Below are 546,464 nucleotides of genomic sequence, written 5' to 3' on the forward strand. Positions count from 1 at the left end.
TCAAGGTTACATATTTTAAGCAAAGCATCCGAATTAATTCCACTGGGAAAATGATCCTGTCCACAAACTGTGGATGCATTGAAAAGACAGTCAGAGCCTACATAGGTACATTTTTTCCATGGAGAGACTTTAGTAGTGTATGTGAGAGTTGGCAAAACAGTGCAATTGCCTACATTTACAGAGGGCTAGCTACTGAAAACTAGCATCCCTTCCACAGGCAGACGCACAGTCACTCAACACAAGTCCTTCCGGCACTTACTAACACCAGTGTCTGGGTCCGTAAGCGTGGTGAGACTGAGGTAGTACTTGCACAGGGCTTTTGGTTTACAGAGGTGGGGTTATTGTCTCCTCCCTCTAAAGGCCTGTTCGCTGTCTCTTGCAGCACTGTCCCTTGTGAAAGTAGCCCTGGGTCAGACTCAAGTCTTGGCTGGCTCTGACTTACTCTTAAATGTGATACCTTTTTCTTCTAAGCAATGACATTGAATTTGAAATTCTTTTCTTGTTATTATTTTTAGATGGGGTCTTACTATGTAGCCCTGGCTGTCCTGGAAATCACTCTGTAGACAAAGCTGACCTTAAACTTTGCCTCCTGAGTGCTGGTACTAAAGGTATATGTTGCTACACCCAGCTTTATTTGAAAATTCTTAAAGATCATAAATCCCTCTGTTTCCTTCTCATTTGTCCCTATTATATGTCACTGACAGAGACAGATTATTGGCTAACCTTACAGTCATTTCTACAGCTGTGACTTGACAATTATAATTTTGGGGAGGGCAGGGGACCTGGGGAGATGGCTCAGTTGGCAAAGTGCCTACCTTGCAAGCAAAAAGAGCTGACTTAAAATCCCAAAACACAGGTTAAAAATCAAGCAAGCAAACAAGAAACAACCAGGCTTGGAGGTTCACATTGAGGAGGTGGAGACAGTAGGGTCCCTGGAACTCGCTGGCCAGCCAACCTACAATACTTGGAAAGTTCCAAGTACACACATAGACACACACACACACACACACACACAGGCACACACACACACACACCTCTCTCTCGTTACTAATCTTGCACTACTTTTAATAGCTCAGCTTTAATCTCTTCCTGCCAGAAGCTTTGATCTGGCTACATGTAATGAGAGCGAATTTGCTTTTCTAGTAGTTAAATCCTTCCTGTTTCACGTAGAGGAAGTCTGCTTACTTCATACCAGGCTAAATGGTAGTGCCTAGTGATGGATATGATAATTTACCAATACATACCTGTGAAGGCATATTAGTAACAAAATGAAAAGTAACTTCGTTAAACTGAAACTCGTTGTCTCGCTCAGTGTGCAAAGTGAGCAGCTGAGTTTAAATATTTGCATCGCTCTTCCCAATTGGAGATTTAACATGGTTTGACAAGTTAGTTGTTTTCCTGCCATTTTAAAGATTTAGCATCTCTACGTTCCCTTTTGTTGGGATGCGCTACTGTTTTTCCCATGGCTCCTCCTCTTCACCCACCCACCACAACTTTTGTGCCTTTTAATATCTTTTCTATAGTGACAAGGTTATGAACTTGACAATTCTTGAGATACCACCTCCCAAGAGCTTTATTTTATAAATTCCAACTCCATCTTCCTGAAAGCATTCCAAGAATATGCGTTCCCTTGTGCAGTATGCAGGACTGGCATTTTAAAAGTGTTCTATGACCACTGTACACACAGCAGTGGGTCATACACAAGATGCTTACAGAATTGCTTTAATTATGTTTTATCTCTTGTTTTGTTTTTAAAAACTCATCTGGAGCCAGTAATGTTACACTTTCAGTCCCAGAACTTGGAAGACTCTGGCAGGTGGATGACAAGTTTGAAGCCAGACTGTACTACACAAACCCTATCTCAGGAGCTCAACGACTAGAGATGTAGCTCAGTGACAGCCTGCAGAGGGCCTTGGGTTTGGTCAGCAGCACTGCCACCAAAGCAAACAAAATGCATTTATCCCACTTTCATGTATGGCAGGCACTGTAGCCTAGAAGGATGTCCCTGGGAAGCAACCTCATGTGTTATGTGTGTAGTGTGGGTGCATATATGTGTGAGTGTTTGCATGTGTGTGTACAGGTTTACGTGTGTGGAGATCCAAGGTTGATGGTGGAAATCTTCATTTATTGTTCTCGACCGTATTCATTGAGACAGAATCTCATTTAAAACCAGAGGTCACCATTAAGGCTGTTCTGACTAGCCAACTAGCTCTGGGGAGCCTATCTCCATCTTCCAGGAGCTGGAATTACAGGTGAGCCACCACTTCCACCTGGCACTTACCTGGGCTCTGGAGATCTGAACTCCAGTCCTCGCACTTGAAGGGCAGGTACTTTAAGTTCCATGAGTATACTTTTCACAATAGTCAGTGTCATCACTTTCTTGTCTCTGTTTAATTTCTAGCTTAGGTTGCTGTTTATTTTGCCTATATCAAGTCACTTATTTAGTGAACTAATAGTAAGATGAAAAGAAAATGGCAAAAACGTCTTTGTATACTTAAACCACATGGTTTGGAAATATATCTAAAGTAATACTGCTTTTTCTCCCACTCGGTGTTTCTTTGCCATACAAAATTGATTTTTCTATGAATTCTGAACAAACAGACACAAAATTGTAGTGTCTCTTGGATTTAATATACCTTGAAAATGCAGCCAGCATACCAGTTTTAACTTCACTAGTTTTGGCTTCTCTACAGAATATAAAGGAAACTTTGTCAACCAAAAAAATCTGGAATCTGGTGATTCAGATGCCATTAGAAATAAATAATTGAGAGCTAGAACTAAATGTTAGGCCTCATGGCAGCTTGCCATACACTAAGCAAGTGTTCCTAATCAGATTGAGTACTCCCTATGTGAGCAGAAGAAGCCACCGTGTTTGCATTGATAAAACTGGGTTAAAGCTATCCAAAGGGGCTCCAGACTCTTGCAGCCAGCAGAGATTTCTTCAGTGCATTAAATACCCACACCATACTCTATATTTTACTTACAGATTTTAGTAGCTAATGCAATAAGTACCATACTTAATTCTCTACATGCATTATTTCAATTAATTGTAGGAATAATCTTATGAACTAAGTATATTTATCTCATTTTGCAGATGAGGAAATGAAGAACAAATAGTTTGTCTTGCATCCCATGGGATGTGTTGAGTAGACATTCCAGTGTGTCCTGACTTTGGAGGCTGTATTTATGGCTAGTCACAACACACAAGCCCAGCTGTGCCCACATAAGCTTTCCTGCCAACCTCACAATACACTTAGGATAGGTTGTATTATCTCTATTACAAATGGCAAAACTAAGCTCTAGAGGCTTCCAGAGGCCCACCCAAAGTTGTAGGCTAGTGAGTGGTGCACTAGGACCATCTGGTCTTGACAGTATGTGGAGAGGTCATTCTTCCCAACCAATAACACCACTGTTTTCCTGTGGTCTGGAGGTGCTGTCTCTGGTTTGGAGAGCACTCCCTGGATCTTCTCGGATGAGTGTCTTCTCCTCACCATGTACCGCTGCAGCAGGGGTGGAGTATAACGCCTCCATGCATGGCCTGTCTTTGTTCTCATTCCCACCTTAGGCTACAATAGTGAAGGCTGGCAAGGTGGAAAACAAAGGATTTGTCTTGTTCATCATTGCCTTCCCCTTCTCTGACCTCTGTACATCAAGCACACGCCTTCCAGACCCTTTAGTTCATTAGTACCTTGTGTTCTAAAGTGCCTCCCCACCATAAAAATAGAAAATGATCTGTGAGTCATTTACACTTTAGCTTGAATGTGCTTTCGTGACTTTCCCAAGGCTATTTGTGCTTAACTCCTTTCTTCCAACTGCAGAGTGAAGGACTCTGGACTATCCTGGCTCCTTAGACAAGAAGAACAAGCTAGGAATCATTGGCCTACACGTCAGACACTGGAGACCCATTGCCTGTAAATGCTTGCACTTCAATTGATGTAGACCTTGCATTCAGAGCATCCTATGCTGTTCAGTGGACTCTCAGCCTTCCTCTGCCTCTGTTTAAGTCAGGTGAAATCTTGCTCTTCTCTTTCCAATTTTTCTGAGAACAGTTTTCATCTTCCTAATGATCACATCTTGTATCGCATTTTTCCTGTCCTGTAGCATGGTATGGTGACCTGGCTTTCCCCAGGAACAGCTGCAGGCTTAAAGTATAGCCCTTCTGCCATCTGCAACCACCTGGTACTCAGAGAATCCGGATGTGACTGTCTGGCACTCCCACTAAAGTTCGTATAGTCAGTCAGCGTGTGTGTGTGTGTGTGTGTGTGTGTGTGTGTGTGTGTGTGTGTGTGTGTGTGTGTGTGTGTGTGATCACGTGCTCCATGAATGTGGAATAGGAAGCACTTGTAATATCAGTATTAGTTAACTTTCTCAGTTGCTGGGACAAAATGTCTGACATAAACAACTTAAAGGGAGAAAAGATTTGCTTAGCTCATAGCTTCAAAGGTTTCAGTCTACCAGGCACAGAGCATAGGGAACAGTGGCATCATGGTGGACAAAAGGCAGAGAAAGGAAGAGAAAACATGTACCCCTAATGATCTACTTCTTGTAGGCCCTGTCTCCCACCTATAGGACTAGTGACATCATCCGGGGACCCATCAGCTGGTGGGTGTCATTTCCTCTCAATTCCAGTGTGTTTATAGTGGGTCATCAGGCTTCCTTTAATTTTACAAAAGTCTTTCAGACAAGATCTAGAGACTAGAGATGGGCGTTCCAGGAGCCCATGGATTGAAAGGTTTGAAGACTGTGGACAGTTCCTGTGTGTTTCCTCCAGGTGTGGAGGTGGTAGGGGCAGGGCAGAGAGCCTGCTGTGCAAGACCGCCCTCAGTGAGGAGGATTCTGCAGCAGCCCACTGGGAAGAATTAGTCTTCGAGTCTCCTGAACAGTCCATCACTGCAGGTGCTGCTGGAGCCGGGAATAACTAGCAACTAAAAAGGAAGAAATGTACCAGCAGTTCATTTGGCTAAACACAAGAGGCCTGCACTCATTGGTGGGAACTGCTTATTATTAGTGCTGATTACAGTGCTGCCTAATAATGATTATGCATGTCATTAAATATGTGTCAGATTAACTTTGTCATAAAATTTATGTCAGTAAGTTTGACTCACATATGCAGCCTTCATAATTTATTGCTCATGTAGCATAGTTTATGATTTTAAAAACAGTTATGAATGAGAAACGTTCACCATACATGACAGTTGTCATCAACTCTGCCTCTAACGACAAGACACTTTGACTTGTCTAGTCAGGTAGCTCAGAGATTGTTCCCTCTCTCTCTCTTGTCAAGTATAATTGACTATTCAACTGACTCTCATATGAACTAGTCATATGGCTTGCATTGTGCCAGGTGCTGTGAGTTTAGATGCGGATTTGAGCCTGATTCTGCCCTTGCAGCTTGTGGTCTAGCAGAGAATCACACTTATTTTATAGATGATTGTTAAAGAATGATGTGAACATAAGACAGATGTGGTAGTGCACACCTGTAATCCCAGCATCTTATTACTTCACAGTCTAAGGCAAAAAGATTATGAATTTGAGCTTATGTAGTGAAAGGCTGTCTCAAACAAATAAAAAGCAGAATGAAGCAAAAGTAAGTAAATGACTTACATCTTGTTTCCCTAGGTGTGGAGGAATAAAACAGATGTTATTTGGTATCCAGATTAATATCTGTAAAGTAACCAGTTATTTTGTTTTCAAAAATGAGTAGCATCATGGTGCATTTACTACATGGCGTTAGTTTTTGTGCTGAGAGCTTCCTAAGTCACTTACAGGTAAAGTCTAAGGGCTTCCTTTTGCTGAGTGCATAATGATGTCACCTTTTGAAGTCGAGTTTAAGATGTCATCAGAGACGTCACAGAAAGCTAACCAAATCTTCACTCCTGCAAGAAAGGCAAATACTCTCCAGAATAAGGCTTAGCATTCACACAGACCCAGGCAGATACATGATTCAAGTTTACAAGTTCACATGAAAAGAATACATTGGGAAGCTCCGTTCAGAATTGAGCTTAGAAAGCTGAAGATACAGCGAGGCCTTTAGTTCCGTGTTCATGGCCATGAAAGAAGAGGAGAGTGAAGTTTGGCAGAAAAAGTCAAGGCCAAGATGGGGATAGAGCAAGTCAAAGGCTAAGGCAAGGGCTAGTGAGACCTGAGTCTCTGGGGAGGCCGACTGTGGGTAACCTAGGTAAACTAAACCAAGTCACATAGAGACCTAACCATAAAAGGATTCGTGTGAAAATCATTTAAAGGGCCTATCCACCATATTCCTGGCTGCCAACCTAGGGAACATGCAGTTTGGGGCTGAGATGAACCCAGTGTACATAAAATGGCAGGCATGGTTTGAAGGGACTTAATCCCTGGTTCTGAGTGGAGCAATAGTCAGAGACAAATACCAGCTTCAACAAACCAGTGTCTCAGTACTTCCCTGGCATTAGAAAGGACCTGGGTGTGCCTGAAGTCGGCCCCCTTTTCCCGCTTGTGCAAACTGCTCAGTATTCCTTTATTCCTGACATTGCTCCACACACTCCATGCCAGGACTTCAGAAAACCTTGGGACTCTGTCACCACTCCCCCCTCAGCAGGTCATCAGGACACAGCACTCTTTCTCACCTTAGACCTGGACTTCAAGAGTCTCTGTCCTGCGTCACTGTCTTCGTCATCCAAAGTCTATTTTCTGAGCCCAGCTTGTTTCTTGGGTCGTACTTGGCACAGTCCCACCATCAGTTCTCACCTGTGCCCTCCTTCTGCCCAGATCACTGCCTCTCTGGAATTTTACAAATCCCAACAGCACTAAGCATACCTGTGTCTGAACTCCAAATGCCAAGATCCATTTGGATGTTTAACATGTTGGTTATAGCTGTTGATTTGTCATCTTTTTTTTTTTTGGTTTTTTTACGAGACAGGGTTTCTCTGTATTGTTTTGGAGGCTGTCGGTCCTGCCTGGTCTCGAACTCACAGAGATCCGCCTGCCTCTGCCTCCCGAGTGCTGGGATTAAAGGCGTGCGCCACCACCACCCGGCTGATTTGTCATCTTTCATAGCTTTGTAACACCTAGCATAGTAACTGAAGACACAAGAGAAGCTCAAACAATAGGATTAATTTTTAGCTGCAGTATTTTTTGGGATATCAGACTTGGTCTTCATATCCTTAGCTCCTAGCTGTATAACAGCTGTGGTTTATTTGAGATGGAAAACGAAGAAGGCTTTGGTATCCCAGAAGAGGTAGCCAGTCAGGAAGTCCTTTCAGAAGACCAACTTTGCCCACCCCTGGGTGATATTCTGCCATCCACTCATGAACCTGACACTCTGTCACTCTCCCTGGACAGTGACATGGGTTACCTTGTTGTCAGCAAACCCCAGTCAACATGGGCTCCGCACCTCCCTAAAATCATGCCAAGACTCAGGTCATCTGATGGTTGAGCCCAAACCCTGTCTGAGCCGGAACTGCAAGAAAGGTGAGAGAAAGAAGCTCTGGCTTCCGTGGGATCATTAGTCTCCACTTCACATCAGTACCCGTGAGGGCGGGAGGTCCTCAGACTCTGCTCAGTGCAGGGGCTGGGCCGTGCATAACGGTACTGGTGCACACGGAGGAAGCCACCTGGGGTCCTTTCACCTGGAAGGGCTGGGCTACAGTTGACACTGTCTCCAGAGAGAGAGAAGGCATGCCAATTGTCTACCAGACCTTCCTTTCAAGGTACCCAATCCCTAATTAAGATTGCCCTTTAACACATTTCTAGAGCTTAGAAGAGATAAAAGTGTAATGTTCAAATTAAATGGTGGACTGGATGAGGGAGAACCTATATAAAGGTGATGTTACCCAAGGGCGTGTAGACCGTGGGATACCATAACAGACTGGTACCACCTCAGAGTGGCCACTATGAGGCTCTAACCACAAGCCTCACTCTTGAGGCTTGACAATGATTTCAAAGGAAATCCTGGTTCACAGATCTGGACATGGGCTGTGGGGTGTGGAAGGGACTGTGTTAAGGGGGCACAGTCCCCAGGCAGCCCCCATAAGGAGTGGGTTGGCTGTATCTCTCCTTCACTTCCTGTGACCCTGCTGAGGACCCAACCCCTCCTGGATGTCCAGAGACCAGGGAGCCCATGCTGACAGCCCTACTGGTCAGGACTGAAGTAACAAGCATGCTGTCCACAGGAGAAAGCCACCGGGAAAATCAAACACAAGACAGACATGCCATACTGAGGCTTGTTGCTCTCTTTTATTCAGTGTGTCCTTTGGGGTATCACTTTAGATTCTCAGCACCCACAAGATCGGCACTCTTTTCCCTTTGTTTGCTATTAGAGCATTCTATTGTTTATCTCAGCAACCTGCATCATTAAAGGTTAACAAATATCAGCGAGGACATTTTTTTTTCTTTCCCAGAATTGTGAGAAAAGGGTGAGCTGTGTGGCCTGTGCAGGCACAGTGTCAAGAATCTTCCCAAATCTTAGTGCAGAAATCCCCTCTCCATCTGGTCTTACCCTGTAGCCTCCTGTTGTCACTCCACACCTCCTTATTAGTGCCTAGCCTTAGAACGGGGCAGACATAAGAACAGTCATTAAATAAACCACCCCATGGCATTGACAGAAGTCTGAGACCCACAAAAGACCCAATGACTCATGTGCTGTAACTCTGAGTCCTTTCGAAGTACTTAGTTACTTGTGCTTTAGAGATGAATGCTTGGGCACATTTCACCGTTTTCTTGTGGGGCATAATGTGTTCTTCACAGAGTATAGACACCAGCTATTTTCCCATAAACTAGTATAATTAATTACAATATCACATGAAAACTCTAGATAAAAGTTTTTGGCTTTCCTATTTAAAATGACATTAAAATAATCCTTATTTTAAAATAGCAGATAATTTTAAAAGTGCAAAGAGTAAGAGTGTGCCCCTTTAGCAGTGTGGCAGAAAAGAAATGGTTTTGATCCATGTGACCACCTGCTATGATACTGTGTCCTTGTGGTGCTCAGGTAGGTGCTGTCTCTCCATTTTTTCTAAAAATAGGGTCTTGATGTGCATCAGAGGCTGTCCTTGAACTTGTGACTCTTTTGCCTCAGACCCTTGAGTGCTGGCATTACAGGTGTGTGCCCCATGCTTGCCTGCTTCTTGCATTTTTTTTGAGACAGTATCATACTGTGCTGTCCAGGATAGCTTAGAATTCACCATCTTCCTAGCCCACCTCAGTCTCCCAATTAGTTAGGATTCCAAGCACAGCTACCACACCCAGACTGAGGATGGGATCTTGAAATAGTTTTACTCGGCTGCTCTTGCGACGTCCAGGTCAGCCTTGGGCCAGCTGGCAGTGCAGAAGCTACATCTCACTGAAAACAAAACTATTTATAAAGTGCAAGCCTGAGCTGTGTCCTTGACAGCCAAGCCAAGGACCTTGTTCTTAAGCGCTTTCTGTCCCCGTATGTGTTAATTATACAAATACAGCTCTCTTGCCAACATAGGAATTTGGTTTATTATGTTAGAAAGCATTTAGATGAAGCAATCTACTGGTGTATGTAAAATAATTCTATCATAGCATTTGTACACATCAATTTCTTGTATATTTTTGTTAAAAGGAAATGAGTGTGATTGACACTTAAGCCCAGAAACATAAGAACCACATGTTTCCTGTATCATCCCAAGCATGTGGAGACTCCCATTGGGTCTGCCACACTTCAGAAGCTACTCATATACTTTGCCCTGCAGTAGGATCAGCTTGGGCCATGTTGGTCCTCTTCACACAGTGTCACTGCCCCTCCTTGTGGCCTGATTACTGATCACAGCACAGTAGATGAGCAGGCTCTGGGCTCCTAGACTCTTGGCAGACTCACTGCAGGCAAGCCAGGAAATGGTGCTGCCAGGAACCAGTAGCTACTGGGCTGAACTTACTTAGCTCTCTTACAAGATCCTAGCCCTCTGTGAGGACACCGGTATTCCATTGGACTGAGTTCTTAGTTCCCTTTACATGATCCTAACCCTCCTCTCCACTGTGAGAAACTATGAGCTCTTCCAACCTCTCCACTTAGAATAACCTTCTGTTCAGTCTTCTGTGTTTCTGAAGTGGAGCTTCCCCGAGGTCTTGTTCCTGGACCACGTTGTCTTACACCTCTCCCTAGGACTGCCTTAGTAGGCACCGAAACAGCTGTTTTGCAGCATATACCTCATGTCTTTCTTCTCTGCCAGACAGTGAGGTCCATGAAGGCAAGAACCAGACCCATTGTATTTAGATATATTTTATTCACCTTTGTGTCAACACTTTACAAGTATTGTATGATAAATATTTTTAATGCAGGGATAAAGTTAGTATGCGCTGCTTTTAAATTTATTTGCATGTTTTCACATTTCTTACCTGTATTAGTAACTTTTTTTGCCTGTATAACAACATACCTGACAAAGGCAATTTAAGGAAGACTAATTTGGCTTAGGTTTGAAGGTACAGTCTATCTTGGAGGAGAAATCCTGGCGACAGGACCATGAAATATTTGGTCACATTGCATCCATAGTCAAGAAGCAAAGAGATTTGAACACCAGTGCCTGTAACATGAATGTTTCTGGTCCGGCTAGGTCCTACCATCCTTGTCTGCCCCAGTTAGACACATGGATGCTTTATTAGTATAAAGCTGTTGACCTTTTGGCTAAGGTTTCTTATTTGCTTGCTCAGTCTTAATTATTAACCCATGACTACTAATCTATGTATTTATTTCCTATGGCCTTATCTTACTGGAGAAAAGGTCCCGGCCTCTTACTCGGTTGGGGTCTACATCATGCCTGTTCCACGTCTCCACAGAGCAGAGGAGAGGAAAGGAGAGGAGAGGAGAAGAAAGAAATTTCCTGCTTGACCCTGCTTATATACTGATTCTGCCCTGCTATGTTACTTCCTACCTGGATCACATGACAACTTCTTTACTATATTTTCTAGAATTCTCCTCGACTCCTAGTCCCACCTATCTTGCTTCCCTGTTGGCCAACAGTGCTTTATTCATCAATCAATAAGACAAACATATACACAGAGCAACATTCACTAGCAAGTGCCCATGCTTTCTCCCTTTCAGTCTGGGAATTGAGACTATGGAATAGTGTCACCCACACACAAGATGAGTCCTATCTGCTCAGTTAAACCTACCCAGAAACATCTTCATAGAAACCTCCTGGGGTATTTTTATGGTATTGCTGAATTCAGTCAGGCTGACAATGAAGATTAAACATCACACTATGTAATATTGTTTTTGTTACTGTTTTGTTGTGAAATTTGCTGAAAGCTACCTTTAAACGAATTTTCTACAAGCATGTAAATTTCTGTCAGGAGTACCCCCTTACTCAGCCTCCCCCAAATGTCAAGCTTCGAATTATACACTTCAGCCTGCATGTCTCAGCAGCCAACTCAGGTATACACGACCCTTCCCTCATTGTGCACCTTACCCCATTTTATAATCTCATCTGTAAATATTCTAGTCTTTAACTTTCTAGCAAAATAACTCAAAAAACAAAACAACAACAACAAAAAAATCCTATGCCAGGCCTGGTGTCATGGGCCTATAATTCCAGCTGCCCAGGACCATTGCAAGCTCAAGATTTACTTGGACTGTGGAGCAAGTTCAAAGTTAGCCTGGGCAGCTTAGCAAACCCTGTCTCAAAAAGAAAAGTAGCCAAGAGGCTGAAGTTTGCTCACCTAGCAGGCAGTGGATTCAACCTCAGGACCACAGAAAGCAGAGACCATAATCATGTCATGATTCCTTAAAGCATTATCTGGGAAGGCACTGGGTTAAAGCCCAGCATGACTCAGCATCACTGGGGGAGTGCACATGACTCAGCTTCACTGGGAATCATCTCAGCTCAGTGTTTCCGTCCTCCAAATGAACCCTTACCCAATTACTTATTGTTGTCTGTTTGAGTTAGAATCTAAATCGGCTTGTTATTAATTAGCATGTTTCCTAAGTGACTCTGTCCCCCTCCCAGTATGGATGAGTGGCCTGTCCCTGGTCCCATCCTTGCTTTTCTGTGCCTCTGAATTGACTCTGTTGGAGATTCAAATCTTGTTGTTCCCTTGGGAAAGGGGCAGCAAGATTGTTTCTTAGAAGGTTCTGTACCTGCATCTTATGGTTCATGTGGAGCTGGAGGCTAAGGTGGGAGGATGGAGAGTTTGAACCAACCTGGACTCCAGAAAAGACCTTATCTCAATGAAGAATTAACAAACAATAAAAAAATAGTTTTCAGTGTCTTACAGTCTCTATTTTCATAGTAATGTATCCTCCTGTGTACTAGGAGTTGTAAAAATGGCCATACTCCCCTGTCCATTTTTCCTTCATTTACTAGCTATAGTGTTCTGTAACACGCCCCTTCTCACCCCTTCAGCTACCATCAGGAGAGGTTGACACTGGAGAGGATGAGTGTGTGCCTTTTATTTCCTTTTACAGACTGGTTTGCCAAGTAATGAGTCGTTTCCTGGTATCTTTTAAAAGGAATGAAAGAATGTGTTTGTGGGGCTGGGGAGATGGTTTAAAGGTTAAGAGCACTGGTTGCTCTTCCAGAGGACCTAAGTTCAATTACTAGCAATCACATGGTGGCTCATAACCATCTCTAATGAGATCTGGTGCAAGCTTACATGCAAGCAGAACACTGTACACATATTAAAAAGAAAGAAAGAAAACTTTTTAAAAATGTGTTTGGTTTTATTTTATTGTTAATCTTACCAAGGTTATGTTTTAATATTTTTATGCATTGGCAACATTTGTTTCTGATTAAATGTCTCTGTCTATTGGAAGGAGAAAGGTATCAGCTTGAGCACTTTCTACAGGACAGTAATTCCTTCTGAAAGCTGTCTTGCTGGAGATGGAGTTCAGTTTGTAGAGTGCTTGCTTAGCATGTGCAAGCCCTGGGTCTTATCTTCAGCACCACACAAAGTCAGGATGCATGTCTGGAGGAGCCAGGAGAATCATAAGTTCAGGATCGTCCTTGGCTACATACCAAGTTGAAGGCCAGTCTGGGATACAGAAGACCCTATCACATGCACAAAAGTCTCTTTATCTGTGGCAAGGGACATATTCCGCCTCAGACGTTACATTAAAAAAAGTGTGTGTGTGTGTGTGTGTGTGTGTGTGTGTGTGTGTGTGTATGTTTCCTTGGAGGCCAGAAGAGGACATTGGGATGCCCTGGAGCTGGAGTTGGGTGACTGAGCTGCCTGATATGGGTGTGGGGAATGGAACTCCAATCCTCTACAAGAACAGGGAGTGCACTTTACTGCTGAGCCACCTCCCCAGTCCCAGACCTCACATCCTTCAGTAGGGTTATTATTAGTGACCACAGTCTTTGTAGTAAAGGAAGTGGTTGTTACTTACAGTGGACAAAGATAGAAAATGTGCAATAAAAGGGTTAATCCATTCTACACCTTACTGAAATACAGCTTAGCGGTGTTTTTACCTGGCTTCCAGACCTTGCCTCCCTCCCCTGTGCTGAAAACCCTGATTGCAAGTCATGCCAGTGTCATTACAAATTGGCTCTACTTTCGCTGCTCAGAGCCTCAGGGTAATCACATAGACTGGTCAAGAGTGAGACTAGTGAAATGTGTTTGCTATTTTCCTTTGTTTCCCAGGAATTCCCTACAGCAGGCTGTGTGTGGCCAGACCACCAACGTTTTATGTGTGAAGTTCAGTCCTTTCATTTTGCTTTACATTTTTAATAATTCTTTTTTCAAATGGTACTTTATAAACACCAAAGTATCTACATGGTTGCAAAGTTAAATCTGTAAAACAAAATATTGATGATATACTGAGGTCTAACATTCCCTCATTCTCTTTTCCTGTGAATAATCATTTAAAAGTATGATTTATTCTTTTCCTTCTTGTGTCAGGTGTGGTGATGCACACTGGGGGTGTAGTCACACAGGTGCTTATAATTCCAGCATCTTCTGGCAGAAGCAGGAGGATCAAGAGTTCCAGGTCAGCCTGGGCTGCATTTGAGGCTACTGGGTTACCTGAAACCCTGTCTCAAAATAAAATGGCTTATCCTTTCTTCATGAGAGCATGTTTGTGTGTCTCTTCTATTTCCTTGGTAAAGAAGAATATCCTACAAATACTTGTTTTTGCTTCATAAAATGTGGCAGTCGGGCTGAGGTATGGATACATCCAGTGCTGCCATGAGGAGTTTGGATGCCTGGTACCGGCTTTAAAAGCAGGAGGTATGCTCAAGAGCCAATAAAACATCCGTGCTAGTGGCAGGGGCCAGTAGAGGATATCTGAGGGCTGGCTGGCTGCCAGTTATCCTGGCATCAAAATGAAGAACTCCAGGTTCAATGAGAGACCCTGTCTCAAGTCTTTAAGGCAGAGGAATAAAGAGGATACCTTCCTGGCCGCCTCCAGCACACGTTGCACACATACCTAAACACAATTTTTTTTAGTTGGCAGTTACCTTTTGGTTGCAAATACACATTTGTGATGTTGGCTCTGCTTCAAGGTGCTAAATACAGCAAACAAGTTTAGGGGTTTTGCAGGTCTGAACATGGAGGCTCAAGCCTGTAATCCTAGCACCTAAGAGACGGATGCAAGAGGAAAGTGAATTCTAGGCTAGCCTGGACTTCATTGTGAGACTTTGTCTAAAATAACAACAAAAAAGCTGTCTGTAGATTCATGTGACACATTTGATCTGTCAGGATACACCTCCAAATCCAAGGCCTAGCAGACTTGGCGCATAGGCCTATAATCCCAGGGTTTGCTTGAGAAGCTAAACCAGGAGGATCACCAGTCCCTGGTCAGCCTGGGGTGCATGGAGACTTGTATCAAAAACAAAGCAACACAACAAAATGAGTCCTGGTGGTTTCTCAGGCCTCCCTTGTGGTGTCCTCTCACACATGGTGTGCCCCAGGATGTGCCTTCCCCAGCCACTGCCTGCCACCTGCCCTTGACCTCCCTGGTGTGTTCTCAGCTCTGCAGCGACCAGTGCCCTTCACACCAAGTCAAGTCATGTCCTGCACTCAAAAGGCCCCACAAGATGTGAGGGCCAAGTCCTTCCCAGGGCCCAGACCCATCTCTAAGCTCTCTCCTGCCTCTTTCTTCACCCACTACACTCCAGCCTGTGGTGATATTTTGTTTATGATCTAAAAATTAAGCTTGCCTGAAGATCATAGTGCAAAGCTAGTCACACTAGTCAACCACTCAGGCCAGGCAGTGCTGGTGCACGCCTTTAATCCCAGCACTGGAGAGGAATATCAGGTGGGAGGAGACAGGAGTGCAGTATATTTAGTCTGCAGTCACGCTGAGGACAGGATCGCCCCGGCCTTGGTAGAGGTAAGAACTCTCTAGTGGCTGGCTGCTTTGCTTTTCTGATCTTCAGCTTGAACCCCAGTATTGGTCTCTGGGTTTTTATTATTCATGCTACACCAACCCATAGCTGCCCACTTTAGGGCCTTCATGCTGCTGGCCATGAGCTTCCTTCTAGAATTCTCAGTTCTTAAGATTCTTAAGTCCAGGATCACTGGCACCTTCCCAGGGAGCATTGCCTTTCCTGCTCCTAATGTCTCAACTGCCTGTTCCCATTCTTACCTCCCATTGTGGTACGGGAAACTTACTCTCAATACATGGATGTTTTTCACTAGGATGGGACTTCCACAGAGATAGGGACCCTCACCACGTTAGTTCACTGAAGTGTCCCCACTGCCTGTAAGCATAGGCACTCTGTAACTATGGAGTGTATGAATGGAAACCACAGAATTGGTGCTTTGTAAGTATGGAGTGAGTGAATGAAAATTTTCTGAACTTCAACTAAAGATAATTACTAAACCATGAGCCAGTGTTACATGATCATTCAGAGCCCACAGGAGAATAAGGCTGTCTTCCCACCACCATAGCATGCCTCAGGACGTGAGCAATGCCGAGGGCCAGTGGCCCTTGGCTGCCTTCATCAGAGAACTGAAAGGTAATAATAATGGCTTACTCCTTAGTTGTTGCTCACTGTGTTCATGAGCTCTACAGGGACTCACTAAATCATATCCATACAACAACCCAACAAGAGTAGTGTGGTTTCCCCATTTTAGAGGTAAACTAACAAAACATAAACAGGTTGTCTTTAACTGCCTATGGCTAAATATTTCATAAGCGACCCAGCTGGAGCCAGAGTCCCATAGGGTTCAGCTCTAGGACCAGGCTTTAACCCAGTACTATGCAGGACTTTGGGAGATGGTAGGTATGCTCCTTGTCTGTGGTGTTCAACTTAGTACCTCTACCACAAGTGGATACTGAGCACTTGACATGTGGCTAGTTACCCTCAATTCCACTTTAATTACATTTAATTAAATTAAATTCTAGAGTCTTAACTAGTTTTCGTTTAAACAAGAACTCATGGCTGCTACGTTGGGGCTCTGTAAACATGACTGGCAGAGTGGCAAAAGTTTTCAAGTTTTTACTACAGTTGTTGTCGTTCAAACCCAAATGTACAATCTGTTTACAGGATTTCAAGAAACGCTTGAACCCACGAGCCTCGAATCCTCCAACATTGTTATCCATAACTGAGGAATTACACCACTCTAATCTCAGACAATGCCAAACTGGAAGACTGCTGCCCACATACGCGTGCTCCTTTGTGTTGGGAGAAATGAAGACACAAATGTTCTAACTTCAGTTTGTCCTTTTTTAAGAGCATAATTGTTTAAAATAAAAACTTTAATCACAAGAGCTAGAGCATGGCATTGCAGGTACTGCTGAAAATAACCAGTTGCATTTTTATTGATTTTTAAACTAACTTTTTTTTATTTTAGAAATTGAAAATTTTTATCAATTTATTTTTTAATAAGGATAAAGACCAATAAGACAAATTCTCAACACTCAGAATTAATTACTGGTATATTCTTCCTTATGTATATAGAAAATGTGTGTGTGTGTGTGTGTGTGGTGTGTTATACAAGTGATTGCAACTCATTTAACAATGTAATGTAAATTTTAACTCTTGAAAGTTATTATTACCAACTGTTTAGGATAATAAAGAAAGGCAGGTTAGCAATTAGTCACCTATTACAATTAAACATACTAGGTATGTTTTCAAGGTCAAAAAGAGATATATTTTAGACAGACAGGTTGCCTTTGAACACTTTAGAGATCTGCAGAATATGGCACTTAAGATGTTTTAATAACATAGGTTCTTTTTTTTATGACAATGAGACATGTCTGCTCCTGGCAACACCGACCCATGTCAGAGAAGATGATGGGCATGGAAGAAACTCCACATGGAGTTTACTTTCTTTGTGGGAAAAGTCAGCCACTGGGCAAGAAAGTACCCTTGCCCCAACTGCTGACAGTATGCTGTCCAAATTAGACAAGCAGGACCCAAAAGAGAGTGACTGCCAAACCTTGCCAAGACAAAGTGGAACAGTTCTTCAAAAATCCTGCTTCATAGAAAAATCTGCCAAATATTCTAGACCTGTAGGTCAAAGATGAATGCCCCAGCATTACAGAGGAACTTTGGGTGACTGTCCAGGAAGTCAGCTGTTTCTGTCACTTCTCACATCTTTTGGAAGTTGCTTGCTTATACTTTCTGCTTACTCAGGCAATATATTTCCTTCTCAGGTCTCTGGGGGAGTTTAAGACTAGATAGTTATTGTTATAGTTTTTCTTGTTTACCAGACTCCGAAAAGAAACTCAATAATGAGGTATAAAATGTATAAGGTTGAGAGACATTAAAAAATAATTTTGATAATGCAAATTAGAATAGAAAGTGAATTAGGTACAACCTTTTGGACTCATCAAAATAGAATAGGTATGTAGTATTTTCTCTGAATTTGTCGAATGCAAATGAACTAAACATTGTTGATGTATTTATTGCCTTATATATTGTACATAGTTTTTTTAACATTTTTTTCTTATTTTAGACAAAAATGGAGACTTGTGGTGATATTTCTTTGTGTTTAACAAATAAAGCTTGCCTAAAGATCAGAGTGTGGAGCTAGCCACTAGTTGGCCATAGAGGTGAGGCAGTGGTGGCACATACCTTTAGTCCCAAAACTTGGGAGGCAGAGGCAGACAGACCTCTGAGTTCAAGGCCACCATGGGTTACAGGAGATTGATCCAGTCTAAAAGAGAAACAGAGCTCACATCTTTGATCTCAGCACTTGGAATCACACACCTTTAATCCCAGCACTAGGGAGGTGGAAACAGGAGTGATAAGACTGGGTGGAGACAGGAATATAAGGCAGGAAGAGACTGGAGGCTATGGCATTCAGTCTGAGGATTCCTAGGGACAGGATCCGCCTTTGGTCTGAGAATTCAGTAGTGCTGAGAACTAGTGGCTGGCTGCTCTGCTTCTCTGATCTTTCAGCATTGACCCCTATATCTGACTCTGGGTTTTTAATTATTAAAACCAATTAGAATTTGAGCTACAAGTGATAATGAATCCACATTTTTCTTTTTACAAAAAAGCACATTGTTAAGACAACTGTCTTCTGTGTGTGTATCCAGACACACCTCTTCCTTTATTCCTGAGAAGTAGGCAGTATTGTAAACTTGGAGTATTTGCTTCTAGCATTTTCTAAATAATTCGTATAAGTGTATATGCATTTTCTAAGAAACATAATGGTGAGTGTGGCTTGATAGTGCAAGCCTGTAAAGCCATCACTCTGAGGTAGGAGAACTGGAAGCCAGAATCATTCTTGGCTGTTTACAAGTTCAAAGCCAGCCTGGGCTAAGGGAGACCCTGCCTCAAGAAAAATAAGAAAATAAAATGGTGATGTCTTTATTATGTGTGTGAATGGCAACACTATTTTTGTTGAATGTGTTCACTCACTTCTGAGCTCTACATGAATGTACTACATTTAATTACCCACTCCTTTGTGATGACTTGAGTGTGCCAGATTTTTGTCCTTTAATCATAAGGGACTATATCCCCTGGTGAATCTGTACAGATACTTCTCTGAAAAGATAACTTTAGGGCACATAATGTAACCATCTTCTGTAATACTGGGTACTAACAAGCATTCCCAGTTGTGTGCCATTTAGACACCCATCTTGAGTGTATGAAGCCTTCACCCTGCCCTCCACCAACACCAACAGCTCCTACTGGCCAACTGCAGATACTGACCTAGCTGAAATAGGTGATGTGTGATTTCCATTTATTAATGAGGTTCATTGCTCATTGTTGAGCAGCAAGACACCTGAATTTTCAGATCTTGTGAAATCCTTGACAACTCCTTTGTTTACTGAGTGGTCTACGTGATTGATTGGTGGGATTCAATGGTCAGCCCTCTTGTTCACTGGCTTTACCGCAAATGTTTACTCCCTATTTGCAGCTGACTTTTTAACCTTTTTGTGAATTATTTTGTCATGGTGAAGTTTTGTATTTAACAATTTCATGATGGCCGCTAAGACATCTCTCATTCTTGTTGAACTGATTACAAGTCTTTGGAATCTTCTAGAAGAGGTGGAACTAATGTATGACTTCCTGATTTATGGGTTGATTGCCATTTCTGAAGGAAAGCTTTCCTCTTGCATATTTATAGCATTTCCTTAAGGAACAAAGGTCATTTTATGTCATTGTGAAATGTTGTGCTGTGGAGGTAATGATTTTTTGATATCAAATAATAAAATGTTGACAGTGGTAAAAGCCTTATAATAGATTTTAAAGCCAGAATTGATTTTGCTTTTCATTGCATATTGCATGCTCTTTGCAGTTGTTTGTTCACAGCACTTCCTCTTAGGTTCTTTTTTTATAAGTTATTGGGATCTGGTAACTATAATTACACTGAAAATGAATTTAATATGCTTAAAAGTGTTTTAAATACCATCTCTCTTCAGACTGAAATTACAGCAGACTAGAGTCACTTCACCAATCTTGAATCCCAAATCTGCTGCCTGCAACGTGGGTTCTAGCAAACCACTTTAACTTGTTTGTTGGTTTCCTTATCTATAAGATGGGCAGTGACAGTGCAGACCTCATGGGATTGCTACAGCAGATAGAGCAACTGTGACTTCTCAGAGCACCCAACAGTGCCCCGGTACAGAGACAGCACATCAGGGTGGACAGCGTCTGCCCATCTGGTGTCTTTAGTTCTCATGAGTGAGAAGAAACAAACTTAGCGCTCCCTAGAAAGTGTGTTTTAGTGAAGATGAAGCTACCATCGCTGATGGTCCCTTTGTGCCATCAGTGATTCGGGAAATCCGCATTCCTAGGTTGGCTGAGCCATACATGGCTGTCTTTGACAGATAGATTCCCCACTGCCCATTTCTAGCCACCTAAACTTGGTGCTTTCAAACACAGTAAGCGGGACATGAAGAAAAACCCTGGGGATGGTAGCTGTATGTGGGGGGGGGGTGGAGAGATTGAGATCTGATAGAGAGATCTCAGATACATGGCCCTTTGCACGTCTGAGTGCATGTGTATCATATAGCGAGCTGAGTAAGATGTGTTTGGCTTCACTTCCCCCTCTAGATCTGTGGAAGCCCAGGCAGTGTATATGCATTTAGCCTCAGGCTGGTGGCCATTCTTTTTTTTTTGCTGTTTATTAACTGACAGCTAATAATGTACATTTATGATACTATATAATTAAACCACAAATGTCTTGCCACCTGTGCTTATTTTTTTAGGACTTTAAACAATTTCAAATCCACTTTTTTGAAATCAGCTTTTAAGGATACTCTACCCTGTCATTTCACTCCTGATTCTGTGGAACAAACACTGAAAGCATTCCTCCTTGCACACTGAAAGCATTCCTCCTTGCTGAAGCCTTGTGCCTTGTTCTCACTGCTCCCCTTAATCTCCGCTCCACTACCCTGCTTCTGAGTTCAGTTTCCAGTTGCCCATGAACAAGACCACATAGTACTTGCTTTTCTGTGCTTTGCTTAAACCACTTAACACAGTGTCTTCTGGGTGCATCCATTCGGTCACAAGTGGCAGGGTTTCCTCTTTTAAAGGCTGGGTCTAGTCTGTTGCAGATGTGCATCATTTCCTTACCCGCTCACTTGTTGATGGACACAGATTGCTCCTGTGCCTTGGTTCTTGTGAACAGTGCTGCAGTGGGCATGCCAGTGTGGCTATCTCTCTGATACACTGATTTCCATTCCTTAACAAAGACATGGAGTTGCTGAATGGTTTCAGGGTTATTGTCCATGATGGCTGTACTAGTTCACATTCACACCCTAGTAGCAGGCAAAGGTTCTTTTCACTACAGCCTCACTAACAATTGTGACCTTTCTTTGTGTAGTAACCATTCTGATAGAGAAAGGGGATCCTTAGCTATTACCAAGCATCTTGTCATACGATTTGCCCAGTTCCTGGATGGAGGATACCTGGAGCCTTGCGTGAGGCTTCCGTTTTGCCAGCTCAGTCAGGCACTGGAAGAGTATCAGAGTCAGGGAACCCTCCTCCCAACTTTCACTTCTATTTTTTTTAATACTAAGGAAGAAGCCATCATTCAAAATGGAGTGCAGCTAACATAGAAAGTAATACAAAAGAAGAATGGTGGAATGGAGTCTTCTCCAAAATAACTTTGACCATCACAGCTGTGTTAGGAAAAAAGACTAGCACACATACAACAGGGCCCCAACCACCTTCTCCTTGTCTTGATGGTCACCCTAGAGCGAGCACACCCTTTCCCCCAGCTCCCTTCCTGTGCACTGGTGGCTGAGCTGAAAGCATTACCCATGAGAGACAACCACTCACTGTTTCCCCCACTTCCCAGTATCTGCCTGGCCTGCCAAATAATAGCTTGTAGGCCTAGCATGTAAAGGAGTCAGCAGGCAGGTGGAGTGGGCCGCCTTCTGGGCAGGGTATAGCCCTGTTCTCCACCTGCATTAACAGGACCTCAGCCTTTAGTGTGTGAGGGTGTGGGATGCTTCCCCAGAGGGACTCCCTCTGCACTGACACCTCTTTACAATCCTGGGTAACATGAGGCCCTTCTGTTAAAGGGAAGGCCATGGACAGTTTTCGCTAGGAACAGTAAAGCTGAGAAGACCTTCCCGAAGACAGAGAACTAACAAAGGCCATGTCAGGCGCTCCATTCTTTCTTGCAGTATGTATCATCTTATCTCCACCCCCAGCCCTGCTGTCTTGTCTACCCAGTCATGAAGGAACTAGTCACTTAAGCAAGTTAACGGGACTTCAGATCTCAAGAACCTCAATTTTCATTCTTATCAGTGTCTTTCTAAATGAATAATACAGTGACCTTCAGCTGTGTCCTCCATTATGGGAGGTTGATTCACGGAGTTTGGTATACTTTCTTAAATTAAGGCAGCTGCTGTCTGTATTCCGTTCAGCTCTAGCATTAGTGTTGTCCCAAGTGTGACATTTATGCTCTTTCGCTTCTTCCTTATAAATAAATATCAAAGGAGGAAGACCAGTGTGAACTCCACAAGGAATAATAAACTATAATAATACGCCATTGATTTTTGTGCATGATGTCTGAGTGTGTTTTTATGATTGTGTATGTTTATAGCTTTTTCACACAAGCAACATGAATTCTGGGCAATTATAAAGGACATGAATTTCAAGGCATTTAGGAAGAAAATCTGCTCCTAACGCTGTGCATTTTAGCAGTTTGGAAGTCCTGATGAACACTGTAGGTTTCAGACCTCCACCTTAAGAAACAAGAGTTATTGCCATTTTGTATTGTTTTGCAGTACATTACCCTGAGACTATATTTGGGGACTGTAACAATTTAATCAGGGGCAGATAAAGAGTCATTTACTCGTTGTGTGTCTCCCTATGAGTACCCTCCCACAGGGTTCCCAGGCTGCGGAGGGCAGTCCCATGTCAGCAGCCTTCCAAAGACGGCTTCAGGACAGTCATTGTTCTTAGGGGTGCAGTGAGGTAATCGACAGACCCCGTACCACTGGGCACTCTGTCCTTTCTGCCCTTCGTAGAGCGCCTGTGCTGTTCCCTTCAACTCTCTGGTGTGCGATTTAAATTATTCAGTAATACATAAACACCAACCCTTTGAAAAATAACTAAAGCATTGCAGAGAACTTAGTCGTTTAGGCTCCTCCCCAAGACAAATCCCTATTCCTCTCCTGTCTCCACTATCCTTCACCCTTTCAGTGGTCACTGCGTCCTCAGACATTTTTCATACACCCAGGCACAGTGCGAAAATCAATAGCAACTAGACAGAACTGTTCTTAAAAGGTCCTACCCCTTGTCTGAATACTTTTTGTGTCTTTCTGCAACCGGCTCTCTTCATTCCTGCCATGATAGTCTGTCCAGATCGACCTCATTTGTATCAGCTCTTACGGTGTGCCCGCGCTGTGGTTGGCTTAGCTTTTCTCCCACTTCAGGCCATTCGCTCTCCCAGTCTCTGCTGCTAGGAACCCCTGAAGTCAGTGGCAGTGTTGGCCTCAGGAGTGATTCTCTAGGTGTGTACCCACCGGTGGGATTGCTGGGTCATAGGACACGCATATCTTACCATACAAGGAAGTGACAGCTATGTTAAAGTTCCCTCCAAAATGGAGGTTTCCATCTATAGTCCCCCCTGCAGGGAGTACAATTCCTACCTGTTTCCCCGAATCCCCCCTACAGGGAGTACAATTCCTACCTGTTTCCCCGAATCCCCACCTGCAGGGAGTACAGTTCCTACCTGTTTCCCCGAATCCCCACCTGCAGGGAGTACAATTCCTACCTGTTTCCCCAAGTCCCCACCGACTCTTAATCTCACTAGACACAAAAATGCCTGTTCCTTTCATAGGTGCCAGGCAGCATCTCATTGCTTTAGTATACGTTTCTCCTATTACTAAAGAGATTGAAACACTTTTCACATTTATTGGCCGTTGGTATTTTCTTCCTGTGGTGTGGCTGTTCATACATTTAACCCATTTTTCTATTGGAATGTTTGCCCTACTGATCTACAGAAGTTATGCAGTGGTGTGTGTGTGCGTGCGTGCGTGCACGTGTGTGCGCGCGCGCGCGCGTGTGTGTGTGTGTGTTGCGGCGTATGTGGATGCCTGTGTGGTGGGAAGTGGGGGTATTGATATTTGTGGTATGTGTATACTACATTGTAATCCTAATCCTGTGTCTGCTTGGCATGTCGTAACCTCCCAGATCATGTATTGTGTTTTAAATTCAGTTATGGTGTCTTTTGGCCCATTATCTTTGATCTAGGTTTATTATTCCAATTCTTACTCCTTTACCAAAAATGCCTTGTGAACCCATATGGCACAGTGATCATTTCATGAACAACATACATGAGTGATGTTTCCAAGTGACTGCTCATTTAAACCTTAGAGCTGAGACTGGGCGGTGACTGGGTTCTGGGAGCATCTCTCTCATGCAGACGTGGACCGTATCTGTCATCAACACCCATTTCCTCAGCACAGTGGCAGACCATCTGGGCATTGTGTTAGACTTTCTCTGTTGTGACAGGTGATAACTAATAAGAACAACTGAGGGGGGGAATATCCCTTCTTTGTTATTTCAGGGGATTCAATACGTAGGCCTTGGCCCCTTTGGCTCTGCGCCTAGAGTGAGGCAGAACATGATGGCCACAGGAGTTTGTGGAGGAAACAGCTCACGGATGAGGAAGGCATAGATCAGGTAGCTCCTAAGGTCACTCCCAGTGGCCCGCTTCCTTCAGTTAGGCCCTCACCTCGCAACATTACCAGAATTTCTCAGCCACCACCAGCAGCTGGAGACCAGGTGTTCAGCACATGAGTCTGAAGAAGACATTTCACATTCAAGCCACAAGAAATGTCAAACTTCTGTCTCACCAGTGTCTCTGTTGCAGGCTGCAAGTCTATATGTAAAAAGGGTGTATGGAAATGATGCATGCATTCATTATACACAGGAGGGTGTGTGTGTGTGTCTGTGTGTGTGTGTGTGTGTGTGTGTGTGTGTGTGTGTGTGTGTGTGAAAGAAAAACCTAGCTCAGCAATATCCCTGCTGTCTACTTTCCAGAAATTGCTCCAGACTCCCAGGGCTGTATTCCAGGTTTTATTGTACACTTTAAATTGGGATATATCTCAGCAGTTGCATTTAATTGGGTGATTATTAAAAACCATGAGCAAGTTCATTCTCTCACCCAGAAAATGCTCAGGTGTCCAGTTTGAGTCAGACCACACGTCTCTCATTTTCACCGTCCTGCTGGGAGCTGCATGGGGCGGGTGAGCATAGACAGAGCTGTGGGTGGTCATGTCCCCACATGACAGGGCTTGGAAACCACCTCAGCAAGGGCTGCCATAATGGCATAATGACCCCTCCTCCATAGTGTTTGCTCCAGTGTCCAGTTGCTTACTTCTAATCATAAATTCACATAAAGGGTAAGTTTTACACTTATCACTGCTGTGACAGCAGTTTCACAGCGGGCACAGAAGTGCTCACAGTTACAAGGGTGCCCTAACCTGAGGTCTGAGCAAGGGACCTTGTATCAAAGGGATATTGAGTAACAAAAGGTGCTGTTGTATAACATCCCGCAGAAGGGCTCAGAAGAGAACTGCAAGAGGAATCACTTGCTTCCTTGAGGACTCAGCTGTATCATCTAAAGCCCAGTTTGGGAATCCAGTCTCCCACACATGGCACGGACAGTAGATGAAATGTCTGTGGACTCAAGAATCCTTGGTTTAGGAGTGAGTGCATGGACCTGCTAATCCCACTGACTATTTGCCTGGCAATTCTGACTTCACGTTGTATCTTCCCTCGCAGCTTTGCCTTGCTCATTCTGTGGTGAGGAAGGAAAACTGACTTTAGCTTATGTTTTCAGAGGCTCCAGTTCATGGTCAGCCAGCTGCACTGCCTTCTCCCCTGTGGTAAGGTGAGTGTCTTAGCTGGACACATGGTAAGGCTCACTGACTCATCTCACGGCATCAGGGGAGGGCAGTGGGGCCGTCCATGTTTGAATTACAGCTGACACAAGCACTAATGTGTAGGTTAGGCTGCATGGACAGGGAGAAGTGCAGCATCCATCGTGTTTGCTTTGGCCTCTCATGCTGCATGCACCTACTGTGTCTCTGAGGAATTTTGAAGTTACTTTCAACAGGTGATGTAAGTAGGGTTTTTAGTTATTGACTTATGCCCTGGCCCACCTTCTTGTCCTCTGGTTACCCTCCCAAAGGCAGGCAGTTTTGCTTCTTTGTTTATTTTTAACATAATTCTATATGATTCTTCGGAAATTTCACATCATGAACCCCAGTTCTGCTCGCCTCCCAGCCCTCCCTGCAGTGTTCCCCCCTAACAAAAAATTCTTAAAAATCAAAACAAGCAAACAAAGAAACACGAAGAGAAAAACAAATGAACAAAAGCAAAACAACCATAAAAACCTCTTCACTCCTCAATCTTCCCACATCTCCAGCACCTCGTCATTCCTCCTGGTGGCACTGGGAGCCTCAGTGTGCCACACAGTATACTCTTGTCCAATCGGCTTTGTTTCTAAATGTTCGCCACAGTGGGTCAATGGTCTTGTTCGAGGCCCTGGTTTCTGGTACACTCTTATCACTGGATGCTCACTGAAACTCCTCTGGGCTATCTCTTGGCAACCCCAAGTCATGGAGACCCTGCAGTTGTGGTTCCACAGGACCATTCCCTTCATGAGCTCCAGCAGGTCCTAGATGGGGTAGATGTAGGGTGCCTGGGTGGTAGCTGAGCTTGTCATTTCAGGCCATTAGGGCCACCCCCATTCAGGTGAGGGGCACAGCCAGCTCTTCTACATCCATGCAAAGGCAGGCAGTTTTAACCCATTCTATGTGTAGACCTTCTGGTTTTTAGCTGTACATATCTAAACAAAATGCTTATTTTTTATTGATGGTTTTCTACATTTAAATGTCTAGCAACATTTTCTCGTGTCAGATGGGAACTTATACAGTGTTCTCAACCCTTTGTAAGTCATCTGTTTGTTCTTGGGGGGACTTTGAGGATCCTCTGTGTATTTCTGTGGCTCAGAAATTTCACAATGACATGTAAAATTTCATACCTAACTTTTTGGGTGTTTTTTAAAATAACCTCTTTCATTAAGTTTTTGCTACTTGGTGTCTATTGATGTGCTAGAAGCCAGGAGAAGCCCCCTCACCACCCCGCTGTTTTCTCACAGGTGGTTTTTCTGCCTCAAAAACTACATTTCTTTTAACTTAAAGATTGACTCTCTCACTGCCTGTAGGCAAACTGGTGACATCATACCTTGCTGGGACTTACTTCCTGTCTCTTGTGCTTCATGAATCTGTGGTTTTATTATTTGGTCACAATTGGAATTTGGGGCCATTATTTTTTAACCTCAAGGAGTTACCTCACAGCACATGCTGCTTTCTGATTTATAAAATCTACCTCCCCTTATCTTTCTGTAACCAGAAGCGAGTTCACTGATGTTTCCTTCTGTAATCTCCAGTGTAATTTTTAAAAAATTAGATGTTATGTGTGTGCATGTGTGTGTGCGCGTGTGCTTGTGTGTGCGTGCGTGCGTGTGTGTGCATGCGTGCGTGTGCGTGAACATTCTGAGCATGCACCCGTGTGCATCCACCCTTCTCCCTCCTCACTTTGCGCAGTAATTGCTTCAGTGGGTACTGAAGACTGTCGTCCATGTTTCATTTTGCTTTGTTTTGTTTTGTTTTTGAAGACACCACTGCTTATGGAAACACTGTTAATTCTCAGCTCACCACTGTATTTATCTAAACATATTTTCTAAGTGGAGTTCTTGAGGAGTAGAAACCACATTTAGCTAATGTGGGGATCATTGGCGTGCTGGATCGGAGCTCAGTAGATGTTTGTTGAGTGAATGAGTGAGTGGCGCTGCCTTATTGGTAATGGAGACTACAGGTGAATGTGTGTTTCCTGAGATCTGCAGGGAAGGGCAGTTCACCCTACAGAACATCTTTCAGGCTGCAGCTCTTCGGGAGCTGCTAACATTAGCGCCTACCCTGCCTTTGCAGCAGGGAACTCTTCACAAGAATGCTGTCACGCCCTGTTCTGTTAGAATCTGTCTAAAAGTCACTTGCAGGAATTTACCCTTGGTGATTTGTCCTAGTTGTTTTCTAATGTGATCTCATGGGAAAATGATTGTGGAAGGATAGGAAAAATGTCTTTCCAGCCATCTATCCTTTTGTTTCATTTTCGTGGAATTTAGTTCTCGTACAGACCCTAAGGTCCAATGTATAATTATAAAGAAAATGGATACATTTTAAGGTTGAGTTTCTTCACTACTTTTCCTTTCCCAAAGCATGTAGAATCGAATCATGTGTTGACTTAATCTTTCAAAGATTCAGAAGCTGAGAAATCAGAAAGTCAAAATATGCCCCAGCCCTGGCTTAGGAAGGCTACATCACTGTGAATTCGGGTGCCATGGAGCCTGCGTGCCGAGAGTGCAGCCCTGCTCCTGCTAGCTGTGTGCTCTTGGGCAAGCAGCCCGAGCTCACCAAACCTAGCTGCCCTGTTGTGGAGCGCTGTCATAATCCTGTCTCCTCGGGTGGTTAAGATGGTAGAACTGGCTGTTCTGGCATGCTGCAGCTGACCCCCTCCTTGGCTGAGTACTGTAAGTGCTGATGTGAGCTCGGGGTGCGGTCAGGCAAATAAAAATAAGGCTTGCTCGTCTTTCAGCGTTTCATTCAGTCTGCACTTTCCAAGGAGGAAAAGCCCCCTTCTATAGTCATGTGTCACTGTATGGTTAGTACGCTGTGTTGTTAGACACCATTGAGTGGTGAAGGAAACAACGCCTTCCTGTCCCCCGTGCAGCAGTGGCACCACCTCCATGCTGGTCTCATGGGTCAGCAAATGTCTGCCTCTGCACTAGGGTCTCACTTTTAGTCAAATCCTACAGTTTTCTTCCGTTCAGCTTTAAATTCGGCCTCCAAACTGCACTCTTCCCACTGCCAAGGGGCTGCTAGAGCGCTTGCTTCGGAACAGTCATCTTATGCTGGGACATTTCCTGGGATACTTTTACACTATTCGTACAGCTCATTGAATCCTTTCCATCCTGACACCCCTATTTTGTATAGTATTCCAGTTTCACAGCCGTCTGCAGCAGATAGAATATTCTCAAATCATTAGAGGCAAACTTGATCTACCATTGCTTTTCTATTTTTCAGTCTGTCTGCTTTATTACTAGTGTTTGGACATTTTTCCATTTGGCATCATCTGCCTGGTTGTTGTCATGCTCACATTTCATGGCTCAGCTATTAAGAGCATAAGCCATGGAAATAGTTTAATCAGCAGTGCATGGCTGACTGTGTTTTGTAAACAGAAGACTTGGCTAATGGGCTTTTGAAATTTATGTTGACTTATTTTTTAATTTAGTCATTGTGCCGGCTAGTTTTATGTCAACTTGACACAAGTTAGAGTCATCTGGGAAGAGGGAACCTCAGTTGAGAAAGTATCCCCAACAAATTGGCCTGTGGACAAGCCTTTGGTGCATTTTATTGATTGATGGCTGATGTGGGAGGGCCCAGCTCACTGTATGCCACCCCTGGGCAGGTGGTACCAATTGTATAGGAAAGCAGGCTGAGCAAGTCATGGCAAGCTAGCCAGTAAGCGGTGTTTCTCCATGTTCTCTGCTTTGGTTCCTGCCTCAAGGTTCCTGCCAGCCATTTTTGCTCTGCCTTTGCCTTATGATGGACTGAAATTGGGACATGTAATTCTTCCCCGAGATGCTTTGTCATGGTACTTTATCACAGCAATATCTTGAGCTAGATGATGCTGTTCTTGGGAGACTTTTTGCACATCCTAATCTTATGTCTGTTTCTAGCTGGGGGTTTGTCAGATTCACAGGGAGATGAGGCACATGAGTCTAAATCCAGATCTCATTGTTACCATTAGACTTACTCTCAATCTGGACCAGTCCTGGGCCACATCAGGAGATGTGGCAACTGCCAAAAGGGCATCTGAGACACACACATACCCCAGCTCCCACTGTGGAGAATCAGGGCCCTGCAGGTGTCCATGGCAGTGGCTCTGTGGGTGTCTGAAGAGAAGGTTTCAGTTGTGCAGGCCACACCACCAAACAGCAGCTGAGTAATGAGAACGACTTGTTGTGAGAATGAAGATTAAATCAAGGCACATTGTGACCGGTCACAGTGTCTAAATGAGTCTCCCTGACTGATTGGGGCCTGAAACTGCTAACGCTTCTGCTATTACTGAACATGTGGGGAAAGCACGCTGAGACTAGCTGGCGGGGTTCTGGAATGCTTGCTTTTGAGTTGCCAGTTCCCTCCAGAGTATGGCGGGCGTGGGTAAGCTGCTCCTGAACCCTGCCATGCCACCTGGCAGCCACACCAGCCCTCTGCCAACACTGAGGGTCTTCTGTCTGTGTGTAGCGGTGGGTTTTCTGGCGCTTTGGGCTTTATCTCTTCTAAGTCCTTGGCGGAGGGAGAGAAGCAGGGAAAGAATGTCTCTTTTAAATTTAGCAAAGAGCACGTCTGTGCATATGTGCCCTGTCAAATCCACACTTAGGTGGTAGTGGAAATACCATGGAAAAGCAAACCATAGGCTTTTAGCACCGTGGGCCTGGCCTTCCTTCCCGTCCCTCCTGGGGAGATGGTTAGGAGAATGAGCAGCTTCTCCAGTCTGAGTTGATAAGCTCGCTCACGGTAAAATGTCAGTTCTTTTTTAGGCTCAGGATCACACTATAGTAAATGTGAATGTAAGCAGTTGTGTGAGTGCTTTCTAAGCAGTACTTCCATCTACAATCATCTGCATTATTTTATTTAGTAAATGCCAGTGCAAGCCAACAAGGAGGCAGCCGCCATTCCCATGATATACACTACTCAGTGTGGAGTCCAGCAGGCTTGCTTAGTGACCCAGAGTCCAGCGAATTCAGTCTCCTGGATCCACAGTGACTTTCCCCAGATTAAGAGAATAGGTGCCTTTAAAATGGGTGTGAGATAAGAATTCCACAGCCTTGCTGCCTCAGACTGGAAATGCCTGGGGAAGTTAGTGTCTTTGCCACTTGAATAGGCTCTTGTTTTCAGATGTTGTTCCTTTGTTGTCCTGGTATGAGCCATACCAATTAAGACATACCCAACCAATTATGAAAGATTTTATGTTTTTAAAAACCATTTGGTTATCAAGAAAGCATCGTGGAAGAAAGGTAGTACAGAAATATAAGGTGGTATGGGGAGCTGAGGAAGCCTGAATGAATGTGTGCTGTTGGCATGAGCACAGCCATGGCAAGGGCCTCCCGCCTCAGACCCTGGCTGTTGTTTCCTGTGGTGAGGCTCAGAGAAAGCCTTCTTCTGGTCTGAGTTCCAATGCTGGCAGTGTGTGTTTAAGCCAACAACCACAGCTTCCTCCACCCCAGTGACCACAGCCTGAGACTGGTCACCTCTGAAGACCTCCAGCTGAGACTGGCTAACTCCCCCCTGTGCTGGATAGAGCAATGCAGGGAGGCTGCCGGCTACAGTGCAATTGGTGCTGCTCCAGCATAGTGTGGCCCACCCGATCCCAGCTTCTTTGTGTCTGTGTATTTGTCCTTTCTTCACTTCCTCCAGCCAGACTTCTGGGACCAGGCCATGCAGGACAAGCTGGTGGGTTCTGGTCACCTGGGCTCAAGTCCCAGCTCTACTTCTCAAGTGGTACCAGGCTAGACACTCAACCTCTCTCTGCCCCAGCCTCCTCTCCTGTAAACAGGAGAACTGAAACCTCCCCACAGGCTTGTTAAGAGACGTCATGCATATAGAAACAATCTATACTCAATACAAAATAAATTCCAACTTGTGGAATTTTTATATTTTAGGCAGTAAGAAAGTATTTCTACAACTGAAATGTCAAAAGAGATGGAGAAGCTGAGGAATTCTTTGGCTTTAAAGGTTGGAGTCCAGTATAGAATGTGGCCTGCCTGACAATCAGATGCCATGGCATAAGGATGCTCCTGTTCAGACATGTGCACCTCTGCTTCACCTGGGGAGGATGCTTCGAGGTACCAGAGTTCTCATGTGTGTTTTTAATTACAATAAATTAAATCCTCACTCCTCTCTTCCTGTCTCTGTCAGTGTGTTGCTTTCTCATATGCTATGGTTTGTAAATGTATTTCTCTTCCTAATTTGGCTCTGTTTTTAGATCTAACCGTGAGTTCTTTATTCTCTCACACAGACATATGACAGTGGGGGAGGAGAGCATGCATACTTCCCAAATTTTCACAAGAAATCTGTCTTGCTGTCTCCAAAGAGCGGAAACTTAGCGAGGAATAGTCTCAGCTCCCTTCAAACTGTATTCAGTGGCATGTTCAATAAATAAGCCACACACACCAATAAGACATTTGTCACGAGCCCGGCGAAGGCTTCAGGAGTGTGAGATACAGTGGACTCAATGTGCAGAGGGGATTCCACAGCCTTGGGTGACTTTGGGAGCCATCTCTGTTGATACCTCACTCATATCCGCTGCATTTTTATCATACAGGCTTCCAGAACCCTTTGTCCATAGTGTGGTTAGGAGCCCCTAGGAAACACACTTCTTCAGGCAGCCCTAACCAGCCGCTGCCAGGGAGGCGAGTATGAATCCCAGCTCCCTTGCTGGGGGGCGCCAGCATTCTGGGACATGCAGTTTGAAGTTGCCCAGAGTTCCTTTCCTATGAGAGCCAGCTGCAGCCTTCACTGCATGGCTGATGTAATGAGATTCCCTTTACTGCCAGGCCACTTCCTGTTCCCATCTCTCTCCTCAGTTCCCCCAGCGCCTTCCACATCTCAGCCAACCTCTCTCTTCAAGTGCTTGGTTCTAGATTTCTTTTGGGGCTTCCAAATCCAAGACAGTTTGTACACATCCCAAAGCAGAAGTCTAAATTTAGTTTTGCCAAAACCACTGTGCACCCTGAGTTGACAAGACACATTTTGCAAACACCTAGGTAAACATTCTGAGCTAAGCTCCTGGTGAATGCATGACTGTTAGAATGTAGTCTTTAGAGGAGTGAAACAGGCCATGGCCATTCGTTCCCTTCCTTGATTGTCCTCCTGTATTGCAGGATAGCCAGTTCGTATTCATTGGTGAAAAGGCTAGAAGCTCAACGCAGTGTGCTAAGCACACTGAATGTGTGCTTCTGAGCATGGACAGGCCCCCAGTGACTGCTCTGTCTCTTCTGAGCATGGACAGGCCCCCAGTGACTGCTCTGTCTCTTCTGAGCATGGACAGGCCCCCAGTGACTGCTCTTCTTCTAGATGTTGGCCAGGTTGGTAGTTGGTTGGTTTGGTTTAGTTTGATTTGATTTCTTGAGACAGGGACTCACTCTCTAGTCCAAAATTGGTCTGTAGCTCATTGTATATCTCAGACAAACCTCAAATCATTGACCTTCTCCTTCCTCAAGCCAGCCGAGTTCTGGGATTGCAAGTGTGAGCAACCATACTGAGCCATCTCTTCTATTCATAGACATAGGAGACAATAGCTTTGCTGTTTTCTAATACCAACCTGAGTAAGCCAGCCACCATTCCAGCCTAAGGAAGCCCTTGCCCTCCCACATTTCCCATGGGTGGTAAATTAAGTTTTGCCTTCAGTTACCTTAAGAAAATAAGGGTGCTCCTTACAGCCTCTTCCAGCACACCAGTCTGTCCCTAAGACCCAAGTGACACATCCAGCTAGGCCACTGTCCTTTCTGTATCTCCTTCCTTGCTTCATGTCATCACCTTTGGATGCTCTAACACACAGCATACCAGCAGAAGCTATGTGAGTCTGTATCAGAGCAGATTAGCTTTGGAAAAAAATGCAATCCTCATAGAAGACAATGCATTTGATTCCATACAAATGGGGTCCTTTCTACTTCATGTAAGAGAGGCTTGATTTTGTTTTTGAAACACACAGTCTGTGGGCTGCATAGCAGCTTGTGCTCAGCAACAAGAACTCAGACAAAGAAGCCAAGGCAATGTTCTTATTTACAGAGGTTGCCATCTGAGAAATTAATGTCTACTGTTGTTCAGTAATTAGGAAAATTTAGGGCCCTAGTGCTCCAACATCTTGCATTTAAGGTTGTATGTTATCTGTGTTTTCATGAGACTTTGTTGGATTTCTGTCATTAATAACAGGCATAAGCCCAGCAAGCAGCAGGACATGCATTACATTTAATCAATTTGCTATTTGTATTCATTATGCATGTCCTCCATTTTGAGTCATGAAAAATTGAAAGGCCATTGCAAATAGAAAGAGCATCATGGATTACAAATGATGTAACAAGAGCAGAAGTGCTATTAATTGGTCAATTGTGCTTGTCAGCCCATTTAAAGTGATTAAGGCAGAAAGATTAGAAAGGACATGAATGTGCTTGGAAACAGGAACCCAAGAGCACTGGGGACCCCTTCAGTCCTCAGTGCCCAGAAGAATGCAACAAAACCAAATGATGTTTATTACCATTTCATTCAGCAAATAATGGATGAGCACCTTCCATGTGCCTTAGGCTATGGTGAACACAGCAGAAAACAATGCAAATGCAGCCTATGACCGCAGGGTGACATTCCAGTGTGCTCAGAACAGACGGATGTACAGTGTGAGCCCCATAATGTAAGCCAGAAAACCCAACAGGAGGCTGGGGTGCATAAAGTGATGGGCTTGGGAGAAGGTGTCTGAGAAGTAACATCTGAAGGGGGGGGGTCAAAGTGAAGACCTAGGATGAGAAGGTTTGGGCTCAACACCCCAGTCTCCTCCTACCACTAAAGAAGGAAGGAGAATTTGTGTATTGGTATCTCCTGCAATGTGGGGTGGCTTTACTTGGGATTTCAGACTTCACAGTGGTGAGAAAGGGAAGCACAGGGTAGAAAGTACATTGAATTTAATCTTTTCTTGGGTTAGTGACGGTTCTGCCCTCCCTCATGATGCTGGGCAGTAGCAGTGGTCCACAGCGCGTTCAGCCACATAACCATGAAGACACACGAATGTTCTGAGCCTTTTGGATACAAGCTTTCAATAAGTCCCATGAGATACTCAACACTTTCCTAGAAGTAGGCTTTTTGTGGGACTGCTTACCCCAGTGTTAGGCCAATGCAGTTCTCAGAGCACAGGTAAGACAGGAGCCAGGAGTCCTGTAGGGTGAGTGTACTCAAGGCATTCATGGGACATTCTTAACCTACCCTGTTTTATTGGGATGGAGCCCCATCATAAACTGACATAGGAGATTTTGTTTTTGTTTTGTTTACTTATGGGATTAGGTGAAACACAACCCAATGGATGGCTTCCAACAAGGAAGTTCACCCTATCAGTTTTCTCCTGGGGACCCTTCTGTGGTAGCAGTTTGGTTTAAGTGAACCGATGGCTGCATTTCCCACTGTGGCCGTAACCTTCCACACTCAGCCAGGGTACACAGGTGCGAGGGGACTGGCCTCTGCTTCTCGTTCACTACCCTGCCCCTGCACATCTGCTGTCTGGAACCCTTGGAAACCCACTCCCCAGCACCTCCTCAGGGAGCCCTTGCCACCAGGACTCCACGCCCAGGTCCTCAGCAGACTTTGCTCTATGTACTGCATCTTTACTGCCCGAGTTAGATGCTGTTGCTAACCTGCTTCTCAGCATCTTTTGCACTGCTAAGTGCCATGGACTCCAGGATATGCTGCTCAGGTTCAGCATTGTGTCCACTCGCCTGCAACAGCGCCCGCACCATGGAGAGCCTCAAGAAGCTGGTGTATGTGAATGAGGGACCCTGTCAAAGGGAAGGCGTGGACTGCTGGGTTTCTGCTTTTTGTGCAAAGAGCTATTTAAATGTTTCCCTGAGACCCACGTGTTAGAAATGGATGTTTATTCTGACCGGCGTTCTCTGTGGTGGTCAGGTGGCATCACGGTACGATCTATGGGCATACACTTCTAACCCCCATACTATGCCTTCTCAACATACTGACTAAAGTGCTGTGTATGTCTTTACAAGATGAGGCAGACCCGAGTGAAGCCTGGTGACTGAGTACCACAGCAACCCTGCTGTATAGGATTGACAGTGTAGGACTCCCTGCTTTGTGCAGAGTCTGGGCAGTTCAACAGAAGGAGGTGGTATGGTGTGATGGTACTTTGCAGGTGTATTCTGCATATGACTCACAGTGGACTCCTGAGGCTGTCTTGTGCTTGGCTCCAGAGCAGGTGCTGGAGATCCCAGATGGAGGAGCCGTGGTCATTGGAAGTTGTTCCTGCACCCACCTGTACATTAGAATCATTAGAACCAAGGCCCCACCTCAGGCCAGCTGAGTCAGGATCTCTGGACGGGCGTTTCACATCTGCCCAGAATGTTTTGAGTTCTAAGATCTGCTCTTAGGAACCAGGTTGAGACCCACAGTCCTGTCAGAAGAATGGCTATGTAATGACCAAAACTGAAATGCAGCACAAGGATGGCCATAGTGGATGTCAGGTGTGAGTCAGCGATGGTGACATTTCTCCTTAGTGTGTAACTACACACAGAAAGAAGGTTTTTAGTGCTCTAAGACTGATCTGCAGTGGATAAATGCTGTGCTTGCCCATCGCTCACCTCCAAAGAACTGATTTAAAAATTGTTCATAGCCTTCATTAAACAATCATTTTCCTTATACGGGATCAAATGAGTGATCTTGGTTTCCTTATACTCCAAGTATTAAATGTTGGACACTTAATCAAGCAAACAATTTTTATTAAGATATAGCCTTCCTAATTAGGGAAGCAAGTGGGTCGATGATGTGGCCATCGAACAGAAGGGCTCAGCTTGCACTTGGGAGCTGTTTTGAAGGCACAGGACGTCTAAATGTCCATGAGCTCTCCGAAGCTCTCCACCTAGACTGTCTGCACCTTGGGGGAAGTTCAGACCTGGGGTAAGGTACGTTTTCTGGGTAATAACTGAATTTATGTTGCTTGGTTGACAGTGAGTTGATTGGCACACCAAGCTAGGGCCCCAGGAAGACTTCTGGTGACTCCCGAGGAAGCCCTTGCAGTTGGTGACTCTGGAGGCCAGGCTCCTCCCTAGAAAGTCCAGCCCTGCATGCACCGTTGTGTGCATGCTGCGGTCACCCAGAGCTTGAAGCATGCCTGTGCCTAAGATGCTCAGGCAGCCCGTGAGCTGAGGACAGCGCTGAGCACAGGTCTGTCCCTGGAAGAGCTCTAGAGTAATCTCCACGCAGCCAGGCTGGGAAGTGCCAGTGCACTCAGGTGAGTGATTGAAGGAGATAATGAGGAAGTCACCCTGGTGGCACATACCCCAAACTGCAGGTCTCCACACATCCCCACATCAGCAAAGGGCCAGGACTCCAAAGGGAGCTTCAATGGAAAAGATGAACCCGTGTCCCAGCAAATACCCAGTCCCTTTGTTTACTTCATGATTCCTGGCTTGCAGAAAAGACACAGAACAGGACCAAGTATCCATGGGTACAGACTTCACATTTCTATACACATCACTCCTAGAGTGAGTGATGGGAGGAGCTGCTTGGAAATAAATGCTCAAGGAGTCCGAAGCTAACCAAAGTGGGCCTGTGCAGTTGGACCCTGAGTGCTCCTGGAGAGGTGCGTGAGAGCTTCCAAGAAGCACATGCTGGGGTCTGGGCTTCACTGCAGAGTCCCATGAAGCCTTCTGTTTGTCCCCAAGCCCCTTGGATGATGTCATACCTCCCTCTTCTCCAGAGCTCCTGGAACAGCGATGACAGCTGGGAGGACTCCCGAAAGTTCATGCTGAGCAGAAATTACATGGCAAGCTGGGATGGAGGTGTAGAGGGAGGTGCTTGAATTCCGTGTGCTTAGCCTCTCACAACCCTGAGCTCCATGCCCAGTGCGCTGAGGAGCTGTCTTTGGCGGTGACGCGCCACACAAAGAGGCTGAGGGTGAGTACACGGAGCAGATCAAAGGTACTGAGGTCTGGTAGGACAGAGCATGACTGTTCCAAAAGCCAAACATTCGTCCAAAATCCATCAGCTGGCATCTAGACAGAGTGGGGAGTGGACTTCTACCCCGCCCTTCTCCCATGAGGCCACTGTCCTCTTCTTGGCGTCACTACCTTGTTTCCACTGTCTGTTATGTCTCATTGCCACCGGAGTGGAAGTCGAGAAGGTGAGAAGGACGGTATGACTAAGGAAACGGAGCACGGAGGCCACTTTGTTCCTCGCTGTGCATGGGAGATCCTGGTGGTCAGAAATGAGATCGCTTCTGTTCTAGGGGCCTCACGTGTGCTCTTGAATGGCTGCCCCCCGCCCACTGACCTTCCTTCCACCTACCATGGAAAAAGGTGCTGCAGCAGCCATGATATCATATCCTGATGTGGAAAGTCACAGGGAGCAACCAGCATCTCTGTACCCTTGTCTCGTCACCAAAAAAGAAGTTTCCAAGACCAGCTTCTCCTGACTTTGCAACAAAGGAGGGGATTGGCCACAATGTGATACCTTCCTATGTAGCTATAGGGCAAGCTGTGGAACTGGGTATGTTTAGTCTCTGTCTGCCATCCCCTGCTAAAGGAGGTTCTTCTCCAGCTGGCCCTCTGTCTCTCTCTAGCCAGTCTCCTGCCCCATGCCCATGGTGTATGCTATCACTGGGTTTTATCCTTGCCCTTACCCTTGCTAGTAATTCCTTTTCTTATCACTGTGACAAAATACCCAAAATAAAGACTTTGAATGTGTAAAGATCTCTCTTGGACCATGGTTTCAGGGGTGTGGGTACTTCACAGTGAGGGGGTGTGGTAAGGCAGAGAGGTTGCATTGTGGCGGACCGGAAACTGGAGAGAGGGCATTCAGGAAGGATTCCCCGATGACCTGCTTCCTGTACCCAGGCCCCTTATCCTACTCCCCGCCACTTCTCAGTAACACCGCCATGTTAGGACCCCTCATGTTCTAATCACTCTGAAAACTCCTCACACACGCGTGGGCATGCCCCAGTAGTGCCCTGCACATCTCTCTATCCAGTGAGATAGACAAGATTAACCGTCAGCAAGCCTGAGGAGATGCCTCAGCTAGCTGTTAAATATCACACGAGTGAGTATGAGGGCTTGAGTTGAATCCCCAGATCCTATGAAGAAGACAGAAGGAGAAGAAGCACCTGCAGTCCTTGCACGGAGGAGGAGGAGAAGGAGGAGGAGGAGGAGAAGGAGGAGGAGGAGAAGGAGGGGGAGGAGGAGGAGGAGGAGGAGGAGGAGGCGGCGGCGGCAGAAGGATCCCTGAGGCGCCTGCTCTGCCACTCGTCAAAAATTAGTGGGTTTCAGGGGTGGTGAGAAATCCTGTCTACAAAGTTGAGAGTAATTGAGGAATAAGCCTAACATGAACACATACACATGAATCATACATGTGTATGTGTAAGAGCCAAAGTTATGTTTTAAGTTTTAATTACTATGCCTAAGGGATCCATGAAACAAAAATGCCTCTACTCTGAAAGCCCCTTGCCCAAGGACAGATAGTTCCTGAAATGCTGGAGGCTGTTGTTATGGAAGGTAGCAAGTCACATCACATGTTTTCACTCCCCTAAACTAGTTTGACCCATCGACACTGGATATGCTTAATCACATGTGGGCAGGAGGTTCGCATGCAGGAAATACGTCAGGATATATGTTTGCCCCTCATTGGATGTAGGCTGGAGATATGTCTGGATGTATTTTTACATCGATTGGACCTGATGGGAAATGCAAATTATGGGTTTTCCTTTTAAGCTGGTGGTTTGGGGCCACTTCCCAGGAACCTGGGTATGGACCTGGCCAGAGCCCATCCACTTGGCCAGTATTTAATTAAAGCTTGCTTCAAATTTGGCTTTAAATTGGGGTAGTAGTTTCATTCTTGATTGGTGGGATTAACATATGCACACAGAGACACAGGTTAGCCATCGTTCCTTTAGACTGTAGACTGAGTTCAGATTCCAAAGGGCGATATGGAGGTGTCCTAGTTAGGTATCTATTGCTCTGATAAACACAATGACCAGAGCAACTTGGGAAGGAAAGGGTTTGTTTGACCTTGCAGCTGTCAGGTCACACTCTGTCATTGAGTGAGGTCAAGGCAGGACCGAGGCAGAAGTGGGTGGGGGTGCTGCCCAACCCTCACGGCTTGCTCTGCCTATTGGTTGCTTTAAAAAATGATTTCCCGATATTTAGTGTCTGTGTGTGGGTGTTTGGCCAACATGGGTGCCTGTGCATCACATGCATGCAAATGCCCAAAGAAGCCACGAGGAGGAGGCGTGAGATTCTCCCCTGTAATCGAACTCACAGAGGGTTGTGAGCCACCATGTGGGTTCTCTCTAAATCCTCAGAGGGAGCAGCCAGTGTTCTTAACTGCTGAGGCTCTCCCGCCCCCTTGGTCTCCTTTCTTAGACAACCCAGGACCACCTGTTCACAGCGACGGGGCCCTCCCACATCAATCATGAATCAAGAAAATGCTCCCCAGACTTGCCTACAGACCAGTGTGATGGGGGTGACTTTTAAATTGAGGTCCTCTCTTCCCAGGTGACCCTAGCTTGTGTCAAGTTGACATAAAAACTAACAGCCCAGAGGAACCTACAGAGGGCCACTGCTCTCCTAAGAGAGAAAGGAGCCTACAGAGGGCCACTGCTCTCTCTCTAAGAGAGGAGCCTACAGAGGGCCACTGCTCTCCTAAGAGATGAGCCTACAGAGGGCCACCACTCTCTCTCTAAGAGAAGCCTACAGAGGGCACCACTCTCTCTCTAAGAGAAGCCTACAGAGGGCCACCACTCTCTCTCTAAGAGAAGCCTACAGAGGGCCACCACTCTCTCTCTAAGAGAGAAAGGAGCCTACAGAGGGCCACCACTCTCTCTCTCTAAGAGAGAAAGGAGCCTACAGAGGGCCACTGCTCTCCTAAGAGATGAGCCTACAGAGGGCCACCACTCTCTCTCTAAGAGAAGCCTACAGAGGGCCACCACTCTCTCTCTAAGAGAGAAAGGAGCCTACAGAGGGCCACCACTCTCTCTCTAAGAGAGAAAGGAGCCTACAGAGGGCCACCACTCTCTCTCTAAGAGAGGAGCCTACAGAAGGCCACCGGCTCTCTAAGGAGTGCTGCTTGTTCTGACTCATTTGAGCATTTTAACATTTTGTTGTTTATTCCTACATGCCCCTTAAAGATGAAGATTTTATTATGCATGACACCCCCACACAAATATTAATTCAACAATATTACCCAGTGAGGGGCGTTTTGCTTAACAGGAACTTTCCTGTTAGTCCCAGCATTCACTTGTGCTTTGAAGCTGATAAGACACTTCGATCTTAACCCACAGGAGCCCTCAGAGCAACTGTTGATAGTACCTTCTTCTAGGTAGGAAAACAGGAGGGTAAATAGTCCACGGAGGTCAACAAAGGCAATCCCAGGCCACACAACCACTGTGGCATTACAGTTTATTCTAAACAATATTTGTCCAGAACTTAGACCCCAAACTCTCAACACCCACTCGCAGTGTCTGTTCTTCCCAAAATCATGAAGCCGTTTTCAGCTTCACATGGTAACCACCTAGATGTGGTGATCTGCCTTGGCCTCTGCTGTGGAACACTGCCAGGCAAAACCCACTTGGACATTGCACTTAATTTAAGCCAACGTGATTGATTGCAAGGTCTTTCTTAACTGTATTATGCTTGATTCCTACTCCATTCCCTGAGCCCAGAGTGACTTCCCTCAATAAAGACTGGAACACATCCTCTTTGTTGAGGAGAACTGGTCTATTTGCTCAGTAAGGGCATAGGACCGGATAGAGTCCTAGCAATAGCAGAATGCCTAGCTGTCCCCAGTCACTGATCTCTCAGACCTGGCCACTTCTCTGCTTCTGCTGCAGTCCTATCTGAGCTGTAGCAGCAACCCTGATCTGGCCTGATGTGGCATAGTATCTCTTGCTCAGGCTGCTGCTCCATCCGGACCCCTGAAATCTAGTTGCAGGGCAGTCACCATATACAGCAACACCCTAGGTGTATTGCCTTTGCAGCTTGCCTCCATCTGGCCCAGGTGGACTTTTTCTCCTCTCAGGCAGTGTCCCCATCCCCAAGGGCCAGCCATGCTAAGCTTGCTTTCCTCAGGCAAGCCTGGCTTCCATATGGGGCCTCCCAGCCTGCCCGTTTTTCACCTGGGATGTTCTGTACTCTTTCTACACAGTTTAGGCTTGTACACTCTTAGAACGGCATGGAATGTGGGCTCTGTACCCAGAGGCGGAGCCTCGCATCTCCCGGATACATGCCCTTTGATCACATGCGGCCCCGGTGTCTTCACACAGTTAGTGCTCACAAAACTGTCTGGTGACCGGGTCCAGAGAAAACAGTGAAGATGCAGAGAGCAGGGAAAACTTAAAGTTGCTGGGTTAGGATCAGAGCCAAACAGGAGCTGAGGTTTTCTGCCCCAAGCTGCTGTCCTCACCGTCTTCGGGTTCCCTGGACAGGAAGGATCCCTCATCCCTGCTATCCTCACAGGATACTAAAAGGATGGCTGACCCACCCCAACCTTTTGTGCAACTGTGCCATCCTACACAGATTCGTGCATGCATTCATCACCCTCACCATCTACTTATTCATTGGATCTTTACTGAGCATAGTTTTCCCCAGGGCACCCATAGTGAGTGGAACAGACAGGGCACTGCCCTTTTGTTACACCAGACAGGGTAGCCATAGAGGACTGAAGAGAGGAAATGGATGAGGCAGAAGGTAGACAGGGGGACAGAGCTCCCCATCGGCTGCAGTCATCATCCCCCTCCCTAGTAGAGTGCCAGGGGCTATGTCCCAGGTACACTTCACAGACCCAAAGGTCCTTCCAGCACCCCAAAGGTGGCTCAAGAGGGAATATGGGGTTTTCTCAGGCCAGTGAGGCAAAGGGTGGTGTCCTGGGGGGTGGGGGTTAGGGACTTCTAGGAACAGTATCTCAGATTTAAAGGGAAAGCCACAGAAAGGCTGGCCTCTTCCTCAGTGTGCCATCCAGATGTGATGTAGCCTACAGGCAAGCCACGCCATATTGAATGAACTCCTGTCTGAGGAGCTGGAGCAGCCAGGCCTGGAGCTCTCCAACTTCCTATCCATGTGAGATGGGGGACCCAGCTGGACACAGGTCAGTTACACCTACCTCCATTTCTGTGGCATCCCTGTCTCTCCCTCTGTGCCCATCACGTATTTATGGAATGAGTAGTGCGCCCGTGCCCTCGGTAGCAGATCTGGTGATGAGGCTTCATGCGTCATGTGAAGGGATGTTCCAGGGGACAAAAACGAGGCAGTAGAAATAGGACAGAGGTGGGTGAGGGAGCAAAGCCCTGGAGCTGAGCTGTTCTCTCCTCCCCCACCCTGCCCCTGGCTAAGGGGGGCTGCCAGGGAACACCGACACCCAGGCCCTTCCTCCGAGCAGCTCAAGATCAGTGACACTGGCAGAAATGTCTACAGAAGTGAAGGCAGGAAATCAGCAAGGACCTGGGTGGGGCACCAGCGCCGTGGTCAGACAGTGTGTGCCTTGTAATGCAACTGACTGTCTTAGACTTTCTACTGCTGTGGTGAAAGACCATGGCCAAAAGCAGCTTGGCTAGGAACGAGTTCGTGTCACATTACAGCTTATAAGTCCGTCATTGAGGGACGCCAGGGCAGGAGCCTAGAGCAGAAGCCATGGAGGAGCAATGCTATCATCTCGAGGCGTGGCCATCCTGCTTTCTTACACCACCCAGGACCACTTGCCCAGAGGTGGCCCCGCCCACAGTGAGCTGGGCCCTCAAGAAAATGCCCCCACAGACCAGTTTTGTGGAGACATTTTCTCATTGGAGGATCCTTCTTCCCAGTTGACTCTTGTTTGTGTTAAGGTGACATAAAAAACAAGTCAGCACAGCATCCAACAGACAGCAAAGCCAAGTGTGGTCTACTGATACTTCCACCCTATCCTCCTTTGGATCGTGGGGTCGGGGGAGGGATGCTGCCTGCTCAGGATGGCCAAGAGGAGCTTGCCTGGTATTGACATGCAAAAAGACACTTTGCAAACAAAAAAAAACATTATTGTGTTTCTCTATGCATCTCCAGATTCTTCTTGCAAAACATTGAAATCTGGCTCATAATTTGATGATAAAGTATTGATTCTTTATCTACGGCTTCATGCCAAGGTCCATGGCACATAGATGTAGATGCCCTCCCTGCATTACCTTGTATTTTAAGTCAATACGGAGATGGATATTCTACCCTTGAGATGAATTTTGATAAAACACTTATGTCAATAAAAAGACACTAATGTCAGAGTGCGCCGGTTCCTGTGATTGGCCCAGGTTCTGCTTCTCCACACACCAGCTGGCTCCAAGAGAAGCTTCCAAACTCCAGCAGCTCGTGGTCAGTCTGCATTTCTCTTCATTTAAAGTCATGTGAGTGGGAAATGTCAGGGGAATGGTGGGTGGGCAAGGAGCTGCCCGCCCACTCCAGCACTCCAGGTGAGAGGGAATGAAAACAAAAGCAAAGGCAACTTACAAACAAATCTGGGAGAAGGCTCGCTGCCATCCTTAGCAATGTGCTTATCCTCTGTTTCAAACAAGAAAGAGCAGTGCGGACGTCTCTGGGCTGAGCATCCGCTATGCTTGCTGTTCAGCAGGTACTGCCGCCTGCGGCTCAGGTAGCACCCCTTTCAAAACCTCTTCATTTCTATTCTTTGACTGTTCTGAACTGTATACTGGGCATCCCTTTTACAGACATTACCTGTATTAGCGCTAACAGTGGAGCTGAGGAGTATTGCACCTTCTCCGGGCTGCACGGTGAGAGCCACTGATAGTGTATGGAACTTGCAGCCCTTTCCAAGGCCAGGGCTCTTAGGACCAGCAGATGTCGGCCCACACGTCTGTGTCTGTGGACTGGTCTGGTGATAGATTGGGTGTCAGGATTTCTTCTGCTAGCTTTGTGGAATAGACCACTCCCTTCTCTACCAGAAACTGAAACACTCAGAGGTCTTTAGCTTCCTTCATTGTTACATGTCTAGTGTTTGAATGCTGAATTAATTTACCTGTCTGCTTCATTCATTTGTCCCACAAACTGAACTATGACTATGCAGTAGGACTCTGGGACTTACCAGTGAATCTGACAGGTATTCAAGTGGGTTTTGAAGAAATAGCAGTATTGAATAAGTACTGGCCAGAGAGTTAGTCAGTAACTTCGCTAAAAGCGAATGATATAAGAAAACTGCAGTTTTAAAGAGAGACGGTAAATGTGGGCCAATCCCCGTGAGAGGCGGAGAGCAAAGCAGCATCTGTGGAGGAAGGGAAGGTATTTCCAGGCACTTGGGGAGTCAGTGCCAGCATCCTAAGGCAGGAATGTGCATGGCTTATTTGAGGGAGAATGAGTGGCTGGGATGAATTGAGTTGAATGTTCATGATCAACTTAGGAGAATGTGTCTGGGAATGTGACTCCCCATCACATGGAGCATCTCCAGGAAGAGCAGACAGCACCCTGAAACCCTGGATGCAGCCAGCAGACGCAACTCAAATCCAGGATTTTTCAGGTAACAAAGTCACCTCTAACTGTCAATGTCCTGATGGAATACAAACTCCGGGCCTGGGACACTTGAGGGGTTTCATGCATAGTGGGGACAGAAAGACCCCCGAGTTGGCTAATTCTGGGGCCCTGGAAAATCTAGCCCTGGGGTAAAGTCTGGAATCCATCTATGCAAGGGCAGCCTGCAGAGCTGGCAGGTGAGAAGGGACCTTTCAAATTTGCAATTTTCAAGTGTCAGAATGATACTGTGCGGCTCCTCTGATGCCTGGCATGGGAAGCAGGTCCTCCTGGTTTCCATCAACACGTCTGCTGTGTGAGCGTGGCCTTTGCACTCTCCGTCCAGACCCAGAGACTGAGAACACCGTCTCCAATGCGAGCTTCCACAGCGGCCCACCCACCCAAGACAAGCCCAGAGGCCCGTGCAGTATTTCTAGAAGATTCTATTCAAATCAGTGGCCCTCTCAGCATCTCTCTCCAAGGTGCTGGAGAGAAAGAAACATACAGGCAAGCAATGTAGCAGGCAGGCATGTCTGAAATTTACCTATACATGGAGCACTCCATGCTAACAAGGCACTACGTACAGGGCCCAGACTCCCCACTCAGGAAAGATGAACATTTGCCTGTAGCATCTGTGGGTGAACCATGAAAGACGCTCATTGTGTGACACTTTGGATGCAAGAACAGCCAAGATGAGCAGACTCTAGCATGTGGGGAGATTTGTCTGGGAGGTACAATGGAACGAACTTTCCCAAGGATGACTTCTGAAATTTCTAAGTGCCACTAGGAAATACTCGGGTATTGCAACAGAGAGGCACCAGTGACCATCACAGCAAGACAGGGATAGGCAGGACCCAAGAGCAGGAAGGAGCCACCTGCCAAGCCACGGCCAGCAGAGGGATTAGACTTGTTTAGGCCTAAGGAGGTAACAGCTGGGGACAGCTAAGGACCAGAATATACAGGCTCAGTGAGCAATGGGGAGAGTGATGGGCAGTGGGGACCAGGTCATTCTGTGCCCTGTCTGCCATGGCCAGGAGCTGGAGTTTCTATCCTGAGTATCCTGAGGCTGTTCAGATCGCCACAGTATCTCCCACGAGGTTTGCTAATACTCCTACCTTGGCAGACCAGCAAGTAGAGACAAATACACTTCCAGTGGCAATAAAGTCACTCAACAGAAGAGCAATGGAACCTCATTTAGTTTTGATTGGTTAATTGACTAAGCTACAGGGTCTTTTTGGTCTTACTTTGTAGCAGAGGCTGACCTCAAATTCACAATCCTCTACCCTCAACCCCTGGGATTATAGGTTTTCTTTAGAAAGCCTATGAGTAAATGTAGCCCTGGCATAAAAGCAAAAGGTCATAATAAATGAGGCCTGTGAAACACACATGAACATTCATGAAGGGGAGCACCGGGCTCTGGGTAGAGACACTTTAGCGTGAGGGGGCATGGTGGAGCTATTTGGAGGCAGTGGGACCAGCCACAGGCCTTTGGACTGGGAATGGTGAGGAATCTGGTGTGTCAAGAGGAGATTTAAACTTACTGGCCAATCTAAACCCACGAGGCTACTGTAGTTTGGTTCTAGGATGCCCCACACAGGAGCATGTCCTGAAGGTGTAAGCCTAAAGATGATGATGCTGGGAAGGGCACAGTTGTGCTCCACCCACTACACAGCCACAGGCCCACAGCCACAGGCCCACTCCATCATGGCCTGGGAGGTCCAGAGCCCTGAGCCAAAATGAACCACTTCTCTCTGTGCTTTGCTCAACAACCTGAGACACTTCCTTCCGGTAGCGGGCTAATGCATGGCTCATTCACTCTGCTCTTGAGAGACGGTGGAGCTGTGGCAGCCAGCTGGCTCTGAGAGGGGTGAGGCCCCCGGTTTACCACAAACGGTCAGTCCTGCTCCAGGCTCTGCCACGTGTGCACAAAGGAACCTTACTTCTTGATGGCATAGACAAGGGCAAGGGTACAGAAGTAACTACGAAAGTCAGGTGTGCCCTTCGCCCACTCAACTCATAAATCAGGGAGAAGCAGGGCCCTCAAACCCCCTCGAGATAAGAGCAGGCCTCCACAGATGGCTGGCAGACCTGGAGCAAGGCAGGGCACACCCAGGACAGGGCCTCTCCAGCCAACTCCTGGGCTCTTTGGCTCGGTTTCCTGGCCAGAGAGGACAGGAGAAGTTCCATGCCTGGAGATGCAGTCAAGATAATGAATGGGTCCTGGACTCTTGGTGACAGCGGTTCAAATCCGGCTCTAGTTTGCCACATGACCTTGGGCCAGTCACACAACTTCTCAGAGCTGTGACCTCATCTGCAAGGGAAGCTGGTGGCAACCTCAGCCAGCGCCTGGATCCCACGTACACTAGTTCCTACTGGCTCGTTTTTAACTGAAATGACTGCCACTACTGTACTCCTTCCTGGGCGATCCTCCATAGGCCTCCTTCCCACATGGAGTAGAACTGGCCTGGGCACTGTGGCAGGGAGTGATTTCCAGGGCTTGGTCATAAAGCCTGTGATTTCTTTGCTGTCTGGGTGACTCACTGAGGGAAGCAGAGGACATGGGGCAGCCACCCTGGGACAGAGTTCACATGCCTCCTGCTCGTGGACAGCCAGCATCAATGACCATGATAAAGGAGATCCTCTGTCCCCACTCACTGAATGACAGCAGCCTGAGGAACATGGTATCTGCAGGCTCTCAAGGCAGCTGGAGTCAGAGGCCCCCTGCTGCAGCCCTAAACTTGCTCAGGCAAAGGCTGGAGTGTCCGTCATGCTGTCTCTCAAGACACTGGCGTCAGCTTACCTGTTAGATGTCAGGAGATAATTATTCCAAGCACGTCTCACTTTGAGGTGGTCACTTCTCAGATAACATCCGTGAGACCTTCTCCCCTCCCGCATACGCACACAGACTGCTCTGCAAAGCCCCACAGAGGCCAGCTGTTCTGTGGAAACCCTGTCTTCAAATCTGTGTGCAGCTCACCTGTGGAATCCCAGCTCCTGAGAGGCTGAGGCTAGAGAATTGCTGTGAATTCTGGGCCAGCCTGAGCTACATAGTGAGCTCCACATCAGCCTGGGCTATAGAGTGAGAGCTGTCTCAAAAAACACAATAAATGTTATCTGAAGAAGCCTCTTCCCTCTACATTGGGAGTGTTGCCCCCTAGACCTATTCAGGGATCCTTCCTCCACATGACCACAGACATACTCTCTGCTGTCCCTTCCTGGGAGACTCACCATATGGCCTCAGAATGCCAGAACTGCCAGAGCCAATCATGTTTTCACCTAAGCCTTGGCTACTGGGAGGCGCAGTTCCACTACAGATGAGCCTGTCAGGGCGTTGCAGTTGGGAAGACTTCAACACCAACCCAATCGTCACTCTCCGTGAGGTTAGTCCGTGGCAATCTGACCTCGTTTTATCTCCCTGATCTTCCTCATCTACCCTGTTTTGTCGACTTGCGTTCTTATCTGAGTTGTAACAAATCCTTGGTGAAATGAGGCAACGTTAAGCTCACCCTCGCTGGCAGTCGGGGACATTGTCAGAGATGCTGAGTGTAGGATGCAGACCCTTTTACACTCTTGCATCCCCTTGACCCCTCCGACCCCACTTCCCCATGGTGACAGCATTCTGTCAGCAGGTGAGATGTGTGGAGTGAATGTCCTCAGGAGGCGTCTGGGCCCCTCATACCATCACAGTTATCAGTAGCTGTGGCCATCATCCAGATTCACAGACTTTTCTGGAAGGGGCCCCACAACCTATGGAAGCAGCTTACCATGCTCACCTAATGCTGTGGAAGATGGACAGTCTAAGGCTCAGCCACACCAAGGGTGCAGACTCAACTGCCTCTACACCCCAGACAGGAACGAAGCTTAGGATCCCGGGCAAGACAAGCGCTATCTAAAAGCAACAATCTGGGCCGAAGGGAGACAAGCGCTATCTAAAAGCAGCAATCTGGGCCGAAGGGAGTTCTGAAACCCCTGGGAGGTCATCTCCTAGCAGACATCGTGGTAAGCAGTCAGTGTCATCGGCACTAGCCCACCACCTAACCACCTCTAGCTTTCTGCTTTCTGCCCAGCAAACACCCTTGATGTCAACCAGCGTCCCATATCATGAGCAGCAAGGGGGAGCATATGAGCAGAAAGGATGCCAGTGGACTGTTTCCCGTGGCACTTTTTTCTTTAAAAATCCATACTTCCAGTATTACATATATTTACACACACACACACACACACACACACAGAGGGGGAGAGAGAGAGAGAGAGAGAGAGAGAGAGAGAGAGAGAGAGAGAGAGAGAGAGAGAGAGAGAGAGAGAGAGAGAGAGAGACTCTTTTGCTCCAGGTCCCCAACATGAAGAAGGGAATTCAGATTATGGGTTCCAGCTCCTGGGTGTGGATTGAACCAAACACTAGGCAAGGTCTCTGGGGTTTCATTCCACCCCTTTTAGCATATCAAATCCCTAGAGCTAGGTCACAGTGAGTCCATTCAAAGAAATGACTCCTAAGCTGGGTGGTACACTTCTTGGAAGGCTAAAGAAGGGTAGTAAACTTAAGGCCAGCCTAAACAGCATAACAACCCCCACCCCCCAAAAACAGAAAGAGCTTCTGTCCCAGGGCTCATAGGAATAACATCAGAGTCTGTAAATTTATGGCAAAAATTAAGAAACCCTAAGGGAACCCACACATTAGCAGGCAGGGGGGCCACACAGACTAACAAAAGCACAGACTTTCCTATTAAACTAGGAAGCTTAATGCTGTTTTTATTGTGCAATCACTTCTAACTGTATCTTATTAATTAAACTGGAGGGTCTGAATTTGTTACCCCTAATAAGTACAGTGTGTCTTGTTAACAGAAGGTTCTCAAAGGAGAGTAGCAGTGAGTGGTGAGAAGCCTAACCCTTTATCCTCCAGAGCTGGGAACCACCAAGCCACCCCCCTGTGTAGAGAAACAAGGGACAGAGTCACACTTTCTCAAGCCTTGAGTCGCTTTGAAACGGTTTTAGAACATTCTGTAGTCTCCTGTTGCCTGTCATAGCTAGAATTATAAGGGTCAGTCTATTAAAGTCTGCTTTTTTTCTTAATTCACTCAAACCATGAACGAGAGTCTGCCTCCTAAAGTCAGAATTATGCCCGAGTATGAAGTTGTCAGCTTTTTCGTGTGCTAAGCAGGGAGTGGAGAGGAAGGAGAAGAGGTTCCCGGTGAAAAGGGAGGAGAGGGCTTACAAAACACTCCGATCCTATCAGTGCTTTCTCCTTACCTGATTGTCACGACAGTCCAGTGATAAAGAGATTTCTATCCTTTTACAACAAAATTATCGTTTGGAGAGGTTAAGAGGTTCACCAAGAGAGCATAACACTTAGACATAAAGCCAGTACTACAGCTACATTCAGCACCACGGACAGAAGCAGGTGACTGGCATCTTCCTCCCCAGCCAGAGAAGCAAAGTGCTGAATCTCTGGGAAGAGAAGGGGACTGGAGTGAGGGGGTAGAAACAGTACCATAACTTACTCTACCTGCGTCACCCTAGGCTCTGTAGAATAGCTTTTGTCCTTCCAACCAGAGGGCATGTAATGCCATTCCCAGACTGCCACCCAGAGTTTGTCTAAGATGTGGATGAACAGATATAAGGAAAAGTTATCTAAAATCCTTCAAAACCCACTCTTGGAAACAACAGTGATAGGCAAAGCCCAGGAGTCAGGTGTGTAGCAGATGGATGCTTGTTTTTCATGTGCAGAGTCTCAAGCAGGACTCCTTGCTTCTAAGGATGACGGTGCTTCTTTTCTCGTTGTGGTTGACCACCTTCTGGCTTGGCTTCTATAGTTGCTGTGTTTGTCACATTGACCAGAGGAGCAAACTCATAAACAAGCCCTCAGAGAGATTTCCCTGAGCTGAGCCTGGAGAGGCACATGTCACCTCTGCTCAGGTGCCACTGTTCAGAACCCAGTTCTCGGCATATATAGATACAGACATAGAAAGAACAGATGATAGATACAGATGATAGAGAGAGAGAGAGAGAGAGAGAGAGAGAGAGAGAGAGAGAAGGAGATAGATGATAGTTATATGTAAATCAGTCTTCAAATTGCTGGGGATTCTAATTCAGCCATCTGGCCCAGGTCTAAGGCTTTTTTAAAGTTATTTTTATTTATGTGTATGGATGTCTCACCTGCAAGTATGTCTGTGCACCATGTTCATGCCTGGTGCCTGGTGCCTACAGATATCAGGAGAGGGTGTTGGGTCCCCTGGCACTTCAGTTCCAGATGGTTGTGAGCCACCATGTGAGTGTAGCATATCACACCCAGGTCCTGTGGAAGAGCAGCCAGTGCTCTTGACCACTGAGCTATCTCTGGCCAGGCGCCTGGGATCATTTTGACATGGAAATTAGGATTCCTTCCATTGCAAGGGACAGAAAGAGCTCAGCAGTCTTAAGCAAGATGGGAAGGTGCTGGCTCCTGTATGTCAGGCTGGATCACAGCATGATCCAGACTTCAAAAGCTTCCCAGAGACACCTGGGCTGTCTGTCACTCATATCCTCCATGGAAGACCTCAGGCAGGCTCCCCCACAACTCAGTGTGGCTGCCAACAGTTCCTGGCATATGTTTCCATCAGTGATCCCAAGAGGCATTTCCTCTCCATAAAAGTTCCATGGACTATCCTTGTGGCACTAAGTCCTGATTAGGTCCCATATCCCTCAGTCAATGTGACCCAAAAGATGGTGCCCTCTAGTAATCTAGACCTGGGCCCTGGAAACCCTGGATATGAGGGAGGCCTGTTCCATGTCTAAAGCAGACAAGGGCAGCTCCCAGAGAGTCACCATACTGCTGTCCCCTGATGGGAAAGACTGGTGCCAGGCGAGCCTCAACCGACCCTTCACATCCGCATTCCTCATGCTGGCTGTGGGCAGGCTGCCCTCATGCGAGACTGGGAGCCGTGCGCAGAGCTATGGAAGCGGAAGTGTCTCTGCAGCCCCCGTTCAGTGATGGTGTGACGGCACAACTCTCCAGGTTCCCGTTAGAAGACAAGGAGTCGGGCCCTTTGCATGGACTCCATCAGCAGCTTTTCCACCAATGTCTTCACACCACCCTGCAAGGCTACGACATGCCTCCAACCACCTCAAGGGCCCTAGGGGACAGCACTTAAAGTCTGCCCAACCCCAACCACCCATGGACCAGGAAATCAATTCAACATTCTCTGTGCATGGCCATCCTAGTTGTCACTGTGAAGGCCTTCACCGAATTACCCAAGGACGCTCATCCTAAAGGGGGTCAGCAGCACCGGGTGAATCTTCTCCAGCATCCAGACCACTTTGCCAGAGCTGGCACTTTGCTGGTGGGTCTTTGAGCTTCTGGGATGGTGAACTGAATCTCTTTTACAACGTAGCCTGCCTTGGGTATTTTCTTGAAGGAATGAAAACTGACTGTTGCACTCTATGTAACAAGGAGTTCATTTTGAGATATGTGGACAAATCTATCATCTCAGGTTGGCCCCAAGGCTTCCTGCTTCTCCAGAATGCAAAGTGGTGCATGGAATTCTGTCATGACACTTGAAGCAGTTGTGGGGAGAGCATGCCCACAGCACAACCGGAAGTCAGGATGGGAATGCCTAAACCCACTCTTAAAACAGCTTCCTTTCACAAGAATTCAAGTCTGCCAGAACCACCTTAGTCCCTCTGGGACCAGTGACCCAATGACCTCCTACTAGGCCCCACCTCTTAAAGGACACATTGCCTCTTAAGGTCACCACACTGGGGACCAGTTTTCTTACACATGAACCCATAGAGGGATGCACAGTATTAAACCATAATACACTCCGATGTGACATTCTGTCCTGAGAGAAGCTAAAGCATTTGATGTCTATGTGAGTTGGGGAGATGCTGCTCTAACTAGGTAGGATATTTTTTTTTTCCTGCAGGACTTCTCCAAACCTTGAACATTCTGATGTGTTTTATGATTCTAGAACAGTGGTTTCCAAACTTCCTGATGCTGCTACCCCCCTTTTTTAGTCTTCCCTCATACAATACGTCCCTACTGCAGTTCCCCTCCCTCCTCTCCTCTCAGCCCCTCCCCTCTCTCCCAGATCCACTTCTCCTCTGTTTCCCTTATGCTGAAACCCTTTAGTACAGTTTTTCATGTTGTGGTAACCCCCAGCCATAAAACTGTGTTCGTTGCTATTGCATAGCTGTAATTTTTCTACCATTACGAATCCTATATAAATATCTTTGCTTTCCAGTGGTCTTCGGTGACCCCTTGAGGGACATCTGTTGACCCGTTCCCAGGGTCGTGACCCACAAGCTGAGAAACACTGCTCTGTAGAGAAGCAGACTAGAGTCAGCAGTACTCCCCGGCTTTACTTCACACGGCCCCGTTTGTTTGTAGCATCCTATTTCCCAAGACATGGATTTATGAATTGTCCTCCTGGGAGCTGTGTCCTTGGAGAATCTGTGCAAATGGTGGTGACTGGGTTCCTGCTGCTGGGGAGAGGTAGGGTGTCAGGAATCTTAAGAGTTCCCGGGGAGGTGACAGTTAGGATTTTAGCAGAAAGCATTCTCTTGGCCTGAATTAGAACAAATGAGGTGTCAGTGTTTTTTTTTGCAAAGCTGGTGGCATCTCGGGATGTCTGGGAGCTGTGAAGTGCCAGACAGTGGGGCACCGGAGCTTGCGTGCCTTGGGCTAAGTCTCTGCTCTGATATTCAGAGGCCGTGCAGCCGTGAGCATCTCTCCTGCTCCTTCTGAGCTTTCTCCTCAGAGGATGAGCCAAGCGGCTGAGACAAATGTTGCTCTTGGCTTCTCCTTCTACCTCATAGCCCACCCACCCCACAGAGCTTTGCTGGTGGTCTGGAAACCTCTGGAGGGTGCTGCCCCCCTCTCCTCTGCCCCCTTGTGGCAGCTGAGATGGTGGCATGGTTCCATGATTCCTTCCCATCCACACTGACATCTTCCTGAGGACGTTGTCACTCTCAGCACCTGGGACCAGCAAGCAGTATGGAAACAGATGCAGAGGCCCCACTGTTTGCTAACACTCACAGACTGTCCTTCAGGTCACCCTCTGTGATATGTCACCGAGGGGGAGCCAGTCCTCGAATGCCTGTTCTGTCAGAGTCAGCTCCTGGCTGCATCTGTCACCGCTGATTGCATTTGAATGGCTTCGTCTCTTTTTTAAATAAAAGATTTATGCCTTAGCTGTCAGAGCTTGCCTTTATTTGAAAATTTAATCTTGTTTCTAGGAGTCTAGATTAACTTATTAGATTTAGGCATCCCTCTCATGATTCTGGAAGAGAGACAGAGCCTGCTCTCCGCCCAGGCCTCTGCAAAACCCCCTGTCAGCCGCCAAGGTGGGAGAGACGACATCTGAGTGTGCTTGGGACTCTGCTTCTGTGGCAGGGCTTCCTGGGCCCCCTGGGCCAGCTTCCAGTCCTCAGCTCCAGAACCCAGGTTTCCTGAAAGAGCTGTGCACCAAACCCGCCCTTCCTTCAGCTTTAGTGAAGGGACACCGACATTTGGGTGAGGGCTATGTCGGGGAGTCCCCCATCTATGTGTCCTGTCTCTGGAGAATTCTGCTCTGCTGCTTATGCCACAGAGTGGGTCTCTCCTTTGCTTCCTGCTGTGTGGGCTTGTGCAGGCCTCAAATCTCCCTGTCTGAGTGACAGTAGTGTTGTTAATCCCATCTCATAGGCCCTTAGCAAGAGTCTGCTCCCTGCCACTACACAGAGCAGGCCGCAGGATGGATCAGAAGTTCACTCAGCTTGCGGTGCTGGGGACAGATGTCCTGGAGCTTGACATGGACGTTTTGGAATGACCCCCAGCAGCACCTGAAACAGAGGTGGAAGGGGCTCCTGTACGATAGACAATGGATCATAATGCATCCATCCTGAATTAAAGAACGTGAGACATGACCACCTCTCGCTGGTCCCAAAGTCAACACTGTCACAAGGGAGTGAAATGTCTTCTTGAGTCTTTGGGAAAGAAAGGTAGAGCCCCGGTTTGGGGGATAGGGGTGGGGCATATCCTGAGGGCTACTCTTGATACTTTGGTCGCTGGGTCAGCCAAGTGGCAGAGGGTGGAGCACGACTCTCTTTGGAATGAGAAAATAGCAACAAGAGGAGCAGTGAGTCCCAAGGTCACAACAGAGTTTGGACAAAGCTCTGGGTGTCCTGCACCAGGGCTATGCTGCCCCCGTCCAGCTCCGCGCTCTCTCGCGCCTAGGTTATGGTTGAGCTGTGTCTGCCTTTCTTAGACGCAAGCCCCAGCTCTTGAGACGCGTGTTTACTTGCAGAGGGTCTTTGGGAAGTCGGACAGGTTAAGGGGTTTGTAGAATCTGGCCTTGACCACGTCTCAGGAAAGGTGCGAAGCCGGGATCACTGGCCCTGGGCAACCGCCTTGGAGCTGTGAAGAGCTGTCTGCAGTGTGCACCACACTACCCTCTGGCCCACCGCCTTGTGGCCGCTGCAGGCCAGGCAGGGGTGCTCTCCCCTTTCTTTTCCTCCCCAGACAGAGCACAGCGCCTGCAGCCTTGACTTTCCCGCTGTACTCTCGCCATCTGCTGGTCGGTTGCAGAATAGCATCAAGTAAGCACAGGACAGTTTCCTCCCTCCAGGGACTGCTCCTTCAGCGAGCGCGCACCCACAGATGCACCAGTGTGGACCAGCAGGCTCACATGTGCACATGCACGCGCACGCAGGTGTACACAGGTAAAGTGCACAGACAGTCACACACGCACATGTGCACACATAGGCACAAACACGCAAGCACGCGGCCAAAGTGTGAGCTGAGTAGTCTTGACTTGCTTCTTTCCTTCCTCTAGCCACTCATCCCGAGAACCCTGAGTTCCTGACCTGAATATTCGTCTCTGGCTTGAACGTCTTAAACTCTGGCCACAGTCTAATCTGCCTTTCTGGCCCCCTGCTCACAAAGGGAGCTGAACTCTTGTTGCTTCTCTTTTAGTCTGGTTCACCAGGCTGATGGGCCGACAGGCGGCGATCAAGAGCAGACTCTGGTCTCAGAACAACCTTGGAACCCGCGCCTGTGGAGCTCGGCTGCATTCTGCATTCTGCTTTGCCGCTTAGTAAAATAACTCCGAGGGAAGGAAGATACATAATTGTCCCCATAATTCATCAGCCTGGGCCTCGAGAGGAGTTGAGAGGATTGCAGGCCGACAGTCAGACTGGGACTGGGGTATGATCATGTAAAGGGATGCCAGATTCGAACTCTGACAAGGCTCACAGTGTCCTTACTGACCCATCTTGTCTTGAAATGTGGTGTTTTGTAGACCTCAGACTTACTTGCATTGTTTCTTATTTTTAAAAGACGGCATTAATGAAAACAGGGGCTAAACAGATCATTTAAACACCCATGCTTACAGCACCATTAGTCACAGTAGCTGAAAGTAGAAGAAACTGCCCACCGAGAAAGGAAGTGTGGTATAGCATACAATGGTGTATTTGTTCAGGCCTGGAAAGAAAATGCTAACACATTGCAGCAAGATGAACCCTGACACTGTACTAAATGAAATAAGCCAGTCACATAAGACAAAGCCAGGTCTGACTCCACCTGTCTTAGTTTGGATCTGGGGTGGCCCTGGGAGAACCATTTATTAAAGGGGTAGTGGCCAGCCTGTGTTGCTGTTGAAGGTGGTGGAGCCTTAAAGGTGAAAAATATGGACTTGGTGTTTGGAGAGCGACTTCAGTTAGGAGAGATGAGGTCTCTGGATGGCGGTGCTGCCTGCACAAGAGAGTGGATATGCTCACCACCCTGGGATGTGTCCTCCCACGGTAAGATAACATGCTGTTGTAGCTTGAAACACCCTTCCCCACAAGCTCACATTCAGAACATGTGTCCTCAGCTCGTGGTGCCATTTTGGAAGGCTATGGAGCCTTTAGGAGGTAGACCCTAGTTGAAGGTAATACCTGCCCCAGAATCTGACTGTCAATCCCCAGGTTTTGCATCTAGGGAACACAATGAGTGAGCGCCATTGTTGGGGCTCTATGGGGTGACCTTAAAGGAAGTAGCCCCCAGCTTTGTAAACTGCCCTTGACAGTTAATATTTTCTACATATTTCCTGAGCTCCTAGCCACTGTGCGGCTGCCTCCTCACAATGGCCCTGTAAACTGTACACTTTGCAGGTTCAAGGAACTGAGGTAGAGAAGTTAAAAACTGTCAACCGTCCCAGAGGCAAGTTGAAGCAGAGGTGTGACTCACCCCACACCTAACCAGTTTCAGCCTGTCAGGAAATGAAGAGGGCTGTATCCTCTCTCCCCTAAGCTCACCCCAGGTTTCTGCCTGTCCCCAGAGACAGCTTCTACTCTTCCTGCCAATACCACTATAAATGTTGGAGGGCCGCCTCCTGCCTCTCCAGCCCCTCCCACTGGGTATATCACAGAACTGGACATATCCCCTCCCCCTTGGACCCTCACCCCCTGCACTTGGCAGAGAGACAGCTGGGATTATGCTGGCAGCCTGTTTGAGATGGCCACACAGGGGTTCCCGGGCCTCCTGCTGCCTTGGGTGGCCCCAGGCAGACACGTGCATCATCTCTACTGACTCCAGCAGAGAAGTTGCCCATTGTCACCAACTGCCATCATGCTGTGATTAGTTAATCACTAAATGTGTGGGGCTTTTAATTAAGTGCCAGCCCTGCACAGGCAGCTGTTCCACAAACCATATCTGATCTCGGTCCCAGTCCCGGCTGACAGGGTGCTTCCATCAGGCGGTGACACTTACATGGAGTGCTGCTACAGGGATGGCTGCTGGCCCAGCTACAGCCGCAACAGACGCCACCAGCAATGGGAGGGAGAAAGGACAGCCGTCCTGGAGTGGGGCCACTAGGTGCGGGAAGTCCCACACTACGAGTGTGACTTGTAATGTTCTTCTGTGCGTTAGAATCAAGTTCGAGGGGACAGGACCTAGCTCTAGCCAGATAGTGCAAGGCTTCAGGCATGGCTGGATCCAGGGGGGAAAGCAAAATTACTAGAACTCTCAGAAGAGTGTGTTGGTCGCTACAACGTGAGTTAGTGACTGCAGGTGCAGGCAGGCAGTGGTGTGGCCACTGTCTCTGTGTCCCTGACTGCTCACCTCTGCACTTTGGAATAAGTCTGGCCTTCCTTCCACTGCCACCTTATCGTATTTAATCTGACCCATTCGGGCACACGTTCCTGTTGTCCACAAGCACAGCATAGTCTAGTTCAGGTCAACTGGCGGCCTAGGCTTGATTCTTTTACTGGGCTGTCGGGTGCTGGAGTTAGGAGATGTATAGCAACTTCCTTAGCCCTGGATGCTAGGGGCTTCCACCAGACAGACCATCACAACCAAAACCACCTCCAAGTACGGTAAAAGTTCCCTTGGGCTGGCAAAATTGCCACTGCAATAGACTTAAAGCCCAGGATGTCCCATGGGAAACGTCTGCCTCCCATGGGATGTCAAGGACACCCTGAGAACAGAGGCCAGAAAGCAGACAGAAACAAGCAGAGCTTTCAGCACACCGGGCGCTGATGCCTCGGGTTCAGCACCAGAATGCAGGGCCATGCTGCACCTTCACCAAAAGTGGCCTGAGACAGTGACTTAGCAAGCAGGACAGACGGTGTATTCAGCTCACAGTTTGGGAGGTTCCAGGTTTAAGACCAGGCAGTCTCATTTGTTACCACTAGTAAGGGCCAGTGCCGGTGACTATTGTCATGATAGAAGCAATGTTCTGACCTGGAACCAGAAGGAGAAAAGGGACCCAGTTCACACCCCACACACACACAAGACATGGCCAGTCACCTAAGGACCATGTCTCAATGCCCCATAGTCCCTCCCAATACTGTGGACTTTTAGGGATCACTCAGCATCTAAGCCATACTTAGTGTGGTCAGCCCACAGGGTAGGCTTGGGATGGGGGCTGAGAGTGTGTGGTGATTCCTCTGCTGCCCTCGTGGCTCTAGTCATGGTCCCTAGCATGTGAGACTCCTGCCACACATCACACTGTGGCTGAGTTGGGAACATGTCCAGGAGTCAATGGTAAGTGCAGTGTCCTAGCCTTCCCCGTTACCATTTGCATGGTGCTATGTAGCAGAGTCAGGACCCAGTCCCAGTGTGCTGGTCCCTAAATCCACACACTTGCACCTCACCAGCCCCTCAGAGGGGGCAGATAAGACCCCAGCACTGACCATGGCCTTTGCAGGGCTGGAGAGAGTGCTCCTGGAAGCAAGAAGTGACCACATACCTACGAAGCTTCTTTCTTTTAATAATCAGTCTTGATGTGGAGTTAGCAGCGGCCCCTGCCGTGCGGTGGCCACTAAGGTGTCCTCCTTCTCCCAGACCTGGTATCTGTGCTGCGGCGGTCCAGCCCAGACCTCAGAACCGCCGTCCCACACACTTCACCAACACACACAAGGAATCTGCAGACTAGTGTGTGTGAACTTGAGGAAGGCACTACCAGTCCTGTGAGGAGTTTGGCTAGCTAGATCCCAAGCCTGGAGCTCATTAAAATGTTTTTCTTTTAATTTTCTACATTTTATTCCTAATGGATATAATTATACATATTTATGGGTCTGATGTGTTGTTTTGACACATGCATACATTGTATAATAATATATCTGGTAATTAACATATGCATGTCTTGTACTTACCTCTGGGGCGAGAAATTCAGAATCCTGGATCGTAGCTAATTTGAGTTATTCGCTATAAAGCTGCTGACCACAGTTGCCCGGGGAACAGCCTGCAATGTGCCTACTGTAATTTGGCAGGGCTGGCTTCCCTTCCCCTCCCACCTGCAGACCCCTGATTCCACTCAGCGGCAGAGCCTCTGGTGTTCACTCTCCGTGTTTAAATTCCTTTGTTAATTAAATATTTGTAAAGATACTTACTTTTATTTTGGGTGCATGGATATTCTGCCTGAGTGTATGTCTGCGCACCACATGCGTGGAGTACCCAGAGCCGGGATGGAATGCTGGATGCCCTGGCTGCAGATGGTTGTGAGACACCATATGGTGCTGCTCTTCTTGACCTTTGAGCCATCTCTTAATTTCAAATTCTTGAGCCTCCAACAGCTTCCTGTAGGACCTTCCCTTCCCCAGCATTTTCTCATATGTAAAAGGAGGAGTGATACACGCTTTCCTAGGGAGTGAGGCAGGAGGTGGGGGTAGGGTAACCTGGGTTCCACTGCTAGCAATGCAGGATTTCTGTCGGTAACCAATGCAGAACTTCCATCAGTAACCAATGCAGAATTTCCATCAGTAACCAATGCAGAACTTCCATCAGTAACCAATGCAGAACTTCCATCAGTAGCCAATGCAGAATTTCCATCAGTAACCAATGCAGAATTTCTAACTTCCATCAGTAACCAATGCAGAACTTCCATCAGTAACCAATGCAGAATTTCCATCAGTAACCAATGCAGAACTTCCATCAGTAACCAATGCAGAATTTCCATCAGTAACCAATGCAGAACTTCCATCAGTAACCAATGCAGAACTTCCATCAGTAACCAATGCAGAATTTCCATCAGTAACCAATGCAGAATTTCCATCAGTAACCAACGCAGGATTTCCATCAGTAACCAATGCAGAACTTCCATCAGTAACCAATGCAGAACTTCCATCAGTAACCAACGCAGGATTTCTATCGGTAGCCAAAGCTCTTCAGTCCTCAGTTTCTCCAGCTGTAACGAGGGCCAATAACACCCCCTTTGCTGGTTGGGAATGAGTTCGGCATCTGGTGTAGAAGGTGGCTCAGAAAATACCAAAGACCCTCAGGCCACACCCAAGCCCTTCTCCCAGCTGGATCCCACTCTAGCCTCCTCCCCCACACACACCCTAGCATCAGGTCCCGGCAGAGAGCTGTAACATCTGTGGATGCGTGTCACCCACCTCCCCTGCTCTCCTGGTATGAAAGCTCCACACCAGGGCTGTCCTCTAGATAAGACCCCAAGCTAAGGCCTGACATGCTGCGCCACAGACAGGAAGTGGCTGGTGCACAGTACACACCCCATCCATGCAGTGTGCTGTGGCCCCGCACTTCTTCATTTAAATTATAGTCACAGTAGATATAACAGGATTTCCCCAGCAGCCTGCCCCACTCAGAGCAGCACCAGGAAACCCAGCACCTGCGATTGGCCTCCCCCATTCACCAGCTGTGGATGGACAAGCTCTCGCCCAACTGCTCCTGGTTACCCTTCCAGCTCTGGCTTGGATGTTTGACATGAAGTGGGGTAGGCAGATGCCTGAACTTGCCTTTCTGTACGGCCACCACACCGGGCTCTACTCTCTGCTTCCCAGTCATTATTCTGTACCCTCCGCGCATGCCGGTTCCACCACTCCCACCGTCTACTCCCGCGGGCCCACGTCAGCTACGGCATAGTCACACCTGCTGCTTATGAAGCATCTGCTGCATGCCTGGCCAGGTTCTAAGCACATTATCCAAATATCTCACGGAAAGCTCGCAATTAGAACTACTGCGCATTTTATCTTACGGGCAGAAAGCAGACCCAAGATGTTGAGAAACCTGCACAGTGGAGAAAGCGGATATGCAGATCTCCCCTCCAGAGCCAGCATTCCAACTCAGGGCACAGTCCCAGAGCCTGGGCTTCCGCAACTTGGTAAGCCCTCCCAACACCGGTACAAGTGACATAAGACTAATGACATGAGGGTCATTTTCCAGAACACATTTTCCTGTGAAAGAGACTGGACAGCCACGGTGAGCTCGCCTTTCCATAGGCTCCCACCATGCAAAGGCCTCCCTGTCCTGTTTAGCCTGGGAATGTGAGGGCTTCCTCACTCTGCCCTCAGGCCCTTCTCCACTCCTTCCAGTGGGAAAGCAAGGTGCGTCCAGGCTTTAGTGGCATCAAGAGGAAGAAAAGCCACGGATGCAATGAGTCCAGGGATGTTCTGGGGGTCAACCCATGCTCAGAGCCAGACAGATGTGAGCCCAGCTTCACCACACAGAATTCAATTAGGAACGAGAAACATTGATGAGGACTCTGACTACAATGAAAACCTAATAATTCAACAGGAAAACTCAAGGGAACATTTACAAGAAGAATGAATCAAGCAGATAAGATAAAATACCAGGACTCACCAGGCATTGGTGGCATACGACTGTGATCCCAACACGCAGGAGGCAGAGGCAGGCAGATCTCTGTGAGTTCAAGACCAGCCTGGTCTACAGAGTGAGCTCTAGGACAGCCAGAGCTACACAGAGAAACCCTGTCTCGAAAAACAAAAGAACAAAAAGTAAATAAATAAATACATGAATAAATAAGGAGTCAAAGATAAGGTAGAGGATATTGACCAAATAAGCAAGGGATATGGAAAGTGTTTTAAAACATGGAAAAAAGAACAGATAGGAAATGTGGGATACCATGAAAAACCCCGACTTTTGGATTATAGGCAAAGATGTGGGAGAAGGATCCCAAGTCAAGGGCTTAAGCTAGATGTCCTATAATATCATAGAAGAAACTGCACTGTCATCCGAGGGTGTCCATTGGCCTGAGCTACTGTCTGGGGCCATGTCTGGGTCCGTGCTCCTACTTCAGCCAGGGTCCGTGTCAATGTCAGTGGCTCTCTGTGGGCCAACATCGAAGGCCATATTGGTGCCCAAGGGTCATGCTGCTGCCAGGGCCATACAGATTGGGGTAAACTGTGTTGCTACCCGGGGCCATGTTGGTGTCTGGGCTCGGGCTTCATCCAGGGGCCATGTCTGGGTCTATATCCAATGTCTATGCTGGTATCCACAGCTCCTGACATCCTGAAGGCCTTGAGGATGCCACCTGGGGCCATGCTGTTGTCTGAGGGCCACCTTGCAGCCAGGGGGATACCAATCTGAGAGGTCTGAGCAGTCAGCCAGGGCCCTGGTAAAATCCAGGTCTGAGAGGCTCCTGAGTACCATGTCTGGGGTCCATGGTCCTACTACAGCAGGTGTATGTTAATGTCCATGGTCCACATTCCCACAAAGGCTACAAAGATGCCCAGCATCTGGGTCACCACCTGGTGACCATGCTGGGGTCTAAGAGACATACAGCTTCTGGGGCCATGCCAACCTGAGTGGCCTTCACTGTCACCCCTGGCCATGGAGTCATCTGGGCCCAGGCTGCTGCCAAGGATCAATGCCTGTGGTTCAGATTGTCATGAAGGGCAGTTCTGATGCCTTTCAGGGTCTCTACCACACCCTGGAACCATGTTGGAGTCTGGGAACCATGCTGCTGCTGGGCCCACGCTGATCTGAGAGGCCTAGGTTGCCAGATGGGGCCATGGTGGCATCCAGATGCAACTGATGCTGATGGCCATGTCTGGGTCCCTGGTCCTGCCATAACTGTGTTGGTATTCATTGCTCCTATTACCACAGGGGCCCGTGTGAACTGTGTGCTGAACCATGAGTTGAACCTGAGCAGGCCCCACTCCTCACTGACCTGGAGAGAGCCTCCCCTAACCTAGGAAAACTGGCCCCCCAATAGGAGAGCTGCCCCCTCACACTTGGGAAAGATAGCCCTGCCCCTCACCTGAGGGGAGTGATCCCAGTGGCCTAGACTGACCAACTCATCAGCCGCTCAAGCGCACACCCAGGGCTTTGAATTGGCACACACCAGCATCTACCCCATCTATGACCTGATAGAGTGCATGAAGGGACTGATCCTGCAGAACCATGACCTCATGGTCTACATGACCCAGGGCAACATTGGGATACCTGGGGACTTTCTGTGGCGGTCCATTGTCTGTCAAGGGTGTGCCAGAGGCCAGTGGCCTTGAACCTTGTAGAGTAAAAGGGCTAGCCATAGAAACACACCCTGACCCTGAAACTAGAGCCAGTGAAAGAAACACACCCTGACCCTGAAACACATTCTACCCCTGGCCAACTGAGCATGAAACCAACAAATCCCTGAGCAGGAACAACAACCAAACCCTGAGCACGAAATCCAGCCAAACTTTCTAAATATAGCTTAGCCACAACAACATCAAGAATAATCTGAAGAACTTTTATTCATCCACTTGTTTTGTTTTGTGGGGTTATACCCATTTCTCGAAGGGCACTTAGTAAACCTAGGGCCTTAGCTTCTATTTTAATTGTGACCAGGCGCTAAAATATTGAAATATACTTGAAGGGAAACTTTTTCGAACTTTTCAGCAGCTGACAACTGCTGCAGGATGAAGATGCATTCTACCTTGGGGCTGTGATCCCTGGCAGATTGCCCACGCTCCAGGGGATGCCTGCACACCCGTGCTCCTGTGAATACCTGCACATGCATGCTCCGTTGGATGCCTGCACACCCACGCTCCAGAGGATGATGCCTGCACACGCACTCTCTGTTGGATGCTTGCACACATGTGCACATATGTACAGCACTAGTTGGACTTAGTGGGTCTTCTAAAATAAGGAGGAAGAGAAGGAAAAACTGGAGGAGGAACGGGAGGGAATCATGAAGTTGGGAGAGGAAGTGTTGAAGAGAAGTCAAAGGTTAGAGGGGGAAGTGGGGAGTGGATGTGGTCATATTTCATTGTATACAGGTATGAAATTCCCAAAGAATAATCTTTTTCCATTTTTTCTTTGCCTCAAAAACAAAACAAAAAACACTTGATTTCAATTTAAAGTACATTCACACATGTGGGTTGTTCACATAAATTTAGCTTCACGATAGCATGACACAGGCCACTGCCAAGGTTGCCACCTCCATTCAGGCAGGGAGAAAGCAGGCCCTCCTCCCGGAAGCTGCTATGAGTCTACAGGAAATGGCTCTGAGGAAGCATGATACTGAAGTGCATCTATACTTGAACATGAGAGATTCAGGCAACAGTTTTGAGTCTCTGAGGCATTCTATCCCCTCCCAGCTCAGTCCCATGATGACCAGGTGGTGAGGACCCCAGTACCCACTCTTAGCAGCCTTACCGGACTTAACTGAAATGCTGGGAAGCCAAGAGATCTGCCGGCCTGATATTTTGCACATACCTGCTGGGCCACAAACTTTCCTGGCCCCAGCTAGACACATGCACAGCAAAAACAAAGTAGACTTCCAGTTAGTCACACTCTCCTGCCAACCCTACATATCAACACAAAGAGAAAAAGGAGCCCAGCAGAAAGAGACAGGGAACATGTTGAAAATCCTGGGCTCGAATGTTCTTCTGCAGTAGGCTGCTTTTAAAATGGTTCCCATGGTGCTTGCCTTCTTGCTAGCACCTGTGTCATTCCTTCTGTCTGGGAGCAGCTGACAGAGTGACTTGCCTCTCACAAACAGAATATGGCATGGATGATGGACGTCACTTCCAAGGCGAGGGTCCAAGATGCTGGCTTCTGCTTCTTAGCTCTCCCTTTCTCTCTCATTCTTCTCACTTGCTTCTTGGATTGAATCAAGTTGCATGTGGAGAGGCACATCTCTTAGGAGCCAAGGATGGCTTCCTGCCAAATCAAACAAAGAGCTGATGCTTTCCGTTCCTGGGCTCCAGAAGGGACACACTCCTGCCACTCAGCACATGAGGAGCTTGGAAGCAGATCTCCCCCCAAGTTGAGCCAATACCCAGTGTAGGTGGAGTTTTTCCTGTCTAACCACTGGTTCCAAAATAACCACAAAGAGGCTTAATAATAACTATAATTGCTCAGTCAATAGCTCAAGCTCCTTATTAGCTAAATCTTACAACTTAACCCATTTCTATTCATCTGTGTGCTGCCCCAAGGCTCGTGACTTTTACTTCTATCCCATTTTACGAGTTCAACTTGTTCTGTGTCTGGCTGGTGACTCTGCCCTTCTTCCCAGCATTCTCAGTTTGGCTGTCACGATTATACTTCCTGCCTGGCTACCAGCCAGTCATTTCTCCATTAACCAATGAGGCTAATATATTCACAGTGTACAGAAGGGTTATTCCACAGTGTTTGGCCCTTCCTGAGAGGACCAGTGAAGGCCTCCACATCCCTGGCTCACAGAAGCTGTGAGATCATCCGTGTTTATTCTAAACCATTAAACTAGGGGATAATCTGTCACTGGCACATCTCCCTCCTCTCGGCGGAGGTGGTGGCTTTGGCCTGAAGTGTGTGATCAGGTCCTGTCAGTCAGCCATGCAGAGACACAGACAGTGGGAACTACTGTACCAACATGTGAAAACTGAGAATATAAAATGTTAAATCAGAAACTTCAGCAGGTGCACTCTAAAACAGAGAATTCAAGGCCTCTCTCAAGACAGGGACTGCATGATTCCCAGAGTCCAGGTAATTTCTTAAGCAAAGAAACGAATGGGCAAATGGCCACAGTTGACATGGGCAGGGCTCAGAATTCATCAAGACTTAAACTCAGGAACTCGCCTGCACTTGAGGTGGGTAGTAAGGTCTTGCTGTATGGATACATTACCTGGGTGTTGTGAGGCACACCTGTAAAACCTGCATTTGGGAGACTGAGACAAGAGGATCTTAAATTTGAGGCCAGCTTGGGCTACATAGTGATACCCTCTCTAAATAAATAAATGTGGTGTACAAAAAAAAAACACGAATGTGGCACCCATATTCAGGGTGCTGTTGCAATGGGGAAATTGTCCTTGGGTATCCCCAAATATGTTTAGCAAGGACTACATTAAAAAATTAAACTTTAAATAAAAACATATCAATAGTGAAGCAGTGGAAAACAATTAATATAAGGATATAGATGTTGTCTTAGTTAAGGTTTCTATCGCTGTGAAGAGATACCATAATCACAACTCCTATAAAGGAAAACATTTAATTAAGGCTGGATTACAGTTTCAGAGGTTTAGTTCATTATTGTCATGGTGAGAAGCATGAGTTCTAATAGGTCTTGATAATAAAAGCCCAGAGTCAGATATAGAAGAAAATGTTGAAAGATCAGAAAGACAAAGGAGCAAACCACAGCCACACCTTGCCTCGCTAACTTCTCAGTAGAAAAGAAAGCCAGCTCCTATCTCCTCCCACCTCATATTCCTCTCTCTTCCCAGCCATATCACTTCCTGTCTGTCTGCACACACCTCCAGGACTCTATGGTTAACTAGTGGCCAGCTCCTTCCTTTGTCAGAGTACAGACAAAATATCATAGCATGGTGGCATGCAGGCAGACATGGTGCTGGAGAAGGAGCTGAGAGTTCTACATCTGGATCCACAGGCAACAGGAGACTGTCACACTAAGCCACCCACTGGAGTGCTGCGGACTCTCCCTCTCCCAGAAGCTGTCAATAGCTCCTCAGCTAGAGGTGGGACTTCGTATCCCACAATTCCAGAGCTCACACTCGTTCTCCATGCTGGGAGTTTGTCTAGCTTACTTGCAGAGGTCTTGTGCATGCTGTCACTCAGCTGTGAGTTCATATGAGCAAGTGCCCAGATGTGTCCAGAAAACATTATTTCCTTGCAGTCATCCACTATCTCTGGCTCTTACAGTCCTCCAGCCCCTTTTCCCAGTGATTCCTGAGCCTTGGGAGGAGGGGATGTGATATAGATTTCCCAGATAGGACTGAGCAGTCTTATTCCTATTGTGTTGACCAGCTGTGGCTCTCTGCCTTGACCGTCATTTACTACAGAAAGCAGCTTCTCTGATGGGGGCCATGAGATGCATTCATCTACAGGTATAACGATGAGTCAGTAGGAGACGGTTTCATTCTGTCTGTTTAGGAAAACAATGGTCAGTGCTTCCCTACAACTGATTCTTTAAATCGTGCTTTATTTGGAGCTGGCAACCTGAGGGTGCCGTGATAACCAGCTAATGGGGGTTCTGCTGTCCATCAGTTAAAGAATTCAAAGACAAGAAAATCCGTGACTCCAAGTGAGAGTTTACTAGCAAGCATTACAGATGTGTCCAGTAGTGAAGCCCCACCCTCCAGAGCTGGGGAGAGCACCAACTCTGACTGAGTTTGGGTTTTTATTTGCGTTTAGGGTGTCCAATCCCAGCAATCTCTCTCTCTCTCTCTCTCTCTCTCTCTCTCTCTCTCTCTCTCTCTCTCTCTCTCTCTCTCTCTCTCTCTTTTCCCACTGGTCTGAAGGTGTCTCTGCACCCCTTGTGTTGCAAGAATTGGACCTCTGTCTCTGTCCAGGAACACAGAAGTAACTTGTTTGGCTGGGTAGGAGTGACTCCTCTGCTATTTGTGCTGTAACAGGTACAGAGAGACTCACCACATGTGACGGGAAATGGACTACATTTCAGAGAAATGGAGACTTGATGCTGGAGAAAACAGCCATGATGAAATGGAAGCTTCCACCTGATGCTGGGGCCAAAGAGCAATTAAATATATCACTCTGGTCTTATGTTCCCCTGTATTATATCTGAAGGGTCCACAACCTCAGTAGAAGGTTGACAGCTTTTAAATATTGCCTTGTGTCATATCTCGGGCCAGCAGGCTCATAGGTATGACAGGGGAAGGAGCAAAGGAAGCCGGTTATTCCACAGTTCAGTCTTGTCCCTTTACCAGAGTTCTGGGACTTGTGACACCTACACTTCTGCTATCCAGGCTGTCAGGGTTAGTGCTGGGTGCTTGCAGGTTCTTGACCTCTTATTTAAGGAGTTGAAATAAAGGTGCATATAGATCACAAAGGGGCATGGAAATGTTATTCAAAACAAAGTGATGGTATAGATTGGAAAGGAATACACTGTCTGGATTGACAACAGACCACCTAAATGAGGGAACTCACAGGATCTGGTGATTGTTTGGGGCTGCAAGCTTGCTTACTAGGCAAGCAGTTGGTGTTTCTTTATTTTGATTGGCATATTAAGTTATGTAACCATTTCCCTATCTCATAAATCCCTTCCCATAATAGTCTGATTTTAATCATATGCATGCCTATTAATGCATAAGGATAAGGTGGTAAATAGGGAATTCTTCCTAAAAGTTCACTTTGAGGTCGCAATTTGCCTCATTTTGCTTTCATGGAAAACCAGTCAGGGCTGTGATTGAATAGAAGCTTTGTAAGTTTGGTGGTTGTTAAAGGGAAAGAAACTCATTACACTGTTCAGCGAGGGAGATGTTGTAGTGTCCCGCGCTACCGTCTCGCCAGCAAGAACGACGCAGAACACTCGGATCCTTCTGCAGTAAAGCTTTAATGCATCTTGAGAGATAGATGATCAGCTTCTTAGAGGGAGACCCCAAGCTAAGAAACCCAGCCCCTTATATAAGCCTAGGAGCTCCGAGTGAGATGTGTAGAGCCGGGATTGGTGGTTTGCACATCACCCCAGATGACGTCACGGGAGAGGCACAGTTTAAACGGTTAACTCCAACTGACAGCGACAGTTAACTCCAACTGACAGCGACAGTTAACTCCAACTGACAGCGACAGTTAACTCCAACTGACAGTGGATGTCAGCGCCATCTTCTAACGGCAATAGCGATAGCGAGGGCGGCTCCTCACATCTCCCCCTATTCATTTATTTTTGAAGCAATAGGACACCCACAACTTTGGAGTGGAGATAGAGGTCAAATCCCCATGTGCAAATTCGGAACATGTACAAAGCTCCTCTCCAGGGTCTTATCCCCAGAGGAAGTCCTGACCAGTCCGATGTCTTTTTCTGGGGGAAGGAGATCATGACATAGAACCTTCATGCAAGATGACTTATCTCCCAGGAGAAAGTCGTTATACCGCAGACCTCTCCTGTGCAGTGCTTAGCCTTGCAACTCCTTGGGCTGCTGAAGCCTACCCACTCTATCCCGTGCAATGAGACTAGCCTCGTGGGGTGCAAGAGCTGGGAGGCCAGCGACCTATTGCTTTAACATGGTTAACCAAATGTCAGGGGATGCTCCGTGTTCTAAGGCAGCAAGTGCTTGTGCCACCACCACTTTCTCCTTTTGTTTGGGCTCTGAGCGTACACACCATCCAAAGCATCAACACTATTCCACAGCAGAGAACTAGGCTAAATGATCCTACCCCCACCCATTCCTTAAAATAAGAAAATGCAGATGAAATCCAGGGGGAGAGGTCTTCCATCAGAGAAAGATCCAGATGCGTCGAATTCACTTGCAGGATCGCCATTCTCAACTCACGGAGTGTCTGCTCAAACTCAAAAGTCCAATTCTGTAATAAATGTTGAGACAGAGCTTTTGACAGGTTAGCTGCTCTTGTAAAATTCTCATATTGTACTAAGTGACACAAAGGCCAGGCAACTTTGTTCACATCCCAATTTGGCCATCTGCCACAATATATCCAATTGTTCCTGAACCAAATTAATCTGTTGGTTTACCAACATCAGGCCTCCTTGTATCTGAGAATTGGCAGTGGCCTGTTTATCTAGGACCATGGTCACAGTGGCCTATAGTTCATTAATGGTTTGAGTTGTCTGCACAGTGGCAGAAAGTGCAAGGGCCGAGGCGGTAACCGAAGCAGTAACCGCGGCGGTGGCTATCAGGCCCACAATAATAGCAGAGATCCCAAAAATCTCGCTTTTCCCTAAACAAACTCAAATTACTTGGCGCCTCAACAGGAGCTGGAATAAATCGAGGCATGCGCATTACCAAAGCAAAAGGGTGCTTAATAGCATCCCAGCATAATGCATAAAAACAATTCTAAGCAGAACAATTTATTTCTTTCTGATTCTTACCTAAGGTATCATTACTCACAACCCAAATAAAGGGCAGCTGAATAATTAGTTCTCTTAAAAGGGGTATACTTAACATTGGAGGAGGACCAATCAGATGATCCATAGCTCTGTCCCTCACTCAGACTGTTGCCTAATGCCCCTTTCCAATCAAAAGTAATCTGTCCCTTCTCACTATCATAGGAGAAAGATCAGTACAGCTTCCATTAATTCAAAAGGATTAGCATTAGATCTTTCTGGATCCATATGAATAAAATTATCCTTTAATGAAGAAATCACAGTAAAGCACAAGCTTCCTACTAATGACAAGGTTCTCTCATCCTGAAAACTCTGTATCTGAGGATCTAAAGGCAAAAAGGCAAGCCCCAACTCTCTATTATTTGTGAAAAATCTAGGGAACACCTGGGCATTCTGCATCACTGGCATCGGTAGGGGGAAGGTAGACATGATGGCCCACCGTAACTCTCCCATCATACTAGGAACCATCATCCCGAGTAGGAGAGTCTTCATCACCCACTTGGCCTCCATCCTTCTTATTCTGGAGTTGTGAAGGAGCTCTTCGAGTGAGTCTTTCAGGGATCCACAGGGGGTTTTCTTCCTCCTGTGGAAAAACACACACAGCTCCCCTGGATCTTATAAGAATAGGATCCGGGCCTTTCCAGAGATCAGTCAAGACATCTTTCCATTTTACCATTTCTTTTGGCCTATCAGGCTCTAAACTGTGGCGATCAGCCGCAGTGTGGCCTTGGGCATCACAGTTCAAGAAATTAAGGGTAAAAAGTGCCATGGATACAGCAACTCTTGGTACCGAGGGTAGAACATCCTCAATACTCCCCTTTTGTTTAATCAGATATGATTTGAGTGTACGATGGGCACGTTCCACAATGCCCTGTCCTTGAGGGTTATAAGGTAGGCCAGTTAGATGGGTAACATCCATTTGCCGACAAAACTGTCGGAATTTTTGAGAGGTATATGCTGGTCCATTGTCTGTTTTTAAAATTCTGGGTTTTCCCCAAGCACTCCAGGCCTCAAGGCAATGTTGAATCACATATGAGGCCTTTTCCCCTGTTAGGGGTGTGGCAAACATTACGCCAGAACAGGTGTCAACAGAAACATGAACATATTGAAGCCTTCCAAAAGAGGGAATATGAGTAACATCCATCTGCCACATCTGCAATGGTCTAATGCCACGTGGGTTTATTCCCATGTGGGGAGTAGGTAAGAATTCGCAGCAATTCTGGCATTGAGTAACAATTTCCCTAGCCTCTTTCCTGGATAGAGCAAAACGACGGCGCAAGGTCTCAGCCGTCACATGAAAGCGCTTATGGAATTCTTTTGCTGCTTGTGCATGGGTAGACAAGGCAGCGGCCACCAGCTTTGTAGCCTTGTCCGCTAAGTCATTCCCTAAGGACATGGGACCTGGGAGTCCAGAATGTGCTCGGACATGGGTAATGAAAACAGGAAATCTCCTATTTAACAAGGCAGCTTGTATCTTCTGAAAGATGTTAGCAACTCTGCTGGAGGATCTTATTATTCCAGCTATCTCAAGGAGATTAACTGCATTAACCACATAAGAGGAATCTGATACAATATTGAGGGGTCCTGGAAAAGCCTCAAGAACCTCCAGTACTATCAGACATTCTACAACTTGAGGTGAAGTTTCATTATATTGTTTAGATATAACCCTATCCTTGACCACATAAGCTCCCATACCAGTTTTTGATCCATCAGTGTACACCACAGTCCCATCTGGGAGTGGGTCTTTAGCTGTCACTTGTGGAAACACTATAGCCTGGTTTAGGGCAAACTGTAAAATTGGATGCTTTGGAAAATGATTATCAATTTGTCCTGAAAAGGAAGTAACTAAAACTGCCCAATCACTAGATGTGGCTGCCAAGGTCTGAACTTGTGCAGCAGTATAAGGCACAATCAAGGAATCAGGATCCCTGCCAAAATGTGTAACAGCTGCTTTTATTCCGCGAAGCGCGAGCTGTGCAACAGCATCAGGGTACCAGTCAATAATCTTAGCAGGGGAAGCATTTGGATGAATCCAAAGTAATGGTCCATGTTGCCACAGGACTGCAGTTGGCAATTGAGCTGTCTTAAAAACACACAGATTAAAAGGTAGTGACTCCTCAATTCGTTGTAATTGTGCTTCCTGTAAGGCCTCTTCCACCATCTGTAAGGCTCGGTGGGCGGCAGGGGTAAATTTTCTGGGTGAGGAGATATGAGGCTCACCCTCCAGGAGATCGAAGAGGGGTTTTAGATCAGCAGATGGAATTTTTAAAAAGGGCCTCAACCAATTTATATCTCCCAGAAGTTTCTGAAAATCATTTAATGTTTGTAAGTGGTCTTTGCGAATTTCTATTTTCTGAGGAACTATATTTTTGGGAGTAATCTTTGAGCCCAAAAAGAGCCCTGTATCTGCAATTTGAACCTTTTCTGAGGCAATCTCTAATCCCCACTGTTTTAATTCAGCCACCAGCATGGGAAAAGCCTTTTGTAAAACATCTAACTCTTTGTGACAAATAAGAATATCGTCCATATAATGGATAACGATTAAAGATGTAAATTGCTTCCTAATTGGCTCCAAAGCCTCCTGCACATATAGCTGACATATTGTTGGGCTATTGGCCATGCCTTGCGGCAGTACCTTCCACTGAAATCTCTTGTCTGGTTCCATATGATTAAGAGAAGGGATAGTGAAGGCAAACCTTGGTCTATCCCGTGGGTAAAGTGGAATAGAGAAGAAACAATCCTTAATATCTATAATAATAAGCTTCCAATCTTGAGGAAGTGCAGAAAGCAAAGGAAGGCCTCTTTGAACAGGGCCAAAAAGATGCATCTGATTGTTAATGGCCCGCAGGTCGTGGAGTAATCTCCACTTCCCAGATTTCTTCTTAATAACAAAAATTGGTGTATTCCATGGGGAGGTAGAAGGCTCTAGATGCCCCAGCCGTTCCTGTTCTTGCACTAATCTTGTGACAGCCTCTAATTTTTCAGAGGATAGAGGCCATTGAGAGACCCATAACGGCTCCTCTGTTTTCCATGGTATGGGTCGTGAAGCCTCAACGGCCCCTAAATAAAACCCAGTCCTTTTCTACCCCGATTTCCGTGTTGTGTAATGGGTTTTATTCTGCCTTGTTCTTGCCTACCCAAGCCTCTACCATTTGTATACCCCATCTTTGCCATAATGGCTGATGCCTGGGGGGAGTATTCATTAGTTAGGGTCATGCCCATGGCTTGTAACACATCTCGTCCCCATAAATTTACAGGGAGTGGCAACACATAGGGGGTAAAACATCCCTGTTTGCCTTCAGCATCCCGCCAGGTTAAGGCTGAGGCACTGATGGCAGGAGAGGACTGGTATCCAAGACCTTGTAGAGAATGAGATGAAACAACAGTGGGCCAAGACTTCGGCCACCAATGGAGTGAAATAATGCTTTTGTCTGCTCCCGAATCCATTATCCCTTCAAATTCTTTTCCATTAATTAACAATTTTATTGTAGGTCTCTCATTTAGGGGTATAGCCAGATAGGCTGAATCACTTCCAGAAGATCCCATAGCCCTTTTTTGTAAAGTGTAGGTTTCTCCATCCCCGAGGGAGGGCAGCAACACCAGTTGTGCAATTCTATCTCCCTGCTTTATAGAAAATACACCCCGAGGGCTAGAACAGAGAACTTGAATCTCCTCTTTATGATATGGGTCAACAATCCCAGGATATATAATGAGTCCCTGTAAAGTTAAGGAGCCACGGCCCAGAATAAGCCCAATGGTGGCAGGGGGCAAAGGTCCAGGGGAATGGACTGGGACCGGTTGAACATTCATTTGGGGCATGAGTAAGAAGTCGGAGGCGGCACGCAAGTCCATTCCGGAGGTTCCTCGGAAACCTCTACTTCCTCTTGATTGCTTTTCTGAAATTGGTTCCCATATTTCTGAGGGCCCTGGGACCATGGGCCCCGTGACCCGTTTTTTGATTGGGGTACCTTGGATTCTTCAATAGGGGGCAGAAGCCTCCCTTTTACATCCCGGACTGACCTGCATTCGCTAGCCCTATGATAACCTTTACCACAACGATAGCAAAGCTTCGATTCTCTTGTTCTTTCAGGGGCTTGACAATCTTTCTTAAGGTGCCCCATTCTCCCACAATTAAAACAAGCTTTTCGATTAGATAAATCTCTATACCTGTGCGTTTGTAAAATGGCGGCAGCTAGTCCTGCATTGGTTAGGGGTCCCCCCAGCTCCCTGCACACTCTGAGCCAATCTTGTAAACCTTTGCTTTTGCGAGGGCGATAGCCGCTCGACATTCCTGGGTTGCTTGTTCATAGACAAGTTGCTCAATCAGGGGCATAGCTTGTTCTGAATCACCAAAGATGCGACTGGCGGCCTCTGTCATTCTGGCCACAAAGTCTGAAAATGGCTCTTGGGGTCCTTGGACAATCTTTGTAAGGTGTCCACTGGACTCTCCCCTTTTGTGAGGGCCTTCCATGCTTTAATAGCGGCGGCCGACACCTGACCATAGACGCCCCAGATGTAGTTGGTTTGATTAAGGGCATGTTGACCCTGACCTGTCAGCATTTCAAATGTCCACTGCCTCTGATTCTCATCTTCAGCCGTGGCATTAACTCTAGCTTGTGCCTGGGCTGCATCATACCAGAGAGCCTTCCATTCCATGTATTGTCCCATGTTGGGAAGCACTGCTTTCACTGTCGTTTGCCAGTCAGTGGGAGTCATGGCAAAATTAGCAAGCCTTTCCACCTGTAATGTGGTAAAGTTAGCATTGACCCCATAATTACGAACGGATTCGGCCAATTCTTTAATTTGATTGTAATCTACGGGGTATGTACTCTTCCGCCTTCCACATTCTCGAATACTGGAAAAGCCATTTGTATTTTTCTCCGTTCCTCTAAAGGTAAAAAGGAGTCAGTACCAGTATTCAGCCGAAGCTCATATGGCGGAGGCGCTGAGGGGCGTGAGCCCGCCGGATTTATAGGCGGTGGCCTCACATTCATTTTTGTTTTCAGTGGCCGGTGTCTATCAGGGTGATATCTTTTTTCCTCATACCGTGCCACCTCCTCCTCTAGACCACCTTCTTCGCTAGAATCCAGAGTGTCAGAATCAGAATTATCTAGCTCCAAGGCTTCTAGCTCTACTGCAGGGTATAGACTAGATTCTGGCTTTTTCTTTTTCTTAGATTTGTTAAGGGGTGAATGATAACTCCTTCTTTCTCTCCCCCTTTCTTAACTTCCTGGGGAGGGCCTTTTTCTTAGACATGTCTTTTCTTTTGCGAGCTCCCATTCTCTCACTCCGTTCAGTTTCTGACATGCTATCCTGAACTTCCTCTAAGGTTCCCTGACTTTCTATTATAGCAGGGTGACAGGCCTCATCCTCCAAGCAGTTTTTAACTAGCTTCCAAATGGCTTTGGTACCTAAGCAGAGATCTCCTTCTGCATGCTTCCTGTCTAGTTCTTTACCTAGCTTGTTCCATGAGGCCACAGTGAGGGACCCGGAACAAGCATACCATGGTGCCACTCTATCTACCTCCTTCACAAAATTTTGAAGTGTTCGTGGTGCAATTTTAAGATCTCTTTGTTTTAGCACAGTCTGTAAGGCTGTAACCACTGACTGTGACGACCCCATCGCGCTGACAGCTTATCTAAAAAACGCGCTCAACTCCGTTACCAGACTGACAGCACCAGACTGACAGCACCAGACTGACAGCACCAGACTGACAGCGCCAGACTGACAGCGCCAGATGGACAGCGCCAGATGGACAGCGCCAGATGGACAGCGCCGTTCTGTCAGCACCAGCCACGATGAAGGAGAAGGACAAACAGGACTAGCACCAAAGCCTCCACTGACCCGTCCCACGGTGATGACAAACTAAGGCCAAAGTCGAGAAAAGGGTTGTTCAGGATAAAGCATACCTCTCTGAACCTACGTCCCTGCAGTTCTGAATCCGCCCCGTTTTCCGAGGGGTCTCCCGCGGCGCCGGCGATGTTGAAGAGTTCCCGGGTTTCGGCACCAGATGTCCCGCGCTACCGTCTCGCCAGCAAGAACGACGCAGAACACTCGGATCCTTCTGCAGTAAAGCTTTAATGCATCTTGAGAGATAGATGATCAGCTTCTTAGAGGGAGACCCCAAGCTAAGAAACCCAGCCCCTTATATAAGCCTAGGAGCTCCGAGTGAGATGTGTAGAGCCGGGATTGGTGGTTTGCACATCACCCCAGATGACGTCACGGGAGAGGCACAGTTTAAACGGTTAACTCCAACTGACAGCGACAGTTAACTCCAACTGACAGCGACAGTTAACTCCAACTGACAGCGACAGTTAACTCCAACTGACAGTGGATGTCAGCGCCATCTTCTAACGGCAATAGCGATAGCGAGGGCGGCTCCTCACATTGTAGCCCTGTGTAGGGCTCCCAGGTTGCTAACAAGTTACCAGGTGCATTGTTCAAAAAGAGAGGTACACAGTGCATTTAGGTGATGCTCTCAGACCGCCATGTGCAGGTTAGAAGCCTCCTACTCTGTGTGTAGTAAAACTAAGTAGAGCCCCAGGCTGCTAAGCTATGGCCTCTACTTGCCTGCTTCTCTCATTATCACCCTTTGCGCTCTTCCCTCATTCCCTGGATGTCCGGGCTCAGGCACTTCCTCAAGTACTGAGTCTAGTTAGTGCCCACCTGTGACCATCTTGCACTCTTTGTGTCTTGGATGGAGGAGAGGGATTAACTCAAAACAAACCATTTACTGTGTGTATAGGCTAAGCTGTTAATAACATGTACATGTGAACTTCATCCTACAATATAGAGTACAAATGTGACCAGAATGTCCCCAACCTGAATGCTCCACTCCCTGTCTGGCTGCACTCCAAGGACATCTCTTTCCTCCAAAGCAGGGGTGCAGAGGGGACCACAGGCTCTTCCACTCCTTTCAGTCCTTGGGTGAACTTCTGATCACCTCTGAAAACCTCCCAAGCCTGGAATCTGGCTATCTGAACCAAATCCCTAGGACGCTGAAGCCCAAGGGGAGATGGAGAGCTAAGAAGACAGACAGCCCTGTCCTAGTTACTCGAAAGCAAATGTGGCAGGGTGTGTGCTGAGCTGGAGTTCCTGGGGGGGGGAACCATGGCAGGGGGCAGCCACAGGTGGGGACACAACCAGGCAAAGGACTAACCAAGTGGTGGAGGTAGCCAGGAGGGGGAAGAAAGCCAGGCAGGGGCCCAGCAGAAGAGGGGATACAGAGTAGAGTTCAGGAAGGAAGCCGGGCAGGGGCCAGCAGAAGAGGGGATACAGAGTAGAGTTCAGGAAGGAAGCCGGGCAGGGTCCAGCCACATGGGAGAATACAACCAGGCAGGGCAAGCAGCCAGGTATCCTGGCACAACCGTCTCCCATGTTAGCCTGGCTAAACCAAACTGCTTGAGCAGACCCCATAAAACTCATGGGAGTGGAGGTCTCGTGGGAGTGCCCTAGGGTGAGGATGCCGTTCAATAAGAAATAACATCTTTTTATAACGTATTAGACCTTGCTAACACATGTTTTTTGTTTCTATTAGCTGCAGATTGCAAGACCAACTCCAATTCACTTGGAATCATCAACAGTGGCTTTCCGTGTACTCCGTCTGGTTGCTTTCATAGTCCCATTAGTCGTCATGACCTGGTCATTCAGGACTTTGCTTTCTTATCCTGCCCACCCTCTGTTAAAAAAAAGGTTTCATTACATATGTGACATAACACTAACCTCCGTTTTACAAATCTAGAAGAGCTTCTAAACGGTACAGAGGTGCACCTAAAGGAATGAGGACAGGAAATGAGCCCACAAAGCATGTGAGGGCCAGGCACAGGGGCAACGTTGGGAGTGTTGTGGACGGTACGGTGCATAAATACCTGAAAAACTTGTTGGAAAAAAAATTCCCCAACAACCTGTGCCTGTGCATGGAAAACAGATGCAGCTTTTCTTAGGACTCCTGGGGATACAGGTGGATCTCCACACCCACCTCATCCAAGCTGCCCATCCTTTCTGCATAACTTGACAAAGAAGGGCGCCAAGCAGAATTGGGATGGAGATACTCAAGAGGCCATTGAGTAAGCTAAGACCCTTCTAGGCCTGGCTAATCAGCTGTATGCCCCCATTATCCCAATGTCCCTTTCTATTAGAAGTCACTAGAAGCCAAGAAAGCTATCTCTGGGGGCTGTGACCAAAAAAAAAAAAACAAGCTAACAGTCCCCAACAGAACAGCAGCTGCTGGCTGTGGACAAAGGCACAGGCCTTACCTCAGTTTATCTGACTAAGAGTTGGCATGGAGGCCATTTGGTGAAGCCTCTTCCTGAGGTGGCACAGGATCAACACTCCAAAGGTGGCATGCATGTGTGTAGTAATGTGGTTTAGGCTGCCCTAGTGTCCATGTTCTTTTAAACGACTGAGCCCCCTCCAGTAACTGAACCAACAGCTAAGCCAGATCAAGTGTTTCTTAGCTGGGTTTTTCACTGCTGTGAAGAGACACCATGATCACGGTAACTCTTATAAAGGAAAACATTTAATTGGGGTGGCTCACTTACAGTGTCAGGGGTTCAGCCCATCATCATCACGGTGGGGAGCTTGGTGGCACACAGGCGGGCATGGCGCTGGAGCTGGCAGTTCTCACGTCTTGACTCAGAAGCAACAGGAAGCTGAATGACACTGAGGGAAGCCCGCCCCCACAGTGACACACTTCCTCCTTATAGCGCCACTCCCTTTGGAGGGCCATTCTACCACAAAGTGTGAGAAGAAACTCCACCCATCCCTGTACACGCCTGCTGCACACAGTCAGAACACCAAACCCACATAGGTAGCTGCAGCCATACAGGGAAGCATAGACGCCGTGCGACAGGAGGAGGGAGAAGAAAATGCTGCCTGTGAATAAAGGAGGTACAAACAGTACTGACTCGTGAGACTTGGCCCATGACAACCTCTGACCTCTATCCAGAGGTGTCTCTCTATGGGAGGAGCAGGAAGACAGCAGGCACTAGGTTGGTCGGTGTGGCAACAACAGATATGGAAGGAAATGCATAGCAGAGTTCAACAGGAATCAGAACCCCTGATAATTTTCCATGTGACAGCCCACCGCCCATTGAGTCTCCTTGATACTTTTTTTCTTAATCAAAGTGCAGGCCATTTGTCCTCAGATGCCACTCACTAGGTTCATGTAAAGTCTAATCACAGGGAATCCAACACATGATGGAAAATACCTAAAGCCACTAGCATCCCTGTAAAATAATTTATGCCCTGTGTGCTGTCTAATTGTGCAAGGCCTATTTCTGATTGTGACCTTGGTAGATTCCTATGAATGTCAGCTTGCCTATAAGGGACTAATAAATGGACTATGCAGGACCTATGCCTCTAAGTGATGGATGCACGTATGTCCTCACCTGTGAGAACACGGCCACAAGCCCATTACAAGCACTTCAATGAAAATGAACAACAGCTGAAATCACCATCAAGGGTCTCATCAACTCAGTGTTACATATGGGTATCATGAAGAACTGACAGCTACAAGGGCAGTTATTTCACAGTGATGGGTAGAACTGGGCTGAAGACAACCGGCTGCAATGATACATCCACATGCTTTACAATGCACAGGTAGAAAATGGCACCCTCAGAGGCCATATGGTTGCTAAATGAAAATCACAGAGCCAGGAATGTGCTACTGTGGCCCTGCAAACCACAAAGGCGATTGCTGCTGCTGCTAGTTGTTGCAAGGTATTTGATTATACTGCATAAAGGCATGTTACTGTTATTGGTTTAATAAAAAGCTAAATGGCCAATAGCTGGGCAGGAGGTATAGCAGGGACTTCTGGACAGAGGAAGATTTGGGAAAAAGAAGGTTGGAGTTACCAGCCAAACAGAGAGGAAACAGGAGGTGCAATATTAAAGAGGGGTAACAGCACGTGATAAGATGTAGACTAATATAAATGGGTTAATTTAAGTTATAAGAGCTAGTTAGGGCCTCCAGCCAGTGGTGGCGCATGCCTTTAATCCCAGCACTCGGGAGGCAGAAGCAGGCGGATCTCTGTGAGTTTGAGACCAGCCTGGTCTACAAGAGCTAGTTCCAGGACAGCCTCCAAAGCCACAGAGAAACCCTGTCTTGAAAAAACAAAAACAAAAAAAAGAGCTAGTTAGAGACAAGTCTAAACTATAGGCTAAGCTTTCAGAATTAATAAGACGTCTCAGTGTCATTATTTGTGAGCAGGTGGCCCAAAGAAAAACCCAACTACAAATTCATCTAATGTGGGGGTTCAAATATCCAAATGTAGGGCCTGAGAAAACACAAAAGAAGTTCTGTACAAAGAGCTGGATGTAGCTTCCTAGTCCTGCAGTCTCTCGTGCAGGGTGGTACTCAGATGTAGCTTCCTAGTCCTGCAGTCTCTCGTGCAGGGTGGTACTCAGATGTAGCTTCCTAGTCCTGCAGTCTCTCGTGCAGGTTGGTACTCAGATGTAGCTTCCTAGTCCTGCAGTCTCTCGTGCAGGGTGGTACTCAGATGTAGCTTCCTAGTCCTGCAGTCTCTCGTGCAGGGTGGCATGCAGAGGCATGGCTACCAGCTGCTGCCTGCATGCTGGAGCAATCCACCAGTGCCATGCACCAACACTATGTGTTAATCTGAGCCATGCCTGTGGCTGACAGAGCAATTTAAGATTTGTCTCATGTGACCAGAGAATGTTGCAGGTGCTTGGTAAAGACAGATCCAGACAGAGAAAATAACTCTAAGTAGGTTGTAGATTACAATATGATTTTAAAATGTATGTAGGCTTAAAAATGAAAAAAATGGGTATAGACAGCCATAAGAAAAATAGTTTATAAATAATAAGATACAGTCTTTAAAGAGAAAATAGAATAATATAAAAAGGATAAACCACACAGAGATGGGAAATACACAGGGCATATGGATCATTAATGGTGTTGTATTGACTTTAAATGTTTTCACTGCTGATGAGCTCCTGAGAGGCAGTAGATTATAAGTTACTAAACTGAACCAACCTATATATTTTTTAAATGTCTTAACTAAAAAAGAGAAGTCAAAAAATATGTTATGTTGGGGAAGAGGTTATGCTTTTGTTCCCACAGAGAACAAGAGGCAATGGATTCATTCAAGATGATAGAGAACAGGTTTGATTTGAAAATCCTGGCTACAGACATAAATAAAAAAACCTAGAAAAACTGCAAGGTAAGTGACATATATTTTACCTGTTCAAACATAGAACAAAAATCATCTTTGGTTGGCTCATGCTCAACGCACAGTCCATACTTGTGTCAATGCAGATATATGTATGTTACTTTAACAGTCCCCTTGTTTTCAGAGTAAGGGGATCAGACACCACTGAAAACGGATGACCCAGGTGATCCAGCCCCTCCGAGAACCTCTGTTGCAGTTTCCTCAGAGTTCTGCACCTGGAACAGCTTCAAGGCTGAGATGGTCCAGCCTCACAGATTACTCCAGCCAAGACTGCAGATAAGCCTTGCACTTTCCCATTACTGAACAACAAATGATGCAGCTAGCTCTCCCAGGACTTGCCCATTATCCCAGTTTTCTAAGGGACCCCTAAAGATCCCATGTCCACAGACGATAGGAAGGAGTCTATAGAGCACAACACCCACATTCCCAAGAGGTGGGGTGGGTGGTTTTCAGTCATTCAGTGGGTTATGGATGTTTGACATCATTTAGAGGGGTTGGTTACAACTTGTCATTGGTCATGGTCAGAGAGAAAGCTGAACAAAGGAGATTTGATTCAAATATCTCTTTCTAAAGGAAAACAGGGGGATATAACTGATGAGACAAAAGGGTAGATTGTTGAGTCTACTTTTAAACACCCATTAGTCTCAAATGTTTTATATTGGTATGGAGTTTGGTATATTGATACAAATTTAAAGTTATTTTTGTTATACTGTATTATATGTTTCTGTTTCTTATTTGAGGTATTGTACCTGTGCAGCTCTTTTTTTAAAAAATGTGATAGAAAGGCCAAACATTGGTAGTGCATGAATTTAATCCCAGAACTAGGGAGGCAGAGGCAGGCAGACCTCTGTGAGTTTGAGCCTAGCCTGGTCTACAGAGCAAGTTCCAGGACAGGCTCCAAAGCTACACGGAGAAACCCTGTCTCAAAATACCAAAAAGAAGTAACATAAAATTTTACTCCTTGAAAGCTAAGATAATAAAGAAATACAGGTTAATAGTCATCTATAAAAATCAAACATATAGTCATGTTAGGTATGTTTTCAAGGTCAGTCAGAGACATGCTTTAAATAGATGGTCTTCAAACACTTCAGAGATCTACAAAAAATATTATTTTAATGTTTTAATACCATAGGGCTTTTCATGACAATGAGACATGTCTGCTCCTGGCAGCACCAATCTGCTTCATAAAAGAATGCTGGCCATCGAAGAACCTCCATATTGAGTTTACTTACTTTGTGGCAAAAGCCAGCCGCTTACTGGGCAAATAAACTGCCCTTGCCTTGACTGCTGACAGTATGCTGTCCAAATTGGACAAGTAGGACACAAAAGAAAGTGACTGTTGATCTTTGCCAAGACACAGCAGGACAGTCCTTCAAAGATTCCTACTCCAAAGAAAAGTCTATGAGATATTCTAGGCCCATAGGTCAAAGATGAATGCCTCAACATTAAGGAGAAGCTTTAGGTAACTGTCCAGACAGTCAGCTGTTTCTGTCATTTCTTTTGGTTTTGGAAACTTACTTTTTTTCCACTTCCTGTTTACTCAAGTAATATTTTAGCCTTCTTTGGTCTCTGATGGGAATTGAGGACTAGATAGTTAAAATTTTACAGTTTTCCATGTTACAAAATTCAGAAAAGAAACTTACATGAGAGATGTAAAGTTTATGGGATTGAGAAACATTAAAACTCTAAGTTGCACGCCTAACCTAAAAAAAATGTTTTAAGGTCTAAAAAGATATTTGTAGAATGGTAATACAAGTTATGACAAAAAATGGCTTAAGTACAAAACTTTGGACTAAGATAGGGTAGATAATGATGTATTTTCTCTAAATTTGCCAAATGCAAATGGATTGAATGTTATAAATGCAAATCTTACCTGATAATTGTTCTTATTGTATATAATTTTACCATGTTAGAGTTAAAACCTTTTCCTTTTTATTTATACATAAGGGGGAAATGTTTCGAGATGTTTGATTACACTGTGTAAAAATATGTCACTATGATCAGTTTAATAAAAAGCTAAATAAGGCTGGGCATTGGTGGCGCATGCCTTTAATCCCAGCACTGGGGAGGCAGAGGCAGGCGGACCTCTGTGAGTTTGAGCCTAGCTTGGTCTACAGAGTGAGTTCCAGGACAGTCTCCAAAACAATACAGAGAAACCCTGTCTCGAAAAACTAAAAATATAAAAAATAGAAAGCTAAATAGCTAATAGCTAGATAGGAAGTATGTCAGAGATTTCTAGATAGGAAGTATGTCAGAGATTTCTGGGCAAAGCAAGATCTGGGAAGGAGAAGGGAGGAGTCACCACCCAGACAGAGAGGAAACAGGAGTTGCAAGACGAAAGGTAACACCGTGTGATAAAATGTATATTAATATAAATTGGTTAATTTAAGTTATAAGAGCTAGTTAGGGACAAGTCTAAACTATAGGCTGAGCTTTCAGAATTAATAAGAGGTCTCAGTGTCATTATTTGTAAGCCGGTGGCCCAAAGAAAAGTCTGAGTACACTTATTTGCATGCCATAACTAGAGAGCAAAACTCTAGTGTTGAAGATGCCACATGCTTTGGTTGCAAGAAAGGCATGGAGAAACAAAGCTGGACTGAGCTAGAAGCTCACTCCTTCCCCACTGGATTGCATAGTGTTGGGGGTGCTTTGTGGACTGCTGGGGAAGAAATGGCATTGAGGGTCCTGCTTAGCTATAGACTTTGTATGCTACAGTACCAAAATACCAGGCAGCGTAGCACAACTACTATGGGTACAGCCAGAAGATTTCTGAATAGATATGAAGAACACTTAACAGGAGGACATTCATGTCTAGAACTATAAGTCAAGACTAAACCCTGTGGCTACAGAGGTTTTAGGCCCCAGTAGGAAGGCCACTACTGCTTTGTTAAATGGCTATGATGTGCCTATCAAACTGCCTTATAAATGTTTATACTTAAGACCAAAGGTCAATGTTGCTGTCAGTCACTATTGGACATTACAGTGGTTGGTGTACCACAGAGACTCATAAGCCCCCCATGGAAGCTCCTAAGAACAAGTGATTGTCACTGTGATATAGCAGTCCAGTGTCACATATATCACCTTCTGTAAAACTCGGGAAACATTATGGAAGAGAGAACCAAAAGAATTTAAAACCAGTTTTTGTAGCAATTTCCTCAGAGTTCAAATAGTCTATCCTGCCAAAGAAGCTTCTTATGGTTCAGGAGTCTAAGTTCGAACATTCTCTCCATGAAAGAACTTAAGAGAAAACTCAAGAGCCTCGTGAACAAACAGCTTAGGAGTCACAAGAAGTTTATGAAATGAACAAGACACACAGCCTGCCGCCCCTCCCCAAAAAGTTATAGACCCAATAAATAATATCTGGGTAACCAGAACCAGAAAGTTAAAATGGGCCATCATGGGAGGGGGGACAAAGGGGGCAAAGCAGGGTACAAATGAAGAAGCGAGGAGAATGGGTGGACTTTAATTGGGGAGGGGGAGAGGGATAAATATGGAAAAAGGAAATGGGTAGGGTGAAATAATAGCAAGGGTGTCTGAAAAGTCATAAAAAATTGTACTATTAACTACCTACTTAAAATAGCTTTGATACACATAAATATGCAGATGTAATTGAATTAAAATTTTCCTGTGTTGACAATTCTTCCTCCAAAGCTACAGACCACCTAACAAAAACCCCAACACCAGACATGAAAAGCCCACTTCTGAGCTGTTGTTCAGCATTGCTCAAGAGACTCCCAAAACACTACAGGCCATTGGTGTTGCCCTTGTGTGCACACACACCCCAGAGGTGGAGGTAAGTCACTATTGCTGAAGACACCCTGTGAGATGGTCTGAAAACAAATGGCCTCCGTAGGGAGTGGCTTTGTTGGAGTAGGTGTGGCCTTGTTGGAGGAAGTGTGTTCTGGTGGAAGCCCCACCCCAGCCCCTGGCATCCATATACCCAAAGAGTCTGGGATGTTCTGGTGGAAGTTCCACCTCAATCCCTCTTCCCCATCTCTATCTCTATCTCTAAACTCTATCTTATCCCAGAAAGGCCGCCAAACATGACTCCTTTCCCTGAGATGTTGAATACCACTCCCATGGGGTATTTAAAATACCCCCGAAAACAGACATGTGAGTTTTCGGTCTCTCTTCCCTGTCTCCTCTCTGGAGAGCATCGTCTGGGAGCATTTTACCCATTAAACCTTGGATTTTTATAATTCAGGTTGATTTGGTCTGTTATTTGGATTGCTGCATTGGCCAAGAGGCTTATCAGGGAGCAGAAACTTTTCAAAGTGTGTCACTGTGGGAGTGAACTTTTAAGTCTCCCATGCTCCAGCTACATTCATTGTGACACACAGTTGCTTCTGCTACCAGCTGATCAAGATGTAGAACCCTCAGCTCCTTCTCCAGCAGCATGTCTGCCTGCATGCCACCATGTCACCCACCATGATGATAATGAACTAAACCTCTGAACTGTAAGCCAGAACCAATTAAATGTTTGCTTTTATAAAGGTTGCCATGGTCTTGGTGTCTCTTTACAGCAATAGAAATTCTAAATGAGACACATGTACTTAAGATCTAGGACTCAGATGCACCCCCCCCGTTAGATCTGAACTGAAAGCCTCCACCCTTGCATGGTACAAGAAGACACCAAGCAAGCTTCCAAAGGAGGGAGACAACCAATAGTCCACCTAGTTATGATGTCCATGAACCATAACAGTGACTAGTATGGCTCAGTAACCCCAAAGGTGCAGTAATGGGATGCATACCTTGGCAATAGCAAACAGCTCCCTAACTGAGTTTACAACCCACCCAACAAGAGTGAAATCATGTCTGCCACTAGAAACCTAGCCAACTACCCAGGGCTAATGAAGTCGTGGATCTTAGAGACGAACCTACAGCTTCCACTTCACTAAAACAACATAATTCATAAGTCTACGTATTTGTTCTTATGCCAACAGATAAGTTTAGTCCTCTCCCCTCATCAAGGAAACTGCTCTTTGCAATAGACGGAGACCATTACAGAAAACATCCACAACCAATCAAAATGCAGAGTTGCAGAACCCAGTCCCAAACAACCCATCTACAATACAATTCTTGCGCCTAAGCCTCAGAAATCATTGTGGAAGAGAGGGCAGAAAGATTGTAAGAGTTGGGGGAACAGGAAGTTTGCTGTGAGATTGTGTGACAGGGCAAAATAAAGCAGAGGTTCCTCCATCTTGAGCATCTGCTGAGGCCATTTCAGATCTAACTAGAATTTCATATCTGTAATGAAGAATCTCACGGAATTCTACTCTACTCTACCCAGCTCTACTCTAGGAACCAGAGTTCAGGATGTCCTAACTAAGTTAGCTCCTGTTAGACTGCCTGTTTGTGCAGAACCCCCTCCAGCTAACTGCTTATCTTAGCTTCTGTTAAACTGCTTGCTTCTACAAAGCTCCCCAGCAGCTACAGAGCATAGGATTTTGTTCTTTGGGGTTTTGAGGGGAGGATTACCTTCAAAAACCCTGTGTTCTAGACACTTGGGGCTATACCTAGGTCCCCAAATATTTGGGTGTAGTCCTAGATGGCTGGAATAAAGACTTTCAATTTGCTATAAACTGTGTCTGAATGATTGTCTCTAGTGATCTACTCCTAAAAATTTTGTCTCCTAGAAATGTCAGAATCTACACTCATGAGATCTCATCAACATGGCTGTCCTAACATAAGCTAAACAAGGACAAGAACAACACCAATAGACATGCTAACATGGGCAGGGAAAATCTCATAGGGTCTCAACCGTATCCAAAGAACTACAGGCAACTAAGGAATGCTGAGCACAGCAATTGTTTATCCAATATCAAATGGTCAGCCTGAAGACATACATACACATAATGGTGTATAGGCCAAGTTGTTTGTATTTTTGTATTTAGGAATATATAAATTATATAATATGCATATATAACTTACAAAATGTATATACAGGAATATGTTATAATTATAACAATTAAAGAAAAAGAGACCATGACTTTGAGAGAGAGCAATGAAGGAGTGTGTGGGAGGATCTGGAGGGCAGAAAGGGATGGGAAAAATGAGTAACTATTAACTCAAAATCATTTTTTTAATCTTAAAAATAAAACAGTTGCTGGGAAACAAAAGAGGAGCCAGCACTACTTAGAAGAGTCTCGCTGCCCTATCAAGCTGGCCAGAAGTTGAGCAGAGAGCTCCCAGGTTGCTGTGTTTGTGAGATGTCGCTCGTGGTGAGGTTGGCTTCCAGTGATGCAGCCGCCTGTGAGTAATCTCCACTCTTTACCCATCCACCTAAGTAGCCCCGATAAACTCATTGGCTAGCCACTTTGAACTTCAGTGTGATTGTTATTTTGCTCTGTCATTGGTTCCCTGTCTTGGGTGAATAGACATTTGTGCTGCATATTTCAGGGGAAATCCCACCTAACTTAACAGAGAGGCTGTCAAGGAGAATGTGGCGGGATGCAGGGGCAGTAATGGGGGGGGACCTCATGGGAAAGGGTGGGTAGTAATTACACCCTACCTCCACTCTGACCCCTGACCTAGGGGATAGTTGCCAAGTCACCAGTGACATCACAATCACTTTATAGGCCTTCAGCCCCCCAGGCCAACGTCCATCTGCTTCCTACCTCTGCCCTTTATCATCCGAAGGACACATCCTGCCTCTGAGTCATCACACCAGCAGACCCAGGGATTAAGAGAAAGGAGGGACAGGCTCTCGTGCGGGGCGCAGCCAAGACATCAGCATGCCAGATGAATCAGACACCAAGGATCTGATGCCCACTGAGAGGAAGTCGTTCTGGAGGACAGCTGAGGAGAGGCGGATGTCTGACCTCACCCGGGTGCTGGAGTGGCTGGAGAGGAGGCAGGGCAAGAAAAAGCGTGCCCTCCAGGTGTGTACATTGGAAGAATTAGCTGGAAGACTTTACGCAAGATTATTAACAGAGAGAATTGGAATTCAGCACCACCAAACAAAAGGGGATCATTTTTTAAACACTGGGGTAAGCTAGTGGGGGGATGTCCTAGATTTGAGATCGCTCACCCTAAGCTGTCTGTGTTTCCCAATGGCAATTGACAAAGACAAGGTTACAATCTTTCCTGGTGGCCATATTTTAAGGGATGGCTCCAGGTCATTGAGAAAGATGCTTCCCTATAGGAAATGTAGGATGAGACTAACAGATTTCTGCTTCTGAGGGGGAGAGAAAGAGATTGACCCAATGCAAGTGTTCTGAAGTGACCACGAGTCTGTGATGAAGAAGAACTTTGTATGTCATTGGGTCAAACTGTGGTCATTGCTAGTGTCTGTCAATGTTGGAAACAGTCGTGGGCACTAGCTTATGGTGTCTTTGTGCAGGCAAATTAGGAGCCATCCCACTGTCCCCAGCCTCCTCCTCTCTCCTGAGGCTCCACGATAGATCATTCATTCCTACTGCCACTCCTGTAGCTAATCTTTACTGTCATCCACTGCTCCTAGCCAGGCTATAAGGCCGGAGCCATGATTACCCACAGCTGAAAAAAAGAAAGAAAAGAAAAAGGAAACTGAGATGAACAGAGGTCACAGCAGTGATGAAGGACGGAGCAGTATCTCACATTCAGATTTATCCCGTTCCACGGGCCTGAGCTTTGTGAGGCCAACTCTTCCCGGCTGCCTCCACTCCCACAGCTCCACAGCCCGCTTTCCCGCAGATGCTAGCCTGCTCACCTGCTGTCGCCTCTCCTCAGTCAGCCAGTGCTGAGCATTCCTCTCCAAATGGTCTGTGGTTGCCTGCTCCGCCCAGCATCTGGGGTAGAGGGCGGTGGGGGGCTGGCTGCTGCATCTCTTGGAATTCTGCATCCGTCTTGGGAGCTCTGTGTCACGGTTCATAGGTCCCTACCTCCTTTCAGAGAGATTATATTCTAGCACTTCAGAAGCTTTGCCTTACGTGTGGTTTCCTCTAAGTCACTTGAAACCTGGGGAGGAAACAAATTTAAACACAGATCTCCATCCATCACCATGTGCTGCAGAATCGTCTGGGTTCCTAAAGAAGAGTCACGGGTCTTTTGCAATAGGAGACCCTTGGGTCTAGGTTCCTCCCTCACGGAGTCCAGCCTGCAACACTGACTTTGCCCCTCATGAAGTGGTTTTCTGAGCACTGTGACAATGTGTGACAGAATCAACTGAAGGGAGGGAAGGTTTCTTTGGGCCATGGTTCCAGTGGCTTCAGGCCATGGTGATGGAGGAGGCAGTGGAGATGAGCAGTTCACATCATGGCAGCGGGAAGAAAAAGAGAGAAGACCCCTAGAGACAGATCCCCAGGGACCTACTCCTCCCATTGGGCCCTAACCCCTACTTTCTCCACATCTCTATGAGTTCATCCAGGGATAAATCTTGATTGGGTCATATCCCACAGGACCTCATTGTCTCTGGAAACTCCACAGACGCACACAGCTATGCGCTCTGCTATCCTCAGTGATTCTCAGAGCAGTCAAGTTGACAGTCCTGACTAATCAGTGAGAACCCTGTCCCACTGCTTATGATGCTGCCAGTACCATGGACTCCACTTGGACTGAAGAATCCTTGAGGTCCAGCGTTTTCTTGGTGCACAGGATGTTTATTAGTGTGGCTGCACATTGTTTGGGTCTAAGGCTTTATTTACCACATCACTTTCCCAGCATTCCCCCAAATGGGTTTTAGCAGGCTGTTCTGAGTGTCCTTGTGAGAGCACAGATTCCAGAGTGGAGTACAGCTTGGAAGAAATACCCTACCCCTTACTCCACCTGCAAACCTAGCCTGGGCCCAAACTCTGACTCCTTTTCCCACCAAGCAGAACAAAACCATGCTGGCACAAACCAGCTGCCCACCTCAGAAGGCAGCTTGATGACTCAATTCACGGCAGGACTACTCAATCATCAGCAGATTTCGGGGCCCATATAAAAAGCCAGGCACAATGGCTGCCTTAAATCTTAGCACTGGAGGTTGGAAACAAACAGATCCTGGGGGGTGTTGAGCTCCAAGCTCAGAGACTCTGTCTCAAAAATAAGGTTGAAAAGAAGTATTTAAGAAGGACAACTGGATGTAAATCTCTGCCTCCCACATGCACACCACACACACACACACACACACACACACACACACACACACACACACACACACACACACACGTCATTCTGGAGTGTTGACGAAGATACCAGGGATAGACGCTGGGGTGATCCAGAGGTCAAGAGACAGTGAACGGACAAGAATCTCTAGAATGTAGGTACTATGAGGTGGTTTCCCACATGCCAGGAATGTTCTCCTACTTAGGGATGGACCCCTTACAGTGTGGCTACAGAGCTCTTTCTCCTGCCTTTTCAGAAAAAGACCGAAGACACAAGCCATGCAGAAGAGAAGTCAGGAAAGAAAAGCTCGAATGCTAAGAAGAAGCCGGACAAAGATGCCCGCAGGGTGACCTTCAGCAAGGTAATCACCCCTCCACCTCTCCCCACAGCTGCTCCTCTGCTGTGGTGTCTTGCCGCATGAAGATCCCTCGATGGTTCTTTGCCCCATAATGATAGCCCAACAAATGAGTCTCCTGCACCCACCCCCACCCTGTACTGCTTAACCAAACAATTACTGCGTTCCTGGGGTCCAGTTTCAGGACAAGCATCTCACCTTCCCCCAACCACATCCCTCCACACTCAAGGATGTCAGGGCCTACAGAGCTACAGGGTACCCCAGACCCGCCTGCAGGCATGGGCTGCATGTACCCCTAGGAGCTAAGGCGAAATAGAAGTAAAGTCTCAGTAAGCCAGCAGAAAGGGCACTCCCGCCCCTCTAACTCTCCCTGGACCCAGGACAGCTCCTTGAGCCAATTGTGGAAATTACTCGGTTTGGGTTTTGAGAATGCTGAGCATAATTTCTTTCCTGGCTGCAAGATTCCAGATCCACATGCCAGCAAGAAGCTCCCCGGTGGTTTCCACAGGGGATACGGAGCAGACACAAGAGGCAAGCGTGTAAACGTGTCAAGCAACTTCATCAGGGACAGTTATAAGAAGTCAGGTAAGGAAAGAACCTGGGCCCTGGGGCACCAGAACTGTCCTCCCGTTCCATTTTCTCAGAGGCAGTGACCCATGTCAATTGAAGCTTGTGTCCTTGGGGAATCACTCTGAGGGTGGCATTTGACAATCTTGGAATGCCCTGGATGGGAGGGAGCAGTTGTTAAACTCCACTTATCTCCAAATATTCTCAGGAATCCATCACAGATCAGTATAGAACTACTTTGGACACTGCCTTCGTGAGTTCCAAATATCCTAAGTTAAACACTGTGACAATGTCTACTACGGAAGGAGCCATCCTGGTGGCCTTACATCTGCTGAGTAGTGTCCATCCCTAGACAGGCCTGAGTTTCCGTCCTGCTCCACCACGCAGCTGTGTCATTCCAGCCACGCCCCCAGATCTGGGGCTAGGTTTGTCACATATAAAAAGACTTTCTCTGTGGTCCGGCTGTGGGGCTGCAGCAATGGGAGGCCTGTAAATCAGTCTGACACAGAAGTGCTCAATAAGGTGATGCCGAAGGGTTGGAAAACAGATACGCTAAACTTTGGCTGTGCTTGGCCCTTGGAACACGAGCTTACAGCAAAAGTGGAATCTGGAAGGCATTCCTTCCTGACCATGTAGAAAGTGGGCAGGAGCTTGGAGCAGGAGTCACCCAGATGTCCCTTTGTGTCCCAAAACAAATACGTTTCCCATCTTTTCATTTAGTACACCAAAGCCGTGGTATGCAAACTGAAGCCTCTGGTCTGTTACAGTTCAGTACAACAGAGGACCTGTGGTGCTACGAGCATTAGGGAACTCTGAGTTGAACCCACAGCATCACATTAATGGGACATTCATCTTTCCAAAGAAGCCCTGCAGATTGTCAATAATAGATCCCTTGCTTTTGGTAAAGGCCATTGTGTTTATATGAGATAGGAGCATTCAAGAAAACTGAGTGAAGGCTATTAGAAGCCCTCTTCATTTTCTTTGAAGCTATCCTAATTGTTCTTATTATATAAAGTTATATAAATTCTTAATTATTCTAGAATTTTCATTTAAAAGTTACTATGGAAATAAAATAGAGATGGAAGCTCCGTACTTCAGCCATGTTATCGGTGACTCCCACTGCCACTGTCACCACCGTGCTGGCCCCACTGGGCTCGTGGACTTCCTTAGACCTTGCTTCCAGCAGAACTCCCTTCCCCCTGCTTCCTGACGCTTAGATGCACAGTAGCCTCGCTACTGACTCCTTCCCAGACTCCTCACAGGAAGCCTTTGTGTGTGAGCACACTTCACTGAAATGTTCGGGGTCAGCAGAGGCTAAGAATCACATCACAGAGGAACAGCGCACACAAATCAGGGGTTGGTCAGGAGACCCCACTTTCATTCTTCAGACTCCTTTGTCTCCTGACCCCCCAAAGATGTTCTTAGCTGCACTTGCCGGCAAGGAAAGCTTCCTGGGGTTTTCTGAAAGTTCCAGGCGGAGTGTAGAGTGAAGCAATTGGAGGCGTTGGCGTTCACCATTGATGGAGAGCAGAAGCCTGCTTACGGGTCCTCTGCCGTAGCTCTAGTCCTCGAAGCCTCTTCTTCCCCTCTTTGCTCCACCCGTGCCTCCTCCTCCGCACTCCCCACCCCTCTCATTGCCGCTGCCTTCTTACTTACTCTGATCTTAGTTTCTTCTGTCTCATCATGCAGTATGCTATCAACTCTGATCTGTTTCTTCTGTCTCATCATACAGTATGCTATCAACTCTGATCTTAGTTTCTTCTCATTCATGAAGGATGCTATCAAGACATTTCCCTAAACATAATCAGTCCCTCCCTAAAGGAGCCTCCTGGCAGTGGATAATTTCACCTCGGTGTACAAGATATAGACATGAAGGCTGGCTTGCAGGCAGTTTGATCCTCTGTTGTCCTTCTATTCTCTTCCTTGCCATCTGAGACAAATTTACTAGATCTGGGAATGGAGAAGTCTTGCTTCTTCTGATGTAAAACAACCCATAGATAGCCCCTGCAGGGCAGTGAATGGGCCTAGGCATCTAAGAAGTACCTTCACCTGCCTTCTTTTGGCATCCAGGACTAAGTCAGGCTGAGCTTAGCCACAGTGCGGACATCTTCCCCGTGCAGTCTTGCATGCTACCTCAGACAAGCAGGCACGATCTGGACCGGGAGATATGATGGTGATCAGGTGGCCTCAGAGTGGGCAAGGTGTCAGTTACAGGCCCAAATCCCATTGCTACTTCAAATTTCACCGGCTCAACAAGTTTCGTGTGCCTCCACCTCAGAGGACAGCGTAATAGCCCTAGCACAAAGAGACTCTCTGGGTGCCCTTCTCCTCCTTCAACCTTCATGGCCTGGTCCAGTGGCTTGGCTTTATGCCTTCATCTGTTTATCTTCCCTTCGTCTCCCCACTGTCGTCTGAGTCTGCCCTTGGTCTTCCCCTGAGCTATCCTCTTGCAGCTTTGGCTTCCATGGCTGCCACACTTACATTTTGTGTGTTTATGTTTAATATCATTTTCTTCATAACATCGCCACGGAAAATAATAAAACTCAAGTGATGGGGAACTTACCACAAAGGAATGGGGATCTATGAACTGATTGAAAAACAATTCAGAACAATTTTCTTAAAGCTTAATGAACTACAAGGCAACGATCATCAGAGAAGCTTCCTCCTTCAGTAAATGGGAGCTAATGCAGAGACCCACGATGGAACGACGTACAGAGAGCACCTTGGAACACACGATCCTACACGGGATGTCTCCATCAAATCGCTCTCCTCGGAGTCAAGGAACTATGTGGAAGAGGAGATGGAGAGGTTGTAAGAGCCAGTGAGAATGAAGGATACCAAGGAAACGAGGCCTTTTAGACACAGTAGGACTGATTGACAAACATGTGAACTCAGGAGACTGACACAGCACGCACCAGGGCCTGCACAAGTCCAAGCCAGAAGGACTACCAGCACCAGCCAAGAAGCTGTCTCCAATTGATAACCATTTGCAAAGGAAAAATAATTTTTCTCCAATGAAGTCTTACTGGGTATATAAACCACACTTAAGGGCAGGCCCCAGCAGTACATGGCCAACAAAAATTAACTCAGTGGTACTGTTGGAGGGTTTGGGTTTTTTGGTTTGGTTTGGTTTTGGGGGGTTTGTCTGGGAATATTTTACCTTACTGGTCTTTTGCTTGTATGTTATGGTTTCTAATTTTGTGCTTTTATGGATTCTTTTTGGTGGGTGGTTATGTGTCCCATGCTTTTTCTGTTTTGTTTTTTAAATTTTGAGGGTTTTTTTGTTGTTTTTCCTTTTTAATTTCTAAAGAGAGAAAGAAAAAGAGAGAGAAAGAAGGAGTTGGATGAGCGAGGAAGATCTGGGATGTGTCTGAGATGAGGCAGAAGAAATTGTGATCAGAATACTTTGTATGAAAAAATCTTCAATTGAAACAACAGGATACTAAGAAACAAAACAGGCAACAACATGGCATTAGGAAAAGCATGTTTGAATACAATGAGAAGTGAAGCAGAGAAACAGAACCACTTTTTAAAAAACAAAACTCTGGCCGGGCGGTGGTGGCCCACGCCTTTAATCCCAGCACTCGGGAGGCAGAGGCAGATGGATCTCTGTGAGTTCGAGGCCGGGCTGGACCGATAGCCTCCAAAACAGAGAAACCCTGTCTTGTAAAAAAACAAAAAAAAAAACAAAAAAAACAAAAAACAAAAACAAAACTCTGGGGCTGAAGCGATGGCTCAGTGGTTAAAAGCACTGACTGCTCTTTCAGAAGACCGAGGTTCAATTCCCAACACCCACGTGACAGCTCACAACTGTCTGTAACTCCAGTTCCAGGGGACCTGACATGCTTGCAAAACACCAATGCACATACAATAAAAATGTCTATTCAAAAAAATAACAAAAAATCTAAGGACTCGAGGAACCCACTGTCCGACAATATAGCATTTGAACAGTATAACCAATGAAATAGAATCCTCAATTCAAAGAAACTTTTTGTTTTTGGTTTTTACGAGACAGGGTTTCTCTGTATTGTCAAAGAAACTTTTTAAATCATCTAGTGAGAAGGACAAACAGAAGATTCAAGAAAATAAAATAACACATGCAACGTGGCTATCTGAAAAGGAGAAGAAAGACCAGAGAAAGATCATCTAAGAAAGAAATGAACTAAGCATGGTGGTGAGCACCTGAAATCCAGCACTCAGGAGGCAGAGGCAGGGTGCTCTCTATGAGTCTTAGGCCAGCCTGGTCTACACAGTGAGTTTCAGGCCAGCCAAGGCTACATAAAGACACCATCTCTCCAAACAAACAAACAAGAAATAAATGAATAAAAACATCCAAAATTCAGGGAGAGAAAAACATCTATACCAAGACACATTAAGTCCCAAATCTATGCCAAGAGTTTGACAGTAACAGAAAAGTAACGTTTCATGCACAGAGAGCTTCCATAAGACTGAATTTCTAAGTGCAAATGCTGTAGACCAGGACACAGGTAGAGGGCAACATATTCAAAATAATGAAAGAAGAAACAGCAGACACCCCAAAATACTATACCGGTGAGAGCCATAAATTAGAAATGGAAAAGATGCTGGGTGGTGGTGGTACACGCCTTTAATCACAGCACTTAGGAGGCAGAAGCAGGTGGATCTCTGAGTTCGAGGCCAGCCTGGTCTACAGAGCGAGCTCTAGGACGTCCAGGTTTACACAGAGAAGCTCTGTCTCAACAAAAAAGAAGAAGAAAAGAAAAAGAAATGGAAGAGACAACCAAACATGATAACACATGCCAGTAATCCCAGCACTCGGGCTGACCTCAGTCACAAGCTAAGGCCAGCCTGAACTACATGAAATCCTATCTCAGAGAACAGGGTTTGAGGGTAGTAGGTATTTTCACAAATGTACAAAATTTGAGAGAGTTCATCCAAATTACAACAAAAGGGTGCTTCTCAACAGAAATAAGAGGCTATGTATTAACAACATACTTACTAATGAATGTTAAAAAAAGAAAGAAAGAAAATCTCCCGGCTAACTAACTATATAGTCAAACTCAGAATTCTGTGGCACAGTAATGGTTGTTTGTAAGCCATGTCCAAGGCTAGAGTGAAAGTTCAAAGGCAAGCATCTTTTTTAGATTGAACTACGCATTCTTGTGTGATGTGTAGTCCATATGTGGGTGTGTGCACGTGAGTGCAGGTGCCTGAGGTGGCAGGACGTGCCAGGGCCCCTGGAACTGGCATGACAAGTAGTTGTGAGCCACCACATTTGGGGTTCCAGGAACCCAACTCAGGTCCTCTACAAGAGCGGTATGTGTTCTTAACTGAGAGGCATCTCTGCAGCCCAAGAGCAAGCATCTTAAAAGCTATAAGTATGAGATACAATTATATCTGGTAAAGGCATTGTTTTAAGTATCTTTGTCTTTTATAATTGACTCCATGATATTAGTACATGTTTACACTAGTCATATTACATACCAAGTTATTATGCTTCTTCCATTGTGTGAGAGTTCATTTCTGGGTCATGTACTTATTATCTTGTGCCCACTAAACAATTTTATGTTATTTATAATTATAGAGTGGGGTTATTACATCCCCCTAAAAGGTTAATAAACTTCAATATATTTTGAAAAAAGTAACTATAATTACAATGCTTTGCTAATGAATGCACGAGATTAAGAATATAAAATTCAGCCGGTGGTGGTGGCGCACACCTTTAATCCCAGCATTTGGGAGGCAGAGGCAGGTGGATCTCTGAGTTCAAGGCCAGCCTGGTCTACAAGAGCTAGTTCCAGGACAGGTTCCAAAGCTACACAGGGAAACCCTGTCTCCAAAAACCAAACGAACAAAAAAGGAATATAAAATGCTGGGCTTGGGGGATAGCTCAGGGGTTGAGACCTTGGCTAGTACAAGAGGCTGAGGTTTTATACTCATAACCACAGAGAAAAGCCATTTGTATGCCACCAAAGCTAAATATTAGGAGCTTAAAATAAGTTTCTGTAATTGTCAGACAATTCGTGCAAGCCACCTGAAGACTAAGCCGCAATAGTAAGTTCTTGTCCTTAAACACAAAAGGAAAGTCACCCCATTCTATTTTATGTCGCTATAATAGCACCATTGACCAGGTAAAGAAAGGGTTAATTCACCTCACTTGGGAGAATGCAAGGCTCAAGGATGTGCCAGGGGCAGCATCTGCTGGGGCCTTTTGACCTATGTCATAGTGTAGCAGAAGGCCAAGGGCAGCTGGGGTGTGCAGGAGAGGAAGTGTGGAGGATGATTCGCTATGTGGCCAGATACTCTCCTGTGACAAGATTAGTCGGGCATCTCCCACCACAACCCACTTTCCAACACCACTCGATTGAGGATCAAGTTTCCAACATCTGAATTTTAGGAGCACATGTAAACTATAGCATTTTCTAATCCAAACAGAGCGGCTGGATAGCTCAAAAGTCTAGCTATGCTGCCCAAAGGGACTCGTTTGAACTTTTAAGGGCACATGTAGGCTGGAAGCAAAGGACTGGAAGAAAGACACTCTGTGCCAGTGGAAAAGCCAGGAGGTAGCTGCACTGGCATCAGATGAAACAGACCGCGAAGGTCATTATATAACAATGAAGAGGTCAATTCGTCAGAAGAACTAACAGTTGTAAATATCTATGTATCCAGTGTTGGATCGCCTGAATAGATAAAACAAATGTTAACAGCACTGAAAGGAGAAATAAATAGCAAGGCAAAAATCGTGGGGGGATTTAATAACCTAAAGAGGGGAAAATGATACATCATCTAGACAGAAAATCAATCGGGAAATAGCAGATTGGAAAACACAAGACCAATGGACCTAACGGATGCATACTGAGCATCCTGTCTGCGCGCCGCCAGCCTGCCCATGCTTCTCAAACACGATGGAGACTCTCCAGGGTAGAGCATTAGGTCTCAGATTCAGGGAAGTGTCTTCTCTGTATTCAACCAGAATCAAAGGAACATGGTAAACCAAACAGTGCTCTTTTGAACAACCAGGATATCACAGAAGAGGTCCAAGAGCACACGGTACGAACACAGAGACACATGAGAACAGAGACACAACAGGCCAAGGATGGGGGAGGGGAGAGCTGAAACCGCAGGTGCAGGTACCTTGCTATGGGAAGAGAAAACTGCAAGCAAATGGGGAAAAAAGCAAGCCCGAGTTAATAGAACAAAGTAGATAATAAAGATAATTATTACTATATAGATTCCCAGACAATAAAGTGATCAATGAAACTAGCAGTTGATTTTTCAAGGGGGTGAGCAATTGAGCAACTGATAGATCTCTAGCTAGACTCACAAATAAGGAGAGCTTATAAAAAAAAAAAACCAAAAGCCTACAGTCTACGTTGCAGATGCTGCAGAAGAGCAAAGGCTGTAAGGAATGGTTATAACTGACCACATAGCAATAGGTTGCTGCCTAAAAGAAAGACGTCCTTAGAAACTCGAAACCTGCCAAAATTGAATCCTGAAGAATCAGAACAATAATAAGGAGATTGGATCAACAATCGAAACCTGTCGAAGAAAGTTTTGAGAATCGATGTGGAACCTTCTCAAGCTTTTCTAAGGCATGGAAGAGCAAAGACATGTATTTCCCAAACCCATCTTACAACCATTTCCTGATGGCAAAGGCAGACAGGAAAGGCAACGGGAAAAAGAACCCCACAGGCCAATGCCCACGGTACAAGATGGGTTTAACACATCACAAAAGGAGCTGTGCTCAATGACAAGCACAAGCCGCCCCAACATGGCAGGAGGGTCAACGCGTGACATCCCCACAACAGAGAGTACTGCGCTAGCAGAATGAGGGACGGAACTGAGGTCAAATGTGCTGTGTCAGAATTCAGCATTGCCTTATAAACGGGTCATAGGAAATTCACCTCAGCAGAGCAAAGACCACCCACGACAAACCCACAGCTAAAATCACACTGTCTGTGAAACGCTGAAAGACATCCCTCGAGACCAGGAATGAGGCAAGGGTATCCACTCACCATTTCTGTTCACCATGATACTGGACATTCATGTCAAAGGTATAGACATTTGGTACAAGATAAAGTTTTTGGGTGTCAGGGTCTCTGAGACCTTCATGGATGGCAGGGTGACAAGCCAGGGAGGGCAAGAAGGCTCTTGGGTTCAACACAGCTCAGGAGCCAGTGCTGGTTCAAACTTGAGGAGGCTGACCCTGGGGCACATTTATTTTATTTATATATTTCTATTTATTTATTTTAGGCATATTTAAGCACCACACAATTTGGTGAAAACATATATTGGGGGAAGAAAAAGAATGAAACTATTCTGCTGATAACTAACTCAATCCTTCATACACATCAAAGCACACACAAACCTCCTTGAGGAACAAAGTAAGATGAATACAGATCAGACACGATTTCATGGAAATGCTCTGTGAAGTCCATAAAGATAGGTGCTATAGATTGACTTAAAAACAAACAAATTTAGGACAACAGTCTGTGGGAGGACCTGGTGCCGGAAAAGTCTCCAGTCACAGAGACAAGGTAAAGGTCACCAGGCTAGGAAGCAGTCCGCTGCAGCCTTCTGGGTGGGTTATAAGTTTTGCATTCCTTCCCTTGAAGGAACAACCCTCTGTGCTTAACATTCCGGGTTCCCCTAATGCTTACGTGAGCACAAAGACCTCCGTGCCCCCACAGTTGGGATCTAATGCAACGTATTCATTGTGAGTGCAGTCAACAGGCCTGCATTACACACTTGAAGTTACTACACTATAGTAAAAAAAATAGGTTCATACACTTCAAGTTTGCTAAGAGAGTTGAGCTAAATTGCCTACACAAAGAAAGTAACCACAGTTTTGGGGGTGCATTAAATTGATTGCTGTTGTCATCCACATGTACATCGAATCATCATATGGACTTTAAATACAAGCAAATCTATTTGTCAATTATACCTCAGCCAAGCTATACAAATTAAGTCAAATTAAATGAAAACACTGGTGCTGCTGATGTAGCTGGGTTTGCAAACCATTGTTTTGGTATTTGTTTCTAAAGGGTTCTGTCTTCCTGCTCTCTTTTCTCCTGCCTCTGTGGGTGAGTTTGTTCCTGTCCCATCTTTCTTGGTTTGTCAACCACAACCTTGCATTGTCATAGTGACAGAGTCTGGCCTGAGCATGCACCTGACTACTCGTGGCCATGTTCTCCTCTCGCCAGCCTAAAGGGACCTATAAGGACGCATTCCAGTTGCTGCCCTCACATCGTGCGCCAGCACCGTTGTTCTCCATGTGTTGGGATTTGGGGGTTTGGTTTTTTGTTTTGTTTTGAATACCTCTAAACAAGACAAGCCTTTGCCTGCATTGCAAGTGGTCTTCATTCCTTTGCATGGATCCAGGATTCTGAATGGAGTCGTTTTCCTTCCCTTGAAGCTTGTAACCGATCTGAATTAGGAACATGAATTCTCGAGGCCTTTGCACATCTGAAGGGGTCTTTATTTCACCTTTGTGCCATCGCAGCTGCCGGTCTTTCTTCTCCCGGGTCTCCGGCAGCCCCTCCTGCTGCTGGACTTCTGCTTGCCCGCGGAGGCTGGAAGCTGGCTGCTGCCCTCTGAAGCTGGCTGCACCTCATTCCTAGGCATTCTCTAAAGATGTCCCTCTGAGCAGTGCCCCAGTGGGGAGCCTCAATGCCATTTGTTTCCTGATTCTTACACTTGTGTGTGCGGTGTGCAAAGATTCTTGGTCTCTGGTTTATATCAATTTTGCAGCATTTTAGCCAAGATGTCTTTAATTTTTTAGTTCCCCTCTGTCTTTCAGACACCCCAATGACACATACAGTTCCTCTGCTCACCAGTTTTGTTTGCCGGCCTTCTCTCTCCATGGATCATTTTGTGTAGTCTCTGTGGCTAAGCCCCTGAGGCGCTAGTCCTCTCTTCTGCAATGCTCAATCTGCTGCTAATCTCATATATTTTTTCATTTCAAACACGTATTTTCATCTCCAGAAGTTCAATTTGGGTCACTTTGAATCTTCTCTGTCTTCCTCATGCCTTAGCGAGCATAATGGTACATTTAACTAGACATTTCTAGACTGGACACAGTGTGGCTCAGCTAACTTGTAGAGTGCTTGCCTAACATGCACAAGGTCTTAAGTCCAGTCCCCAGCACCATTCCATAGAACCAAGTACGACATCACATGCCTATAGTCCCAGCACACGGGAGGTGGGGGTAGGAAGATCAGAAATTCAAGGTCATCCTCTTTTATATAGCATCAAGGCCAGCCTGGGCTAAATGAGACTCCCTCTCCCAAACGCAGATATATTCTTCTTCTGATACACTATTTCTCTTTTTTTCTTTTCCTTTTCTTTTTTCTTTTTCTTTTTCAAGACAGGGTTTCTCTACGTAGCCTAGGCAGTCCTGGAACTCATTCTGTAGATCAGACTGACCCTGAACTCACTGAGATCCGCCTGCCTCTGCCCCACAAGTGCTGGGACTAAAGGCGTGCGCCACCACCACCCAGCTCTGAGCTATCATTTCTATCACTATGTCCTGTCCTTCCCCACGATGGCTGATGAACACTGAGCTGAGAGGGCTGTTCAACACTCCACAGCAGTCTGTAGAAACATCTCCTGTTGCTGTCATCTGGTTTTCCTGACATGGCCCGCTTGTATTATCCTGGAAGGATGTGCCTGCTGTGACCTGGGGCAGTCACAGGGCTAACCTCTTTTGTGTCTTCTCACAGTCTCATGTTACCTGTTGTCCCATGTCCTAACACTGCAAATGCTTACAATGCCCACGTTTCTAATTGTGTTAGAGGGTAAACACTCAACTTTCTGTTTTTCAACCTTGGCTTGAAAGAAAAAATCTCAGTTGGGTTTTCCAGAATATAAGACTGTTTGAAATGGCAACCTTGCTGCCTATGGCATTGGGTGAGCTAGCCTGGGCAGTGCTGGAGGACTCTTTTTGGTGGTGAGGATGTGGAAGATCTGGTGAGCTGACCAACTCAGCTACCACCCAGCTCCAGATTCAGGGCTGTGAGTTGGCCCACCCTAGCATTCACCCCACTTAATGAACCCCTGAAGCATTTGAAGGGGCCAGTCCTGCAGATCCAAAGCCACAGGATCTCTGTGACACAGGGCAGCCCAGGATATCCAAGAGGAGTCCCAGTGAGGGTCCATTATTGATAGCATAACAGAAGCCAGAGGCCTTGAACCAGACCAATGACTCATTACAATTAACATTTGCAAATAAAAATATATGGACTAAAAAAAGAAAAGAATACAATGGCAAGCCCCTGGAGATGACCAAGTTGTATTTGAATTTTAGAATGGTCACCCTGGATAGAGGCCAGTGAAATATCCTAGGAAAACATGGAACATATTTCATGACAGAGAGGTTTCTGGTGACCAATCACTAGATGCAGTGTGTTCTGTGGCTTTAGGCCAAGGTGCATTTCCAATGGGAAAGTCTGAGAATGATGGCTGCCACAGGCATCCTTTATCTACATGGACACACAGTCATCTCTGGAGTCCCAGATGTGACCCACAAAAGATCTAACATATCCGTTCCGTGTGTACCAAAAGAGGGGATCATTTTATTCTAAAAGAGTGGTCAGGACAGGCTTCCAGGAAATGGCACTAACATCCTGGGCTCACTGATATGGGGGTCTTGGGTGCATTACTTTTAGCTTACCCACTGGCTAAATATATATGACATGGTTGTACAACTAGAGTAACCTTTAATATTTTGCTGTCCTTTCCGCTGTAGGCATGCCTGGATCCAGAAAAGGATCAGAGAACACAGGAAAGTATATGCTTTTGCTCTAAGATCACTAATTTTCAAAGAGTACATTAAGAACATGCCCCCCCTGGAGCAGGGCACCAACCCCATCATGCAGAAACAGACACTGCAGAGACCTTCCAGCCCAGCCACCCTGTCAGGGACCAGCCACAGGCCAGAATACCATGTGGGGAAGGAAGTGTTCTAAGGCTATTACATACTAATCTGAGACCTTAGGCAAGTCCACTGACCCTCACAGGGAGCCTGGACCTATTCCCCATAGGCATATCCTGGTAAAATTCCTGGACTTAGTTAGCGAAAACATGAAAGTTTACTGGGAAGTTGACTCAAAAGGGGGAAAAAATCAACCTGGCTGGAAGCTATGGTGCCTTTTGATTACAGAGTAAAGTCCACAGCTCATAAACCTGCCCCAAACACACCAGCATCACATCAGGGTGACTGGACAGAATCTGTAAGTTTGGAGATGTTTAAGATGCACAGTCATGTACATCTCTGTAGGAAATACCACAGAAGAAAGCAAGTCTATCAAATTGGGCAATAATAGGTTTAAAAGTCAAAATTCAGATGCATCCTTAAAACCAAATGACTTTAAAAATTGAAAACAGGAGCTTGAAGGATGGCTTAGTGGTTAAGAGCACTGGCTGCTCTTCCAGAGGTCCTGAGTTCAGTTCCCAGCACCCACACAGGGGCTCATAGCCATCTATAGTGGGCTCTGATGCCTTCTTCTGACACATGCAGATAGAGCACTCGTATATATAAAATAAGTCTTTTAAGATAATTAAAAATAAAAGACAGAAATTGAAAACAAAGGCTCAGAGGAGATAACAAGGAGATGCAAACGAGATGAGGTAGAACAGGGTGGAAAGTGACACTGGAAAGCAGCGGTAGGTGCTCTTGAATGCTAAAGAATAAGCAAGAACCGCACACATCCACTGGCACCAGAAACGGCAACTAAATAAGGAAAGCAGACATCAATCCAACATAACCCTTCAAATATGGGGCTGGAGATGGCTCAGTGGTTAAGAGCACTGGTTGCTCTTGCAGAGGAGTGGGGTTTGGTTCCCAGCAACCATCTTGTGGCTCAGAAGTCTAACTCTAATTCCAGAGAATCTGGAACCCTTTTCTGGCATCCTTGGGCACTAGGCACACTCACAGTGAACATACATACGTACATACATACATACGTACGTACATACGTACGTACGTACGTACATACATACATACCAATCATACACACAAAATAAAAATTCATTTATTTCTAAAGTATGATTTTAAGTATTCCTCTTTTAAAATAAAAGGCCATAGCAGGGAGTATGTTAAAGAATGCAATCATGCAGCTACAGATGATGTAGACTCACATTTAAACAGCATAATCTTATATTGCCAACATTTGTTAACACTACCCATAGACTTCACAACAAAAACATTTTCATAAAGCATAGAAATCTTATTTATTTTTAAAGATTTGTTTTTCAAGTCATGTATGTGCATATATATCTGGATGTGGTTTTGTGCATGCATGTGGATCTCCGGAGCTGGAGTTACAGGAGGCTGTGAGCCTCACAACACAGGTGCTAGGAACTGAACTTGGGTCCTCTGAAAGAGCAATGTGGGGTTTTAAACACTGAGTTATCTCCCAGCTTCCTAAAAGATAAGATTTTAGAGATGTCTATCTTATCCTAAAACAATCATGAGAAATAAAGTTAAAAGATGCTCTTCAACTTAAAAAAAAAAATGGAGACAAAGAAATCCATAACAAAGTTGGGCATGGTAGAACATGCCTTTAATCCCAGCACACGAGAGGCAGAGGCAGGGGGATCCCTGTGCGTTTGAGACCAGCCTGCTCTACATAACTAGTTGTGGGACAGACAGAAACCCAATCTCGAAAAAGAAAGGAAGAGAGGAGGGAGGGAGGAAGAAAAGAAATGCATAACAAAGTTACCCACATATAGAATAACTAATGAAAACAAGCCTATTTCATTTCAAAACCTCTGTACAAGACAAAACACATACACAGAGAAACTGACAGTAAGAACAAAATAGAGAAGTAAAGGTTCTTACCTATATAAACAATAAGAGCAATAACAATGTTTTTAACTTTGATAAGTACAGACAATCTCTGTGAAAAAGAGGGTAACAGTAAATTCTAGCTGAGACTAGTAAAAAAAAAGATGACAAGCAACTGGGAGGCTAAATACAATGCTTTTGGGAAAAGCTAACAACAGCTGGCGTGAAGTTGTCACAAACAAAACATAAGAAATTCACGTGCTCATATACTAAGTATATTTGCAAGTTTTTTGTTTGGTTTGGTTTGGTTTTAACAACACAGTTTCTCTGTGTAGCTTTATAGACCAAGCTAGTCTCAAACTCACAGAGATCCACCTGCCTCTGCCTCCTGAGTGCCACTTCAGGCCCAGCCATATATTTGCAAGCTTTAAGGTCTTTGGGTATCTGCATAGTTGTAAAGAGTGTGGCCTGTATAATACAGATTGTAACTGGCCTGTAAAGAGCAAATAAGCCACTGCCACTCCCGCATTACAGATCTGGACACGCCTACATCAGCTTAACAAACCATCATAACTCTACAGTAACCATTGCACCGAACTCAGTAATACAGATACACGAAACACTAAAAAATATATTGGCAAATATACTAATTTGTGAATATGTATCCCTCTATTGTTGAAGAAACAATCCATGACTGCGCAGGCTGCATCCAGGTTAGCACTCACAGCAACCACAAAATGGTATCAATGAATGAAAATGTCACACACTCATTAACTAAAATTATACAAATAAGCTGGGTGGTGATGCTACACACATTTAATTCCACCCAGCACTTGGGAGGCAGAGGCAGACAGATCTCTGTGAGTTCCAGGTCAGCCTGATCTACAGAATGAATTCTAGAACATCCAGGGCTGCACAGAGAAACCCTGTTTCAAAAAACATAAAACAAAAACAAAAATCTCATTCAAAGCAATAGGATGCAAATGTTATTTTTATTAAAGTCCAGACCAAGATGGGAGGTCCTTCAGCACTGGGCCTCTGACTGACACGCCATCTGGCGTATGTCTCCACATCATAAACTACTGTCCTTGGAAACCCTACTCAACACTCACCGGTTGGGATTTCTCCTCCTTCTGGAGTAATTCCCGTTTGATAAACTTCCTCTGGAAAGGGAGAAGGGAAAAGACTGAGAGGAAGGGGCAAGGGGGAAGGAGGCCAGGCAGGAAGGCAGTTGAGAAGGCTGGGAGAGCGGAGGTTAAGGAGTATCCCTGCGGGGTCTCTTGCCAAAACCTCAGATCAGCTGTGAGGAGCCCGTCCATCCCTCCAGCTCCCTCTTTCCCACTACCCCACCATGATCAACTCTTCCCAGAATCTAACTCCCTGGGGGCATCTTCCGATTTCAGACTTAGACATCAAGGACGTCATAGCCCTAGAAACCAACACTCGAGTAAGCCCATACCGCCGACAAAGCTCCATAGATCCGGTACTTCAGGAGACTATGTTTGGCTCACGGAGGGTGGGTCTGCTGAGAGACTGGACAAGCAAGGTTCCTGACGAACGCAAGCTGAAGAGCCTCATGGAGAAGGGCACAGAGCCCAAGATAGAGACAGCCAAGATGCTGAAGCCAGAGGAGGTGCTGAGTTGCCGGTGAGCACCACTGGTGTGCATGGGCAGGCCTAGCACAGCGGTGTGCGAATGCATGCGTGCCTGGACGTGGAGGGCCAAGCCTAGGACATCAGGCCACAGGCCCACTCTTGGACATGGAGGGGGCAGGACTAAGTCAGCAGTGTGTGAATGCATGCTTGGCTACCTGGCTCTAGCTGGCAAAGGATTGCTACAAGGCTAAAACCCTGGGTTTCCCAGCAGTCTTTACTGCCAAAGACTACAAGTAATATATTTACTCCTATTAAAATTCCCCTGGTGGGCCGGGCAGTGGTGGCATGAGCCTTTAATTCCAGCACTCAGAGGCAGGTGGATCTCTATGAGTTCGAGGCTAACTGGTCTTCAAAGCTAGTTCCAGGACAGGCTCCAAAGCTACACACAGAATCCTTGTCTCAAAAAAAAAAAAATTCCCCTTGTGGACAGCCAGGTAGGGGCCACCATTTTGAGCTCTGTCTCTGGAAATTCAAATTTTCCATTTGCTACACAACAGAAGCCATAGATATTCATCAAAAAGAAAACAGAGGTTGTCCGTGGCCTTTTTCTCATAAAGAAAATGTCCTGAGTCCCTTTGCTCTGGCGAATTTGAGTGACGTGTCTGTATTGGTCGCTCTTCTGTTGCTCTGGTAAACACCACCACCAAGGTAACGTACATGAGAAGGTCATTTGGGTTTGTGGCTCCAGAGGGATAAGAGTCCGTCATGGCAAGCCCAGTGGCAGCAGTCCTGGAGGCAGGAGCAAGAATCTGGGAGCTCTTCACGCACAAGCAAGAAGCAGGGTGCAAACCAGAAGCAGAGTGAGGCTTTAAGCTCCCAGAGCCTAGTGACACACTTTCCTCCTAAACCTCCCCAGACAGTGCCACCCACTGGAGGACCAAGGATTCAATCACCAACGCCTACGGGGAGCATTTCCCATAGCGTCACTGTCCCCAATGGCCTTCTGCTATGTTTGGGGTTCGGGTTCCCAAGACGAGCATGAACCGTTTGGTTTCTGTCCTCCCCTCTTCCTTTTCCACTGCTGGAGGGGAACCCCAGGCCTTGCACGAGCTAGGCAATGCCCCAGCACCAAGGCCACAGTCCCACCTGTCCCTTGCTTACTCTCCACCCATTCCGTATCGCCAGGTCTCCCTCAGAAAACACCCGAGGCCGGTGTCTTCCTTAACTGACCTAACAGGCAAAGTTAAAAAGAAAAAAACTTTCAGTTGAGGAGGAATCAAGACAACAGGATAGCAGGGTCACCCTCAACAAGTGGGCAGCAATATAGCCATCTTGAGCGAAAGACCAGCCACACTGCCCATTGCTCCTGAAGAATAAGAGATGAAGCAGGGATGGAGGCATTGGGAGACAGCACCTGCCCAACTGCTGTCCTTGCAGGGACAAGCAGTGACGCGGCTCTAATTGGCCCTGGCTGCACGGGGGTCGGGGGAGGGGGCTTCTTTCCCACAGAGAACAGGAGCACTGGGGCAGGTGACATCTGTAAAGTCATTGGGGAGACACCTAAGACAAGGGTGGCATAGACAAAGGGTCTTAAGGAAGCCACGTGTGAAGGTGCCAGGCCGCCCACACCTCCCTGGAAGGCTGCCATGAGGTCAGGGCAACTCGGGACATAAGCAAAGGCAGTCCAGGGGTATAACCCAGGCCCAGGCAAGGCAGGAAGCCTGATGACGGTAACACGTCTCCTCCCTGTCTCCCATAACCAGCCAGCAGGTGGCTGGTGGCGTCCACCCCCTACCAAAGCTGGGACCGTGAAGTCAGCAAAGTAGCACATAACTTCATCCCAGCACTCAGGAGTTGAGACAGGAGGATTGTGTGTTTGAAGCTGCCTGAGCTACACAATGGGACACTGTCTTGACATAGATAAAGTGATTAAATGTAAAATTGACCCCAAGGTCAAGGTTGACAATGGAACCAGGCACACTGTCTGGATCCCACAGCACAGACAGGATCGATTTCACACCTCAGTAGAAATCGGGATTACAAGGCTTTAGAAACATTTCAAATCAATGGCCATGCTGTTTAACTGTGTGTATATTAAAGGAAGGCGCGCATGCCTATGCCTGCAGGTTTGTGTATTCACTGGGAGGCCCCCAGTCTTGACTCAGATCCACTGCCTGCAGCAGTGCTCAGCATACCACAGTTCACCCAAATAATACATACCCACCCCCCACATTAGTCATGTCCTCTTTTCCTGCTGCCATTTGAATCAAGTCTTCCAAATGGGATGGCCCATTCTGCACTGACTGTCACTCTGGTGATGGGGTTGATGGGCTACCTCATTCCCCAGGGAGCACCTGTCTTTCCATGGCATAGCTTCTCTTGACTCCCGTGGACTTCATGCTGAGTGTAGTGCTTGAGTCAATGAAAGTCAGCCTGTTTTCTCTGGAGATTCCCAGGGTTGTGCCTGGCAGGTTGATTTCCAAGAGTTACAGAGTTCCACCTCTGCCACCTTCGGGGTGTCCTTGTATCAGGAGCGCACACAGGGAGGCAGGCCAAGTCTCTTGCTGGCCTCCTACTGCCCAAAGTCTACCCATCTTCCCACCATTTTTTGAGACAGAGTTTCACTGTGTAGCTCTGGCTGTCCCAGAACTCACTATATAGACTAGATTGGCCTCAAACTCACAGAGATCTGGGATTAAAGGTGTATGCCACTACACCAAGCCCAAACCCAAGCCCTTTTTAGTGAAAGTCAGCGCCCATGGCTCCTTGTCACCTCTCCCTAACTTCTCTTGAAGGTACCTGCGTTTGTCCAAGAACAACATTAAGACCTTGATCAAGCTGTGCAAGGATGCAGGGATGGATGTGGACATCCACCCACACATGGTGGAATCCGAGATAGACTCCAAGAAGATATTCAGCCACCGCCACAGCACTGCACTCTAGTCATTCACCGGAGGCTCGTCCTGTGTGGGCTGAACACCCTGTAGACTAGCTTCTCTAAACTGCACCAGGCAAACAAGTCAGACGCATCACCACTAACTGGTGTCAGCTTTGTCCTAGGCTCTACTGTGTATCAACCCAGGAGTAACTGGGAAGAGAGCCCTCTTTCAGGAAATTTGCTGGGTGCTGTGGCATTGCCTGTGGAGGCAAGGGGATCAAGAGTTCAAATTCAAGGCCAGCTTGGGGCTGTTTGAGGCCCTGTCTAAAACACCAAAATGGGGGGGTATACAAAGTTCTTCTAAACATCTTACTAAAAATGCTTCTTGAACAAGAAAATGGGGCTTCAAGTCCCTAGAGAACTTCAGGGAGGAGAAAAGGTTGAACAGCTATCTGGAGACACATGCCACTGCCCCATGAAGGACATGACTGTGTGGAGAACTGGCCCTCGTGTGTACACCTGAGGTAGGTGGCCAAAGTCCTCTCGTAAGGACTGACTTCACGGTAACACCAATTTATTTATTATTCATCCGTTTCCCACCAGGTGTATTGCATGGCTTGCTGGATTCCTATGTGGCCCACTGAGACCCCAGGTCCCACCCACAGAACCTGATCTGCTTGTTCAGAAGTTCTGTCCCACCTGCTCTGGGAACTGTGTGCAACACCAAGTTTCCAGGGGGGGGGAGAAGCTAGTGCAGCCCTCACTCTCAGGGAAGTGTACAAGGTAGGCAATCCCAAGAGGTGCTTGGGATCCTACTACTCCATTATCCCACCCACAGGACTGGTCCCAGAGACAGAGGGGTGAGGAGGCGGGCAGCCTGTACACAAAGTGGGGTCAGATCCCTGGAGAGGAGATAGTGTGCTGGACAGGAGGAAAGGCTTCCTGGAGGAGGAAGCTACTTTTGGGTGTTTTGGTTTGGTTGGTTTTTTGTTGTTGGTTTGGTTTTTCAAGACACAGCTTCTTTGTGCAACACTCGTAGCTGTCCTGGAACTCGGTCTGTAGACCAGGCTGTCCTCAACTCACAAGGATCCAAGTACCTATGCCTCCCAAGTGCTGGGATTAAAGGCATGCACCACCACCACCAGGTTGGAAGCTACTTTTATTGAGAAACAATGCCCAGATCTGTATGAGAGCAGCGGAAGGGCAGGCAGAAAGAATAGAGCATAGGAAGACTCAGAGGCCAGGAGAAAACAGCAGTAAGGAGCCTGTGGTTAAGTCTGGACGGAGGAAACCCTGACAGCAAGAGCAGTGGAAAGAAATATCAACCTTCCTTTGCTACTCTCCAGAGTGTCCCTGCTGTGTGCTGACCTGTTAGAAGGTCGAGGACATGGTGTGAATGGGAGGGAGCAGGCATGCTCCTGCCTCTGTGTAACTTGAACTCTGCGGGGAGGGAAGACGTAAAATGCCCATTGCAGAAGTGCTATGATCCCAGGGAACTATAGACACAGCCCAGCATCTGCAGTGACAAGGACCACATTCTCATGTCTGAAGACAAGAGGGGAGAGTCAGGCCAGAAGTCAGACCCGCAGCCTTGTCTTGAGTTCCCATGAGGGGAAGATGCAGAGGAGTCAACCCCCAGGGCCCCTTACAGAAAATGTTCATAGAAGGAAAGGAATATATGCAGGTTAGCTAAGGTATATCAGTGAGCTATGGCTGTGTAAGAAACAGCCCTTAAACACAGTTTAGAGCACTTTCAACAAACCTCAAGCAGTGGTATGAGTGGACTTGGCAGACCTAGGCTGTGTGCCTGTGTCTGGGCTCAAGTAGTAGGTCAGCTAGGGCTGGCTAGTTTGGGGCAGTCCTGTCCAGGATGTCTGTTCTCTGCCTTCACAGATAGCCTGGGCTTATGTTAATGGAGTGTCTGTGTTCTAAGAAGTGGCAAGGCCTTGAGGACATGGTCCAGGACTAGGATATAATTACACTGTGTTCTAGCTCATGCTGGTCTCTAGTGGCCAAAGCAAGTGCCAAGGTTATCTTAGATTCAAAGGTTGAGACTAGCCTGGATCCATAGAAGGAAAGAATCATAAAGGAACATTGCAAAAGGCCTGGCTAGGTTAGCAGGTGTAAGAACCAGCCATTGCTGTGATTAACCAGAAAAATTAAACCAGGGTAGTAGTGTTGGGAGCAAATGAGGCAAAGCTAGAACAATCTGCCGCTTGACTGGACATGAACATAAGGGATAGGTCTTTGGGCCACACTTGAGTCACCCTGGGCCATAGATTAGCTGAGGGAGAAAAAAGAGAAGGCCAGAGCAGCTGATGCTATAATTTAAGAGAGAAACAACGGGAGGGAGTCACACCATACAACAGGACTCACATGAGGGGCTTGTGGGAAGAGGACAGAGAAGGGGGCAGGGTGGGGACAAGAGCAGTTCCCGAGGACAAGAGTGGTGGAAGGAGAAAGAGAAAGGGGAGGGAGGGAGGTGGGGGAGGGAGGGAGGGAGGGAGGGGAGAGAATCAGAGAAGGAGACAGAAGACAGGGACCCTCTTAAAAGGGAACATGGTGAATGTGCACAGGTGGTACTCTTAGTGACTGCAGCTGAGGACTTAACCCGTCAGAACCCCCAAGGGCAGGTCAGTCCCAATGCCTGAATACTAACAACTGATTCTACCGGGGTTGGTTGGATGGGAGTCACCCTCAGCCCCTACAGTGGGACTCGATGCTCAGCAAGGAACCAGACAGGAAAGTGCGGGGAGGGCAGGGCACAGCAGGCAGGGGTCCTGACCAGCCCTGCCCACAGGGCTTCCTGTTGCAGAGCTTTCATGGCACTGATGTGACTGTACTCCTCTGAACTCCAATGGAGATAGTCCTTGCCTCACTTCCTAAGCCATGGTGTCCCTGGCAGAGGGCCACAAGCCCTGCCTCTATTGTCACATAGCTCACTTCTCTGTCTCAGTCTCACATGTCATATCCAATTAGGACTCACTGAATCATCCCATCTCAACCTGCAATCTTAGGAAGGCCCCAGTTCCAAATAAGGTGGTGGTTCAGGATTTCGGCAGAACGTTCGGTGAGACATAACACATGCCATAGCACGGGGAGAGATGGGGGGATCTTCAGGCAGAGTTCCCTCAAGGTCACTCGGAACTCATGGCAGAGCTCTCACTGGAGCCCACACCCCACCACCCTCTCTGACCTGACCCTCTCAGGCACACTGTGTCTCCACAGAAGGCTAGTGACCCCATGTGGCAGAACCCCACCCCACTGTTCCTCACTAGACGCCCAGAACCAGGTCTCAGGAGGATTCTCCAGCCCCTCCCTGGGTCCCCGTTCCTGAACTTGAGAATCCATGTGAAGTCACTTGACTGAAAGTGTCACAGTGGAAGGTTGGGCCCAACTCCTGCTGATCTGAGCCACATCCCAGGGGACTCTGCGCCTCTAGACCCTCTTCAGGGCTATGGAGAGCCACCTCCCAGACCCAGACACAGCAGGAGAGCAAAGCTGCCACTTCCTTGGGGCTCAGCCCCTGCTGGAGGGAGGCAGACTGCGTTCTACCTGCAACTCAGGAGACTCCATGGATGATGCTCTGTGAGGCCAGAGGCTTCCCAGGAAGTAACCCACGGCACAGCTTCAGCTTCCTGATAACCTGGCCTAACAGCCCACAATGGGACCAAACCCACAGTCCAGTCAGCACAGAAAAAGGAATACGCCCCAGCCAGCCCCAAGCTGGGCTCAGACAGCATCACCCACAGGGCACCAGGTCTTCCAAGGCCTCATAAACTCTGGAATTTCCTGCCAACGGTGCAGTCACACTGCTCCACCCAGAAGCAGACACACATCCGAATCAGATTTGTTCTGTCACGGCAATGGTGATGCAGCACCCCAGAAGACAAAATGATCTTCCCAGCAGATCAGGTAGGCCGTTCCAATATCCACGTGGAAAATGCACTGACCCTCAGCCTCATCACAAGCAAAGTTCAAGTCCAGAGGGATGCAGGTGGTGGATGCTTCAAGAACAAACTTACCGAACACTCTCCATGACCTTGGTAAAGAAAAAACAAAACCGGAACACAAAAAGGCCCATAACAATGTGAAATACTGAAATGAAAATCTCTACTCAATGAAGGTGGAAATGAGTGACATGCTGACAGTCCCCAAATGATCTAACTCCATGTATACATCAAGAACAAGATCACCAAACTGGAAACAGTCAAAAGTCTAGCTGGCATGTAGGCATTTCACAAGACAGGGTAGTTAAGTGACTAATAAACCTAAAACAATTTCTCACTGTCCTAAGGATATATGATGCTAGGGCACAAATATACAGTATATACAAATGAAATGCCACTGCACATCTAACAGGATGACCACCAATGACAGTGACAATTGCCAGTGGGCTGTACGGAGCAAGCAGAACTCTCACAGACAGCCCTGAATACTGTCAACTACCAGAAAACTTCATGCGCAGCAACTCCGTGGTCCAGCACTTCCTATTGGCGCACGTCGGTACACATACTCCATGGGAACCAGAGATATGCTAGCTGTTCATAGCAGCCTTGTTTAGCATAACCAAGGCTGGAATTAGGCCTGGGACGCATTTGCACCAGATCTGGGGTCTGTTCACACAACTGACTACCATAGAGAAACCAGAGCCCATTTAGAAATTGATCATCTCAATCAAACATACAAACAGAACCATGCAAAAGTAGCAAAGCTCAAGGAACTACCTTGATTCCCATTTAACACAGCCTTCAGCCAGTAACAGTGCTAGAAGCTAGAGCAGGGTCACCCCGTGGAATGCAGGATGGGGAAGACTCACTGAACACTCAATGAGCTGTTCCTTGGGAGTTTCGGCCTTTTGCGGTAGTGTGCCGACCTTTGAAGGACCCTTGGGCAGGAGGGATGGTTCGGTGAGTAAAGTGCTTGCCATGCACACATGAGGACCTGAGTTCAAATCCCCAGACCCCATGTGAAAACTAGATGCAGAAGCACATCTATAATCTCTGGACTCCTGATTTGAAGAAGTCTTCAGGTCCCCTAGCCTGGTGTACCCAACAAAAGATACCCTGTCCAAACAACATGGAAGATGAAAACCCAGGTTCTCCTCTGACCTCCACACGCATGCCCCACCATGCTGACATGGACACACACACACACACACACCACAGTTAAGCCAGGTTGGAGGTGTATGTCTGTTATCCCAGCAGTCAGGTGACTAAAACCTTGGCTACACAGGTAGACCCTGTCTCAAGTACACAAGACAAAAGTGTATGCAAAACATTTATACTCAGGCTTTTGTTAGCAAAGTTCTGGTTTCATGTTTGAAAAAGCGCCCATGGGGAAGACCCCAGCTTAGACCCCTCTCAATAGTGGATAAATAGCTTGAACTGGCCATCTCCTGTGATCAGATTGGTGATTACCCCAATTGTCATCAGTGAGGCATCATCCAGCAACTGATGGAGGCGGACGCAGAGACCCACAGCCGAACATTAGGCAGAGTTTGGTAATCCTGCAGAGGAGCAGGAGAAAGGAGTGTAGAAGCCATAGGGGTCAAGGACACCACGGGAAGGCTCATGGAATCAAGTAACCTGGGCTGGCAGAGACTGAACTGATGAGCAGGGAGCCTGCATGGGCTGACTAGGCACTCTGCGTGTAAGTTACCGTTGTGTAACTTGATCCTCTCATGGGACTCCTAACAACAAAAACTGGGGCTGTCTGCGACTCTTTTACTGACTTCTAGAACCCTACTCACACTGGGTTACCTTGCCCAACCTTAATGCATGGAGAGGTGCTTCGTCTTAGGGCTACTTGATATGTCATGTTTTGTTGATACTCATAGGAGACCTGCCCTCTCCTGAATGGAGATGGAAAAGTGGGGAGTTTGGGGGTGGAAGAGAGGAATGGGGGAAAGGGTCTTGGAGGGAAGTATGGGGGATGCTGAGACCAGGATGTAAAATAAATACATGAATGAATTTTTTTTGTTTAATTGGGGGGAAAAAAGAAAGAAAAAACCGAAAGCCTTAGTCTTGGAGGCAATCTCCCCAGGCCTTCCTTCCCAAGTATTTTCCCTCTAGAGGCCACCAGGTGGAGCTCAATCCCAACGCAAGATGCTCTGCTGGAGGCACCCACAGGCGCTCACTCAGCAGCTAGCAGAGCCACAGGCCCATCCGAGGGTGACCGGATATTGCGGTCTGAGCTCAGAGTGGCACACATGCAGCTATTCAAAACCCAGCTGAGGGTGCGTGGGCATGTCACTTCCCTGAGACTGTGATTCTGCCCGAAAATAGGATCAAAAAATGTATGTTAGAACAGGGTGGTATCCATGTATGTCAACTAGACAGAACTTAAGGAGACAAGAATGCAGGAGGACATTAGAGTTACTGTCACCAAAGGAGGGACCCTCGGTGCCTTGTGGCAGCAGAGCACACACTCCCCTGGGACAAGCAGATGACTGTGGCCTGAGTGTCAAACCCAAAGGTCTGTACAGATTTACTCATAGATACTCACCCCAGGACACACAGGATCTGCAGGGTCCTAGAGGCCACCCATATCTGGCATCCTATGGATGTCAAAATGTGGCAGATGACAGAAGATATGAAATCTGACGAATGGCATGCTAACCCACACATACACAGATACACTGCTTACAATAAGGTACGTGCACGGATGCCTTGGGAAGGGGGAGGGGGGAGGGAGGACAGGTGGGTGGGTTCCAGTCCAGGGCTGCTGTGAGAACTCTGAGGAACCTCCTCTAGAAGGGTAGAGATCACCCAGGAAATGGCTCTATTTCTGCCATGCCGTGAAGCACTGGCAGGTTTTGGATGTGTGCTGCGTGTCAGGCAGGGTTCATATACTGCAACGCAGAGTGATGGACACAACAGACCAAAACCAAACTCCATCAGCCTGGAGCTGACATGTTGGCAGCCTTGGGCATTCCTCCACACTTGAGGGCAAGGAAAATGACACCGTGACCTAGGTCGGTGAGGGTGCATCTGATTTCATACTCGGTCCTGCTGGACAGTGGGAAATCCATGTAACCTGGATATACTCCTTACAACCCTGAGGCCGAGGTTCGGCAGGAGCACCATCTGGCACCAGTCTCAAGGGACTACCAAATTCTGCCAGTCATCATCCAGAACTGACTCTGGCATTGCTCCAGGATTCACCATGGCTATGACATTGCCTCCGGGGGGGGGGGGCACACGGCTCTCTCCCAGCAACAAAGACAGTGCCTCCCTGCCACCCTCCATGATTCTGCCTGCCTCTCAGCCAGAGTGTGTCTCAAGGAGCTTGGCTTCTGGACCCTGGGCTTTTGTGTACACGTGCCTTCTGCTCCCTGCCTGGGACAGCGGCTCTCTGCCGCCAGGGTTGAGCCAGCATGAAGCTGCTGTCCTGAGGGAGGTGGGAGAGATTCAGAGAACTGAGCACCATGAATTCGCAGCTTTTAAATTCTTTTCCAAGGCTGTGAACAAAACACAAATTAAAATGGCAACAGATATCCCTCATATCAGTCGCACTTCTAGACGGTTAATTTATCTAGCACACTGATGTTACTGAGTAGTGGATGTTCCGGGCACCGGTGGCTTTGATGGCTGTTGTGACTGCAAATGATCTGAAGAAAATGTTAGCGATGCCATAACTGTCTTTGGCAAAGAGGAAAGTCTGAGACTCTGAAGAAGGCTCAGTGGGTAAGAGCCCTTGCTGGGAAAGTATGAGAACCCGAGTTTGAATCCCCAACAGCCATGTTAAAAAAAAGCCAGGCATAGCGTGCCTGCAGACTCAGCGATGAGGGTGGAGCTTGCTGTGAGCTTGCTGGCCGCTCAAACTACCTGAAATGGGAAGCTTCAGGCTCAACAAGCATCCCTCTCTCAAAAGAATAAAGTGGTGAGCAATAGAGGAAGGCATTCCACATCTTCCTCTGTCCTCTGAATGAGCACACACATGCATGTGAGCATACATGCTCAGGGTGTGTGCATGTGTATATGTATATATGTGAATGTGTGTGTATGTAAATGTATTGTGCATGTGTGTATGTGTACATATATGTGTATATGTGTATGTATATGTATATATGCATGTGTGTATGTGTGTATATATGTGGATGTGTGTATGAGTGTATGTGTGTATGTGTATGTATTTAATGTGCGCATGTGTTTATATATGTGAAGGTGTATGTGTTTATGTATGTATGTGTGTATATATGTATGCATGTATGTATGTATTTGTGTGTATATATATGTGAGTATATGTTGAGTATATGTTTTTGTGCCTATATGTGTGTGTGATATATGGGGAGGGATATATGTGTATCTGTGTGTGTGTGTGTGTTTGTAAATGATGTCAGGTGGTTTCCAGAGTCAGCATCTCTGATCAAGGTACAAATTCCAGGAAGAGTATATGATGTCCTCTAAAGAGACAACCTCTACCTGTTGGCTCTAGAAGGCTGCATGCTGGAAGACGGGAAGAAGGAAACTTCCCACAGAGCACTGAGGAACCCCTTGGCTATCTTTAGGTGTCACCGCCCTGAAGCAGTGAGAAACCCTCAGCCTCCTGCAGTGTGCCTGAGCATTGGAATAAGACACAGAAGCTCATCAGCTGCCTCAGAGTGGCCACTGTCCTACAGACTGGCTGTCTGGGAGGACCTTTGTCCACCTTGTCCAGGTCTCAAGGCTGGCTGGGACTGGTTGATGATAACTCTCCACCAAAATGAAAGCCTTCCTCAGGTGAAGCAGTGACAGGAGCAGGTAAAATCTTGAGGCCCCAAAGTTTACCTCAGAAGTCACCACCACCATGTCTGTGGTGTCCTGTCTGTCACACGACTCAGGTCCAGTCAACAAGAAAGGAAATAACACAACACTGTTATGCAGACTCAGAGCCATAGGCATCTATCAGGAGCCACCAATGGGGACTAGCTGTTAGAGTGGCATTACAGGAAGAAGGGACGAGGAGGTGAGGAGCTGTGCAGCTGAAGTTGTGACCACACCCTTGAGCTCCTGGGCTAGAAGAAGATGATGTAGAGAAGGATATTAATTCGGTAAGGTAGAAAACACCAAGGTTAGCAGCTACCCTAAAAAGCCCTGAAGCCCCTGAAGGCAATGACGTCTGATTTAGAACTCTAGGTAGAGAGATAGGGCACACTAAAGAGGGCATAGCTGGTGCTGGGCTCTTCTGAGACATTTGATGAGGCTGGGTAGTTGGCATTAGCAGCCGTTGAAATATTCCAGGTCTTTCTGAACATGAGGAGTGATGTTCCCTGCCCCATTACTCCCCGATGCTAGAACTCAGGGCCTCTGATTGCCAAGGTGAGTAGACTTGCCTTCTGAGCTCAGCGCTCCCACTCCCCAAGCTCACCTACTCCCAGGAGAGCACACCCACACAGTAAGAGTAAAAGATGGGAAAGGAAGTCTACGTTGGTCTGACATTAGACCCTTTCTGGGACTGGTGACAGAAGGGAGCCTACATGCACAAAATTCCCAGGGCTTGGGCTGCTGGGCCCTTAGCACTAAGGGTAGGCTGAACTACCATGTCTAAGGCATCTGCCTCCCCCAGGATGCATTAGGCAGGCTCCATTGATCAGGCTTCAAGTCCTGCAGAGAAACAGGCTCTGAGGGGCTCCATCCCAGTAGGGAGGCCATTGGGACTGGTTGGAGAAACAACAAAGGGGCCCACAGGGCCTTCCTCCTTCCCAGTATGAGAAGGAGGGAGGCTTGGGGAGAGAAGCATGGAGGAGGAGGAGTAAACTAAGATGCAGCAGGATGCATTCTGGCTGCATAACTCCTGTGTGTCCTGCTGGCATGGAGGGGAACTAGCATCCATTCTCTACAGGGTTCTTGGAATCCAGGCTGCTTCTCTCTCTGGATCCAAGAGAGGAGAGGTCACACTGGCCACCAACATGTAGGTGTACAGAAAAGGGACTCACATATCAGAAGTAGACTTCTCTAAAGCCATGCCACTTGGGAGAAGCAGCTTTATCTCAGATCCCCAGAAACTTGCAGAAGAAAAACCTCTGCTGAGTCAGTTCATGGCCTTGATTGAGAGACAAGACATGACACAGCTTTGCTGGCATTCACCTCTCAATGTTCCTGCTGTGACTCTGAGAAGGAAGTGATTTCAGCCTCATTTTGTTGATAGGGAAACTGAGGCCCAGAGAAGGGGAAAGACTTGTCCAAGTGTGCAGAATTAGGAAATTGAAGAACAAGAAAATTAGCAATTTTCACAGGAACTCTGGGGCTCTCACCTTAAACTGCCCTTTTCTCCAGCTGCAGCCACCAGCTGACCCTCTCTTAAATGACCAGTGCTTGCTCCCACCCCGAGACTCCGAAAGGCAAATTCATACACTGTTGCACCTCAAGGAACTTTGGGGGTTGGCTGGGGCCAGTCCTAAATAAATGTGTGATTGTTACATGTGAAGGAAACAACTACTTCAGATCGTAGAGGAGCAGCCTGGGAGGTGCTTTTAACCTTGTCCAGAAATAGCAGAAATGAGCATTGGGGTCTATTTATAATGTCTGCTGTGGCCACTAGATTTGGAAGTGGGTGGGTACTCCAAATACTAGTTTGCTTCTTTTGCTTTTATGCCTTCTCTAGAATGCTTGCTTTGCAAAGAACCGGACTTATCTCTACTTCTCAGTTTTTCATGATACAGAGAAGAACACGTGGGTTGAACCATGGGCCAAGGCAGCTCGTTGGTAGAAAAATCAAGGAAGCGAAGTAGAACCATTGTGGGAGAAACTACTTCCCACCAGAAGGATGTTAGCCAAGCCTTGCAGAGCCCCAGCAGGGGACCTTGGGGGCATACTGAAAACATGGTAGGGCGTAGCAGATGGACTATGGCCTTGGCGGGGAGGACAACTAGCCCTGCCCACGTTCGTACGTCTGCCTAGACTTGCTTCTCCACCTGCTTCCGCCTGTCAGCCTCTCCTCGGGCCACCAAGTAGAAACGACCTCCTTCCGTCAGCTCTGCTCTGCTCGCCATCCTATCAGGTGTTCCACCGCGTCACCCCTGGCTTCCTTGCTGCCTTAAGACACAAGGGCTACGACAACCTGCCTTTACCTTTCCTGCCCCTGGCCGTAGTCATTCCTTTCCATGATTCTCGATTGTCCTTACACCAAGAACTATGTTGCCACCAAACACCCAGTACCCGCAGGGAGTGGATCTGTTTTCCGTTTCTCGTTGAATGAAAGAAAGCTAAAAGGTTAGAGACTGGGAGTTTGGACCTTGCCTCACACACCACTGACTCCGGGTTTTAGGGTGTCTGGCAGAGGGTGAGAGCAGCATGGCAGCCATTCCTCTTGAACCCTACTTCTACACCTTGGGGCTGGGAGAGCTCCGGGAGGAAGTGAGCTTACACCGTCCGGCATCTAGCATGCTCACTTCATGCTGTCTGAAGAGGCCCACCCATACTTCTTACGGAGCTGCTCTGTCGGCCCTGGCACCTGCCGGCAGGGAGAGTAGACCAGACGAGCAGTCAAGGTGATGCGTCAAACGCTCACAGGTCAGCATCAAAACTTAAAGACGTGCTCAGTGACAATGACGGTGAAGCTCAGGAGCTTAGGACAGGATGACTTTGGGCAAGCAGAGAAGAGACTCTCAGGGACAGGGGCTTACACGGAGGAAAAGGAACAAACTGGCATTGGCCAGATACCAGTCGGAGTCTTGGGGAGCAGGGTCCCTTGTCGGGAACTGGAAAGAAAATGAGGAGGGGTCTGCTCATTGTAGACTTTGGTTCTTAGACTGGGTGATTTCAAGTTGGGCACATGAACCCTCTAGAGACAGAATCCCTGGGGGTTCTGAAACGATTGGCAGAAGGCACACCCATGCCCCCAAGAGGCCAGAATTTGGAGAAAGGGAAAGACACCCCAGGACACCCGCAATGGATGACTCTACAGACCTTGATTTTCAGAATGTGTCTTATCAGAGAAGCCAGCCACCTTGTTAGCTCTCAAAACAGCGTATCTTCCCCCGGATCAAGACGCCTGTGCAAACACAATGGCCACAAAGTGGGTTTTGTGTCTTGGTTTTTCTGGGCCTCCCTCCCCCGCCCATATCTATTCTCCATTATTGACCAGACAAAGCCCATCCCAAGATCCCGCGTCTCCGTTTGTCACTAACATCTGTCCTTTCTCACCTGTGCGTTTACCCATGCACGTCGCCACCGAATCTTTCATCCCATTGACATTGTAAGGGTTCAAAGTAAGGAGGTTCACGTTGTCAAAGAAACCTTGATCTGAACGCCTTCCCCCACTTTTGCCTTAAATGAGTTGTTAACAGGAACCCAAGTGTCTGTTGAACCTAAAATACTTTTAAAAAAATAAAATAAAATAACATTTCAAGGTAACTTGCGACGCACACTTTAAGAAGCCAAGACTCAGCGTGTCCCCGGCTGCTTCCTCCTTGAAGGTCTGGTCTGGGCTGTGGGAGGCATCCAATCAGACGGCTGCCGCTGAGGGCCAGGGACGAGGGCTGGTGGGGGTTTTATTTTAGATTGAGCTAAGACCATGAAATGGAAGGCAGGAGGAAAAGTGAGTGAGCGAGCGAGTGTGCATCTGTGTGAGGACGGCCAGAATAATGAGTCGCACTAATTCACAGGATTCCATTTGACCATCACACGCGGTCCCCTTTTCTCTTGAAGGCCACTTTGAAAAATCCCATTTTTAAAAGTCATTTACTTCCCCTAGGAGGGCAGGCCTTCTAAAAATATTCCCCATTTCTTATACCTTGGAAGCAAATTATTTATGTTAAAGCAGCTTCGTTATCCCGGCCCCACTGGGCCAGCTAGGAAATGGAGGTGACTTCCAGAAGGCGCCATTGTCAATGGCAAAGTCCTAGGAGCCGCCTGTTCCCAACTAAACAAAGCAAGGCTTGCTGCCAGACCTAAGGGGCCCAAAGACCTTGTTCATGTCCACAAGGGGCCTTCCCTACTTGAGCAGCATGACACACTGGGAAGCCACAATGACACCCCAGCCTGCATCTTGGAGTTCACATTGCAACACGAGCTGACTGATGTTTAACACAATCATGAATAGAAGGGGAAAAGGACAAATAGGCACAGTCAAAGCTGGATAGTGAATGATGGGCAGTGCTAACCTCTGGGTAGCCCACGGTCAGCCCTACATAAGCACTGGCCCCATATCTATATATTCAACCAAACATGTGCAGACAAAACATACTTTTTAAGACTGGGCCTACACTAGATGCATACAGACTTCTCCGCTTGCCATGATCCCCTAAACAGTGCAAAGTAGCAATGACTTCCATGGGGTTTACACAGCATTAGGGATTACAAGTCATCTGGAGGAGGCTTAAAAGCTGATGAACAGGTTGTGTGCAAACACAATGCCATTTTACAAAAAACGTTCAAGCATTGTGGTCCAGAAGCCATGCCCAGCAGACACAAGGACTTTGACACGCCACAGGACTTGGGGTCATGATCACTGGAGGCAGTGTCCACAGAAGAAGAACAGAAGGGTGTGGGGAAACCTGGTTGTAACTTCTGGGGTGGGTGGAAGGAGGTCCCAGAACAAAGGTCTGAGAATAGAAGCAGCCGGTCTGCCTGGGGCAGAGAGCCAGGAGGTACAATCGAGGGAGGGGAGGTCAGAGGGAGAATTCCTCCACTGACCGGGTCACAAACTGACTGACTGTTGGAGCTCCGAAGAAGCTTGCCCCAGTAAGCAGGAGGATGCCGGGAGACATCCCTGACCCACCCCTCTCGTCGCCACTTCCTCTCTCCACCTGGGAAAATGCAATTAAAAATCACCTCTGAAAAGTCAGGAGGAGGAGAAGGGGAGCCAGGAGGGATAGGCATTCAATGTAGGTGGAACTGTCACGGGCCCCCTAGAGGGGAGTTTGTCTTCCCCCTTTAATCAGCCGCAAGTCTTGTCATTATCCGGTGGGGGAGAGAGGCAGAGCGAGGCAAGGCCTGGCTCCCTGGAGAAGCCCCTCCATTCTTCCGATGTCCATAAGGCAATTAAGTCTTCACGTTGCGAACCTGAAGGTTTTCAAGGAGCGCCAATTGGTGTAGCTGTATAGGAGGGGCATCTGCACTAGACATCCCCTGGTAGCCACCACCTCGCTGCAGCACAGCGGCCCTGGTCAGAGATGCCACGGAAGACAAACCTAGGCCACAATACAGATTGGCCCCAGCACCAACAGGCTGCCCAAGGTGTGTGTGTGGGGGGGTAAGGGACTGAGAGCCTGCAGGCAGCAGACAGTAGGCTTATACCGGAGGCTCAGGAGCACTCTGAGGAGGATGCCAGGAGCATGAGGCCCTTCTGTGGATAGCCTCATTACCAGTGAGCCCGGGACCACAAGCTTCTCATTAGAGAGCTAAATATTCAGCTGACGTCCTGTGAATGGATGAGCCAGAATGGTTCCCCCAAGTTCCCGTGAGACCCTGGATCACAGATGTCCCAGCTTTCTTGACATGCAGGGGAGGGCCTGGATGTGAACCAGCAGGGTATGAGGGAAACATAGCAACGTAGCACGTGTTGAAGCCCTTGCTGCTGGCTGACCAGACAAGGAGGAGACTTTTAGACCCAGGGTAGTCAGGGTAAAGGGCTCACCACCTAGCAATAAGAACCACAGGTACAAAGGCCACGGAGGGAGGTAGGCCCCACCGGAGGTTTGTAGGACATACAGGCACATGAGGGAAACCGTAGCCAGCAGGCATTGGGGGGCAGGGGCTGTGGTTGGAAAACAGAAGAGGATGCTGGGAAGATGACTCCGGGTAAAGCACTTATTTCACAAGAGCATGAAGACTTGAGTCCAGATCCCTAGCTCCCACATAGAAGCTAAGTGTGGTGACTTAAGCCTGGCCTCGGGAGACCGAGATGAGTGGACCCTAGAACTCACTGGCTAGCCAACCTAGCAAAATGGGCATGTTCCAGGTTCAGTGAGAAACTCCGTCTCAATGATGGAGGGTGGAGGGAGAGTGATCGACTTCCAACGCTGGCCAACCATGCTCACACTCACACATGTGCTGTCCACACAGCAGACTCTCAACGCTGACCTCTGGCCTCCCAGGCTCACACTCACACATGTGCTGTCCACACAGCAGACTCTCAATGCTGACCTCTGACCTCCCGTGCTCACACTCACACACGTGCTGTCCACACAGCAGACTCTCAACGCTGACCTCTGGCCTCCCGTGCTCACACTCACACACGTGAGGTCCACACAGCAGACTCTCAACGCTGACCTCCCATGCTCACACTCACACACGTGCTGTCCACACAGCAGACTCTCAACGCTGACCTCTGACCTCCCGTGCTCACACTCACACACGTGCTGTCCACACAGCAGACTCTCAACGCTGACCTCTGACCTCCCATGCTCACACTCACACACGTGCTGTCCACACAGCAGACTCTCAACGCTGACCTCTGACCTCCCGTGCTCACACTCACACACGTGCTGTCCACACAGCAGACTCTCAACGCTGACCTCCCATGCTCACACTCACACACATTAGGTACACACAGCAGAAGAGGGGTGGGGTGGACCTAGACACTTTCTACAGCTCCGCAGAAGTGCCGTGCTGACAGAAACGAGGCAGAGGCTGAGACTAGGAAGAAGGACCGAGTATGGGGAGAGAAGACGGAGAGGATGTTACCACCAGAGGTGAAAACTACCCAGATCCCCTGTCAGTCACCTCCCATCCAGCTGTGGACAACAGAAGTGCTACACTGAGGTTCGGCTCTGTCTCCCACAGGCTCTCGGGTCCCACTCAGGCCCCGCTTCATGTGCTGCCGTTTGGGGAAGTCGGTGGAAATTTCACAGTGGGCCTAGCTAGAGGAAGTGGGTTTCAGGGAGGCCGCCCTGAAAAATACATTTGGCGCCAAATCTTCCTCTCCCTCCACGCACCGCTCTCCCTCTCCCTGTCTGCCATGTGTAGCAGAGGACAGAGACGCCTGAAACTGAGTCAAGACGTCCTCTCTTCTGTTGATCTGTCAGGTGTCCTTCTGTCTCAGCGACAAAAAAGGATAACTCCCACAGAGGCAGACCAGGCTCCTCAAACTGCCCTAATCTGCACTGTTAGGGACACATAACAGCTCACGCCTACCAGACAGCAGAGCATAGGCAGCAGGCTTACCCCAGCCTCCCAGGAGGCGTCCTGGAGAAGGTGACAGACGAAAGAAAGGAAGGATGGAAAGAAGGAAGGAAGGAAGGAAGGAAGGAAGGAAGGAAGGAAGGAAGGAAGGAAGGCAGGAAGGAAGGAGGAAGAAGGAAGGAAGGAAGGCTCAGCCCTGCACATAGGAAGGGAAGTTTGTGAACTAGGGGTTAGTACTGACTGCGCAGGCCCTGAAGCCACACTCCAGCCCTCTCACCCCCCCCCAGCCCCGATGACGTAGGAATCGACTGAGCCCATGGGTGAAAGGGTCTGGGGGTGGGTGAACTGGAGACGGCCACTGTCGTGGCTGGAGGATAGCCTGTTAGAACTCCCCCCTCAGCAGTAACCTGAGCACAACCCGGCCAGAAGCAGGGGCTGGAACCAAGGAGCACACAGCTTGTGGTGGGGAAGGGCCCCATGCTGAGCTTCTGAGGCTCTTGGTACATAGCGGATGGCAGCCGAGCTGGAGTCCAGTACCTGGCTGCCCCAGGGAACAGTTGCAGAATGGGCTGCAGGGCGGGTGCATCTCAGTGGTACTAGAACACTGCCTGGAACACAACGGAGGCAGGGTGTGAAATTCAGGGCTGCAAACTGAAGAAAGCCAGGCTCAGAAAAGCGATGTGTGCTGTCAGCAGACCAGAGCTGGAGAGCTCCTAGTGTCACAGCAATGAGAGGGTGGTGACTTTCCGTGTGGAGCGGTTAGACTGCCCTTGGACTTGAGCCCACTACCCTACTACCTGGTGTATAAAATCTCAATCTCTCTCTCTCTCTCTCTCTCTCTCTCTCTCTCTCTCTCTCTCTCTCTCTCTCTCTCTCTCTCTGGCCTGGCCTCTTGCCACAAAGGGTAAGGGGCTGCGGATCCCTGCACCGTGGGCCCTGCCTTCTTTACACCCACCCAACCCCAACAGACAGGAGCCTTGGCTGGGAGTCATTGTCCCTAACAAGTTAATTGTGATGATAGAACATGCCCCCCCACCCTTCCCCAGCCTCATCAAAGCATTCCCTTAATGACTTGAGACCATTAAAGGAAGCTGGTGGGTAGCTAAATGAGGCGGCTTGCCTGTGCAAGGCAGCAGGGACGAGCAGGACTGTTTGCTTATGGACCACTTGGATGTGAAGTGTCAGACGGAACTGGCAGGTGCTCAGGTTCTCGGGTGTGTCCGTGTGTCCGTGTCCGTGTGTGTGTGTGTGTGTGTGTGTGTGTGTGTGTTGTGCCCCCCTCCCGCCCCCATGGCAACTCTCCATGGGGACTATGAGCCAGTTTGCCCTCATCACCACCACCTCCCCCCCCCACCCCGTAAACACCTCCTCGGGGGAAACACCATCAGACTGCCTGGAGTGAGGCTCAGCACTAGCCCCTCCTCCACTCAGAAACGTAAGGTCCTCTCAAGTGGGACTTCAAGCTCCAGGGTGTTTTTATACATTGTAGCCATTGGAGGGCCTTCAGTGTTAAGTGACCAAAACCAGGCTCACGTGATTAAACAATCAGGGTCACACCACTAAGTGAAAGTGCCTGAGCTTAATTAGCTCTTAGGATCTGACAAGTCCATGGCCAGTCTGCCATCAAAACGCAGCTTGGTCCAGGAGCATAGAACTGTCATCATGCCCAATGGTTCTCTTCCTGTCTTTCCAAGTTTCCTTCTCAGATAGCTTCTTCAGGACAGTAAGACCGCTGAGCTGCCCAGAGTTGCTCTCCTATGGCTTCCAGCCCAGCAGGAAGATCCCAGAACACTGCTTTCTGGTCACTCAGCAGACTCTTGCTGCCTTTGACTGGCTGGGTCAACTCCTCTGATGATTCTTCCCAAACCTGTTTAATAGAACAGCCAGGCCGCTGGGTCTCGGAAAAGCAACGCCTCCCAAGGGTCCAGCAGGTTGTTTAAAACAGTGTCCTTTCCTGTCTGGAGCTGGTGACTTTCTAGAAGACCAAGTTGCTGCTGTGGCTTAGGCAGGGGATGGGGAGCCAGCAATGCAAGGGCAGACTACATCAAGCCTGATCCATCTTAGGGAGCTATCTGCCCCCCAACAACCTCAGCCACCCCACTTCCAAAATGGATTCATCCAAGCCCTAGCTTATGAGATTGTCAGAATTACAGTCACGTGTGTGAAGTGTTAACCTGGGGTCAGCATGGATCAAACACTTAAAAATCTGAGCTATGGCAGAACAGTTTGACACCGTTGAAAAGGAGAGACCTGGGCCAGGGGACGTGTGGGACTTCACCCCACACCCTGATCTCTCCTTCCCTTCTTGTTAGTGAACTTCATGCGGGCAGAGAGGTGAAGAGGCCCCTCCCTCTGGCAGTGCCCAGCACTCCCGTTGGTGCCATCCCTTGCCTGCTGCCCCATTTGCAAGCTCCTTCACCCTGGGGAGTCAGGGTCCGGCACCCTGATATCACAGCCTTCTTCCAGACACAGTGTGACTTGTGAATCAGGGTGACGAGGCTGCTGAGGAGGCCTGTCTTCTCTGTGCTCACCCTGCCTTGGGCTCAGCCAGCACCAGTGACAGGGCCAGCAAAGACCTTCTGGAACCATGCAGGGTCAGCCTTTTAGTTCATTCTGTAGCCCTCTGCCTTCCTGGCCTCAGGGTGTGTTGGCCACCAGAGCAGCTTCTCCAGAATGCCCAGGGCCTGGACACCCTGCTCTGAGCTCCCAGGATAGGGGATCCTGCATGCTTCCTTTCTGCGGTGATGGTGAGTATACAGTTAGCAACCGAATCTGCGCCAGACCTAGGTGCCTCATTAGTGACTCTACACACATCTAACCCGTTGTTACGGGCTCAAGGCCATGGAAGAACAGCAGCTAGAGAACAAACAGCAACTCCTGACTGACCTGGGTATGCTCGTCCCTTAGCTCAACAATGACCACCATCTGGCCAGTCTCGCGTTATTTCCTCCCACCCTAACCTGAGATTTCCCTTAAACATGAATAATTAAAGGAAATTCCAGGAAAGCAAGGACCAGAGTGCAACTCAAAGCCAGGTTTAGGGGAGAAATTTAGGACTGTGGCAGGTGGATCAGGCCCAGAGGACTAAGGAAATGACATTGAGACTAAGACGAATGGAAAGAGGGGGCAGATGACAGCCACCAGCAGAGGAGCAGCAGGTACAGGCTCTGTGCAGGAAGGAGCTCAGTGGCCAGCCTCAGTGGCAGCAGGGGAAACTCTCACGAGTCTCAGTACTACAGCAACCCCAGGACGGGAGTAGGGGCACGCCTAGTATGGACACATGGGGCATGCCTACATGGGTAGTGCACCCAAAGTTCAAATGGGGAGCCAGCTATGGTGTATTCCTATGGCCTCTGTACTGAAGGAAGCTGAGGCAGGAGGATTCAGAGCTGTAGGCTAACCCGAACTACATCGTAAGATCCTGTCTCAATACAAAACCAAGACAGGACTTACGTGTAAGGTAGGTTTGGGGTTTGATGCCTGTGGGACATGCAGTGAGCTATCATTGCCCATCCAAGTCCCATGATTGATCTGAGTTCTCACAGATGAAGAGACACAGGCTCTGAGTATCTAAGAAAATGCACAGTGGGCTGGGCCATCACTTGACTGCCATGCCTCCTGACAGTCCAGTAGGGAGGTAAGAGGGCACAGAGAGGGCTCATCTGAAAGGTGCAAAAACAGAGGCTTGGAAGCATATGCTCTAAGCTCATTGCGGGCTAGCCTCCCTCCCGGGGTGCCTTGCCAGTGCCATCAGGAATGGCTGCAGTCGCCTGCTGAGTGTGTCTATGCTGAACGTCCGTGCTGTGTGTCTGCACTGAATGTGTCTATACTAATAGGCTCCCACAAGTCAGGAAGCACCTCCATTTTCTGGAAAGCCAAGCCTGGTCACTGCCTGGATTTGCAGCTGGGCTTTTGCCTGTCTGTCCTTTAACTCCCCAAAGCTGCTCCACGCCTTCAACGGGATCCCCGAGGGCCCAAAGCATGTCACAGGGCTAGGAGTCTCTGGAGAAGCAGTTGACTGCGAGTTGGATGCTGACAGCAGTGTCTGGGGCCAAGCAGTGAGGATGGCAAGGGATCAAATGGAGCCAGGGCCCCGGAGACTTTACCTGGGAGAGGCAGCGTGCCGGTTGGAGAGCTGGGACAGGAGAGGGGCAAAGGAGAGCAGAGCTCCGACTTGGAGCCTGCACTTCTCCTGAGGCTTGAGGAAGCATGTGTCAGCCTCTGAGATGAACTGGCTTCTGATCCCTACCCCACAAGCCAACAACACAACAGCCGAGTTCGGATTAGGAAACTGAGGTTTGCTGCTACGCAGACTGTAAACGTGAGCGAGAAAAGGCCCTCTTCCATTTCACTAACCCCTAAGGGAGATCTGCCGTTCCTTCAGATGGCAAATGCAGGCAACCAATGCAAAGGTCACAGAGTCCTCAAGATGGCACCACCTGCATCACAGCTTCCAAATGACAGCGGTCGCCAGACCAGACACGCAGGTATTGTGCAATGTGCCTACAATGGAACGCATTACTAAATGAAAAGAAATACTTAGGAAACTGTACTTACTATGCAATGCTCATTTTTTTTATTTCTGCATTTAAGAGCATTGGTCTGCAACTGCCAAAGGGTCCATTGCATCATAAAGGTCAAGATCTCCTTATCCAGTGCGTGAGAACTGCAGAGTCGGGGACTTGGGCTGCTCAGAGACACATGGTGTCAGTGCAAACTTGCCACCTCATCCTAACTCCCTGCTCCAGCTCCCACCCCAGAAGATCCAACAGGAGCTCCGGGGGCCTACAGGTCTGCCAGGTCTCTGCTGATGCTCAGCGTGGTTCATAAGCCCCGCCTTCCTTGCCGGCCTCACAGTGCATCTGGCTCCCTTACCCTGATCCCCTACATGTCTTGTCCTCAAATGTGCCATGGCCTTAGCCCACCTAATGAGGGACCTCCACAGGGACCTGGAGCATGTGTCCTTTTCCACCTCACTTCCCTTGCTCTTGTTACTGTCCCCAAACTGGCTCCCTCTGACACACGCTGTCAAGCGTCAAGAGCCTGCCTTGAACATGCTTGCTTCATCAGACTGTATTTGTAAGATGTGACTCTGGTCTCCATGCACATAGCCAGTACTTTTGCTAAGCTGTGCTAAGATAACAAGCAATCACACTCATTTTTTTTTTGCAGACACTGATTTCTTGCACTGTTTTGCAAGGTGGGATGCTGGAAGGAGTGGGGAAAGAGCAGTGGACAGATTTCTGTTCAACTCAAGACGCTTACCCAGGCCAGGCAGTCAGGGAAGGAATCACACGGAGGCTGCACAGACCAGTGACCACTGCAGAGTTGCCCTAAAACATGAAAAGATGGGGTTCCGAAAGGAATTGGAAGGAAGGAAAGGTGCTGGGGTGGGTGGGCTAAGGTGTGGGACTCGGCAGTGAAGAAATGCCCCAGCTGTCCTTACAGCAGCCGTCAGACCCTGTGCCCTGCCTACCGACTGTATGCACGCTTTCTCCCCTCTGCAATAGGCTTTCCCTTCTATTTCTGATCTGTTAAAATTATCCAAAACTTCCTGTGTAATTCACTGACCCATATTCTTTAAGGAAATGGATGGAATCTTTTTTGAGCCCAACTTACAACAGAGAGGAAGGCATTACTAACCTGATTTCACTCAGAAAGGAACTGGCAGCCAGAACCTAACAAGTGTCTTGACAGGCGTGCCACATCAGTGGAGACAGAGACTTGCCGCTCCTGCCCTGTGGCAGGTGTCCTAGCCCCAGCTGGATCATGTTTGTCCCCTGGACACAGCGATCAGGCGGGGTTCACATATGCTCCAAGTGTGCATTGAGGTTAGGGTTCCTCCCGGCTCTTTGGGGATATAAAACAATTCTGTGAGCTGCCACACCGTGGCCACATTTGACAGGGACCGCGATGGGGGCAGGGTGGTCAATTTAAAGGTGACATGCTGGGCTAGATGAGGTAGGATATGATGCCCCCCAAAATAGCCATTTGGGGTTGCTCATGACCCTCCGCTAGCAGGCCCTCCAAAGCACTGGCAATTCCATCTCTCTGAGCTCACATCGGGGGAATCTTCCATATTACCAAGATAATACTATATTAAGCGAGGTTTTGTATTTGGTGTATTTAATGAGCAAGCAACTCCCCAAAGGCCTTTCAATAAAGCCAGTAAATTTAACAGGAGAAACGCGTCAATTGGCTTTGCTGCTCCGGCTAAGAGGGCTGCCGCATCCCGCTTCTACACGTCCTGCCGTGTATTATGCTAAGAAAGCCGTGGAATCAATCTCCGAGAAGAGGTCTAAAAGGTGGGTGCAATTAAGCAGCTAGTACTCGGCCCTCAGCTGCCCCAGCAGAAATGATTATTTTAATGTAAAAGCAATGAAGTTGACGAGAAGTCACCAACCCACTCGCCATCAGAATGTCCCAGCCCTGAAGGGTCTCTGAGAGGCCGCTGCTCATAAGGCAGGCCAGCGACCAAATCAAAGACTAAGTGTATAAAGGCATGCTGCACCCCGAACAGCATGCTCGGGTGAAATTGATTTATGAAAAGCAATATTATAGGTTTTGACAAGAAGGGAAAGGAGATAAAATATTCATGTCCTTCATCTCTTCATGGTGACTGTGGGACACCCTGGTGCCCTTGCAGAGAACTGACAAGAGGACCCACAGTTTGGGATGTTGGAGTGAGCAGGGCTCCATTGTGGGACAGGAGAGGGGTCTCACTGGCCTTGTCTTCAACTGTAAGCACCTACCTCCCCGTCCAGCTCACAAAACTCAGCTGTGCTATCCAGGTATTTTTCCTGGCTTCAGAACACATTTCACAGCAGAACTAACATGGTCCCCTGTCCTGGGGACACAGCTCAAGGAAGGGGTTCCCCACCACACACAAGCCCTCCTGCCTCTGTGATGGAAGGGGTTTTCAGGCCCTGAGGGTGGACATAGGGGCATCTGAGGCCATCTGCCTGCTGATATGTGAACAAGGCTGTCCCCAGACTCCCAAAGAAACTTGGTTCACAAAGTCTGATGCAAAGGAGGGAAGAGGTGGGAACCCTAATGTCACCAGGGTGTTTAACGGCGGGGCCTCTGGAGATTGGTTAGACGGATTCGGCCATCAGGGCAGAACCTTCCAGGAGATGGAGACAACCCACACGGACACACGCGATCCTGCCGTGTTGGGATGCAGCCAAAGGGCAGCCTTACAAGCCCTGTGCTTGCTGTTGGGACTCTGAGCATCTAGACCATGCACGGAAATAAATGTCTTACTCTGTAATGAGTGGCCTGCCTCGGGTATTTCATGATAGTCACCAAAAGCTGCTGTATATGTGTGTCTGGCCGAGAGCAGTTGCAGAAGCAGGACCCTCATCGAACTTCTCTTCCCCACAGCACTTCTCCCGGGCCACACACGCCCCCCCGCCCCTCCTTCTTCCTATGGAGAACTTGTCAACAGAGCAGCTGGCACTTACAGTCTGTGCTCTGTGCTTGTTTGTCCCCTCTGCAGACATTAGCAGCTACATAGTAATCTCCCACCTTCTAGAATCTCTGCTTTCTGTGTCCAGTTGTGTGATTGCTAAGGACACTGGGATTCAGTTTCCCCGTCATGTGAGCCTCGGGCTTGGAAGCCCTGCTACCACACAGCAACTAAGAGGCAGAGGCTGTCTGATGCTCGCCTAAGCGGTGAGCTCAGGGGGATCAAGGATTCTACCTACCAGGGTCTTGCTCAGTTGGTGAAACCCCAGCTCCAGCGTGGCATTATCCTCCTTCTAGACTTCAGAACATAGTTCCCATAGGTGGATAAGTGGCCCAGAGTGCCCCCCAGTCACTAGGTCAGAAGGCTTCCAAGCATTCCTGCATCAAAAGTACACGGGTCCCTGTGACCACACACATGCACTCGGGGTCCTCCCAAGAGGTCCGTGTCCTCACATGTTCCTTGTAGCCTGGAGTTGTATCTCCTGCCACATAGGTCATTCCAGATGGCTAGCGTTGGGCAGCACGGTGGTTTTTCCTCCTTAGCCCTGCCAACCATACAGCAGGTAGGCTCTAGGTAACCCCTCTCACACTGAGGACATGGACGGTGGCTGCTTGCTGGGGGTTTGCTCTCCACTTCTTCCCATGTATAACACATGTGGTCCTGTAGTGTAGACAGCTGAAGACTGGTGTTGCCAGAAGATGGGGGAGGGTTTATTACCTGTTCCATCGTGTTAGCTTAAACTCTGGCTGGATCTTTCTGAAAGTTGGGCACCCAGCTTTTAGTCTCAGGAACAGATCTCACCTTCTGCTGACTAACGCGACCCCAGGCTCACCTATGAGAAGCGCTGACGTCGCAGACATAACAGTGATAATTCCCTGGAGGGGCCAGAGCGCCATGCTTCTCCTGGGAAGCTCCCACTTTCCATTTCCAAAAGCATTCACAATGCTTGGGCTTCTTAGAGGACAGCAGATGTTCTCAGTGCAGCTTACCTGGCCCACAAAGGCCAAAGTGACTGCTGGTCATTGCGGCCTCTTGACGGCAGTCTGGACTGGACTCCGGAGTGCTTCACCAGTCCTGTCAGACCAGGTGTCAGCGTGCCTGGCACTGCCAGCAGCCAGAACAGTTGATCCGAGTGGGTGGCCAGGTGCAACCCAACTGTGCCATCTGGATCAGCAATTGCATGATGCAAGTTTTGCTTCCTCCGTACAGGATGGTTTATGAACCCCACTGTGTGCCTCACACTCAAAATTCATTGTCAGGGAAAACCATGAGTCCCCAGAAGCTCATGGTTCAGCGGGACTCAGGCAAAGAGGAACTTGACGTGTAAGCGACAGCAAGGAAGCCTCCGCTTCTCAACCACTGGAAGGCCCCCGCAAGGACACACCCTGCCTGGTTCTGTTCCCCTCCCTGCCGCCTCCTCCCCCTTCCCTTCTCTCCTTCCCTGACCTCTGCCACTTCTGCCTCCGAACTCTTGGCTCATGGCACACTTGGAGTGAAATCTTTTAGAAAAGTGTGTGCTGCCCTGTGTAGCATATGATATGCTGTGTTCAAACAAAGCCTTTCCCGGATGACTAGCAACGAATGTGCGGCCCCTGCGCCACAAGCAACTCCGAGGTATCGGGAAAAGAAAGACGTCCAGCTGTTTGTACTAAGAGAATGCATGTGTTGCCTTTATTGTCAGGAGAATGTGTGTGTGTCTTCATTACAAATACTAAGAGGTCCCTCTCTTGTAGGAGGGGGGAACATTATATAAAGGCTTACAGCACAGTGGAAAAACCCCAGGTAGAAGAGATCGTTGTTTTCCTCCTGCTGAATGTTGATGTCAGAGGGTCAAGGCCAGGGCAGTAAGCCAGGACTAGAAAACAGGAAGAACTTGGACTGGAAAACAAGTTGCACTTGACCAGCAACTCAGAGAGACCCTGTGGGGTTGGGGCCCAACATCTTCCCCCTTCTTTATATATAAATTAGCACCTATCTCAGGTGACGAGAACGTTAATGCCAATCTTAGTATCAATAACTAACCCTGTATAAATATAAGCAAACATTTATAAACAATATTTGGGAATGTGGGCGTCTGAAATACCATGGGGATCATGAAAAAAAAAAAAAGACCCAGAAACCTGTTGAAGTTCTTGTTTTTGTGGTCTGTAAGGCTCATCATCTCAGCTGTTTTAGATGTTGGATCACCTGGGCCACTGCTTCAGGTGGTCTTGCTTCATCAAACCATACTAGTCTGGAAGGAACCCACAGCTTTTTATGTTCTATGGAAACAAAAGCAGAAATTCTTTTCCCAAGTAACCTGTCCTTATATTTAAATTTAGAAGTCAAAGCATTTCCAAAATATATAAGTTGGATTAATTTAGCAGCATTAATAATCAAATGTCTTTTAGCAGTTTTTGTTCCTTTCTTAGCAATTAAACAATTAAAAGACAACACAACTGTACATAGTATCCAGACTCTGTGTATTTCTCATTTCATATAATTTTATCTTTTTCCTTTTCTTTTACTTAATACCAGTACCTCGTTTATTAACTGTTACCAATTTTCAATTCACCCACTTTTAATCCATCCCCCAACTGAGGATGATGCCTCAGGAAAAAGTCTGAAGATTTACTCAATCCATCCTCCAGCTGAGGGTGATCTCTCAGGTTCCCCTTTCTTTACCAACCTTGGTGTCAGGCGAAGGCCTGGAGATTTAATCCAATGCACCTTCTCCTTAGAAGGTGATCTCTCAAGCAAAGCCTGGAGATTTGACCATTCATTTTTACTGTTAGAAGTTGAGGTACCTGTTTTTAATTATTTTCTTTCTCAAGTCTCTCCTCTCCTGAGTCTTCTTCCTGGCCAATCTTTCCCAGTCTTTCCAAGTCTCTCTGGATCTCAGTGGGATCTCCAATTGCTGTTCCCACGCCACAAGCAGGTCCAAGGTATCAGGAAAAGAGAGACAGACGTCCACTTGTTTGTACTAGGAGAATGCATGTGTTGCCTTTATTGTCAGGAGAGAAAGAGAGAGAGAGAGTGCGTGTGCGCATGTGCGCGTGTGCGCGTGTGCGCGTGTGCGCGTGTGCGCGTGTGCGCGTGTGCTAGGCGATGTGCGCGATGTGCTGCGTGTGCTTGGCGATGTCGCGGCATGTGCGGCGTGTGCGGCGTGTGCGCGTGCAGTGCTGGCGATGTGCAGCGTGTCATGGCGATGTGCTGCGTGTGCGCGTGTGCGCGTGTGCGCGTGTGTCTTCATTACAAATGCTAAGAGGTCCCTCGCTTGTAAAAGGGAGGAGCTTTATATACAGGCTTACAGCACAGTGGAAAAACCCCAGGTAGAAGAGAACATGTTTTTCTCCTGCTGAATGTTGATGTCAGAGGGTCAAGGCTGGGGCAGTAAGCCAGGACTAGAAAACAGGAAGCACTTGGACTGGAAAAGAGGTTGCACTTGTAGGCTGACCAGCAACTCACAGAGACCCCGTGGGGTTGGGGCCCAACACGCATGTATACTTCAGAACATGCAGAGACACTAAGCCAAACACACACCACCTGCCCTTGGGACATCTTAATGTCCATGCTCCCAGGCCTTTGCTCTGTGGGCTCATTGGCCTGCTGGGGTTTTGTTTGTTTTGTTTTATCTTGCTTGTTTTCCTTCACTTTATGTTTTTATTTGTTTTGTCTTGTTTGCCTATCGATGTCGGAAATTGTTCGTTGTTTTTTTTTTAATTTGCCAGACAGCAAGAATCGAATCCTCTGTATTTGTACCCCCAGAGGAAATCTGCCTGAGATGCTTCCCACATCACTCCACGCCACATTTTGCTTCCAATGATAGGAACTCAGGAAAGTGAGAGCTGCTCATGCCTATCCCACTTCCCTGCAAGGCTCAGGGCCTTAGGAAGGAACTTCATTGGGCAGGTGTTGTCCCTGGTCACCCCAGAACAGCAGCTGGCTGCTGAGCATCAGTGCCTTGAAAGAGAATCTAACCCACTAGCCTATCAGTGGGACCCACAGCCCAAGCGTCAGCTCTGTGTCCAACCTCAAACCAGTCTTAAGGTGTTAATTAAGCTAAATGACTGATGACCCCACCTCTTTCTTCTGAGGAACCTACTCATCCCTGCTGGTGATGCACACAGAGGGGTCCAGCGGAGCATCCTCTCAACTTCAGAGCCACACCCACTCCCTCCTCCAGATCTGACACACACCCTTCAGAATCAGACCCTGCCCATCCTCTAGGTGCGCTGTGAGGTCCTGGCTCCTTTGTCTCCTGTTCCGCCTGTCTGTCTCTGAGGCTACATCCCTGCTGGAGAGCACTAACCAGACACTAAGTAAGCCGAGGACGTTGAGCATCGGGGACAAGGGGATGAGAGCTGGAGCGACCGGCACTGGAGCTGGCCCAGCACCACAGCTGCAGAGCACGGTCTAGAACAGGCTGTTCCTCGAGTGTCCCAGGTTGTGATAAAACATCATGACCGAAAGCAGTTTGGGGGAGAAAAGGATTTTTTTTCAGCTTATGATTCCACGTAGCAGTCCATTGCTGAGGAAAGTCAGGGCAGGAACCGGGAGGCAGGATCTGACTCAGAGGCCATGAAGGGGTGCTGCTTACTGGCTAGCTCCCATGGCTTACTCAACCTGCTTTTTTGTACCATTCAGGACCGCTTGCCTAAGGGTGGCCCCGCCCACAGTGAGCTGGGCCCTCATACATCAATCATCAGTCAAGAAAAGGCCCCACCCACTTGCCTACAGATTAGTCCTGTTAAGGCATTTTCTCAACTAAGATAGTTTCCTTTTTTTCTCATTATGTTAGTTCTTTGATAATTTCACACATTGTGTTTTGATCGTATTCACCACCGCCACAGGTGCTCTCTTTTCAATGACATCATGTTTGGACATGGCAGAGTCTTGGCTACCCCATAGCATGGAGATCTTGGTAATGCCTTCCATCTCCTTCCCTCATCCATATATCATGTCTTAGGTTTACTTACCTTATGTGTATGAGTGTTTTGCCTGTATATATGTTGTGTGCACCATGTGAATGCCTGGTTTCCGCAAAAGCTAGGGAAGTAAGTTGGATTCTCTAGAACTGGAGTTACAGAGGGTGGTGAGCCTCCAGGTAAGTGCCAAGAACCAAACCCAAGGCCTCTGCAAGAACAAGTACTCTTAACCCCCGAGTCGTATCTCCAGCCCAATTGTCCTGGTCATTGATTGATTGATATGGAGGGCCCAGCTCCCCTGTGGAAGGTGCCACCCTGGGCAGGTGATCCCGAATTGTCTACCAAAGGTAGTTGAGGAAGAGAGAGGAGAAGCAAGCCAGGGAGCAGCACTCATGGTTTCCATTTTGGTTCCCATCCCAGGTTCCTGCCTCAAGAGCGCAAGCTCTTCCCCTGGCTTCCCATGATGGTGCACTGTAACGTGCAAGCTGAAATAAACCCTCCAAGTTGTGATGTTTACCACGGCAACAGAAAGGACACTAGGAGGACAGGTGCAGGTAAGAGCTGAGGGGTACAGTCTGCTACTGTGAGACATCTGCAGTTGCAGCCAGGTAGAGCCTGGGAGGTGGAGAGAGGGGCTGCACAGTAAGCTGCAGGAACAAACTCCAGAAAGACTCGTTAAACAATACAGACATATCCCTTACCCTGATGGAGCCTGCTGCCAATGAGAAGAAGCTGCGGGCTAGCGTTTGTTCTCTGTAATGCGATGCCTGAGACTTAGGAAGAATTAAGGTTTGTTCCGCTGCTTTTGAAGGTTTGTGGATGAGGTTCTTCCATCCACTTAGCTCCAACAGAACCTTCACATCTGGTCACACTGTGTGGGTCACAGTTGTAGGAATGCATACAAGCAGCCAGGGATGCACATTTGGAAAGTTGCATCCCAAGGGCAGAATTGCCACCAGACCCCACCACTCAATGTTGTACCAACTCCCGTTTGCTAACACTAACACCCTGACCAAAGTTCCTATTTCAGTGGACCTGGGTTGGCCAAACAATAGCCAACCCATAGAAAAAGGAAGTAAGACTGAAATCAGTCCTGACACAGAAGACACCTCATCCTCACCACAGAGGCCCCAGGTAGGTGTGAGCATCACGAGATTCTTAGAAGCTTGTGGGGGGAAGCATTTGGGAGCCAGGTGGACAGGTGTCTGCATCACAGAGAGAATTGTCACATGAGTCAAGGTCCTTCCAAGGGATTAGACACAGAAGTTCCTTGAAGACCAAGATTTTGCTTCCACTCCTACAGAAACCTTCTCTAGGCTTCAATCCCCCTATTCTCTAAGTGGTGAGCAACTTTTCCTGTTCCTTTAGCAGTTTGTGGGTCCAGATATACACCAGGAAAGTCTCTGCCACCGAGCCACCCCAGCATAGCATAGCACCTGGGATGAAGGAGCCAAGGCTGTGTGGCTTTCCTACCGCTGCTCTGTGATAGAATCTTGAACACACCCAAAGCACTGGGACACATCCGTGTGAGCCCAGGCTTGGCACTCAGAACAAGATCTCCTAGGCAATAGTTTTGTGAGCCTGCTTGCTGCATTGTAGAGTGGGCCAGCAGGGGCACCTCTGTCTTGGTGACATTATAGCTAAGTCTGAGGATAGCAGTGCTCCTGAAAAGCTGTGAGAACACATGGGGATAGAGTCTCTGTTGTCCTGGTTTCCCTGAGCCAACCCAGCACTGCATCTGGTATCCATGGTCACAGCCAGGATCAGAAACCAGCCCACTGGAGGTCATGTCAGAGATGGAAAGCTGCCTTGGAAGGAAAGAGAAAGAGCTGGATTCAGGACTTGCAGAAATGAGTGCTGGCTGGTCCCTCTGCCTAGCCCAGGCTCTGGGATTCCCAGGGATCATACCAGTCAAATCTGCCACAATCATCCCAAGGGAGAAATATCCTCAGTGGCAGTGGGAACATCCCACCGGCTGCCACCAAGGACAAAGCTGTACACTAGAGGGCAGGGGGCAGCAAAGGCCCACAGAATAATCCAGGTCCCAAAGGCAGAGTATGTCTCCAGACTCAAAGCAAACTTTCCAAATGTAGATAGGACGGACCAAAGGGGATGTGACAATGTGACACCCGAGAGAAGAGGTGCCAGGTTCTAGAGGAAAGAGGCGTACATGTAGCTCCTTGGGACACGGTGTGTGTGTGTGTGTGTGTGTGTGTGTGTGTGTGTGTGTTAATGTACGTGAGTACATGTGAGTGGCTGTATGTGAATGTGTGTGAGATTACATAAGTACCTTTGTGAACATGGATGGGTAGATGTGAGTGTGAGAATATACGTGTGTGTATGAATATGTGTGAGTGAATGTGTGTGACATTATATGTGTGTGAATCTGTGTACCTACATGTTGTTGACTCTGTGGGTGAGTGAGCATATATGAGACTGTATGTATGTGTGTGAGCACATGTGTGGGGGAGTACGCGTAAATGGGAATGTGTGTGTGCGCATGTTGATGTGTAAGTTTGAGTGTGAACAGATATGAGCTATGGATGAATGTTTGTGAATGTGTGTCAATGTGAAATTGGATTGGATGTGAGTTGTAAATGAATGTGTATGTGTGTGGGAGTGAATGTGTGTATGTGTCAATGTGTGATTGTGAATATGTGTGTGTGTCTTTTGGTGTATATACACATGTGTGTGTGTTGTGAGTGTGTGAGCAAAAGAATGACTGTGTGGGCTGAGTGAATGTTTGTATTGTGTTATTATGTGAGTGAATGCATGTGGATGGATGTATTATCAATACGAGAGTGGACTGTGTATGAGTTGTGAATATGTGTGATTGTGTGTGTGTGTGAATGAATGTGTGTATTGTCAGTGTGTGAGTTGGGAGCTAGTGTTCAGATGTGTGAGAGCCATGTGTGCGCATGCACACACACTCCCGTGTCCATGCAAGTGCTGGCTTGGATGCCCCACATGGCAGTGAAAGGGGGAACTCTTTCCAAGAACCATTTTGGATATATGATGGGAGGAAAGGGGGTCAGCTGGGATGTCCCACCCTGGCCACGGGTCCATCATCTGTCCCTGTCTGTAGTGTCCATCTCCCCATGGCCTTTTTCTGTGTGCAGCGTGTCTTTTGTTCTCCGATTCTTCCTGTGTGTCTGTCCTGCTTGGGTCTTACCCCTCCTCCCCTCTGTCCTCTTGCTCACTCCCATCCGACCTCTCAGCTCCATTCCTCTCTGCCCCTGCCCCTGTGACCTCAGTGTCCTCCCAGGCCACGGGAAGCCTCTCCTTCAGCCTCAAGTCTGCCTGTTCCTCTTTTGTGCTGGGAGAGGTGCATCTTCCAAACGAGCTGAGCTAACTCCTCCGGGGACATGGCTTCCAGGTCTGAATGCTTGATTCTGCGTCCCCTCTCAGCAAGGGCAGAGACTCAAGCCCCATTGTGTCCAGCTTATCTTGCACTCACTGGTCTAGTTAAAATGCTCTCCTTCCCTCCCTTGTGGGCCCGTGTCCCTGGAGTGGGAGGGGTGCATCTGAGGCTCCTCTCAGTGCTTTTGCTTCCCTGGTTATGGAAGTTTGGGGAGCCCCAAACAGGGTCTTCACCTGCTCAGCAGCCAGGGAGCCCCAGACATGACCGCAGGCAGACAACTCCATCTCCCAAGCTGTGTATCGGAGTTCTATATTATGTTCTGTTCTGTTCCAGGACCTAGTGCATACTGTTTGCAGTTGTGTTTAGATCTGGTAACAATTTGGGAAAATAGAAAGCATGACGAATTCAATGTGTGAGTGATTACGAACACTTCACCAGCCTGTGCTGCTGACTTCCCACATTTCATCTTCTACAGACAGGGAAACTGAGGCACAGAAAAGTCATACAGCTTGCCAGAGTCACACACCCACCTAAGGTGAACTAAGCCCAGTCATCTGCCCTGGGTTCAGGACCTCCAGAGTCACGGCTGAGCCTTTTCTGGCTGGCACTTCTGCTCCCTCTTAGCCACAGGACACTGCGCAGAGCAGAGCACACCCCAGTGTGGTGCCTAGGAAGGACATCCAAGACCTTTCCCCTCAGAGTTTAAGGGCTAAATCACTAAATCTCAGCTTTTCCACAGACCTTCCTCTCTCAGTTCTGGCCCCAGACATCTTCTGGGCCTCTTTCCCTAAGCTACCCAGCACTGCTAGGTCTCTCAAGGCTTACACAATAGACGGTTCCTTGCTACTCTTCATCCGTATTCTGGATTAGTCACTCCCTCTCCCCTGCAATGGAAACTCGCTCAGCTACCTCCTTCCCAGCTATGACCTCACCATCCAGAGTAGCCTGAACTCCACAATGCCCGTGGAAATAAGCGGTCACAAGAGGGTGATGTGGCCTTGATCGGAGAAGAAAGACGTGAGAGGGAATGGGCTGTTTTGGGGAAGGGCTATGAAATGGAGTGATGGAGGTCCAGTAACAGTGCATGGGCCGACGCAGGAGGCCAGCCACACCGTGCCAGACATGGCAGGGGTTAAGAGGACAAGCACCAGGGTGTGAACAGTCACCAGGCTCAGGGACTTGGTCTTCACCAGTGGGAACAGAAAGTGAACAGGGAGCCTCGCCAGGGAGAGGCCAGGGCAGACGAGGCCCAGGCGGTGTGGATGCAGAGAACGCGCCAGCTGTGAACCAGGCAGGCGCAGAAGCTGAGGAGAAGGAGGCAGCCTCCTACGGTCTGCAACCGCCCAGATGCATTTTCTAGAAATAAGAGCAGGTCGGGGTCTTTGCTTTCTGTGTTCCCCTGCCCACTGAGGGCAGCGAGGAGTGGAGCTTGCTTCCAAACGCATCGCAAGAGTCTGCAGCGGAAGCTGGAAGAATAACCCCAGGCTTCTTGGTCTAATTCTCAAGGTCAACTGATATCATTAGAATAACATGAACTCAATTTGAGTTACAGCAGGGAAATGATGTTAGGAAATATGGGTCACTCTCTACCGCGTGATGAAGCCGCTACCATCGGAAGCTCTCACTCAAAAGCCTGCCAAACGTCCTTGCTCCACTGCGGGCCTGACTCCCGATAGCAAATCACCCACAAAGCCCAGAGCCCCCTGGAGAAGCAGAAGTGTGACTGAGCAGGGGCCTCAGAGTCAGATAGAAGGGTACGGTGACCCACAACAAAATTGCAGACTGGTTCCCAGTAGTTTTCATTGAGAAGTTTGCCCTGTGGTTTGCTTCAAAGTCCTCTGTGGGAAAGGGGGTAGAGGGAGGGGCCGGGTTAGAATGCACCAAGTCTGGTGCCGGTAGAGGAGACAGCAATGCTTGGTGGGGAGACATCAGGTTCTGGTGGGGACTGCCCTGAGAATAAAGACAAAGGTGAGATGCTGAGGGTCATGGGGACATCCTGTAAAAAAGAGACCACCCCTCCATGACCAAGACTAGCCCCAAGTGACAAACTTCCACATATTCAGTGAAAACTAGAATTCAGAGCTTCATGTGAAATCTCCTTATTTTAGAGTGTGGTAGCATGGTAAAATGACATGTTTCCTGCTGCAGGGGACAAATCCTGCTGGAACTTAAGAGGCTAAAAATGCTAAGGATGCTAAGGGGGTTGCTGGCCTTGGGCTAGGAGGCCTGCTTTGTCAGGCGGGAGGGGGTTCTGCAAATCTAGATGCTCCCTGGTAAAAACTTTGTCAGGCGGGAGGGGGTTCTGCAAATCTAGATGCTCCCTGGTAAAAACTTTGTCAGGTGGGAGGGGTTTCTGCAAATCTAGATGCTCCCTGGTAAAAACTTTGTCAGGTGGGAGGGGTTTCTGCAAATCTAGATGCTCCCTGGTAAAAACTTTGTCAGGTGGGAGGGGTTTCTGCAAATCTAGATGCTCCCTGGTAAAAACTTTGTCAGGCGGGAGGGGTTCTGCAAATCTAGATGCTCCCTGGTAAAAACTTTGTCAGGCGGGAGGGGTTCTGCAAATCTAGATGCTCCCTGGTAAAAACTTTGTCAGGCGGGAGGGGTTTCTGCAAATCTAGATGCTCCCTGGTAAAAACTTTGTCAGGCGGGAGGGGTTTCTGCAAATCTAGATGCTCCCTGGTAAAAACTTTGTCAGGCGGGAGGGGGTTCTGCAAATCTAGATGCTCCCTGGTAAAAACTTTGTCAGGCGGGAGGGGTTCTGCAAATCTAGATGCTCCCTGGTAAAAACTTTGTCAGGCGGGAGGGGGTTCTGCAAATCTAGATGCTCCCTGGTAAAAACTTTGTCAGGCGGGAGGGGGTTCTGCAAATCTAGATGCTCCCTGGTAAAAACTTTGTCAGGCGGGAGGGGGTTCTGCAAATCTAGATGCTCCCTGGTAAAAACTGGTGGCTCTGCTTTGGGGTAAATGTCAGAGACTTGTCCTCCACCAAAACACACTTCACACAAGACCGCCCCCTCCAGCAGACAGCCCACAGCTAGTGGGTGATGTCAGGGGACCACTCAAAGGGCTTGAGTTCCTCATCCCAACGTGGACCATGAGCGCATCAAGGCTCCAGTGACCAGCTGAGGACTTGGCACCCAGGGGTCTACCTCAGTTTCTTGCCTCCCTGTGGGCTTGACCCCCACCTCCCAGAAGGCTTTCCTGGCCCCTAGCACTCTCAGCTACTAGAGATGGCTCCCTCCATCACATCCTTTGCCAGTGTAACATAGCCCTTAGACGGATGCAGCTTAGCTAGAGCTCTGTCTGCACTGGGCTGGGTAACCCTTTGCTGGGTGTCTGTGAGTGTGGGTCTGAGATCACAGACAACAGTAAGAAATTGTGGCTGGAAGCCGGGCGTTGGTGGCGCACGCTTTTAATCCCAGCACTCGGGAGGCAGAGGCAGACAGATCTCTGTGAGTTCAAGGCCAGCCTGGTCCACAAATTGACTTCCAGGACAGCCTCCAAAATAATACAGAGAAACCCTGTCTTGAAAAACAAAAAGAAAAAGAAATTGTGGCTGGAATGACCAGCCACATGAAATTCAATCTCCTAAATCAGAGCATCGCCCAACTTGGGGTCTGTGGGGGGCAGGGATTACCGTAGGTTGGAGGAGAGCTAGCAAGCTCTGTTCAATTGATGCCAAAAACCCATCCCCAGTGGGAAACAGCTAGACACCTCCCAATGTCCCCTGAGGACAAATCTGGCTGCCATTGAGAACCTGTACCCTGACTCACTGAAGTTCATGGCACACAGAAGAAGCCACAGATTGGGGACAAAAGCCAACAAGGACCCTTTCAGGCCTTCACTGAGAAATGGACTCTCAAGGCTGTCCAAGCAGCGATGTGAGGCATGGGAAGAGCCAGCCCAAAAGGTTGGGCACACTACTGCAAGGCCCAGAGGCTCACCCTGCAGCCCGGAAGCTGCTTCTCTTCTCCCAGCCACAGCCTCAGAGAAAGGGAGACACCGGTTTCCACACTACTGACACCCCCACCCCTCAGAGGGGCTGCAGGGCCATGGAGTGGTGCACAGAGGAGCACTGGGCATAAGTAGGGTGCCGTGCACATGTGTACATGTGCAATAGAGTAGACATGTGCATCCAACCCTCCCAGGATCAGCCGAGAGAGCTCTGCCTGAGGGAGACTGAAAAATGAGCAGACAGACAGACAGACAGACAGGCCAGCCACGTTTTGTCTTCCCCAGTCCCCAGTTGCCCTGGGAAAGGGAAGCCACAGATAAAATACTCAAAGAACAAAACACAGTAAACTCTCAGAACCCACTAAGTCCTAAAGAACCCAGGAATTTCACTGTGGCTTCAGAAAAATCTCACTTTATGCGGTGGCATGTCCCAAGCTTGAGTAAAATGCAGTAAGGGGTAGAACCAGTTTCTTGTTGTTTTGATTCTAAGAAGAAAGTGAATTAAAAGCCTACCAAAGACCGATGCCACCTTGACAGCCGCGCTCCACCAGCAGTGGGCAGCAGAACCAGGAGGAAGAGTTTGCCTCAGAAACACCTGGTGAAGCCGAGACTCTGCCTCTCTTCCCTGGCCGCCTCCTTCCACCCTTGTCAAGCCAGGGGGAGCAGTGAGGTCCTGAAATAGCTTCACTCCCAACAGTACAGGAAACTGCAGCCCTATACCAGAGAGCCGTCCTGTGACTAACTGCCCTGTCACTTCCCTCTGGGGACTCTTGGTCGCCCACATTCATGTGATGGGAAGAAGCCAGCCGACTTCTGAGAGCCAGGATGGCAGTGGGCAGAAGGGGCTCCAGAGGTTTGTATCTCTGGGGCTCTTCCGTTTTAAGCACAGAGAGTCAGTTTACCCCATATATCCACCCCCGGCCGTTCAACAGCTGGAGATTATTTTTCAAGGAGTAGTGAGCCTAAAATATGGAAAGAAAACTGCGCAATCAAAATTATTAGTCATTTCAAGAGTTAAAAAAATCTTTTTTCATATTTTAAAGCAGAATGATTGTATTTAACTATTGCACCCAGTGTGAACTGGGTTATTTAATACATGGCATAATATGGGAATATCAGTCAGCCAGAACATACATGTGCTTCCTTTAACCTCCAAGTGTGCCCACAGGGACAGTGAATGTCCTCAGAGGATCTGCAGAATGACCCAGACCTCCGAAGATCCTGAGCTGTGGGACAGGGGCACCAACCTATGTCCCTCAGGTGCACTGCGGAGCTGCTTCTAGACATTTAACATAAACGTTTGACACCGCCTCTCATCACCCAGCCTTTGTAGCCACCACACTGAATCTCTGCAAATTTGAGAGAAGATTCTGGGAGCCTGAGTCTGGGCCTAAGCCTTGAGCTCCAATTTTATTTTTTTAAGTGATGAGAATCCAGTATTTCTGCACCCATGTCTTGGCCAAAACAAAAGCGAAGGAAGAGTACCAGGAGGAGCATTGTCATGTGAAAAAGAACCCATTCTTTTGTGGAAAAGAAAGCCACTCTTGTGGGCTTCAGAGGCAAATGGGGTAGGCTTGTGAGCACCTCACTTGCTTGTCCTCCCTAGGTCCTCCCCAACCCTGCTCCCTGCTCCCTGTTCCCTGCTCCTCTGTGAAATCGAATGTGTTGGACAGAGGGCAAATGCCAGAAGGCATGACAGTCTGCCCGGGGCCTGCTGGTCCCCAGCTGGCAAGCATCTCTTTCCACAGTCAGTGAACAGGGTTGTGTTTATTTTGTAATTAACAACAACAAAGGAATTGGCAGGGGGCTTGGGGGTGGTGCTTGTGGATTGTTGGGGGGACTGCAATTGCTGCCTCACCCCTTGTTCTCTTGGCTCTACATATGTGGAGGGGGACGAGGGGGTGTCATCCCTCTCAATCGTTTCATAGGAGTCTGTGTCTTTAGTGGCCAGGTCACCTGCTATGACAAATGGGCCCTCCATTTCAAAAGAGAGGTGAGGGCAGAGCTCTGCCCAGATGGGCCTTTGGGTTGATCAAGTCTGGCTGGTGACAAAAGGCAGCCATAGTTGCTGATGGGAGGGACTATGGAGGGGTACTCGGAGTCCATATCTCAGACAAGAGCCCCTAGTAATCCTTTGTCATATCTAAAAACGGGCCCATGTTCCTATAGAGGCATAGAACAGACCCCTACCAACAAAAACAGGGAGGCTTGGGGGACTTGGGAGGAACCTGTTAAGCAGATAGGATTCCAAGCTACCCTTGCTAAACAAAGCAAATTCCATTTACTTCCACAGGAGCCTGAGATTTTGACAGCAAAGAGAGACTTATGGTAGAGTTGTCGCTGCATTTATATTTAATAAATTTAAGAGAGAGATGAAATAGACTTTAGCAAGGCTAGTGAAATATTTATAAAAGCACACCGAAGCTGTGTAAGGGAGAGAGGGGAAATAAAACAGCTCACATGTGGGATCAAGTCGAGCAAGCCAGCTTTTAACCTGACAGTTCCCCAGCACTGCAGGCATGAGAGCTGCCAACAGGCCGCAGATGCACCACACCTGAGCTAGCCGGGAAGGTGGGGAGACAGGGGCGGGAAGCGAGATGGGGACGGGTGGGCACAGCCAGCACCATGTAGTCCGGGCAGCTGCCGCACCTGCCCAGCTGCTCAGGTGCGCCTGGTACCTCGCAATGCTCTCCCAATCCTTCCCAGCCTGGCCCATGTCCAGTGAAGCCCATGGCCCAGTAGGAACACACGGGGCTTCTGAGGAGCCTCCAGCAGCTGCAGACCGGACACCCCACAGCTTGTATCTCTTTAGGAGACCCCATCTGTCTCCAAGCTACTGTCCAAGCAAAGGCTTGTCTTCCCACTAGCAGGAAATGTGGTTACTACATATCCATGATGGACGCTCCAAGCACACAAACATCTACAGCAGCGAGATGGGAACGCCATGAACCACCTTGTACTCACCCTGACCAGGGTGATTTTAATGTCAGGAAGGACATTTCAGAGCAAGAAATGCTTGCAGCTGAATGTCACATGCCAGCGTGTGTTGGGCATTTCTCCTCCGCTTTTGGGGAGGGCACTTTCTTTTTAAATGTGCGTTGGTATTTTGCCTGCCTGCATGTATGTCTGTATAAAGGCCAGATCCCCCGGAACTGGAGTTACAGACAGGTGTGAGCTGCCATGGGGGTGCTGGGAATTGAACCTGGGTCCTGTGGAAGAACAGCCAGTGCTCTTCACTGATGAGCCTTCTCTCCAGCCCTGTTGTGTTTTTTTGTTTTTGTTGTTGTTGTTGTTTGTTTTGGGGGTTGTTTTGTTTTGTTTGAGACAGGGTTTCTCTATGTAGCCCTGACTGCCCTGGAACTCTTTCTGTAGACAATGCTAGCCCTCCAACTCACATAGATCCTCCTGCCTCTGCCTCCCCAGTGCTGGAATCCAAATCTAAATTCATCCTGCAAGCCCATGTCATCCTTTCTCCCCAAAAAAGCATTCATAAAGAACCACTTCTAGTTCACCCTCTCTGGGACAGCCCTGAGTGGTTTTTTTCTTTTCTACCTTCAAGGCTCGGGCCTTTGGCAGGCTCTGGGTCACACCCTTCACCCATCACTCCCTACAAAAGCATCTTCGGGCTTTAGCACTGGGCTATAAGCAACATTCTCCCTCCCTCCCTCCCTCCCTCCCACCCTCCCTCCCTCCCTCCCTCCCTCCCTCCCTCCCTCCCTCCCTCCCTCCCTCCCTCCCTCCCTCTCTCTCTCTCTCTCTCTCTCTCTCTCTCTCTCTCTCTCTCTGGGAAAAACTGTACCAACACTTGTCCACTTTCCCAGGAGAGGTGGAAAATTGCTTTGCAGTTTGCAGACTGAGCTTCAGAAATGGGTTCATCAAAAGCCAATTTGCAGAAGTCCAGTTTAGCAGTTGACAGGCTGACCCAGCCTCTTGGTCTTGCTTTTGGAAGTTTGTGTTCCTTGAACCCCTGTAGCCATTCTTTTTTTTTTTTTTTTTTTTTTTTTTTTTGGTTTTTCGAGACAGGGTTTCTCTGTAGCTTTGGAGGCTATCTTGGAACTCACTTTGTAGACCAGGCTGGCCTCGAATTCACAGAGATCCGACTGCCTCTGCCTCCCGAGTGCTGGAATTAAAGGTGTGCGTCACCAATGCCCGGCTCCCTGTAGCCATTCTTATTCCAAATAAATGAACTGCCCATAAATCCTGCCTCCTCTCCATCCCAGGCCTTTGGACTTATTTTCGTTTTGCTGTGTGTGTGTGTGTGTGTGTGTTCCTATGTGCAAACACACCTGTGTGCTTGCAGGAACAGGCCAGAATTTGATATGATGTGGCATGTCTTCCTCAATCATCTTCTACTTTACATTTTAAGACAGAGTTTTGACCTAACCCTAGGCTCATGAATGAATTCAGAAAAGCTGACTGGCCCTGGAGCTCCAGGGATCTGCCTGTTTTTTTGCCTACCCAGCACTGGGATTACAGCATTTGTTGTTTGTTTGATTGGTTGATTGGTTGGTTGGTTGGTTGGTTGGTTGGTTGGTTGGTTGGTTGGTTGGTTAGTTGATTGGTTGGTTGGTTGGTTGGTTGGTTGGTTGGTTGGTTGGTTTTGTTTTTTCTAGACAGGATTTCTCTGTATAGCCCTGGCCATTCTGGAATTGACTTTGTAGACTAGGCTGGCCTTGAACTCACATAGATCTAACTGCTTCTGCCTCCTGAGTGCTGGGATTAAAAGCATGGGCCACCACCTCCCAGCTGGGATTACAATTTTTTGCCTAGGTGCTAAAACTCTGAACTCACTCAGGTCCTCATGCCTGTGTGGCGTACGCTTTACCCACTGAGCGCCCCACGGATTCTGAATGGTTGCAGTCCCTGCTGAGCAGTCTAAGATTCGCGTCTGATGGTTCATTCAAGAACTGTGTCTGCAAACAACTTGTTCTCACACTAGCTTTTGTGACTCAACACACATCTTCCTCTGGACTGCAGGGAGATTTGGGGTCCATTTCCCTGGGCCCTGAAGGTACCTTCTCTTTCTTCCAGATCCTGGCTCAGTCAGTATGCAGAACCCCAAACTCCTACCATGGGGCTCATTTGAATATCTGTAGCAGAAGCCTGAATGTTACAGGGTCATAGAGGTGGCCACACTAGGTAGCCACTGTCAGGAGTCCCAGAGACACTAAGCACAGAGTGTACAGAAAGCAGGGACAGTAGTATCTGAGTCTCCCCTCCCCCACTTCATGTCCCTGTTCTCCAGCCAGGCCTACTCAGTGGTCCCCTGATGCCTGGCCTCTGACCAAGTAGGTCCCTCTATTGGGGACACTCTTCCTTACCCCCTCTGCCTTCTTCCTTTTCCTTCAAACAAGTCTGTTAAGCTATGGTTTGTTCACAATAGGTGGCACACATTTAATGTGTACAATGAGCTAAGTTTTGACACACATATACCTATGAAAACACAGTCAAGGCAGTGTACCTGTCCTCGCCCCCTCATCCCTGATGCCCTGTTATCCCTCTGTTGTCCCGCTGACAGGGTTTCTGACCCTCTGGTGTGTTCACAGCCTTTACAGCTGTGTGCACTTTGAATCATGTGGTGTGATGCTCATCTGTCTGGTTTTTTTTTCTTTTTTTCTTTTCTTTTTTTTTTTTTTTTTTGGTTTTACGAGACAGGGTTTCTCTGTATTGTTTTGGAGGCTGTCGGTCCAGCCTGGCCTCGAACTCACAGAGATCCGCCTGCCTCTGCCTCCTGAGTGCTGGGATTAAAGGCGTGCGCCACCACCGCCCGGCCATCTGTCTGACTTTTTGCATGGAACATCGCCTCTGAGATTCGTAAGAGCTATTGAGTACACCAGGAAGTCATTCCTTTGCTTTGCTGAGTGATACTCTATTTCGTGGCATACCACAGTTTATTCATTTACCTCTGGGTGGATTGGTGGCGGATTAAACGTAAAACTGCTGTGAACGTTCATGAACTAAGCTGTAGATGGACATAGGCTTATGCCCCTCTTGATAATACTAGGTTAGGAATGGCTGGTCTGTGTAACAGGTGTGTGTATAAAATTCTCAGAAGCTAATAAACTGATTTTTGGCTTAACAGTGTAAGAGTGCTCTCGTTTGTCCACATCCTCACCAGCACTGCGAGTCACGTGGGTTTTAGTTACAGCACTAAGCAGATGGTCCTGGGGAGCCAGTTGAGACATAAGTTTGCATTCCCGGTAATTGCTGCTCTTCAATTTTTCATCTACTCACCGAACATCTTATTTTTCTTCTTTCTTTTTCAGGGCAGGGTTTCTCTGGGTAGCTCTGGCCGTCCTGGAACTCTTCAGACCAGACTGACCTCAAACTCACAGAGATCCGCCTGCCTCTGCCTCCCGAGTGCTGGGATTAAAGGCGTGCACCACCACTGCCCAGCAATGGAACATCTTCTTATATTTTTGGTTGTGAGCCTAGACTTTAATGGCTGAGCCATCTCTCCGGCCTGGACATCTTCTTGATGAAAACATTTCAATTTTCTTTCTTGGGTGCGTGTGTCCCCGTAGGTGTGCAATGAGCACCTGTGTGTAGAGGTCAGAGATCAATATCAGGTGTCTCTCTCAATCACGCTCAGCTTAGTCTTTGAGGCAGCATCTCTCATGGACCCTGGAGCTCACCAATTCAGCGATCTCCTGGGAGCCTCCGGCCTCTACCTCCCCAGCTAAGATGTCAGATGCCCGCCATCACACACCTCCTTCTACCTCAGGTCCTCATGCTTGCGTGGCAGGCACTCCACTTAGTAGGCCATCTCCCCTTGTTTGTCACTGTCTGTTGGCTTATCATTTTCTTTTGTTACTGAATTTTGAAAGTTTTAGAAGCACATTCTAATAATCTGATTGCAAATATCTTTGCACTTTGTTTTTCCTTCCATTGCGTCTTCCAAAGAGGGTACTTTTCATTTTCATAAAAGTGAATTCATTTTAGGGACCACAATTTTGGAGCTACTTCTAAGGAAGTTTTGCTCACCTCAAAGTCACAAAGATTTTCTCCCGATTTATTCATGGATTTTTTTGATAGTTTTTGCATTTTGCATCTGGGCCTGCTGCCCTGTGTTCAGTGCTATATGTAACAAGTAATAAATCGAGGTTGATTTATTTTGTGCATGCCTCTCCAATGGCTTTAATACAACTTCTGGGAAGCGATTCTTCTAGAATCATTCTCCAAACTCCAAGAAAACATGACGTATGGAAGAGAGCTTGCTTTTGAGTTCTCTATTCCTTACTTCCAGGCTCTCTATTCCATTGACCATCTCTACGTCAGCAACTGCCCCGCACTGCTGATTGCTTGGCTTGACTGTAAGTCTGGACACCAGACCATGTTAGTCCTCAGCTTGTAGGGATTTTTAGGACTGTTTTGTTGAATTGGCCCATGTGGGCAGGGCAGGGCAGGTCTGTGTATTCAGGTTTTCTTTCATCTCTCCGCATGGTGCTAGCTTTTCAGAGGACAACTCTTACATACCTTTCTCTCAGACTGAGGTCCTAGCATTCTGAATCACATGCTATTATAAGTGGTGTTGTGTAGCAGTGGTCCCTAACTCTTCTTTGCTAGTCTGTAAACACAGTGGATTCTGTATGTCACGGGGTCCCTCAATCCAGCTCAACATAGTTAATAGTGGCAGTGATTATTTTATTGATTCATCATATTTCTACATAGTCAAACATGTAAACTGCAAATAAAAATACTCTAACTGCTTTATTTCCTTTCCACCCCATGCACATTTGGGAGCTGGAACCTCATGAATGGTGCCGAATAAAAACAGAGAGGAAAGACCTGGTGACCTGGCAGGCATCCTGTTGTCACTGAAGTACACTGTTACCAGTAGGTCTTTGTGGTCAAGGACAATGTGGGTCTGTTGAGTTAAATGGATTTTCTTCCCTAATTTTTAGGACTCACCCCATTTTTTAAAATTTTTGCATGTATGTTTATCTGTTGGAAAGTATGTGCACATGTGTGCACATACCTGCAAAGGCCAGAAGAGGGTGTTGGATCCGTGGAACTGAAGTGACAGGCAGTTGTGAGCTTCAAAACCTGGGTAAGTGGAAAGGCACTCGGGTGCCGTGTGTGAGGAGTTCGCGCCTTCACCCGCTGGGTCATCTCCCCAGCCCCTCTCTCCTGGGTTTTGAATAGGATTAATTCCCCACCTTGATGCCGTGTTAGTAACTTTTCTGTTTCTGTGATAAAACACCATGACCGAAGCAACATTTGAAAGAAAGTTTGCTTGGCTGACAGTCCCAGAGAGATAAGAGTCCCTCGTGGTGGGGAGTAATGGCAGCATGGTGGCCAGAGCAGACAGAGAGATCCCATCCTTAGCCATAGGCACGAAGCAAGGGACAAACGGGAAGTGGGACAAGGCCTTAAGCTCCCGGAGGCTGGCTGCAGTGACATACCTCCTCCAGGCTGCACCCCTCCCCCTTAACCTCCCCGAACGTAGCCACCAACTGGGGACCAGGTGTTCGAATTCCTGAATCTGAAGGGGACATTTCTCACTCAAACCACTGCAGATGCTAACCCACCTGGTCAAGCCTCGTCCTTTGTCGTGGTATGGGGCTCAACCCTAAAGCATCTTTTGAAAGGTTTTTCCAATTGTCATTCACAAAGAATATGGGCCTGTGGATTTCTTTTCTTGCGTTGCCTTTGTTCGGTTTTGATAACACCATCACAGCAACATAAACCGCATTCATCAAGGCAGAGACATTCTTTCTTCAAATTTCTAAATGGGTGTGCATGGAACGCATATCATTTCTTTGTACAGATGCCTTCATTGAGGGAACCTTAAGCCCAATGAAACCCTTCCTGGTGTAAGTTGCCTTTTGTCATGGTCATTGACCACAGAAACAGAAAAGTAAGACACACTTAAAATGAATATTTAAGTAAATAAATCGATATTATTTTTAAATTTTCCTGCCTGTGAATTCTGGGCTGAAAACCTTTTGAGTATTTGAAAGATGCCATCCACTGGTTTCTTGTGCCTGAACTTCATGATGCTCCTTGGGTTCAAAGTTATCATTCAGTTGGGGTTAGCTTTGTCACTGTTTCTTCAAATATGCTTCCTGGCGATCCCTACCGAAGCTCACGTGTGTGCTTTTACCGTTGTGCTTTCTATCCTGTGTGGGCTGTTTCATTTGGGCTGGTTTCCACCACTATGTCTTCAAGTCCACCGTCTTCTCTTTCTGCAAAACAGAATCTCCTGTTAGTTCTTCCTGATGCATTTTTCAACTTCAAACTTGTGGTCTTTGTTTGCATTTTTTTTTCGGTTTTTCCAGACAGAGTTTCTCTGTGTATCCCTGGATGTCCTAGAACTAGCTCGATAGACCAGGCTGGCCTCAAACTCACAGAGATCCTGCTGCCTCAGCCTCCCAAGTGCTGGGATTAAAGGCGTGCGCCACCACCGCCAGGCTCATTTGCAGTACCTTGATCTGTGCCTTTGTGTGCCGTTGTTAACTGTGTAAACATGGAGTATCGCCATCAGAACTGTTTAGTGTCTTTGCTGCCGACTCTAACATCTGTATCCATTCCATGTCAGCTCTGACTGAATAATTTCCCTCTTTCTCATGGGCCACATTTTCCTGCCTCCTTTGCATACCTGGTAATTTGTAAATGGACACCAAACCGAATCTTATCCTTCCTGGTGCTAGATAGTTTTGTGTATGCACACCTTCTCACACTTTGTTGTGGATGCAGCTAAAGTACTTAGAACCAGTTTAATCCTTTTGGGGTCTTCTTTTCATGACTTGTTAGGTGGCATAAGATTGCTCAGCCTAAGGCTCACGACTACCTCCTTCTGAGACAAGACCTCTGTGTCAGTCAGCGTTGCATTACCAACTCATAAAGCTCAAAGGTCCATTTCGTCTCAGTTTGGGAGGTTCAGTTCCTGGTTGGCGGGTCCCATCGCTTGGGGTCTATGGTGAACCACGTGGTAAGTAGCATACAGAAGGAACCTCATCAGGGACCAAGCCTTTACCACATGGTATCTAGAGGAACCTAAAAACCCCAGCCAGGCCGGGCGGTGGTGGCACACGCCTTTAATCCCAGCACTCGGGAGGCAGAGGCAGGCAGATCTCTGTGAGTTCGAGGCCGGACTGGACCGACAGCCTCCAAAACAATACAGAGAAACCCTGTCTCGTAAAAACCCCAGCCAGGGCAACCTTGCTGAGCACTCTCTACCCAACGCCCTGTGAGTCGCTAGGTCTCCACACCCAGCTGTTCAGAACAGGCAGGCCCCCAACACTATGCCTCCTGATCTCTTCTCCGGGCTCTTCAGTGTTCGTTCCTGATCTCTTCTCCGGGGCTCTTCAGCGTTCGTTCCTGGGCCTCAGCTACTTTCCTCCCAAGCTCATTACTATTGTGTGAAGAGCACGCAGACAATACCTGCGCTCTCTCTGAGCTCAGCAGCACAGGTCTCCTAACTCTGGTCTAACCTTCTGCTCAGGGGCCTGATGGTCTACTGTGTTCCTCACCCTCCCCTGTGCCCAGGGCTTGGACAGTTGAGATCTTCGCTCTCCCAGGGCTCTGACAGCCCAGGTCCTCACTCCACGCCTGCTCAGCACTCTGACAGCCCAGATCCTGGGAAACCTGAGGCAGACACGGGGCTTCCTTCACTTGACTTTTCTCTCTCTCTCGGGGAAGACAGCCTTTCATTTCTACGTCGCTGTTTTAGCCATTTTATTATTTTATGTGCATGGGTGTTTCCCGTGCATGCATGTCTGAGCACCACACACATGCCTGGTGTCTCAGGAGGCTAGAAGAGAGCAGGGGATCCCCTGGAACTGGAGTTACAGATGGTCTGAGCCATCGCCACGGTGCAGGTGTGAGGAATCAAGCTCAGCCACCTCTCCAGCCTCCAGCCCTCCGTCTCACACATCTCATCCAGCCTTTGGTTTCAGTCTGGCCCATGCTTTCCCATCACAGGAAGCTCCCTCCCTCACAGGGCTGATGCATCTCCCTACTTCACCCAGAAGTTATGTACAGACACCTCGGTTCTGCTCTTGCCTGATTACAATCAAATGGACCATAACGAAACATAGGGGTGGGCCATGCCTTTCTCACTGGCACGCAGTAAGTCTGTCATACAGTAGGTGCCTGATTCATGTTGAACATTTTGAACATGTTTAGCTCCCAGTGGTTGAAATAATGATAATAACACTCTCCTCCTTGTGTTGGGTCAGACACTGGAGATATGAGGCACATGAAACTTAATAACAAGAGGTGTACCTATGCACCCAGCAACAGGACCCCGGAAGTCACAGTAGGTCAAGCAACACTGACCAGAGGCAGTTTGGACTGGAAAGTGCCATGTGGAACCAAGGAAGACTGGATGGCTAGGCCTCCCGGCAGACAGGGAGCCTACTCCCAGAGTGGTGTCTAGCCTGTCTGCCTCCTGAATTGCAGGCTCCTCAACACCCAAGGTCATGGAAAAGGTCCTAGCCCAAGCAGTTTGAGAACGAAAGTCTATAAAATGACCTGATTTCAAATGACATTTTGGTCTGTATTTGATGGGGTGGGGGGTGGGGGTCTTAGTCAAAGAATGCTCAGCCCCTCCTCCCTGCCCTGCCCTTCAATGAGGCATTTCCATAAGAGGAACTACTTCATGGACCTGCTCCCTTTAAATTATTTCTAACGCTTCACGCCTGAGCCTCTCCTTGGTTCACCTTTCCTTTCAATTACTTTCATTCTTCAGTGGAACAATGGCGGCAACAGGCCCCTCCTGCCTGGGACTCTGCAATGTGTGCCCCTACAGCCAGGTGCCCAGGCTGGGCCCTGGCTTTGTTCCCCTGGCCAGACAGCCCGTGTTTCATCTTCCCGTCTCCCCATTCTGCACCATTTAAACTTTAACCTGGTAGTAACTTTGCCCACCTTGGCTACCAATTCAAAGGCTGAAAGATGAAAGCCCTCCCCTTGGATGTGGCTGGAAACTTCATCCTCCGGCTCTCTCTGTCTTTGAACTGCCTTGGAGCCTTTTTTCCCAGACCCTTTTATTCTCCCTGGGGCTCTAGCTTTCAGGCGTGGGGGCTTAGGGAAGGCAACAATGGGGGCTTCCCCACTGGGACCCAAGAAGACCCCCAGTGTTCCTGATATGCAACTCACCTGTTCTCACACATGTGCTATACCACCCCAGGCCCAGGGACCTGTCTCTCAGGCCACCATCTCTGGCCTTCAAGGCCAGGCCCTTGCCTTCATCCAGCCCTCCCCCATCTCAGCTTCCCTTCACAAGCCCCAGACCCACAGCAACTTCAAGGCTGAGAGCCCCAGGTGGGTCTTGCAGAAACTTTTTCCTTTTCAATGCCAGGCAGGCCACTCGCTGCTCTCAGATGTCGGGCAAGGCACAATGAGAGAATTCTGCAGTCACACACACAAAAAAAATCCAGGTAGTCAAGACCAAATGGGAGAATAAGAAAATGAACCTGAGAGAGTGGACCCAAAAGCAGGCCCAACTTTTCTTGGTCCTCCATGAAGGTCCCCCTCTGACAGGGTGCACAGCACCGCCTTTCAAAGTCGCTGCAGCCTCCACCCCCCACCACATTATACTCAAGGATTTTGTGGTTGACAAGGGAGAATAGTCTGTGTCACCCATATCTCTGATGGTGACAGAGGTAAGGAATATTGACCTGAGTTGCATGGTGGACCTCAGGAAGAGATGTCCAGTTTCTAACCCCTGGATCTGTAGATGTTGCCCAGCTTGGAAAATAGGTCGCTGCAGATCAAGCTAAGGTTTGAGAAGTGGAAGTCACTGTGGACTACTTGGTGGGGCGCTTAATCCAGTGACAAGTGTCTTCTCAGACCAGAATGCTGGCAGCCTGCTTTGTGACCCTGTCTTCCTCCTGTCCGGTAACACGTGTGCCTGTTTTCATGAGAAAACAACAAGGCAATCAGATGGGAAGTGTGGCCACCAGCTATGGGACACTTGCAATCACCTGAAGCTAGACTGTCCCTAGAGCCTTGTTGGGGAAGCCCTATGACACCTTGACTTTTGATATATGCCCTGCAGAATGGAGACAAAATTAAGTCACCAAGTGTGTGACAGTTTAGCTTCAGAAAATGATTGGGAGCATGTAAGGGGAGGGACACTGCATGGGCCACCACACTCCCTCCTCCCTGAGCCTGGATTGTCCCCTGACATCACCAGTGACGGCTCAAAGAGGGACCTTAGCCAATGGGATGGGTGGGGGATGCATGCTGGGAGCAGTAGCCTCTCTCCTTTCTCAGGGCCTTATGAAGATAACAGAGGATCCGGAGAGGAATAAGGTGGGTCTGTAGAAGCAAAGGAAGAATGGACAAACATGCCAATTCATCTCCACCACACATGTCCACCAGGCTAGAACAAGAGACACTGCTTCCTGGAGGAGAAACTCTGCATTCCGGAGGCTAGGACTAGAGATACAACATGACCTGATCCTGCCTCCTAAAGAAAACAACGCATGGGGCTGGATAGATGGCTCAGTGGTTAAAAGCACTGGCTGCTTGCTCTTCTGGAGGTGCTGAGTTCAATTCCCAGCAACCACATGGTGCTCACAACCATCTATAGTGGGATCTGGTGCCCTCTTTTAGCATTAACTCAAGCATGCAGATAGAACACTCATGCACATAAAGTAAATAATCTCTTAAAGAAAGGAAGAAAAAAGCAAGGCACGTGCGAGGAGCAGGAGGACAAGACACACGTGCTCCACCCGTAGCTGCTCTGCAAAGCCCCTGGAATAGAGCGTCTTCTGAAGACAGAACGCTGCTGACCGCAGAGGTTTAGCATGGGGCAGGCAGGATAAGCACGGATTCAGGTACCACCCCGAATCCTGAGGCACCGCCTGACCATACCTCTCACTTCACGCCTCACCATAGGAGTCAGAAGAGCCATCTACAAATGTGAAAATAAGGCCAAGACATTGAGAGCAGAGATGAGAGATCAAGCTACGAGGCGTTTTCAGCAACTCAAGAGTGTCAACCACCTGTGGTGGGGCATGGTACTCGGGCAGCATAGGGCCAGCAGAATGCCACCCCTGTGTGTGCAGCTGACGGGGTAGTGGCTAAGCAGCTGTGGGACCCAGTGAAGGTTCTGGGTCTCTAGAGTTGGCAGCAGAGCCTTCAGTGACTGCTCAGACAGTGGAGATTTTTGAAGCATTAACATGAGTGGGAAGACTTCCACGTGCCACTTGGTAACTTGAGAGGTGTGTCTGTGAGGTTATGTGAGACGAGCTTGGTAGGTCCTCAGACAATTGGTGACATTGTAAGAGGGATTCTAGTAGTACTGCAATATTCAGTGAATGCAAGAGCCATGTGTGTGTGTGTGTGTGTGTGTGTGAGAGTGTGTGCGCACTCGCGTGGGCATGCGTGTATGTTTATATGTATGTACAATATATTTTTCTTGGAGCTGTTGGCAGGTGCCACCTCCAGTGAAGCCAGTACTTTCAGGCAGATGCCAGCTTCTGGGTACCAATGCTTCCCTGAAGGTTCCAGTGCACAGACAGGCGGGACTCCACTCCACCTGTCTACCTACACAGGAGGCAGACAGACTCTTCTTCGGCTCCTGTTACCACCACGGCTGATGCCCTGCTCCTGGCCAAGACTAAACCTTCTGTAGGCCTGGCTCCTCAGGGAGGGAGGTAAGAATCACCGGTCACCCAGCAGCTTACCCATGTACAGCCCACAATGGCCATACAGTCATTAGGCAAAGGGCGTGCTTGCTCGCAGAACCATCTAAACCCCATTGAACTAATCACATAAATTTTGTAACAGATGTAAACTCTCTGGGAAGATGGGCTGGGCATAAGCACCCTGCTGCTGACCCACTGTGAGTAGCCTGGGTTTCCATTTCAAGGCAGATGGCCTTTCACAGAGACCCAGGCCTTTACTATGGCTGATGGTGGAGGTAGCATGGAAGGCAGGTAACTTGGTTCTGCCCCCAGGAGCCCTCCACATCCCAAATCCCTGAGTGCCCCTTGTTACCGTGTCTCCCCACACTGCTCAGCAATGGAGAAGGTTCGTGGTCCCCAGGTAATAGTAATGGTGACAACCAACTATCTGAAGGACCTCCGCAGAGCCCCTTAGCAGCGGGCCAAGTGCATGCTTCTCAGAGACTCGGTCTGTAGCTGAAAAAGGAGCCCTCTGTGAGCTCCCGGATGCCTTTCCGTAGAGCAGTGGGTCAGCTCATCCAAGAACCATCATACCAGGTGAGTGCGCAGCCGTGGTTAGGTAAGCCACATCTCTGGGAACCCAGCCAGGCTACTTCAAACATCTCCACATTGCCCTGCCCCCTAAGTTGCAACACTTTTCCCTAGAGCTGAAGACCCTCCCCCCCCCAGGGAGGACAACTGACATTTATCCCCTTCTTGTATACAGCCCAGAGCTTTGTGTAGCAGTCCCTGGCTGGAAGGGGCCACAGGATGGTGAACTTAGAGCAGCGGACTTGTTTGCGCTTTGTCTAGGTGCCTGGGAGGGGAGGACGTTGATCCGGAAGCAGCCTGGGACTCACTCCTGGAGGCTCAGCTGTAGAATCTCAGGAGTATATGAAGTAAAAGCTGCCCCTACCCCCTTGCTGCCCTGGTCTGGGAGCCAAACCCAGGCAAAAGCCTAGCACAGCGCTTGTCCTCAAAGAGCTGTGTGTTAGTCAGATTTCCGGTTCTGCGACAAAGGCCTAAAATAAGTCATCTTATGAAGAAGGGACAGTTTATTCTGGCTCACAGTCATTTGACCTCGTTGCTTTGGGTAGACAATACACAAAGCCCATTGACTTCAATGACAGCCAAATACGCAAGGAAAGAGAGGCACAGGAAGGGGTCGGAGCCCCAGGGATCTCTACAAGGGCAAGCCCCGGGTTACCTAGCTTCCTTCCACTAAGCTGGGCATCTTAAGGTCCCATTGCCTTCCGACAGCACTACGGGCTGGAAACCAAGCCTTCAACAGATAGCGCTTTGGAGTCAAGATGCGAACCCCAGCCAGCTTCTTCCACCTGCCAGACTGAATAAAACGGCTTCAGCCTTTACTGCAAATGCCCAGAGCCTGGGCACTCCAGAACTGCCCAGCCCTGCGCAGACAGATGCTGTGTCTCTACCACACCCTCCCCATGGTGGCCAGGAACGAGAGAGGTGGGGCAGGGGCAAGATACTGCCAAGGACCCTCCCCTGGCCGTCTACCTCCTACAGCAGGTTCCCATCTCCTAACATTTTCAGCATTTCCAAAATTAGCACCGCCAGTGTGCTCAACAGCGGGGGACCATTCCCTATTCAAATCGTAACAAATGATAATTCATAACTGCCCAGCACTTGGGAGGCAGAGGCCGGTGAATCTCTGAGTTCGAGTCCAGCCTGGTCTACAGGACCAGCCAAGGCTACACGAAGAAACCCTGTCTCAAAACAAAAACAAAACACAAAACAAAACAAAACAAACAAATGAAAAACAAAAACATTGTAACTGTGGCTCAAACGTGAACAGATGACACAACTGAAACCCACTTAATGTGCAGACACGTCTTGTCGGCTGCTGTGGCCCTGCCTGGAGGTTTCTCTACAGCAAACACCTCCTCTGAGGCCCAGCCTGCTTCTGGGCCATCCCATCCTCACTTTCAAATGATCTCAAGGATTACGAACTAATCCTAATATATTTGCCTGAGCAAAACCTAATTAGGAAGATAAATCTGCAAGAAACTGAGGAAAACCGACGAAACTATAGAAGGTGCCCCCGGAGCCTGGAGGTGAAGGAAGGTCTGGGCTTCCTCGCTCTGAGCTCTCTCTCTCATCTTAAATGAGAGGTGCAGGTCCCCTCCCTGTAACAGGCAAAACCAGAGGCTTTGGAAGATGCCACCTTGCTTCAAGCCCTTTGAATTCCAAGTCTACCAGAAAATCTGGTGACATGTTCCCATTGAAGGCAATAAAATCCCAGTTCCAAGACACTTCTTGAAAGAGGACATGTTGTGGGGCGAGGGGATGTGGATGAACAAAGAACTTGTGAATCACAAAACCTCAGTGATGGAGAAGACAGGTACAGCACAGCAGCTTGCTCAGAGACCTCTCTCGGCCTCCGTCCCCTCAGCCTCACAGACACTGTGTCGTCACAGGATCTGCCTCCAGTCACCTGCTTCCACCCTCCCCATTCCATGGACAGCAGGACAGAAGTCCGGCACCTGCAGTGGTTGGATCTGATTGGCCTCTTTGGCCACACGTGCTCACATGTGCTAGTCGTGTGATCAGAGGAATGGAATCCTCTGACTGATTACCCCTGGGCCACTTGTCCCACCTCTGCGTAGACTTTATCATACCTAGCACCAAGATTGCTTCAAGAGGGAGAGTGGCAAAGTTGAGAAGGCCACCTAACCTAGGACAACTCTCAACGGGTGGCACCGGAGGCCATCGTGCCTCAGTTCTGGAGCATTTAATGGCTTCAAGCATACACAGTCCCATTTCATGTTCTACAGAAGGAATGGACAAGAGGAACTCTTTATGGCCTGGGACCCTCGGGCCCCATTCTGCACTGCCATGTCACAGGATACTATATCTGTAGACCTTGTTGATGGCAGACCTTGGCCAGGGAGATAATCCATTTCCTCTGGGGTCTCCTCAGCCGGGTGAGTTTTGTTTGTTTGTTTGTTTGTTTGTTTGATTTGGTTGGTTGGTTGGTTGGTTTTTTGGTTTTTTGAGACAGGGTTTCTCTGTGGCTTTGGAGCCTGTCCTGGAACTTGCTTTGTAGACCTGGCTGGCCTCGAACTCATAGAGATCCACCCACCTGCCTTCCTCAGCCGGGTCTTGCATGCAGCAGTCTCTCAGTATTTGCATCTGTTGATGAGGCAGTCAGTGAGCTGGTCTTCTATCAAGGGGATGTGGGTAGCTGTGTGTTCTTCTGCTAGAACCTCTGAGCAAGCTATCAAAAAGCGAAGGTGTTGAGTGAGTCGCTAGTGACCAGCAGATGACAAAGCTGGCTGCAAGGCCCAGGTATTGTGTATTAAGCTTTTGCATGGTGTTTGGCACTTTACTAAGTGCTTTCTGGCATCACTTGTAGCATTACTGATTACGTACTCATTAAGTGCTTATTACAGACTATTACAACATTATTATAGTATCAGTAGACATTCATTAAGTGCTTGGTACTATTTTTATATACTGCTACAGATAAATACACTAAGTGCTTGTGACTGCTGTCTCATAGGATTAACACTATCCCCATTAAACAGATGGGACAACCGAGATTTACAGAGTCATGCAGCTTGAGGTTGGGATCCAAGAGACAGGCTTCCCACCCCAAGGCAGCACCCTGTGCAGTGGAGAATGGGGAATGCACCCGGCATCCAACCTGAGGGGGTTGACAAGGAGGCCACCGTTCCGCACGCTCCCAGTCCGCAACCCTTCCCAAGCAGACACGCAGGCAGGGAGTAGATGGAAGCTGCCCACCCAGGGACCGGCTCCGAGCCTTCCAGAACCCGGCAAACATGAAACAATCACAGACGAGACAAGGCTTGAAAGCCACCGTGCTTAAAATAAAAGGAAGTCGCATTGTAAAAGACCTAGCAAAGATGACACAAAAAAAAAAAAAAAACTTGTTAAGATCAAAAATGCGGCAAACCCTCAAAAAGGAGGCTTGAGATAAAGGAAGTGGGGATTTACCTGGGGGCTTCCACAGGGGCTTCTAACGTGGGTGAGGGCGGGGCCGTCCCCAGCAGGGCTTGGGCACACTGGCTCTTTTGTCCTTGGTGGGCACCTTTCATGTCCTCCCCCGCCAGGGCTATGGGGCTGGAGGACGTGGCACAGACGTCGGACACCCATTAAGTTTTCCAACTTGAAACTCATTTCTTTCCTTTTCAACTCAGAGACTTGGAATCCTTTCAAGGCCTGAGGATGGCAGGCCTTCTCATAGTACCTTGCCGCTCCGCGTGCGGAGCCGGAGGGGCTCTCTGTCCCTGCCCCACAACTGACAAAGGGCCGGCTCTCCTGTGTTTTGAGTTCTCTGAGGAACAGAGGACGCAATAGGCCCCCAGTGCAGTTCTTTCTTGGGCAAGTGTGCTTGTAGGATCGAAAGCGATGTTAATCTGCCTCCCAACCACAGCAGGGTGTTTGGGGCAGAGGTGGGAAGGCATCAGGCCCTGATCCAGGCACCCAGTGCTTAAAGAACAGCCACAGCCCTCACAGGGCTGGGGATATACTGGTTCTGTGCCCCTCCCCTTTGAGGACAACCTGCTCAACAGACCTTGTTTCACCCCAGAATTCCCACAGCTGCAGCACCTCCGTGGCCAGGCACCAGAGAGCTAGCCAGGGAGGACCCGGGAGCACAGGCAAGGTAGAGGTTGGGCCAATGGCTTAGAGATGTGGCAGGCTTCCCCAGTGCCAAGTAAACTGGGCTCAAGCTCACTGACACAGAGGCGACCCTCATGTGGACTAGGTTCTCATTTGGGTTTCACTTACAGTGTGCACAATACTGACACCTCGCACCCAGCTGACACCTCCCATCCTGGTGAGGGGATGGGCAGACTTTGGTCCTGGTCACAACTGCTGTATGGGACCATGTGGGGGTCATACAGGCTAGGTAGGTCTATCACAGGACTCGGGACTTGCTGGGCCTGGAGGAACAGTGTGAGTGACACGGGTTCTGAGAGCTGGAGTCGGGGTGGCTGTGGATCTGAGAGAAACAAGGTAGGAATAGAGAGAGGGAGAAGAAAGGAGGGAGAGAGACTGCAGGACTCCCCTCACCAAACCTACAAACTCATGGAGTCCTGGGAGGGGCTCACACGCACAGTGACCACCCACCCAACCCTCCCGATCCTTGTGATCCAGAGAAGCATGCTCCCTTCAGGACTGGGAGCCCTGCTCTGAGACCCTTGGGCTAACCAGTTTGTCTACACGGGCCCTGGGGTCCATCACCTGGGTGGACCACGGGCTGAGTGCCCTTCAGTGAGACCTATGAGTGGAGTTTTCTCTTGTGAAACTAGGATCTTAATTCAGCCCAGCTCACTGGGCCTCCAAGAATTACCATGACCTTTGGTGCAAATAGCCCAGCTCTGTCCAAGACTCAGGAATCTGGGCCTCTGCCTCAATTGCCTTTAGTCTCCTGCTTTCCCCTTCTTCACCCAAACCCCTGCCAGCTCTGGCACTTTCCTTGCCCAGCACGGAAGGCAGTCACTCTGCTATGAGGGACACCTGCCAACTCTCAGCAGTGGCCAGTAGCTTCTAACGGGGTGCTCCCTGACCTCCCCTAAGCTTGTACCTCCTCCTGTATGAGAATTGAGTCCCCCAAACAGGCATCTACCAAGGTCACAACCCCATCAATAGTGTTAACCCCCAAAGGTCAAGAAAACCAATGTCCCTGCATCAAATTCCTCCATAAGACAAAGCCTCCAGAAGAGGATGGATGTGAAAGGTTGAGGAGACAGAAGGAGAAAGAGGAAGGCGGAAGGAGATGGGAGGAAGGGGAAGGTAGGGGACAGGAGAAGAGAGTGGGGAAGGGGGAGTAGGGCAGTGGGGAGGGGAGGGAGGAGAAGGAAGGGAGGAGAAGAAAGGTGGAGACTGGGGACGTATGCAAGCCTTTTGAACCGGAGGTGCAAGGCCCCTCTGCCCAGGGATCTACTAGAAGATATCTGTTCGTTGTGACTGCTCCTCCTGGACCCTGGGGCTGAGGGGGGAGACCAAGAGGTCAGCAGGACTCAAAAGTACAAGACTGAAAAAGTCAAATCAGAGCTGCAGGGACACAGTGACTAGGGACACGGTGGCCGCGGTAAACGTAGCGGCCAGAGTCTTCGCCGACCATTACCTTTGCAGAGCCCACTTCATAGTTTGCTGTAGGCAGATTCAGAGTCAGCTTGTCACCCCGGACACCCTGTGATTCTTTGTGACAGGAAGGCAGTATATTATCAGCTGACAGGAAGCCGGCCTGTGCAAATCCGGAGCCCCTCAGGAAGTGGAAAAGGATTTCAAAGTCTGGGGAGCAGGCTAAAAGTACTGGTCCTGAGGAGTGGGCATCTGGCTCTTGGCCCTCTATCCCTGTCTGCGTAGCCTGGCGGTCCACAATTTTTTTGTTGAGCCTGTCGGTAGAAGGTGGCCATGGCATGCATATGGGTGAAAGCAGCATCTAGGGACTAGACAGAACGCAGCAGGGACTATGTAATCGGAAATCAGTGGTGTGTAGCCACGTGAAACCATCTTCCCTGTGGATCAGAGATAGTCAAATGCTGGATACTTCATGCAGCTCAAACTAAAAGTGAATTATCACCACAGGCCTCTCAGAGAGTGATACCAGCTGGTGCATGGGGCAGGTCCCCTGACTACGGGGAACTACGGCTTTGGTGAAGGATCCTCGGGTTCCCGTTACCCTATTCTAAGATGCTGTGTCACCATCCCCCTCTGATTATAGGCACATGTGCCCCCTCCCCTGTCTGGACCATGGGGGAGGTTCCAGAAACCCAAAGCAGTTGTACTTGAAGATGGCAGAGCTGTGAGGGGCACCATGCAGCCCTGGGACTGCTTCACAGACAAACACAAGTCCCGGGGGGGGGGGCAAGTCTGAGAAAGGCCCACAGTGGGAATGTGCCGATAAAGAACGTGAGTCAAGGAACACACGGAGCTCCACGGGTGACAGGAACACACACTTGGGGACAGACGTGCTTGCGGGCTCTCTCCGAGGCTGACTTGTAGTCAGTCTAAAGAGGAAAGTTGTAGGAAATGCCTCTGGAGACCCAGTAGGTGGCGCTGTAGTAAAGACCAGACGGAAGCACCCAGCCAGGTTCCTGGTCTCAGATCCCAGCCCACAAGGAGCCTCGGGGAGGGCAAGGGCTGCAGAGAAACTGGGAAGAGGCTTTCTGGACACACAGAGTGACTGGAGCCCAGTCTGGCCTTCCCATGCTGTCCTAGGTTTTCAGCTGGGTTCCAAAGCCCCTGGGTGCTACGGAGCGGGAGCGGGGCGGGGATTGGTGAGCGGTCACTTAATGATGGTGATCACTCACCGAGCACCTCACCCTTGCCTTGTCGGGAGCAAAGGGGTCCAGGATGAGAAGGCCCTCTAGGCCTCAATGAACTCTGCGGGACGTGTGTGTGAGGTGGGGGTTGCTGGGATCCACCGATGAAGAGGAGAGACTGTAACCCTGAACCTCGAGGCCCACTAAGCGTTGCCCACCCGCCTGTGCAGTGCAGACTCAGCTCAGAATGCCTTCTCCAGAGACCCACGCCAGCCCGAGTTCATTTTACACGGAGTTACTGCAAGAACTCTCACGGGTTACCCTCCCGGTGTCAGGGTTGGGTAAGATGGGCATCCACCACCTGTTCCCAGAGGACAGTGAATCCCCATCAGGGACAGGCCTGGGATGGGGCCCAGCAGGTCCTGTTTACTTACTTGCCACATCGCTGACAAAACCAGCTTAAGGGACAGAAGGATTAGGTCAGCTTCCTGTGTGGACAGGAAGCAGGACAGGAGGAACACGGGAAGAGGATAGGGCAGGATACAGACCCAAGTACATGCCTTTCCCACCTCCAATAATGCCCCTGGGATCAATCTCTGACCACGTTGTCTGAACTCTCATCCAGGAGCAAAGCCACAGGGGCAGTTAGCGGCGAAGAGGGCCTGGCAGGAGGGGGACACGTGGCACTTTCACCAGCTGGACATACATGTCCAGGCTTAGGCACCACTGTGGACAGTCTTGGGTTCATTCTGTTTCTTCATGCTCACCAGGTGACCTTGTCTGATATGGGAGATTCTCTGGAACGTCCTGAGGACACTTGGTGAGGCAGAGGCACAGTTCCAGCTGTGCTGGAGCCATAGCGGTGGTAAGTGTTGCTTAAACTGCTCACGCCACAGAGGCCCCGAGGAAAGTGAGTCTGGGAGCACAGTAACATGAAGAGCACGGGGCTGGCAAGGCTTTGAGAACGCACGTGAGCGGCAAGCGGAGAATGAGTTAAAGTGAGCTAGAGGGCAGACTGGGTTAGTCCAGTATGGTGGCTGGGCAGATGTTTCCCTGTGCCAAAACAGTAGCCACCCACTGTCAACTTGGGACCCTGTGGTCAGTAGATCACAAGATCTGCCACGTAGATGGGTAGAGCCCCAGAAAGAAAGTTGCTCTTTGGGAAACCGTTGCAATCTTCACAGAGGGTGCGTGGGTGACTTGAAGAAGAAGTCAGGGAGTAGTGCGTGGAGCAAGACTGTGACCTCCCAGTTAGGCTAACTCCTAGGACTTTTATTGAGCCCCCTGTCACAGGACATGTGGCCTCTTCTCTGGCGTGAGCAGGCACACAGGCCTGATTGATTTTGAAATCTTGTCTCTTACACAGGAAAAGGTCATGTTTGCAGGTGGGCAGCCTGAGGCCTCTATCCAGCAGGGAACCCTGTCCATGCCACAGGACTTCCATTAGTATAAATGGGGGCTCTCGGCAGAGGGCTTGAGTGGAGGGGGGGGGAGCCTGAGAGTGTCAATGTGAAAATCGTTCCTAACAAAGCTGCTAAGAGGCGGGGAGAGCAACTCTAGTCTGTGTTCTGGGCCTGCCAGAGCAAGCGGGACTGCCATGGGTGACAGGGATCATTAAGGTCCCACACAGCATCAGTGTCCCTAAGAAAGGTAGGACACAAGGTTGGCTACCCTCCTAGCCACAGGAGGACTGCAGCCTGTTTCCACTGGCCTGTGGTAGAGAGAGCAGGCAAAGCAGGGACCTGAGCTCAGGAGCAGGGCCAGGGGGGTGCGCACGCCTGAGGCCTGACAGTGGGCCACAGGTGCTTTTCCATACTGTCAGCCTCAGTTCTGACCAGACAGGCCTGGGAGTGCGTGTCTTGGAGACAGGTATTTCTGCTAGCTTTTGAGGAGCCCAGAACCGAGAGCTCTTTGACTCCTGCCAGACCCCACCTTGAGGCAGCAAGGAGTCATCTGGCTGTGACTGGGAATGGGACCCATCAGTCAAGATCTGGGCCAGCAGAGGCCTCACAGAAAACTAGTTCCAAAGCCACCCGACTTTGCTGGCTGCTGGGTTTGATCTATGGGAGACTCTTGTGTGCCCAAAGCAGACCTGTAAAAATAACATTAAAAACACCCTCCAACTTGTTGGGAAACCATCTTACATTTAAAATCTAAAACTGGAATAGCACACGTTTTAAAATATACAGACTTGAGTGTGCAGATCAGGCCTGCTTTCTGAGGCTGAGGAGGGGTCAGCTTCCTACAGCAGATCTGCCTGGTCTCCCAGTCACCTTCCCCACCGGGACTGGAAGGCTGGCACTGTTCTTGGCACACTGTGTCTAGTTCTCTCTAACTATCGGAGCCGTGGAGCCATGAGATAAGACCATGAGAACTAGCAGCCATGGTTTGTCGTTGCAGAAAGGCTGCCCTTTCCCTCCTCAGGGCCTTTCTACCTGCTGCAGAATTCACTTTGGATACTCTTCTGGTCGGCCACGCCGTCTATCCTGAACTCACTCAAGGCTTTCCTACCTCTCCTCCACCTTGCCTTCCTTTGGTAATCCAAGCCCCTACTTCCTCCTAACACAGAATGCATTCATCTGACCTCTTGCCCTTTGTCTCCAGCCCATCCCACCAACATGCTGTCTACTCAAGACAGTCCTTGTGCATTTTAGCTATTGTCTGATTGGTGGCCCATGAGTGGAGCATGAAACATAGCAGATCCTCAAAAAATAAAAAGGAAGGATGCGAGCTGTGGACCATTAAGAGCCTTGAATGCTGGCCTGGGGCATAGGCTAGCAGCCTCCAGGAGCTCTGACCAGCAGAGTGATACGCAGACGGAGTTTCTTTCCACCTGGTCCCACAGTCATTCAGCCCCAAATAAACACACTGACGCTTAGAGCAATTACAAACTGTTTGACTGATGGCTCAGGCTTCTTGCTGGCTAGCTCTCTCTCTTAATTATTAACCCATAACTATTAATCTATGTATTTCTATGATCTCACCAGAGATCACCCGGCACATCCTATTTTCCCGGTAGCTATATGGTGTCTCCTCGTGGCCCCTCTTGCTTCCTCTCCCCAGAACACTCTCTTCTGGTAGCCCTGCCTATACTTCCTGCCTGGCTACTGGCCAACCAGTGTTTTATTCATCAACCAATAAGAGAAACATACATACAGAAGGACATCCCCCATCAGCGATAGGTCAGCTTGTCAGCCTCAGTCTTCTCTGGGAACTGTCTCAGGCACATTTACGAGAACCCTGAGGGAGCCTCATTTCCACACTGACTATGTGACACATGTGACAAGCAGACACAATCTTGAGAGAGAAAGGCCACCAGAGCCTTGCTTTCGGCAGTCTTCAGAATAACTCGATAATGATAGGGCATCAGAGGAGGGGGAGGGGATCCCTTGAGCTTGCAGACCCATAGGTCATTGTATAGAATGGACAGAACTCAATGTGCCCAGCCATGCACTGAACACCAGCTGATGGGGGTTTGAGCAGAAGAAGCTTGGAGGGACTGAATCTTATCCTTCTTTTTTAACTTTTATTTTTTTCAGTATGGATACAGTGGCCTGTGTGTTCATACCGAACACTGATGTGGAAATGCAGGTCTCTCTTGCAGGCCAGCTCCGAGAGAAACGCAGTCCTTGGGGGCCATGGGGACACTGCTCAAAGGCAGATGATGGAGAAAGAGAGGGTGGCACCCTTAAGCTGCTAACACTGCTCTCCCTATATGTGGTGTGGTGCTTGGTGCTGAGCGCTGGGCTCTGGCCCTGGGCTGGACCCTCCCCCAGAGTAGGCACTTCTCCTTTTGCAGGAGTGCGCTCTGACTGGCCAGCACTTGGCCTGCCATTTTGATGCTCTCTGTAGGCCCAGGATGCTGTAAACACCCATACGCGACTCTCCTGCAGGGTCTCGGGTTGCCAGCAACCACAGCCATCTGCTCGCATGGCGTGGAGCCCAAGCCCAGTGTCCAGGGAGCTGTGCCAGGCAGTGATTGGTTCTGAGACATGCCCCTCAAACTGGGCAGGGGGCCCCTCTTCTGAGGAGCCCCCGGGGTGCAGGGGAACAAAAGACAGACTTCTTTTTCCAAAATTGTAGAAGATCTATTTCACTTAAGACTCAGCACAAAATGAGGAGGGGGGGGGAGATGCAGGAGAGTGTCCACAGGGTCCTGAATATTCACAAGCTGCCTGGCTTTGCATAGCTCTGGGTCCTGGGGGATGGAGAGGCAGTGAGGGCATGCTCCATGTTTAAAACATCCTCCAAAAGTCATAGTTTCGTCTGTCCACAGCTCAGCCTCTCTATTCACCTGGCAAGAAGCTGTGGCTAGCACTGGCCTGGGAGTCACCAGCCGCACACCAGAGTGTGTGGGAGCTGTGTGACCTCTGTGGCCCTCATAAGACAGACATGACAGGGTGCGATGGGACGAGGATGGTGGCACGTCTTCGGGCAGTGCGGCACTCTCCATGTCCTTCTTATTTGGCGCACATGCAAATCGCTCACTAGTGCAGGAAGCATGGCTTAGTGTCACCAGGTCAAACTATCCTGGTCTCTGTAGCATAAGTGTGACCTGAATTGGCAAGTGTGACTCCAGGAACCGACACCACTTGAGTCAACGATTGCTGACGGCTGCACTCATGGAGCTGTGAGCGTGCCCTAGTGGATGTGCACTCAAAGCAAACCTGCCCCGCCCCCGCCCCCGCCCCCGCCCTGGCTCTCCCTTCTCCGGAACCAGCTATCTGCTGAAGATTTGGACTGAGGGTTCTGTCCCAACCACTCTCCCTTGTGTAGCCAGGTAGAAGCCAGGCTGTCTCCCTGGAGGCTTCTCTTGGGGTAACTACCTCAAATTGGCATTTGGGAGGCTGGTACTCACTTCAAAACCATAGCAGAATAAAGCTGCCACTGGGAAGTGACCCCGGGCCCGTCAAGGGACCTGTGTACCCCTGGGTGCCTGTGACAGACGGCTGTAAGCTGCACTTAATGTTCCCTGAAGCATGCTGAGGGTAAGGTGGACTGAAACGGACCGAATGGCTTAATGCACACAGCACATGAGTCCACCAGACACTGTGCCCTGTGGTGGACCGGCTCACCGTCGATACCGTGGCAAGCCAGACTGACCTCCCATCCCGTCCACAAACGAAGGAGTGAGAGGCACAGGGGAAGACAGACTATACCCAGATGGCCCTGGCTTCAAACCCGCCCCCTTGGACTGATGAGTCCACATTGCTCTAGAATACCGCAGGGGAAAGGCTAGTGGCTGCTGTCTAGGCACTGTTGGAAGGGCTCATTCATTTCTTTCTTCCAGACCCTGGGAAATAGGTCAGCGCCAGCCACATCCTATCTTCACCCCGATGAGGCAAAAGACTGTGCTCTTGTCTGTCTCCTGGGTGCTGCCAGGCTGCTGGCCCTGGGAGAAAGAGAAATGGGAAAGATGGAAAAATCTCTTGCCTTTTCTTCCTGGCAGAGGTGACAAGGAGCCACTCTGCAGTGCCCTGGATCTTTTCTGGAACCTGAGGGCCCGGTTTGGGATTTCAGTCTGACTAGAGTGGAAGATAGGCCAACGCTGTGACCAAGGACATCCAGGTGTCTCCTGGACCACATCCCATCCTCTTCTCCCCAGGCTCCACCTGGGGACCCTGTTTCGCACCCTGACTGATAGAAGGGTGGCTCTGGAGATGTCTCTGTTCTTGGTGACCCCTTTGGTCAAGGGTCCCTCCTCATCTAGACTGCCCCAGAGTCTTCACAAAGGGAGTGGCTGTGATCTGGGGCAGGAGGGTTTGGGATGAAGAGGGAACCCATCAGTCCCTGCGGCTCCTCTGCCTCGCTGAGCCATGTTGGGTTAGTCAATGTAACGTTTAATTACGCTGAGCATCTAATGACACAAGGCAAGTCATATGTGCAGCTCACCTCCTGCTGAGCCTCCTGGAAGCCTGGGCGAGGCAGGTTTTCTCCATATGCGGCTACGTGGGGGCGTGCGTGTGTGTCTGGAGGGTCTGTCTTCCTGCGTGCCTGTGTTCCCAACTGCGTGTGTGCTGCTCTGTATTGTCTGTGTGGGTTAGGGTGTAGTTGTCTGCAGCTCAGAGCGAGTGTATGTGTGTGTCTGGTTGTACTTGGTGTGACTGTTTAAGACTGGGTGTGTATCGTCCCATGTATCTCTGTGTCCCTGTCTTTGCCGCACCTCTTAGAAGCAATCTTGCAATGAATATTTGGGGGCTCCCAGTAAAGAGCATCCTGGTCAAAAACTCTCCTTGGTGTACACTCTAGAGTCCAACCCTGGGGAGGGGAGTATCACCTTCCTCAGAAGGCCTTGAAGGAAAGGAGGTATAAGCAGCAACGTCTCTCCTCTCCTTACATTTCTCTCTTCAAAATGTCTCTCTTAATTAGGCCGAGGCCTTGGTGGCCCTCTCTCTGCTCTTTTTTCTATATGTGCCTTTTTCTAGAATGTCACTTTGACTCTGACTCCAGAACAGGATCTCCAGGCAGTGTGCTCTGGATCTGTGTTCCATACAACCTGCTTTCCACACTGGGAATCCCAAAGGAGATGGTGTGTTTTTTCATAGGGCACCAGGCAATAGATAGTGCGGTCAAGGCGTGCCACTGTGAGAAGTTTGAGTCCCACTGGAGTTCTGTCTTTACAGAAGAAAAGATGAGACCACTGTGACCACTTGAGCCTTACCAGGGTCATGAATGCAGGAAGCCGGATTAGCTGCTAAAGGATGCTCATGTTCTCCCAAGCAGGCCTAAAGAATTGATGGTCCATGAACACAGGACACAACTTTGTCAGTGCTAACTAAGAATTTCCCAGAGGACTGGGCAACACCTTTATGGGTAAACTGAGACAATCTACTTGCTGCTTGGCCAGAACAATCCACTTTCTGTCCTTGGTCAAGCTGGTGGTTTGAAAGAAAATGGCCCCCAAAGGGAGTAGCACTATTAGGAAGTGTGGCTTTGTGGGAGTGGATGTGGCCTTGCTGGAGGAAGTGTGTTACTGGGGAGGTGTATTTTGAGATCCCACATATGCTCAAGCCACCTCCAGTGGGTCAGACCACTTCCTGTTGCCTGCAGGTCAAGATGTAGAACTCTCAGCTCCTCTTCCAGCTCCATGTCTGTCTGCACGCCGCCATGCTTCCCGCCATGATGATAATGGACTGAACCTCTGAACGGTGAGCAAGCTGCCCCAGTTAAGTGTTTTGCTCCATAAGAGTTGCTGTGGTCATGATGTCTCTTCACAGCAATTGAAACCCTAACTAAGACAACCACGTGCAACTCTCTACACACCCCTGCTTTTCTCTCCACCAAAAGTGTTCTTGTCAAGAATCAGCTAGAGTCTAATCTGCTCAGCCAACAAAGTCTAGAATTGACGCGTACTCACACAGGGAATAAAGACCTAGATGTCCCTGGTGGTGGCGTTTACAACACAGAGGGTGGGAACCATGCAAGTCTCCCACCAATTACAGTTTGTTTATGCAGGGAGTGTGCTGTGTTCGCTATCAAGAGTGGTCTGCAGGGAACCCAGCAGGTTGGGACGGACATGGTTTTCCCATTTCTTCTGCTAAGCACAGCGAACACCCTGAACATTACATATTACAGAGGAAGGGGGAGAGGAGGAGGAGGAGGAAGGGGTTTGGAAGAGGACAGATTGGCTCATAACCTTGAGAACAGCATAATGATGTGTACTTGGGGCTTAAAAACCAGCAACCCCAAAATGCCCATGAGCAAGGAAAAAAAGAGCCCGCCCTCCCCTCCCTCCTCAAACAATCAGCAAGTGAGGCATACGACTTTGGAGGTTAAAAGTTAAATACAGGTAAATATCACAAATAAAAACAGCGTTCCATTCCCATCTGGAGACCTTGACACCCGTCCTCACAGTCTACGATGCAGAATACTCTGTGCCTTCACTGGGTGGGTAGCAGAGGACGCCAAGTAGGAACCCAGGATGTTTCACGCTTGCTGTGCAGCAAGGAGGCCCTTCCATGGAGACGGGAGACCGTGAACTCCCACCTCCAGGTGAGAGGCCCCCCTTCCTCATTAGAGCGGTGTGAGAGGATGGTTAGAGAAGCCAGCCCCTGGGAAGCAGTAACTCAGCCTTCCTCCCTTCCCCAGCCTACCCAGCTGTCATGAGAAGCCCCACCCCTAGTCAATGGAAGTGGAGTCAGGGACATAGAATACTACAGACAGCTGACATCCAGAAGCCAGAGAACCCCCACTCCATCCTTCCCTGCTGGGAATGGATGGTTGAAATGTGATACAGAGTTTGACAACATACAAAATGTGAATGTTTCAATAAACCAGGAGGATGTCAGATAGAATGAAAAAGGACGAGGTAAGGCAGAATTGAGCTGACAGGCATGCTAGAACTACTTAGGCAGTAATCATAAAAATGATCAACTACGAACCTGCCTGAAAGTCTCAGCAAAGAAACATATGTCCTCAGGACCTGAGTAGAAAATTCTGAATGGGGAAGAATAATGGTAATGAATGAGCATATTAATTGCTGAGTTCAGCATCGGAATAGAAGGGACAGGAAGAAATCAGTGAGCTGGAAGAGAGAGCAATGGAAATCACCCAATAGGAGTGAAAACAAACAAACAAAAAAAACAGAGCCTTGGGTGTCTGTGGATTTATAATAAAAGATTAGCACCAGTGTCCCAGTAATTCTGGAAAAAGAGCAGACAAATAATAATAATAGTGATCATAATAATACTTGAAGGAATATGGACTAAAGAAAAAATCCCAATTTATTATAAACTCATAAAACAGAATTTTGAGAAAAATTCAAATTACACATAAGGAAACCCACTAAGACAGGAATAGACAAATACCTAAAAGAAAGACCAAAAAAAAATCTTAAAATGGCAGAAGGGTGAGGGAGGGAGGACAAGTCAAACGAAAGTGGATTTCTTGTAGGAAATCAGAGGCCGAGATGGCACGGGGTTCAAGGCTGGAAGAAAGGAGCTGCCAAACCTGGGTTGTACCCAGTGACAAATGTCCTTCAGGAATAAAGGGGACTGAAAATGCCCAGATGAAGGAAAACTACAAGCAACCATGACCAGCTGGCTACCCAGAAGGAGTGGAGGACACTCTCTGAACACGAAAGCATCAATGTGTTTAAAACAAGGAATCTTAGAGCATGAGAGGAGACAAACACAAGAAGAGAAGATATGCATCCACAAAACTGAGTTTTCTTCTAATTATGTTCAATGGCTGAAATTATTTAAAATACCTGATATAGATTTGAATAGAATAATATTAAGTTATAAAAATGGAATATAAAGAATTCGTAAGGCAAGACAACATTTTATGACTCCCCTGAGCTGACACAGAGATGACACCAGTAGATTTACATATGTTTTATTACAATTATTTATGTGTGTGAAGGGACATGGGCATGCCACAACATATATGTGGAGATCAGAGGACAAAGCTCTGGGAGTCAGTTTTCCCCTTCTATACCTGGTCCCAAGGGTTAAACTCACGGGCCCGCATTAACAGATTTTAATAAGCTATATGTATGCAGGGTGAATCTAAGAGCAGCTACGAAAAGACTATAGAAGAAATCCACTGAAAAACACCATCAATAAGTCCATCTGAAATTATTTAAGATTTATTTTTCTTATTTTTAAATATATAGGCGTGTGTGTGTGTGTGTATGTGTGTGTCTGTGTGTGTGTCTGTGTGTGTAGCCCCTGGAACTGGAGTTACAAACAGTTGTGAGCTACCCAATTAAACTCAGGTCCTCTGGAAGAGAAACAAGTGAGTGCTCTTACTACTGAGCCATCTCTCCAGCCCTCACCTGTAGTGATACATTATTTATTATTTATTAAAGCTTGGCTGAGGATTCAGAAAAGCACAGTCAGGCACAGACCTTAGAAGCCAGGAACATACCTTTAATCCCAGCAGTCACAAGCTAGGAGGTGGTAGTGCACATCTTTAATCCTAGGACTCAGGATTAAGAGTTAGACAGATATCTGTGAGTCCAAGGCCACCCAAATCTACACAAGATTGAATCAGTCTAAAAGAGAATTATAGCTCACACCTTTAATCCCAACATTAGGGAAGTATATAAGACAGAAGCAAGGTCTCAGAGGGGCATTCATTCTCCAGCCACACTGAGGAGAGGTTACAGTCTGAGGTTCATGGGGACAGGATCAGTCCATTCAGTCTGAGGTAGAGGTAAGAGCAAGTGGCCAACTGCTTTGTTTTTCTGATAGTCAGCTTGAAGCTGGAACCTCAATATCTGTCTCTGGGTCATTTATTAATTTGTGTTACACCTGCCTTAAAAATGCTTAAGGCAGGAACAAAAAGCATAGTTAAATATATTAATCTAAAGAGCAATTGGACAAGTATACAACTATCAGCAGCCTGCATGAACTTTGTGTCTAGGCTGATACAAGCATACTGAAAATTCAAAGATGATAAAAGATATATTATTCAAACATTAATCAGAAGAAAATGCAAGTGGCTGCATTAGCGTCCAATTACATAGACTTCTCAGCAAAGGTGATCAGCCCACAGAGGAGACAACACCAAAGGTTTAGACACCAAACAGCAGAACTGATGGAGCACAGGTAAGAAACAGACATCTTCTCCCAACAACTGACAGAGCAGATGGAAGTCAGCAAGGTCGTGGAGCAAGGCAGCAGCGTCTAAGACCGAATGGACACCTACAGAACACACTGCCCGACAACACCTTTCAAGTGGCAGCAGAGCACATACCGTGATAAACCTTGCCACAGGTCATAGAATGCCCAACATAACAAAACTAAAAGAATCGAAATCGTATTCTCCAACCACAGTGGAACAAACTAGAACAGGTAACAAACATGATAAAAAAAGCCACCACACCCTTGGAAACCAAGAGGAATACTCAGTGATCCATGAGGTCTTTTACTATACACTGAACTAAATGACAATATGTTTACATATTTTAAGACAAAGACTAAAGTGGTACTGAGAGAAAAACTTACAACATGCATTTATTTTTAAAAGTGGGGAAGCAGACAGGGCTATGCAGAGGAACCCTGTCTCAAAAACAAACAAGCAAACAACAAACAACAACAGCAAAAAGAGGGAAAGTCTCTAGCCAACAATCTAAACTTCCATATCAAGAGCCTTAAAAACGGGGCCAGAGAGATGATGGCTCCTCGGTTAAGACCACTTGCTGCTCTTCCCAAGGTCCTGAGTTCAGTTCCCAGCACCTGTGTTGGGAGTTGTACAAACACCTGCAAGCCCACATGCCAAAAACCACAACAAGAACATACACATCAATAAAAACAAAAACACATCTTTAAGAGAGAAATTTGAAAAAGAAAAATAAACAAAGCCAGATGTGGTGGCACAAGTTTTTAATCACGGAACTGAGAGGCAGAGGCAAGCAGATGTTTGAGTTCCAGGCCAGCCTGGTCTACAAGAGTTCCAGTACAGTCAGGACTGTTACATGGAGAAAAACCTATCTTGAAAACCAAAAACAAGCAAGCAAACAGACAAAAAAATCCAAAAACCAAGAGAAAAATAAATCCAAAACAAACAGGAAGGAAATAATAGGAGAAATGAATAAAATTGAAAACAAAATTTTATGAAACAAAGATTTGAGTCTTTGAAAAGATCAATAAAATTGATGAGCCTCTCCAAGACTGACAGAGAGAAGACATAAAATACACTATCAGAGAAGAAATGGACCATCTCTACAGACACTATGGGAATCAAAAATAGGAATAAAGGGATATTATGAGCAGTGACATGCTCAATGTGAAATGTATTGTTTCAAATAGTCACATATAAACTCTAACCACTAAGGAAGCTGAAATGGTGGACCTCCTTGCAATATGCTAACGTGGAAGAGAATGCTGTAAGATAATGTGTTGATTTTTTTATGAGAGAAAAGACATAAATGTGAATTATGTGTTCACATGCATAGACTATTTTTGGAAGGAATGCATCTAGAAATAAATATCCCCATTCTCGTAGTGGCATTAGCATTCCCTCCTGCAAATGAGGGAAGAATGAAGGGCAACCCCTGGGAGTATCAGTGGTCGTCCTGGTGCGACTTACATTGTGCCAGGGTTAAAGCAGACAGACCAAACCCAGCACCTCCGTGGGGAGAGGCAGGGAGTGTTCGAAGAGGTGGCTGCATTTGAGCTAAGTCTTGAAGAAGGTATAGGATTTGTTTGGACTCAGGAGAAGGGACCTGTGACATGGACAGAAGTGCCAGGGGGCAGGGATAGCCCACAGTACTAGGGAGCAAGGTAGCTGAGGGCAGAGTGGAAACAAGAGCCCAGCCTGGAGGTCTGGTCCAGTTTCAACTTTGCTGAGATAATGGTTTCCTTGTCATATCCTCAGGGTTGACTTTCCCCTTGCATTGTTTTTTTAAGACTGCTTGCGTGCGTTTGCTTATTTATTTACCAGGTGTATGTGTATGTGTTGCACTTCAGACACTTCAGAGGACAGCCTCCTGGAGTCGGTTCTCTCCTGCCGTTGTAGAGTCCCCGGGACTGAACTTGGTGATCGGGCTTGATGCCACCTTGTCAGCCCTCTTTCTTGAATTCTTATGAGACTTTATCAATAACCAACTGAGAGAACTGTCCCTTGGGTGCTCAGCATGTCACCAAGTGCAGCACATTCCCACCTGAGGTGCAGGCATCCTTCCTCCATGTATAGATTCGAAAGCCAGCCATAAGTCCTGGCCCAGCCCCAGGCCACCCAGCCCAGCCCCAGGCCACCCAAGGAAACCCAGACACATTCAGAGCTTTAAAGATAAGAAAGAGATGCAAATTCAACACCCTTATAGGTGAGGAAATTGGGGCTGGGAAGGAACAGACCTGTGATAATTTGAACCTTTCTTGAGTCCACCAAACTATGTGTTAAAGACTAAGTCACCAGCCTGGTTGCTACTTGGAGGTGGATCCTAGTGAAAGGATCTTAGGTTACAGGGGCATGCCTGTAATGGGGACATTGGAATCCCAACCCTTCCTATTTTTGCTTCCTGACTGTGGTGAAATGAGTAGCTTTGCTCAGCATACACAGCGCCGACCATTACCACAGGCCCCAGAGCGACAGAACCAAGTGGCAGTGGACTGAATCTTCTGAGACCGTGACCCAGAATCGACCTTTCCTCCTCATACGTTGAGTCTCTCAGGTACTCTGTTATAGTGACAGAAAGCCGATTAACCAAGTGCCCAAAGTCACGTGGGCAGATGGTGAGAGAAACAACCCCCATCCCAACACCTGTCCCTCTAGACACGAGGAGCAGAACGGTCTTGTTTGCTGTTGCGGCAGGGAGACTCATGTACTGGAACACAAAATCTTGAAATGTTCTCACTATTTCTCAGCGTGCCTAGTACAAACCACTCCTGGGGCATCCTTAGACATTCAGGAACAGAAGCTGCTTTCCAAGTGGCTTGCTACAGGTGGCTTCTTGGTGCTTCTGGAGTCCTCAGCCGAATTCAGGAAAGGGCAACCACATTTGCCACACTAACTTGTGACATCATCTTGTCAAATGTTCACAGCTATGGAGAGCTTGACATTTATACTTGCTTTCCAGATGAGGAAATGGAGGCATAGAGACAGTCAAGAATCTAGCTCTGACCACCTGGAGGGTTGTAAGACTAGAAAGAGGCATATTTGCATTCTTCAGAAGAGGCAGAGCTAGGCCTCCTCCCCTGGATAAATCCAGTTTCCCCATGACTGCTCAATCTGGCAATTGTCACTTACTCACCTGCCTCTCCTTCGGTGAAGCCATTCTCTTACCACAGAGGACTCAAATTGGTGACCCTTGGAATGTTTTTCTTAAGCACACAAGGGACTTTGTTGTGGTGGTGGTTTTGGACTCTAGCATAAGCAGTACTAAAAATGCAGATGTTTCACATGAGGTCCTGCATCTCTTCCTCTCCACTGGACTGTTCGGTGACTTGGGTTTGCATTCCTATGGGCCAAAAGGCTGCCACGGAGGAGGCATTCATTTCCCTTCCCTCAGCCCACTTCCTGCCTCAGCCTGCTCCAGTCAGCCTCAGGATAGAGGTTCTGGCTGTAAACACTTGTGCAGTCTTTCAACAGCCACTCATTGAACACCTTCTAGATGAGGACGGCTTCAGAGGGAGAGGAGTCTGTACTCTCACCAGCTGATCTAAGGAAGGTGTCAGGGTAGGGACAGAGTGTGCTAGCTAGTTTATGTCAACTTGCCACAAGCTATCATCAAAGAGGAGGGAGCCTCAATTAAGAAAATGCCTCCACAAGATCAGGGTATAGTGAAGCCTGTGGGGAGGGCCCAGAAAACTGTGGGTGGGGCCATTCCTGGACTAATGAATCTGGGTTCTACAAGAAACTTTCTGTAAGAAAGCAGGCTCAGTAAGACAATAAGCAGCACTCCTCCATGGCTTCTGCATCAGCTCCTGTCTCCAAGATCCTGCCCCGTTTGAGTTCCTGTCCTGACTTCCTTCTGTGATAGACTATGATGGGAAGTGTAAGTCAAATAAGCCCTTTCCTACCAACTTACTTTTGGTCATGGTGTTTCATCCAGCAATATTAACCCTAACCCTAACCAAGACACTGAGCAAATGCAGTTTTCTCTTTGGGACCTCCTAATCCACTAAGTAAGGGACAGCTGATCCATTCTGAACAAGCATTTTCTGAGCACTTAACTATAACCTGGCACCGTTCTGGGTACTAGGCACCCAGCAGAGATTAAAGACCACACTGTGCCCTCTTGGAACCTCCTCTATTGGGATCTCACAGCAAAGATGCCATGGAGGGTTGGGGGTTGGGACTGGAGGGATTCCATTAGACCGGAGGGGGTCAATGTTATGACTACTACAGCTACTATGATACTACAAAGAGAAGCGGAAACAGCACAGTTCCATCAGTCTGGGTGCCTGGCCTCGCAGCCTTCAACCTTGAGGTGGACCATGAGGCAGAGGTCACCTATCGAAGAAACAGCCAGCAGATCCTCTGGGGAGTGGTGTCTGTCATGGAGACATGGGGGGCTAGGATGTGCCTGACAGCCGTCTTCATCTCCCCAGCGATCTTGACGCAGCTGGCGGGGGCCTCACAGACTTCCACGACCTTTTTGTCTTAGCATCCTCTCTCCAGGGTCACCCGAGGTGATTCTGCTGGACACAGCAAGGCCTTGGCAAGGATTCCTTTGTGTTGTTATATGACTGGGTGGGACCGTGACTGGGCTTGGCGTTAAAACTAGAAGCGGCCACGGCAGGTGTAAATTATGCATAGCTATTTCTAGAAGCTTCTCAGATTTCTCAAGAGAGAGAAATTAATTTGCCTGTTTGGGCAAATAACACCAATTTTTCCCCCTGCTTAAGGTCATTTTGTTAAAATAAAATTGATTAACGTTCTCTTTAAAGTTTAAGTAGAAACTGCTCAAACATATTTTTATGCACAGAAGCACGGCTTGTGCCCTTCAGTAATTAATAACTCCACAAATACGTTCACACCGCGCAGCCCACGCTCAGCTCGCAGGAGCAGCGGCCGCGGACACCGGTGGGCGGGGCCGCCTGGACCGGACCAATCAGGGCTCCTGAAGCAGAGGGCAGGCCTTGGGGCGGAGCTGACTCAGCAGGGTACCCCAGCGGGGGAAGTTCGGAGCTCCGGACCCGGGCGGTGTTGTTTGTGTCTCCTGGTCTGCATGAGGGACACGTGGTGTTCTGGACAGCGCCTGGGCCTGAGTGCATAGGACTCAGATTTACAACTCTGCGAGCTTGTCTCTGAGTATTGTTTGCCGCGGACCGCACGGCCTGGCTTGAGCCGGCACAGTATGCAATGAACCCAAGACGGTTGGGACTCCCAGCTGTCTTTGAGCCCACTTCTCTTGTCCTGGGCTATCCTTCTTGACCTTCATTCAGGTAAATAAACACAGCTGTGGAGTGTGGGCCCGCACTGGCGACACCCAGCTTTCTGAGTCAGGCTCTTCAGTCTTACAGTTCCTAAACCCCTCTTCTAGATGCCAGGCACACACACACGCACGCACGCACGCACGCACGCACACGCACACACCCCTGACGTGGGGCCACGTGTTGCGGTGGGTCTGAGGGAGTACAGAGACTCCCCAGTCAAGAGCACTGAGTTGCCACTGGGACCCTCCTGTCCCCTCCTGGATTAGTGACAACGCTTACAGGACTGGCTGCTCTCTGAGCCAGACTTCTAAACAACTCTGATGAAGAAAAGGTCCCTGGGGATTCGATACATGATGTCGGCCACTGAAAATGTGGACCCTTTTGTTCCATGCCATAATCCAGCCTGTCCTGACAGATACATGTCCCAGTGGCCAGACAGGTATAAAGCGTGTGCACACCCATCGGTGGGCCCACCATCAGACCTCATCAGAGCTCTGGTCTTTGGAGCACCTTACCAAATTCGGGGGTCAGAGTGCTGGATTACTCTTATGAATGAAGCACTTACTTAAGTTACAAAGTTAAGCAAATGCAAAATCAGAAGGCAAGAAAGCAGACTATTTTCATACAATATTTTTGAAAATCAGCATTAACAGAAAACAGGTAAATAAAACCCCTGGACAAAATAACCAATTGTGAAATAAGCACAGCATTGGGTATTTAAAATCTGTTTTACAAAAGGGTCTGGCATCTACCAGTTTGGATTTTAACATATTGGGGGTTTTGGTTTTTCTCTCTCTCTCTCTCTCTCTCTCTCTCTCTCTCTCTCTCTCTCTCTCTCTCTCTCTCTCTCTCTCTCTCTCTCTCGTTTTATGAGACAGGGTTCCTCTATTGTTTTGGAGGCTGTCGGACCAGCCCAGCCTCGAACTCAGAGATCCGCCTGCCTCTGCCTCCTGAGTGCTGGGATTAAAGGTGTGCGCCACCACCGACCAGCGAATATTGCTCTTGAAGTGAGCATTCCCGTGACCCGTGCCCAGCAAGAGCTCACCCTGAACCAGAAGGGAATGAAACCCACCAGAGCACGATGAGATGAATGGAGGAAGGAGGGAGAGGACACCAAGTTGCTGCAGTTAGCTGGAGAGACCCAGAGAGAAAGCTCTAACCTTTCGGGGTTTGGCAACTGTCTCAGGCCTCTCCTGTTCTCACATGTTTGGGGTGTGTCACTCTTGATCCTTCTCTCCTGAGAACCAAAAGCAAGTGTAAGTTGGAGACTAGTGACTGGCTCTGTGCATGCTTGCTGCTTTGACGCTTACAAGCACTGGGGAGGCAAATCTTCTCATAGCGTCTCTTCTCCAAGGGTAATTCCAACCTGTTCCGATAAGCACACAACGGGAAAGGAGCTGACTTCAGTGCTCTCATCGAGATAGCCTACCTGATCACGCAAGGTGGCACCCAGCTCTCCAGCTACTGAATCCACATTCCAACCATCGGGAAGGGTAGTGAACTCATTTTTTTCTCCTTAAAGACAGCTCCTACAATTTTCATGATCCTTGTTGATGCCGCCTTGATACTAAGGACACATCTAGCTTTAGGAATAGGGTAATATAACCTATACCTGCTTCTCTCCAAGGTGGAGAGAGCCTGAAGTCAGTCCCTTTATTATTCAGGAAAGGGGGAACCCACAGTCTTTCTGTGTCGCTTGATGGAGTATCGTCATCGTCATGCTTGAATAAACACACTGCTGGGAGTCAGACATGTAAGGCAGAAGGCAGGACACCGAAGGGGCAGTTGCAAATCTATCCAGTGTGTGGCCTTGGGCAGATATGTACTTCTCTGGGCTGCTATTAGACCACCGAAAGTAGAAAGGAAGTTGTGGAGACCTCTAAGGCAACCTCTACCTTGCTTCTAGCTCAGAGCTCTTCACAGACAGAGCCCTCTTCCTCCTCTTTGTGACTGCTGGCTCCTTTAATGCTTCAGGTCACTCATGCCATGACCCTTTGACAAAGCCCTAACACAAACGCGGGGTCTCCACCTATCACTCATAGCTCCTGTCTCTCACCGTCATAGCGCAGTGGTTGTGTGTTGCTGGCTGTCTAGTGGCTGGCTTATTTGGAAGGAAGTTGTCAAATGATTCTGAGCTGCAGAAGGGCAAGGGGCACATGAACTTCCTGGGCTGTGGCCCCTGTCTGGGACTCAGGAACAATCAGACAACAGCTGACAGATGGATCAGTGATAATGGGTAACTAGGTCAAAGTTTGAATGCTCGTCACCCCACGCCGAAGAACTCACCCTTAGACTAGGAGGGAGGAAAATCAGATGGGAATTTGATAGTGTCACACTGGGAGTTAGAAGGACCAATCTACGGTTGGGGGAGGGGCGCACTAAAGACCTTCCTAGGGCAGCTTCTCAGGTGACCAAAGCTGTTGCTGCTCTGCTTCCAGAAGCTCTCGGAGAATAAGGACATGCGTCCCAAGATTCCTGGGTCATTTCCAAGCCTGGACAAAATCCCTCTGCCCAAAGACCGAGGCGAATAAAATGGCCTGCACGTCTAGAAGCACCTTCCACGAAAGCAGGCTTCTGCACACCCACCCCCAAAGCAGAATGCAAATGACACGGCTGGTTCCCGACACCCTCCAGGCTAAAGGTGACCTGGGGAGAAGGCGTGGTCTCACTTTCCTCACAGCCGGGCCACAGGCACCAAAACACTTGCCTGGGCTGCGCGGAGAACCAGCTCACTCAGCTCTAAGTCACTGATTTACAGCCGTGCCCCCACTCCCCACCCCAACGCCGCTTGACAGCGGCGAAGGCGAGTCCCAGCCCCCATCCCGCAGGAAGTGGAAAGGGGCGCTCAGCTGCCGCGATGGGGGCGCAGCCAGCGGAGAACAATGGGGTTGGGCGAGGGGAGTCGGCGGGGTTCCCTGGCAGCCTTGTCACCGCCATAAACCTCATTACCTCGCCGTCCCCCAGGCCGCCTCTCTCCTTACCCAAGGCAGCAGCCGGCTTCGCCGCTGATTCCCACTCGGCGTGAAAAGCTCTTAAACCCCCCGCTGTATTTTTAATGGGGGCAGTGACTAATTTAGCCCTACGCCACCAACCGTCAAATCACATCTTCTGTTGGTACTTACTGAGGGCTCACCTGGGCTGCGTGGGGCTCGGATAAATCCGGGGCTGGAGAGCGCCTGAGGGAGCGAGGTGGTAAGCTCGGGGTCCTGGCTGGACAGCCTCCGCACTGCCAGCGGACGACCAAAGCATCCTGGCCCAAAGCGGCCGCCTTGGAAACCTTTGCACCTACCCAACTTTGAGATCTCTCCAGAAACGGCCACCAACCCCCACCCCCTACGCACACACACACACCCCAGGACTGAATTTTGAGGTTTCCCATCTTGAGGACACCTGCATTTTCAAGGGCTACACTCCCATTCTATGGGCAGGGGCAACTCACTGAGTGAATTCTCTGGCCAAAGTTCGCTTGGTACCCTGGGAAGCGCCACCCCCTAGAAGGGTCTCCTACTGGTCACCAGAAACCCCGAGCTAGAATCCCCCTAGAAGATGAGGAGCCTAATTGCTCCAAATTCCGCTGACTCGCTATCACATTATAATTAGGTGCAATCTGTCTGCTTCACTTCCGCTCTCCTTGCCCCGGGTGAAACGCGAGCCAGGAAGGGTTCCCAGCGCAGAGGGATGAGTTGGGGTGAGGCCAGAGGCAGCGGCAGAGCCTGGGTCATTAGGCCAGTGAGAGTCTAGGTGTTCCCACCACTTTCGGGGGGGGGGGGCTTGTGTGTGCAGATAGTCCTTGAACAGTCTTCTGGAACTTTGCAACTGGAGCACTTCCTTGTCGAGCGTTAGTCCTCGCCCGGGCCACAGGTCTCAGTTGGGAACCTGCTATTTCCACCTCGTTCCACTCAGGAACCACCAGCTCTAGACCTCCCACGGCTGGGTAGCTGCTGTCCCCTCCCCTCACATCCTATGCCTTGGCCCAAAGTAGAACCCAAGTTGTTTCTGCCGCCCTGGCACGCTAACCATCAGCCTATCTGCCTCCATCCCAAGAAAGAAGCAGCAAGGGATGAGAGTCGGCCATTGACATACGGCAGGGAACATTGAAATGTGCCCCATAGCCCCCGAGCCTCAGTTTCCCTATCCTGACATGACAAGAGCGGAGTACTTGATCTTGTGGATTTTTCCTCTCAGTGACCTGTGGCACTTTTTTCTATTGTATGGAGTCCCCAGGGGTCTGTGTGAGCCCACGGGAACTCCCCAGAGGCACACACAACGCTCTGGCCTGCGGTTGAAGAGGAGAGAACCAGGCAATGTTGCTGATCGCATGGATTCCCTTTATTGAGCTGAACTAGTTACTGCAGTCAGATCAAGTCACATTTAAAAGCAGACCATCCAGTTGCACGGAAACCGATTATATTCATTACAGAGTTTTAATCACTGTCCGGTGAACTGGCAAATCCAACCAAAGCATTAGTCTTTAATTAAAAAATTAAAAGGAAGTATTCAGACAATAGCCAAGCAATCACATCACGATGCACAATTACCTAGAATTGCAATTAAAAAGTAGTTAACCGAAGGGGGAGAAAGAAAAACAAGAAAGAAAAAAAAAAGAAGCAAAGAAAGAAATCACACTAATCCTTAAAAAAAACTATCAATATAATACATGAAGGAACAAAGGACAATAGCCTCAAAAAGCAGGTTTCTCTAACACTAGAAATGTAGTCTGCGGCGAAAACTCTAAAAGCACACTAGCTGTAGCAGGACAATAAAAAACACTGAGCATGGAATACTTTTAATCTCTGCCATTAATATTCATTTCCAGCTGCTTATAATAGCAGCGCCTCATGGCCAAATCATTAGAGTTTTACATCTGGGTTGCAAATGACACTTTGATTGGATGTAATGTTCAAATGGCCCTCCCCACGGCGTCTCCGGCAAGCCTTCTGCGGAGAGGTGTCCTGTCGCGAGGTCCCTCACTGTGCGTGCTGGCTCATCGTGTGGTTCTGCAAAGGCGAAGAAAGGAGACACGCATGAGGGCGAAAGAATGGCGAGCATGCCTGTCCCCTCCCACCCGGGGCATGGACGCCGAGAGCTGCAGAAAGCGGCTGGATCATTACAAAACAAAATGCGAAAGCAAAAAAAAAAAAAGGTGCTGGGGGACACAGCTGCCAAGGCTGTAGATCCGAGCTTGGGGATCGGTTCCTGTTGCTGCCAACCTGGGTTCCCTGTAAATTGTTTTTATTTTTATTTATTTATTTTAGACCATTCGGGTTGTACCTGGGGGTGGGCTACGTGGAGGGAGATGGAACAGCCGGGGAGGTGGCAATAATGAGTACCACCTCCCTTTCCCTCCAATGGCGAGGAGGAAACTGACTGCCCCTGCATCCCATCTTGGTCCCTTGCTCACTGTTCTGAGCCACGCAGGAGGAAACCGCAGATGTGCGGAGCAGCGCGGCTGCTCTGAGGCACCCGAGTGAGCGCAGACGCGCCAAGGCGGTGGGTGGGCCGCCAAGGCGGTGGGTGGGCGACGCCCGTGGCTCAGGCAGGGGACAGGTCACTCAGCAGGGAGGGCCCTGGGAAGAGCCAGAAGCTGAGCTCCCAGGGCCCTGCCAATGTGGACACGTGAGAGGGAGATGGTGCGCTTTGGCCGCTTGGGCCTGGAAAACCAGGGCCCAGGTGGGACCTTGTGGCCAAATGCGTCCCTCTCTTCACAGCCCACTCACATCCTTCCTCCAGCCAGCCCCAGCGGGGCGAGCAGTGTGGGGTCTGCTTCCACCACGGCCAGCAGCTTGGGGCTAGGAGCGGGTTCTGGCTCCTGAAACCTGGTCTTTTTATTTCTTTTCCGCCAGGCGTAGTGCCAACACGACTGTTATCGTCCCAGCTTCAGGCGATGGTCCACCTCAAGACACCTGGAGATGGGAAGCAACATCCTCCAGGGCCGGGGCCTCAAGACTGCAGCTGATCCCCATTGCCGGCTCTTTAGTATAGATCCCTGCCTCCCAGCCTCGGAGCCCTACAAGGAGGTCCAGCCACCCACTCGCCAGCTGCAAGCGGCGGCCTGCATCTCTGCCACTAACCACCAGGGGGCAGGAGAGGCGCCGCGACTTTCTCCTGGACTCCAGAAGGACTAGCAGAAAACCAGTTTTTTTTTTCTTCTTTTTTTCTAGAAGTCTGAGAACCTAGGATGTAGATGGGACCACAGCTACTCTCCAGGATAGATCCCCTTGGCAGGCGCGCAGGCTACAGGCCGACACAGGCACAATGCTTTCGAGTCTCACGAGATATCAAGAGGAAAGTGAGGCTCAGGTAGACAAACGACCTGCCCACTTCAGCCGGCCAGGATCCAGGAGGGGCTAATCCAGGCCACCAGAATCTAGTGACCCGCAGCCAGTGGGTCTATCAGCCTGCAGATTATCCACGGTCTGCTTCGGCACCCTTGCTCCAGCCCAGACCCACCAGCATGACCTCGCACCTCAAATGATCCAAGGTCCAGGGCAGATGGTTTGAGCCGAAGATGGGCCCCAGGTGGTTTCCATGGGAACCTCATCCTCAAGCCCTGTGATAGCAACCAACCGCGTGGAACTGAAAGCACAGATCTCGCCCTCTGCTGTCTTACTACTCCCCCAGGTGCCCTCCAAGCAGGCCTTCCTCCAGTGCTCTGGACATCCAGACTGCTTCAGCAGTCCACCTCCTGCCCAGCACCCATGGGGGGGCACTTCTTGTTCTCAGGCCTGGCTGCCCCTGCTGAGCTGCAGGCAGGACAGTAGCACCTGGCCCAGCGACGGACACATGCTGACTTCCCCAGTGCCCAGGGGCGTGGTCGGCACAGCCGCCTGGGAACAACAGAGCTAACACAGGTCTAGGGTGCTAACCCCACACCTGGGTGGAGAGATGCTGTGAATGTGGACTGGAGAGCAGGCAGTGGGTTCTCGTGTGTGTAAACCATTGCCAAAGACAGCAGAGGCCAGGCAAGACCCTTGAGGGCCCATCACCTCCATTTTGGGAGGAGTTCCTGGGAATCTAGAGAGAATGAGGCAACCTTGTGTAAGGAGGCCAGAAAAAGGCCACAGGACACACTGGCAATCCTTAGAGGTGGGAGGCCTTGCCTTGGACCACTGGCTAGGAAACTGAGAATGCATACCACTTCTTAGAGCGTTCTCCCTTCAGGAGCACATGCTTTCTGGGTTAGAAGGGAACTTCCTCCAAAAGGAGTTCTAAGGCAGACGAGTAAAAATTACTATACCAACAAAACCCCAGGATGTCACAGCAGAAGGAAATGTCAGATTGCATGCGCTGAAGGTGACCAGCACCTGAGTGCATTCATCCCGTACCTGCTAGATGTTCTGCTCTGGGCTGGGAACACTCCAGCTGGCCCCATCCCTAGAGGGGTCTGATACAGGAGTGACAAACACAGAATTAATGGTGCCAACAGTAGCCCAGGAGAGGGTCAAGGTCATAGTGTGTGTGTGTGTGTGTGTGTGTGTGTGTGTGTGTGTGTATGTGTGTGTGTGTACTTTAGAGAGGCTATTCATGGGGCTGGGTGTTCACCCAAGGAGGGCTTCGTCCAAGGGCAGTCTCTGAGAGGGCAGAGGGGCGTCCAAGATCCATCACTAAGACCCTCCCCAAACACCTTACAAAGCACATCTATGGTATAGTTGGTCTTTTCCCAGACTACACACTGAAGGCAGGGTTTAAATGACTCCACCAGACCCAACGCTTCTGATGGCTTTTTCCCAACCTCATGACTCTTATAAGACCCTTCTAGCTCCGTCTCTCTCTCTCTCTCTCTAGTTATGCTTATGCTATATTTTTTAGAGAAGGAAAACTAACAACAGCCAGCCAAAGGCTGAGGCGAGCCTGGCCATGGCGCCTGGCACCCACAGGCCTCATTGCTTGCCAGGGAGACACAGGTGTGGGGTACAGAAGCAGGTGAGGAAAATAACGCGGAGGCTCTCGGCTGCCCGCCACCACTGGGCAGCGCTCCTGCGCGCATGGAGGGGGCTTCTGTGACGCCCTGACTCGGGGTCTCTTCCTGAGGCACACTGCTGGCGTCTGGTTGGTACCCCTCGTGGTAGCTCTTCCACCCACAGACTCTTTATTGCCCGGCTGTTGGGTGTCAGCTGGCCAGCTAGGAGGTCACATAAAGTCCAACTCTGGGCACAGAGCCAGAGCTCTGCCCATCTCCACAGATTTGTGGTTTGGATCCCCTCGTTCTGCAGCCCAGGGCACGTCTCTAGGTCTGGGTTTCAGGTTCCTTGGCCTGCCTGCCAGCATCATGCCTGAGAAACATTCTCTTGTCTTGGAGGCCTGGATATGGGCGGAAGAGACTTCTCAGCTCTGCAGACTACTCTGGGTGTTCCAATAAGCCACCCTACTCTGATGGCTGTCTCCTACCTACCAAGTCCTATCCCTTTGCCTGACTCTTCCTAGGTGACCACAAGACAGGGAGGCAGCAGCTTTGGTGACCTTAGTGGTCACAAAGGGCTACTGTGTTCAGTGCCAGCTGTTACTTGCCAGCCATTTGACTTTGTAGCAAGTTCTCTGACCTCAAGGCTTGGGAGTTGCCTCTTTCTGAGACGTCAGGATGACTGGAAATGTTGATATGCTAATGGGATCCACCTACAGACAAGCCCCTGGACTACGAGGCAGTGTCAGCATCTGCCTATCATCTCTGCCATGCCATGTCCCTGAAGCTGACTGCTCTCAGGAATGCCTTGCATGGCCCTATCCTCAGGACAGCAGGAGTCGCTGGTCCCTCATCAGATCTGGCTGGATACTTGCTTTCCCCTTTCTGCAGTAGAGTGGGTGATCTGGTACTGAGGAGAGCTCCAGGTACGGGGACAGGTACATACCAGCACCCATCCACCCATCCATCCATCCACCCATCCACCCATCCACCCACCCACCCACCCATCCATCCATCCATCCATCCATCCATCCATCCATCCATCCATCCATCCATCCATCCATCCATCCTTCCATCCATTCCTCACTCCCTCCCTCCCACAGACATTTACTGAGGTCCCAGGATGTGCACTGAGCATGTACAGATGGAGACACTCTGTCGCCTCCCTGTGAGAACACTGCCATGGTTGGGATAGGGAGTTTGGACTCACAGACAAAGACCCTAAGGAGGCAGGGGGAAAAAAAGGACTCATTCCCAAAGACCCAGTCCGTGCTGGTGCAGAGACACACTTATTTTCCATTCAGAACACCCCCCCACCCACTCTTTGTCCAGCTTGCATAACTCCCACCCACCAATATGTCCCCACCCACTCTCCCTGTCCTACCTGCAGGGCCTTCTTCTTGCAGTCACTTGACTTTTCCTCGTTCTCCCAGTCCAGAAGAGGCCATTTTTCCTCATCCTATCCCTGTGCTACTCCCTGCTTGGCTGCAGCTATGAGAGGCCCTTGTGGGCCTGGTTTTTACAGTGGCTTTCCCTCCCAAGACCAAGGACCAAGGTCTAGGATGGGCCTTAGCCTGGCTTGGCTGCATTCATTATATGCCCATTTCAGTCAAGGAGCTTGGCCTTGGGCAGTGGACAGGGCAGAAGAAGGGGTACAGACCAGCCTCTGCCAAGTTTCCAGCTGCAGGGTTGCATGAAAAGCAGCAGGGAGACAGGGATTCTTATGGGGAGTCACTCAGGAGAAGCCTTCCAGCTGCCCTGGAAGGACGGCTTGAGCTAGGGTGTGTGTGTGTGTGTGTGTGTGTGTGTGTGTGTGTGTGTGTGTGTGTGTGTGTGTGTGTGTGAGAGAGAGAGAGAGAGAGAGAGACAGACAGACAGACAGACAGACAGACAAAGACACAGAGAGAGAGAGACAGAGTGACAGAACACTTTGCCAAGCAGGATTAACCACCCGAGCATCTTATAGGTGTCTCACAAAGACTGGAGCTCAGAGTCTGGTTCAGCTGGTCAGACACCAACACACTTAAGTAACATCTGAGCCCTCAGCAGCCCCACGAGCCAAGTACTACCTCCACCCCTGCTGCCCAGGACGTGAGGTGCGGGGTGCTTTGACTCCCACGGTTGCACATGACAGTGCAGGATGTGCACCCACAAAGTGTTGTCTGTATAACCCCCCCTCCGCCATAGCACTGCTCTGCCTGTGAAATGTGAAAAGTGCAGCATATGCTGGGGGAACAATGAATAATTCAGCTTGGCAGAAGCACAGGGTATGCGCTATGGAGACAAGCCTCCAAAGGAAGGCAGGGGCCTTATTGATGAGGCTCCGTGATGCCAGACGAGGCAGCTTGCCCTTAAATCTGGGCCACTGGGAGCTATCGAAAGTATTTGAGCTGTGGAGTTACACGACGCAAGGCAGAGGGAAAGCTCATGTCTCCACCCAAAAGGTGTCTCAGCAGAGGCTCTTCATCTCCCCGCGCTCCCTCTCACGGCCGCCCTGGCACCGCTGTCACTTGTCTTTCCCTTGGGGGAGGGTGCAGACACAGGCAGCTCTGCTCCCCTTTCTGCTGTGATCACCTGGGCAGCCCCTCTCTGCTTGTGAGCACTTATTTTTAGCAGTGCTTGACAATCGTCCAAGGGTCTAAGGCGAACAGATGGCCTGTCTTAAAGGCTCGTATGTTCGCTAGTTTGCACTTCTGACAAACGGTGCGCACACTCGAGAGCACCCCATAAACAGCGCCGAATGAATACTCACAACACAATTTAGCTAATGCACGTCATTAAAACTAGGAGTGAGTGATGGCTGGGGCTCCCTATAAATGCCTGCCAGTGACGCTCTGCTCCCTGGGGAGGGGCGTAGGCCTTGATATACTTGTACCCTACGTCCCCCAGCAGCCCTTGTTACCCATCTACCCCCAGGCCAGAGAGGCTTGCCATGGTGCAAGTGAGGGAGGCTGGTGACCCAGTGGCCCGGAACAAAGACCCAGAGTGACCTATAAGGTAGAGGGAGAGTGGGAGACCTCCATACGTAGAGGGAGAGTGGGAGACCTCCATACACAGGGCCACATGTGACATTTGCTCGTTCCTGTTGCCCAGCCAGCAGCAAGGAGAAGCCTGGCATCTGCCACTCCAGAGCAGCAGCAAGTGAGCTCAAAACCCAGCTTAGCCGGGAGGGCTGGGAAACCTACGCAGGCATGGGGACCTCCTAGCCTGGAGTTAGGAGCTCAGCTTTCAGGGAGCAAGGTGTAGCTTTGGGGAACATCCAAGAGCAAGAGCAGATTCAGGGACCCAAGAAACACCTTGAGAACAGGAGGAAGTCCTCTGGTCCAGGCTCCTCTGTCTAGTAGATTCTTTCAGAGGCTGGCCAAGCTTTAGTTCCTGTATACTCCCACCCCCTCCAACCCCTCTCCTGTCCCAAGGACACAAAAGACTAAGACAGGTGGCCAGTTCTATAGGTGACAACTGTCTTCCCTTGAAAAGAAAAGATGGAAGAAAACAGAGTGTCCAACAAGACTCCCCAGGTGCAGGCACAGTGCTCCTGCACTTTAGAAATGAGCCTACCTGAGAAGAAATTATTAGGAGGGAGCCCACTCAGAGTCACCCCTAAAACAAAGGCCACCATTACCTGCTCAGGGACCCTCAGCCTCAGGGGGACACCTCACAAGTGGATGGGCCCTGGTGGTCTGTGTGTTTGACGTGGAGGAGGAGACTCCAGCAGCCAAGCAAGGGAAACCAGTAGTTTTATCACTTCTGTCAAAAGCAGGGTGTGTGTGTGTGTGTGTGTGTGTGTGTGTGTGTGTGTGTGTGTGTGTGTGTGTGTGTGTAATACTCCCAGGACTGCTTATAGATCTGTTCCTGTAAGGCACTAGGGTGCACACTTGACCCAGGCTGTGACGAAACTTAGCAACTGTTTCTCCAAAGATGGGCATTTGCGTAGCAAATTCACTATTGTGGACATCAGTCCCTCTTGAGCAGGCTACTGTACTGGCTTATCTGAGCATACCAGCCTGCTTTGACCCTAGCTGACAGGACTCAAATATGAATGGGGCCTTGGGTCCCCTCCCTCAAAGGGTCCAATCAGATCCCTAAAATCTGATTCCTCAGGGCAGGCATGGGGCAAGCCTGTCTATTACAAAGTCAGGCCAGGCGCTATGTCATGAAAAGATGTGGGGACCAAGAGTCAGCCTTCTCGGACAGGACCTGCCACTGCTTGTGCCACGAAGACTAAGAGACTAAAGCAGGTACAATACACCCTAGTGGGAGACCTAAACAGCAAAAACATACCTTGCAGGAGATATAAGAACCCAAAGCAAGCTGGAGGCTTCTCAGGCCAGACCTGTGGCTAACTGGAGTCAAAGTGTGCCCGTGCCCTGAGGCATATACGCATATGGGGTACACAGGCACAACGAAAGTAACCTAGAGGTAACTGGGGGGATTAAACCCAGGAAGAGCTTGTGGTAGAGAGAAAGGGATAGAACCTGGGTAGCTGCTGCAAGCATGTTGGCTGGGCTCTACAGGTGGCCAACAGCACGAATGAGGGGGCCCACGGCAGGGCGAAGCAGTGGGGCCAGTGGGTGTGTCTCAGCCTCAAGAGCTCAAGCTTGGGAGGAAAGATGCATGGCTCTGTACCGGGCGAGGCCACCATGGGGACACATGGGCCAGCAGGGCCATATCTGCGGGCTTTGTCAGAAAATGGGAAATGAGTTTTTTTAAACTCTAAGCTTTCTCTGTGTTGAGAGCAGCATGAAGCAGGCCAACCACATGTCTCAGCTGAGTTTGACATGAGGCCTCTGGAGTCTCCAGCATACTAACTGGGCCAGGGCTCCTAAGGAAGGGCTGTTTGGGGGCAATGCAGATGGGCCCAGTGCTCTGAGGAAGGGGATGGAGAGCCAGGCTGTGAGGTCGCCCTGCTGTAAGCTCGGGAGTTAGGGATGGTTTTAGCTGCTCACTGGCCGCGCCTGGTGCTGTCTCCAATGCTGTTGAGAGGTTGCCTGCACGCTAGGTAGCAGAACGATGACCGCTAACACAGGGAAGCAGCATCCCCCATCCAGAACATGCTGGACGGTTGTCTTAAAAGTGGCCAGGATCCTTTGGGGACATTACCCTAGGCAAAATAAGCTAGTCACAGAAAGATGCACACTGTGGAATCTTCCTGTTTGGGGTCCTGAGTTAGCGCAACTCATGGAGAGCATGTGGCGGGTGCCAGGGGCTGAGAAAAAGGGGGCAGAGTTGCAGGCTGGGAAGATGAAAGGGTTCGGGGGTGGAGGAGGTGAAGTCTACATGGCTGTGTATGCGTCTCAGAGCCCCTGAGCTGCACACCAGAACGGGGAAGAAGAAGGGAGCTTCGTGTCACACGAATTTACCGCAGCCAAAAACGAAGCAGGTAGGACAAGCAAGAGGCAGGTGTGTGTGCACACTAAGGGCAGAGACTCAGGACCTTTCCTGTGTGGCCACCTCCTATCTTTGCCTCAGAGGACGCGGTGGCTGCAGTAGCCTGTGGCCCCCTAGGCTGGTGAGCGGGAGCTGCAGCATCCAAGGGCATCGTGCCACCTGTCAGCAGCTGCTGGCATTGCCTGCAAGGAACCTCCACGTCCATGCTGTAGAGGGTTTTCCTCCACAACAGCTGAACTGGCCGTCACATCGGTGGCGTGGCTCTCTGAACCAGGCCACCATGGCCACGGAACCCAAACGGGAGGGCGAGTACCCAAGTCCCACTGACAGAAGTCCTGTTCGGGGGCAAGGGCGGGCTGAGGAAGGAGGAGTCTGCATTTTCCCCATGCTGGAGAGGAAGCAAGAGACAAGCTTATGGACCACCTACTTCTAAAAAACGCGTGAACGACCTGGAGAGGGAGAGCCGTTTCCCTCTTGGCTGGTTTCCCACTCTAGGCGGGTTTTTGCTATGTCCACACAGAAGCATCCTTCCTCACAAACCAAAAACCAGGGCAACTAGCCAGTAGTGGGATGCCAGACCTGGAAACTAGGGCTGTCCTGGAAAATCTAGGTCACACGGTCACTAATTATACTGAACACGTATGTTCAGGTCCCTGGACCGCACTGGGGCTTTTAGGTTTTGTAAATGATACATGAAAACTTTGATCCAGAGCTATTTCTACTTTTCTCCAAATTCCCGCTAAAAAGAAGACTTCGCTGTATCTTCCAATCTTCTGGAAAACTATCCCTGCCAACAAAGAGCTAGCTGTTCCGGCAGATGTTGTGAGGGTGGCTGCCCTCAGAAACATCACGCCCAGCACCCGCAAACAGCTTCTGGCGACCACAAGGCTCTGCCCCTTGCCCACAGCCCCCCAGGCTGCAGGGGCAGAAGTCTCGAGGATGGACCTAATTTACTGTGATGAATTGTGGCATGCGCCACTGATCCACACCGCAGCTGAGACCCATTACAGCTAATGATCGCTACAGTCCTCATGAAACATGTAGGTGTGCACCCTTGCCAGTCCCGGAGGAGTCACATGCCACAAATCGAAGGGCAAAGGGTGACCCCCCCACTTCTGGGATATTTCTTCCATAGACGGTGGCTCAGCTGGCAACCAAGCCACGGTCACAGTGTCTTCGCCCACATACTGCCCTGCCCAACACCAAGTGGTTCTGCACGACGATTCCCTTCTGCATAGCGGAACTCACTGGTTCTGTGAGGCAAACCCACAATCATCTGCACTCCTGTTCTGTTCCAGCCCACCAGTGAACCAGAGCACACACGCAGGCAGTTTCAAAGTGCAATGTGAAATTAAGAGCATATGAGGCGGGGAGCGGGGGCTGGAGAGATGGTTAGTGGTTAAGAGCGTTTGCTGCTCTTGCAGGAGACCTAGGTTCAATTCCCAGCACCCTATGGCAGCTCACAGCCACCTCTTCCAGGGGATCTGATGCCCTCTTCTGGCCTGACTGCACAACCCATGGAGAGAAAATGTGCGCATAAAATCAAAACAAATGAATCTTTCATATAAAATAAAAAGGTCATAAAAGGAAGATCCTTTAGAAGCTGTATACATGGGGGCTGGAGAGACGGCCCCGTTGTAGAGTGCTCACTGCTCTTGCAGAGGACCCAGGTTCAGTCGCCGCCCATTTGCTGGGCAGGTCATAATCCAGGAGAATCTGACCCTTCTAGCTTTGGGTGCCTGCACTTGTGCCCATACCCACACAGATACACATCACATGATTAAAAATAAATCATAAGTAAAAATGAACATGTGTACCTCAATGCCGATTGGTGGGCAGATGTGTGTGTAATTGCTGGGTGGACAGACATCTGTTGGGTAGGTGGTGGGTAGGTGGATGGGAGGGTGGGTTGTGAGAGCCTGAATGGCGTGAGTCAGAGAGCCTGGATGAATGAACAGGTAGGAAGTGAGTGGGATGGCCAAAAAGCCGCCGGCTTTGGAGTTCAAACCTGACTTTTGTCACTTATCACTTCTACGACTGTAGGCTCTAGGAAGACTTCATTTCTTTTAAGTCCTCATTCACACATCTGAAAGGGGGCAGTGCTGGCTGCGTCTACCCCATAGTTTTATTATGAGGTTTAAAGGAGAAAATATACACAGAATCTGAAACAGCATATAGAATGTCCTGTGTCAGATGGGGCAGCTGACTGTTGCCAGGGGGGACTAAAACATTTGTAAAAGCAAATACGAATATAAATATATAACTAGTCAAGAAACCCAGATTTTGTGGTGTGGTAAAGAAAGAAAATAGTGTCTTGGATGGTGGCCTGGGTCTAGCACTGACTAGTTCTGTGGCCTCAGGGAGTGAATCCACCTGTGGGTGTCTTGGTATCCTTATCTTGATAGAGACACCATGAGGTGCTCACTTGATGCTCACAAGTGCCGAGGACAATGTCCGGTTCTTGATAAACATGGAATAACATTTATTTTCAACAACCTCCAGACCAGGAGGGCTGCCTTCTGCTCTGTAAGGCTTTTGCTGTTATGGTCAGGGTGACATCTCCATGTGTGTCCCCTTGCTCCTGTGTGAGTAGAGACTGGAGGGAGGTTTTCTGGATAAGGCTTCCCTATCCCACCAGGAACCCCACACCCTGTCCCAGATCAACCTAGCCCCTTACTTCCTTCTCTCCCTCCGCCACCACAGTCCCCATGATCTAAGATTTACCACAATCAACCCAAACCCAACCCAGTTCCACATTCTTGAACATGTCCAAGTACTGGCTATCATATATGAGTCCCTGCTACGTGCTGGAAACTGCTCTTCACACATCAACGTCACTTTTCCAACATCTCCATTTTTCTGATGGAAAAACCTGAGGCTTTCCACAGTCTTTCTTCTGGCCAGAGGCTGCACCTGTCTCTGCTGTGCCCTCATCCTGTTGTCCCCAGGTGCCACCTAAAGGCCACACCGAAAGGAAACTGTCACCCAGCACAGGCCTGGACTAACCCAGGCCAGCCCACTTGATTCTGTGTAAACTTCAGTGGCAGAGTGAGTACAGCCAGCTCACTATTGACACAGCAAAATTAATTTCTTGCATCCCCTGCCCCCGCCCTCTGCTCCGCCGAGTGTTCACCGTGCTGCTGACTGCTGCTACGGAAATGCCAACTTGCATTTCTCATCATTAATTTCTTTCTAAATGTCATTAGTAATTGTTCCTGCTACACCAAAGAGTACAATCTAAGCTTCGACCAAGAGCCATCCTGGTCTCCGGCAGACTCTGCTAGTAGGGGCTGGGGCCCCTGCCACACCAGAGCCCAACCTCCTAACAGGAAACAGTCAGCCGCACTCCCAAGAAGAGGTGGTTTGAACGGGAGTGTCCCAAGCACACGGAAGCCCACCCAGGGTATTGGAGCGGTGGACACCAGCCTAGGAACCAGGCTGCCTGGGTTTCTGTCTCCACAGCTGCCCACCGACGTCTCAGCTTCTACCTGCAAAGGTGGCTCTGCTGGCTGCATTAGGACCGTGCAGAGGAGGACAATGGGTGAAGCCTTCCCACTGAGCTCAGCTCGGGGTGTTTCTAATGTCCTTACTACATCTTACATCATACCACCAGGACTGTGAGCTCAACTCTGCCACTGACGAGGGACATCAACTCACAGGTGTCCCTGAATATGACCCATCAGAAGGTAGAGAACACACCGCTCAGGAGGCTGAGGCAGGAAGATAAGGGTTAGAAGTGTGCCTTGGCTGTGTAACAACAGCCTTATCTCAACAGAGTAAAAATGAAATGGTAACACTAATTGCCAATTCTGCCCCAAATACTGCCCCCTTCATCATGTCCTCCTGGGATCTGGGTCTCAGTGGCCCATGGTGCAGAGGTAGTGTCTCCTCTAAGAAGGGTGGGTCATATACCCCATGTCCCAATGGTCAGAAGCCGCAGAGCCTCACAACTGTGGCCTGCCTATGTCCTTCCTGTATACTACATACTCTGTCTGTCCATGCGGGGCAAAGCTTTGTAGTGTGCAACTCTTTGAGCACTGAAGCAGCATGTCACCCACCGTCACTGGTATTGTCATTGTTACTAAGAAACTGAAGGCATTTGCTCCTGCCTAAGACTAAAACAAGAGCAAGAGGCTAGGCTCAAAGCATACACAATGGCCCCAGACTCAAGGCTCCTGGCAGTCCCCCATGCCCATCTGTCACGATGGCACTGTGCCCCCAGAAAGTTGGTTGGCCCCAGCCCCAGGGCATGAAGGCAGGCTCCAACAGGCAGCCCGAGACCCACCCTGAACGGCGTCTCTGCTCAAAGCTGAGCCTCTGAGGAGGCCCCCAGTCCCTACATGGGCATCATTGTGGTTCACTGCTCAGCTGGACCAAAACCTGAGGCCCAGAGGACATCTAAGCGGAGCTGTCCACAGACTCCAGCCACTCTTCCATTCCCCTTCTGTGATTGTCACAAGTCCTTACATACCCAGGGCTGCCGCAGTCCCATGCCCCAGTGGCTATGCTTGGTGCTGGCCTCACCCTTGTAACTGACCTTCAGGGGAGACAAGGCTGCCATCTATGCCCACATCCTGAGGGCGCTACCTCACTTCCCACAGCTTCAGGGTGAACTCTCTGACGAGGAGGCTCAGAGCAACCTGGGAAGGGGTTGGCCTTGGGATACTAGCCAGTACACATTCCACTAGATTATAGACAAAGACCCATGCCCTAGGGGCTGGTGTTCATTTTGGGCTCCTCCGCATATTGACCCCCAACCTTGCCACACATAGTCCCTCAGGACATGTAGCTGACCCCAGTGGTGGTAGCAGAAATGACAATAGTCGTGGTCAGTGATGAGGACACCCTTTACTGTGAACAGAGAGGCCTTGTACCCTTGGACATCAGACACTAGCAGAGACAGGGTCTAGGGCCACGGTGTCCTGGAGAGTCCTGTGGCATCCAGATATGCAGCTGCCTTAGTGGGCTTCAGTTGCTTGATTATTGGTTGATTAATTGATTAATCTGTTTTGTGTTTTTAGAGGTCTTTTATCCAAAATGCTGGTCACAGGAAGCGTTTCACATTTTGGAGCTTTTTATACTGGAGTATCTGCAAATGTATAATGTATACCTTGTAGATGAGACTCAAGTCTACATACACATTCATTTGTATTTTGTGTACATACTGAAGAAAACCTTTACCTAAATTTAAAGTAATTTTCTGCCTATAACATGGTATCATAGTGTGGTGTTTTACACTTGTGACATTATGTTGGCTCACAAAAATACTGAAGTTTTAGAGCTCCTGAGATTTAATATTTTTAGAGTAGAGCTGTGTAGTTTCATCTGATGGGACTGAGGCAGCGGGGCAATCCTGCATGGTCATCCTTCACTCAGCAAGCATGAAAGAAAGGCCTGATCCTACTAGTGCACTGTCCCCTCCGTGCAGCAGGTGAATAGTTCTAGGCCTTTGTGTGTCTCCATTGCCTGAACACACACATGTGGCACATAGTAGGTGCTCATCAAGCACTGAGGTCACAGTGAGCACATGCATGTACCACCGACCGACTGAATTAGGAAGTTTCCTGACCATGGTTGGGATGATGATGACAATGGTAACACTGGCCAATGCCTGTGGACTTGGCACTAGAGGATTTGTAGACCACTACCTTCAGACCCTCGAAATTCCACAGAGAAGAAACTCTAATCTCTGGGCTCCTCAGGCTCACACAGCTGCTTGGTAGCAGGGCTGGGATTCAAAGGCAGGCTGGGCTGCAAGGGTGGGCAGATATGAGCTATGCTGGCTTCTTCCTTCCCTAGAGGGAACACAATGACCTCGCTATAAAGTCACTAACACTAATCCCAAGAGTTCTGGCTTTCAAAAACCTCTACCCCTCAGTAAACCCCGGGCAGCAGGACCAGTTCCTGTTATCAGAGGCGGTGGCTCCACCCACAGTGGTAAAATGCCCATGGAGCCTTGGAGATGGTGGCTCCACCCACAGCGGTAAAATGCCAATGGAGCCTCGGAGATGGTGGCTCCACCCACAGCGGTAAAATGCCCATGGAGCCTTGGAGATGGTGGCTCCAGGAGACTAGCAGCCTGCTTGGCCCTCAGGCCTTGGGGCTCCGGACTTCATGAGTGACCAACTCCAGTGCTAGCAACAGATTCAAACTCCCAGGAGCCACTGGGGTGTCCCCATCCCAGTCCCGCCCAAGGCCAAGCTCTGCTCTCCCTCCAGTGGTGAGGTGCCCCAGGCCAGGCCATTTTTAAAGCAGAACAGAAGAAGGCATGCCAGTCACAGAAAGCACAGCTAACGAGTCAAATGCTAAGCATATGCCTACAGCACTTTTACTTTTTAATTATTATTAGTTATAATTATCTGGCTGGCTCTGACAGCAGCAGCACAAAGAGGCAAGGAAAGTGGCTCCTCCATTACCCATCTTATCAAGACCAGGGGCTCTGAGAGTGGGCTTAGCATCTGCTTTCCTTTCCTTTTTCTTTCTTTCTTGTTCTTTTTTCTACATGTGTTCTCCCTACTTCCCAAGTGTTAAAACATATGGTAAAATATATGGGAGAAAAAGGAAGGGATGGATGAAAAAATGATGGGTGATTGTGCAGGTGGATGGTGGGTGTATAGGTGATTGGGTATTTCAGTGGATGATGGATGGATGGATGGATGGATGGATGGGTGAATGGATGGATGGGTGAGGGGCAGATGGATTGTTAGATGGACAATGGTTGAGTAAATGAGTATATGGTAGGTGGATAAGATGAATTGATGGGTGAATGTAGAGGAGATGGGTAGGGAGATGGATAGGTGGATGGATGGTGGGTGGGTGGATGGATGGATGGGTGGGTGGGTGGATGGATGGATGGGTGGGTGGGTGGATGGATGGATCTGTTGGTGAATGAGTGGGTAGGTGGGTATGTCGTGGATGAATAAGTGTATGGTTAAGTGGATGAATGGAGGAACGGGGACAGGGATGGAGGCAGGGAAGACAGATGAATGGGTGAGTGGATGGATAGATGGGTATGTGATGTGTGGTCAGTGGATGGATAGATGATGGGTGATGTATGTAGGAAGATGGATATGTAGTGAGTGGATAAGACTAGTGGAGGGATGGAGAGATAGAGGGAATGGTAGGTGGATCAACACACAGATGGGTGGCAAATCTACTGGTGGACGGATGGAGAGTAGGTGATGGGTAGGAAGACAACTAGAAAGTGGGCTGATGGTGGGTGGCAGAAGTCTTCATCCTCCAAAATCTCCTATCTGCATGGGAAATCGGGAATATACAGGTTATTTATAACTCAGACTGGTAAAGGAATCTAGAGCTAAACCAAGGACTGGGAAAGCCCGAGGGAAAATGAGGGAGAGGATCCCAGAGATGAGGCCACTTGGGCAGGGCTGAAGCAGAAGAAAGGGAGGGTGTTCCAGCAGGAAGATGGACAGTGGTCTCACACTGGCTTTCTCCACTTCAAGTCTAGGAAGAAATGCTAACCTTTCGTAACCATCCAATCCAATTGTTCAGCCTCAGCTTTTCCTGTGGTCATGTGAGCACATGCACAATCACACCTCTACACTACCTCCATCACAATACAATTCATGAATTTACTGGCTTACCTATCTCCCACAGAATGTTACCTATGTGGACGAGGTCCCTGTTTGTGTCCCAGCTGCTGAAATGTCACCAGGGTGTGAGTGTGTGATAAATGAATAATGAAAATGGGGGAAGAGACTGGGCAAGAAGGGTCCCAGCAGAACTCAGATCACACCTCTGGCTCACAGACACCTCCCCCTGGCTGGGCACCAGGATCCAGCCTGGCAGGGCCGGGCTCTCACCATCAGACTGCTCCGGGTTGCTTGTTAGAGCACCAGCTCTGCTTTTAATCAATTGTAATCATTTTGCTGGAAGCGGCATGATTAGGCACACACAAGCAAACAGCGTGAGCTAATCCTTTAAACAGGCCTGCTCGGCGCTGTGCTGGCCGCTTGGCCGCCGCGGGCCAGCTCGGAATCACTTCCTACAGCCCCTGGCTTTGTCACTGAGGGCCTCAAGAGTCCAGGACACAGAGCAGACCCACAGTTCCTTCTCCCTACTCAGCACACCAAGGAGAAGAGTGTGTGTGTGGGGGGGTGAGAGAGAGAGAGAGAGAGAGAGAGAGAGAGAGAGAGAGAGAGAGAGAGAGAGAGAGAGAGAGAGAGAGATGTCATGAACTTGCAAGTGACCAGGCAAGCTGTCCCCACCAGCTCAGAAATGCCAGAGCATCACTTTGAAAGAAAGAGAAGTTGCAGCCCTGGGGCTCCACCCGCCCTGTGACAGCACCACACAGGTCCCTGGACACCGTAACAAGCTGGAAAGCAGCCATAGGAAGCAGGAGGTCTCAGGCACTGGACTCACCGTGGCCAGAGTCATCCCCTCTTCTCCACAGCCCAGCTCAACAGCGCCTCCCCCGTGGCTTCCCTGCAGGCCTCCAGCCTGTGCCTGCCAGGCCTGACTCCTGTGGCTCCTGGCAGGGCAGGCCCACCAACAGCTTCCCCACCTGGCTCACCCAGGGGCGCTTTCTTTCTCGTCCCCCGTTACTGCCACTCGTGCTACCTGCTTGGCCCAACTACTAAAATAGTTTCTGGGTCCCCTGACAACAAGGCTTTTTATAGTTCAGCACTGCAGGCCTCATTTAAATCTATTAGCTCATATAAATGGCAATTTATTTAAACTTTGGAGCGTTTCTGTTTGCCTCCATGGCAAAGACAATTTAGTTTTGTGTGATGTTCTACCACTTACTTGTGACCTCAGACAAAAACCTCCAAACCTCTCTCAGAGCCTCAGTTTCCACTTCTGTACACAAAGATGGAGCAACTCTCTCGAGGCTGTACTGACACAAACTATACCAGCTGCTAGAAACAGGGTTGGGTCATGGCAGAAACAAAGCAAGAGCTTGTCACCAACTGCTGTTCCCCCCACTTCAGGGACGTGCCCACCATCAGAGCCCGGCCCCGTGGGCCAAGTAGCAGTGTACTGGTGTAGAGCAGAAGGCAGAGAAACCCCAGAGAGGGAGAAGGGCATGCCGTCCGTGCTCTGTTAGAGGTCACAGAGGTGCCCAAGGGGATGTGGAGACAGCTGGGCTGAGCGGGCAGAGTCTGCCGCCCCTTCCTTTAGGTTGGCTTACCCTGGCAAGGGGCCGATAGGGCCCCAGGCCTTCATCTGCTGAGGCCCGCGGCTGAAAACACAAGGCCAACAGCCCTGGCATTTTCCAAGTATCTTATTCCTCAATCATATCTCCATCCTGGCCCCCGGAGCCACAGTAAAGGCCAGGGTCACAGGAAATAGAGGCAGGGGGGCCTAGAGCCATTCTCCCCACCATGCATCTCTCCAAACCCCAACATGGCTTTCCGCTGCCCTCAGCATCCAGGCCAGCATGGTTGCCTCAGATAGAAGTTCTCAGTGTCCTACTTTGTTCCAGCTCAGAAAATAAAACTCCAGTGGGGAAGGGACCTTACAAACCCTTATGATCTTCAGATTGCTTAAAAGGTAACTGCAGAAAACAATGGTCAGACCATCGGCCAATACATTTCTTCCTGTGCCCACCATGAGACAGGGGCCTTTCTGGCATTTCTGTGAGGAAGGACCAGACTCTCCCAGTGTACAGATAAGGAAGTCAGTAGCCACAGACTGCACAGTAAGAGCATAAGGAAAAGACGAGGCAGTTACTAAGGAGATGAAGCCTGAAGCCCCGATGCGTAAGTGACACGTGGCTCCTGGGGACAGGACCCCAGTAACCCAATGTCAATCTCTGACTCTTGACTTCCGGAAGCCACCTCCATCACCACAGTTTCGTTCGCCCTGAAGCTTTAGCTCACTCCAAAGAAAAAAATCAGGAGCAGTCATGATCAAACATCATGTCTTTCCCAAAGTTTGGGGTTCCCGAAGCGTGCTGGGAGGCCTCTTCACTCCAGAGTCACGAACACTAGGGGACAGAGGGCTCCTGGAAACTCCCTGAGGTCAGCCTGGGTCCCCATGCCCAGCACGTGGCCTGAGCGCACAGGTGTGTGCCTGGGGGTGGCTAAAGAAGCCCTTCCTGATCCCTGCTTTTGTTGGGCCCCCCACAGGCACTGGCACCGGCCGGCTTTCTGTACTGGAACAATTTTGCTTTCCCCAAAATGTCATGTTGGAATGCACACGGCAGGTCCTTTAGCGTCTGACCTCTCCTGCTTGGCACGGGCAGTCCCTCCAGGTTATTTCAACATCCGTAGACACTGTTCACAAAGCGTCATCCGCTCACCAGGACTGAATGATGGGAGCGTCCACTGTGGCCCACTGTCAGCATAGTTGCTGCAGGCAGCAGTGTAGGGCGTGTGGGAGTCTCAGCTCCCCTCGCTCGCTCTGAACAAATGCCCTGGGTTGGTTCTGGGGAACGGCAGCTGTAAGCCTGACTTCCTTTTTGTCCTGTGGCTCTACCATGTTGAATTCCCTCAGCAGGGTGCCAGAGTTCCTGGCTCCCAGTACCCAGGCCCCAGACAGACTCCTAGCTTTCTGTGTTTGCCTGACTTTAGCCACTCTGGTACTGTGGATGGCGTCACACGGTAGCTTTCTCTACTTTCCTGTCACAACCGACACTCATCTTGTCTGGGAGGCCTGCTCAATTAATTGAGTCTTAGGGTTCATTACACATTTGCTCAAACCTTCTAGGCATATGATGGTTTCCCATTCTTGCAGCAGTGTCTTCCCGAAGCACAGTTGCAAAATCTGGATTTAGGGTGTAAATCAGCCTTCTCTCTTGCTGGGGCTCCCACCACAATGGAAGTAGAGCGAATGAGTCTCCATGACCTACACACGTTGGTGAGACCTGTGCTCCATGCGCTTTCCCCTCCCAACTGGGCCCTGCTCTTTGCTTTGGCTGCACTCTGCCTGCTCTTGTCCCAGCTGTATACCTGCCTCATGCTGGCCACAGGCCCTTTAAACACGTGGCTCTCTGCAACAGAGAGCCCTAGAACTGGTACTGGGTACACGCTGAGCCCTCCATACACCAGCACCACATAGATGAGCGGCAAACCTTGGCTCCCGCTCATGCTCCTAGACATGCGTAAACACAGTTTATCCGCAGCCCTTGGAATGAATCTCAGCAGAGCAAGCTGAACTCAGACGTCAGTAAGACTTGTACCTCTCTCATTCTGGCAACCGTGCCCCGTGAATGCGCCTGCTTTCCAGAGGCGGACACAGGACAAGCCGGGCATCTAGTGCTCTGAGTCTTCCAACCCCACAGCAAAACAGCCCAACCCTGGGGAAGCCCAGTCCTAGGCTGTGCATCTCCTCAAGCCCGTAGTCCCTGTGCCCACCGACTCTAGGTACATGGTCACAAGAGGCCGTTGAAGCCCAGCAAAGGCAGGTGTCCTGGCTGGCCTCACTGTCTGTTGCCCCACAAGCCCTTACATGACACCCAGGGAAACCTCCGTCTTGCTTTCTTCACACAAACAGGACAATGCAGACCGGCTTAGCTAATGGCAATGAAATTGTGGGGCCTGAACACCCTCCTCAAACCCAGAAAATTGCTATTCAAGTTACTTAACGAAAGCCGTTATTTGCATAGATTTAGTGCTGTTACACTTCCCATTTAAATGGTCTGTAATTAAAATAATTAATTGCAGAAAATAAGAGACTTGTTAAGGCTATAATTTAGTGAGGTTCTCATACTTGAGGATTCCACTCAAAGGTTATCCGGGTGACCAGGGAACCAGCAGCTTCTAGGAACCTCTTTTCCTTTTTGGGAGTGCGGAGGGTGGTCCCAGGGCCTGCGCATGCTAGAAAGTACTCTTCCACTGAGTTACAACCCAGCCTTTAAATCTTTTTACTTGAAGGCAGGGTCTAAGTTACCCCGGCTTGGCCTTGGACTTTTGATCTTCCTGCTTCAGCCTCCTGAAGAGCCAGGATTATAAGCTTGGCTTTCCTTGGGCTGGTCCTTAGCCCAAGGTTAAGCAGAGGCAAAGTGAGGCACAGTATATTAGCCTAGTTTCCCAGCACCTGTACATTCAGGAAGTCAAGCCAGTCCCCAAAGCACCACCAACATGCCAGAGAAACGGGAGCAGAGAGCCTCCTCTTTCAGGGAGAAACTTGTTTGCTTATTTATTTACTATTTATTATGAATCTCTCCCTCCCCACCCTTGTGCATGTGTGTCTGCATGTGTCTGCGTGCGTGCGCGCGCGCGCGTGTGTGTGTGTGTGTGTGTGTGTGTGTATGTGTATGTGTGTGTGTGAGAGAGAGAGAGAGAGAGAGAGGGAGAGAGGGAGAGAGGGAGGGAGGGAGGGAGGGAGGGAGGGAGGGAGGGAGGGAGGGGAGCATGCATGTCTGGTGCTTATGTAAAGTTGGGTGTCTGTCCACATTGAGACAGGGTCTCTCTGTTGTTGCAGACACCAGGCTAGCTCTCCCGTGAGCTTCCAGGGAGTCTCCCATCCCCGCCCGGCATCTCATGGTTGAAGTGACAGGGTTACAGGTAGGTGCTACAGCACCTGGCTTTACAAGGGTTTGGGGAGTTGTTAAGTCAGAGCGTCACACATGCAGCAGGCACACACTTTACCCGCTGAGCCACGTCTCCCAGACCCTCAGGGAGAAGCCAACAAGAAGAGACCGGTTGCTCCCCTCCTGGTGGCTGGGACAAAGCCAGGAGTAAGAAAGGTGAAGTTTTGGAGGCTATCGGTCCAGCCCGGCCTCGAACTCACAGAGATCCGCCTGCCTCTGCCTCCCGAGTGCTGGGATTAAAGGCGTGCGCCACCACCGCCTGGCCCCACTAGGCGCTCTTAAGCAGCCTGTACTGTGGGGTTGCAGAAAGCTTCATCTGTCGGGGGACCCTGGCCTGCTCCGACAGATGGGCCATGAGAAAGCTTTATTTGGGATAAAGGGCATGTGCCACCAGGTAAGCAAGGCAGCGTCCCAGACTGCCCAGTGTAAGCTGGTTGCTAGCCTGGGTCCTGGGTCCTTAATGTCCTCAGCACAGAGGCTCAGGACCCATTAGGACTTCAAAAAGGACCGAAGCCTCCACTGATGATGGTCTTCTGGAAGCCGAGCCCCTCCCTGGCCTGCTCCCTGTTTAACTGGTCACCTAACTCATCCACACTGGGGAGGGAACGAAGGACACGCGGACAATATAAGCATGTAATGGGAGCTCAGAGGACTCGCCAAGAAGAAAAGAACCCAGCACTCTCCAAAGTCCAGTCACTGAGTCAGAGCTGGGCGCAACCAGGACTCTGCCAGCCAATGACAAATCCCCTTCTGTACCCTTCCTGGGCCTGCTTTCCATAACTAGCAGACGAGGAGGCGGGAAGCCTCCGGAAGAAGGCCCAGCCGGCCCTGCACCAGGCACTGCTGTGGCCAGGAAAGTAATGGGTGATTGTCAGCCTCGTGCTCTGGGTGGGTGGAAGGCCGCTGGGTACAGGCACAGCCCTGCTCAGGCAGGAGGTAAATGTTGCCCTGCGGGTTGACGTACCCGTGAGCACAAGGCTATGTATCTTTAGGGATCTTGGCACAGGTTGGCTCCCTTAGGCTTCCTCAGCAGCTTCAGCTTCCCGACCTGTGCATTCAGACAGTGACACTTCCTTCCACCCAAGCACGGAGTGATGGGCGTGGCTTGTGTGGAGAAGCTGGAAGAGTGGGTGTGCTCATTACCCCTCCCTCGCTCCTTCTCCCTGCATGGTGACCATGGAAACATAGACGGGCATGGACCCTCTGTGGGCGCAGGTCACCAAATATCATGAACTCTGCCTGGCTATGCCACGTAAACGACAAATAAGCCTTTGTTCCAGGCTACAGTAATCTCAAGGATGCTGCTGCTGCAAGCTGACCTCCTCACGGCTGCTGATAGCAGTGACTCCCCAGGGGCAGCGTTTCTGGGCATCCAAGCGGCTTTGTTCCAGTGGATGGGAGTACAGTCTCTGGGACTGCAGCGCTAAGTTGAGTGAGTCTGCCATCCCTTGGGTATGCACTGCCAGCGTCAATGAGGGGGCATGCGTGGGAACTGTCCCTTACATAGGCATGCTATTACAGGGCGTGACTTTTGTGTGTGAGCTAGAACAGTGTTTCTGGTTAACAGAAATTTCCTGGAAAAAACAGTGGGACAGAAAAGTTCTGGACCAAGATCCAGATCTTCAGAAAACCAGTACCAAGGAAAGAGAGGAGGCCCATGGGACTCAAGGGCAAGGCTGCAGATGCCCACCCAGTGGTGCCCTGCATGAGGGTCCCTTGGCTATGGCAGACTCTGGAGGATCAAGGAAACTGGCGGAGAAACTGGCCACCTGAGGGCCACACTGACGTCAGTACTTACTGCTCTTCCTCTGAGCTGGAGCCAATAGACATCCACTACTTATACTCCAATTGCCTGGGCAAAGCTGAATTCAGGCTGCATGAGCCACAGAGGCTACCAGTCACAACGCCAAACCCAGCCAAACACTATAAGATGACATCGGTGGGGAGCAGAAGAAAGAGGCCGGCTAGGAAGCATGAAGGGTATGAGCTCAGCCTCCCTCTGTAGGGTCCCCCAGGAATACACAGGCTGGTACTCACTGTGCCAGTCAGTCAAGAGGGCAGCCACCGGGCCACAGGGGCCGGCACACTCACCTGCAACTCTGTCTGGAAGAAAAACTTCTGTGGACACTGCGAGCAGTCGTAGATTTTGTCCTCCTGCCCATGCACGGCAAAGATATGCTGCTGCAGCTTGTTGGCCTGGACGAAGACTGCACACACAGATATGACAGTCAGGGGCCAGCCTCAGCCCTATCACTTCCCCAGGCAGGGATCACCCAGGCATGGGCAGGGTTGACCAAGGACTACTTCTGGGAACACCAGTCCCTATCAGGGGACTTTGAAGCATATACGTTAAGTTTTGCCACTTAGTAGCTGGGCAAACTTGGGAAAGGCAGTTAAGCTCTCTGGGCTCTGGACCTTCCTCTAAACACTAGAGTTAACTGTAGCAAACACTTCACCGGCTATCTAGGAGGACCGCATGGGCAACTAAAGGCGAAGTGTCTGAAAACGTGAAGTTGTGCATGGTTAAGGACGGTGAATGAAGTGAACTTCACCAGTCAAATGCCTTCCCACTGCAAGGCAGTCACTTTTGATATCCCACCTGACAAGAGAAGAAAAACCAAGGCTTCGGGAACATTAAGTGACTTGTCCAAGGTCCCACTGCAAGTGGGTTGCCGAGATAAGATTGGAATTAGGTCAGTATAGCGCAGTGCCTGGTACCAAGCAGCGAGTCAACCCCATGAATCGCTGCTCCTGTTGTCAGGGTTACTGTCTGCATCCTTGTATGTGATGCTAACAGATGGGCAGGGCATCCTGAGTTGGGGGAAGGAGGGAAGGACCAGGGTGTTCCAGGGCAGTTGGGACCCCAGAAGCATGTTCATACACATGTGTGTCATGAGCAGGTCATAGCAGTGGCTTCCCTTCCCAGTGGCAGTAGTCCCCATGGCAGCCCTGCCCTGGGTGCACCCAAGAGGTCACCCAAAACAGCTGTGTGTCTGGGACTTCAGCACTTCAGAGATAGCCTCCTGCCAGGCACTCCCCTGGGGTGGGCTTCCCGCAGTGGTAGACAACAGATGTCAGGGAGCCTGGAGAGCCCGGCTCCCTGTGCACACCGGCTGCCATCTGGGCAGCAGGAGGGGGCCAGCAAAACTCCTCCCCCTCCCCCCCCCGTCCCCGAGATGTGCCTCAGGCCGGGACAGCCGCTCACTGGCTGGGGCTGGCAGCCAGCCTGGGGGCTGGAGACATGGCCAACAAAGCTGCCCTCAAGCTGCTTGGCTGAAGCCTGGCTGGGACAGGGGGCTCGGAAGCTGTGAGTGGAGAGTATACAGAACAGCCCCACCGATGCCGGATGGAGCTCCCGGCTCCACAGAGTATGGAGGGCTAGCCAGCTGCAACAGAGACGCCAAGGCCAGAGTGAACAGCCACTCAGCCGCAACAGGAGGAGGGACAGGGAAGGTGCCACCCAAGCTGCCCAAGAAGAAGGGACAGGAGGGCTATGGGTCAGCTCCTTATGCAGGGAGACAGGGCCTCAAAGGGGAGGGGGCCGAGAGGATGGGCTCCAGCCATGATACAGGGCAGGCTCCTCCCCACTCCCATGGGTACCATACCTGTGAAGCACACGGGGCACTTGAAAGTACCACCCATGCCCTCGAAGCTGTGCTCGATGAGGTGGCAGAGGAGCTTGGCTGGAGAGTCGAACATCTGGTTGCACAGCTTACACTCGTGGTTAATGCCTTCCTCTGCAAGGGAAAGTGACAACTTCAGTGAAACTCACACAGGCACAACCAGCCCCAGGACACCCTGCACCAGACCCCCATGATGCCCCACACCAGCCCCAGGACACCACCCTGCACCAGACCCCCATGATGCCCCACACCAGCCCCAGGACACCCTACACCAGCAGCAGGTCAGCCTGCATCTCTGATCACATGAATTAATGGCCCAGCCCTGACTCTTGCAGCAGCCAGGGCTTGGGTTCAGATGTAGGTTTCTGAAATGCTGGTCATGGTTTCTCCTCTGGTCACAAGCCATGTTCAACAGCTTGGTTTCTGAGCCCCTTCGGAAAGGAGAGCATTCTGGGTCCTTGATGGTGGAGGGAGTAACCAGGTCTTTAAAAATCCAATTGCATATTCACTGAGAGTCTGTGATGTGCCAGGAACTGGCCAGAATGAGCGATGCATTCTTTGGAGAATGCAACAGATAATGTCTTCCCCTCATTCCAGTGGGGATAGGGGGCACAGAGTGTCGGCTGGTAAGCTGGCGTAAGGGTTGTTCTAGAAGGGAGGGGCCAGAGAGGAACAGAATGGGAAAAAGTGGGTGAGGGAGCCTGGTGAGACTCTAGAAGGAGTTGCACAAGCAAGGTTTCTCTTGTGTGCAAACAGTTGCCTCTGCCGTGGGTCACAAGAATGGGCAGATTCCTTGGTTGGTTTCCTACCAGAACAAATGGCCCCACCTGGGAACTGCTTCAACACCTAAGCCTGTACTCAGTGGTGCCCAGAGAGTGGAATGAGTCGAGGGCCGTGCCATGCCTGCTCACTTGCTGGGCCTCAACTGAGACCCATGCTTTCAGCCCAGTGGTCAGAGAAGGTGTGGGCTCCCTTAACTGAGTCTCGGGTCAGCCAGAGTAGACATTCTGCACCTCACTGTGCCTCAGGGTTCTCTCTTGGAAGCCCTCAGCACATCTTCCTCTTATAGTCAAGGTGTGAATTAATGAGTTAATTCATATACAGCAGCGTACAGCACACAGCCAGCGCTCAGTTGTGTTTACTGCTGGGCATGGCTGTTTTGGCAAAAAACGCAATCTGGGACAGCCAAGGACACAGCCCTCCCTTGGCTCCCCGGGGAACTGGGCTCACCAAAGGTGCCAGGTGCTCTGATTTGCCCTCAAAGGCAAGAATTAGGTAGCAGAGGGGCTCTGCTGGTGGCAAGCCACAGACACAGATGGGCTGAGCCTCCTGGCGAGTCCCTGGGTCCCCAGGCCCTGGCAGGAATGCTGGGACAGCAGGCTCTCATTCCCCTGGCCCAGCTCATCCCCTACACCCCGGGCACCCCCACGGCTGAACTGCACACTCGTATGCGCAGGTGGGCCTGCCCCACATAGCCCAGTGGCTGGAATCTGCCGGGTTTTTGCCATGTCCCCAGAGCCCCGGCAACTAGGCCACGTGCACCAGGCAGAAATGCGAGCAGATCTTCCCTTTACACTAGTGGAAAAAGAGACTCATTGACAAGTTTGGGGACATGGGGCAGGCTCAGCACGCTTGCCACAAAGGCCCCACACACCTCCTCCACTTCCCATGGGAGACACTCACTGTAATTAGAGATGACTTCAAGTGTAGGGGCTGCCTCCAAAGACCCCCCAACATGCCCTGCACTCCCCCATCTACACCAACAATGCTTCTCGGAGCCTGGCGTATGGACGAATGAATGCATGCAAGAGTGGATGGGAACCACGCCTCTGTGTGGCTTTCCTACGCCAACGTGGACGGCTCTGCTCATGACTGAGGCAGGGGCAACAGGCGACAGCTGTGAGGTTTCTACAGAGGTTTACAGCAGCCGAGTCTCAGAAGCAGTGCCGCTCACTGCTCACTAGGAAATGGGATTCCCAGGAAGAAGAAATGGGTTCAGAGAATGAGGTCACTTGCTAAGGCTGGGGTGTTGCTCTGTGCAGGATACAGAGCTTCTCACATGTCCGTGCCGCACCCCACCCCCACCTCACCCACAAGCAGCAGCCTCTCCGTGCTCTGGAATCCAAGACTTTCTGGTCCCAGCACCTGTGGGCAAGGATGCTTCCTTGTTGTCTTGTCACCCTAGGCACAGGCCACCTATGGGACGGGGGTGGGGTTCAGGAAGCAGTCCTGAGGAGCGGCGCCCAGCTGGGCCTTTGCCCCTGTTTGCCCAGAGCTGGCTCTACAGCAGGGATGAGCGATGGCTGACTGCTCTGACTCCAAACAGAGCCTTTCACCACTTGCCTGTGAACGAGGCTGGAGCTGTCTGATATACACAAACACTGAGAGGACAAAGAAGGCTCCTGCAACTTATAAATCAGAGAAATCATGTCTGACAGTCACTTTCCGTTTCGTGAGCGCTGAGCGATTCATCAGCTGCTCCCCCCTGATTCACAGAGGCAGCTCCGCCCAGCACCCGCGTTCATAAATATGTGCACAGTCAGGCGGCCCTGAGCCGCCAGCCGCTTGCGGGGGTCTAAACGGCTGACAAATCACAGCCCAAACCTGTGTCAGAGTGAGGTTCCGGGCTAATTAGATCAAAAAGCCCAGCAGACAGACAACCGCCTGTCTGGGACCCTTTCCTCTGTCTCCCCCAAGTGCTGAGAAGAGTCAGACCTGGGGGAGCGGGGGACATATGCAGAAAGTCTAAGAGCAAGGGGACAACAAAGAGCCTGGGGGTTCCCGCAGACCTAGGAATGTCTTTCCCTCGGCTTGGCTTTTGATTTGCTAGTCTTCACGGACCCGGCTCCTCCCTATGGCAGGGTGGGCTGCACTCCCCGGGGTGCCCGTCAAGCGCACCTCTGCCTAGAAAGCCAGCCCGGAAATGGGGGAGGGCCAGGAGGCGGTGAGGGACTGCCCTAGTTAGTGTGACAAACGCTGCTGGCTGGCAAGCGTGGTGCTCGTGACCCACTGTCTGCAGGCCCAGCACACCTTGCCGCCATCACTCTCACCCCCAGGCTCCAGCAGCCTCTCCTTCTGTCCCAAGACAGTGGCGCCCTCTGAGAAACACTCTTCTGGATTATATAAGATGGCACAGAGCTTGCCACACCTCGGAGCGGAATGACAAAGCTGTCTGGGCCTCTCCGCCCCAGTGTGGGAGCTGGGGGACTTGGTGAGTTAAGACTCAAGATCACTTCCATCCTCCCTATTCTTTTTTTATAGCACATGACAGGCATCCATAAGAGAGACCTGCACACCTCAAGTGAGTTACACAGCCCCGCTCGTTTGTAAAGTGAAATGCAGATCCCAGCCCTGAAATTCAGATCTGCCTCCTGCTCCCTGTGAGTCATGCTGGTGCAGGCAATCTATTGATTTTGCAGAATATTTTTTTAAGTGAAAATAAGCCGGGCATGGTGGTATACATCTGAATCCCAGCACTCCAGGAGGACCGCTGTGAGGTCAAGGCCAGCCTGGGCTACATAGCAAGAGCCTGCCTCTAAGACAGTTAAAAAACAAACAAACAAACAAATAAACAAAGTCGCAACACATCAGACATCAAGCCAGCAAACATGAAGCTTTCAGAGTCCCTGTTTTTCTTTTCTCCCTCCTCTGCTCAGGAATAATAAGTGTTAATTTTACACTTCATTTCTCAAAACAAAAAAAAAAAACCATAATAGGATGTGCTTTTGCTTAAAACCAAGTCAGCTCACTGGAACCTTTCAGGCTGAAACTGTGTCACCCAAAAGAGGAGCTGAGGGCTTTGTGGAAGAGCATCGTGCAGAGATGATAGTTCCCTGTAATGTCCTCCGCACCGACTTTTGTCTCCAAAAGCATTTGATCCGTGGCAGACACATACTTATTTCCATACAGGTCTTGGGGGAAACCAGGAGGAGAGAGAGCCGATTATCAGAACCCTGAAGGTGAGACTCCAGTGGGCCCCGCTGATGTCAAAGGCAGGCCAAGCACACACTCGGAGGCCATAATTTGCTGCCTGGGAGGGAGGAGCAGCAGGCTGTGGGGGGAGTGGACAGGGCATTGTTCTTGGACTCCACTGAGCTGAGCAGACCCGCTCCAGACGTATTGCCTGATCTGGGTCTGCCGGCAGAGACTCCACTGGAAAAGCTACTGTTACCATTAATGTGTGTCCCTCTTTAGAAAGGGGGGCTGCTGCTACCTTGTGTCCATAGGAAGCACAACTAGTCACTTGGTCGTAAAGGATACGCAAGTGAGAATGGGAAACACTTGGCTTTGAGCCCCAGGGCCACCATCACTTACTATTCATATTTGTGTGACTCACTTAACCTCGTTGTGCTAACATTTTCATTAGAAATTGGAAAGAACAATCACAGGGTTTCTGCAAGGCAGGCAAGCAGACTACCTCTCACACAGTAGTCTGGCCTCCTTGAAGCGCTTCCCAAATGTCCATAACTCCACTCTTCTCACTGCAGGTAGACCTCCTTGAAGAGGCCTCAGGGGACACCTCTCACTAAACCAGGGCAGTCTGTACCCCTTCTGGAACCTTGCCTACGGCCGCAACACTATCCACCTGGATGCTGGGTCACAGGGTTGGGTGGGTGGGTGCAGTGCCTGGCTTGTGGCAGCAGCCACAGGTCAGCAAGAAGCATCGCACACAATGCCGGGGAAAATCAGAGATGGAGCTGGGAATGCTGTCACCTGTGGGCACTCCCAGTCACACTCTGTCTAATCTTTGGGGCCTCTCAGAAGCACAGCTGTTTCTCGGCTCCCTCAATTGATCTGAGAGGAGAGGGGCCTCCTCCTCTCTGTGTCCACACGAGCCTTGGAAAACATAAGATAAATGCACAAGACTTGGTGACTAGAGCCAGCAAGACACCCTGTGTTCCTTAATCATTTTTTGTGACAAGCTGAAAGTGACACTGAGATCCCAGGACAAAAAGAGGCCCTCCAGTGCCTGGGACAGCCGAGGGGGGTGTCCTGCCACCCAGAAAAGCAGTGAACCGTGGCTCACTACAACAAACTCAGAACTCTAACTGGAGGAGGGTGCCGGGCAAAAAATACGATTCCACGTGAGTTCAGCGTGACCTGACCCTCACCCCGGACATCAGGTTTTTGCAGATGCTTACAAGAAGGGTTGAGAGGTTCAGGCAAAAGGGAGAAAACGAAGCCCCCAGTTTCCATGGTTGAGTTAGTTGGGCTCCTTGCTAGCACTAATTCAGAGTTGGCAAGAGGACTGAGGACCTTTCCAAATGAAGAAAGTTCAGTGACAACGTGGGGTGGCGCCCCATCCACTGGGGTATCATCCTTGGGACAGCACAGCTGAAAGTAGAGGACATGCAAGGGAATGTGGTCCTTGAAGTCACTAGTTACCAAAACGGAGCCCACAGAGCCAGGCCTGAACCCACACCTGAGTCGACAGCCTGCCCCAAACAGCAGGTCAAAAGAAGGCCCTGAGGTCCAAAGACCAGGCCCGGACACAGCCCACACCTCCACACACAGAGATAAGGAAGGACAGCCGGTGCTTCAGTCCTGTAAGCAAATGAGGAGGCAGGAAGTGCATGTAGTGGGGAGACCCGGGAGAGACTACCCTTGCCCTCCCCTCCCAATAAATGACAGCATGCAGACTAGAAGAGGGAACCGAGAGGGGCTAACGGAGTCAGTCCTTTGTTGCCATCCAGGAACAAAGGTCTCTGGGCAGAAGACAAGAGGGCAGGTGAGTCTGAGTAGAAACCCCGGGGGGGTGGCGGGGTGGCAGTGAGAGATGATGAGAAGGGTCAAAGGAAAAAGCCAGGGGGCAGGCAGAGGAGAGCCTGGACCCCGGCAGCCCCTAGTGCAAGCACTCCCAGATCACGGGGCCCTAACCAACAGCCCCTGGGGGCAGAATCTCAAGCTCAGCTTCAGGCCCAAAGAGAAGATGGACTTTGAGAGCGCTCTTGTGTTCGGGGCTTGTACTGACATCTGATAACCGCCGGAGGCCCCGAGACCGCTGCCCAGAGAACAGGGCACAGCTCTCTAAGACGCAGCACGCTATCTAAAGTTGCATTCTGCCCACACCAGCTAATGCGGGGAGCCATTTTCTGCAGAGGGAGATACTGCGAACCCCACGAACAGGTGACCTCTGCTCCCTGCAGCCTCCCAGCATCACCGATAGCCAGGCCCCAGTACTTGGTGCCCCGTGACACTCCATACCAGTCAGAAAGACTCGAGGGCTACTTGAGGTCCCCATTGCTACGGCCACAATCACCTTGGGTTCACAGTTTCCTAATTAATCCTGGAGGATGGGCTGTACCCCTCACCCTCCCCAGAGGTACTTTTCTAGGCCTATCTGGCCAGGAGGGACCCATCATCACACAATCCCCCGATGTTTCAGGAGGGCCTATAAATGAGCTCTGGCAGCCTGAACTGGGGCCCCACAGGGACCCAGAGCCTCTTCAAAACAGAGCCCTGACAATTAGGCAGTCTGAGTTTTGAAAGGCCTGGGATTGATGGCGTGGACAGTAAAAATATCACCTGGGGAGCTGGGTGTAGCCCTTGGAGGGTTGCCTGAGGTCAGTTGCTATGGCAACGGAGAATGAGCTCAACCTTGTAACTGACCCTTATCTTTTTTTGATCTGTGGGCCACTTGGGGCCAAGGCTTGAAATCAACTGGAAAATAATCCAGTCACATATCAGAAGGAAAACTATTTATACTTATTTACCCGGGTACCCACTCACAGACACCCCAGCCCCTTAGATAGGGAGGCCAAGGCCATAATGAGTCGGTGACACTGCACCAGTACACATGGAGACTGTGGGATTTTAGGAAGAGGGAAGCATGGCTCTCCCTCAGCAGAACGCCGCCATTGTCATGGACAGGCCCCACGTACAAGGAAGGAACTGTCAGCCTCTCCCCACAGTCCCTTGCTTTCTCCTAGACCTCGCTGGGCCATCCGGCCTCTTGATGTCTAGCCAAGTCACCAAGCAGGTGGGCTCTGCAGGTCTCCCTATTGTCTGCTATCTGCCAGTACTGCATAAGTCTGGAAGGCTCCCCTCCCGACTCCCCTGTGCCAGAGGCTTGTTCTGGTATGTGAAGCCCAGAGGTGAGGGCCAGGCGTGCATGCTTCTCCATAACTGAGGCCAGCACTGCGTTGGAGGACGGTCTCACACCTTGGGAAAGGCTAAACTGGCTGGCCTGACTACCCACACTCCCACCTGGGATCACAAGTACTTAGCTTTCACCTCCTCCAAAACTGAAATCCAAGGACTCCAGGTGGTTCCATTGACTGAGTGTTCCCGAGAGCCACGTCAGGGGTCAGATTTCAGCCAAAGGTCAGCAAAGCTACAGTGAATTCCTGTCACAGCCACCGGGACAGTCCACCACGTCACCTGGCATGTACCACCTCCAGATGACAAGAGAACGAGTCTGAGGCTGTCCAGCTAGAAGGCAGTCCTAGCTCGACTACAGAGCATGTGCTTTTTTAGTTTTAGGTTTTTGGGTTTTTGAGATAGGGTTTCTCTGTGCTGTCCAGGAACTCACTCCATAGACCAGACTGGACTCGAACTCATGGAGATCTGCCTGCCTCAGTGCTGGGATTAAAGGTGTACATCACAGCCCAGCACTAAGCACTTTCTGGAAGTGGGGTCTGCTTCCCAGGGTTTCGTGAGTGCGTGAGTTGAGGGGAGACAGAAAGACCATGCCACTCTGTACGCAGAAACTGGTGCCCACCGTGTACAAGCCCTGGGGGTACAATTGGAACAATAGAGCCCCATCCCCCTCTGGAATCCATGGCCTGGGCCTCATGTGCTTTCCTGTCAAGGCAGGCTTAACTTGCCCTTGTACTGCAGTAGGCAGGTGTCATTCCCTTAAAGAGTTCACATCAGCTTCACTGCCACCCCCATACTGCCCTCACCTGTGCGGATCCCAAACCCGTTCACTCGACTGACAGTCATGGATGGAGGCTCGCAGCAGTTTCCTGCTTCCTGTTTCCTGCTTCACTGCGCCTCTCCTGCCGAGGTGCCTGTGACCAGGGTTCCCCGGTTGCCCTGCCTTAAACACATGTTTATTTATGTTGTACGTGCATGTGTGTGAGAATGTGCATGCACACATATAGAGGCCAGACGACAGCTTCTCAGGGCTTGGCTCTCTGCTTCCGCCTAGTTAAGACGGGGTCTGTTTCGGTTGGGTCACTGTGTTGGGTACTCCAGGCTGGCACTCTGCAATAAGAGATGCACTTCAATACCTCTCCACGGCTGACTTTTTTAAAGATTTATTATCATTATGTACATGGTGTTCTATTTGCATGTATATCTGCGTGCCAGAAGAGGGCATCAGATTCCATTTTACATGGCTGTGAGCCACCATGTGGTTGCTGGGAACTGAACTCAGGACCTCTGGAAGAGCAGCCAGTGCTCTTATCCACTGAGCCATCTCTCCAGCCCCCACATCTGACTTTTTAAAAGCAACTGTTCCAGGGACCAAACTCAAGTCACCAGGTCTGTGCAGTTATCTCCCTACCCACCGGTCCTCTCTCCAAACCCAGTGGGGCTTCCTTCCTTTGAGGTCAAAGAAATAAGGATAGGAGAGTCTGGCTCAGGTCCAGGTGTGTCCCTGTGCCCTGGCCCTAGTCAACATCTCTGCAGCCAGACCAGTGTAAGCAACTCCCTAACTTGAAAAGCCCCCCACATCTCAAAGACTGGAGTGGCTTCGGTGGAACACAGCTGCAACTGTCCCCACTGGGGACAACGACAGAAGCACCCACCTCTAGCTCTCTGCATAGAGTGTAACCATCAGGATGTGGTGGCTGGTTGCCTGGTCAAAGAAATGTCACCAACGTACAGAACTATCTCCAGCGCCTTCTGAGTGGAAAGAGGAAGAGAGGATGGGCCCCCGTCGTCAGGTGATGTCTTCACAGCAATCACGAGACACAACTACTGGGGTGATAAGCAGCCGAGACTTCTGGGAGGCGGTCACGCAGCTCAGTGGCAGAGTCTTTGCCTAGCGTCCTCAAGATCTCAGGTTCAACGCCCAGCACCATAAGAAAACTAAATTTAAAAGAAACGCTCTTTACCTCCAAACCTCTGGAACTAGAAACTTCAGAGGATTTGAAATAGATTGAAAATGAGCTGGCCCCCAGCCCTCCCGACAGCCACACCCTTCCGTCTGCCACACGGAAGACTGGGACCCCAGAAAGCAAAGATTCCACATCCCCTGCCTGGGCTGCCTGGGCGCAAGTAACTTAGCCCCCTTAAGCACATCGCTGATCTTAGATTAGTTTTCCACAGCAAGGCAACTGCCTAAGACTCCATCTTGTTAATAATCCTCAGATTAATGGCCTCTAATAATATACAATTAACGTGACAGGCAGGCTCCAAAGCCCTCATTGTCACCGACCCTGCCGAGGACACACGAATTACCCCTGCTTCAAGGGTTTTCTCTACTGCCAGCATTACTTTTTTTTCCCTACCAAAATCATCACTTGAAATGAGCGACAGCATAGCATCAAGAAAAAAAAAAAAAAAGGCTCCAGGCAGCAGCTCACATGTATGCAGAGACACACAACACTGGATGGCGTGAGAAAGGGCCACGTCAGTCTTCCCCACGGTTGGAGGCAGAATAGTCCTTGCAGGACCTAGAGAGAAACCCTGGTGTTCAGATGGCTTGGAACCTACAATTCACTGCTTCCTGGAGGTCTCTTTGGCCTTTAATTGGACATGGGACATCCCAACCCTCAGTAGAAAAATCAGGACTGAAAGTGATGGTTAATTTCTCTTGAAAATTCTTTTCCTTAAAAAATAAAATAAAAAGGTATCTTCTAGATCTACACTGTCCAATATGGTAGTTCCTGGCTACCCTTGGCAATCCGAATTTGAATTAATTATAGTTAAAATTAAAACCTCAGTTCCTCGGTCAGGTTTTAAGGGCTCAGTAGGCAATGGGGCTACCAGCTGCCAGTCAGATCGGTGCCTCCCCGCGCCAGTTCCGATGGACAGGCAGTGTCGGGATGTGACATGCCGAGGAACAGTGGGGCCCACGAGAACACGGGTTCAATTGGGGTTCACCGAACGGCACTGAAGTACATACATGTGCTTCAAAGTACATCATGCCTCAACCTAGAGCGTGCCACAACCAGCTATCAGTGGAATATGGGCTCAAAAGGCAATGGGCATACCTCAACTGGGCAACATGACTCACTCACTGAGGCCTCTGCTGTTTGCCGTCCTGACTCTGTGGCCGCCCAGCTTCTCCAAATGGTTTCCTATCAGGTGTGTTGAGCCAGGAAAAGAAAACTCACAATTCCAGGTATGATTTCTGATGAACCCACACAGCTTCACACCGCTGCAGATTCGAAAGCCAAAACCAGGGTGACCAGGAGTCAGGCTATCTGTGAGGATGGAGACCCACCCTATGGCTTACTAGAACTGCTTGTGATTGCCTTGTATGGACCTGCTTACATGGGAACGTCACTGACCCTTAACTTAAAGTCTGCCTTCATAATTACATGGCCACTCTGCTCAGGACAGGTGAATGTGGGGACGTTCAAGAAGAATGCAGTGTCTGTGAGGGCTGGGATCCAGAGTCTACCATAACAGATCCAAAACATACAGTTGTTCTAGAAGCCCACAAGCCACCCCACCTTGGAACCTGTCTGTATCATGTCCTGCAGCATCTCCATGGGGACAGCAGGAAGGTTAGCAACCAGAAGATACCTGCTGAACGTCAACGCCAAAAGTGAGGGACCAGTCTGAAGAGTGCACCTTTTAAGTCAACCAAGGAGTGTACAAACGTGTTTCCAAGTCTGGCTGTAAGCTCCATGCAGCTTCCTCATGCTGCTTGTGCAACCTCAATCTCAAAAAAGCAGGGTTTTTGTTTTGTTTTGTTTTGTTTTTGCTGGGACCTGAGTTCAGTGAGAAGAAAAGCCCATACTACAATTTAAAGGTGACATGAAATAAATGAACAAACACAGTCACATGGATGACACTTCCTTCAAGCAGTCACATGAGTCCCAGGGGGCTGAAGGGAAGGGTTCTTCTGCCTTCGATTTAGCAGAAAAGCTACACAGACAGCAAACACAGGGCCCCATGGTGTGCAGGCCTCTACGGGATTCTTAAGACCATCCTCTCTCATCCACCAATCCCCATCTCTCATCTGTGTGTCCCCAACTCCAGAGCAAGCCTAGTGCTGTCACCTGAAATTCTTCTTCAGTAGGCACAGGACCGTGGTAAGAGACATCCTATTAGTGCTTGATTTGTTCAGCTCTGGAGCTGGGAGAATGCAGACACTTCCTCAAGATGCTTTGGTGGCAGCACCCAGACAGTTTAGAGCCCTGCAGCTCTGCTGCCGGCCCCTGGCTGTGATGCCATCTGCCCTGCAGCAGATGATCCCATTGACCAGGATGAGGCAGTTCAGAGCAAAAGCTGTGACAGCCCCCAGCCCAGAAAGGCACGGGACAGGTGACAGACAGAGTGTACCAGAAGGAGAGAAACAGGCTGCCTGCCTGCTGAGCAGCTAGAGATCAGGGTGAAAATGTACAGGGAGCCTCTGCTGTTCAAGTCAGCTCAGCAAGCTGGGGTAAGATGTGGACAACATCAGGTCTTGCACTGTGGTAAGACGCACACTCCACCTCCAACCCCCATACACCTCTGGCTTTCACGGTATCTCTTCCTTTTCAGAAGGAGTCCATTTCTAGATTCCTTTAAAAAAGAAAGCTGGGGATGTCGGCACCTCCCAACATCTGACTCTGCATCTTGGCTCTCTCCCCTTGGCTCATCCCCTACAGGTGTCCCATGGTGTCCCACACCAGTCTGTGCAGCACAAGCGAACCAGACAAACGTCCCAGCTCTGCGGCATACTCCCAAGAACCTGGGTTACTCCCTTCTGCCCCTCAGAAAGTTACATTTTCTGCCAGAAGGTCTAGGCCTCATCTACCCAACACCCACCCACGTGGCCCCACCATCCTTACTGTGATCCTAGGCCCTCGCTCCGGGGGTTCTCTCTTATGCTGTGCCTCTGTCCTCCTAGCTGCAAGTGTCTAAGAGACGTCTACTGGGGGCCGGAGAGATGGCTCAGCAGTTAAGAGCATTGACTGCTCTTCCAGAGGACCTGCGTTCTATACCCAGCACTCACAGGGCAACTCACAACTGTCTCTAACTCCTGTTCCAAGTGATCTGACACCGTCATACATTCGTGCGGGTGAAACAACAGTGTATATAAAATAAAAAAAGAATAAATTATGTTTTAAAAAGATGTGTACTCCACACAAAGCTAAATGACCTGTTACAACAAACGAGAGCATTCTCTGCTTATGTTTACTTAATTGTCTGCCAGTTGCAACCTAAACAACCCTAGCTAATAAATTCAAGTCTTTATAAGCCCCAGGTACACACGGAAGATGTCCAATAAAGGCCTAGTTGGGTTGACTGACTAATGACTTACGCTTGCTGCGTCTCGTGGCTCTGCGGATGGATCAGCCCTACAGCACACAGGCCTCGGTGGCACCCCACACCATTTCAGATGCCACTTCACGTGCCCAGGTGCCAGCCTTGCTGTATGTTCCCTGGGCACCACCCACAATGACTGGCTGAGTCTTTCCGTTGGTCATGCGCTGCCCTGTACTGCTCTTAGCGGGTCCTGGCTCTCTCCTGCTCACTTGCTACATTCAGCTGGCACTTCCCAGGCAAGCACAGCATTCATAGCTCCAGTGACAACTGCTACCCACAAGCGGAGGGCTCTAGGCTGATGGCGGCGTCAGAGACTAGCACCCTCCTTGCTTCACAAGACTATTGTGAGCTATAGCAAGTATTGTTGTCATCAGCACCTTCACACTGACTACTGACTATAGCAGACACGCAGGACATGGAAAGTCAATGAGACCCTCTCTGCCACATCAAGCGTGCTGAGAAAGAAATGCCTGAAAAACCAAGCCGAAGAACATGTAAAAGCCCTCAGGGAAAAAAATCCCAAACCAGGGCTCTCAGAGGCCTATGCTGGCTCAGCAACCCAGCTTGTCCCACACCAACCCTTTGGTTCTTCCTACGTGCTACATTCAGCCAGGGCATCCACAAAACACTCTGAGGGCTGGTGGAATGGCAGTGGCCCTATCATGATGAACCGGAGTCCTGGTGATGCTAAAGGCTTGCTTGCCGGAAGGATGGTACCTCCCACTAGGCCTCTCTCTCTCTCTCTCTCTCTCTCTCTCTCTCTCTCTCTCTCTCTCTCTCTCTCTCTCTCTCTCTCTCACACACACACACACACACACACACACACGTGCGCTCACGTTCCTGACAGCGCGTTTGTGGAGTCATTTTGAAGTCTGGCAAAGTAAACTTTTCCACGACAGCACCTCTCACTACAGCCCCCACCCCTCTATGGTGACCTCAGGTTCCTAGGGAAAGAAGACATTCAATGCGGACTTCTCTGTCTTCTTTAACTGCTCTGATCATACAAAGGGATGGGCCGTAGCAAAGCCTTGGAACTCCTCAAGCCAGGTCCCAGCATGTCCCCAAACTGAGATTCCAGTGTATGAGTTCCTTGAGTGGAGCTCTGGAAGAAAGCTCCCTCTCTCTGCCCAGGGCTCAGAAGAGCAGAGATCCTGCAAGTCCCAGAGAGACTAGGCATATACCCGCAACACCAGGGTCAGGGTAAAACAGGAGTCCAAGCAGTCTTCAGCCCAGACCCTGAGTTTCTATAAGCCCTTGAGGCCATCTGAAAGATGTCTATAGAGCTGGGCTTCTACAGTTCCTCCTAGGAATACTTCCTGTCCTCAGCCATGCATGGGCTGGGAACTAAGAGGCCACTCTCTGCACTAAAGCACACTCAAAGGAAAGAGTGGACTACACTCTTGCTCTTGTAGTGAGAGCCAGACAAGCCGTACCCGATCAGAGATCAAAGCCTTTGGTGCTCGCTCTGTGTGTGTGTGTGTGTGTGTGTGTGCGTGTGTGTGTGTGTCTCCACGATAAACAGTAGTTAGTACCTGTCCATGGTCCTGCCCACTGAAACAAGCACCCTTCTCTAAACAGCAATGCCTCCAGCAGGGGATGTAAACATGTAAACATGCCCTCCCCACAGCACTGTCTGGGTTGTGGGGTGGTAAGGGAAAATGGCTAGAGTTACAGGAAGAAACCAACGGATCACCTTCTAACAGCAGCACACTTACTGGTGCCTGGCTGCCCTGTCTAGCTTTTATGTAATGAGAACAAATAACTTTTGAAACCAAATAGAATTAAAGCTTTTAATTTAAAAAAATTGAACTCAGGCTGAGCTTAGCTGCACATGCTTTAAATCCCAGTCCTTGGAAGGCAGGGGCAAGGCAATCTCTGTGAGTTCAAGTCCAGCCTGCTCTTGTCTACAGAGCAAGTTCCAGGAGAGCCAGAGCTATATAGTTAGACCCCCGTCTTTTAAAAAAATAGATAAAATAAAGCTATAACCCAGTGAATAACGAGAGAGACAATGGTGGTGTTGACAGTGTACCCACTCTGTAACTAAAGGTGACTGGAGCGTACATCTCCTAGCCCCACCCAACCCCTGCCCTGCAGGTTCCTGGATATGACAGGCTGGTCAAGCCACAGAGAGTAAGTGTCCATGGAAGGTTCCAACATAAAGAAGACACCCTGCTTCTCTCCAAGTCTCAGGGAACTTCATGGAAGAGAAAATGATTAGAAAGATCTTAAGAGCCAAGGGTCAAGAAAGACCTGGGAAAACTAGGTCTTCTGGACATGACAGGACCGCCACACTCATGAAGTGATAACAGCTGTGGTTGTCGGCATAAGATCTTCACAGGATCAAACCAGGCAGCATGGAGGAGGTAGGGCTTCACAAGCCCTCCTCCCAGCTGAGGAGTTACTGAGAGTTGATGGCTAGAGGAAGGCGAGCCTATTTTCATTAAGGATATGACACCAGTGACTCCTCCCACACCCATGATTATACGGGTATCACAAATTGGACCCTGTGCATTACTTTAAAAAAAAGACATGGGAGTTGGAAGGGGATCTTGGGTATGCATCTGGGAGGAGGGGGCAGGTATGATCAAAATACATCATATGCAGATATAAAATTCTCGAAGGGTTAAGCCAGGCGTTGGTGGCGCACGCCTTTAATCCCAGCACTCGGGAGGCAGAGGCAGGCGGATCTCTGTGAGTTCGAGGTCAGCCTGGTCTACAGAGAGAGTTCCAGGACAGCCTCCAAAACAATACAGAGAAACCCTGTCTCGAAAAACCAATAAATAAATAAATAAATAAATAAACAAATAAATAAATAAATAAATAGAAATACTGTATGGAAAGAGACTACAGGCTGTGGCAGCTCCCCTCACGGGAGCAGTTCTAGCTGCAGAAGACCCACGAAGACCTATGTTGGGGCTGACTGCTCCCTGTTGCCTTGAGTGTGGTCTCTCATCTGACGGGAGGACTGGGCTACTTTCCAAATCCAGGCTCTGCCACTGTGATGGAAAAAGCCCCCTTTCTGGCTGGGAAGCTCCCCCTCTGTAGAATGAGGGAAATTGTGACTGATGTGCCAGCTGAGTGATGGTATGCCTTCCTATAGCTGGGCAGACACTTGCTGGGCCCTTGGCAAACCACAGTTCCTCAGCATGGCCATGATGATGTCTTAACAAGGTAAGTCACCACGGATTCTCATGTTAGGTAGGCATCAACCGTACTACATGTAAGCTTGGTGGATGGCTGCTGCAGGCTTATGTACTGGACAGCCAAATGTAACTAATGCGATTCCTCATCACAAAGCTAGAGGCCAGGAGGAAGGGGGAATACAGGCCAGTTCTGATGGGTGAGTTCTCATGGGTGACGGGCTGGCATGTGACAGACCCCATGACCCGCTCAGATGTTCTTAGCAGCAGAGGCCTCTGGCTGGGTCCAGGCGGGACCCCTGGGGGCAGGCAGTCGCTCCAAGTGCTGAGGGCCAGATGCAGCCTGACCAGATCTGAGTTCTCCATGAGATTGAAGATGACAGGCTTGGGGGCGGGGAGAAGCTGGGTCACAAGAAAACTTGGCAGTGAGGTGTGGGAGAGAACCAGCTGGACTCATGAGGGCCCTGTGTCCCCCACATTTGCAGGGCCCAGTAAGGAGTCATCTCTTCATCTCTGAAAGTCTAAGTTGGGGCTGAATGTTCCAGTCTGGGGTCCGTGCCTTCTTGTCGCCTACTCATCCCTCTGGCGCCCGAAGACAGGGCAGAAAACAAGAGGAAGATCCAATGTTTGTTCGTTGAATGCTAATTTGACGGAGGAGTGGGCATGGGGGAGTGTTTATAATCAGCACTCCAACAAGCCACAAACGACGCCAGTATTTTATAAGCTTGTTAGAAACAAATCACCCCTCAGCTGATATTTACTTACTGATGAATCATAAAAGGGCTCAATACACAAAGAGTAAATCCGAAAAGAATGTCTTTCTTGGTTCTGTCTTCAGCAACAGTGCCGGGAGCCTGCCTGGCCCAGCCTCAGCCTTCTCCCCCATCCCCAGCAGCCTCCCCAGGGTGGCATGTTGCTGGCACCAGCCCTCTGTGCTCCCCCCTTCCACTGGCCTCCGTCCTTCTGCCGCCCCCGGAGTCCTCTGCAGGAGCGGATCCAATCCTGCTAATTTGCATGATGATGAAGCCTCCAGTGCGGGCTGGGTCTTAAGAGGGTTGGGAAGAAATATGCCCTGTCCTTTGGAGAGGAGCACAGAAGGCTCTGCGATGCCCAGGAGGATTGGGGCGCCTGGCAGGTGGGTGGGGGTGGCCAGGCAGGGGCAGCGCCCGCCAAGGACAGCTCAGCTCTACTGCCCGCTGAGCTTATGTCCAGCTGGCCCAGCTGAAGAAAGACTGCCCAGGGCTTAAAGCAGCAGGAAGTGAGGTTCGAGTGCCAGCTCCAGACTCAACCTAGTCAGGCCCAGGTCGGAGTGACCGACGCGTCCTGGCTAACTGACCTTGAGCAATCATAGACCTCCCTACATCTCAGATCTGGAAAACAGGGCCACAGGCTGCCTGTGAGGACCAGGAGAGGCAGCTATGAGCATTGATGAGAGGCAGCCTATCAGCCACTGCTGTGTTGTATCTATTGTGTCAGAATGCCATTAGTCTTTCTTGAGTTACTCGGCCCATAAATCTGTCTGCCCTCACAGTCATCTCTTCCTCCCTCCAGTTAGCCAGCCCCTGCCCGGAACTATGCATCCACTGACTTAATAAATGGCAGGTATACTACACTGGGCAGTCCAGGAGACACAGGTGATGTCCCATCTTTAAATTGCCTCCAGTAACAAAAGGTTGTCCCAAGGTAAGTATGGTGCCACCCTGAAGGCAGTATAAGGAAAGGGCAGGCAGTGCGGGGTGTGGCAAGGGGTGTCATGTCTGCTTCCCACACACGTTCAGCTCTTCAAGTAGCGCTTGAGACCTTAGCATGCTGCACTCTTAGGGTGTGAGCTTTCGACGGTGCCTGCAGGATGGGGAGTGGCAGGCATAGCGCACGCATAAAGCAGGCAGCAAGGAGCCAAGTCCTGAAGGGAGTAGATGATGGGCAGAGGCAGCAGCAAGGAAGGAATGCTGATCTGTCTGCTGCAGGATACAGGGACATCAAGTCGATGATGGATGGATGGATGGATGGATGGACGGACAGATGAATGACTTCCTGGGGGGATGGCCTATCTAAGAACATGTTGGAGTACAGAAGTGAGGAGAGGGCTCCCAAGGAGGGTGGTCTTGGGAGGACTTGGGGGAGACTGGCAGATGCTGGTATCCAGGAGGGACATGAGTGTGCCTCCACCTTGCCGGGCACACAGTCTGAGTACTTCCTCCCTGCAGACACTGAGCATAGGTGCAGCACTGGCACTGATGGCAAGCAGAGACAGGGCACAGCTCCCCTGGTTCTCTATTAAATAGGAGTGGCCTGCAAAACTGCAGGGAAGCGGGGTCCCGGTCAGCCGGCTGCTCCCACACAGCACAGACGGACAGACTGATCTGCTTAAACAAGGTAAGTGCCGAGTTTTGTCTAAGGTCATGAGAACTCAAATCTGAACTTCTGCACTATCAGGGTGCAGACCAAAGGGCTCACAAAGGTCTTCTAGCCTCCTAAAACTGCTCTCCTTTATGTCTCTTGCAGCCTTCTAAGTCCACGGGGAAGAGAACAATTCTTTGTCCTGTTTTATAAAGATATTGTTGTTATTGTTATTGTTTGAGACAGGGTTTCTCTGTGTAATGGCTTTGGCTGTCCTGGAACTTACTTGGTAGACCAGGTAGGCCTTGAACTCACAGAAATCTGCCTGCCTCTGCTGAGTGCTAGGATTAGAGGTGTGTGCCGCCACCACCGACCAGCTAAGATTTATTTATTTTAATTTCACATACATGAGTGTTTTTGCTACACAGATGTATGTGTACCACGCGTGTTCCTGCTACCCAAGGAAGCCAGAAGAGGGTATCAGACACCCTGCAACTGGAGTTACAGATGGTTATGAGCTGCCAAGTGGGTGTTGGGAACCAAACCTGGGTCTTTTGCAAGAGCAGCAAGTACCCTTAACCATGGAGCCAGCCCCAGTCCCATTTAACAGATGTGACACCTAGCTTCTAAACACCAGACAAAAAAGGTACAAGTTGACAGTGTAAGTTGACACCCAGGGATCGTCTCTTAAGCAGAACTCTTTCTATGCTCCAGGCTAGAGGGCAAGATGGTGGAGGCCACAGAAGGGGAAGACGTGTGGAGGGCACCCCAGCACATGCCAGCCGGTACAACCTGGACCCTGGCCACTACACGCCCTTGCCATCTTGTCCACCCTGCTTGCAGCCTGTGAGCTATGTGGCATCTTGCCGGGCCCTGACATCCTCGTGCTGGTCTGGGTGGCCACCTGCTCTACCCACCCAATGCCCAAGGCTGAGCAAGACATGCAGCCACAGGCAGACTGAGAGCTCAGCTGCAACGATCCTCTGAAATTACTTTCCATGGTGATTTTCAAGTTTGGATCTACTTGACACTGGATGACCTAGGGATATGTCTTCCAGCAGGTCTGGGTGTTCCTGCACAATGCATGATGCGACCTAAACCTCAAGCAGCAGAGCCAGACTCTGGACCCCCATCATTTTAATTACGATCATTAAGAATTTCTATTAGTGCCAGGCTGTGGTGGTGCACGCCTTTAATCCCAGCACTTGGGAGGCAGAGGCAGTAGATTTCTATGGCCAGCCTGGTCTACATAGAGAGTTCCAGGAAAGGCAGAGCTACATAAAAGACCCAGTCGAGAGAGAGAGAGAGAGAGAGAGAGAGAGAGAGAGAGAGAGAGAGAGAGAGAGAGAGAGAGAGAGAGAGAATTGCCATTAGTAGTAATTCAGTTCAACACTGAAAACAGGGCTAGTTTCATAAGTAGCATGATTAAGAGTTAAGAGGTAGGCTGCTTGCCAGGAGATGTCAACCAGTCCACTGGCAAGAGGACATACTCTCCACCCAGCACTGCACACAGTAACCGCATAATCAGTGCCTTCTGACTCTGTAAACAAGGGCGACACATTTTAAGAACACACATTCTTTCCCTTTGGGCTATTCTCTACTTCATTTTAAATCATTTTAATATTCTAAGGATAGCTCTCCACTCAAGAAGTTCTCTGTGATTTTAAAAAAGGAAGGGTTCTGTGGGGGGCATCCTTGGTGTGCCAACCCCCTCCTTAACCCCACAGTCCTCATTTTGTGAAGGGGGGCCTCCATCACTCCTGGACACTAGGGCATGATGTCCCAGGACATTAAATGTTGGTCTCCACGTCCTACTCATGAAGAACTTTACTACATACTTGCAGGAGATAAAGGAGTAAAGTGGGATTTCATCACAAAGTTCAAGGTTTACACTCAAAGTCAAGACATCAGAATGGACCACTCACACAGCAAATGAGTCTCTTGAAGCTTCGATGCCATGAGCAGTCCTGGAAGTAATGCCAAAGTTGATAGGCTCAGGAGAAAGCTCGGTTACTCCATTCTGAAGAGTAATGCCTGCAAGCCTCTCCAGTCCCTACGGGCCTGCTGAAGAGAATTCACTCTTTAAAGCAAAACGAAGGGAAGACAGAGCTTGGCAGGGATGACTGGGAAACATACACACTGGTTTTCTATAAGCTGGGTTACCTCAGGAAACTTATCTAACTTCTTCACTGCCAATAATAGGGTTTGCAGGGGATCAAATGGCATTCCTGGCACACTGCTGAAAATCTGTTAAGTTTGAGCTAATCACGGAAGTATCCAGGATAGGCTAGGATATGCTTGGGTCACAAATGGCCCCAGTTTTTAGGGGCTGTAGACAACACGTTTTATTTCTTATTGCCCTTCATATCCATTGCAGAGAGCTCCCTGCTCACGAGTTGCTTGAGCGCCTGCCCTGGTGACACTTTCATCTCTGACACTGACGGTTACTGTCCCAGGCAATGAGAGTATTCCAGAGCAACCTTCCCGCCAAGACCAAATGCTGTCATCTGCAGATGACCTAGGCTACTTCCACACACAGAATTAGCTATAAGTGGCACCCAACCCAAAGGCACCAGGATGTGTAACACAGCCTCGTGCCAACAGAGGACCCTGAGGACTAAGTCCCAGTTAGCAAGAAGAGCTGTGACACGTGCCAGAGGACTCCTCTACTCTCAAAGCAAAAGTCAGCAAAGTGCAGGGCAGGAATTGAAAACTGATGACAAACTCTTCAAGAATGTTCCAGAGCAGGCCAATGTCCAGGCTTGGGAGGGGCAAGGAGACTGAGCCATATTCTCCATTTCTCAGGGTCAGCTATAGAGTGGTGAGGGGACCCACTAGGGTCCCTGAAGCTCCCATGCTTTCTCCTGAAGGCAGAGGGTGAGCCCTCTCTCCAACCTTTCACAGGCCACCAGCTCTCCAAAGAGCACACCAGGTAAATGCCATACACCATCCTGGGGCTTCTAGCAAAAGGCGCTCTCTCGCCGATAATGGCTTTAGGAGGCTATGCAGCCGCACGCCTGGCATCTGAAGCATCGTCTGAGGCCAGGTGTTGCATCTCTAATTAGGATGGGGATTTTTTTCACCCCACACAGAATTTACATAATTGGGAAGGAGGTTACTACGAGGACCAACCCCACCAATTGTGCATTTTCCATGCCCCCTTCCCCTTACCTTCCCACACTTCAAATTTAAGGCAGAAAGGAATCTATTTGAATTTTTTGAAATTAATTATCATCATTGCCACAGAAAATGTATCCGCTGCCTTCCTTGGGGAGTTGAGAGAGGAGGGGGGGTTGACTATACGGGAGAGCTGGGAGGTGCCACGCGCCACCCATGGCTCTCTCGAGCATCCCCTCCGCTGGCAACTCAGCCTCACTCCCTGGTCCTTACAGCACCGGCCTGATCATCCTGTGCATTCTTCAGGATTTCCTGAGCACCAAAATTAATGCTTTAAAATGTCACTTGCTGCAGTAAAATTTATCAACATTATTATATACCACGGAAACTGCCATCCCAGACAAATGCACGACATTAAACTTGGTCTAGAGCTCCCCAGAGGGAACGTTTGCTGCAATTTGTATAACAGTTTATATATTTATGCTATTTAATGGTACAAAGCAATAATTATGACTTCATTCACTGATAAGCAACGGCATTACATAAATCTGATGCGGATTTAGAACGTGCCAGCTCTGACGCTGGTGGACCAGTTGTAAATTATGTTGCCGTTAAAAAAAAATCCAAGCAAATATGAGGGAGCAGCAGGAAACTAATAATGCATTCCCAGCTGCTGCAGTTAACCTGCAAATGTGGCCATCTGCACCTCGGGAGGGGGGGAGTCGAGCGGGAGGCAGGGCGGGGCAGCAGTGCCCCCCCGCCCGCCTTCCCAAGCACAAAGCCTGCCCCAAAGGCTCTCCTGCCAGGCCACAACTGCCCCAACTCAGGACTTCCGGCCTCCTCTGTACTCTGCCTGAGGAAGGCAGGTGGCCTCCCTCCTCTTCTCTCTCCTTCCTCCTGTCCTCGGAGCTCCCAACTCAGCAGGGCCTGCCTGGCCGGGCAGCTTCCTTCACAGATCATTTCTGCCCCCTTTTTTTTTCTTCTTTTTTCTGGGTTTTTCATTTTTAACACTTCACAGACTTAGCTTGCGCAATTTGTGGGTTTTTGTTTTGTTTTGTGCTTTCTTATTTTGGCTTTTATTTATTTATGTTTTAATAGCAAGGAAGTGAAGGGAGCAAAGTAATGCTTGTGACATAAGACTCACTTCACCCAAGATAGGGGCACAATTGGCTTCCTGCTCAGCTGGAGGGTTTGGCTATGGTTCAGACCCTCTCTTTATTCTCATCCCAACTCGAAGGGCATGGAAGTACAGGGAGAGAGCCAGGCTCCCTAGGCTGACCTCAGACCTCAGAACTGATGTATCAGGGAGCCTGTGTTCTCTCTTTGCACCTGAAGATTGGTTAGAAGGTGCATGCCCTCCTCTATGGAGGTGATTGTACTGATGGCATCATCGATGCTCTCCCTGCATCATGACCATGTCCTACCAGCCCTCTGTGCAAACTGTGGCTGTTGAGCCAGTTTCTCAGGAAAGAAAGCAGAGGCCCAGAGAGATTATAAAACATGAGTATGTCAACTCAACTCAGGAACCACTCACTCCAGAAGAGTGCTTATGGGCTATCTAACCTCCCCATTACCCCTCTTTTCTTTCTCGAGACAAGGTTTTTCTGTGTAGCCCTGGCTGTTCTAGAACCAGCTCCGTAGAACAGGCTGTCCTCAAACTCACAGAAATCCGCCTGCCTCTGCCTCCCAAGTACTGAGATTAAAGTCGTGAGCCGCCACCGCCTGGCTAATCCTCATATCTCAAACTGAGCCTGCAGCAAGAAACGGATGTGACACGGGGCTCACTAAGACCCACGGGCGTGTATGTAGTTTTGAGGAGCAGGTGTTTGACCTCCACCCTGCTCCTGGTGGTGGAGACAGAACACAGGACCCTGGCCCCGGAGCTGCCCTCAGACACTGATGTGGTGTTCCCTCTCCTCAGCTTCCTCCTGCCACACTATTCCACACATCCCTTGTGCCCACTTGTTCCTTGCTCACTTTGCCGCTGAGGTAAACTGCCTTCACTTCATGATTTGCTTACGGGGCTCCTTCCTCAATTTCCAGCAGGAAGACCAGGCCTCAGAGGTCTCTCACTGGCCTGTGCCCCAGTCAGAACCCAAGCCCAGGACTCTGGCTTGTTCCCCACCACACTCCGGCTTGATGTCCTCCCCAAGCACTTCCTGGGCCTTCTCAGGGCCACTTAAGAGCACACTGGGTTCCTGGCCATTGAGTGATGCAGAGGGGAGCACCAGGGGGGAACGCACAGGGAAGAGGCAGGGGCAGGGCTCTCAAAGTGGATCCAACTGAAGACTCGATTCGGAGGCCCGGGTAGAGGCAACAGTCTCTCTGTGGGCCTCTTCCCAAGGCGGTGAGTGGCAACACACCTGGCCCAGGCTCCCCTCCGGATGAGCGCCCCCTTGTGGCTGCAGGGAGGGTCTTTGCAAGCTCTCCCAGCCCAGGATTCTCCCTGTCTCCACATTCCCAGATGAAGGTCTCTCATGCCATTTCTAGGTCTCCGAAGGGAAGCCCAGGACTTGGGGGTGAGCACTGTTCCACTAGCTGCCTCCTGTCTATAACTCCCCTTGGTTTTACCAAAACGAGTAGGCACGGTGGTCCATGTCTATAAACATAGCACTTTGGAAGCAGATGCAGGATTAGGAGTTCAAAGTCAGCCTCTGCTACAGAGCAAGTTTGATGCTACCTGGGGCTATGTGAGACCTGATTCAAAAAAAGAAGGAAGGAAGGAAGGAAGGAAGGAAGGAAGGAAGGAAGGAAGGAAGGAGGGAAGGAAGGAAGGAAGGAAGGAAGGAAGGAAGTGAGGAAAAGGGGAGGGAGGGAAGGAAATATCATGTTATTAATTATTTCTAAACGCCCAATGACAGGTCTTTCCAAGGTGAAATTTCAGAAGCCGACATCTATCACTTTTCCAAGCTGGCTATGGGTGGTTCACAACTCCACCTCTGTGCCTCTTGGCTTGTACATGTTAGCATTTATGAGGACATGACCTTTTACTTTGATGAGCTAGAAAAGTACCCCCTCAGTGGGAACCTATTCAGTGACCTACCCTGCAGATTCTGGGGACTATCTCCTCAGCAAAGCTAAAGGAGTGTGGGTCAGCCCTGCACACCACAGGGAGAGTGCAAACCAGACCTCGGAGCACGGCTGGTGAGGAAGGGCGGAGTCTCTGGAAGGACCTCACAGGCAGAGCTGGAGATGGGAGTTAGCCCAAGATGCCAGCAAGGACAAGTGGGGATGGTGAGGAAGGAATGTCACCTTGACACAAACCTAGGCATATTTGGGAAGAATCGAGAAAATGCCTCCATAAGATTGGCCTGTAGGCAAGCCTCTAGGGAACTTTCTTGACTAACGATTGATATGGGAGGGCCCAGGTCGATGCAGGCAGTGTCACCCCTAGGTAGGTGGTCATGGATGGTAAAGAGAACAGGCTGAGGAAGCCATGGAAAGAGAGCCAACGAGCATCTCTCCTCTGTGGCCTCTGTTCCTGTCAGGACTTCCCTCCTTGATGGAGTGGGACTTGAGAGTTGAAGTTGAAATAAACCTTCTCTCAGGTTGTTTTTGGCTGTGTATTTTATCGCATCAATAGAACCCTAAGAAAGGACCCAAATTAGGTAAAAGTCAAGTCACTGAGACCCGTGCGGCAGCAGTGTGGACGCATCCATGTGCTTCAGAACTAGTTGTCAACAGCTTAAAAGACCTGAGATCTTACATTAAATCTGAACCTTTCAGCAGGGTGGAGATACACATCCTTAGTCCCAGCACTTGGGAGGTAGAGGCAGGTGGATGTCTGTGCATTCAAAGCCAGCCTGGTCTACAGAGTGAGTTCTAAGATAGACAGGACTATTACACAGAGAAACTGTGTCAGGAAAGAAAAACAAAAAACTAAAAAAAAAAACAAAAATAACAACAATAACAAAACCCTTTATCATTGCAAACTTGGGACTCTCTAAAAACGCAGTCAGTCTCCTGAATACCAAGGCAAAGGGCATGAGCTCTTGCAGACCACCGTGACACAGCTGTCCTGTACCAGGCCGTCTCACACACGTTAACAACCCTGCAGTTGTGAGGCGGGACCTTAACTTCACACGGAAGAGCAAAGGACAACATGGTTCCCGTTTGCTTGCCATACACTGGCTGTGTGACTCGGGCTTGCTCTTGACCCTCTCCGGGTCACAGAAAAGCTAGAACGAAGACTAGACATCAACTCTTCTATGCTTGATGTCTCCTACTCATCATCGAGGGCCTTTTAGCATGGGGAGGCTGGGGGGCGTTCTCAATGAGAAGACAGCCTGATGGGACAGAGAAGGGGAGGCATAGCCGTGGCAGCCACCCCCACCAGCCCAGGCACCATCCCCGAGGCTGTGCTGACGCCACTCCTCGGAAGCTCACTATGAATATTGTGTCAGAGACTGGCTATATTAAGAATGACAATGCATTATTACTGCAGCAGGGAAATCTCATGAGTCCAAGAGATAGGATTTCAAACTCCTCAGCCAAAAATCAATAGAAATGCCCAAGCATTTATAAAGAAGCCCGCCAGCCTGCATTGGGGGAGACATGCTTTCGGTTTCTGCAAAACCAAAGGGACAGGTGCAAGTGTGTCCTTCACATCAGCAGAGAACGGGCAGCAAAGCATGCCTGCAGGCCCTGAGACCACACCAGGGTCTTATTTGGGCAGGCAGCAAAGCCAGAGGTGCTCCCTGCCCTGATAGATTCAAGAGAGCTTCTGGAAACTGCTTTGCCCTGGAAACCAAGCTTGCCCAGGAAGCAAGAAAAAAAATCTGTGGAGCCTGGGATGATTCTTAGTTGCAGCCTGGGTAAAGGGAAAGCAGCCTTAAAAACCTGCAACTATTGTGAGGGCCAAAACTCAGGATTCTTAGAAAAATCATCCGTGCCATAGAAAGCATGAGGACCCACAGAAAAATACACAGGCTCCGGAGACAGACAGAGCTGGTTCCAGACCCAGCCATGTCACTGAGAACAACAACAATGACCTCCCGTCACCTTCAAGGGTGTCACAGGACTAGGAGGTAGCATCTGCTGTGTCTGGCACAGTGTTACCTCCAAATAATTACGGAATTTTCAATATTACAATCATTACCAAAAATACAAGAAAATACAAGGTCTCCTGCCCCTCCTATTTTTTGGAGACAGGGTCTTACTGGTAACCTAGGCTGACCTTGAACTTTTAATCCTTCTGGCTGTGTCTCCAGAGTGCTGGGATTCCAACTGTGTACCATGGCTGTCTATATGCCTTTCTTAATTAGATTAGCTGGTATTTGGATTATTTTTATGAAATATTGTCTTTCTCTGATACAGCACTCCCTGGTTTACGCAATTCCTTTTTTCTTGAGCGAAGCTTGTAGAGGAAGTGAGAGAAAGTCTTTCCATTTAATGGGAAACTGAAGCTCCCAAATGGATATGAACGAGATAAAGACACACGTCAAATAGCCCCAGCAAGGAGTGCATAGCATCAGTGCGCTCTTGACCTGGATGCAGGAGAACACCAAACCTTCACAGACTACCCCCTCGTTAGCTGGGCGCATACCCTCTGCCCCCAAAACAATGAATGCTCTCCTTAACACTGACTCCAAGAGGTGAGGATAGGATGCCCACGCAGGAAGAACCCCAAAGGGCTTCCTCCTATTGGCTCGTGACTGTCCAGATGTCAAGTCTTCTGATCGCAGCTTCCCCAGGAGAGACAAGGAGACTGGAGCCTCACTCGCCTCCTTCCCCACGTGGACCGTAAGGCGGCAGAGCAGGGCATGGCAGCAGGAGGGACAAGCGCTGTCAAGAAGTCTGCTACTGTCGCATGTGCCAAAGCTGAGACAGCGCCCAGGACACCACCATGGCTGCCTCCGGTACCCTGTGTGCTCTAGATCACCCAATGGATGACAAGGACAGAGCTACCCAAACCTCAGTTACCTCTCGACTGTCTGTGTGACACCCTCTCCCTGACTGTTCTGTTCAAACTGAAATGAGACACTTCAAGTACAAGAACCAAGCAAGCAGAAGTGGGGGGGGGGGGCAAGGCGTGTACAGATGCATGTTCACAGGTGTGTCCTCACGTGTGTAGATGAGTCTTCTTTAATTGTTTCTACTTTATTTGCTCAGGTAGGGTCTCTGAACCGAACCAGAAATTTGCCAACACAACCATTCAAGTTATCCAGCTTGCTCGAAGGACACTGCATCCTTACTTTCTAGAGCTTTGGGATTACACGAGAGAGTCCGTACTCACCCAGCATTTACATGGATGCTAGGGACCGGAACCCTGGATTTCCTACCAGTATGGTAAGTGCTCTAACTGCTGAGCCATCTCCTAGGCTACAACCCAGGATCTGCTCCTCCTACACCTGCCTCTGGACTACCGGGATTACAGGGGCATGCCTGTGTACTCGGCTCAGAAACATAAACTTACGAACCTCCTTTGGCCCTAGCAAGGAGTCGTTTTCCTTCCTCGCTGTAGACTCTGTGAAGCCAGGCGTGCTCATCTGTTCAGAGTGCCTGTTGTGAAGTCTCTGGTGACGTAAAGTGATTATCACAGGAAACTTGGAAGTTCACCTCAACTCTACCCCTCTCAGCAACCAGTGTTGGCACTGAGTTCACTTCTCTGCAAAGATAAACATCTCTCGTGGGGTCTTTTTTAGTATTTAAAATTATGCGTGCGTGCGTGCGTGCGTGTGTGTGTGTGTGTGTGTGTGTGTGTGTGTGTGTGTGTGTGTGTGCAGGCCATGACATGTGTGGACAACTTGCGGGAGTCAGTTATCTTCTCCTACCATGTAGGTCCTGGGGACCATCAAACTCAAGCTATTAGGCTTGACGCCAGGTGCCTTTCCTCACCACACTGTCTTGCTGCCCCTTCCACGAGACAGATCTTAAGGACAAAAGTGCCTGGCCCAGTGCCGAATGCACAGCTGGTGCTCAGCACGGAGAGGCTGAAGAAATATTTGAGAGAACAGTCCAGAGTGAATGGATCTGAGTGTAAGTGGCCTTTTGGAGAGTCTAGTGAGTAAAAACGGCACTTTAAAATAAATGGCTTTGTCACTATGGAACTTTACCAAGAACTACCTTTTTCTTTGGTATTCCATAGGCTTATGTAATAACTACATGTCTAAAAAATAATAGACCTTATAGCAATTATGCCCACATTTGAAACAGTATGGACAAATACATAGGACAGGAAATTTCCTCAAAACAACAATAAAAACAAAATTCATAAGCTATTCCTTCAGAGACCATAATATCTTATCAATAAGGCCCTTCCTTCTGCCAGCTCATACACACGCCTGGAGCACTAAGCACTCCTGGTCAGGCCGTGTAGGAGGCCCCTAGCGACAGCTGCTCAGCACACACCCAAAGCAGCAAGGTCTCACTGGGGCCTGACATGGCACCAAGCATCTCATTTAGTAATTGACCTTGCTCTTGTCCCCATCTTCTAAAGGAAGAGGTTTCCACGGGAGCTAAGTGGCTTTCCTGGGGGCATAGTAGGGTTTGAATCTAAGGAACCTGACGGCAGACCCTCTGTTTTCGTCCCCACAGTATAACGATGGACGGATGGGTACCTCCTGATGAACGGGTGACAGATGACAGACAGGGTGAACAGATGTGTTCATGGGTGAAAAGGCGGGCGGATAAACGGGTGATGGATGGAGAGTTGATGGCGGAAAGGACAGGGTAGTATGGGTGGACGGAAAGACGGAGAGGTGGATCTCAGACAATGTGCGGCAGACAGACGGGAGAATAAGAGCCAAATGGACAGAGGAGTGGCAGGCGGGAGGGGAAGAGGACAGAGAAAGATGGGTAGAAAGATGGCTACAGATGCATACGAAGTCCGTGTCAGGCCACGTCTGCCTCTTGACTTAACTAGTGCACACACTGAGATGACCAAAAGCTGCTCCCGTCGAAAGACCCAGGGACGCAGTTCAGGGACAGACCATTCGCCTAGTGTATACCAGGCCCTTTGCCCACACTCAGTACTTCAAAAGCAAACAAGGAAAACCAAAACCAACCACACGGAACCCCGAGATAACCTGAGCCTTACAGAGAGAGGCTCCCTCCCACACAGCCTGTTTCCAAGGCCGCTAGGCCAGTCTCCTCCTGCCACAGGGTCTAATTATGGCCGGGAGCAGGGGAAGGACTTGAAGAAAACCAGGAAGAAGCGCACCAGGCATGAATATTATGCAGTCCTTGCCACTTGCCTCAACCTTTGCTCTCACAATGAAGATTAACTTGGCTCTGGTTATATTTCAGTAACTCTTGCTGAATTCTTCCATGAATGTGAGAGTGAGCATCCTGCCCCACCCGCTCTGAGTTGCCCACAGCCCCTCTACAAGAGGGGGCTCAACGAATGTGTGGAATAGATTCCCAGGTCCCAACCCAAGGCCTCCAAGACTCCCATGTTGGCCACAAGTAAACCTGAGCGGAACCACCAGCTGCAGAACACACTACCTGCAGTTTCATCTCCAACCACAAGAGGGCAGAGTGTCTTGAATATCTGCACAGATTCTTTTGTAAATGCCTAGTGTACTTAAAGAACACTGTATAACTCAAAAATTATAATTAAAATGTCTTAGCGCCTGTATTTATAGTAACATTTAAACTACTGTGCTTTCTTGAAGTCAGTCATTTACTTGAGAACAGCACACTTTATGGTGAACAGATCTTTGAAACAGTTCCGCTGGGATCTCGCCCAGGCACATGTAACTCAATATATGTCAACAGCTGTAAAAATATTGGTGGGAGAAGGCAGGAAGAAAGCCATGAGCCCTGATCAAGTGTGCTGTCTCTTGCATCTGACTGTTTTTAGCTGCTCCCTCCTCTTCCAAATAATTGGGCCATTTTGGTGCCCGCTGTCACACAAGGCAGGCCCTCTTTGAGGCTCGATGATCAAAAAGGGTATAAATGAAAATGATTTCGATGTTGGCGGCCTGGAGAGTGACCAGGGCATGCGCAGCGGCAGTAGGGGTGCGGCGGCAGAAGGGGCTGTTCTAATCTTGCCCAGTGCACACCGCCATCGGGAGAGCATTCCTAGGGCGAGAGCAGCTCCCTAGGGTGAGGCCGTGGTAAATTCCGCCTAATCCCTTCTGCATACAAATGAGCACTTGGCAGGGGGACTGGGCCAGTCTCTGCAGCCCCCACCCCCCCTCCTGGGTCGCCGTCTTGGCTGAACAAACAACCCAGCCACAGTAGAGAGGGCGGCAGGCTGAAGAAGGGAGGGATATCATGGGGTTTTTGGGGGCAAGCATGCTGAGACAGGTTCCTATCTTTTGTCCTCTTGGCCTGGAGGTGATGTCATGGTGGCAGAGCACAGAAGGCTAGCCCAAGTGAGAGGACAGACTACTCAAACTCCGGGTGGGCAGCCGAGAAACTAGAGGAGATGGTGACGCATCTGGGCAGTTTGGTTGGGAACCACGCCTATATAGATGGCTCATTAAGATGCCCAAATCCACCGGGCGGTGGTGGCGCACGCCTTTAATCCCAGCACTAGGGAGGCAGAGGCAGGCGGATCTCTGTGAGTTCGAGGCCAGGCTGGACCGATAGCCTCCAAAACAATACAGAGAAACCCTGTCTCGTAAAAACAAACAAAAAAACAAACAAAAAAAAAACAAAAAAAAAAAAAGATGCCCAAATCCACGCCCCTCCCACATCACAGCTATGAGGCAGACTCCACCTGCCCTGGCCACCCCAGAGAGAGTTTCCCTGCAGATGAAAGAAGAGGTCAAGCGTGGGCCCAGGCTTCCCAAACGCTAGAGCGATGGTTCTTAACCTGAGCCTCGTGACCCCTTTGAGGGTTGAATGACACTTTCACAGGGGTCGCACATCAGATACCCTGCATATCACATATGTGCATTACGATTCATAACAGTAGCGAAATAGCAGTTATGAAGCAGCAACAAAAATAATTTTGCGGTTGAGGGCCAACACAACCTGAGGAACTGTATTAAGGGTTGCAGCACTAGGAAGGCTGAGAACCACTGCTCTAGAGAGATGACTGTGGAGGAGCCCAATACCACGTAGGAAACAGCCCCAGGGTAAGGGATGTGTGTTCAAAGGTGGCACAGGAACAACAGGGACTGCAAAGACTGTGGGGTTCTGTGGGGTCGGGTCTACTTACAATAAGCTGGTCAAATCTCTAGGGCGAGTGTTTGCAACGTGGCCACCAACGCATCTTACACTGCCCTGTGTCCCTGAAGTAGTGGGCATAGTTTATGAGTACATACGCCTCTCTCTCTCTCTCTCTCTCTCTCTCTCTCTCTCTCTCTCTCTCTCTCTCTGTGTGTGTGTGTGTGTGATGCTTACTCTGGTGGTATGGAGAAGGTTCTAAGGCACAAAAAGGTTAATTGCTCTGTGGCTGGACTGACAAGGGTCCCTGCCCCAGCCCTGGGTCACTTCTAAACTTGAAGGTGTTCCAAGATAAAGGAGTGAATACAGGGGCCTCTGATCAACACTGGGCCCTGTAATAGGTTACAACATATATGTAGATACCACTTGGCACAGCTTCAGAACCAGCATATGCCCACTTTTCCCCAGGATGCACATGCTCACATGTATTATTGTACACACACACACACACACACACACACACACACACACACACACACACACTGATTCCACACCTACATCTTCATGGAAAGCAGCAGGAACTGCACATTCTGAGGACTCAATTAGGCTCAGTGTGTTGCTGACAACCTTTCAACCTCCAGAAGGCATTTTTACAACGCCTTCCAGCTAAGAAATTACTAGGTTCCTGTCCTTCCCCAAATAGTCTTGGCATCAGGAAGAACCAAGGTACATCTGGCAGTGAAGAACGGGGCTCCACCTGAAGAGGCCCCAGGATGACTCCATGACCATGGGGAATGAAGGGCTCAGCAGGGGCAGTTCAAGGTAGGGACAAGTCCTTAGCCCCCCCAAATCCGGGAGGGCACAGGCTCAAGATCTTACTTCTGCCACAGGCTGACACCAGCAAGGCCTGGGTTAGTCCCTCTGGGTAGTTCTAGAGCTCCAACCATGCCTTCTACTTTTCCTTTCCCTCCACACAGACGCCTCGGAAGCAACACTATACGGCGGGTTGTATGCTACTTTCTGTCTCACAGGCAGAGGAACGGAGGCGACTGATGTGTGGCTTCCTCAAAAGGATCAAAGCAGAGGCTACTTCTGCTTCCTGCTCAGTTCAAATGGCCACACTACGTGAAGTTACCTAGATAAAATGGGTGGGATGGGGGGAGCCCCAACCCCCAGACTTTCTTAGGTGATAGGTATAAGCATCAGCCCCTATATAGTCAGTCCTTATTCTCCCTAATCCTCCAGGAAGCCCAGTGAGCCCCTGCAGCGGCTTCTGTCCACTTCAAAGAAAAGGTTCTGATCATGTGTTGGACCAGAGTGAGAAGCTGGGCCCCATGCTATCTTAGTATCTCTGACTGTTCCCGGGAGTGTACGGACTTAACACCTATCAGGACCAGGAGGTTCTCTTCTATTGCACTCCACACCTCCTGGTCCTGTGCTTTTTGTACCTGAGCCAACAACAACAGCATCAGAATCTATAGGACACTGCTGGATAATGACAACAAAATCCTTGAGTTTCAGAATCTCAGTTCACTAACATCTCCAGACAGAGACGAGATAAGGGAGTTCAGGTGTAGCTCAGTCATATTGACTTAACTAGCATGCACAAGGCCCCAGGGCCCCTCCTAGTACTACTCCTAAAAAGAAAGATTCTGCCCACCATCTCCATGTTACAATTTTTGATCTTCAGGGCGAAGGGTGTACCCAGAAAACTACCACGTGGTCACAACAGCCCAGGGTGGGGGCGCCAAGCAGAACATATGTTCTGTGTGGCTTTATTTGAACCCCCAGCTCTGTTCTCTCACAAGCAGCAGGTTGGTGATTAGCAAAATAGCGGTAGTGGAGATGCAGGTGACAACTGCCATAACTGTGGCAAGGATGACGGCCATCGCCGGGAGCCGGTCTTGCTGCTTTCTGCTCACTGCCCCCAGAATCCCCACATAGGCAGGAGCTTGAAACATTTTAGGAAAACTTGGCCAATCATTTCCGTGAATCTTTGCTGCCTGGACAGATTAAACCCAGGCCCCAAGTGGCTCTCCCAGTTGACAATTTTTCTTTCAAAAAGGCAGAAGTTGCTGTGAGCCGAGTTCTTGCAGCCGAATTCCTGGACACAGTTTCCGACTATTCCAATCAGCCGACTCTGCGTGGGGCTGGGATTTCAAGCCCACCACAGTATGAAGTCCAGTTTGGGCTATATTCCCTTCCCTCTCGCAGCGTGATGAAGGTTTCCCCGCAAAATCAAAAGGCTTACTGTCAAGTTTTCGATTGGTCTGGGCTTCGTGCTACTGTGTGTGTGGTGATGGAAGGAATATGAATGTGATGCCGGCTTCACCATGGGGCCTTGAGGCCTCGTCCAAGCCGTCCAGGGACCTTATGAAAGTGGAGCGGAACTCTTTTCATGTATATTCCAACTGCTGAAATTCCCCAGACGCGCCACAGTGTGCAAACGCGGTGGAGAAATGAACAATGGCTGGATAAAAACCGAGGCAGGTCCGCAGAGCACGAGAAGATGGGCCTGAGGGGAAGCCGCGGTCCCACTCTCCCTTCACCTCTCCTGCTTCCCGGCTCACTTCCTGCTCGAAACTTAATGAAAATGAAGTCACCACATTTTGGGGGATGCAGGCTGCTATTTACTTGAATAAAATAGATAAGCCAATTCACCAAGAAAAATGACACTTGGGGAAAACACACAGGTGACACTCAGGGCAAAGTCAGAGGCAGTTATCTTATTTCTCCTTCCTAAAGTATATTGTAGGCATGTATCTAGATGCACATGTATGTGTACACATGTATGAATGCACATAGGAATGTGTGCATGTGCCTGTGTGTGCATGCCAGATCATGTATATGTACGTATGTTGCATGCATGTGTGCACACCTGAGTGGTGCCCTAGAGCCCGCTCCTCCTTACTCCCCACAGCCCAGTGTGTGTTTATCCTCCCAGCATCAGATTCAGTGCCCTGGTAGTAGCATGGACCTTAGGATCTCTGTCTTCAAAGAATAAAGGGAAGTGATGGGGGGAAATGGGAGCATTTACACTACTGAAGTTGGCAAACAGTATAAATCAGAATTTATTTTTCTCAGACAAGTGGCTGCTAAATATTTACTACCTTCATCACTATATCACTGCCACTCATATCACATGTGTGTGTGTGTGTGTGTGTGTGCGCGCGCGTGTGTGTAGACATGAGAGAGCTACAGATGCAAGCGTGCACACACACACACAGTTCGTATACTAGCATACTCAAGAGTACATGTACACATCATTTAATGTCTGTACATTCTCCCTAATCCATAGTTTCTCTTTAAATAGAAGGCAGTACTAAAACCAAAGATCTAAGTGAATTGTATGCTTCTCCAATAAAAAGAAAGGTAAAACAACCTGTTCTTCCAAAATACAAAAGTAATAGCTAAATTGATCCCTCTTTTCATTGCCTGGGTATTAACTTTCTCCTATTTCTGTAAATTTGCTGCGCTCATATTTCCCTGCAGTCCCAGAATTAAACACACTTCTAATCTCTCACTTCAGGTGCATTAAGCGCAGTATAGGGCACAAATGAATAGTTTTATTGATAATAAATTTTATAATCCATGCAGCACTTTGCTGAAATGGATGTGTTCTGGATGCATTCATCATTTCTCCTAATTTGAAGACCACAGGATTGCAGCCGCCCTGCTCGCACTGCCTCTGATAATTACCAGCTATTCCTACCGGCCTGAGGGTCAGCTGACAATTCATACGCGTGCCCTGCATTAGGAGGATAAATGACAATAAGCAGTCCTTCAGATATTGCTTCTTTCAATTTCAGAGACTACCCAACACTGGTCAGTGGCTTCTGCCTCCTGCAGATAGAAACACCCCGCGAGTTTGAGTATAACAGTCTGCTAAAGGTAATGCGTGTGTGCTCCCCCAGCAGCGTGCAGGCGAAACAGGGACCAGAAGGAGCTGAGCTGCCTGCAGTTGAGAGGGAAGATGCGTGGAAAGCAGCAAAGGATGGTGGTGGGTTCTGAGCTTGTTTGGAAAGGAAGATGGCTAAGACAAGTCCTGACCACAGTCTCAGATGGCCCAAGCTAGAATTATGTGATCCTTAGACAAGCTAACTTTATGATCCCGTGTTTCCTCATCTGAGAAACTGAGGTAAAATGACACTTGTCTCTCAGGGGACAGGAGGATGGCAGACAGTGTCTGAGCTGTGCCTGCCACAGTGCCTGTCCTGTCTGCACTCACAGGACACAACTACAAACTGTCTTGAGATTCTACAGCGAAGTGGGGCCAGGAGAGTAGTCACATCCAGTGAGAACCACCAGAGAAGCATAAAGTTTGAAAATGGGCCCACAGTTGCTAGTCACGGTAGCCGTGGGTGAGCTCACTGTCTTGGGAAACGCTTAAGAAAAGCTAGGGAGGGCGGCCCCCGCGTCTCATCTCCGTGTTGCCGGGTTGTGTCTCCTCTTCCCGGGACCTCCGGGCCCAGCAGCATGACGTCTGCCTTGGAGAACTACATCAACCGAACCGTTGCTGTTATCACTTCTGATGGGAGAATGATTGTGGGAACACTAAAAGGTTTTGACCAGACCATTAATTTGATTTTGGATGAAAGCCACGAGAGGGTATTCAGCTCTTCACAAGGAGTAGAACAAGTGGTGTTAGGATTATACATCGTGAGAGGTGACAACGTAGCGGTCATTGGAGAAATTGATGAAGAGACAGACTCTGCACTGGACTTGGGGAACATCCGAGCAGAACCTCTGAACTCCGTAGCACACTGAAGACACAGTGTGTGCTTAGATGTCTGTAAATCCTGTACAGAAACTGCTTCTTGTGAAGATGATGTTTAGATTTTTTATGAGTGTATAATTGTGGATTTTGACTTTGTGTTGGTACATTGTAATATGTAAAGTGAAATATTTCTACATTTTTATTGGGAAACATTGCCTAAATTAATAAATGCAGTTGCCTGATTTATTTTTCTACTAAATGATAGATCATTTTGAAAACTTAGAAAATACCATTACTTTTAGTAGTTTAATATTTATGGAAAATTGGCTGTAAAAAGAACTTAGGGTATTATAGTAACTTATACATGCAAGTAATAGTAATAAAAGAGACACATTTCTTTCCATGTTTATAGAAAATCACCGGACAGTAAATTGTCTTCTACGGGTACCTGAACTGTAGATGGTTATCACACTGCCCTATAGTTTACAGTGTTTGAAAAACTGCTCTTTATGTCTAGGAGAGATGAATAAATTGGTTGAGTAGTGAAAAACTTGCAAACTAAAATTGCAACAAAAATTAATAGGAAAGTAAGAATGATGATGTAGATAAATCTTTAGATACCCAGAAAAGTCACAGAATTCGGTATCTGAAAGCAGATTCTGTGTATCTTAAATACCGTTGGACTTATGAATCTTAGAAAAAAATGGGGAGTATCTGCCATTAAAGGAACTTTTGTTAAGTGTGGGGATTTACTTAAATGCAGAGCAGTGCTTTGCTGTCTTACTCTATTCACGTGTTCCACGAAGCTGCTTTCCTAAACTTGACTTTTCAAAGATCTCACAGAAGCAGTGATGGAGGCTGTGGTTACAGTCATTAAGCTTTCACAAAACCTATTAGTTTCATGTGTGGGCCAAAATGGTATCTTTGGATAGAATAGAAAAATGTGTGCATTCTTGTAATTCAAATAAAATCTATCTTTTTAGTGTTTTCCTTTTTTAAGTAAAAATGTGAACATTTCTGTAAAGATTCAAATAGTAAAACTTAGGCTTCAAAGGCCTAACAGTTCTCTTCTCTCTGGTTATAGCATAAGCAGGGTAGGTAATTTGTAAGTGCACTCTTGGTTGTCTTTCCAATACAACCCCATTTTCATTTCAGGCAGGCTGTATTTGCCTGAGTGACATAATTTTATGACTTGGCTTAAGATATGTTTAGAAGGAAAGGATAATGGATGGTTCGTCTAAGTTCTGGAATGGGCCCCTTTCAGGGTTCAGACATGAGTTAACACTTTAATATTCAGAATCGATGTAATCGTTTTGGTTAATTGGAACAAAAGCAAGCTTTGTGAGGAGAGGTTGGAAAGTCCTATCATGCCTAGCCTGCATCGTAAGCTTTTATAATTAGTAATAAAATTAATGTAACGCAGGATGGGTAAAAAAAAAAAAAAAAGAAAAGAAAAGAAAAGCTAGGGATTATGGGAGAGACTGGTGAATAAGCTCCATGTTCAGACCAGATGAATGAAGTGTTTGAGACTCTTGTCAAGCCATTTGTTGATGTTTATAAAGACAGGGTTTCTCCGTGTGGCTTTGGAGCCTGTGCTAGAACTTGCTCTGTAGACCAGGCTGGCCTCAAACTCAGAGATCTGCCTGCCTCTGCCTCACAAGCGCTGGCATTAAAGGTGTGCCACCACTGCCTGGCTGAACAATTCTTAATAAAGAAGAATTTGACCAAATTTCTGTGCTCCTTATGCATTTACACAGCCTAACTTTGTTGTAAGCATCATCTGTTATCTCAGGTACTGATCACAACAACCCTTTGAGAGAGATGTTATCACTACCTCCATGTTTGTTAATAATGCTGTTATTGGAGGTACCAGGGATGGGACCCACGGCTCATGAGTGCTGGGTAAATGATCTACCACTGAACCATTCCCCAGTCTTATTTTGGTTTTGCGAGACAGGGTTTCTCTTTATTGTTTTAGAGGCTGTCCTGGAACTCGCTCTGTAGACCAGGCTGGTCTCAAACTCACAGAGATCCACCTGCCTCTGCCTCCCGAGTGCTGGGATTAAAGGCGCGCGCCACCAACACCCGGCTTGTCCCCTAGTCTTATAACCTCATTTTATAGACAAGAAAATCTAAGAACATAGAGGTTAAACCGTCTGTTCAAAGTCAGGGGTGGAACATGGACTCAGACAAAGCAGTTTTGTCTTTGGGAGGCAGGCCCTGGCAACCTGGCCACATTGCTCCTAGCCAGGCCTGACCATGGCTAACGATGCCTGCATCGCTGCCTTGCCCCTGCCCATTTGGCTCCTGCCACTTGGCCCCTCTCAGGGTCCGCTCACAACTCCGGGAAACACCTGAAAGATGGTTACACTCAGGAAGAAAGCGCCAACCCATGTCTGCTTAGGAGTTGCCACTCATACCACTGATGGACCAAGGTCTTCCCCACCATTAAATGGGCAGAGGCTATGGCCAGTGGCTTTGGAGCCCAGGGTTCTTCCCCAGTATATGGCTGTCCCAGGAGGTGTGGTCCGGAAGCTCCTGACCCAACACACAGGCTCTGTCATTTGCTGATAGTTTACTCACTACACCGGTCTGCCCAAGTGAGGAACACCATGGAGAGACCACATGTACCACTGTGATGAGTTGTACCCAAGGCTGTTCTATTTATAATCATAGTGGTACTTTAGTGGGATTTCTTCTTCTTCTTTTCCCAACCTGGCCCTTCCACTGGGAAGCATTTTTGCTTTATGCAAAAATCAGGGCACATCCAAAAAAAGGAATTTCTCCCTCAGCATTCAGTTTTTCTATGGAGGGAAGTGCTGTTGGGGCCTCGAGTGGCATCTCTGACGGTGGAAAGTAGCTTTGCTCCAGCCTGCAAGTCAGATGGGTTGAGAGCCAAGTCCTTGCCAAGAGAGGACATTTCTCACCTTCAGAAGCACAATCCAAAGAACTAAGGCTCTGTCTGCAGCCAGGAAAGAGCTCAGGGCAGCAGACTACAGCAGCAAACTGCTCCTAGGAGAGGGAAGCTGGTGTGACTCCCCAAATAAGCACGTGTCATGTTAGACAGGGCCCCCGGACACACTGCAGTGTGTTGAGCTACTAAAGATCTTTGGAGACAGAAGTACTAATGGACAACTCCAACAACTCTCAGGCAGCTGGAGCAAGGCATAGGTGGGTGGTATGCCCAGCCAGACCCCCACTGCTGCAACCGCTGTTTCCTGGCCCCCAAAGTTCCAGTCAGGCAAAACATTCCTGGTCTTGGTGCAGGCAACCCGACTAGTCTCCTCTCCCTCCTTTAACCCGGGCAGTCCCCGTCCTTTTCCTTCATCACCTGATGGACAGTGAGCTAACTTTTCTCAGAGTTCCATCCAGTTCTTGAGTTTCTGTCGGAAACTTGGCCTAGATGACAGCTGTGTGGGCTCTCCCCAGCTCGACCCAGCAGGAGTTCTAATACACTTCATTCTGGGGCTGGTTGCTGCTTTTAATCTATCAGCACGGCGCCACAGCTGCTGTAAGCTAGCTGAAAATTGTCTGCATACGGGTGAACAATTGTAACCCTTTTTTGTGCAGGCACACACTACAGCCAAACACCCTGCCTGGTTCTCAGTGCCTAGGAAGTGGGAAGGCCCAGAGTGGCCAAAGTTCCAAAGCACCAGGAGGTCCTCACCTGAAAAATCAGCAAACTCAGAAACCTGACCCATCATCGACACAGAAATGTCACCCTCCTGACAAGACTTCTGGTCCCAATGGGAGCTTTTAACAGACTCCTCCCCGAGCTGCAGTGGGGCAGCATGGACCCCTCCAGCTAGGGCTGTGACCTTCCCCTTTGAGTCTACAGAAGAGGGGCTTTTTCTCCATGAGGAGTGGCTCTCCCTACTTGTGGATGCCCCGCCCCTCAACACCCTCACTCAGAAGGGTATGGCCTGGGGCAATAGCATCAAGCTCTCAGGATCACTGGTGCCATCCTCTTGCTTAGGTCTCTGCCCCATCCACTGAGTGGTAGCAAGCTCAAATGGGCTCAGCAGGGCAGCTCTGGAGGCGGAATCTTTGCCAAATATTAATAGTTACCGTTCTGACAAAATAGCCTGCACCCTTCAGGCACTGAACACGCATTTTGGTATCACTAGGGAATGTGCAGGAACATAAACAGGAGAAGCACATGGAGAGAACCCAGAGGAGCAACCAGGGTTACCGTCAAGAGACAGCATCCTTCCCTCCAACCCCTCAGCTTTCAGTCCATGCCCCCGACCTTCCCTTCATCCTGCCTCAAGCTCCCCTCCACCTTCCCTGTCCTAGTAAGCATCAACCGTCTGCCAACTTGACATAACCTGGAAGCACCAGAAGTGATCAACTGAGCAGCTGACTTCCTCAGATAGGTCTGTGGACATGTCTGTGAAGAACTGGCTTGAGAACTTTATGTAAAAGGGCCCAGCCCGCTGTGGGCAGCTCCATTGCCTGAGCAGGTGACCCTGGACTGTAAGGAAGTTAGCTGAGCAGGAGCCAGAGTAAGCCAGCAAGTAGTGTTCTCCACGGTTCCTGTCTGCCTGCCCTGACCTCCCTCTTTGATTATGACCTGGAAGTATAACCCAAATTAACCCTGTTCTCCCCCAAGTTGCTTTAGGTCCAAGTCACAGCTACAGAAGAGTAAACTAGAGTACCCCTTCGATCATCCCTCTGCCCTCTCAACGCACCCTCCCCGTCCAGGTTTCCAAGTGGGCAGTAATGGGTGTAAGGCCAGGTTCCATGGCTCAGTCTTAAAGTAGGTAGATACCAGAGGACTGAACTACCCAGGGGCCTCCGTTATAAAAGGGGACACACTTCTGGGCTCCAACACCTACTCAGTGAGGTTCTTGCACAGCACTCTGGGGCTCCTCTGCTGGATAGGGACTCTTCTGCCCTCCAAGTAGGCCCATGAGACCCACTGCCTGCCCCCTGCCATCACACCCAGTAGGGCCAGTCCCACATCCAGTTCCTGTGTACAGTGTCAGACCCCAGTCCCAGCCCCTTCTCCTAGGAGAGGAGAAAGGCCATCACAGACTCTAGAGCCCACAGGAAAACAGGCTGGAGAGGTACAGGGAGAGCACCTCCCCAAACCAGTCCACCTCAAAACCCAGTCTTCCTTCAGAACTGATATGGCAGCAGCTGTATCTCTTTCATTTGAGTAATTATCATATAATTAAGTGCATGAATTACAAGAGAGCCAAGGCATTAAATTAAAATATTTAATGCTTGTAAATCTGAAAATGATCACTGTGCTGATGCGCAGTCAGAGAGCAGGGAAGCTAACGGCTCAGTGGCCAGGGCTGGGAGGTGACAGCAGCAGTTAAGTGGCACCTTGGAAGACGGAAGTTCAGCACAGTCAGCCGCTTGAGAGGCCCAGGCGATGCAGAACTCAGCCAGCTCCCTGCGAAGGTGGAGGCAGTGGTCCTGCGAGATGGAAGCCAAGTGTCCCCTCAGCCACTAGCTGCAACCACAAATGACTCGCATCACTGCTCTGGGAAACCTCACTGGGACAGAAAGGAAGGGAACCATGTTGCAGCACCCTCCATATTGGAGCTTTATCTTTTGAACCCCTGGAGTTCAAAAGCAAGCCTGCCATCCCGTCAGCTCTGCTCGGTCCCGTGCGTCAGGTCAGCCTCGGATGAGACTCCGCCCCAGTGTATTCACCAGGGAAGAGGGGCAGGAAAAGGGCCTGGCACCCGCAAGACATACAAATGGGCATCCAGGCCAGGCTCAAGGTCATGAGCCTCGCCTGAGACTTTAGGAAAGCCTCTACCAGTCATACAGTGACCCCAAGGATTCATCATTCCTTGGCCCAGAAGGATCCTGTAGCCCAGGAATCCTGACTTGAAGCATGGCCAGATGCAGCCACATCATTTGACAGAGGGAGATTCTGATGAAATGGGCAGGCCAGGGAAAGATGGCCCTTGCACCTCTAGAGTAGACTTTGATTTGACCCCTGCCAATGATCTCCCTTCTTTTCCTGTAGAAGGAACCCAGGGTTCTTAAAGATCTGACCAATGGGAACGTTCCGTGTCTCTGGAAAACATGATCAGGCCTGGTCAAACAGAACTATCCAATTTCATCGGTTCTTTTGTCTAGGGGTTGCCAACCATGCAAGATGGTAACCTAGAGACTGCTTTTCCTAGGATTAGTGACAAGCTCGCCAAAGCCAAAGACAGAGGGAGTTCAGGGCTGCCTTCGGCCTTGACTGGGACACCCATTTGGGCAACCAAGCAGACTTTTGTTTCTGGGACCAATTTAACCCAGATAAGGCTTGACACCTTCACTTCCTCACAGGGAGGATATTGTCTGTCTTCTCAGTCCTTTCAACTGCTCTCCTACCTACTAGTTAGTATTTAGCACAGCACTGGTCTGTACAAAGATGCTATGTGTCCACCAAGGCTGCAGCGCCCCTCTCCCCAACTTCCCCATCCCTGTCCCTGGCAGCCTCTCCTAAGCCCAGCACACCTGTGGTATTGCTGGCATTGAATATCTATTGTCCAAAACCACATGGGAGACCTAGGCAACAGGGAACTTCCTCCCTTCCCTCTTCTGTTTTATGCAACTGGTCACAGGGTCTTTCCACCTCGGAATCACTACCAATCCCCTGCTCTCTGTCTGGAACATGATGTCTGTCCTTTAGGAGTCAGAGACCAGGGTACAAACTCTACCCTTGTGACTTTCTCACTGGGCATCTTGCCTCTCCTGTGTTACTTCCTTAGCTTCCTCACCCGTAAGACAGAAGTAACAGGCCTGTCGCAGCAGCTGTGGACACAGAGGCCAAGTACCACCCCTGACTTCCCATCGAGGCAGACACACCCAACAATGGGAACCACCATGGCCACAGAGGCGCTGTGCATATGCGTCTCCAGCCCAAGCAGCAGACACCTGTGGAAGACAGCCCTGATAGGCCGCGGCTATCTGAATATGTCTCAGAAGTGGGCCGGCCTGTCCACTCTGGACACACCCTAATCCCTGCGACAATTCCAGGAGTGGCTCCATTTTATGGGGATGAAATTGACGTAGCCATGGCTTTGACATGACCCCAGAGCAGCTGAGTGGCAAAGCAGGACTTGAGGCCAGGCCACCAGGATCAGTCAGACCCCTGGCCCTCCACTTTGGCTCTGCCCGCGGGCCCAAACTAAGGAGTCCTTTTCCCTAGAACGTCCAGTATGCGCCCGATGGGTACAGCACAAGTAACCGGGTGCTGGATCCTCTGATGTAGGCCCACTGTGTGCTTGGAATTTGTGCCAGATTCAATCCTCTAAGCATCTCCATGTGCTGGGTATTACTATGTCCCTTTCACAGGGAAGGACTCTGAGGCTCAGAGAGGTTAAGTCACAGACCTCTGGACATCAGAGCCCACAACGGTTCCAGCAAGCTGGACTGTCTTTATATACAAATGTGGATTTAAAACTCCCTTTTCCTTTCCTTTTTTTTTTAAAGCTCATCGGGAGTCAAAAGCTATCTTCAGGTTCCTATTAATGACACATGAAATAGTTTGCCACACTGTTTCTCCAAGACACTGCGCATATATCCCATAAACTTTCTCCAAACAACTCAACTGAATTCTGATACACATTTGATTTACATAGACTGCTTTGTACACTGGTGGATAGATATTTTAGATGTTTCTAAGGAGGGTCTGGATTGGGCAGCTATGAAAGGACTTTTGTGAGGACAGTAGTGACAGCAGTGTCCAGAGATCAGCAGGGCGCCCAACCCTTCCCTCACCAGAGAACTCTCCACCTCTCCTCTGAAAGTGGAGATGAAGTCATCAGTAGCCCTCACATCCATGCACCCCGTACCCCATTCCCACAAGTGGAGGAGGGAAGGAGGGGCAGAACCTGGCTTTGCTGTCTGGAAGCTAGCGGCAAGAGCAGAAGGACGTCCAGGGTGGGCAGACAAGCAGTGAGTCTCCCTGGGCTGGACCCTTCTTGGGCTTCATTGCAAGAGCCAGCATGGCCAGAGCCAACAAGGTGCTGAGCTGCCTGCCTATTAGTGAGGCATGATGTACGTGCCTCTCCTTTAGTCTTCAGCACACGTAAGTCTGGAATCCACTTTGCCACTTTTGGCTCACTCAGAACACACACACACACACACACACACACACACACACACACACACACACACACAGCCTCTCACCCGTTTAGCTCCGGGAAGAGATGGCGTCTGCCTGCCAGGAGCTGCCAGTCTGATCTGACAGAGCTGGAGGCAGTCACCTTCGGACACTGTTATCCACCAGCTGCAGCCTGGGGTTTAGAGGCTACAGGAGGGAAAAGAATGTTCCTGGTAAGACTGCCTCCGGCCCACAGTCTGAGCAGATCTGAGACAGGCGGTGTAACTGGAGACCATGAGGAAGGTACTGAGCCAGAGAGGCAGCAGGGGCAGAGGCCTGAAGCTGCAAATACAAAAGGAGGCGTGTGTGGGAGGATGGGCTTCAGGTCTGACCACCACACCGGCCCTCTTGAGCTACACTGAGGGCCTCTACCCAGGTGTGATAAGGAGCCACTGAAGTCCCCATCTGGGGACACATTCAGAAGGTCACATGGAATCCCCCATGGGATACAGGTTGGCATCGGAGAAGCAGAGTGGGCTCTAGAAGAGAAGAGAGAGGCCAGGCTCCGTGCCAAGCATGGGGCACTCAAGTGAGTGGTGCACAGCTGCTTACACTGCAGCCCCAACCACTGCAAAGGCACAGGAGCGGGCATGTGTCTCCTCTATAGCACCACCTAACAGAACAATTTGGCCTTGAGCTTCTGATACCATGACTTGGTCCATACTTGTTTTGTAATTGCAACATCAAGACAGAGGGCAAATGTTTTCATTCAAGGAGCATTTACTGAATACCTACTATCTTAGTTAGGGTTCGTGTTTCTGTGGAGAGACACCATGACCACAGCAACCCTTAAGAAAGAAAACTGGCTCACAGTTCAGAGGTTTAGTCCATTATCATCAGGGCAGGCCATGAAGGTGTGCAGGCTGAGTCCTACATCTTGACCCGTAGGCAGCAAAGGAGAGACTATCAAACCGGGCATAGCTTGAGCATATAAGACCTCAAAGCCCACCTCCACAGTGATGAACTTCCTTCAATAAGGCCACACCTCCTAATTGTGTCATTCCCGAGATTCAAACCACCACACTTACCATATGTCCTGCACCCTTATGTCCCAACAGAAACAATAGTTTAGGCTGTCCCAGAGTTTGCTATGTAAACAAGGCTGGCCTCGAACTCACAGAGATCCATCAGCCTCCACCACAGGAGTACTAGGATTAAAGGCATCCACAACCTCACCCAGCCAGCTGGTCTTTTTACCCAGTCTAACTCCAAGGATGCCTGTCTAGGTTTCTCCCTACTGAAACCTGGAGAAAAAAAAAACTTGTGTATTTCAGAAATCACACTTACTGTGTGTCACGCATTGTGTAGTGGCTCACGTAAAGGTGACAAAGACCTGCTTTCAGCTCACCATGAGCACAAATCTTGCAAACCTGAGGCAGTCAGATGCTGAGGTAAGCCAAGAGGCACAAAGGGTTTCTCAGAGGGGCGGCCTATGAGCAATCCAGAGGGGCATTAGTTTGGTTGCCTGGTTGATGGGTAGATGAATGAGAGACAGGGAGACAGGCGTGTGGATGGCCACTTATATATGTGGGCAGCTAGAGGAACATGTTAGCAGATCCTGAGTGATGGGTGGGATGGATGGAGTGCCAGGAGGTGAAAACGGCATGGGGCGTGCTGGGTTTTGTGGGAAGACGAGATGCATAAACACCTCAGTGAGAAGGCAGATGGATAGTGACTCACGGAGACTGGGACTGGAGGATGCCGGAAGGCTCTTTCTGGGTCGACATGTGTCTCCCTTCATCCGTTCTAGGTGAAACTTCTCTCCCAGCTCCACCCTCAATGTCCGGAAAGACAGCAGTGTTGATTCTGGTCATCTTAATGAGACGGAGTTCTAGCTCTGCTGTGACTTGCTATGTGAGCTCACACAAGCTCCTGTCACCTATGGGTTCCTCCTTGTCACCTGATACCTGCCTAGGAACGTCTGGTGTGGCATTTGGCGGACATACCTACACCTGCCCCCTACCTCACTTACCTAGCCAGCCTCTCCTTCAGGAAGCCCAGCAAGCTGAGCCCCGCTTGCCCAGGGAACACTCAGGAACGAATGCCGTTATTGAGTTGGTGCGCACAACAGTCTTTGCAGCCCCCACTCAGCCTCTGACTCAGGAGGTCTGGGTGGGGCTAGGGTTGGCTTCTAACACGATTCTGAGTACAGCTGACTCCATGGTCCTGGGTCCCCACCTGCTAGTGACTTCAGAGTCCCCATAGCTACTCCTCTGGGGTTTGTGTGGAAACTTAGAAACTCATCGCGGTCAGTTCCCCTGCCCCTGTTCCTTGCAGTCACCCAAGGCAATGGAGGACCTGATGAGAGGAATGGTCTCCTCCCTGCCCTCTCAAGGTCCTGCATCCACCCTCCCTCACCACACCCCCTGCCTCCTTCCCTTTACTCCTGGAGCGCGCGAGAGCACCGTGCCTTCTGCCGCTTGCACAATGCCTGCCCTTGCCGCCCTCAGAACAGCTGTGGGCTTAATTATCAAAATAACATTTTAATAGTTTCATAACTGAACTCCCTTCAATATATGCCAGTGGAAAAGGCGGGAAGGAGTCCTTTTAGCACCTCTTCCCGCCCGACTTGCTAATCGGAGGCATTTAAGCAGCCGGGAGGCCCAGATGCCTGACTGGTCCGTGGAGCCTGCCCACACAGATGTGGGTTCCCTACTTGCATAGTGAGGGCTTCAGCTCATGCCAGCCGGAACCAGGAACCATCACAGACTTCCTGCTCCAAAGCAGTAAGCTAAGAGAACGGAGGCTCCCCACTGGGATCACAGGGAGGGGGTGGGGGCTTACTTGCTTTTACCACATTCTTTTTATATTTTAGAAAGTTGCTATCACAGCCTTAGCTTTGCCCCCTCCCCCCATGTAATAATTCTACAGGGGTCCATGCTGGTATTTAGCTCTTTGTCAGCCCAGTGACGACCTTGCTTCTCAGATCAGTCCTTCATTCCCCGCGTCGCTCCTTAGATCCCTGGATCCCTAAAGTGAACCCTGCACTTACTCTACCAAGCCTTGAGTACATTCAGAGTCCAAGGACACAGGCCCAGCCCACCTGTTTGCATCTTAGCATCTTATCCAGGAGGTGACCGAAGCTAGAGTAAGCTACACCCTGACAGTGTTGAGCTGGGATGGGCAGCATTAGCCTGCCTTCAGAGGGCGGGGCCACGGTGAAACCATTTCCTTCTAAGGGTCCTTCTTAAGAGTTCAGGGCACTCGGTGGCCGGGGCACTCAAGTTCTGGCTTAGCGGGGGCCGGGCACAGCTGGGAGGCACTCTGTCTAGAATATTCTTCTGCCACTGAGCCACATACTGGGAAGTAAGGGTTCAGGGGACCCAGAAAAGGCTGAAGCCAGTCCCCAGTAAAGTGAGGGTAGAGACTTTGACGTGCAAGCTCAACCTCCTCCAGCAGCCCTGGCTCTGTCCCCGGGGAGAGTACCCAGGCCCTGACAAAGGAGAAGAGGCATTTCAGAGGCCTGCACCCTATCCTGCCCTGATCACGTGTGCTTGCCATGTCAGCCACGAGAAAGATGTGTCCTCTGCCCTCTGCAGGAAACTGCCCTCATCCTGATCCCTGCTGCCGCCACGGGGCGCCTGCTAGGCATGGAGGCAGGGTCTGTGGGAGCACAGGATAGCCAGAGTGTGATGACTGTCCGGAAGACAGGGGTGTGTGTTGCTGTCTGAGGTAGTTCATGGGCCCAGAGGGGGACACATTGGGATGGGAGTGCCAGCAGGGGCAGAGACTGGACTAGCCGGACACTGCTGGCTAGCCTGGGTAGCTTAATTTTAGCAGAATTGCAACTAACCTTACAAGCAGTACAGCAGGAGGCCACCATGGCACCTTTTAGACCTACAGACTCAGAGCCACCCAGGCCCCAGTCAATTCTTTACCAACTGGCTACCTGCCATTCAGAAAACTAGACTTGAAGAACCCCAAATACCATGTGCTTTGCGGGCCACAGACTGCTCACAAGTCCTGCTTATGTCCTTCCAAGCTGAGTGACTCTCATCCAGCTAGCAAAGCTGTGACTCGGCCAGTCAACACCCTTCATTGAGCCCAATGTTTCTCATTATCAACCTGGGCCTAGCAGCACTTGATGGATTCCCAGATCTGCCCAGAGCAGACATCACCTGTGTCTGTATGTCCACTCAAACACGTATGTATGCACACCTGCTTTTGCTCGGTTTTTAATAGTCATCTTTTGGCATAAGCAGGGAACTGGTTCCAGGAATCCCAAAGACACCAGAGCCTGAGGACACTACAGTCGGTCCCATAGGAGGTGCAGTTTCGCACAGAACCCTAACACATCTTCCTATGTGCTTGATTCGTTACTAGATTCTTATGAAACCTAACGCAGCGTGATGCTGTAGACAGTTACAGGGTTCAGGACTAACAACGAGGGGGAAATGGTACATACTCGGTTACAGAAGAATTCCTCCTAAATATTTTCCAGACACACATGAACTCACAGATGTAGAATCTGGTGTATGTATTTGACTCTTTATTAAGTGCAGAGTTTCGAGTCAGTATCTCTCTGTCTATCTCTTTCTCTGTGTCTGTGTGTCCACTCCCTACAGTGTAGGCCTGGATGTCCTGGAGCTCACTCAGTAAACTCAGAGTGTGTGTCCCCTGTGTTGGGATTAAGACCATGTAGCACTATACACTACCTCGAGTGTCTTTTAACTGTTGTCTAGTTAATATTCAATTGGGTGATTACATATAGTCTAATATTCGGTTAACAATCAATTAGGTGAATATTTACTATCTGTCAAGTCCAGAATGTAGACAGGAGCAGGGCACAGATATAAGAGTCATCATTGCTCTCAAGACCCCAGGATCCTGTTGAGGAGATACGTCAAGTGCACTAAAGAAAAGAAGCAGCCAGGCAGACCAGACACTGCAGCAGAGTCTTGGGAATGGGCCAGATGTAGCAACAGGACCCGATTTTTCCACACACTTCTCAGAGCATCTGCTCCTCTGAGAACTCAACAAACACAGGTCCTTGAAGGCCACCACTACACTATGGAGGAAATGGACTCGGAGGTTACATGACCTCACCCCAATCAGGAGCATGCCTGGGGCTCACACCAGACAGAGCGATCAGAGTCTGGAGTCCATCTGCAGCCAGTATCCCCGAACAGGACTCAGCAGTGGCCTGGGTGGTGGTGGGGGGGGGGGGGGGGAGGCAGTGCAGCCCCTGGCACTGCTGAGAATGTAGTAGCAAGTACCCGGCCCAAGTCCCCTTCACAAGGGAAGCCCTCTGCCAGACAGACAGCTATATATATTCTCGTCCCCTCACAGACCAGAGGCCTCACTGAGGTAACACCGTCTTCGGTCCCTGTCTGCCAATACAGGCAGCCTAACACTCCTTCGCAATGCTTGAGACAGGAAGTTCTTTGGATTCAATTCTGAAACTTTTACATACACATCATGAGGGGGCTGGGGGGGGGCTTAAGTTAAGCATAACATTCTCCACACATTATTTTCCCAGCCTGCAGAGCAGCGCAGACAGGACCTTTAGCACATCTGCTCTCTGACTGCTCCCATCCCAGGGTTAGGAGGGGGACGTGCCACCTGTAGAATCACGTCATTGCCCAAAAGCTTTTGGATTCAGAAGTGTTTAGAATCTGGGGTCTGGGGGATTTGGGATGTTCAACCTGTCCTAGAGATTCTGCTCCCAGACACCTGCATGGCCTGGTCACATGACAGATACATGCAACATGGGCGGGTAGAAGAAGGCTGAGGGGACAGTGCCCAATGCCTGCGCTTACAGCAAGAGCAGAAGGTAGGGTCAGGAAATAAATAACACGCCCCACACTTTCTGCGCAGATCCTGGGAACACCATGGTTACAGCCTTTGAAGCCACGCAAGCAGCTACCGTGCCAGCAAACAACCTCATAGGCATGACAGAAACCTGAACCTTTGTCTGCACACAGCCACCCTCCCGGGAACCCCGTTGGCAACAAGCTCCCTCTCCCTACCTTGACCAGGCCGCTGGAATACAGCTCCCGGTCCCCCTGGAGCAAGCGGGATGGGGCTTCTTCCATTAGCCAAGGGCCATCTTCATTTCCTTCCCCTTCTCACACTGCACTTTCCAAAACAGGATATTAAGGGAAGAGAAACCGAGGGCTTTCGGGGCTTTGCAGCCTCCGCTCCAGGGAAAACCAGACACTCATCCCTGTCTGAAATTGCTTCACTCCGTGAGCCTGTGGGCCACGGGAGCCCTCCCACCACAGCCGAGCAGAAAATAGAGTTTGTTTCTCCATTTCCCAGACCCCCTCCCTGCCTCTTGCCCTCTCCGAGCCCCCCTCCCCCTATTTAAGGGCGCCTCTGCCTGGTCCACAGCTGGGGGTTGAGGCCTGGTGGCTCGCATGCTGGCTGCCTCTGACCAAGACCTGGGCATGGCTCCCTCAGCCTGCAGCCCTGGGAGGGAGAGAAGAAGTTAGAAGCTCTCCATATCGCCTCCCATGCCCCAGTCCCATTCCATGGAGCCTTCATATAACCTTTTGTTCCCTGCAATATTCAGGTTTCCAGGTCACTCTCTGGCCTTGCCAGGAATGCAATGTGCTCCTGGCTTGAGCACAACATACTGGTGTTAAAATATTCATCCGGTCTGGGTCGGGATGTGTTTCAGAGAAGCACAAGCCTTGCTTGCCCCTCTGCCTCCGCTCCTAGCCTGCCTAAGAGAGCTGCACTCCATCTTGATTTTGGCAACCTCCTTTTAGATTTTAAGAGTTCTTGATGGTGGCCTACAATGCTGGGAGAGACACAGATGGACTCAACCAGTTGTCACCTCTCCAAGGGACAGGAGAGGGACTATTAGATATTTTCTTGGAAGTTAATTCACTCAAAACTGGGCACTGGGAATATTCTGTCAAAGCAATTAATCCCTCCCCCACCCTGTGCTGCCCACCCAGCATCAGCTGGAACCCTCCCACTCTCTAGAGGAGCAGGTACACGCGGACCCCTATGCAGGTGCCAGGGACGGGACCCCGCCAGGGCCAAGCGGGTCGGGCGGGCCCCAAGGATGCTTTTGATTATCAGTCACCTGGCTCGCTTTCCCTCTGCTCTCCATCCCCAGCACAAAACCTTCAGAGCGCCCACCCCGAGGAAAGGAAATCAGCTTCCTCCTAGCCCTGGTCTGTAACTAAAGGCTTGAGCTAAATTATTCTGCCAGCCTGGGGGACCTGGGGACCAGGGGCTAGAAGGGCCGGCAGTGGGTGTGTTGGGGAGTAGGTCCAGGCATGTTGAGTCTGCTTTTTATCCTGTGCCAAGAGTAAGGGGAGAAACTGAAGCTGGAGAATGAGCACCACAATTCATGGAGCCCTGGCTCCATTCTTCCTGAACGGCCACCGTGGAAGCGTCATACGGGCTGGAGGGAAAGAAGGCAGACACCCCGTTGTCCAGTCACTAGTGAGAGAAGACCTCTGGTCATGAGTGGGAGGTGGAGGTATCCAGTGGCAAGAAGTCATGAAAGCCAACCTTCTGCCTGGTGCATTACTTCCCAGGAGCTTGCCTGCCGACTTTGGAGGTGTCCTCAAACAGCCTTTGTACCCACTGAAAGTCTACAGGCCTGTCTGAACCGAGACACCGCTGCTACACTGCCCCAGCTCCATGACCAAGCCTCCCACTCACCCTCCCTCGCTCACGACCCATTTCTACCCAGGGCCACAGTGGTCTGTATGATCCTAAACAGGAGGGGACCCTGGTGGCTTAAAGACAGTGGGAACTCACAGGGCTCCTAACCAACTGACAGACAATGTGGCTTGGTCTCTGCCAACCTCACACCACTCTGTGGTCATGCCCCCACACCTTAGCCCAGCACCCCAGGCCAACATTCTAGCTCTCCTCACGGTTGGCCTTGGGATAAACAACACTCCCAACCTGCTCCGTCTCTACACTAATCATCCATCTCCCCACCTTCAATCACGTTTTGCTTGTTTGCTGTTCAGTCTCAGTGTTCCTGCTAGACAAAGGTGGAAAAATCAGACCTGTTCACTATCTAGAGTCCAAGCAAAATCCCTAGGACAGACCCGTATCAATAAGTATTTGTTGAATGAATTAAAGAGCTACTGACTGCTGGTTAGCTCAAGATAGAACTTCCCCATATCCACGGGGTAGAGAAAGCAGGGCTCCAGGTACCCAAGATCCACAGAGGCAAAAACTCCTCCATCCTGTAATGAATATCAACCTTCCTGCCTCTTCCTTAATTCTTAATCACAATTGAAGTCGGATATTCAAGAAGCCAGAGAAGCAGTGTTATCCAGTGCCCCAGAAAGCCTCCGAGACCAGCATCCAAGGGAAGAAAAGTTCCACTTTCATAAGGCCTAATAAGATCTCACTTCCCTGAGCAGGCAGCAGAAGACGGAGCAGTCTATAGAACACGAGGAAACGTGGGCTGTGACCAAAATATGGAGTTCCCCAAGCCCATCAGAGAAACAGGTGAGTCCTGACCAAGCCCAACAAATGATGGAGAGGGACCCCAGGGTTCACAGGCTAAGCAAATTCACACCCAAGTGTGGCATGTATAACAATAAATGCCCAAGGCCCACGGCACCCAACTTAGGAGCCATGGACAAAAAGTCACCTAACAAAACAAGGGGGGGAAAGCGGGCAGGCCCCATCCATCCCACACTGGGCTACCCCGTTTCTCCGCTGCGATCGGAGGAACATTCAGCGCGTCTTCAGTCTCCCTGTCTTCCATGGCTGATTAAGCAGTTGGGAGCAGAGTTTACTGTGAAGAAAGCAAACAATTATGCGCTATCTGAGGTAAACATTACCTTGGCGGTGGAAGCGGAGAGGAGGATGGTTGTCAGGAGGGATTATCATTATAATACTTAAAATAACATTTATAACACTTACTGAAATTACGCCAATGAAGTCTGCAGAGACACGGGAATGAAATCAGCTCGATGTGTTTTTATAAGAATACCAAAATCTCTGTCCCTGGGAGGAAAGTTAGAGGCATTAGCGCTCTTTTCCGGGCCTCCATTAGCTGGTAAAATTTGAATACTGTTTCTGAGGTGAGCGCTAATCTTCTTTGAATCCTCCCAACACATTTTATCTGTAAAAAATTGTAGTTAAAAATTTAGTTTGATGGAATGATATTTAAGTGCTTTCTTCATCTTGCTCTCTGAAAGCGCCCCAGAGAGTCTCCCTGTAATTTGTTCAAACGAAATAATATTTTCGTTTCCCCGTTTCTCTTTGTTGTCTTGGGTGATGAAAAGTAACATTTCTTTTCTTTCAATCCTATTAAGCGAGGCTCTCAGAGTGCCAGCCACTCAATCCAAATGCGATCTGGCAGACAGGCCCTCGGCTTAGAAAACGGGGCCTGCCAACCCCGCTTTCTGTCAGGAGCTGACATGTCACCAGGCAGCGTTTCCTAAGCAATAGCCGGGGTAGCCAGACAGCTGCGTGGGCCTTCCCTTTGCTCCAGAACTTGCCCTCTCTCCTCGCCCGCGGCTGACGCGCTGAGATCCTGAGCCACAGGATCCATATCCCATGTCCACCCAGTGTCCCACGGATTCCTAGAGCACCCCGAGCTGCAGCCACATTCCAACTGCAGTGCTGTTCCCCGGGCAGGAAGAGCACGGAGTGCCTATCCTCCCTTCCTTTGTGGGCACAACCCCATCCCACACAGCCTCTTCCATACCCCAGCCATCACCAAAACAGTTTGAACTCCCAAACTCCTACTCACTCTCCAAAACCTCTGATCAAAAAACTACCTTTTCTCTGAGGCTCTCCTCAGAAACTTTTACCCGAGCCAGAGGGTGTGACTGAACCAGTCACGGTGCAGCCATTAAATGTAACTCTACTAATGCTGTTACTTTCAAATGGAGCAAAATCAAACGAGCCACCAGAGGAAGACATGCAGTGTAGACATGAAGTGATCAAGATACGAGAACAGATGCATCCCAGCCGGTCCTGGGAGTGGCAGGCAGCTTCTGGGGAAGCGAACCTGGAAAGGCTTCTAGAGGAGTTACACAACAGAACATTTATGTGCTGTGTGTGTGTGCTTTTTTTTATCTTTCCCCCACAAACGTGCATTGCATGATTTTCAGTAGAAAAATAAATAAATCGATACCAGGGGGAATCTTCCAGGGGCTATTTCAAATCCCCCCTCTTACCTCAGTAAAACACTGTGGATAGAGAGGGGAATCTCCCCTTGGACAGCCTCAACACTCGCTGGCCTCAGGGGCCCTGCTCCCCATCCATGTGAGTTTTCCTGCCACCCCACTGATGGGTTTGCATACACAGCAAAAGCCTCTAAAAATGAGATCCTTTCTGTGTCCTGCTCAAAACTGGGCTCTGCCATCCTCTTTCTCTCCCCGTCTGCGGCAAACAGACGGGCCAAGAATAAGGAGATCTTGGGGCTAGTTCTGGGCAAAGGCCCTGTTGATGGCAGAGCAACTGGACTCTCTGGGCCTTTCTGATGTGATGGCCACAAGTGGCCAAGAAGCTAACTGACTGGGAAACCAGGCAGGACGCTGGCCTTCAAGATCCCTAGATAAAGCAGCTATGGGATATGCAGAAAGCATTTTGTAACTGTGCTCACTGAAGTTTTAGAGGGACCAAGACGGAAGTGGCAGTAGCCTCACTTCCTCTATGTGAAATGTCGCTGGAGCGAAAGTGACCCGAGAGCAAACACACATTTAGTCACAGAAACAGTAGCCCTGTTAATTTCATCCTAATGCCACAACTTTCTTTACAAATACACGAACCACCTACAAAATTATTTCCGTACCATATACATACTTTATGCTGCACAAACATGCGTGTGCTCACACACAAGCTCGGCTGGTGGGGACTAAGAGAGCACATCTTGTGCTGAATGTCCAATGACAGCAAAACACCTATCGCGGTGTAAGGGCACCAGTAACACGCCGATCACTCGAACAACACAAAGATCCCACAACCAAGCACAGCTATTCTGGAGTCTGTCAGAGTGATATCTGTGGCTTTGTGTTAGGAGTTACAGTGAATTCTTTAAACTACAGACTGAAGCCATGGGCAGGGAAAGTTAAAACCTGGGTGCTAAAGGGATAGGCTAGCCACATACACACAGCAGATATAAGCACATAAGGATGCGGCTAGGATGGCCTCTGATAACCACAGGAGCTGTCCCAAAGGTGCAAAGTGTCCCTCCCTTGTAGGTGGGTTCATAGGTACCAACACCTCCATGCACAGTGAAGAAAAGACACAGGACCACTGCCAGGTCTCAGGTCATCCCTTGGAAACAGGAGCTGAGATGGTCAGTACATCATAGTAGGAGACCTCCATGAAAGTCACTTCTAGTGACAAGGCAGATCCTTCCCAGCATTCCTATGTCCTTTATAAGTGAGTATGGGTGTATAGGACAGGGCCTGTGTAGCTTTCATGGAATACCCCCCCACACACACCCTTTGCTACCTAAGTCTGTCTCGATACCATCTTTGTCAAACCCTACGGGTGTTGCTGAACTTAGGCTTTCGGGAACTTTCCCGGCAGATCCAGCAACAGACCTCCCCAGCCACTGAGATGGAGCTGCAGGGATGGTCTGTGTGTATCTGCTAGCATGGCCCTAACACAGTAGCACAGGACAGGGAGGTGTCTGGATGCAGTCAGTTCTGGGGGCAAACAACAGTCCAGTATCATCACAGGGTTAAGTTTCTCCTGGCCCTCTCCTTGGCTTTTAGGTGGCATTGTGAGCTCCCCAGGGTCTCTCTGATATGCTTACCCCTGTGATCTCTCTGTGTCCAAGTCTCTGTGACTGGATTGGGGTACCATCTGCGTCATCACCCCTGTAAAAACCCTTTTCAAGTAGTCACATCCTACTAGGGGTTGGGGTTTCCACTAAGAACTCGAGGGAGATACAGTTCAGCCCCAGCTAACAGCACACTCTATGGACCTCTGCCAGTCTAGAAGGACACTTCATTCTTCTGTCTGCCTGCTGGGCACCAACCCTCCCTTTCCTCTTGTATCTGAACGCATCTCCTCAGGCTCCTCTGAGCATCAGCCAAAGATTTCCCATGGCAAAGGAATGGGAAATGCTCGCAGAACTCCAGGGTCAATGACAGTGGCATCCCCACCATTATCCAAATGACCTTTAGCAAAAGGGACTTAGGAAGAAGGTCCTAGAGGAAACTAAATAGCCAAAGAAGACCCATGCAGAACTCTGTGATCATATGTAGATGGGCACCTGAAATATCACATAAGCAGGGTCAGAACACAGGGGTGTACAGAAAGCCATCCTCATCACCCCAACTAGTCCCCCTGTCTCCCCATAACTCCTCCATAGCAGTCACTGGAGTAAGACCTTGGTGGGTGTGGGAACAGGGCTCTCAGTCACAGCCATTTCAAAGTCTGTCCATGTGTGGGATGCAGCTCGCCTCTGCCAGAGAGGGCATGCTTTGCAATCTGAACGGGCAGGCTTGTTAACTGACTGTTGAGTCTAATGTTATACCACTATTCTGCCTCTCGTTAGCAACACAAATTACCAGCAATTAGCTGGCTGACTGTTCAAAGGCAGTTCAATTTCATGTATAAAGAGAACTATATAATGCTTAATGTATCTATCAAATGTAATAGCCCAAACAAAATTAATGATATGAACACAATGAATGCTTATACGGGATAATTACAAGGTGTCGGCCATGAGAAGCGTGCCATGGCGTCAGACATACAATGCAGGCAAACAGTCACCAAAGTTGTCAAGGTTGGCCCAGTTCTTAAGAGAGAGGGGAAGTCACTGGGGCACAGTGGGGCTCGGCCCCATCCAGTGACAGGGTGGGAAAGGCAGGCCAATGAAGTGTCTGAAAAACACGAGGCTATAAGTGAGACCAGAGGATTGATTTTTCTCATCTGCAAAATGGGAAAATTCACAACTGCCTAGCAGAAATCTAACATGCACCCCATATTTGCATGACAAAGAAAGGGCTTTGCTAGGGGTTCCTATCACCTGGAGAAAAGCAGCAATGTTGTTGATGTTATTATTATTACCTCAAAATTTCCAAAGTGAGGCCCAGCAGACCTCTTTCGTCCCTCGTCACTAACAGTGTGGGGGCATGATACAAACGACACTTCGATTTAATTACCATCCCTTTTCCCCCCTCCGGTAACTAAACATTTTCCTCTGCTCAGTATCCCTGGAATGACAGGGCCATTCCCAGTGTATTACTTGCATATCTATAATTAAATAATTAAGGATTGTTCAAGCCCTTCCAAACACAACAAAAGGCGATGATTATTTCAAACCCACTTTAGGAGAAGTCAAGCCCCGATCAGTTCCATCTTTTGCTAATAGTTATGCAAGGCTGCGCCAGCAGCATTCCCTCTTGCATGCCAGCACACCAATAAATTAAGATATTCCTGGCCGCATCTGCACGAGGGAAATTAGAGCATTACCTGGTCCCCGCCAGTGTGCCAGCTCCGAGCGGCAGGCGCAGCCCACGCTGGGCGACCAGCTGTCTGCGAATGTGGCGTGTGGATCACAGCTCGGAGCCAGGGGATCTCTTAGGAGGTCTGCTCTAATATCAAAACTGCCGCGCTGCAGGACTGTTCCCTTCACGGCACAATATTCAAACACTTCTCCCGCCTCTCTTTCCAGAGCTGAAACTACGGTAAACCTGGGCCTGGGACCATCCAACATCGCAGTCCCAGCCCCAAGAGCCCCATGGATTTGGATTTTTCATGCTGCCTGGAGTCCTAGGTGGTGAGGTCAGCGCCAAGGCACTTTGTTTTCTGAATCCCTGGCTCTAGCTTTAGAGATGGGGTGACCTCATTCCTGGTGGGTGTAATGTCACCAGGAACACTGTCTCAGGTTTGATGGAGGCACAGTGGACCTTATAAAGGCCTCACAGCCAAACAGATTCCAAAAACGATTCACATAAACCTGAGCTCACACCTTGAAAGAGGGAGAAGAGCTATTTTCCCGGAAATGATGGCCTTCCCATCCAAGTCCCAATGAGCACAGCACAAGGATCAGTATTCAGCTTCCCGCACGTTCTTCAAGGCCCAGCCTCCTGTGCTCTAGACAAACAAAAGCAGACACGAGAGTGCATTATCCTGACAGCTGGCAGGTGTGTCAGGCATCTGGGACTCATCAGAATGGGAGCCCAGTGAGGTCCAGCAATCATCAGGGATGGACCCACGGTGCTGAGGCTAGGAGCTCGGCACTGGAGTGTGGAAGGAGGCGGAGGCGTTCCTAAGCACACACAGTAGACAGCAGGCTACGCAGGTGCGGAGGACAGAAAAGTCAGTCTGGACTGCAGGACATCGATCAGAAGGGAGTGACCAGCAAGGTTCAATGTTTAGTAGCCTGAAAGACTCCAAATCTATCAGCTTCCAGTTGGGAATCCTCCAGCAGGAAGAACTTGAAAGAGCATTGTGATCACTGTGGCACCTTTAACGTGTGCTAACTATCTTTCTCAGAACCTTCTGGTGAATTCCTAGTAGCCAGTCAGCTTGAATATCCATCCCCTTTCAAACCTCCAGTGAGTATCTACTGCCTAGCTTCGTGCATCTATCTTTCTCATGAGATCGGGACAGTTTTTCTCATACGAGATGGGGACTGTTAGCCGTTCCTAACCCACCCCTAACGGCCTGAAGAGTTGTGTGCCTGCCCCCCTGTTACCTGACTGAGTCCTTTAGGATAGAGTCTGTGTCTGTCTTGGCCGAGGCTCCTCACTCAACGTAACACAAGCACAGAGGTGGCAGAATGAACTAGAAGGCATGAGAGGAAATATAGTCCAAGCTCACGGGAGAGGGTCTGAGACCCTGTACATGATCCGCATGGCAGAGGGCTGGCTACTCAGCTGCTGTAGGACATACTAACCAGAGGAAGGGCCAGTTCTCAGGAGCTTTCGGACCTGGTGTCCACTGAGGTAGACTCTGTTCTCCCTCCACATTTCTGAGGCTGAGCACAGAGCTCCCACTGGACCCGACAATGGTGCAAACTAGATTTTTCTCTTTGTACTGCACCAACTTGTGTTGTATCTGCCTCACACGAGTTTCGGTGTCATCCGAGGTGGTCTTAATGGTGTGTGAATGTGCCACAGTATTCCGGGGCCTTTCCTCACCTTCTGCCCCCAGCACCCTTCCTCTTCTGGGTTAAAACGTGTGCTCTAGCACAGGTTCAACCATGAACTGCTATGATCCAGGATGTTCCCCCTCCAGCCTCTCCAGTGGACTGAAAGCTTCTAGAGGCAGAAACGAATCCTACACTTTCTCAACGTCTTCCTTCATTTAGAACCGAGAAGGCGTTTTTTGGCAGACTACTCCAGAGGAAGTGTCACCACCCTTCCACCATGCCACAGGTGGCAGAGACTGCCACACGGGCACCCACCAACTATCTTGAGGTGAATGATCTGCTCATGGGACTTGACAGTTTCTGCCCATTTTCTCTGGTGGCTGTCCTCCTTCGGCCATTAAGGCTGTATGAAACACAGCTTCCAGGAAGCCCCACAGGGTACTGCTGCCAAGGCCAGTGACTTAGACCCTCTTTCTAAGATGCCCCAGCCCTTCTCTGTTGAAAGCTAAAGGAGCCTCAGAGCACCAAGGGGAACAAATCCAAGACACAGAACCCCTTCCTCCCAATCCCCAATTCCAACAGCTCAAAGGCCACAGCCAAGGACAATCCCAGCTGCCGGCAACTTCGCCGATGTCTGCCAACTACCCTCCCAACCAAACACTCAAGACAAAAGGTGACTCGTTCTCAAGCCATCCTTTCTCAGTTCTTCAAATTAGTTTATAAATGTTATTTCTTCTGCTTCTGCTGCTCACTCTACTCTGGGCTAAGAAACCCAGCTCAAGACCTGATGTGGGTATCACTTTTCAAATGCCCAAATCCCTGTAAAGGTTTAGTGTCTAGCTGTGTGCATTTTGCTCAGTATTAACATGTTCAATGGAGTACTTTGATTTTTTTTTATCTAGACGCCAGAAGCTGGTGAATATATGCTTCATAGCTTCAGATAAACCTTTTGTTCTTCTGGGGCTGATCAGCTGGTGGAGCAGCGAGAGGGAGAAGGGGAGGGGAATTCACAGGGGCTCAGCGGTTTCAAAAAGTCAAATTACCTCTGAGCCATAGCAAGGCTGATAATTTAAATGAAAAAATATATATACAGGCCGCAGCACACAACACCGTCTCTGTTAGGACTTTTAATGAAGCCCCAGTTGTGATGACACTGAAGCCGGGAACGCTACGGTGGGATAATTACTTGGCTCCCACACAGCTGAGTTCCATAGATGCATTATTAACGGCACATTCCTCGCCATAACGAGAGCTGAACAGAGGTAGGCTCACAGACCTTGGCGTCCGCCATTAGCGGCCTGGCACAAACACAAATGAGTGTTTTCACAAAAGCATGCAAAGGTTGTGAAATTCCAATGAATCTGTGCTAGGAGGCGGAGCCACAGGGGAAGGGGAAAAGGTCTGTGGGGTGTGTGTATACACATTTATGTGCACGTGTGTGAGTGCTCACACACGCTCTCTCTCTCTCTCTCTCTCTCTCTCTCTCTCTCTCTCTCTCTCTCTCTCTCTCTCTCTCTCTCTCTCTCTCTCTACACACACACACACACACACACCCCTGTGTGGGCAGATGTGACCGGAGACATCACCTTTTCTGTACAAAGTACTTGGAGTAAGGCAACCTGGGAAATTATGGACTCGGAACACATTGATTTTTCTGCAGCAAATCCAAGCAGCAGCTCCGGTGAAGAATTACAGAGGAAACAAAATCATCCAACTCTCCCAGAACCTGGCTCTGCCATGCCAGCCATCCTGAGCTCACCTGGCAGAGGGCACTGTGCTGCTGCCCAGCTGGACACCCATGTAGCACCAGCAGGCAGTACCCTATCCACACGTAGGTTCTCTTTCTGAACTGACACTCACACAGTCTGTATTTTCAAGACACGCAGGCACTCCTCCGACTCCCAAGTTTTCAAAACATACAGGTTCTCCTTGGACTCCAAGGATTTCTGGAAAGGGTATTCTTGCACTGAGCTAACCCCGGCTACAACCAAGACTGCAGGCACACATACATGCTTACGAAGGTCTTGTGGGTCCCTATGAACATCCCAGACGTAGGCTTCAGAGCACCAGTGACTTAAGGGGGGCTGGGGGCCAGCAGTGCTCCCGTCCTATGCTCCTCCTTAGTCTCCTCCAATTTGCTTCCCCGGAAAGCGTCTGTTTCAAGGTGACCCTGTTTCACGAGTTAGCCCCAGCGTCCCCCGCCTGCTCACAGAACCAGGGGCCTCCCAGTAATTAACACCCGCACTTGATGAGGTCCAGCTGGCAGACTGAAGCCGTGCCAGCATCCTCCACTCCAGCCCAGGCGTCTCCAGTGAGGCCTCCTCCCTCCCACACCGTTCTGGCTACTCTGTCCCCAGAGAAACAGGCAGAAAGTCACCCATCACAGACACCTCACACAGAGCTCTTTGTCAGAGTAAATCACTAACTACTCCAACTGGAAGTATAAAGGTGGCAGCTGCTGAAATGGAGTGCCAAGCAGCCAAAGACGATGGCAGGAGGGGTTTGTGCCGACCCAGAAAGTGGCCACCATCCACCGCTGAGGACACGGCACGAAACAACACCAGCTCTGCTTAAACCACACTCAGTGTACACAGAGCTAGTTCACAGGGACGCAAGCCAGGGCTGCCTCAGAAACTGAAGTCAGGATGGGCAGGGAGGTTTTTCGAGACACTGCCTTGTGGTGGCACTTCCCGGTTTCGGCTGGGACCCCCCGGGGGGGGGGGATCACATGCTTACAGCAATCAAGCTTTTCTGCACATAGCGGCACATCGACACTTATGCATACGTGTGCTGTCCTGTATGCAGACCAAGCCTCAATAAAAAGTTAGTTTTGAGGATGTTTACACATATACAGAGACACCAAGTCTGAAAAGGCAAACACTAGACTGTTAACCATAGCCTCCTGGGAGGAGAGATGATTTCCGAACCTTCTTTCTGTGCGACACCATCTTCTCTCGGCGAGGAAGACATATTACTTAAGTTTAAACAAACAAACAGCTTTCTTTAAAGAGTGATGGGTAATTTGCCTTTAGTTATAAAGAACATAGCAATTAGCAAAGTTAATGATAATCACGCTGTCACCAGCCGCTCAGCAAATAACAGACGCTGAAACGCAGTTTGGATCTGTCCCCGCCCCCTAGAAGAGCGCATCGGACAGAATTGCCCACAGAAATCACTTGGGGGAGTGAGTTGCATGCGCTGCGTCTCCCAGCGTGGCCTGTGAGCAGTGCGGATGCAAAAGGATAAACCCGCGTGCCCGGTAGCTGCAATGTGCACGTTGTCACTCATACAGGCCTAGGGCAGAGCAGTGGAAGAAGATCCAGCCAGCGCAGGTGAGGGCAGCTGCCGCCACGCCAGAGCCCCACCTCCTGGGAAAGCCTAGCCCTAACCCTGACCCACTCACTTCAGATGGCTCCCTCAGCTCCTGGCACTAGGCTCCACCAACGTGCAGAAAAAGAGGGAAAGAAGGAGGCAGTGAGCAAGGGTGACCCTGTGCGTGGCTGGGGTGACCCCACAGCCAGATTCTTTCAGGATAACATGAACTGCTAGGAGATTGTGCAGGGGAGTGAGGAGAGACCCCTGGTGGTGAATGCCACCCCAGCAACTTGACTGTGACCCCTAACTCATTGTGGTCAGCAGAGTAAGCTCTTGTTCTCGGAGGGCTGTCCAGGCAGCTTCTCTCAGAGGGCTAGCCCCTGCCTACTGGTATCCTTCCGGAAATCTGGAAAACTGCAGAGATTTCTCGTGGAGTTGTAGCACCTCCCTCAGGCTGCTCCCAAACTCAACCAAGAAGCTCCAAAGTCTTCGAGCCCAGCTTTTCCAGATGCTGAGTGGAAGGTAAGGGCCCTGGCGAGGGCAGGGGAGGGAGGAGTGGCCCTCTGCCTAGGGTGCCGAATGTGGAGGACCACTTCCTCTAGATAAGTGGGTAGACACTACATGAAGGGAAAGTGCTTCCACCCGTATCCACCAGAGAGGAAACTGAAGACTTGGTTGAAGGCTCTGAGAACAAATCTCCCGACCTGTGAGGAGCTCCCCAGGGGTCCCTAGAGGTAACCCATCCACTGAAAAGAAGTAGGGAATGCTATCCTCAATGGCTCACACCAAAATGTGAGTTCTCCAGTATGGATAAGAGTCTAGAGTAGCAAGTTTCACTCATGCAGGTTGTGCCGGTAGTTCTCAGACCCAGGTCTAGCGTGCCCTTTCTTTATTAAATCATTCTGCAGTGCCCTTTGTCCCCTCCCCCCACTGCCATCCCTTCCTGCATCTTCATCTGTTTCCATCAGAAAGGTTGGTGGGAAAGAGAACTACACCCTCCAGCAGCCTCTAACATCTACACCAGTGAGGAGCTGGCCCTCCCCCCCCTCTGTCACACACACACACACACACACACACACACACACACACACACACACACACACGGGGGTATTTCATCAACATATGGTCACAGGCATACACAAAACATACAGAGAAACCAACAAACAGATCCAAATACACAGCATAAAGAAACACTCAAAAGATGAGCGCGAAATGAAGAACCAAAATCCAAATGTATCGACCCCATAATCACAAAGGCACCTGAACACATCAGAACACAGAATTTACACAAGCAAACAAATGTGGAGACACAGACTCCACATAAAGTGTGCATACCCTCTCAACAGCAACAGCCTGTGGGAGCCAAAGAAGCCCCTTCCCAGGACTCAAAGACCGACTTCAGACTCCTTAGAAACAAGCCGGGGGACCCGCAGTACAGACGCCTTGGAAGGGCCAGGAGGCAGAAGGGGGCAGGCTGCTACAAAACAGGTCCTGGGTAGCAGCTCTCTGAAGGCAGCAGGGCCCGATCCAACTCCGTTAGGACCTCCTTCTTATTTTGGTCCATAAACTATGCCCCGCCCCCACCCCCAAAACCCCTCTGGTCTCCTTCAGTCCCTCCAGGTAAATCCTGTCAAGAAACAGCCAATAGCTGGAGGGCAGAGTATGGATGGGGTGAGAAAATAGGTCTCTCCTGTGCCTACCAAGGCCACTTTTCCTTCCCAATGATGACTGTACAAAGGAGAGACTAAGAAGTTACTTAGCAGTTTCCTGCCAAAAAAAAGGATCTACGTGTAAATAACCCACACTGGGACATTGTCCAAGACGCGCTTCATTGGCGGTAGACAGGCTGAGCACTGGGGTCAATTTTTTCTTTTTTAACGTGAGAAGCTTTACTGGGGGAAGGGAAGGGTAGTCAAGGGAGACAGACAGACAGACAGTCAGACAGACAGACAGACAGGACAAAGACTTGCCTGCTTCTTCAGAGGAGCTGTGGGAAAGAGAGCTGGGGTCAATTCCTTCTGGACACCCCAGGACTCAAGTGGCCTGGACCAGCCCCTGATGAAGGCTGGACCTAATTTTCAAGCTTTCCTTCCTTTAGGCCACGGCTCAGATGGCGGAGGTAGGCCTGACACAGGTACACACACAAACCTCTGATATGCAGCTCTCCACAAGGGTACCCGGGTAAAAATTTAAAAGATAAAGCACCTAACCACAGACAGGCCATGTCCATCAGCAGCTAACAAAGACCTCACTTCTCAGCCTGTAACCTAGGGAACGAACTCAAAACAAAGCCTCAACAAAGTTCCTCAAACCCTGAATGATTTCCATGAGACAGCAGCAAACTCTTAGCCCACACTCACTTCCCGGAAGAAGAAGAAAACCAATTGTCTTTTTAAACCTCTATAGTATTTTGTCAATATTTTTTTATTACAGCGGAGAATGTATAAATATTTTATTATAAACCAAAGGCCTAAAATAAACAGTTTAGTAAATAGTTATTACATTACAAGGAAAAACATCTGTGGAAACGGCTTTCCATGTAATTATTCTTGCTATTTTACATTAGCGCTCAACGTGAATTTCTTTGGCACTAATGTTTCACTTGTTCTAAATCTTCATCCTTGTTGCTATTATTAAAAATCTTAAAAAGGTGCCAAATCTTAAATGAAGAAAAAAATGATTCGCTAGAAATTATTCATACCACAGTGAGCCGCTACTAAACCTGGCAGGGGTGCAGTATTTTCGGTGAAATTAACATAAAATATACAACTGCAAATTACCCAGGAAATAGCTATGTTCTTTACGGCATGCTTCTACACTCAGAAAAAAAGCGCTCTCCTTCTCCATCTCGCACAAAGCCACAAACAGCTCCATTCTGGCAAGTTTCAAAGAGAAAGTCACAGATCTCTCAGCAGACCTCGGGCTCTGGAAAGGGGCTAACCAACACTCGCGGGTGGGTCAGCTGTGGGTGAGCGCCAGACGGTGTCACCCCTGGACAGCCAGCACAAAAAAAGGCAGAAAAATACAGCCTCCTTCTCTCTCCGTAACACAGAATGGATTTCCTTTCCAAGGCCTCAGCCCTTCCTCCTAAATACAAGAAAAACTGTAACACCATGTAAAATGCAAATGTCCCTGTAAATATTTTATAAAATTGTTGCATACATCCCAAAAGCTATAGGTCTTAATTGAGAGCAGGCGATTTTTCTAGTCAATATATGGAAATGGAAAATGCTAATTTGTGTTTTTCTACTTATGAAAGACCCTGGAGAACAGCAAGCCACAAATGCACTCACTTTAATATTATAAATATAATTTGGCTCCCTCTTTACCATCCCCACAGCCGTGGCTTTTATCTCCCTGTGGCTGCAGGGGGAGAGGGAGAATCGCTTTCACAGCATTCGCCAGGGAGGGCAGCCTCGGATGATGGCAGGGGGCAGGCACGAGGCTGCATGCTTCCCCACCCCCTCCTGGGACTGGCAAACAGGGGTAGAGCCTGATTGGGCCACATGCCAGACAGCCCTGTCCCACCCGAAGTGTAGCCTGCCCACGGGATGGAAGCCAGAACAGTGGCCAGTTGGGGCCATGTGCATCCCTTGCCCTGGGGGAGGAGGGGAGGCCGGCCTGGGCTTTGAGATTCACCTGCCTGCCTGAGAGCTGTCCCTGGACTGAGGGTCACCTCTTGAGCAGCCGTGGAAGCACAAGCAGGTGGCCGGGGATGTTATGATTGGAGCGTCCAAACTCCAGAGAGAACAAGGCTACTGTGCCCTCTGGAGCGCTTTGCTCTCCACCCCGTCCTCCATCCTGCCTGTCAGCCCAGTCTTCTACACACACCTCACCCTGTGACTTTTGCACACTCGAGGCCACTTGAAACTGAGTTGGTCTGCACTGAGGTATGCAGGTGCACCAAACACATCTCCACTTGAAAGTTTAACAGAAGACAAAACAAAACAAAAACAAAGTCTCATTGGGTTTTCTGGAGCAACGACAGTATTTTTCCTGTTTCTTCTTACTTTGCTCTTAATGTGGTGGACAGAAAAGTTCAAATTAAGCGTGTGGTTCTTACCCCGCATCTTTCTGGAAAGCCTGCTGGGTAGGACACACATGTGCTATAGGAGCAAGTGCAAGCCGTGTGCCATGATGCCAAGCACACAGAAGGGGCCCCAACTCTGTGACTCTGTTCCTGGTGTCTAGGGTTCCGGGAGTTCCCAAATCCTCAAGTCTACGGTCGTAGGAGAGAGCTATAAAGCAAAGGGGCCCATCACTGGCCTCTAGTCTAAGGCTTGGTTCTTGCCCATTCTTCAACCAAAAGGCATACCCTCTGTGACTTCTCCAGAGAGACTTCTCCTATCCCAGCCCCTCATACGGTTGGGCCTCTCCTTCCCTATCCCACCCACGGAAGTTTGTGTTCGGGGGGAGCCCAGGGCACCCTGGACTGCTAAGCATCCATGCTTTAAACCGTATTTTACATCTTTATAAACAGAGGCTCTGACAGGTCCAATCCACCTGCGTAAGGTCACTCGGCAAATGGCGGCATAACCCAGTGGGAAGGCTCTTCCCAGTACAGGGCTTCAACAGCTAAACAACATGGAAGCAAGGCGGCCTTTACAGCATAACCACAACAGACCCAAATGGGAACAACCTGAACCAAAGCCCGTGAAATGCCGCTGTGAGCACACTAATGCAGAACAGCAAAATACACAATGGGGAGGTTTAAGAAAGCACCAACTGCGTTCCACCGCCCCCTCGCCCATGGATGCCACGGGTGAGTGGTGGCCTAAGAGGTCATACTCAGAGTCATTACAATGTGAGCTCGTACAGGTACCCTGAAACAGGCAACTGGCCACACTGGGAGACTCAGAATAGCAGCTGCCCTGGGTGAGTGTGGGGGTGTAGGGGTGTGGGAAGGGAGAGACCAGCAGCAGGAGTGGTCTGTTAAGGTGTGTGAGCTGGTGATGGGGGGGACACACCTGTGCACCCCTGCTGCATTTGCCTAGGCTCTGATCAGAGGAAGACCTTCCTGAGGATGGAGGCATCAACGACCCGGAGGTGGGGCAGGCGCCTCTCAGAAAGAATGAGCCCACACAGTCCCACAAGAAGGTACCCTAAAGCTAAGCCAGCAAATCCAAGAGTGTAGGAACTTCTCTAAATCAGAAAGACAAATTTCCAAGCAACTTTTTGGTCTCCACATTGCAGTAAATGCCAAGAGAGGCCCCCTGACTGTGGAGACCAGGCCCAGTGGGGCGCCATGAGCTGCCCCCCTCTTATGGGAAGCAAGGAGGTAGCTGGTGACGTTTATTACCCGCCTGCAGTGAGACTGACCGCAGGCCTCCTCTGCCTACACTGAGCCATTAGCTGGTAATGGCCCCAGAGGCTCCCGGCCAGACCCGGGCTGCGCGCACTTGCAACACCAGTGACACTAATGACCGCCACATTGTGCAGATAAATCATCATTGCTCAGAAGGGGCCCTGGCTGGCTGGCGGTCTCCGAGCTTCATTTCACGAATTTTCCTAATACTCAACTGCCTTGTGAGGGGTTCTTGGGCAGACACATCATCTGCAGACTTCTCTAATGCAGTGTTGTAAAGAAGGGGCAAAAGGAGAAAAGGGTGGGGGCATCAGTCCACCTTGTGCCACAGAGATCCAAAATGGGGAGCCTATAGCCTGGAGCTGAACCCTTGTCTGGGATTCCTCGGGCATCCACACAACACACTAAAAATGGCGATCCAGGGACCACTGCCAGTCCAAATCAGAATTCCACAGGCCAGGAGGACCCATGATTCACAGAGCAACGTGGTAGCATGGCACTCAGGCCACAGTTGACCACAATACCCGGGCTCCAGTCCAGTACTGACACCTGCTGGCTGTGTGGCCTCCAGCAGGTCCCTTTACCTCTGTATTTCCTACAAAATGGGGAGATGCAGGTGAGGAGTCAGTGCTCATCACCTGGTACGTAGGTGCTACTTGTGGTTAATACTACCATGGCCCCTGTTCTGCTAAAATTCACAGGATAGTCAACAATGGCCACTGTGAGTTCCTTGCTCTCTGAAGATTAGGACTTGAACTCTGGGTCCCAGGAGGGAGACGCTCACAGTCACAAGGCTCAAGGAATGAGCAGCATCCAACCATGGTCATAGGGGAAGCACTCTCTGGGAAGAGGCAATGTACACAGGCTCCACGAGTCAGTGCAGGTCAGGAATGAGGGGGCTGGGAAAGCTCCAGGCTTACCCCTGAGACCTGCTGACATAAGTCCCCTCAGCCTTAGGATTAGGAAGTCAGGCTAGTATCCCAGGGGCATCTGGAGAGCAACCTCAGCCTGCCCTCCTGGAGGAGGGAAGAGAAAGGTAACCTTGGGCATAAACACAGACACCTCAGGGCCCACGGCCCTGGCCTTCCTCCCTTTCCCTGCCTGGCACTCAGATCTTCTCTACGGGTCCCTGCTCCATACCTCAGACTTTCTGTAGAGTTCTCTTCCAAGTTCAAATCAACTCAGATCTTACACATCATAACTGAATTTCTTTCCTTTCTTTTTCTTCTTTTGTTTTTCGAGAAAGGGTTTCTCTGTGCAACAGCTCTGCTGTCCTGAAACTTGCTCTGTAGACCACGCTGGTCTTGAACTCGGAGATCCAGCTGCCTCTGCCTCCCTAGTGCTAGGATTAAAAGCATGCACCACCACACTCAGGTTTAAGTTGTATTTATTTATTTATTCATCTATTTACCTATCTACTTATTTGTCTGTCTATTTAATATGTATGAGTGTTTTGTCTGGTGGATGTCTATCTCTATAGTATGTGTATGTCTGGTGTCTGAAGAGGCCAAAATGGGGCATTAGATTTCCTGGGATTGAAGTTATAGACAGTTGTGGGCCACACTGATAGTTCTGGGAATTGAACCTGGATCCTCTGGAAGAGCAGTCAGTGCTCTTAACTGCTGAGCCGTCTCTCCTGCCCTGAGCAGAACTTATTTTTAACCCATCCTGTGATCCCACACTCAACAGTGTCAGCTTTCTGTCTCAGACCAGAGACACTCCATTCTCGGCCTCACTCTGCTTAGGCTCCAAAATGACTGAAGAAGAAGCCAGCGGCCAGTTCACTGATGGGTCTGCCAGGAAGTTCTTCCTGACCACTCTAGGACACCTCCTGACAGCAAAACTCTCCCAGCTTCACAAGCCCAACTGCCTGCTCTCAGTCCCACCACAGCCCCTAGAGTAGGTAGGGCAAGTCCACAAGGCCACCTCATATGCTCCCCAACCCCAGAAGCTGATGTGGGGCAGAGGGCCATTGCCCAGTGGCTGCTGGCAATCATGAGGCAGGCCTGCCTACCATGGCTTGCACAGGGAGGCTTAGGTGGATTCGGTGATCCCAAGGAACAGGTGCACACAACCCCTCCCACGTGGGATCTGCCTGACAGGAGGAGCATGGCCCGGCCTGGAGAACGGAGCTACAGGAGTGCCGCCTCCAGGCCAGGTGTGAACTGAATTCCTTCTGCTAGGCTGTGCATCTACAGCATCCGGGAATCACTGCTTGCTTGATTCAAAACCAGGTCAGAGAAAAGTGGCTCTCATTTCCGGAAGGGGTGAGCGGGCCTCCCGGGGAAGGGTTCTGCAAAAGTCTCCAAACCGAACGTGAGAGACGAGTGGGAACCAAGCCTCATTCCCTTGGTGGCCCCACAGCTGCCAAAATTACTGACAAACTGACCTACAAAGAGTTTCTATTTTGTGAGCAAACCCCAAAGGTTAACAGCAGAGCCGCTGGCAGGCAAGCTGCACCACAGAGAGAAGTGTCTATAGCAGCTTCGGCGTGGTGCCCGGGCATAAAGTGCCAAAAGCAGGAAAAATTCCACAGCCAAGAAAGGCAGGGTCCCAGACCATGACCAAGGGCGATTCTATCCCTAAGATCTAGACCATTCCTGCTATCAAGGACTGCCTAAAAGAACCAAGATGGACACATTCTCAGCCTTCAGGCATGTACTGTGGAGACCTACCGTTCAATTTAACATCAACTTGATGAACACGTCACACAGGTGACACATTTCTTCAGGAAGTTAGATACAAAGTCTAGAAGGTCCTTCTATGTGGTCTAAGACACGATCTTAAGCTATTCCAGGGCCCCAAGTCATCAATCACTCCCACTCCATGTTTGAGGGTGCTCGGGCCATGCCAGCGTATGACACTAGGAGAAGGGATTCATCCCTTAAATGTTTATATGAGAATGCTACAAAGTACTTAGCCTGCCTTCCTCCATCCTCAGCCTGCAAGTTGCCCTTTATGGCTGGCAGGAGCGGAGGCAGGATAAATGCAAAGTCCTCCAACCCTCTCCAGAACGGTCATCAAAGCCAGAGAAAGCATTTGACAGGAACAAGGCCAGCCACGAGGCATGAAGGGTCACGGAGTTTCTCACAAGTGGAAGAGCCGCTCCCAGATTTATGGGAAAACAAAAGTGGGTCAGAGAATACACAGACAGTCAGGACCTGGGCTCCCATGCTCCCCGCACTTACCTGCCACTTGAATCTTGAAGTACACTAAAACCCGCTGGCCTGCCGTCAATCTGCTGGGCCAGCTGGGAAAGTGTCCACCCCAGGCACAGGAGCCTGGGGTCTCGAGGGCTGAAGGCTTCTGCAGACCACCCTCCAGGATAGGCCGACACACATGTGTCCTAGGCCTCTTAATGACAAGGACAGAGCAAGGGGTTCCAGGGCAGACTTTCCTGACCCCAATCATGGGATCCACAAGATACTCATTGTAGAGCAGAGCTCCCCATCCACAGACCTCCACTCTCCCGGGACACCGCTCATCCAGCGGCCCAAGGGCACCTGTGTGAAGTACGGCTGTGAGACTAGGATTTGAGACGTATCTGCTGGCCTCATTTCTGGAGTCTCTCAACAGCTTCAAGGTTCCCACTGAGCTCTCAGCCAGCAACAGCAGGTGTGGTATGGCCCAGAATCCTCCAAACCTCTCCATGATATAGATCCTGGGGGTGGGGCAGGGATACTGCATAGCATCCCGGAAACTGTCACTCAGGAGGAGAATTTCAGACCTTTGCTGAGTGAATGAGTGAGATCACATATGGGAAGTAACCACTCATGAAACAGTTCATGAAGAAGAGAGGAGACGGAAACTTGGGGATTTCAGGGGCGGTCCGTATTCAGCCACCTCTGGTCGACTGTGTGTCCTTGGACAAGTGTATTTCCTTGTCTGCTCTAGCTTGCTTGGCTTTGGCAGGGTACAGAGACCATCCAAACACTGTCCCTAACACAGAGAACACCTAGCTTTCTCTCTGGAGACAGAACCAAACCTACTCTGCCTGGAGGCAATCTTAAGAAGACTAGGGGCAGATACTCAACCTAGGGTTGACTGGCAGGTGTCAGTCACTGCTTCACGGTAGTCACCAGACTGTGAAAGGAGGACAGATGTCCTGGTAACAAAACTCCCCAAACTGCCTGATGCAGAAGAAGATTCCTCCAGGAGGGATTTCAGCCTCCATGAGATCACCACGCTCAGTCCAGGGTACTCAGCCAAGGAAACTGAGGGCAGTGAATGGAGCAGAAGGCTGTAGCATAGCCGTGTGCACAGCTCCCACTGCTGTCGGAATGGCTCTGAGTTCAGCAAGAGTGACATCAAGCTCATTCCCACTAACTCTTCAGCCACAAGGCCTGGGCCCAGGACTCAGGTATCAAGGGAGGGCCTGCGGGTGAGGTCTAGGAGGGAACCTGAGTCAGGTGAGGTACAGAAGTGTTTTCCCAACTGTAACAGAAGTCCTGGATCAAACACTGGCCCTGTATCATTGCCTGGTGCATGTGACCAGAGGGCCCTGGGACATAAGAAAACCAAAAAGGACATCCTAGCTACCTGTTTGCTTTGGTTGAGCAATGTCTCGCTGTCCCAGAAACAGGTTTCCCAAGTCTCCAGGAAGAGATGGCACAAGCCACCCAAAGGCCATCTGACCGGCCCTGATCAGTGGTCATTCAGTGGGGTCCTGTGGGGAGGGAAGCTGCTGGTGGCCAAGAGGAGGGGTCTACCCCGGAAAGGCAAAGGCAGACATAAGAAAACGGGTTCTGATCCCGATGCTGCAGACAGAGCCTCAGTGATCTGCACTACCACACCAACCCCTTTTTCTTGGCTAAACAGGTATTAAAGGCTCACTCTAGGATAGGCAAAGCCTTTCTGTCCCACAGGCAAGTGCTGACGATGTTTGTCCTTCAAAGAAGTACTCCTTATTAGAAAGCCCTTATGCAAACCACACTCAAAGGGATTTCAGTGGGTACTGTACTATAAAGGGACCCTCTCTGCTCACTTCAGCCAGTGTTGGGTGATCAAACCATAATTCCAGACATGTAAAACGACAAATCGGGCCGAGTGGACAGAGAACCTCAACTTCTGTATCCTTTAATTATCAGTGAAAATTCTTCCATTTTGGTTCACTAAATCTATGGGCATTTTTCGCCACTCATGATAATTAACACATGGGAATCCAGTCTTGAACTGGAAGCCAGTGTATGCCAGTCTCTTGTGTTTCTATCAGTCCACCAAACTTCAAAAGAACAACGGGCAGAATCCTTTTCCTAGAAAAGATGGGCTGAGAACAGGGTTGTTTCAGTCCAGTGAAAGTATGAACAAGACTGCTTCAGAAGAAGGTCTGTAATTAATTCACACATTCAACTGTTACGTCCAGAAATATGTTCATGTTGACAATTTGCATTTGATGCTTCAAAAACAATCTGTCGTGTTTTCATTTGCCTAGCAGTCTCGGAAGTGTCCTGATTCCAGTACCTACCCAAGTGCTGCCTGGAGCTGCAGGTCCCTGAGATGCTACCCTGGGGATAAGAGGGGAGGCTGAGGATGTTCAGCTGGGTAAACACTGTTCTTGCAAGATCTGTCCCCCTGTGAGGGACAAGACAACCAGGTATCCCATGAAATTCTAGCTTCCCCTTTCCAAGTACCACAGCAGCTTGCAGATCTCAGCTACAGGGCCCAAAGAGCTCTCGTCACCCTCTAGCTCCCACTTCAGTGAGCCAATGGCAGCCCCAAGCAGCCTGAATGTGCCTTGTATCTGGCTCAGTCCAGCAACCGCCCACCCCAGCTCCCAGAATAACATCAGAGTGTGAAGGACCGCTGGTGGGGAGGAAGAGGAAGAGGAAGACTACATGGGGGGCACAGATAAGGTCTCCTTACCATCTGCCTTGCACTGGGTGCTGCTGAACCAGGTTTACAGCAACAATGACCAGAGGGCAGAGGCCTGCACAGCAGACCTTTCTCCACCTCTGTGGAGGAAGAAGGAGAGAGAGAGGAAGCCATCCTGCCCAGGTCTTAGTGCCATTACTCTCCATAAATCCTTTGACTAGCTCAGGAGTAGCTGTGGAATTAGTGTTTCTGAGACATTGCTATCACTCCTGATAGCCTGCCTAGCTTCTGGATCCTCCCATGGATGGCACATCTTTGGGCTAAGTATTGGACAGTGTATTAGGAAAGCAATAGGACCATTCCAATGGGTAAAGAGAAGAAAGACCACTAGAGATATCAGGACCCAAATAAGGATACATGGCAAGGATCCTGAGCATCCCTTTTGCCTTATACACCTCAGGCTTAAGAGCTGGAGAGACAGGCAGTTCAGAAACATCCACTAAGCTCTTAAAACACGAGGAGGGGGGCGGCTCCTGTTGGCAATGTTTAATGAGGCACCAATACACCCTATATCCTACTTTACAGTGAGATCAGGAGTAAGCCAAGAAGTTCCTTCTACTGAAGGCAACCAACCACAGCCAAGGACTGCCACCCACTCTCCTAGTGACTGCGGAAGCTGACTGGGGAGCAGGGATGAGGGAGCTTCACCACCACTACTAAGACAGCAGCTGAGGCTTAGCTGGGAGGCTGTAACTACCGCCAGGCCTAGCTATAAAGATGGTTCCCGCAGCTGGGCAGTGGTGTCACACCCCTTTAGTCCCAGCACTTGGGAGGCAGAGGCAGGTGAATCTCTGAGTTTGAGACCAGCCTGGCCTACAGAGTGAGTTCCAGGACAGCCAGGGCTACACAGAGAAACCCTGTCTGGCGGTGGGTGTGGGTGGGACAAACAAAAACAAAAGTCAAACAAACAAAAAAGATGTACCCACACTTCTCCTTCCCTACAGTGTAACAGGAAAACTTAGGTGAGATATAACGTCTAAATAGGAGCCAGTGTTTCACCAGATAATCCAAAGCACAAAGGTTCCAGTCAAAAGTCACCCGCCCTATAAGCTCAGAGGTAGAGCAACACATGCTCACCAGGCACCAGGCCTTGTATTCAACACCCACCACCACAAAAAAACAACAGCAACCAAAAAATAAAACATCCACCCTACCAAATGAAAAATATAACCAGTGCATACTGTCACTGAAATGGTAGAACTAGCTGACCAAGTGTTTAAAGGATCCACTGTAAAGATACCAAATGGTCAGCTCTAAAAACATGCTTATGAGTAAGATTATACAGGCTAAGTAGGTAATGTTTGTGAATATATATGTATACATACACACATACATGTCTGTAACCTCAATTAAGGAAAAGATGCCGTGAATCTGAAAAAGAGCAAAGGGTGGTACATGGAAAGGTTTGGGGGAGGAAAGGGAAGGGAGAGATTATGTAATTATAATCTCCAAAATAAAAGAAAAATGGATTAGTGAACATTTCATGAATACCCTTAAGACAGAAAGTCTCAAAGATAGATAAAGAGAAGCATCAAGCAGGGCTGGGGCTGGCTCACTGGTTAAAGGGCTTGCATCATGAGGACCTGACTTTGGGTCCCTGGCAGCCACATAAAAAGGCAGGCATAGTGACAAATGTCTATAACCCCAGTGCTAGATGTGGGAGTGGGGACAGAAGGATTTCTGGAGCTTGCTGGCCAATCAGTCTAGCTGTCAGTGAGCTCTGGTTTCACTGGTAGGCCCTGTTTGAAAAAGAAAATAGCGTGGAGAGCAATAGAAGACATCTGACCTTAACCTCTGGCCTTCACATATGTGAACACACACACACACACACACACACACACCACACACACTAAATACAAAAAAAGAAGTGCTGATTCTTTTTATAGGAAGTTTAAAATAAAAACAAAGTCAAATCTTAGAAAGAGTCATTAAAAAAGTTAACAGTAGGAGTCAAAGAAAGGAATCCACGAAAGGGAGGGCAGAATAGCAGCCAAAATGACCCAGTCTAAACAAGCAGCACTGAGGAATGAATAGTAGAGACTGCTACAACTATAGAAACTTGTGCCGTGCAATCGAAGTTCCAGAAAGACAGAAGCACTAAGAGAGGAAGGATGGATTTTGAGGTTGTGAGTCACCGTGGTGAGAAGCAGGGTGGAGTTCACGGCAGCAGAAAATGAGATGATAGCCAGAAGTACAGAGTCTGGAACCAGGCCTGGGCTAGGACCCCTAAGGCCCATCTCCAAGCAACCCATTCCTCCAGCAAGGTTCTACTTTGCAGGAGTTTTAAAACAGCACCACCTTCAGAGTACCAAGTGTTCACACACATGAGCCTGTGCAGGACATTGCACACGCAAACCACACCATGAGGCGAGTCACTAAAGAGTAACTCATAGAAATCCACACCAAGACACATTTAGTTAAAGAAAATCACTATCTTGCCTATTATAGCTCCAAAAAAACGGCTCAGGTCAGCAGATTTCTCACTAGAAACAATAGAGGTGAGAAGAAAGTGGCACATTTCCCAAATATTGAAGGAGAAGGAACTGCCAACCTAGAACCCTCCATCCTTCAATAACAAATGGAGAATCAAGATAGTCTCAGACAGAGGAAACTAAAAACAAGTGTTGGCAGAAGGCCTATGCTCACTGAGTGACTGAAGAAAGTTCGCTAGGTAGAAAGGAAATGACCAAAGATGGGATATTAACAAGGGAAGGATGCTGGAGAGATAGCATAGAGTATACGTACTTTTCCTTTTCTAAATTAGACTTGACACAAAACAAAAAAAATTAAATCGACACTGACAGCAATTCCAGAAATACAGAGAATAATTAAGAAGATTAGAACAAACAGGGGAAGGTAGTACTTTCTATATTTCAGCTAAACTGGCAAAATGACACAAACTGTATCTGTAACTTCTATGTATATGATGTAATACCTACAGCAACCATTCTTAAAAACATGAAGGAACTAGGAAGAAATGCCTGCCATCCAAGAGTAGGGACCTGGCTTCATATTTCTGGGACTTGAAGGCCATTTGGTCTGGCTGAGTCTATACGTTCAGTGAAAGACATTGACTCGAAAAAATAAAATGGAAAGCCAGATACCTGACACTGACCTCTAACGAATTTAAGAGTTCAAAGACAACCTGGACTACATAGGAAGGAAGGAGAGGAGAAAGGAAGGAAGGAAGGAAGGAAGGAAGGAAGGAAGGAAGGAAGGAAGGAAGGAAGGAAGGAGAGGTAGAGGGAGGGGAGTCATTTATAGCAGTTTTTCTAATCATGATGGAATGTAACTAGATTAATTCTCACTTGCTTAACAGTGAAAAGATAACAGGAAAAACTCCAAACACTTGCATACTGAATAATGTATTCCCACATAATCATGGACTAAAGAGGAAGTTCAAGGGAAATTTTTAACTATACCTAATTAGAGCTCAAGAGATGCCTCAGTGAGTAAGAGTGCTCACTATGCAATCATGAGGACCTGAGTTCAAATCCCTAATGCTCACATTTAAAAAGTCAGGTGTGGCCATAAGTACCTGTAACCCCAATGTTATGGGGATTGAAGGCAGAAGGATTGTTAGGGCTTGCTGGCCACCCGCCTAGTGCCAGTTTCCTTGAGAGACTGTGTCTCAAAGGAATAAGGCAGAGGAATGACAGCATTGGACACCTGACACCCACCCACCTCTGGCCTCTGCGTGTATACACACATGTGTGTACATAAATCACAAACACATACCACACACACACACACACACAAACAGAGAGAGAGAGAGAGAGAGAGAGAGAGAGAGAGAGGATAAAATATATTGAACTGAATTAAAATAAAACCACAGTATGTCAAGAATCTGAGGAGTATGACAAACTTGATGCCAAGAGGGAAACTGATGATAGTAAGTGCTCAGAAAAGGAAAAAAAAGTGTCAACTCAACAAACTTTCATTTCAAAACTTAGAAAAATAGTAAAGCCTTAAGCAAACAGAAGAGAAGGAATAACACAGATGAGATCAGAAATCAGGCAATAGAAAACACGAAATTGAAAATTAATTAACAAGCAGTTGGCTCTTTGATAAGATCAATACAATTGACAAATCTCTAACAAGACCGAGAAATAAAGGGGGCAGGTTTACAAAATACCAGTGTCAGACATGAGTGTAAGGCTATCTCTACGAACATCAGAAGGATAAGGGAAAGATGCCAAAACAGAAATTTTAAGAATCAGACAAAACAAACCAACTTCTTGAAAAAAAAGCTTCTAAAACTCATATAACATGGCCTGATTTGAATAGTCCTATACTAGCAAGGAAGTTAAATTATTCATAATTTAAATCATTCCAAAAGGAAAGTCTTCAGACACATTGGATAACTCTGAAGAACGAACACCAATTCCATACAATTTCTCTTTGGAAATGAAAGAAGAGATAGTGCTTCCCTCCCAGTTTATCTCACAAAGCACACAAGCACAGGACAAACACTACAGAAAGTTTAAGACGAGTATCCCTCATAAACACAGACATAAAAATCTTTCATGAAATATTGCCAAATGAAATTCAACAACATGCAAAAATTATTCACCATCACCAAGGAGAGGATATGGAAAAAATCAATAGTGGAAAAATTAATCATTACAAACCATCGTTACTAAAAGAAGATCACATGTTCATAACAACAGCCATCCAAATCAAAAACTTCCTAGAAAATTAGGAATACAGAAGGAAGGATGGTTCCTCGGCTTGCAAAAGATCTGCACATGTGTATTCAACTTCATGGTGAATGAATTTTAAAATGGAATGCACTCTCCCTAAGACCAGAAACGAGGATATCTACTCTTATCACTCTTATTCAATATCATCTTGCAAATGCAAGTCAAAGAAATAATACAAGAAAAGGAAGTAAAAAAGCATATAGATAGGAATTTATAAAACTCTTTGAACGATGACATGATTGGCTAAGTTGAAAACCCCCACAAACTCTAAAAAATAAAATAAAAATCAGACAGCCATGTGAGTTGAGCAAAGTCTAAGGATACAAAACTGCACTCAAAGACTCATTTCTGCCATGTGTGGTGCCACACACCTGTAATAGTACACTCAGTAAGTGGAATCAGAAGGATCAAGTTCAAGACCAGCCTGGGCTATGCATCAAGACTCCATCTCAAAATGAAATGCAATACACTACAATATACGCAATACAAATATACAACAAATAATTTAAACCAATTACATTACTGAGTAATAAATATTTAAACGCCAAGATTTAAAATAAAATTTATAATTGCTAAAAACAAAAATTAAATATTTAAACAAATCTATTTAAACCCATACATATATAATACAATGAAAACTAAAAATGTTTTTAAAATAAAAATTAAAGATCTAGATAAATGAAAGGAGGCACTGCATTAATGGACTGGAAAATAAAAGACAGTACAGATGACAGCGCTCCCCAAATCAACATGCACATTTAACACAATTCTTACACAGAACTACAGTATGAGGGCGGGAGATACAATTCAACAGGTAGGATGCTTGTGACTCTGGCAGAGGCTTAAGTTGTTCCCAGAACCCGTATCAAGCCACTCATATCTGCCTATAACTCAAGTTCCAGGGGCCCAATGCCTTCTCCTGACCTCCGTGGGCACCTTGCACACATGGCTTTCATTTATACACAAAAACACAAAAATAATATAGAATAAACATTTCAAATTACACGAAGAATTTCTTTGGATGTAGACAAGATTGTTCCAAGATTTACCTGAAAAGCAAAGGAACTAGAGTATCTAGGACAATAATGAAAATATAAATTAAATTTTAAGATTGACTTTAAGGGACTGGAGAGATGGCTCGGAGGTTAAGAGCATTGGCTGCTCTTCCATAGGTCCTGAGTTTCAATCCCAGCAACCACATGGTGGCTCACAACAATCTGTAATGAGATCTGGTGTCGTCTTCTGGTGTGCAGGGATACATTTGTATATATAACAAATAAATCTTTAAAAAACAAAAAGATTTACCTTAAGACAGGTATGGTGGCACATGCCTTTAATGCCAGCACTTGGGAGGCAGAGGCAGGCATAACTATGAGTTCAAAGCCAGCTTGGCCTGCAGAGTGTCAATAATCAACAGTGTCATTGACAAAGGAACAGACACATTGACCAATAAAACTTATTCTGAACAAACAGTGCTTTGTTTAAGTTAAAATTTAACTAGCCATCTTGTGGTTTCCATTTCTAACTCTAGAAGCCTAAGAGAGATGGATAGACTAGGAGGAGTCTAGAACCACCATACCTATGTTCAGAAAGGGGCAGGGAGAAGAGGAGACTTAGGAGACAGCCAGAGAGCGGGCAAAGGAGTACCTGGGACCACTGTGGCAGAGCCTAGAGATTGTAAGCTCCTGGGTTTACGGATGGTGGCCAGGCGGGAACAATGTGAGCAGGAGGGACAGAAATGTTCAGAAATGTACAAGGCCTGGATTGGGAGTCTGAATCACTGGCTATAGGTGCAGGCCCCATTTGACTCCCAGCCAATCCTGGGCTTTCCCCAGCCTAGAATGCCAGGCTACAAACCCTACCGTGCTCACGGGTGACATGCTCAAGTGTCCCCTGGGAGGCCGCTACAGCACTCATTCTCCAAGGCCTCCCTGACCTTCTGCATTCCCTACATTCTCATGAGTTCTCGTGTGCTTTCTTCTTCAACCCATGTTGTTCCTGTTCTACACTCACCACAGGGTACTGTTGGTGGTGACACTCAGTGCCGAGCATTCGGGAGATGCTCAACACAGAGCAAAGCTGCTGAATGAATGTAGGAGCGAATGAAAGGGAAACCCCTTGGGCTGTCGCCATGCCTGGATGTGTCCTACAGGCCTCAGCAGTGTCTCTGAGCCAAGGCCGGGGATGCAAATGTAACAAGGCCATGGGCCTTGTTTTCATGACTGAGGGACTCCATCAGCATTGCCACTGGGTACACTGAGATCTTTAATCAGCTGGAACTCCTCCTGCGCTCCCAGGATCTTCTGTGTGCCCTGTCTTTTATATAACCAGCCTGATTCACCAAACAGACCCCAACAGGTGGCTGTGAGATCCCCCGTACATTGGGTACACCGTACACTCTCATGGAAACGGACGCCTACCCTCCTTTCTAGAATGCTTGCCCCACTGTTGTAGTTAATGACTGCAGAAAGGGAAGATTAGGCCAATACGCAACAAACAATCAGGCATGAGTAGCTTGGGGACCTTCGGAGGCTGGAGGCTCTCCTTTGCTGCTAGGGCAGAAGCACAGACCCTTCTGCTGTCACCAGCACCCGAAAGACTTCCTGGGAAGAAGAGCAGCAAAGGAGAGCAGAGCACAGTCAGGTAGGGTTTCAGGCTTGTGGAAAGGTCATTGGAACCTCTGGATTCAGCCACACCAGATGTCTGTTACCCACATATGCCCAGACTTTGTTGTGGCATGAATCAATAGTAAATTCTAGACTTAACGCCTAGAGTTCCACCTGAAGGCACCTGAGGGAGCCCAAGTCTCTGCCTGCATAGGCCTTACTCTTACCACTATGACCTTTAAAGGGCTTCACATTCAGTGAGGCTTTATGTCTTTTTTTTTTTTTTTTTTTTTTTTTTGGTTTTTCGAAACAGGGTTTCTCTGTGGCTTTGGAGGCTGTCCTGGAACTCACTTTGTAGACCAGGCTGGCCTCGAACTCACAGAGATCCGCCTGCCTCTGCCTCCCGAGTGCTGGGATTAAAGGCATGTGCCACCAACGCCTGGCCGAGGCTTTATTTCTTTGGACTACTCACATCTTTGCATGTGGAGAAACTTTTGATACTGACACGTAAATTTAGGGAAAATCTACAGAATAGACTCAAAGCACTAATTCCCTAAAAGAACCGGCTTAGAAAATCTCCCACCAGTGTCCCAGGTTCTCACTGTGCCCCAGGTTCACAAGGCCATGCTGTTCATCGTTAGGGATCTGCCCATCCCCATCTCCCAGTTCTGCATCCCAAGGTAGATAAGCTGGGAAGGACACCCCCCACCCCAGGCACAACACTACAAGGCCAACCAGCCAGGGCAACGCCAACAGCTGCAGGAACCTGCCATGTGCTCCCCACCAGGCCTCAGAGAGACACAGTTGGTGTCTAGAACTAGTATAAGTCGCTGATATCTACTGGATACTCAGGACACAGTAGACCACGCTCTGGAGGGACCACCAGCCACAGCGGGCATTCAATCCGTTCAACACTATAGGCCACCAAGCCAACAGGGATGTGTGATAAAGGACATACTTAAAGAGCTGGTCCATGCAAGACAGTACCAGGCCTGCCCTCCATCACCCAGCACCAGCTTTCTGGCTACTGCCTCCTGGCATCCATCCTGCTACTACCCCTTCCAACCACTGGTTCTCCCCCTTTAGACAGTTAACACCCTCTAGTTTCTCTTTCTGAAGTGACTAACACTTCCTGGGACATTTAGATGCCTCCATTCCTGCTTCTCATCCTCTTGTTTTAGCTTGGGACCTGGAGAGTACAGGGGACACGCTCACATCCCTCTGCTCCTCCTACTCAGGCCTCTCCCAGCCGCGTTCACACCCACAACGCAGTGACACTTGTTGACAAGGCCAGGCAACCTCTCTGTGGTTTGCCACACTGCCCGGGGAGACCCTCCTGCCTGCTTGAATGGCACCTGCTCCTCACTCCTCGAAGAAGCCTCTGCTGCCTCGAATGATGCTCAGACCCACTTCTCGCAGCCAGCTTTTCTGTGAAACTCCCTGCCCAGGGATCCAAGGTCAGCCGAACACCAGCACTCAGACCACCATCTCAGGCAAGCCAGCTCACTCTCACGCTCAAGCACCCCAAGTGGGGAGACCGCGGAGAGTTCTTAGCCCTCCGGCCTGAGTTCAGATGTCCACCTTGCAATCCCTCACACTCCTCAATTCCCATACATGGAAGGGGACAGCAACAGAACCACTGAGCAGGTACCTCAGGGCTTGGTGCGTCAGCACGCACAGACACCGAAGGGTAGACCCGCCATTTGGTAAAAGCCTCACCAGACGTAAGTGGTCACTGCCAACTACTTTGCCAGCCCTGAAGCTCCTGTTGTACAACAATACTCTCTTCTATCAGTCCTGCAGGAGCAGGTCACCCAAGAGCTCTAAGTCACTCCTAACTTCTCCCAGTGTCCAGACTCAGCACCCCCCCTTTCCCCCTCTACCTCACTGCTCTCTGTTCAGCTGTGCTCAAGTGTCTGCCTCTACTTCCTGTGGCCTTCACTGTCTCTTCCACCTGACACCCCTCCACGTTTCTTCTTACTCTTGGATGCTCTGGTTAGATACCGCCAGCTCTGGGAAGCCTTGCTGACACACTCACACTGACCGACTCAGCTGAGCCCGTATCTGAGGCTGGGCACACTGAAGTCACCATGTGCCCAGGTGGATGAACAGTTCCTCAGAGCACGCGCAAGGCATTTTAACCAAGGCTAAACGTGGTGTTACAAGGCTACTAACGGGAAATTCCAACTGGACACCTCCTGCCTCCTCTTGAAAACAAAGCACATACGCCAGGAAAGTGCGAGTCTGATTGTCGCACCATCAGAAAGCCTGGGAGTGCTTGGCCAACAGTTTTCAGGAACACACACCAACAGGGAAGCTGAGAAAAATCAAGGAAACTGAGTCCTGCCTGCTCTTTCCCCTTCCCGAGCTGTGATGGCTTACTGGCTGTCTGTTCAAGCTTATTACTCTGACAGAACAATCCCAGAGCCCAAAACACAGTCTCCAGAGAAGGAGATGTTTTATCACAGACTGAGGTGAACAGAGGTTCAGGTCTGGTGTTACCAGAATCAAAGGCGCCATTACGGAGCCTGGCAGGGAGCCCTTTCCTTTCCCTTTCCATGGTAACCTCTCCGGTTTGATTTAGAGTTTTGTATCTCCCTGGTATGAGGGAAATCTCACTGATTTCCACTCTAAACTATTCCCTTTGGACCAGCCAGGACTCTCCTCCAAAATGCAGTGAGTTGGGTCCACAGGGGGTCCCAGACTTCCAGAGGGCAGCAAGGAGGGTGGGCTGGGGCCTTCCAGCACCTCCCTCCCTCCCTCCCACACACACACACACACACACACACACACACACACACACACACACACACACACAGAGAGCTCCCCTGAAGAAAAATTGCCTATTTCATACAGTAAGGGAATGGTTTGGAGACCAACACCAGGGTGTGCTTAACAGGCACCCAGGGACAGGGTGCAGCAGGACATGACTAATGTCCTATGGGGAAAGCCTGGCCCTGCCTGGCTGCCCTCCAGAGAGCCCATAATCATTGTCCAAGGACACAGAGGACAAACAATCCTGAGGACACACCTCAAGGACTGTCCCTCCCCAATCTGACTTCCTTGGGGCTCCCCGAGGAGTCCACGAGGCCCCGAGTAAAGATGTCCAGAGGCCCACGAGCCTAGTTACCCCTTTGGGTCACAGCAAGTTTCTTGAGAGTAAATTCCCAGAGTCTTTCCCCAGACTTTATCAAGTGTCCCCATCCCAAAGAATCAAAAGAACAGATGCCCACTAATGGTCAAGAAGCAAGCAGTCAGGCTGCCAGGGCACTTGGCGTCTCAAAGATTTCTGTATGTCCACTGCAGGCACTCAGCCCTGTGGTGACATGGGATTTCAAAGGTGACCCTGTATTGAAAGGATTCCAAACTCCTTGTCTCCAGTAGATCCAAAGTCCTGTTGCCCCAGCAGCACTGGGAGGGGACCTAGAAAAATCCTGCTAAGGAGAAGCATCCTGAGTCATTCCAGCGCCCGGCATATCCAGACGGCAGAGGCACTCAGAGCTTCCATCCCTCCGTTACCAAAAGGCTAGTTTACTAGCCCCAGGGGAGTTCTCCAGCAGCCTGGGCCCCAGAGGAGACCTGCCTCGGACCTCCAAGTGCCCCGGCTTTACGAGGAGGCTGCCTAGCTGAACAGTGTCACTTCCCTTCCCAAGTCCCCTTAGTTGGGGTGAGGGGAATGGTTACTCTGGCCAGCTCCAGGGCAGCCACTCTGGACTCGGGCCATTTAGCGAGTGTCCCCAAGGACTCCGGGCCCAGCAGATTTACTAGGACTGCAGAATCAATTCCACCTCATGTCTCTTTGCTCAGGGCCTCTATGCTCATAGCGCCAAGCAAATGCCATTCTGTCCACTGGTGCTTGCTGGAGGACAGCAACCATGGTTTATTCTCATCCCATCTTGTTCTCCACCTCCAAACACTGCACTCTGATTAATCCTCCTAAAATTCTCAGCTCAGTCCAAGCCACAGCCTACTCCAAAACCTTCAATGGCTCCCCCGTGTTTTAGCTCAAGCCCATACACGCAGACGGATGGGAACTAGGCCGGGGACACAAATGAGCCACACAGCCCTATGTAGCATCCAGCCAACCCCAGTGAGTCTGCAGATCCTGGGAGGACACTTGCCTATGTGCCTTGCCACGGGGCACAGCCGCGGTTTGCTCCCATACCTTCTGCCTGTGCAGAGGGTGGGGGTGGGGGGAATCCAGGGGCTGCCTCTTCTAAAATTTAAAGAAAATCCAAACAAAACGTCAGGCAAGAGGATGGACCAGGTCCACCGATGGACCCAGCCTAGAGGATAAGTCTAAATCTAATCCCCGTCATTCGATATTCGGAGCCCCCTGTGAGTGTGCCCACAATCCACCTCCCCATCCTCACTGCCATGATGCCACAGCCATGTGCTGACCCGCAGCTCCTCCACGCTACTCCTGTCCCTGAGCTGCCACACAGCTCCCCTCTGAAGGCCTGATCCACACCCTCATGGCCAAACAACACAAAGAGGCTCCCTTTCCTTTGCTGAGCTAACCTCTGCTAAGACAGTCCTACCATAGAGAAAACTCCTCTTCATCCTTCAGTACCCAGGCAGGCCCTTCTGATCTATAGGCCCCTGAACTGGGGCCATCAGAATCACTCCAGCACTAATTTGGATGCCTGTCTGTCTGTCTCCTCTAGAGATAGGGAGCCACGGTCTCTCCCATCATAGGCCAGGCTGGGGTTATAAACACAATGGGGAGCCTGGCTGTTGTTTGACCCGCCTCTGCTGTGCACTGGCTGTAAGAGCTTGAATAAGTCAGCTAAAGAGGCAAATAAGGGCTCTGCAAGGCCAGACCCTTCCATCTATAAGATGGGGGACATAGGGACAAGCACTGCATCCTTCTCACAGGCCCTCACTGCACAGCTGTGCCCCACAGCCTCTTGAACGGGATGTGGCAACTCTGGAGAGCAAGGCTGTAGCCATTTCACCCTCAATGGCCCCTAGAAACCACATGGTTCTCATCGTCCTGCTTCACTGATGTTCTCTGATGGGTCAGGGCGACGAGCTAAGAAAACGAACAGCAGGGCTGGAGAGATGGCTTAGCGGTTAAGAGCACTGACTGTTCTTCCAAAGGTCCTGAGTTCAATTCCCAGCAACCACATAGTGGCTCACAACCACCTTGAATGAGCTCTGATGCCCTCTGCTGGCATGCAGGCAGAAGATTGTATATATAATAAATAAATAAAATATTTAAAAAAAATTAAAAAAAAAAAGAAAAAGAAAACGAACAGCAGCCGGAAGGGAGGCGAGGGTGAGAGGCTCTACCTGGGCCACCTGGTTCACAGTGTCACCCCTGCTTAGGGGGCTGAAATCTCTGGTCCCAAGACTCTCCACTCTGAGCTGCCGGAGACCAATAGTGTCCACATGTCCTGGCAGCAGGCCAGGTCACAGTGAGACGCAGATGAGGTTCCTTGCCCAGCCACCAGATAGATGCTACCTACCCACTGCAGCCCGCCTTTCAAGCAAGCTGAAAGCCCAGCACACCCTCCCCCTGAGGACCTGTACTCTGGTGCCCAGTGCCCTCTTGCCTTGCGCCCGAGGACAGACGCTTTCCAGGCATGTACAAAGGAGAGGTGGAAGAGAGAAGGGAGGGGCAACATCTTGGTAATCACCACGGTCCAATTAGCCACCTCTCGCCCTCCATGCTCGCAAACGGGAGCCATGTCACCACCTGCTTCGGAGGCAAACATTTTCAGATATCTTCATCCGCACGTCCCTGGCTCTCCTGAGAAAGGGTCTCACAGCCTGCCACTGACAGGGCAGCTTCCCTTCCTGCACTTTCCAGGTAGAAGGCATTAAAAAACCACCAATCTCCCTGTCAGGCTGAGCACCCTGGCCCACCTGCCCTTCCTGAAGGCTCTGCATTCACAGGACAAACTCTACACCACCATGGGCAGAGGCTGATCAGACGAGGAGTGGGCAAGGGCACTGGGCACTAGAACCCCCTAAACAGGGTGTACTACACACAGCCGGGTGGAGACTGGGCGACCCGTGCTTGATTTGTACCATCTCCATTAAAGGGAGCCTTTGCAACAGCTGCCTTCATGTGGCATGCGGATGACATGACGGATGTACTGTAGCAGAAGCCTCACGCCGTTGGCTAGAGCAACACGCATCCATCCACTCTGAGAACTGACGTGTCACTGTCCACTGAAGGTGAACATCACATAGCCTGTGACCCAGCAATTCCATGTCTGTCCCTATACTCCCCCCTTATGCATGTATGACACAGTATGTTATCTATAATATATGTATATTATATTATATATATTCCACACCACCATGAAAGTTGTGTGTATACATTCACTAAGAGGCACGCACAGCACCCTAGTCACAGCAGTGTACTCTGTGAAACAATCCCCAGAATGATCCAGGAGGGAGCAGCCTCACAAACACATGTTCCCACGATGGACAGTCCACCCTGAAGGGAAAGAATGGAAAGAACGGGCCTCAGACAGAGGCAAGCCGAGAAGAGAGGAAGCTTCCAGACACCGTGACTGTAATTGGTGGGCTCCATTCATAGAACACACAAATCAGATACACCCAACTGTGCTTTGGGACAGCGGGATGGGGGCAGCCTTTGTTGGTGGCAGGGGACCCATGGAGTCAAGAGAGTTAGTTGATTCGGGATGCTGAGGACAGCTGGCTTTCTTGGTCTAGGCGGTAGCTATAGAGGTGTGCTCAGATGCAAAGACAAGTATGGAGGTTTCTGGAAGTGTGCAATGAAGAGTTTTGTTAAGACCCAAATGAAAAGATACGGGAACAAGAAAGCAGAGATGGGGCAGGAGCAGGCTGCCGTGGTCAACAAGAACCTCTCCACTTAGACCACAGGATTTGGGGGTGGGGTGCTCAGAAGTCTGAGAGAAACCAGAATACTGGTATTCAAGGATCTTTCTGAGGCTGGCGCTGTCAAAGAGTCATCCCATCACCCCACAGACTGGCCCCTGCCACTCCAGCCCGAGTCCACTCACACAGCAGCAGAGCAGTGGCACCTTCACTTCTGAGCCAGGCACCCCCAGCTGCATCCCTGGGAATGCTGAGCCGCATGTGAGCTCCCTGAAATCTTGAAAACTCCCCTTCTAAAAAGAGAATTTTCCACCATGAGGTGGTGGCTCACAGCTTTAATCCCAGCACTCAGGAGGCAGAGGCAGACAGATCTCTGTAAGTCAGCCTGGTCTACAGAGACAGTTCCAGGACAGCCAAGGCTATACAGAGAAACCCTGTCTTAAGACAAACAAAACATGCCAACAAACAAAAAAGAACTTTCCAAAGTTCCAATCCCCTTGAAGAGGAGCAGGGAGAGAACAGGCACAACTTTGTGAGCATTCTCTTTGGACAGTATGCCTGAGGAACTCATCGCACGGCGTGGGGAAACATGAGCAGTTAAATGTATTCAATGTCATGACACACAGAATTGAAGCATAATTGCCCCTGAGTGCTCGGCAACCGGAAAGCACTTGTCGCAGAAATGGAGGGAAATTTATGCTAGGAAATGGAAGCAGCTGTCAGAAGTCTGATTGCAGTGTGAGTGGTGCCTTGACAAGAAGGCTTAGGCAGGGCAGGCACTCCCACCCTGCCATCTTGACTCCCACTGAAATGTCACCGAATCAAAGACCACCATCCAGAAGGTGGGGAACCGTCAATTTTCCTGCCGTGGCGAGTGGCCGCATGTGGGAGGACTTGCTCTTACCGATCATGTGGTTGGCAACGTGGATCTGGATCTCTCTCTCATTCTCGAAGGTCATCTGGCACTTGATACACTGGTACGTCTTTTTCTGTTTGGGAATGCGAGAAGAGGAAATATCAGGTAGGCAGAAAGCCAGGTTCCCAATGGCCTGGCTCAAGATGTCCCAGAGTGGCTTGGCCTCTCCCAGGCATCCCTGCCCACTCTCTTCCCACCTCCCTCCAGCTCTAGCCTCTTCAGGGCATAGGCCACCTTCCTAGGGGCTGCTCCCCTACTGTGTGCCGAGGTCAACGTTCCCAGGAGCAGAGGGGGTTTGCCCGCTTATGCATGTTAATGCATTTGTCCACCCGCCCATCTGCAAATACCCCCACCACTCCAGTTTGAGCATGGTGCATCCTGTATGATCTCTAGCATGAGAGGTGAGATTTGGGAAAGAGCTTGGGTCCTAAGAGTGCTGGCTTGATGGATGAAGTAGTTCCTTGACAGATTCATATATGACGGCATGATGTAGTAGGAAGTGGGGTCTAGTGCAAGGAAGTAGAGGCCAACCCCAGAATAAAGTATCTTGTCCCTTCTTCCTGCTTCCTGTCTGCCAGAAGGTGAGCAGTCTCTGGCACATGCTCCTGCCACCATCATGTCCTGCCTCACTACAGGAACTGGAAATACAAAGCTATGAAACCCTGGAATGAAAGCTCTGAGATTGTAAGCCAAAAAAAATATGACTTTTCTCTCCTTTCCCTGGTGTCTGTCTATCACACACACACACACACACACACACACACACACACACACACACACACTGTTGGGACGCTGCTCCCAACAGTTCTAGTACTCAAGGATGACTCAGAAATTGTCAACTGTCCTCGGTAGACTTGGCCAAGTGCCTGAAACTGGCTTACAGCACAAGGCAGAAAAGTGGAAACCAGCATGTTTCCAGACTCACAGCTCAGCATGAGTATCTGTGAGACCTGCCCCATAGGGACAGAAGTGACATACCTGTCATACATGGCTATGGGGCATTTTAAAAGGATATGGGCAATAACAGGGCTGAGTATAGCCAAGATTTTTAAGAAACCACTGTAGTTTCTGAGGTGTTAGTGCCTCACCCTTGGAAAAGGTGACAGACTTCTAACCTCATGGCTAAGGGACCTCATGGCTACAAAGCTAGGATGAGTCACCAGGGAGCTCAGTGCCCAGCTCCACCCAGGCTCCATCTGCAGGCTCTCTCATGGGGCAGCCTTTCCATCTCGGAGAACTCAGTTCAGTGTCACAGCTTTTGTAAGAAGGCTTCTGTTCCCACCCCAGGGCGAGTCTAGGGCCAGTTAGCCCCCCCCAGAGGATGCCCAGAACACACTGCTGGGTCCTGACTGAGTGACTCATCTGCTCCCACCACTCCCTGAGCACCCAGAGGGCAGGAATGTGTGCTGCCCATCCTGTGGGGCAGCACAGACTCACAAGCAGCACTTGCCGAACACATGAGCAAAATTACTGAGCAATATGCAAAGTGCTGTGTTAGCCTGGAAGGGACTAGAAGAACAAGAGATGATTTGTGTATCCTGGACTCCTACCGCCTTAAGAGCCTGGCCGGAGGAATGCCTTACAATCATTTAACCTTTGTGCTGCTTTGTTTAGCTGTCCCTCCCATTTTAAGGCCCATATGGAGTCTTTCCACCCAGCCCAGGCTGTCCTCAGACTCATGATTCTTCTGCCTTAGCTCACGAGGATTGGGATCACAAACTATCCTGTTTATCATCACCATCACACCTAGTGTGCTTAGCTTCTATTGTGACTACAATTGAGGCCATGAAAACCTGAACGAACAGATGGATAGATGGATGGAAGCTGGAGCTTGGAGTTCCAGTGTTAGTGCCCCCGCCCAGATTCCAACATGTCCTTCTGATGGTTCCCAAGTGTTTCAGGAGACACGGGGTTCAGTGTGTTCCTAGTCAGGCCATGACACTGGTCCCACAAGCAGGCACTCAGCTTGGAAAGGCCCCAGGAAGAGCAGGCTAAGTCTCAGAGAGTGGATTAAGACAGGGCTGCAGAATCTTGACCACTGTAAGACCATGGGGACGGAGGTCTTCTGAGGAAAACACAACTCCATAGGCCCTATCTCAGCTCAACTCCATGTTCATGGAGAAGAGGCAGGCACCTTGACCTCTCTGCTATCAGAACCGTTCATTCTGTCTTGAACATAAACTACCTGCTCATCCTGACAAAGGTGAGAACACGTACGCCCTCAGCTCTCACTGGAACCCTGATGCCCACACCTCACCCTCCCTAGCAGAGGCCCAAGTAGTGTATGTGACAGAAGCACAGGCACTGAATAGCCAATATATCGAGATCCATAAGTGCACACGCACAACTAGAGTGCAGACAAATGTACACACACACACACACATGCACGCACGCACGCACACACAGGCTCACCAGAGACAACGCTTCCAAACTTGGCTCCAATATCTACTGGGTCTACCTTTCTTCATTAACATCCCAGAGAAACCACTGTTTCCTCCTCCTCCTCCTCCTCCTCCTCCTCCTCCTCCTCCTCCTCCTCCTCCTCCTCCTCCTCCTCCTCCTCCTCCTCCCCCTTGAACTTAGACCACACTGGGGGACATAACACAAGACAGAACTTGACATTCAGAGCACCTCTTGTCACAAGGCCCTTCTCTAGGGGCAGTCCAGAAACACCAGAGCTGAGGCCCAAGGCCTGTGGCCAGGGGCTGCCTCGCCAGCACAGGCCTGACCAACCTTAGGACAGAAGGAATCTCACCCCAGAAAAGGAAAGAAAAGTGAGGGAGGCAGGGAGGAGGGGGCTGGGCCCCCGGGGAGGGAGAAGAGTCAGCCCCAGAGTGTCCATCACCGTGCTCCCACTCACTGAGCAGCCACAGGCGCCAGCGGAAAATACTGCATCCCCACTCCCCTTTCCTACTCCACACTGAGGAAAGAGACGCTGCGCTTCCACAGGCCCTACCGCTGGCTCCAAGACCCATGCTGTAAGCAAGGGGACTGGGACTCCCTGCCAGTCAGCCTCCCTCCCTCCCTCCCTCCCTCCAGAGCTACTTGTTGAGCTCCTCTGCTGGGCTCCAGGGCCCAGGTGTCTCTGAACAGTCCTGGTCTGTGGGAGAGAAAACTGGTGTGACCTGAGCATGGACTTAATCCTCCCACTTGGAAATCCGTTAATTTTCTGTAGAACAGGTAAAGGGAGCACCCAGGTGCTCCACCTAGAATGGAGCCGCCCCAGGACCTGATGAGGCAGTGAGGCCAGAGGTCTGCCCATGTTGGCTACAGGTGAATCGATTGTTGTTATTACTTATGAACTGGGGGAGCTAGAAACCTCAATGCTTCACGCTCCAGCCGACAGCATCCTCAGCCCCACAGGAACCCAGTCCTCTGAGATCTGGTTGCTATGGATACACTCCCAAGGGTCCCAGCCTTCCAGCCCCCAAGCCCCTGCACAGCCCCCAGAGTCTGCTCTAACATGAGTGAGTCCTGGGGGAAGCGAGGGGTGGGTGAGCAGACAGCTGGGTCCCTGGCCCCAGGCGTGCCCAGACAGGGGGCGAGGTCCCGGGGGCAATGGCTAGAACGAGGAGGTACCTGGGCTTTGTCTAGATCCTTTCTGCAAGAGGTCTCTCTGTTTGGACCTCTGGGCTGGCACGGTGGGATTTTCAGCCTGGCACCACTTGACTGGACCTGAGGACAGGGAGGGAAAGGCCTGGGGAGGGACAGGAACAAGGCTTCCAATCTGCCTCGTGCGCATTCCTGGCTACTGTTTTACCTTTTGGAGCCTAGGGTTCCTCTACCAAAACACAGCCCCATAGTAAGGCTCTTGCTTACTGTTATGGAGACCAACCCTATCGCTGGGGGCCAAGAGAGATCCCCCTCATGTAACGGGTTTTCCAAGAGAGGTATTCAATGCAGGGCAGATTGGGGAGGTGGAGTTCCAGGAGCTCAAGATTTGGAGTTACCCAAAGCAGCTTCCTGGCCGTCAGAACCCTCAGGGAAATGTCGGGTGGGCAATCCAGGCTGCGATGCATTCAGAAAGGGCAACAGGAACTCAGTCACGCTGCCCCGGTATAAGAACAGGATTGTCCTAGACTCCATTCCTGCTAGCTGCATCCCCACGCAGGCTGGATGGGCCACAGAATGGCTGGCAGGAGTGACAGTCGAAGAGCATGAACTGTGAAAACAGCAGGATTTCAAACCCCGCCTCTGCTTCCTCATAGCTGAGGCCTGGGAAGCCAAGCCCACCAATCTGTGCTCAGGTCCTTTGTGAAAACGAGTGCTGGGAGGGGCCCGTAGATGACAGTGATCGCTATGCCCTTACCTCGGTCAGAGTGGACTGTAAGTGGGAGGGACAGCCCAACACTGTCACTCATGTCAGCCTCTGAGCACATGCAGAGGTGGGCACGGGAAAGGTTCCGCCACTGACAGTCAGGGCAGGGCAGGGTAGCTGCAGGGCTACCGGGGGCATCCATAGACACAAGGTGTTACTATTGCCTTTGCCTAAATTACTACCCTAGTGTCACCAACACTGTCACATTAAATGCTGCTGCTATGACCCTCCTGGCTTTACAGATGGCACTGGCCCACAGGGGCCAAACTACAGGAGGTCCTGGGAGAGAGAAATTTGCAGTCTAGTCCTCTTAACTCCAGGGACCTGCACTAGCCAGGACTAACTAGAGTGCCCCTGGTCAGCCAAGGCTCAGGGGGACAGAGCTGGACAACAAGACCAGTGTCCACACTCTGGTTCTCTGAGAGGTGTCCCACTGACCCTAGTTAGAGGCTCAACTCAACTGACAGGCCATGAGATAAAGAGGTGCCACAGCCTCCGAAGAGAGGCCTCTCTAGTCCTCCAATTTCCAATGAGTTTCACAGTTCTGTCTGTATTTGGGCATGGTTCCCTTAACCAGGTGTCTACAGGCGGGTCCGGTGGGCTCACTGGGCACCATTAGGCCCACCTATGACATGAGGGCTGGGCAGGAGGCTTTCCTTCACTCTCTCCCTCTGCCTCTCCCAACCCCAAATCTGTGCTCCTATCCTGAGACAAAACACCTCCAGCAAACACCCCATGCTTCAGCAAGCACCGTGGCAGGTGGCTTCCCCAGCCTGCCTCCCTATCAATGGCACCAGCAGCAGCCCGGGAGGGAGAGATACCCTTGAGACCTACGTGATACCTCCTCCATCTGGAAACACAACATAAATGTGGTGGGAATTTCTGGCCCAGGCTGTCTGACACTCAAATGCCATGCAGGCTACAACCACCTCAGGTGTTCACCAATCTAAAGCCCAGGTCCTAGTGGGCCCACACTTCTCTGCCTCTATCAGGGCAACGTGTTATGAGCCTATGGCTCTCCTGGTTATGTGAGTCTCAAAGGTGGGATCCACTCCTGGCTCACAGACACCTCCAAACATAAGGGGTGCTCAGCAGTTAAGAGCACTGGCTGCTCTTCCAGAGGACCCGAGTTCAGTTCCCAGCACCCGCATGGCAGCTCACAACTGTAACTCAAGTTCCAGGGCATCTGACACCTTCACACCAATGCACATAAAATAAAATTAAACAAACAAAAAACATAAGGGGCATGTCAGACAAATGTGACAACTGCATCAAACAATTGTTAATGATGGTATCAGAGCCATACCATACCCAGGGGTCTTCCCCACACCGTAACCGAACCAGCTACTATGAAGCTACCTATGCTACGCTGTCAGCAGAGGTTGTAGCAAGCATATACAATCCCTGCTGTCACTAGGATCTGTGTTCAGGAATCTAAGATTGAGAGCCCAGAGCTGTGAAGGGACTCACTCAAGGAGACACAGTGAGCCAGGAAGTCAGTTCACTGCAGATAAATAGCAAAGTAGGCAGGCGTCATAAAAAGGAACGTGTATCGTGCGTTAACCACTGTGCTGGACATACTTGCTTCATCTCACTGGCCCCTCCCAACAACTCTAGGAAATCAGGAGGATTGTTCTTCCCACGGTACAGGTGAGCTCTTGACAAACCAGTGACATGGGGCAGAGCAGATGCTCGTCACCCACATGGGCAGTGCTGCCTCTCTGAGTTTCTTTAAGACATACCACCAAGCAGAACACACACACAGGGCTGTCATTTCTCTGAGTACCCACTGATCCCCAAGGGAAAGAGGACAGGAATGACTGCCAGGCTACACTTACCCGGGGCACTGGTGACGTCTGGGCACCTTTCCGGGGCCCACTGGTCTCTGGCGTAAGATCGCGGTGGTCCACCTGCATGTGGCTCTCCAGGTCCTCGGCACTCTCGAACTTCACGTTGCATTCAGGGCAGCGGAGGCCAGCACAGGGCCGGTCAGCAGGTTCGGGTGGGGCTAGACCACCCACCTGTCCATTGGCACTACGGGCCATGCAACCGGCACATAGGCCATAGGGCAGCCCATTGACATCAAGCCTGACCAGGTCCTGCTTGCTACGGAACTCTTTGAGGCACAGGGCACACTTGTAGAGCTTCTGCAGCCCCTGGCCGTTGGGGGAGGACGCGGCCGAGCTGCCCGCCAGCTTCTGCATGTGGAAGGTGCCATGGATCTTGAGCTCCAGCGTGGAGGTGACAGTCTGCATACAGACCACACAGCGGAAGCCAGTGAGGGAGTTGCGCAAATCGGGGTGCATCTGGCAGTGCTCGATAAACTCCTCCTCACTCTGCAGGGGCATTTTGCAGATGCGACAGGTGCCTGTGTCCAGGCTCTTGCTGTGGGTCACCTTGTGCTCAGTGAGCGTCAGCAGCGAGGGGAAGCGCTCGCCACAGATGGGACACATGTAGTGCTTGGCAGGGCCCCTGTGCGTCTGCAGGTGTTCCCGGAGCCCGTTCTCCGAGAAGAAAGTCCGTGAGCACACGTTGCACTTGTGGCTGCCCTTGATGAATTCCGCCTTCTTGCGTGAGCCATCGTCCTCGCCAGGCCGGATGTTGTGGTCGCGAAGCCGGTGGTTCTGCAGCAGCACCTCCATGGTGTAGGCTGCACCGCAGATGTCGCAGCCGTACATGGGCTCCGACGCATCCACGTCATCCTCACTAGCCTCGTGGCTGTTCGGTGCCTCGGGGTTCTTGAGCAGCATGCCCTGCAGGTCAGCAGGCTCTGCCTTCTTGGTGGAAGTGGGGGGCACCCCGTTGGTCGTGCCGTTCTCCGCAGCCGCATCGAACACGCAGTGCTTCTCGCGCAGGTGCTTCTCCAGCAGGATGACGGCGTGGAAGGCCTTGCTGCAGAACCTGCAGTTGTACTTCTTGCTGTGTGTGGTGATATGACACTGCAGCTCCACCTCGGTGCTGAAGGTCTCCCCGCAGAAGATGCACTTGTGGGCCTTGGCCGGGTTGCCGAGGTGGCTGTGTTTAACGTGCACCTGCAGGTCGGCCTCCTTGCGGAAGTCCCAGTTGCAGGCCGTGCAGCGGTACATCTTCTTCTCGTTGCTGTGTTTCACGGCCAGGTGCACCTGGATGGACACCTTGGAGTCGAAGACCTCCTGACACAGAGTGCAGTGGTACAGCACGAAGGTGTGCATGTCCAGGAGGTGCTTCTGCAAGTCATCCACTGAGGAGAACTGCTTGTCACAGCTCTCGCAGACGTAGTGGGTGGACGTGGTCATGTAATGCACCGTCAGGTGCTGCAGCAGGGACTCCTGAGAGTCAAAGTCTTCTTTGCACTGGGGGCAGGCCTGCTTCCGAAGCAGCAGCTCCAGGTGCAGCTTCAGGTGGGTCTGGAAGCTCTCAAAGTTGGAGAACTTGAGGTCGCACTGATTGCAGGGATACTCGCCGTTAGAGATGGAGTTGGCACTTCCCGAGAGACGCTGCCGTTTGGGGGAAGACACCTCGACGTCGGAGGAGACCGGGCTCTGCTCTGCCTTGGACTTCTTGCTGTGTGCCAGCGGAATGTTCTTGTGGTTCTCTTTGATGTGCTTAGTGAGCTTCAGGATGGAGCCAAAGATAGGAGAGTTGGTACAGTAAGGGCAGGAGTAGACCTCCATGAAGGACTGTGTAGGCTGCACAACAGGAGACTCCAGCTTGGTGCTGCCTACGCTGCAGTGCGCCTGTTGGATGTGCTCCGTAAGTGAAGACTCCGTGAGGAAGCCCATGGAGCACTGGTTGCAGAAGAAAGCATTGTTACCGTCGGGAGGGTTGGCGTTGGGGCCACAATGCGAGACGCGGATGTGCTCCTGCAGGCTGTTGATGTCGGCGAACATCTCGGGGCAGTAGTTGCAGTGGAAGGCAGAAATGTTGCCAAATTGCATGACAGGGTAGGCGTGGCTCTTATGCAGCTTGCGCACATGCTCGTTGAGGTTGTAGAGCGTGGGCATGGAGTCTAGGCAGATCTGACACGTGTGGCTCTGCTGAGGTTTATCCGCGTGGATGGTCTTCAGATGGATCTCTAGCACAGCCAGGCTGGTAAAGTCCCGCTTGGAACAATAGGGGCAGCTGTAGACCACCTTGGACCAGCTCTGCCCATCATCCCGCATCTTCTTCTGCCCCCTCAGCGGCTTCAAGGTGGAGTCTGGCGTGGATCCGCGCTCCACAGAGGCGCTGGAGTCAGGTGTGGCACTGCTCATGGAAGCCACGCTGCCCAGCACAGGGTCGGGGCTGACGCTGTGATTGCTGGAGTCAGGCTGCCGGTGGCTGTCCAGGTGGCAGTACACGCCCTCCACAGAGGAGAACTGCTCGGGGCACATGGGGCACTTGTGTTTCTGGTTGGCGTGGGCTTGGTGGATGTGGGCGAGCAGCGTGCTCTCGTCAACAAAGACCTCGGGGCAGTGAATGCACTGCAGGTCCGCCTTCTCTGAGAGCTGTGGGTGGAGGGTAAGCACGTGCTTCTCCAGCTCCTCCGTCTGGCTAAAGGTGTCCTCGCAGTAGTCACACATGAAGTCGTCCTTCTTGGCCTCCTTCTCCGACTTAGCCAGGTGCTCCTTGTTCTTCTTATGGGCTTGCATGTGACTCTGCAGGGAGCTGGTGGAGGAGAAGCCGCGCTTGCACACGCTGCACTTGAACGGCTTGCTAGAGCTGTGGGTCTTCAGGTGGATCTTGAGGTGGTCGCTGCGGGAGAAAGCCGCCTCGCACTCGTGACAGTGGTACTTCTTGTCGCCCGTGTGCAGCTTGATGTGCCGGTCTCGGCTCCTCTTGTGCTTGAAGAGGCGGCTGCAGTAGGTGCACTTGAACGGCAGCTTGTCGCTGTGGATCTGCTCGTGCCTCTTCAAGTAGCTCAGGCGGATGAAGGACTTGTCGCAGAACTGGCAAGGGTACGGCAGGCCGGTGCCTCCTTCCTCTTCACCGAGGCCGAGGTCACAGCCATCCCCGATCATCTGCGTGGGTGACGCAACATCCTTGCTGGAGGGAGATGAAGCCACCCAGGAGAGCTGTGGGTCGTCATCACCATCTGCAGGGGAAAGGCAGAGGAGAGATTAGACGCAATTCCCAGGGCCGCTGGGAAGCAAGGACAGAGCCAGTTTCTCAACAGCTCTCGGCAGAGGCTGTGCAGCTGGCCAGCTGCTGCAGGGGAGGGCTGATGATGGGGCCGGAAGTGAGTGGACATGCCGGCCTTCCCATCCACAGAGAACGCAGCAGAGGGGGTAGCGGGGTACTGAAGGGAAGTGTCTGTTTCTGCGGTGACACCTGTCTGAGCCTGACTGGATGTAATACCCCCACCAGAGGAACAGCTCTCAGCCACTTCCCTGGTGGGGGGGTGGGAGGAGGGGCAGCCTGGACAAAGTCACCGGAAATGACCTCACAGACCATCAGTCCCATAGGCCAAAAGGAATCCAAGTCCCCTAATTCCAGCCACATCTGGGAATCAACTTCCAGCGGCCCTCAGCCCTTAGCCCCCAGGCCCCCAGTCTTAAGAAGAATCCTACTGGTCCTTTGGGCACAGGCAAAATTTAGCAAGAACAGAAAACGTCCTTTATTTTAACAGTCCCGCCATATTCATGGATGGGGGACTGGTGAAGTTGTTGTTTCTGGTAACAGACAAGACAGGAAGGGTGTAAAATTGCAGGGCTCCCAACATCAGACTCCAGTATGCAAATGAAGCAAGCCAAGGGCAGAAAGGAAGGCCTGAGGCACCCAGCCAGCGTCCCCAAGGAGTTATCTTCTTTGTTCCCAATCCCGACTTTATCCTACTCACCCAGAAGCCTGGGTGATAGCCATAAGGATGGACCAGGCCACCCAAGGTCAGAGCCCAGGGCTAGCAGCCCTTCACTCCATCTAAGGGACCCTATGCCCTCCGAGACAAGAGGGACTCCCCGGGCCCTTCCACCTCCGAGGGAAGCTAAACAAACCTCAGGGCTGGCCATTTCTGGGAAAACAAAGGCACACAGGACGCAGCAAATAAAGCCAGAGAAGTTCACAAAGCGCAGCGGGAGCTGGACAGAGCCAGCACGAGCAGGAATGTGTTCGGAGGCTCAAGTTTCTCATCGAGTGGATTTAGAACTTAATAATGAATGAAACAGACCACAGGCTGCTGCGGGCAGGGGAGAGACAAACAAAAGCCCAGATTCGGCTGCGCTGACCTTGTCTTGTGACCCCGACGAAAGAGACCAGGCCCCTGGCCACACTGCCAGCCTTCCAGCTCAGTCCTCAGAAACACCTCATAGAAGTTGCCCCTGACCCACAGGATCAGAAGAGGATAGAGAGCCACATACCGAGCACACACACACACACACACACACACACACACACACACACACACACACACACACACACGCACGCACGCACGCACGCACGCACGCACTACACAGAGCCCCCATCCCCATATCTAAGCACATGTGCTCTCCACACCTTACACATAGCTCCCTAAGCACACACCTAATCACACACACACACACATGCACTCCCACACTAACTCACAGGTACACTCACCCTCGCTTTAGTGTTGCATGTGCGTATGCAGCATGCAGACCAGGGTCACAACATTCGCATTATGGGTGCCACACACACTTATACTTAAACACACACCTCACACACAACTAGACCATCACAGACCCAGGGGTTCCTGGAAAGGCTCTCTGTAGTCACACTGCTGGTTCAACCTACCACAAGAGCTTATTCAGAAAATAACAAGAGCTGACTGGAGCGTTCCTCATAAGCGGCACTGAACAGGTCCCAGGCTCCCACCACAGCCCCAGCGCCCACCCCCCAACCCCAGCTTCCAAAGCATAAAGTTACCCCAGCTGGCACCACGGGTCCAGCTCCGCCTGATGGAGACTGCTCTTCCGTTCTGTGTCTCCTGGCAGCCTCCTCACCTTCAAAGCCCAGCACCCCTAGGAACGCCCTCCTGGAGTGAGGGCACCTTCTCTCCTGGGGGCCTCACATTACAGGCCCTTTGGCCGGGAAGGACGCAGCCGCTACCAGCTTCCTAGATTAGGCGCAGCGGGAGGTGCCTTATCCCTTGCCTATTAATTCCCAGCCTTTGCCAGCTGGGCTCTGAGGGGCACAGACAAAGGGACCCAGGGGAAGAGATGGATGGAGCTGGGACTTGCTTGGCCTCTGCCCACTGGCCGGGCTCAACTAGCTTGCCGTTATTTTGACATCTTAGCTCAGGAATACTCGAACTACCACAGAGCTCTCCCGTGTGCCCAGCCTCTCCCACCATCAGTGGTGGGACCCAGGGAACTGCCACTGTACAGATGGGGAAACTGAGGAGGACCCCAGAAGCAATGCTGACAAATAATGAGACGGCAGTGACAGGCTGGCTTCCCTAGTGGCAGACAACTGAGCTGACATTTCTACGGGCCACCCATGCAAAGCCCCCAGGGTGGTAGGCACCGCCATCCTTCTAGTCCTCCCTGGAAAGGTAGAATGGGATGGTTCAGAGGGTACACTTCAGGGAGAGGCCACCAACACCCAGAGAAGTCCCCAAGATGCCTGGTGAGCAGAGAAAGTGAACAAGCAGGAAGGTGAAACCAGGAAGACACTCTGCCCTTGGGACAAGCCTGAGCTAGCATGCCTACAACAGTCCTTGGTTCCTAAAACCTTCCTGCAAACTGATGACCTATGCCCCTGGCTTCCAAGCTCCCCAGCAACTCATCCATACCATGGGTGACACAGTAAATACACCTATAAAGAAGACCCCCTGAGAGAGGTAGATGAGGAAATTAATATGAATCCCATTCTAGCTCTGTTGGCATGTATGTTGCAAACAGATGCATCCAAAGACAGGGCCCACTCAGGACTGCCCCAGGCTGAAAGTGGGTGCCAAGGTCAATGTCAAACTGGCAAGCAAAGTCTCCTGAGGAAGTGGGAATGGACGCAGTCGCAATACAAAGACAGAGGTGCTAAACTGTATACTAAAATAAGCGGATGTTACAGCATGCAAATTATACTTCTATAAAACTGGTAAACAAAAGCAGTATTTTGCCAATAATAATTAATTCTAATTAGTACCACTAGTGCTATTTTTAGCAGCTACATCTATCGTTCATGTCCCACACGCCAGCCCTGTGCATGTCTGCTATCTCAATGAGTCTTTCGGCCTTCACGGCACCCATTGCTGGTGATCTCTAGGCGCAGCCCCATGTTTGAGGTGGGCGTGTTGAGGGCCACAGGGGTGAGCGACCTGCCCACCACACAAAGCTGGATGCTTCACAGAGTTGATGCCTGCATCTCCCAGTCAGGCAGTATTCTATTCTAGGCTAACATGAGTTGCCCAGCCGCCACCACCGCCACAAAGGGAATCATGACCTGCCCAGTTTGTGCCAAGGTACCCAGAGTTCACTGCGGGGCTGGCTGCTTGGCTTTATTTTCTGCAAACAAGTTTCAGAGCAAAAAGGGGAGTGCATTATTCTCCATCAACAAACTGAGCCACTGCTGAGATCATAATCATCCGAATTGAAATGAAAATAAGGCTCCTTAAAATGAAAGGGCCCAATCAGAGGCAAGGGGCATGTTGACATATGAAGTCCCAAACTGGCTGCCCTGCTTAGAACTGGCTATTCAAAAGTCACTCGGCCCTGGTGGTTCTCCGCCCACCTGCTCCGAGCGTTTTGCACTGGGGGCATCTAGCCAACGGCACCAGAAGAAAACTGGAGAGATGAGCAGGGGCCAGGGGAACCAGCTCCACTGAAATCACATGGACATCAGTGGAGGAAGGGGGCACTCCTGTTCCTCACAGTAGCAAACACCCTCCAAACAATGTCAGCACTAAGCGTGACCTCCCATGAGCAAGCATAACTACCCATAAGTAGCATGACCACACACCCTCTGGCAGGAGTGCAGAACGGGAAGGGAGGAGTGTGGAAACGGGGTGAAGGGTGTCTCAAGGTCCCTTTCCAGGTGAACAGTCAGGGTTCAGTAACAAGTAGGGTCCAGGGAAGCCTCACTTGCCCAGCTATCTTTCCATCTTCAGAGGAAGACTTCCTGTGAGCCAGACATTCTTCTGCGACTTTCCATGCATGCATTCAACCCTCAGCAGTCCAATGGGGTGGGCGCATTACTACTTCATTTCCATTTACAGGAGAAAACGATGCAGAGGCTGCCTTGCCCAGTGCCACCCAGCTGCCAGGCAGTAGAGCCAGGAAACAAACCTACTTAATCCCATTCAATTGGTGGCTTCATCCACAATGCTGAGATGGGAGAAATAGTGACAAATGCCAGCCCCTCAGCTGTTCCCTCCTCTAGAAGAAGCATGGTCAAAGAACAGAATGAGGAGAAAAATCACTTTCAAAATGGAGATTAAATTCATTTGAAAATGACTAATCCAGTAGAGAGGCCTGGAAGGAAATGGTTTCTAGAAGATTTCTGCTGTCTGCTGGAGGAACGAACGAACACACACACACACACACACACACACACACACACACACACACACACACCAAGCATAAAAGAGGAGGAAGTTTTGATAAAAATTCAATTAAGCAGGAAGAAGATTAACTGTTCTTTCGAATACATCTGCAGCATGAGCAAGTGAATCCCAGACTTGATGGTCATATGCAGAGACTGCCAGGAGGCTGGGGCAGGGTGTGACCACAGCAGTGCAACCGACTATGGCGAACGGCAGAAAGGCCAGGGGCACAGTCCATAGCTGCTCCCATCGGAGAGCATCCGGCAGCTGCTGCAGAGGTGCCAGGATCCAGGAGGGAGGGTGGCCTAGCCCTCAGATCCACAGGAGTGAGCTAAAAGTGATCATCCTGCCATAGGAGCACAGGCAGAGGAGCAAGCCACCCTCCAGCACCGGGATGAAGAGATATAACCCTGCAAAGGACTTTAGCAGAGACGCCTACTTCAGTAACAAAGGGGTATAGCCGAAGCCCAGGAAGTTCTGGATCTCCAGGATATTGCCAGGCTGAGAAACTCCATCCGTGTGAACAAAAAATGCAGTCAGCTGGTAATGCCTGTCACGAGCAAAGGAGCGTAGGAACGGAATGGTCTCAGGGCACTGAACAACTGGGAAAAGGGTCTCCCTGGGCTCCTCCTCTGCGAAAGGCTCCATCCATCCTCTGAGCACTGAGGCTTTGAGGCAGGGTCCCCCAAATCCTGCTGTCAGTGCAAAGACAAGCAGACATGAAAAACCCTGTGCAGCTGCACTAAGGTCTGAAGAGGGCTTGCCGGCCAGGTCAGCTCCGATCCCGGCAGACATGAGGCCTGCCCTAAGTAGACACAAAGCTGTCTGGGTATGCAGGAGAACCCAACTGTCTGTTCCCCAGAGCATGCAAGGCCTGCATGCATGCGCCGTAAGGCACACACACACACACTGCTTCCCACAGTCAGTCAGGACTGAAGTGAGTGGCTTTCCAGACACAATGCAGCGTGAACATCTGGGCACGTCCCTGCCTTCCTTCCAAGAAGCTTGGGACCCTGAGGTCTGCTGAAGCAAGAGCACTTGATCCTGGGAGTCTATGGCCCTGGTCCTCAGGGCTGCATGTAGCCAAAGCTGGTTGGCCTTAGAGACATCACCATGCCTTCCTGAACCAACAACACCCCTATACCAGGGGTGGCCTGGGCCACCTGCGGCCTTTTCCTGGAATTGCTTCCAGCAATCAGCAATGCAAGTTTTCCAAGAAGTCTGGAGCTCCCAGCACATAACCCTAGGTGTTTTCGTGGCTTTCCTGGGCAAATTAAAAAGGAGGGCACTGAGCCACTTTCAGGAGGAGCACACGAGACTGATAGCAGCTGGTAACTGTTCGCCTTCTATAACTTAGTGTTTCTAAGATTACGTACAGTTATGGCAGGAAGAAACGGAGGCTGGAATCTAGGGGAAGGGTCTTGACACCCCACTCCAAGAAGGGATGTTAACAGCCCATTCCCACGGAATTAGTATCTTCTATCTAGTCCTATTTCTTCAGCATGACCCAAGTCAAGGTCTCACGGGTGTCATTACAATCATTCTTGCTCCACTTTGTGGTGGCAATGGTCATGTTAAATCTAAAGGAAACAGCTACGATACCTTAGGCAGAGGGGAGCCATCCAATGCCCAGCTGTATCCTGGGCAAAGTTAGCCGTGGGGGAGCAGCCTGGACTGGGTCTGCAGCCAAACACCCATGAAGGAAGCAAGTTGCCTACAGAACCAAAAGCAAATGCCTACAAATGCCAACTTCTCAACCCCTTGACTATATGGATGTGAGGCTCCCGTGGTAAACGTAACTCGGGGTGCTGATTAGCTGACCTTACCTTACAGAGATGGTTCTGGATTACCTGGAAGGTCTCTGGAGCCCCCCGGTCTTTAAGTGAGTAAAGGGGAGGGGAGGGGAGCCAGAGTAACCCTGTATGAGAACAAGCCAGCCCACTGCTGCTGGGGTTGCAGACACATGAGTGATGAATACAGTGACTATACTGAGTGGCAAAAGTGCCACCACCTCCATCTTTATCCTACATGTCTATCGGACCTCTGACCACCAGAGCAATAGGGTGACTTAGTGTTGGTTTTCTTCTTCTTCTTCTTTTATGTACATGAGTGTTTTACCTGCATCGATGTAGTTGCACCATTGGAACTTGAGTTATAGATGGTTAAGAGCCGCCATGTGGGTGCTAGAACTTCAACCTGGGTCCTTTGAAAGAACAGTAAGTGCTCTTAGCTGCTACGCTATCTCTCCAGCCCCAGACTTTGTGTTGTTTACATAAGGATTTTTCACAGTGGCAATAAGAAACAGTGCAACTCTGGGTAGCAGGAGTGGGGTGCCGCCAGAAAGAACACTTGGCGATAAGAAAGTGACTCAGGAGCTGGACAGTGACCATGAGCTGAAAAAAAAAAAAACCTCAGAGGAACGATTTCTCTGTAAAGAGTGGGCAGCCTTGTGCAGGTAAACTGAAATACTGGTATGGGTAACTGTTGATGCAAACTTGGAAGGAGGGGAGCAACATTTTCCTGAAAACTAAAATCCCTTTCCACAAAACCTAACCCAGCATGAGCCAGGGGCTGGGGCACTAGACTTACAAGGATAGTGCTTGCCAAGAAGAACCATGCTCTCAGAAACTGAAGGAGAAGGACGCCAGAGGTAGGAGCGTCCCCCACGGCACGGGAGGAAGAACCTACAATGGGAAAATGCAAATGCCTGCTGGGCTTCCTAGCAGAGTGCTGAAGGTGATTCCTGGTTTCTTCTTGGAGCTAACAACAAGGAAAGAGAAAGAGACTAAAGACAGAAATGTGCAAAAGGAATCAGGATGCATCCTTGGGAAACTCTCGAATTGTAAAAAGACCTTCACTTTTAGGAAAGCATGCTGCTACAGAGAAACAGCCAAGGGTATGGCTGTGGTCTCTGCTATCACCTCAGGAAAATCAAGAGGTCACTTCTGAGTCACACAGAAGGCTTTTCTAAGAGATGAAGGGCGTGACTCCCAGACCTTCCCCAAAACAAAACAGAGTGTCTGGGAGGTTAGGAGCATTGTTCTTGAGCCATCTCAGCAGAACCCAAAGGCAGAGGCAGGATTCTCTAGACTGAAAGAGCCTCTTGTCTTGAAGGGCAATTCCCCATGAAATACACGAGAGCCACAAGGGCCTTGAAAGTTTTATACCAGCAGGGGGGAGGGGAGAGAGGGAGAGAGGGAGAGAGGGAAAGAGGGAGAGAGGGAGAGAGGGAGAGAGGGAGAGAGGGAGAGAGAGAGAGAGAGAGAGAGAGAGAGAGAGAGAGAGAGAGAGAGAGAGAGGGAGAGGGAGAGAGAGAGAGAGAGAGAGAGAGAGAGAGAGAGAGAGAGAGAGAGAGAGAGAGAGAGAGAGAGAGAGAGAGAGAGAGGAGAAAAGTCCTATAAGCAGGATGCGAGAAAGCAGAAGCACTCAGCTGCAAACGTGCTACCTTTTGCAGATGGAAAGGGTGACTCGGGCGGTGGAAGCTCAAGCCCAGGGAGCATGGAGCCATGAGCTGTCAGGGATGATGTCACTACTGGACCAGGCTCAGGCCTGGCACTGTATAACGATACACAAGGATTCCCTCTCTAGCTGTTTCTTTGCTGTCTTAAAAGACGCGCTCAGACAGACATGTCTGTGAGGGTCTCAGGCGCTCTAACAGCCAGTAGATGAAGACTGCCTGGTTACGGGAGCATCAGCAGTGGTGTCTCAGCTCTGTGCTCCCTCCCGGTTTGGATGTTTTTCCATTCAGGACATTTGGTTGAACCTGCTCTATACCCCATGTTTCTTAGGGTGAGGAAAGTACCCACCTACCCTTGGGTTCCTGTGGTGGTATCTACCTAACCTCTATTTATTCAGGATTATCTGTTTACACTCTAAAAACACTTTTGGCTAATTTTAAAAAATATTTTGAAAGGAAGAAAAAAGAAAAGGAAAATCCCTTTTATGCCAGGGGTCATGACTTCGTTTTTCTAAATTGATAGATTGGAGTATGTTAAAGGACAAGGCCCTGGTCACAGAAAGTCAAAAGGCCACACCAAGGAAAGGGATGGGGCTAGCTGGGGTATGGGGGGACATCTCAGTAACCTACAAACCCACCATGACCAACTTGGTCCCACCTGAAATCTTGAATTAGAATCATGTTTTCACCAAACATAGCTGCAGCTACAACTTGCCCATCCCTTCCCTAAGGGAGTTCAGAGTCTTTCTGGAAATGGTATCATCATTGTCCCCAATGAGACTGCAGCAAGGAAAGACAGGAGCATTCTCTCCTCGGGGTGAAAGTCTGTAGGGCGGGGACGGGCATGCAGAGGCCAGCTGGGGGAATCACTCTGGTTGTCAGAGGAGGGGAGTCCCACCTCTGCCTCACCACACAGGTACACCTGGCACATAACTCGAGCCCTTCCAGTCCCCAGACAGAATGGCAGCCACTCCCTTTTCCTGCTACCTCTGGGTTGGAACAGCAAAGTGCTGCCATCGAGAGCCTTAATAAGCCTCCCAAAGAGTCAGGCTTAAAGAAACAAAATGTGTTTAATCCCGGCACTCAGGAGGCAGAGGCAGGTGAGTCTCTGTGAGTTCAAGGCCAGTCTGGTATCCATTGGGAGTTCCAGGTTAGTCAGGTCTACACACTAAGACCTGTCTCAAAAACAAAATAAAACAAAATGAAATAAAGAAACTAAGACAACTATAGGGAGACAGCAGAGCCCTGTACTAAATGTACACACAGGCTTGCCCTGGACTCAGAAGGGCCGCTGCTCTTCAACAGTGTGACCCTGGGCAAGCGACTGCACCTCTCTGAGACGATGTAGGATGGGGTAATGAAACTGCCACCTTGCGGAGTGGTTCCTGCATTTGTGTTACAAAAGCTGGCAAAAGAAAGCGAAGGAGGAGGGGGCCAGGGAGATGGTTCAAAGGCTAACAGCACCGGCTGCTGTTGCAGAGGACCTGGGTTTGGTTGCCAGTACCGAAGTGGTGGCTCACAACCATCTGTGACTCCAGTTCCAGGGGATGCAGCACCCTCTTCTGGCCTCTTTGGATACGCACAGCATACATAGCTATAGACAAAGCAATCATATACATAAAAGGAAATGAAGAAAGGGGGCCCTGAGTCGCCTAGGCAGCGACTGCCTATCTGGAACCTGCCACTGGAGTGACGGCACCGATGGTGCATTTGCTTCTGCAGGTGCCCTGGAATGAGTTCAATGGCTGCCAAAACGGTGGGCATCCCAGGAGAAAGCCCAGATTCCCATCTAGCAGCTGTCCCCCTTCACGTGCAAAGGAGGTCACCTCATGAATGAAGGAATTAAGAGGGGGCAACCCAAAGCCTATGATGAAGCAGGAGAAACGGCACCGAGGCCTCGGGTCACCATAGCCCTCCCCCATAGCCCTCTCCCCACCGGCCGTTTGTAGGCTGGGCAGTTATCGGGCACTTTGGGAAGACCAATGGGTTTACAAATCACCTCTGAGTGTCTTTCAAAGGTCTCCCTTCCCTCCTGGCCATCCCTGGAGGAGGCGGCAAAGCCCAAGGGGCACACCCCGTGGTACAGCTGAGCCATGGCTCTCCTTCTGACCAAGGACCCTTGCTTCCCAGAATGCTCAAACCCAGGAAGTTCCCCTCATTGGTCCTTGTGGCCTAGACCCAGAAAGCACTGCATTCCCAGCAGCTGACCAGACAGCAACTGGGCTTGCCCCAGTTCTGACTCCATTACATCCCATTCATGTAACCTTATGCAAAGTTTCATTATGCTGCCTTAGTTTTACAGATAAAACTCAGTTTCCTCATCTGTAAAATGGGGGCATTGACAGTCTTTAGTGCGGTTATTCTACAGATGAAATTAGTGTTACCCACGATCTGTGTTTTCTAGGAGGTGAGGAGATATTGCTGCTGGATGGTCACAGAGTAGAGAGATAGCTTAGGCAGTTTCAATGGCCAAGAGACAGTGAGGAATAAGTATCCCTGAGCCCTTGTGGCTAGCAAAGAGGAACTGAGTTGAGGACCACAAATCACCCCGCAGACGCTGGTTTTCAAGGCAAAAGAAATGACCTGCACTGAGGCTAGATGTAGTCCTGACTTGCAACCCCAGGACACCATCTGAGAGGCACCTTTGACACCATCTAGCCCAACACACTCATGACAGATGGCAAAGTCAAAGCCCCAGCAGCCCTGAGATGGCTTGTACCCCACCCACAGTACCGCATGGCACCGGGGAGGCTGCCAGTCCCAAGGCCTCCAGACTCACAGAGCAGGGCCAGAGGCGGTGTCATCTTGCCCCTTAAAGCCTCCGACCTGGCAGAACACACGGCCTGCTGGCTACACCATTCCTTAGACAAATTTACTTAGCACTGATATTGTAACTGCAATCACATTCGAATTTTATCACAGAAATTAAACAGACTATGGAAAAGGAGAAGAAGAAAACAGCACTCATCAACTCACAGAGGGCTGGCTGTGATTGAGCTTGCTAAAGAGGAGTGTCGGAATCAATCCTGTCAGTAAGGGAGATGGCTCCCTAATCTGCCTGCCAGGATTCCCCAGACGCTGGGCGCTGGTAGTCCAGGGGTCCCTGCAAACCACACTGCTCTGCTCTGCTTGCTGGCTTGCACAAGGAGCCAGCACCCTGTCAAGGCCAGTGCACAGGGCGCCCTGCTGACTAGAGAAAAAAACAGCATGCTTTCGGCTTGAATCACTGTTTTTCTTCACTCCCTTTGGAGATCGGCAGAGCCCGCATTCGGCCACGTTCATGGACCTGGGACTGCAGACAGCTGCACTCTAATTACATGTAAAGTGTACCAAAACATCCCTTTTATCACAGACTGGAAATCTGTTAGCATCTGTCTCTCCTTTGTTTCTTCCACAAGATACAAGCTTGTTTCTACATTTTTCTCACCTGTAGCGGTGATTAAAATTCATTATAAATGAAAGGAGTGAACAGAGAAACAAGTTCCTCTGTGTACCGTTCTAAACTCAAATTAGAAACAGCTGTTTGCTAATTCATGCAGCGATGTTTTGTCGTGCTCTGTGAATCAATAATAACTCACCCTATTGCTGCGGAAATTTTTGGATAATCCATATATTTAACGCGGCATCGGGTTCTCCAGACAGAGAAAGCTCTTAGCAAAGCAGGCAGGCGGCAGGGGGACTTAGACTGACACTCTGGAGGCAGCTCCCATAGCCCCACCCAGATAACCTCAAATCCAAAGCCACCTGGCACTGCCACCTCCAGAAGGAACCCTTGAAATGGTCTTATCCCCATGTTTTCTCTGGAACCACACAGAAAGTGGGGGGGGGGGAGGAAGGAAGGAAAGAAGGAAGGAAGGAAGGAAGGAAGGAAGGAAGGAAGGAAGGAAGGAAGGGAGATGCAACTCTGATTAAACAGCAACCACATACGTTCTCCAGCCGCTGGAGGGAACGGCAAAATTAAAAGTCTAATTGGTACCCAGAACAATTTAAAATAATTAAGTATAGGTGAAGCTTTCCATGAGAAAACAATCCTTGGGTTGAGATTAGGAGTGTTTGGATAGCATTTCTACCCTTGCACGAGTCTGGAAGTCAGACTTGCTCACTGTCTGGAAGCCCACAGAAGCCTTGGGAGGCAGGCGGGTGTATGCCCTTGCACCAGCTCCTGGGACAAACACGCAGCAAGCAGAACTGCGTCCCCTGAGGCGATGGAGGGAGCAGACGGGCCCATCTCCTCTGCAGGGAAGGAGGTAGCGGACCCTCTGAAGGCCTCTGCTTACTCCATCTCGACCAACACAAGCTTTCCTTCTAGACACTGCCTCCAGGAAGCCCTCCCCAATGGCATCTGCCATCTCCTGGTGTCCCTCCTTAGCCTCAATAAATAAACCGCTTGTCTGTATATGAATGTCTGAGGTCCCCTGTGTACCTTGCACCTTTTTGGCTTTGGGGCGTGGTCACACTAATCTCTCTCTGTGGCCAGGACAGTGCCACACTCTTCATAAGCTTTACATAGGGGACTCTCCACCGCCATCCTGGGCCATGGCCACTTTCAGTATGACCCTAGTTTACAGCTTAGAAATTTGGGACTCAGGGAGTTCAGGGTCCGAGGTCCATGGCACTTGACTGGAATGACCTCTGGTTTATGCAGAAAGACTACAATTAATTGCACAGCCTCTGTGTCCAGGCCATGGTGCTCACCAAGGGTGCCCTCTACTGGCCATGTAACCGGCCCTGCGGCTCAGGGCCCAGTTCTGCCACCACCCCCCAACATCCCAAAGAGCCCCAGTGTAAAATGATCAGGCCACAGACCCTCACTTAGGGTTCACTTGAATCTTCAGAGGACAGTGGTTCAATGCCCCTGGGCTCCATAGAGTCCAGACCCAGAGTTTTCCCTAGGGAGGTCCGTGTTATTATACGGCACCAACCATAGACAGGATCAGACAAACACAGCAAGGCATTTTGAGAGGCAGGAAGTTCTCAAATTGGGATCTGAGGAACAGGTAGGTTTGCCAAAGACTTTCTCCAAAACATGGGGCACCTGGCTTGGTGATGACTGGAGGGGAGTGTCCAAACGCTGTTAGTGGCATGCATACTGAAATAGTGACTGCCCCTCAACCCCGTTCTGCAGTCTTGGGGAAGAGGAAGTAATGCTTTATATGCACTGTCTCTGACCTCTTCACGGAAGAAGACAAGATCCAGACTGGGCATTCTAGAAGGTTCTTGGCTGCTATGATAATAGGATCATGGGATCTCTTTGATTTTGTTTTTCATTTCCTTTGCATGTTTCAAGAGTCTCACCATGTAGCTCCGGCTGTCCTGGAACTCCCTTCAGAGATTGGGCTGGCCTCAAACAGAAATCCACCTGCCTCTGCCTCCCAAGTGCTGGGATTAAAGGCAGGCGGTGGCGCCACTACGCCCACATGTTTTCCGTTTACTTTTAAGTTCCCCATCAATTTAGAGCAAATGGTGTTGGGTTCCACTTAAAACAATGAAGTGAATGAATATGTCTAAGTGAGAAAAGTGGGAGGCCCCAGGGGGAAATGCCACTTGAGTCACAGCAGCAATACCAGGGTCCAAAGGCTGCGAAACTCCCAGAAGAGGTGAGCACAGGACCAGAAAGTGAAGAAGGCTCAGGAGAAAGTGGAATAAAGCCGGGCGAGCACACACTGCCCCAAGGTAGCGAGCTGGCAGGTGATGAGCCATGGGAGGAAGTTCAGAGGATGCAAGGCCAGAGGGTCAATACCATGAATATCAAGCATAGAAGCCCAAAAGTACCATCCACGGTACCTCGTAGCCACCACGACACCAGAACAACAAACTAGTCCTTATTGGGCTCCAAATGACTCCAGTTCTGACCAACAAATGCTGCTGCTAAGAAATCCCCAAGCTGTGCGCAGAACCTACTTCCACACTATCTAACTAGAGGGGTCTGGGGTTGGTACTGGATCTTGTTACCCAAGGGACAAAACATCACTTAACAGAAGTGCCACCGCTAAGGATCTCTAGTACACCCAGAGAGGGGACACACAATCCCTTAGCCACTTCCCTCCCAGCAGCCAGCATTTCCCTCCAGTCTTAGAATGAATCACCATGTCCCCTGTCTGTATAGAGAAGCCAGGGTGACCCAAAAGACACACACTGGGTCACAGAAGGATCTGTTCTCTCAGAAGGAAGTGAGGCAGCTGGACAGTTCCAGAACCAGCAAGTGGAAGTTAGTCTCAAGGGCACTCTAGGGTGGAAGACACACTATTCCATTTTCCCCCAAGTCCACCTCACCTTTCCAGCACAGAGCATATAAACCTGAAGCCATAATGGACACTGGGGTACAAGGTGGCCCTAAATCTCTATTTATTAGCATCCAAGGTAAGTCCCCCACTCGCAAAGACAAGAACCCCATCCACCAGCTTCACCAGGGACTAGAGTCAACATCATTTTATTTACTGGGGTTGCTTAGGGCTCTCATTTTTCATACAGGATCTCACTCTATAACCCTGGCTGACCTGGCATTCGATATGTAGACAAAGCTGTCCCTGAAATCAAAGAGATCCACCTGCCTCAGTCTCCTGAGTGCTGGGATTAAGGATGAACTTCTGATACCCCTGCCTCTACCTCAAGTGCTAGCACTACAGACCCCGGGCAAATCAAAGGCTGTGACTCCCAGCCTGCACCTGTGCAGACTGCAGTGCCTTCTCGGCAGACTATACACATCTCTGGAGGAGAGAGCAATGAGGTCCCCTGGCCCATTTTGCCCTACCATGCCTGTGGCTGAGGGTTTCCAGACCCTAATGGGACCAATAACACAGGCTGTCAAGACAGTCTTTCCCCACCCCAGGTGCAGCCCAGTCCTTTCCCCCACCCCTCTGTCAGCAAGGCATTCCTGGGCAGACATGGATGAAGCCTGGATCCTGAACCCTGAAGGAGAGCATTAGTGATAGCAGAGTGTGTGGCCAGCATAGCTCGGCTCCTCCAGGGAGCACACGCGTGAAGAGGTGTGCCCATTAAGGGCCTAGGTATTGCGAAGAAAGAGACAACTCTGCTCCCAGTCTGCTGAAGCCACAAGGCTCCATTCCAGCAGCCCTCCACAAGAGACCATTGAAGGGCTCTCTGGGCTCACAGAAGGTACCTGAGGGAGGTCACAGGCAGGGCATGGGGAGGGGCCTACACAGGTCCTGGTCCCTGAAGCACCACACTAGGGGCCAGGCCAGACAATGTCAACTCCTCAACATTACACTGTCCTCTTCAGGTCTGGGCATCCCCAGAATACAGCATAAGTGACTCCTGTCTGTGCTTCTTACCCAGCTACACCAGAATTTCCTAAGTTCCCTGGGTGTGGGAGAAACATCGGGCCAGACTCTCCTGGCTCTTCTACAAACCACAGCTGGCTCATGTAAGTTTCCTACCGGAGATGTAGACAGACGTGACAGGTGGAAAGTACCTCTCGGCAACTCTCCGCGGCCAGTGTGGACCCACTTCCCAGAGGGACACACTGAGAGGTTCAAAGACCAAGGTTCCACCGTCACAGCAGTGATTCCTTGGACGAATCATTGTGGCTTCGGTTGTGGCTACACTGAACAGTCTGAGGGTCAGAGTTTGATGTCCCAACCCCAAAACACCTACAGGTCTCTCCCCTCTCAAAAAGCAGGGCAGTTAATACCCACAAGATGATTCCAACGGAAAAGAGCCAGGGAGCCAGTGGTCACCCAAAAGGACATTCATAGTCATGCTGCCTAGAATTAAGGTCCAGCAAAATGTAGCCTGGTGGGCTGCGATTACACGCCAAAAGGGCTTGCCCCTCCCTCCCGCCCCCGGGCCACAGAATCTGAACCACATCCTTGCCTCAGGCTCCAGGGTCAGGAAGCCTGTCCAAAGCATGTGCCTAAGGTGGCACTGTGTGTGTTGTCGTGTGGGTAGGTGGCAGTCACTTCTAGCAGTGACCCGTCCTGCTTAGATCTGCATACTGGAGTCACTAAGAGGCCGTTTGCAGGATCTGTGCCTGGTACTACAGTTCTTCAGCTTGGCCTTTAAATGGCCACAGGTGTGACGGTGCCACCTGCCTAAGGCCAGTCCTAAATCATTACATGGATAAAATTGATGTGTTGCTTTCATAATACCCATTAAAATGAATACATTGTAACCAAAACCAAATGTACGAATTGTTCAAAATTGGGTTCTGCATTCTTACAAATGGCCTCGGTGAAATCCTGGAATGCCCTCTGCCCTAGCTCTGGGACTATTCCCCTCCCCTCTCCAACACACAAGCGACGCACAGCCAATGGCATACCACTCCCAACAGAAACAGGGGAGAGAGAGGAGGTGGCTAGACTCTGAAAAGATGGGGCATGGAAGAGGAGAGATGGGGAGCCAGGGGCTCTAAGATGTGCTAGTGCCAGCCCACAGCTACCCCGCAATCCCCATTCAGCCTTTGTGCTCAGCAGAGAAAACTTTCATTTTCTCCATATTTTCATCTTGCAGCCTTCAGAAAATCCTCCACCATGGGCTTTACTGCTGAGCTGTCGAGCTTCTGGGACAGAAGGATTGATGGTTGCCCCACCCCACCCAAGTGGGCCCCACCACGCACTGTGTGTCGGGGATTTGAACAGTTCATCTTAGGTATTTTGCTTGTTTGGGTGCACTGGGGCTATGTCTTTCTTTCACCAGGCACATTTTAGGGATGAGGAAACCGAGGCTCAGTGAGTGACATGAAAGACGCTTTTGGTACCACTTGCATATATTATGTTCTGGGAAAATGAGGCTCCTGAGGTTGCAGGGGCATGACCTTCCCCAGTACGGAGCCCAGAAGGGTGTGGGTATCCACCTGCCTGCTTGCATGAAATTCTGGAGTCACTGGGTCTGAGTGCCATCTACCCCCCACCCAGACACTACCAGGTCCCCCCGGTGCCTGCTGCAGAGCAGCCCCTGGGCATCGGCTGAGTGCGGTACCATCACGCCTTTCCACAGAGCCGACTGATGCCGGGGATGGTGCTGCACGCACCTTACTTCTTGACAACACTGCAGTCTCAGTGCTTCTCCTGGGCCGCATCTCCCAGTGGGCTGCAAGGATTCTCACAGGTACTCTGCGTTCAGACCTGTCTTCAGACAGCTTAGGTAAACAGGCAGGGCTCTCCTGACTCCTGAACCCCCACAGGTACCTGGCAAAAATTCCAATGGATAGCTGATGAATGAATGAATGATTGAATGAATGATTGAATGAATGAATGATTGAATGCATTAATGACAGTGCACGTGACCCCCGAATCTACAAGAAGTAGTTGATGACTAAGGTATGAGTGGATGTATGGGTGGGTGGGTGAATAAATCATTACAGTCTGGGGCTTGGTCCAAAGAAGGCATTTTATATTTATGGTATGAATGAATACCTGTATGCAAGAATGAGAAAATGAACAAATTATGGATAAATAATATTTACCACAGAGAAGACACAAGCAGCTAGTCAAGATGGACCCTGTAAGATGGAGGCTGAGGAGTTTTGACCTTGACTATTCAGACAGCCTGGGCCCAAGGGGTCTGCCCTGAGAAGAGTCCCTCCAGCTGCCAAGTGTGGGACTCCCACACTGGTGGCAGAATGCAATTAGAGCAGTCTTCTGTGTGACCTGTACTTGCCTTCTCTTATTTAAAAAAGGCAGGGGTGAGCAAGGGCAGTAAGGGGGTGGTGGGGACATGGGGGGGGAGGGGGCGCAGAAGGAACAGCTCCACCGCTGACCAAAGCCTGAATCCCTAGAGAAATATCGTTAAAACAAGAATCACCAGGCAGAGAGGGGGCTCTTATTTGTTCAAACCAGAGCAGAGCAGCCTTAATAAGATAATAAGCGGAGATTCCCTCCTCTTAAAGAGACAGACATGGCGTGAGGTTGAGAGGCAGGGCACATGTTTTCCTGGGAAAGCCACTGAAGCAGTTGCCTCTCTGTACTGCACACACTGGAGGCTCAATGTATACGAGGGTGAATGTGTGCGTGCCACAGACATGTTCCATGTGACTCCCATTCAGAAACATGCTGACTTACTAACCCGCACCCCAAACAAGTGAGCCCTCTACAGGAACACGGTAAAGCAAACCCTGACACACACATCTTCCCAGGAAAGAGCTGATCCAGTGCAGTGGTTATCACCCCACCCAGCCAGGACTTGGCCTGATGGACTGACACTAGACTGGGTACTTCTGACTCATCCTGCAGGCTCTCTACAGCCATTCACCCAAATACCCAGAGTTCCAAGCCCGTGCCACACTGTTCCTGCAGGGGATGCATCTGGGCATCAGGACAGAGCCAGAAAGCCTAGATTCGAATCTCAGCTCCAGCTCTGGCCAGCTGTGTGGACCGGGATATGTTACAGAACCACTCAGCAACTCACCAAGAGGATGATGGATGGGGACAGCCCCCATCTCTCTGGCTGCAACAAATTGGTGAACCATCCTGGTCCAACACCTGGCACTAGGAAATACTCAATGCACCTATGATGGCTTAATGCGTCCAGATAAGGGGTAGCCTGAGTGGAGACTGCCTGGAAGACCCCTACTGCATAGCAAGGTGACTAAGCAAACCATGTCCCCGATCACTCTTCCCATGAACATCTTCAGTTTATCACCTCTTCACCCACACCCCGCCCCAGTAACATCCTGTGAAAGAGAAAGCCAAGCCTGCTGTCTTGACACTGAGTCCCAATACAAAACCTGAACATATAAGGACCCCTGAAGGAGATGCAGCTCGCTCTCTCTCTCTCTCTCTCTCTCTCTCTCTCTCTCTCTCTCTCTCTCTCTCTCTCTCTCTCTCTCTCGTTAAACCCCTTCAGCAACTGGATTTGGTCTCTTCCAATGACAGAGAACCTGTTCCCCTCTCAACCCTCTTAACATGCAGGAAGAAAATATTTTATCATGAGCCCTAAAAGAACAATTGCTTGAGGACAGGAATAACAGATACCCAGATACCCTGATGACAATTATCCTTCAAGAAAAAAGACAATGAGTCACCTGTTGCCTGGAAGCCATTTTTAAAGTGACACTGCAATTTGCACTAGTCTACTCCTTCAGTGCCTCCTCTGCCAGCCTGTCCAAGGCTCTGGGGACAGGGCGTGATCACAGCCAAGTCCTTGCCCTCAGCACGCTTTCAGCAGAACAGGAGGGGATCCAGTTTTCAGCTGAACACAGCAAGGAAGGCACCACCTGATGGACACAGAAGGAGCAGGAGACGAGTGGAGGAGGAGGCACCATTCATTCTGCACAAGTGACAAGGTGGCATGACAGCTGAGCAGACGCTTTAAGCCGGCACAGAGACAGACAGGGCAGCATCTGAGGAGGAGCATTCCAGACAGAGGGTTCGACATACGCGCTCACCAAAACCCAAGCAAGCCAATGTGGAGGCGTTTTGTGAGACAGCAGCATGGGAAGTAGAATAAGCGGAGGGGCTGGAGTAGGGCTCACAGACCAAGGGACTCCAGGGTCAGCAAGCCCTTAGTGGTACCCAGCTCTAAAGGCACAGAGATCAGGTATGCAAACCAGAGGGGCCGGGGATGAAGGGTACTGTTGTTCTGTCTTTAGACAGCACAAGCCAAGCTGTGCCCAGATCCCTACAGAAACCAACTCACTGTGTGACCTGATGCTGCTCTCTCACCCTCTCTGGTCTTAGTTTTGGCAACAGCTCATCAGGGCTGAGTATCCTCCACGCAGGCGCTGGCAGGACCCCGGAGTCCTCAGAGTCTGCTGTTCCATGCAAGATGCACCCACCATTCCTCTACCCCACTGCGCCATGCTTACACCCATGCCAGCAACACCACACAGGATTGGTACTCCTGCCAAAATAGCTATTAACCCAGTAGCCAATAATAACACGTTATCCTATCAATTTGCTGCTGAAATGCTGTGTAATTGCAGAACCGAAGTTTGCCATCTCGGTAGCCTAGTTACGACATAAACAGAAAGGACCTCACCAGTCCCCTCCTGAGGAGAACAAGTGGCTGGCCAGGAGCAATCCTCACTTCCCACCCCCACTCACCTCTGGCAACGCCCCAGGAACCCGTCCAGAGACCTGGCTTTTTATCCTGCAAGCATGCCACCCCTCCGAGCAGAGAGGGCAGCATCGTATGGGCCATGCTACTTTGTGAGCAGCAAGGTCAAACCCAGAAGCCAGCACTCCCTCAGCTTCCTGGCTGGCAGTAGGTCCAAAGGTCCAAGAGACACTCAGGGGTACCCAAATTCAGGAGCACACAGACAAAAGAGACACAAGCCAGGGATCCTCTAAGGGCAGGGGCAACAAGAAGCTAACAGAGAGAGGCAAGAACGGAAGGACAACAGAGAACCAAGAGCATGGTGTTAGACCCCGAAAGCAGCAGCATCCTGAAGGCTGTCCCATTCCCAAAACTCAGAGCCCCAAGCAGGTCTGACACTGGCCAACAGTCTCTCCTTGGCAGACAGTCTGCTCATTTTACCCCCCTTGCCCCAAAACCCAGTTCTCTTCCTTCTGGATTTGATACACAGCAGACATTCCACTCCCAACAAGCTGGGAGCCTCCAATGGGACTTGGCATCCTGTGCAGACTGTGGCCTGATGGATCCGTCCTTCCCTCTTCCCAGGGTCAGTCAGTCCGTGCCTCCCCTCCCACACACCCCACCCTTACCTCTCCCCATGCTCACCAGGGTGCCCAAAAGGCAAGTGGTTGGTGCCAAAAGGACCAGAACTGAGCCCGCGTTCCCAGCACTGGAGGCAGGGCAGGCGAGGGAGAGACAGGCACTTCCCACTGGCCCACGGGTGACCTCAGCCATGGGATGCATCTCCACCCGCCCTGCCTGGCCAGCCCAGGAAGGCTGGGTTGAGGGTGTGCTGCTCCTGCTGCGGACTTGGCGGGGAACCCAGCTAGTGGGGAGAGGAAGAGGCTTGGGAAAGGAGGGGCAGCAGATGGAGAGGGAGAAGACTGAGCAGGCCAAGCTCAGGCCACATGGCCAGATGTTGGCTCAGTGGAGGCCCAGACCCTCGGGGTGCCAAGGAAGCTCTGTCTTAGGAAACCACAGAGGAGGAAGACCTGAGCTTGGGGCTGAAGTAAGAACTAAAGACAGGCAGCTAAGGGGCTCAGTCACGTCCAGTCAGCCAGCCCAGGATGGGGGACAGCCTTTCGGAGGCCCCTGGGTGGAGTGGGGGGGGGGGTGCTGTCTGCGGCAAGAGCACTCAGCAAATGAAAACCAGGCCTGGAAACTGGCTGGTCGCTGTTCAGCTCCAGGGAGACCCGCTGCTGGCTAGGGTGCCCAGCCAGAGCAGAAGGTGGTGTTCACATTGCAAGGGCAGGGAGGGGACCCAGCTGCTGACGCAGGGCTGGACAGCTACTGCTAAACCGTACAGTCATTCATCTCTGAGTACCTTTTGTGGTTGGTACATTTCGCCCAAGGTCCACTTGGTCTAATGTGCTGTTTAAAAGCTAAATAAATATAAAAGGGAAGGAAAAACACTAAAGGTGTGATTTTCTTCCCTCTGCAAGGCTGTCAGGCAGGTTCTCGACAGAGCTGGGCTGGAGGACTGGAATCAGGACAGCCAACCAGGAGTGAATATGGTGGGTACCCCATCATCACAGTATGGTGTGTAGGTGTATCCTCTCCACACAACACGGACGGAGTACCGGATGGAGTACCTCCCATCTCCTTAGAGAAAGGAGACTGCCTGTTGCACACATCCATGGCCAACAGCTCATAATGGGTGGGATCCCAGGTCCTGACACACTGAGCTAGGCACATGGCAGGCCCAGCTCTGCATCTGTACACATCTGCACATACGGATATATAGATATGTGTAGGTATGCACATGGATGCCAATCACTCATCCACTCATCCGGTCTTGCAACAGAGGTTCATGGCCTGCAGCTGACAGCTGCCAAGTACCTTGGTGTTAGAGGCAAGAGGATGAACCCCAAAGGTTGTGGGGGTGACAGACACGGAAGAGTACTTGGAACTATGATGGAACCAGGGCCCTACAGGGGTGCTGGGAGGTACGCTGGCAAAAGCAACCTCTGTGTGGAACCCGGCAGGTAAGACTTGCCAGGGTGAACAGAGCCCTGGGAGCCTTCGCACCAAGGCCAGGAGATCGAAGCCCTTGAAAGCCTGGAGTGGGCCTCACTCAGCTCCTCCTCCCGCTCCTCCGCCCCTCGACCATAGTGGGTAGCCCACGCCTAACCCCAGCTCAACACAGCGGGCCCCATGGCCCCTCAGGAGGCCATTCCCACTGAGGCATGGCCAAGCCCTCATTCCTAGCATTAGTTCTTGTTAAAAATGTTTTTTGTTATGTTTATTTTTAAGGGAGGATAGAAAGAGAAAAGGAAAACCTGAGGTCTTTTTCTTCAGTAGTGGTGTGGGGGTGGGTAAATAAATAGAGCTTGGAGAAAAGGGCCTGGAAAGGTCTCAGCATCTGTAACCACTGAACAAATTAAAATTAGCTCATTTAATCAGTGCCTAATGGCCTGCTGTCCCGAGTGGGCCCCAAACACAACAAACTTCACAGCAAAAAGGAGAGCGGACCGATGTCGGTTTATCATGAGGTCAAAATACACAGACGGCTGCAGTCCAAGTGAACTGGGGAGAGGGAATGTAGCCCCCCAGATTTTGGGTGGCCCCGGCCTCTCTTCTGGGTCTCTTTGAACAGAACTGTTCTTTGGCTTCTGTTCTAATTATCTAAATGTGTGTGACTGTGTTCCACCAAGTGTTTCAACCAGCAGAGGAGGTAACTCAGCCCCACCATATATTACCGGGCCCCTAGTTCAAGTCCTGAGCCTTGACCCCAGCCTGAAGCATGCATACACACACAACCACCTACACACATGCACAGTTGGGTACACAGTTCTCGGACATGGGCACATGCATGCAGTTACATATGCATGGTCACACACATACACACACACATAGCACAGAGTGACACACCACATGTGGGTGCATGTGTGCACAGTTATCTCAGTCCCTCCATCCCTGCCTAACAGCTGGAGGCAGGGGCGGCCCAGCTGGCCAGAACCCCAGGGAGGACCTCTGTGAGCACACCTGAGGCCCAGGCTGGTAGCAAGGACTCTTTTTTCCCTGGAGTCATTTCTCTTCTCAACTTGCCACCTGGGCTAAGTCATTAGGGCAACTGAGGAGGGAGAACAAAGGCCAGGGGAGGGGAGAGGCCACCAGGAAGAAGGCACAGGAAGAAGTTGCTGGGGAGGGACAAGCCAGTAGCTGCTCTAGGCCCAGCCCTGAAGCAAGGCCAACTCTTTGACCAATGCCCAACTCTACAACGTTCCCATGGCCTCCAGGCCAGCCACACAGCAGCCTTGTGCTTATGCTCAGAGGCGCCTGTGGGCTCTGAAGTTGGGTGAGCACAGGATTCTACTGGGCCACTCAACATGGTGTACAATCTAAACCTCTAAAGCAGTTCATTTCTGATATGTTCCATATTAACTCTTACAAACCATGGTTGACCTCAGTTATCTGAAACACTAGAAAACAAACTGAATCTAGGGAGAACTGCTATAAATACATTAAATAAAGCATAAAAAATAGCCAGCCAAGGGCCTTTCCAATCCTTACAGTAACACTCTGCGGTCAGTTCAGTTGTCATCTCCACATTCCAAGAGGAAACTGAGGTTCTGTCCCATGAGAAGCCTGAGCTGGTCCTATGGGGTGCTAGACACAGGCAGAGTCCTCTGTCCACGTGCCAAGGCCCTGACACCAGTCTGCTTCCCCAGGCAACTGCTCTGGTCCTGCCTGCCCCATGCTGTACACGCTGCTCAGAAGTACTCCCAAAGGTGAGCTGCTAAAGGCCCAACGAGGCACTACTTTCAGACATTGCACACACAGGGGCATAGCAGATGCTGACGGCGGCTCCAGACTTCATTAGCCTTGGACCATGCAGCTCAGATGCAGATGTGCAGTCCTTTTCCGCACAGAAGTGCAGAGTCCTGAGTATTCTAGACCCCTGAGTAAGGAGATGGGCAAGAATCCCTTTCTCGTTCATCAGATTTGGAACAGTGGAAGTGGAAGGGAACTCAAGCCCCCAGGCCTTAGGAAACAGTGCCCCAGAGGTATCCAAGTCCTCCTGGGAGACTCCCACCAGACCCACCAAGCCACCATCCTTCACCAAGTGGCTCCTCCTGTGGCCTGTTATGTGGGCAACAAGTTGTTCATTTTGACACCATCAAGTTGTTCATAAAAGAGACTGGGATATAGGTTCCACCCCGTAGGTCCCTCTGAATTGACAGCAGTCCTACTTAAGGATCTCTTCCACTTAGCTAGCGTGGCCCATAGTGGCCTATGGCATGCCCCCACCCACCCACAAGGATAGCTGAGGCACAGGCAGTTGACAGAAGTGAGAACCATGTGAGGCAGCTGTGGCATGGGAAGCAGACCCCGGGGACAGCCCTTCCTTAAGCACTGCAAACAACATCTGCAGATAGCACATTATACAGGTTCCCCAGTCTGACCAGACAAACAGGTGGAGAAACTGATCTCCCTCTCACAACTTCTAACCTAGGCCATGCAATAAAGATGGTGACAATGGATGTCCCTCCCCTAACTTGCAGATGGAAGGGAATGACAGTTCAGTGTCTGGCCTCCCTGTCCCACAGGCCCCCAGCAAGCACTGAATGGAGTGGGTGGAGAAATGGTCTTGACTCTGCGGGGGGGGGGGTCTCCTCTGCCTCGTCTCTGCGGGGGGGGAGAGGAAGCCAGCCATAACCCCAATAGACAGGATGTAAGAACCTTTCCTCTTTAGATCCAGCAAGACCACTGCCTTGGACTCCCTGCAGCCATCTCCACACCAGACTCTATGGCAGCAGGCAGAACACCCAGACAGATGTCACACCCCAACTTGCTAAAAGACACGGCCAACTTCCTTCTCTCACCATCAAAAGCCAGAAAAGAAGTGGAAGAAAGATATTGCTGGTGATACCCAAGCCCAACAGCCCGGGTAGGCTGGGAATCGGGCCCTGGAGGAGGCTCTGCTTCCACACCCGAGACCGTGTAGCCGTTCTGAACCACGGCTTCCGTGTTTGGTTCTGTTTCCTTCACAGGGCTGAAGTGGGGGTCAGATGAAGGAAATGGTTGGGAATGTGCTGGGTAAATTTCGAGATGCTGTGACAAGCCTGGGATTACTGGGATAGCAAAGACAAAGTCAAGGGAGGCTGGTGCTGGCTGGACACTCACCCGGGGCCCTGACTGTAGGCAACAGCGGCCGCAGCCCAGGGGTTCTGTCTAGTGATGATCAGGTGGGGGAGCAGGTGGCACTGGCCAATGGCATGCAGCCACTCAGCACAGCACCCAGCACATGGCAGCTGCTATCAGCACAGAACTCAGCACACAGTGGGTATTATCAACTGGCCGACATCAGGGTTTCCCAGGTTCTGGCCTCCAGGCAACTGCTTCTGTGGCCCCCCCAAAAAATGCAGGGCTCCTTCCAAAGAAGGAAGGCCATGTAGGGATGAACCTCAGCTGAAGGCATGGGTCGCTGAGACACAAGACTCTCTGATGGAGGCAGCAACGTGGTGCCAAGAAGCTGGGCAGACGAGAGTCGGGTTCCTACCTTCCAGCCCTCCCTCGTCCTTGTGCATTACGCCTTCTCCATCAAAGGCGTGCTCCCGTCTGAGACTCCGTTGCCCTGTGTGCTCCAACCCCCTGCAACCCAAAAGCTCTGAACCCAAGGGACATGGCGCACCACCTCACTCTAAGCCAGTGTAGACCACAATTAATCGAAAGCAGGGATTTTCCTAATTGCTGGTTTTCACAACCCAACATGAATATAAAACATAGTTAGCTGGCAATACCAGCTTGAGGCAAGATGTTTCAAGCCTCCTTTTTGAATGTGGGGTTGGGGGAGGACCACTTCTAAGAGCTGTCATGTGGATTATGCGCAGAGCACCAAAGCAAGGTACTCACTGTCCAGACAGAACTGCACAGTCAGCTGGGGGACTTGAGCAGGAAACACAGGGGCAATGTCTTAGTGGGGAGTCAATACCCAGTATATAAGGAATGGTTTTCCTAATTGCCTTCCTTTACGGGCACAGGAGGCTTCATATCCCACAGCGCTCGCAAGATGGTCCAGAGCCTGCAGGATCCCATGCCTAGCAAGGCCCAGCATCCCTCATTAGCTAAGCTCGGCCACCCAGGGGATGCAGGAGAAATGGTGGCAGCATACACCTGGCATGTCCTATGACACAAAGACGGCTACCCTCGAGAAGAGTCTACGAAGAGGACCCTTCCAGTACCACACTCTCGGGAGGCCACAAGCCAGACAGCACCCACCTCAAGGCTGACCCCCAGGGCATGCATGACCTGGGCTCTTCCTTGAGGTCCCAAACACAAATCAGGTCACCGCAAGGTGCTGCCACGCCTCACAGAAAGTGCTGGGCAAGAAGACAAGTGGCAGCAGCTGAAGGCCCTCCCTGCCTGTATGACCAAGAGGGACAGAATGAAGGGAACAGGCAACAATCGCATGAACCTAGTCTGCTGTGGAGCTCCGTGACGGCTCCATCTAGCATCCAATGACAGAGGCTGTACAGGTTCCCCATACACACCTTCCCCTTGTAACAGGTGCCGTCCCTGCAGCCAGGCGTGGCCTGGGTTCAGACCTTTTAGGGAGATGCTGTGTTTCTTGAGTATTTGGGGGTTCCCAGAGCAACCAAGTATAATGATATTTCTATAGTAACACCCCTAAAATATTACCAGCAACCTTGTATCAGCTCAGGTCAAATTATATCACTAAACCACACACAGAAACACAGCCGTAAGCTTTCTAGAACTCAGGATCATTAAAAAAAAAAAAGGCATAATAATACAGGGCTCCGCTGTCTCTTTATTCTGCTGTATGTAGATACTATTTGTTGTTCCTGCTTCCCAGAGGAAGAAACTGAGGCACAAATATAAGGACATAATGCCCTCAGAGTCAATGGTAAAGTCAAATGGAAAGTATAGCCCTGGGCCACAGATTGACAGCTTCCTAGGAAAACCAATTCCAGCAGAGCATCTGTGGAAGCAGGAGCCTGGGGGCAGATTCCCAGGAGCAGGTGAAGACCCCCCCAGCCTCCTCTGTGGCCCATATAATTACCCTACCTGACAAAGTCTATGCAGATCATCTTACCTACAACAAACAAGCTAATCACAGCCCTAGTCCTGGAGAAACAGGGAGGATAGGCTTCAGGTGGTACTTCCAGACAGGAGGACAGCAGACGTTACTTCTTCCAAAGGTTCTGGCACCCAGTGACCCTTCAGGTTCATCCCCATCAACTTCTCTTCATCATCACTTTTTGGAAAAGATTCCTTCACAGGCAAAATTCTGACAGTATATCATCAAATAATTACATGGCAGCTTCATACCTCCCACACACATACACACAGAAGTGAGGGAGGGCCTCTGGTGTCTACTCTGTTGGGGGCAACCCTGGACTTGGAGCTTGTTAAGGGAAACTCCAGCTGCCATTGGCTGGTTCTCACTCCCCTATAACTAAAAATTAAAGCAAGTTAACCAAACAGAAGAGAACCTTGGGCTGAGGGGCACAAACATGAACAAGTGTAGACACAGGGGCAGACAGAAACACGTGTAATTCACGCTAGCGCACAGTCCTGTGAGTGTGTGTGCATTCTCTTCCCACCCCAACACACCCGCCTTTCCCTAGTGCCTGGAAAGCCCGTTCTGATCATCACTGTAATGAGGGTTCTCAAGGTGCTGAGCTGACATGTGCTCACAGGAATAAATAAATGTCAACTGTGGGCTGGAAATAGTACAAAGGTAAAGCTAGCAGAGAGGCAAGGCAGCCACAGAAAGACCACCCGAAGGTCTCCTCCATCCCTAACCTGGCCAGGAGATCAGGGACACCAAGCCTCGTGCTGGATCTCCATTTAGGGGAAAGAAATATATAAGGAGGGAATAATGAGGGCCAACTAAGAAAGTAAAGCTGGCATACAAGACACTCAGCTGGGCGGAGGTGACGCACGCACGCCTTTAACCCCAGCACTCGGGAGGCAGAGGCAGGCAGATCTCTGTGAGTTCGAGGCCAGCCAGTCTACTAACCTACACAGAGAAACCCTGTCTCAAAAAATAAAAAAAGGAAGGAAGGAAGGAAGGAAGGAAGGAAGGAAGGAAGGAAGGAAGGAAGGAAGGAAGGCTGTTGTAGATAGCAGGGAGTCTCACACAGGAGTCGGCACTGTGGGAAAGCAGACACAGTGAGCTGCAGCTGCTGTGTCCCTGACACATCACCCATCTTACCAGCCAGGGCAGCAAGGCTCTGAGAGGCGGTGACACTCTGCTAGAGTCTCAAAGCCAGTCAGGGGTGGAGTCTATTCTGGGGCCACGAGGAGGCAGGAGGGAAGATTCCAGGGCTCACTGGGCAGTGGGCCTGGTGAAGAGGTGGGGTGAAAGCCAAAGCACAGAAGGAAAGCACTTCTGGGGTGCACAGGGGTGCACAGGTGTGCACGGCAGCCAGCGGCACTTCAAGTCCCCGAGACGCACCGCAGTGCCGGAGACCAGGCCTGCAGTACCACCATCACCGGTCAGTTCCCAGTGGCCGGCTGATCTCAGAGAGACTCAGCCCTGGCTCTCCCATTCCATCCTGACCTCCGATGGGACAAAGTCCTCTCCCAGCGGACAGCCTTGCCATCACCCAGACAGACAGTAGGCAAGGGAAGAGCTGATTGTAGCAGGGGAGAGGCACACACACAGCTGCGGTGTACACACATCCACTGGGAGCGGAAGTTCCCCGTGCCAGAAGTTCACAAGTTAACACTTACAGCTGTGTGACCTCCAAGATAATATTCAACCTCTCTGAACCTCCATTTCCACGTCCATACAACAGAGGGACACAGAAGACTTCATATGCTGGATGCTGAGCAGGGATAAAGGGGACAGTCCTGCACGTCTTGTGGTCCAAAGCCCACCCTTGATCATGGTGAGAGCCACATGCCCCACTCATGGTAGCAGGAGCCCCAGGGACTCCAAGGAGCTCCTCCACACCTAGAAACCATCCTGCTGGGGTGATGCCCGGCACCAGGGGCTGCTTGCCGCTCAGTGCTCCTATGGCACCATCAGCTGGGACTGGCACATTGGAAACGCAGGCTGCATGGGCTCCTCTACACTGCTGCTGCCCCGCCCCCTCCAGCTGCCTTTGCGCCTGCTGCCGGCGCTGCTCATTTCCAGGCAAATGTTCTAGTTAATTAAAACACACCCAAGTGCTCACACGCACATGAAGCCAAGCTACAAAATCTGCTCTAGCAAACAGCGGCTCCAGCATGGGATGGATGCAGGCCAGGGAGGTTTCCAAAGCTGATGTCATTTCATCTAAACTGCTTTTACCATTCTGCCTACACAACACACACACACACACAGACACACACACACCTGTACACATGTGCACTTCCGTGTGTGCACCTGCAAGCCACGTGTAGTCTACTTGTGCCCTGAACACACCCACATCCACATTGCCCATTCTCAGACACACATTCACACATCCATGCTCTCTCCAGCTACCAAGGCCCTCCAGCCTAGAGCAATGGCCATGGTTAGCTAACACAGACCAACTGCATAAGGGAGTGAATAAATAATACGTCAATCAAAGCTCCCAGAAATAAATAGGAACAATCCGGCTCTGGCCCACAAGCTCAATTTTGTGTCATCGCTAACCGAATTCCCCAAAGGTCAAAAAGAACAAAGGGGTGGAGACAACCTCCCTCCAGTCCACTTGGAAAGCTGCCATTCCCAGATCTGGGTATCCAAACAACCCAGAAATGGCAAGAGAAGGCTGTGATGCCCAGTTAGGAAATGGAGAATGGCCCTGCTCCATGAGGGACCCCAATAGAACCCTGCTCCAAGTTGCAGGGGAGAGGATATCTACCAGCCCCTCAGGCTTCCTCGCTGTCTGAGATAGGTGGAGCCTCACGTGGGTAGGAAACTCCAGGCAAAACACAGGCAGTCACAGACGAGCCTGCCCAGGAAAGCTGTACGGGGACTACTCGGGGTGAGACCCAAACAGTTCTTTTCTTTGCGAGATAAGATCGATATTTGTACAGGACCATGGGTCATGTGGAGCCCCAGATGGGACAGGACGAAGATGTCTGTTTAAAGACATGGGAACAGCTGTGCTAGTGCCTCAAACTCATCACATGGACAACTGACCTTCTCGTTCACGCCTGGGGCTGCCAAAGCTCTGATGTGAGCAGAAGGCATGGGAAGGGTGGGCAGGGAAGGGCAGCTTGGAAGTCAGGAGCAGCCTCTCCCAAGGGGTGAGGACCAGAAGCCCAGGCCTCGCCTGGGAGCCAGGTAGAGATGCAGTCTGCCGCTCTACTCCATCTGCCTGCTGACAGTCTACCCTGAACACATTCACTAGCAACTGTAAGAATAAAGCAAAATACTTTCCTCCCGGCCTTCGTGTTTTACTTCTCTCTAAACAGGTGTGAGTGTTGATACAGACACGCCATGCTGCTTGGGCCAGATCTCAACAAGAAATGCTCAGAGCCCTTCTGGATCCTCTGTGATCTGAGGCCTTGAGGGACCATCAGGAAATAAAACAAAAACCTGGCATTCAAGGAGCTGGAGGCGAAGACAGTAAGAAAGGGGCTAGGTGACTGGAACGGTTAAGAAGGGCGGGGTATTTACGGGGCACGTCTCTGGTCCATGGTCCTCCTGGGGTATTTACGGGGCACGTCTCTGGTCCATGGTCCTCCTGGGGTATTTACGGGGCACGTCTCTGGTCCATGGTCCTCCTTTGCGTTTGCCTCCACACCCATGTACCAACTGTCATGAAATATGCCCACCCTGCTGTCTCACTTTTGCTGGCTTACCCTGACCCAAGGCTTCGGGGGTGGGTGGATAGGTGGATGGGTGGATGGGTTGATCGGCAGGGAATCACATGGACACTGGGTACAAATTCAGTGGGGAAGTAGGACGTGAAGAATGTCTCTGGATAAAATATCTGGGCACCAAAGGCATCCTTTGTCCTGAGTCGTGGCACTGACGGTTCTAGATTGGAGATATCAGAATCCACTAAGCATCCAGACCCAGACACTCCCAAGTGTAAGTGGGAAACAGAACATAGGCTCCCACTTGGCAGGGGCTTCCAGAACCTGGGCACCCTAGTTTTGGTCAGGCTAGTTAGTTGGTCAGGTGGTTTGGACCACAGCAGCCAGCTACTAATGCAGTCTTCCGCGCCTACTCCAGCCCGAACACAGCAGCCAAGCCCAGGTCATCTCAGTTCACTGCTGTTTTAAATGCCCAAGGCTTTCTCGCACCTCTCCAGAGATCAAATCCCCAACCCTCAAAAGGCCCATATCATCCTTCTTCTGGGCAACTTCAGTCTTGGAATCAGATTGGACATGTTATCCTTATTTTTCTTTCCATATAGATTTCTCTGAGTGGCTGCTTTTCACCCAGGGCAACCACCAAAAGCTCAGCTTTGCAAAGATATGATGCCATCCAAAGGAAGACAGCACAGTCTAGTGCCGAAATGGTGGGCAATCTGAAGCTAGTAGTTCACAGCACATCCAACACACAGTGTGTATTAGATGGGTTTTATATTGCTGGGATTCCCAGGGCAATTTTATCACCTACAGAGACTCTGAGAGTTAGCTGTGGTGCCCTAGAGTACCTTGGCACACAGGTTGTTGAAACTAATCTCAACCATGCAGTGTGTGCATGAATGAAATGAATGAACGAATGAAAGAAAAGCATTGGGAACTAGTACAAATGATGCAAATGTTAGGAACACTACGGCCTGGCTCAAGAATGCCAGTTCAAAAGCCAGAGCCCACTGCATCTCTGTGTGTTCCCAGAAGCCGACAGGTCGGGAGCCACATGGAAAAAGCCCCATCTTTTAGGAGCTGGTTAAGAGCACACTAGCCGCTCATCCACAGAACCTGGCTCTGATTCCCAGCACCCACATGGGAGTCCACAGTGGTCTCTAACTCCAGTTCCGGGGGATCTGACACACTCCTCTGGCCTCCGTGGCCAGCAGGCATGCATGTGGCGCACAGATGTGCACACAGACAAAACACTCGTTCACAAGCTGGGTGGGTGCAAACCGTGGCACTGGGGGCATGCATGGCCCGTGATGATTCAGCAGGGTGAGCGCTGAAAAGTGGGGGCTCATGAGACTAAGTCAGGATCATGTCACCCCAACATGTGGGTGGCAAGGCCACACACACATCCCACATTAGTCAGTCTCAGTCTCAGTCTGTCTCTGTCTCTGTCTCTGTCTCTGTCTCTGTCTCTCTCTCTCTCTGTCTCTCTCTCTGTAACCTTCAGGCCTGCTCAGCCTCACCCCAACTGCTGCCATCAAGTTCCTGGAGGTTCCAACTGTGACTGTAGTTTTCAAGATTTGCATGTTGGGACTTCCAAATGCATGTCACACAGCCCTCCCTTCCCAACACCCCCTCCACCTCTGACTGCCCTCAGCTTCCCCTCCCCTCCTTCCTGCTTCTTTTCCCCTCTGTGGGACTTGTCCACTCCTCACTCTGCTCCCGCGCAGGACCGGCTCTGACATCCTAGGTTTGCTGGCTGCACCCTCTGGGGCTCCGCCACCCTCCTCCCGTCCTGTCCCCTGGCCCTCCCTCACCTCCTCCCCACATTCCCACAGCCTCCCTCCACCACTGAGGAGAACAGGCAGAATGAGTTCTCTGGCGGGCCCCACCCTACCCACTTAGGAAAGGAGCTGAGCACAGAAGGCTGGCTGGGCGCAAGTCCTGGGGCTACTAGGCCCTCCCGGCCTCACTGGCAGACAAGGGTCTGGATCGAGGCCGAGGCCTGTGAATTCGTTTCCCCTCCCTCAGCAGCAACTATCCTGCTTTGGGGATCCCGGGAGGCACATCGCATCTGGCCAGAACAGAACCTCCGACAGATGGGACTGAGCCCCAGGCTCAGCAGGAGGCCTAAGAGATGGAATGGAGGGCTGGATGTGGGGTAGTGAGCTCATGGAGGGGGAAAGAGGAGGTCACAGGCTTGAATATAGTCCCTGTCACTTCAGGCACGTTATCAAGCCCCAGTGAGCCCCGGTTTCCTCATCTGTAAAACGGGAACGGTGGTCCAGGACTACGGTGATGAAGGGGACGCTCTCACAGACACTGCAAATGGCGGTTACTTTGCTGCAGTATTATACCTGTGCCTTATGGTGACTACTGCCAGCAGCCTGGGACCCTACTGGGCATGTGTGGAAAGCAAGGGGGCCTCGGGGACCAGGGAACACTTGGCAGCATCTCATCCCTAGCCACAGCCTTCAGGGTTTGTGCACAGGGACTGAGCCTGGCACCGGCCTGTGTCCTGACCAACTGTAATACTGTCACCAACTCTGTCCTCTGACCTTTCATCTAACAAATGTCTACTTAGTTATTTGGTGTGCCACAGAATGGATCATTAAAAAAAACTCACTACATCTCCTTCAATGACAGCCACCACTGATTAAGAAACTGCAAATGCGGGCTGGAGAGATGGCTCAACAGTTAAGAGCACTGGCTGTTCTTCCAGGGGACCTGGGTTCAATTCCCAGCACCACAGCTTGCACCTACCTGTAACTCCAGTTCAAGGGCATCGATACCCTCACACAGACTTATATGTGGGCAAAACAGCGGGGCGAGAATAGCACATGCCTTTAATACCAGCACCCAGGAAGCAGAAGCAGTTGGATCTCTGTGAGTTCGAGACCAGCCTGGTCTATAACACAAGTTCCATTACAGCCAGGGCTACACAGAGAAACCCTGTCTCAAAAGAAACAGAAATGAAGAGAGGGGGGAAGGGAGGGAGGGAGGGAGGGAGGGAGGGAGGGAGGGAGGAAGGAAGGAAGGAAGGAAGGAAGGAAGGAAGGAAGGAAGGAAGGAAGGAAGGAGAAACTACAGATGGTGTAAGAGCTGCCAAGAATTTTCCGACGCCGAACACTGAGTAGTCTGCATTCCAACTTGGGATAGCATACGCACTAGTGTTTAGCATAACTATATTCTCAAATACCCTTTTTTTTTTTTAACAATAAAAGGCTTGCTTTCTTCTTTCTTTCTTCCTTTTTTTTTTTCTTCTTAAAAGAGTCTCACTATGCAGCCAAGGCCTCAAACTTAGGATACCCTGCCTTAATTTCTGGAGTGTGTGTTATAGATACACGCCAAACATGAACTTTACAAACACATTCTGTGCAGTACAAGCATGCATGTCATACACATGTATGCTTAATAAGTATGTTCCTACAGACTATGAGTATACTCTTTATTTTGTGTTCCAATTTTTGGGCTATCAGAACTGGATGAAGTCAATCCTCACGTTTTAGATGGACAAACCAATTCCCAGTAGACAAGGGGCCAAATTTACTGCAGCTACTTAGTGGGATCTGTGTAAACCCAAAACCAGAGTATGGTGACAACAGTCACCTATGTATATAAAAATGGCAAACCACAGAAGAAGAGAACCCTCCTGGGTATCTCCAATGAAACTGAGTGTCTCCGCAGTCACCTCACTTGAGGTCATAGTGTGCTCAGTAAAAACAACTGACCACGGAGCATGAACTGAGTCAGAGCAGAGTACAGTAGAGGCTCCCTGTTCTAATCCTAGAAACACATATATGAGAGGACAAACACCAAGAGAAAAAAACAGTCAAGGATATAGCGAGTTTAGATAATAAATGTTTTTCTCATAATTCAACTAAGTGTACTGCCTTTGATCCCTCTATTGGATTCTTGAGTTGTTATACCTGAGATTTAAATTCTCCGGTTGTCCTAGGGAGAATTAAAGGGACATTTACAAACTGCTAGGAGGATACCAATACCTTGTGCTCAGCACAAAAGCTGGGTGAGGACAGAAAGAGTGGGTCAGAGGGTAAAAAGACCACAGGCTGCAGGCAGAACATCACTTACGTGTGGAGCCCATCTGCTTCCCCCTCACGCCCCGAATATCCAGACCGGACTGTGTCTCCCTTACAAAGCCCTCTTAAGAATGACAGTGGGGACAGCGTTGCTGAGTCCCAGAGAAGCTGGCGCGGCGAAGAAGAGCCCATGATACCGGGCTCCTGCCCCCAGGGAGGAGATGCTGGCCCGATAGCAGAGGCCGGGTTCATGAAGACGAGCCCACCTGGGAGGCCAACTCTCGCCCAGAGCCTGCACTCCTCTGAAGATCTCTCCCAGCAGGAGCCACTTCGAGGCCCTTTGCCAGGCCGAGCAGCACCCGATTTCCACAGCATCCCAGCTGCAAGAGACTACTGCCAAAAGTGCTGGACCATAAATGAAGGGTCCTGACAGGCCACAGGGTGAGGAGTGCAGAAGGCTGGGCGCCAGGCTCTGTAGGCACCAGGTGCTGCACATGCCTGGCTCTGTGTGCACTGGGCAAAGCAATTTGTGTGCAGTCAGGTAGGCGGGTGGAAATATACCTCCCTGTCATCCAGGAAGGCAGGCAGGGCTCAGGAACCATCAGTGTGGCCCAGCTTGATCAGCCAGGAAGATTGGCAGAGGAGCAAGAGAGCTGGACATGACCTTCCATGCGAGGCCGTAACTAACAGGCATAAGCAAGTCAGGCCAGGTACACGGTTCAAGGGCCAGCAGGTTAGCCTCTCTTCATAAGGTAGCAGACACCAAGTTCTAAACGCCTGACATGAGAGACAGCAGTCCAGGGAAAAACCCCACGGTCAGGCTGTAAAGCCACCCTAACATGTTTTGTCTGCCCTGTGGCCTCAGGGACAGGTTCCCTCAGCTGATGCCACTGTGGACTAGACTTGAGTAGGTGTAATCCACTAGGCTGGGGACAGAGAGCAGAACGTCCCCGCTCCCAGACATCAAGGAATCTTCTGGGGGCTGAGAGGTAGCCAGGCTCTGGCTCCTTGGACTCACTGCCCTCACCTTTGATCCCAGGTTCCTTCCTGGAAGCAGAAAAGAAACAGTTCCCACCTCACATCCACCCTCTCGCACACCTCCCGGACTCCAGTGAAGACCACTCTGTTCTTGGATGTTCAGACAAGAGAGTCAGGGCTTGTCCCAGTGCCCATAACCCCCTGCTTCCAACACTTAACCTGCACTCAGACCACATCCATGTTAGCACCTAACAAACTCTGGAATAAGCTCTCCCACCTCCAGTATCTATACTGACCAATGCCAAGGCAGATGCCCACTTGAGCTGCCATCGACTTAACAGTCACTGCCAAGATCCCAGCTCTCAGCAGCAGGGCGGTGATGTTGCACGCCTTTAATTCCAGCACTCGTGAGGCAGAGGCAGGTGGATATTTGAGTTCGAGGCCAGGCTGGTCTACAGAGTGAGTTCCAGGACAGCCAGGGCTATTACACAGAGAAACCCTATCTCAAAACTAATAAACTAACAAACGAAAAGACCCCGGTTCTCCATTTCTTCACTCTGTTCTTCCCCCTCCAAGCATGTCCGTTGCTTTTCAGGCACCCAGTGACACCAGAGATGCCCCCTCCCCCAACAGTCTTCTGCCTTGGGTCTCTGGGCCTCCACCTACTCTACCCCCAGTCTCCTTCTGAGACACTGTTGCTCCTCTGAATCCTCAAACTTCCTCAGCACACTTCCACACCTGTAACTATGGTCAGAGAAAGTCACAGAAGAGTGGAAAGATGGTAAGAGCCAGAATACCAGGGCATCTGTTGTGCGACATCATCATGCACATATAACCGGGAAGCTTCACCCTCGAACTCTCATCAGCATGGTTTCCTAAACAAGACCAGCATACTGACAACAGCAGTTGATATGCCAGCAAGGACAGGGGAAAACCCATACAGTCCCGCCTATGAAAGGGGGATTCAGTCTTCTTGTGGGACAAGCTCCTACATAGGTTTTCTAATATCAAGGGGCCAATCCTGGACACAAGTACACACGAACTAAATGAACTCAGTAGGTCACACATACATGTGTGCGTGTGCATGTATATATACACATATCAATAATAATCATGAATTTGAGAGGAGGGTACAGGAAGAGTTCGAAAGAGGAGATGAAGGGGTGGAAGGGATGGAGATACAGAATCAGGTATGTAGTTCTCAAGAGAAATAATTAAATTGTCAAGCTGCTTGCAGGTTGCGAATTGTGTTCCAGGTCTCCAGCTTTTATGAGCTGCCACCCATGCTGGAGCAACACAGCAGTCTTTGACTATTTCTTTTCCTGTAAGTAACCCCTCACCCATGTTCTTGTAAGTAACCCCAATAAAATTTGTTGGTTCACCAAGGTGGGATTTGACAGTATGCATACTTTGGTCTGTCTGTGGTTCCCTATCTAGGGTGAGTAGACATTTGTATCATACAACAAAAGCCCCCCATTTCCTAGCATCGTCTGCTCAATCTCTGGTACCATCTGAATTTGTGGTCCAGATACTACACAGACAACCCTGACCTGGGCTTGTCTACTCCTAGAGGAGGTTGAGGCGCCAGAAGGCAAGGGAATTTACCTCCCAGACAGCACACCCATCTATGCCTCTCACCTCCTGATGCAGCCAGCACATCACAGGGCTCAGCTATCTGTTCATGTGTGACTTCTGTGGCTCGTCCTGTAGAGTTTTATTAACAACCACTAATAACGAGTGTACGGGCCTCCTACAAGCGCCAAGAGAAGCCCGGCAGAGTGGGCGTGTCCTCTGGTCCTGCTCTGTCTCTCAGCATGTTTCTCCATCAGGGAACAATTAGGAAAAACTCTCCCCAGGTTATATTTAGAAAGGGGTGGAGGGGGAAGCTTCCTCTAGTAATTTTCATTCAGTGGCACAGGACTGCCTGGCCCCACAACCCCCCAGGCCATCACTGCAGGGCAGGCAACCTCCTCTCCCCCCACACACATTGGTGGAAATGAAGCCAGCCTTTGCCTGGCCCTGATTATGCCTGCGTTTAAAAATAAGATGTGAAAGATGCATTATGTAAGACCTATACCACTCTCCTGGCCACCTCCGACTCGAGAATCAAAGATCATCATTTCTGCCATCAAAAAAGAATGAAAGAAAGACAGGAACAATGAAAATAGCCGCCCGACATGAGCCAGATCAAAGGTGTGGACACAGAAAACGGAGAGCCGGGGGGCCTTTAATTACTGCCTGCATCCTCCGAGTCATGTGGCGAGAGGGGAGAAGAAAAGTTTTGAAGGCCACCAGGCCCTGTCCTGCTGAGGCTCCTGTTTCCACCGCCAGCACCAGTTCCCGACAAACTCTCGCCTTTCATTTCCCTCCCTTTTTTCCCTCCTTTCTCTCTGCCCCCCACATGTCAGACAGCACTCCCAGACTCCCTAGTGTTAGCTGTCCACCAGCAGAGAGCACTCAGAAGGGCTCCTCAGAGACCCAAGCAAGGGACGGGTCCCCGGAAGGTCTGCAGCCTGGGTGGGCCCCTGTCAGCCTCTCTCCCCAAAACAGGGGGTACTAGGAGGGAGCCAGGAACCCACCATGGGTGCCTATGCTGCTGTACCAAAGTGGTTACCCCCAGCCTTTTTTTTTGCAAGTCTCTCTGGTGAGTAGGGGGGTACTCTTCAAATTCACATTGGGCAGGGCTCCGTGGGGCAGCAGATCAAACCTGAGAACCGGCTGTTTGAGCTCAGCGGCAGAAAAAAGGATTGCCCAGGGACTGAGCTTAAGTAGAGGCTGGATTAAACTTCAAACACAAACTCCTCCTTTTTCTACACAGCAGACAGTCGTGGCTAATATCGCAATGTGGACTTTAAACACGAATTACAAATAACTTACTCTGGGACTTGGGTCTTTTGTATTAAGAGGAGGGGCCAAAGAGATCATTGCAACAGAAACACAAACGAGAGGCCTGCCCTCTTGCTCTGCACAGGGAAGGAAGACCAAGAAAGTGAGGGGCAGAGAGGCCCTGGGTGAGAACCCATTGAGAAGGGGCCTTGCTAGCCACCAGAGGCTTCCACACGGTAATACCCTTAATAGTAAGCCCCAGGCACATACAGAAATGCCAGGCTAAGATGACCACAGTAGCAGCATTTTACATGTCTATATATTTAAAGTACTCTGTTAAAACATAATATAGTATGAACGTGCTGTCCACATGATCAATGAGTCAATGAGCTTTTCACAAAGAAAAACTCAGGCAAGGAAGTGGCCTGGTGTGTACAGGCATTTGCTACCCGGCCTGATGACCTGGGTTCCGATCCCCAGAACCCCTGTGCCAAAAGGAGAGAAACAAATTCCTACAGATTGTTATCTGACATCCCCAGGCATGCCGTGACATGTACACACACACAAATAAAGAAAGTAAATGTGGTTGGACAGTGGTGGCGAAAGCTTTTAGTCCCAGCACTCAGGAGGAAGAGGCAGGTGGATCTCTGTGAGGTTGAGGCCAGCCTGGTCTACAGAGCGAGTTCCAGGACAGCTAGAGTTGTTACACAGAGAAACACGGGAGGGAGGGAGGGAGGGAGGGAGGGAGGGAGGGAGGGAGGGAGGGAGGGAGGGAGGGAGGGAGGGAGGGAGGGAGGGAGGGAGGGAGGGAGGGAGGGAGGGAGGGAGGGAGGGAGGGACATACTTTAAAAATAAAATAAGTCACAGTGACAGTAGGGGTGGTAACTGGGGAGGAAAGTACATGAAATTTCAGGATTTTCTCCTTACCTCTCTAGGGCAGCCTCGAGATCAAGTGTTCCAGGCTGCTTGGGAAGAAGCATCACCCTGCTCTCTAACTCATGGTGACCCTAGACACCAGCCTAAGTCTAGGGTGAGTTGGAGCCACTTCTGAGTGCCCTAGGCAGGTCTTTGAAAACACAGGTACAAAGGTGAGGATGGGGGGGGGGGGTTCGGGCACCAGCAGCTGGAGAGAAGAGATGGCTCACGGGTGAGAGCAAATGTGCTCATGCGTGGGATTGGGGTATACCCAACATTCACATCAGATGTTTCACATCCTGTAACTCCAGTTCCAGGGGACACCACTACTCTGGCCTCTGTGGGTACCCACTGACATATACAGACAAAGTCTCTCTCTCTCTCTCTCTCTCTCTCATAGACACACAAACACACACACACTGAGGCACAAATGTATAATTAAAACAATAAAAAGCCAGATGTGGTGGCTCATGGCTTTGATAGGTAGGCCGGGAGATCCCTGGGAGTTGAAGGTCAATTTGGTCTACATAATGGGTTCCACGACAGCCAGGACTATATAGAGAGACTCTGGCTATAGGTAGGTAGGTAGGTAGGTAGATGAAAATAAAAACAAATCTTAACCCATAGGTTTGGGTTATAAGGGTGAGGTGACTTGTGCATCTCCTAAGTTGGAATGTTTGCCTCCAGCATACCAGTGCTGAGGCCATGAACTTGGAGAGCAGTGGGCTGGGGTCACTTGGTGTGGGTACAGCTGGTCCCTTCTTCCGTCTCACTCATCCACATTCTGGCCCAGGTGATACCTTCCCTCATGTTACCACACAGCAGGGAGGCTCTCTGAAGATGTGAGCCCTCTCCACCTTGGCCTTCCCAACCACCATACCGTGAGCCAAGAAAATGCCCAGTGTTCAGAGTACACAGTCTGAGGTCTCCGTCACAGCAGCAAAGACAGACGGGTGAGAAGGGGGAGACATGCTCTTGTTTGTTTACTCACTGATACTGTCACTTAGGATGTGGCCTGAGACACCGTAGTATAATCAAGACCTGAACAAACATGTGATATTCTCGGGGCAGTTCCAGAAAGGCATGAAGCCCGCCCCTCCCTCCCTCAGAGGCACCTCTGTATCAGTAAGAAGAAATTGTACACAGACTTCCTTCCACTCAGGGTTCCCAAGACAGAGTCCCTCAGCATGGCTATGAGCACCTCCATAAGACACATATTAAGACCTCAAAGGCACATGGCATTAACACACAAAGTTATCCTGTCAAAGTCACTCCAACAGCCAAGGATCCTTGTGTGTCCTGAGTCCCACCATGCAGCACTACAGCCCAGACTGCCTCACGCTGTCCCGTCTCCATCCGTCTCCATGCCATTTAAGCCCTCTGGGCATGTATTCCAGGGTAAGGGGACAGCACCAGTTTACGACTGCGGCCCCAAGCTGCAGGTGATCAGAACTCTTCACATTCTTTAACACCGCCCCAGCCCCCACCCACACTATACAAGGGAAGTGTTTCCAGCCACATTTCACAGAAAGGTAAACTGAGGCTCAGAAATACTTAAATTGTTGACCATAGACTTTGAGCCTAGGACTGTTAGGATGCAATCGCTTGCTTTTCTTTCCTTGGTTTGATGTCACATCCCCAAGGTTCTTCAAATGAGCCACGCTGCTGATGCTGACGATGACGATGATAACTATGATGACGACGATAAGGACAACAATAACGATTCTTCACATCAACCATGCCAGCAAGGGTAGAGGTGGGGGTAGGGTGATATAAATCCTATCAGCTTTGGGGGAAGGTGAGACCAGAGAGCTTATGGAGCAGGCAAGAATGCAATTCATAAGGTGACTTACTCACACGCAGCACACAGTGCATGTTAAAGGCCTAACATCCTGACGCAACACAACACGGCAGTCACAGCTAGCCTGGGGCCAGAAGGGGACAGCAAGCAGACAGAACACAGAGGCGCAGGCCCTGGCAGAGCACAGCAGGCAGAGGAAGAGGAAGACTAGGTCCTGGGGAATGCAGAGGCAGAAGGGACAACCCCCTCAGCAGTCAGCCCCAAACCAAGCAGGGCCATGAGGGCAGAGCCTCGGATCACTGTCTTCTGGGGGGGGGACAGGGTTCTGGTCACCAGAGGATAGCTCTTTTCCAGCTGGGAAGAATTTGCTAGGCCTAGGGCAGAGGCTCCAACAGATGGAGTCAGCAGCACGGCCCATAAAGACAGACTAGAAAGGAAACAGACACAAAAAGCCAATGTCCACAGATCCCAGCCTCTCAGGTCCCCAGCCCTCCTGATAATCTAGCCTGTGGCGTTTCTAGCTGTCTAAGGAAAAGCTGTTACCTTTGGGAAGCCATTTGAGTCTGTGTTGACACTCACTGTACACCACAGAACAAATTATGACCAAGAACTTGGGCTGTGTGGTCAAATACACATAGGTTTTCTTCTGGGCCCTATCATATTACTGGGTGACCTTGAGTCTGCCTGGGCCTCAGTTTCTCTATAGGCGAAAGCAAAGGATTCCCCCACCTGTATTATTACAAAATTATTACAAATGTTTAAATCTCTACAAAGTCCCCTGTACACAAAAACCACTGGAAGATGTATACGAATGGGAACAGGATCAACCTGCCTCAGTGCTCACAAATGAGGGCTGCTGGGCTTGGGAGATGGCTCAGCGGGTAAGAGCTTACCTCACAATTCCAAAGTCCTGAGTTTGATCACAGGAACCCTCATAAAAAGCCGGAAGTGGTGATGTACGTCGGTAATCCCAGCACACAAGATGAGATGCAGAGACGGGAGAGTGGACCCAAAGCTCACAGACCAGCTAGCCCGGACTACACAGCAAGGCAGCAGAAACCAGAGAGACCTCTAACCCTGTCTCAACACGGCAGAAGGCGAGAACAAACTCCCACATTTTCACAGAGCACACTGGCCTGTACTCACACACACATAAGCAAAAATAAATCGCAAAGAATCTTAAACCAGGGAGGCTAGAGGCTCGCTGTGGTGGCACACACCTTTAACCCCAGCACTCAAGAGGCAGAGGCAGACAGCTCTCTGGGTTCAAAGCCACCCTGGTCTACACAGGAAGTTTCAGGTCAGTCAGTGCTACACAGACTGCCTGTCTCAAAAGAAAGAAAGACAAAAACAACAACAAACAAACAAAAAAAACAAGGAAAACCCACCAAATAAATAAAATCGAAAGGCCCACATCCCACACCTGCTTTGGCTCCTCAGTGAGCAGCTCCACTTGGAGTGCACGGGACTAAAGACTCAGTGTGCTGCACACTCAAGCAAGCTGTTCTAGATGGAAACGGGGCAGTCAATGACCAACCACCCGAGTACCACTCACCTAGCAGCATAAATAAATGTATGTGAGATTAAAAGAAATACGGCTTAGCAGGTAAAGGTGTTTGCTGCACAACTCTGACAGCCTGTGTTAGATCCCAGGATTCTCGTGGTAGAAGGAGAGTCCTCAGACCTCCACATGGGGGCTGTGACCATGTATGCATGCATGCACACACAGGCACATCATACACACACACACACACACACACACACACACACACACACACACACACACACACACACACACACTAATTAATAAAGTTGCTTTTAAAGAAGATCTGGGGAGGGGGAGAAGGACGCAGCATGACGGTGACTTCCAGGCTACTGGTGCTGAGGCCTTGTTTCCTGAGGGACATCACAGGTGTGCACTCCATCCTCTCTCTGGGATAGGGGGAGGAGGATCAAGCCTTCCCCCTTCCACATCTCTGACAGGATCCCAGCTCACATTCTGGGACATGGGGTTGAGGGACCAAACGGAGAAATGACCTAGAAACCCAACGCGGCAAACCTGAGATTCCCAAAGGGCCCTCACAGAGAGAGGCTTGACATCAGGTTGCTGGGAGGTGGAATGGGATTCCAGTCACCAGATGTTGTCTCTCACCAAAGATCAACACCTGAATCCAAGCAAGGACCACCACCTCCAACAGACACTGCAGAGGAGCTGCTGCCACCTCAACCATCTAGCAGCTACCATAAAGGGCTGCCGAGAAGGAGGGTTCCAGAAAGGGTCACAGCCGTGGACAGAGACGCTGCTTTCGGTCAGCCACTGTGCGGTTGAGACACTTAAACATCTCTTTATTCAGTCTCTTTGCAAAAGAGGAGAACAGGGCAGTGGCAACATACGCCTTTACGTCACTTGGGAGGCAGAGGCAGGAGGATCTACAGAGCTAGTTCCAGGTCAGCCAGGGCTACACACAGAGAAACACTGTCTCAAAAAAAAAAAAAAACAGAGAAAGAATGTCCCTATTTCTCAGATGAGACACTAAGGATCAGAGAGATGCCTGTCTGCCTCCAATGGAAGAAAGGACACTCCAGTCACCTGTAGTAACCTGTGTCCCCAGCTCACCCGAGTCCTGCACTGGGACACAGTAGGTGATTAAGTAAGTCAGTGAGTGAAAATGACCATACAGTCCCTCGGTGAGTCCCACAAAGGCAGAGGCTGATGCAATTACTCACTTGCTTCACTGAGTACTTAGGAGGTCACCAGTAAATGAATGAAAGAAAAGCAAATGGTTAATATTTATTTAGGTGCTTACCATATGCCAAGCATTACCCTGAGTGCTTTACATGAATTAATGTGCTTAATTTCCATGACAAACCTGATGATGTAGTCACAATTGTTAGCTCTGTTTTACAGGTGAGGAAACTGAGGCATGAAAACCAAGGTAACTTCCCCAGCACCGCAGTAAGAGGAGATGTAGCTGGGACTAAAACTCAGACTATCCAACCTGTCTCAGGAGCCGGTAAGGACTGAGGAAGGTTGGGGTGGGAGGGTTCATGCTTGGTAGCTGATTCAAACATCTATCCCTGCCTACTTAGAAGAAGCATCCCTCCCCTGTGTGATCAGAGACCACAGGCCTAACCAGACAGGACTGCATTCTGCAGCCACAGTAGTGGATGGGTAGACACGGGACCAACTGAGGCCAGCTGAGAGAATCCTGAGACTTTATTTCACTGGAGGAATGAGAAGCGCCACCTGAGTGAGGAGGTTGTAAGGTTGGACCTTCTGTGGGCAAGGGGACCAACATGCCCTCTTCACAGAACCCTGGCAAAGAATGAAGCCAGGAAAGGAGAAAGGCAGGAGATGGTGAGGGGTGGACCCGGGAAGGTGCTCCAGCATCCGTCTGAGCTGCCTCAAGCTAGCAGGTGCCACAGTGTGTCCGTTCAGCATCACCACCGTGTGACAGTGAGGGATCAAAGTCAAGTGCCAACAGGACTCTATCGGCAAGGCCAAAGCCAAATCTGTAACATTCCTGCTCCGTCGTTGTCCAGAAAGCTGTTCCCATTCTCTGCTCAAGAGTAGCACAGAAGCTAAGGATACTTGACAGTTTCCTAATGACAATGACAGGAGGGGAGGGGAGGGGAGGGGAAGGGAGGGGAGGGGAGGAGAGGGGAGGGGAGGGCAGGGGAGACCCTACTTCTGAGGGTCAAAGGCTATGCTGGTGATAACACCAAGTCTGGCATGTAGAGCCCTCACCTATATGCGTGAATGAGTAAAATACAAGAAGCCGGAGTTGATTCTGCCATAGACTATGGAGGTCCCACTAGATCCCCCGGGGCAGTTGGTAGCATCTCAGGGGTTCACAAAGTCCCTAACTCCAATATGGGAGGGGGGCTTCAGCCACAAAGTGAAAGCATCCGACAATCTGTGCTCTGCAAGTGGGGGCTGGATCCTGTGCTGGCCAGTGCCACCCTGTGGGACTTTCCCTGCACTGCGCTCCTCTGATGCCTGAGGAGCCACAGTTGCCTGCAACTTTCTGACCCGTCACATCTGTTCCTATGTCTGCCCTAACCTCTGGGTGCAGGGGAGACCTGCCCTTTTCCACCAGGGAAAGACTGGGCGCCGTGTGGTCAGGGCTGGCACTTCATGACCACAATGGAATATAGGGGACCTAGCAGCCAAATTTTTGTGACTAACTCCTCATAGTTTGGGAGCAGGACTGGGAGGACTTTGGGAAATACTAGCAAAGAAATCTATCTTGGCAATGAAGTACGAAGAGCAAGGAGACCCTACCTGGTGACAAAAAGAGATGGTGGCCCCAGAAGCATCCTCGGGCTCCATTACCCACATCCTGCTCAGCCTGGGCCTCTGTTACTCTTCACAGCTCTAACTAACCAGATCAGATGGATGATCCTAAAGCGACCTACCAGATTATTAGTTCACAAAGGGGGAGGGGGGGAGATCTGGCCTGGAATCCAGGCAGGACAACCCAACCACGCATGATAAGGGAGTGGTTACTGGTTTCTTTCTTTCTTCCCCCCCAACCCCCCCCCCCCCCGTTTTTCGAGACAGGGTTTCTCTGTGGCTTTGGAGGCTGTCCTGGAACTCGCTCTGTAGACCAGGCTGGCCTCAAATTCACAGAGATCCGCTTGCCTCTGCCTCCCAAGTGCTGGGATTAAAGGTGTGCACCACCATTGCCCGGTGCGGCTACTGGTTTCTAAGTGCCTACTGCATGCTAGACACACTCCAAGGTAGACACACGTGATCTTTGCACAGTTACAGCAGTCTTGGGGTAGGAAGCCTTAGCCCATCTTAAAGGTGAAAAATGGAAGCAGAGACCTCCACTAATCAACAAGGGTCAACATTTTACATGAGTTGGAGCCAGTATGTGACATCAAGTACCTGATTTATCTTCTTTGGGCCCTGATAATTTCATCTGTAAAAACGAGAACTAGATGACCATCTCTCAGTGCTACAGTGAGAATTCTAGGAAGGATGAGGAGGAAAGAGCAGAGCATGTGACCGGAAACTGCTCTTTCCCACCTTCCTGTCGCATGAGAGACTCACAACCTCCCAGCTGCCCCCTAGCCTCACCAAGCAGGCAGATGCCATTAAGATTCCTGTAGAACACACTCTGAGTTCAGTGGCACATGGGGTATTGTTGCTGCTAATTTGAAAGGCCGAAGGCTCTGGTTAATGCTTAGCTGAAGCTCCAAACTAAGAGTGCATCAAGACTAAGACAGCCAGAGAAAGACCCCAGAGCATGACTCCCTGCAGAGCCAAATTCCACAACCCAGGCTCCCTGCTCACTCTCAAGGGTGTTTGTAAGGGGGTCAGGGGGGGAGAATGACACACATGGACTCTGGAGAAGGAGGCCCAGCCACCAGGCCTGGCTGGCCTCTCCCCTTGCTCCTTTGAAGTTCCCAGCATGGGGTGGGCTGGAAGGAAACCCTGGGCCACAGAGGCTGACTGGGGCCTCACCTACCCCCCTACCCTGCCACCTCCCCCCTCATTGTGCAGTCCGGCTAGGCTTTTGTTGCCTGAGCCCTGACAGGGGACAACCAGGGACCTGGCCTCATTATGTGCCTGACCTCAGGCACACCTCCCCCACCCAGAGCCTGGGCCTCCTGGAGGCCTCCTCCATGGGACAAAGGACCAGCCCCCAAAACAGCTGGCGGCCTGCACAGCTCTTTGGGGATGGGGGTAGCTGAGGGGCCTAGAGGCGGCTGGTCTGGCTTTGATGGCTCCGAAGGTGGAGGGGGCGTGCTCCTTTGGAAGCCTTCCTGTTGAGCAGACAAAGCTCAGGGGAAGCCAAGGGCTGGTGCAGAGATCTAGTCTTGGGGCAGGAGGCTGACCTCACTTCTCTCTGACCTTCCAGAATTCCCCACACAAGTGGGTCACCAAGAGGTATGAAATGGATGCATTGTCAGAATAAACCGACAAACCTCTTACTCCCTGCCTGGGGTTCTTCTGCCATCTAGCCTCTGGGTACAGAACAGATGTCACTCACTCAAGAGATGGCTAGGAGCTACGAGTAAGGCAGATCCAAGAAAGAGGAAAAGCCAGAGTAATGGTGGGTTCACCCTCTGATAAAAAGCTCTCCTCCTAGTATCCAATTACCAGTCAAGTCGAGCACCAGGCAGAATCATCTAGAAGGCTACACCAATGGCTTCCTTCATAAAATGTCCAGTTATTCAGGGGCCTGTGTTTTGCAGGCCCTGCTGGCACACAGGTTTATTGTGCACCAATTCTAATGTCAAAAGACTCTGGGGAAATTTTTTTGGAGTGTTTTACTTGCTTAAGAACCCGGAGCTGACACAGTGGCTCCCTTGAGCACAATGGGACTCACTCAGGAAACAGCAGGGCAAGGCCTCGGGTGGAGTGAATGTGTGTGTGACAGAGTCGCGTGGTCACGCGTGTTTTGAAGCAGGTGTGTCCCAGCATGTGCATGTTGTCGGTGACACAACAAAAGGCCAGCTGAAAGCTTCACCTACAGAGCAGGCAGGCAGCCTGAGCCTGCAGAGATGGAAACGGCCTGGTCAGCCCATTGTGGAGAAGGGATGCCTGTCAAGGGACAAAAGGTGGAGGGGACGGAACCCCACACCCGAGCGGCAGGCACATCTGTATCTGCTATCAACCGTGCCATCGTCCCATTATGCCGCCGCTCCTGCAGCATCGTTTGGAGGGAACACACACGTGTGTGCGTGGACACAGGAGCGGTTCCGGGGCTGGCCTGACTCTGCATTGTCCTGCCCAGCCAGGAGACTCGGAGCTGTGTGCTCTCACAAAGACATTGATTTCCCTGCTTCCCTTCCAGAGCGAGATCAGATGAGCTCCCGGAGTGACACATCCTTAACTTTTCAGTGGGGGTTTCTTGTTTGTTTGTATCATGGTTTTTTTTTTAAAGACTAGGTCTCTAATTGCGTCTTTTTTTGGCCACATGCATCTTCCTGGCTCTGGCCCCCCAAAACAAGGAGGGCATGCACTGGTTATCTGTGCTTGCAGACTGCTCACAGGGCATCCTGGGCTCACAGAATGCCAGGGGGTTAGAAATTGGGGAGGGGGTGTGGAATTAATTGCCAAGAAAACACAAGGCTGTGCTGTGACTCTGATTCCATCAATTACCATTATCTCTCTGTGCAGGTCTGCCAGCCATCCCCCAGATTCGGCCCTGCTTAACTTTCTTTGCCAGTCGCGATACCCCGTCAGATGCCTGGCGCTGCCAGGCTACCCGCATGGGCTCCTTCTGGGCTCTTATCAGCCTCCCCCAGTCGGCCTGGTCGGCACAGCTGTTCCAGGCACCCAGCCCCTCACTTTATCTGCTTGCACAGACCTCGGCCTGGCATGCAATGGGCCCAGCGCCTGCTCCACATTCCCCAGGAAGTCCTCTGGGAACACAGCCTCCCTGCTCCCAAGCCCTAGGAGAGTTCATTACCAGCCAGGGTCCCCCAGCTCAGCAGCCTAGGTGCACACTGAATCGCCCAGCCTGGCCGCCAGAGCCGCCTGAATCATTAAAACTCCAACCTTCTGAAGGGAAGAAAGAACAAAACCACAAATTTAGATTAATAAAGCATTTGTTGATTCTACAGCAATTTAGCAGGCCCCTAAGAAACCCACCAGAGACCCACGGAGCTCCAGTAATTTTCTGTTATATTATCTTTCTTGTAAAATACTTCCCCAGACAGAGTCCCCAAAGGGGCTCAAATATCACTGTGACTAACCAAAATCAATGTGCACTCACCTATTGACATTTTTACATAGTTTTTGGATTTAGTATCCAGCCGAAAACACAATCAACTCCTCTGCCAAGGAGCAGACAGGCACTTAGCTAGCCAGCTATTAGTGTTACAAAGGAAAAAATGCTGGCACCCAGGGGAGCCGGGCAAGGCGCACTGACGTCAGGGGGTAATTGGGTGTCTGAGAGAAATTGCCAGCGGCTGGCCGGCTCCCCCGGGGGCTGCACAAAGCTGAGCTGTAACTCTAATAAAGGAAAGGAAATTCTAGAAAAGGGGCCTTGCTACAAAGGAGTCCAGGCAGATGCCAAAAATAGCCCTTTGGAAATAAATAAATAAACAAACAAACAAATAAACAAATAAAGCAAACGTGTCCAAAACATATAGATCTGAAGCATAAAACAGCTCTCTCCTCTGAGGAGGAGCTCTGGCATCCCCTCTCTGGACATCTGTACGGAGCTGGAGTGATCTGCAATGGGCCCCTTCTCTGGAAGCACAGGGAGCCACTCAGGGAGAGATTTGCCATCTACTTTGGCACACAGGGTGGCCTTCTGGAAGAATCTAGGTTTGTGACACCCTCTTTCCCGAAGGTAATGCCACCGCCTTCATTTTTTTTTAAGGCTAAGGAGAGAAATAATTTCTATTGTTTTTGTTTTCCTTGTTTTTAGCATGGGGTGCAGAGCTCAAAAATGCCATCAATTTAACAAAAATGTCAAAGCTTCCAGCTACATGGTTCTGTCCACCTTTGGAAAAAAACTACATGTATAGACAATGGGTTGAATTTTCTTGTCTGACTCAAGGTCAGAGTCGCTGGCAGAATTTTGATGGGTCCAAAGGTCTTCAAGAGGAAGGGGATCAGGAAACAGCATCTGGAAGGCCCCGGGCTGGCACTGACCTCCATAGGCCATCACAGGACCCAGAGTTGCTCTGCGGCCTACAGGCTTCTAGGAAATTCAAACTGTCTTGGCCATAAGGGAGAGAGTGGCTTTGGGGGAGGGGAAGAGACAGGAGGCAAGAATGAGAATCCCGGGGTCAATTCCAATTTTGTTGTTCTTCAAGAAAAAGAAAAAACAGGACGAGCTTTTGATTGTGAAAAGGATACATACACATGCCCCAAAATATGAAAAGAAAAAAAGCCAAATGCCCTGAACGCCACTTGGAAATTGGTCTAAAAGAATGTCTTTAGCTAAACTTGCCAAATCAGCACCTCAGGATGCTGCCCCCCACCCAGTCTCCAGGTCCCCTTTGAGGCTCCCTGGGCTTGTGGAAGGCAAAAGCCCCCCTGAACTCTGCTCAGAACGCAAGTCTCACTCCTGTATCTGACCCCTGAGCCCCAAAAGCTTTGTGGATGGAGGTGAGGGGCAATCTCTCAGGGCAGAGCCTCCAGTGTTGGCAAGAAGGAAGAAAGTCCAGCTGGGGAAAAAAAGATGGAGAGCCTGTAGTGCAGACCCAGGGGAGGCAGGCAATGCTTTGGAACGCCGCAGCCAGCGCCCTGGCGCCAAATCACAAACCTTGAATCAATGATGCAATTGCTTAATTAATCAGCCTGCTCGGGTGGGTGCAGAGGGTCTCTGTGAGTGTCTGACCCAACCAGCTCCTCAGGGCAAGCCCCCCTCCTCAGGGCCCCTCTGCAGGGCCCTCGGGACCACAGATGGTTGAACACCGTCTGGGAGTCTCACTGAGGGGAGAAAATGTGAGTTCCAGAGTCCCCTGTGTGATCCAGTCACTCTGGCAGAAAGGAGGAAAGAGGAGGAGGGAGGAGGGAGGAGGGAGGAGGGAGGAGGGAGGAGGGTCTTATCAGCAACTTAGGATTTCTTGGCCTTGGCAGCTGCAAGTCAGTTCTCTCAAATGCTATTTTCTTGCCCAGTCAATGAGACTGTAAAAGAAATACAAAGCACAAGACCTCTTTTCAGCAAGCCAGTGAGTGCCAGACTTAAGACAGGCAGAGGCCATTTAAATTAACCTTGAGCCTTAACGTGTTTAAAGGCTAGCAACTTTTAACCAGCACTGAGAGTGAGTGAGTGCGTGTGTGCGCAGCTGGCTGGGGCTGGGGCAGGTCAGGAAGCATGCAAACTTGGAGCATGTATCTATGTGAGTGAGCATGCATGTTGGGCAGGAGCCTCTCTTTGAGCCTTCAGTAGCAAAAAAAATAAAAGTAGCGGCTAACCTCGCTATTTCCTATTCTGATGGTCAACAGGCAAAGGATTTAAAATCCGTCCTCACATGGGATTGGACCATCTCCAAGGTTGATTTTTCTCATCTTTAATGCACAGAGGGAAGGGAAGGGAGGAGAGGAGAGGGGAGCAATATCTCAGAGCGACCCCAAACAGTTAATGATAATGAGCTGGAGCGCGACAGGAGTTTAACGGTACCGAGGAAGAGGGGAGACCCGGAGAGGGGCCTGGCCAGAGGTGTTTCAATTACCAAAAAGAAAAATCATTTACTTTTAAACAATATCCCTCAACACTGGGTGTTTAAGAGAATATACTCTGGCCCCTAAAATATCAAAGTGAGATTTAAAAATAGAAAAGTCATTTCCCCCTTCCCTGTTGCAGATTTTGCTGCAGCGTTCTAGAAGGCAGATTAAATGAAGGAAGCTCAAACACACTCAATTTTGTCCTTTAGCAAATTCTTCTCTTTCACTCTTGCATGAAGAAAAAAAATCTCCCCACAGAGTTTTTCTCTTCTTCCTGGTGTGGATCTGGGCCCCTGCAGTGCCCTGTGTAATTTCTAGTTCCTCAGAATTCAGGTATTAATAAAGACCCCATGGGGACTTCCAACAATATAACCCTACATTTTGAGGCATTATGAAAGGAAACCCCCAGGGGTCTGTGGCTCAAATTTCTGAAATGTAGGCATTGTAAAAGGCACCCCAGGGGATGCCCGCAATAGAAATCTGCTGAATTCAAAGCATTTTGGAAGTCCTGGTGGGAGTCATTACTCCCACTGGAAGCTTTTTACAAAACATGTGTTGCTGACATGTTGACAGATTGCTCAGTGAAGTGTTTAGGTGCATGCACAAGGCGGGCCTTCAGAGACGCTCGGCGCTGCCAGCGAGTCTCCCAACGCTGGAACCGGTACCATCCATATTTCATAATGGGGGAGGCCGCTGCAGCCAGGGACTGGAGACGTGTTCTCCACACCCGCAGCCAGCCTCGCACCCCTCCACTGAAGAGCACTTTGAGTGGGCTGGCCCAGTCCTCGCCTTTGGAAGCTGGTCTGTGCTGCACAGCTGTGACGGCCCTTGTATCCCTGCCAAGGGTTCTACTAAAGGAATCTTGAAGCGACCTCACTGATCACCGCAAGGCAGTACGCAGATCAAACCAAGAAGGGGGCCGCAAGGACCCCCCCACCTCCATCCCCTGCCCTTGAGGAGGGGCAGCATGGCAGGGAGGGGGTTTGAACTCAGGCTTGCTGGTCTTGACAGCATGAAGCTCAGGAAAGTGATCTGTGACTTTAATAAGGCAGAGGGGCTCAGAGGAATTAGCTGCCTAGGTGATAGGGGCGGGAGATGGATGGAAATGCATCTGTGGCCTGGTGGGCTGTGGGCCAGGCTGGGGCCCTGGGGAGGTCCCCTCACCTACAGCCCCACACACTCCCAGACACTCATCTCCAAAGAGTTTTTCCACCACCATATTCTCTCTCTCTCTCTCTCTCTCTCTCTCTCTCTCTCTCTCTCTCTCTCTCTCTCTCTCTCTCTCTCTCTCTCTGTGTGTGTGTGTGTGTGTGTGTGTGTGTGTGTGTGTAAGAGAGAGAGACTACGTGCCAAGCCGGTCTGCTTGTCTGTGTGTACACACATACTTTCCCACACAGGGTAATGTGCCATATGTTCACACTCATAAAATTTTAAAGGTAAAAGCAGATGCAATTTGACAAATGTGTACATGTGTTGATAGGAACACATGCACCAACATACGTCTGCACACACCCCACATTCCAGCACTGAGCTCTTTCCCTCTACCTGGCTTTGCTTTTACCTTCAGGGCCTCTCCGTGTGCACCAGGATGAGAGCAGCACAAACAAAGACATCTCTTGAAATGTCTTTCTTCTTTTTGTAATTTGTTCTCTTGGAACTGTACTGTCTACCGTGTTGCTGGCGTGGGGTTTTCCTTTGCTGAGGTTTTTGGAGTGTGGAACAGAGAGAAATCACCCTGATTTCCATGCCAACATTATCAGGCATCCCAACACTGAGAAGTGGTCAGGGGTCAGAAGGCGAGAGCTATACCCAGTCCCTCCGGGACATCACCTCCACCGCTGCAGACACCCTACCTCTCCTGGTGACCTTTATCCTCCTTTCAGAAGCACACTGCATCTCAATGGACAAGCGGCTTCCCCAAAAGAAAGGTACCCCATTCCATTCTTACAAGACTCTGGCATGCTTGGGGAGAGCACCTAAAGGATGAGCTTGGAGGAGGCCCTGCTGATGTCATGAATTCCTTCCCACCTAGAGTGAGAAGCCACCAGGACTTGCATGGCCAGCAGGCTCCAAGGTTGCCTCAATTCACTGAGGTAACAAAGGCTTGCATTCACAGGGCTTGGTGTATTACACGGCCATCAGTGACCAGGGGCTGGGGGAACAAAATGACACAATCTCATGACTGCTAAAGGTTCCCAAGTTGATCCTCCACATGCACTCCCTTTAGCCTCAAAGTAGGAAAGACAAGGTCCTCCAGGGGCAACTTGGGGGAAGCCGGTTCCCCAAGGCACAGGAGCAGCTAAAGCCAGGCTCCAGGGATCCACTTTCCATAGAGCCGCCCTTGTACCAGCTCCTTGACTGCACCATATTCTAGGAGGGCCCCAGAACAACGATGAACTGAGAGGGTCTCGCCCCTTCTAGGACATCACAGCTCTCTGAGGTCCCCACTAAAGACGCCACACCTTACCGAAAGACAAGATGTCCGTCAAGGGTAACCAGTTTGTCCCAATTTGCTGGGAACTTCCCCATTTCAGAAATGAAAATCCTACATTTTAGGAAGCTCTTCAGACAGTCACAGGCAAATAGGGATGTTGGTTCCTCTCTGCCTTCACATATCTCTAAACTCATTTCCATGAGACGGGGGACTAGCATGGAGTCTGGTACTTAATAAGTATTCAATAAACAGCTGTCTAGCCTACATGTGTGTGCTTAGCTAAATGGTCTTTTGTCCTTAAGCTTCAAACATTCTGGAAGAAGGACAACAGTTTACGTTTCGTCACAAAGGATAAACTTTGTTGTCAACGCAACAGGGGAAATACCGCTCCAAGCAGAACAAACATTCTAGATCCTCCATTGCATGCGAAGCCATAAAATATGGTTGCCGGAGTGTGAAGAGGACTGCTCCTCCCCAAAGAGTCCTTTCTGCACCTGCCTACAGCTGCCTCACTTCCCCCTGGCCTAGAGCAGGTTCCAAGGCTACCCTCTCCAAGTGGCCTCCTCATCCACCCTCTCCCCCCACCCCCACCCATCCTTCCAGCCTCTTCCAGCATGAGGCTTTTCAGACCAAATGAAAGCAGTGTGTGGCGTGTGGGGTCTTTCACGTGGATTAAGGTGGGAGGGCATTTGCAGTGAGTGAAGAAGGCCTCAGCGAGCTCACCTCTCCTTACAGGTGAGATGAGGGTCCAGGCAGCTTCCTTCATCCCTCGTCACTTCCCACCAACCCTCCAAGCAGATGCCAGGCCCTGGGCCAATAAAGTGGAGAGCCAAGACCTCAGCAGCCCGCACAAGGCTCACACACAGTCTCACCATGGGACTGGAACGGGACTGGGATAAAACTACACGAGACTCTGATGGGCATCTGTACACACTATAACACCAATCAGAGGGGGTGCCGAGGTGATACCCAACATGGTGTAAGGTGACCGTCTACAGGAAGCTCGGCAACAGCAGGCTGCTAACTGAGAGCCAGGAGAACATGGCGGGTACAACACAACCATTGGACCTCCACATCATGGCTGCTTTATCTTTACCCTTTTGCCTGTCTTTATTTGATAAATCTTCCACAGTAGATTTCTATAGTGTGCACAAAAGAGGGAAATGTATTCTGAGAAACAGGGAAGTGTCTGAGCATTCCAGGGAACCTCAGAGAAGGATCACAGAGAGTTCCTGCTGAGAGACCAGGGAAGGCTTCCAGAATGACCAAAGGAGACATCTACCTTTGAAGCAGAAGACTAGGGTGGCACTCCAGGCAGGGAAGTTATGCTAAGGACACACAGAAGGCAAATGCAAAGACAAAGGCAAGCTAGGACACAGGCTATAGCCAGAGGCAACATAATCACACATGGTCATTCAGAGTGAACTGTGGTGTGGTGGACATTGGCCCATCACCATCCCATCAATGTGGGAGCACTGAGCGCCATTGCTGACCTCCATCTAACAACCAGATGCCGATCCAGACAGATGTTGCCTCCAAGCTCTCAACACTGACCCAGTGCTATTACAGCTGTCTGATCAGGCCAGCCTCACCCCCAGAGTAAGCACTGGACCTCTGGTCCCATATTCTAAGGGACTCATTTCTTCATGGGGGCCAGGGCACTACTGCCTTTGTCCATGACCACCAATCACGACAGAGTCAGGAGCAGATTGTCCCAGGATCACTCACCACCTGGAAGAAGACTTCCAGCCACTGACAGGACAGCTGCCACCAAATGTAAGAGCCCAGGTGTCAAGATAAAATTAAAACAAATGGCCCTATCACATATTTTATCATCCATTCATAAAATATGCAAAAGCAAGATGTAAGAAAAAATAGGTCAATTCAGTGAGATTTACAGTGACAAGGAAATCTAAACACTACCCGAAGTACCTCTTCCTGACTTAGAGGCTAGATCTCCCTAGTCCAGAAATATGAGAAAAGTGCAGAAATGGGCCCAGAGTGTAGTCATGGCCAGGGGCACCAACAACACAATAGCAGCTTCAGTCTCAAGTCCCAGGTGATGACCAACAGCTCTGAAAGAAAAAGCCATCAACAAATACCCAGGAGGGCACCCACACTCTCCACAGCAGCCAGAGACCTTTCATAGACATACCCAATGTCACTCCTCATCTGTCCCTTCCAATGGCATCCCCACTAGTCAAGATAAAATCCCAGCCTTGTCCCAAGCCATTAAAGGTCTTCTGCTACCTGGTCACAAATGAACTTCAGTCTGTCTCCACCCTCTGCCTTCGGGGCTCCCAGGTGCTAGTACCCTCGTGGGCCGCCCCCTCCCCCCCCCCCACCCCACCCCCCGCCAACCTAGTCCTCAACTCTCCATTGCACAGCTCTTTCCTGGCACATCCATCCCTGATCCAGGAAGAGGGCCCTCAGAGGCCCAACTACATGTGGGGAAAACACTGAAGTACATGTAATATAGTTTATACAAAATATAACATATAAAACAAATACAGATATATAATATGAAGAAATCTGATACTTTTTATTTGTTCATTTACTTATTTACCTATCCAATATTTAAAAAAAATAACAAACTAGGGCTTGGGCTGTAGCTCAAAGGTAGAGCTCTTGCCTGAGTACTTAAGTTCGATCCCCAGTCTTGCTAAATAATAACAGCAACCTTGAATTAAGCCCTCAAAAGGGAAACTGTCGCATGGAAGTGCCTCATGGTACCTTGAGCGCTCCCTGTTTCAGAGGAGTGTGGGTGGGCACGCCCCCCTGCCTTCTCCCACTGCCTGCTCATCACCCAGACCCACACCCAGCGCTTGTCCAGTGCCTTCACGACAGCATGGCTAGACCTTCCCCAACAGCACTTGGGGCAGCGGCGACTTCCCCGCTGTATGTAAGATGCTTGGATTAGTATCTACTCTTGCATATGCCACCAGCTCCAGTGTAAGGTCAACGCCTACTTCATTAAGGGCCCTGAACATAGCAGGTGCTCAGTAAACATTTGTCAAGAGAATGGACAGACCACTAACAGCATGAATGGACAGGCCAATGGCCACACTGCAAAGACACTCTTCAAAAACAAAAGCAGCCTTTCTCCTCTTTGGCCGGCTGAAGGCAAGATGGGTCACCAGCAAGCAGCTCTGCTGGAGTCACCCTCGGAAGTTCGGCCAGGGCTCGCGCTCTTGCCGAGTCTGCTCTAACAGCCACGGCCTGATCCAGAAATATGGGCTGAACATGTGCCGTCAGTGCTCCAGTCAGTACGCGAAGGACATAGGCTTCATTAAGTTGGACTAAGCAACCCTGAATGGATTATTCAAGACTGTCTACCCAGTGAAGCAGATCATGCTAGTCTTTGTACATAAGGAATAAAAAAATGAAGACCTTCAAACAAACAAACAAACAAAAACAAAAGCAGCCCTTGCTGAAATCCTGGACTTCTGCTTCTCCTGGTAATTTAAGTAGCTCTTTCAGCAAGCATATATATATATGACACCTACTATGTGCCAGGTCCTTGGGGCTCAAGCATGAATATGACAAGCCTTATCTTCCAACTGTTCAGACTAGAAACAACAGATAGACACAAATGTTGAGGCTGAGGCAAGATGATTGCCATGAGTTCAAAGTCAGTCTGGACTACATAATGAGTTTCCAGAATAGTCTGAGATAGAATGAAGCCCTGGGGATGGAGGGATAGGGCTGGGCGTGGGGGGTGGGGTGGGGTGGTGTCAGTTGACAATGTCTGTCTAGCATACAACAAAGTCCTAGTTCAATTCCCAGCATCAACAAACAACACAAAGTTGGACCCTACCTGAATCCCAGCACTTGGGAAGTGAAGGCAGGGAGATTAGCATTTAAGGTCTTTCTTGAATACATAGAGAGTTCAAAGCCAGCCTATGCTACATGAGACCAGCTAAAATACAATAGCAAAAGATAATAATAAAATCCTGGATACTCAGCACCTATTCTTTGAGCAGACCCCGTGAGTATGGGGAAAACTGTGGAACACACTGTTCCCTGCGATGAGCCCCCACAGAGGTCCTGAAGTCATGATGACCCCAGTGTTAGGCAGGTCCCACCAGCAGAGACCCAAACTAGAGTCTATGAGAAGCAATGATGTAAAACCCAATACCACACACATTCCAGATGCTCTGACCTCACGCTGAGTGTGACGTCCACCACTGGCCCCTTCCCAGGGCCACATCTAGCTCAGCAGTTTTGTAATCAGGTGTAGCAATGTCCTCCAGGGACTTTTTCCCCCAAGTACCATGGTCTGCATGCTTGCATCTCGCAAAAACTCATACCGTGAAAGCTACCCTTGTGATGGTATCAAGAGGAGGTAACTCTGACAGGCAATTAGGTCATCACTGCCCGCATGAATGGGATTAGTGCCCATCTAAGAAAAACCCCAAGAAAAAGCTTGCTAGCTCCTTTTGGTCCTTCCAACATGTAAGGATACAGGTGATGTCATCTACAAGGAATGTGCCCTCACCAGACACTGAATCTGCTAGCACCATGAGCCTGACTTGGCAAATCCCAGAACTACAAGCAATAAAGCTCTATTGCTGGTATATCACACAGTCCCAGGCACTTTGTCATAACAGCCATGATATATGAAGATTTTACTGGCAGCCATCTAGTGGGCAAGGTCAGAGGTGGTGCCTTCCTGCCAAGGGAAGAGTGGTGTCTCCACCTTCAGCACTCTAAGTGCTACCCTGTGTCTGGAGGCTGTGACACACACCAGTACCAGCAAACTCTCCTTCCCCAGACCTGCACTGGACTCTTACAGAGCTGTGAGTCCAGAGCACTAAGGACAGCAACACACATCTGGAGAAGTGGGGTGCCAGGTGCTGACAGAAAGCTCAGCTCCCAGGGCTGGAGAGATGGCTCAAAGGTTAAGAGCATCGGCTGTTTTTCCAGAGGACCTGAGTTCAGTTCTCAGCAACCACATGGTGGCTCACAGCCATCTGTAATGAGATCTGGCACCCTCCCTCTTCTGGCTTTTGGGCATACAGACAGACACTATATACTAAATAAATAAATCTAAAAAATGTTTTTAAAAAAAAGAAGGAAAAAAAACGTAGCTCCCTCATGAGCTCTCCTTGCCCACTACCCAGCTCTTGAAATCTCCAGTTCACAAATCACTCCTAGAGTTTTTGTTACTGAAATTGTGGTCAATACGCCCACAGCACCTGCACCCCCAAGGGCTCGTGCGAAATGCAGACTCTTGCACAGCCCAGAACTGCCAACTTAAAAACGTTCATATTCACCAGACTCCGAGTCAGCTGCAAGCACTTGGAAGTCTGAGGGGCATTTCTGGAAGCCTTGGCGGGACAGGCTCTAGGCTCTGCTACCTAAAGATCCCTACCAGCTGCGCTGGCAGGGGAGACACCTTCTGCCTCCTTCCCCAAGTCCCTCCAGCCTCACATTCCCTGTATCTGGAGAGACAGCACAGCATCTCCATGTAGAGCAGCCAGGTGCCGTGGGGATTTACAGATGGATCTGTTCCCATTGGAAGGCCACCACGAGGAGCCACTACAACAAACCCAACAGGTATCTAGACTGAAGGACCCAGCTGGGGAAGGCTCCTGCCCCACACGCCACCTGCAGGTGTTACATAGCTTAGATCCAATCTCATTTCAGCTTCTCTCCCAGCTAAATCAGAAGCCACTGTGGGGCAGGGAAGGCTGACAACCCTGCATAGCCTCCAGCTATCAAAACTGAGTTAGACCCAAGATCTGATACCAAGTAAACACCAGGGTTACAACTGTGGAAAGAGGTGGAATGAGGTTAAAAACGGATGGGACAGAGTGGACAGAAGGGTGTGGGGTGGGATGAAGACGGGATGCAATGAGCTGAGCGGTAGTGGGAAGAAATGGGATGGAATTGAACGGTGCTGGTGGAGAAGGGGATAAAGGCTAGCTCAACAACGGTCTTTCTCTACCAGCCATGGAAAACACGCTCCTAGGGAGGCATGCGTACAAACATTTTCTACAGCAAAGGAATTGAAAGGTGCTGGTGGAGAAGGGGATAAAGGCTAGCCCAACAACGGCCTTTCTCTACCAGCCATGGAAAACACGCACTTGGAAACAGTCTAAATGCCCAGCACCAGGGACCTGCACAAGCCACGGTGCATAGTACATCACACTAGGCAGTGCCCCGACACAGCTAACAAAGGCAGGGCAGCTCCCCACAGCAGCGTGGGAAACTCCAAAGCACAGTACTGAGTGAAAGGAGCGGGCTGCAGAACCATAGATCCATTATGGCATTATTTACCTTTTAATCAAAAGTCAATACTACACCATTTCTACGGATGCAGGTACACTGTCTTTTGTGGTATGTGAGATAACCACGGATGGTTAAAATGCAGTATTATTTTACATAGTGCTGAAAAGAAAACAAGAAACCTCTGTAAACTAAGCCAAATGAAGCCATACTTGGAAGGTATACTTTGGCTTGGGAGATGTTCAAATTACATCCATGAACATGTTATGTTTTATGCAAATTAACAGCTCATGAGTTAGGCAGGGCAAAAACAGCGGCAGCAATTTACATTTTTAAGTAAAGGAAAATTGAACGGCTCACTTAGAGGTGATGAGGTACCGATGAGAAGCATCACTACGTGAGTCATGGGCAAGCACCTAGGACACTCAGCACTGGCTAACTCAGAGGGCCTCGGGCAGATGAGTGAATGCAAGCTGCAGTGGGGGGGGGCTCTAGCAATGTCCAGTGGGGATGGTGTCACTGGAAAAAGAAACAAAGGGTTTGATTTGGAGAAGTGGGCAGTCACAAGGCAGTCACAGTCATCACCAGGGCTCTTGGGGCTGCAGGCTGTCTCCTGTTACTTCTCCACCCTGGCTGCACTCTGCAAGAAGCAGAATGGAGAATCATGACACTGCTCACAGGGAACCTCCTCAGAGTCAGCTTCTGACCCCACCTAAATGCCCAAATGTGTGTCACGGACAGCTGAACCTTGGCCTACAGCAGCCGTGTCACCTCGCTCTGTGCACAAACAAAAATAGCTTTGGTGCTCAGAGCACAGGTTCTCTTGCCTTATCCTCTGGGGTCCTAGGAGCAGCTTGGTCAGCGAATAGAAACGTTGGGCGGTATAAGTACATAACGAACAGGGAGGCTCTGCTGAAGCATCCTCGACCTTCCAGCTTCTCCTTGACTCTTCTGCTGCCATTGTCCCCAGGAAACCACACCGGAATCACACTGCTCCAGGGTGGTGAAGGCCGGTGTGCCTTCCGCTGCCAGTTCCGCTGGTCGCTAAGCAGGCAATGGCCTTAATTGGAACGATAGCCTATTCACAACTCCATTTGTGCAAACAAAGTGTTGGCAGCTCCAGTTCATTGTGAACAACTGCATCCGCCAGGACTCACACCTTGCATTGAAAACTGTGCAGTGTTAGTCCAGGAATCTGTGGCCGGATCAGTGCAGAACTAAATCACAGACACCCAGCCTGTCCTGAGGAAAGCACTACAGAAGGCCAACGCCCACGACAATCAGACACTCTGCAGGAGAAACACCACAGTCCCATTCCCGACACATAATCAGCAAAAAAACTTCTAGAATCTGGGGTTGATAACCAACATGCGATCTCTACTTACGTGCTCCTTGTCGAGTTCCATGGCAGTCCAGGGGACAGTAGATGAAGCACAAGATGACCACCTTGAGCCCTTGAGAGTCACATTCCGCCTTCATCCACCCCATCTATAGGTGGCAGGTGGGAGGACAGGAGAGGCAGATAAAACTGGTTCTCCATGAATTCTCCTGCTTCACAGCTCTCCTCCTAACAGCCCTCCCTGCCGCTTTTTTCTTCAGGTAGCGGTCAGTGTTGGCACATTGAAACCCCTTCTTAGCTCTGTGAACAGGCCCCTTATTAAATGTTTCTCATGACCCGGTTTGAGTGTACCATCTGCTTTCCATGGGGACCCTGGCCAAGGGGGTTTTCTTTAAACCCTTCCTAAGCCAATATGCCTGCAGTTGTTTATTCCACCTATGACGAAAAGCTGTTAGAGAGCTTGGGTCTTAGTCAGTAAAGTGCTTGCCATGAAAACAGGTGGACCATAGTTTGGTCCCCAGCACCCATGTAAAAGCTGGGCCTGGTGTACATCTCTAACTCCAGTGCTTGGGTGCACAGAAACAGGTAAACGCTGGAACCTTGCTGGAAGGCCAATCAACCTACTGAAAACGGTGAGCCCCGGGAGCAGTTCGAGACTGTCTCCAAAAACAAGATGGAGAGCAATACAGGAAGCCACCAGCATCAACCCCTGACCTCCACATACACACACATGTGTATGCACATGCACTCCTGTAGATATGTTCACATGTATGAACTCTTACACCACTCCCAAAGGGAAAGGACAGCTAAGCTATTTGAGGACGCAGAATGGACAATGGGATCAGCCAGGGTAGCAGGCACACAACCTCCATGGTCTTAACAATAACTCATCCAAACCACACCCCAACGTTGTGCCACCAAAACTGCATGGGTTGGTGACCCTGGTCTTCACCTTCTACTCCACAGTGCTCTCGTGGGCGATCAAACTAACCCTGTTGTTTGATAAAAGGGGGGAAGGTAACCCCACGGGATGCGATCACCATTTTTGTTCTGCCTGCCGCCTACGTCCAAGCTAGCTTCTTGCCTACCATACCAGGCCCTGCACCTAGGAGTGTGGAAGCTTTCCACCTTCCTGAGAGCTCTGCACACTCAGGCATTTGCCCCAGCTACAGGCTGACATCCATCATTTACCTGCTTATCTCCCTCATCTGCCTCTCCTACCGGGGCCACTACTGTGTTCCTGACACCTAGCTACGGTCTGGCACTTCGTACAGAGTACAGTGAATATTGACCTTACAAGGTACAGAATGCACCAGTGTCCGGAGAAGTGGCACATGTTCTCTGTCTTCCCATCATCCCTGCTCCCCTCAGCTAGCCAAGGCTGTGGAGAAAGTGTCTGGGGCAGGCAGAGAGGGTATGGGGAGGTATGGGTGGTGGAGCGTGAGGAACAAAAAACCTCTCTATCCACAAGCCTGCCACAATGTCAGGCCCCCCAGCCACCCAGCGATGAATGGAACCAAGTCAATACCATTCAAACACCATTTAACATGTCACCCAGCAAATGTTTCCTACCCACTATGTGTCAGGCCCTCTGTGAAGCCAGAGACAGACACATAGGAGGACAGAGCAGGACACTCTTCTCCAGAGGGCCACCTTTTAACGACAGACAAGAATCCAAAGGAAATTTTTTAAAAAATAATAATTTCCAGTAACAACTGCCAGGAGGGAAATTAAAATGAGATGGTTTGGCAGAGAATGAAGGGAAATGGAGAAGAGGTAACTTCAAGAGTTAAAGGGGAGCAAAATGAGACCACACGAAGCCTTGTAGGAGCCTCCAGGTAGCACAGAGAGATGGTACAAGGACCCTAAAAGTGTACTTACTGGAGCTTACACAGTGAGTACGCAGTAGGGAGACAGAGGTGACAGGTCAGCAGTAGATGCAGTGCAGGGAAGAAAGTCTGTTCTACCGCTCTGAGGACTACTGGGAACCATGGCTGGGAAGGGGTCAGGAGGCACCCAGCTTCCTTTGTCCCACCCACCACCACCCAGACCCCGCCACCCTTAGAGGCCTCAATAGGTCCCAGCAGGTCTGATTTTGTTAGCCCACCACTTGCTAGTGTCAAAAGGCTGAGGAAGTCACTTGGAGAGGACCCAAACTTCCCACCTGTGGCGGAGCGAAGGGACAAACCTCCACGTGCACTCCTCCAGGCCCAATACTTCTCCAGCCTCACCTTCCCCAAGAGCCCCAGAGCCATGATGTCATTTCCAAAGGCAGAAGATGCTAGGCGGTCAGCTCCACACTGAGACTGTTTAACACAAAGGGACACATTTCATAATCTCCGTATGTTCCCCTGAGCCAGAGCCTGGAGCGTGGACACACTGCCAAAAGCTTCAACCAAGAATCTCATTCTATTCAGGCCAGAGCCAGGGCTCTGCTTCAGGTGGCCTTGTTCTTTTCTGTCCTGAGTCCTGCCTCCTCAATAGGAGCTCCATGGAGGCTCGTCTCCGTTCAGAGACCACAGAGCCCAGGAAAGGTGGGATCACACTGTGCACGACCCCCTGCTGGCTACTCGCCTTGAACTGCTCGCCCCAGCAGGAGGGAAATAAACTTGGCTGGTTTCTCATTTTGTTGGGGGAATGTTCTTTATTTTGTTGTATTAGGGTGTCGCTTCAAGGATGCCAGAGTTTGGAAAAATGGGGGGGGTTAATGTGTCAAATCAACCAGTGTCCATTCCTAGCCTTCTATTCCTCCTCCCCACCCTGATGCCCAGACCCAGGGGCTACCACCAACCAGGAAGCAGTTCAAAACTGGTCCCGAATCCGTCCCTTGGAACACTGAGGTCAGGGGTTCCATCCCTGTCCCCCTTTGCCTACGGTACACGGCTTTGACATGGTTTCCACCTTACCCAGAAGCAACAGCAAAGCTATGAGGTCAGCCTTTCCTTACCACCACAGCAACAGACTTTAGCGCAGCTATGCTGCTGGGAACCACAGCCAGATCTCGGCAGGCAAGCACTCCACCACTGACTTCCACCCCCAGCCACACCCTAACTCATCCCTGAGCTCACACCACCCACCCTGGAATCTTCACTACTATCCTAGGTTCTTTCCCTCTTTGAGCTGTCGCCATCTGCCAACATCCAAGCCTGTTTCCTACACCAGCGGCAGCCTTACTTCATTTGAGACAACTTGACATGGCCTGGTCCAATAGTCCAAGCACTCACCGCAGGCAGGCAGATGTGTGCTGGGAACGTGCAGGGTTATCTCCCATTTGTACCTGCAATGCTTCTCAACGTTTGTTCACCCTCACGATTAGTCACTGAGCCTGCTGCTGCCAGCCAGATTAGACTCTAGTACCAGCATCCTCCAGAGAACACCGACAGGGCTTGCACAGGGTCATTCACCCACCCATGGGTGAGTCAAGAGACAGGATAGGTAGTGTGACCAAAGAATAAGACGTACTAACACAAACTATGGCTCTACAACAGGTCCACATGGCTTGCTTGAAAGCAAATAGAACACTTATTTTATACCATATGGACCCAGAGCCACTCAAGTCTAAGGCCCAGACTAAGGCTCTCCAGCCTGCACACCCCGCCTCTGAGGCCTAACTGCTGGTAGACACCTCAAGGGCTTCATGCTTTGCCCACCCCATCCCAGGGCTCTGCTCCTAATGACCTGCGTTGCGGAAAATCAAGAAGACTAGACTATGGCCTCTATATGACACCCAAGGTGGGGAACATTTGTTACAATTAAAGGTCCAAGGCACCCCTCTACAAAAGAAAAGAAAAGAAAAGAAAAGAAAAACAAAGCAAACGTCAGATCTAAATGGCAAAAGATTTGAAGACCTCAGATACCGTGGGCCTGATGCCAGACTTATGCAAACATCCATGGTGTCGGGCAAAAACTCAAAGTCTCCTGGCCACCTGGAAGCTGCCATGAGGATTACCAGATACCCACGGTCGTCTGGTCAAGTCATCACCTCCCCTGGATCATCACTTTGAGCCAGTCTTGCCTTACTACAAGTTTGGCCCAGTGGGGGTTCTGGTTGTTCTGAAATAGTTCTGCAGCCCCAAATGAGATGGTGTTGAGGCTGAAAAGGAGTCTGCCCTCCGACATGTCCAATTGGCTGTGGGGACAATGCAGCAAAGCAAGGTGAGTAAACTTGACGGGCAGCCCACACCCTGGGGCAGGACTTCACTTCCACTCTCCTACATCTGGCTGCATCAGCATTCTCACCTCTGGAAGAGGATGCCCATGTTGTCTGGTCTCCGCCCGCTCAACTCCTATCCCGGGGTCCATATGGAACTGCCGAATTCCTACACTAAGCCACGTTAACACACATGACTGTCTCCCACGGCACAGCAACATGTGTCCATCTGTCCCTGCAACCGTGCGGATCAGAGGTGAGTAATTCCTGGTCTTAGCAGCTCCACTGGGTTCGACCTCAGGAGGTCTATCCTGGCTACTGAAGGCCACATGTCCTGGTGACACTGCTGAGTTGGAAGAGTAATCACCTGGGGGTTACTGAGGACACCTCTGCTGATGCTTCTATGGAAAAAGACTTAGGGTGGTGTCCTTGGAGACCCTGGAAAACAAGGTGTGAAGCTAGCCTTACTTCTTAGTTCCCTGGGCTAGTGAGTCTGTGATCTGCTTGGGTTAAGTCTCCAAAGTACACCTACTGAGGACCTACTATGTGCCAGGCAACCAAAAAGGTTATTGCAATAACTTCCCCTTCCAGCTAGGCTGTGCATTCCTTTCGGATAGGAACAGATGAGGACATAAGCACACATAAACACACCCCCACACCCCGTGTATGCGCCATATGTATGCACACTTGCCTTATGAAAATTTCCAAACTGCAACAGACAAGAGAAGGCTAGACTCAGACCTCAGCAAGTCACATTTATAACTGGCCTGGGCCAGGTTGGGTTTGGACTTCAAGGTCTAGCATAGTGCACATAGGAAGACAACTGAAGTTTTAGGACATGGTGAAAGAAAGCAAGACTCTACCACGAGGAACCTGGCCCACACCCACACCCACACCCGTTTCCGCCTCTGCTCATTTAGGCTAGGCCCAGACGGTATTTTCAGGAGGCCCACACCTTTGCACCTGACTCCATTATGACCCACCCCGGGCCACCAAAGTCAAGTTAAATGATGCAGACGCTCGATAAGGCGGCCATGGTGGCCAGTTGGAAAAGAAGTAAAAACCCTCTCTGCTTGACAGTGTCAAGGTCCACTAGTTCATGGAAACAGATTTTCCCCTGGCCCAGTGGAACCCTCCATTCTACAGTGCTAGATTTCTAGGCTGTTGTGAAGAGGCTTACTATCAACAACCAGATAGCAGCACTTGCTCTGAACAGTTGGGTCAACAAGGGCTGGATGCTCTGTAGATCCCCTGTCACAACCTGCACTGGTGTCCCCGAAAGTCTCCATTCACAGTACATGCTAAGTAACACTTGTGAGATGAAGAGGGGCCATTTTCCTTGTTCATCTTGCCATAGGCACCCCATACCTTTCAAGAAGCAATAGCCTCCCTATGCCAAGATACATGAGTGGGTCAAAGATCTAAGTCTAATGCACAAGCTGACTTAGTGGAGACATGCCTCGCTCAGCCTAGACACCGGGGTGTGGGGGTGGAGAGGTGCCTTGGTCCTGCCTCAACATGATGATGGGAAAGACTTAGTAGACTTCCTAGAGGAGGCCTCACCCTCTCCTGAGGAGCAGATGGAAGGTGGGGAGGAGGGGGGGAAGCAGGAGGAAAAGAGGGAGTGAGAACTGGGATTAGAATGTAAAAAATAAATTAATAAAAAAATATAATTTAAAAAAAGAAAAAACTGAAAGTAGAAAAAAAAGATTTGCAAGCATATGCGGAGTACCTACTGCGTGCTCTGGCCACAGGCAAAGGTGACCTTAAGAACAGAAAAGAGAACAAGATCCAACCCTGGACACCAAGAAACACTAGGAGCAAGGTGGCGTGGCCAGCTTTCCCATCTTTGCCAATCTGGTGGGTTAAAAATGTATTTCCCTGTGGCTTAAATGTATGGTTTTCTTATTATAATCGGAGCTCTGAATCTTTTTAAATGTCTAAGATCCCACTAGTATTTCTTTTTCTGGTTCCATTTCCATCCTTTGCACATGGGAGATATTCAAAATATCTAACCACCAGTGTGGCACCAGCCAATCAGAGCGGGCACTGGCCTTGGGCTCAGCTGTCATCTCCAGTGGCTTGGCTGTGTCTCAGCCCAGGCCCCACCCATGCTTCTGATTTATAGAGTACTTGCCTAATCTTTACAGAAGCCCCTTACGTAGTAAGGAAAGTATCCTTTGCCTGTGATAGGTGTGTCGGGGGCGGGCAGGGCAGCGATGCAGTGTTCGTTTGTTTCTATGCAGTTTGATGTTTCTATGTCCTGTTTTGTGACTTCTAGAGACATCTTACTCACCATGATATCAAATTAATTCCTAAATCTCCCTATGTTTTCTTGTAGTATTTTAAAGTTATCTTTTTCTGTTTAAAATTCTGATCCCTGCGGGACTTACCGTGAGGAATAAGAGAGGTTCAGTCTCCTCCTCCTCCTCCTCCTCCTCCTCCTCCTCCTCCTCCTCCTCCTCCTCCTCCTCCTCCTCCTCCTCCTCCTCCTCGAGCAACCCATGTATCCTTGTTCCTTCCATTTCCAGCTGTGTTTGGAACGGGCTTGTCTCCAGTGTCCTGCTCTGTCCTGGGACACTTTGAATCCACTGTCTCTAGCCTCATCTGACCTAGGTACCACGCCCCGTGCCAAACTCCTTTTCTGAATATTCCTTCCTGTGCCTTCACCCTCATCTCAGCAACTTTTATTTGTCCTCTGCTGAACAAAGCCTACTCTACTCTTACTGGTCAGCACAGGGTTAACATAGGAGAAGCAGAACCTTTCCAACCTAAGGCCTGCCTCTTATCTCTTCCTCTTTTGTGCCCTTCAGCAGGCAGTCACGTCTGTTTGCCCCATCATGCACATGCGTGTCGCTTCACTGGGCCTGCGTCCCTGGCTTCTACACATTTGGTAGCTAGTACCACTTCTTGCTCTGATTTCTAACCAGATGCCATCTGCACACAGGAAGGCTCCTGGTGTGGGGGAGACTGTGCTCTGACCCCCCAGGCCTGCTGCACTGCTTGGTGCCGGTTCCTCACGGTCGGAAGGAAGTCACGCCCTGCACCTGTGTATTTGGCAGCACGCTGCCCAGTGGCTGGCTCCAGCCCTTCTCCGCATTGTCCAAAGGGAACCAGTATGTGGGATGCCCCAAGCCAACAAGGCAGGGAGGGACCCCAATGCTGTTAGAGCAAGAAAGAGGCCTACGCTGGCATACAAAGGCAAGCCCTGGCCCGCGGCACACAGAGACAAGGCCAACACAGGTGCTAGCTTTTGTGCAGCCCCAGACCTGTAATTGGGACCCACAGGTCACTCTGGCCACAACTGAACAAAGCAGGGTCTAATTAACTTTCCCCTTGGCTTCTGCTACAGCCACATCTCTCCTTCACCAGAAGAGGATGGCTGGCCTTTCAGAGGGGCTGGGGACAGTCCTGCGTCTTCAGGAAGAGGCAGCAACAGTAACTGACTCGGACACAGCTTTTGCTACCATTTAAACAGATTCTGCACTTGTGTTTTTGTGGTTGGGCCTTTCGAAGAGCTGTGTTTGGAGTTTGGTCCAGAACTCCACACTATCTCCAGCCTGCGTTCTTACAACAAACAATTCAGAAATCGTGTTTACCCTTTCTTCCAAGATTTATTATTCTGGGAAGCCCCTTCAACTCTGAACCACAGTTACCCAATGTATACATTGAGAGTGAATGGAAGTGCCGGGGTAGGGGGGACACACTACTGTCTCTTGCTAAGATTGTGGGAAAGACTGAGTGGAGACCATTCACTCATTCATTCATTCATTCATTCATTCATTCAATAAGCATGTATTAAGTACCTCTGTCTGCCAGATGCTGGGCTAAGATAGAATGGAACACAACCAATGTGGCTCTTGTCCTTGTGAAGCTTAATGAGGGACATGGACAATAAATGCTGAAAAGCGTAACAGGATCCCCACGGAACCTGACAGGGGCATGGACCAAGGGCACAGGGGCTAGAGAGAACAATCAGGAAAGGCAGCGGGGCCACGTTCCAGGCTGTCTCACAGTGCCCTACATGCAGTAAGAGCTAAATATGCGCAGAGGGGTAGGAGAGCAAGCCCATCCACGGCACAGGGAAGAGGTAGATGCTGGTCTTTCACCCTGGGCAACAAGGACCTCACGGGCCTTAGCAGTGCCCGTCTACAGCCATCGTCTAAACAGTCAGAGATGAGAGAATGGCAGCCAAAGTGAGGAAATCAGGCTCAGCTCTACGCCAGCCCTGCGGGCTCTGTCTACTGCATGGAGCATGCCCCTACAGCCCCGCACTAGACACCATGGTCTGTCTACAGACACTGCACCTGCCTGCCCTTCCCTGTAATGAAAAGCCAGACATACCAGCTGTCCCTCTAGCAAAGAGGCCACTGCCTCTAACAGCCATCAGTAGCTCAGCTTGGGAGCCAGGATCGCCAGCCAGCTTTGGGGGCTATCAGAAGAATCACTGCAAAAGACAGTTTTAAAAAGTTACAATGGCGTAGACAGCGCACCCAGCACCCTCAGAAGGGCAGCGACATTCAATTAGGCCAAAGCAACGGTCAGCTGAAATCACAGATAGCCCCACAAGGTAGCTCTGGTGCCAGGAAACGATGAAAGATTCCATCCGAATTTAGACTAAAGGTCCAGGGTGATCAGCCTCAATGGCACATAATATTGGAAGCTGCCCCTGGCCAAAGGGAACCTGCTCCTGAGGAGCCCCAGGCAGTTTCCAGAGACACTTTCTGAAGTCGCTGGAGTCCCCCGGCTGCCTGCTACAACCACTCCTAGAACCTTCCATTGACTGAACATCACAAATTGTGTTTGGGTAAATTCCAGCCCACTCCCTGTTCTAATGTTATTTAAGGCAGCAGAGCCTGAATTAGTGGGGATTTCCCAAAAGCTGAAATTCAAACATCCACCAACTGTACAGCATCCCCTAAAAGGGTACCCATAAGTCACGTCTCTATTAGGCACAGCAAGCCATCGTACTTTGTAAGGCAACACTGTACAGACTCGTCCTGTTCACGGGATGCAGACACTGTCCCAGCTACCTGAACCTGAACCCCTGGAACTCCACTATTTGAAAGCAAGAACCCCACCTACCCACCACCCCGAAAAAGAAAAGTAAAGAGACTACACAGTGACATGAGACTCTACCCATAAAAAGTTAAGGGCTAAACACGAGACACTTTTGAGTCTTGGTGTATGCTGATAACTCCAAGCCAGGAAATGTCTGCTACCCTGCTGTGGGCAGGGGCTGGAGAGAAGAAGACAGGGAGTGTGAGAACAGAGAATACTAGAGTTTTCCTTGTTTCTTTTCACAGCCTAAAAATGTGCGCGTGTGCGCGCGCGAGCACACACACACACACACACACATACACACACTCCTTGTGTGTTGGGGGAGGGGAGGAAAACACTTTCTTTCAAGTTCACGCTTCACCAACAGATGGTCCTAACATGGCCACTCCTACCAAGAAACAATGACACCTTCTGAGACAGTGACCAGAAATAAGGGCTCCTCAGGAGAGGCCTTGGTGCCAGGTGGGGTCCTCCTTAAGAACCACATCGCCACCTTTGCACTGAAAGCTTCTCTTCTGTGGGAGCCTCTCCACCTGAGAGGATCCCCAGTCCTTGCAACCCTTCCCTCACACTCTGGTGAAGCCAAGCTCCGCCCCCTCAGTCACTACCCCAAGGAGGTGGGGTCCTCCTCAAGAACCACATCGCCACCTTTGCACTGAAAGCTTCTCTTCTGTGGGAGCCTCTCCACCTGAGAGGATCCCCAGTCCTTGCAACCCTTCCCTCACACTCTGGTGAAGCCAAGCTCCGCCCCCTCAGTCACTACCCCAAACAGCAGACAGCAGAGGCCATAGGTCCTCTTATGGGTCAGAGATGTCCCTACAGGCTCATGTGTCAGATCTGGGTTGCTAGCTAATGGGGTTTTGGGAAGTGATTATGAGGACTCTGACCTGATCAATGGATTAATCATATCACAGAATTATTGAAGGGCAGAGCCCAATTCGGGGAAGTCAATCACTGGGGAGAATGCCCTGGAAGGATATACCATGCTGGGTAAGTTCATTTTCTCTCCTCTCCCCTCCCCTCTCTCCGTTCCTCCTCTCCCTCCCCTCGCTTTCTTTCTGGCTACCCCGAGATGAGCAGATTTCTCCTGCCACACCCTTCCCCATGGTGTTCCATTTCGTCGTGGTCCAGAAACAGCAGATGACGAAGGACTGAAATCTCTGGGACTGTAAATCCTCCCTCACTGAAGTGTGCTGCTCGGGTGTTTGGTCGCAGCAAAGAGGAAGCGACGAAGACAGGTCCCGTTGCCACAAAAAGTTTTAAATAAACTACACTGAAGAACACTGAGATCATCTAGGAGCTCCATGGCTCCATCCGGCCATGGAGACTGAGCTGCTACATTTTGTTTGTTTGTTTGGTCTGTTCGTTTTTCAAGACAGGGTTTCTCTGTGTCCTGGAACTAGCTCTGGGAACCAGGCTAGCCTCGAACTCACAGAGATCCACCTTCCTCTGCCTCTCGAGTGTTGGGATTAATGGTATGAGCCACTTATCCGGCTACTGCTACTACATTTTTGCATCACTTCCAACCAAGTCCCTCATACCACTTTAAACTAAAGCACAATGTATAGACCAGAACTGGTTATGTGAATAGCTTTAACTGGCCAGGGCACCAGAGTGCCGCAAAAGGAAAGACTACATGCTCTACATACAACAGCTGGCATTGCAGGAAGCCAACTGGGAGTGCGTGGCACCCCCCAGGTAGGGGAGAGTCTCGGATAAAGCCCCATACAATTCCCAAGGGTTCATTTCAGTGATCCTAAGAGTCCTGAGGAGAATTCTGCACATGTCTCCATGTCAGGAAGCTCTCAGACTGGGTGATAATGAGTTTCTCCAGGATGCTATTGAGCAAGGTCACTTCTCATACTCTGACTCCCTTCCAATGTTCCACGTTTTGCGAGTGTTCCTAGATATCACATCCCAATGGAGGTCGTTAGTGGGTCCTGTTAAGAAATAGGCAGGGCTATAGTAGGCACCACCAACATCAATACCAATGCAGCAAATGGGTTCAGCCTGCTGGAGGCCTTGGAGAAAAGAGCCTGCCAGTAGGAGAGGTCTGCCTAGCTGAAACAGTTAGCTTCCCACTCTTATTTCTGCATAGACCCCCACCCCAGCCTCTCCCTGCCCCTGCTCCAGAGTGATTTATTCTCCACATAGAAAGACTAGCATTGTTAAAAGTATGGTAGACGGCCGTGGGATTCAAGTTGATGCCAAGAGCTGAAGGAAGGTGAAGTGATGGATAGGGCCCCGTTCCAGGACCCGCTGAGATGGAGAATAATTCTCAGTAGAGGCCCAGCCATACCTAAAGGCCTTTAGGAACAGGACAAACCAGTAAATTTGACCCCAAATGGGTGAAAGGTGAAAGTCCCCCTTTAGAAAGCTGACCTGAGATCTAGAGGCCTTTTCCTCAAAACTAGCATCCAAAGGGTTTTACTGATAACCATAATGAAATGAAAAAGAACATAGCTACTATGGTCTCACTCTACAAAGCTCTGAGCCCAGAAATGTGTGTCCCTATAGTGCAGATGGTACACCCCAATGTATACACATGTCCCCAGCTCCCCACCAGAACACGCACTCTGCTGGTCTTGAGCAACTCCTCATGACCCCATGTCCCAGCACACACTCCAAAGTGTTGGATGCCTGCAGACCAAAGTTGCCATTATCTCCAGCATTTCTCTTACATAGGAGGAGAGCACCAAGCCCAGAGGTAGACCTGGGACTCCATTGCACAGGCTGGCCTTGGTCTTTGGAATTCCCCCATCCCATCGCAAGCCCTTCCTCACAGCTCACTGCTTTGCATGGCTTTCCACACTTAAGCTGCTTAACTTTGCACTAACAACCTCTTAATTGCTAGGTTTCCAAAAGGCGTTCCAGAAATCTGGGGTACAGATTCACTTACAGCCCATATCTGTGGAGTATGGTTAGACAGACACAGGGCACCTCTACCCAATTTCTGCCTGCCAGGAAGCTGCAGCTTTTATTTTTAATTTTATTTAAAAGAGGATACAGGGTACCCAAGACACCACAATAAAATGACATTAACTGTAAAATTACATTATTAATTCTTTAATCTCACTTGAGGCTTCAAGCTGTTGCTATGTCCAATTATCCGTGTAACCACCTGTCAGAATCCCGGCGCTATTTAGCATTACCTCCAGGACAGCGGTGGGCCCGGTGGTCCGTCAGGTCTGCCAGAGACTCAAAGTCCTGCTGACAGTGATCGCAGGTGTAAATTGACTCATCCTCCATGTCTTCATCGTCCTCATTTCTCTCCTCTTGACTTGTCACGCTGTTCCTGTCTTCCAGCGCACGGCTGGTTTTCCGATCACACTCTGGCTCTCCTTCTAGGCCTCCTGCCAACAGGAAGAATACAGTCCACATCAGCTGACAGGGTCTCGAGAAAGGGGTTTAAAAGAATCACCCAGTATTTATTATGGATACATTTAATTACTCTACCTCCTGGGGTCCATTATTCTTGACACCTCTCAGTATATTAATATATGGGGGGTTGTAGCATGTGGTGCAGTAATTCTCAACTAGATTCTTTAATTCATAGCACAAATCTTCTAGAAGGACTTCCTGTCATCTTCCCTCTATTCCTGGCTGCTGGGGGTTGTGACCCCTCAGGGAAGTGAGAACGCCTTAGCATTTGTTTCCTAAAAATCCAATTCCATGGCATACCTCTCTGAGGCCCCTGCAGCTGCGCCTAATACACCCAGACTTGCCGGTTTCCCTAAAGTCCTACAGTTTGGAGCCGGCCTCCCAGTCACGGTGGCCCTCCACACAACACATCTTGAAGGTCCCTGCAAATGTCCTGTCTCTAGAAGACAGAAAGGTCATGGAGCTAAAGGACCCAGGATGGTCAAATGCAGAACTTGAATGGAACCAGCTACGGTGGCACACCTGCAGTGTCGGCACTGGAGAGGCTGAGGTCAAAATCCTGAGTTCGGGACCAAGCGGAGCTACATAGTGAATGTTAAGGCCAGTCTGGGATACAGAGTGAAACCCTCTCTCAACAAAACAACCAATGACAACAAAAAGCCTGAACAGATCGGGCTGCTCCCGGTGACCTGGGAGTCACCGAGATGGTAAACGCCAGGCGTGGATAACGGTATCGGTTTCTGTAAGATTAACAACTGCTCTGGACTTAACCCTATGCAGTGAGCCTGTGGGAGGAAGAGACTCATGACCACATTGAAGCTCTGCATTTACTTGCTCTGCAAAGCCACAATTTTAGATACACAGCCCCATCTCATATCCCAGAGCTGAGAAGGAGCTCAAGTGGTACAGCATCCCACAGAGAGGGACAGCTTTGAGAGTCCCATTTCAAAGTAGGGTCTTCCCATACCCAGCAGAGGGGTAACATCCCAGCACCCTCCATTTCCTGACTTCTGTCTACCTTACATCCCTACATCTGTGGGAACAGAAAATTGCCTCAGTCTTAGCAATTAACAGAACTTGGAAGGCAATTTGCGGAAAGAAAAAAAAATAACAAGATAAGTATACTACACATAATGCCAGTAACCCTCATAAATGTCAATGGCTTAAGCCTGCCCATTAGAATACAGGGAACCTTGCACTGGAAAACTAAAGTGTGTGTTGTCCCTTTCCACACACAATTGTCCTGCAACACAGATCCTATGGTCAGAAACTGGCAGCATTGCTCTAAATCAACTAAAAAGGCCTCTATCATGCATAAATGCATTTATGCAAATATATAGGCATGCAAAAGTGCATGCATATGTGTTATGTGCTTATCTGCGTGCACATAACTGTCACCAAAAAAAGGCTTAGCAGACAACCTTTAAATTCCCCAGGGCCAGTAGCCAAAGCTTATGATAGAGACCTGAAGCGAAGAACGCATTCAATCCATTCAATCTGAGGAGCAAAGCACAAAGCCAGAAATATTTCAATTTAGAAACAGATGATGTTATAAGGGCTCTATTTCTCCTGTCTGCAAAGAACACACACTTCCAAGCCCCCAGCACCAAGAACCTGGGAACACAAATCAGCTCATCGGAGAGCCAGCTGCCGCCTTCCATGGCAGGGAACAGAGCAGGACACACGGCAGAGGCAGTAAAAAATCAATGCTTCCATTTGTGGCCCATCAAAACATCTCTCTCCTTACCAATTAAGGCATGTACAATTTTTAGGTTCTTTTATTACCAGAACAAGCCAACTCCCGGCAATACAGAAATCCCATTAAAAGCTAAGCAGCATATTTATCTCAGGGAATCTGACCCACAGCCGCAGCAGTGATGTGAAGAAATAGAAAGTGAAGAAATAAAAGACATCGTCCAGAGTCTCTGAAATTATAGTCATCGCGCACTGTAGCTACACAGGCAAGCACTGCTCTCTAAAATTCTAGCTTACTGTCTCTTCCCGTAATTTCAAAACAAAAACAAAGGGAACCTTCTGCAGAGGATTTAAAAGAGCCATAATTCCGGCTTTTATCTGCTCTACGAAATCTCTAGATAGTAAGTTACACTCCGCACCAAGTCTTTGCTACTTTACTTAACGCGCAGTTTAATAGACATATTTAAATTACCCCCTTGTTATTTTTTTCTGCCATATTTACTTGGCAATTCTAGTTGTAATAGCTCAGCAAACCCACAACTGGAACCACAAACACCACACTGCATTTGATCTCTTTAAATCTGGTACATCCTGTTGACTCGGGAGTAGATAAATCAGAATGTCAACTCTCGGTTTTTATAAGGCAAAAGCCCATAAAGTCGTCCAAGAGTATAAATCTGCTTTAAGAAACTGTCACCTCCCCTATGTCTGGCTACTAATGGGAAGACAGGGTGGCCGTACAGAAAGGGACAAGGGAGGGGAAAAGGGAAAGGGGCAGGTGAAGGTCCAGATCTCACCATCCGGCTTCCCAGAGGTGAAAAGCTCTGCCAGCCTGACCTTCAAGGAAGGTCACAGAGGAGGCTCTGCTAGCCAGTCCAAGTTCTGAGGAAGAGAACTTGGGTCTCTGCTGACTCTAGGACCTTGAAAACATAAAGCCCTCTGACCCCGAGCAGGACAGGATCTGCAGAGTCTCCTTCCAAGGAAGGACTCTTGTAGGGCAGTGGCAGCCCACACCTTTATTCCCAGCACTCGGGAGGCAGAGGCAGGAGGATAAATTCAAGGCCAACCTGATCTACAGAGCAAGTTCCAGGACAGCCAGGGCTACAAAGAGAAACCTCTTCTTAAAAAGCAACGGCAACAAAAAAGAGGAAGGAAGGAAGGAAGGAAGGAAGGAAGGAAGGAAGGAAGGAAGGAAGGAAGGAAGGAAGGAAGGAAGGAAGGACCCTATTTTCCTACTTGGCAGCTCTAGAAGCTTCATTAGAAGGAAAAGGGATGAAGAGTCCTTTTCTTTTGTCAGAGAAGAAGGCAGGGGCTCTTCAGAGTCACTCCAAACTATATAAGAAGTAGAGCCATACTGTCCATCTGTTGGGACATCAGCTCCCATAGACCCAAGGCTCAGTAGGACAGAGGGCTCTTGGGCCACAGGAGCACTCTCTGGCTGCTCCTCTATCCTGGACCCACTTGGACCAGCTGCACAACAAGCCCTTGGGGTCAGAGGATTGACCTTCCCTATTCCTCTGACCCAGTTCATCAGCTCAGAGTAGCCCTGCCTGTCCCATTCCTTTCCTGCCTAGCCTCTGAGGTCCTCCTGGTCCCCACTCTGAGCCTGGTCATTGCTGGAATAATCATAGGAGGCAGAGGCCTGGGCATGTCCAACTCCCTACCAAGTGCCACCACTTATTTCTGACACAGAGGCCTCTTGACTTCAACAGCAGTCAACCTACTGGCCCCTCTGGACACCCAGAGATCAGACACAGCAGTCAGCAAGCTGGGAAAGGCAGCCTGCTGGTTTCTCCTCTGTCAAGGCCCCTGGGTCAGCCAGCTCCTTTGCCTCCCAGCCCACTCCAGTTCTCCTCGAGGCCACCTACAGCAGCTGAAGCCTTGAACAAGGGAAACCCAAGCCACAAGGACTTTGCATAGGGCCCTCCCTTGCAGCCACATGCATGGGACAGGAAACCACATGGCCAGAAAGCACTGCCTCTCCAATCCAAACTGATATTGCCTCTGCTTCCCAGACCTCACACACCATCCCAGACAACTCGCAGCTTGGCTGTTTCTAAGTATTTGCCCAGGCAGCCATCAAGGCAGCAGCTGGCATTAACGGGACCTTCATGGGATGCCTGGTACCTTCCAAACACAGCCAGCTAGAGAGCTGCCGTCGTGTCCCCATTTTAAGTAATGAAAACGGGGTTCTATGGGTTAGTCAAGGCCAGAAGGGAAGTGGCAAGGCCAACACACAGTCCACCCACAACAGAGACACTGTAAGAAACAATGAGCCAAGTGTTGGGGATTTGAACATGCCACCAAAGTCTGACGGTGTGTGTTGGCTCCTGCCGTCTTCCCCATCCCAGCACGTGTCTGCATAGCCACGCATGCCTTTTGGTTCCATGAACTGCCCAACTGCTTCTGCCCGGGACTTACTGCTTCCTGCTCCCTAGCAGGAAGGAGAACGCCCTTAGAACACACATACCTGGGCCCCTGCTTCCCGGTCACTTGTTGTGAGAGCACTTGGTACAAAAGCTGTTCATGTGGACCTATCTGCTTTTTCTCTCTCACTCGCAGTGGCAATCTGCATTTCTTAGAGATACCAAGACAGTCCTCATTCCAGCTGCCCCTCTGCAACAAGTCCGTGACCCTATGCCCATCAAGAAGAGGGACCTACTTCCCGTCTGCAATCCCCCACGGGCTGGCAGCCTTGCTGAGCCACTAACCAGTAAGATGCAATGGAAGCAATGTGCAGGGACTCTTCTGAGGCTAGGCAGGAAGAAGTCTGAAGCTCCCCAGTAGGCCTCCTGGGATACTTCCACTGGGAATGAGGCTGCCAGACTGAGAGAAGCCCAAGCCTAGCACAGCTTCTGCTTAACACCCAGCACCAGTACATGGGTATACAACCCATGGGTATACACCAATTCCAACTTTCATCCCTGATAGAATTCCTATGGCTATAGCTCTAGCTACCATACAGCTGCCGCTCAAGAAATACCAAGAGAACCTGCCACAAAACCCAGGAAGCCCACAGAACAGAGAGAAAAAAACAACAGATTGTCAGTCACTCGAAAGCACTGAATGCAGGGTTGTTTGACACTTAGCTGGCCAGAGCATGACCATCGGGCTACAAGCTCCATGGGGTGTGTCTGTGGCTGCCTCTGTTCACGATAGTCCCCCAGCCTCCGGTGTATAGTTATATGGTGGACACTCAGGAAGTGCTGAGGATATAGAAAAATGAATTGGTTTCAAAGAAGCAAGTCTCTGTGTCTACAAGCTGTAGTCACAGCACTGTTTAGCAGGTGGTACTAAGTGGGACCACATAAAGACATCAACTTTTAGAGCAAAAAAGTCAAATATTATTGCTCTCAAAGTATCCAGCCTATACAGAGAGGCTACTCTGTCACACTAGCTTCTTCTTGCAAACCATCCCATGGCCCTGAACCAAAAGGAACGGACTGGAGGTTTCTGGTAGCAAGGGCGACATTCTGCTTCTCATTAAGAAGGTAGTTCCTTTACTACACCAAACCACAATCCTCCTCAGGGTAACAGTGTGAGGGAGAGCCGTGGACTCTAAGGAAAGCACCACACAGCCTAAAAAGTGGCAGAGAGCAGCAGTTTGTCAAAGGTAAAGGAAGGTGGCCCAGCCTCCCCAGCATAGGGAATCTTGGGGCTCTCTGCATAAGGCTTCCAAGTCATAGTAACTTGATGCCTGGATTTACCTCCCCCAAATTTCAGACAGGGAAGCAAACTACATTAAGAACACCCCAGAAAAGGCACTATGGATTCCAGATCCCCAAACTAACCGCTGCACAGGACATTAAAGGTGGGAACCTGAGAAAGGGCTGGACAGCTGTGTTTATCTAGTCCAGAGAAACAGAAGGGGAAAGTCTGGGGTTGTGGTGGCTCCCCAACACCTAAGGGCAGCTGAGACAGACCCAACAGGAACCAGCAGTGAGTCCCCTCTGTCCCCGGGTCAAAAGATCCTGTGTCCAGATGGGGGCCTCGTCTCTTCCCAGGAGGAACTGTAGGTCCAGGTATCAGGTACATGCCCTGGACACCCTGAGAACCTCCAAGAACCATGGAGAAGGCCTTATCTTTGGGACTTCAGGGCCGAGCACCACATGGTGGAGGCTGGAGACCATAATATTCCAAGGGTAGAGCTAGAGAGGATATGCCAGTGCCAACACTCACACACCTTCATTCACTCTTCCTTCATCCACAAATGTTTCCTGAGTACCCACTGTGTGCCAGGCATACTATACACGTGCTTGCTACAACCTAAGTGCACTTCCTAGCCCTGTTTATCTTGGTGATCTCAGAGCCCACAAAAAGCCTGACACAAAAGACACTTGCTGGGTGGTGGTGGCGCACGCCTTTAACCCCAGCGCTCAAGAGGCAGAGGCAGGCGGATCTCTGTGAGTTCGAGACCAGCCTGGACTACCAAGCAAGTTCCAGGACAGACTCCAAAGCCACGGAGAAACCCTGTCTCGGAATTAAAAAAAAAAGACAATGAATGTGCTATTGCCAAGGAGTGAGCGGGTGAATGGCTGAAGGGGAAAGTGGGGCATGGATGTGGGTTACACAGACGGCTCTAGACGGCCCCTGCCACAGTGACCTGAGCTGTGAGTTTCTGCTGTGCCCACAAGGCCCTGAGAGGGACTGGCAGCATCTGTCCCTGCTGCAGCAAGCAGAGAGACCATCACTCACTAAAGGGACAGCCATGCGATGTGAGAGCAGCTAGGCCCCTCCTACCAAAGAGTGCAGGAGCCTGGGAGGTTCTAAGAGGGAGAGGAGAGCCGGCAAAGGCAGAAAGAAGGGTGGGGGGAACCTGGGAAGCAGGAGAGGGCCCACGTCAACAGTCAGCCAGGCAGCCAAGTACTTGGAAGGCCTCCCTCTTCTCACAGTTGCCCCTGGCTGTGGCACTGTGCTCCCCGCCTCTGCAGAAAGCAGAGCCACCCAGTGCTGAGTTCCAGGCACATCCTACAGCTGAGAGCCCGCAGTCTGGGAAACATCAAGACACCAGGTACAGCCCATTCCTGATGGACTCAAATTGTTGGATTAAAAGCATGCATTTAAATAACAATACGCACAAGCAGTGATGGCTGGATTTGTAGCTCAGGCACATGGAGAGACGGAAAGAACAGAGAAGAGCCACAGGCTGTGGAGTCAACTTGCCCCGGTTCAAATCCACATTCCACCATTTAGCAAGTGGTGGCTTTGGACAAGTCATTTCTTATCTCTGAGGCTCATTTAACTCTTTTTGCTTTTAAATTTTGTTTTTTGAGACAGGGCTTCTCTGTGTAGCCCTGGAACTCACTCTGTAGACCAGGCTGGCCTTAAACTCACAGAGATCCTCCTGCTTCTGCCTCCTGGGTGCTGGGATTAAAGGCGCCACCATGCCTGGCTCATTTAATGTTAACTGTTGAAATGAGGTAACAAATGTGAAGCCCGGTATCTAGTCCATATGGTGTGAGAAAACGGTTCATGATTACTGGCTTATTGCTGCTGTTAGTCAAACCCAACACACTCAACATCAGGACCCAGGCAAGGATTAAAGACATCAGACAGCAACCGAGGCCCTGTGTGTTCCTAAGGATGGAGAAGGGTGGGGAGATCAAGGCGCATGCTCCTGTGGATGGCACAAAAACGCCCACACAGACACACCACACCCCCCCAATAAAACTCACTTAGCCCAGAGAGAAGACTGAGTCAGCTCTGCCTCCAACAAGCTTGCCGGGTGACTTGAGTCTGCTAGCGGGCCGGTACTGACACATTTACCTCACAGTTCACTGGCCCAGGTTTCTTGTCCTTGCCTCTACTGTGGCTGAGGGGGGAAAGGCTGGAGGCACCTTCCATTTCCTTCTTCAATGGAGCAACATTTTCTTAAATAGAAAATCCACACTCTATTCTGACAGCCTGTAAGCCTCTTTAAAACACGTTCCCAAGGTAAGAAGCGCTTTCAGAACTTGGGTGCTGGCTAGCTTAGTTCTGTATCTGTCTGGGCCCTGCCTGCAGAGGAGGGGACATTTTTTGGACACAGACTGAGTTAGTGGACCTTCAAGGACCTGAAACACAGGGATAGCCAAAACAGGGTCGAGAGCTTCCAGCCCCAATTAGACAGCATGTTTATGCTTCCGTTGCCAGACCCAGTTTCTGAGGTAGCCATTGTTTATCTGTAGATTTAGAGTATTTGCCGTGCAAATCAGTGCTTAGCCTAAGGTGCCCTTGGCAGCAGGGCTCTTGGCAAATATCTCAACACTTAACCTACGGTCCGCTTAAAGAAGGAAGTGACTGCTGCCCCAGTCAGGGCCAGTGGGTTCACGGATGAAAGTCAAGTCAAGGTCGGGTTAGACTGCACTTCATGAGCTTGGCTGCATGTACCGTGCATGAGGGACTGGTCCAGCAATGGACCCCAGATGACCCTGGAGATTACCAGAACCTTCCAGGGAACATCTCTTCATCCATGAGAGATTCTGGAGCCTACAACCAAGAATGACTCGCAGTGTTGTAGCCGAGGTTTCCTCCCCGCTCTGCGTCTTTCATCTTGTGTCCTGGTCACTCTTTATTGATGCTATTAAACATCATGACCAAAGGTGACTTGGGGGAGGAAGGGTTTATTTAGCTTACATTCCTGTGCCACAGTCCATCACCGAGGGAAGGCAGGGCAGGAAGTCAAGGCAGGAACTGATGCAGAGGCCATGGAGGGGTGCCGCTTACTGGCTTTCTCAGCCTACTTTCTCATACAACCCAGACCCACCTTTCCGGGGATGCACCTCCCATGGTGTGCTAGGTCCACCCACATCTATCATCAATGAAGAAAACGCTCCCACAGATGCACACACCGACGGGCCAGTCTGATGAAGGCATTCTCTCAATTCAAGTCTCTCTTCCCAGAAGACCTCAACTGTGTCAGGTTGAGAAGACTAGCCAGCACATCTTGTGGCCATTACGAGAGATGTCACCTTATACCAATTTACACAGAAAGCTACGTAGACTCAGACTAGAGTAAAATCCCATTACCACTGAGACACCACGTGAAACAAATCTCCAGCATCACACAACTGTTCACGTGGGGTGTTCCTGGAAGGCTAGTGACAGGCGAGGCCCCCAAAGGAGCGGCACTGCCTGGTTCCTACAGACAGTCGTCGCCTGTGGGAAGTTCCTCCAGCACAGCGTCACCCGCCATTTTTTCCCTATAGAAAGAAGTCTTTAGTTTCATGTAAAATCTCTGGAATTTGTGTGTCTGTGCACTTACTATGCATGCCACACACACATATGCAGGTCATAAGACAACCTAGAGGAATCTGTTCTCTTCTTCTGCCACATTGGGGATCCAGAGATCAAACTCAGGGTGCCAGGCCTGGCTGCTAGCGCCCTTATACACTAAACTATCTTGTTGGCCCCAAATCTCTGGATTTTTAAGTGTTAATTTTAAGTTTTAAGAAACAATGTGAGTTGGGTTTGGTGGCACATGCCTTTAATCCCAGTACTCAGGAGGCAGAGGCAGGCAGATCTCTGAGTTCAAACCCAACCTGGACTACAGCATGAGTTCCAGAACTGCCAAGGCTATACAGAGAAATCGGAGTGGGAGTGAAGATTAAGCCTTTGTAAGATTGGATATGGCCTAGAGCCCAACTGAGAGTCTGCCATGGACGACCAGCAGGAGCAACCAGGGGTTGTCGCATCCAGGGCCATCTGCTCAGTGCTCCTTGGATGACGAGGTTAGCTGAACAGTATATGACAGTGCCCCTTCCTTGGACACCCGGACCCTAGGTTTGTGTCCATTCTACGTGATCTTGATGACTTACACTGCTGAGCCTTATCCTCATTCTGGAAACTAGGGTGACATTGTGGCCTGGTCAAGTTATAAGCTCCCCCTACTAGGGTCTGTTCATGCTGGTATCACTCCAATTTCTGCCAACCAGGCCCTAGTCTGCATCGAGCTCCCCCCCCCCCCAGCAGCCCTAGCAGACAAAGAACTTCACACCTACGGTTCACCAACATTTCCTGAACGCCTACTAGAGTCTACCCACTGTTGAAGGCAGTGCAGGCACCCGAAACAGCCAAGCCCTGCTCTGTACTTTGAAAAAGCCAACACTGCGTCACAGGCATCTTGTTCTTGATGACTGTCTATAGATAAGGGGACAGCACTCTCCCCCAACCCAGCTGTTCAAGGGTGGAGTCCATCCCACAAAGACACAGGGGCATGGCAGCTCCCTCCACCCGCAGCACACCTACACAAGGTCACATGAGATAAGTAAGAGAGAAGTGGAAAGCAACTGGGCAGGTGGGGTGGAAGAAGGAGATGGGGAGACAGACACGAAGGAGGACAGTCATCCAGATGCTCTCGCTGAAAGGAAAAATAAATGTTTTCCGTTGGGCAGTTAGCAGTAACACTCCCCAGGGCCACTCTTAACAGAACGCATCTCATTGCGTGCAGTGAAGAAGAGCAGTAGGACAAAAGCCAACCTGGAACTATGAAAATTTCATGCAGTGACTTGCTGGTGACCTCCTGAAGTGGTGACCGTTCTGTCCTCCCAGAGCTGTCTGATGGCATCTCCAGGCAGGCCAGAGGTGGGCACGATTGCATGGGAGCTAGAGCAATCCAGCTGATTTGCGGCTGTGGCCAGGCCTGGCTCTCCTAATGGTTTCAGATCCTGATACAGAACTCAAGGCCAAGATGCTGAGGCAAACACCCCTCCCTTGTGGTGTCTGCAGAAGGAAGAGTCTGTGAGGAGATGGGAGTAGGCGGGTCTGTCTTGCTCCAGCCAGAACAACCCATGGCCAGACTGCAGAAGCTTGGCTGGGAACGGAGTTCACACCGAGCCCCCAGTGACCGAGCCCCCAGGGACCACAGCAAAGCTGCTCTGGCTCCTGGGTGCCATGTGCCTCAACAGTCCCATCTGCAAGTTAGGCATGGACTGTGGAGCACCGCTCTTTGAAACAGTATGCCCTGGGGACCTGTGGTTGTGACACTTACAAAGTGCCATGACCTCACCCCAAGAGGAAATCCCTGCTTCTAGTGTTCTCTGCAAGGGCTCTGAAGAGGATCATTAGGCCAACACCTCCTCAGCAGTCAGAGAGAGATACCTAAGTCCCATCCTGTGCCGCCGGCCACTCCCACATATACCCTAAGCACTTGCTAAATACTCCTCCTACTATTGTTAAAAGCAATTTATTGGACCAGCTTCCCCACCGTCAGCACCTAGCACACATCAGCACCTAGCATATGGCCTGGTACACAGTAGGTACTCCAAAAGACTTGCAAGTCAGGAGTAATGTCTTTAATCCCAGCATCAGGAGGCAGAAAGGTAGGAGGATCTCTAAGTCCAAGACTGTCCTGGTATACAAAGAGATTGCAGACCAGCCAAAGATACATAATGAAACCCTGTCTCAAGAAAGGGAGGAAGGGAAGAAGGGAGGGAGAGGGAGAGGAGGAAGGAAGGAAGGAAGGAAGGAAGGAAGGAAGGAAGGAAGGAAGGAAGGAAGGAAGGAAGGAAGGAAGGAAGGCAGGCTATACCCGCTGGGGGTGTTGCTCAGTGGTAGTGTATTTCATCCCTAGCACAGTTAAACAAGCAAATCTAGCAGGGGCAGAGCCAGGAAGAGGCACTTTATTCCGCCCTGCCCAGATGCAGGTGATCTCTGGTACTGGAGACCCAAAGCCCAGACTCCAAGACCTCTACTGAAACTCAAAGGCCAGATACTTGCCCTGCCAGTGACCCTCCAACTCAGGGCCCCTAGCCTGGCTTCTGTGCAGCACCGGGAGGCCAGGAGTCCCCTCTTCTCCAGCCACAGAGAAAAGATGGCATAAAAACTTTAAAAGTTAACTAATGACTGGCCATGGAGACAGTCTGGTGTGCCACATCCCAGGACCCACAGAAAAGTCTCCTAGAGAAAAGCTGGGGACCTTCTAGGTGTTTTTACTCCCACGAGGAAGTCAAATGGTAGCAGGCTTCTAAATGCCAGGTACCCCCCAGGGCAGAATGGCCTCGGGTCACCTCCGGAGACCCTGACCAGCAGCAGCTTTTTTCCAGGGACCACAGGTTCCCTGCACAGCTTAGCCGCGTCCACTTGCTAAGGTCTGTTGGCTTTCTGCTTGTCACTCCAGTCCCCAAGAGAGTGTTTGGAGTCTCACGAGTGCCTATTGGACATTCAGAGTCTAAAACCTAGATTCCTAGGGCAACCCATGGAATAAAACCAGCTGCTCTGCATCCTCACCCACAAGAGAACTGAGGGGTCCCCAGACCAGCATACTGCTCCTGGCGGGATGGACGGATGCAGGGGTTCTGTGTGCTGGCCTCCAACCTAGGGGTGACATCCCCACACAGAAGAGCAGAGACTTCAGAGAATTAGATTAGCCACACAGAAGAAGCTTCCAGATTCACCCTAGGGGTACGGCTATCTCCACCCAAGGGTCTATATCAAAGTGATCTTTATATGCACACACACATACACACGCACACACAGGCACACGCACGGCACCCCACTCACCCCCGGGCTCATCCTCAAACCGTCACTTAACTCATATTTCAAACCGCTCTTGATGCTCTTTAGTCAACACGAGGCAGAGACCTTTTATTAAATGCTGCTAATTTTTTTATTGATCACACTGTGAATCATTTCATTTTCCATTACCACAAACGTCTCCTATCAGGGCTCCGCAATGACGCTCCTTTACGCAGTCTTGAGCATCTTGTCACTTTTAATCAGTTTTCAATTTCAGTGTGGCTTAAAAATTAGAAAGCAGGCTCTTTGTGTCATTATTGCTTTTGTTCCCTCCCCTACCCAAAAAAAAAAGTTTCCATACAGGAAAGGCTATTATGCTTGGAATAAACACACGCGAATCAAGTTCAAACTAAATTCCTCCCTGACTCTAACCAATTTTAGCATTAGCTCTTATAATTTTTTTAGGTTTATTTTCATGGAAAGATTGTGCATAATTATTGTTCATGCCCTCCCAAAACACTTACGTTACTAAAGTGCGAAATGTCTTCTAACACAAAGACAGATCTCTGGAAAGTAATTACAGAAATGCATTCAGGGGCAATAATTCTATATTAGCTGTCAGCAGCAGACATCCTCAGAAAGGCACTTGTTACCAAGGAATTATTTGTGTTGCTGTTGAAGGCATGGCAGGCAAGCCCAAACTAAAGACTGCCTCTGACCGGAAACACAGGATCCCTCATCAAGGGTCAAATGAAGTTTAAATCATTACATTGAAGCCCAGCAAACTCGTACCTGCCTGTCTATTGTGGAGACGTTTTTGGAGACGCACTCGAGCGCAACGTGGTCTTCCCTTTCTCAGCGTGGTGCAATTACCTTGAGTCTCAAAAGGATTCTGCCAGGAGCTTGTCACAATAGGGAAAGAGGAGGTGGCAGGGTGTCTATTAAATGCTAACTCATGTCACCAAACAGAATTTTCAAGAATTATAAATTGCCGAGCTGCCTCGCGGCTGACCCCCTCGTGTTAAGAAGAGCCCAGAATATTATCAGGAAAGTGCAGGAATTTGCATCAAAGGCAGGAGAGGTCGCCCTATAGGGAGCCTGTAGGGATGCAGCTGAGGAGACAGACCACGGACCAGTACTCAGTCCACAGAAAGCATGGGCAGCTACAGCAGGGGTAAAGAAACAACCTAAAAAGGAGAGAAGTGAGGACAGGAGATGTCTGGCTGCTGTGTGAACACTGCTGCTAACTCTTGGCATGTCCGTGAGCCACAACTGTTCCCCTTTCAAGGCCTCCATTTCCCCATCTTCACTCTCCTATCTCAAGGCTCTGCGGCAAATTTAGAACAAATTGGCAGTGCACCTGTTCCTGTTCCAGGCTTGTCCTCCTACCTACAAAATGCCAAAACCTATTCTGATGCCACAAGGAGCCACCAGGTCACGGGAGAAAGTGGAGAGCAAAGGGTTTTCCTAGGCTCCAGGGATCCCCGTATATCTTGGGAATCTGCTTACAGTTTCCCAGCCTCAGCTTCCCCCTCTCTAAAACGGACATCTGACTCAGAGCAAAACCAAACATAGGCTTCTTAATCTAGTCACACACCATGGCGTCCAAAGTGACAAGGCCTTGCTGAAGCCACTAAGGAGGGGCCCACCCAACCCTGCCACTGCCCCTCCCGGGCCAAAGCATCCCGATCTTTCATGGAATCATCCCTTCAAACTACCCTCCGTGAGGTTCACACGGGGGTCACCAATACACAACCCAGGGACGTTTCCTCAAACTGTCCCAGGAGAGGAAATTACCTAAAATGAAGCCCAGAGTGGAGCTGATGGGCAAAGCTGAAGGAAGACACTGTCGCCACGCCCTCAGACCAAATCATTCAGTGCAAGGCATGTGTGCTGGAGAACCCGTGCACTGGAGAGTTCATCGGGAGAGCGTAGCTGAGGAATTAAGACTGCAAGAAAAATACTCCAATGTGTCCACGAGCGGAAGATGGATAAGCTGTGATACATTACAAGTAGAAGCCATGTAGCAATTAAAATTAACGAAATAGGGCTGCACGGATCACCATAGATCTTCCAAGTATAATCCAAGAGAAAACAAGTGGGTAGCAAAATATAAGGCACATTTATATACACTGCACCAGCATATCCTTATAAACTCCATGTACATACACCAATATTCCAACATTCATGTTGCTTTTTTTTTTTTTTTTTTTTTTTTTTTTTTGGTTTTTACGAGACAGGGTTTCTCTGTATTGTTTTGGAGGCTATCGGTCCAGCCCAGCCTGGAACTCACAGAAATCCGCCTCTGCCTCCCGAGTGCTGGGATTAAAGGCGTGTGCCACCACCGCCCGGCTCATGTTGTTTTTTTAAAGTGTGTCCAGCAGCAACATTCAGTTGTGTTTTACCCACATTTCATGAAGAAAGACGGGCACGGAAGCGATGGATGCGAAACCCTGCAGGAGAATAAAGGACCCTTCAGGGCTCTGCAGGTGAGTGGATGAGGTGTGTTCCTGAAACAGAAGGTCTTTCCAGGATGGCCCTTATTCCCTTTCTTATATGTGAAATAGTTCACTTAAATAAACACCACCGCTGAGCCACTGAAGTTCCAAATGCTAAAAATCCCGAGAAGAATGAATGGTGGGTAAACCTGAGAATCACTGTGGAAGCACGGGGTTTTGGATGGGGAAGACTGGGGGGGTAGGGAAGAGACCCACGCCACAGCCAGCCCTACGGACACCTATGTACAACCCCAGACCTCATATGTGCAGGGTGCAGGCCACACAGCAAGCACCCTTACACTTACAGTGGAGCCAGAGATGGCGCCCACACCCACAGATCCTACTCCACTTCCTCCCTCCATCCAGGGTAGTGCCGATGGGCAAGGGAGGAGCAGATAATGCGGGAGATGAAATGCTACCAAACCCGTCAGGTTCCACCAGAACAGGAACCTGCCCTGTCACTGCAGATTCCCCGGTGCCTCAAACATTACCTAGCACCGAGAGCATGCAAACACTAGTTCTCAAATGAAAGAGTAAACACAAACCCTGATGAGTTGAAGCCATTTGTGCCATGGTTTGGAGCTGGCGGACAGCATCAAGTTAGTCAACTTTAGTGGGCTTTTAAAATTGTGTGTGTGTGTGTGTGTGTGTGTGTGTGTGTGTGTGTATGTGTGTGAACACACTGGTCACGTTAATACATGGGGACATCAGAGAACTATCTACGGGGACCAGCTATCTATTTCCACCACACCGATTTTGGGAACTGGACTTAGGGCATCAGGCTTTGGCAAGTACCTTTACCCACGGAGCCCTCTTGCTGGCCCAAGAGAGTCGTTTCTAAGTAAATGTAGACTTCGTACCTCTGTACTCTGGGAAGAAAGCCCCAGCCCTGACTTCTCACCAATTTTCTGCCCCTCCTGTGGGCAGGCTAGGCTTGTGAGTCCTGACTGTGCGTGGAAAGCACCTTTGGGGAGATGAGAATGGAAACAGTCTACGGGGACCAGCTATCTATTTCCACCACACCGATTTTGGGAACTGGACTTAGGGCATCAGGCTTTGGCAAGTACCTTTACCCACGGAGCCCTCTTGCTGGCCCAAGAGAGTCGTTTCTAAGTAAATGTAGACTTCGTACCTCTGTACTCTGGGAAGAAAGCCCCAGCCCTGACTTCTCACCAATTTTCTGCCCCTCCTGTGGGCAGGCTAGGCTTGTGAGTCCTGACTGTGCGTGGAAAGCACCTTTGGGGAGATGAGAATGGAAACAGTCTAATTCAAGAAGGAGCCAGGCACTGCCTAAAATGCATCCTGGCCTCCCTCCACAATCACACATCGAATGGAGAAAATTACTCCAACCCACTCCACAGGAGCACATCCATGCCTGGCCAGCCAAAAGCAGCCGTTGCTAAGAAATCACACCGGGTGACGTCACATGATCACTTGCTACAGGCAAGATGCGGCCAGGGTCAGAGTTCAGAACAGTTTCTGCAAACCTTCCCAACAAAGCAGGGAGAGGAAGCCGAGGAGGTTTCAAGACAGGCGCCCAGTGCAGCTGCACACCCTATCAAGTGTGTGCTATTACAGATCTGGAGACAGGCCAGCACTATGACCCCCAGGAAACAGGTGCTTCTTCTGTGCGGGTGGGGGGGTATTTCCCAGGACATGAGGGTCCAAGTGCCTCCAGGGCTGCCATCCTATGCAGAAAGGAGTGAAAATAAAAGTCCAGGCCACAGCAAAAGCCGCATGATTTGCAGCTTCCCACGTAGAGAGCTCAGTTTCCATAGTGTCCAGGTGCCACCAGCTGTTCGTACGGCATGAAAGAGAGTGGGCAGCAGTGGGTCTCTCCAGCCAGGCCCTCAGGGGCATCCAGTAGCACTGAGACCCATAAAGAGCAGGTTCCAGGAGTGAGGCCCCACAAGAGCTCTCGGCTACACTGGACATAGGACACAGCCCAGAAACCCCTGCACTAATGGGTCTGCCCATACTCCCTACATGTGCGTGCACACACGCACTGTGGCCCTTTACGGGGAGCCCATCAGGCCAGCCTGTGCTCGTATGCAGCTTTCTCCCTAGAGCCGTTTCTATGTGTCTTTTTCCACCAAGAGGAGGAGGCAGGGGGGGGCAGCAGGTTTCCTCTAATTCTGATTACAAAGACAATCATGACGGATGTCAAACATACCAGTCATACAGAAAATAGCATGAATCACTGAAGCCTCACCACCCAGAGGTTCGTGCTGGGACCACCCTGAGGCACAAAAGCTCACCCATCCTGTCCCAAATCTGAAGGCGGAAACAGCAATCACTATACAGAATGAGAGGGTCCACTAGATGATGCGTGACCTTCTACACTTTGATCTCAGCCCTGAGCTGTGCTCACCTCATCCATGACTTCTGGGAGCTGCCTTTAACGCTTCGCCCAGAGCAAAATCACGTGGGTCTGTGACGCACAGCTAAACATGAGCAAGCGTGGCCATGGACTGGGGGACTGGGATTTGCAAGAGGGTCCGCCCAACAGCCTCTGAGCTAATGAAACTCTCTGCCACAGTGTTGGTTCAGAAGAGACATTCCTCAGCATTGCCTGGGGAGAAAGGCACCAAAATTCCTAGCACCGTCATCACTGCCCGCCTCTCTGGACATCACTCTGATATTCTACACGTGTACATGCATGCACACACACATACACACACATACACACACACACACACACACACACACACACACACCCCAAAGGCACATGTGGTAGAAAGCAGGAAATTTTGAGGGACATTTGGAAGAGTCCATTCTCTGTTACTCATGTGTGCTCAGGCGCACACCTCTGAGCACACACCACGTTCCAAAAAAAATCACTGTGGACTTCATCTTCACACCCGGAGACTCCAGTAAAAATTTAGCCATTTTCAATTCAGGGATTCTGGCTCTAACAGCTGGAGGCACACAACAGGGGCACTTTCCAGGTTCCATAGACACCCACCACATAACCACGGAACCAAGTCACCCCTGCACTCCAGGAGTCAAGCCAGGAGGGTCCTGGGAAGCCCCCACATTCCTCTGTCCCAGAAACTCAAGATAGGAGAAGAGGCCAAATGTTGTTGCAGCTTGGACTTCCCTTAGAGACACCTCCTTCCCGGCTGCCGGATGCTGGCCCACGCTGAGTCACAGAGAACCTAGTGGTCAGGGGCAGGCCAGCACCACAGTCTCGTCCAGAGGGGAGATGCACACATGAGGATGCCACATCTTATGCCCTGCAACTGCCAGGCACTGTCCTCGGATCTGAGGGAAAAGACTGGTGATCCATTCACCCTCTAGTGGGGAAGAATGGTGACAGACATGCTGACAGAGAAACTTACAGGGCGGCCAGCACCTGGAAGGAGATTAGAGGTTAAGGCACAGGGTCTGGAGAGACAACTTCGTAGGTGGTGACAGTGGCCTCACCAAGGGGGTGAGGACACAGAGTTCAGAGACGTAGGAGAAATGGAGGCTTCATCCATTCTAGGGACAGAGAGACGTGTCCGCAGCCAGAGTGGGGAGAGGTAGCTCTGCAAAGTGGGAAAGTCACCAGATCCTAGAAAGCTGGGAGGAGCCCCGAGATGGAGCTCGAAACTGCTGCACCTGTACCTGAACGGATGTGGACTCTGGGCTTCAGGTGGGCCAGGGGTGACCTGAGACAGCAAGTTGGGGAGTCTCTGTACATTTGAAATCATTGAGCATGGCTCAAGCTTACTGCTAAGCACTGCAGTACCACAGAGCCACAGGTATGGAGACACATCCAGTTCTACACACAAGTCATGCCTGGGTCCCAAGTCCACCATGACCGCAGTGGAAGTGTTCTCGTGTCTCAAAGAGTGAATTCTACTTGGAACCCTCCAGGTTAGTAAGTCTCAAGTTAAGCACACCACCTCTGCTTCCCAAAGGAATGATACCATCAGCCTGGATGGCTCCACTGTGCTGGGCAGTAGGGCTTGGCGTCATCTCTTCCAGGGAGTTTCTTTAAACTCAGAAACACCTGGACCATAGCCCTAGAGGGAAGACCAGCAAAGAGGCCCCGGCAGCCAGAACAAGCAGACATTAGGGCTGAGTCTCTCAGCGGAGGACTGCAAAGGAAGAGAGCACCTCACCTCAGGACCTCAGCCCCACCTCCCAGACTCCCTCCTAAAGCAAGGTCCTAGAGGAGAAAGCTGGACTGGAGGGCAATGTGTCGCCCCAACCTGTGTCTCATCGACCCAGGCAGCCACATAACTGGAAAGAAGGTATTTGAGACAGGTAGCCTGACACAGCTAGCCTCTACAGAGTCTAGCTCATAAATGAATCCCTGCGTGTCTACCTGCTCAGATCTAGTGGGCCTAGCAGCCCTCGGGTGAGAAGGTATGTCAAAACTGGTCCCCTGTAGCCACTTGAGCCCCATCAAGGAATTCTGGCCTAGGAGCTTGACAGCAGTTTGTCCTTTGGACTAGGAAGAGCAGGTTGGAAGGAGAAAGGTTGTTCTGGCAGGTCACGGTGCCGTAAAGAAAGCAAGGGACTTAGCCTGGCATGGTGGCGCACACCTTTAACCTTGGCACTCGTGAGACAGAACCGGGTGCATCTCTGTGAGTTCAGGGCCAGCCTGGTCTACAGAGTGAGTTCCAGGACAGGCAGAGCTATTACACAGAGAAACCCCTGTCTCAAAAGTCAACAGCAGCAAGAAGCACAGCAGTCAGGGAGCCCGAGGAGGTGGTAAGCACGTGTCCCAAACAAGAGGCCAGACAGTGATGGGAGGCGAGGAGGCAACTGGAGTCCTAGTGGCCAGCAAGGGCCTCTCTAGGAAGGGGGCATTTAAGGCATCATTAAAATGGCACAAAGGGACAGGCATAGAAAAGGTGGAGGAAAGGTATGCTAGGTAGAACACACAGCTCATGCCAAGGCCCTAAAGCCTCCACTGTTTCATAAGACAATGAGCCTCCCATCCCCAGAGGCATCCAAGCAAGGTCCGGCAGAACGTGTGCTGGGGACCCTGAGGACTAGGAGAGGCTTGCATAAGCCAAGGCTTCCAGGTCTCTCCCACTGCCAAAGCTGATGCATCCACCTCTGCCAGGTACCCATAGCTGGGGGACAGCTGGTTCCTGCTGCAGCTGCCAGACACACAGTCACTACTAAATCCACAAAGCACAGACTCTTATGTGCGCTAATGAGGAAGTATAACCATGCTTCAGGGAGTGGGATAAGAATGAAAGAAGAAAGTTTTCATGGATACTGTGTGTGGAATTCCAGGGAGAATGGTCCCACGCACCCCTACCCACCCCACCTCCAGGCTCGCTGGGTGGGCACTTCCTGCAAACATTGGTACTTGGCCTGTGTGTGTGTGTGTGTATGGGGGGGGGGGTCTGCTTCTTTTGTGCTAACTAATTTCTAACCGGGTTTTCAGCTACTTGTTCCTAAAACCATCCTTACTCAGCCCACCAGTGTTCCATCTTCTTCGGTGACAACACGTGCCCCCTCCCCCTTAGAAGAAGGGATATGTGGAAAAACATCTAAAAGATGTGACTAGAAGCAGTCAAGCCTTATGCCCACATGCAATCTTTATAACTCTATGGAGCCAAAATTCAAGATCTTGTCCCCAAGATGTCAGGCAGATGATAAGGTCAGGAAAAGCCAGTCCATCCCTCGGAAGACCCTCCCTCACCAGGGGTTCGGCACTCCTGTAGACCACCCTGTCCTCCTTCCAGCCCTGTCCCTTGCTTAATCTTTCTCTAATTTGCCTGACTGCTTCCAGCTTCCTCCAAGCCACCGTAATTGGAAAATCTTCCATTCACACGCAAAGTCAAAGTCACTCCCTGATCTCGGAGGACACCTATGGAGGGTGGAACCACATTTTCCACCATCATTCTTGCCAGACATGGCTAATAATGACCCTCTTTTGCTAATGAAAAAAAGACACACATGTAGGCATCATGGCTGCTGTAATTAAGCCTGTGACGAGTTGAATTGGAGGGAAATTAAATTTATTGACATGCCGTTCTGCTGCTGATGAAGCACTTGCTATTAGGGAGACTCCTCATTAACCCTCATTTTGAGGGCGCACTCTTTTGTGCTCCCCTCCCTCTATGCCCCTTTCATAAATGCTAGTTGGTTAAAAAGCCGTTCTCAGGGCTAGGCTTTCTTCTGCAACTCCTAATTCTCAAGCCACATCACCCAGATGCTGACGTCAGAGTGATACAGCTCTCGATGACTTTGCACAGATGCTCTAGCCCAGTGCTGGGATGAGGGGTGGGGTGGGGTGCTGTTCTAGGCGCTTGATGAGTCACAGTAGTGTGAGAGCCATCCCTGTCTCCAAGGCCTAAGGCAGGAAAAGAAGTGAGTGAATGAGTGGTTAGCTGAGACAGAGATAATGAGAGGGAGCCAGCCACACTGGAGATGGAAGAAACAGACTAAGCAGATACAAATGCATAGCTTCCGCAAGAGTAGCTGGAGTCCACGGAGGAGACACGGGTATCAAGGGCTAGGGTGGCTGACTCTTCCCTAGACACACAGAGAGAGGAGGCTAAAAGCCCCAAGAGCTCTGGATTTTGTTCAAATCCTAGAGGTGATCTATGTACAAATCTTGAAGGTGGTCTCTATCAAGAGGCGCGCTATCACCATGGATCTTAGAAGTCATGAATGTATGATAAAAACTTAAGGACAAGCAGGTTTGTTTCTGAAGGGCAGTGTCATTTCATTAAATATACAAATGGACACTGAGACACCTGACAGTTTCCGGAAATGCTAGACTGTGACAAAATTCACACATTAGAGTTAAGGCAGCATGGTAACCAAGGGCTTAAGCCTTGTAGAAAAGTCTCTGCCAAAGACAATCAGCCCACCTCCCTTGAGTCCTGCAAGTGGCCGTGGCAAGAAACACCAGACCGGCATAGTCATCTCCTGGCTTAGAAGGCCTCTGCACGCCTTAAGCTGGGACCCAGCGAAGCTTCAAGTCAAAAGGGCCAGAGACCATATGACCAAGCCCATTGCTACCCTGGACAAGGACACTCCACAGCGCCTTCCTGAAAGCTATGCAGAGCTGGCAGGGGGGGATGTGGGTGCCACAGTCACCAGCTCTCCGTGCACACTAGGCAAGGGGCTGGGAATACAGGGCTGTACCCATATGAACTGATAACCAAGCTCACAGAGAGGGGATGTAGGAGCATAGGAAGCACATAGAGGGATGGGTGCCAACAGAGAACCTGGGTCATGGGTTACGCATAAAATTTTCTGAGTATATTTTTTTCCTCTACCATAGACAGAGGTCCTTCTAACCACAGCTCACCTCTGGGCTCCAGAGCAGACAAGTGGGAATTATAATGTGGGCAACCCAACTGCTAAGACCAGTATTTGTATGTAGGTATCTGGTCTTACTTATAAATTACTTGATGCATAATGGCCTGGTTTTTCTTTTTTTCTTTTTTTTTTTTTCTTTTCTTTTCCATTAGACTGTGTAACATTGGGACCGAATCCAATGCCTTCATCTACTCCATGCCAAAGACAAAAATCAGGCTTTCAACACATGCTTATTAATAAACACAGCCAAGGGATCCACTCACATTCTTGTTGCATTTCAGTGGTAGGCTGGGCTCAACTTCATCACTGGCTTTGTTTAACCTCCTATACTACAGATTTCCCACATAAAGTCATCAGTTCATACGACGGCTATCACCTTCCTCCCAAAGCAAGTGAATGAGGAGACCAGACCCTTGCTGTCCAGAAAGGACATTCAGGACACAAGAGGGCCAGCATGCAGCTCATGCCCGAGTTCAGCACTGTACCACTGCACACAAGTTTAAAGTCAGTGTCAACCCTCTCCTATGCAACCCACCCATCCACAACAAAACATCAACGTACTTAGGGCTCTTGAGAGGTCAAACCCAGCCAGACATGTAACCAGCTGCTTCCAGGTGCCCACCTTGGGTAGAGCACCAAGCTCAACACAGCAGGGAAAAGAGCTGCCCATACTCTTGGCCCGTGCCATCATGTCCCATCAAGGAAACTGGAAGATGATGTTTGTGCAACATGTGAGCAGCCCAACAGTCAAGCCAGGTTTGCCTACCACTCAGGTGCCATATCAAGGACCCACAGCAGGTGTGGTGGTAAACACAAAGACAGATTTTCTCTCACACACAAAGGAGAGCAGCCAGTCAAAGACAGGACAGTGGGCAAAGCTCTCCTCTCCACAGCCTGATCTCTCCCTCAGAGCTGGTGTCAGATCCTTCCCTCCACACAGTTGCTCTACTGGGGCTGTGGCCACCTGTTCAGGACGGTGGTATCTCTTCCATGGCATCTATAAAAGCTCTGGTTTCTTCAGCCACCCACCAAATGAGTGGGCTCTGTGGCGGGAAATGGCCTGTGCAGGAGCCTTGCCACCAGGAGTATTCAAGTGTACTCTAACAGCGTCTGTAATAACCACCTGTAAGGTTTATCTTCACTGTCAACCTGACAGGCTTCGGGACTCCAGGAGACCCAGCTTTGAGTGTCTGTGGGACATTCCCAAAGAGATTTAAATGAGGTGGAAAGAGCCACGCTGAACGTGAGCACCACTGTCCCCCGGGCGGGGTATCGCCTGGATGAAAATGGAAAGGGAAAGAAGCTGGTCCACCTCTCTCTGCTCCCTGACTATGAACACAGTGTGACTAGCTCCTTCGTGTTCCTGCCACCGTGGTGTCACTGCCAGAGTGGGCTCTGTCCTCAAGCAGGGAACAAGATAAACCCTAGAGTAGCTCTTTATAAGCACGTGGTCACAAAGGTGAGAAAATTAACTAACACGCCGCCCTTTCAAAATGTTCTTACCTAATATTTCTTAAAGACAATAATGCAAGAGCCACACACCAGGATGACAGAACTTAAACTTAAAAAAAAAAAAAGAAGGCCACAGAAGTCAAACCCAGTGGTCACTTCTGGGAGAGGAGGAGGAGCTACAGCTGTAATAGGACTTGGAGGCAGCAGACAAAGTTCTGCTTCTAGATTTGAGAGGTGGTCTCAGTGGCATCTTCTAAAGCAGTCACTTAACTGTTTGTGAAATTTCAATGTCTGCTGTATTTTGCAATAAAAGTTTGTTAATTGTCAGGCATGGTGGTGTGCACTTTTAATTCCAGCACTAAGGAGGCAGAGGACGGCAAATCTCTGGGTTCAAGGCCAGCCTGGTCTACAGAGAAAGATCCAGGACAGCCAGGGCTACACAGAGAAGCACTGTCTCAAAAAACACCGTATGTTAATTATAAAAGGGACATGTGTTGTGTCTATCTGCACGAAGGTAGCTGGGTGGCGACAGCAAGAAAGCCCAGGGCGGCTCACCAACCAGACGTTGTGACCACATGCAAGGTGCTATGGGACCGTGGCAGGCTCACCACCATCTGTGACCCATCAAGTGCTAGGTCAGGGGTGCACTTTACAGGGCAATGGCAGCTCTGCCCTGCTGTGTGCAGGTTCTAAATAGTTAATTCAGGCTGGTCTTGAACTGGCAACCTTCTTGCCTCTGCCTCCCAAATGCTGGGATTACGAGCAAAGGCTATTTTAAGCAGAGTTGCCCTCTGGCAAGTGTCACAAGCTGAGCCTTCCTGCTTTTCCCATTGTGTTCTTTTGGAGTTCAGATGCTCAAACTCAAGAAGCACTCACTGCATTTGGAAGAGGCTGAGGCCTGACGTGCCAAGAAAAAGCCTTTCCAAAGCAGCAAGCTGGGAGCAATGAGAGCCACCTGCAGCAGTGTGCGTAAAGAGACTCGCACCCAGCATTCCCATCTCTCCCACCACTTCTTGACTAACTCCAAAGTATTCATCTTTGCACACTCGTGCTTGTGTGCATGCACGAGCACGTGTGCATGTACACACACACACACACACACACACACGTGCGTGCACACACACAAAGGAACATCTTTCAGGGAAGGTTGAACAAATCCATGTTCAAACCCACTGAGCCAGGGCTGAGCCCCAAACAGCAGAAGAGAGGCTAAAGTCACACTTCCAGAGAGGCCTGCAAATAAAGATCCACCCCAGGTCACAGCAGACATAGTGTGGCCTCTGTGACCCAGAAGGAAGTAGGTGGGCTCCACTGAGGCATAAACCCAGACAACTTCACTGCCCTGTGCCCCTCCCTCCATTCCTACCGTAAGTGTCCACACAAATGGTCACGTGCCAGGACGCATGAGGCTGCAAAGACACTGTGGACTTCGGGAGAGCCTGCGACTGTTTTGCGACACTGTAGGGCTAAAAGGCAAGCATGACTATCTCTATGTCCAGATAAGAGAGCTGAGGCTCACAGGGCTCGGGCAACTTCAGGAAGGACCAGCCAGGAGGAGGAAGGCAGTTCTGCCTCCGCCCTAGAGCAACTTCCCAGGCCCCAGAAGCTCCAGTTTTGCTTTACTAAATGCAACCACAGGGAACCAAGGGCTGGTGGCCACCCCGCACTGCTATCACCTAGAGCCTAAGGACACAGCCTCTCCCCCTTGGGAACTGCCTGTGCAGAACCTTCAGTCCCCTCTCTTCAGCCCCAGCCTGAGAAACAACTGGGCCGTAAGCACCAGACTGGTGTCAGAATGCATGAGTTTAACAGCTTAAGGGAAAGGAACGGAGAGTGGGAAGGACTGCACACCCACCAAGCTTTGCAGCAGTGATGCCTGCTTTCCCGAGCATCTCCCCGCTCCCTATTCCCACCAAGTGTAACTCATAAATCCTAAACGGGTGACAGGACATTTTCACCTAAGTGTGCACACGAATCAGCTGTAGGACATCCCGTCCTTGGCACGGTCCCACGTGTCCCCCAAGGCAGTCTTGCTCACCTCAGTCACAGATGTTATCCTTCCCTGGTTCCAAACACGGGGATATGGATGGGACGGAACTGCTCCCACTTGTGGCTTCTCTCACTTAACTACAGTAGCACCCGACCTAGACACTTTGTGGCATTGGTTACAACTCCCTGGTTGCTAGCCTAAGGTCACAGCATTCCCGGTACCACACTTCGCTCGACCAGGACTGGGCTCCATCTTGGTTCATGCCAAGGTAGCATGGCAGCTTGAGGGGACAGGGCTGTGCCAATGGGTCACCGCCCACCACAGCCACCGCTCAATGTAAGTGAGACGTGGAGACCAGGCGTCTTTCCCCTAGGGTAAAATAAGGGTGTGGAGCGTGGGTGTGTTCATGCACCTGTGTTTGTGCGTGCCTGCATGCATGCATGCGAGTGCACATGTGTGCATCTGTGCAAAGCTGGGAGCCTCTCCACACACTTGTCCTTGAGCCTAGATGCAGATAGCTGGCACCCACCTAGCTCCCCTCTCCAGACCACGTGGCTGAGGGCCATGCTCTACGAGTGTGCTTTCATCATGTACACAGACTGGCTGAAGCATGCTGCTCCTGGAAGATGAGGCCACAGAGGAGTAGCACCACGACAGACAGGGAGTGGCCGATCACGCAGCCCATGACAGAGGACCAACGGGCACTGAGAAGGAAGGGAACCCCAACATGGCCTGTAACACGGATGAGCCTCGAGGATGCAGGAGGGGAAACTAGCCAGGCTCAAATGACCCAGCACACCTACCGGTGTCTTAGGAGCCAGGGGGCAGAAGGACAGGGACAGCTGCCATGCTGGGAGCAGAAAAGGAGGCTGACATCAGGGGAATGGATTTCAGGAATGCTGGCGATGGGAGTGGTGAAGTGGTCGGCAACGCACTGTAATACCGCTCAACTAACAAATGCCTCCAGAAGTACTTCATCACAAGTTCTTTTAAAAAATTACACACAGGGAAAAAACAAATGCCGAGAAGCTAGCCAGCACATGCAAGAAAACAAAAGCAGAAATCATGATATTATCACAAACAAAATCCAATTAAAGCAGACGCCTTTAAATAGGGACACGAGGGTTGCTTTATACTACAAACAATAAAAAATGGGGGTTCTGGGTCCCAGTATCTTCAGAGTATAACAAGGGGGGAGGACACCTCACCTCCAGCCAGAGAAGAAGCCAGGGAAGAGCCTGACATTTTCTTTTTGAAGTTTTTAGTTTTTGGAAGACAGGTGTGTGAGGCTGCATGTATATGTGTGTGGGCCCGCATACACATGTGTGTGTACACAACTATGCACATATGTGGAGGCCAGGACGACAAGTGGTTTCCTCAAATCACTTCCCACCTTGTTTCCCTCTCTCTCACTGGGACCTAGGGCTCACAGCTGTCCAGCAAGCCCCAGGGATGCAGCTGTGCCCGCCTCCCCAGAGCTGGAATCACCAGCATATGCCTTCATACCCAGCTCTTTACGGGGTGCTGGGGGATCAAACTCAGCCCTCAAGCTCGCACAGCAAGCACTGTACCAACTGAGTCTGCGTTCCAGTCCCTAGAGCAGTGGCTCTCAACCTTCCTAGTGCTGCAAGCCTTTAAGACAGTTCCTCGGGTTGTGGTGACCTCAAGCATGAAAACATTTTGTTGCTACTTCATAACTATAATTTTGCCACTGTTATGAATGGTAATGTAAATATCTGCTATTTGACCCCTGTGGGGGACATGACCCGTTGGTTGAGAATGGCTACTCTAGAGCCTTCTTTCTCTCTTGCCTGGCCACTGTGGCTCCAGAGAAAGCAGGCTCTGCAACAGGTAGGAAAACGTGCGCCCTCCAAGCCAGCTTGGGCCCACACCACAGGCCATGACAGGCACGTGCTTTGGACACCTTCTGTGGAACGTGTGTTTTTTGGTTGTTGTTTTAGTTTATGTTGCTTTTTGGAAGGATTCTGTTGGGTGGCCTGGGCTGGCTTTGAATTTGGCCAGGTGGCCTTAAACCTTCAATTCTCTTACCATCAGCCTCCTGCGGGCTGCAGTGCCAGGCCTGAACCACCAGGCTCGGAACATCACACCCTTTTATTTTAAAGTCTCTCAGCCTTGAGAGTAAGTCCTGGCTCTGAAGAACTCCTCCTGGGACTCCTGGTAAAACGGGGCTTTGCATCCTGGAAGGTCAAGGAATCTCAAGTTGCTAGGGGAAATGACAGCCTCCAGCCTCCAGCCAAGGCCACCAAGCATGCAGAGACAGGCAATGTATAGTCTCTTTCCTTTACCCTTCAGAGCAGGGCTACAGCCTGAGGGCTCAGGCCACATCAAGAAACCAAGGTCCCCAGAAGAAGGCAAAGCTGAGGTCCAGGCCTTTGTCCAACCATCACATGGTGGTGTCCTCCAGGCCTTTGTCCAACCATCACATAGTGGTATCCTCCAGGGAGACTGAAGCAACCTGGGCACCAAAGTGAGACCTGAGACCACGGAGTTTAATGTGGGCCAAAGTCTTGGCACCCTTACCCCAAAGTCAAAAGCCAACTCACTCAAATGGAGTAGTTGGAATCCTTAGGGCACTTGGCTCTAAAAAAAAAAAAAGTCATTTGATCTCCCAGCCCAGGAGAGGCTTCTTTGTGATCTACAAATGATGAGGGAAATGATGAGAAGGGTGATCAGAGAGGAACAAGGACAGCCGGAAGTCACACAGCAAGTTTCCAACCTTTGACCCTAGAGAGAGAATCAGACCTCACCAGGCCCCCAAGACATGAACCATGGATGACCGAGACACAGATGCCTTCTCTGAAGCCGTCCTGCCAGGCCACCACCTACTGCCCACCCGACGATCAGCCCCTCATTTTCTCCTGCTAATTAACTTGGATGGAAATGTCTTTAAAGTGAGGCTCAGGGCCCCCCACCCCTTCTGTGAACCAATTTCATCACAACAGAAACCGTGTTGCCAAAATGAGAAAAATGAGAATCCCCTCCTCCTCAGGCCCGCGCCCTTGAAGGCATCTTATTAGAGAAGGCCAGTTCTTAATTAACATTTTGATCTTTAATCCATTACCCATCCCTCTAATCCTGTTCAGAGGTGCGGCTGGCCCACTTCCGCAGGCAGTGAGTCCAGCGCCCGGGCTCGCCACAGCTGGACGCCACCGCCAGCCTCCATTCCCAGACACCTGCTCTGCTCCAGGCGGGAGCCACAACCAGGACGGGTGGGAGCCAGTTCTCTAGCTGGCTCGGTGCAAACCCGGATGGCCACCACAGACAGGAGTTCACTTCATTAACCCAGAGCCCCGGCTGTCCCCGTCGGCCCTGGTACTCTTGGCTCTGAGAGGCTTCACTTCAAAGAAATGTCCTTCCTAGCCCAGCTTTGCCTGCTCTGGCGCTCTCCAGCCCGTGATCAACTGTGCAGCTACACCAGACATACCAAGATGGAGCTGACACAGCAGCCTCAGGCCCCGGAAAGCCCAGAGCCTGCCCTGTGAGTTGCAAGCCAGTTTGGGGACACGGCCACTCCTACCCACCCCCAGAGGCCATGTCCAGTATCATGCTCAGTCTTCACAGCTCGCCCAAGCGGTGTGGCCTACACAATGCCAAGCGCTCATGCAGGCAAGTGACCTGGCCCCCACAGATGCAAATACTCATAGTCCCCCACCCCTAGAGTCCCTCAGGATCTACCAGGAGACTCATCCTGACGGCAGCTCAACCCAAGTCCTAGGCAGTGGCCTCGAAGTGCCCCACATCTCAGTAAGCCTCCTCCAGAACCAACTGTGCGTGCAGCCAGCAGCCTGGTCCTAAATTCTCCTTTTCTACTGGCCGCTTCAGTGACACATGCCCGACGTCCATTCACACAGCCACGCTCCCAGCACCACCTCCACTCTGCATAAGTGAGTTCGTCAGTCCTGTTCACCATCGGGGACAAGGACGACATGCAGTAGGCCACTGCAGGAAGGAGTATCTACGCCTGTGGGAACTGCCGGTGGGAATCCGGTTTCACATCCCATCAGGGAGACAACCTGTACGAAGAGCATGACGTTCATACAGTACCAGCTGAAGAAGTAGTTAGACGTAAAGCAGAACTTCCCGCTGGTACATGTCCTGAGAAACTGTCCAGGCGTGAACAAAGGCAAACTCCTGCTGGGAAGGAGGAAGAGGAAACTAGCCACAGGCCAGGGAGAAAGGGCAGCCGGCATGTGGTCATCCAGACTCCTAAGGACAGCATGAGGGCTCTTACACAGTTTAAAGTCCAGGTGCTGCACAGACCATCGCCTGAAGGCGGCAGAGCCCCAGCATTTACAGGCTCGTTCCACACCGTCCTTCAGCGGCCCGCACCACCCACACTGGGAGACGCCAGCTATGCACTAATGACCTGGAAGTACACCGGTGTCACCCTCAGCAGCTTACAGAGGTGCTGTTTGTGCAGCGACTCGGGTGGCTGCAGCTTGCGTGGCAGAGCGGGCCAGACCCCTGGCATTACTGAGCTCCACACTTGCACATCCAGAAAGCAATGCTACCTGTGGCCCCAGTGCTTCTGCGGAGTCCACCAAGTGTCGCCTGTGGCTCTGCAGCGGGAGGAAAGGGAGCAAACACATGGACCTTGGAGGTGCCCGGCTGAGTTCCAGTCTACCCCGGCAACCCAGCCAGGCCAGGCCCAGGCCTCTGCAGAGCACACTGAAAATGCCCGAAGGATGCATGCAAGCTGGGAGGTGGCGGGAGGGCCATGGGCGCACGGCCATCAAAGTGTCTGCTAGAGCCACCATGGTCCTTCCTGAGGAGCAGGGCCCCTCTAACGAGGGCAAGCCGGTGGCAGGTTCCCTAGGTTCGCCACCCCTCTTTCCTTTCCTCCATACTTGGGAGTTTCCTTCCTCCTAGATAGAAGATGCAACCAGGGTTCCCCCAGGAAGGGTCACCATGGAGAACCTACGGGGCACTGGCTAGCCAGAGGAAGTGGTCAACAGCAAGCCTCAAGGGCCCAGGCCCAGATCCCTCTATCATGATACAGTCAAGTAGGCATCAAAGCCAGGTTGGGGAGGGGCGGGGTGGGGCTACCCCTGGGCTTTGTATATCTTTTTTGCACCCCTACTCCCCTGACTGTGCCCGTCCCGGAACCTGCATTCTAGCCACACACAGCAGTAAGTACAGCGATCTGGTAGGAGGTAACAGGACAGGCAGGTGTGAAGAGGCAGGTCCTCAGTCTGTCGGCGACAAGCATGGCCAGCAAGGCTTCGGGTGAGCAGGTGAGTGAGGTGCCTCCCAGATGGCTGGGCTGGGGTGGGCTTGCCAATGTCAACAGCTCCTACCCAAACTTCAGGAGTTGGGTACAAGACAAGGCAACTACTGTCGCTACCTCAGGTCAGAAAAGAGCAAGGAGTCCTCCTCAAGGCTCACAGGGCCCAGAGGATGAGGGCTTCACCAGGCTGGCGCTGAAGACGATGCTGAACTGCATTATGACCCACTTCAGACAGACGTCCAGGCAGCTGCCAACCTCCAAGGCAGGCTGTCTGCCAGCTCCCCACATGGGTTGCCTGGAGCCCTGGGCTACAGGATGCTCTGGTCCGTGAGTGTCTTCCCAGGATCGACGTACGAAAGATCTCAAGGAAAATGCTTATGCAGCACATGCCAAATCGTGACTGTGCTGGAGGCCACTGAGATGGTTGGTGGCTGCAGTGACAGTGACAGCCACACTTCCCTTCATTCTGTTTCTTCTTGGCCTAGGTTGCAGGAAGCCCATCAGCTAGACACTGATCCAACCCTTTTTACAAGCTTCCAACAAAATTAGTCTCTTCCTCTGTTATTTAGGCTGTCCAGCGTGGCAAAGGCCACTCCTATCCTGTCACAAATCACCACGGTGACCATTTAAGAGGTGTCAGCTGAGCACATGCCAACTCCTCTCTCTCTCATCCTCACGCCAAAGCCGCAGGTCACGGCTCTGTGATCCCACTGAAGGTCAGGAAATGTCCCAGGGAAGAGGCAGTCAGTGAGTCAGATCCCTTCTCCAAGAGCAGCTCCCAGGTGGCGCTACCCCCTCACCAGTTCCCTCCCTATCAGTCTCTGGGGCGGGGACCTCATTGTACGCTGACACCTCGTGCAGCCACTGAAGACACTGGGGCAGAGCTGATGCTGGAAACAGAGGTCCACAGGCTTCAAACCTGTGCCTTTGTGTCTTCGTGGCGCAGCAGCCCTCGCCCTAACATCAACCATAGCCACAGCCCGGACCTTAAAGTCAAGTCCAAACTCATCCAACCCGCGTAAACTAGCTTCTATGGAAATTCCTCTGGCCTGGTCTCCACCCTGCACAGCCAGCCTTCTGCTGCAAAGGCTAGGTCAGGTGGGGCGGGGATGCAGGCTCTCAGTGACAGCATGGGCTCACACAGCTGATGTGGGGTCTGCTGCAGGGAGTCATCAGGGGCACACATCACAAAAAATCCTGGGCAGAGTAGGCTGAGGCCACAAAAGTCAGAGAACTGGACAAGAGCGCCATGTTGACCTTCCATTCACTGTGGTGCCGGCTCTGGCCTTCAAGGGTCAGCCTAGGGGGTGGGGAAGATGCCCGGCACTGCTTCCTGCCTGTTTCAGGCTGGCTAGGAGCCCTACAGCCAGCACAGGAAATAGCAGGGGCCCCCTGAGGCCGCCCAGGCAAGCCCAGCACCGACAGGCCAAGGCTGCCCGGGAGGGAAGGAGGCCATTGTCAGTCTTTGTTTCGGTTTCCCCAGCACTACCCAGACTCCAAGAAGCCCGGGAGCTGACAAAGCCTCCCTCGGCAGCTGTCGGGGGGGCCCCCCAGTCCCAGCCCTGCAGACAAGCCTGCCAGGTCCTTGGGCTCTTAAAGCGGCAGGTGCAGGGTGAGAACTCAGCCATGCCTAAGTTGGAGGTGGGTGTGCATGGGCCAAGATGGGTGAGGCAGTCAGACAGGCAGACAGTCCAGTCTTCCTCAGGCCAGCACCGGGCCCAGCAGCAGGGGTGAGTGTCTGGGAGCAAAGGTCCAGACCCAGGAGGCAACAATAAAGAAACTGAAGAAAGAAACTGGAGAGCAAGGAGACATTGCACATGCCAAATGGTATCAACCTGACCCTGCAAAAGGACCAAGGGACCATCCAAAAAGCAGGCATGAGTTTCCCTTGCTAGCAGAGCACCGTGGACAGGGGAGGAACCATTTGTCATGCACACATTTGCAGGTATCTTTGTGAGCATGCACGCAAGCGGGCACAAGCGCGCGCGCGCACACACACACACACACACACACGTGTATGCGCGTGTGCCCACACACGTGAAGGCCTGTGTGTGAATGTGTGCACTGGGGAGTGTGTACATGTGAATGTGCTGTGAGTGTCTGTGCCTGTGCGTCATGGAAGTGGGGGGGTGTATGTTGTGTGTGTGCACATGACTTTGAACTGCACTCCAGGCTTAGGCTCAACAGCAGTCCCTCACTCACACGTAGTTCCTGACAGGTTCTCACCCGTAACCTGTCACTTCTGTGACATCATCAAGGCTACCAGTCCATCCTAGTGCACCTCACACCGAAGGAAGGGCACTGAGGACCATGAAACAGCAGCCCTGGAAGGGGCGGCCCTGGACTGAGTTCAAGCAGAAGCCCACTGGCTGTGAGGCAGCACACGGATCTCTGCCACTCCGGACCACTATGGCCATCTGTAGGGTTAAGAGCACCTGCTGCAGGTACCCTGTTTGGCACTGAGTGACTGCTCCCTGGATGGCAGTTACTAATGAGTCAGCAATGAGCATAACTATCATTGTCCTAGGATCTACAAGCCTGAGGAGGCCTAAGGCCCTGCACCCTATAAAATGTATCAAGTTTACCAGAGTACCTAGTACCAAGTACCAAGTACAGCCATCAGGTAAAGCAATGAAACAGCAGAGTGGGGTTGAGGGTATAAGTTATGTAGGTGCAGTGATAACACATGAAGTTCTCAAACAATACTTTAAAAAAAAAAGCAGTAAAAAGAGAATATTCAGTGTGGACCAGAAAGGTTTCTCTGAGCAGGACAGAGTGGATAACCAGCTTCAATATACACATGCATGCCATGTATGTTCCTGTCTAGTGAGGGGACAACAGCCAGAGGCCAGCAAGCTGCCTGGAGCCTACAGCTGATGATCACTGAGCATGACTATGAAGCCCCAGAGGCTGATCCAGAGAGTATCAGCCTAGAAAGCCAGGACCAGCCAGACTGGGTTGACTTTGGCCATTTCCTGCCAGGTGCCCGCTCTGACTCCACAGTCCATGTATCCAGCCCTACCCACCGAACCCATCTAACTGCATCAGCCCAGGGCTCTGGCTTTCAGGGCATACTCTGACCTTATACCATGCCCTCTGCACCCCATGTTCCTCTTAAGAAAAAGTCATAATCCCAAGCAGTGTTGACACGAGCAGGGGTGGTTCTGAGACCTTCCTGGGAACAAAGGTGAGACTGTGGGGGGGATGGGGGACTGTGACGAGAGGGAGGGTGATCTGAGCTACTCTGCCACCCCAGCTCCAAGCTCAGAGCTAAGGTCCTACGAGTGCTTCTCCGTGTGCCGCCCACAGCAAGAAAGGAGCCGAGGAAGCCAGCCCCTGGGCACTGAGCACTACACATGGAGTCCCTCCTCTGCCCTCACTGCCATTCCCACTTTAGATGGGGAAATGGAAGGGCCTCGGGGAGACAGAGTCACTAACTCAGAAGTCACACAGCTAATGAGTAGCTAGATTCTAAACCTAGACTTTGTTCTTCTCAAAGAGGACAAAAATCTGGCCCTAAAGTGCCCGGGGCAAATGCTAAGCAGGAAAGATGTTCTGGACCTTAGCAAACACTTCCTGACACTTGCTGTAACTATGCTGGGGTCTGGGGCCAAGGAAGGGGAGCAGTAGCCTGGGAGTGACCAAGCTGGGGTGCAGTGGCGAGCTCTTCAGTCCAGCAGAGGTGGTAAAGACAGGAAACAGGAGGCTGGCCCAGCAGCACTAACTGAGGAAGGCAAGAAACCATAGCGGAGTCATCCTGGGAAGCTTCCTGGAGGAGGTGTGGCTAGGGTTGCTTCAAACAACAAACAAGAATGACACAGATCCCAGTAAGAGAAGAAGCCGGAGAGTAAGAGCCTGGTTGGATCAGTGGCATCTCCAGGCCAGTGTCAGAACTACAGCATCTCATGCACGCCTGGCCCTGCCAAGCCACAGCAAGCACTCTGACAAGAGACACCATGCCTGCCCACATGTTCGGGTTCAGACAGGAATGGCATAGACTCCTCCAGGATGCACAGGCTGGGTAACAACCCGCAAATGCACCATCATTCTACACATCCCCACACACCTCGGAGGCCGGCCCTGTGTAATGACCAAGGTGAAAGTCACCCAAGAGCTACAGGCTTCTGTGGCCCCCTGCCCTGCAGAGTTCCAGGTCTTTGGGAAGGGGTGATGGCACTGAGGTGATGCCTGCCTGTAAGTGAGAGCCACCTGGGCTTGAGAAAAGCAGAATCATCACCCCATCCTCCAACACACACCCTCGATGTCCCATGAGAAGCCCACCTCACCCGGCGGGAAAGCAGTGCACACTGGTCTTCTTAAGACAGACCCGAGTGGACGGGTCAGCAGCAGAGCCCTGGTTGAGCACTAGACTGGAGGACCTGAGCAAATCAAGCCCCGTGCCATGCAGGCGAAACACCAGAGAACTGGAAGGGCGGCAGAGAAACACCTCACCCACAGGCCCAAGCTCCAGCACGCCTGGCTACCAGCACATACATGCACACAGATGCCTGGGCTCTGCACACATATGTGCACACTGATCCAACAGGAATCAGGATTCACAGGAGCCAAGAGGCTAAGGAGCACCACATGCTCTGAGGAGAGTGTCTTACCCATTCCCAGGGAGTAGAACCAGGTGAAAGGGACGCAGAGGAACCAGGACACGGACACGGACACGGACACACACACACACACACACACACACACACACACACGTCTGTGCCTGTGTGCACACATGGCAGATGCCCTACCTCGTCAACTACTCACCATGGTAACAGAGTGGCCCCCTCTCAGCTCCAGTCATCACCTGAAGGCTTCTGAGGTCCCCCGTGCTGTTGGGAAGCAAGTCTAACAAAGGCCCTGCTCAGGCCAGCCCAGCCAGGGGGCCTTCCAGCCAACCCGCTGACGCATGCCCGCCATGCTCCCCTGGTGAGCTCAGGGCCACCATGTCTTCCTACCCAGCCTGCCTGGCTCCACTTAGCTCAACTCCCCACAGACTCCCCAGCCGAGCTAATGAGAAACTCCCCAGCTGGCCCTGTATAAAAACGCATTTCATAAGTCTTTAAAATGCTAGGAAATTCTACATCTCTTTAGTGAGACTTGCCTGTTCCCTGAAAATGTCCCCTGGTCCTCATCAAGAAGACGAGGGGAGGGGTGAAGGAGGACAGAAGGTGGACAACACCATCCACGGCAGCCTGGAGTCCACAGTGCCCCGGGATAGCTTCCACCATGGGACACAGCAAGGGGACGCCCTGCTAGTGCCAGGGGACAGCGTAGAACCCAGAGTCGGAAGCTCAAGGACAGGGACAATATGGGCAAAGCAGGGAAGAAGGGAGAGTGCGTCTTGGCTGCCTCGGTTTGAAATCTGAAAGGAGAAAATTAGCCTGGGTGTGGTGCCGGTCATCCCAGCCCCTGAGAAGCTGAGACAGGGTCATATCAGCTACAAGGCCACACCTGAAAGCAGTGCAGAGCACCCCACTCCCAAGACCGGAAGCCCAGCACCGACACCCTTCCTCGGGCAAGAACTAAGGCGGGAGTCCCTGAGTGACAACGGCGGCGCCAGCCCACTGACACATCCAGCTGGGTTGAGATCCAGGGTATACAGGAGCTTGCAAAGGCCCGGAATGTGAAAGGCGTGAGTGGAAACGCTGGGGGGGGGCGGTCTGCAGGCACAGGCTCCATGAAGCCCCTGGAACCAAATAGTCAGTACACATTCTGACCAAACAGGACCAGAGTGGTTTCCACTCCCCACACCAAAAGGCCCACTCTTCCAGACATTTCCCTTTCGGGTCACCTAGCCAAAGCGTGGTGGAGGTGACAGACTGCAGGAAGTAGAGGCTGACCACACCCTACCCCTAACCAGAACCGGGCTAACAGGAAACAAGACGATCTATGGGCTTGCCCCCAAAAGCCCAGGATGGATACTCAGCCCCTGGTGCAAACCTCACAGCCAAAGAGGTCCCTGCTGCCACATTCCCTGCAACCTCCTCTCCCCACGCCCAACGCTTCAGTGTGACAGGAGGGCCTGAAGATTGCTGATGGAAAGAAATCCTGGACACAGTGTCTGCCAGGACTCAATTTTTCCAAAAGAAGGTCTCAAGCAGGCATTTTCCAGACAGCAGCCAAGGTTAGACCAGCTCCAGCAGGACTCTTTCACTGAGCTAGGTGCCCTGCTCCAGTGCCAACCTGTCACTGAGTCTCCAGCCTTTCTACAAGGAAACAGCATTCTTATAGGCAGGTCTGCCATCTATGGGTGAGCTGTGAAGTTCATGCATGAGCTGCCTGTATTCAAATCCCTGCTCTGCTGCCTTCGGCTGTGTGATCCGAGGCAACCAGAAGTGTCTCTGGGCTCACCCACAAAGCTGGCAAGATTCGAATCCAAGCAGCATCTACTACATGGCAGTGAAAGTTTCTACCAGCTAGGATGAGACCTGGCAAGAAAGCCTCTATCTCTGACCAGAGTGCAGCATCAATAGTCCCCAGCAGCTGGACCAGCAAAACGGGTGATTCCAGGCGAGTGTGGCAAACCACGAGCTGTGTGTCACTATGCCAGAAGTAACTCTTCTAATCTTCCCAGGCAGGCCAGAGAACATTAATCAGCAGATTGACCATGCCCCACCCATCTCTAAACCACACAGTCAGCCCTCCAGCCTCTCCTCCCTCTACCTCTCCATGGCTCAGCCATGTTAGAAAAAAGTCTCATTGTTCCTGAAAGCAGCTAGGAGAGGGCGTCATCCAGTGACACCAAGGCTAGACAGTGACACGAAGGTGAGCACCTCTGTCTCTGGGCTCAAATCAGTGACAGGCATGGGGACAAAGAGACACAGGCTTGGCTGGTTCCTCACAGTCCCACTGAGAAACTCAGAACCAGGCACATCCTCACCAGAACTTTCCAATGGGCTTACAGAAGAAAAGAGGGTCCCTGGAGAGGGAAATGGGATCCCATCCACTCTGGGGTGGACAAGAAGGCAGGAGGAGGGGAGGCAGGAAGGCAGGTTCAAGGCTGGAGACCTGAACTCAAGCCTGTGACGTGCCCCCATGGTAGAACCATTCCAAACATCCCCCTTCTTACTTTTGGCCAGGCCAAGAGCAGCTGATACAAGGACTTCCTTTGGCCAGAACAATAATTTACAAGTTGTTAAAAAAGAAATGCCTCCCTTTTCCCCAGAAGGATGACTGTAAAGGCCGGGGAGAAAGGGGAGCCCTCTCACACCGCTGGCAGGAACATGAAAGGGTGCAGATGCTGTGCAGAACAGCCCAGGATTCTCACAGAGCTCGATTCCATGCTGACCACTCCACCAGTGCAGCAGAACCCAGGTACTCACACAGAAACATGCACTCTGCACAGCAGCCAAAGATGTGAGCACCCACCAGGAGTCCATAGGCAGAGGGATGAGAAACAAAATGAAGTCTACCGAGACTGGGGTAGACTCAGTCGTAAGAGAGGAGACGCAACGCAGCCTGCACTGGGGATCACTATGCAAGGGACCCAGGCAGTAGACACTCTCGGGGGCCAGCAGCCACGGGCAACGTCCAGAGCAGGCAAATCTGGAGGGATGGAAGGTCAGCTGAACCACTACCCAGAATGTGAGGTGGGAAAGGAGGAAAAACAGCTGCAGAGGCTTCTTCAGGGAGGTTCCTGCCTTGCCCAACTGTGACAGTGGTCCTACCCATCTGGAACATGGAGAGCCACAAAAGTCCCCTTTAAAACGAGTGAGTTGATCTCAAAGCTGCTTTTAAAACTGATATAACAGTTTCATCTGAAACTCAGCTCTCTGTGTTGTTTCTAGAGTTCTCAGATGCCCTGGCAGTGCCAGGCCCCGTGTCCCACAGCACAGCCAGCAGCTGGGTGACAGCTGCCTTTAGCAAGGCCTGTATCATGTCACCTACTAGTTTGCTGGTTCTGCCACCAGGAGTCTAGGGGGAGGAAAGGCACTCCTGGCTGTGGTCCCCAGATGTCTGGGGGAAAGGAGGAACCCTGGCTCAATCACCTAGCAGTCTGGGGGAGGGGCTCTGGCTGTGTCACCTAAGAGTCTAAGAGGGTTTGGACTGTGTCCCCAATGATTCTGGAAGGAGATTCTGGCTGTGGCCTTGAGGAATCCAAGAGGAGGAAGAGCTCTGGTTAAGGCTCCCAGAAGCAAAGATGGTCCACCTTCCTAAGGCTTTCACACCTCAAGCTGGCAAGGGAGCACAGCTGATGTCACAAACCCCTCTTGCAATCACATACACTCACCATGGGTTCTCAGAGGCAACTGAGGTTCAAAGCAGACTCAGAATGTCTTCAGATTAAAATGTCTCTTCAGATACACCACACACACACACACACACACACACACCACATAGACCACATAGTCCACACAAAATACACACATAGCCCATATATACACAAGACACAGCCCAAACACATCATATATGCACACAGTATACATATAACCCACATACACCATACATATGTAATACACACATAATCTTTACACACTTGGTACACACAGCCCCGACACAATACACACATAACCCACAAAGACCATATGCACACATAATACACACAGCCCATAGGACCACACATACACAGAGCCCCCACATGATAGTCACACACACACACATGCACGTCCACACCACATACACTCACAAACAACCCCTACACACACAGACTCCACTTTAACAAAGCCACACGCACCACAAACAGCCACACACACACACACACACACACACACACACATACCTCAAGCACAGGTTTACACTCCATGTACACACTACACATGGTTCTCATACATAGCCCCACATACACTAGATACCGCACTCAGTATATACATACAACATACACACAAATGCCATGTCCTACACACTACATGTCCTACATCACACTTGCACGCACACATGCCAGACAACCACATAAACATACCAACAACAACAACACTTCCTGAGTTTTATGGGTATGAAAAAAATCAAGATCTTCGCCTGGGGAGATGCCTCATCCAGTAAAGAGACCGCATAAGCATTAGGACCCAAATTTGGATCCCACAACCCAGGTAGAAGCCAGATGGGCTTGGCAGCAGTCCTGCAATCCCAGCACTCACAAGAGGGAGACAAACTCTCCGGAGCAAGCTGCATACTCAGACTAATCAAAACTGAGCTCCAGGGAGAGACTCTGCTGCAATATATAATGTGGAGAGCTGTTGACAAAAACACCAGACCACTTGCAGGAGCACACACACGTACGTACACACACACACACACACACACACACACACACACACGCACACACACACACACACTCGAGAATCACAATCACGTAAGAAACCGCCCCATCTGGAAAGTGAGGACAGCAAGTCTCAGTAGCTTGTTAAAGGTATCTGGGAGTGGGGAGCTGCTCCTAATATTCCTCAATGACACCTGTCTCCATTTGCTGGTATAGGCAAGTGGCAACTTCTCAGTTTAATGACAATTACTAGACAAAGAAGCTTCATCAGGACTTTAGGCCCTGTCCCCCTCAGGTGGCCCCCAAACCATCCCACTGGAAAGAGTGTCACCTCACGGAACTATCACAATGATCCAAAGGGTAAAGTGTTCACTGTAACTGTCACGCACTGAGTTACATGCCTAATAAATGTGTCGTCACCCACATACAGGGCTGCTTGCTGCACAGCCTTCACCCTGTCCCGGGGTTACAGCCAGCTCCCAAGCCTGCACTCAGGGCTCCCAAGTTCCTTCGCGGCCCAAGTCCAGAAATGGGAAGGAGGAACTGCCACATTCTCCGTTAAAAGTCATCCAAACACACCAGAAGGCAGCAGAGCAGTCCACGGCCAGCTCTGGCTTGTCCACATCAATTAGCAAGTGGCCCTAAGTTCTCTGAAACCACAGAGCATGGTGGCCATGGGGTCCCTAGGGCCAGAGGGGATTCACAAAGGTTCATGGCGCATGCTCAGCTGTTGAATGGAATCTGGAAAATCCCACCATCTCCCACTCTCGGGAGCTCAGTGGGGCCAGAGACTGGCCAGCACACTGGTAAGTCAGAGAAACGTAGGTGGCACCGAGCACTGTGGGCGTCACCCCTGCCTCCCGCACACCAGAAGACGCCTCACTGCCTCGCGCTGCAGTCTGTGAACCTCACACCTCTTCCCATCACAACCACTGCCATACTGCTTCCCTCACACCGCACCACTGTTTCCAGCACAAGGACGTCACACAGACAGCAATGGCAGCCTTCTCCCATCAGAGGCTTGGGCACAGCAGGGTCCTCGCAGCAGGCTGGCATAACCTGAGTTCATTCACACACACACACACACACACACACACACACACACACACACACACCCCTGTCAGGAACTGAACGTTCTATTTTATTTATTTATTTACTTTTGAGGCAGGGTCTCTCTACATACCCCTGGCTGTCCTGGAACTCACTACGTAGACCAGATTGGTCTTGAACACATAGAGATCCACTTGTCTCTTTCTCCTGGGTGCGAGGATTAAAGTCATGTGCCAGTCTTACTGTATTTCAGCAACCATAAGGGATGCCTCTCTCCAGCACAAAGGGAGGCAAGGACAACACTGACCATGGTCTCGCCTCTGCTTCCCATTGCTTGGGCTTCCACCAAGTGTCCCCCATAAGGGAACCTCAGTCACAAAGGGTCAGAGTAACAGACCATTCGCAGACATAACAAACCCCACACCCAGATCATCTAAGACACCGTGGGCTCCAAAGAGTGCTTCTGGGAAGGCACAGGGTCAGAAGCAGGGGGGCTGGAGATCAAGGGACAATTCCCCACTCTCCTATTCAGTCTGTTACACTCTTCACCGTGCTCAGTTATTTGGAAGCCATCTTCAAGATTTTTGCTGGGGCACCAATGAGATGGCTCATCTGGAAAAGGTACCTGCCACACAGAGCTCTACCTTCAATCTCCAGAACCCAAACAAAAGTATAAAGCAGTGGTTCTCAACCTATAGGTCACAACCCTTTTGGAGTTGGGGGTCGAACAACCTTTTCTGGGGGGTCGCCAAAGACAGATATTTCTATTACAATTCACTAGTCGTAAAATTACAGTTATGAAGTAGCAACAAAAACTAATTTTATGGCTGGGGTCAGCACAACATGAGGTACTCTATTAAAGGGTCACAGCGTTAGGAAGGTTGGGAACCACTGGTACAAGGGGAAGAACCAGCTCCATAAAACTGTTCTCTGACCTCCACAACATGGCTACACACACACACACACACACACACACACACACATACACACGCACACACACACCAATAAACTTAAAGACTTTTGCTGAGTCTAACTACTACATGCTGTCACTCAAAACATTCTGCTAGCTCTGTCTCTTCAGTTAAGTGAGCTGGCCTTATAAGTCATTTGTAGCCGGGTGGTGGTGGCGCATGCCTTTAATCCCAGCACTCGGGAGGCAGAGGCAGGCAGATCTCTGTGAGTTCGAGGCCAGGCTGGACCGACAACTTCCAAAACAATACAGAGAAACCCTGTCTCGTAAAAAAATAAAAAGAGTTTTTAAAAAAAAAAAGTCATTTGTAAGTCATACATGTTTACAAAGTCACACATTAGATGTGCAACTGCTGATGTCAAATGTGTGTGGACCTGAAACGTGCACCCAAAATTGCTCCCTCTGGCCTCAGTTTCACGACTCAAAGAGAAGAGTAGACGAAGGCTGGATGTAATGACTGTCAGGGCTCCTCAGGAAGACTGAACAGGTCGTGCGCACCGCATGAATCTAGAGGTAGCTGTTCAGAATCCAGGGTACACCTGGCAGAAGGTGTCTGACAGGGACAATGGAAGGAAGGCTGTCACCTGCCGGACAAAGAACTGGGACCCAAGGCAGCAATGGGAATCCCTGCCTGAATGCAGAACGGGTTACTCCAGAACTCCAGGGTCCCAAAGCCAGGTGCAGCCTCAAGCCCTGTGGGCTGCCACAGAGGGTTACCAGTTTGTAAAACCTCAACCATCAGCTGCTTCTCACAGCTGGGACACAGCTGCAAGAAGAGGAAATCTGAGGTAGAAAACCCAAGGCCCCGAAGGGCAAGTCATCCAGCACCCCACAATGCCACACATCCCGCAAGTCTGAGCTTGCTCCCCCATTTTCTCCCGCTGAAGTCAGAGTCTCGGGTCTGACAGTCCATCCCAGGGGCAGTAGTACAGAAATGCTGGTTTTCTTTGGAGTTTCAATCTATTAAAGTGGCTTCTATTCAGTGTACTTGGCAAGAACGTCAGTGACATTCAGAGATGAAAATGCCACACCTGGCAGTGAGGGGACCCATCTAACTTGCCCAGAGGATGGGACCACGGCCCTTGAGAGGAAAAGGGTGTACTTGTCTCCATTTGGAATGGATTTATTGGACATATGGAATAGATATATAATCGTGTTGCATGGGGAAGTCTGGACTAGACACAGGAATGTGACATGAAAATACCATTTCTATAACAAGGTGGGTGGCTCTCTGAATCCCTGGGCCAGCCCCCCCCAAGCCCCCAGCAATGCTCCACCAGACCCTAGGCACTCACCGGCTGCTGCCACAGAGGAATCCCAGGCCAGCGAGAAGTCCGAGGCCTCCCCCTCTTCAACTGGAAGAGAAGAAAGAAAGGCTGTAAGTTTGGAAGCTGTACACACAGGTCATGAGTAGGACACAGGCCAGGGAAGACGGGAGCATTGCGGTGGCATTTACATGCTATCTGCCACCAAGTGGGGGCACAACGCCTCCAACAAGATGGCTTTTGTTGGCGCCACGGAGCTGAAACAGTGCCGAGAATAAAGCAGAGGGGCTAGGTAAACGTCTGGCGGGTAAAGCACAGCCTTGCAAGCGCGAGGACCTGAGTTCAGGCCCCCAGAGCCCACACAAAGCTGGATACCATGGATCTGTAATCCAGGTGTTCTTATGATAAGACTGGAGTCTCTGGAAGCTCATGGTCTGGTATGACAAAAAAGAGATCCTGTCTCAAACAAGGTAAAAGGCAAGGACCAGCACCCAAGATGTTGCCCTTTATCCTTCATGTGTACATACATGTACACACACACACACACACACACACACACACACAGATTATAAATGATAAAAAGTGTCAAACGAACGGCAAGTAAGTCCTGTCTCCGTCATGTTTCCATAGCCCTGCATCCCGGCAGGCATCACTAATCAATCACAGCATAGCCTCCAGTCAGACAAATAAGAATCTTTCTCTACTCGGTGCTACCATTAGAATATAGTTTCTACTCATGAGCAAAACATCTGCCACCCACAGAAATGAGGCAAAGCTCAGAACAGTCCCTAGTCTTGCAGGCATTTCCCCCTACCAAAGGTCACATTGCCTACCGAGGACCAGATATAGTGGCTCTGCACACTATCCTGTGCTTGGAGATGTGACCTGCAGACAGACCTCAGGATACACAATGTCCTTAACATAGACTCACTGCAGCTCCCAGGCTGGTAACAGGGCAAGGGAAACTCACCTTCCCCCACTTCAGCCGGGACCCCACAGAATGATGCCTGACAGGGATGGAGTCTCCCCTGCCCCAGGCCCCAGCACTCGAGACCAGGCTGGTGGGGAACAGGGGAGAAACACTATACAGCATAATAGCACTCTCGTCCTGGAACCAGGCCCAGTCTGGAGCACATAATAATATTAAAGCTGGGTTATGGACTTTGTAAATGGAACTTTGTTTAAGCCAAAAATGTGCACACATGTTTTTCAAATTTAGCAGGCGCTGCAGCTCCGCACACATGCAATCTGCAGGGACCTGAGCCACCCGGCTCTCTGCCCTTGACGCTGCAGCTGGAATAGCTGGGTGCCCACTGTGAGACAAGCCGTGTACTCTGGGCTCCTCGGAGGAGACGCATCTAGCCTCACGGCAATGAGGGCACGTTTGAGCTCCAACTCCAGGTGGCTCGTGCAGAAAGGGGTCCTCTGTAAACCAGGGCACAAAGGACATGTCTAGAATTCTAGCCAGTTCACAGGCAGGAGGAACACAGTATGCTAAGCAGTCAGCCAGTGAGAAGAGGGAGAGGGCTGCCTGGTCAGAACCCAGATTCAAACCCTGGCTCTGGGCCCCGTGAGCCATGCGATCTCAAGTGCCCTACACTCGGTTCCATCAAGGCTGTTGAGTTACCGTAAGTCTGACTTCCCAAGTCCTTGACCTTGAGGATGGTCCCACCCCATGAGAAGAGCTGACACCAGCCAAAAAGGGAAGCAAATGTGAACACACTTCCTACCCTGTGGGGACAAGAAGCTGAGGACTGCTCTCTCCTGGAGAGGTAAGAAGACAGTGGTCCAGGGCAGCTGCCAAGGAAGGTCAGAGTTAGCGGCCATGGCACAGACTTCCTGCAGCGTATATGGTGGCCCTGACCACGGCCTTCTCGGTGAGGGGCCCATACGCCAGCTGGCCTTGTGCCTAGAACATGGATGTGTTTTCCCACAGCGGCTGGCACGCACCACCTCCCCATGCCAGCCCTGGCCCACATTCTGCCTTTGAAAGAATGAACATATGGCCTTTATACATTCTTGATGAGAAAAAGAAACACCTGCCCCCTTCTTGGGGTTCTTCACAATCCACAGCGATGAGAACGAAGAGGGTTCCCTCTCTGGGTAGGTTCTGCAGTCAAGTCTGAGTTCCCAACATGACTAACAAAGACAGCAGGCACTGAAAAGAGACTATACCAGGTGGAGGGACTGTTCTCTGGGGGCCCACGGGGCTAGGCTGGGAGGCCCCACAAGGGCTAAGCACGTTGGAGATGACCAATCAGTGCCAAGGCCAGCCTGGCAGCAGACCACAGGGACTTCCCACCATCCAAGGATGGTGCCTTCTGGAGACCTCCCCAGGTTCCACAGACAACAAGTTTACGAGGTCTAACACTAGAAGCCAGACACACTTGTAACCACATCCAGCCTTCAGTATGTGGGGTATCTGTGAGGAGCATGGCATGGGAGCACAGAGGAGCACTCGGCCGGTGCAGGAGCAGAGGCTGGTGCAGGAGGGGCAGAGGCTGGTGCAGGAGCAGAGGCCGGTGCAGAGGGCTACATCCACACGGTCGCTGCACAGTCTCCAGGCACAGGGGGCAGCATGAAGCTCACAGAAGGGCCTAGGAAGGGCTGAATTCACCTCAGGGCACATGATGCAGCCCCAGGCCAGTCATGGGCAGGAAGCCCCACTGTGAGGAGTCTCAGAGATTCTACAGGTCAACATTTTCTGTGACATTTGCATAAGGAAGACCTGTCACCTGTTGGAAGATCAGTCTCTTTTTACTCCATAATCTCTTACATCTCCCTCCACCCCATTAGTCACTCCTGGTGGCAATGGGCACTGGGGTAGTTTGGTCTCACAGGGTTCTCAAACTTGTTTCCCTCCTGACCACAAACTAGCTCTGTTCCTGATCCAAGCCGGAGAGGTCCAGTAACCTGTGTCCAAGAGCATGAGTACAATCACATAGAGGCTTCTACAGCTCTGTGAGGGCCTCAAACATCAGAGACCCACGTTCTTTCTCAGCTGTGGGATGGAGGCTAAGTGAACCATGGGAATGGGTGAGTCCCACCAAATGCTGTCTCTGTAACTCCTCTCTGGGACATGCAGAGTTTGGCCTGTGTGCCAGGATGGGATTTGCAGTCCCAGAGGTACAAGGCAGACCCAGGGCCGTGTGTGCTGACCTCTAAGCTGCAGACCTCAACGACAGACCACCGTATTAAGGTAGGTGCATGCTGGTGGAAGACACTTGCTCCTGGCTGGAGAGCAGTGTCCTCCACCAATGGGCAAAGCCTCCCCAACACCTCGCAGAGGCAGAAGAGACACTGCAGACAGAAGAAGACGGAGAGAGTACAGCAGGGGTAAGGAGAATAGAAAAGCACCCTCTATCCAGCAGCCTGATAGCTCAACAGGGGACTCCCTCCCTAGAATTGTGGCAAAGTCAGGGAGTACCTGTTGTCATAGGCAGGAGAGCTAGGCGATGGAGACTAAAGACAAGAGCTAAGGTGACCCTGTCAGGAAGTGAAGGAAGAAAGAGAAGCTGCCTGAGCCCAGAGCCCACCCCACCCCCACCCCAGAACCCACCCCAGGTCAGTGCTCACCCAGGGCCCAGAGGACAGGCCCCAAGACTGGCTTCTAAACACCCACACAATGAGCATTTTTCTTGAGAAAGAATCATTTTCACCAAAAATTATCGAGGAAAATGTTCTTCCCACAAACACCTGCCAACAAGGTCAAGAATCCTGTACTCTTTGGAGAGGTTTTTGTTGTTGTTTGTTTGTTTGTTTGTTTTCAACTCTGGGTCATGCTTCTGGCTCTTTTTTTTAACGATTTATTTTTATTTTACGTGCATTGGTGTTTTGTCTGCATGTATTTCTGTGTGAGCGTGCCAGGTCCCCTGGAACTGGAGGTATAGACAGTTGTGGGCTACCATATGGGTGCTGAGAATTGAACTCGGGTCCTCTGGAAGAGCAGTCAGTGCTCTTAACTGCTGAGCCATCTCTCCAGCTCCACTTCTGGGAGGGTGGGGGTTGGTAGACTCGCTTCTGTTCCCTGGACTCACCTTAACCTTACAGAGGAGCTAGGCTCACCTTGGCCCCAAAGAGACTCATGAGGGTCCCCCTATCCCAAGGGAAGTAGGAAGTCGGGCAAGCTCATCATCTGAGAAGCCATGTTACCCCCACCAGGTCAGACCCCAAGAAGGTCAAGGGAGCCTAAAGCCCAGAGCCTCGCTATCAAACATAAAGGACAGACAGCCTCCCTGCTTGAGGAATAAAAGCCCACAGGGCTGAGAGTAGAGTTCAGAGACAGGCTGGCCCACCGTGTGTAGATGCACAGGCTCTGCCCTGGACAAGAGGCCAAGCAAAGGGAGGTGAAATATAAACGGCTGTGTTCACCAAGCAGTGTGTCCAGTGTAGGGCTGTGGATGTCCAGGGAAAAGGCTACGTATTCCTCTACACAAAACCATGTGGATTCCTTGTCCAAATAGCACAAAAGTGCTGGGATGCAGAGCCCGGCTCGTAATCATGTCTGAAATCAAGCTTCCAGGGAAGATGACCATGTTCAAGAACAAATAAGCACTGGCGCAGAGAGGCTCCCTCCAGACCCCCTTCCAGACACACACGCGCACACGCACACGCACACACACACACACACACACACACACACACACACACCAGCTAGAATTCACAGAAGCCCAGAAACAGCATGCTCTCTATCCTCTCTGGTCACTTGCTAAGATAAGGACAACTAGCTAGGCACAGCAGGGCACACCTGTCATTCCAGCCCTCGGGAGGCAGAGACGGGAGGACCACAAGCCACCTACAGTTGTCAGGGAGGGTGTGGGGAAGGAGGCAGACTCACAATCTTAATGTCAAGACAGGAGGACTGCATGTCCTAGAGTGAGGCTAAGTGGCCACCAGGACCCTGAGGTCCCTCTCACAGTTCACTTGCCACACCCCCAGGACCAGCACCTCACACTGAAACAGCTGACCCCATTTTAAAAAATGGAAAAAAAATCTACTTTTTTTTTCATACATAGCAACCCTGTCTCAACCCAACCATCACCTAAATTTAAAAAAAAAAAGAGATTCTAAACACCCCCCTTTTTTTAAGTAAACTGCATGGCTTACAGAAAGCCACTGCCCAAGTTCTTTGGGACACTCAGCCTTGAAGACCCTACTGGAATGAAGACTCAGAACCATGGAATCCACAACTGGACCCATCTCCTTCTCCATCTGTCCTGCCATCTGCACTCTCTTAAACTCCAGAATAAAAGGAATGGGAGAGGCCTGAAGAGGGTGCAGCTACAGGACCAGCAAATGAGGTAGTAGTATTAGAAGCAGTGTCAGTGGTAGTGGAGAGGGACTTAGGAACACGGTCCTCAAGCGTTAGAAAATGAGTGTCTGGCTCAAAGGACCTCAGCCACAGGGAACAGTGCTCATGAAGACCACACCTCCTAACCCTAAATGGAGATGCAGCTTCAAAAGGTCCACAGAATGGGTAAGGTCTCTTGCTGAGAGCTTCCTTTCCCTCCCCTAAAGCACCTGAAAGAACACACACACACACACACACACACACACACACACACACACACACACACACACACGGGGAGTGACCAGTCACAGGGAAAGCCAGTCTACACCGAACCACAGTAGTATCTAGCAACATTCCAGTTGTCCCTTCTGCTCCCCTTCACCCTCCAGCCCTCCCACAGGGGTTCCTTACCCAACCCCTTTCTGGCAAAGAAGGGAGCCCCAGGAAGCCACCACATCTCCCAGGAACAGTACAAGTGGAGCTTCCCCTCCCAGGCAACGAAAGGGGGAAGAGAGCACCAAAGGTTGAAGAGAAAGTCTGTGAGCACCAGCTTTCCCTTGGTGGCTCCACCTTGGTCCAGTCTAGCCTCAGGCAAGAACAGAAAGGAAACAGAATGTCAGAGCCCAGTACCAAGTCAACACTAGTGAGAAACAGAACCCTGAGCTGGGAAAAAGCAAAGACAACAGGGCAGGGGCCTGGTACCTGAGCAAACTAAAACATCTTTTTTCTTCAGTCAGAAGAACCAGACATATAGAAGTGGAGGGCCCTAGAAAGTGCAGCAGGAAGCCCCTCATACCTGCTTCTCTATAATTGTCCCAAACCGGTGAAGTAAGAGGCATAGAACATGTCCTTCCCTAACACCCTGTACCAGAAGCATCACACTGGGCCTTTCACAGACCTTTTCGCCCACTGGCTGGAAACCTGGGCTTTGCTGATCCCTCCCACAGACGATTGAGACAACCCCACAGAAGCAAAGCCGCTCAGTCAAGCAGACCTAGAACCCACCTCAGAACAAGCTGCTTGGTGACTAGGTCCTCAGCTTCTGGGGTAGGGGTTAGGGAGGGGACAGCATTCATGATTGCCAGAGCAGTACTGTCAGCAGCATGTCAAAAGAATAGAACCTCATCCTGGGCATCCCTGAGGTAGCCTCGGGAATGTGTACTTCTCTCAGCGAGTCTGAAATGTGCTGGAGATAACAAACCATTGGTCTGACAGCCCAATGAAACAGGGCATCTAAGCTGGGCAGTAATGGTGCACACCTTTGGTCCCAGCACTCAGGAGGCAGAGGCAGAGAGATCTCTGTGAGTTTGAGGCTAGCCTGGTCTACAAAGCAAGTTCCAGGACGAGTGGGGCTACACAGAGAAACCCTGTCTTGAAAAACCAAAGTGGGAGGAGCATCTTTAAACCCCATTGTACAGGTGAGAAAAGGCAAGACTAAACAATTGCTATAGAGCATGCAACTAGGACTTGGGTTCTTAGCCTTTTGTTTTCCTTCTACTTCTAGAAAGCAGAAGTTCTGGCTCCAGATGGAAGAGGGCAGTTCAACAGATGCCTAGAATCTAGCTCACATTCTCAGAGTCCTGCTCCGTGACCCCACTGTCCACAAGATTCTCCTTTATCTCCCACCCCACACTCTCAGGTCCAGAACACTCTAAGAAAAGAGTTCATCTCTTGGATAACCCCAAGTGTACATGCCCCTTAAGACAACATGGGAAGCCATGTGAGACAATGGCTTGCTGGGAAGTGTTGAGTGTGTGGCCTTCCAGGAGGAAAGGGCTCATATTTGCAGCAGCCACCACTGCCTCGCATGGCCAGTGTCAACTTACCCACCCCCACCACTGAGCACTGGGCCGGGGAAGGACAGAGAAAGGCTCATTGCATCAGTGGGTTCCTCTGGGGTGGGGGCAGAAAAGTAGAAGCAGCAGGATGCTGAGGGGACACAGACCACCCTGCCTGTCCACTACCCCAGTTCACCCTTCCTGACCTGCCCAGACTTGCTTGTGAGCAGCTGTCGGGTGTTTAAGCACAGATTTCAAGAGCCGCTACCTTTTTCTTACTGCTTCTTAGAATTAGCACCTGTTTTCTTTTTATGAAAGTAGCTGACATAAGCATACACATATACAATGTACAAAACCAGGAAAACTGAACAGTTAAAATCAAGGAACTAGAAGAGCAACTTCTCAAGCATAAACGCAGTGTTACAACTTTGCAGGTATAAACGCAGTGCTACAACTTTGCAGGCATAAACACAGTGCTACAACTTTGCAGGCATAAACACAGTGCTACAACTTTGCAGGCATAAACACAGTGCTACAACTTTGCAGGCATAAACACAGTGCTACAACTTTGCAGGCATAAACACAGTGTTACAACTTTGCAGGTATAAACACAGTGCTACAACTTTGCAGGCATAAACACAGTGTTACAACTTTGCAGGTATAAACACAGTGCTACAACTTTGCAGGCATAAACACAGTGCTACAACTTTGCAGAAGGCTGTGCAGCACATGTTACTGAAGAAGGCAGCCACTTCTGCAGGATTCCATCCTCAGCATGAGTGAACACAGCCAACGGGTCTCTTCCCATCAAATCATAGACAGAGACCATCGCTACTGATGACCCTCTGAGTGAGTCCTACCACAGGAGGCTTGGGGACTAATTTAACCAGTCCCCTGTTGCTAGATGCCTAGGCTGCTTCCAGCAGTTCACTACGCAGTATCTACGCTGCATCACACATTCACAAACATCACACCTGGCCATGAGACTTTACAATGATTTTTCTTAAGATTAGTTCCCGGAAGCAGCATTCCTAGAACAAAGACTCAGCGCTGTTGATGCTGTTGGGACACGCTGTCAATGTGGTTGACTTTCTCTCACCTTTGGTGTGAGTACAGAGTGACCAGAAAGAGGACTGGACTTTGACCTTTGCCCACTACACTATGAACACTGTCTCAGGCTCCATCCTCCCAACGGCCCTAAGATATGGGTCCCCCGTTTACCAACGAGGGGAAACAGAACCTAGATGCATTTGGTTGGCCACATCATACAAGCAGTAGAGTCTGCATTTGAATCAGGACCTGTCCCCATAGCACACAGTCCCGCACTATCTGCCTGTCTCAAGTGTGGGGCAGTGACTGCCTGAGCTTCCCAGAGTGTCAACCTTCCCAGGAAGACAGAAGCTGATGGAGAAGGTGGAGCTTGAAAAGATTGTCTATAAGAGACAGGCCTTGAGGGTGCCAGCCTCAGGCCATTACAAACTCGCCTTCTTGCTCACAGTGTGACCCCAAGCAATGACTCTACCCTTTTCAGTCTTAATTCCCACATCGTAAAGTGAGGGCAATAAAACTCCCATGCATTTGGGAGACAAAGAGAAATAACCCAGGCACAGAGTTAGGCTTAGAGTCTCCAGAGAGTGGGTGACTCTACGCAGAATTACCCTTTGTTCCCCTCTCTGGGGAACCACCTGCCTGTGCAGGCCCTGATGGCTGCCCTCTTGTCCAGTCCCTCCTTGAATGCTCCTTCTGGATGTGTTTTCTGTCACGCAGTCAGTCCTGTGTGTTCTCACTGGCACACATAAACATGCATTCACGACATGACACTGTTTTAATGGTAGCATGAGGGTCTGACCTACTAGCTGCCCAACTTGGAAGGATGATGGCCGTGTGGAAGGCATCAGAGCAGTATATGGAGGACATTCACAAGCAAGGCTGCATAGAGGTACTGGTTGTGCACTCTGGGCGAGGCAAGTACCAGGACTGTACATCCAAGCACAATAGGGGAGCCCAACCCCTCACACAGGGTGGAGCCAACCTGACTCGCTCAGAACTGTGGCTATTTGGGGAAAAAGGAAAGGGGGGAGCGTCTCACTCTCTTACTTCTTCTACATTTGTTTGAAGAAAGGCATTATAAAGTAGAAACTACTACGTTTTTTTATGAGCCCTCAACAAGTTGGACTCAGTACTAACATACCATGCATGAATGTTGGAACCCTGTTATACATGTGGTTTATTTTAAACACCCACTAAGAGGAAACTGAGGCTCTGATTGGAAACTGATGGTGCATGCTCGCATAAGCACATGGGGTGGGAGGCGTGTTTTCACTGGTTGTGGCATGCAGACCTAACTTCTATCTCTCTCTTTTTTTTCTTGTTGTCCCTTTCTCCAATTGTGTGGTGAAAGGGACACAATAAAAAGTGTCACCGTCTGATACTAGTGTTGACCATACACACAATGGTCCTCCATACTTCCTGCAGATAGGCAGCCCCTCATTTCACACACACACACACACACACACACACACACACACACACACACACTGATGTTAAGTTACAGTGCTATTCTGTGCCCCCAAACTCGCTCCTTCACACATTCCTTAGTTTCCCTTAAACACTGGCTGCACTAGTAACCACCTTTCTAATACATCTTAGGGTGGACATAAAAAGCAATGTTTTCCTGAAGTGCTTAAGAGCCAACAACTCTGGAGACTAAAGCAGGATTGCCAAGGATTCAAGGATAGCCTTGGCTACGTAGCAAGTTCAAGGTCAGACTGGGTTACCAGAGACCTTAAACTAAAATCAGAAAGAAACAAGTGTTTCCCTAACCAGTAATAGAACCAATGTGACTCAGACTAACGGTTATGAATGTCAATATGAACGCAGACCCGGAAGAGTGGGGCAGTTCACAGATGCGGAGAGCCGTGTGACTGCCAGCGGGGCTGTGTGAGTCGGAACCCACCATCCCATCTAAGCTCAATGACAGCAGAATGCTGCAAACCAAAGCTAGGCAGGGAGGCGGGCACACGGCTGATCCGCCTACCGCAGCCCTTGCGGGAAGAGGAAGACAGATACAATTGGTCCTCTCTCTGCACCAGAGCTAGGTATTCAGCTCAGGAGCACAGGCCCACTTCACAGACTGTGCACCCATCTGGGCTGGACCAAGGAGTCTGGGCCTCAGGAAAGGGCACGGGAAGTCCAGTCCACAGCAAGGCCTCTGAAGAGTCTGTGAGTCGAGAAGAATGAGACTGAAGGAAAGACACCTGCAGCCCTCACAGACTCCTGAGGTCACACAGTCCTCAGAGAGCCTGTCTCTGAGTGAGGGGAAAACAGCATCCCTACACGCCAACTGCGTCTGTCTCACCCCACAGCCCTGAAAGACCCAAGACTTGCCAGATGTGGGCCGCCTAGAGAGACGGAGTTCATTTTTCTTGTGTCCTATGATAATACTTGGCTGTGTTTATTTAACTTTCGGCTTTGGACAGCAGAGAGATGGAACAGGAAAATCAGCTTGGCTCCCTTGAAGACACAGCAGCCCACACATCACGAGAAGACACCCACACAGACGCTCCCCTCCACCCTCCAAGAAGACACATCTGGCCCACTGCTGGCAGGGAGGGCCCTTGGGGCTGGGGAAAAGCTGTAGCTCATCCACAAGTATTGTATGCCCCCACACAATGCCTGGCTCCCTCTGGCCAGTCTCAGGCACTCCTCCCAGTGAGCCGTGGTCAGAGCTTTAGGTAACCAGCTACAGACATACCCAAGCCCCCTTGATAACAGAGCCTGAAAGAGAGAGTGGGCTACAGGAAGAAAGGAGAGTCACGTGACGGGGATGCCTTCCCGTGTCCCTCTGGGCAAATTGTCCAGCCAGAAAAAGCCATTCTCCCTTGTTATTCTGCACTGGGTTTGGTGTTCTATCCCTGTAGCATCTAAAGCATGCTCCCCAAGCTCGGGAGAAAAAAAAAAAAAAACAGCGATGGGAACTGGGCTGTCTACCCAGGACCACCCAGCAGGACCTGGGGGCAGGGAATGTTCCTGTACAGCCATAGCCATGTAAGCTCTCCCAAAAAGACAGGCTCAGCCCTTCACCCAGACCCGAGAGTCACACACCCCGTGCCCTACTCTTCAGCCCCAAATCCTTCCCTCACAACAAGCACATCCCCATGCCAAAATTCTACCTGGGAGCCACTCCCTGTAAGTGGCAATACCCCTCCCCCCACCCCCTACCCTGCACTAACACCCTCCCACCCCCCACCCCACCCCCACGCTCCAGGCTTAGCCACCTTGGCAAGCTAATACAGAAAGAGGCTCAGTATCCACAGGTGCTGAGGTAAAGAGAAGAAACAGTATAGAAGCAAGCCATGGTGTCAAGGCTCCTAATCCCCAGGAGAACAAATCCCTTTACAGAGGGATTTGAGGCCTGGTGACCCTGACCCTCCTCCCAACACATCCTGCTCCTTGCCTGGCATACCCCAGTTCCCAAGTTTTTTGTTTGTTTTGTTTTGTTTTGTTTTTCGAGGCAGGGTTTCTCGGTATTGTTTTGGAGGCTGTCCTGGAACTCACAGAGATCTGCTTGCCTCTGCCTCCCGAGTGCTGGGATTAAAGGTGTGCACCACCAACGCCCAGCAAGTTCCCGATTCTCGTTCACACTCTGGCAGGAAGCACACTGGGTATGTCTACCCGTTCAGGACTCATACTAAGGACTTGAACATCCAAGAGCCCAAGGTTGGAAGTTAGACAATGCTAGCCTCTGACACTAATGACTGTGGAGACCTGGAGCCCATCTCTTCACACCTGGATTTGCTAGACAAGGTCAGACGGGGCCCTAAGGCGTGCTGTGAGGAGGTGAATGGGTTGTGAGTTAGGGGTCAGAGTTTGGCACCTGGGGTACAGAGAGAAGGCCTGGAGGATGAGGGGGGGTGCAGCTAGAACTCTTGATTCCTCAGAGTGCTAGGTCAGGATGGGCAGTACCATGGATCACATCACATGTCATGTGTCAATGTTACAACGGACACTAAACCCAAAGACTGGTGTACTTGTCAGGGTCATACCTAAGTCCAGTCAAGTCTTGGCTCCAGGGTCAGGACCAAACTCCTCCGGATACTCCTTCTCGGCATGTACTAGCTGTACTGGTCATTGCTGGTCAAAGATTCTGGTCCCTAGGGACCCAAGCAAGGTTCCCTGGGATGAGAAACTATCCTAGCCCCATCCTTGCCCTGCCAAGAGCATGCCACAGCCACAAGGCAAGAAGACCTTAGAGTCAGTCTCCCAGTAGCAGCAGTCCAGGGACCAACCCACGGTGTCTAAGGATGGATTCCAAAAGACCTGCCATGCCAGGTGCTCTATCTGGCTCCTGCCAGGAGGACAGAAGCCACCAGGCCTGGTATAAACTCCCCAGGCCCTGCATAGTTCCCCCGCAGACACAGTTCCCCTGCCTGGAAGAGAGTCCTGAAAGCACACCTTCCACAAGCCAGAGGCTACCCGGGCAGTTGTCTGTGGCTGGTGCGGTCCTCCAGGCCGGTTTCTCTCCCCAGACATGAAAGGCCGGAGCAATCAGTCTGATGGAAACCCAAGCCAGGGTTTTGGTCCTGAACCATAGACTCAGCACAAATCTCTAAAATGGAGAAGGAACACTATCTTGTCACCTGGTAGCTATACCTGTCAGACTAGCTTGGCACAAGGCAAGTCACAAAACAGCCTTGGGTGATGCTGGGGAAATCTCACCCTCAGCAACCCAGCCAGGCAGCTAGCCATCAAAACCCATGTCACGGGACATCAAAGGGCAGGTCAGAGGTCGCCCAGGGGGGCAGAGCAGACCAGCCCTGGCTGCAGGGACCAGACTCCTGCATCTGCAACCATGCTTCCTGTAATGTCTCACTGCACCTTCCAAGACCTCTCTCTGTCCAAGGCTGGTGTCCACTCAGCCCTGCCCTCTGCCACCAGTGCCTCCCTGGAGGCTTAGGCTCCAGTAGCCCCTTCTCTTACCATCTCAGCTGACCCCCTCAGTGATGGAGACCCCACCTGACCTCATTACCCAGACCTCTGCACACAGAGCCTCACTCTGCTCTGGTTCCCCTAAACCTTTCTCAGCACCCTGGGGCCAAGCTACCGAGCAAGCATCAGGCTCTGTTGACTGAGTCCCAGTCTCTTCTCTCTGGTAGCACACTTCCTGCCCCACCTCCCAGCACAGCACCCACGTCTAATGGTTATGATGAATTCATCCAAGGTCCTTTGTTTCTTACCTTTTCAAACCCCCAAGATTGCAGGAGAAACAGGTGGACACACAGCTGACATGCGCAATGCCCTGAAAGAATTAGAACCCTCCTGAGAGCTTACACTACCCCTTTTCAAGTGGGCCAGGCCCCAAGCCCTGAGTGCTCTTTAGCCCTCAGGGTAGGGCTGTAAAGAGCATGTAGGTCTACAGAGACGTCCCCAAAGTGGGGTGGCTGGGTAGATGGGATCCCGGAACCATGTCTTAGAAACAAAGCTGAGGGCAGAGAGAGTGTTATCCCAGGGTGGCAGGCTCAGGAGGGCCCAGAGCTGTCCGCAGGCAGCTGAAGGGCTGTCACTGAGAGGAGGGAATGAGCTTGCTGTGTGGCCCCGAGGGGTCAATTGCCAAGACCAAGCAGTGGAATTCTGGACAGGAGAGATTCAAAATGGAACAGAGGATTCAATCGGCAAAGGCTACTTGAAGGAAGACACAAGTGGGCAGTGGCAAGGCTCCTGGCACGGGAGGGGCCGAGCAAAGCCCCCTGGAACTTGCAGGTTGGAGTGGAGAGGAACAAATGGGCTTTGAAAGACTCAGCCCAGCCTGCTCCAGAACCCTTCCCCTGGAGTTTGTGCGGCCTGGGATGGATAGGCTCTCACAGGGACCCAGAATCCAAACACTCTACTGACTACAAATGAATGTCCCTCCAGGGCACACCTGGGCCACTGTGGTCTAACAAAAAACTCACAGGGTCACTGGGCAGGTAGTGGCACATGTCTTCGATCCCAGTACTTGGGAGGCAGAGGTAGACAGATCCTTGTGAGTTCAAGGCCAGTCTGGTCAACAGAGTGAGTTCCAGGACAGCCAGGGCTACAGAGAAACCCTGTCTCAAAACAAAACCTCACATGGCAGATACCCCACCTCAAACAACGAGGGAGCTCTGGGGAACAAGAAAAGACACCACACGTGTGGGAGTACAGTGGGTTAAGGCTGGACTTGGAGCTCTGCCCCAATTTGGGGCTGCAGCTGGCTTCCCAGCCCTCTGGGAGACTTTGTCAGCTGCCTGGGCCCCACCTGACTGGCCTTCCTCAGCCACCCAGCCTGAAACCCCAGTTCTAAGGAACAGGGCAGCTGCCTGGAAGCTGGGGAAGGTCACAGACTGTGGGGATGACTCTGTTCCACATGTCACCCAGAGAGCCATTTGCTCATAAGGAATGCACGCCACAGGAGGCAAAGCAGAATTCTGGGCCTCCTCTCTCTGGCCCCTGCACCTGTAGGGACTGTGGCTGGAGCAGACCTTCAGTGACACAGTCATGTGGCCTTCACCATGTAACTGCACAGAACTTGGTCACCAAAGACTGGCAGATGACTGACTGTCTATGGCAGAGCAAAAGGGGGCAAATCCAATGTCATAGAGATGGACTGAAATAAACTAAACTGAAACAGTGATTTTCCTGTTTCCACCCTGTTCTATGGAGGCATGTCATACAAGCACGGCGAATTGTGTGGTGCAGTAAACTAGGGTCTGGGGATTGGAAAGAGAAGCAGGAAAAACTTGGGTCTCCAAGGCTCCAGGGGTAACCCTGGCTTGTCCCACCATCATTCCTGGTGCGTCACAAGAGCAACAGCCCTGGGAACAGTCTCCAGGGGAAGGCATCTTCCAGATAACCCAATCAAAACAAACACCCAGGGTTGTGATACGGCTCAGCTTGTAAGGGCGCTGGTGCAAGCCTGATGGCATCAGTTCAATCCCCAGGACCCACATCAAAGTGAAGGAGAAAATGACCCCACAGAGTTATTCTTTGACCTCCATATGTATCCAATAGCATGTTCACATGTGCATGTGTGTTCATGAACAAACACACACACACACACACACACACACACACACACACACACACACATTCAAAACAAGACATAGCAATGCAAACCCAAAGGGGCATGGCACTGACTTCCACTCTTGAATACAAGGATAGTCAGGTCTGCCCTAGGAAGCAGACCAGATGTCTCCTCAAGAGGAAGATGGGATCCAGGGTTTGTTCTATTGCTAAGCACACTGACCTCTAGGATTCTCCGAGATGGGCAAGACAACCTAAGGGCCAGTAGCAACAGTGAGGCAGCCCATCAGCCTCCAGATGCCCAATGACCAGCCCTACTAACATCACCCTACCTCTTTTCCATGCAGAACTCAATGACACAGTCTTTCCCAAATATCCGCTTTCAGTGGAACCTCTCAAGTGTATCCCCACTCCCAGTCTAATGTCTAATCCTCCTTACTACACTGGTTTCCCGCAGTTTCTTCTCCTGTTCATTCTCCTGTCCTTCCATCAAATTCCTCTTTGGCTTTCACTATCCAATGTTTACTTATGTCGAGGGCAGCCACTACATCTTGAGTGGCAGAAAAGCTATGCAATAGCTAAGACAGAGATGGTCCCACCCTCATTCTCTACCCAGGAAAGGCCCAGTGCTCCCTAGACAAGTTGGGAGCCCACACACACACCAGCCTAGTGAGTCAGGAGGCACCAACTTGCACTGCCCAGAGAAAGCTGGAGGAGCAAATAGGAGCTCCTTCCTGAAGGAGACAATCAGGACTGTGAGAGGTCTGCACTTCCTTGTCAACACCCTGGAGGGACAGAAGCATCACTACAGCAGGGTCTGGCTAAAGGCTTCCAGGAGTCAAGAGCAGGATAGAGATTCTACTCTCTAGTGCACTGAAGCTGGGGGCCTCAGACAAATCTGCAACATAACTTTTCTAGGCACCGTGTCTGTAGGATGAACCATTAATCTGTCTCTTGTGAAAAGGGGCGAGTGGAGCACCCTTGAAATCTATAATGGTTTTTGGGTGTGTCCCTTCTCATATGGGCAACTGAGACTCAGACAAGACACATTCTGGGTCCTCAGAAGGCAAGATTACCTCCCAGTTCCAAATGAACAACCAAGTAACTTACAAGGCTACAAGCTCGACCTAGAGAGTAAGACGAAGACGGAGATGATGGAGACAGACTACAGCAAAAGTGAGATGGAGATGATGGAGACAGGCTGGAGCAGGAGTGAGATGGAGATGATGGAGACAGACTACAGCAAAAGTGAGATGGAGATGATGGAGACAGGCTGGAGCAGGAGTGAGATGGAGATGATGGAGACAGACTACAGCAAAAGTGAGATGGAGATGATGGAGACAGACTACAGCAAAAGTGAGATGGAGATGATGGAGACAGGCTGGAGCAGGAGTGAGATGGAGATGATGGAGACAGGAGTGAGATGGAGAGGCTGGAGCAGGAGTGAGATGGAGATGGTGGAGACGGGCTGTTGCAGGAGTGAGATGGAGATGATGGAGCAGGAGTGAGATGGAGATGATGGAGACAGGAGTGAGATGGAGATGATGGAGACAGGAGTGAGATGGAGATGATGGAGACAGGCTGGACCCAAGTCTCCTAGGAAACAGCTGCTGTGAACTTGCCTCACCTCAGCAGTGACTCCTTCCTGAGCCTCTTTCCTAAACAGCCACTTCAGACAGCCCCACACTGTTCAGAGCCTTGGAATGACAAAGTAGCCCAAGTTCTTGCCACTCCCCAGCTGTGTAACCTCTGGGAAGTTACTTAACCTCTCAGAACTTTGGTTTTAAGAGGCGAAGTCAAAAAGATGTTGACTTCAGGACCTACCTGGGCACAGAGTGAGACCCTGTCTCAAAAACTAAAAGAGAAAAAAATTTCCTTCATCTGTAAAACAAGAAAGAACACCTCCTGCTTTAGTAGCAGAATAAAGCCACCCAATAAATGCAGCCATCTATTAGGAAAAGTACTACTGTCCCCTCCCTATGCCAACAACCCCGTCACTGGAGATAAAGAAGCCCCACCCCACCCCCACCACTCTTGACATGGAGTCAACATGGATAAGTTACCTGAGAAATTCCCAGCCCCTCACATGCAGTGGCCCTATGTTTCCTTAAGAAATCTGATGTAAACGCCTAATTGAGGAAGGAAGAGGAACGGCTCACACCACACCTTCCCCGTCAGGCTCCTTCAGGTACAGTGAGAAAGTGCTCCACCAGCCACAGGGAACGATGAAGCACAAGGAGGTCACACAACAGTGGGTGTGGGGTGGGAACGGGATGGGGAGCTTCAGGTGACCCTGTGGAAGGACAGCATTGGCTGTAACACACACCCATTGATGCCTCAGCGTGCAGCAAGCTTCCAGCTTCCAGGGCAGACGGTTGTGGAATAGGGAGGGGAATGGTTAGAATAGGAATAGAGGAACAGCACACTACAGCTGGCCCCCCACGGGCGTGGGGGGGGAGAGAGACAGAGAGACAGAGAGAGAGAGAGAGAGAGAGAGAGAGAGAGAGAGAGAGAGAGAGAGAGAGAGAGAAAGAGAAACACAACTTGGTGCTGTGTGTGCTTCTCGGGTTACCAGTATGCAACCTCCGTCCAGGATTTCAGTGCAGGGCCTGAGGATGAGTTCCTGGCAGTGAGTCAAAATGGCTTGAGAAGGGCTTGGAAAGTGTCTTTACTCATAAATCAGTGTCTTGGCTGGGTGGTTCAGACTCTACCATTAGCTATTCATTCCGTTGCAACAAACCGTGCTCTCCTTGGGCATTCTTTTAAAAAGACAACCTCGAGAGTTTGTTATGAATGTCTTTGTCTGGAGGAGAGACAAAATAATAACAATAATAATAATAATAATAGCAGCAATAACTCAACTATACAGAGCAATTCCCGCACTCAAGTCCGCGAAGGCTCTTCAAGAGTGCAGGAGAGCATGTAGCTTAGGCAAGAGCTGCTGGCATCCCCCAGCGCATGCCCCAGACGGGGTCAGACTCTTGGTGTCTGTCTAGAGAAACGTCCTCCACATCTGCCACCTCAGAGTAAGTCTTGCATCTTCCAAGGACAGAATCCTCTGCTGCCAAACAGCTGGGGCATGGCCACTGCTCTGGGCACCTGACATGAGGGTTGAGGAGCAGAGCCCCAGAATTGGGGAGGGATGAGGAGGGAGACAGGGGAAAGTTTGCCTCGACATTTGTTCCCTAAAATGCTGATCTTAGGTCTAGACAAAAGAAAAGGCGCTGCTAAAATTACTATGAGCCTTACCCAAAAGGCATCTAGTTACACCTGATTCTAGACTAGTGCTTGTAGAAGTCCATGTTCTTGCTGGCCCCTGGCTTCCAGAGTAGGGCTCCAAAGGGAGCCTGCAAGACATGGGCAAGGTAAGAGACAAGCTCAGGTCCAGGCAGGATTTCCAAGGAATCAAATACAGGCAGGGTATCACGGGGTCCCCCAAACCAGAGTTCAGGGGTCAGAAGAGAAAGCCACAGGGACTGGCATGCACATTAGCCCAAATAAGAGGAGGTGAGTATACCCTGCTCTGAACAGCTCTCAGCAGAGCTCAGACGCTGGGGAAGAAGAGAGGAAAGTGGAGAAAAAGGAAAAATTAGTGAGAAATGAGACCATCAGATCACTCACTCAGCTCATCATGCGGACTCTGAATCAGGGGCTTCATGCAGTCTACCCACCTGTCTGGATCTATTAAGCAAGTACTAACAAGATGTAGTTATCTACTGTTCATCAGTGATGAGCTCGGGGCCTAGAGAGGTTAAAACATCAGCCTCGAGTCTCTCAGGCAGCAATACCAGATCTTGCATCCACCTGTCTCAATCGGTTCACAAGCTCTTAAGTCTGACACGGTGGCCCTTTGAGTTCATCAAATATGCCAAGTCCTTCTTACCACTGGCTACTACCATCACCACCACAGCCCCCCCACACACTCCGGACCACTACCATCACCTCCTTACCCCTACCTTAGCCAAAGTTCCACCACAACTCTTCTCGAAGCTTCAGTTCATTTGAAATCTAATCTGGTATTCCGGTGTGCTCTGGTCTAACTGAACTGGACCATGACATCACACCCACAGCCTGGTTTTCGGAGGGACTGCACAAGCCACCCGAGGGACTAATGACAACTCAGACTTCATTTACATAGTGGCTAACGACCAATGACCACTCCAGCTCCAAGGGATCTCTTCTGGCCTTCTTAGGGACCTGCATTCACACAGACACATACACATGCAGATAAAGAAAATTTTAAATAAACAAGTAGTTCTGGGTCACTAGTCACAAGAGCCATGTGTAGCCAGTGTCCACTATGCTGACCAGCACACATGGAAACATTTCCATACTGTGGAAGCTCTGCTGGACATTAGTCTAGACTCAGAAGACATTGTTGGCATAGACTCACCCACTCTATGAGTGTCCCCCAAGGCCCTGCAACCACACCTTGCTGGACTAGGAGGGATCCCTGTTGGAAAAGAGGCATCAATTCTAAAATGCCTTCACTATTGTGAGTTCTTAGAGCCCAGCAAACAAGAGCTTACACTCTGCCTTTAATAGCTTCAGTTCTACGAGTCTTAAAGACATTTCTTCCCAACTAAGTAACCCAAATAAATGTAGCGGTTCTTTATAAAGAGAAATAATTAAAGAGCAGATGGTGTTGCTTACTTTGAAATGTTTGCTCTAAAATAGATTTGTGAGCACCTTGGTTGGAGTTCATCCCCCCTCTGCATCCATGTGTCAGGAAAGGAGATCAGCTTGCTAATTACCTGGCTGTCTTTTCCCTACAAGATCCCAATTTAAGAATCTCGTTTCATTCTAAGAAAATTAATTCAAAATGCCAAATAATTTAAAAATGTATTAAGATTCCCCTTAGACCAGAATGCAGAACGGAGTTTTCATCTGTCTGTTAAAAATCACCTTGGGTAGTTAAGATTGAAGTTTAGCTCTTAAGACTTGATCCCCAAAACTGAGCTCCTGGCACAGCTATCAGTTCCATATGTCCACAGAATGTTTCATTTAAAGTATATGTGCTTTTAAATTGGTCTCTGACCATTTTTCTGCTATGTGTCTCTAAGCACTCCACACGTTTTCCCAACCCTTGGAGCCTTGTTCTCCTCGGAAGTTAGCTTCTTTTATTTGCATTGGAGGTAACCTATTTCCAGCATGCCAAAATCTGTTCATTTTCAAGGCCACTTTTAGAGATTTTATAGCCTAAAATGGAATAAAATTTAAATTTAATAAAATTTGAGACCTGAAACACCCCCCCGGAAAAAAAAGAAAGAAAAAGAAGAGACGTGGACTGGTTTAAAAGCCAGCTCCACAGACATTGAGGAAAATACCCAGAGAAAGCCCCACGGGGCGGAGACCACAGTTAGCCTGCCAAATGTCATTTGGGGCTGGCTTCAGAAGAGAACCAGAGCTGAGGATGCAATGCAATTATTTAAATCCAGAAAGAAAAATGTTTGCTCCCAAATTTGGCAGCAAATGACAGCCTGGTTCCAACTGCCTCTATGCATGGGTGAGGAAGCTTCCTGCCCAGGAGCCACTCAGAACAGCAGTCACACCTGGGCTTGAGGTGAGCTTTGCATTGTCAAAGGTCCTGGTTTTTTTGTTTGTTTGTTTGTTTGTTTGTTTTTGTTTTCCTTAGTCGCATGAACTTGGAGTTGCACTCAAAGCCTTATAAGGGAGCAAGTTTCTTTAAATCACAGGTTAGAACATGAGATTTTTCTCTTTGTTTCTCAGGTCCCTGCCTTTGTCCCTGCCTGGCAGCCCCCTCCTTTGGCCCGGTAGCTCACTCTCTTCCTCCCCATAGCCTGGTTCTGTGTGTGAAGGCCCTGGGCTGTGACTCAGGTCTTTCATGGGTTCAGGGAAGGAAGCCACACTGATGCCACAAGCCTTAGGGTATTTACTGCGGACCCCCCCCGCAGCACTGGAGGATGCACTCGGCCCAAGGGCTCTGTACCGCACACCCACAAAGGGCGGATGCAGCTGGGCCACTGGGTTTGTCTGTACCACCACCATCACCATCGCTGCCCCCCCCACAGCTTGGTTATCTCCACGACTCATGTCCTACTGTAGGACAGAGACTCCAGGGTTTAGGAGCTGGGGTTGAGGACAGCTCCCAACTCCTAAGGCTGCTCTGAGATTACAGGCGTGCTGGACCTAAAGGTCAGCTCATTCTGCCTCCCTCACTCCCACAGGAATCTTTTTGTTTTCCCCTGGTGCTGATTATCAACTCTGTTTTCAGTGCTGGGCCAGGGCTCTACCCCTGGGCTGCATCACAGCCAGTAGCAGGAAATTTTGAAGATTAGTCAGGGCCAGGAGGGATGCAGCTCCATTATCCTCCTTCCTGAGAAGGCACATCCCACTGCAAGGCCCCAGGAGGTCGGCTCCAGGTGTCCTCGGTGAAAACTGGACTTTCCAGTACTTTGCATCTCCCTGCTGCCCTTGCCCCAGCCCTCAGGCCTGCCCTTTCTCATAATCCATGGCACCCTCCTCCCAGGACAAGCTCTGTCCTCCTCCAGAAACCTTTCCTGGGTAGAGTTCATAACGGAGCTGCTGCTCGCAGGAAGCTGGAAACCTACTCCACCTCACAGAGAAACACTAAAATATCCATTGAACAGATCAAAACACCAAGGCTCACACTGGTGAAATGACTTGCTTGGCTAGGGGTTAGCTGAAGCCAGGACTGAAATGCCTGCATGGCTGACCCTCCATCAGCAAGCCCTGGTTCTGGGCGTGGCCCAGGGGCCCTGAGTCATCTCTACTCTCTCATCAGGCCATCCTGGTGACTAATGACTCTGGGCAAAACTGAAGACCATGGGGGGGGGGGGGGGAGTAAAGGAATCCTAAGATTGACCTTGAACTTAAAGTGGCTGCAAGCTCTGAGCAGGGTTACTGTTAGTAACCGGGAGTAACCCGAGCCAGCCCTTAGATGGAAGCACGGGAGGCTGGCCGGCCTGCCGGCGCTGGCATCCCCAGTGGATACGAGCCTCCCTTCTCCATTTCACCAGCCTCTGTTCTGCACAGCCCTTTCTCCGCAGCAACAAAGCCACACCAGCTCATCAAGCGTTGAGAGAGAGCCAGACACTGTGCTAGCTACTTTACACTCAGTATCTTGTTTAATCTCCAACACGGAGCAGAGCGTGGGGTTTCCTCCTGCATTGCACGCAAGGAAACTGAGGCAGAGGTGGCGCTCAAGACAGGGCTCTGATCCAGGTTCTGCAACAAGGCCTGTGTCTTACCATTGCCCTGTTTGGTCATTGGGATAGGGAGGTTCCTAAGGGGAGTACAGGAAACCTAACATCTCAACACACTCTGCTACACATGAGGAGAGGCATGATTAAAAAGGAAAAGAGAGATACAGGCTGTGGTGGCGCACGCCTTTACTCCCAGCACCCGGGAGGCAAGGCAGCGGGACTCAGTGAGTTCGAGGCCAGCCTGGTCTGAAGAGTGAGTTCCAGGACAGCCAGGGCTGTTACACAAAGAAACCCTGTCTCGAAAAAGAAAAAGAAAGGAAACGGGAAAAGAGGGGCCAGTGAGGACGGAGGAGGGTTATCTGCAAGCTGCTCTCATTTGAAGAAAAGTTTCACATATATCCAAACACGGGCAATGTGTGTACTCACCCAAGCTTACAACAGCTTTTATCTGCTATTTATTTGAGACTTTGTGAATGGTGAAGTATTAAAATCCAAAAGGCTCGAGCCGGGCAGTGGTGGGCACGCCTTTAATCTCAGCACTGGGAAGCAGAGGCAGGCGGCTCTCTTTGAATTCAAGGCAGCCTGGTCTACAGAGTGAGTTCTAGTTCTAGGACAGCCAGAGCTGTTGCACTGAGAAATCCTGTCAAAAAAAAAAAAAAACCTCCAAAAGTCTCACTGGGCCTGAAGCCTGGAAGATCACAAGTTCAAGGCCAGCCTGACAAATTAGTAAGATTCTGTCTCAAAAATTAAAAAAACTATAAAGCAGGGGATGTACCTCCATGATAGAACACTTGGCTGGCCAGTATGAGGCTCAAGCCTCAGAACTAAAAGCAAAATAAAACTAAAATTAAAAGGGTTAGCTGGGGGGGGGGAGGTTTGCTCATCCAGGCATGAGATTCCAGGGCTTCAAACATGGGAAGTTTCAAGTTCAGATTCTTCTCCATGGAGTGCGCTTTCAAGTTCAGAAGCTTGCACACCACAAATGACTGCAACCCTGAGGCCACAGCTGCCTAGGCCTCCAGCAGACCCAGCCGTGGGGATGGCAGACTAGAGAGAAGCTCACAGAGCTGGAGGACACATCTCACTGCTCCTCAGCTAAGGAGTGGCACAGCCAGGCTTGGAACCCAGATGACCACAGTTCTCCCAACCTGCTTCTGACTTCCAAGCACATCATCCAGGGGGACAGCTCGCAGCTGGGTGCTCAGGGGCCCAGGGGATAACAAAGATTCCACGTGGCACTCCAGGGATGTGGAGATTCAGGAAAACAGGGGCAATGGACTCAGTGCCACATCCCTGGGCTACACCCAGGCCAGGGCATAAACCAGGGCAAGGCACTTCCCTTCTGGAGACATTCCAGGCCTCCCATCCTAGGTCCCTGCAGAGCTTCCCCAGACCTCCCCCAGAGAGGAAATCCGACCCTTTTGCTTTCTCTTCTGGGACCCCATCTCCCTGCCAGATGTCAAGGGCTTAGTCCAGGGTGCCCCATAACCCTGGGATCAGTTGGTAGACCCCTCAGCCCAAATACAGCCGCCCTCCTCAGTGACAGGGAAGAAACTCCAGGACGATTCTTAAGGCTCGAAATAAAAGTTTAAATATTACTTGGAAATTACTAAACAAATCAAATCACTGTTAAGTGGATGTCGTGGGCTTCCTCTAGACAATACGTTTAATGAAGATTATTGTCCTCCTGGTTATAGTCTGAGATTTGCATTTTATTATCAGAGAACCACTTATGCATTACTCTAGGATTTTCATTAGGTAAATAAATTTTTATGTGGATTTCATTATACTCCCTTGGCTGAAATTCTGATCACTTAACAGCAAGAATGCTGTTCCAACATCCTGTCAGTCAGGATGTCACCGTTTCCTCTGGTTGCTGAAAAGTACTTTTTTAAAAACCTGGTGCTGGTGGGGAAAGGAAAGGGAGCAGGGTCAGAACTCCGGGTGGATTTTATATCCAGTTCCTCTGCTGAAACACGCCCTAGAAAGGAATTGCATGTTTCAAAACACGTGTGTCCTTTTTACACATGCACTCTGTAAGATGCACATAAATCATACACTGTTTCTCTTCTTTGGCCACTTGAAGATAAATGGATTCAATAGTGCCAGGACCGGGGAGACTGAGGTGCAGGCAAGAACTGGAGAACCAGAGTTGAAAGCGACATGCATGGAAAGATTCAGGAAGGAAGACAGTAGAGGGGAGCATTCCTGGAACCTCAGCCATCACCAGGAAAAAAAATCATTTCTAAGAAGTCTAATATGAAGCAATTAAGCTAATTGGAATCTAGACTGTACAGGGCGCCTCCGGAAACTGGAGACCAAGGGACTCTCCTTGCTGGAAACTCACACCTCAGTATGAATGAGTGAGGGAGGGAATGAATGAAGCAGCTTGGCACAGGCCCTCACCTCCAGACCCAACTTCACCAGCCCTGTGAGGAGACAGGTGCTTCTGGATGGCCCTTTCCTACTGGCTCTCAGCGCTTCAGAGGAACTTGCTAACAGAAGGGGGGACCCGACTTCTTATTAAAAAGGGCTGCCCCATGCCACAGACTAGGCTGGACCCCTGTATTATCAAATCCCTCTTTGGTCAGCCCAAAGGACCCAAATGGACCTTTCAAGATAGCTTTGCTGAGGGCTGGAGAGATGGCTCAGAGGTTAAGAGCACTGGTTGCTCTTCCAGAGGCCCTGGGTTCAATTCCCAGCACCCACATGGCAGCTCACAACTGTCTGTAAATCCTAGTTGTAGAGGACCTGACATCTTCATAGAGACATTCATGCAGGCAAAACACCCATGCACATAAAAATAAATAAACCTTAAAAACACAGATAGCTTTGCTAGAAGCACATCACAGGGTAAACTCCCAAAACGGCCCAGGGGAAATACAGCCCCAGAGCCCACACAAAAAAATGCTCAGGACAGCCAATCGTTGGTGGCGCACACCTTTAATCCCAGCACTCGGGAGGCAGAGGCAGCCTTGTCTACAGAGTGAGTTCCAGGACTATCTCCAAAGCATTACTGGGACTTCCAAGTAGAAGGCTAGCTGTACTTCTCTAGGACCTTTAGGCTTTTTTTTTTTTTTTTTAAGAGACAGGGCTTCTCTGTGTAGCTTTTGGAGACTCTCCTGGAGATCCGCCTGCCTCTGCCTCCCAAGAGCTGTGATTACCGCCCAACCTTTGGGCTTTTATAGAGTTGGTTTTGTTTGTTTATTGAGACAGAGTCTCACTATGTAGCCCAGGCTGTCCTAAAACTCTCAATCCTCGCCGGGTGTCGGTGGCGCACGCCTTTAATCCCAGCACTTGGGAGGCAGAGGCAGGCGGATCTCTGTGAGTTCAAGGCCAGCCTGGTCTACAAGAGCTAGTTCCAGGACAGCCTCCAAAGCCACAGAGAAACCCTGTCTCGAAAAAACAAAACAAAACAAAACAAAACTCTCAATCCTCCAACCTTGATCCTTCCAGTTGACCTGTGTCACATGCTCTGTTCTTCTAAGATCTCTGACAAAACAGTAGGGAAAATGAGGATAACACGAAATGAAGATTCCAACAGAAGGGCACCAAGGATAACAGTGTTCTTCCATCACAACATTTTTTTAAGAGATAGGGTATCACTATATTGCCCAGGCTGGTCTTATACTCCTGAACTCAAACTATCCTCCTGCCTCAGCTCCCCCAGAAGCTGGAACTGTTAAGTATGGGCCACTGTGCCCAGTTCCACACCAACATTTCAAGTCTTTTTCATTAAGGGACACAAGCAACCCTTTCTGCGTTCCAGCTGCTGTGTGACCTGATCAATCACTTCCTTATCACTCCCTACAGTGTGACCACCTGTCACCCAGCCTCAAACACTTGTCCTCTGCAGCTTATCCACTATCTACTATCATAACACCCTTGCCTTGCTTATTGTGGCCCACCCGTAACAACAGCCAGAGCTGCTGTGGTCCCAGGAACCTATGACATCTTTCACCACGGCACCAAAAGCCTAGTTCACACAGTGCTGGACAGACAGCAAAACAGAAGTCAACAATAAATCCTTCCTCCCCTTCACCAGCCCAGCCCCAAGAATCTCTTTTCCACACTTCTCCAGGAGTCTTAGTCTCGACCACTAAAAGAAATCCAGGGACAGAGACACGTGAGCCTTGCGGACAACTCTCCCCCTAAGCGAAGCAGAACACATCCCCAACAGACCCTCTCACATGAGGTTCGCCCACTGCTGCTCAGAATCTCACTTGTCCTCAAATACCTACTGTTGATCTTGGTAACCACCTACGTGAATAGAGCATTTGTTGCAAGAGCATAATATTTTCCTTGGCTTTTTAGGCACCAGTCTGGCAAATGAGCATTTCCCCACCTAACCTTCTGATGGCTTTATGTGAGTACTTAATTAGAATTACACACACATGTTTATAAAAGTTTAAATAAAGCATAGTTCCAGTTTGTGAAAATATATGTAATTACTCACACCGACACTTCCCACCGAAAAGAAAGGCAACATTAGCAAGACCCTGGTAGGGCCAGCGGGTGGAAGAAGCCTCTGCCAGCTCCAACAATTCCACCTTGGGGGACAGAGTCTGAAGCCCCACACCAAGCCTCTTGCTCATTATGTTCACACTGCAGCCAACACATTCCCCAAAGGGCCCTGGGTAGGCACTAGGCTGCTGCAGTGGCCCTATGCACACACAAAAAGGCCCTTAGCTGGCCCCAGCCGGCCTCATGGAGACAAGGGAGAACCCCCCCTGGCTAAGCTGAGCAGATATTTCAGCACCCTAAGGACACAGATGACAAGGCTTTGCAGCAGCGGGACTGCTACCTTCAAGGCCCTTCCCCTCCGGGCTTCTTCTGTTGACCTAGATCCATCCCTCCCTGCCATCCACCCATGTTCCACTCACTCCCGTGGCCATTTCTTCCTCCCCTCCCAAATTTCAATAAGGTGGTTGAGTCCACATCCTGTGGGAGTGCCCAAACCCACTTCAACTTCCTATGGTGAGCAGTCTGATAATTCCCACTAGGAATTCCTGGCAGCTACCAGATGACTTGCCTTGGACAAAGAGGCCTCAGTTGTTCCCATCACCTTTGTGCTGTCTAGAAAATCCTGCTGGTTCCTGGGCCAGCTGCCCTGCTCAGCAGCAGAGGAACAAACTGCTTTCCTGGGACAGGGAATGCTGATAACACTCAGAAAGAGCTGTCCTGGGGCAAGGTGACCTAGCCAAAGTGGATGAGGTTGAGATCCTGAGGCCAACCCATCTGTGTTGCCCCAAGGCTTCAGTCACAGACCCAACAACCAAACATCCTCAGAGCTCCTCAGAGCACCCATCTCTCAGCAGTGCGCCCATCTCTCAGCACTGCGTGCCCTGAGACAGCAGGCTTTCCCCACTGGCCCCTGGGGAAGCCCTACCTCAGTTCTGCCACTGTAAAGAGTCAATGGGCCCAGAGGCTCCTGGGGATTCTTCTTCCTCACAGAACAAAGGAAGACTGGGGTCCTAAGGGATCAGGACCCAGCAAATGAGGCAGGGCACAGAGAAGGGCCGGGTACACTCGGGGAAGGTTTGAAAATGCTACGACACGCCAGGGCCTTTCCTCCTCCCCTCTGAGCATCCTCCTGAAGCCCAGAGATGCGATCCAGATCCAGCTAAGAGTCCAGCAAGGAAGGAACCGCAAGCAAGTAAAACAAATCAATTCTGCGGAGAATAGCTCATCGGACATTAAGGAGAGTGAGAGAGAGAGAGAGAGAGAGAGAGAGCAGAGAGAGAGAGAGAGAGAGAGAGAGAGAGAGAGAGAGAGAGAGAGAGAGAGAGAGAGAGAGAGAGGTGGATGGCAGCCCTGCCATGTCCAGGTGAGCAAGGTACTCTGAAAAGCCTTGCTGGGTGACCTTGAACCTGAGCAGAAAGGCCTGATTCCAAAAGGCTGTGAAGAGGTCTAGGAGAAAAGAAAGTGTGTTCCTGTTGAGGGAAAGATGCACTGCACGGAGGAAAGGGGTGGGGGAGGGCTGGAGCAGAGCATGGGGGATGGAGATGGTATTCTACATGCAAAAAGTCGGAAGCACTTACAGTCCTTCTGGAACGTTCTCACCCACAGCCTTCCCATCTCCTTCTTTCCTGTCGACCTAACAAAGATTCTGTTCAGGTGTCCTTGGAAGCCATTAACTCCAAGGTTCAGAGCCCTTAGATGGTGGGAGGAATCTTCTCCTGAGTAAAGCACTGGTCGTGTAGGCGGGGTGGAGAGGGGACTTCAGACTAACACCTTAAAAAGGGCTTGACTCCAGGCTCCTGCCTGACAGGAGAGGTAAGAGCTCCTAACCTCTCTGCTGGCTTCACATTTAACATTCCCGGCAGCTGGAGAACTGAAAACATGGATGGAGGGTTGAGAGGGCAGGCTCCAGAGCCAGGAAACCTGGGTTCTCAAATCCTAACGCTTCCGTCCATTTACCAGTTACACGACCTCAGGCCCCGGAGCCTCCGTTTAACACCCAATCAGGAGAATACTACTTGGAGCTGTTGGGAGACAGCAGCAGACCACGGTATCACCAAAGAGCACAGAGCCCAGACTAGCCAGGTTTCCAACCGGGGTTGTCCATAGTGAATAACTGGTTCACTGGAAACTACACGAACGACTTCTGTGAGATGAGGCCAGAGCGCCCCAACCATGCAGGGAGAACAAAGATTGCTTCACTGCTTCCTTTTGATAAGTGGAGGCTCCGTGAGGGCAGCCAGGATCCTCCTCCAGCTTCCATTCTTGTCAAGCCATTTCTTAGTGGGGTGACACTATCCTGGGTCCACTCAACACAAGCAGATTTCAAGGTTCTTTAGAACCAGCTAAAACGTCATCCCAGCTAAGCCAACTGACCCACCCAGATTATGCTGCTTGAGTCTAAAGCACAGGCTGAGATTATGAAATGATCTAAAAATGAGCCACTAAGGAAAAGACCAAGAATGTTCTAGAAAGGAGAAGCCACTGGGAATAGGATATGACCTCTCGAAGTGTCTTTTTCTCCTGATCGCCTCTCTTTCAAGCACTAATTCTGTTTTCAGGAGGTCCCTGAACCCACAGCCATGGGGGTCAGAGTCAAGGGGACGTGGGCCTAACGGAGAACAAAGGATTGAGCCACCAAAAGACAAGAGCAGATGTTCTGGGCCAGTGAGATGACTCAGTGTATGAGGGTGCTTGTCACCACACCTGTTGACCTGAGTTCAGTCCCTGGAACCTATGTAGTGGAAAGAGGAATTCTGGTCTCCACAGACTCACACATGTGTGCACACGAGCAGGTATGCACTCATGCACACACACACACACACACACACACACACACACACACAGGCGGGGGATTAAAGATAAACAAATGGATGTTTTTAAAAGAAAAAAAAAACAAGTCAAAAAAAGAAAAAAAAACCTAGGTTTCACAAGAAACTTCCATGGAGGGAAAAAAAAAAAAAACACAGAAAAACAAAAACCAATGCTTGGGCAGAAGACTGCAGTCCACAAACAGTTATGCCCTGCTGTAGGAGTGGCAACCTCTACAAAGGACTCTTGCCAGGTAAGAAAGTGGGCCTCATGACCTCAGGTCCACCCATTAAGTACTAGAAAAGGAAGTCAGAATATGGGTTCTGTTGTCATATTTCCAGCTTTTCCTATACTGGTTTCTTTCTAAGACAGTGCAGGAGCTAGAAAAAAAATGGCTCAGCAGTCTAGAGCACTTGTTCTCTTGTAAAGGATAAGGTCCGATTCTTAGAATGATGGCTCACGGTCATCCATAACTCCAGTTCCAGGATATCCAACACCCTCTTCTGGATTCTGTGGGCACCAGGCACACACATGGTGCACATACATGTAGGCAAAATACTCATACATGTAAAATAAATAAATGTTACAACAACATTAGGAAGGATCCCAAAGGTGGAGAAAAAAGAGAGTGCAAGCCAATCATAGCATATCAGTGAGCAGGGTGGCTGATGTGCACCCGTAACCCCTGCACCCCTGTACCTACCTGCCTATCTCAAAAAAATTTTCCAAAGGCAACACTCATCCTCAGTCCTCCAATCTACAGCATCATCTAAAAGATGGGAAGCCAGGCTTGGTGCAAATCCATAATCCAAGCCCTCAAGAGCTGAGGACAAAGGACCACAGTCCAACTATAACCTGGTCATAGAGTGAGGTCATCCCAAGAACTCTAAGCCAACATCAGGAAGGACCACATGAAGGAGGGGGCTCAGATGTGCATCTTCAATTGCACCCCGTCACTAAACCTCTTCATCATCACCAGCCCCACCCACCAGCAACACCCACAGGCCAGGACTCCAGCCAGGGAACCAACCTGGGCTCCCCCGAAGCACTACGGTTTTTCCCGGATTCTGAACTTCATCCCCAAAAGGAGACATTTACATGTGGGAAGAAAGGCCTGCGCATGCACCAAGGACACAGACCCAGGTATTTATACAGTTTCATAAACTGTGAGTGATTATTCTGTTTCATAAGAACAATCACTATGCAAATGAAACCTCCAGCTAATACAAACAGGGTTGTTAAACTCACTTGCCAATGTTTATGAAAAGAACCCCAGCCTGGCCCTGACCAAGCATGCTAAGAAAATGTTTAATCACAAGACACATTTGAGTGAGGAAATTAGGCAAATAAGAAAAGATGGCCTGACTTCGCTCCCAGAGCCCCTTCCCACCTCCCAATCCTCCTTTATTCAGCAAGACAATGATGGCAAAATGAAAAGCTTCCCACAGGAAGGAAGATGTCAAGGCTCCAAGAAAAAAAAAACAGGGCAGATTTGGGTGGGGACACACAATGACACCCTCACAAATTTCTGCAGCCCCTCAGGACCTCCCACCTGCTCTCACTCGGATCTGAGTAGGGTGGCAGGAAGGGTGGGGGACAGCGTGCAGGAGGCACAGGAAATTCCTGGCTGCTCCTCCTCCACATGCCTGCTACTGAAAGCAGACCCCAGAATCCACCGAATCCCCAGGTTGTGTTCACCAGGGAGGGGGCACTAGGCTGGGGGTCACACGTCAGACCTCAAGAAAAAGCCTTAAAATGAGAAGTCCCAGGCCTGGCAGGCTAGGACTTGGCCTTCCCCACCACCTATCAGAGCAAAGGGGCAGGCTTTTTGCAGCCAACCGATGCATTAGGTAGGGTCCCAAAGGCGCAGGAAGCCACATCCTCAAAGGGCCATACCACCGCAGCTGAGGAGTCAATAGCCCAGGTGTCAATATGGACCACAGAATGTGAGAGGTGAGGCAAGATTTTTCAGTCCAGGTGCAGGGGCATAAACCCCTGTGGGATGGCCTCCCCTTTAAAACGGAGAGTAAGAAATCATGCTCCCAATGCTGGGACAGGACACGGAGACCTAAGTGTGGGGCATAACAGCAGCGTGCACAGTACTTGGGACATGCTTCTGCTCAGTCAAGGTTAGCTATGTGGTCTAACTTCCTCACTGTACGGAAGAGGCCCTCGGGGGTCTGAAGGAGTTCCTCGGTCACACAGGTTAAAGACAATGCTAGCTGCAGATTCTCCAATAGAGATGGAGGGGAAGGACGGGTGGAAACTCAGTTGGTACTGCCCTGCCCTGTGGCTCCTCCCGGAAGTGCTCCACAAGGAGGCAGTGGTGGGAGGGACCTCTGCAGCCACTGCTCCCTGGGGCTGGGGGAAACCAGAGCCGTGTCCTGGCAGGGCCTCCCAGGGGCCCGGGCAGGGGCAGCTGTCCAGAACTGTCTGTCCAAGGAGGGGGCAGGGAGGCTGCCACACAGAGCTCGCCGTGTGCCAGTCCCTGGGGCCAGGCCGGCTCAGCCTGCTGGCTCCATCCAGAGCCCGCCCCAAGGGATGCTGGGGGAGGCAGCCAGGATCAGAGCCGCCGGCTGCGCATTCCCCTCCCCCAGCAACAGGGGACTAAAGTGGGTCAAGGAGGAAGGAGGGGGCCCAGGAGGGCTGGGGGAGGGGGCCGAAGAGCTCGTGAAGGCACCCAGGGGGAGGGAACCAGGGGAGGATGCCTGGAAAAGCAAAACCATGTGTGCAGTGGGCCTTGGGGGTCCAAGCAGAGCGACTGAACGGCTGCACAAGACTTGAGGGTTGTCAAAGTCGCCTCAGAATTAACTGCGGGGACCGGGGGGGGGGCTTCATTCGGGCTCCAGCCCAGGTTCGTCCTTCCCTTTATCCCAGCCTTGGCCTTGGAGGCTCCTTTCCCCTGTCTTTTTAGCCTCTCCTAGAGCCCACCCTTTAGTCGGTATAGAGCAGCCGGTTGGCTCAGAAAGGAGGTGTGCCCAGCTGGGGCCCAGCTGTCCCACCAGGAGGTGGGATCTTGGGGTGGGGAGCAAAAGTAGCCCAGCCCATGCTGGGCCCTAGTTCAGCAGGACTGTGGCTAGGCCATACCAAGTCAGCCACAGCTCACCAGTGAGCAGGAGTGGAGTGGGCCCCTGTCCCCCAAGAGGCATCCTTGAGGAGTCTGGTGAAAAAGGAAAGGGAGGGAGACAGGAAATGCCGCTTAAGCCGATCCCCATCCAGGAGGGGCAGCCAGGTCCCAGGGCTCTGAGGGGAGGGACTAGGGGGACACCGTTTGATCCAGGGAGACACCAGTTGGTGGTTGGCCTCCACCCATGACTGGTCCCAGCTCAGTCACCAGTCTCTCTAGAAGCTCCCTCACGCTGCATGGTCAAAAAAAAAAAAAAAAGAAGAAGAAGCATCCATTCACCCAGGCAATTTGATATGGCCCAGAAACCTCCAGGGTGCCTGGGTTCCAGGAAGCCAAGCAAGGATGGGGTGGAGGTCAGAGAGTGTAGAGGGGTCCAGTGTCCTGGCATAGGAGTGTACCCAGGGCACCAGGCTTTTGGGAGGGATGAGGAAGGAAGGTCAGGGGGACAAAGGCTTAGAGAAACCTGACCCAGCAGGCTCCTCATAGGGGCATACACCCATGGGATGGGAGAGTGGGGGAGGGGTGGAAGGAAACATGATGTAGGCTTATAGGCCAGCCCCAGAGCCTGGGCAGCAGACCTCGAACTTTGTATCCCCCAACAAATCCGCTCACCCCCCAGCAATCACATCTAAGATTCCTGACAATCCAGAAGGATTCCCAAAGCCTGGGGGGGGGGGGGGACCACAGGAGAAAGGAGGACTCCTATAGTAAATCCCTAAGTGCAAGAATTCCCAGAACAGAGGAGCTGGCCTTGGGCATTGCCGGGTCTCATGACAACAGCCTGGTCCGTCAACCTCTCAAATATCAGGGTGGGTCACCCTGGTTAGGTTAGCCTTCCCTTCTCCACCTGTCTAGGCTGCATCTTCCCAGCTGGAGTCTCAGGAGTCCAGCCCAGGGACAGGGAAAAGATGACCACCTTCCTCAGGGGGGACGCAATGTCACCAGCTCAGAGTCCAGGACTTTTTACTGTCTCCTAGCTGGCCATCAACTCCTAGGGAGAAGCTGGGTTGGCACTGGCTCACCAGGTGTGCAGAAGACAGCCCAGGAGTGACTAACAGGGCCCACAGCATCTAGCCACCATGGCCTTGAACACTAGACTGTTCCTCAAAGCTACATCACCTGCCGCCAACTAAACCAGTTGGTACCAACCAACCTCACAGGGCTATTGACGGGATTCATAAGTCCCCTCAGTATGAAGCAATCATCCTGCAGCTGGTACACAGTAGGCCTCAAAAAAACACTGATAAACATCCTGTTGATGCTGCCCCTTGCATACACATGGGCCAAACCTCCCAGGTGGACTCTCCAAAGAAAATAAAGCAGGACAAGACACACAGGGAGGGGGGACAGGCTCACCACTCAGCACTTCCAAGTGGGAAATGAGTTCAGGACACCCAGGACAGGTCTCCACATTCCCCCTGGAGAACAAGCACTTAGAGCCAGTGAGGAGGGCAGGACATTCAGAGTAAAGCCCGTGAGACTCAAACAGACTGAACTGTGGACACAGTGGACACATGCGGGCAGCTGGCTTCTCGTGGATCCAGCATGGGGGATGGGAGCAGCTCAGCCTGCTTAGGCGCTGGGGGACCAACAGCAATTGCTGGAGTGTCAGTATCTCTCCCTTCCATCCCCAGCCCTAACAGTGTGCATGGCATCATAGGCCCCAGCAAGGTTCTGCACATTGGTATGGAAGCTTGAAAATCAACAGCCCAACTCACAGCAGCAATCGGCCCCGACACTTCTGAACTTAGAACAAGGTCTGTCTATGGTTTCTGTGGACCACCTTTCTCATTCAGCACAGAAGGACGGACCGTGACCAAATTTTCTCTCTGGGTATGTGGAGGTATCTATCATGTGAACCTCTAAAACTACACAGTTCAGAGGTTGTATAAACCTATGTGTCCTTTAAGAGCTAGGTATTGGTACACACCTATAACACTTAATCAGGGACTATTGCAGAGCTGGAAGCTAAAGACAGCCAGGGTAACTTAGATTCATTTTAAAATAGACATAATAGGGGTTGCAGAGATGGCTTAGTGGTCAAGAACATTAGCTGCTCTCCTAGAGGACCTGGGTTCAAATCCCAGCACCTACATGGCATCTCACAATTGTCTGTAACTCCAGTTCCAGAGAATTTGAGGCTGTCCTCTGGCCTCCACAGGGACCAAGCACATACATGGTGCTCAGACATACATACAGGCAAAACACCCATACATATAAAATAGATAGATTTAAGAAAAAATAAAGATAATAAAGAGTGGTGAACATAACTTGGTGGTAAAATGCTTGTCCAACATGTATGAATCCTTGGGTTCAATATTCAGCACCTCAAAAAAAATTTTAAAGGCCACTCAAGCCATGATAGTGCACACCTTTAACCCCAGCACTCAGGAGACAGGCAGGTGGACCTCTGTGAGTTCAAGGCCAGCCTGGTTTACAGAGCTAGTTCCAGGACAGCCAAGGCTACACAGAGAAACCTTGTCTTGAAAAGCAAAAAATAAATAAATAATAAATAAGTAAAGCCAAGGCCCAAGGAATAGCCTGATGGCTTACTGTTAAGAAGGTCTGCCACCAAGCCTGGTGACCTGAAGTTAAATTCCTGGAACCTACATGGTAGGAGAGAACAGTCTCCTGCAAGTTGTCATCTGACCTACACACATAGGCTTGGATATGTGCGCACCCCCATGTGTAGATCACACAGAATAAACTCATGTAAAGATCAAGGCCCAGGAAACCATGCTGGGGACTCCCCAGAATGGACCATGCTCTGTACTGTGTTCTCACACCCTCAAACTATCTACCCCGCAACGCCATCCCATACCCAGCAGTCTCTTCCACTATTCTGTGTTGCCTCTTCGATGCGCTGTGCACTGGCCTCAGAGGAAGCCATCCAGACTTGTCCCCGTCCCTCCAGTCATACACACCCCACATTCCCACAGACTATCATAAGTGGAGACAATGACTTTCTCTTATCCTCCAATCCACAGCAGGGCTGGTCTAGGCAAAGGTAGGTAACCCTGGGGTCAAAGACAAAGAGAACTGGCTGCTTCCCTCCCTGGCTCCCTCCCCTCTTCCCAAGTCAGCTAACCCATCGCCTCTTCTGTGATGTCCTCCACAGGACCCAAAGTCAGATAAGCAGAGCAGGCTCCCAGTGAGAGCCAACCATTGGCAGAACTGTGTACTCTGTCTGTCTATCTCACTCCAAAGTCCACTGTGAGCTCCCAGAATGCCTCCGAAATGGCCATCCAGCTCAGGCGGTACCAGCCAGCCACTGAGTAAGGCAAACGAGGTGACTCGGGTCTGCCTGCCGATCTTCTGCCAGTAATTTCTTAAACAAATGCGTTCAAGGGTGGGGATGTGGTTCATTAGGTAGTGCTTGCCTAGCATGCACGAAGCCAGTGCTTGAATCTCTGGCACCCCACAAACTAGTGTGTTGGTACATGCTGGTAATCCCAACATTTGGAGGGTAGAGGCGAGAGGACCAGAAACTCAAGGTCATCCTCAGTTATAACTCAAGTTCTAGGCTAACGTGGAATACCTCAAAGTATTTTTGGGGACCCTATCAAGAAAAAAAGGCACCCCCCATGCCTTATGTCCACCCTCTCTATAATGCAGTATAATGCAGACACAGCATATAGCTCTGTGGTCTCCAAGCTTGCCTTCAAATAGGGTCTAGTCCTTGCTGCCCGGCACTGGGCAATTGACTTTACATCCCCGTGCTTCAGCTTCTCTCTCTGTAACACACGAGTGACCACAGTACCTGCCCATAGGTATCTATGAAGCTTGTATTGATGAGACTTGCTCAGAACAGCCTGGCCCCTAGAAAGCACGCGATAGAGGACACTGATTGTGTTGCTGAGCACAGCCCAAACTGCTGCCTCTGACCTCCTTAAGCCCCGCCCCGAAGCTGGGGGCCAATCCGTGCTCCAGGACCTCAATGCTCCCTAAGGTGCACGTCTGGCCCGCGGTGAGCCTTCAGCCCACCACCCACCACTGGCCCACTGGCCGGCACCCTGCGGAGGTCGCGACGCCGCACCCGCCGGGCCTGAGCCTCTGAGGCCTGAGAGCGCCGGGATCGGCTGGGATCGGCTGAGTGGCGGGGCCCACCCGGAGACGCGCGAGCGGCGCAACCCGCGCCTTCCCAGCCAGTCCCCCGCCGCGGTCGCTTTGTGCCAAGCCCAGACCCTGAGTTACTGCGCCGCAGCCATGGAGCCCTCAGCGCGGGGGGCAGCCGGCGCGTTTCCAGGACGGCGCCTCAAAGGAGCCCCAGGGCCTCTTCCATGGGCAGGAGGGTGGGGACCCCAAAAGGGCCAAGTTCCCAAGGCCACCAGGCTTCCGCTGATCTTGAAGCAGAAAGCGCCCCGGAGCGACGGCCCTGCTCCATTCACCTACACTTCTCCCATCCCCCCAAGTCACCACCACCATTCTTTCCCCCCACTGCTTCCCCACCCCCATTACTTGCCCTATCCATCCATGACTTCTTCCCTTCCAATCACTGCCTCACTGTCTTCCGTCCTCGCCCTGATGTCCCTGGACCCAGATCTCTGAGGCAAGTCCACAGTCAGGCTGCAGTGGGCCCAACCAAGGCCCATCCTCCATCAACACCACTACCCTCGGGTCACAGCCTGGCTTGGAGAGGGGCCGGATTCTGGGCCAGGCCTCTGAGGAGACTGAGGAGCCTCCTGGCCTCATTTCTCCATCTGTCAAATAAGTCTGGAATGCAAGTCCACTGCCAGGTGCTGGGGACAGTGCAATGACCAGACAGAGGAGGTATCTGTTAGATGGTTCTCTCAGGGTTGGGTCATGGTCTGAGTCCTCCCATGGCTGATATACTGAGAGAGGCCTGTGATTGGGTGGAGGACGTGACACATTGGTTCCTGGGACAAGAAAAAGACTCCGAATCTAAACCCAAGCTGGTGACAGGCCTAGTTGAGCTGATCCCATCATCCAGGGAGTCTCTCCAGGGCCTGGATTGCACCAGAAAAGCCAAAACGGACTGAGTCAGTGGAGCTGCTAGTTGGCAATGAGCAGGGAGGCAGCCCAGTCACCTCCCACGGTCTCTCCCGGCCCTGTAGAGGCAAAGCTTTTCAGGTCCCCTCCCATCAGAAACCCCGGTCATGTAGACACATGTCCCCTCCAGAATGGTCCTGTCCAGACGGCTTCTTCCCACTATTCCCTTCTGAACAGGAAGTGTATTATTGACTGCTATACTTACAGAAGCCTCTGCCTCCAACTATAGTGAACTCGTGTGTGCACCTGTTGCTGGAGCCTCGGCAGCGGTGCTGGCACAGAGTACATGCTCAGTAAACACATGGGATGCATGAATGAGCAAGCCAACAGCCAGCCATAGTGTGGATCCTAAAAGCCTTGAAACTCAAGCTGAGATGAGAAGATCCAGCAACACGTGGTGGATCTAGTGGACGTCACAGACCATTAGGCTCTCTGAGCGACTCTCACACGAGCATTTTGAAGGATCAGAAAAGCTCTAAAGGTTTAAGAAAGTCATAACTCTGCTTAATCCAGCGTTGCCAAGCCCATTTGGCCACAAGAGGCATTATACCACTCATAAACAATCACTGCAGCTGGGCAGTAGTGGTGCACTTTAATCCCAGCACTCGGAAGGCAGAGACAGGTGGATCTCTGTGAGTTCAAGGCCAGCCTGGTCTTGCTTCTTTCTCTGTGCTTACAGTAGGACCCAGCCAAATAAGGCACTGGGCACACAGGAAGTGCTCCAGAACACCTGAATGATGGATACAGAGAAGCCACACACAAAGCCCACCAGTGCAGTGAGCAGATGCTTCTCCAGGCTGCTGGCACCTGAGGCTAACTCATACATTGCACAGGTGTGCATAGGTGTGCACACCCTGACTCCCACACACATGGTCAAAGATAGAGAGGCACACTTGAGAAAACACGCTGAGAAATGTAGGCATTCGCATACAGACACACATACCCACACAGATCCATGTGCTCAGGCACACACAGCCCATTCTGTGGCAATGCCCTGCTCTCCCAACAAAACATTTCCTGTGCCTGGTCAGTGATCAAGAGGTCAGAATCTGCAGGGAGGGAAGAAAACAAGCCTTGGTCCCTGCAGCAGCAAGCTCCCAGGATGCCCTTGCTTTTCCCCTGAAACACAATTCTGTCACAAGGTCACTGTGCAACATTGGGACACCTGACTTGGATCTCTTGGGGCACTTCTGACCATCCTCATGGGAAGAGTGCTCAACAGAGAGTTATTACAAATATTAAGAATCATTATTGTCAGGTAGTGGTGGTACGTGTCTTTGATCCCAGCACTCCAGAGTCAAAGGAAGGTGGATCTCTAGGTTTAAGGCCAGGCTGGTCTACAAAGCAAGATCCAAGACACAAAGGCTACACAGAGAAACCAGAGTGCCCAGATTCAAGGACATCCAGACCCTAAGACAGGCACAGCTTGTGTCTGTCCACATACAGCATTCATTAGATGTTAGCTACTCCTGGTGGTGTGATCCCATCCTCAAGGCACAAATAAAATGCTGGATTCTGCACATTCCCCTATCAAAGGAATTCCCTCTGTCTAGTCCGCCGAAGCCCAAGGCCTGTGTTTCTCTCTCCCTTGGCTGCTCTGTGTCTAATCCAGCAGTCAGGGTTTCAGACCTTTCCCAGCATGCCCTCCACTTGGTCCCTTCTGAATCCTCCTTTGAACCAGGCTGAGTCTCACCTAGGTAAGATGTTCAGGTTGTATGAGGAAGAATGAATATGAGGGAAGGAAGAAAAGAGGGAGGGGGACAGGGGACCAAAGGACTCGGGGAGAGAAAACAATGCCCACACTCCTAAGCGGTGCCCATAAAAATGAGAAACTTCACTAATAAAGCAAGTGCACATGAAAATGAGTGAGTTCTTGGCCGTCTGCTTGGCAAAAAGAAAACAAAAACAAAGGAAGGAAAGAAAACCTGTTTGGGCAAGGATGAGGTGAAACCAGGCTTCACACACCAGTTAATGGTGCAAGTCAGTTTTTCAAGTGGGTACTCCTCGACCCAACAATCTCACCTCTAGACATCTAGACTAAGAAATGCTCCAACAAGAACACAGAAATCTGTAAGTGAGGATGTTCCCCAGCAAAACACTGGAGGTGTTTACATATCTACCAGCAGTGGACTGTGTGCAAACTCCAGTGCCTTCTGGCTGTTGGTGTGGAGATCTACAACTCTAACACGATAGTAATGTCCATGCTAACAGTCTTCAGCCCCAGCTGTACATTCAGTTTACAGGGAGCTTAAAAAGAAAAAAGAACTAACCTGGGACCGTACCTTCAAACATTCTGGTTCCAGGTAATGTTACTACTTCAAGTGCCTAAGGAAAAAAAAGCTAATTATGTGATGAAGACTAGAAACACACTGCTATGTATGAGAGGCAGTATAAGGTAGCATAAGATACTATCTGTGTGCATTTGTAGACGTTACAGATGTCTTGTATAAATGCACCCTTGAAAAAGTCTCGGTGAGATGATGATAACCACTGCCACTTCGAAAGAGAGAGAATGAAGTTATCTTGAGACTCAGAAATCTTTTACTTGGTTTTGAAGATGCGAGCACAGCCAGCCCCAAGGGCAGCATTCTATACACGAGAGGAAGCAGAACTGACTCTTGTCCCTACAGAGCCAGGGGCTCTGGAGAAGGCAGATTTTCTGTTGCTTTACAGGGCTGCCAGTATAATTATAAAACTAGTGGCCACTGGCTCTGGCCCTGGAGCTGGCTAAGATTTGTCCCCAAATCCTAGTTCTTCTGAGTGACCTTGGACAGGGCATTTCAGTGCCACTGTTTACATGTCTCCAGAACAGAAGCCAGTCAGGGAGCTATGACAAGGATTACATGGAGGAACAAACGGGATGGAACTGTACAAAGCTGCACTCAAACATGTCCTCGCCATAGCTCTAGATGGACACCTGTATGGCCTGGTCATTCTCCACCTTCATCATCCCTGGATGAAAAAGGCACCCAGAGAACCAGTTTCAGTGACAATTGGCTGAGCCTCCAGAGCCAAAGGTGTCCACATGGCCCGCACGAGCACACCACAAACTCCAGGATTCTCATACATCTCAAGACACTCACACCGCTGTTAAGCCCTCTGCCGTCTTCTCTTGTCTCTTATACTCTTCAACCTCCAAACTGGAGAAGCCCAGGACAAGGCCAGCTGCCCACTGCAGAATTCCCTAGAACAGTCCCAACTCATCACATGAAAAGTAACCTGAAAAAAAGACCTGACTTTCTCTTCCTAGCTCACCTTACTATAAAACCAAAACCTCTTATGTTTCCCCCTTTTCATGCTTTTATGAATTAAAAACTATACCTAGACTGTACACAGTGGCACACACTCAGGACTCTGGAAGCTGAAGCAGGAAGATCTCATTTAAGGCCAGCCTGGCTGGCTACATAGCAAAACCCGCACAAAAAAGACAGACAGACAGACAGACAGACAGAGACAGACAGACAGACAGACAGCAGACAGACAGACAGCAGACAGACAGACAGACAGACAGACAGACAGACAGACAGCAGACAGAGACAGAGCGAGCTGAGGATGTAGCTCAGAGTGTACAGCTCTCGCCTAGCATGTGCAAAGCCCTGGGTGCAAGGCTCTGATTTCAATTCCACTGCACAGCATACAATAACGATCCAACTAGTTCCATCCCCTTCTAGTCGGGAAACAGACACAGTCAAGAAACCGTCTTGCCCAAGGTCTCAGAGTATGATCTATAACCTCCCTCACCCCCACGATAGAAGCCAGGTTGACTTTCAGAAAAAGAGGTCTTTCTCTTCTGTTCTAGATAACCAACAGGACACCATGCCATTACGTTCATGCTCTCCTTCCCGCCTCTTAGTTTCAACCACACTCCTCACTCCTACCACTGCTCCTGGGGCAAACCCTGGAGACAAGGAGGGTCCTGGGGACCCCTGAACTGTAGAGCCCTGGCTAGCCCCAAACTAACCAAGCATTTCTAGTCCAGCCCCTACAGTTCAGTGGCCGTTCAGAGTAGGCACCATGCATTCAGTCAAGCACTCCACTTTTCTTAAAGTTATTATAAAAAAACCCACACTAAGTTATCATTTCTAAAGTGCAGAGAACAAGAAACAGTGGCTTCAGAGGACTGAAAATAGGGAGAAAATAGCACCAGCCACTCCCAGCTTCAGCAGGCAGAAGGTGCGCAGCCCTCACTTGGCAGAAGCCGAGGCTGGGAGGAAAGGAGGCAGGAGGATCCTGCCTCAGGTGTGGATGTCAGAAAGTCTGCTCCGGCCTTAGTACAGCGTGCACCCCAGCAGTGCACCCCCTCCCTTGTTCACCTACCCTCTGATTTACACACTTCCCACACGCTTGTTCACTGCTAATTCACTACTAACCCATTCATATGCATTCCTCCAACAACCAACGTATTTCCTCAGCCATAGGTTTTCAGACCCACAACCCAGGCAGTTGCACAAAGGTCCTGTCTCAATGAGCATGGAGTCCTAGATGCCCAACAGTGTGTCCACATCTCGGTGAAGTCTCTCGCCTGAATAAGGCAAGGTGGATAATGCCATCTCTCAAAAGAGCTGGCTCTGAGGACTAAGGACTGCAGCTCTAGGACGCAGAACCAAGACTACCACAGCTAAGTTAGGGAGCCAGTCAGATCTACAGTGAACGCCCAGATGTGCTGGGGGAGTGGTCTCCCTGAGAGGGAAAGTGGAAAGTGTACTAGCCCAGGCTGGATAAGATTAAGGATACCAGAAACATGTAAAGATTAGCTTCAGGCTGGATGGTGGTGGCGCACGCCTTTAATCCCAGCACTCGGGAGGCAGAAGCAGGCGGATCTCTGTGAGTTCGAGGTCAGCCTGGCCTACAGAACGAGTTCCAGGACAGCCAAAGTTACACAGAGAAACCCTGTCTCAAAAAAACAAAAATAAAAATAAGAAGAACTTCAACCCAGGGTCGCCCTTCATCCAGTAGCCTTGAGGACAGAGGGACCCGACAGTAAAAGAGGTATGGCCTGGAACCTCCCAGTGTATACAGACTGGCTAATCCCTCAGTGTAAAGGCTAACCTGGGCACTGCTCACAGGTCCCCAGAGGCACTGCACTCTGCAGCCTCCACCCCAGGTGACTACAGTCTACCCCTCTTTCCATCTCTCTCCTCCGAGACCCCGCTCTCCTCCTGCACCCTCTCCCTGGAGAGCCCCTAGAGCTGGTGACTGCCTCCCTTCTCCGTAAGTTCCAACCTGTAACCCCTGGGGGTTAGGGACAAAGTTCTGTTTCCTGCGCAGGAACCAGAAATATCCTGGTAGCCGCAAGCTCCCACAGCACCTGGGCCAAGGTTCTAAGCTGGCTGTGTCAGCTACCCCACTGGTTGCCTGGTCTAGCCATGTCCCATCCCTTCACCAAACCCAGATGGCAATCACTCTGCCGCCCGGCAAGTAAAACTGGGTGCAACAGGACTCAGAGGAGCTGTGCATTTCATTAATTAAGATCAACAGAAGTAAAATAAACCTCAGAGCAGGACAGGAACGCTGTACACCATAACCCTGTCCAAGTAATGAAAGGGCAAATATCGATTACAGGGAAGGCAGGGTAGAAAAGGTGCCCCACCCCCCAGAATAGCAAACGGCTCTATGCCAACACCCACACCTATGCGCCCACACCAGGACTCTCCAAGACTAGGATTCAAAGCAGCCATTCCACAGAGCTGTTGCTACCTTCTCTTCTCAGATGAGCCAGCCTGGAGAGCGGGCTGGATGACTGACAAGGACCGTCTGGGTCCTGGTAGGTAACTAAGATCTGGCCAACCAGGCTCAACCAGTATCCATCTCCAGAAAAGTGTCCCTGGGGACAGGGCTAATGCCGTAGTCCTGACAATGGCCACCAGGCCACTCAGTAGCTCCTGCACCTTCTAGACTGCAGGGTTTTACTATGCATTCCCAGCTGCCTTGAACCTGCTATATGTATGAGCCAGGCTTGGCCTGAAACCCGAAGACCCTCCTGCCTCTGCCTCCTGGATGGAATGTGAGGCCATCAATTTACAATCTTAACCAGCTTTGCTCACATAATAGTAGTGCCCAGCTTCTCTTACTGCCCCTACACTATGTCTCAAACTGTCTTACAGGAAGGAACTTCCAAAACAATAAACTCTAGAAGTTCCACAGCCCAAGGAAAGCCTTTCACTTATGTGCTCTCCCTCCAAAACGACCCCTCCAGGAAAATGGGAGTGACTCACACATTCCTCCTCTCTCTCAGCTAGTCCCTGGCCCTTAAGTGATATCAGCCCCAGCACCCCCATTATCTAGGAGAGAAAAGTGGCTGTTAAATTAGTGAGCACATCCGCAGAGCCCCATTTTATATCCCAATTCAGAAGATGACATGAACATCTGCTTTCACTTCAAGACATTAATTTTCAATTATTGGAGAAAAACAAAATTAGTCCTGACAAATTGCTAGTGAATACTGGCTCTTGTCTGGTGGTTCATAATAACAACTTCAGGGGCCACAATTACATTCCTAGTACAGACTGATGGTCCCCTGTCATCTGGAGTCCAGGACAGTAATCCCTCACAAGTGGCACTCTGTCAAGCTCCTGTGAGACGATGCTTCCACAAGCTTCTGCAGGTAGGTGCCCGTCTCTCCCATGACTACATTAGGGAGCTGGGGAAAAGACGGTGGTCGGTGAAGCAGGAGAACACCCTGGAAAACCACAAGGCTTTCCTCCTTCTCAGAAAGACGGTTTTGACTCCAATTCCTCCTGTGCCCAGAAAAGGCTGGAACCACCCCAGAATGTGATGTGCCCTCCAACGTGGGACTGAGGGAAAATACATGATTCTCCTGCTGAGACCCCTCTACCCTGACATTATGTTACCTGAACTCAAGAGCCCCAGCCCAGCATCCAAATGCTTACAGATGCTGAGTAAGAAAAAAGTGTTTGTCAGCTAGGAGTGGTGGCAGAGACCTATCATCTCAGTACTGAGAAGGCTAAATAAAAAAGGAGGCCAGCCTGGGCTACACAGCAAGGTCCTGTCTTAAAAATAATAATAATTAGCATCAGGTGTGGTGGTACATGCCTTTAATCCCAGCACTCAGGAGGCAAAGGTAGGCGAATCTTTGTAAATTCGAGACCAGCCTGGTCTACATAGTAAATTTCAGGACAGACAGAGCTATGTAGAAAGACTCTATCTCAAAAAGAAAAAAAAGGAATTAAATAACTTTTTGCCAAGGTCCCATGGACCCAAAAACCAAGTTCAGCTACAATCCCAGAACAAAAAGAAAAGGGAAGAAAACTGAATTTGCCAACTTCAATTGACCCCCAAATCCAGAAAATAACCCACTTGATAAGAGCTTATCAACGCTTTAATCTCATTGTCAGGTTTTTTATGTATCTTGGCTGCTATAGTTACTGTATCAATAAGAAGCCACAGAAATATGAATGAGAATTCCAAAATAACCATGTGGCAGTCTTTAACTGTGGCTTGTCACAGATGAAACCAGAGTTTAAGTCTAGCTAATGTGAGGAGATTCTGGGGTTGGGAGGCATGGACACGAGTGAGGAGAGGTAACCAGGAAGGAAGACAGGTTTAAAAGGAAAGAAAACAACAACAACAAAGGAAAATTATATCTTTAAGAAGAGAATGAGAAACATTGCTACTTCCAAAGTCAACTCGGTAACTGAGCTGACATTGTGTAATTGACTTTGCAAGTAGAACAACAGCAGTGTAACAAAGAAAATGTCAGTGTTTTCCCAGCACTAATCTATAACGCTGGGAGGCCCTCCCGCTGTCAGCCAGGGCTGACAATACAATAGCTTTCAGAGGGATATTACCATCATGCTTTTATTCCTGACATCAATCAAGACAAAGAGAATCCTTTTCACAAGACATTAAAAATCAAACCTTTGTACAAGAAGATAGGTAAAACACCATTCTCCTTAAAGACAGCCATGAGGAGCAATCAGCTAATTGGCATCCTTGAAAGAGGTAAAGTATTTTTATTTACTGAGTGTACAACCCCAATCGTTGGTTGCCCCAGACCCTGGCAGGTAAGCTAGGAATCACAAGTTTTCATCCTCATCTCCCCACTCACTTCACCCTTCCTGAAGCCCACAGGAGGCTTTCGAAGCCAATAGCCAGTGCCAAAAACTTCAATCAAGATATAACCAACGCAGGCTTTGTCAGGCCATTTTGGGAGCAAAGCTACTCTAAGGATTCTATGCATATAATGCCCTTGCAAGCTGACAGGCAGTTGCAGAAATTGTCAAATTTGCCAGCAAACACACAAGGGAATTTTCCCAGCTACCCATAGTAATGGGGTACCCAAGTAAGTCTCCACGTTCCTCTCTACAACAACTACACTAGGCACAAACATCTGAAGGAATCCGAACCGAAACTGTTTTCAAGACATGAGAGCAATAATAGTCTTGTACCAAGGGCCAGGCTTGTTTTATGCAGGATCTATACAAACTGGATCTATTCACCAACCTTGGCAAAAGGATCGAGGCATAAGGAAACCAAGCCACCTTCGGTTCCAAGACTTTAAGACAGTTTGAATGACTATTTAACTGCAGTTGCTGACACACAAAACTGCAGGTCCAAAAGCAGCAAGTGAGCAGGGCTAACGTCCATCAGAGCACATTATCTACATCCTTCCCAAACTAAGCCACCCAGCCATGAGCCCTCCAGGGGCACGAGAAGGTGCTCTCAATCCCTAAAGGGTGCACAGCTACAAAGGGCTTAGACAATTGTGATACAGGGAGGGTCCTCTAGACTGGAAGAACTCAAGGCGATGTGACTGGCCCCTCTGACACCTAATAGACAATGTGGCAAAAGTATGTACTTGAGTCTGATAACAGAGACTGAGAAGTTATGGCAGAAGCATCTCTGGCAGGCAAGGATGTTTTCACTTTCAGACATAAGTGGACACCTTTGTTCTAGCTATACAGTATTGAAACAACAGGTGCTCTTCATTTTGTTACAAGATGACAAATTCTGAAAGGAGAAGTCATCCTAATGTTTCCATGAGGATTCATCCATTCTCCCACGACCACCACCTAAAGCAACCTTCCTTAGAGCCAGGCGGCAAGCCTGAACCACAGCCTCAGTGGTGGGCTCCTTTCGTTTACACATCCAAATGAACAGTTAAGAGAAATCAATGCATCTAATTGCCAGACTATTAAATCCAACATCAGGGGAAGAATTCCACAGCCACCAGCTTAAGAGCTGGCTACCGATATAGCAATTGTTGCAACTTTCTACTGCACTGAACCAGATCTCCAGCCTTTCTGTCTCCGGCTAGGAACGCAACACTCTAAGATGCTGTGCTCCAGTTTCCTCCTCATGTGGTCCCCCTCCTCCTCTGCTAACATGCCACAGCACTGCCAGGGCTGGCTGGGTCTACTGAACTACTTTATGACTGCAAAGTCACCGGCATTTTGCACCTTTCCTGGTGAATGCACACTAGACACCTCACAGTTAAACATTTAGCAAGATTCTCCTGCCAGAGGCACATAGTTATCTTATTTTATTGCTTATTAAGTTTTTTTTTTTGCAAGGAAACAGGTGTAAGAACCTAAACAGCAATTACTAGACATAAAGGATATTTTCTAGAAAGAAACCACCCTTCCAAAGCTGGGAATCAGTAACTAAACTGGTATGGGAGGAATTAACTATTAGGGTTAAATGTCATCTACCTGAACCCAGAGAAAGCTGAGGAATCTACAAAGGCTTTGTCTTGCCCTTCCGCAAGATCATGTACATTTAGCCAAACAAATCTCAACCATTTACACTTGTGTGTGGTCTCTGCTGAATCAAGAAACCTGTAACCTCAGAACGCCTCTATTTATTACGTCTCAATTATTTCCATGGAAACAGGCACAATGGTGAACTACACTGTTCCCAAGTCCCTGGACCACAAAATTTATAAGATGGACTTTTGAGGAGCTCAGGCTAGCAAGAGAAGACAAAGGAATGGAGAGAAGTACAGAAGTGACCAGTGGTCATTCTGGATGGGGGTGGGGTGCATGGATACACCTAAGTGCTAACTAATACTAAGAGCTGTAATTATCAGATAGTTGCTAAAATGGAGAAAATCAACAATAGTACAAATTATTAAAAGTTTTCAACTGAGACTGGGGGGGAAATGTACTCATTTTCTACAAGAATGAAGAGGCTGTTGCATGGAGCCTAAGGGGGACTGGCAGTTCTCCTTAATGTTGAGTGACAGGGAGACCTGCTGGTAATTGTTACCAAACTACCTGGTATCATCGGCCAAAATAACATCAGCGAATGAGATGACAACAGCCTAGGGAATGAGGCCAAAATCATCAAAGGAAACAAATTGTTGCAACCACCACACCACCAGGACAGGCATACACACACACACATACACACACACATACACACACAAAAGGAAAATCGGTCATAAAATGTGACTTTTGTAACATTGAATTTGTTGGGTGGTTTGGAGGTGTTGTATTTTTTTTAAACAAAATCACAAGGCTTTTGAAAACCAGGCTTCTCACTGTCTGCCCTCCTGCCTCGGCACCCCCCTCCTTCCCATTTGCTGGGCATCCTCCCTATAGAGCTGAGCTTTCCAAAGAAGGGCGAACATCCTGAGGTGACAAGTGACCCCACTCCAGAGGGAGGTTGTGTCCAGAGTGGGAAGTGACCCCTGAGGCCTGTTTGATTTTCAAAGCAGCAATACCCACGCTTTCAAATCACACTTTCTGAGCATTCATTCAAAATTGTTACATTTCTGTCTTTCCTTCCTGCTATGGGCTTTCATATTTCCGAGATCAATTACAAATAACGGTCAAGCGACTTTCACAGCAAAACACGCCAAGCTGGGGGAAGTCCACAATGCCTCTACATCATCAGCTCTGACACACAGCAGTAGAGTTAAAGTAGAATGAATAAAACACAATGTAAAAGGCAACCACTGTTCCTTAAGAAGCACCTTCAAGCATCTTTAAAGGTGAGGACCTTGTGTTTCAAACCCTTGGTGTGGAACAGTCCATACTTCAGCACTGCCTTTGGGATATTGCTTTCAAGAACGGACTCTTCTTGAGAAGCAATAAATCTTTCACCTATTGTAATTCTTATCTCTTCAAATTATCTTCTCTCTTGATTCCTCTCTTAATAGGTGGTCACGTCTCCACCTTATTCACCTCAGTAAAGGTAGTAAGAGCCCAAGTGCTGAGAGAAAGGGGCTGGACCAGATTTTGGAAAAGAGCCCTGGATAGAGTCCAAAGGGAGCCAAGGGTCCTCGAACTCCAAGGATGGAAAAGCAATGTGTGGCTGATGTCCCAGAACTTCTCAAGACACCTCCGCTGGTCTGCCTGCCACATTGCTGTCTCTGCCCATCACTACTTGAATTGTCTGCTAAACATAACCACATACATTTAGGGACTGACACTCACTAAAAATCATTTCAAGGCTCATTTCATGAAAGGCTGAAGCTCAATTCTAGTCTTTCGCTGTGATCCACGGAGTGTGTTTAGAATTGGTTCAGGCAGTTCTGGAACACCCACCCATCTGTTTGCTGTGATCTGCCCTACCTTTGCTTTCTGTGGTTTGCTTTCTAAAATAAGAGGTTTGAAGACACAGACCAGATTATAAGTGTGCAAGCCTTACATCTTCACACACACACACACACACACACACACACGCACGCACGCACGCACGCATACACGCACACAAAAATCTCCTTTTATACATAGGTTTAACTCAAAATCAACAGCCTCAGTTAAAGAAAACTGCAATTTAAAGAAAACCAGAAATTTCAATTCTACTTTTCTTCTGGGTTCCCTTTAAGTGCCTCTCCAAGAACTGAGTAGTTAACCGAGGAAAGCAGAAAGAAATCAAATATTATTTCAAACTGCAAAGCTCTTCTTTCCAGTTTCCAATTCCCTGTCGTCTTCTGGGAGTCTTCTCTTATGGCCTCCTTGTCCCACAATCAGAACTCTCTGGAACCTCTAGTTCTGTGGAGCAAGTCAGGCTGTTCAGAGATGGAGAAGCTGGACTGGGTTTTCAAGCAATTTCTCTCAAATAAAAGAAAGGAATTGATGCTGAGAGTTAAGGCCGCGGGGAGGGTCTTGGTGGGGCCAGGTGTCCCTGACTCTCCTGGGCCTTTAGAAGGAAGGAGAAGCCAAGGGTCTCAAAACCCACGTGGTGCAGATTCAGCACCCGCTATTCCAACCGGGAGCAAGACTGGCAGGAAGGGAGCCGGCCCTAACGCCTTCCCGCGCAGGCCTCCAGGAAATGAACTTTTCAGACCAGGGCTGGGCTGTGGCCAGAGGTCACAGGGGAATTGGACCAGTACAAGGGCCTCAGGACTTCGGGCTCCACGGTTGCTCACATCCTGCTCCTCTATCATCTATCTCCCAGTGCGCCCAGGCAGAGGCTGGAATGGGTACAAAGCAGCAGGCCATGCCTGCAGAAGCTAGCTGGGGAAAGGGACAGGGAGGACCTGGAGGCCTTCACAGCAGCTTCTCCCCGAGGCATCTGCTCTCCAGGGGTCCCTTCAAACCTGGGGCTCTCCGTGAAAATAGAAAGCAAGGGGGTGTGTGTACTTGGCTATCTATAGCTCTTCACAAACGTGCGCACCCTGGGGACTCGGTACGGAAAGCAGCCAGGGTGCCCGCAGCGCGGATGCCCGGGGTGGTACCGGACGCACTGCTCCGAGGGGCGCTCACAGCAGCCACTGCGCTCCCCTGGGGACCAGCATCCCGCCGGCGCGGCACAGACAATGAACTCCTGGCGAGTCTCCCTGCCCAGCTGGCCTCGGTAGAGCCGGCAGGAAGTGCGGGGGCCCGGGCCGGGAGCTCGGCCTGGGTCCGGGGCGGGGAGGGGGTTCCCGGCTTGCTCTCTCTCCGCGTCCCTGAGTGACCAAAAGGACACGGAAGAACGCAAGCGAGGCCCGGGGCCAACGAAGGATTGCCGGCCTCCAGGGCATCCGTCCTCGCCTCTTCTTCCTTCCCCATGCTGCCGCCGAGATTCGCAATCCCCGCCAAGTCGACCCGCACCCCTTGATTGGCCACGCGGGCCCGGGGCCGGCGCGCTAGGAGCCGCGAGGGCCCCTATGCAGAGCCCCCCAGCTCGGGTGCCCGCAAGAGCCGGCGCCGGGCCGAGAGCTGATCGGCGGGCAGGGTGTGAGTCCTGCCCCCGCCGCCGGCGCCTCCCGCCCGCGGCCTCCGCCTCCGCCTCCGCCTCCCTCCACCTCCTCCTCTCGGCGCTCGCTCGCTCGCGCGGTCCCCGGCCGCCCGCCCGCCCGCCGGTCCCTCCTCCCTCGCTCTCTCCCTCCCTCCTCGCTTGCTCGCGCCTCCGCCGGGCCTCGCTCGCTCACCTTTCACCGAGCGCGGCTTCGCCTGCTTCCGCCTGGACATGTCCGGGGCTCCGGGCGCTCCGTCGCCGTCCGCGGCCGGCTCCCCGCGCCGCCCCCTGCCGCTCCGGGCAGCCCTTCTCCCCCTTCTCCTCCGCCTGCCTCTCGGAAACTTTGTTTTTTGCAGCCGGGTCGGCGTCTGTGAGGAGCGGACCGCAGGTCCCAGGCAGCCTCCCTGGGGGGGGCAGCCCTGGCCGGCCCAGGCCTCTCTGGGGCGGGGGGAGGCCCGGGGGGCGCTCCGGGGCCCTGCCTGTTGCAATGCGGCAGCCGGGGGCTCCGGGTCCCAGCGGCGGTCCCAGCGGCGCGGGGAGTCCGGAGGCCACTCGGCCGAGCCGAGTTATGCAAAAAAAAAAAAAAAAAAAAAGCCGCCCCCCTCCTCCTCCTCCTCCCCACCCCCCGCCGGCCCCCGGCCCCTGCGGCCCCCTCCCTCTCTCCCCCACACCACCGCCACCCTCACCCTCCTCCTCCTTCTCCTCCGCCCCTTGCCGGATTTTTGTGCAAAGTTTGCAGGCGTCCGGCCACACAGCCCGGTACGGAGCTCACAATGAACCCATCTGAGGAGGGGGAACGGGCTGGAGCCGAGAGGGTCTCAAGGGGCGAGAAGACCGGAGGCGGTCCGGAGCACAGGAGCTTAGTGCCCCCCGGGAAAAAAAAGCCTTCAAATTATCCCCTGCCGCACACACACACAAAAAAAAAATAATAAATATTAATGGCTCAAAAATGCCCAAATGCCTGGTTTGGAGATTATGATGGATGGGGGGTCCCCTCAACTCAGCCTACTTGGAAGGGGGGCTCGAAACGGCCTCAGTGGCTTGTAAGCCGCGGCTGGGGGTCCCCGGCTCACGCCCCCTTCTCTAGCTCTCGGCTGGGTCTGATGCCAGCTCCCTGGAGGAGTAAGGGGCGCGCGGGGGCGCTCAGGCGGAGGCGGGCAGGAGCGCCCGTGCCACGGGCATTGCTCAGCCGGTGCGCCGGGCCGCCGCTGCCTGCCCTCGGGCTGCGGAGCTCAGCACGCGACGCGCAGCCGATCCCCAGGCCGGTGCCAAGTCGCGGGCCCCGCTAGCTGCCTCCATGGACCAGGGGCTGGGAGAGGGGGGAGGCGGAGGCCGCGGTGGCGGAGGAGGAGGAGGAGGAAGAGCAGGCGGCGGCGGCGGCCGGGCTCCCGTCCTCCCGGGCAGCGGCGGCGGCGGCTGCGCCCCGGCTCCTCCGCGCTCCAGCCGGCGCCGGCCCGCCCGCCAGCCTCCCTCGCGCTCCTGTCTTCTTTGTGGTCGCTGGCTCTCCTCCTCCCGATCCGGCTGCTGGGGCTGCACTGCAGAGACACATAATAAAGCCAGGCTTGGCTGGAAATGTAGCCGGGTCCCAGCAGGAGGATGTGAGGAGCGGAGTCCCGGCGGGGGAGCGCTCTGATCCCGTGGGGCGCCCCGCACTGCTCCGGCTCGGATCAGACGGAGAGAGGGCCAACAGCACCGAGCGATGGACAGCGCTGGAAATACAGCTCCGGCCGCCCGCAAAACCCGGACCGCGGCGGTGGCGGCAAGCACGGCGCGGGCGCGGGCACCGCACCGGCAAGCAGGGCCCGGGCTCAGGCTCTGACGGCACTGGGCGTGAGGAGAGAACAGATAACAGGCCCACGCGGGCTGACAGGCTCGCCCGGATGCCTTTAGCATCAAAAAGTGAAAAAAATGGGGGAGCAAACCAAGGTGAGATGTCTCAGCATTACAGCCCCCGAGACTTATGATTCACGCACAAGAATCACCCCAGGACCTGGCTTTTCTCGCTAGTTCGGTATTCCAAAACCACCTCTGCCCCACAAAAGAGAATGTTCCACCACCGAGCTAAGCTACACCTCCATCTGTATAACTCGCGCGCCCGGTGCGAACTAACCAGATACCGTGTACACGGCACACCTTGTTTGTTTATTTCACCCCTTCCTTTCGCCTAGAGGGAAAGAAACCGGCTCCTACATTTCACGAAGTTTTGCCCCAGCCACAAGGGGGCGCCTCGCGTCCCTGCAGCTCTTGCAGACAGGGCTGGGAACTCGCAACAGGCCCTAGGAGCAGTCATCTCGAGGCGGTTCCCTTAAACTGCCTTTTGGGGCTTCTCCCACTAGCTGCAGAAACCTGGTCGCGGCTGGGGAGGGGTCCCGACACCGCCCCCTCCCAGCAAGTGGCGCCACCTTAGGCCGGCGCGCCCCGCAGCAGGGAGAGCAGAGCGGGTGAGCGGCGCGGCGCTGGGGGTTATCAATCTCGTCGATCGATAAGTTGCCACTTGGAGAGAGGAGGGCTGTGTCCCCTCGGAGACGAGTTACCCAGGGCAACCTTTCACGGAAAAAACCCGCTGCCCGCGGAGAGCAGAGCCCGGCCCAACCTAGCAGCGGCGCCCGCCCCAAGCAGGGTGCCTGCGCCCCGCCGTTCTCGGGACTGAGCGCCAGCCGGGCCCGCGCCCCCCTCGGCTTGCTTCGCGGTCCTGCGGGGCCTTTTTCGCCAAGCTCGTGCTGGGCCGATTGCCGAGGTAGATGCCACCCCCGCAACCCTGCGGCTTGGGAGCGCGGGCCGGCGGCTGCAGAGAAAGGCCTGAGGCAATCGAGCCGGTGTGCGCGCACCTAGGGCCATCTCCGAGGATGAGTCGGGTGGCCGCGCTATGCGTCGCCAAGGCAAACGCTCTGGCTGAGGGAGACAGAGGCAAGGTTCCCTGGAGGGGATATAGTCAGGCCAGAGACATCCCTCTGTCTAGGACGTGGGTCCTGGGGGCCACCCCTACTTCGGGGTTAGGGCTGCCATCCCTGGCCACCTCCCTCCCCTCCTCGGGAGGTCGTGCCTCGGAGTGCACACCATCCCGGGCTTCCCGCAGGGACTGAAAGCCGCCGCCCACAGCCCAGGGATGTCCAGCGTTAGACAGAAGAGGGGTGCCAAGGGCCAGGGCAGAGGCCGAGAGGCGCCTGGGAAGGCGCCAAGAAGGAGGGGCCGAATCCGCCGCTCCCCCACCCCCGCCGGCGCCTGGGATCGAGGCCCATGGAGAGAGGCTGACAGGCGGCAGATGGCACACGCTGGGGGAGGGGGCGATTGGCCTCGGCTCGGGGTGCCCCCGCCGCGGGCTGCCTTTCCTAGGTGCGGGGGGGGGAGGGGACTAGCCCCCAACTTGTGCGCTCAGGCTCTCTAGGGTGCTGAGACTGCTGACTGATCCCAGCCGAGAGCCTGGAGGAAAAGGGCCAGACAAAGAGCGTGGTAGTGAAAGAGTGTGTTGGGCTGGTGAAGGGGTTCTTCGCTGGCGTGGAGAGGTGATTAGGAGACCCGTGTCGCTGCCCTTTTCCCACCCTCAGGGAACTGCGGGAAGCTCCGAGGTCGGAGGTGGCAGTCACAGAATGGAGGAGGGGGCGGCGATGAACCCTTTGGAACTAATCTTCAAGGAAAGGGTCGTGGAGCAGATCACAAAGTTCTCTGGACCCTTCCCGCGCTCCGCAGTCACACACGCTTTCCTCTGGACGCGCATCCCTGCCCCCCACCGGCGCGCGGCTGCAGTCTCCCGGCTCAGCCGCAGTCAGGGTGCAGAGGGAACTCGACCTCGGCCAGCAGCGGCTGGATTCCTCTGAAGCTTCTTCCATTTTTAACTCCTTCCAGAAAAATGTTGTTTTAAGAAAAATTGCAGAGCTACAAAAAAGCCAGTGGTGTCCCTCTTTAACTGTCTTCGCCCTTGCTGAGCTCCCATCCGGGGGCTCTCAGGGAAATACCTAGTGACGCTGGGCCTTGCTTTTCTCACCAGCCTAGCGACTTTGGTCCAGAAAGAGGTCATGTGTTTCGGATGTTTTACCTCCTGTCTGCTTCCCTGGGGAACGCAAAGGTCTGGGTCCCTCCTGTTGAGGCAGGGCCCCTTCGACATTCACCTTATCTGCTCAGAAGACTGACTGGGAAAACCCACTGCAAAGGAAAAAGAAGGGAGTAGTAAACGGCTCTTGCTTCCAAGCCCATGCTTGGTTGCAGGCAGGAAAGGCTCCTGCCCGAGGCACTGCCACTGTGGCTCCGTGCTCCTTGAGGACGTAACTCTGGACACCGGAGCCGAAGCTGCAGCTAATTTCCAAACATAGGCAGGCATCTTGTAGAGCCATCTGCAGAGGAGGGACGGGGAGGGGGACAACAGAAACCAAATAAAGAAGGGTTTTTGGGGGGGTGTCTTCTAAACTCATGAAGAGTCCCCAGAGTGTTTCGAGAGATGTTTCTGTGCAGACAAAGTGGCCCACACCTGTCATCTCAGTGCTTGGAGTCTAGAGGCAAGAGAATGAGAGTTGGGAGGCCATCCTAAGCTACACAGTGAACCACTACCGTGATCACCTTCTCCCCGTCCACATACTTCCAAATACCAACAGACCACAAACACACAGCTAATTTAAATAACAAGTCACTTGAATATACACAATCTGAAATTCGTGACTTCTTTACTCTCTTACTAGGAAAAACTTTTAATAAGTCACCAATGACAATTTAATTATATTTTTGAACAATCATTAGAAAAATATACAGAGTAAGTGGTGCCAAAAACAAGGGTCGCAGTGTTGGTCTGGCCAAGAGTCTGAAGGAAGGTCAAGGAAGAGCAGTGTACTTGATGTATGAAGGTGCCCCAGTGAGAAGGGGTGCTGGGCACTCTTAAGGGGAAGTTGTACAGCTCGAAGGACCAAAGGAGGCAATCATAACCAGGCTTGAACTAACTCAACCAATTTCCACAGCCTACCTGTCTTACTGGAGAGCCTCAAACAACAAGAAACTTTGTTGCTTCCGATTTCTCATCTACAAAATGGATATGTGTGTATCTCACTGAGTGCTGCCTATTTAGCCCAGAGTGGGGCCAGGAAGCTGTTCTCAAGCCTTTGCTAACTTCCTCTCCCATCTCTCCTTTACCATAGGGAGAAATGCCAGCCACATAAACACAAACGCCTTTCTTGTCTGGTAGACTCTTCCTTCGCTGACGTTCCGCCCAAGACAAGACAGCCTTGCCTCTATCTTCTAGAGGTTTCCCATATGCTCCAGATACATCAGGAGGCTTTTGCACTTTTTGAGTGCATTAGGTGGTGAGGATGGAACTCACGACCTTGAGCATGTGGAAGCAATGCTCTGCTACGAGGCTACACATAGCCCAGCTTTAGCTCCAAGTACTTTTGTTGCATTTTAGTGGTGAGTCATCATCTGTGGAACCTACTTCCCCTGGACCATCTTGGGCTCCAGAGACACATATGGAACCATGAGCAGACCCTTTGCTGTGTCTCTTAACCTGGCAAGCCACCCTTAGCCGGCAGGTCCCCTTCCCGGATTCTGTCTCTCCCCCAGTGTACATGGGACCTCCCCTCCCAGGGACTTGGTTACTGAGGCTTTGGAAGACTCTGAAGAGTGAAGTACAAGATGGAAAGATGTTCCTTTCTCAGCTTCTAGTTCTCACCCTGACATTTGGGGGAGGGAAACCCCTGCAGATGCTTCTGAAGTTCCCCAGAGATCTCCATTGTCCCCCTGACCACAACTCAAAGAGGCCAGCAGCAGGCCCAGACATCTGCCTCCCAGGGGCCTTAGGAGCCTGATGCCAAAAACAATAAGTCGGGTGTGAGAACCTCCTTGTCTTCTCCAGTTTCTGCTCGGCTGGGAAAGCCATTTCTATTTTATCATCATTATTATAATTATTTAGTTCTTCAAGCATCAGCAGTCCTTGCAGTGAACACCCACACAGCAGCAAGGAAACCAACTTGGCAGGAGGATCCCAATGGACTCACACCCTCAGAAAGCTTGCAACTGCTGGCCCAGCCTGGAACCTCTACCAGACCCCCCTAGACGCCCGGTGTGCAGCACTCAAGCCTTTGAGCCAAGCTCACTGCCTGCTTTGTTCTCTCAAAATATCTCTTGTACAGTGTCTGTGATTGACTTCGTATATTTCAATATTTCTGATTTTTTTTTTTTTTGGTTTTTCGAGACAGGGTTTCTCTGTGGCTTTGGAGGCTGTCCTGGAACTCGCTTGGTAGTCCAGGCTGGTCTCAAACTCACAGAGATTCGCCTGCCTCTGCCTCCCGAGTGCTGGGATTAAAGGCGTGCGCCACCAACGCCCGGCAAAACTAAAGTTATTTTTTATATTTTATTTATTTATTATACAGTCTTCTGCCTGCATGCCAGCAGAAGGCACCAGATCTCATTCAAGGTGGTTGTGAGCCACCATGTGGCTGCCGGGAATTGAACTCAGGACCTCTGGAAGAACAGTCAGTGCTCTTAACCGCTGAGCCATCTCTCAAGCCCCTATTTCTGATTTTTAATTTAAAAAATTTTTTAAAAATCCAGTATAATGAGTTGCAAATGGTGGCACACATATAGTTAACCCAAGCATTCAGGAGGCAGAGGTCAGCCTACTCTACATATCAAGTTCCAGGCTAGCCAGGGCAACATAGTGAGACCCTGTCTCAAAAAAAAAAAAAAAAAGGTAGTAAAATGCATGGCTTTAGCTAGGAATGGTTGGATAAAATACCCCCAGCATGCAACCTCCAAGCCTCATGTTACAATTGAACAAATTCTAGGACTGATCACAAGTCCACTGACCATCAGTACCTTAACCAACCATCAACCAAGCTAGCTAGCAAATTTGGCAGCAAAAAGTAATTGATTTAGAAGTAGAGTCTCACAGATGTAGACTCAAATTTAAAGGCATTCATGGCACTGTTGGCAAATATAGTTTCCCCCACATATGATCTGACGAGGCTGGGACAACTTGTATACAACCCCCATGCATATACACAAACACACTCTCAGAGCTCAGAGTTCAGGCCTGGGTCCAACCCTGAACAGTAATTTTGAGTGGACAATGCCCATGGTAGAGCCTGTCCCAAAGGGAGTGGTCAGATGCTGTGAAAAGACCAAGTTTGCACTTCACTGAGCTGACAAAATTACCGAAAGACTAGTTCTGTCCTTAAATGTCCTGTTTTCTTACTGACAGATCAGGTGGTAATGATCTGTGTGTTTGCTAGGTCTGTTCTGAGGTTGCTTTCACTGTCACTCACCTACCACAGAGACAACAGAACAGTAACAACACCTCACCCATCCCCAGTCTCTTCTGTGACCACTACTGTCTGAAGCTACTAAGAAAGACCATGCTAGCTTAGATCGCTTAGGGGAAAGACGCTTGGCTGCTCAGTTGGTTGGTTTGTTTTGCTTTTTTCTTCCCCTGTGTACACACCCCTTTCCTTCTGTGGTATCCAGGGTATTGAGAAATACCATGGAGATTTCAGACCATCCGCACATGTGACACCCTCACCAGCCGAGCATACAGGATTCCCCAGACATGAAGAAGGGGATGAGACCATTGGGCTCCTCATTACATCCCAGTGCCTTGCAGGTGCTCAGAATACAGTCATGTTATTAAAACAAGAACCCTCAATCCCAGGGGCAGACAGAGGAGATGACCATATATGTTGCTTTCCATCCCAACATTGCCATGAGAAAGCTTTCTGGTAGGAAAAGAAACTAATGGCTAGAAAGCCTTTCCTGCCTAACTAGACCAAACACTCTTTGAGCAGAGTCCTAGATTTTGGTACATACTCCCATCAGATCATATTTCTTTCTTTCTTTCTTCCTTCCTTTCTTTCTTTTTCATTTGTTTGTGTTTTGAGACTGTTTTGAGTTTGTTTTTTGTTTTTTTTTTTTTCTGTGCAGCTTTGGAGCCTGTCCTGGAACTGGCTCTGTAGACCAGGCTGGCCTCAGACTCAGAGATTTGCCTGCCTCTGCCTCCCAAGTGCTGGGATTAGAGGAGTGTGCCTCCACCCCGCCCAGCGCATTGCTCAGTTTCTATCCAATGAGTGGTAGTAACTAAAAAAGCCGGCAGAGCAGAAAGAGCCAGGAAGGCCTGTATTAGAACCCAGGCATCCCCTCAAAGTGTGAACTTTGGAGAATCACATCAACAGAACAGGATGGCTGTAAACAATAAGTAGGGGAGTACCTTATGGTGACATGTCCTGTGGGGCTGGCGCATGTCCATACACTGGACATGTCTGTACCCTGGAAAGACCTAGTTACTGTTACCGCATTGAGTGATGCTCCAACTTCAGTAATGGGTGTAGCTGAGACAGTAACGCAGGTGGGCTCACCCAGACACAAGCTCACTTGCAAGGACCAGAACCAACTAAGGCTGAAGCACAGAGGAGGGTAGAAGAGCTCCCCTGGGAAGAGTCTTGGGAAGAGTCGCCTTTTTTTATCTGCCAGTTTCCTGGATTCATCAGCAGGTCCTTCCCATTGTCCAAGTGTCCAGTAAGCACTTCCAGTTCCTTGTGGTTATAAGCGCAGCTTGATTGGTGTGGCCTTCATCTGCCTCAGTCTCCCCATTTGCAAGATCCTTCTGGCTTTCTGAAGGAAGAAACAGTTATAGACCCACCTTCTCACCCAAAAGGCACTAGGCCAGAGTTCAGAGCCTGTGGGAGTCGAGGGAATTCAGGCAAAAGGCCACTAAAGGGAGGCTATGGGGCTTGGGCCTCACTGGGATAGGAACAGAGGGGGCAGGGCCCAGGCCCCAGTGGACAGGCCTGGTGCACATTTCCCAGGGCCTGCTCTGAGTGGCCTGGCCCCATCCTGGTCATGCACATTGGGACATGCCAGGACCTGGCTTCCCAGGGGCTGGAGGGAGCTCCCGCAGGGGACTTCAAAAGCTCAAATGCCTTTCAGAAAGGAGCTAAAACTTTCTGCTTAACCAAAGCCTCCACAGGAGAAGAACAGGCCTGGCCCTTTTCTTTTTAAGTCTCTTTATTTTCCAGCCGGCTGGCCTGGTCATTCTCTTTTTTTCCTATTATAAACGGTCCCAGCTGCAACACACAGGGAAAAAAAAAAGCCATCTCCCAGGACTGGGCAGGGACTGGTTGCAGCCTCAGCGCCTGGCTGGCCTCCTGGGGCTGACAAAACCGGCTCTGGCCTCTGGCACCCACTGGGAGAGGCCCTGGAGCTCCACCCAAAGCTGAAGCCACAGCAGGAGGAGGGGAGGATTCTGGAAGTTTCTGCCTGCTCTCCAAATCTCCCTGCCCCTGGGAGCCAACATGTCAGGGGCAGAAAATGAAACATCAGGTACACCCTTACAAGGTCCACGGAATTCTGGGCTTTAGACTAAGAAGGGTCCTACCAGATGATTCAGAATGAACTAGGAAGATGAGGAAACACCTGTCTGGAGAGCAGTTATCCATGCACAAAACTGGTTTCAAGGCCAATGGCAGGTACCAAAAGAAAGTCTCAGGGAGGGCTGGAAGCACCCTGAGGCTGCTGGAAGGTGGTTTGTTAGTCCCTTCAGTTGCTATCCTGTTTCCCGGCAAGCCGTTTCTTTCATTTCTCTGTGCGTCCGTTTCCTCGCTTGTGAAAAGAAGGCTACATCCATGGCCACCTTGTAGGACTGCTGGGTTAAGTGAGCCAGTAGATAAAGCTCTTAGTACAGGATTCAGAAATGTTACCTCTTATTGTCTGTAAATGCAAGGACTTGTTTTTTTTTTTTTTTCACTCAGTGAATGTTTATTTGTGACTTCCTAGGGTCTATGCTATGATGGGCACTGGGCCAGATACTAGTGACACAGCTGGGCCAGATGGAGAAGTCCCTGGCCAGGTGGAACTTGAGTTAGGGTGAACTAACAGATACACAAGCCTGACACATGGCACACCCCAATCTTCCCTTCCGATCCTGTAAGTACAGCAGATTTCAAAGCCAAGGAGCCGGGGGGGGGGTGCCACAGAGAGATGGAGAAATCTAGGAATTCAGAGTGATTGGACTCATTTACCTTTCTTCCAAAAGACACTGACAATGAGTTTAAGGGCTCTCACTGTGCCCTGTCTGCTCCAGGGGAACAGCAGGAAAGACAAGCGAAAAAGGGAGCGAAGGTGGGCGGAGGCCTTCTCTAAAGGAGTCCTTTGCGCCTGCGTGCGTGCAGACTAGTACTCATGGAACCCTGGGCTGACCAGAGTGCTGCCTGAGTGCATTCTGCCAGGTGACAGGGACAGGCCAGCATAATCCCTGAATCCTTACATTTGCCCCCTGACTGGGGCAGGAACAGATCTACCTCCAACTTCAGTTTAGTTTAACTTAGCTGTTTGGGAAAAACAGTTCCCTCTTTCCCAGTCCTTTCTCCAAGTGCCCCACCTGACAGCCCATCTGATGCATAACAGGGGACCCTCCCAGCAGGTCTAATTGCTGCCCACAATACATCATCATCTCCTTTTTACATCACAGAAACGGGATCAGAGAGGTTATAGGGTCACTGGCCCCTGGTTACACAGACCTTAAGGGAAAATGTCTGGATTTGTTGTTTCATTTTGTGACAGAGTCTCATATACTCACTCCCAGGCTGGCTTCAAACTCAATATGCAGCCCACTATGGAACCGAGAATAGTTGTGAACTAAGGATCCTATCGCCTTCACTTCCTGAGTGCTGAGATGACTGACAGCTAGGTGCCACCATGCCTAGTTTTGCCCACTCTGTCAACATAACTTCACCCCCAGCCCTCTTTTTTTTGTTGTTTTTGTTTGTTTGTTTGTTTGTTTTGTGGGTTTTTCAAGAAAGGGTTTCTCTGTGGCTTTGGAGGCTGTCCTGGAACTAATCTTGTAGGCCAGGCTGGTCTCTAACTCACAGAGATCCGCCTGCCTCTGCCTCCCGAGTGCTGGAATTAAAGGCTCGTGACACCACCGCCTGACTCAGCCCTTGATTTTTTGAGAGAATGTTATTGAATAGCTCAGCCTGGCCCAAAGACTCCAATCCTCCTGCCTCAGCCTCCCATAAACTGGGATGGCAAGTGTGAGTGAGAATCAGTTCCTCTTACAACCAGAAGGAGCTCAAGTTGGATCTCCCTCTGGAGCAGGAAATGGCTCCATGCCAGTTAATTTCAATTCCTATACTTTGCCTGAAGCAGACTTACTGATTTTAGATATCTAGATGTTGAAATAGAGATTTCAACAACTAGGTAGACAGAGAGATAATGATGCTATCTGGGGATCACAGACAGTCATGCCAGGTGTCAATAAGGTGATAACCTTGCCCCCAACCCCCATCAATACTACATTATTCCTTATTATTACTTTTTAGCTAGGAAATATATTGTGGGTTTTTTATTGTTGTTTGTTTTGTTTTGCTTTTTGTTTTTGAGACAAGGTCTTATGTAACCCAGGCAGGCCTTGAACTCATATATAGCTGAGGCTAGTTTGCACTCTGATTCCGCCAGCATCTACCTCCCAAATTCTGGTATTACAAGTATGTGCCATAATGCCTGGCTTAAGATGTTTTTTAGGGCAGGCAGTGGTGTCACTCACCTTTAATCCCAGCACTCAGGAGGCAGAGGCAGGCAGATCTCTGTGAGTTTGAAGCCAGCCTGGTCTACAGAGCAAGTTCCAGGACAGGCTACAAAGAAATACGGAGAAACCCTGTCTCTAACAACCACAAAAAAAAAAAAAATCCAAACAAATAGACAAAACCATCTAGGCAAGTGCTTGGTCTTACTGAGACTTTGGGCAAAGCTGTACAAAACCCTGACACAATCACAGTAGCAACAAGTCATTGTTAATTCCAACTGGTTTATCAAAGCCCAGCTTGAAGTACTATGTAAGGCTCAGGTGTTCCAATAGCAGCAAGTTGCTAAAATTCCTTGGGGAAGGGCATAAACAATGTCTACTCCTCCCCCTAGGGTCATAATGCAGACCAAAGTGGATTCCACCACAGTGCACCTGGGGGAGAAACTATGGATTTACTGGGCTTCCTTTTATATTTATTTTATTTTTAAGATTTTTTTCTATCCATGCAGCTCTGGTTGCCCTGGAACTCATCATGTAGACCATGCTGGCCTCAAATTCATGAAGATCTGCCTGCCTCTGAGTCCCAAGTGTTGAGATTAAAGGTATGTCCCACGATGCCAGCCTTTAGAGAACATGGGTAAGCATTTACTAACAGGAACGTGGGTGACCACAAAACTGCTGCACTTAAAACTCTTCACAGGCTCTTTCAGGTCTTGGCTCGAAGATGGCCAAAAACAAAACAAAACAAAACAAAAACAGAATAAACAAAAAAGGCCCCAGTCATGTGCAACCAATTCACTGCACAAACTGTGGCCGGTGCATGCCCAAGGACAAGGCCATTAAGAAGTTCTTCATTCAGAACATTGTAGAGAGGCCACTGCTGTCAGGGACATATCCGAAGCAAGCGTCTTCATTGCTTATGTGCTTCTCAAACTCTATGTCAAGCTGCATTACTTCAAGAGCTGTGCCATTCATAGCAAGGGAGTCAAGAATTCATCTTGTGAAGCCTGGAAGGACTGAACACACCCACCACGATTTAGATCTGCTGGTGCTGCTCTACCAAAGCCCATGTAAAGAGGTGACTTCATAAGACAGAAGAAAAAAGACCTTGAAAAAATAAAATGGAACTAATACTATATATATATAGTCTTCATTTGGCATGAACAATGGCTTCCTCATAGCTACATAGATGGAGTCCCTTTCCCGTAGTCTTCCCCAGCCTATATAATACCCTAGCACCTGCCCAGATCCTACAAGGAGCACAGTTATAGTAACATTGCATACAAAGACTAGAAAGAGTGGTCAGATACTCAGCAAAGGATCTAATAACCTCTCTGCTCACTCCTAGGTGGTGACATCTGTAGACTTGAGGCCCCACCTTGATGGACTCTGGTAAGCAGGTACACTTGATCCCCTGAAGATGATGGCAGTATTACTCATACCTTAAAATATACTACCAGAGCATAAGCTCTCAGTCACTCTGCCTGGCAAGACCCACGGTGACCTCAACCTGTGCCCACACAGTGACTGAGGCTCCTCTGCACCACCACACCCAGTTTGTGAAATGCTGGGGATTAGATCCAGGGCCACATGTATGCATCAGAAGCACTCTACGAAGAAGTTACATGTGGCCTTCAATTCCTTTTCATGAACACATAGTAGCACATCTGTAAATATAATACAGTGTTAACCTTTTGTCTTTTGTGTAAATGTTTCCATATTTTGTTACTTTGAAAGTCATTGTTAACTATCTGGCTATCTTTAATCTTTTGTCCCAGAATGAAACCTCAGGGATGTGGCTGATACACAAAGGCTAGGGGTTTTGTTTGCTTGATACAGTTTTGTTCACATCAGTGGTTCTTAACCTTCCTAATGCTGCAACATTTTAATATAGTTCCTCATGTCATGGAGACCCCAATAGTAAAATTATTTTTGTTGCTACTTCATAACTGTAATTTTGCTACTGTTAGAAATAGTAATGTAGCCGGGAGTTGGTGGTGCACGCCTTTAATCCCAGCACTCGGGAGGCAGAGGCAGGCGGATCTCTCTGAGTTCAAGGCCAGCCTGATCTATAGAGCAAGTTCCAGGACAGCCTCCAAAACAATACAGAGAAATCCTGTCTCAAAAAACCAAAAGAAAAAAAAAAAAAAAGAAAAGAGAGAGAGAGAGAGAGAGAGAGAGAGAGAGAGAGAGAGAGAAATAATAGTGTAAATGTCTGACCATGACTGAAAACTTGGGGAAGAAAGGGTTTATTTAATCTTACAGTCTGTCACAAAGGGATGTCAGGGTGGGATCTGAAGCACAGACCACAGGAAAACACTGCTTACTGGCTTCCCTGCTTTCTTACATCACGAAGGACCACCTACCCAGGACCAGCATCAGAGTAAGTAGGCTAGGCACTCCCACATCCATCATCCATCAAGAAAATGCTGTACAGTCTTGCCCACAGGCTAACCTTCCTAATGCTGTGACTCTTTAGCACGGTTCCTCGTGTTGTGGTGACCCCAGCCATAAAACTATGGTTACGTGGCTACTGTTATGAATCATAATGTAAATATCTGACTTTGGGGGTCACAACCCACATGTTGAAAATGGCTGGTTTAAGATTTTTGTTTTTTTGTTTTTTTTGGTTTTACGAGACAGGGTTTCTCTGTATTGTTTTGGAGGCTGTTGGTCCAGCCTGGCCTCAAACTCACAGAGATCCGCCTGCCTCTGCCTCCCAAATGCTGGGATTAAAGGCGTGCGCCACCACCGCCCAGCTAAGAATTTTTTTAATGATTTACTTATTTTGATTTTATATGTATTGGTGTTTTGCCTGCCTGCATGTCTGTGGGAGAGTGTTAGATTACTTGGAACTAGAACTACAAATAGTTGTGAGCTGCCATGAGGGTGCTGGGAATTGAACCCAGGTCCTCTGGAAGAGCAGCCAGTGCTGTTAACTACTGAGCCATCTCTCCATACCCCAAGGGCATTTTCTTTTCTTCCTTCCTTCCTTCCTTCCTTCCTTCCTTCCTTCCTTCCTTCCTTCCTTCCTTCCTCTCTCTCTCTCTCTCTCTCTCTCTCTCTCTCTTTCTTTCTTTCTTTCTTTGCTTGTTTTGAGGACAGGATCCCTCTGTGTAGCCTTGACTATTCTGGAACTGCCTTTGCAGACTAGACTGGCCTTGAACTCTCAAGAGATCCACCTGCTTCTGTCTGCTGAGTGCTAGGGTTAAAGGCAGGTGCCACCATTGCCCAGCTCCCTAATTCATTTTTGCCTTAGTTATTTTTCTATTGCTGTGATAAAATACTTGGACAGAGCAATTTTTAGAAGAAAGAGTTTATTCAGGCTCACAGTTAAGAGGGTACAGTCCATCATAATAAGTAAACCAAGGCAGCAAGAGCTTGGAGCAGCTGATCAGACCCAATGCACTTAAGTTAAGTGTTACCCTTTCTTAGCTGTTGTTGTTTTTGAGATAGGGGCTCACTTTGTAGTCCTGGCCATCCAGGTACCCTCTAAGGCTGGCCTCGAACTCACAGAGATCCACCTGCCTTTGCCTCCCAAATGATGGGATTAAAGACGTGCCCCCCCCCCCAGCAGGGGCTGGAGAGATGGCTCAGAAGTTAAGGGCACTGACTGCTCTTCCAGGGGTCCTGAGTTCAATTCCCAGCAACCACATGGTGACTCACAACCATCTACAATTCAATCTGGTGCCCTCTTCTGGCCTGTAGGCAGAACACTGTACATTAAATAAATAAATAAGCAAATCTTAAAAAAAAAAAAGACGTTAACCTGCTTGTAGTAGGGGAAAAAAAGGGCATGCGCCAGCATGACTGACCAATGTTACCCTCCCTTTAAAGTGGTCAAGTCAGGAAGAGTGTATGCTCTCCCAGGTCACCTTGCCTTGTCTACAACACCCTCCCCTACAGCTTCCTCCAACTCACTGTTCCTCAGACTTCCACGTCCTGGCCACATTTCAACTTGAATTCCACAGCCACAGTGATGTTGGCATCATTTTAACACTCGCAGATATTTGCGGAGAAAAGATCCAAAGTTAAACAGTCCCAGGAGAGAGGCGGAACAGGGGAGGTGGTTTGGGGCCTTCCATAAGCCTTGGGTGACAGGGATGGAGGAGACTGGGGGCACATGGCGTAGACTTGGAAAATATCCATGTGTTCGGATCCAGGGGTCTGCTCCCCAACTCTTCACCCCTAAAACCAGCCTGGCTCCCGGGTCTTTAAAGGAGCCGGGAAGCAGGTGAAAGCTCCGCGACTCCCAGAACAGGGGGAAATGCTTCTGGCATTAAACAAAGCCTTTTTATATTTAAACTGCCAGCCCAGGATTTTCAGGAAAGTTCCCCAAGCGTCACTGAGTGTGTGCACAAAAAATTATGCCCCGGTGTATAAACACGGTTGGATGCAGAAACACAAGCGTGCAGGGCCAAGCTCCACTCCGCTCCGCAAACCCGGCACTCCTGGTCACGCACACCCAGCCGCACCCAGAGGGTGTGGTTCTCTCGACGGGGCGGGAGGAGTAGGCTCCACCAGGAATTCCAGAGCCACGGGAGGGGGAGGGAGAGGAGGAGGAAGTTACCGCCGCCGCGGGGGTTCGGAAGGGAGGAGGGAGAACACCTCCTGTTGCTAAGCCACCCAGCTGGCCAGGTGGGGGGAGGGCGGAGGAATGCGGGGCGCAGACCCCCGGGGCCTGGAGCCCGGCTCGAGGGTCTTAGCTGAAAAGCTGAAAAACTGGAGAACGAGGTTTCCTGGCAAGGAGTCCGGATCCTGTCCCCAAGGGCGCCTCTGAAGTCACAGGACGAGGTCAGTGCTCAGGATCCGGCGTCCCCTGCCGCCAATCCTGGACAGTGACTCGTCAGGGCCCTGGAATTCTTTCTCCCTGGAGTCCGGAACACTCTGATCGGGTTCAGTGGCCCTCGGAAGGGAAACTAGGGACCCAAGGCCCTCCACTAGCCAATATCCTTGTGAACTACTGTCTTGTTTTGTGTTTAATGGAGTCCCGCTGGCCACAGCTTGAGCGGACTCTGCAGCTTCTCCTCACACCTAGCCCAGCCCAGGAAGACACCCTACCCGAGGCCGGGGGGGTCAAATATGCCTGGGTCCCGGGTTCCAAGACCGGATTTCCTCTTAAAAGCCAGTCTGCCTCAAGGGGAGCCAAGCTACCGACCTACAGTGTTATTAGTGCAAGGAACCAAAGCTGTCTGAGGATCTATCTACAGCAACACCATGAGCTGTTTAGTCTGGGCCTGTCCCTTCTTAGTCTAAGGTGTATTTCTGACACCCAACAGTGAAAAACAAGCCCTGGCCAGAATATTATTACAGTTAGCCAAACTGAGGCTCAGAGTGGTTACTTCAAACTGTTGAACTCCACAGCTGGCCAGAGGCAGAAATGAGACCTGAATTGATGTCATCAAGCCTCAGCTGTGGAGAATTTTATTATGTCTCAGTCCTGGAGCAAACGGACTTGTTTTCTAAGCTAAGTCAAAAACAGCTACCAGTTGCTTCCTGACATTGTTCACAGAGCACCTTTTCTGAGCCTGAACCACTGCTTGACAGAAAGAATCCTTCCTGTAGAGCCCACAGCCCACAGTCCCGGCACAGCTGGGGTTCAGGCCTGCAGCTACTGCCTGTGTACAAGGGGCTGTCACCCCACCCCGCCCCCACCCCTTCCACAGAGACCCAGGTACTTACGTCCTCAGTACTAAGTGTGAGAGTGAGCTTTTCTAGTGCAAAGCCGGCAAGCAGTGCCCAGTGTGCCTCACTGGCCTCCTTCCTTAAGTTCCCATGGTAGTTTTGAACATATTACTATTATTACTAAAAAGTAAAACTCAATTTCACAGCAAAATTGGTTTTTTGTTTGTTTGTTTCGTTTATGAGACAGAGTTTCTCCGTGTAGTCCTGCTGTCCTGGAACTCGATCTGTAGACCAGGCTGGCCTTGAACTCACAAGGATCAGCCTGCCTCTGCTTCCCAAATGCATGTGCCACCCCACACTCAACCACACCACACTGAAGGGTAGGACCTGGATCATGGGGAGGCCAAGATACTTTCCCTCCCCAGCTATGTGTCCCAGGAACTGAGAAGGGGCAGCCTGAGCCTTCTGTTTGACTGGATGCAGCTGGAGCAGGGTTTCCAAGAACATGTTCAGAGCCCTGCTTTAGAGCACAGCCAGGCTCCATGTGACCTAGGAGAAGCCCAAAAAGGTGACTATGGCAACTTGACGGGCTGAGCTGCAGAAGGAAGGCAGCTAGGAGGCAAGAGTAGGAAGGAAGGCAGCATGGGAAAATCCATTTGGAAGTAGTTCTGGTGTGGGTTCAAATCCTGGCCTTAAGAAAGTTACTTAGCCTCCTCCCTGTAAAATGGGGACAACAACAACAATAATAATAATAGCAACAACCCATATTTAAGCAAGGAATGATGATTGCTTGGGAAGATTGAGGCAGGAAAATTCTTTGAGACCAAAAGTTTAAGGCCAGCCTGGGCGATGTATTTCCATCTCAGATAGATAAATAAGTGCTGACATTAATTTTTTTAAATTTATTATTTTATTTTGTGTATTTGAGCATTTTGACAGTATACATGTATGTGCACCATGTGCTTGCTTGGTAGCTGAGGAGGTCAGAAGAGGGCCTCAGATTCCTGAGAGCTAGAGTTACAGGTGGTCGTGAACTGATGTGGGTGCTAGGAATCAAACCCATGTCTTCTACAAGAGCAACAAGAGCTCTTAACCACTGAATCTCTCCAGCCCCAAGTATCTGACAATTAGTGAGCTCTAGAGTGAGCCGTTTTGTGTGTTCTAAGTCATTCTGTAAAACCACACTGGTGTATATGTGCCATCCCAGGAAACTGATGAGGAAACACACACCCAGAGAGGGTAAATAATATTCTCTTCTTCCCTTTTTATGAGAGAGAAAGGGGGCAGGGTCTCACTATATAGTCCTGGCTATTCCTGAACTCACCATATAGACTAGGCTAGACTAGAGTTCACAGAGATCCACTGCCTTTGCCTCCTGAATACTGTGGTTAAAGGTGTGAGCTACCATGCCCAGATGATGATTATGATAAGAATAATGATGAGTTAAGAGATATGATCTCACTATATAGTTAGATCTCACAAAAGTCCTCTTGCCTCAGCTTTGCAAATGCTGAGATTACCACCCCAAGATGAGGCCAACTAATTTAACCAGATCACTCAGCAACTAGAGCCAGCTGACCAAACAAGGTCCTTTTTTTTGGATTCGGGACAGGGTTTCTCTATAGCTTTGAAGGCTGTCCTGGACTCACTCTGTAGACCTGGCCTGGAACTCACAGAGATCCACCTTCCTCTGCCTCTGGCCTGGAACTCACAGAGATCCACCTTCCTCTGCCTCCCGAGTGGTGGGATTAAAGGCATGCATCACCAACGCCCAGTGTCAAACAAGGTCCTTGGTCCCCATCTTCCAGACTCAGTGAGAGTTATAAACAATGGCATATAAATCAGACACCAGCCTTGACTCTGTTCCACACACACTCCTCATGCTGCTGCCACCGTTACTGCTATGGCAGTGACTGTCTGGTCAGCTAAGACTGCTGTGACAAGGACTGCAAGCTGGACACATTAAACAACATGGACTGATTTTCTCAGTGCTGGAGGCTGGAAGTCTAAGATGGAGGGTTGACAAAGTCAGTTTCTTTGGAGACTTCCTTGGCCTTTCTTCCTCTGTCTTTGTGATCTTTTTGCTCATGTCCCTTTTCTAGGGATTGAACCCAGGGCCATGGTCATCCCAGGCAGTGTCCTACCACGGAGAGGCATCCCCAGCACTTGCTAGTTTGAGAAAGAATCTTGCTATGTAGCCCAAACCATTCATGAGCTCATGAGCCTCCTGCCTCAGTCTCCCAAATAGCATATGTTCCAGGTACACACCAGTACTCCTGGCCTAGCCTCTTCTAAGGAAAGCAGTCATGCTGGCTAGCTTCAGCCTTAGGGTATGGGTGCTGTTGGTCAACCCCAGAGCCCTAGCAGCAACAGTGCTAACCCCGGAGCATCCCAGGAGGTGAATCCCCAAATCTCCACAGCCAAGGCTCAACCTATCTTGAGGTGAACTGCCTGTTTTCTCCCAAAGATATCCCCTCCCTTCAATTTGCATTGCTCTTAACTTTCGACAACTGCATTTGCCTCTGGAATGGTTTCCTGTCTTGTCCCTCTCCTCTCCAATGGCTACCAGTCAACCAGAGGGATCTTGACATACACAAACCGGATCATTTCACCTTTTTTAAATCTTCCACGGAACCCAAGCACTTACACAGCACGCCAAGCAAGTGCTGTACCAACAAACGACATCCCCAGCCATTGTTGTGAGATGGTATCTCACAGTGTAGCCCAGTTGTGGTACTGGAGCCTTGATCTTTCTTCCCTGTGTCACCTTGGCTTCCCCAGCTGCCACCCCCCCCAAGCCCCCAACCCTCAACCCCTGATTAGCTGGTGCAGTGGTCATGGACTGTTCCTCAGCGAGATACTATAGATGGCTTTGAGCTTCAGGTCAGAACTTCAAAGGGCCTTGTAGGGCAGGCTGGCCCTGTGCCAACTAGCAAGCAGAGTGGATGGCGAATGCAGCTGTGCAGCCTGTGGTACAGATAGACAGCTAATTCTGATCCTTCCCGAGCAGGAGCTATAGGGACAACAACCTCCTAAGGTGGCATCACTGCCTACGGCCTGGCCAGGAATAGGGCCAAGCTTTGTGTCCTTTTCTACCTTTGTGTCCAAGGTAGAAAAGTCGGGGCAGGGATGAGAAGGGGGAACAGTTAGCAGAGGGCCATATAATGGTGAAACTCTGCATCCATGAAGACCCAGAGAGATGCGTGGAGCAAGAGAGAGCATTGTCTCTTGGGTCAGTCACCCTAGATGCCTGAGTGGCTCCCCCTGGGAGATTTTCAAATGAATGATGAGGAGCTAGGGTTGGTTGCCAATGACCAGTGGGTTTCTAGTGATGCTGGCGTCCTCTGGGTTGTTTATCTCTCAACTGTTAGGAATCTGTGCTTGCTGTTTTACCTTCGGTCACGGTGGCTGAGTTTTAAATTACTAGCTTCCCAGGCCATAGCTTGGGGGGGGGGGAATTCTGTTCCCCCAAACAGTAGCTCTGTTGCTAGATAAAAGTAGCTTTAGCTAAATCTCTGTCATTCTAATAAAAGGCTAAGGTGAAAACCTTTGAGCTCAGAGAGTTAGAGCAGCAACTGGCTAACTTTTTCTCTTTGCTGGCATCCCCAGAAACCTCTCTCCTTCCACATCACCCCAATTAAAAACCCTACCCTAAGCTCCTCCCAGCTACTTCCAATCACTTAGTTGCTAACCCTGCCCCTCTGAGCTCAGATTGATTTTATTTAATTAACGAAAATGTAACACATCTTTACACAGTCAGATAAATGCAGCATAAACAAATGTAACATGTCTTTGCCTAGTTAAACAAATATTGCACAACATGTGGCTGAAGACAGAGAGACAGACTGTGCTGTGGTTCATAGCAGGCAGAGTGCACACGCCTGTTATCCTAACACCCTGGAGGCTGAGGCAAGAGGGTCATGAATTCAAGGCTAGCCCTGGCTACACAGAAAGTTTAGGGCCAGCCTGGAGCATACAAGACCCTGCCTCAAAACCAGTAAGTTAATTCAGAAGACATATATGTGGATATGTGGTGGTTTGAATAGGAATGGCCCCCACAGAGTCAAGTGTTTGGATGCTTGGCCCACAGGGAGTGGCACTCTGAGGTGTAGGTGTGGCCTCGTTGGAGGAAACGTTTCACTGTGGAGCTGGCCTTGAGGTTCCAATGCTCAGGTTATACCCAGTGTGGCACACAGTCTCCTGCTGCCTGTGGATCCAGATGTAGAGCTCTCAGCTCCTTCTCCAGCACCGTGTCTGTCTATGCACCGCCATGCTTCCCGCCATGATGAAGATGGACTAAACCTCTGAAACTGTAGGCCAGCCTCCATTAAATGCTTCCTTTTATAAGAGTTGCTGTGGTCATGGTGTCTCTACACAGCAATAGAAACCCAAGCTAAGACAATATATATACAACTATATCATATACAATACATAGTGTGTGTGTGTGTGTGTGTGTGTGTGTGTGTGTGTGTGTGTAATCTTGTCTTCGTTTTCACTTCTTGGCACAGTGCTCATGATCGCTTAGAATTTCCTGGCTAACAGTAAGTATTTCTTTGTTCTAATGGACTCCTGAGTGGAGGCTACTATCCTGAAATCTCCAACCCTCGGCCCTACTCTACCTGTCCTTTGGATAAGGGAGAAGGCCTGGATCATGGATCGGTCTGAGGTCTTGCCTGTCTGAGGTCCAGCCAGGTTGTCTACCCATCTGAGGGGGACTTCTAATAGATAAGGGAGAAACAGGGCTGAGTTATCAAAGCAGTACCAGGTAGCTCTCCTCCAAGAAGGCTGGAAGTGTGGGCGCAGAGGGAGGGAGGGGAGGGAGGGATGGTTTGGAGAGTAGAAGGGGAGAGCACAAAGGGCATGGGCGTCTTTCCCGAAAGGTGTTAGGAAAACCAGATATCTAAATGTAGAAGAATGAACCTTGGTCTTTCCCTGTCACCCTGCATACAAATCAGTTCAAAATAAATCAGAGATCTCAATACTAGACCAAGAGCTCTGAAACTTCTAGAAGAATAGGATGTATGGCTTGGGTAGTGACTTTGTGGATAAGTCTTAGTTGCCCAAGAAACAGGGCCAATAATCAATAAATGGGACCATGAAATTTAAAAACTTGTGGACTGCAAAGGAAATGGTTAATCAGCAGAAGAGAAAAAAAATCTTTGATAATGGATTAGTGACTAGAACATACAAAGAACTCAGAAAACTGAACATCAAGAAAATAACCAAGCCAATTAAAAATGGACTGTGGGGCTAAACAGAGTTCTCAGAAGAAATACAAATAACTAAGAACTATTTTTTTTAAAGTGTTAGCCATCCTTAGCCAACAAGGAAATACAAGTTAAAACCACTTTGAGATTTCATTTTACTCCAGTCAGAAAAGCTAAGACTAGGAAAGGCAAAGGCAAATGCAAGGATGTGGGGAAGGGAACCTTCATGTACCGTTGGTAGGAGTGCAAAATGGTAAAGCCACTATGGAAATAAGTGTGACACTTCCTAAAAAAACCTAGAACTAGACCTACCATATTACCCAGCTATGCCTCTCCTAGGGATATATCCAAACAATATATATTCCTGCTACAGAAACATATGTGCATCCAGAGTGCAAAGCTAGCTACTAGCTAACCACAGAGCCAGGCAGTGGTGGCACACACCTTTAATCCTAGCAGCCACCTGCATATCAGGCTGGCCTGGAACTCGGAGATCCACCAGTTTCTGCTTCTCAAGTGCTGGGATTAAAGGCATGCACCGCCACACCCATCTATTTTATTTATTGTTGTTATTATTATTATCGTTATTATTTTGGTTACTCAAGGCAGGATTTCTCTGTGTAGCCCTGACTGTCCTGGAACTGGCTCTGTAGACAAGGCTGGCCTCGAACTCACAGAGATCCACCTGCCTCTGCCTCCCGAGTGCTGGGATTAAGGGTGGTGCCACCACCGCCTAGCTGCTATTTTTATATATTTTATTTGTATGGGTGTTTGGCTTGCATGTCTACCTGTGCACACATGTGAACCTGGCACCAAATGAGGCTAGAAGAGGGCATCAGATTCCCCTGAGCTTGAAATACAGTTCATTGTGACCGTTGGGTAGGTGTCAGGAATTAAACCTGGGTCTTCCCGAAGAGCAGCAAGTACTCTTAACTGCTGAACTGTCTCGACAGCCCCATGACTACATTTTTTTTTTTGAGGCAGGATCTCTTTCTACATAGCCCAGCTGTCCTAAAACTCGCTCTGTAGACCAGGCTGGCCTCAAACTCACAGAGATCCACCTGCTTCTGCTCCAGAGTGCTGGGATTAAAGGTGTGTATCAAGGCATCTGACTTCTACTCCTCCTGAAGTTTGTCTTGAACTTTCTTCCTCCATTTTTAGCCATCCTATTGTTTGCTGGGGTTCCAGGCAGTCTACACTAGAGGTTGCAAATCTGAACTCAGACTGAATTGAAGTGAAACCTTTTGCTTTCTTCGCTTTATTTTCCCCCAACATATTTTTAGTAATTTGGGGGTATTGCATGCAAATGCATCTCAGTCACACTCGTTTCCTATTCCTCTCAGGCCCACCCTCCTACTCTTGCACACACACACTCCCCCCAAAAACCCACCAAGTCCAATTTGTGTTGCCCGTATACTCACTGGAGCATGGTCAGACTCCCCAGTGGCCAACCCCTTAAAAACGAAAACAAAAACCTGAGCCCCCTTCCTCACACTGCCATAAGCCATTAACTATGACGAGCTACACTTCTACCTCTTTTTTTTTTGGATATTTTTTATTTATTCCTATTTTATGTGCATTGTTGTTTTGTCTGCATGTCTATCTAGGTGAAGGGGTCAGATCCCCTGGAGCTGGAGTTACAGGCAGTTGGGAGCTGCCATGTGGGTGCTGGAATTGAACCAGGGTCCTCTGGAAAAGCATCCAGTGCTCCTAACCACTGAACCATCTCTCCAGCCCCTTTACTGTGGTTATTAAGGACTCTCTTCAATAGCTTCCTGTCTGAACTGTTAATTTTGGGGGGACAGAGGGCTGTCACAGAAGTCTTCAGTGTCTCTCATTCTCAGTTATGAAATCTGCAGTCATTGCTACCGCTATAAAAGAAGTTTCCTTGCTCTTATCAGCCTGTGGCAGTATGGCATCATGGACTTCAATATGGTTTCTGGCTTCCTGCGGCAGCTCAGATCATGGGCTTTAGCCTGGCCTATCGTGTAGTGTCTCCCCAAGCCTCCCACCCCCACAGCTACCAGCACGGACCAGGGACATCAGCATGGCCTCCAGTTGCAGCACGGACCACAGAAGTCTTTCAAGGAGACTTAATGCAGGAAAATGCACCGTTCTTCATGTCAGATATCCTGTTGCTGCTCAGAGTCAGGTTGACTGGGCAGCTGGGTAGGCTGACAGAGGCAGGACCTGTGCGAGCTCCAGACTGCTGTACACCACCCTGCACTCGGTGCGCGCCGTCCGGTGCCATGGCCGGGCAGTCTGAGGAGCGTGAGAGGCAGCAGCAGGGACAGCTCCACTGTGGGTTGAGTGGCAGCAACAGGGTGAGGCAGGCCAATGGTGGCCCGAGCCAGAGGACTGGCCCTGTTTGCCAACAAAATGCTCCTTTGTCCACCACAGTTTCACTCCCATGCCGGCCACCACTGCCGCTTCTCTAGCTCTGCTCCTCTCCAGCGAGAGCGCCGCTCCATTCTGCCGCCACTTCCGTGAAACCACGTTTTAAAAGCGTCGTCCCATGACACCTGACTTTTAAAAAAAGATGTTCCAAAGATACTGTGTGCTTGCCGGCTCATCCTCCACCGCTGTGTCTCCCCGGAGAAGCCTCCATGGGTCCCTCAGGCTCCTCGGAGAAACCCCAAAGCCTGGAGGGGGCTGGCGCCCGCCGCCAACTTGAATCTCCTTTTGCTAGTGGACGTCTCGAACAATCACTTTCTTCACTTTAAAGGTAGAAGGCGTATTCATTTTAAAGGAGCCTGGCACCCGGTGGTGGCGCACGCCTTTGATCCCAGCACTCGGGAGGCAGAGGCAGGAGGATCTCTGTATCTACAGAGCTAGTTCTAGGACAGCTAGGGAGTTCCACAGAGAAACCCTGTTTGGGGGCAGGGAAGAAGAAGTCTGGCTTTTCCTCCCTCATACAAGTATACAATATGTGAAGTGTGAGAACAATCCCACAAAGGTTGCACCATACCCTAGCCCCTCAGCAGTAAATCCTGCCCGCCCCACCAGCCTCACACCCACATCCGCATCTCCAGCAGCTCCTCCACCAGCTCCTTCAGTGCCCGCTTTCCTTCAGGTTCCAGGTGGATGTGCATGGCCGCTGTGGCGAGTGAGGCCACAGGAGACGCCGGCATGCACCTCAGCATCTCCTTCCAGGGGTCTCTCAGCCCTTATCCGGATTCTTTTCAAGGGATAAGGTAGCAAGCACTTCCCAAGTTCTGTGAGCCATCTTACCGAGGCAATGTGGTGGCGGCTCCTGTGCATAGTCAAATGGTTAGAAGTTCAGATGACAGCCTAGAACTTAGGACTGTCTTGGGAACTGGAGGGCAGCCTTGTGACTGAGCCCTTAACCTCTGCAATCAGCACTGTCTGGACTGTGTCAGAACTGATCTGAGTGAGCTGTCCCCCTGCCGATAACCATATACAGCTAACGATTACACGGGGCAGGAAACTCCCCACAGCTGGACCACAATGGGAGGAATCTGGTTCCCTGTCATGTGAGCACTGATGAGCTCCATGAGCTCCCATCCCAGACAAATTTTGTCCTGTATTTTCTCAGACTCCTGGATGACTGAACTGGTCCACCATACCCACGTTCCCAGCATCCCGTGCAGCCGGGCCTGGCTCTTTCAGCTCCTGTGGAAGGGAGCCTCTTGTTTTCAGCTAGGACTTCAGAGAACTACCGGCTGACTTGCTCAGGTACATGACTCCAAGTTTCTGTCTCCTGGCTGCCCTGCCCCAGGAATAGCACCAGAGCCCAGGCCCACCATGGGGCAGGCGTGTAGATGTGAACCATCTCCTCTAATAGGCTGTGTGCCCAGAGGCTCCTTGGAGAGCCTCTGCCCTTAGAAGTTTGGTCAAAGTCACTGAATTTGTTTTCTACGGCTGTGGAGATGAGCCTCCACCAAGAGCACAAACTTAGGCTCCGTTGTGGAGGTCAGACGTGTGAAGAAGGCCTCGCTAAGCTTTGTCAGGTAACCCTCCGTTCATGGAGAATCCGTTCCTCTGCCTTCTCCAAATTCAAAAGACCACTTCCACCTTTTGCTTTGTGGCCCCTTCCTCCATCTTCAAAGCCAGACTCTTCACATCTCTGACTCCAAGCCCTGCTTCTGCTTCAAAAGACCCTGGTGGCTACACTGGGCCTACCCAGTGTACGACACCAAGGGTGTCTTTTTATCTTAAGGCTGTCTCATAGCAACCTTGATTTTAGCTGCAATCTCTGTCCCCTGCCACCTTTCATAGGATACTCACAGACTTCGGGAATTAGGACATAGACACCTGCAGGGCTGTTATTCTGCTTTAGACAGTGAAGGGCAGCATACCCTTAGCACTGTGGGAGGAAGGAAGGAAGGAAGGAAGGAGGGAAGGAAGGAAGGAAGGAAGGAAGGAAGGAAGGAAGGAAGGAAGGAGGAAGGGGAAGGGCAGAGGGAGGAAGGAAAGGGAAGGACAGAAGGAGGGAGGGAGGGAGGGAGGAAGCCTTGGGAAAGGGTCGGGTCCAGGCAGCAGCTGGCAGAGTTGACGCAATCCCCTGGATGCCAGTACATCAGTCACGCAAAGCCAGATGAGCTGCTTCCCTTCTTTGAGCCTCAACCTCATTTTACGCGGTTTGATTTAGTTGGTTTCTTGAGGGCAGCCCAGGCTGGTCTTGAACTCACAAAGTCCCTTCATGCAAAGGGACTTGATGTCTATTGATACATTGAGGAAGAGTCCTATGAAGTCAGGTGGGGAGTTTTTAAAATGTCCAGCTTCAGCCCCACCCCAGCTCAGCTGCTTCATTCTCTGTTCAAGGGAGAGCCAGGCACTGATACTTTGAAGATACTGTCAGGGATGATAAATACAAGATGCCGTGTTCTGCTCAATCTCCTCCTTTCAAAAATAGAAGATAGTGTATGTCTGGACAATGGAATACCACTCAGCAATGAAAAATAGTGGGCCCGAGACTGGAGAGATGGCTCAGCAGTTAAGGCTGCTGCTCTTCCAGAGGTTCCAGGTTCAATTCCCAGAACCCACATGGCAGCTCACAACTATCCAGTTCGAGGGGATCTGACACCTTCTCACCAATGCATAAAAATGAATTTAAATACTATATATTTTTTAAGTAGTGTGCTGCAGAAATATCACATCAGTTTGGGTAAGACCCAAAATTATTATAGTGAGTGAAGCCAGATCAAAAACATGCCCTTGCTGCAGGATTCTGTTAATATACACTTCTAAAAATGCCAGCTGTTTTATAGTGATGGAAAGTATATCAGTGATTCCATGTGGCCAGAAGGAGGATTCTAAAGAGCACAAAGATGCCCAGAGTGTGATAGAGATGCTCACTGCTGTGGGTGTCAGTGAGCTCGTCATCTATAAAGTCATCTGTAGGTCCAGTGTACCAGCTTGCAGTTCATTTTATGTGAATAAACATCAGTTTTCTTTAGAGGTGTAGCCTCTGGTGTGCTGACCACACTCCAGTACATGGCTCCACACCCATGACCATATGGGCAGCATAAATTGGACTTAGTGGACTGTAAAAAACAAAAAGCATGGGGCTGGAGAGATGGCTCAGCGGTTAAGAGCACTGACTGCTCTTCCAGAGGACCGGGGTTCAATTTCCAGCACCCACATGGTGGCTCTCAGCCATCTGTAATTCCCGTTCTCGGTCCACTCTCACACAGACACACATGCAGGTAAAACACCAGTGCACATAGAATAAAAATAAATAAAGATAAAAAAAAACAGCTGCATGGTGGTGGCGCACGCCTTTACTTCCAGCACTTGGGAGGCAGAGGCAAGCAGATCTCTGTGAGTTCAAGGCCAGCCTGGTCTACAAAGTGAGTTCCAGGACAGCCAGGGCTACACAGAGAAACCCTGTCTCAAAGAAAAGAACAAAACAAAACAAAAAAACCAAACAAACAAACATGAAATCTGGGAGTGGATCTGAGGAGTAAGGGTGAATACAATCAAAATATGTTATATACAAAGAAGTAGTAAGAACATATTAAAAATAAACTACATTCTTAATCCCAGCACTCGGGAGGCAGAGGCAGGCGGATCTCTGTGAGTTTGAGACCAGCCTGGTCTACAAGAGCTAGTTCCAGGACAGTCTCCAAAGCCGCAGAGAAACCCTGTCTCGAAAAAGAAAAAAATTAAATTAAATAAAAAAAATAAACTACATTCTTTCCACACACAGTGCATGGTGTATCCTGTGACTGTACGCTGCTCACTCTAAACTGTTTATGTCTTAATAAAATTTATTGTCAGAGCTGAATACATTTCTTCCTCATAGGGTGATAGTATAATTTAAAAACCTCAGGACAAGGTGTGGCACACAATCACTCAAGATGCATCAAGTAGAGTCAGGTTTGGTGTCACAGGCCCATAATCCCAGCACTCAGGAGACCCAGACAGTAGGATTGTGAGTTCAAAGGCAGCCTGGGTCACAGAGAGAGTCCTTGTCTCCAAAAAGAGGTGGGGGGGAGAAGTTGGGGGAGGAAGTCTGGGACAGTGTTATTAGTAATACTGTCACTGGGGCTGGGGAGCCCTGGTCCCTCCCTGGCTCACACTGCAGTCCTCAAGCAAAGGTCTTCAATGTGCAGCTGCCCTGTCCTCCCAAGACACAGTCTGAGGCAGTTGGGCTAGCATAAGGGTGTGGCTGGCAGATCTTAAAGCTCCTGAGTGATTGGATGGATTTGAGTAAACCAGGACTCCTCCTCACCGTGCCAATGGGCATTAAGTCCCTAATGTGGAAACTGTGTTAGTACATTCCAGAGAGTTCTGTCACTCAGGCCAGAGCTCATAGGTTCACTCATCAAGTATAACCCACTCCATTATGCAGCCCTGACCAGATGCTGGGATCCAGGCTAGATCCAGGTGCCCGCCTCCTAGAAGCTAATCTGTGGGGAGAGAGGCAGGTGGACTAACAGACCGGCCGTCCGGCAAAGGCACAAGAGGCCCACATCTAAGAAGCTGCAGCACAGCAGGAATCCAGGAGCACGTCACAGGAGGTGAAGACAGACATCTTTCCAGGCTCTTCTTGAAGAATGTGTAGGCGTCTGCAGTGCAAGGAAAGGCAAAGCTATATATCAGATCTTTCCGAACCGACGTCTTACCCTGTTTAGCGTCTGCGGGTCAGGAGTGTGACGGGCATGGTGAAGCAGCTGTTCTCCCCTCCTCCTAGTGTTTGTGTCTCTGCAGGAGTCTCATTTCATGGACCAGCATGACTTGGTGACTCACCTGCCACAATCGTGGTGGCCTTTTATTTGTTTGGTTTTTGTTTTTTGAGACAGGGTTTCTCTGTGTAGCCCTGGCCGTCCTGGAACTCACTCTGTAGACCAGGTTGGCCTCGAACTCACAGATGCCCACCTGTCTCTAGAGGCCTTGAACACATGTGGAAGAGTCTGGAGTTACCGTCAAGGATAGTGGAGATCTGGAGAGGTATACATCTGGAAAGTAGCATGGGCAAACTGTGTCTGCACTGGAGGAGATAACACTTCCTTCAAGCTAGGCAAGGGCTGGGGAGTCATGCTGAAAGGACGTGGGACAATTCAGAGAAAAGACAAGGAGTACCAGCCATTACAAAGCTCCTCATCTGGCCTGGCAGTGGTGGCATGTGCCTTTAATCCCAGCACTCCCCAGGCAGAAACAGGCAGATTTCTCTGTGAGTTCAAGACCAGCCTGTTCTACAGAGTGAGTTCCACAACAGGCTCCAAAGGTACACACACGGAAACCTTGTCTTGAAAAATGAGAAAACAAAACAAAACCCAAAATCTCCTCATCCATGAAATACTCTGATTTTGAAGGCTGTTCTTGCAATATATCTGAAAAAAATTAAAAATATTAGGTAGTGTGTCACATTAGCAAATTAAATTCAAATATAAAGTATAATATATAAACATTTGTATATTATGCAACATACAATGGAATAAAAGAAACATGTAGCATAAGCATAGAATGATATATAATACTTAATACTATAAACATGCCGCAGGGAACCACGGAGTTGGCATGGCCTGGCTGCCTTGAGAGGCATGTGTCAGGCGAGAGTCCATGGCTCCTGGGCCACAATGTGCCTTCTAGTTCCTGAGAGACTGATGCACTCCCTCAGGCAGTGAAGTGTTCAGGCCACTCTGTGCTTCTCTGCATGTTCCCTTAGTAGTCAAGGAAGCATGAAAGTTTGACAGGACAATTCGTCTTAGACATTAATCTTGTGTACCCTGTATGACTTGCAAACTTCATTGTATCCTGGCAACTACAACTGTATTGATCCTGGCAATTACCATTATATTCTGTTCTGATAAAGGTATAAAAAGTCTGATTGCTCTCAATAAAACTGTCACAGCCTCAGCTGTTCTATGGCCCCTCCAGCCAGCCTGATTTAATTCCTCAAGGCTATATCAGATGAGCTTGGCCCGGTAAGTAAGAGGTGGGTGCTTACAACATACGATGTGAGTGTAAGTTGTATATTGCTGGGTAGTGAACCTGCAAAGTATGTGCTCTGCCATTGGACTGAGTACCTAGTCTCATGGGTAGCTAACACAATGTTGAGGGTGGCGCCCTATAAATGGAGGCAGAGTTTTTCTTTTGTCCCAGCCACTTGATCCCAAACAACCACACAGAAGCTTATATTAATTACAGAATGCTCTGCCTATAGCTCAGGCTTATTACTAACTAGCTCTTACTACTTTATTAACCCATTTCTATTCATCTCTATTTTGCCACATGGTTCATGGCTTTACATCTAGCGTCTTGCTTCCCTGGTGGCTGCTAGCATCTCTCCTACTCCACCCCTCTTCCTCTTTGTATTTTCAGTTTGCCTTTCCCGCCTAGCCTTATTCTGCCTTGCTATAGGACAAATCAGCTTCATTATCAACCAAATGAGAGTAATACATATTCACAGTATACAGAAGGATTATCCCGCAGCAGTGCCCTGAATTCCAACTTTGATATTAGATTAGATGAGACTGAAGACAACCAGCTGCCCCTGGGGGAAAGGATGGTACCTGCTTAGGGGATGCTGACATGGCAGGCCTAGCAGGAGAGGCCCAGGTGCACTGAGGCTAAAGGCTTTGGAGGAAGAAAAGAAAGACTGACACTGTCTAGGAGAAATGGGAGTGGTTTCCTCATACAGTCCCTAGTATTCAAGAGGAACAGGCTCTAATATGTCCACAGACCCCCAGATGCTCAAGTCCCTTCACCAAACTACACGGCTGCATGCAAACCTATGTGCACGCTCCCATTTACTATGACATCTCCAGATTACTCATAATACCCAATATAATGTAAATGCTGTAAACTATGTACATTCTATATATTACCATGTTACTTTAGCAATGCTATGGGAAAAAAAACCTGGCAGAAACAACTAAGGAAGGTAGGGTTATCTTGGCTGCTGGTTTCAGTCCATCATGGGGGATAGGGGGCATGGCTGAGCAGCTCAGCCCAGGGCTGCAGGAGCATGGGTGAAGGCTATTCACATGGTGATGGACCAGAATACAGGCACTATTGCCCAAACTAGGAGCTGGGCTGTGACATCAAAGGCCTTCGCCTACTGACCCACTTTCACCAGCTGGAGGAAACCTCCTAAAGGGTTCACAACCTCCCAAAACAGTGCCACCATCCCGGGAACAAGCATTCAAAATATGGGCGCATGGAGGATGTGGCAGACTCGCAACATATCTACATCATATTTTATTGTTGCATTGCTAGTGTCTCTTTATCTTTCTTTATTTAGAGATGGGGTCTCCCTGTGTAGCCCTTGGTTGGCCTAGAAACTACTATGTAGACCAGGCTGGCCTCGAACACCTGTCTCCACCTCCAGAGTTCTAGGATTAAAAGTGTGTGCCACCATGCCTAGACTCATTTTTAATTTTTAGAGTATTTTCAATCCATGGTGCTTGAATCTGTGGGTGGAAACTGCAAATACAGAGGGCTGACTGTCCATCTGTGTACCTGGAAAAGAACCACCTCTCCCTGGACTAGGACTGTCCACAGCTCTTCTCCAGACTTGGGAAGCCATTTCCCAAAGCTTGTGGGAGGGTTTCCTTGAGCTTATCCTGCCCAGAGAAGGTTCCTTTGAAGAGTTTTCTCAGTTTCGGCTTCTCTTTCCATGCTACCGTGGAGAAAAGGATACACAGAAGCCCCCCTCTCCACTCACACACTCGACAGAAACACTCACCAACACACACTCTCCGTCCGGGTCTCCTCTCAGGACAAGATCTTCCTCCCTGAGTGGTTTCAGTGATGGTGACTTCAAGGGGGGGGCAAGACTCCTTAAAAACCCCACGTAGCATCCATGTGGGACCCACTCTGCTTCCCTGGGTTCTCAAAGCCCAATTTAATCCAAGCTTATTAACACATAACATTTTAATTTGCCTTTCAATATGTTCCACACTGTATAAGCGTAACAAATTTAATAACTTTAGAAGTAAGGATTTCATATGTTAATTACAATGTTCTATTTCTTTGTGAAGCTCAACCCAGTTGGGGTAACCCCTGTGGAAAAGAGATTGGTAGAAAGAGAGAGTTTCTGGTGTACCCATGCACCCCCAGACCTCCAAAATGTTGTTTTGAGAGCAATTGAGAGGGTGCAGAGAATGAGCCAGAATCTGATGTTCTCCAGTGTCTTCCTTGGGGGCCCTCTATTTGATGCTAAGACCCAGGTCCCATGCTAAGTCCTCTACTTGATTCCAGGATGTACCAGAAGAGGAAGAGGGGAAGCCACCCAGCTTGCTGCCACTGAGGGTCGCTGGGGAGCTTGGGGGTCAGGGAAGAACACGCCCACTTCATAGGTACCACTCCAGGGAGGAGGAATTTCAGTGCTGACCTTGCAGCCTTTTCAACCACACACTTTAGGTTGTATCTAGAGCATGCCCAGCCTGCTGTGTGGGTGACAAAATAGACCCCAGGGCCCAGAGGAAGCCCATACCTAGGCCAGAGAAGAGGGCCTGCCAACTAGAAAGGTAGGTAGTGTGTTCTGCTAGGTCAGGCTGAGGAACAGGAGAGCATGGGGCCTTCTAGCAGCCCAGATTTAAGTGAGGACCCCAGAGTACACGTAGTTCCCTAGCATGGGTGAACCGGCTGCTACATTTGCTGCAGATTCTGAGCCTCCATCTAAATCACCCAGCAAGTGATCTAAGTATGGGTAATACACCAGCCCTGGTGAAGTCTGGACGCTCACCCACAGACAAGGCTGTATACAGCATGCTGGCTCAGTGTCTCGGAGGTGGCACAGAGGTGGCACATGAACCCACAGTGGCCATCTCAGAGGTCCCAGACACTCTTTCCCTTTTCATTTTTCCCTTTGCTGTTTGTATGTGATTTTTAAATTGTTTTATTGTGTTTTGTTTTGCTTTCACAACAGGGTTTCTCTGTGTAGCCCTGGCTGTCCTGTCTCTGTAGTCCAGGCTGGCCTCAAACTCGGGAGGCAGAGGTAGGTGGATCTCTGTGAGTTCAAGGCCAACCTGGTCTACAGAGTGAGTTCAGGACAGCCAAGGCCACATAGAAAAACCCAATCTTGGAAAAAACAAACAAAAATTTTTTTAAATTTAAAAACGTGAGGACTGAAGGATTGGCTCAGTGACTTTGTCTAGCATGGTATAAGGCCCTGGTTTCTACCCCAGCACCAAAAGATAAATAAATGGTTATATGGTAAGTTTAATGTCATGCTCATTTTAGCACAATGAAAACATAAGCATGTGAAAATACTGATTTACATTAAAAATGTCAAACAAGTAATTATACACCTGTGACACATGCCTATGACAAAGGAGGTCTGAGGAACTGTCAGACAAGTGTAGAGGAAAAGTGACAGGTGGCTGGCAAGCTGTTAGGGAGGCGTGGAAGCAGGTGCGTGAGTTTGCCAAGCACAGGGAGGTGGAGGCCCTGCAGGCAGGCAGGGAGACGCATGGACGTCTTGGGAACACTGAAGACAGAGCAGGGTGCCAGCTTGTGGCAGAGGAACGTCATCAGGGCTCACAAAAGCCTTACCCCTTTCTGGGTGACTTATCCAGACCAAGTAGGATTCAGAGGCCTGACAAAGTCCAGGGGGATCAACTGCTGGGAGCCTGAAGTCTCCAGATAGGCACACCTTGGGGGTACGTGCCAAGGGACCAGAGGCAAAGTATCAGTGACAACACAGACGTCCACCCCAGTGCATGTCCAAAGCCATCTCTTCCAATGTGAAGGGCAGACTGAGGAAAAGCATCATTTTTTGTTTGCTTTTCATTTGTTTTGTTTTGTTTTTGAGACAGGGTTTCTCTGTGCAGTGTCTGGAACCCGCTCTGTAGACCATGCTGACCTTGAAATTAGGAATCCGCCCCGCTCTGCCTCTCAAGTGCTGGTATTAAATGCATGTGCCACCGCCGCCTGACTTAAAGCATCATTTTAACAAGAGGGGCAGCACACTTTGTTGCTGGAGTTTCATGTCCCGCCAGGTCCCGCCACTGCTTCAGCCACAAATAAGCACACAGAAGACACTGTGTTAATTATAAAACTGTTGGCTGGAGGCTAGGACTTCTTATTGGGTCGCTCTGTCTTTTTTGTTTGTTTGTTTGGTTGGTTGGTTGGTTGGTTTTTGGAGACAGGGTTTCTCTGTATTGTTTTGGCTCCAAGAGATCTGCCTGCCTCTGCCTCTCGAGTGCTGGGATTAAAGGCGTGTGCCACCAACGCCCAGCTTGGGTAGCTCTGTCTTAATTATTAACCCATTTCTACTATTTCCACGTGGTCTTATCTTACCAGAGGAGGGTCCGTACCTGTTACTTCTTCCTCCGCTGCATGGTGTCTCTTTGCCATCTCTACCTTTCTCAGAATTCTCCTCATCTCCTAGTCCCGCCTATCCTCCTGCTTCATTGGCCAAACAGTGTTTTATTCATCAACCAATAAGAGAAACACACACACACACACACACACACACACATATGGACGTCTCCCATGACCACTTCACAATTAGATGGGAACACTGTCAGTCCATCCCTCACTACCTTCCATCTGCAACATGACCACCTCTCTGTGTGGGGACATTCTAATGTCCCAGGGTGTGCTTTCTCTCCCCATTATATGTCTCCCTCCCACACAAATCCTGCCTCCTCCTTCCTCACAGCCACATGCTTCATAGTTTGCCTGGGAAACACTGAGACTACAGGCATCCCTCATGTGGTATAGTGGCAGCCTCTTTGGGAGGTCCTGCCCCATGTCATCCTGACTTCCTATGACTGTCACACTAGTCCCTACCTACTTGCTGGCTCCTCATGACACAAAGCCCTACCCGGTATGTCTCAAGTCATCCCTGCTCATCACTGTGAGTCTGCTGCTCTCAGAAAGCTCTTGGGAAACGCCCACCACAGGAGCATGGGTACCTGCTCTGAAACACCCTTCAGGGCCAGCCTTTTCTTCAGTCTGTCATCCTATGAGAGAGAATTACCCTCCCCCCACTCCCAATTTCTTCTGTTGGCTTTGGACTCCTGGACTCCTCACCCCTTCCCTTCTGGAGTAGCTGGGGCTGTAGCTATGGGCCACCCTCTCCCTTTCTCCTCTCTTTTAAACAAGGCTGCTCTAGGGATGGAAAGATGGCTCAGTTGTTAAGACACTGACTACTCTCCCAAAGGACTTGGGTTCATTTCCCAGAACCTGCCTGGTGGCTCATAACCATCTGTTACTCCAATTCCAGGCGATCTGATGTCCTCCTCAGGCTTCTGTGTAGACAAAACACTCAAACAAATAAAATAAAAATAATAACACACACACACACACACACACACACACTTTTTAAAACCCCCAAGACAAAGCTGCTCTGGCTAGCCTAATCTAACAGATGAAGCAATAGGCCCGGATCTAGGCTTGCTGTAGCAGACGTTCTAAGGGCTCCCCTTCCCAGATTTTCCAGTTTCTGAAGGACTGACGGCCACTGACAAGGCTCCACCTGCGTGTCTGAGGACTTTCTTGGGCCTGAGTGCTGTGGAGTTATCATTGCTGTAAGCAGCCCTCCACCAGCGGTGACAAGACCCCAAGTCCCTGCTCCTTGGGGACACACTGCATATGACTCCCCGGAATCCCCAGCGGGGAGACCTCCAGGTACCTAGAGTTACTTAGCGCTATACTGGCTCTTTTCTGTCCTTCACGTCATTTCACCCATCCAATTCCTGCTGGAGAAGCTCTGGAGAGTCAGAGCACGCACCTGCACACCTGCCTCAGTATCCACCCTCTGCCTCAGTGTCCCTGGGGTCATTAAATGACACTCTAGCCGGGCTCAGTCTTCAGCCTTGGAAGATCAGTGCCTGGAGTTAAAATGGTAAGCAAACAAAAGAGACTTTTAATAAGGTATTTTATGGCTGGGTGGTGGTGGCGCACATCTTTAATCTTTAATCCCAGCACTCAGGAGGCAGAGGCAGGCGGATCTCTGTGAGTTTGAGATCAGCCTGGTCTACAGGAGTTAGTTCCAGGACAGCCTCCAAAGCCACAGAGAAACCCTGTTTCTAAAAACCAAAAAAAAAAAAAAAAGATATTTTATGTGTCTGTGTCTTGCCTACATGTATGTGTATGCATGTGCACCCACACGTGTACCTGGTGCACAAGAAAGTCAGAAGACCAGAAGAGGGGGTCAGAGTCCCTGGAACTAAAGTTCAAATGGTTGTGAGCCACTGTGAGGGTGCTGGGCACTGGACACACGTCCTCTACTAGGGCAGTCAGTCCCCAAGAGAGACTTTCTGCAGCCTCATCTGAGGGGAAGCAGAGGCTCAGTGCCCCTCCCCTCCCTGACTCCGCCGGCCTGGTCTCTGCACACCATCAGGCCTAAGTAGATCAGCTCTTCGGAAATCCCAGCTACTTCTTAACACCTAGTGATGCCAGACACGACCGTCCTGATGAGCACCAGCATTCACTTCTTGGAAAGGATTCGTACCAGCAAGGGCAGGACTTGGGCACGGGGAAGCCTGCCTCCCTGCCCCTGCTTCCAGCCTGGGTCCAGGCACTTGGCTGTGGTGCTCACCTGACCTTGACCTTGCCTCGGAGTTGACATGTTGTCCGTGCCTGCTCTTTGCATTCCGGAAAGCAGAATTTTGAAATACAACAACTGCCTTCACCCCTCGTTGAGCCCTGTAGTGGCTGCAAGTGGACAGTTGGGACACCAGTGGACTGCTTTGCAGACTCTTTCCGAAGGCCATAGTCAGAGTCCCTTGAAGATGGACATGGCACCCTAGCCTGTTCTTAACCCTGAAAGGGCCTCAGGCTCCCCAGGGAATCCCTGGTCTATCTTCCACCCCAGGATCACCAGCCCCTTGTTCTCCGAATGCAGGGCTCATCCCTTCAGCCCTCCGCTGTGACGTTGCGTAGCTTCTCTGACAACCAGAATAGAAGTCAGCCAGCACCCGTTCCCCTGTCCATCAAACAACGGGCCCTCCGACCTCATCTCTCACATGCCCCTGACTGAGTGCACCCTCACACCAGCTGTCAGAGGAGGGGCGGTGAGCCTGGGGAGCAGGAAGGGACTGTGGAGGAGGGTCTTGCCATGGAGGTCTGCTACAAGGACACAGATCATGCAGGAGCTGTGGGTCTCCAGGACAGAAAGACAGTTGGTCTACCAGCCGCCACCATTCTCCTCACAGAAGACAGTCCCCTGCTTGTTAGCTGTCTCCTCCCCGGGACCAGGAACATCCTCCTTTTCCTTCAGTCCTATCCCCAGAACCCAGCGCAGAGTTGGCGCTCAGTAAGCAGGCACAGGGAGAACGTGTGGACGAATGAGTGACTGCATCCATTTGTACACTGCCCCGGAGTGTGGACCAAACAGAAAGCCCAGACAGACCCCTCTGCCTGGCGTTCCCCGGGAGAGGGGTCTCCCTTCCCCTGGAAATCGGATCACTGAATATACTTAGAAGACACTCAGTGCTCACCGGTCCCGTGCCAGTTCATCTCTCGAATATTCCTTTTTCCACGCAGTCCTCTCAAAGGCCCAGGGGGAGCCCACAGAGCCTTGGGGAGGGCATCTCTGTTCCTCCAGGTGGGGGGCCTGGCAACCAGACTCTGAGCACCCCGATCTTCAGGGATTTCTTGAGGCTTTTCCTGGTCCCCCGAGTCTTGGTGGCCTCTGCTCAGCAACCCAGGCCCCAGGTGAAGGGAGCAGGTCCCTGTGGGAAGAGACTGGAAAGTAAGACTCTGGGGTTGGGGCCTCCTGGGAAGAGGCCTTGCGGGCAGAGGGGGTCCGCTGAGAGTCACCCAGTTCCAATCACTCACAGCCCCCTCCCAGGGTGATGCCTCCATGGGAGCCCAGCCCAGAGACACAGTAGGCCATGTCCTGGGAGGATGCCTCAGGACACTGGCAAATGACTTGGAAAAGTTTGACAATACTGTCTCTCCAGGGTGCTCCTGGGCTCTGGCTGCTCTGAGGAGGACAGGGATCCCAAGGAGCTGGGTCCCAAGCTGTCCTCATTCTTTCCGAAGTGGGTCTCAAGGGCCAGGCAGTCCCAGAGGGTCCAAGTCTAGGCCTATGAAATCTATCACTTCCTCGGGTTCAGGCCTGCTGGCCAGCTGCACAATACCCCACCTGCCACAGCAGGAGCCTGTCAGCTAAGCCTGGCTCAGCAGGTTCCAGGTGTGCTCTACCGGACCGTTCATCCCCAGGCAACGCTGGGCCTGACTTCCATTGTAGGTCATAGAGGCCCCATTTATTTAGCGCATGTGCTTGTAACGTGCCTTTAAATGTCGTGTTCTCTCAGACAAGTGCCAGCATAAGTGAAGTGAAGAAGCAAAGGCAAGGGCAGCTTATGCGCCTGTATTTACTTTATTTCTTAAATACTATTTTAAACTTATTCTTTGTAAATTTCATGCATTATACAACATAGTTGGATCATATCCACCCCCACTACCTCCCCCCTAATGCCCCTCCAGACTCCCCAATGCATCTCTCTTCTGACTTTATGTATTATTATTATTTATAACTCCTGAATCCATCTTTGCATTAGTGTGTGGCCAGACTCCCCAACGCATCTCCCTTTTGACTTTATGTAATAATAACAACAACAACAATAATTCCCGAATCCATCTGTGCATGGGTGTGGGCATCCTACCAGTGGCCACATGCTCACATGAGAGATGCTTCCGCATTTACAGTGGGCCACGAGGAAGCAAACGCTTGCACAGGCTGTCCAGGACATGAACCTTCCCAAGGGGCCCTCCTGTCTCCTGTGGAAGCCACACTTAGACCCGAGGGGGCACTAAGAAGGCACCACTGGTGCCAGCTGGTGGAGGGCAGCTGTGGCTGCAGGTAGGAGCAGTGCCCGAGGTCACAGGGCCAGCCAGCTGCAGCACAGGGCCAGGTCCTCAGGACAACAGTCTGCTCAACTACGGTGGCGCAAGGGAGGGTCACGTGAGCCAGCACACACTGACAGCTCAGAAGACATGCACAATGGTTCGGAGTCGAGTATTCGCTAATGTTCTACCGTGTCTCAGGCTCTGGAAGGAGGTGGAGTGTGGACAAGGTGCCAATATCTCCCGAAGCTGACATTCTCGCAGGGCATCATAACACACAGGTGACCAGATGTGTAAGGAAAAGGTTGTCAACGGCGACATATGAGAGCAAGTATTGAAATGGGAAGAGTAATGCAGGGTTCCTTTCCTTTTTCTTTTTTGTAATTTGGGATTTCTTATATCATGAGGCCCGATGTCAGGGTCAGACATTGCAATGAGGGCAAAAATGATGAGACGTTGTGACCTAGGCAAAGATGGAAGGGCGTGCAGCATTCTAGGTAGAGGGGCAGCCTGTGCAAAGGCCCCATGACCCATAGATTTGGCCAAAGACGAAGGCTCAATTCCATAGGGCCTTAAAAGAATTGCAGTGTGGTTGCTAGAGAAGGAAAAATCTCAGAAGTTTCAGCCAGGCTATGATGGAATGTGACTCACAGTTTAAAAACCTCCTTCTGTTGCTGTGTGGAGAAGACGCGGGGGCAGGAGGATGACAAGACTAGAAGGAAGAAGCCGGAGGGAAGCTATTGTAGATGGTCAGGTGGGGGTGACGGACTGGGTGGATGGGCATGGGATATGCATGACTCTACTCAGGGAGCACTATGGTGGTCCCTCTACACTCATCTTGTTGGGGCTCCCTCAATATGACCTGTGCATTCCAGCATTCCCCTGCATGTTATGCAGCTGGTGCATTCTGGGCCTGTCATGCAGTGCTCTGCCCCAGGCCAGACTGGGAGAGGGCTGATAGTGAGGGAGGCCACACCACAGCAGAGACCTCTTCTGTAACCACTTCCTAACACAGGCTGAGCACCACCTTGTGCTACATGCTAGGACCCTTACCACCTCACCTCCCCAAGTCCTCTTCTGCATGGGTTAGAGTGCTGCAGGTGACAGGGGCTGGGCTCCTCAACCCGGGCCTCCATCCTCTTTTAGCTGCGCCCTGAGAAGGGCCTGGCGCCTCCTTTCCCTTAGGCACAGGACATCAAGGCCTTAGCCTGGACCAACATAGACAATGTTCTAAGCACACAAAACTCACATGCGGCCTCAATGCCTTGGCATCCAGACCACAAGAAGCTTCGTGTAGCAGAACAGGGCAGTGGGGTGGCGGGCACACATCAGTGCCTTGCTCACAGCCCTGCCTTTGTGGTAACAGTCAGGCCCACAGGAGGCACACAGGAGACACACAGGTTAGCCCACAGGTTAGTCCAGGCTATACGTCCCCCTATACCTGCTTATCCCACATTACACAGCTCCGGGGCTTGACTCCTACTGCCTTCATTGCACAGCTGAGAAAGAGGAGGGTTTGGTGTGCCCAGACTCGTCAGCGAGACCCACTTACACTGCCCAGGCACACACACAGTTTTCCTCCAGCCTCTGAGGGGCACAGGCAGACTCCGACTCCAACCCCATCCCTCTCCATGGCCTCGGCACTCACTCCACACACACAACACTGTACGCCACCCGTTTCCCAACACTCCTCAGCTTTGAACTCTTTCTCCCCACTTCTGTCCCACATCTCTGCCATCACCTGCGCCTGTCTGTCTCCCTCAGACCCTGTGACGGTCCCCAGCTGCTCCTGCCTATGCTATTCAACAGCTGTGCCGGCTGAGCTGTGGCCCTAGCCCACTACTTTTATTTTTGTTGTTGGTTTAGTTTTGAGACATATAGTTCAGGCTAGCCTCAAACACCTGATCATTATGCCTCCACTTCCCGTGTTAAGTTGAAAGCTGTTTCTGTTTTAGTTAATTCCTTTTATTTATTTAAAAAAATTTAAGGCAGGTGGTTGTGGTGCACACCTTTGATCTCAGCACTCAGGAGGCAGAGGCAGGTGGATCTCTGAGTTCAAGGCCAGCCTGGTCTACAGAGTGAGTCCCAGGACAGTCAGGGCTACACAGAGAAACCCTGCCTAAAATTAATTAATTAAAAATAAAAATTAATTTAAGATAGTTTTTAATTTAATTTTTTATTTATTCAGTTTTTATGTTCCTTTACTGGAGCAAGATCCCTATACAGTGATGCATTTACTAAACAGTCCTGGGTAGAAGTTAAGTACTATTTACCCAGACAGACTTCAGTTACACACTGCCTATTGGTGGAATAGTTTGTTTATAAAGATTTATACAGGCTTTCCAGTAATCACCTCTGAAAAAGTGGCATTTAATTTTAGCTCGACTTTATAGTATTAAGAAGTCTGTGATCAGGCTGTTGGCGGTGTTGCAGCTGAGCTTGTGTGCGGCAGGTGTAAGCGGTAGCAGTGGTGTTAGCGGCAGCAGCGGTGTTAGCGGCAGCGGCCGTGTTAGCGGCGGCTGCAGCAAAGCGTTTGGCGCAATGTCTCACACCAGTTTGCTGGTACAGCCTACCAAGAGGCGGGAAGGCAGGACTTATGCTGACTATGGGTCTGTGAATGAGTGTGTGGAAAGTGTTTGTGAAATGTATAAAGAACACCTGAAGAGAATGAATCCCAGCAGCCCCTCTATCACATACGGTATCAGTCAATTGTTTGATTTTATTGACGATCTGGCAGATCTCAGCTGTCTTGTGTACTGAGCTGATACACAGATGTACCAGCCTTATAACAAAGACTGGATCAAAGAGAAGATCTATGTGCTCCTTCGTCAACAGGCCCAACAGGCTGGGAAGTAACCGAGTTGGAAGCATCAGGGGCTGGGGGTGAGCTTGGAACAGGTGCATACAGTGTGCTGCAGTGAACATTTCATATGATAGTAACCCTGCTTCCATTTTGTTACTAGAGCCAAGATTGAATGTATGACATGAAACACGAATGATCTTTTCATTCAGAAACCACCATTTGCTACCCTTTGCTCCTTTCTCTCTTTTTTTACTTAAACATTTTTATGATAACTCAGAAAGTGTTTTTTTTTGCCGTTTTAGGTTGGTTCCAGTCCTTGAAACTGTTTGTATCTGCTCTGTAGCAATGAGTGCACTAACCCTTTTTGGGGGATGGGGGTGGTGACAAGGTTAGTTATTTCCTCTGGGAAAGTCTTAGTGAAAAATAAAGAAATGTTCTGTAGTTGTAAAAAAAAAAAAAAAAAGCCTGTGATCCTGTAGCTTCCCAAAACACTCTCTGTACAATGGCGCTGAGCAGAGCCGGCTCCTTGTCCAGATCCACACAGTCACATATGAGGACTTCTCCCACATCCTTAGGACTTGACGGATGTGGACTTCTTGTTCATCTTGTTGGCCATTTAAACTGCCGATGAAGACCCATGAAAACTGTCATCCCATGTACAACCAGCTTTAAAGCAATGGGTCTGTGTGACAGTGGGAGCGGGTACTGTTATTATAATATCTAGGTAAATAAAGACTCATTAAAAATCCTAGGTTGAGAGAACAAACCAAGTGTGCATTCCATGGCAGCAAACTGCCCATGTTTCTCGCCACGAAGGCATCAAGACATGATTCAGATCCCTTTATCTGCATGGAGGGGCATTCTGCAAAGTGTGCATCAAAAAATACAAAGCTAGGCCAGGTGGTGGTGGCGCACACCTTTAATCCCAGCACTGGGGAGCCAGAGGCAGGAGGATCTTTGTGAATTCGAATTCATCCTGGCCTACAGAGCGAGTTTCAGGACAGCCTCCAAAGCTACACAGAGAAATTCTGTCTCAAAAAACTAAAGCTAGAGGTTGTCTCAGCTGTTAAGAGCGCTTACTGCTCTTGCAGAGAACCCAGGCTTAATTCCCAGCACCCACATGGCAGCTAACCACATGTAACTCCAGTGTCAGGGGATCCAAGGTCCTCTTCTGACTTCACAGGCACCAGGCACGCCTGTGGTACACATACATACATGCAGGCCAAACACCCAAACACATAAAATAATCACACAAATCAATCTCAAAACATTAAAAAACATGAAGAGAGGAAGACAAAGTTTGACATGATATCTTTATGCAAGTCAAACTTGGGAGATCATATAAGTATCTATTCTGATCAAACACTTCATGCACACATTCGGTTTTGTTGTAATAAAGCGACTTGAACATTTTTTGTTAAAACAGTGTTGTCTTTCTAGTGGAATATTTTTTAAAATAAGCATTATTTTATTCTGTTTTATGTACCTCTGTGTGCATATGAGCACGTGTGTGGTGCCTTCAGACGACAGAGGAGGATGTCGGACCCTCTGGACTTACAGGTTCTGGACGTGGGTGCTGGAAACTGAACTTACGTTCCCTAAAAGATTAGTGAACCCTCTTGATGCTGAATTATCTCTTCAGCCCAGATTCTTGTTCCTTTGTTTTGTAACTGAATTTGTTTATTAAGAGCGGTCAGAGAACAACTTGTGGGAGTTATCTGTCTTCACTCACCATGTGGGTCTTAGGGATTGAACTCGTGTTGTCAGTCTTGGCGGCAAGTGTCTTCACCCACCATGTGGGTCTTAGGGATTGAACTCACGTTGTCAGTCTTGGCGGCAAGTGTCTTCACCCACTGAGCCATCTCACTGGCACGAGAGTGCAGCTGGAAAGAAAAAAGTGCATGTTTGTGTGCATGTATGCGGGAGGGAGGATGCCCATGCGTGGGTGGTGTCCTGCATGTACCATCTACCCTTTTCGTTTGAGATGGAGTCTCTTGCTATCTCGGAACTCACCAAGTAGACTAGATTGGCCAGTCAGTGAGCCTCAGGGATCCACCTGTCTCGGCCTCCCTGGTGGCGCTGAGAATATAAGCACACCACTAGGTGAGTTCTGGGAATTGAACTCCAGTCTTGGTGCACACAGGTCAAGTGCTTTACAGAATGAGCTACCTCCCTAACCCTAGAATGAACTTTTAGTTGACAGGTAACAATTGTGCACTTGGGGGCTTGAGTGTCACCCAGCAGCAGGGTACACTCTCTGGGGGACAAGGCTCCAGGTTTGAGCCCCTATTACTACTGTAAAAGCAGAGTGCATCTTTCTTCGGTACCAAGTCTTGTCTAGGTACGTATGTCCAGAGTGTGAAGTTCAAACCAGGGCAGTTAGCATACTCATCACCTGAAGCATTTATTTATTTGTGGAAAGAGCATTCATCCTATAGCTACTTTAAAACATAGTGAGTTCTGTCATTAACCACACTCACCCCAGAACTTACCCACTCCATCTCGGCAACTCTGCACCATATCCAACCCCTGCCTGGCCCTGCTTCCCTTCCTCCTTCCCAACATTCTACCTCCTACTTCTGAAATCAACTTGTTTAGATTCCTGGCTTTGAAAACAATAAAAAGAAGTAAATAGCCGGGTGGTAGTGGCGCACGCCTTTAATCCCAGCACTCGGGAGGTGGAGGCAGGCGGATCTCTGTGAGTTTGAGGCCAGCCTGGTCTACAAAATGAGTTCCAGGACAGCCTCCAAAGCTACAGAGAAACCCTGTCTCGAAAAAACCAAAAAAAAAAAAAAAAAAAGAAGTAAATAAAGTTAATTTCAACACCATATTTTAACCTAACCATCGGAAGCATCATCATGTTGGTGTGTAACCGGCATCTAAGTCTAATCATGAAATCACTTGTCCTCTTTGTCATGCTCAACTGAGGTCTTTGGCGTCAGGCTGCACGGACACACACAGCATGTCTGATTCAGATGAGCGGTGTTCCAAGCCCTCAACAGCCACAGGTGGCCAGGGGCTCCAACAATGAGCAGATAGCTCTGCTCTCAACCCAGCAGCTGGAATGGGCTTTTGCAACATGTCACGTCTCTGTTGGGAGTGATGTAATGGTTTTAGTTTCTGAGTCTAAGTCCTTACAAGGTGAAGAGTCTTTGTCCAGCTGCCTGTCCTCTGCTGTGTACCAGGCCTTTGCCTCTCTCCTTCCTATGGTACTCTGATCACACATCACTCCTGGCTCTCTTCAAGCACTTACTCCAACATCACGTTCTTAGGGAGGCCTGCCTGACTGCTTTATTTCACCTGTAGTCCCACCCTCTATTTCTCTTTCTTTATCCCAGCCCCACTTCTAATTAATTTCTCTTCCAAGCACTTATTCTTCTGGTTGGCTATATAATATTCTTGTTTAATATATTTGCTATCTTTGTCACCCTTGTTAAATATTTTGGCTTCCGCCAGGCAGTGGTGGCGCATGCCTTTAATCCCAGGACTAGGGAGGCAGAGGCAGGTGGATCTCTGAGTTTAAGGCCAGCCTGGTCTACAGAGTGACTTCCAGGACAGCAAGGGCTACACAGAGAAACCCTGTCTTGAAAAACTAAAAGAAGAAAAAAATTGGCTTCAGTAGAGAAGAGACTTTGTTTTATGCATACTCCTAATGCCTAGAGTTTGGCACACAGTAGGTGTCAACAAGTGTTCCTTGTTGGGGTGTGGAGGATAGAGGAATGGGCACGTATGAAGAAAGGTAGATGGATGACTAGGTGGTTTGAATGAGAATGGCCCCCATAGGTTTGTATATTTGAATGCTTGGTCCCTAGTTAGTAGAAATGTTTGAAAAGGATTAGGAGGTATGGCCTTGTTGGAGTAGATGTGGCATTGTTGGAGGAGGTGTGCCACTGGGGGTAGGCTTTGAGGTTTCTCTCTCAGTCTCTGTCTCTGTCTCTCTCTCTCTGTCTCTCTCTCTGTCTCTCTGTCTCTGTCTCTGTCTCTGTCTCTCTCTCTCTCTCTCACTGTTGATCAACATGTAAAGCTCTCAGCTGCTGCTCCAGCACCATGCCTCTCTGCTCCCCACCATGATGCTCATGGACTAACCCTCTAAAACCGTGAGCAAGTCCACAATTAACTGTTTTCTTTTATAAGAGTTGCCATGGTGTCTCTTCACAGCAATAGAACAGTACCTAGGATGGATGGATGGATGGATGGATGGATGGATGGATGGATGGATGGATGATGGCTGCGTAGATGGATGATAGATGATGGATGCAAGAGTGGGTAAGTGAATGGGTGTTTGGACGGATGGGTTGTAGGATGTGTGAATATTTAAACAGAGGGATGAATGAATGTGAAGTTAGATGGATGGAGAGATGTGTGGATGAATGAGTGTACCAATATGTAAATGCTTAGTTATTTGGATGTTTACATGGATGTTGGATAGACGGATGAATAGATGGAGACCTATTAAGTGACAAGGCAGGGCCAATGAAAAGGCCATTATTCAAACTCATATACACAGGCATGATGGAGGCCTGGGGAGCCTGTGGCCTCATCAGCGCAGGTTTCTAGCTCCACCGCATGCAGTGACCTGCTTTCTGGAAGAATCCATTGTGCAGCATCAGGAGCTGCAGTGTACACAGCTGTCTAGGACACCCCTGGAAGTTCATTTTCTCAGGCCAACTTCTTATGTGGCATGAGAAGGATTTAAAAGATCTGTCCAATTATTGTTCACAGTTGATTGTTTGTAATTGCACATAAAAATTAAATAATGAGAAATTATATGAATTCTCTTGGAAGACTTCCCACAGGGGATGGATTTAAGAAGAAAAGTTCCAGGGCTGGAGAGATGACTCAGAAGTTAAGAGCACTTGTTCTTGCAGAGGACCTGGGGCTGTCTGTAACTCAGTTCTAGGGGATCTGATGACCTCCTTGAGCATTAGGTACATGTACTTGGTACATATGCAACCATGTTTGTATAAGTACAATGTTTACAGACAAAACACTCATACACATTAAATACATAAGTAAGTCCCATTCTGCTTTCGAATGATGGGTCCTGTTAGCAAAGTATTCAGGTCCTACTTTGAGAAATAATGACAGGGTTGACATGCAAGATCAGCTCCACAGATGAACCTGGCCACACCAAGTACTTTACACACCCGGCTTCAAATCATCCAGTAGACAGCAGAGGAGTGTGCCACATTAGCTCCAGAAACTTGAGACTCAGAGTGCCCTGTCTGCTGCCCTGTCATACCCACACCTGGGACTATCTGATCTGGTATCTTGGAGTTCACAGGGCCTTTGTCATGTCAAGCTTTGAAGGGTCTCCTGGTGGGCCAAAAGATGCCACAGAGACCATGGCAGGACTTGAACTCACAGAGATCTGCCTGCCTCTGTCTCCCGAGTGCTGGGATTAAAGACGTGCGCCACCAACGCCCAGCTCTCACCTTGAATTCTTGATAACACTCCCTCACCAGCAGCCTCTGCTCACAGGGGTCTTAGCTGCTATTGACCCCGCGCTGGTGGCTTTGCAGCTCACTGCACATGTGGGTGCCTTGAGGGTGGCAGAAGGGCCTTGTTCCTACCCGATGCCACAGCACCTACTGCCGCTGCTGTCCCTCCGCACTCCCTGTCTCCGAGCCTTAGAGCCTCTTTCTAGCAGCTTGCTTCCTCTCTGTGAAAAAAGTGTCGTTCAACAATGCCTGAGTACCTACTGGAAGCAGACTTTAGATGCAAACGGTGGCTCTGCCCTCCGGGAGCCTGGGTCATAGGCACTCACTGTAACAACAGACAAAAGAAACGAGATGATCCCAGGTGGATGCCACAGCATTAAGGTAGTCCTGAGTGGCTGGGCGTTGTGGCGCATGCCTTTAATCCCAGCACTCTGGAGGCAGAGGCAGGTAGATCTCTATGAGTTCGAGACCAGTCTAGTCTACAAGAGCTAGTTCCAGGACAGCCTCCAAAGCCACAGAGAAAGCTCTTGAAAAAACAAAAAAAGGCCGGGCGGTGGTGGCACACGCCTTTAATCCCAGCACTCGGGAGGCAGAGGCAGGCGGATCTCTGTGAGTTCGAGGCCGGGCTGGACCGACAGCCTCCAAAACAATACAGAGAAACCCTGTGTCATAAAAAACCACAAAAAGAAAAAAGAAAAACCAAAAAAAGATAGTCCTGAGTGACCATCCGGGCCACTTAGAAGATGGCTACACCCTTGGGGGTAAGGAAACAGTGTGGGGGGCTAGGAGAAGAAATACAGGGTCATCCCCAGAGACTTGAGCTAAAGACCCCTGCTCTCTGTCAGGGGTAAGGGATAGAGAAGAGCGTCATGAGGGACATGGGGCAGATCGAGGCTGCCTAATGTGCAGCCACTGCCCACCTGAGGTTCTTGATATCGTAAGTCATTTTAACTTTACTGCTGTCTTTCTGGCTGGCCAAACAAACATGATGTGGCCAGAGAAGGCCAAAGGACACTGGTCAGTTTGAACTTTGAGCCGCTTAGATACGAGTCCAAATCCAGTCTTCCCCAGTCAGTCACCTGAGCTGCACAAGTCACCAGGTTCTGAGGCTCAGTTTCCTCATCTGCAAAGTGATACAAAGCTGTGTGGGGCCTGGAGATGTAGCTCAGTGGTGGAGTACTTGGCTAGCATGTACAAGGCCCAGCTTCAATCCTGGTGCCACAGAAACAGAGAAGGCCCCCACCTTAGCTTGAGTGCTCTACCAGAACTCCCGAGTAGGAGCCTGCCAGCGTGGGCTCATGGAGGTTGCTTCAGTGCTGGCAATGGAACCCAGGATGGATACTTACTAGAAAATCCTCCACCATGGAGCTATGCCCAGCCCCAGACACTGCTTTCTTACACTTTTAGAGGAGAGGAAGTCTGGGACCAGGTGTCCAGTGCATGCAGGTGCTGATGGGAGCACTCTCCCTGGCTCACAGAGTCACCTCACTGTGGTGGAGGGAGGAGGCTCCAATGTCTGCCTCTGAGGAAATGCCCGTGAAGGTCTCACTCTAACTATCTGCAAAACCTGATCATCCTCCCGGAAGTGGTGGTGGCACATGCCTTTAATCCCAGCACTTGGGAGGCAGACACAGGAGGATCTCTGAGTTTGAGGCCAGCCTGGTCTATAAAGCAAGTTCCATGATAGCCCACAACACAGACAAACCTTGTCTCAAAAAAAAAAAAATCATCAACAACAACCTGATCACTCTCCAAAATCCTACCTCAAAAATAAACAAACAAACAAACAAAAAAGCAGGACAGTGGTGGTGCACACCTTTAATTCCAGCACTGGGGAGGCAGAGGCAGGTGGATCTCTGTGAATTCGAGGCCAAGCTGGTCTACAGAGTGAGTTCCAGGACAGCCAGAGCTACACAGAGAGACCCTGTCTCAAAAACAAAAACAAAACAAAACCAAACAAAAAACCAAAACCGAAATCCTACCTCCAGAACCAGCAACTCAAAAGCAGACACCAGACACGTTCAGTTCTTAGCTGTTCTCTGTGACGGCATGGCTCTAGGGAGGGTGGCGTGAGACCCAGAGATGTGCATACCCCCCTCCACGTTCCCCAGCACCTGCTTCACAAAGAGAACATTGAGGAGGAGGGATTAGAAAAGAGGCCGCATGCTCTAGCTCACTCAGGCCTTTGCAGAGTACCCAGTGGCATGACGGACTCCACTGCACGCTGTCCCCACGACTGCCATTCCACGGTAGTCATCTGTCACTCCTGCCAAACAGAAAAGGCACACCAGCAGTCCCTGTCTCTCCTTCCCTCCCTCCTTCCCCTTTCCATTCCCTCTCTTTCCCGTCTAGTTAGAGCCACAAGGCAGGCAGCAGTCACATTACCATTAAGCCCACTGTAAGAAGGGTAGCTAGGCACACATGATGACCAAAAGCCACCAACCCTTTGCCTCCTGGCCAGAGGGGCGAGAGAGAGTGTGACAAGATTGGCCATCTGCCTTGATTTGCCAGTGGCTATCTTGGGCCCCGTCACTGAGAGCAAACACTGAAGCCTGTGTACACGGTGTTCTAAATCTTCAACAGGAGGCAAACCCTGCTGCACACAGAGGTCTCCTGCCTTGCTTAAGGCTGACAACCAGTGCAGGCATCCTATGGCCATTATCAGTCTAAAGGAAACACGCTGGCAGGTGACATCGGGCCAGTGTGCCACCTTTAGTGCAAGCGTACGCTTTTGGAGCACAGAAGTGTGTAGTCACATGGAGCACTGGTCTAGACTTGGCCCGTCCAGGGTCAAGGGAGTACTAAGCTGGTCAAACCTGGGTGGCAGCATGATGGGATGAGCCAAGGCCCGGGACCTGACCGCTTCTACTGTGGTCAGGACTGGGTAGCTGGGTGGCTGGAATACGGTGGGTGAGCAGAATCGGCCCTAAAGACTGCACCAGGAATCTAGAATCTTCTCTACTCTGGCTCTTGTCTTCCTCAGAGGGCTTCTAAATCTTACGGTATTAAGGAGAAAGCGCCTGGTGGACTTCGTGAAATCTTTGGCTATGCCCCCCTTCCTCCAGCAGAACTCCAGCCTTCCTTCCCTCTGGTAATCTCCACAGCTCACTCATAAATTATGAGCGCATTCATTTGCATGTCAGAAGCTCGGCCAAGAAATTAGATAAAATTGATCCACCGCAATTTATTCTCTCTATTTTTCCAAGAAATGGCCTCCCTCCCATGTTTTATTCATGGAGACACCAGCTCTCTCTTTTATCTCCAACCCCAGTAACATTTTCAATTTACTCAATTTATAGCTGCAAGATGCCCTTGGGCTGGGCAGGAGGGAGGCCACCCAGGAAGGTCCTCTGCACCCTGGGGCTCACCCAGTCCAGTAGTCTCAACCAGGCAAGATCTCACAGGCCCTGGGCTCCAAAGCTTTCCTGGGAAGCCTGCAAGGATGGAGCTGTGCACCCAGAGCCCTGGGCTCTCTGGAGAGGTGAATGGGGTGCTGGACCTGGGAGTTCAAACAGCTGCTCTCTTCCGGGCACCTTTGGCCTGACACTGGGTCATCGACAGCTGACATCGGTGACGGGGAGAGAACCACGAGCCTGCCAGTCCCCCAGCCCCACCACCCCATCTGGAGAGAGTTCTTTTCCACCTGCAGGTTGAGGACACTTCTTGTCCTGTAGGAGTATGGATTTAATTGGTCTTTTATTATTTAATTGGTCTTTTTATACTTGGAATCACTGCCTTTCCTGAGAGGCACAGTTTCTACAAAGTCACAGCGATAAGGCTGTGGTAGTGTCAGTTCACTGTCCACACAAGGACATGGGACATGTGTCCGACAGCCCACCAGGAGCCTTCAGGTGGTAAACTCAAGGCTGTCAGAGCCTGCACATCAGGCAATGGGAGGCGGCAGAGCTTGCTGGGAACTGCGGCACACAGGAGAGGGAGCCCTTTAGAAAGAATGGCCATGAGCAAGCACTGCAGGCCACATTGCCAGAGCTTCTAAAAACCACCCTAACCTGGGAAGAAAGCCCAGTTACATTCCGCTCTGGTCCATCATTCCCTCGCTACTGACACCTGGGAAGGAGGGACTGACTGTCAACTGGCATATACTAGAGCCTTACAACAGTATAGGCCTTGAAGGTCCCCAACACCCATGTGTTAAAGGCCTGGGCCCCAACCCATTAGAGCTACCAGGAAGTGGTGGGACCTTTAGGAGATGGTGCCTGGTTGCAAGAAGTTACATAATTTACCTTGAAGGAGACATGGGATCTCTCTCCTCTCTCGTTGCTTTCTGGCCACCATTAAGGGAGCAGCCTCCCCCAACATATGCTTCAGTCATGTACCTCCAAAAGCCCAAAGGGACAAGACCAACAGTTTATGGATTGATGCCTCCGAAGTCATGACAGAAGCTAACAGTGTCTCCACGGATGTGGACCCAGGATGCAGCTTAATTCACAGCACAGGGGCTGTCTCTGCCTTGCTCAGTCCTCACACCCCTGATCCCTACATTCACACTCTGGGTTTTCCAAGACAGAGCTTCTCTATATAGCCCTGGATGCCCAGGACCTCGCTCTGTGATTCTGATCATGATGGCATGAGCTCCTGCAGCAATTTTAGAGCAGGTAGGCATCTTGGGAATGAAAGCCAATGTGTTGTGGTTGGTAGAACAGAAAGAAAAAGGCTAGTAACTGACGGTTACTTATAATCCTTGGCAGCCTGCATCTGGACTTGTTCTAGAAAAAGAGAAATGAATTGTAGCCTCTTTAAGGCACTGGTGTGGGGTTTTCTGTTTATGCTGCTGACTTCAGCCTCTAGCACACACAGCTTTCCAAGATATGTCTGCTCACCACCTTCACTTTTCAAATCTGAGGGAAAATCCAGTTCATGTGGGCTATTCTTTTTATAAGCAAAACCCGTGAGGCGGGGCCAGACAGTTGGCTCACTGGTTAAAAGTACTTGTTCCCAGCACCCACATGGAGGCTTGCCACCTCCTCAGTCATCAAACATGCGTGAAACACTCATACACATAAAAGAGTAAAACTAAATAAGAACAACAAACATACAAGAAACCAAGAGAAGGCTGGAGGAAAAGTATAAAGATGGGCCACAGACGTCTTGGGAGCTTCTGGGTTCTCAGTTCACAAGAGGCCAAAGGAGGTCATTGGCCTTTGAGGGGTATTGCCAGCCTACTGCGATAGAGGTGCCAACATGGAGCCAGGGGGCTGCACCAAGTGGCTCTGTGTGGTCCCAATGCTGCAAAAATGCCAATGCTGTCCTTGCGTGCAGTGGTCCCAAAGCCTAGGACAAAAGCCACTGAGTGAACCCTTTCCCCGTCTCCACAAAGGAAAGAACCAGAGTCTACATATCCCTGGAGCACCCTGAGGCCAGACCCTGCTTCAGAACCCTATTGGAGCACATCGGGCCCGGGGCTGCCTCCCACCCTGGCGAGACTGGATGGACCCTGTGGTGGCAAAGCTTGCAGGAGCCTCAAGTGGGAGAGAAGGAGGCTGCATTACACTCTCAGAAACACAACGGAGGGCCCAGGCATGCAGGCAGAGCGAGGGATTCAGACCCAAGGTGTCGGAGGGTCCTGCCAGGTCTCAATCATCCTCTTTCCACTAGGGGGCTGTGAGGAATGGAATATCCAGTTCTGAAAAGATCAGAGATGATCTCTCTTCCCTGAACAACAAAAGTGCCAAGGCGGGACAGCCCTGAGCTACGTGGGATCAGTGACTCTCTCATAAATTTGAGCTGATTCATTTATTTGTTTGTTTCTCTGTGTAACAGTCCTGGCTGTCCTGGAACTCACTCTGTAGACCAGGCTGGCCTCAAACTCACTGAGATCCGCCTTCTTCTGCCTCCCCAGTGGTAGGATTAAAGGTGTGCGCCATTACTGCCTGGCAAAGAATTGATTCTTAAGAAAAAAATGATCTTTTCTTCTTATGTGTGTACATGTGTGGTTGTGGTTATAGGAGTTTATGTGCCCCACATGCATGTAGGATCCAGCTGAGCAGAAGAGGACATCAGATCCCCTGGAAGTGGAGTTACAGACAGCTGTTAGCCTCAGTGTGAGTCCTGGGAACACAACCCAGGTTCTCTGGCCAAGCAGCCTGTTCTTAGTCCCTGCCCTCTAACTCATGCCCTGTGCTGGGAGGCACCAATCCCAAGCCCCTACACTGGACCCAGCTTCACACCTTGCTCTGATTCACATAGTGTAGGAACGTGGCTGTAGGCAGAGGCTAGTCCTAAGCACGAACACCAGGGCCTGTCCTTGATGCCTCCAGCATCCTTCCCAGAGTAGGAGGAGAGACACGTGGGGGCAAGCCTGATCAGCTGGCTCCAAGCATGTGAGTAGCGCCTTTGAATTTTCTTTCTTTGCGTATATAATATTTGCATTAATTCTTGGTGATTTTTCATACTCATCTACAATGTATTTTGATAATATTCACCCCACTCTTCCCCTTAATTCTAACAATAACTACCCTACCAACAACATTTTTATGACTACTGAATCCAATTTGTGTTGCCCATATAGCTTCATCAGCTGGGAACAACTCCTCAGCCAGGGGTGGGGGCTCATGAGCCCTTCCCCTCCATGTTAGAATGTCAATTGACTTGTGCAAGCCACCACAGCTGCTGTGAGTTCGTGAGGGCAGTGTCCCCTCAGGTCCGGGAGACACGGTTTCATGGTGACCTTCCTGCTTCTGGCACTTACAGTCTTCCTGACACCTTATGTCATGATCTGTGACATTTCTAACTAAATGCTGTTTGTTGCAGTCTTATCAGGGCCTTAGACAGCCAATACACCCTCAGCACACGCATGGAATTGAACCTTCAGCTAGCCTTCCTCATGGTTCCAAGCAGTCACATGGAGCCAGAAATAACTAAGCACAGAGTGAAAGGGAGCATTTTTTCTTTTATTTTTTGTTTTTTCATTTTTTTTATTTTTTGTGACAGAGCTTCTCTATAAAACAGTCCTGGCTGTCCTGGAACTCACTGTAGACTAGGCTGGTCTGGAACTCACAGAGATCTGCTTGCCTCTGCCTCCCGAGGGCTGGGATTAAAGGTGAGCACCACCACTGCCAGGCAAAAGTAAACTTTCTTAGTGTGGACCTTCTTATCAGAAAAGGCCTGACCCCTTCTTCTGAGGACAGACTCCTCAGCCAGCACCTCACCTCACCTCACACCCGTGCTTACACACCACATGACAAGAGGAGGAGTCAGCGTGACTCAAGGAGGAACAGCCCTTGTGGGGGAGGGGACGAGGGGGAGGGAATCAAAGGGTCCTGGTTTGTGCGGAGATGGGATGACTGTAGGACCAACAGCCAGCAACGTGAGCCCCACATGGTGCTTGGGCATCCAGCTCCCTCCCATGCCAGATAGAAGGTTGCATGCTCTATCCACTTCCTGGTCAAAATTTAAAAAACAGATACCAGCCAGGTGGTGGTGCACGCCTTTAATCCCAGCACTTGGGAAGCAGAGGCAGGAAGGTCTCTTAGTTCTAGAACAGCCTAATCTACAGAGTGAGTTCCAGGGCTACACAGAGAAACCCTGCCTTAAAACCAAAAACCAAACCAACCAAACCAACCAAACCAACCAACTAGATACTAAACAGCTGGAGTCCATCAAATGTTAGCTGTCCTCTGAAATAGCTCCATTGTTTCGTTTCTTTTGTGGTTTGCTTTGCATTTTCTGGTGTGTACGCTGCAATTAAACCCAGGGCCTTGTGTGAGTTCTTAACCCAGAGTTGCCAACTCAACCTTCTCTGCTGTTTTTTGTTTAATTTATTTTGTGGGTGGTTGCGCATGCATGTGTGTAGACATCAGCGGACAGCTTGGAGTCAATTTTCTTCCTACCTATGTTGTTCTAGGAATTGTACTCAGGTGTTTGCAACAAGTGCATTTACCCCTAAGTCATCCTGCTCACAGCGCTCTGCTGAGTCTGAGTGGGCACTGGAAACCTCACCAAAGCAGGCTCCCCGCTGTCTCCAGTCCTCAGTGCTGACAGCTTCTGTGTCTGACGGTTTCATTGAATTGGGTTCTGTGTTTTGTCTGACAGTTTCACTGAGCTGGGTTCTGTGTTATTGTTGTCATTCTGAGGCAGGTGGATCTCTGTCTATGAGTTCCAGGCCCATCGGGGCTACGTAGTGAGACCCTGTCTATATAAAAAGAGAAACTTAAGGTTGATTTTTGGCTCAGTTTCAGAAGGATTGGAGTCTGTCATCATGAGGAAGGCATGACAGCTCATGGTGGCAGGAGTGTGTGGCACAGCTTCTACACAGTGGTCAACCAAGTCTGGAGAGCACAGACTAGAACTGAAAGTCTGTGCAACTTTCAAAGTCCTAATCCCTGTGACATTTCCCACCCCCAAAGTTTCTACCACCTTAAAAACTAGTACCACAGGCTGGAGCCAAACTTTAAAAGCACAGAGGCTATGGGAGACATTGCAGAATCAAAACCAAACAGTTCTGCCAGTTGGTTCAATGGAGTCAGTGAGATCGGGCTACCACTATTTGTGGAACAGATGAACCCTCTCTGTCAATTATTTGCAGATGAAATGGGGACGAGTAGGGGCAGGACCTGGCCAGCTCTGGCTGATGGCACAGATCTGCAACTTGAGGTGGGCAGCACTTGCTCAAAAGGAAGGATGAGCCCATGGTGAAGGGACTCTAGCCAGCTCAAGCATGACAACGCGGCTCTCACAGGCCTTGCCCTTCTCCCTCACTCCCTCTGCCTTGCTAAAAACCGTTAGATTACTTTCCCAAAGCTAGCCACCAAGGTCTATCCCTTATTTGGCCACTTCCTCCTCCTGAGGCTAACTATCAAGGTCGAGCTATCAAAGTATTCAAGTCCAACAATCAAAAACCCTCTTTGGCTCACCAATTAACATGCCCAATTAAAATTAAGTATCTCATCCTAACACAGGAAGTTTCCCCCTTTGCCTTTATAAACTGCCATTTTCCTATAGGACATGTCTGTATCCTCTTCATCCAGAGGCATCCAAAGATCCCTGCCTCCATCCCCTTGTCTGTCCTCTGTCTCCTGTCTTTGTCTCTTATTCTCTGTCCTTTGTCCCTCTGGAGCAAAGAAATCTCCTCTATGCTGAAAACTTGGTCTTGGTGGTCCTGTGCGTACCAATTCTTTCAATGTGGACACATTGGCATCTACCTCAACAACTATGGCATCAAGCAGTTCCATGGCTAGGGGAAGGCTGGAGAGATAGTCCAGTGATTAAGAGCACTTGCTGCTCTTGCAAAGGACTGGGATTCAGTTCCCAGCACCCACCTGGTGGTTCACAACTAACTGTAACTCCAGTTTCAGAGGATCTGGTGCCCTCTTCTAGCCTCCAAGGGCCCACTAACACCCACCTACGGTGCAAACCATTCAGAAGACAAGTTTCTTCACTCAAGGAGATAGCAAAGTGTGTAAAGATGCCCCCCCCCCAGGGTAAGGGTACTGTGATACACATCTGCAATCTCAGCACTTGGAGGCAGAGGCAGGTAGATCCCTGAGTTCCAGGACAGCCAGGGCTACACAAAGAAACCCTGTCTCAAAAAAACAAACAAAGTACAATTAAACAATAGGCCTATTGTTTTAACTAGTCTTTCCCCATTTAGCTGTCTGTGTAGGTTAGTTTGGGCTGGATCCCGGAGAAGGGCCTGACCACGGTCCCCAGGAAGATTCCAGTGACCCGAGAGCGGGCTTCCTCACTCTCAGTGCACAAGAGATCCCAGCACACAAGTCACTCACCTCCAGGCCAAGACCCTCTCTGGCCAGTCTCCTAGCTGCCATCAGCCAGGGCCCTGGGCGCCCTCAAGTCTGGTCATCTGAAGCTGGTGACGCTGCTGTAGTCAGTGGAGCCGACACTAAGAGGGTCTAGGCCAGACCTCTCCGACACAGCTCAGACACGAGGCCTCCCTCCCACCAACCCTGTTCCCATCATAGCATGCTGCTTGTAAAATACATTCTTAAAACGCCTGTCATATTTTATCTGATGTTTACAATTGATTTTCTTTTCGGGTGGCAGGCAGTATGAGCCAGCTGCCTAATGATCTCTCTATTGGCCATGCATTCCAGCATCCTTCATCCCACTCTGGGGAGGCCTAGAACTGACCTCAGCTCTGGGTCTTGGTGAGTATGTGGGGCTGCCCAGGCCAGCTCCCAGGTGACTAACAGAGCCTCTGTGTACTGCAAAAGCCATTGAAGTGTCCCCACTGAAATATTTGCATGAGGGACATTAGCTGAAATCAAAGAACCCTAACCAGAAACATCGGCTGTGGCCTGGGCCACTACAACGGTGCTGTGGTAACCGCCAGTGAGGTTGGGCTTTCACCTATTTCTTTAGGGTCTCACTAAAGCTGGCACAGCTATGGGGAGGGGTCATGGGATGACAAATGAACTCTTTCTTTGGTTCTTTCAGTGAATATCTCGTGAAGATCTATGAGGCATTAAGCATCTTTCTGGGCATGACACATACATCCTAAAACAAGTGGAAAAGAAGTCTGCCCTGTTTATCTTATTCCAACTTGAAATTTTTGGTTGCTGGGAATGGACCGCAGAGACCCATGCATGCTGAAGTATTCACTCTAGCACTGAGCCACTTCCCCAGCTCTCGGGACTTTACACAGGGGAGACCTCAGCAAGGAAGTGTGAGCACAAGCCTCCCACTGAAGGAGCCTAGCTCAGGGGGCTTTGGACTGAGAATGGGAATGGAAAGGCCTAAGGCGTATATCTGGCTTCAGTTACCCTGGTGCTCACCCTGGTCTAATCAGCTGTGGCCACGAATCCCAGGAAAATAGGAAGGGTTGAATGTCTCCCCTTCCAGGAGGCGACACCTTGATTTTTCACAGCCCCCCTACTGTTCAAAAGACCATCTTCTTTGCCTTGCTAGCTTGGTTGATTTTTTGCTTGTTTTAGTAGCCAAGCTAACATTTATTTATCTGTTTTTATTTATTCAGTTTGTTGGTTTAAAAAGTGTATTGCCTTGTAAAAAAGGCTGGCTTGGAACTCCTCCTCCTCCTGCATCGGCCTCTCAGGTGCTCAGATTGTGGGTCTGTGCCCCAACCCCAGGCTTGGTCAACGTTTAGGAAATCCTGAGGTAACAACCAAGACCCCCCTCTAATCTGCAACCTTTTTTTATCTGCCAGGCCCCACTAGCTGGAGCACTAACCCCACTGGAGGGACACTTGCTCTCCCTACTAGATGCATAGGACCGTGCTAGCCCCTGAGGTCACATGACTTGCTGCTTTGTCTTATGGTTGTTCAGTATCCCAGAGGAGTGGACAGAAGATGGGACAGGCCTCCTGCCTCCCAGGGCACCTCTGGAATGACTCCCCGCATGGTTCCTGAAGCTGCTCACAGGGTACCTGCCCCATGTGCTGCCACCAAGGGAGCCCTCTGAGCAGAGAGAAGGGAGAGTTGGGGGGTGCTCTTCCAGCCTTTACTGCCCACGTTACATCATTCTTCCTGGCTTACCCTTCACCCCTTCCCACGAGCCACCAAATGAAAAGTCCTTCCTGAAAAGGACAAGAAGTCCTGGGATCAGTCCAGGACTGAGGAAGTCAGCCCTGTGCTCATGGTTCTTCTAAGATTTACTTTTAGTTACGCATGTGTGTGTGAGGCTATATGCATGTGTGGTACCCACAGAGTCCAGGAGAGGGCGTCAGATCTCCTGGAGCTGGAGTTGCAGGTTGGGGGGAGGGGACATGCTGGGACTCAGTGGAAGAGCAGCATGATCTCTTAACCTCTGAGCATCTCTCCAGCCCTGTTTGTGACCTTTGGTAACCTCTAATTCTGAGTACAACATGTGGCTCTCAATAGTACTAGCTAACCAGAGCCAGGGAGGACAAGGGAGACTTTCCCTCTAGCCAAGGGCTTTAACAAGATGCTAGAGGCTTGATTTTAAGAAGTTGGGTGGGGAGCGGGGTTAGGGTCTATGCTTGCCAAGAAGAGGGGCTTGGGTAAAGCCTACGGAAGGCAGGACCCTGACAAGCAAAGCGGACCATCAAGGCAGCCTCCAGTTTGTGGCACTTGCGTCACTGTGCTGGCAACATTCTGGTAGCCAGCTCAGCTCCGTCCTGCTGGAGGTGCTAGGCCAGGGACAAGGGAAGACTAGTCCAAGACAGGGAAGAGGGGCAGATCTGGTGCCGGGAGCAGACCCCACGAGGCTCACTGTGCCCCTCATCCCTCCCCCTCCAAATTCAGGCAGCAGTGGCTTGTTGAGTACCTACCAAGCCCAGCTGCTCCACATGGCCCAGGGAGAAGGAAGTCTGGAACAAAGGATAGGATAAGTGACCACTCCAGGACAGAGGCAGGGGGAGGGGCCCTCTTGGTAGAGAGAAGGAAATTATATTTAAGCTGCAGCTTGAAGGCTGGAGTGCAGAACTGGAAGATTCACTATCTGGTGGGAAGGTGAGCTAGGGACCCAGGACACCTTGCAGCACGGGATGGTGAAAGGGGATGGGAAGCATAAACTCTCATGGCTCGAGAGGTGGGCAGGGCTCACGGGGCTTGGAGCCGGCCTGGACTTTGTCCCCAGCCTGAGGTTGATCACAGAGAGTGTAAGCAGGAGGCAGATGCGGCAGGATCATTCTGGAAGAGCCCAGTGCTGTGTCGGGACTAGGAGTAGACACTGATTCAGGGACTCTAGCGATAGGACAATGGGCTATAAGGCAATGCTTACAGGGGGGACGGGGATGTGAATTGATTGCCTGCCCAGCCATTGAGTGAGGACTGGCGAGGCTCTTCTTAATTCCGTTGTGGAAATCCATCCTCACCCTGGGAAACCAAGGGACCTTCAAAGTCCCGTGCAGGAGCTTGCCTTAATCTGGGCTGTCACCCTCTCGGGGCCTCATGTCCAGCTTGTGTCATTTTAAAATTCTCTTTGTTCAAGCCATCCCAGGGCTATGCTGTTTCACGGCTTAGGAGACAAACAAAAAGGCAGTTCTAGCAGGGATCCACAACGGGGCCCATTGCTGAAAGGTGACCCCCAGAGAAGATTCCAGGCCTAGAGTCTTTGGTGTGCTGCCATACCGGGATCAGTGTTGTGACTGTGGGAGCAGGGAAGGGAGTCCACCTGTACTGCCCACCTGGCATCTGGACATTGAGGAGCATGGCGTCATGGTAACTGCAGGTGTTTCTGAAGCCTGAAGGATTTCCTCAGCATGGGCCAAGCCACATCCATAGAGTAACTTAGGAGGAGCATAAGCCCACCCAGAGTCTCTCCAGCCTTGTCGTCACCCCGTTAAGTATATAACTGCAGAAGAGTTGTTCTACTTTATGGCAAGCTCAGGCCAGCGGCCAGCCTAAAGGGAACCACACAGCTACAAGACCACGGGCTGGCTTGAGACCCTCTGAACCAGGCAGGCCTAGCTTGGGCTGAGGTATCTGCCCTCGGTCTGGTGGCCAGGTCCCATCGGGCCTGCTGGGAGCCTCATTGTGTCAGGGCTTTCAAAGTCAAAGCCTGCCCCCTTCTGGTGACTGGTAATTCTCAGGATGACAAGGGCAGCAGGGATACCAGCACAGGGTAGAGGGCAGCTGAGTGCCTCTACGCTACCCCTTCAGCTCTGAGAGTGGCACAGTGTTGGGTACTCGCCTCACTATCACACCTCTGAGCTCCGCTGCAGCAGCAAGAGGAGCTGGGCTGAAGGACGAGTGCTCCCTTTGCCAGCCCAGACTGTCTGCAATGGCCGGTAAACAGTTCTGTAAAAGTAAGTGTGGTACTGCATGCCGGTAACCCTAGAATTGGGGAAGCCGAGGCAGAAGAATTGCTGTAAATTTAAAGATATCCTGGGACACATATAATAAGATTCTGCCTTAAAAAGAAAACAAAAACTCTAAATAACCTGTTGTCCTAGCACAGTTAAATCACACCACATGTTCAAAGCATTCATGTGTCCAAAATGTGTACACAAAGGACAGTTCATGATAAACATTTGCTTTTATGCTTTTCCACTTTTAAACATATGAGAAACCTTGGCCTACTGTTCACACTGCCCATATCACAACTGAGATATGGGTAAAGCAGCTTTGCCTCCAGGGCACAGGGCAGGTTCTAAGTGTGTCGTGCTCCCCAAGGGCAGAGCTTAACTCTATGACCAAGGGCTCTGCAGTTAGCAGATGTGAGCTGTACTGTCCCACAGACGGGAAGTAAAGGAGGAGGCTTGCTCAGGTCTTTCTTGACCCTTCTGGAGCAAGCACCATGCTTTCTGCTGCTGTCCCCATGGATGAGTCTCCAGGTTCTTCAAACTTTGGTCATGTTGCTTGTGCCTACAGGCCTTCGGTGTTGGACCGGAACTTAAGAGATTCTTGGAATGAGGAGCTACTCTCTAGCATGCCGGAGGACATCAGGGGGCTACTCAGCCTCTGTGTGAGCCAACCTAATACATCTCCTATAAGCAGATACCCATTCTATAGGTTCTATTCTGACTTATGCAGAAAGGTTTGTGGTTCCGGAGACTTAGCAGGCCAGTCATCAGGCCCCGAGGAGAAAAGGGTAGACATATTGTGGAGAGTTTGCTTTTCCAGAAAGTGTGTTGTATATCACCCTCTGCACAGTTCTTAGAGTTTGTCAGTCTAGACCCTTTCACTTTTAAGTGACAGCCACCAATTCAAGCTGGATTAAGTATAAAAGTGGGCTTATCAGCTTGTGTAGCAGAGCAGGCCAGAGAATGGCTGCTTTTCAGTACTAGGGGAGCCAAGTCTCACAAAATCATAAACATGGGGTGTTTCTCACACTGCCCTCCCTTGTGGACGCTTCATTCTCAGTGGGGCCCCTCCGCCTAGCTCTAGGATGATATCCTAACAGTTTGGCAACCCATCAGTAAGGGCATATGCGCCTAGTTTCCAGCAAGTTCTATCACAGAGCCTGAAAAGGGTTCATGGAACCAAATGGGATCACAGGCCCAACCCGATCCAAAGGTGAAGACCAAGTCCACAGTGCATGCTGGGTCAGGACCAAATCACACCTTTTCAGGTGCTGGGTAGGGGATGGGGAAAACACCTCTTTCAGAAGATCAAAGGAAAGGGGCACCACCACCAGTTTTGAGGGTCTATGAACTGAGGCCCTTCGCTCTAGCTGCTCCTACCTCAGTTTGTCTGGTGTTGGGATCATCTCTAGCCTGACCATGGGTATAAATTATAAATAAAGAATTGTGGGGCTGGAGAGATGACTCATTGTTTAAGAGCACTGGCTGATTTTCCAGAGGTCCTGAGTTCAATTCCCAGCACCCACATGGTGACTCAGAACTGTCTATAATGAGATCTGGTGTCTTCTTCTGGCCTGCAGGTATACGTGCAGACAGAATACTGTATATGTAATAAATAAATCTTTTAAAAAAAGAATTGAGCTGGGTGGTGGTGGCACAAGCCTTTAATTCCAGCACTCCGGAGGCAGAGGCAGGCAGATATCTGTGAGTTCGAGACCAACCTGGTCTACAAGAGCTAGTTCCAGGACAACCTCCAAAGCCACAGAGAAACCCTGCTTGAAAAAACAAACAAACAAAAAACAAAAACAAAAGCCAGGCGTTGGTGGCGCATGCCTTTTATCCCAGCACTTGGGAGGCAGAGGCAAGCGGATCTCTGTGAGTTCGAGGCCAGCCTGGTCTACAAGAGCTAGTTCCAGGACAGCCTCCAAAGCCACAGAGAAACCCTGTCTCGAAAAACCAAAAAAAAAACAAAAACAAAAACAAAAAAACGAAAAAACAAACAAACAAAAAAACCAAAAAATAAAAAAAGAATTGTTGCCCAGCATTGGTGGCACATGCCTTTAATCCCAGCACTCGGGAGGCAGAGGCAAGTGGATCTCTGTGAGTTCGAGACCAGCCTGGTCTACAAGAGCTAGTTCCAGGACAGCCTCCAAAGCCACAGAGAAACCCTGCCTCAAAAAAACAAACAACAAACAAAGAATTGTTCTGTAGACAATTCAAAAGAGTTGGAGCAGGGCGATGGTGGCACACACCTTTAATCCCAGCACTCCGATAGGCAGAGGCTGTGAGTTCAAGACCAGCCTGGTCTACAAAGCTACACAGAGAAACCCTGTCTCAGGAAAAAAAAAAAGTTAAGAAAAGAAAAGAAATAAACCCTAAGTCTGATGGGATGATTCAGTGTGCTAAAGATGTTAGTTCTTGTGCTGGGCATTAGCTCAATACAGGGCTTGGCTAGCATACCCAAGGCCTTGGACTGGAACTCCAGCACCAGAAAAAGAAAGAAAGAAAGAAAGAAAGAAAGAAAGAAAGAAAGAAAGAAAGAAAGAAAGAAAGAAGGAAAGAAAGAAAGAAGTTAGTTCTTCCCATTTTCTAGATTGAGCAGAATTCAACCAGAACACTGGCAAGTTATTTTGAAGATACTGATAAAACGAGTAATATGCAATAGGATATTGAAGTTTATATAGAGATAGTCAAAATACTGAAGGATCAAAAGTAAGTCAGGCAACAGACACAATCTTGCTGCAAAGCTACAGTAATGGCAATAATGTGATATCAAAAAAAAAAAGAGGATCTGGAAAGATGGCTCAGCTGTTAAGAGCACTGGATGCTCTTCCAGAGGACCCAGGTTTGATTCTCAGCACCCACATGACAGCTCACAAACTGCCTGTAACTCCAGTCCCTCCATGGTCACTGCATGCATTTAGTGCACAGACATACATGCAGACAAAACATCCATACATATTAAATAAATAAAATATTAAAATAAATAGATTAGGGATTCCAGAAAAGTGCCACAGTTAGTGGGTCTTTGAAAAGGGATAATGTCAATATAACCTTTTTAATAGATAATTCTGGAACGATTGGACATCCACATACAGAACAAGGAGTCACAGACCACTTGTCATAATAGTTAATGGGTCTCACCTCTGAGTGTAAAATGCAAAACTACAAAATTCCTAGAAGAAAACATAAGGAAAAATGTCAAGTGACCTGGAATTTGGTGATGACTTTTTAAAAATACAACACCAAAGGCATGATCCATAAAAGAAATAACTGATGAGCTGGATTTAAATTAAATTCAGACCTTCTAGCTGGGAGTGGTGGCACACACCTTTAATCTCAATCCTCAGGAGGCAGAGACAGGCAGATCTCTGAGTTCAAGGCCAGCCTAGTCTACAGAACAAGTTACAGGATAGCCAGTGCTACACAGAGAAACCCTGTCTTGAACAAAATAAAAGATAATAGGACTCATACCTTCACCTTGGTAAAAGGCAGTGTCAAGGCTGAGGGTATACCTCAGTGGTAGGCACTTGGCAAGGAACTGCACAGTCCTAAGGAGGGAGCAATAGAAAGATAGAGAGATGGAGGGAAACGCAAATTAAAACAAGGAGATATATGTCGGGAGGCAGAGGCAAGCAGATCTCTGAGTTTGAGGACAGCCTAGTCTACATAGTGAGATCCAGGACAGTCATAACCATGTAGAGAGAAAATTCTACATAAAGTAGTATACACGTCTGAGAACTAGCTGTCTCAAAAATAAATGAAAACAAAAACAATGAGATACTACCACACATTTACTAAAATGGCCCAAATCCAGAAGAGTAACACCACCAAATGCTGGCTAAGAGGGAGGAACAGAAGTTTGTGGCTGGGGGGAATATTAGTCGACACAGCCCCTGAAGACCACAGCTCTAGGGTATCTTCCATACATCCCAGAAGTTGTACTCCTTGGTTTGTACCCCATGAGGAAATATCTGTGTTCATACAAAACTCTGCACATAGGTGTTTAAAGCATGTCCACCCCTAACTGCCCTAACTTGGAAGCAATAAAGATGGTCTTCAGTCAGTGAATGGTTCACCTGAGGTATATCTAGAAAATGGCACACTATTCAGCACTAAGAAATGAGCTATAAAGTCATGAAGAGGTATGGAGGAGCCTTAAGCGTGATAACAAAAAGAAGCCAGCCTGAAAAGCTACATAAGGAACTGCTGCTCCACATCCTGGCAGTCTGAAAAAAGCAAAACTCTAGTGGTATCGGTGAGTGGTTCAGTGATTGGGGAGGGGCAAACAGAAAAGTCCAGGTTCTGGGAACAGGGGCAACTGTGCCGTATGACACCATGACAGTGGGTTTCCAAGTAAGCCCTAATGTAAACTACAGGCTGGGTGGCAGCAATGTGTCGTCATGTGGGTACACACGGGGAGGGGGTGCATGACCGAGACTGGCCATTGAGTACTTCTTGCTTGGTCCGCTGTAGGATGGTGTGTCTTATTGATCTGCTCACACTGCAGGATAACCACTCACCCAAAACCCAAAGGTTTAAGACAACGGTGTGATCTGTCTGTCATCTGTCTCAGTCTGCAGCTCGATGGAGCTCAGCTTAGTCATTCTCCCTCAGGGTCTCACACAAAGTTGTAGTCTGATGGCTCCTGGAGGTGAAGTCATCTTACCTCCAGCATGGGTTGCCAACACACATGGCATCTCCATGTAGCCTGGTTTCCTTGAAGCATGGTGGTTGGGTTCTCAGCAAGGGAGTCCCCAGAGAGCGAGCTAGGGGAGGGAAGCCAGGACAAGCTTATGTTCTATCCCTGAATGCCCAGCAGGGAGGTCATATTAGAAGAGGACACGTGAGTTTGGGGATGCAGCTGTTGGTGGAGTTCTTGTCTAGTAGGCTGGAGGCCCTGGCTTGAGCCCCAGCACTGATGAACCAGGTGTGGTGGTGCATGTCTATAATTTCAGCACTTACTGGGTGGAGGCAGGAGATCCCAAGTTTCAGCTAAATACTGAGTTCTAGTCTACCCAGGGCTACAAGACTCTGTCTCAAAAAAAGAGAAGGAGAGACAAGTCTTGACTCTCCATTAGAAAATGAAACCTAGGGGCTGGAGAGATGGCTCATTGGCTAAGTGCACTAACTGCTCTTCCAGAGGACCAGGGTTCTATTCCCAGCACTCACATAGAAGTTCACAACTGTCTGTGACTTTGGTTCCAGCGGATCTGGCACCCTCACACAGACATATATGAAGGCAAACACTAATGCACATAAAATAAAAAGAGAGCTGCATACTGACCAACTTGTATGGCATAGCGGAGCCAATTGCCATGAGTAAGAGTAAGACCTTTGTTTGCTGACCTCCTCCTGTGATCTGTGTGCCCATCAGTCTGCCTGGCTACAGTTTTTATGCCCATGAACCTTCCAAGACAACCTCCCTTCCATCTGTCCTAATTCCTGGAGTCACTTATTGACTCTTTCCCTGGGGGCCCCCCACACCCCCATTCCCACTATCTAGATGTCCACCCACAACCAGGTAAAGGGGTGGCATCTGTGTCAGCCTGAGAAGCAGTAGGGCCATTGTTTGACACGTGCTCAGTTTCTGCTCACACAGGGACACACACACACACACACACACACACACACACACACACACAGAGTTCTTCCACTATCAGTTGCTGTGTCCACCAGGTGTCTAAGCTACCTTTCAAAGGCTCCTTTGCCAATGGCTGCTCAATAGCCAGGCCTAGAGCACCGGGGAGATGGTGCTTCTGGGAAGCACAGGCCTGTCTTGTTTCTTCCATCTGATGTCACACTGGAGAATATCTCAGAATGAAGGTGTGCTGAACTGAATGAATGAAGGAGGTCCTCTGGCTGAGCCTTGGGTCCTCAAGGGAGATACAGACCTTCCCACCTCAACTACACCTCCCACCTTGTGCACCCAATGGAACCAAGACCTGCTGGCAGCTTCCTTCAAGGCTTCAAACTGTGCATGTGGCCTCCCTCCCCTCTGCGGCCCTCCCCCTCCTCACTGGCTACTACACAGAAAAGTCACATAATGTAAAAGTGGAAGTCATTTTGCAGCTCAGGTTTGTAAAACTAATGCTTGTTTTTTCTAGGTACATATGTAATTAGGGTACTTTAAAATGTAAAAGGAAACAATTACAGAAGAAATTTACCCACATTGCCATAATTAGAATGAACATTCTGGGATACTTTCAGCATTTTTTTTGAGGCATAAATATACTTCACACGGCTGAAATCATATAGCTTATGTATTTGTAACCTATTTTCAACATAGTCTAGCATAAATCCTATCATTACATTTTCTCCATAATTCTAATGTATGTTTTATATTTTTTGGTTGTGAGCCTAGCCTTTAATGGCTGAGCCATCTCTCCAGCTCCTAATGTATGTTTTAATACTGCATAATATTCCACATTAGGAATAAGCCACAATTTAAG

At 49.8% G+C, this 546,464-nt stretch overlaps 4 protein-coding genes, 2 long non-coding RNA genes and 1 pseudogene across 11 annotated transcripts in view; 5 read left to right on the plus strand and 2 right to left on the minus strand.

The window, feature by feature from the left end:
• Nucleotides 1-38,383, plus strand: part of LOC121135921 — a 46,797-nt gene extending 8,414 nt beyond the window's left edge. For 2 of the 5 annotated variants that reach the window (XR_005873032.1, XR_005873031.1), the window contains 3 exons: nucleotides 1-4,008; nucleotides 16,425-16,668; nucleotides 31,591-38,383. The exon at nucleotides 1-4,008 is cut by the window's left edge and continues 7,418 nt beyond it. This is a non-coding gene — a long non-coding RNA (uncharacterized LOC121135921). The remainder of the gene's footprint in view (nucleotides 4,009-16,424; nucleotides 16,669-31,590) is intronic. The other 3 variants (XR_005873034.1, XR_005873035.1, XR_005873036.1) reach the window with 2 other exon arrangements.
• Nucleotides 38,384-88,406: 50,023 nt separating this feature from the next.
• On the plus strand, nucleotides 88,407-110,216 carry CUNH16orf78 (chromosome unknown C16orf78 homolog). Its single transcript, XM_040735333.1, has 6 exons — nucleotides 88,407-88,710; nucleotides 91,152-91,256; nucleotides 91,712-91,835; nucleotides 103,543-103,578; nucleotides 106,986-107,229; nucleotides 109,973-110,216. The coding sequence occupies exons 1-6, from the start codon at nucleotides 88,564-88,566 to the stop codon at nucleotides 110,118-110,120; spliced, it is 804 nt and encodes a 267-aa protein (XP_040591267.1). The 5' UTR covers nucleotides 88,407-88,563; the 3' UTR covers nucleotides 110,121-110,216.
• A 44,460-nt stretch (nucleotides 110,217-154,676) lies between these two features.
• LOC121135952 lies at nucleotides 154,677-187,030 on the minus strand. Its single transcript, XR_005873068.1, has 2 exons — nucleotides 186,620-187,030; nucleotides 154,677-154,981 (listed from the first exon to the last, which is right to left on the minus strand). It is a non-coding gene; the product is annotated as an uncharacterized LOC121135952 (long non-coding RNA).
• Nucleotides 187,031-187,804: 774 nt separating this feature from the next.
• On the minus strand, nucleotides 187,805-427,816 carry Znf423 (zinc finger protein 423). 2 transcript variants are annotated; one of them, XM_021232478.2, is made up of 7 exons: nucleotides 427,725-427,816; nucleotides 384,387-384,587; nucleotides 307,515-310,729; nucleotides 301,347-301,431; nucleotides 212,887-213,018; nucleotides 211,373-211,488; nucleotides 187,805-188,494 (listed from the first exon to the last, which is right to left on the minus strand). In XM_021232478.2, exons 2-7 carry the CDS (start codon nucleotides 384,481-384,483, stop codon nucleotides 188,465-188,467), a joined length of 3,675 nt encoding a protein of 1,224 aa, XP_021088137.1. In that variant the 5' UTR covers nucleotides 384,484-384,587; nucleotides 427,725-427,816; the 3' UTR covers nucleotides 187,805-188,464. The 2 variants fall into 2 exon arrangements, with proteins under 2 accessions (XP_021088137.1, XP_040591223.1); XM_040735289.1 differs by lacking the exons at nucleotides 384,387-384,587; nucleotides 427,725-427,816 and adding an exon at nucleotides 331,224-331,670.
• Nucleotides 248,403-248,951, plus strand: LOC106021866 (U6 snRNA-associated Sm-like protein LSm8). Its single transcript, XM_040735290.1, has one exon. The coding sequence runs from the start codon at nucleotides 248,469-248,471 to the stop codon at nucleotides 248,757-248,759; it is 291 nt and encodes a 96-aa protein (XP_040591224.1). The 5' UTR covers nucleotides 248,403-248,468; the 3' UTR covers nucleotides 248,760-248,951.
• LOC106021865 (40S ribosomal protein S29-like) lies at nucleotides 367,511-367,850 on the plus strand. Its single transcript, XM_040735356.1, has one exon. The coding sequence runs from the start codon at nucleotides 367,511-367,513 to the stop codon at nucleotides 367,754-367,756; it is 246 nt and encodes an 81-aa protein (XP_040591290.1). The 3' UTR covers nucleotides 367,757-367,850.
• Nucleotides 427,817-520,610: 92,794 nt separating the features above from the next.
• LOC101840939 lies at nucleotides 520,611-520,925 on the plus strand (annotated as a pseudogene).
• The last annotated feature ends 25,539 nt before the right edge of the window (nucleotides 520,926-546,464 follow it).

This window comes from Mesocricetus auratus, unplaced genomic scaffold (assembly GCF_017639785.1).
Source record: "Mesocricetus auratus isolate SY011 unplaced genomic scaffold, BCM_Maur_2.0 Super-Scaffold_100045, whole genome shotgun sequence".
NCBI classification, from domain to species: Eukaryota; Metazoa; Chordata; class Mammalia; order Rodentia; family Cricetidae; genus Mesocricetus; species Mesocricetus auratus.

Bases quoted from the DNA above. Each gene is read 5' to 3' on its own strand.
- CUNH16orf78 (XM_040735333.1), top strand. From the start codon at position 88,564: ATGCCAGATGAATCAGACACCAAGGATCTGATGCCCACTGAGAGGAAG. The intron at 91,257-91,711 runs GTAATCACCCCT...CCTGGCTGCAAG, and splicing joins GCAGGGTGACCTTCAGCAAG to ATTCCAGATCCACATGCCAG. The intron at 103,579-106,985 runs GAAAGTATATGC...TTCCGATTTCAG, and splicing joins AAAAGGATCAGAGAACACAG to ACTTAGACATCAAGGACGTC.
- LOC106021866 (XM_040735290.1), top strand. From the start codon at position 248,469: ATGACGTCTGCCTTGGAGAACTACATCAACCGAACCGTTGCTGTTATC.
- LOC106021865 (XM_040735356.1), top strand. From the start codon at position 367,511: ATGGCCACACTGCAAAGACACTCTTCAAAAACAAAAGCAGCCTTTCTC.
- Znf423 (XM_021232478.2), bottom strand. From the start codon at position 384,483: ATGGAGGATGAGTCAATTTACACCTGCGATCACTGTCAGCAGGACTTT. The intron at 310,730-384,386 runs GTAATGCTAAAT...TTTCCCCTGCAG, and splicing joins GGCCCACCGCTGTCCTGGAG to ATGGTGATGACGACCCACAG. The intron at 301,432-307,514 runs GTAAGTGTAGCC...ATTCCCAAACAG, and splicing joins AGACGTCACCAGTGCCCCGG to AAAAAGACGTACCAGTGTAT.